We start from the raw sequence: 576,716 nt of genomic DNA on the forward strand, positions 1-576,716 counted from the left end.
TCTAATTCCCGTTGGGTTTATTTTCTCCGGTCAAGTTATTTTAAGAATATCCATTTGATTCTTTCTTTTTCTCCTATTATCTTGTGTGTCTGGAATAACTTCCTTCCTCTTTATTCTAAGGCATAGATTATCTTTTGATTTAAGATGCAATCCCATCTGTTGTTTCTAGTCCAGGGACACGTCTTTGCTTAAGTAAACAACAAAGCTTCTTGGTTCCCATTCATTCATTCATCCATCTATCATTCAGCCAGTCATTCAATATACTGGAGACTGGCTAGCCACTGGGGATACTAGTGAACTCGTATCCTGCCACTAGCAGTGAACTAGATATGGTCCTGGTGTGAAAAATGAGCCAATTACTCAAAATGAATTTGAACTACATTTAAGACAGGTTGAACCAGGTAGCTCTGGAACCTCCCGGTACCCTGACCACATATGAGAATTCTAGGAGAATGACTGTAAGAATGTTAATGGATCCCTTTCTCCTATGGATCCTGAAATTCCTACCACGAGAGCACCACTACAGTAGCTCTAGCTGCTTCCTGTTTTTCTAAAAGTCCTTTAAACATTTCTAGAATAATTTAAAGCTGTGGCTGTCACTGCCTATTTCCACAAAAGTGCATGTATTTTATTTGAATAACTGTCACAGCACAAATTGGTCATCTGAAGAATGGGGATAATAATACCTACCTTGGGGCACCTGGGTGGCTCAGTCAGTTGAGCATCTGACTTTGTCTCAGGTCATGATCTTAGGGTTCATGAGCTGTCAGCACAAAATCCACTTTGGATCCTGTGCCCGCTCTCTCTCTGCCCCTCCCTCACTCAAGCTCTTTCTCTCTCAAAAATAACAATAATAATACCTACTTTACAGGATGGGGTAAACATTATATGAGTTAATATTAGTAAAATACATATAATGCAGCATGAATTCATATGTTTGATAAACAAAAACTGTTGTGAGATCATTATGGAGTCAAAAGACATTAAGACTCAGAGCAGGTAAGATTTGAAGAAGGTAAGGAAGGAAAGGTAGGAAGGATGAGGCCTGACTCAAGCAGCAAATAAAGGCAGGAAGCACTTGAAGAAGTTATAGAGAGGTCAGAGGAAAGGTCAAAAACTAACTTTGACTACTTTACAAATTGAAATGTATAAAGTGACCTCATGTACTTCCTTTATTTTGAGTTACGGACTCTAACCGACAAACACTAGAGCAAATATGTCATTTGCTGTGTATTGGAAGAGAAACTGGTTGGGAGAGACAATTCTCCATGGGTGTCTCGAGTTTTACATATCTTGTGAGCAGGGACACTAACCACCTTTGTTTGGGAATATCCTTTCAAGGATTCTTTTTTTCCCCAAGGATGCCTTCATAGTGAACATCCTTGGAAGATAGAAATAGTCTCTCTTTCCAGAGCAAAGGGCAGAATGCATACTACCGTAATAAAATGTTCAGGTTTTCTAAACTCAGATTCCTCTTAGGTAATGAAATTTCCTCTGTGTATAGGGTCACCTGGCCCTTTTCTCATCACTTTCTAGATATTGGAGGTCAGGAAGCTCACACAAATGCTGATATGCTGGCTGCTGCTATGGCTGTGAGTAATAAACTGTCCTTTGTCTCTGACCTGGGAGTCTTATGTCTTCTACCAGCTTTCATGAAACTGCGGCAGGCTAATTTGTTAGTTTGTGAGTAAGGTAAACCTCAGACCCTTCTTGACACAACTGTAACAGTCTGAGTCCTTCTATTCTCACAGTGGCCTGCTGGGGCAAGCAGTCCTGCTGTTCCTTCAGAGTGGTGGCCAAGTTCTATACCATCAAGATCCTGATGTTTGGACAGGAAATGCAGGTGGACAAAAGGCAGGCAACTTGTTGGCTAGCTAGTGGTCCATGAGGTGGTCTACCATGAAAGTTTTGTCCATGGGTGACAATAATGACTATTGGAACCAACTAGATCCTCTGTCTCAGGAATTTGAACTCAGGATACAGAGAATCTGCCCATTATCGTAGTGGAGGTTACCATGGACTGACCTACAGAGGCAGAAACAAAGAGTAGCAGAGGTCGGCTAATGGTGGATCACTAGAATAGTGATGAAATTCTGTCAGCCAGGGGACATGGGGAAAAAACATTTGTAAGGCTTCTCTGTAATCTCCACCCTGTAGAAGTCTTCAGGAGCCCTGACCTCAAGATTGCTCTGTGTCTTAGTCTGTTTGGGCTGCTATAACAAAATGCTGTAAACTGTGTGGCTTGTAAACAAGAGAAATTTCTCACAGTTCTAGAAGCCAGGAAATCTGAGATCAAAGCCCCAGCTGATTCAGTGTCGGATGAGAACCAGTTTCCACATTGACAGCCATCTTCTCACTGGAACCTCACCTGTCAGAAGAAGTAAGCTAGCTCTCTTTTCTAAGGGCACTAACCCCAATTAGGAGGTTCTGCCTTCATGAGCTAATCACCTCCCAAAGGCCTTCCCTTCTAATACCACAGTTTTAAGGGTCAGGATTTCAACACAGGAATTTTCAAGGGAGACAGCATTCAGACCTCACTCTGCCTCTTGCCTTCCTCTTAGTGAGGCGTGATTGCTCAATGATTTTCTTTAACGCCTGGCAAAGAGGGTAAGAGAGTGGTCTCTTTTCCTCATGTCTTTGTCTTTCCTTATAAGAAAGCAAGGGAGACCTCACTATCATATAATAGAATTATTACTACCTCCCCACACCCTTCATTCTCTTCCTTACCCAGGCCAGGATACTACCTAGAAATGGTAACTCTATTCTTTTTCCTCTTCCCAATGTCCCCACCCTCTCCTTACCCCAGTTCCTCCATAACCTAAGCTCATGTCCCATTTCAATAAGAAGGGCAGATTGTACATTTGACCTCCTGCCAAATGTGCCCATTTGTGATCGTAGGCTTGTAAAAAGGAAAGCATGAGGGTTTCTTGCCTTGATGGCTTCCTTCTCCCTTTCTGACCTAACAAAGCATTCCTGTTCAGTCACTCTCTGGTGGATGTGGGCTTATAATGTCCCCATTTGCTGTCTTTGTTCTTTTTTCTTTGTGCCCTAATCCTTCTCAGTATTGTCTGGTCCTCTCTAAGCCTCCTGTGCCCCCTGCATTAATGGGAAGTGCATCTCAGCACCTGGTTCAGCAACCAGCACTCGATAATTACACACTCCCAGGCTCTTTTACTCCACCCTTCTTTCTTGATATAATCCTAACCCTTCTCTCCCATACTCCCTGCATCCCTTTTTACTCTTAAAGCGCATCTAGGAAGAATCTAGAAGAAGACAATAAAAGCAAAAACGAAAATCCATTGAATGCAGCATAATTTTATTTTCTTTTTTTAAGCATAATTTTATTTTCTTTCTATGCAAACAATGAAGCTACATAATGTGCTTTTTTGCAAATGGTTTTGCAGATGACAGTGATAATCTAATAAGTGTTTGTGGGACAAATAATTGTATTTCACAGCCTTCTACTAAGTGAACATTCAAAGTCTTGCAAAGCAATCTCTACCACCAACATTCTGCACAGAATTAGTTATGGGTGATGAAGTTTGGGTCTGTTGTACAGAATTTGGGTAACTGATATTGACACACCGCTATGGAAAAACATTTCTTTTTCAAGTAGTATTGTTGAAGTATGAGTCAGCTGAGTGAGTTTGGGCAGATACTAGGTGACAATTAGTATCAAATAGATACAAATGCATGTGACACACTCTCTGGGGGACTGATGCAGACCTAGTCTGTAGGGACCATGTTCTCAATGTCCAGTGGCAAGGTCTGGGTCTCTGGACCATAAGCAAGACCCAGCCCACTAGAGGTCAGAAATTATCATTTACAAAACAAAAAATAAACCAAAAAGCCACAAACAAATTTTTAAAAGTTACTTATATTATGTGTGAACGTTGTAGGAACATTAGAAAATACAGTTAGGAGATTAATAAAGAAAAGAATATCTATGATTTCACTGCCAAGATCTAATCACTGTTAACATGTTGATGTATATCTAGTTTTAGTCTCAATATGTATGCCTACTTTACACACACACACATACATCCACACACAAATGGGAGCACATTACAAATTCTCCTGTACATTCTTTTGAATTTTTGCTTAGTGTCCCATGAACAAAAATTATGTATCAACAGTGAAATTTTAAATGGCTACATAGTATTCCATTAACTAACCTACCACCTATTTGATCATTTAGGTTGTTTTCAATTTGTCACTATTATAAATAATGCTGTAATGAACATCCTTGTAGATACATCTTTGAACATTTGTCTGATTTGAGATAACTTTCTAAAAAGGAAATTTCTAGGGGCACCTGGGTGGCTCAGTCAGTTGAGCATGTGACTCTTGATTTCAGCTCAGGGTCATGGGATGCCCAGGGTCATGGGATGGAGCCTCCCATTGGTCTCTGTGCTGAGCATGGAGCCTGCTTAAGATTCTCTCTCTCTCTCTCTCTCTCTCTCTCTCTCTCTCTCTCTCTTTTTCCCCCTTTGCCCCTCTTTCTCATTCATGTGGTGTCTCTCTCAAAAACAAATACATATACATATATATATATAATAATACATAAAATAAAAAGGAAATTTCTAGCTCAAGTACTATGCATATATTTACAGCTTAAATACATATTCAACCATAGCTTCCAGAAAGTTTCAATAAATTTATAGTCAGCCAGCAGTCAGACTGGATTTTTTAAATCAAATTAAATTAAATTCATTAATTTGTTTGTTTCCTTTTTTAAAGTAATCTCTGTGCTCAACATGGAGCTTGAACTCGCAACCTTGAGACCAAGAGTCACATGTTCTACCAACTGAGCCAACCACGTGCCCCCAGGTTGGACTTCTGAGCAAATTTTTCATGACAAGCTCAAGTCTAAGAAGGTCTTTGAGAATCACTTGCTGCTAAAAATTACAAATGGCTTGATATATGTGCAAAGTTGAAAATACCTTGTTTACACAAGAATCTTTGATGCTGTGACCTAGGTCAGTTCTACCATAAAGAAAAAGAATATCCTTGTCTACATGGACATAATATATATTGATGAAAGCAGCCAAAACCCAACAGTTTTCAAACTCTTAAAGAGGTAAACACAGTGCAAGAATACTTAGCCAGAAAAAATAAGCTATCAAAGGGAAGCGTATTCACTTTTTTCTTCTCGTGGGAGTGTATTCATTTTTCATTGTTGCATAACAAATTACTATGAACTTGGTGAATTCAAACAACACATATTTATGATCTCACGGTCTATGTAGGCCATGAGTCTGGGCACAGCTTAGCGGGGTCTTCCAAAAATCTGCAATCAAGATGTCAGCCAGGGCTGGCTTCTTATCTGGAGGCTCCGCTAAGAAAAGATGTACTTCCATGCTCATTCCAGTTGTTGGTATTATTTCTTTTCTTGCAGCTGTCAGACTCACAGGAGCTTGATTCTTCAAAGCCAGCAAGGAGAGCAAAACCCTAGATTGTATCTGCTAGCAAGATGGTCTTTCATAATGTCATGTAGTCATGGGAGTGACGTTCCATCAACCATACTATATAACATCATTTTTAGAGTGGCATCCCACCATTTTTTGCCATATTCTATCAGTAAGAAGCAACTCACAGGTCTTAACTACCTCTTCCTTGAAAACCTTGAAGTTCCTCCTTCAAGGGGAGGAGATTATACAAGGGCATGAACACCAGGAGCCAGGGATCATGGGGGCCACCTTAGAGTATGTTTGCTATAGTAAACAACTCTGAAATCTCTCCCCTTACACTGCTTTTCACATGAGTAATCAAGGGAGCCAAAGACTCAGGAAAATGTAAAATATGAAACTCATTGACCTAAAAATATTCCTCTTGTTTCAACTGGAGGTGAATAACACAGCATTCTGTAAACATTAGTTGGCCTGAGATAAATGTGGCGTCTTCAAAGGTGCACCCTGGAACATATGTTTTATGTTTTCCTGGGAATTCAGTTCTACATCCCTATGACTAAGTTATTTTCTTTCAATTTTGTCTTGTGGAATGAGGTGGCTTATTCCCAAACCCATGTCATGGCGACCACAGTTGAGACATTTTCCATGTGAAATTATGCTAGCTATTCTTATGTCTCTAATTACTATGTCTCCCCCAAGACCTAGCCATGAGTCTCCACAACACTTAAAAAAAAATATTCCAAATACAAAAGAAGTAGGCTGTTAAGTAGATTCTTTGAAAGAGTAATATGAATTACGTTATTAAAAATGAGCACGAGGGGTGCCTGGGTGGCTCAGTCAGTTAAGCATCTGACTTCAGCTCAGGTCATGATCTCACAGTTCGTGAGTTCGAGCCCCACATCAGGCTCTGTGCTGACAGCTCAGAGCCTGGAGCTTGCTTCAGATTCTGTGTCTCCCTCTCTCTCTGACCCTCCCCTGCTCATGCTCTGTCTCTCTCTCTCTCTCGCTCTCTCTCTCTCTCAAAACTAAATAAACATTTTAAAAAAATTAAAAAATGAGCATGAAAGGAGTTCTCTATGTCCATATTTTTATCTTCCTTTTTAAACTCCAAAGGGAGTTTATATTCTATGTTTCATACCTTCTTTTTACTCCCATTAATTATTGCCTTAATTGTGGCGTGCTTGAGTGGCTCAGTCAGTAAAGCATCCGATTTTGGCTCAGGTCATGATCTCATGGTCCACGGGTTTGAGCCCTGCATCAGGCTCTGTGCTGACAGCTCAGAGCCTGGAGCCTTCATCAGATTCTGTGTCCTCGCCCCTCTCTTTGCCCTTTCCCCCGCTCATGCTCTGTCTTGCTCTGTCTCTCAAAAATAAATAAATGTTAAAAAAAATTAAAAAAAAATTATTGCCTTAATTGTAAAGCAGCTGTAATGCAACATTTTCTTAGGAAAACATTGTACATTTAATGTATCTTCTTATCCCTACTCAGAATTAACATTTGAGATTGCATCAAAACCTGGGGCAGGAAGGAGGGGAAGGGAAGGGAAGGGAAGGGAAGAAAATTCCTGTTAAAACCCCTGATTCTTAGTCCCCTTGTCTTCCTAAGACTGGCTCCCTTCCTAGACCTACATTTAGAGAAACAGAGCCTGACAGTCCATGGGTGAGAATAATAAATGACTGGGGAAGAGTGTGAGCTTCAGTCAGTTAATGAATACTGGAGGGATTTCTCTAAGGCTTCATTAATCAAATCATTTCTTCAAAGGGATCAAAAGTTCAACATTGGGTGCCCACTGAAGATGGTGGTGCTGGAAGAGCCCAGTTCAGTGTGTAGTGCTCAGAGCCGGTCCTCTCCTTCACTGCTTAGCTTCTTGCCCCGGCCCTATTCTCTAGGGAAAGGAAAAACTTTGCAGTCAGATTGGCCAAAGACTAGCTGATAAGAAAGGAGAAGTATGTTCCCAGGGGGCTGGGGGCAGGAGCATGGATCTGGCGGGGACTGCGTTTTGGGAATTGAGCTCTTCGCGGGTTGGTAAGATGAGAAAAGAACAAAGGAGGGAAACAGAATGCCCTTGGATAACAGGGTTTGGGGGACTAGAAATCGGGTGGGGGAGGAAGATAGAGCGTAGGGCAGGGCAGGAGGTTTTAGTAACAGTTGCTTCAGACCTTATATTGGACCCCCCCCCCCTTAAATGTTAGAGGGAACTGTTAATGAAGACTAGTGTTCCTTTTTAGGCTGGGCTTCTGTGTTACATGATTCTGATCCCTGCCCCACCCCTGCTCACAAGCATGTGTTATTTATAAGTAAGCATGTATTAGCATGATCCACCCATGATCCTACCCTGTATTTCCTAGGGCTGCCGTAACAAAGGACCACAAGCTGGGTAGCTTGAAACAACAGAAATGTATTCTCTCACAGTTCTGGAAGCCAGAAGTCCAAAAGCAAAATGTCAGCAGGGCCATGTTCCCTCTAAAACCTGTAAGAGAATACTTCCTTGACTTTTCCTAGCTTCTGGTGGTTGCCGGAAATCCTTGGCATTCCTTGGCGTGCAGACACATCATTCCATTCTCCGCCTCTGTCATCACATGTGGGGTGTGTGTGTGTGTGTGTGTGTGTGGTGTTCTGTGTGTCAGCTCCTCTCATTATAAAACACTGGTCATATTAGTTTAGGGAGTACTAACCCAGTATGACATCATCTTAACTAATTACATCTGCAAAGGCACTATTTTCAAATAAACAACACATTTTGAGGTTCTGGGTGAATGTGAATTTTGGAGGGACACTCTGACGCAGGACAAAGCAGAACTTAGAGAAATGCACACCCATACAATTGAAACTATTAGCCAATTAAATTTGGTTTTTATGCTCTATTTAGTTAGACTTAGAAACAAAGCCAGTGAAATTCTGCTTGGGGAAGGAATCTTCTGAAAACTTCAACTTCTCTAGTCCTTTCTTAGCCAGCAGACCTCGCCTCAAGCAATGTGTATATCTTCCTGCTGGCTCTGTTCTCCATATCACCTCTTTCTTATATATCCTGCACACACACACACACACACACACACATACCACTGCTAGAAGGAAAAGGGGGACCCGGATGGTTGTCTGTCTATACTGGCCTCCTCCAGCACCTGCAGACAAAGCACTTTGCTTCCTGTTTTGGAGAAGTAGGATGCTCTCCCTATGGGTGTTCAGCAGCACACAGAGGTAGGGTCCCTGAAATGTGTGTATTGTACGGTTGGTGAGAAGCTGGGAGGCCTGGAGGACCAGGGGCCACTGGGCAATCTTGCTGTGGGGGCACAGGGAGATGGAAAAGGTGCAGTGACGTTGGAATCAGTCACTGCTCCAGTAAATGACTCCTCATCACCTTAGCTGAAGAGGTCTCCCGGGGTCCTTAGTCACTCACGGCCAGAAGATGTCTTAGGTCCAAGTTTGCCCAAGCAGGGACCTCTGTGATTCGGGACGGGTCGAGTTCAATCTCAGACGCTCACACCAGCCTCAGATGTGCAAAGAAAACATAGCTTCTTAACTTTCAGTAACTGACCGAATTGTCCTTAAGTGTCCCCTGATCCCCACACCACTGACTAATGAGGGGTGTGGGTAGAACCGAATTTTAGTCCAATCTGTTAGACTCAGGCTATTCCAGTAAGCAATCTCTTTTGAGTGAGTCAGTTTTTCCAATTTACATCACTCTCACTGTTTCTCTTCAAGATGGTATCTGGGCGGGAAGCTCAAAGACTTTGGGCCACTGGGGGAGAGGGAGGCTGCTAGAGTTGTGCTAGTCCAGAGCTACAAGCTAGTTGGCATCTGGAGGGGTGCTTGGTCTATTAGCCCAGACTGCTCAGAGGAAGTTCACTGCTCAAGTGTGTGGCTGGGGCCCTTGTAGCCTGTGGTCTCCTGGCTTGGATGGACTCAAGGTCCTCCCTGCTGCCTCAGCCCCCTGCAGCCCTCCCTGGCACTCTAGCTGAGACTTCCTCTCAGGCCCCAGTTGGGCGGCAGGGGTGGGGTGGGGAGCAACCCTGTCCCAGCATGGCCACTATCCCCTCTGCGGTCAGGGGACAGGTAGACAGTGCCTTATGTCTCCAGTCACCCCCATTCTGAGCAGTTCCTGCTGTCTTTAATTATTCTTAGCTATATCGTCTGCTCAGGATCAAGGCAGGAGCCTGAGAATGACACAAAGGAGAGACTGTCATCCCCTCTGATCCACAGGTTTGCTTTCCAAGGTTTCAGTCCGGAAGCAGACGATCATTTTCTGAGGAGGTGCTATCGGGAGGTCAAGAGTAGCTAATGCTACACCATTCACTTCGCTTCATCTCATCAGGTAGGCATTTTATCTCACATCCTCACAAGGAGGGTGAGCGCAGCACAGTGAGGTATTTAGGGAAAGAAACCACGTTCACACAACTTTAATTGCAGCATATTGTTATCATTGCTCTCTTTTATTATTGGTTTTCGTAGTTAATCTCTTACTGCGCCTAATTTATGCATTAAACTTTACCACGGGTATGTATGCATAGGAAAACATACAGTATATTTAGGGTTTGGTGCTATCAGGAGTTTCAGGCATCCGCTGGGGGTCTTGGAAGGTGTCCCCCGTGAATAAGGGGGGGACCACTGCACACAGCCCTGGCTAGCTCATCGCTCTGAACCGTGAGGGAGGGCAGAGACTGGTGATGGAGGAAAGGCTTAAATATAAACAGGAAAACAGCAAGCATCAAGCCAACCCCAGTGTCACTGTTTGAAAATGGTGCCCATAATATTGGGGGTGGGCTGAAGGTGCATGTGGCAGTGCACAGATGATCAGGAAGTAAGCAGTAAGCTCTAGACCAGTGCTACCCGACAGAACTTTCTGCAATGATGGTCGCGTTCTGTACGGTCCGCTATGGTGGCCACCGGCAGCAAGCATGTGGCTCAAGGCTATCGAGCACTTGAAATGTGGTTAGGGCTACTGAGGATCTGAATATTTAATTTAATTTTAGTTCACTTAAAATTAAACTTAAACAGCCACATGCGGCAGGTAACTACCATATTGGACAGTACAGCACTATCCCTTGACTTTTATGTGTCCCGAACCCCTTTAGGACCCTGGGGAAGCCCATGGACTCCTTCTTGGACAGATGTATAAAATGTATAGGATTATAAGAAAAACTAATCAATTGAATATTTATACTGCTATTTAATTTGATTAAAAAAATTTTAATTGTGTAATTTAAAAATTGGCAATACAATGCTCTATGCACTTATTTTATTAATGCATTACATATCAATCTAGCAGTGAGTATAATCATAATTTTGAAGCAGTCATGAGCATTAGCAATCATTTGAGATATCTAATACAATGTAATGTGATATGAAAATATCTCTGATTTATATTTGTGATAAGGTCACAGGTGCCGCCAATGCTACTATGCCCTGGGTTCAGTTAGGAGTTAGTGAAAACAAACATGTAAACTTTTTCCACCAAAGTTCACAAACCCCCCGAATTTTCTTCAGAGACCTGTTGGGGAGACATGGACCCAGGCTAAAAATCCCTGCCATAGACTTTTGTAAACAAGACAGATTGATAAGTAAGGTTAGTGCAGTCAAGAAATATTTCTGGGATGCTTACTATATGCCAGGTACTGTTCTAGACTCTTGGGTTGGAGTTTTCAATAAGTTTGTATTTCCACAAAAGAGAAAGACAATGAATCAATAATCATAATTTCAGATGATAGTAAATGCTATGAAGAAAATACGGCAAAGTGATCTGACAGAAAGTGACTCGGAGGGACATGGCTATTTTAGATAAGCACAGTCTTGAGAAAGTGACATTTGAGTTGTGGCTTGAAGGAAAGGATGCAGCTATGCAAAACCTGGAGACAGAGAAACTTCTGAGCTTGGGAATAATAAACATAAAGGCCCCAAAGGCAAAAGGAGTTGGTGTGATAGGAAGAGTATAATCAGCAACAAAGAGAGAACCATCAAAATGAGATCAGAGGGAGGGTCCATGTCAGTGCTGGAATTGGTGAGTTGTCATATCTGGCAGGGCATTTAGATTTTATTCCCAATCCACTTAGTGTAAAAGGTGAGTTACATGACCATCTTGGTAAAGAATGAGTTAGGGGCACCTGGGTGGCTCAGTCGGTTAAGTGCCCAACTTCAGGTCATGTCATGATCTCCTGGTTTGTGAGTTCGAGCCCTGCGTCCGGCTCTGTGCTCACAGCTCAGAACCTGGAGCCTGCTTCAGATTCTGTGTCTCCTTCTCTCTCTGCTCCTCTCCTGCTTTCACTGTTTCTCTCTCTCTCTCTCTCAAAAATAAATAAATATTAAAAAAAAAATGGGGAAATGGAAGCAAGGAGTTTCACTGAGATGGAAGAGTGGGAGGGAGGTAGATTTGGGGCAGGATCAAGACTTATATTTTAGTTTTATCAATGCCTTTTAGGTATCAAAGTAGAAAAGATTGGGTATATGAATTTGAAGCTCAGTGGAGAACTCAAGATTTGTGCTATAAATGTTGGATTCATCATCACAAAGATGGTACTTAAGCCATGGGATTGAGATGAACCAAGAACAGTGTTTGTTTGTACAGAAAAGAAAGGGCTGGGTCTGAACCCTAGGGAAATCAAGTATTTAGGATTCTTTTATTATTATTATTATTATTATTATTATTATTATTTATTGTGTACCCTTTTTTGGCCTCTACTTTCAGGTTACTTTATTTTTCCAAAGGCAATAAAGTCCCTCCAACCCAAATAGCTTCTCTGCTGATCCTGTAAATTGATTATGGGTTAAAATGATGACCTCACCAAAGCTTCTGATTAAGTACAATTTCCCTGTTTGCCAGGACCCCTCACCACATATTTCTACAACTAACATCACAATGATGCTTCCATGGGCGTTTGCCATTCCTTTTTGGAGTCCATCATCTTTGACTCTCCTTCCTACATCGGAAGAATTCCCACTTCATGAGTCCACTCTTCTTCTAGAGATTTCCCAAAGTGTAGGCAGGTGATGTGGTTTTTGCCAATCAGATATGCTCATCCCCGACTTTGACCAGGAAGCTGGAGAGGCAAGTGACAGATCCTGAACCCAATCCATTCTGGAGAAGGTAGTTGCAGCCACATTCACTCCAGAATCAGGAGAAACAGAAGTCCCAATGGTGTGTCCGGTGTCCTAGCAGTGTCAGTGATGCAAACTATAGAGTCTTTGCACAGGGAGGCGTAGAAGCATTTCCACTGGAGCTGTCTACAGAGTCATGGAACATTCTTTCTTAGAGCACATTCTCCATGCCTGGCTTGCTGGCCATCCTGGAGATTCTATGAGCTACTTCATATTCTTTAATAAACACTTTTTTTTGCTAAGCCAGTGTTTATGTTTGGGTTTCCCAGGAAACCGACAGAGATTTGTGTGCAGGAGATTTTTGGGTGGAGTGGCCTCAGAATCAACATCTGTGAAGGGCGAGGGATGTAGTCTAGGGTAGTGGAAGAGCCTGAACTGTGTTGTTACAGTAGAATCCTCATCTGATCCCAAGGGAGCTACAGAGCTAGGGAGTCCTTTAGGGTTGCCCTGAATTGAGCCAAAGGGACTGAGTTGGTTTTTTTGTTTTGTTTCGTTTTGTTTTTGTTTTTCCCCGCCTCTTTCATTGCCCCATCTTCAGACACAGCCTGCACCAAGGAGGGATATGTCCCTGGGTAAGGTGATCCTCAGATTGACAGCCACTCCTGGGCTAGCGATGGAGCAGAAACCTGTCAACCTCCATTACTCCCAGTCTCCACAACGAACTTTACAGTTTGCAAATCTCTTCCTGCCCTCACATCAAATAATAACCTGTTCATTTTCTTCATAGTTTGAGTGAGAAAAATGAAACTCTGAAATATCAAAAGAACTGTTAAAAAGTGGTGGAGGTCAAACTCAACCCCTAGTCTTATGATTCCAAATCCTGTTTTATTTTTGCCTGCACCATATGGAAGGTTGCAGAGAACAGACAAACCCTCAGGAATTGGCAAACTATCCACGAGCCAGAGGAGAGCCTGGGTAGCTTCAAAATGTTGAGGCATATCACTTTTGGAGCTTTCCTCAGGAACTCTGAGATTTAGCTAGGATTTGAGACAGTGGAGTCTAGTTGAAACCACTATTTGTGAAGGAGTCTTACCTTAGACTCCCCTGCAAAAAGTCACTAAACAGCAACCAGAGCACCATGCTGGTTATTACCTGCTGACATGAGGCATCTATTCCTACCTTCACTTATGTGAGGTGACCTCCTGGGGTCTGAATGGCATCTGGGGTTCTGGGTGAGATTAAGTTCTACTTGTGAAATGCACTTTGACGACATCTGGAAGGCAGAAGAGAGATGGAGACTGTTTTCCTACAACCAGGACGGCAGACAAGCAAGCACCAAGAGAAATAAATAGAGGAGGCCATACTCCACGCCCGCTGCCAGGTCACCAGTGGCAGAAACAAAGATGGCGGTAGCAGCGGCAGTTTCCAGACTTCTGCCTTGTAGCCACAGCGGTTGGTCTTAAAACCAAAAGGTCCCCTGATTTCTACTCCTCCACTCCTTCCAAAGATTTTGTAAGCACTTAATTTCCAATTAAGTATTAAACCAAACTCTTTCTGTTTGAAATGCTTACAATGACTTTCTTCTTCCTGTGCAAAACCTGATACAGCACCCCAAGAGTGAAGCCAGAGTCACTGACTCAGCTTTCCACACCCATACACATGACACAACTGGAGAAAAATGTTCTTTACCTGGAGAGCAGCACAGAGAGTAACACTGAACCAAATCCCTAAGTGCTCGATGACTCCTCCAGGGAAACCAGTGACAATGGGCCAATTGGAAGTTTCTTGTTGGAGCAGATGGGCTTAGAGTCTTGCCTTGTTGTCTGGATTGTACTACGTCATAACCTTTGCAACTATGACGCTTGGTGCCAGGACAGAACTATCCAACACCAAGGAGAAGTAAGTCATGAAATCTTTCCAGGTAGGTAGAAGCCTTGCTGGTGCATCGTGTTGACAAATACTTTTCTAGTAAAGCAGATGTGCAAGAGCCCACGACTGTTGGCGATTAGCTGCATGTCAGCCACAATTGAAGGCACCAAAGGCGGAACATACAACGACGAAAAAAGAGCACTTTGTGGACTCTAAGATCCCCTGCCCCCAAGGAATGGGAAGTAGCAGTGGACTTTGGGTATTGAGTCATGTGGACTCATAGATATGAAAAGCAGAGATGCTTTTCAAACAAAATGCCAATTGTAGAAGAGGACAGAACCGATGGTGGAGAGTCTTTGCCCCCACAAATGCAGGTGTGAAATAGATATTCAATGACAGCCTGCCCACACGTACAGAGCCTGGGACAAGGAAGGTGAGGTGCTATGAAACCATTGGTTGACTGATACACAGTGTAAGAAGGGATTAAGGTAATGTGCAGGCACCTTCAATTTTTAACAAGAATCACTAAAAAATCCAGTTTGTACTTCATATGGCTGTTTCCATGTTCTGGGAAACAGCTGGTCCCACTTTATTCCTGTGGGTACAGTGAGTTCTAGTAAATCCTGTGTAATAGATGTATTCATATGCTCCATCCTTTTAACAATCTTCTTAATTAGGGTGCTGTCCTTTTAAGCAAAACATTTATATAGTGGCTTTATTGCATTTGGATACAGTGTTAGCTTCAATAGACAATATAATTTTATGAGTTTTTTTAAAAAAATTGCTTTACAATGAAGGGAATTTATTTTATCAGCAGTATGGAGTTATTCCCATGGGTATTTAAGAGCCATTGGTGGTGGTTTGGCCACTTGTTAACGTCTGTGAATGTCAAAGTTTTTATCTATAAAATGGGAACAATATCTTTCTTGCCTATTTCATGGAGTAATTGTGAACAAATAAAATCTTATACATCAAAGGACTTTATAATGCATCAAGAGTTACATGCATTTCAAGCATTATTATCCTCCCAATGGAAGCTCTTGACCTCACACTCCATGTGGAAATGGTGCTGGTGCTTGAGATTTAGAGGCATTAGGGTACATTTAGACGGTCAGGGCCATGGAGAGCAGGAAGAGCTTGGATTGTTTGGAAAAGATGACAGAGGATAAGCAGAGCTGAGAGCCTCAGGCATCTAGGGAGTGAGGGACAAAGGACAGATGTAAAGTTAGCTGTTAGCTATGAATACCCACTGACAGTCTGATACCTGTCTGTTATACGTTGTTTTCCAGGCCTCCACACAGATGTTTCCAGCCTCACCCCAGATATTCTTAATCACATGAGAGGTCAAACGAACAACTCTTCATTTAAGCAAATGAGTGCTCTGGAAAATCCTCTTGGTACCCTAGAGCACTAAGGTTCCATTCACCGGGATCAGATGTCCTCATCTCCCATTAAATGTACATAAAAATGGAACTTGACTGACATTAGATTTTAGCTACCTATACCCAAAAAGATATATCCTGCACAGTGTAATTTTCAAATTTGAAAGACAAAGATTCATTAAGTAGGCCCTGCTGTCTTTGGAATGATACTACATCACCAGGACTCCAATATCAGTCCGTATCATTTTTCTTTACCATTATGCATCATAGAACCAAAGGAATATTAGCCACCTTTCAAATCATGGAGTGCAATCCATTGTGTCATCCATGACACATGCAATAAGAAAATATAATTATTTCAAGCCCAGTTGTTTTTCCAACTTCTTTTAAGCATATCAAAATTTCGAGGTATCCTCAAGCAGACCAGGCAGTGGTAGCAGAGTAAAAAGATCACTGGGCATGGATTCAGAAAACATAAATTTGAATCTGATTCTAACATTTCATAGCTAGACAAGTTTGAGCAAGTTACTCTATCCCTCTGAGCCTCAGTTTGCCAAGTTCTTAAAAATCAACATCACAGGGCAAGGAGCAAATGAGATAATGTGGACGAAAGAGCTTTGAAAAAAAATTGTATGTTGACTGGTTGGTTAGATGCTACGATAATGGACAGATATTCTCATTTATTGGTATCCATAGATACTGGAAAATCTCAAATATATTATCACCTCAAACACTGATTTGCACACTTCTTTTTTTTTTTTTTTTTTTTTTTTTAGTTTTTATTTATTTCTTTAGAGAAAAAGAGACAGAGCATGAGCGAGGGAGGGGCAGAGAGAGAGAGGAAGACACAGAATCTGAAGCAGGCTCCAGGCTCCCAGCTGTCAGCACAGAGCCTGATGCAGGGCTCAAACTCATGAACCATGAGATCATGACCTGAGCCAAAGTCAGAGGCTTAACCAACTGAGCCACACAGGCGCCTCTGACTTGCACATTTCTTAACTGCACATCAAGGTTGGGAGCTATCCTTTCCTTCTTGGCTTCCTTCTCCTCCTCTCTAGTTTTAATATTTTATTTAACTGTGGCCATGCCCTCCTTGGCTGACCTCTCAATTCACAATCAAAGCACAGAGTCTCACTGCCAATTTCAAGTCCATCCAACTACTGTCTAGAGATACAGGATTTTATATCCTCCAAAATGACCCGGAGATCTAAGTCACAGGAAGAGTAAAGGGAAATGTGGATTAATCCTGGAGCTCTGAATGAATAAGAGGACGTGCCAAGGCTATAGAAAAATGTAAAAGCCAAATGATTTTTCACTACTGCCTTACTGATTCTGAGGGTCTGTTTGCTATGCAAGTCTAAAACTGAATACCAAGCTATTTCTTTTAATTTAGTGGAGAGTGAAGGCAATATTAATCTACTGATAAATCTGGAAAAGTAAGTAGAAAAATATGGGAAAACATATTTTCTATCAAATAAAACCTACTACCAGCTAAGTATCTGTTGGTGTTTGTAGGGAACCACTAATCAACACCACTTTGTCTTGCCCTTATTTGGAACCAACTGAGAGATAAAACAGAAGGTTAGGGCAGGTAGAGAACCAAAACATCACCTTTATTATTGACGATACTAATATTAAGAATGTAGCTAAAAACTAAAAATAAGTGGACTTCCTAATACTTTCTAATATTTAAGAGCATGCCTTACACGTACAAGTATATGAGCTTCTTCCCCTGCAGGCTTACAGCTTGTCTGAGAGCAATGGTGACTTATGCTCTCTGCAGTTGGGCTTTCTCCCCAAAGAAGGAGTTCAGGAATGAATTTCCGGTCCCTCCTTTCAAACTCATCCTGAGGAAGAATAAGGAATAGGGAGCAGAGAAAACCCAAGAATGTTATGCCAGTGGAAGTCCCTCCTTATGGACAAAAATAACAACTCTGGAAAAGAAGCATTCCTCTACAACAGAGCAACCATTCTTTCAGCCTGAAAGCAAATTTCTCTAAGAAGAGTTAACTCTGAAATCCACAGTATCACATAATTGTGCTTCTTAAAGATGATGACTCGGCTGAAACATCCATATTTTAAGAATACTTATATGTTGCAAAATATTTGGCTGCCACATGTTTCATCTGCCTTCTTACAGTGCATTCTCCTCTAGGCTATCTACCCTGCTAATTATAAAATCATCCATCAACTCAAGTCTAGGAAGGCAAGAAAGAGTTGAAGAGCAGTTGGAAATAGAGGGATTGAGCAATGGCTGGTTTCCAGATCACAGAGTCAACACTATGAAACGCTTTACAAGATGGCATATTTTTTTTCCCTCCCTCAGCCTGGATTACTTCTCAGTGTTCCTGATTCTGCTGGCAGGAGTCCTGCTGAATTCAGGAAAACCATATGAAACCCATCCCGGGTGTTGCCAAAATAAATTGTTAATCATATCAGATGTAGCACCAAAGAGTGTTCCATCATAGTCAATTTTCTGTTTTGTAACTGTTTCCCTTGGCTTCATTCAGGATCTGCCAGGAGGAAAGGAAGCCCATATTGTACATGCCACATCTCGTTATCTGCTGGAGAGAGGACAATAGGTAATGCTCAGGGGGTCGGGGTACGGGTACCCCTAACACTAATGAGAGATGTTTGTTACAGCTCAATTTCAAATATCCCTCTGGAAATGTAAAGAGTTTGGGATCTTCTACAATATCCATTACAGCTTGAAAGTATGAGAATCTCGTGAAGTTGCAATTTTCACAGAATGGGGATAATCGACAGGATTTGTGCAGGCATGTTTCAAAATGGCTTCCTAACATGCAAAAGCTGTATAGAATGACTGCAGTCGTTTCCACTATCTGGTTCAATTAAATGGAATGACGCTACTGGGCACTTGGTTATCTGGAGTGTTGTTCATTTCTCAATTATAGGAGAAGGAAAGAAGCAAATGATAACCAGGAGAGCAAGATTCCGATTTTTTTTTTTTTAATAGAGCAAAAGCAAAATAATTCAGCAACAACTAAAATCTGTCCTCGGGTAGATACACTGACACATGTAGCCTAATCATAATAGATCCTTGGAAAACAGATTGAATTCCTTTGAACGGAATCTGCACCCCCTCCACATTTGTAGTATTCTACAGGTGTTCACATTAGTGAGCTAGAGGGAGGGCTATGCAGTTCTTAAATGTTAATTATGGCATAGGACCTTTGTACAGCGTGCCCTTGAGCAACAAGGGGTTAGGGGTGTCAACCCCCTGCGCAGCAAAAAATCCACGTGTAATTTTGCCTCCCCAAAGACTTAATTAGTAATAGCCTGTTGACCGGAAACCTTACCGATAACATAAACAATTGATTAACATATATTTTGTATGTTATTTGTATTCTATCCTGTATTCTTAAATAAAGTAATATCTAAGCTTATTGGAAGACCCCAGATTTGGAGATAGGACACGTGGAGATGATCAGCCATTGCATGAGTAGGAATTTATTTAGCAAAACTCAAAGAAAAATGCACCCCAGCAAAGCAGTGTGGATACCGTTTCGCTGTACTTTCAACATGAAACTTCCAAATCTGAAGTGTCAGTCCTCCAGCTGGGCTTCTAATAACGGTGTTCTCGAGTATGGATGGATTGCAGGAAGTACACATATTTTGTGGAGAAGTTAAAAGTAAGACTTCTAAAGGGTGGGTTACTTCTTATTATCACCATGTGTCAGATAACTCTCCACAATTTGAGAGATAAATCCATTTCCTCAAAGAAGTATTTTATTGGTCTAAATTCTAGAAGAGTGCCGCTATTACTGTTGAGTTTAATCATAGACAGGAAGCCTCAGTTAACACATTTTGTTATTTATCCTTTAAATAACATTGTGCGTAGAAGTTAATTTGTAGAACTCACAGTGATGCAGTTGCCCCTGACATACCAGATGCAGTTCATACACTGTGTGTTTTGAAAGTAAGTTCCTAGTGACTCCCAGTAATTGTACCTCACTTCCGATGGCATTCTTTCTTCCGTGCTTGTGATACAAAGTTTATGAAAAGAAAAATTTCACACAAACAGTGTTGTTACTTATTTCATTTCATGATTTTCCCTAAAAATAATTTTGGGGGAAGGAGCGTTACGAAATGACCCACTCTGGGTGTCAAATACATGAGGTACAACACTGTGTTCTAAGCAAAAATACACAGTTGTTTCTACTCTTTGAGAAAGTACAAAGAGTGATCAAAGGGAGTAAAACTAGTGATTTATTTGTGGATGAATATATGTGAATATATGTGAAGGAATAAATCCAACTTCCATTATACAAAGTCTTTTTTTTTTTTAAGTAGTCTTCATGTCCAGCACAGAGCCCAATGTGGAACTTGAACTCACGACCCCGAGATCAAGATCTGAGCTGACATCGAGTCAAGTGCTTAACTGACTGAGCCATCCAGGTACCCCTCATTATACAAAGATTTGATGTAGCTTTAAAAAAAAAGCCTACAATAAAATAGCAAAATGCAAAATTATAGAAAATATAAGTTAAAGAGACAGACTAGGGTGAAGTACAGGGGAACATATATGCATGCTGTAAAGTCTTCTTGATTGCTAATATTAAGCTTTTCCTTTAGTTCTGAGCTACCTAGCGGTCAAAGATAATAGGCAAGAGGAAACAAACATATTCCACCAGCCTTTGACCGACGTAATATAAAATAACAGAAACAGAAGGTGCACTAGCCAGAAGTATTCAGTAAGCAAGTATGTTCCTTGAGGTCCCAGGAGTCATCATTTGTGATCACAACTAAGGATAATTTTATGTTAATTAATGAATAATTACAATACAATGGCATAAATGTTGCCACTCATACAGAATGGTCTGCTATCCCGGGAAGGTTGCTGACTTGACTGCCCACGTGAGAAGAAACAGAGAAAGGCATGCAAATGAACAGAATAGCTTATGCAGAGATGCAGAGGAATAAAAGGGCATGTGAGTTTGAAAAGCACAAGCACTTCAGCGTGACTGGAATGAAGCACATAATTCAGGCCGTGCAACACTCAGCTTTGGAATGACGGTAACATAGGCAAACCTTAGCCTATCTGGCTATGGTCAAATCTGGCTCCTATACTGTTTTTGTAGATAAAGTTTTATTGGAACACAGCCACGGCCATTCTTTTACATATCGTTTCGGCTTGCTTTCTCATTCATTACTACCACAAGGTTGAGTAGTGGAGACAGACCACAGAGCCAACTTAAAATATTTACCATCTGGCCCTTTAGAGGAAAAGTCTGCCAACCTCTGATGGAGAACATACTAAGGAGCTTGAATTTTATCTTATAGTTTCAAGGGAAACAGTGAAAGGTTTTTAAAAGTTGGGAGAACTAACAAGGTGCCCTTGGCAAGTTTACTTTACAAATACTAACCTCTGCGCCTTAAAGGTAAAAATGATTTGACGTGTCACTGAGCCCATACACCTCAGGGAAGCCCATTTCATGGCAGAGTACATCCAGGGGTCTCAAGAGTCACCTGTGTATACAGATCTGTTTTAGGTAATGAAATCTTGAATCGCTGACTTCCCAAGCAGGACAGATTTTGGATGTTCTAAGATTCTAATCAAGAGCAAGTTGTCCAGCAGAGTCAGTTGAGACAGACTCCAGGCAACAGTGAACAGAAGGGTCAGAAGTAAAGCGAGTAGCTGAGACATTTTATTTGCTTAAACGAGTCATTCCGTGTGGTATCTCTGTGTTCACGAAGCATATAGCAGAGATGTGAGAAGTCTGGGCTCTAGAATTAGCTGCTGGGTCGAAGCCTGGCTATGGCCACTTAGCAGCCATGTGGCTTTGAGGCAAGGCTCGGTTTCCTTGTCTGGCAAATGGGACTATAAAAGCACCAACCCTACAATAAGGTTATTGTGAAGATTAATGAATTATACAGTTCCTGTCACACAGTAAGCAATCAATAAATGTGCATCATTCCCATTACTAGAAGCATTCTTAGATGGATTTAATCCTGACTTTAAACATGACATGATATATATATATATATATATATATATATATACACACATATATATATACACATATGATGTATATGATATGCATTATATATTACACTATTTTACATCATACCGCACCACCTTTCACGCACATTTGCAAGTAAAATGAGAGATTCTTTTCAGTTCCAGCTACTTGGCAGCTATAGGAACAGGAAGTAGATACAACCCCATCCCCCACACTCAGAATGGAAGAGAAAACTGATATTTGAAAATAAATTAATCATGTTTTTTGATCCAAGACCCAGCTCCCAGTGTTTCTTAGTTATTATATTAGTTTCTTACAGCTTCCAGAAAAATTACCAAAATTTTAAGAAAATGGAAATGTATCATCTTGCAGTTCAAGAGGCTGGAAGTCTGAAATCAAGATGTTGGCTGGGGCCCTCTGAAGGCTCTAAGGGAGGATCCTTCCTGCTTCTTCCAGTGTCGGGTGGCTCCTGGCAATCTGTGACATTCCTTGGCTTGTAGCTGCCTCACTCCAGTCTCTGCCTTAGTGGTCGCCGTGGGCTTCTTCCCTGTGTGTGCATCTCTGTGTCTTCCCAAGGCCTTCGTACGAGAACACCTGCCATGGGATTTAGGGCCCATCCTAATCCACTGTGTCCTCATTTTAACTTAACAAATTATATGTGCAAAGACCCTGATTCCAGATAGACTCACATTCTGAGGTTCCAGGTGGACAGGAATTTTAGGAGATACAATCTAACCCCGTACAGCTATTTATAGTCATATTTTCCCAACTGCAGCTTCCAGTCAGCGCTACCTTTTATGTACCAGTCCTCTGACATTGGCACTCTGTCCCTCTCACTCTTTACTACCCCTTGAAGCATAGTCACCTCTGCAAAAAGAAACCTTCAGAAGTCAGCTCCTTCACTGTTTTACGTATCTGTTGGCAAAGCAGAACACAAGTAGATAATTCTCTGCCTTGGGCCTTTGCGTTGTCATTTGGAACACTTCCTATTGGAAAAGGCAATATTTTCGCTTAGAAAACACATTTCAAGTTGCAAACAATCAATTTACAAGCTATGTTTAGGATTGGGGCCAGCTTAAAGTTGGGGAAAGCCTGCATTGTTAATAAGACACCACGCAAGGCTTTGGACTATCATCAGAGCCACAGTAGGCGTCCAGCTTTAGTGTAATCCCCATAGAGCATGATGTCTGTTGGATTTTTAAGAAACGAATGTCATTGTCGAATATAAACACTTTATTTGGGTCAGGATCATATAAAGAGTAGTCCATTATTAGACAGGATTCTGACTAACATGCAAAGAAGTTAAGTATTAGATTTCTCAGTATGAGTTCTTCTAAAATCAGAGCCTGGGACAAGGTCTTGGGTCCAGGTAGTTTATTTGGGAGATGATCCTGGGATGTGAGAGTGAGGGAGCGAAGAGAGTAAGAGAGACAGAAGGAAAAGCCAAGATTAAATGCACAGTGGACGTCTCTGCGGCGTGCAATGGAGCTTTGGCCCTCAAGGACTTTGGAGAATTGTAGAGAACACTTCCCAAATCCTCTTCTTGAAAGACCAGGCTGAAACATCCTCTAGCTCTTTCTCACCATCAAATGAAGACTGCCTCTAGGCATTCAATCTTTTACACTTCTTAGTACCTATTTGGGAGAAGGTGTTGGGGCAGAACTTGCTTAAAACAGGTGCTGGCAGGGTGGCTCAGTTGGTTGAGTGTCTGACTTTGGCTCAGGTCATGATCGCATGGTTTGTGAGTTCAAGCCCCATGCTGGGCTCACTGCTGTCACTGCAGAGCCTGTTTTGGATCCCCTGTCCCTCTCTCTCTGCCCCTCACCTGCTCACGCTCACTCACTCTCTGTCTCTCTCCCTCCCTCTCTCTCTCTCAAAAATGAATAAATGTTTAAAAAAAAAAAAAACAGGTGCAGACAGTACATAATGGGATGTAACTCATATGTAACTGTCCACCACAGCTGTGGCTTCAGTCAGAGGTGAGCCAGGGGAAAGCGACACGGGCACCAGAAACATCTGCCATGTGAGAATTCCTTCTTTTCATCATGGATATGACCTTCACTGTAATCATCAACTGAAAGTTAACTGCGCTATGAATTAGGAATGGTATATTATACCTTCCTTTTACAAGTGAAATATAATTAAGGTATTGTAATCTGAACACAATTGGTGTAAGGTATCAGCTAAGATGCTTTTGACTGCAAACACAAGAAGACCCAAGCTAAGAGCACAGTAAGAGAAGGACGGAGTCTGATATGGCATCTCGTGCTATGAGATATTAATCCTTCTAGCCACAGACAGCTAGCAGGGATCCTTCTGCAGGTTGAACACTCTGGTGAATCATTCGTCCGTATCTTGGATTTTGAGGCAGTCAGATGTTCAGGTTCCCAAACTGTCAGACTGTAGATCACACTTAGACTCTGCTCAGGCACTCAAAACTATAAACTGCTTGGGGAAGAGGCTCTACCTTATTCCTCTTCATGTCCGTCCATCTCTCACAATGCCCTGCACGCACAAGGTGCATAGAAAACGGTGGCTGATTATTTGATGATATACAAACACAATTTAATGTTCTGAGCAGTTTATGTCCTCATAAATTGTTAATAGACCAAGAAGATTGACTAGGAAGCAGTTTCCTCCCAGCTATGAAAGAAGAAGAAAGGGCCACTGGACACCATTGACATATAGGAGCGTTTTCTTTTCTTTTTTTTTTTTTATTAAGAAAATTTTTTTAAATGTTTTATTTATTTCTGAGACAGAGAAAGACAGAGCATGAGCAGGGCAGGGGCAGAGAGAGAGAGGGAGACACACAATCCGAAGCAGGCTCCAGGCTCTGAGCTGTCAGCACAAAGCCTGATGCGGGGCTTGAACTCACAGACCACGAGATCATGACCTGAGCCGAAGTCGGACGCTCAACCGACTGAGCCACCCAGGCGCCCCTAGAAGTGTTTTCAACACGCCACAGGTGATAAGTAGAGCCGTTTCTTACCACCTCCCCCAGCTCCTGCCACACCCCTTGGAACACTGATTTTTAAACTCTTCACCAATTTTCCCAGATCCTTTTCCTTTCACTCCACCCGTATTCCACGAGCAGCCCAGCATTTTTCCTAGTTAGACTCAGTGCAAAATTACGTGGATGGAATTCTAGAAGAGGCTCTTTGTCACCAGTGTTGATATGGCTAGCATTTTTCTTACAAGAATCAGACCCGTGAGAAGATATTATGTTGCTGTGACGTCTCTTTGATGGTCTTGCCCATCATGGAGAAGGGAGCAAACAGCCTACTTAACATTCTGCAATGGGTGGTTCTTTCAAATGCAGTTAGTTTCACACGATATTTATCTGTTCTTGCATTTGCTAAAGGACAAGATAGCCTGTTAGTTCATTGTGTCTCCTCCACCTTTTAAACCACAATGAGTGTTTTAGCAGGAAAAGAGCTGAACCTCACTTTCTCCTGCAGATTGTATAATTGGAAAGCAATAAATTTAAAGTTCCAAAAGGAACAGAATAAAGAAAGTGTCAAACAATAACTTACTCTAATTAATAACCATTTATGTCTCCCATTTGGTAAAGTGCTTCGCAAATGTAATCACCTTTTAGTTTAAAGTACTCTATTCATTTTGTGAGTAGAATATGATTTCATTTGTGAGAATGAGAATTAGATATGACTTTTAATCTACCTGGAGCTACTTAGTACTAAGAGCTATTTAACAGGAGTTCTATAAATTATAGCAGTATTGTGAAAAGTTAATTTGCTAGAGTAGTTTAAAATCTAATATCACCATAGAAGCTAACTTTTTACTTATTTTTAATCAGTAGATGGTTAAAGTTGGAGGACAAAAGCATATATATACATACACAGTATTAAAACTGTTGCAGTGTTTAAAGGTCTCAAATGTTAGCACTATTTTTGAAAGTCAGGTCTTTAGTTGTGACTTGATTTTTCATGACTTATTGTTTTAAGTAACATGCTGTTCTAGTTAGAACCAGTATAGAATCATTGAGTTCCAACCATAAAAAATTTCTAAAGATACTGCAAAAACTAATAATATCACATTAATTGCACTAAATGTTTAGTACCTGTCTTACTAGGGACAAACATCATTTTCTGGAAAGCTTAGTGATTTTTTTCCCTACATCCAACTGGCTTGTAGAGATCTTTGAAATCTGTTTTCAAGAGATGTGTGCTATGTGGGAGTTGAGAAGACATAGCACTCTATGTGCTGAAGCAATAATATATGAGACGTCTTTGTAAGCTTTGATTAGATTTTCACTACTACTGTGGTCCAATTGGAAGGAAGGAGAATAGTGGCCTTATTTCCTCCAACATTTTACAGTGAAAAATTTCAAATATACAGAGCAAATTGAAAAGGTATATATATATATATATATATATATATATATATATATATATACACACACACTATATATATGTATTCACTATATATACATGTATATATAGTCTACCTCTAGAGGCTACAATTAGTATTTTGCTATATTTGGCTTACCACACAGTTATCCACCTATTAATTTCTTTATTTACCCATCATTCCAATTTATTTTTTAATAAAAATCAAAGTAAGTTGCAAATATCAGTACACTTCTTTCTCAGTACTTCAGCATGCATATAATTAGCTAGAGTTCTATATTTATTTACAGTTCTTTGAGAGGTTTTCTGGGTAAAATTTATGTATTTTTACATACGTAAGTCGTAAGTGTTTCATTTGGTAAGTTTTGACAAGTACCTGTACCTGGATATCCAAATAGTTATCATAATATAGAGCTTTACCATCACTCCAGAAAGTTCCCTCTTATCCCTTTCCAGCCAATCCCCGCACCTACTCCCCCACTCCCAAGCAATCTCCATTTGGATGATTTTCACCATAGACTCATTGTCTCTTTTCTAGAACTTTATACAAACAGAATCATCTAGTACATGTTTTTCTGTGTAAGACTTCTTTCACTCACATAATGTTTCTGAGATGCATCCATATTGCTGCCTATCAGGTGGTCTGTTTTCTTTTTATTATGTTGTGGTATTTCTCTGTATGAATATAACAGTTTTATTTATCTGTTCAGTTGCTGGACGTTTAGGTTGTTCTCCGGTGTGGAGCTATTGTGGATAAAGCTGCTCGTGCATGGTTTTTGTGTTGCTGTAGACAGGTGCTTTCATTTTTCTTGGGCCGCTAGAACTTCCAGAAAGGAATATCTCTTTGATTTTTAGTATCTTTAATTTGAGCCAATGAGACCTACAGAACTTTCAGGTAGTAAATCTGTATTGTTTTAAGCCACTAAGTTTGAGGTGCTCTGTTATCGCAGCTGTAAAACACTAATATAGATCTTGGTACTGTGAGTGGAGGTGTTGCTATAATAAATACCTGAAAATATGGAAATGGCTTCAGAATTGAGCAATAGCCAGAGGCTGGAAGCATTTTTGATAGGAAAACTTTGGTTGCTTTGACAAGATTGTTAGTGGATATATGGATTTTAAAGACTGCCAGTGAAGGCTCAGAGGAAGTGAGGACTATGATAGAGAAAACATAAATTACCTTGAGAATACCTACACTGTGGGGAACAGATTGTTGGCAGAAATATGATTTCCAAGGCGCTGCTGAGGAGGGTTTTGGAGGAACATATTATTGAAAACTAGAGGACAGGGACTCTTTATTACATATGTGGTAGAGATTATGTCCCACGGTTATGTGAAAAGTAGAACTTAGAATTGATGAAATTGTATTTCACTTGAGGAGCTTTCCAAGCAGAGTGTTGAAGGTTTCTTCTTGATATTATTAGTAAAATGTGAGAGGAAAGAGATAAAGTGAGGGCAAAACTGGTAATAAAAAAAAAATTAAAAGGAACCAGGATGTGGTGATTTGGGAAATTCTCGGCTTACTGAGATTGTAAAAGATACTAAATATAAGAGATTCACTATCAGGAAAGCATGCTGTAGAGATAAATGGAGGATGTGGCAAGACAACTTTTGCTAATACCTCAGAAGAAGTGAAAGGTCTGAGTATTTAATCATACAAATGCTTTTTGAAGACAGTAAGTGTGTGACTCATAAATCTCCTCAACCATCAGAAACAAAAGTAGATATGGGTTATCTAGAAAAGATCTGTGGAAGAAGGGCTTGTGTAATGGACTTAATCTCTGTGACAGACACAAGAGACCCACAGCATTTTTGAGAAAGTTATATGAGCAGACACTATGTCATTCTGGACTGGAAGGGGCAGAGAAAATATGGAATGAGACAGTTGTGAGAAGGACCTGATGTACCTATACTAGCTTGACAGAGAGAGAGGGAGACACAAAATCCAAAGCAGGCTCCAGGCTCTGAGCTGTCAGCACAGAGCCCAAGGTGGACTCAAACCCACAAACTGAGAGATCATGACCTGAGCCAAAGTTGGAAGTTTAACTGACTGAGGCACACAGACACCCTGGAAAATTAGTATCTTAACAATATTCAATTTTCTGGTCCATGAACATGGTATATCTTTCTGTTTATTTAGATCTTCTTGAATTATTCCCAGCAGTATTTTTTTTAGTTTTTCACGGCAGATCTTATATATCTTACCAAATTTATTCTTAAGAATATTTTCTGAAACTATTGGAAATGGAATTTTAAATGGTTTTATTTTCACTTGTGTGCTTTTTTTTTAATGTTTATTTATTTTGGGGGGAGAGGGGCAGACAGAGAGGAAGACACAGAATCCGAAGCTGTCAGCACAGAGCCCAATGTGGGACTCAAATCCATGACGAACTGCGAGATCATGACCTGAGCTGAAGTCAGACACTTAACCAACTGAGCCACCCAGCCACCCATCACTTGTGTGCTTTTTAAATTTTTATTTATTTATTAGATAGAAGAGAGAGTGCATGAGTGAGACAGTGGGGAAGGGGAAGAGAAAGGGAGAGAGAGAGGATCTTAAGCAGGCTCCACACCCAGAGCAGAGCCCGAGATGGTACTCAATCCTGTGAAAGGATCATGATCCCAGCCAAAATTGAGTCAGTTGATGAACTGAGCCATCCAGGCACCTCAATTGTGTGCTTTTGAATGCATAAAATTACATTAGTTTTTTTATATTGGTACAAATCCCTGTAACTCTGCTAAATTCACCTGTTAGTTCTAGTAGTTATTTTGTAGATTCTTGAATATTCGATTGTGAACATTCAGGTCATCTACAAACATAACCAGCTCGACTGCTTCCTTTCTGATCCTTACGTGTCTTTTTCTTTACTTCTTTCTTCCTTTCTTTCTTTCTTTCTTTCTTTCTTTCTTTCTTTCTTTCTTTCTTTTTTCATTGCATTACTGCATTGGATTTAACATCCAGTACTATGTAAAACCAAAAATTCTTGCCTTGCTGCTGATCTTAGGGAAAAGTTTTTAGTACTTAAACAACAGGTATAAAACTACTTATAGGTTCTTTTGTAGGTGTCTGTTATCTGACTGAAGAAGTTCTCTTCTATTCCTAATTTTCTGAGACTTTTTATCATGCATCAGTGTGACTTTTGCCAAATGGTTTTTCTGCACCTATTGGTTTTTTTCTTCTTTGTTCTGTTAATATAGTGAATTACATTGATCTAAATCAATCTGGCATTCCTGGAGTAAACCCAACTTGATTTGTGACAGTAGATTTTTTTGTATCAATTTGACTGGACTTAGGGATGACAAAAGACCTGGTAAAACATTATTTTTGTGTGTGTCTATGAAGGATTTTCTGGGACAGATTAGCATTTGAACTGATGAACTGAGTCAAGCAGATGGCCCTTCCCACTGTGAGTGAGTGTACATCATCCAATCCACTGAGCCCTGAATGCAACAAAAAAGGGGACATCAGTGCTCCTGGTTCTTAAGCTTTTGGACTCAAATCAAGACTTACACCATCAACCTCCCTAATTCTCAGGCCTTCAGACTCAGATTGAATGATGTCAGTTTTCCTGGTTCTCTGGCTTGCAGAGTGCAGATTGTGGGACTTCTCAGCTTCCATGACCATGAGTCAATTCCTGTAATAAATATCTTCTTGTATATAGCTACATATATCCTATTAGTTCTGTTTCTCTGGAGAACCTTGACTCTTAAACATGGTCATAAGGTAATATTATATTTAATATAAAATATATTTCTGAATTGACTTTGTCAACATTCTGTTAAGAAAGTTCATGTGGGATATTTGTCAGTATTTTTATTTCTAATGTTTTTATCAGATTTTGGTATCATAGGATGCTAGTCTCATTAAACAAGCTTTTGGAGAGAGATTATCTGAGACTGATGTTCCTCAATCCTATCTCAAGATTCCTTAACTATTTGATAGAACTCATCGGCAAAATTACGTGGTTCTAGAGGCTTCTTTGGGTAAAGATTTTAGATAAAATTTCAGCTTCTCCAATAGACATAGGACTATTCAGATTTTCTATTTTATCTTATGTCAGTTTGGGAAAGCTACTTCTCTTAAGTTGTTTTTTTTTTTTTTAAGTTGTCAAATGTATTGCAAATTTTTCTCTGAAATATTCCTTTTATTCTTTTGTTTGTAGGCTCTTTACTGTTTATTCCCTCTTTAGTTCCTGATCAATTTTTTAATGATTTTTATTATAATCATTATAATAAATTATAGAAATTATAGAAATAGCAGTCAGTTATAAGGGGCGGAGAAAATGGAGATGCTGCATAGTTCAGAATGCTGAGGCTTACGGGTGGGCTAAGAACTGACACGTATTGCTTCCCAGAACATTTTTGCTAGAGTCTCATACAGAGAAACATGTATGGTATATAATATCATACAACTATTTCACTATTTCACAGCACTTTTTCATTTATCAACCCATCGATAATAATGCCTGAGCACACAACATATGTGGGGTGGCAGGGGGAGAATTTAACCAAAATATATCATTATAGCATCAAGGTTAGGCAGTGTATCCCAGTGGTTAAGAGCTAAGACTTTGGAAACCAGACAAACTTGTGCTCACATCCTGCTTTCAGTGCCTGCTAGCTGGGGGCTTTAAACAATTTACCTTATTTTGGGGTCCATAGGTGGCTCAGTCATTGAGCGTATGATTCTTGATTTGGGCTCAGGTTATGATCTCACTGTTTGTGGGTTCAAGCCCCATGTCAGCCTCTGTGCTGACAGCGTGGAGCCTGCTTGCAATTCTCTTTGTTTCTCTGCCCCTCCCTCATGCTTTCTCTCTCTCTCAATTTCTCTTTCAAAATAAATAAATAAACATTTGAAAAGAAACGCAATTTACCTTATTTTTCCAAGCATCTAATGTTGCTAGGATTAAATAAGATATTACACGTAAAGCATTACATGCAATTTTGGAGTCAGTGTGTTCAAAAAATTTTTAGCTATTATTTCAGTTATAACCTGGTCAGATTTAATCTTAGATAACAGGGTGGTTTATTTGTGTGTGTGTTTTTCTCCTGTTGCATTGTCTCAAGATTTTTACTTCCTGTCCTAAACTTTGTAAAATGCTGTTCAGAATTATTTTACCAGTATTGTGGCTGTAAATTATCTCCAGAGAAAGTTTTGACATCAAATGGAGTGTTGTCCTAGATTGATTGATTTCTGTACCATTTTCCTTTGCATAGTTCTTTGGGGATAAAAGGGTATTAGCCAAGACTTTTTCCATGTGTTCTTGAAAACTATCTAAGTCCAAAAAAGACATTAAAATATAACCCCAAGCAAACAGGAAACTGGCTTTTTCTTTTGGGAACTTAGTCAAAAGCCAACTTTTTGTGGTTTATGTGAAGGTTCCTCTAACAAAGTTCAGAAATTCATCTTACATTTTCAGTCTCTTATTTTCCTCTTTTTCTAGGCTACCTGCAAAGATACCACTCCTTTTACGTTACAGAAGCTAACTACAGAGAAATCTGTGCAGACTTTTTTTTTTTCTAGTGTTTTTTCCTTCTTCTTACAAAACAAAGCTTTTTGTTTTTTACTTTTCCTTCAGAGTTGAAGACAATCCCATAGAAATACCAGACAGCCACACTGGCTTCAGGCAACTATAAATAATTTCCCTGTCCACAACCAAATACAAGTACCTGGCATGTTGTTTATATAGCCTATTAATCATTACTTAGTCAAGGGAAATGTCAAGCAATGGGCAAGCCTGGACAGAAGATGAGTCTTTTGTAGAGAGTCGCTTTTGGCTTATTATATAACTACCTATATTTTATAGCCATCGCATTTTAGGATAAGACTGTTGAGCCATCCTTTGAAGACATGGTAATTTTTTTCCTATACAAAAGTGACACAGATGGGCAATTTTATTTGGAGGAAAAAGAGAACTTGATGGGCATACACATCTACTCATTTTCCTCATTGCAAGTCCTTTAAATATATACATTTATACATTTTCATATGACTATAACCTGGGTGTGTTTACTGTGTTCTGTTTTTCACTTGCTACTACTTTCTATCTGCATTTCCATGTAGTGATGCTGATTGTACATTTGCCATCATTGACTAAGGAGCATTCTATCATGGTAAGATAATTTGGTGTGCTTAACTATTCTGTCATTGAGAATTTGGATGGTTTCTAATTCACTAGCTACTCTAAAACATATTGGGCAGTAAGGAATTGACCGTCCTCCCTCTTTTTGGAGATTATTTCCAAGTGTATTATAAACAGTCTTGTGTATCATATTAAAGCTTTTGGGGGGGGTGATCAGAAGGAAAGCTTTATTCTGAGATAATTCTTAGTTATCAACTTTTACTTCAGATATTCGAGTAACTGTACTTTTTATGATCACATTCCATATTTTTTTCTACTTATGAGATATCTTAGAACCATAAAGTCAAAATAAGAACTTTGGAAAAACTTAACCAAAAAAGATTTATTATGCACTTATTATACACTGGGAATTATGTTAATCTAAGCCCTTTCACCTTTTATAAATGAGGAAAATGAGACCAGAAACGCTGAGATTGAAATGCTAGTACTTTGGTCTTGTATTTGAATTTGACTTGCTGTATTTCAAAAGTTTTACCTTTAATTATTACCTATAATTATGCCATTGTATTGTCTTAGGGCTCCATAAAGTAAAAGGGGATACATTCACTGTCTTTTGTTTATTTTGTTATGTTTTACAGATCAAATGTGAAAAACTTATCGAACTGATCCAAAGTCACAGAGTTAATTCTTGGTTAAGCTAGGATATATTTTACTGACTTCTCTCCCATGATTCTGTCCTTAAGACTATGCAAATCTTCCAAAATTAAAAAGATAAGCCAATTCACATATATGGGAATGTAACTTGAATGCTACTTTTTATAACTGTATTATAAACCCTTAGTCTTCCCAGTACAGGATCCAATCATTTTCAAATACCAGGTCACTAAATACATTATTTCCTAATAGATAAGTGAGCAAAGACTATAATTTAAAAATTCATTTCAAAACGTATTTATTGAATGACTTTTATATGTCAGGTACCCTTCTCAGTGTTAGAGATTCAGTAATAGGCAAAATAGAGTCCCTTCTCTTGTGGCCAATAGATATTGAGTTAAAAGGTTCAACTTTATTGATGTTCAAATGTATACGTAATTGTAAACAGTAATTGTGTAGTTTTTATTATTGTTGTATCAAATCAGGTCTTTAAAACTAAAAGAGAAAATGCTCAAGATCTGCAGGTTCGTATGAAACTAACACTGTCATACAAGCTCCTATAAGAGGAACTGTGATAATAGAATCCCTTTCTGGGAAAGACATTTTGCAATATATAGAGCCTTTGAAATTATACTTTTTGATTCAAAAGTCTCACTTCTGGAAATCTTTCCTAACAGAAGTCCACGACAAAGATGTTCATTTCGGAGTTCTTTATAATAGTTTTTTGTTTTTTTTTTAAGGGAAGTATAACAATGAAAACAATGAGAACAATATGGACAATAGTGTAAAACATAGACTTTTGTATATAGTAATTATAAACAGTTTGGGTAGAACAAAAAGACTATATAAAATGACATATTTAGTATAATCTAGAAAGAGAAATGCCAAAATGATAACAAAATTATGGATGGCTTACTTTTCTCCCATGACCTGTTCTGGTACTTTCCAGATTTCGACAGCAAGATTTTGCTACTTTTATAATCCGAAGAAAACTGCAGCACATCTGCCCCCCAAATAACATGTTGGCCACAGATATATTTGTCTTCGTGGATACACAACACTGAAAATGCCCATGGGAGGCGAGTATCAGAGGATGGATGAGTAATGTGTTTTATTTTTCTCAATTGTTATCTTGTTTTATATTTAACTCCGAATAGCTCCTCTTATCTTCTTTGTGCTGCTTACATATCACAGGGTTTCCAAAAGACAATTTAAAAATTAATGTTAGATTAAAATTTCATCCTCTTGCCTTAGAGACTAGATTAGAGCCCACATTTGGTACATATTTGGGGACTCAAAGTCAAGGATCTTGGGGCAACTAGAATCATTCTCTTATTCAGTAAGGGTGGAAATTCAAATTCTGGCAAAAGGGCTCAAGAAAACCTGCTGGAAGGCTCAGGGGGAAATTTCTTCATTCGGCCTCATCTTTCCACAGCTTTTCCATGAGCTGCTTGTGGGTTTATTCCGGACAGAATGCTCAGAGCTTGCAAAGGCAATGTCAGCTCAAGAGTTAAGTCCGCCTAGGCCAGGAGAGTGCCGGGGAGGGATCTAAGGAGCTGGGGGCACGAGAGGGGGTGGGGAATAAGCAGTGAGGGGATTGTGATGCTGACCAGCTGTTCCCAGGGCCTTGAGAGATTTCCGATGACCTGACCCTCCTCTCCTCCAGTCGCTTCTGCTTGTCCTGATGCCAGATGCCATGTGGCTGTTAGGATCAGTGATTTAAGTGGAATGAAACCGTGGAACAAATCTTAGCGACGGATAGAACTCTCACCAAGTATCAATTTGGTGCTGATCCATGCTAAATCCTTAAAGAAAAATCCTCTGTAAGCCACTGTATGTTTAATATTGCCATTTAGTTGGAAAAATTGCTAGGAAAGCCTAGCTCTGAAAGATTTAGATTATATATGTTTATTTCTTTTATTATTAATACATGTTTATATGTGTGCCTGCATCACTTAACAACTACGTTTAGAACAAAATATTACGCGATGCCACGTCATGTTGTGTTACATTATGTGGTACTAAATAACACCTTTAAGGTGAAACTAATTCAGAATGCCCAAGTATTTTCCAAAAGAAAATATTCAATTCAACTCAGGACCCTGACAATGTACAAAAGCCCTGTGCCTCGCATCAGGTAAGTTCTACTGAAATGTTTGTATTCCATCGAGAATGCTCTGGAAAGTGGGGCAGGGAGCCATGGGACACTGTGCAAAAACTTGGCAAACACTCTGGACCGGCTAACCCACTGCGGAGTTTGAGGAAGACCGGTTACTCTCCACCTCTGCGTCTCAGTTTCTGTATCTGTAAGATGAGGGCATTGAATGAGGAGACCTCAAAGTCCCCTTTCAGCAATCTGGCACAGGATTGATGTGCTGAGCTCCCAGGAATCCAGGCATATCCATACTGTTTACCAAAGAAAGGAACTTCAGGACCTAGACTCCACTCTGCCTCCGTTCCAGGCCTCTGAGCATGTGCTGTGATTACGGAAGTGTGTGTGTCCATGACTTCAGGCAGATACACATGTCCCAAGGGATAAGAATAGTAAGACACAAGGGAGGGACAGGAACCAGAGAGAAAAAGATGGTTCTGGCATCGTAGGCAGGGTCAAACCTCGTGGGATAGAAACACAGTACTGAGGAAGCAATCCTGAGTGTGACCACTCCCTCTCTGTAGCCAGAGCCAGAAGCCCCTACCCAGGGAGCCCCGCCTCTGTCATCTCTTATCAAGGACCACTGAAATGTGCTCTCACTTAAAGCAACCGATCCCTTTTATCCTCCACAACTCTGAAGCGGGGTCAGGATGAGAACAGCCTCCAGGGTGCAGAAGGGACCCTTGAAACCTCAGTGACAAAATACAGGTAGCCTTACACCGCCTACGACAATAGAGTTATTCCTTTGTTTAATCAGCCCTTGTCGGGCATCTTTCTATTGCCAGGAAGGTGTTGGGGACGGAAGCATGAAGAAGACATAGTCCCTGCCCCCAAAGATATACACACATAACCATCAACTGGCTTCTCAATTCTATAAAACTTACAACATGCAGAGTCATCACAGATATGACCATATAGCACCTACAGTGTTGTTTTCTTAGGTCCGTACAAATGCTTCCTGATAATTGCCTTTCAGTCTGAAGGCCACTCTTCTCCACTCTGTTTTGCGATGCCGCATCTGGGTGCCTGCAAACCACCTTTCTGCTCAGCCGGGCGGCCCCATGTGAGGTCCCGCCAACAGGAGGGCTGAGGGTACCACAAGGTGGAGGGAGGAGGAGAGTTGCTCCTTCCTGTCTGCTCCCTGCTCCTGGGCGGGTCGCCTCAGCCGAGGCAATTCCTTCCCATCACAGAGGCTGAATCTAATCCACACTTTGCAAACACTTAGAACCCACCTTATGGTATCATCCTCAAAGACACCACCACGGGGCTGGCTTCTCAGAGTCTGGGCCCCAGACTCTTAAGCTCAGAGCTGCCAGCAACGGGCAAGGAGCATCCACTCTGCAGAGGCCCAGGTACACCGCATGGCCTTGGCCAGTTCTCTCAATTTCTAAGATTTGCAAATAATTACAATCTCCGCCCTTTGTTTCCTCAGCCCTGGGGTGTAACAGTGCTTCCTATGGTTGCTACCTCCTTGCCACCTTAACAGTTCCCTGTTTAACCTGCTAGTTTCCTAGTGAACAGCTTCTAATAAGGGGTCTGGCGTCTGTCTCCTGATAAGACCCTGACCGAGAAGGCTCCCTGGCTAAACCTGGAGACAGTGTAGAGTCATGGAAAATGGCATGAGCTTTGGAGTTAGCCAGACCTGGATTTGAATTCTGGCTCTTGTAATCTGTGGCTTTTTGACCTGGAACAGCTACCTAATTTCTTCCAGCCTTATTTGCTGGTAATAAAGAGATGGGATTTCCAGCTGTTGGGAGGGTAGCTGCCTTGCTTGGCACAAACGTCCTGCTCGGTGGTTAACAGCCAATATGATCACCAGATTGTTTGCTTCTAAGGCCAAGGCCTAGGTCTTGTACAGTTTATCCTTCCCGGGGTGGGGGGGGGGGTGGTTTTCGTAAATGTATTTCTTTAATATATGCTTAATAAGAATCTGTTGCATGGGGGGGGGGGGTCAGTGCTTAAGATAATTATGGTTCAGTGAAGTAATTAACTTTTAACTTTTCTAACACGAAACCCATTGTGGCAGTCAGATTTTGTCTTGAAGTTATGGTTAAAACCTTTTTTACGTTATGATTTTTTTAATTTATTTTTTTTTAATGTTTGTGTATTTTTTGAGAGAGAGAGAGACGGAGACGGAGTGCAAGCTGGGGAGGAACAGAGAGAGAGAGGGAGACACAGAAGCTAAAGCAGGTTCGAGGCCCTGTATCAGCACAGAGCCCGACGCGGGGCTCAAACTCACAAACCATGAGATCACAACCTGAGCCAAAGTCGGACGCTTAGCCGACGGAGCCACCCAAGCGCCCCTTTATGTTATTATTTTATTTTTTAATTTTTTTTTCCAACATTTTTATTTATTTTTCGGACAGAGAGAGACAGAGCATGAACGGGGGAGGGGCAGAGAGAGAGGGAGGCACAGAATCGGAAACAGGCTCCAGGCTCCGAGCCATCAGCCCAGAGCCTGATGCGGGGCTTGAACTCACGGACCGCGAGATCGTGACCTGGCTGAGGTCGACTGCGCCACCCAGGCGCCCCAATATTATTATTTTAAAATGAGGAGCCATGAGTTTACCTGGAGGATGAAATAAGAAAATCCATGGCATTCTTCTACCAGCCTGGCAAACCTTCTCAGAGCCTGGATGAGGGGATGTGGGAACCCACCATGTCTTCAGAAAGAAGCCAAATTGGGTGGGTGAGTGACCCGGTTGTGGCTCTTTCCAGCTATACGGCAGACGCCGTTTTATGTTTTGCTTCACAGTACACTCCACGAAGGGAAAAGATTGCCACTGCTTTTATACACCCGGTGACATCTCTCCTGAGTGGTGAATTCAGGACTCTAATGAGCAAGGTCCAAGGGTCCTGGGCCTTCGCTAGTCAACGTGGCTAAAAGTCATTCCACACAGAGGGGAGAACAAAGCCATCTGTTCTTTTTAGCACGACAGAGAGATAGACACCCAATCTGGGTGACGGCTGTGTACACAGGAGGAGGAGGAGGAAGTCAGCAGTGCTTTCTTGTTTCCTATTTAGGATTATGCAGGGCTGGGCCCGATAAAGGTATTTGTGTCTGAGTCTGGAGGGAATACTGTCCAGCCCGAGACTTTCCCCGTCCAAAAGACCTGAATGGGGATGTGCAAGAACTCGGTTAATTCCAGAACCTTTCCTACCCACAAAAGCCTAAAACCTTCTACGAGGAGAAAGACAGCTCCATGAGATCCAAAGCCATTCATTTCTTCAACAGACCACGGACCTTACAGCTAAGCAGGGAGGAAGGTTTGAGAGAGTCAGAGCTCACCGTCATCTTGAGATGGCTTTCCTAGCCTCAAAGTAGCTGTTTGTTTCTCTGTGGAAGGGCGGTGACGTCTACACACAGGAAAAGAGACCAGCAGTTTGCAGGTGGAGCCAGAGAACCAATCATTCTGTTTTCAGAAGACTTTTCTTGTCTCCATACCTGCTTGTTTGAGGGGCCTCCCAGGAGCCTTTTCTGAACATGCTCCATTTTCAACCAGGCAAAGACTTCTGGCAGGCATCATAACGAACACCGAGGCCCATTTTGGACTGTGTGCAGGCCCTATGTCTAAGGAGGGTAGAAGGGAAAAGAGAGAGGCAGAGAGAGAGAGAGAGATAGGAGGGTGGGGGGAATCATTCAGAAACAAAAGTGCTATCAGGCTGTGAGAGCCAGCCCTTTGTAGAGACATTGCTACCACATAGGGTAAGATTATTTTTTTCTGAAATTAATTAAATTTTCTTAAATGATTTCTTAATTAATCATCCCCCAGATTCAAGGTGAAGTACTTGAATTATCTGCAGAAAGCACGTGGGGGAATAAATCTTGGTTACCTGAGAGGAGAAAAAGCTTTGAACCCACCTCAGGTCTCTAAGATTCATTAAGTTGGGAGTGTTGGTCACCTTTGCTATGCTGATTAGGTGCAAGCCTGAGGTTTGTCCTCTGGCAGACTCTGGGCCAGTGGTGATTCACTAGGACCCCAGGCAGAGGTGGCCTCTTTAAATGAGCCAGGGCCAGGGTGTGAGGTGGCAGCCTGGGAGGCCACATACCAGCCTAGATTCAAGGCAAGAGTCTCCAGGCGAGGGGGAACAAGAGAGAACATCTAGCTAATGACTATGCCTCAGGCAAGTTCAAGGACAGCTGGTTGAAGGCTGGGCAAGGCACGGTGTCCCGGGTGCCCTTTCAATTGAGACGTCATGTCCTCGATCTCTGTGTTGTCCAAGCCCAGGCAGTCCTCTGCTGGGCGTGAGTTATCTCAGGACACTCAATCTGTGCTTCTTCGCCCAGCCATTTCGTTACCTTGTGGTTTCTTTCTCTCCTTGGTTTTCAGCCACGCTTATTTTGACAAAAATGTTAACTCTTTCTTATCTGACATAAGGTATGAAGGGTATGCCTGCATCTTAGCTAGGAAAAAGAGAAAGAAAGAAAGCATTTATGGCCTAAGCATGACGAATGTATCATCCAACTTCTTTATTCTCTGTCCTTGGTGGGCGGGTCATACAGGCTTAGGAGCCAGCCATTGGGTCCCAATTTCTTCTTTGTTGATAGCTGTGTGACCTTAGGCAAGTTAACCTCTCCGAGCCCCAATTTCCTCCTCTATTAGATGAGGATATCAATCCCATCCAACTCAGAGGATTAAATGATAATAAGGATCAAGTAAGTTAGGATTGTGGTAGACACCACTCCATGTCTACCTAAATACCTATTTCCTCTTTCTTCTCTAGGCATGGAGTTTTCCCTGGGCACATGGCAGCCTGGAATAAAGAGTACGTTTCTAAGGATCCCTGGGGCTAGGTGCTCCATTCAACTGACTTCTGGCCAAGGAGTTCCACATGGAAAAGTGGTGGTCAACTTCTAGGGAAGGTCCTTGAATTGGAAAAGAAATGCCTTCTCGCCCACTTCTTTCTCTTGCTGGTTAGAATGTGGAAGTGATGGTGAGAGCTCAAGCAGTTCTCTTGGCACCAGGAGGCAGCACACTAAAGACGGCAGAAAAGCAACAGGAAAGAAACCTGGACTCTTGTGAAGTTTGAGAAAACCACTATACGGCCCTTAAACTGCCTATCTCTGGATTCGTTACAAGAGAAAGGCATGAACTAACCTTTGAGGGAGTTTTCAGTTACTCATTAGTGAACTTAAATCTACCTAAGTCTAGGGGCGCCTGGGTGGCTCAGTCGGTTGAGCGTACGACTCCGGCTCAGGTCATGATCTCGCAGTTCGTGAGTTCGAGCCCCTCGTCGGGCTCTGTGCTGACAGCTCAGAGCCTGGAGCCTGCTTCAGATTCTGGGTCTTCCTCTCTCTCTGCCCTCCCCCTGCTCACACTCTGTTGATCTCTGTCTCAAAAAATAAATAAACATTTTAAAAAAACTCGAACTGAGTCTGTGCGACATGCAGAGCGCTTAGCACAGTGTAGGTAAAATCTTACCATTTTTCTGCTTTAAGGAAATACATATCAAAGATCTCAAAAACACAGACATAAAACAGAAGGACCAAGAGGGCCAAAAAGGAAATATTGGCTCACCCCTTCCTGGCCTTGGTGCCACTCTGGAGCTATGTGAGTGGGACAAGAAATACAGCCTTTTCTAGGCAGAGGCTATGGGCCACTAGGGCAAGAGGGATCACCTAGCCTCCTGGCCTCAACTTGCTCTCCCTGCTAAGCCTCTCCTGCAAGCAGCAATGGGATCTGAAGAAGAAAAAGGAGAAAAATAGCCCCTGAGAAGCACGCAAACTTTGAAAGTTAATAGACCTGGGTTGGTCTCCTGGCTTCTCCTCCATTAGCTGTGTGACTTGGGGCTACTTATGACCTCTCTGAGCCCCAGTCTTCTCCTGTTACAATGGAAGATGGGCTAACACTGGCCCCGCAGTGCTGTTGTAAGACTCAAAGAAAATATTAGTCAAGGTCTGAATATAGTGCCTGTCACAAGGTAAGAATTTGGTAAATGCTTAGAAACGAAACGTGAACTTCATCTTGTACCATCCCCGGCCCTGGCCCCAGGCTTCCTCCAGATCCATTTACTAACTGCCCCCGACAGAGATTGTCTTTTCCCCATGCTGTGCCTGTGCTTACTCTGTGGAGGCCCACAGCCCCCCTCTGGCTCTCCCTCTCTTTTGCAACTTTTCAGAGCAGTTCTAGGCCCTCCTTGACTTCCAGCTCTGGGTAATCTCTCTGCCTCTCCTCTGAACGGTACCAGCATTTGATGGCCAACCACTCAACATTTACTGCCTTGTTTTGGTATTTAATTTTGAAGTGCTCCTCTCATTCTGCCAGCCTCGCCATATGCCCTTCAAGGATGCGGACCGTGCCTTTTCCAAACTTCGTGTCCCTTCAGCCCTTAAGTCAGTACCAAGTGCAGACTTCAGTGAATACTTGCTGAACAAGGAAACCAAATCCAATTATCGAGACCCCTCTAATTTGTTTTTCAGAATATTTTTTGAACCTATGTGCCTACTGGTTTTCTATGTTCCTCAAAGCACTTTGACGATGGTGTCTTCCTGTAATGTTATCAGGAGCTCAGTTAACTCTGCACAGCAATCAAACTTAGGTCTGACCACACAGATTGCTTTGCCGACCTTGATCAGTCATTGGGCATAAAGGGAGAGGACTTCATTTAGGACAAAATCCATTACTCCAACCAAAATAACCAATCAAAAATGTTTCATGGGTGATGAGTCAATACGACTATTTGGAATTTAATTTGTCTTTTGAAAGAGGAATATTGTAAGATAATCCAACACTATTATTTTGAATATGAGAATGCATTTGTCTTTTTTTTTGTTTTTTGTTTTGTTTTTTGTTAGATTCTCATTATTTAAACTTATTTATTATAAAATAAGATTTTAAAAATCATGCAAAACAATACATAATTTAAAGAGAATATACTTGTCACCACCACCCAGGTAAAAAAACAAAAAAAACAAAAAACAAAACCCCACCCCCGGCCCCCTGTGTAACTTTTCACAAACCCAACTCCCTCCTATCCTCCCAAATTAATCACTATTCTAACTTTTATATTAATAACTTTCTTTCATTACTTTATAGTTTTCACCTCTCAGCTGAATCACTAGATTTTTACAGTTTAGTCATATGTCTCTCACTTTTGTGGATGTTTTCTTAATAAGTTGGTCTAATATATCAGCTTTAACTTTATTTATTTTTGTGTGTGTCTCAAGTTTATAATTCTTTTTTTAAATTTAATTTATTTTTTTTTAATTTACATCCAAATTAGTTAGCATATAGTGCAACAGTGATTTCAAGAGTAGATTCCTTAATGTCCCTACCCATTTAGCTCCTTCACGCCTCCCACAACCCATTCAGTAACCCTCTGTTCTCTATATTTAAGAGTCTCTTATGTTTTGTCCCCCTCCCTGTTTTTATATTATTTTTGCTTCCCTTCCCTTATGTTCAACCACTTTATATCTTAAAGTCCTCATATGAGTGAAGTCATATGATATTTGTCTTTCTCTGACTGACTAATTTCGCTTAGCATAATACCCTCCAGTTCCATCCACGTAGTTGTAAATGGCAAGATTTCATTCTCTTTGATTGCCGAGTAATACTCCATTGTATATATATCCCACATCTTCTTTATCCATTCATCCATCGATGGACATCTGGGCTCTTTCCATGCTTTGGCTATTGTTGATAGTGCTGCTATAAACATAGGGGTGCATGTGTCCCTTTGGAACAGCACACCTGTATCCCTTGGATAAATGCCTAGTAGTGCAATTTCTGGGTCATAGAGTAGTTCTGTTTTTAATTTTTTTGAGGAACCTCCAAAAATTTTTTGGAGGTTTTCTGGAGAGTGGCTGTATCAGTTTGCATTCCCAGCATTTGTCTTTTTCAACAGATATGTTGGACTTGTTTTATGTACTTGTGCTTAATTTGCCTACTGCCCCTCCCCCCCCCCCCCCCCCCCACTGCCGACCATGCCTCCAGGAAATGAACACAACAGCAATAGCATTGACTTGGTAGCCTCTAGAGTGGATGTTCTCCCCAGGGGAGGATGCACTGCCTTCCTCCAAGCAAGCTAGAAAAGTCCACAGGGGTGAGGTCATTCTAGCTGAGTAGCAGGTCAAAAATACCAGAAAATTCTAGTGCCATCGCTGCTGCTTTTCAGTAGGTAATTTGAAAGCATCACTTGGGGATGCTTATAAAAAAAAAAAGCATCACTTGGGGATGCTTATAAAAATATAAATTCCCTGGTTTCTAACCCCACTCCCTACTCCCAGTGATTCGGTAGGTCTATGGTAGGACCCAGGAATCTGCATTCTTACCAAAACCTCAAGTGATTTTGATGCAGAAGGCGGGCACACAGACTATACTTGAGAGACACGGCTTTAAAGGAAAGATGCGTCATTTTTATGGGATCCAGGAATACCTTCCCTCTTGCAGTCTCTCTACTTTAGATGTGGCAATAATAAAGTAATAAGGATTAATAGTGTGAGTGTGATTGAGACAGAGCAATCACGTGAGGATAATTTTGGAGAGATGGGTGGCCGGCCCTTCTAAGAGAACTCACACTAAAGGGTAGGTCAAAGTGCTTTTGGCGGGGGTAGGGGCAGGTCCTGGTAGTGCTCCCAAACTGTGGAAGAGAGAAGTACAGTGGCCACCAGCTGTTCTGGGAGAGTGAGTCATCCGCCTATGTGGCAGAAACCACGGCTAGTGGAATGACTCCCTGGGCTGTGGGGCCCTGGGGGAGGTGATGTCTGTGGTTGGAGAGCACAGTGCATTCCAGAGGGGAACCAGACCTCCTGCACAGATGCCAATCTGTGCTGTCAGTCACCTTGGCAGCGATGAAGGAGGGAGAGGGAGGGGCACAGGAACGGTCTCAGCAAGACCACAGAGGCACTATTTAGTCACTGGTATTAAAAGCCCTGTGTTCGCTGTCCCTGGGCTCACCCTTGCCTCCTCCTTTTCCTCACCCCTAAATCCAATTACTAAATCTGGTCTGCTTCATGCTTTAATGTCATCTACCTAGCCCCTTTGCCACTGCCTTTGTCGCCATACCACAGACAGCCACCACCCCCTTGTCTCCAAACCCAGACATCCAAGCACATCATCCCCTTACTTAAAATCCACAGCTTCCCACAGCTCAGTGGTTCTTAGACCCCAGCGCACATCAGAACCACCTGGAAGGCTTTTTAGAACACAGTAAGGGGCCTCCTCTGGAATGTTCCTCACCCTTCCGCAGGTCCCTCTTCCCCCCCTCCCACCCCACCAAAAGTCCTGACCCTGCAGGTCTCTGTGAAGCCTTCTCCATCTCCTCTCCCTCATCCTGACCTCCCCTCCACCACCACCGCATCATTATCATCCGCAACATGCACTGAGTGCTTACTATGGTTCAGCTCAGTGAATCCTCTCAGGGGAAAAAAAAACAACACACACACAAAACATGCCATGGTTATCATTATTCTTCCCATAGTATAAAGATATTGAAACTGAAGCTCTGATAGATTCAGAAACTTGACCCAGCCACATAGCTCATCAATGCTGGAGCCGGCATTCAGTCCCAGCAGCTTGAGTCCCAACCCCTGCAAGTACTGACTCCTGCAGGTGGATTGAAACTGTCTCTGTTCCATTTTCTCAGAGCACTCTTTCGGTCACAGACATGCGTAAACACACATACAAGGAAATGTGAGGATTTGTGCTAGACTGTGAGTTATCCAAGGAAAGATCTTCACCTTTGTTTCCTATGCCTGGCATAGTGGGTTCTCAATCAAGAGTGATTAAATAAATGAATTACTGGGGCACCTGGGTAGTTCAGTCGGTTGAGCATCCAACTCTTGACTTTGGCTCAGGTCACGATCTCACCGTTCCTGGGTTTGAGCCCCAGGTGGGAATCTACGCTGACAGCGTGGAGCCTGCTTGGGATTCTCTTTCCCTCCCTCTCTGTCTGCCCCTCCCCTGCTCACTCTCTCTCAAAATAAATAAATAAACTTTAGTAAATAAACAAACAAGTAAATATATAAATTACTTGAATGAGGGTGCTTGCAAATGTAGATTCCCTGATTGACCATGAGAAGTAAGAAACATTCTAGAAGATTATCTAAATTCCTTATACTATACCAAGTTAACATACAGGCATCATTTTATATTGAGGATACATAGGTATCATTATGATGAGAACTATAAATGAGGCATGGGTATCACTTCATATTTGGGGAAACCTGGACAAGAATGGAGACCCAAAGAACCTTAGTAGCCTATACCCTCAGTGGGCCGCCATTTTGTCCATTTTCATTTTGGTTGCCCTAATTACACCTTTTTAAACTTATTCACAACGAAGGGAGTTTTTATGTTCAGAACAACATGCAGGCAGAGATGCCCACATGGTAGTTTTACAGGAAATTTTGTTTATTTTTTCTACTGCTCTAGAAAGATACCTTAGGAAGCAACATTTGAAACCAAGAGAAAGAAAAAAATACAGAAGCAAGTGCATTAGAGTACAAATTTCACGTGCATTTGTAACCAAGACCAAAACAATGTTTTCTGTAAGTAACCCCCATTCACAACAGAAAATCAATTATCATCTATATATACAAATCCAAAGCGGAGGCAAGCGTCGACTTCTGCTTCTTCTATCTTTCACTGGAAAGGAAATTGTTGCCAGCCAACCCTCAGGGTATCTCCCCTGCTGCAACTTTTCTCTCCCAGGTTAAGAAATTATAGTTTGGGTCCAGAAAGGGAAAAAGAGAGGATGCTACACCCCAGAAGAAAAGCAGCCTGTCAGCATGCAGAGCTATTCCAGAAGGTGTGCAGGCCTCAGAACTCACTCCCAACCTCACTCTGGGCTTAGGGTCATGCAATGCCAAAGGTATTTGTTTTTTTTTCCATCTGACTTCAAGGCCCTTGTCAAAATGTACAATAAGTTAACAGGCTCTGTCGAAGCGAGTGCCTTGTAAAGGCACCTGAAAACCAAGCCAGCCACCTGCACTGTTTTGGAAGGCAGAAATATTGTGAAAAGAAAAAAAAAAAAAAAAGGGCACACATCTCCCCCCCTCTGCAATGTACGTTCTAATTCTCTTGCCACGAACCCTACAAATTCCTGTCCTCTCAGGACCCAGGAGAACCCATCGTCTGGGCCTCTGTGTTTTCTCCCCTGACACAGAGACAAAGCTTCAAGGGCCTTCTCTGACTTGCAGAGGCCTAGAGCTGGGGGGCCTTCCTCAGTGACAATGTGGAGACCAAGTTTACTCCCTTTGACCCTGTAGGCATAGAGGTGACTAATTTCTACAATATCCTGAGGCTGATTTTTCCCACCCCACGAATCAGTAAGTACAAACCTTGCAGAGAAGGCTGGAGTTCTAAGTCGGGCTTTGGGGGGGTGGGGGAGGGTAGTGGGGAAGGGGGGCTTTTCCAACCCGGGCCTGTTAAGGACACATGATCTCAGACATTTCCTGCCTGAGCCCCAGTGGCTTCCCTCCTCTTACACACATGCTCCCCCTAATGTCTGTCACTGACAATGCACCCCCTGGGTACAAGAGAAGCAGGAACACCCTGGCCTGGCCCTGGAAATAGCCATGTTGTAAGACCGCCCAGGAGCTGCCAAAAAATGAAATAGCAGAGCCTTAAGAACTGTTCCATTGCTCTGCTGAAGGGCCTAAGTGAAGTCGTTGTTTTTGTTTTGTTTTGTTTTACATTTCAGAAATAAACTCTGTAATTAAAATTGAACAAATAAATCCTTCAGAATAGAATTTTGCCAGATAAATCAAAGTTCTGCTTTTCCCTAAGAGTTAAGCAAGCAAAAGGAACTTTAAATTTGGATTCAGAAGCAGGGAGTCAGATTCAGGTTCCTGCTCCTATATTTGATGAGTGACCTTGAACATTTTAACCCTTTTAAGCCTCAGTTTTCTTCATCTCTAATTCAGGCATAATGATATTGCTTATCCCCTCGTGCTGTTGTAGAAAGTAAATGAAAGGAGCTGAACATGTGAGAAAAGTGTTTTATAACACAGAAATTTAATGCGAGTTATTATTTCTTTCCCTTCCAATCCAACACACCCATATACACATACCCCTTTTCCAAACATCTAAGTGGAAATGGTAGTCCTGGCGACCTAACAGCCCCCAACTCTGAAAAAAGGGAAGTAGGGCAAGGAATACTCAGTCACAAACAGGAAGTCACAGAAATGCCACCAGAAAAATTGGCACAGGCCAAATTAAAAACAAAACAAAACTAAACAGTCCTGGGTTAAGTTTTAAAGACCAAGTTAGATTTAGTTAATGATTTCAGGTGTTGCCAGCCTGGCTCAACCCCTCAAAAGAGGGGGTTTAGAGATGATTAGGTAATTCTCTCGACCTCCATTTGACCTCACAAGTGGGAATTCGCACTGGGCATTTTAGGATATCTGCAGTTGGTAGGTTCCTGCCTTTTTAAATGTAGGTCTCTCCTCCTTTTCCCCTGTGGCAATAGGAGGGGCCCAGCTTGGGGCCCCCGAGGAGGAGCTGGGTCTCCGCCTTCCCCACGCCTCCTCCTCCTCCTCCTCCTCCTCCTCCTCCTCCTCCTCCTCCGGGAGCCGCCCTGCAGCTCTGCTCAGATTACCGCCTCCCTTCCTGGCTTCCAGAACTTGCCACATTGTAGGTTGGCTTCTTGAGGGAATGTGAGAAAAGCACTCCAGTGATGACCTGGCATAAAGAGGTTTCACGGTTCTGGGGATTATGTCACCCTTTCCTTCCAAATTTTTGTTGAAAGGAGACAAAATCCTGGATATCTTTCTAGGGGGGCAAAAAACAAAAACAAAAAAACAAAACCCTACAGGGAAACCTATCAACGTGTCCGGACACATTGTATTCTTTATTTTCTTGTTTTTCCTGTCTCACTCTTGAAACCTCTTCCAGGTGGGGCGCCTGGGTGGCTCAGTCGGTTAAGCGTCCGACTTTGGTTCACGTCATGATCTCTCACTCCGTGAGTTCGAGCCCCGGGTCGGGCTCTGGGCTGACAGCTCAGAGCCTGGAGCCTGTTTCAGATTCTGTGTCTCCCTCTTTCTCTGACCTTCCCCTGTTCATGCTCTGTCTCTCTCTGTCTCAAAAATAAATAAATGCTTAAAACAAAAAAAAAGAAAGAAACCTCTTCCAGGAATCTTACCACCTTCCTCACCTCTTCCTTAATGTTGTGTTCTTAGGATAGGGAAGTGAGAGGATTAGAAGCCTAAACATTTTAAGCTATCGCTGAGCATTCTTACTACTTCCTACTCGTCATTTGTTCCCAGGACCAGAGTTCCTTTTCTGGCCCAGATGAAGCGACTACTTTATGTCTCCCTTTGCCTCCACCTTTTTTTTTTAATATAATTTCTTTTAAGTTTATGTATTTTGAGAAAGATAGAGGGAGGGGTGGAGAGAGAATCCCACACTGTCAGCACAGAGCCAGACGCAGGGCTCGATCTCATGAACCGCGAGATCATGACCTGAGCTGAAATCAAGAGTAGGACGCTTAACCACTGAGCCACCCAGGCAGCCCTCCCTCTTATTTATGAAACAGCCCCTCCAACTCTTAACAAATTGCTTGGTGGGAGTGAGAGCCAGAAAAAAAAAAAAACCCTCATCCATTCTTTGAGTGACTCCAGTCTTTGGACAGTGCCATAGAGACACGCACGAATATTGGAAAATTTGTACCAGGTCTCTTTTTGGGCTTTGTAGGTTTTGCAGTGGCTTTACTTGTATGTGGTCGAGTGGATACTATACTGGCAAGATGACGGTGATGGTGCTTCCAGAGTATTTTCACCTGGGAGCCACGCGAAAACCTAAGAGCACCGAGAAGGGGTGGAATTAAGCTGGAGTTGCATATAAAGAGTTGAGGAACAGAAAGGTTAAGTGATTCGCCCAAGGCCACTCAGGTTTCCTATGAAGTCCAAGCTATGCGGTCAAAGTCTTCCAAATCCTACTCTCGCATTTAATGCCCATTCTGGCATTATCACCAACATGTTCTACAGGTTCTCACTTATGCCAAACAAAAACAGACTGTCACTATTTTAAAATATGGGGTAAGGCAAGCACTTAAAGGAAGATCATGTTTAACAAATTACATAGGGTATATTTCAGAAACAAAAGTGGGGCTCGGGGGGCCTTTTCAGTAGTGCCTTTTTTAAATTAAAAATTTATTTTTAATGGGTAATTCATGCATAAGATCCAAAAGTCAGAATTCTTATTGAATCATTATATTGTACACCTGAAACTGATATAACACTGGATGGTAATTATATCTCAATGAAAAAACGTTTTCTAAAAAGAGCAAAAGTCAGGGGCGCCTGGCTGTCTCAGTTGGTTAAGTGTCCGACTTTGGCTCAGGTCGTGATCTTGCAGTTCAGATCATCAGGCTCTATGCTGACGGCTCAGAGCCTGGAGCCTGCTTCAGGTTCTGTGTCTCCTCTCTCTGCCCCTCTCTCACTCATGCTCTCTCTTTCTCTCTCAAAAATAAACACTTAAAATTTTTAAAAAAATAAATGAACAAAATAACAAGAACAAAAGTCAGAATTCCAAAGCACAGTATACCTGAGATGTCACTACCTCCTGCCCCTTCATCCCTCTTCTCCACTTCCTTCTCTCCTTTGTTGGTGATCATTCTTATTTTGTCTTCTCACCTCTGTTTCCTTATGAAAATACAAATAAATGTAAGTGTGTATTCATGTTATTTATTTGCAGTTTTATAGTGCATTTTGAATTGCTTTTCTGAAAGTGGCAGTGGACTTTGCTCAACCATCCCCCTCTTGCCTGGTGCTAGGTATTGATCCGCAAATGGTGGCAGTGTGACCGGAAATCCAAAAGAGTTAAAGCAATAGAGGCTTCAGTCAGATAGGCTTGCCCCGTAAACCTGGGTCCCTCACTAAAATGGAACCAGCCATGGTGGCTGTATGTCAAGCCTGGGATTCTGTGCCAGTCACAGCTAGTTGTTCCATCTCGATGTCCGGTAAAACCAAATGGTATGGTAGGGCAAATGTCTAAGCAGTAATTGTCTGTTTCTGTCACTCAGAGGATGGTTAGCGACCATTCCGGGTTATCTTCGGTTATCTTCAACACAATCTCCAAGTAAGGTTCTTCCACCAAAGGAACTTTCACATCTTTTCCATTGTCACCAGGCACTGAAGACTGAAGGAGGTCAAACCCAGGTCACTCCCAGGAGAGGAAGACCAGGGACTATCTGTGAGTAGAAACACCAGGCTGAAACATGAGTAATGGAAGGTCCGGTGTAGGTCAGACCACCTGGGCCACAGCTTCCCTGGACTGAGGAAAGGACTCCAGTCAGACCAACAAATGTAGACTGTCTCTCCAGCCCCACTAGTCATGGGCTTACAATGGTTCTTCATGAGGAGGGACTGGAGACAGAGCTGAGACCCCCAAGATTCTCCACACCATTGGTCAGACGGGCCCTGAGGAGACAGCTGAGGGGTCCATCACAGAATTACTTATTGTTGCTTGTATTGATTTGCTACGGTCACCATAATGAAGTACCACAGACTGGGTGGCTTAAACAACAGAAAGGAATTGTCTCACAGTCCTGGAGGCCAGAAGTCTGGGATCAAGGTGTCTGCAGCATTGCTTTCTTCTGCAGACTGTGAGGGAGGGATCTGTTCCAGGCCTCTCTCTTCTTGGCTTGTGGGTGGCCATCTTCTCCGTCTCTTCGTGTTGTCTTTCTTCCTTTGTATGTCTGTCTGTGTCCAAATTTCACTTTCTGTAAGGATGCCAGTCATACTGGATTAGGGCCGACCCGAACAACCTCATTTACACTTGATTACCTTTTCAGGGGTGCCAGGGTGACTCAGTCGGTTAAGTGAAGGATTCTTGATTTCAGCTCAGATCATAATCTCATGGCTTGTGAGTTCAAGTCCCGCATCAGGATCCATGCTGACAATGTGGAACCTGCTTGGGATTCTCTCTCTCTGCCCCTATCATACTTAGGCTCTGTCTCTGTCTCTGTCTCTCTGTCTCTCTCAAAAGTAAATAAATAAACATGTAAAATAAAATTAGAAAAATAAACTTGATTACCTTTGTAAAACCCTATGTGCAAATATGGTCACATTCTGAGGAATTGGGGATTAGCACCCCAATATATCTTTTTTTTAAGTTTAAAGAATTTATTTAAATTAAACCTTGCCCCTTATGGTCAGCGTTAATAGTAACACACAATTTGGGTGTTTGGGGTTTTTTTAGCCTTTTAAATGAAAATATCAAAAGGAAGATTTTATTTATATATTGAGCATCACACCACTTACTGTTTATTAATAAAGATTTCTGATGTTAAACATGAACAACTTGAAAAAGTTGGAGCATATTGCTGAACATGTTGAATAATATTTTTTAAGGCTGAATAATATTCTACTGTGTGTGTGTGTGTGTGTGTGTGTGTGCACTACATTTTGCTTATCCTTTTTCCTGCTGATGGACTCTTGGGTTGTTTCCATGTTTTAAACATTGTAAATAATGCTGCAATGAACCTAGGTGCTCAAATATCTCTTTAAGACCCTGCTTTCAATTCTTTTTTTTTTAACGTTTATTTATTTTTGAGACAGAGAGAGACACAGCATGAACGGGGGAGGGGCAGAGAGAGAGGGAAACACAGAATCGGAAGCAGGCTCCAGGCTCTGAGCCATCAGCCCAGCCCCCGATGCGGGGCTCGAACTCGCAGACCGCGAGATCGTGACCTGAGCTGAAGTCGGACGCTCAACCGACTGAGCCACCCAGGCGCCCCGACCCTGCTTTCAATTCTTTTGGGTATATACCCAGAAGTAAAATTGCTGGCTCATATGGTAATTCTATTTTTAAATTTTTGAAACTATTTTAGCAACAGCTGTACCATTTCACATTCCCACCAACAGTGCATAAGAGTTCCAATTTCTCCACATCTTCACCAACATTTATTATTTTCTTTCTTTCTTTCTTTCTTTCTTTCTTTCTTTTTGATAGCAACTGTCTTGATGAGTGTGAGGTAGTCTCACTGAGTTTTCATTTGAATTTCCCTGATGATGAGTGATGAGCATCTTTTCACATGCTTATTATCCAATTGTATATCTTCTTTGCAGAAATGTCTATTCAAGTCCTTTGCCCCTTTTTGAATTGGTTGTTTGTTTTTGTTGTTGTTAAGTTTTAGGCGTTTGCTATATGTTCTGGATATAAATCCCTTATCAGATTCCAACTTACCTTTTTGGTGGGACACAATTCAGTGTGTAGCATTACTTTTCAGATGTACAAGTGTCCTCTCCATTTCCAGAAGTGCTGGGGCCTCACATTCCCATTCCTCAATTGAGAACAAAGCCATACAGAGGAAGTGTTGCATTGCTTGGGCGTACTATGGAAAGTGGGGGGCAGTTTGAAACCCCCCGCTTCATAATACGTTGCACATATACTTTATGTATACTAAGTCTAACATGGCTCTCATTATGGAGAATGGATTCTGTTACTTTCAACAAGTCCTTTGTCTTTTTAAAGTCCAAGGCAGAAAAAAATTTCTCCAACTATCGTGCTACAGACCAAACTCCCTCACCACCCTCTCCCCGCTCATAGACACACCTGACTTACTGATGCTGAGATCCCGACACTCAAATTACTCAAAATCACATGCTCCTTTTACTCAGAGGCAGATTTTTCTCTACCTACACTTCGGAAGATACACTAAAGTAAAAGTTTTATCACTAGAGCTGGGCTTTGGGTGTTGTGGTTGTTAATCATTTCACCTTTGTTTCAGTTAAGTCTGGCCTGACATCTTTGCTGAAACACTGTGACAAACACTTTGGGCCCAGGACTTGGCACGACCGGGTGTGGCTTGGCCCACCCCTTGTCAGGCAGGTGAAAACAGCCAAGCTCAGTTCAAACATGCTCGAGGGATTCAGCACCTGGAAATCCCCACAAAGCTAATTCTATTCCAGACCTTTCTCAATACCCAGAGGAGGGAGCACAAGGGCTGTTTGTCTTTACAAGTTTCCCAGCCTGCAGTTTTATAGTTTGGGAGGTTGGGGTGGGGAATGGTGTGGGGGAGTGGGGGGAGAGGAAAGGGATGGGTAGGAATGCGTATTTATTAGCTTGGGGTCTCAAGTCAGGAAGTAGATCTGATGCCTTAGGGGAGCCCAGTGACTAAATGTCATGCTCTGTGTTCTGAGGGATGATAACAGGAACTAGATGAACCCCAGGCCCTGGGTGCCTACATCAACCCCCCCGGCAAGCTCAGACCAAGGGCCTATTTTCCACAGGGCTATTACCTTCGTGATTCTGGCCTCTTGTTGCTTCTCATTATTCTTATTTTCCACATTTCTTGGGTTCCATCCTTGTTTTGCATGTTTCTTGGGCTCTATCCAATGCTGAGTAATGATTCAGAGCCAAAAGCTTTGAGGTGTTAGCTGCCACTCCACAGAGGAGGGTAACTAGGAGCTCCAGGCACCAAACAATGGGCCCCCACCTGACCCGCAGCCTCATGGCTCAAGGCACCTCTAATGAGGAGTTGGGTGTAGCCAGCGCAGAGCAATGTTTTCTTCGACAGGACTAGGGAGAAGCCAGGATATTCCTAACTGAACCTCCATCACTGGTCTTTCTGGGGAAGTTCTCTTACTGCACACGCAAAATATGACCCTCCGTAGGCCATTGCTCTTCCTCCTCTCTTCTCCCTGGTCCATCCCATCCCAGGTTCATCTCTGGAAGAGTCTTAGCCCCAGATTGCCTTAGCGTGAAGGAGAGACCCGAAATCAGGAAGGGCGTAACACAGTGTTTCCTCTTGTGTGACTCTGGTCTGTGCCACACCCACCGGACACAGTGCTGGCCTGAGCTCCTGGTGGTGGACCCCAGAGCCGGTGTGGGAATTCAGCAGGTCCGAAAGCAGGCCTTAAGTGAGGTGCCAGGCACACGACTGAGCTCTCAAAGCGCATTGTGCAAAATGATGGCAATGATAAAGACGGTAACAACAGCCAACAAGTGCCGAGCGCCGTCTGTGTGCCAAGTGTTGTTCCATTTAGTCCTCACAGTGATCCCATGAGGCAGGTACTATCACTGTTTCCATTTTACCAGTGAGGAAACTGCCACAGAGAGGTCCTAGATTGGACAGTTAATACAAAAGCAGAGCCAGCCAGGACTTCAACCCCCAGCAGTCCAGCTCTGGACTAGCACTCTTTTTTTTTTTTTTTTCCAACGTTTTTTATTTATTATTTTTGGGACAGAGAGAGACAGAGCATGCACGGGGGAGGGGCAGAGAGAGAGGGAGACACAGAATCGGAAACAGGCTCGAGGCTCCGAGCCATCAGCCCAGAGCCCGACGCGGGGCTCGAACTCACGGACCGCGAGATCGTGACCTGGCTGAAGTCGGACGCTTAACCGACTGCGCCACCCAGGCGCCCCATCTTTTTTTTTTAAGTTTATTTATTTATTTTGAGAGAGAGAGAGAGAGGGAGGAGGGAGAGAAAGAATCCCAAGCAGGCTCCACGCTGTCAGCACAGATCCTGATGTGGGGCTTGATCTTACGACCCTGAGATCATGACCTGAGCCAAAATCAAGAGTCTGATGCTTAACCGACTGAGCCACCCAGGAGCCCATGGAGTTAGCACTCTTAATTACCACGGCTTGCCCACACTGCCAGAAGGACACAGAGCCGAGACAGGATGGGCACCTCCCTTTCTGCCCATCACTACGCCCTCCCCGAGTAGGAGTGTGGAGGTTGAGGAGGTGGAGTGAGGATGTAACCGCATCCTTACTCATCCTTCTCCATCCCAAGTTTCTGCCTGCGTCCTAAAGCTTTGAGCTCTTGTTCCAGGTGACAGGAAGCTACTAGAAACAGAGCCAGACAGTGAGTGGGCAGGTGAGGAAATCAGAAACCTCCACCTGCCAATTCAGGAATCCATCCAACATGCCTTATGGAACTGACACCTGGCCACCCAGGTAAAGTGTCCAGATGCCCCGGGCAAAGGGAAGTGAACACAAGAGGAAGTTAGAGTTTCCAGAAAGGTGAACAAGGAGGAGTAGAGAAAATAAAGAGGGCCAAGCTGTGATAGAAACAGGCTGGAATCAGATGCTCTCTCAATTGGAAGGAACCATAGAGATGAATTAGTCCAAAACTCTTATTTTATTAATAATGACAGCTAACATTGAAAGGGCACTAGTGCTTTCCTTGTGTCTACAACAATCCTGTGAGGCAGATGATATTGTTGTCCTCATGGAGAAACTGAGTCAAAGGTTAATTGGCCCAATAATAGGTAGAACCAGGCAACTCTCCCTCTTTCCAGAGCCCACATTCTGTTGCACTCTTTAACTTTTCATGATGAACCATTCCAAACATACACAAAATCAGAGAGACTATTATAATGAACTCCCATGAATCCTTTGAACAGTTGCAGTAATTATCAACACAAGATAGATCTTGTCTCATCATCTATCCCCCGTCCACTCTTCCTCTACTAGATTATTTGGAAGTAAATCTCATACATATTGTTTCTGTATCATACCATCCTTCCATTATCTGTGAATACTTTGATATTTAAAATCTCTAAGAAAAAAAGGACTCTTTATTTCTTATTTTTAGAGACAGAGTGTGTGAAAGTGGGGGAGGGGGCAGAGAGAAGGTGGGGAGGGAGAGAGAGAGAGAGAGAGAGAGAGAGAGAGAGAATCTTAAGCAGGCTCTACATTCAGTGAGGAGCCCAATGCAAGGCTCAATCCTACGACCCTGGAATCATGACTTGGGCTGAAATCAAGAGTGTCTGACTAAAAGAAGTGACTAAAAGGACTAAAAACGAACTTTCTTGACATAATTGTAATGATAGTGTTATATTTAAGGAAAATACCAATAATTACTTGATATCAAATATCCAAACACTTTTCAAATATCTCAGATTGTCCCATAAATGTATTCTGACAGTTGGTTCACGTGCATGGGAACCAAAAATAGTCCACACATTGCATTTGGTTAATAAGTCTCTTAAATCTCTAATATTTAAGGTCCTTTCTCTCCCCTGTCATCCTTTTGTTGAAGAAATGAAGCCGTTCACCCTGTAAAATTTCTCACATTTTGGATTTTGCTGTTGTGTCATTTAATATGTTCCTCTATCCCCTGTATTTCCTGTAAACTGGTAGTTCGATCTAGTTGTTTGATTCAATTCACATTTAATAGTTTGGAAAAGATACTTCATAGGTGGCACACAGGGTGAAGTCCCCCGTGTTTACATCCACTTGATGAAGAGTCAAGCCCAGCTCACAAAGCTAATGACAGGACGGGGACAGGACCTGGGTCTTCTGACTCTAGGCCTCTGCCCTGCTACTCTACTGCGGGGCTTGGATCTGGCCTTTTCTCCTGGAATGGAAGGATGGTTTGGCTGTCATGTAGCCCTCCTCCTCTTCTGACTCCCTCTGTGACAGAAGCCAAGAGGTGCAGTGGGGAAGTCCAAACCTTTTTTTGGCAGATGGCAACATTTTAATTTTAAACAGATGGTGGCAGGGAGGGGTCTCCCCCAGCCTGGGTGGGGCTATGCACCTTCTGCTTTTGCCAGAGGACTAGAAGCTTGCGAGCCAGGACTCTGGCGCAGAATGTCCTGCTTCTTCCCTCTCTCTCCCTTCCAATATCGAGAACCAATTGACCTGAGTGAGTGCTGACAGGAACATTTCATCCATTTGACTCACTGTGCATGCTCGCAGTGCTGGATGCCTAAGAGAGGGGTGGACTTCAACTTGGGAGACCAGGAGAGAAGTCGCTCATGAAGGTGCATTTCAGAAGGGGGGGGAGTTGGGGGGGTCCCCCCATTCCTGCTACACTGACATGCAAATGCCAGAACCAAGACTGTGGAACAAAGAGAAACAAAACTATCCCCATCACAAAGGAAGAAACCCGATGAGTACCAAAAATTGGGGCAGTGGGGAAGCAGGGGGGTGGGGGGGAAGTGGCTTAAATGCACAGTGACAGTGTGAGTTCACGTTTACCGAGCACTTCGAACATGCCAGGCAATTTGTGTGCAGGACCTCATTTAATCTTCACAACGGTGCAAGGCAGAAGGTAGGAGTTTTAATTACCTGCATCCGAGGAGGAGGAACAGAAGATCATGCAGATATGACTAGTGAAGGCAGAATTCAACCGCACATTTTTCTGACTTAGTTTCTGTGGCTTAACCATCAGGCTGCAAGATCAGCTACATTAAGATAGCTATTTGCGAGGGGGTAACCATGTGGAAGGGGGCTTTAGCGGGCTTTAGGAGTGAGTGGCTCAGGCAGTGCACACTGGGGTCCCCAGCCTTTGGGGACCAGAGTCACCTTACGTTTTAACACTGGTGTCCGGAATCCACAAAGCAAATTTCACAGAAGCAAGGATGGAAAGTTCCACAAGGAGCTGAGGGTGGGGAAGCAATAGTTAAGCACTCTCCCGCTCCCTCTCTTGTCAAGTTTAAGGCTCCTAACTGGGAAGGATTATCAGGGTCACATCTGGCATACACAAAAGCCTTGGTGTGAATTCGAAAGTGACACCTCCTGCGGGCGGATGAATTGCATAGCCTGCCCCCCTCTGGGAGGCCCCTCCTCCAGGGGTGACATCTGCAGAAGGGCTTAGTGCTGGGCAGGGCGGCCATGGGTCTGGTTTCAGCCACGGTCACCTGGCAGCCACACTGGAGAGTGGGCAGCGGGGCCCTGAGAGGTCAGTTGTTTCCCCTCCCAGCACCTTGACACTCCTCAAGCCCAGGTCACACTTGCTGAAGCTGTTAACCATCTTTTGGTGGTTGTTTCACGTGTCTGTGGTCTCAAGTCAGCTCAGAAGAGGGCAGAACCCAATTACTAGATTACTCAAAGTGCTGGGTGGGTTTTTTTTTTTCTTTTCCTTTTTTTCCCACCACAATGAAGGCTGTGGCAGTCACATTCCCCACCTCCCTGCCCCCCGCCCCCCACCAGTTTGACTTCCAAGGCCAGGCTGATGCTGTCGCACATGGCCGACCGGAGATTGTGACCATATTATTCCGTCTCTTATTAATAGAGCCAGCCGATTCTTTTTCAGCCATTCAACAAATGGCTTATTTTCGTCACTGGATTTTGTAAAAGAACATGAACAAATATTTGGCCGTCTATGAACATTTTTTGTAAACCATGCTAAAGTCTCAAGGTAAATATGAATCAGTATAAACCACTGAGAAATAGGTTTGGTCATAACTTGGATACGGTCATCCCACTTTTGGAAATTTATAGTAAAGAAGTGTAAGCTCAAAAGGAAAACAGAAACTTCTGTTCGCAAAGATATTCACGGCTGTATTGTTTACAATAGGGGAAGACTGGAAATCACCCGATCTTTATCAGAGAGCATGTAAGTTGATAAATTATGGTACATACCAGGGTAGAGCCTGTTTGAGATTCTCTCTCTCGCCCCCTCTCCCCCTCCGCCCCTCTCCCCTGCTCCAGCTCTCCCTGTTTAAAATAAAAAATAATAATAATAAAAGAGAGCGAGAACTTGTATCTGTTAAATGATACGAAATGCCTATGTTGTTAGGTTTGTGGGAAAATAAAAGGAAACAAATCAATATAAAGTATGATCACAAGTATGTCAGACAAACTTAAAAATACAATATACTGAAAGCAGTCTTAATGGACTTAATGATAATTACTAACATTTGTTGAGTTTTTGCTGCGTGCCAGGTACTGTTCTAAGTGATTTACGTACGTTAATTCAGTTTATCCTTGTAGCGACACCTGAGGTAAATGCAATTATTATGGCCCTCATTTTATAGATGCGGGGACTGAGGCAAAGCCAAGTAATGTGCCCAGGTCATGTAGCAAACCAGGTAAAAGCAGAAGATGAATCCAGGAAACCTTAATAACCATGCCTTCTAGCTGTAGATCAGCTAATTGAAAAAGAATAATATGGAGACATATCATTAAAGGCAATATATACAATAGAGTGAACCTGGAACATTCTAGTCAATGTGGAAAGCAAGGAAGCTACTGAAACTGAAAGTGGTATCAAAAGGACTCAAGAGCCAAATGGAAGAGTTTCCCTTGGCTGCACTGGATGGAAACACATCAATTTTTATTGTATTGTATTTATTTTAAAGATTTTATTTTGAGCCTACACCAAACGTGGGGCTGACACAACCCCAAGAACAAGAGTCATATGCTCTACTAAGCCAGCCAAGCACCCCAATATTTTAAACCTAGAGGTTTAAAATCACTTGTAAAAAAAAACCTGCCTGGTTACCTTTAGAAGAAGATTGCACTTCTAGATATGACTCCCAATTTATAAGAAATATGGAAGACAGGAAAATGTCTTCAATGATTCTGGGAGTGGGGGGAGGGGAGGCGGGGCAGCATGGAATCAGCAAAATCTGTACTGTGGGAAACTATAGGACACAGGATCTGGTTTCTTCAACACATAAATTGCAAGGAGAAAAGGGTAGTTTACAATTAAAGATAGTAATTGCAATGATCTTATCTGGATCCTATTTGGAGGAAAAATCCCTGTGACAATCAAGGAAATTCAAATAGTGCCTGGATATTTGACTGAGTTAAGAGATCATTGTCCATGTTCCAGGTGTGATGATGGTATTCTAGTTACACTTTTAAAAAGAAGTCCTTGGGGCACCTGGGTGGCTCAGTTAGTTAAGAGACCAACTCTTGATTTCGGCTCACGTCATGATCTTGCAATTTGTGAGTTCGAGCCATGTGTCAGGCTCTGGGCTGACAGTGTGGGTGACACATGCATGCACTCTCTCTCCCTCTCTCTCTCTCAAAATAAACTTAAAAAAATCTTTAAACATAAAAAAAATTTTAAAAAAGAAGTCCTTTTCTTTTAGAGATGCACTTTGCAATATTTGTGGATGAAAATATGATTTCTAGGATTCACTTTAATATATTCCGAGAGCAGGAGGGAGTGAATGGGGGGTAGATGCACTAGAGATTGGCCATGAGTTGGTCAATGTTGAACCTGAGTGAGGGGTACATGGAACTCATCCTAGTCGTCTCTCTACTTTTATACAGGCATTAATAATTCCATAATAAATAATTTTCATGGTTAATTTTGTTCTTATTTAAAACCTTTAAATCTTTCACTGTAGAATTGAGGGCCAGAGGAAGGCAGTGGCTACTGGCATTTGCTAAGGGCCACACCACCTGCATTTGAATGGAGCAACTCTCTTTCCGGTTGGGTCATCTAGAGTAGGGAACTTTGCGTTGCTCTATCTCAGTAAAATGGGGATAACAGTACTACCTCCTTACTCCTTCATCGAGTTATTACAGCAACGAAATGAGTAAAATGTTTCCAGGGTCTAAACAATCCATGACACGGATTAAGCACTATATGGATTTACTATTTGTATTGGGGTTTTGTTTTTGTTTTTGTTTTTTGACACAAAGTTGGCTTTAAATATTTCTTTGGGGAAGAGGACACCACACTACTACTCAATTAAGAGAAACATTTTTACAGTCTTGAGGTCGTTATTTTTTTACGTTTATCATGCTGTGAATTCATAGAGTGTGGGTTCCAGCAGCTCAGGCTCCTTTCCATCAGTTCTCAGGAAGTGTGCTTTTCCGGGTGGGGCAGGCTGGAGTTTCAGTTGAACCTTAGTACCTTCCTCCTTGGCTTCCTTCTTTTTCTGATCATTTTCCTTCACAGGCTTCAGGAAGCTATCTCGACTCTTTGAGGGCTTAATATGCTCAACATGTACATTAATTCCCTTGGCAAGAATCTTGCCCTTAACTTATTTGTTTACAATAATGCCAACAGCATGCTGGGTAACATTGTAGACTCTTCCAGTTTTGCCATGGTAACATTTGGGGCTTTCCTTTTTGAACAGTGCCCATTCCCTTGATGTCCACAATATCACCTTTCTTGTAGATTCGCATGGATGTGGCCAAAGGAACAACTCCACGTTTTCTGAAAAGCCTGGAGAACATGCAGCGAGTACCTCTCCTCTTTCCCTTTGTCTTGGTCATTTTGGTGAATTACCGGAAGATGGTGGTTCCTGGGTTTCTTTCTTTCTTTTCTTTTCTTTTTTTTTTTTTTTGCCTTCAGACATAAGTTTCCTGATAAGAGTGTCTCTAGTCATTTTGTGTTGTCTACCCATAATTCTAACTTTCATCCCACTTTGGATCACCAGCTCCATTTCTAACACGAACTAACAATTCTGGTACTGATTCTGACATGCTCCCCCCCCCTCCCCCCACATGCAAGCAATCCTCTGACACCAGCTGGGTGTCCTGCAATTCAACTCAATTAGACACCATCTACCTGGAGATGGTGTCAGATTCCTACAAGACTGTCCCCCACACCCAAAGACACACCTTCAGATGCTGATCACAAGTCCACATTGTCACCTGTGCTTCTGACCCACTGGCTATAGATCAGAGGTTCTCATGACCCCCTCCCTGGGTTCAGTTAATTTGCTAGAGCCTCTCACCGAACTCAAGAAACCAGCTTACTTACTAGATTATTGGTTTATTATAAACGGTTGTGCTCTAAGAAAAGCCCAATGGAAGCGGTACATAGGGCACGGTATGGGGAAAGGGCACAGACTTTCCGTGATCCATGGAAGCACCAATTTCCCTGAATATCCATGTTTTCAACCAGCCCATAAGCTCTCGGAAACTTCTCCTTTGGGGTTTTAAGGGAGGTTTCATTACTTAGGTATGATTGATTGGATCATTGATCATTGACCACTGGTGGCCGAGCTCACCTTCCACCTCCTCTCCCCTCCCAGGAAGCCGGGGACTGATGGCCCAGTTGGTTCTCTCAGCCAGCCCCCATCCTTAGGTGCTTTCTAAAAGTTACCTCATTAACATAACAAAAGATTCCTTTAGCACTCTCATCTCAGAAAATTCCAGGGGTTTTAGGAGCGCTGTTCCAGAAATAGACAAAGACTAAATATACATGTCTTATTATAAATCACAATATCACAATACCCACCTACTCAGTCTCTCACTCTTAATGCATCAGCTGCAATTTTCCAGGTTTTAAAAATGGAGCAAAACTTAAAGACGCTCGTGAAGCAATCTGAGGGCAATCCTGCTAGATTTTAGCAATGAACTTTCAGTCTTTTGTAGTTGTTTGCTCACTCCAAATCTGACAGTTTTTTTGTTTTTTGTTTTTTGTTTTCTTTGGTGTGCCTCGCCTTTATCAAGTCTTTCCGAAGCAACCTGATTTTCCTAAGAATGTTCCTTCTGCGACATTTTTCATCATTTCCATAATTCCTAATTACATTGTAACTTTTCGATTGCAACCTTTTAAATTGTGTCTGGGGGCAAACAAACTGACTATTGGCAAGCAGACATCACAACTGGTGGAAGAAGTGCCCAGGTACATGCTGAGAATGCCAATGGCCTGTGTTAAGCTTGCTGAGAGCAGCAGATAGATGATGCTTTACAGAGAGAGTGGAGGCTGCATCAGTTAACCTAGGGGGCTGGTTAAGTGGAGGTTAGCCAGGGGAACCTGGTGTACTCAAGTCAACTGTGGTTGCCTATGGGGGGTGATTTGTTTTAACGATGAACATGTATTATCACTCTTGTCCACCAAAGAAAAAATCCAACCTTTCGTATGTTGGAAACGACAGTAAAAAAAGGTTTTTTTAACATTTATTTATTTATTTTTTTGAGAGAAACAGAGCACGCGTGGGGGAGGGGCAGAGAGAGAGTGAGACACAGAATCCGAAGCAGCCTCCATCCAGGCTCTGAGCTGCCAGTGCTCTGGGGCTTGAACTCCCAGATTGGGGGGATCGACCGAACCACCCAGCCACCCCATCTTTGAAGCTACTTTTTAAAGTAAATCCATTCGCAGGGGACTAGGGTGCAAAGAAAATGTGTCGTGAATATCGCTAATTCATACACCCTTGTGTGCAAACAATGGGTTGCTGGATCCTATAGAACCCTAGGGTCTGAGCATGAGCAATCATGGTCGTCACTTGATGCAGGGACAATGTATATAGTGAGTGCTGCTACAACACAGCGCGCTTCCTAAATGCCACAGCAGTCAGGCTTCATCCTAAGAAGGTTCACACACTAATATTCACATGCTAGTTTCATTTTGACTCGAAAGTTACACAGAAACCAAATGATCAAATCTGCATTTCCTTCTCAATCTATATGCAAATAGTGAAGCAGGGATTCCCCTGGTCGCTGGCATTCCGTAACAAAAAGTGTTCCGGACAGCCTCAAGCTCTGCCCTGACACAGATCTAAGCTAGCTGAATGGACACTGGCTGTGCTTTGCCAGCTGAATGGACACTGGCTGTGCTTTGCCCGATTTCACAGACCTCGCTGTGAGTTTGCTCTGCCGGGACATCCCATTGGTTACTTTGCTCTCTGATCAACTGTTAATTCTCACAGTCCTCGTTGAACAGGAGAGAGGAAGTGAGAGAGGTGTGTAGGTCCTGCTACATTCATTTACATCACTGGACAGATGGGGAGGCCAAAGTTACAAGTCAGATCTGTTTTTATCACACTGGGGCATTCCACATCTCTCCTTTGACTTGGAGACTTATGGTAGGGGCACTTCATGGCATGTATTTGCAAGAAAACTATTTGGAGGAAGCTCATCCCATTGCAGTGACAATTTCGAGTACAGGCACAGAATCTTCTGTTCCTGTCCCTTGGCACTCACCTCCTGCTTCTAGAAATCTGGGCCTTGAGTCCTTTCAGAAGAGTCCCACCACTTACCAATTGTGCAGACCAAACTGAAAGACTCTTGTCCCCAGATTCCTTAAATGTAATGATGTCACTCACAGATAATACATTCAAAGGCAATCCCATTCCCATTTAATCAGGGAATGTGTTTCCTTGTAACACACGACAGAAAGGTCAAACAAGATGAAATACACAGCGGCTCCCCTGAAGAATCGTCCCCAATCCAACATTTCCTGGACCCTATTATTACTGCACCTCATTCTGTTATTCTTTGGATTGCTAGCAGGTCACTCTTTCATAAACTTAACCAACTGAGCTGCCCAGGGACCCCTACTCTTTCATAAACTGAAAACCTGCTGGCATTATCCAAAATAACTCCAAACCACAAATATTTACCTAACATTGGATTCATGTAGTCGCTTCACAGTTATTTAAAGATCACCAACAATTTAAGCAAGATGCATGAGAGCTAGGCTCAGAAAAGAGAGATTACCATGGGGGTGCCATTTCTGAAGTTAAGGAAAAATAGTCTCCAATTATGCAATCAGATATTCTTGAAATTAAATTATTGTTATTATCACAAGACTCTACACATATAATCATAGTGTGTGTGCGTGTGTGTGCGTGTGTGAATTTCTGCAATACAGAAATCTAGTTAAAGGCAATCTAAAGTCATAAAAACATGGAATATCACTATGGTTTCTTTGGACTCTAGAGGCAAGAAAGAATCCAACAGAATCCCAAATATGTGAGTTGCTTTAAGCCAAAGCCTGAAAAAAGTCATACATTTATCGCGAATATACCACTAAGTAAGGAGGACTCACTTTTCTCTGATGCCCAATAACATGTTCCCTTAAGCTTACACCAGCAGCCTCCTCAAAGGTCATCAGACTTCTGCTAACAGTCTCTTCAAAATCCCTTAGATCTTCACTTAACACTCTTCTCAAAATCCTTTTGACTTCTACCCTCGGATCAGTTCCAAAGCTTTCCCATGTTTTAGATTTTTGTTATAGCAACACCTTACTTCCAAGTACAAAAAAACCTGTATTGGTTACTATTTCTTCATAACAAATTACCCTGAGATGAATGGCTTAAAGCAATAAGAAATATTCATTTAAAAAAGAATTCACATAGTCTGTGGGTCAGGAATTTGGAAAGAGCTTAGTGGAGTATTTCTGGCTTGGGATCTCTGTGAGGTTGTAGTCAAGAGTCTGGCCAAAGCTGCAGGCATATGAAGGCTTGACTGGGGCTGGGAAATCCGCTTCCAAGATGACTCACTCATATGGCTGACAAAATGGTGTCGGTAGTTGGATGGAGAACTCAGTTATTTGCCATGTGACCTATTTCATAGGGCATTTGACATTGCCTCTGATTTCCCCCAGAGACAATGATCCAAGATAGCATGGTGGAAACTGTACTAGCTTGTATAATCTATTCCCAGAAGCCACACATCATCACATAGTCTATTGATCACACAGACTAACCTTGATACATGTGAGAGGGAGACTATACAAGGGCATGACTAGTAAGAGATAAGGATCTTTGGGGCATACATTGGAGACTAGCTTCCACCGTATATACCTTTAATTCACGTGTTTATGTATCTTAATTGTGACATTCCACTACATTTTTCAACACAGAGTTATTGTCTATTATGCTGTTCTTGGTGCTAAAAAGTACTCATTTCCAAAGCCTGCAAAAATCCCTACTCTCGTGAATCTTAAATTGTAATGTGAGGACAAAAACAACAATCAAATAAAGTGTATGTCAGTTGATAATGAGTGCTCTGAAGGGAAATCGAAGCAGGGCAAGAGGACTGAGATTGCAAGGGGTGGGGTGGAGGACGGCACTTTAAATAGGATGGTCAGAGAAGTTGCCTTGAGAAGGTGACCTTTGATAAAAGAATGTGAAGGCAGAGAGGGAGTGGTATCTGGGGGAAGAGGCTTCCAGGACAAGGAGACAGAACATACAAAGACATTGCCAGGAGTGGGGGTGAGGGTGGGGGTGGGGAGTGACAGCATCTTTGGGTTGTTGGAAGAACAGCAAAGGAGCCTGTGGGCCCAGAGCAGAGTGAACAAGTGTGAGAGTAGTGGTGATGAAGTTAGAGATGGTGGGAAAGGATAGGCTTCATAGGCAATTGGAGGGACTTTGGCTTTAATGCCAAGTGATTTGGGAAGCCTTGAAGAGTTTGGAGCAAAAAAGTGACGTGGTTGGAATCAAGCATCAACAGGATCACTCTGGTTGCTGTGCTGAGAAGAGACTAAGGAGGGACAAGAGACAGAGAGTTGAGTGATGACAATAATAAAGTAGAGAGGTTATGGAGGCTTGGACCAGAAGGGTGATGGAGGTTGTGAGGTTGGCAGATTATATTTCCAAGGAAGGGCCCATGGGATGTGCTGATGATGCCATATGGAATATGAGAAAAGAAGAGCAGTCAGTTGTGAGCTTGAGGCTTGGCCTGAGCAAGATGAATAATGGGGCTGCCTTTTACTAAGATGGGAAAAGCAATAGGAGGAGTAGATTGGAAGGTGAGCATTATGAATTATGAGTTCTGTCTTGGACATATTTCATTTGAGATGTCTGTTAGACACCCAAGTGGAAAAGTTGACTAGGCAATTGGATATACAAGTCTGGAAATGGAGGGAACAAGTGTAGTTAGAGATAAGATCCCAAGATTAAATCATAATCATTAATTATGTTAACAGGTTGCGCAGAAGAAGAGAAATAAACAAAAGCAACTCACAGATGCAGCCAGGGAGGTAGGAGAGAAACCAACCTAATACGATGCTCTGGAGGCAAAATGAAAACAGGAACCTGTTTTGTCAAGTGTTACACTGATAAGCCACATAAGATGCAGACTGAGAATTGACCACTTTTTTTTTTACCCCCAAAATGGGAGTGTAAATAGACAACTTTTAAAATGGCGTGATGTTTTGCATTCCCATGTATATGAGTGTTTTTATATATACTTAAATTGTACAGTGGTAAAAAATACATATAACTATATACACACAAACATACCCAGGCATATGATTATTTATAAATATTTCCTTAGCGTATTCAGTGAACCTAAATCATATACTTCTTACTATAGGCTAAAGTGGTCTTTGTCAACTGTTAACCCCGGCCCACGTAATCATCACCCACCCCTAAGCAAACTGTGCTTCTTCGAAAGAATAAAACAATCAAATTTGAGGGCACCAGGAAATGAATCAGCAGAATACTCTCTGTAGGAAGCTAAGCTAAGGATGTGGCCAAGAAAGTTAAAGGTGACTTTTTACTGGAGTATTTCGGGTATTAAATCACCAACCTTCTGCATGGTTCGGAAGGTAATGTCTGTAACAATAGGCAAACGAGCATGGACATTTTAATGCATCCATCCCGTCATGAGTTAAAGGCTGGAATAAATGTGATGAAACAAATATTAAGCTGGCTTAGTGTAGCCCTTCACTTAGAATGTGTGCCAAATGACATATATGGCCTACAACGTGTGGCTATTAATTCACAAGATTGGATCTTTTAAAAAAACTCAGAATTTAGATAGTCTCAGTTTTGTCCTTCAAAAGAAAAATTATATACTGATTCCACCAGTGCAAATATTTAACAACTGGCATAGCAAAGGTACCAACCAACCAATCAAGAGACACTCAACCAATAAAAATGGCTGCCCAACCAATCAGAACATCAGGAGGTTGTAAGCCCCCTGTGCATCCATTGTGGGGCAGTTTGGCTGTGATATCTGCCACCATTGCCAAGAAATTTGTAGAAACTCTCCATCTCGTGCCTTAGATGCATTTATGACTCAAGCCAGAATGTCAGTCGTGATATGTATTATAGTTAGCCATAGCTTTTGATTCTCAACAGTAATTCCCCACTCGATCATAAACTCAGTTCACTAGAACTGGCCCCAAGTGGTCTGGGATCTTTCTAAATTCATTCCAAAGAATGTTCACAGGCAATGCAAGCGAGCCTGGAAGAGAGGTTCCACTGGTGTACAGATTCTGTTGGGGGGTTGCTCTTCCCCATGCTCCCTTCTTTCTCCCTGCCAGAGACGAAGCTTGGAAGTTAGGTTGAGTGGGGAGGGTCATCAGTCAAGATTTTCCATGAGTGAATCACCAAAATGGAGAGATAAAGCCCATAATTCAGAGCGATAGGACATACATCCCTCCAAGGGACCTAGTGAAGAAAATGAGGGCAGATCAGTTTCTCAAGAGCATGCCTAGGATGATTGCAACAGAAATGACTGCAGTGTGTCTTTAAAATGTAGATTCTTGGGCCCCGCTCCTGACCTAATGAATCAGAATCTCTAGGAGCAAGACTGGGATCTGAATTTTACATCTGCTCTCCATGTGAACCTTATGGAGGCTGAAGTTTGAGAACCACTGAGTTCATGCAGTAAAACTGGGAAGAGAAATGACACAAGGAGAGACCTACTGGCTGAGTCAGGTGGAGCTGAACTCCCGGCCCCCATAGCAGGGGCAGTGTGGGGATCCAGCATTGCTTTCCAAGTAGCTTCTGAAAGCAGAAGGCAGGAACGAAAAGAACATTTTACAGCAGCTTTTCAAGGAAGGATAAAAGTGTATCTAACACCACCCTTTCTTTACTCCTACTTTATTTATTTACTTATTTTACCTGAAATGTGAAAGGAAAAGACGATTGTACATGGGAATGAGCTGGAAGGCATATTATGAGCTGTCTCAGTAGATCACCATGGGAATTACAGAGGATGAAAGTAGAGACTGTCCTAAGAGGTCACCAAGGTAGCATCCAGATAGTCTGCGTCTACCAAGAGACGGATAACAATGTTCTGGGTTCCCTTTTGTAGCCCTATAGACGTGTGACACAGAATGCCCTCTGCTGTAGACCTAATGCTTACGACTCCCCCCAAATTATATGTTAAATACTAATGCCCAGTGTGATGGTATTTGGGGGTGTGGCCTTTCGAAGTGATTGGTTCTTTTTTTTTTTTTAATTTTTTTTTTAACGTTTATTTATTTTTGAGACAGAGAGAGACAGAGCATGAACGGGGGAGGGGCAGAGAGAGAGGGAGACAGAATCGGAAGCAGGCTCCAAGCTCTGAGCCATCAGCCCAGAGCCCGACGTGGGGCTCGAACTCAGGGACCGCGAGATCGTGACCTGAGCTGAAGTCGGATGCCCAACCGACTGAGCCACCCAGGCGCCCCTCGAAGTGATTGGTTCTCAAGGGGGAGCTCTTGTGAATGGAATTGGTGCCTTTATAAAAGCGACTTCAGAGGGCTACCTTGCCCCCTTGTACCATGTGAGGTTACAGCAAAAAGATAGCCATCTATGAACCAGGAAGTGGGCTCTCACCAAACACCAAATCTGACAGCACCTTGATCTTCCCAGGCTCCAGAATTGTGAGAAATAAATGTGTGTTGTTTATAAGCCACCCAGTCTACGATATGCTCTTACAGCAGCCCAAGCGGACGAAGATATGCTGCTTTTCAGAAAACTATAACCCTCTGTGTAAACTTAAATTATTGATGAAAGTGATATTCTACAAAGAAAGAGTGTGGGGCAGAAAACAAGACCTCTAAGAGGTTTTCAGAGACCTGGACCCCTTTCATGTCTGGAAATTTCAGAATATTAAAAAAATAAATAACAAAAATTTAAGGCCAAACAGGGTTACAGAAACTTTGATGTCCTAAATATACACATGTGACAAATTAACTTTCAACAGAAAAAAAAAAAAAAATTAATAGGTAAATGACCCAATATAATTGTTCATACAATATCAGAATTTATTTTAAAACTATTCATTTATATGGGCGCCTGGGTGGCTCAGTGGGTTAAACGTCTGATTTCTCTGCTGTCAGCATAGAGCTCACTTTGGATCCCATGTCCTCCCTCTCTCTGCTCCTTCTGTGCCCATGGTCTCTCTCTCTCTGTCTCTTTCAAAAATAAGTAAACATTAAAAAAAAAAGTACGTATTCATTCATGATGCATCGAAAATACCATGGTCTGGTTATGCAGTAGCAGAACACAGATTTAAAGTTACATGAACAAGTCTAAATCCATCAATGTGCTGCTTTGACTGTATACGTTATGACCTCACTTGAGGGTAAAGTACAAACACTAGAATAAATGCCTCCGGTGAATCGCGGTCCGGGCCAATGCCCCAACATTTGCCTTTCAATATGGCCTGGTAGTGATGAGTTCTCTGGGCCTAACGGATTCTTGGGACACCATCTAGACATGTGACCTTGGGCAGTTCATTTATGCTCTGTTACATGCGTTTCCCAATCTGTACAATGAGGGAAGATGATTTCTTTCCAGCTCTATGCGTCTATTATAGCTTCATCTCTTCTAGTCTGTTTACTATGCATTTCTACAGTACTTCTCATCTGGTACCAAGAGGGTAAGTTGCTAGAATTTCCTTGGTGCCAGTCAACTGTGTAAAAAGCTTTCTGGTTCCTTTTCTTATCCTTCAATTCAGCCTCTTGCTCTGAGTTCTTTTCTTTACCAGTGGGCCAGCTCTTTAATAAACATTTCACGAGCTGTCTCAATAATTAACAACTAATTAACAAGAAGGCCTTCCTGCTAGGGGTTGACCGCTTTCAAAGAGAAATGAGCAGGAAAGTTGCTTTGCTTTCTGTGTTCACAAGGTCCTGCCATTGTCATTGTAATATGCTGGAGATTGTGGTTCCTGAATAGTGTGAACAATCTCATTAAAGGTCTCTGCTGGCACAATCAATTCCCTGTCAGAGGACCATATCGATCCTCAAGAACTGTCATTGAGTTCCAGGCTGCTTGTAAAAAATTGACAACCAGAAGTGTGGTTCAGTTTGGGCTATTTATTTCTGGGAGAAACCTGTGTAATCATATGGAATCTAAGTGGCTCCCTTGGTTGCCCTGGCAGGCTGAAAACACTGACTGGCGGTTTTCTGTCAAAAGTTTTCGCAGGATGTCCTTTCCGGATACATAGGCATGCAAAGTGCCTGCCAGTTACTCCGTCCCCTTCTAACGTGCCTCTGAATGTCCACGATGTCCGCCTTCTTGAAATTCCTCAATTTGCAAGGCTCGTGTCATGTGCTCATGCTTCCCTGGCCGCAGCTGACAGGACCAGGAAGGAGCACCTGACTGAAAGGAGCCTACCTATCCAGTGACGGACGAGATAAGCCTGGCACAGGTGCTGAGTACTTGGAGGGTGGACGGAGGGTGTGCTGTGCTGGAGGGTGGTTTGGACAAGAGAGAGAAAACGGTGTAGTTGCTGGTGGTAGAAGCAATGGAAGCAGAGAAAAAAGCACGACTGGTAAAAATGAAGAAGAACGACTCAAAGTAAAGCAGAAGCTTGGCATCTAGAAATGGGGAGTCCTGATAGTGTTGATGGTCATGTCTACAGTTGGTCGCGGGCAGATATGGATGGCCCCACTTCCCATAGTGGCTTCTTATAAAGCATATATGTTTGTAATGCTTGAAATGCTGTGCCTGGAGACGTAAGGAAGGATGTCGTCTGTGGCACTGTTTATCAAAGCAAAGAGTTATAAAACAATTTAGCTGTATTATCATGAAAATGGTTGAATGAACAGTAGTCCATCCATATTATTGATTTCTACACATCTATTTTTCAAAGTCGGGTTGATCTACAGGTACTAAGAGGTAGTGATTTACAAACTATATTGTTAAGTAAAAGAGGACGATATCATAAAGTCGAGTTCAATAAAAGTAAAACGTATACATTTGTACTTTCACAAGTATACGTACATGAACATGTAGAAAATGGTCTGGAAGGATATACCCTAAACTTAACTATGAGCAAATCTGGAAAAGAAAGTAGGATAGTAGTATGGGGTGTAAGGCAAGACAGAATTTTTTTTTACTATATATTTTGTATTGTTAAATATTTACAGCAAGTATGTATTTTTATATTTCTTAATACAACAGTTTTTTCATAATAGTTTTTTAATGTTTATTTATGTATTTTGAGAGAGAGAGAATAAGCATGAGCTGGGGAGAGGCAGAGAGAGGGAGAGAGAGAATCCCAAGCAGGCTTCATGCTGACAGCACGGAGCCTGACGTGGACTCAATCCCACAAACCCCAAGATCTTGATCTGAGCTGAAACCAAGAGCTGGGCGCTTAACTGACTGAGCCATCCAGGCGTCCCTATAATAGTTTTTAAATAAATTTTATTAATGTACTGATCTCTCTCCCAGTTCTGCCATAGGCAGCTATTTGTCTCAGGAAGGTTTAGGATTATTGTAGTGTGTATTCAAGAAAGCCCGTGCAGGTTTTGACATTGAAAAGAAATGTAATGGCCAAGACAATACTCTTTAAAGTCAGTTTGAAATCCTTTAACTCCCAATACATATCAGGTTTGAGCTTGGAAGATTCTAATCTATAGTTTTTTCCTAATGCAGAGACAATATTCCTACTTATGAACCAGGATAGGGAGAAAAAAAGAGAAACGGTGAAAGAGAAAATAGGTGAGAGCCAACAGCTCAGGAAAGAAAATTCAAGATGAGCATGGAATGCTTTAGAAGCACTTGGACCATCTTGGAGATATTGCAGGAGAGGGTGGGTGACAACTTCTCCAGGCCTAATGCAAGGAGGTTGTACACTGTAAGTCCAAGACTCTGTTTCTGGTCCCCCACAACAAAGGAGCCCTTGTGTCCTTGAGAGGGGACCCAAAGCATCTGAGTGGATGAGGGGCCAGCAAAGCCATAGGGTTGGAGGAGATGTTGCAGTGTAGAGTGACAAATGACCAAGCTTTGGCTACAGCAGAGGGATCAGCATGGTAGGATCAGGATGCCACACGGAACCCTACTCACAGTCACCAGAGGACAGAGACAGTCCTCCACCATCCCCCATTCTGGGGAAGGGAAAGGAAAGGGCACACTCTGAAAGGGACTTATCCCAGGGGATGGTTTTATCCTGAAGAGACTTTTTACACCACTCCAGATGATACCCAGCTGAATTCGGAATAGACTGTTTAAGTGGGAAGGACACTGTTTAAACCAGAAGAGATTGGAATATTGTTTATGGCAAGTCTGAATTTTCCTGGATATGCTGAGGGGTGAGACTTATGAAGAGCTATGAGCAGTGCTAAAGAAAAAGAAGCACATTTTCTTTGCACATTTCAGTTGTGACTAGAAAATTTTGTGACTGCTACATTTATATATATTTTTGACTTAAATTTACAGCCACTCTGAAGGTTATTCTAATTGGTAGTCTCCCTTCCTCCTTCCTTCCTTCCTTCCTATCTTTCCTTCTTTCCTTTCATTCTTTTTTTTCTATTTGAGGTTTGATTTATTTTATTTTATTTAAGTCCAAGTTAGTTAACATACAGTGTAGTAATGGTTTCATGAGTAGAATTTAGTGACTCATCACTTACATGTAACACCCTTGTGTTGCTCATCCCAACAAGTGCCTTCCTTAATGCCCATCACCTATCTAGCCCTTCCCCACACCCAACACCCCTCCAGCAACCCTCAGTTTGTTCTCTATAGTTAAGAGTCTCTATGGTTTGCCTCCCTCTCTGCTTTCATCTTATTTTTCCTTCCCTTTCCCTATGTTCATCAGTTTTGTTTCTTAAATTCCACACATGAGTGAAATCATATGATATTTATCTTTCTCTGACTGACTTATTTCACTTAGCATAATACACTCTGGTTCCATCCATGTTGTTGTAAATGGTAAGATTTCATTCTTTTTGATCTCTGAGTAATATTCCATTGTATATATATACCACATCTTCTTTATCCATTCATCAGTCAATAGCCATTCAGGCTGTCTCCATACTTTGGCTATTGTTGATAGTGATGCTATAAATATTGGGGTGCAAGTGCCCCTTCAAATCAGCATTTTTGTATTCTTTCATTCTTTAAAGTTTTTCTTTTCTTTTTTTTTTTTATTTTATCAATCTCTATCCCAGCATTTTAAAGTAAGCCAACTTGTTTATAACTTTTCTTTTTTCAATTGTCTGGGATTCCTCCCCTGCCCCCCTTTCCATTTCTAATGTTCTTGAACAGGGTCATTTATCTCTACTGGAAAACTATTTCTGACCCAAGAAATAGTATGAGTCCAAAATAGCATAGAAATTAAATTCCATCACAAAAAAAATGGGGAAAAAATGTCCAAGTTCATTTTGGATTTTAAGTTGAATATATTTCCTTTATTTTTCAATGGGCTATTAGATAGTTTCTGAAGGAAAAAAAATGTACACACACATACATATACACACACACAGATTTCTGGTAACCTTATTACTGCAGAATTTGATCTGTAATAATATAAATGAATATGATAGTGTCAGGTCTTAAGATATTTCTTTGAGAGAAGTATATCTTCTGCAAGGAAGTAAAAAGTTAAGAGCAGAATATGCATCAAATATTCAGAAATAAATTAGAGCAGAATCGTTACTTTATGCCTGGAACCATTAAGTGATAAAAAGACTGGATCTAGAGTCACGAGATGGGTTCCAATCTTTTTCCGTCCATCAATTAGAAGTGTGCAATTGGGCTAGTCATTTGATCTTCCTGAGTTTCAATGTCATCACCAGAAAATGGAGAAAACACCATGCAATCCGTCATCCCATAGGGTCATTATGACTGAGAATGAAGTGAAACCATGCACATGTAGGAACTCTGAAATGATGGGCTGATGATGGTGATGACCACCATAATCATCTGAGACATTCACTTATGATAGTGCAAGATGTGTGTTGGAGGTGGAGGGTAGAGCCTGCATTTTATGCCTTTATAGCAATTTCCCCACTTTTCTCCTTCAAAATTCTGTGACTATTCTGTAACATTTAATGCTGTCTCTAGATAATTTTGGAACACTGGTATGACAGTGACAATATAGTCAGCAAATAAATTACTTGGCTAAGTGGAGTCAGGTCACCAACTTCTACTCTTACTTTTCACCACATGGACTCATCACCTTGTTTTCACAGACCAACTAGGAAGAGTCAGAAGAAGAGAGGTAACTTTTATCGAGTGCTTGCTGGGTGCCAGGCTTTTTATATACATCACTTCATTTAATATTCACAGCAAGATGGGCATTATTTCCATCTTACAGATGAGGAAACTGAGGCTTAGAGAGACTTGGTCAAGATCACAGAGATAGTAGTGAGTAGAGGCGCCACCTCGCAAACCTGGGGCTGACCGTAACACCTGTGCTTTTCTCCCACTGCAACACTGTCTGCCCAATTGCCCAGCAACTGACATCCGGGCAAATCTTCATTTTCAACTGCAACAGAAGACAGAGACGACACACGATGGCTGAAATCTCAAGTGCGAATAGGTTAGTGCTTTCACCCTCTTCTTTCAACCTTAACTAATAACAAGTAATAAACTTAACTATCGATTTTCTCTTTCTGTCCTCTGCTGTTCAAAATCCTTCTCGAATTTTGGTGAGAGGAGCCAACAAGTCATGAAACAGACTTGTGAAAGCAGGAGGAAGCTGGGGACTGTCCTCCATTTGAACTGCAGTCCCCAAGTAACCAAGGATTGATTGTATAATTGGGGTAAAAAGCCAATCGGTACACAATTTGTAAATACCCAGAGCCTTCCATGGCTGACATTAGGCTAGTCGTTTTATTCCTGGGGTCCCAAGATAACTGGGTTTCCACAAAGGAATAAGACAAGGAGCAGTCATAAATTGTTTTCAAGATTTTAACAAATTTAGGGGCACCTGGGTGGCTCAATTGGTTAAGCATCCAATGTTGGCTCAGGTCACAATCTCATGGTTCGTGGGTTGGAGCCCCACGTAGGGCTTTGTGTTAGCAGCTCAGAGCCTGTAGCCTGCTTTGGATTCTGTGTCTCCCTCTCTCTGCCCCTCCCCCACTCATGCTCTCTCTCTCTCTCTCTCTCTCTCTCTCTCTCTCTCCCTCTCAAAAATAAACATTTTAAAAAAGATTTTAACAAATCTATTGTAATTCACATATCTTAATATGAATAAGCCAACACAAAATATCTTTACTTTGGGCTAGAGCTCAAGACAAACCCATATAAAATAACTACCATTACCTCCAACCTAATCAGAACAACAGCAAAAACAAATATTTACTGAGCACTTTCTCTGTGCTGGGCACTTTGAACTCACTGTCTCATCTGATACTCAAAACAACTCAGTAAAAGAGATAGCATTATTCCCCTCTCACAGATGAGGAAACAGGCACAGAGAGGTTAGGTGCCTTGCCTAGGGTGACACAGCTAATAAGTGTAAAAGCTGATGTTCACTGGTTATGATTAGTTATGGCCTGGTGATCACAACCAATGTTTGGCAGATGTCCATGTCTTTGGTAAGAAACATGGGAGGGAAAGGAAGCATTTGTTTTTACTTAGTCAAGGTCAAGGAGTAAGGACAAACAGTTCTTCGTGGGAAAAAGTTTGGGAAGAGCTGAGTTATACCATTCTGGAAACGAGAGTCATTCTGGGGGGCACATAGAATCAGAAGTTTGTCTTGGGCACCTGGAAATTTGGCTTCATTGGTTTCGGAGGAGATCGTCAAAGGTGATGCTAGACAACTTAACGTTGAGATGAGTATGATGTCCAGAAAGGGCACACACACACACACACACACACCTAAATTGGTTTCACTAAAGATGAAACAGGGTTGTGTTGCCTCAGTCATGAGGCTATTCTGTTGCTGCTATAACTACTCAGACTTCTCTTTACACACCTGTGAGAGAGACCTCACACATATCACAACTATTCAGTGCAGCTCTAGATCCCGTTTGATGAGAAGCAGTATAGTCGACTGTAGACAGAACGGTCTTGGGAGCCAGACCACCAGCGTTCAAATCCAGACTCCTTACTGGCTGCGTGACCTCGGACAAGTTACTCAGACTTCTTGCCTCAGTTTCCTTATCTGTACCACTGGGATAACAAACCTAATGCCGACCTGCTAAGGTCCTTGTAGGAATGAAAACGGTTGGTATTTGTCTAGCACCTCAAACAGCACCTGGTGCGTGGGAAACACTGGTAGGTGGCAGCTAATATTAGCATTGCGGGGAGAAGTCTATGGACACAGTAAAGAAATCTGTGTCTGGCTTTTGAATAAAGTAAAAAATGTTTTTTCAAAAAGTCAGGATAATGGTTACTACTAGGTGGATGGAAGAGCTTCCTGTCAGAAAGGGCAGCTGGGAAGTCTCTGGAGCAGATAACATTTTGTTTTCTTGACCTGGGTAGTAATTACACAAGTATTCATCTCACAAAAATTTGTGAAACTTTTCTTGAGGTTCGTGCACTTTTCTGCATGTTTTTTTTTTCTAAATGTCCCATTAGAAAAAGGTCAACTAGAGGAAGGAAAAGGAAGAGGGAGGAAGGGGGGGAGGGGAGGGGGAGGAAAGGCAAGGGGAAGCTCCGCGGAGTGTGACTTCCCCAACACGAAGCACTTTTTCAGCCAATGGCCATTTCACAGAAAATCTAAGGCAAGATCTGTTTTGTGTTTTTTTTTAATTTTTTTTCTTGTGATGAGAACTTTTTTTTCAATTTTATTTTTTTTTTAATTTACAGCCAAATTAGTTAGCATATAGTGCAACAATGATTTCAGGAACAGATTCCTTAATGCCCCTTACCCATTTAGCCCATCCCCCCCCTCACAACCCCTTCAGGGACCCTCTGTTTGTTCTCCATATTTAAGAGTCTCTTATGCTTTGTCCCCTCCCTGTTTGTATATTATTTTTGTTTCCCTTCCCTTATGTTCATCTGTTTTGCTGAGAACTTTTTTTTTCTAAGGTTTTATTCATTTTTGAGAGACAGGCAGAGCGTGAGCAGGGGAGGGGCAGAGGGAGAGGGAGACACAGAATTCAAAGCAGGCTCCAGGCTCTGAGCTGTCAGCGCAGAGCCCGATGTGGGGCTTGATCCCACGAACCATGAGATCATAACCTGAGCCGAAATCAAGAGTCGGATGCTCAACCGACTGAGCCACCCAGGTGCCCCAAGATCTGTTTTTAATTCCGGCTTTCCAGGTAAGAAAACCCTGGCGTGGAGGGTGGGTGAGTAACATCTCATTCAAAGTACATGAATAGCTGAGTTGAACAGCAATTCCTGAGGGACTAAATCCTAATCATCTGCTCACTGACGGATCTGCAGGAAGCAGGTGAGTCCAGGCAGGGACTACCAGCAGGATGTCGTGAGCCCAGCTTTAAAACCAGACAGTGAGTGCGCGCCCTCCATGAATCACTGTGACCTCTCCAGAGGAGTCAAGGTCTAGAAGAGAGCTAGACGCACAGCACTCGAGCGGAGGTTTTAGAGAGTCTTTTTGTGGAGCATCAAAGAGGAATCATGAGTGTGAGGACGTCTAGACGGCCAACTTGTAGGTGAGGAGACCTGACGTGGTGGCAGGCCTGGAAAATTGTCTTGACACCCTGTTGGTCAGCAGAACTGGCTGCGGTGGGCTTCTGGAGTGGGCGGTGCTTCCCCTGACATCACTGCAGAGGGCAGGGGGGAGCGATTCGGATAGGTAGCAGTGACACTTTATGAGGATGATTATCCTCAGCTCCAGGAAAGAAACTCCTGGAAAACTCCCGCTGTCCATTACCATCCTGGCAGAGACAGAGGCGCTGCAGAAGTGCTAGGTCCGGCTGAATAGCGACGGCATTTAGAACTGAAGGAATCATACAGACCAACTCCTTTTACGAGGAAGGATGGTCGGAGGCTGGCAAAGCAAAGGCGCTTCCTCTAAATTACTTAATTAAGTAGAGGCAGAGCCAGAAGCAGACTACAAATTTCCTGCTCTGGGGAAAACTAAAAAGGGCAGTGACTGGGGTGCCTGGATGGCTCAGTCTGTTAAGCGTCTGACTTTGATCTTGCAGTTTGTGGGTTCGAGCCCCGCGTCGGGCTCTGTGCTGACAGCTCAGAGCCTGGAGCCTGCTTTGAATTCTGTGTCTCCCTCTCCCTCTCTCTCTGCCCCTCCCCCACTCGTGCTCTGTCTCTCTCTCTCAAAAATAAAGAAACATTTAAAAAAATTAAAAAGGGCAGTGATTACTTTTAATGAAATAGCCTTGCTCAAAAACTTGAAAGAAGAATGTTAAAGATATTTGCAGAGGCTACATTAGGCCATAAGTCTCCGAAATAAAACTCACCGGCTCTAAAATAAAAACATCACATGCAGTGGCACGGCGGGTCTAAGAAAAAGCTCGGATTCATCCCCCACCTCCACCGCCCAACCCTGATTTTAAGAGTGCCACCTAATAGGCTTCGAGAGAGAAGCAGTGAGCAAGATAGAGGAAGCCCTGTCCTTGATGAGCTCACAGATCCCAGAGGGACAAGAGGGAGGGAGGAAGGGAAGGATGGAGGGAAGAAAAGAGAGAGAGATTAAACTAATAATCATATAAAAATGGAGCGTTTTGAAGAGGAAGCCCTGGCTGCTAGATGAGTATGTACCAGATGGATTACACTGGAGGATGAGGAAGTTTGCTCTTGGCTTCCTTTCCCATCCCCAGATCTCAAGTATAGAACATTCTCTTACAATACCACATCCTAGAAACTAGAGACCGATCCTCAGGGTATTATAGCCTTGAGCCCTTAGAGAAAACTGACCGTCTTTCAGAGACAGGGGTCACACGTCCCGGATAACCCTAAACCCCACAGCTCACTTTCAAGGAAAAACAGTTTCTAATATCTAGCACACAAGTTACTCTGTCCTTTTAATACCAATGCAGAGATGTTCCGTGGAATGTAGGCCTCATGGGGCGAGGGTCTTCAGTCTCGTTCACCACTCTGACCTTGGCACGTGGGAGACATCTCGAACACAGGAGGTGCTCAGGCACTACTTTGCAGAACGGATCAGCAAGCTATCAGGAAGAATTCCCCTGCTCTGATCGGATGTCAGAAAACCTAAAGCTAGGAATGAAACCACTCGTTATGTGTCAGGAAACCAAAAGAAACCAGGGAGACTCCAATGGAAATCGGGCTATTATCAAATAGCCACTCGGAAACTAGCCAGCAGCCGTTTTATCATTTACCACGCAGGCCAGGTTGTAAGCTCTGTCTGGCAAGTCGAGTCAGTCTGCCAGAAGCCCTATAGCCAAGGGCTCCCCGTGCCTGTGGAAAGGAGCCATGAGTAGGACCTGGAAATTTCCAAGCTCGGGTATGAAGACACCTGAACAAAGGGTGAGGGGTCCAGGGAGGAAGCGGCCCTACGATGTTGCAGGCACTGACACCAGGGAGGCAGGAATGCACATACAATCCCAACCCTTGTGGAGCTTACAGCCTACGAGGGAGACGGATACTGCAGATAATGTGGACAGGGTCAGATGATGACAACTGTGACCAGTGCCACAGGGAAAGAGCACTGGAGGCACTGGGGGTAGGGGTCTCACAGGGGTCCTCCCCCATGTGTTTGTGGGGGAAGATTAGGGCAGGCTTGCCTGTGGAAGTGATATTTAAGCTGAAAGCTGAAGGTTAGTAGAAATTAGTAGGTTAGTAGGCAGGCAAAGTGACGGGAACAACTTGGCCTTGGCTTGAACCAAGAAAGCTTTGGGCATGTTTGCAGATCGGCAAAAAGCGGGGTGGTCAGAGTATCGTGAGCCAGGGGGAACAAGAGGCAGAAGCCAGATGCGCAACGACATTCAGGGTACCGTAAGAAACAATGGGAAACCATGGCAGGGTTCAAGGAGAGGGGTTGGGGGGAGCTCACCTACCAGATTTTTCCTTCCAATGATCATCCTGTCCCTATGCCTAGTTTGGGACTACGGATTAGAGATGCAAAGAGGAATATGACACCATATTGCCCCCAGGGGCCCACACACCACTGTGGAATACAGATGAAAACACAATCTAGGATGGGACATGGACTAATTCAATCCTTCCCACACTTTGGCGTACATCAAAACCCCATGGAGGGCTTGTTAAAACATAAACTGCTGGGCCCTGTCCCCAGAGTTCTGATTTCACACTTTGGGGGTGAGGCTTGAGAATCTGCATTCTTTTTTTTTTTTTTAATTTTTCTTTTTTTAACGTTTATTTATTTTTGAGACAGAGAGAGACAGAGCATGAACAGGGGAGGGGCAGAGAGAGAGGGAGACACAGAATCTGAAACAGGCTCCAGGCTCTGCGCTGTCAGCACAGAGCCCGACGCGGGGCTCGAGCTCATGGACCGCGAGATCATGACCTGAGCCGAAGTCGGCCCCTTAACCGACTGAGCCACCCAGGCGCCCCGAGAATCTGCATTCTTAACAAGCTTCCAGGTTGACGCTGGTGCTTCCCGGCCTGTGGCCCACACACCGGAGCCCCGGAATGAGCCAAATCCTAGGCATGGAAGTCATTCTGACTGGTGGGGAGGAGGGCTTTTCTGGAAGGATCAGAGCCTGAGCAGTTTTGAGGGATGTCATTAGACAAGGCAAAGGAAAGTCTACCCTAGGTATGGGGAAAATTCACAAAGAGGCCAGAAATAGCTTGATTGGGTCTGAGAAACCACCAGTGAAAGAGGGAAGGCTGGCGAGTCCCTGAGTGAGCACAGCAAACAGGGTGATGGGGAGGACGCTGCTGACATCCCCAAGGGAAATTTCGCTGACTCGACCAACCCTGCTTAACAGGCGTCCCCCAACCCCCACCCCGTGGGGAGGACGGAGCATTTCCAGAACTCCAGCCCCGAGCAGAGACAGAGGCTGGCTCTGGGGAGGCTGGGTCTCCCCTCCATTTCTTTGGGAGTCTGAGCAGTATAGCCTGGGGTTAAGGGCAGCTGCGCACCATTTTTTTCTCTCTCTCAGAGAAAGACCCGGGTCTCTTTTCTCAGGTGGCTTAGCTGAGGCCCATAGAAAAGGTTTCTATATTGACTAGGACTCTTGACTCCACCAGCCTGGGAGAAATTAGGTCAGTTTAATCACCGCTGATGTCATAAAAGCAGCTCTCTTAATGGGAGCCCTGATGGAGGGTGTGGTAGGGAGGGGAGCTGAGGTCACCATCGGCTGCTAACGAAGGCTCAGGAGGCAGGTGGGTCCATGGGCCGTGCCTGCCCGGGGCCTTTGAAGTTTCATTGGCAGTGTTTTACGACCACATGTGAGGAGCAAATTGTACCTGCAGGCTGCTGCACTTTGCCCTCCCTGGGGAGGGGCGGTGGAATCCACCCTAATGATGTCTGTCGGGAGATAGGAGCACAGGATCAGAGAGCAAGGAGATGAAGTTGGCCCTTCCCTGCCCTGCAGCGGGGAGCTCTGGGGTCCCCTGCTACGTTTCTCGGGGCTCTCTGCTGCCTTGGCTTGTGTCCCGCTGCAGCTAAGACACCCTCTCAGGGCAGTCCAGTCACGCCTTCGAAGTGCCTGTGGTCTTCACCAAGAGGAAGAAAGCATTTTTTGTTCCCAACAGCCGCCCCGAGTCCGCGCAAAATCAGGCGGTGGCGGTGATTGGTGGAGGAGTTGTTTGCTTTTGTGGTTTCAAGCGGTGGCATCCAAGCACCTGTGCAGGGACCAGCCGCCTCAGAACTGAGGCACCTGATAAACGTGTGGGTTCCTGACTCCACGGGCCTGGGGTGGAGTCCGCCTTTGTCGAAAGGCGCCCGAGTGAGGCTAATGACCCACCCGGTGTTGAAAGCCTTTGCCCGGAGGATTAAATGCAGAGGAGACCTTGACCGAAGTGGTGGTCTCTGAGGGGTGTCCACAGCTTGCTGTTCGAGTGCCTCCCACCCCAACAGCCAACAGCATCACCTGGGGGGAGCTCATTCGAAATGCAGAAGGCCAGGTCTTCTGAAGGAGAATCTGTGTTCTGATGAGCTACCCAGGTGACGTGTATGCACAGCACAGCTTGAGAAGTGCTGGTCTGTGCTCCAACCTCATTCCAGCGGCCTCCACCCTCTCTGTTGCTTATTTGCTGGAGAAGGCCAGGCTGGCCTCAGTGGTGGTGGGTCTCTGAAGGAGCTTGCTGATTTCAGCAGCTTTGAGGCCCGGCAGCTCTGGGCGTCAGCTTTGCGGCTTGAAGGTGAATGTTTGCATAGACCAAAACCTGTTGGAGGATTTTTTCCAACAAGGGTCCTGCCCACCCCCCCCCCCCCACCGTGCTTCAGAAACTTTGAACAGGTGTGTATTTCTCAAAAGGGCGGGGGGGGGGGGGGGAGTTCTGAAACAGAGAACATCGCAGGATGAAGGGTGCTGTGGTTCCACCTTCTGAAGTGTTGTCGTGCCCGTGAGTTAAGTGCGGATTCTGATCTAGTAGGTCTGGGATGGGGCTTCAGATACCGCTCCCGTAAGAAGTTGTCTGGTAACACCGCTGCCGTCCACAGACCATGCTGGGAGCGTCAAGGCCCTAGGAGGCTTGGAGGTGCAGACCTGGGTTTGAGTCCTCTCAGAACTTCCCTTTCCTGATGTCAGAAGAGGTGCCTTACTTAGTTAGCTACCAGGGCTGTTAGGCATCACTGTATTAGTGTCCTATTGCTGCTGTAACAAATTGCCACACACACAGTGGTCTAACACAACACATATTTATTATCTTATAGCTCTAGAGGTCACAAGTCCAGAATGGTCTCCCTGAGATAAAATCAAGCCAGACTGTCCTCCTTCTGGAGAGTCTAGGGGAGAATTTCCTTGCCTTTCACAACTTCTGTAGGCAACCTGCACTCCTTGGCTTGTGGCCCCTTCCTCCATCTTCAAAGCCAACAGTGTAACATTGTCATATCTCCTTCTCTGACTCCAACCTTCCTGCCTCCCTCTTATAAGGACCCTTGATGAGTACATTGAGCCCACCTGGATAAATCCAAGATCTTCTCCCCACCTCAAGATCCTTAACTAAATCACATCTGCAAAGTTCCTTTTGCTACAGAGGGTGACATGGTCACGGGTTCTAGCGATCTGGACATGAGCATCTTTTCTTTTTTTTTTTTTAATGATGTTTATTATTTTTGAAAGAGAGAGTGTATGCATGCGAGTTGGGGAGGGGCAGAGAGAGAGGGGACAGAGCATCTGAGGCAGGCTCTGTGTTGACACCAGAGAGCCCAATGCAGGGCTCAGACTCATGAACCATGAGATGGTGACCTGAGCAGAAGTCGGATGCTTGACGAACTGAGCCACCCGTATGCCCGAAGACATCTTTGAGGGGGGTGGGCGTTAATGTGCCTACAACAATCATATGAAACAACTTAAATGGAGGCAGTCAGCCACATGCCTGGCACATACGTGCTTAATAAGCGTCAACCCGCCTGCTTTCTTGCTCAGCCCAATGCAGAGTTTCTAGAACTTGGGCCGTATCACCATCCCCTCTACTACTGTGGCAAAGTTTCTGCCTCAGTCGGTCTGGGGTGGGGCCTGCAAGTTTGTATTTCTAAGTCACCAGGTAATATTGATGCTGCTGGTTGTGGCAGAATAGCTTGCATACTGCCAGCCTAGTGGGAAGGAGGTGGGCTCCAGAATCAGGCCAACCCTGATTTGAAACCGGTTCTACCACTTGAGAAATTACTTAAGCACCCTGGGACTCGGTTGTCTCATTTGCAAAGGGCTCTTGCAAGGTTTAAATGTTTCAGGATTTACTGTGGTGGTTTGTATGGAGCAGAGTAATAAATCATTGAGCTATATGCTGTGGATTATTTTCTATTTCTTGTAGGCATGAGATTTTCATGTTATCACGTGGCGTAGGCATGCAGTGGACAGATAGAGCCCCTATAAGTAGTTGAATTGTGTCCCCCAAAACTCATATGCTGAAGTCCTGACCTCCAGTTCCTCAGAATGTAACTTTCTTCAGAAATAGAGTCATCGCATGTGTCATTAATTAAGGTAAGCTCATTAGTGTGCATCCTAATCCAATATGATGGTGTCCATATAAAAAGGAGAAATTTGGACACAGTCATGTACAGAGAGAAGACGATGTGAAGACACAGGGAGAAGAAGGCCATCTACAAGCCAAGGAACTACCAGAAGCTCACAGAACACCTCCCTCAGAGGGAGCGGGGCCCTGCCAACACCTTGATTTTGGACCTGTAGCCTCTGGAACTGTGAGACACTGTTATTGAAGCCACAGTTTGTGGTATTTTGTCACAGAAGCCCCAAGACACTGACACTGCCCCCATCAAAGTCATTTATTGGTGTCTTCACTACTTACTAGAATACCCTAGAGGGGTTTTGGCTCAGGTCATGACCTCACGGTTTGTGGGTTCGAGCCCCGCACTGGGTTCTGTGCTGACAGCGCAGGGCCTTTCCCTCTGCCCCTCCCTTGCTCGTGCTGTCTTTGTCTCTCTCAAAATAAATAAACTTAAAAAAAAAAAAAAAACACCCTAGAGATTTGAATTCCAGAAGGGTCAAGAGCAGAGAGGGACTGCCCCGTGAAATCTGAAAAAGCCCAGTGTCACAGCAAGGCTCCCTCTCTATCTTCCTGAGGCTGCCGTGGAAATGCTGGTTTCCCTCACTGTGCTGCTGCAGGCCTGTGGGACCCATCAGCTGCGAGGCTGGGCCCTCAGGAACCGGAAACACATCCACACAAGGACCTGCAAGCAGACATTTACGTCAACTTCATTCACAATTGACAAAACTTGGAAACTAAAATGTCCTTCAGGAGGCAGATGGATATATAAGCTGTGATACGTCCAGACGACAGAATAGTATTCAGCACTAAAAACAGACGAATTATCAAGCCGTGAGAAAGCACGGCTTTCGTGGTTGCCAAGGAGGGAGGGGAGGAGCACAGGGGAGTTTTAGGGCAGTGAAACTATTCTATTTGGCACTATAATGGACGATACATGCCATTATATATTTGTCAAAGCCATAGAATGTATACCACCAAGAGTGAACTCTAATACAGACTCCGGATTTGGGGTGATAATGATGTGTCAGAATAGGTTCATTGATTCTAATGGATGTACCCCTCTGGTGCAGGATGTGGGGGACGGTGGGGGAGGCTGTGCATGTACGGGGCCAGCGGGCATATGGGATAGCTCTGTACTTTCTGATCTATTTTGCTATGAACATAAAACATCTCTAAAAAATAAATTTTATTAATGAAAAAAACGAAATGAAAACAGGCAACAGGCTGTATTTGGCCTGTGGGCCATAATTTTCCAACACCTGCTTGAACATATCTACTGATTCCCACCACTGAGACCTGCAATTTTGCTTCAGACTTCCTTTGGCAGTCTACGCGGCCAACATGCACCCCAGGCAAATGGTTACCAACATAAGTTAGAAATCTATGACCACAGCGGGCAGCACAGGGACGTTGGATGGGATCCAGCAGCTCCTTCCCACCTAGAAGCAAGAATTCCTGGTCTTAAGGACAAATGATAAAAGTGGGCCTTCAGACTGTGCAGAAAAATCAGGGTCGTAGGCTCCCAGTAGGCAGCTGTCTGAGCGTTTCAGCCCCTCCACAAATCCCTGGGCCGCCAGCACTGAGTGAGTCAGTAATGGGTTAACTGCCAAACCCGAAACTGAAGTTTTAGCTCCAGTGCACCTTGAGAATAACAACCTGGGTCTGGATTAACATTCGAGAAAATAACCCCTCAGGAAAGTGTTCTCTAATAAAAGGATCTTATTTCCACTCCACCCTCCACCTTTTTTTTTTTTTTTTTAAGTCTGAAACAAGCTCAGAAAGCTGTCAAGCTATGAGTGAGTGATGAGTCAGACATTTAACCAAACAAGTTTGCTCTCCTCCTGCTACTCCACACCTGCATCAGGGCTCAGTGGTGAGGGTGTGGCTTGTGAACAGGCAGCAGCCCTGATGTATGTATGAGGTTCTCTGCACACACAGGCAGAGTTCATCCAAATCAAGGAGGTGGCACAGCCACAGCTTTGGCGCCATGTTGTTCAAAGCTTTGACCTGAACTGTGCAATCACGGACCCTCCTTAAAGTAACTACTTACACCGGTAAAATGCTTATGGCAGTAAGCCAGATGCTAAGACAAAGGAAAGTCCTGGCCTCTGTGCCTTGAGAGGTATGAGGTGTTTGTGGGCTAATGAAGGATTTGTTCTACTTTCCCTACCTCTTCTGTCAGCGAGGAACAGTCTCCAAGCAGTAAAGCTGAGAGTAAAGAAAAGAGGTTATGTTTACTACGTTATATTAAACCATATTACGTTGAATCCTCACCTTGACTATAAGAGGTGGTTATTATTGTCCCCGTTTTACAGATGATAAAAGTAAGGCCCAGACAGATGATGATTGTCCGATGACCCACAGCTAGTAAGCAGCAGAGACAGGGCTGTCCCTGTCTTCTGGGGCACTGCCCCAGCTGGTAAGTGCCACCACTCTGATCTGGAGCAGCTCATGAGAATCCAGAAGTTTCTAGGGAAGTTGGAGGGGGCATGAATGTTGGGTTATATCTCAGAGTAGCTCCACAGTAATTCTGGGGCTCCATATCAAATCCAAGTACTGACACCACCCTCCCACAAATCTAATCTGCTGAGTTGGGCCCTAAGCAAAATGGAATTCTCAGACTCATGTGTGGTAACCAGGTTGAATTTGTTGAGTACGGACTGCATAGATTCATCTCACAGATACTGCAGTCAATGAGGTTTTAAATACATATTTCCTATAATTTTATTCATGATTACTCCCAGAGATTTATGCACAGATAAAAATAAAATACAGCCTATTTACACTGAAGGAAGTATAGTCAGTCATATGGGAGAAAATAGAATAAAAGAATGAGGCCCTCCAGTACACTAGAAGCTTTTAAAGGTCCATATGCTTTGACCCAAATTTGTAGATGGCTTACAAAAATGGCCCCAGTTCTCTGCCTTCCCCGTATCCAAGTCCTTTGCAATGTGACTTTACAATGCTCCCATCTGAGGGTGGAGTCTGTTTTCCTAGTCTTTGAATCTGGGCTGGGTTTGTGACTTTCTTTAGCCAATAGAATGTACCAGAATTTATGGTGTGCTGATTTCAAGTGTGGCACACTCTGCTTGCTCTGTCCAGTCATCAGGTGACAAGCTGGGGCCATCCTTCTAGAGGATGAGACCACGTGAAGCACAGACGACCTGTCCTAGCTGATTCCATCTAAAATAAGCTGGCCTCCACCCCATCTAGCAGATAACTGCAGATGTGTGATTCAGGTCAGTCTAGATAGTAAGAACCACCTAGATGAAGCTGAGACCGAACTGAGCTAAACAAATGATGGCTGTTTTAAGTCCCTAAGTTTTGGGCTGGTTCGTTTTTGCGACAGTTATGTAACATACTCAATAACTTTTTGATAGAAATCCCTCCTAGTAACAGTCAGAAACTCTAACAAAAAATGTACATATGGAAAAGCTCGTCTCAGTGTTAATTGTAACAGCAAAACAACGGACACAAACATTTATCCAAGATGGGAAAATGTGAGCGTCGATAGGGACTTTTCCTGCAATGAACTAAATTCATGAGTTCATAATGATAACGCTTTTTGAAAATCCATTGTTCCTGTTAGCAGATACTAGGAAACCGGCTTATTTTAAAATAACTACTAAATAAAGAATAAAACATTTATCTTGTCCTTTCCTTATGAAATGTCCTTCAGGGTACCAAAGAGTTGATGGGAAGTTTATAGAATTATTCCAGCTGATACATGAAAAAAATTAAAATACCATTATTTTGGAACTCCTAACAAATGAATGGATCTAGGCATTTGTGAGGCTGACGCCACAAAAGGAGACAAGCAGACCCCATGTGCCTCCTTATGGAAGTTCACACCACCATTGAGGAAGTAGTCTTACCAAAAGAATTGAATCTGAATCTGATAGGCCCTCTAGATCTACTTGCCAATGTCCTGAAAATATGGGGGAAACAGGAACCTGTCAAGTGACACTGTAGAAATGCAATCAGCAAAAACAGACCGAGAGACATTCTCCAGGAGAGATGAACCTGTTTCTTCAACAAATAAGTTGCAAAGAAAAGAAAAATAGAGAAAGAAGATGGAGAGGGAGTTTGTAGATCAAGAGAGGCTTTAAGGATTTATCAACCAATTTCAATAACAATAATAATAATTATGAAACAGCTGGGGAAATTTGGGCTCTGGATGAAAAGAACTACGATCAAATTACTATTACCGTTTGAAGAAAGAAATCGCACAAGTTGTCCTTTACTGGGAATCTGCTACGTGCTTTAGCATCGATCAAAGCACCAGACTTTCAGACTTTCAGTAGGTCATTTACTCCTTTTCTTTTTTTTAAGTTTATTTTGAGAGAGAGCGAGCAAGAGAGGTCATGAGCAGGGGAGGGGCAAAGAGGGAGAGAGAGAGAGAATCTCAAGCGGACTCTGCACTGTCAGCTCAGAGTCCAACATGGGGCTCTCACTCATGAACTGCATGACCTGAGCTGAAACCAGAAGTTGGACGCTTAACAGACTGAGCCACCCAGGCGCCCCAGCTCATTTACTTCTCACAGCAACGCCAGAGATAGCAGCTGTCTCCTTTTCAGTGAGGCCCCCGAGACCTGAAGTATTTTTCTGAAGGCCATTCAACCGCTCAGGCACCGAAACTTGGGCTCACCTATAGTACACGCTCATTTAGCTCACTTGCTGTTATAACAAAGCATTGGCCGCAGCCAAAATGCTTAACAGTGTGGAAACATTTGGTACATTATGGCAGACTCTCTCGGGGAATTACTGTGGAGGAATTTAGGATGATAATGATAAAGACTTGGTAGCAACTTGAGAGTATGTTTATGATGAAGCAATCACAAAATTTCACATATGTCCCAGTTTCCACTACATTTTGAAAAAATGCATAGGACCAAGTACTGAAAGAGAGCAGGTTCAAATGACAGACATATTGCCTTGGGGTGATAAGATTTGAGTAAATTTTATTTTGACTTTGGAGTTTGTTCTTCAGTGCTGTTCATTTGTTTACGATACGTCGACCTTCAGAGAATGTTTTCTGACCCATGTTTTATTTCTTCAGGATTCCATTTCCTGTTGAGATAGTATATTAGTTTCCTGCTGTCACTGTGACAAATTGCCACAAATGTAGTGGCTTAAGACAATACATATTTGTTTTCTTACAGTTCTGGAGGTCCAAGTCCAAAGTACATTCCGCTGGGCTAACATCAAGGCATCACCAGGCCTGTGTTCCTCTTGAAAGCTCCAGGGGAGACTTTGTTTCCTTGCCTTTTCCGGCTTCTAGTGGTTGCTCACATTCCTTGGCTCATGGCTCCTTCCTCCGTATTATGACATAATGGCACATTTCCTTCTCTGACTCTAACCTCCTGCCTCTCTTTGTGACTATGTTGAGCCTACCTGAAGAATCCAAAATAATCTCCCCGTCTCGAGGCCCTTAACTTAATCACATCTGCAAAGTCCCTTTTGCTGCATAGGATAACATAGTCCAAAAGTCCAGGGATTAGGGCATGGGCATCTTTGGGATACCGTATTCACCTACCACAGGTAGATCATGTCACCATCTGCTCTGTGCTCACATCGTGCAGGGTACTGCGTTCTTGCACGATGTCAACCAGGTCTTAACCAAACAGGAGAACTGAACAGAGGAAAAAGTAGGCAACTGGCTGGAGGGCAGATGAGTGGCCAGTGAGCATCCCAGAGCAGTGTGGAATCCTGGGGTCACAACCAGTGCACAGAGTCCGTGCTTCCTCTAAAGCAGCAGGAATGGGGCTCGGGACAGGTTTGGTATTCACCCAAGAGTAGGCCAATTCCCATCAGGGGTTTGGGAGCCCTGCTCAGGTCAGCTGATGCTGGGCAGTTAAAAACGAACCAAAAAAAAAAAAAAACAAAAACAACAACAACAACAACAAAAAACCCACAGTTTTCTGTAACTGCAGGTGTCACAACATAAAGGGTTCTTGGAATCAGGAGTATGAAGCAGGAACTGGGGGCTCTTGCAGTTGGGAGTGACTGGTAGGAACCTGAAGAGAGTCCCTGAATGCTTGAAGCTTAGAAAGTGGGGGCCTGGGAATGCCAGGTTCCCACACTCATACCAGTGCAAAGGGAGAGATGTGGCAATAACCCCAATGTCAACATGATGGGGTATCTGGGGGGCAGTAAAATTGTCCAACCCCATTCTCCATTCATGGTAGCACGCATGCCTCCAAATCCTCTGGGAATTCTTGGTGTTAGAAAAGGGTTCTCTGGGGGGGGCCCTGGGTGTCTCGGTGGGTTAAGCATCTGACTTCGCCTCAGGTCCTGATCCCGCTGTTCGTGAGTTCGAGCCCCGCGTCGGGCTCTGTGCTGACAGCTCGGAGCCCAGAGCCTGCTTTGGATTCTGTGTCTTCCTCTCTCTCTCTCTACCCCTCCTCCACTCGTGCTCGGTCTCTCTCTCAAAAATAAATAAAACTTCAAATAAAAAAGAAAAGATTTCTCTGGGTCTTCTCTTTTTCCCATTTCTGAGCTCATTCCCCCTGAGTGAGTCCAGTGAACGAGTGCCTTGCTATTGTCCATAGGCTGCCCGTGCCAGGGCACACATCTTCTCTCCCTCAATTTCTCCAAAAACACCGCTCACACAAGGCTCAAATTTGAGGCTAAGAAAAGAATTATGGCACCAAAACTCTAAACGTCTGCAAGTTGAACAATGGATCTTCCTATTCTTGCTATCAATCTATCTCAACACCAGTGAATCCCTGCCACGTGTCTTTGTGCCCTCAATCTTGCTTTAGACTCCCATATCCTCTGTTCTCCCACCACCACCCTTTGATTTCCCCTCACCTTTGAACTCAGTTCTCCCACTTTTTGACGCGGATGAATTCACGTCTATGTCCCCCGGCCACTGCATCACTGAAGGTTCACTGCTGTGCCTGGGCAGTCCACTCCAGGTGCTACCCTCTCAGCAGCATCAAAGAACTAGAAATCAGCTTTGAAATGTGTTTTTCTTTCTATTTCCTTCTGTCTCTGTGACAGAAAGGGAGCAGTGTACAGGTAGATTGTCTGTCTGAATGTATGTGGTATCCCATAGGTGCTTTGGGTTTTAAAATTTCAATTTTCCTCCTCACATTATTTAGACAGCAAGGTAAGGAAAGCCTCGGTTTAGGGACCAAAATACCCAATTTCCAGTCCCAACACTGCCAAGTGACCTTGAGTAAGTCACTTCACTTCCCTGAGACTCAGCTTCCTCACTGGTAAAGGGCCGCAGTTAGGTTTCACAGAATTGTTGTGATGCTTAAATAAGAAAATATATGGGATCCTTTAAGAGTGGGAGGGGGCTCCTGGGTGACTCCTTCCACTGAGGGTCCAACTTTTGGTTTTGACTCTGCTCATGATCTCGTAGTTCATGAGTTCAAGCCCCACATCAGGCTTTACGCTGACAGCATGGAGCCTGCTAGGGATCCTGTCTCTCTCTCTCTGTAAGACAAAATAAAAAAAAAAAAAGAGTGGTAAAAGACTACAGATGAATGGAGGATTGTTAGTATCTTTAGCAAGGAAACTACTGTTTATGCAGTTGGTGATCAGCCAATAGGGTAAGTGGTTGGTTGGTTGGTTGGTTTTCCCACACTGTGCCTCAGAGATCTGAGTGACAAGAAAACCCAAAATGAGTTGACGAAATGGCCAGTTCAGCCCCTGCTAATTTGAGAGTCAGGCTGTCCTGCTGCCAGGTACAGATAGGCCACCCACACGTACAGGGTAATGGGGCGGCTGTGGGTGGTCTTGAAAGGCTACTGGCATTTTCTGTAATTTCAGAGAAAAAGAAGAGGGTGACAGTGTCACCAGCTGGACCCATGTGGGGGCTGAGGTCATGGGACTTGGCCAGGCTTTCTTTACACTCTTTCATGTCAAAGCCAAACACAGGCTGGTAAAATACAAGGTGATGTTCCCTTTTGGTTTTGGGTCACTGTTCATTAACAGCTGAAAATTATAGTGTTGCCTGTAACTTAGCAACACCAACCTCCAAGATTTCCTGACTCTTTTATTATTGTTTCAGTCTTTTTGTTTGTTTTTGCTTTTAATCGATTGGTGTTTAACTAAAGCAAGTTGTTGATGATGCAAGAGCTTCTATGAGACGCTTCTTAAAATAAAGGATCGCGATCTTGGCCAACTAAGTCTGGGAAATAGATCATTTCTATTCAAGAACCATATTGTGCATTTGCATTTTCGAGCTCCGAAGAAGTCCTGGAGTAAAGAGGTCAGTGTTTTACAAATTTATCCTCTCATTCAACTCTATTATTTCTAAAGAATACTTCTTCGCATCCAGTAGAGATCATTTCCAAACAGGATGAATTGAGGAATGCTGCTTTTGGTAGACACTTCTGTGTGCCTGCAGGTCTATTCTCACCCTTCTGACTGCCCTGTGCTTCAAGAGGCTAACTTGTCTGAACTGTATCAGGAGTCTTTTGCCCTCTGACTCTTAGCTGGTCCAACCAATGGGAGGAGACATGAGAGTCGGCAGAGAGTGAGGTCAAGGTATTGATTTCCCCCATCCATTCCTCTCAAGGATGCTGCCTATTGCCACTTGAAAGAAAGTCACAGTGGCCCTTGTACATAATTATTGCCTCCAGGTTCTAGTAACCAGTTCTTCTTGCTCCTTCAGGCCAAGGGTGGTGCCTACCCCACAGTGTTGCTAATCCCAGGTTCCTGCTCCATCTCTTAAGTCTGTTTCCCTTGACTCTGTCCATACCTTGGTAAACTGTCCCTTTGATGGGGGATGGGAGGTTGGGTGATGGGCATTGAGGAGGGCACCTGTTGGGATGAGCACTGGGTGTTGTATGGAAACCAATTTGACAATAAATTTCATATTTAAAAAAAAAGCCACTTTCTCAATTACTCCATTTGCATATATCACCCTTTTCCTGCTAGGCCCCTGACTAATGTATGGCTTTCAATCCATGGGGGGCTAACAAAAAGCCTAACACAGTAACACAAGAGAAATATTTTAAAAGCTAGTTAATAGCCAATTGCAATTACTGTCCTATAAGATATGCAAAACAGAGCATAGACTGCCAGTGTAATGTTTACATCTCTGAAATGGCTCTGCCTGATGTCACTGGGCCATTAGTTCCTACCCTGACTCATCATGAATTAACAATCTCATAGACTTGAAAGGGCTTTGACAGGCGAGGCCAAGTCCATCAGTACCTAGGCATATCCTCAGCTATTGACAAAGACTTCTAGTTCCTTTTAGGATATTCAGATTTCTAAGGTGAAACACCAGTAGGAAGCTTAATTTTTCAAAAAGCAGTTTTGATGCCAGACTGATGAGAGGCATTTGTAGTGGATTCTCTTTTATAAATGGGACACCCTCTCATGCTTCCTTGCCAGGATTTTTTTGGAGACTGATAAAAAAGTAAATTCAATAGATAGATCTCTTGTCTTCTGTTGGTAATCAAATATGTACTAATAACTAGTGAATGCAAGCATGGGATGTGCTAGAACCAGGGGGCCGGGTGGGAGGAGGAATAGAAACAAATGAAAATGATGGTCTCTTCCCTTGAGGAATTTACAGTATCAATAAAAGAAAATTTATACTCTCAACATTTGAGCCCCGTCATATAAAGCTTAAAAAATGATTATTACAAACAGTATAACATTATACCTAATGTAGGTATAAATAAAAATATTTATATTTTGTTCCTTGTTGAGGCTAGATTTTGAGTGTATGTCTGTCTATGTGCATGCAAAAAAAAAATGAGCAAGTTTAGAAGTCGTATGGAATAGGAAAGGAATATGACTTTTAGAGTTCATTATTTGGGTTCATTTTCATGACTATAGATAAATAATTTCATCCTTCTAAAACTGCCTCATCTGAGAAATAAATAAAATAGATGAAATAGACCAGGCACAGCTGTCAGGAAGATTTGATGGAGTAAGAAAAAACAAAAGAGCCTAGGCTGAGCTGGTCCCTTGGAGACCCTTATGAAATATCAATTCCCTTCTCTTCCTTCAGAAAAAAAAAAATAGGTCTTAAAATCTATTTCTGACTTGTCTATAAAGACTTTGTGGGGGTGAGACTTTTAAAGGATTTTGAGTGTACAAGGGAGAGGCCAACAGAAATCATGACCCCTTCAGGTACTGCCAGAAGGAGATATCAGCATTGGAAAAAAAAAAAAAAAAAATTGGCCACATAAAAGTTGTGCTGTTCATTCTGTTGCCTCTACAGAGAATTAAACAAGTCCAGAGAATGCTCTCTTTTCGAACGGTATTTCTAAAAAAGTAGTCCCATAACCTACCTAGCTAATATGTTCAAGAGCCACTCAAATTTTGTCCATAAACTCTTACATTCAAGCACTTCTATGTTCAACACAGCTTTCTGACCTGCAGTTTAGCTCCACTGCCCTTCCCCCAATCCTCTGTCCCCCAAGACAGCATAAGTCACTTACACGTCTTACCACGGTGTTCTCCATTTCCTTTCACACCATCATCTGAACCTCTTTTTTCCAGTCTTTGAGAAAGTGTTATGTAAGCGCCAGACTAACACAGGAAGGAGACTTTGGAAAAAAATTCAATTTGAGCCTGAAGGTACCTTAAACCCAGAGAAACTAAAACTCAGCTGGAGAAGAACTGCCCACTTTGTTTAGAAGAGCTGGAAAGCCTCCAAAGCCAATTCACACATCTTCCATGAATGTGTGTGTGTGTGTGTGTGTGTGTGTACAGGACTTTTGTGAACTGCTTGCTTCCTCAAGGACCGTACCCCCTGAAACAGCCTAAGAATCAGCCAACTGGCGAGTGACCTCTGATGACTGCAAATACTGTCATACCCAGAGCTTCAAGCATAAAAAGAGGCAACAATTCATCCCCAAACCACAACATAGTTTATTTAGCAGGAAGAGACAGGGCCACTCTGTAAACTGGCAAGAGACTGAGGAAGAGCTGGCAGTAAAGGTCTTCCTTGTTTGTTTCCTGGGGCTGTGCCCTATAGCCCATGGTAATTAGGGGACAGGGTGGGGCCCTCTGGCCTGAAAATGATAGGAAAGGTGCTGCCCTAATTACTGGATGTTATTGGGATGATACTTGAGGTGTGGCTATTACCAACTGGTGAAGTTCATTAACTAGACCTCATAAATGGCAAGCTAGGGCTCTAAAGGGAAATGGCAGTAATATACACTGCCCTGAAGCATTGAAGTAGGATGTCATTCGAAGACCAGGTCCAAATGGCCATCTTAAATGCAGAGATGTATTTGGTGTTTTTTGCAATGAAACCATTTTTGGAAGAAGATACCCCTGAGTGCATGTCCCTCATTTGTATATCCAGTGAGCCTTGAGCACCAGGATATAGGCAGATAGAATCCTGGTCCTCACGGAGTTTACTGTAATTGCCCATTGAATTGCCCATCTGCCCTGCCTGGTATAAAATGTGGCAGTTTCCATGACCGGGAAAGTGTAGGATACCCTGAAATTACATGGCAAAGACAACTACTGGAATTAGGAAGGTTATGAGAAGCTTCCCTGAACAAGTGACATCCCAACCCAGACCCGAGGTGGGGCAGTGTATCCAAACCAAAAGATAAGGATGACAGTCCCACCCACCTCGGCATGATTCATCACACGGGTGCTTCTCAAACTTTGATGAGTATCCATATCACAAGAGGATCTTACCTAAATGTAGGTTCAGAGTCAATCGATCTTGGGGACCCTGGGATTCTGCACTTCTAAAAAGCTCCCAGTGATGCTACTGCTCCAAGAATTACTCTCTGAGTAGCAACGTGCTAGATGAACTTCTGAAGTACTCAGCTTCTTTGTGCCTTAGTTTTCTGGTCTGTAAAATGGGCCTCTAGGGGTTGGAGAAACATGAATAAGGGTCCATCTGTAGCATATTTTGACCTGATTACACTACTGCCCATATACTTGCTGATTGAATAATTGTGTGTGTGTGTATGTGTGTGTGTGTGCATTGTGCATGCTTGCGCAGCCCTTGCTCGTGCGCATCCGCTTGCACAGACTTGCCAAACTGCTTTTTCTTATATTTTGTCAGTATTTTCTTCACCTGGTTTAAAAAAAATTTTTTTTAAATCGTTTCCTATTTCAGGTTTTGTACTATTATTAGCTAGACATCAGATCCTAAAGTAGAATACATTATACAAAGGAACTGAATTATTTAAAATGTTAAACTTCTTCAAATAAAACTTTAAAAGTTGTTGGTATCTTGATTTCAAGAGGTTAACTGATATACTGATACCTGTCATAATCCATAAGCAAAGGCAGGGACTATGTATGGTGACTGCACGACCAAGGGACAAGCATTTGCTCTCATACAGCCTTCTTGCTATAATTAGCTTTCAGGTTAAACAGCGTATCATTCATCTCAAAATTGCAAAATTTGTACTTGCGATCAAACAGATGTTAAATTCAGGGGCTTCAGGACTAACTATGAAATTTCACCAGTTGTACCTTGACAGCTTGGTTTCCTACAGCATCTCACCGAGAGCCTGAGTCAGGGTGTGAAGGGAATTTTTGCGAAAGCATCCATGACTCAGGAAAACCAAAATGTAGGCTGGGTTCATTTCAGATATGAGAGTGATAACAAAACGTAAGCAAATTCAGGCCAAACAGACTTAGTCACTTTTTGAAGGGAAATTATATATTCCATTGATGGGCTTACTAAAACTGTTTCCTGTGAGAATACCTTGTTAGTATCATTCTTTTCTTACCTTTATTATCTTTTTAAAAACTCCCAGTTCCTCAGGCATCTGGGTGGCTCCTTCGGTTGAATGTCAGTCTTTGGCTCAGGTCATGATCTCATGGTTTGTGAGTTCGAGCCTCACATTGGGCTTGCTGCTATCAGTGTGGAACCCGCTTCGGATCCTCTGTCCCCCTCTGTCTCCCCCTCCCCCACTCACGCTCTTTGTCTTTCGCAAAAATAAATATTTAAAACAAAAAACTCCCAGTTTCTAATTTCTGCCTAATTGCTCCTTCCATCACATGCCTCCTCAGAATTATTTCTTAATGATTGTGTCATATGAGGATGAGAACATGTTTTATGTAGTTCAATGAGAAGACATCATCAGCTCCTTATTTATCCATCCTCTACTATGCACTAGATACCCTTCCGGACCCTGAGCAACCAGTGGTGAGTAAAACAGATGTGTGTTCTGCCTTCTTGGACTTTTATCTAGTCGAGGAAGGCAGAGACCATGCAAGTAAACAAACAAACAAATACATGACTTGAACAATGTGCTCTGAAGGAAGTAAACACGGTTCAGCGCTCGAGAACAACCGAGCAGGGAGAGAGATCTGATTTCTAAGGACGGGCAGAAAGGATCTTGCTCAGGTTGTAGCATCAAAACCTGAACTGAAGAATGAATAAAAGCTGCTGTGCAAAAGTCAGGGGATGTGTTCTCGACAAGGGAACAGCGTGTGTAAAGGCCTGGAGTGTTCGAGAAACGGCTTAATATGTGCTTCTTAATATCCAAGACCAGCTTCCTGAGAGGCTAACGTTCTCTGCAGGAAAACAGTCAAAAAGTAATATGTGGAGTTACTCTACAGAGGGAGTTATGTGATGTGGTGATTCACAGCATAAACCCTGAAGGCATCCTAACTCCTAACTCCACTATTCACTCGCCACGTATCCTTGCACAAAATCATTCAATGTCCCCACACCTCAGTTTCCTCATCTGTGATACAGAGACTATTAATAGCCCCCACCTCCTAGGGTTGTTGTGAGAACAAAATGGTGAACAAGCTAATACTTTTCTGGCACGTGGTAAGTGCTTTGTAAGCGTTAGTTCTTCTTACTAGGACGTAGGAGAAGTGGGGTGGGTGCTATGAAAACACAGGGGCAAGAAAAAGAATTTCCACTGGGGATATCAATGGTGTGGACCTCGAAAAGAACAAAAAAAGCCAGTTATCATTTACCAACAAAACGAATTTTTTCAGGAATAGCAGAGGAATTGCTATTTGGGGCAAGCAAAGATGACAAATCCTGAGGCAATCCAGAGGAAGAGGAGAGGAGCTTGCTTTTCTAGGGGAAAGGAGGAAGCGGGGAGGGGCTATTTTGCTGAGCTCTCGCTGGCTGGGCTGTTGCTGAGCAAAGAGAAATCCTTCCTCCTCCTGCTGTAGTATGCAAACAGGCTTCTTCCTGCTGGGGAGTTGGGGATGTGTTTCTTCAGGCAAGCTGTAGTTTGCCAGGGCTCCCGCTTCAGGCTTTCCTGGCTCCATTTTAAATGAAGTTTTTAAGTTGTTTTCTTCTTTAGAGAGAGAGAGAGAGAGAGAGAGCGCGCGAGCGAGCTAGCGGGGGAGGAGGGCAGAGGGAGAGAGAGAGAATCTCACGCAGGCTCCACGCTCAGCACAGAGTCCCACAGGCTCGATCCCACAACCCTGGGATCATGATCTGAGCAGAAATCAAGAGTCTGACGCTCGACCGACTGAGCCCCCCAGGAGCCCCTTAAATAAGATTTTTAAAATGTATTTTCATAGTAGAGAAAAACATGGTCGAGATGGCTTTTGAACTGCCTTTTGCAGGATGGAGAGAACTTCACTCTCTAGAGGTGGTGAAAGCAGAACTGGCCACCCGTGGACTTTTTTCAGCTCCTCTCTTCCCTCATCTTTCACAACCAACTGACCATCAAGTCCTTTCCCCAATCACCCACCACGGCTTCCGTTCAAGCTCTTAGTGAGTCTTCAAGTCTGGACCACGGCAATGGCGATTGCCTCCTCTCCGGCCTCATCGTCACGCACACGCCCCGAGGTGCACTTAGTACAACGGTCTACGGAACTTGCCCACGGGTGTGCTCGTCTTCCCCTTGAAGACCGGGCCTGCGCCCTCAGTTTCTTTCTAATGAATGCCTGTTGAACTGAATTGCTGTCTGCTCTTGTCCCCTTCTTTGTCCGTCAGAATCCAATCAAGATAACAGAAACCTTTCTAGGTATTTCTGAAAGTGGGAACTGAACACAGGGAATTGGTTTGCAATCGACAGAAGAGCTGGGAGGCCCAACAGGAGGTTTTAGGCGATTCAAAGATTAGCCTCTGCAGGAAGTTGCAGGTTCCTAGGGTGGGGAGACGGGTTGGCCAGAGTCTGAGGCTCTGTGACCAGCACTGGCAACAGCTGGAGCTGGAATGGTTGGGGAAATGCGGCCTCTAAAGGAGCCCCGCCAGAGAGGGAAGGAGTGAAGGTATCCTGGCTTCTCCCCCATTTGCTCCCCTAAATGTAATCAGAACAGCCCCTCACCATCTACAGGATAAAGACCAGACTCTGAAGGGAGTGTATCTGAGAGGCTGCTCAGAGAGGATCTCTGAGAACATGGCCCTCCGCACCCCAGGGTAAGACCTGAGGCCCAGCAAGGGAAGGGGTGATCGCTCTCCTGCACCCCCCCCCCACCCCGGGGGGAGTGGAGCTGAGTGTGCTTGAGCACCTGAAGCTGGTCCCCTCTGGAATACTCTCCACCGTTATCACAACAAAAATAGGAAACATTCAAATGAATATTCGAATCACACTTGATGCCTTTCAGAAGACTTGTCTTCTTTTAGCTTCACAAGAGGTAGGAGGGGACTTATTATACTTCACTCAGGTAATTAGCAAGCACCTGAGGCTACTGGAAGGTGCGATGTTGGTGTGAGCTCAGAACTGCCCAGTGACAAGGAGGTCCTTAGAACATGGGGCCCCTTATTCCTGCTTGTTCCCACCAGCCCCGTGGGCTGGCCTGGGGTCTCCAACCTCTGAGAGTCCTTGAAATCAGCACAGGGCTCTCTGAGGATTTTTCAGTACACAAAATCAGAAATCACACAGGAGGGGTGCCTGGGTGGCTCAGTCAGTTAAGCATTCGATTTCAGCTCAGGTCATGGTCTCATGGCTCATGGGTTCAAGCCCCGCATCGGGCTCTGTGCTGACAGCTCGGAGCCTGGATCCTGCTTCGGATTCTGTGTCTCCCTCTCTCTCTGCCCCTCCCCCACTCTCTCTATGTCTCTCTCCCTCTCTCTCTCAAAAATAAATAAAAAAAATTTTTTTAAAGCAGTCACACATGAACATAAGTTTGTATACTGAATTCAGTGTGAAGCTGATTTTTTTTATTGAACTTCAGTCCCCTTAGCTTGGTAACTAAAATTATTCTGTGAGAAAAATGAATTATTAATAAATAAATTAAGTTTATTTAGTGAAAAAAAAGTAAGCTCCAACCCATGGGAGGTGAAGAGGGCAGGAGAAGAGAGAGGGTGAGGCCTGGGAACTATGAGAGGATACTTTTATGGGACCCCCTTCCTCTATACGCAGCCCTTCGAAAAGTCCTTTTCTGCTTAGTTTCTGGGCTCGAATTTTTCTATTAAGAGGGGGCAGGATGAATTTAGAAGGGAGGCTGTGAAATGGAAGTAAAATAGAACCTAAAAATAAACTTATGGAAACTGGTGCAAACTCTCTGCAGGGCAAATTGGTAACACTTATATAAATATCCCTAAAAATGGGCCTTTCCTTTGAACCAGCAAGGTCATTCCTAGGAATTTATCCTAAAGAAATAAATCATGGTTGTCCACAAATATGCATCTAAGAATGCTTATTGCGGGACCACTTACGAAAGCGACAAATTACAAATAACCTAAATGTCCAATAGCAGAGAATTTGTTCAATAATCTGTGGTACGTTTGTACAATGGAATCCCACGTGGCCATGGGAAAGGACGATGTAGGAGAAAAGGGTCATGCCAACATGTTGAGAAACCAAACTGAGCTATAAAACTTCATATAAAAAATGTCTATATCTCAAGCTGTTAACACTGACCGTCTATAGGAGCTATAATTATAGGTGATTAATTTTTTTTTCTTGCTTATTTATGTTCTAAACTTTCTACACTCAATGTGGTTCAGCTCTCCTTTTCTTTTAATTTTAAGTGCATCTATTAATGTTATGGTAAAGGTGGATAATTCCTTTTAATCGGGTTTCATGAGGTATATTTTAGATATATAGAAACATTACTAAATTAACTTTAGTACATAATCCTATAAACTTTAAAAAAAAATGTTTTGTTTTTTTTTTTTTGAGAGAAAGAGAGCACGAGTGCATGAGTGGGGGTGGGGCAGAGAAAGAAGGAGAATCCCAAGCATGCTCCACACTCAGCACCCAGCCCGATGCACGGCTGGATCTCACGACCATGAGGTCATGACCTGAGCCGAAATCGAGAGTCAGACTTAACCCACTGAGCCACCCAGGCGCCCCTATGATCCTGTAACTTTTGACAAACACATACAACCCAATCAAAGTATAAGTTTCCCATCAGCCCAAATAAGTTCCCTTGAGTCTCTCTCATAAATCCCTTCTTCCCCCTCAATCACTGATCTGTTTCTCTCACGTATGTGGAATCATGTCATGTGTAACCTTTTGGGCCTGGCCTCTTGAGCTCAACATCAAACTTTTAAAATTAATTCATACTTTTGCATAAATCAACAGTTCATGCTATGGATATACCACAATTTGTACATCCACTCACGAGTTGAGGGACGTCCGGGTTGTTTTTAGTTTGGGGCTATTATGAATAAAGCGGCTATATTTTCATTCAGGGCTTGGTATGGACATAGGTTTTCATATGTATTATATAAATACTTAGATGTGGGATTCTGCGTCATATGTAAGTATATGTTTAGTCTCAAAAGAAGTTGCCAAACCCTTTTGCAAAGTGGCTTCACTGTCCCCAGCCTCACCAGCACTTGGTATTGCCAGATTTGTTTATTTTTCAAAAACCATTCTGATAAGAATATAGGGGTATTTTATGCTTTTAATTTGCATTTCTTTCATGACTAATGCTATTGGGTGTTCTTTCATATGTTATTTGAATCTGTTTCTCTTCTCTGGTGCAGTTCATTCAAATCTTCCACTCATTTTTGGAGGGACTGTCTTCTTATTCCTGAGTTACAAGTCTTTTATTTGTTCGAGACATAAATCTCTTAGCAATATGTGATTGGTAAATATTTTCTCCCAGTTTGTGGCTCATTTCTTAACAGTATTTTTTGAATAGCAGAGGTTCTTCATCTTGATGAAGCCCAACTTACTCATTCTTTATGAATTGTGCCTTTCTATGGAATCTAAGAAATCTTTTCTGTGCCAAGGTCACCAAGATTTTCTCCTGTGTTTTCTTCTAGAGCTTTATAGCCTCAGGTTTTACATTCAGGTCTCTGATCATGTATGGATTGCAAATATTTTCTCTCAATTTGTGTCCTGTTTTTCCTTGTTCATCATATCTTTTGATGAAAAGAACTATTTAATTTTGATGAAGTGAAATTAACAAACTTTTTGATTTGCGCGAATGTTGTTACTTTTATATTTAAAAAAAACAAAACATTTTTTCTGTTTCTCTCTTCCCTTCCCTCTCTGTCCCCCTCCTCTCCTTTTTTCTTCTTTCCTTTTCTCCCTCCCTCCTTCCTTCTCTAGCCAAGAAAAGCCTGAGAGATGTACAGAGCGTAAGGTAATGGTCAATGAAAGCCCAGCTCTTCTTGAGGGGTTGTGAACACTGGTTTTCAAGACATAAGTCAAAAGCATATGAAAGGTACATGAGCAAACAGGGTGGGAAAAATCACAGAAAGATGCAAATTGCAGCCTTGGGATTAAGGGGATTATTAAACTCACACACTTCATAGCCAATCTTCAAAAATGAAGTGGGCACGCATTTTTCCTCTTGTGTCTCAAAATTCAAATAAAATGGGGATTGCTCTGTAGAAATAAGTGGACACAAACAAACTTACTATTACTTGGTTTTGAAGGGCGTATTCCATCACTTTCAATCCAAAAATTTGTGGAAGTTAATTGAAACCCCAGTCAGTATAACCCATTTTCCAGGGTAATGGAGTGTTTGGACAGGTATCTTATTTCAAGAATCAAATAAGGCCAGAGCTACTCCACAAGTGTTTTATAACCTGTAAGAATTCAAGTTCCTAAACTGACCTCCATTTTACATAGTGTTTCATATGAGTTAAGGGGATATATATTTTAAAAATATGAAAAGTATAATGTGTCTGAACAAAAATACTTGAAATCAATAACGAAATGGCTGAAAAACCAAAATGGGGGGGGGGGAGATCTTTTATCTCTAGGATATCATTCAAAGAGAAAAACTCAAGGTCAAATGTAACTTTTCACAGCACTCCTATTTCAGGAACCACACAGCATCCCCCTCTCTCCCCACCCTGGTCTCAGATTTAGGATTGGCAAAAACAACAGGGTCTTGAAAGGAAATTAACTTCCAACTCCCTTTCCATTGTAAATAGAAATCTCCATGTGTAAGCAGAAATTGCCTTAGTCCCCTTGGACAAACAAAAAAATCAAGACACCTAAGTATAAGGAGGCAAATGGTTTTGTGAGCATTGGTGTCAAGGCTCTGAACAAACATCTACTTCTATTGGGCTGCACGCCCTGGTCCTTAGAAATAGAGAGTGAAGGAAAGAGGAAAGGAAGAGTCAGTGGCATTAAATAGGTTCACCAAATCAATAAAGTGCAACACAGTTTGCTCCCTGCTTCTCTAAGGAACTTTTGGAGTCCTAGGAAGTGATGCAATGTATGACAATCCACATTTCTTCTCAGTGTCTGAAACAGATCTTCAGACAGGACATGAGCCAAATAAAGAGGCATGTGGAGGCATCGGGGCTGTATGATGACTAGTCCGTATAGATGTTTTAATGGCAGATCTCTAAGTATTTTTTGCAGGGCAAAGGCATAGACCAGGCTTTCCTTGAAAGTCCATTGTCCTCTCAGCTGTCTTTTGGCACTTGGCATTTTCTGCCTTGAGTTACAGTTCGTTGTCCTCATGGAAATGCCTTTCTCCTCCTGGCTAAATCTTATGTTCCCAGAGGGCAGGAGCCCCCACAGTACAGCATGTGAAGTCTTGTATACAACAGGAATACAGTAAGTATTTACAGATTGATATCCATTGATATAAATGCGAAGAGCATATACAGATTTTTTAAGTGACTGAAATATTTTCAGACAACTCTTTGAAGAACAATACAAAATATCTGGACTCTTTCCGTGGCGGGTTTGTTTTTTACACAGAATTTAAAAATTTGAGTGCCTTTTGCAATATCATCTCATCACATGTGTAACTTCCAGTATCCTTTACAATCCTGTAAGTCTAAGCAAAAACCAGTTTGAATGTTTATATCTCCAACCATCCTTAAATGCACAGAAAAGGCATTACTAAACCTGATGTGTCCATATACACAAAATGATTAGAAGAGTGCTTTGTGTATACGTATGTGTGTGTTCACAATTATTACGGAAGTTACCTGTGGCAGATTGGATTATAGGCTCTTCTCTCTGTCCCTGTAATAAAATTACATGTCTGTAATCTTCCATCTGGCTTTGCTGTATCTCCCAGAGTAGCCAAGAGGACATGTAAAAGTGTGTGTGTGTGTGTGTGTGTGTGTGTGTGTGTGTGTGTGTGTAAAATCTCCCCAGATAACTTTGGGCTTTATGACTTACTTTAACCAGTGACATGTTAGAACATGTATCGCAAGCAGAGGCTTTAAATATACTTTTTTGGTTTGGCTTGGGCTCTTAACTTTCCAAACCCAACACTGAGAAGTTTTTGTCTCTGGTAGCTGCTGATCTAACAATGACAGATTTGGGAAATAGACTTAAGCCCCAACTAAGATAAAGTCACCCAGTCAACCCACAGACTCGTGACCCAAAGATCACTGAGAAAAATAAGTACTTGATGCTATAAGCCACTAAGAGTTTTCGAGTTGTTTGTCACTTACCATTAACACAATGGAAACTGACTAATACCTGTCTTTCAAAGAAAAGGACATGGTCACAGTATTGAGATATATATATATGACATAGAGGGAACATCCTTTCTTCTCAAGTTTAGGCATTCATTCATTCAACAAATTCTTAATAAGCACTTACTGTGTTCCAGACATGACAACAGAGATTTAAAGTGAATACTATGAGGAGAAAAGGGACCCATATAAGAGCAGAAGGTTGTTTTAGCTGTTTTTCTTCACATCATGACTGGGTGTCCAGGTCATTCTCTTCCATGCCTTTCTGCAAACACCTGAACCCTCATAACCACCGCACACGCAGCCTTTTCATCTCCCTAAGGGCTGCCTGCCATTTTCCCTGGGTTGGGAGATCTCCAACTGAGGACAGAGACTCCACCAGTCTCCTGTCTCTTCCCACTGAATGCATCTGCCTGTCACATAAGCCTAGTTTGGGGAACCACAGGACACTTGGGCGTGGCACGCCCCAAGTACTGCCTACTGTTCTGCCTGCTGGGCACATCTCAACATCCACACTGCCATATCTCCCTCCAGCCCGTAGCCCCACGATTACTGAAATGTCTCACAAATTTAGCTCTTAAGAGCCAAAGGATCTCTCAACATTCAGCCTGTGGTTTTGTTGTGGTTGTGGTGTTGTTGTTGATGTTTTTAGCTCATTTCCCTCAGTGGGCTTAGAGTGCCCAAGAAACCCTTGAGAAGGCCACATCATGGACATGAGAACAGAGAGAAAAATTTTGGAGAGTTGTTGTTTGTTCCTCATATACGTGGGTCCCAATGCCTTCTGACTGTAAAATCTGCGTGAAGCACAGACTTCGAAGAATATTAGCAGGGATGAAGAGAGGCATTATGGAATCAAAGGGGATCAATTTATCAGAGAGACATAACAATCCTAAATATGTACGCATCTAGCAACAGAGCTCCAAAATATATAGAGTGAATATCAATAGAACAGAAAGGAGAAATAGGCAGATCTTCAATTAGAGTCGGAGATTTCAACACTCCTCTCCCAGTAATCAATCGAACAAGCAGACAGAAAATCAGTAAGGCTCAGAGACCTAATAACATTATCAATTAACTTGACCTAATCAACATTTGTAGACGACTCCAAAATGACAGCATATACTGCTAGGAATTCTCTCTCTCCCACTCTCTCCCTCTCTCTGCCCCTCCCCTGCTCGTTCTCTCTGTCTCTCTCTCAAAATAAATAGACTTAAAACAAAAACCATTTGAACTAACATGCGAGTTTAACAAGGTCACAGTATATGAGATCAATATACAGAAATCAATGGTATATCCATATACTAGCAATAAATAATGCAAAATTGAATTTCAAAAAATATTATTTACAATGGCACCAAAATAAGAAATACTTAAGGATAAATCTGGTAAGTTACAAATATTGCTGAAAGTAATTTAAGAAGACCTAAATAACAAGTACATGATACTGTGTCCAAGGGTCAAAAGACTCAATTTTGTTAAGAAGTCAGTTCTGCTCAAGTTGATCTACAGATTCAACACAATTCCATTCTAAATGGCAGCAGGCTTTTTTTTTTTTTTTTTTTTGGTAGAAACTGACAAACTGATTCTAAAATGTACAGTGAGGTGCAAAGAATGGGGAATAGCCAAAGCAGATTTTAAAAAGAACAAAGTTGGAGGGCTAACATTACTTGATTTCATGACATTATAGAACTACAATAGTCAAGACCAGTGGTATTAAAATCATAGTAGGGAAATACATCAGTATAACAGTTACAGAATGTCCAGAAATAGATGCATGTGTATAAGGATAACTGAGTTTGACAAATGTACAATAGTAATTCAGTTGAGAAAGGGTAGTGTTTTCAACAAATGCAAATTTTCTTTATGCAAAAACAGCAACTTCAGTAAACGCCTTGTACAATATACAAAAATTAACTCAAAATTGATCTTCGACATAATTGTAAAACCTGAAGCCATGAAAATATGGGAGAAATATCTTTGTGACTTTAGAAATCTTAGGCAAAAATTTTTTAGTTACAACACCAAAAGCAGAATCCATTAAAAAAACACTGATAAATTGGATTTCATCAAAATAAAAAGTTTCTGCTGTTCAAGAGACACTGCTCAGAGAATAAAAAGACAAATCACAAACTGGGAGAAAAATATTTGCCAAGTCTATATGGGTTAGAGGACTTATATCCAGTAAATCTAAATAATTCTCAAAACTCAATATGAAGAAAATGAAAGTCCAATTTTAGAAAGTGGACAAAGGATTTAAACTGACACTTTCCCAAGAGGGGCATAAAAATGGCAAGGAAGCACATGAAAAGACGCTCAACATCATTAGTAGTCAGGGAAACAAAAATGAAAACCATAAGAAGGTGCCACTTCACATCTCTTAGAATGTAAAGAATAAAATAACTGTCGATATCAGGTGCTGGTAGAACTCTCATTGGCCGCTGGCAGGCATACAAAGTGTGCAGCACTTTGGAAAAGAGTATGGTAGTTCCTTCTAAGGTTACTTACCAGGGGCGCCTGGGTGGCTCGGTCAGTTAAACGTCCAACCCTTGGTTTTGGCTCAGGTCATGATCTCACGGTTTGTGGGATTTCAGGGGATTGAGTCCTGAGCCGGGCTCTGTGCTGACAGCTTTGAGCCTGCTTGGGATTCTCTCTCTCTCTCTCTCTCTCTCTGCTCCTCTCCCACTCCCGTGCACACACACTCTCTCTTTCACTCAAAAATAAGCTTTATATTTTTAATTGCTTTTATTTTTTAAAAGATCTTAAAGCATTTTTTGAAGTTTATTTATTTATTTTGAGAGTGACAGAGACACTGCACGCAGGGGAGGGGCAGACAGAGAGGGAGAGAGAGAATCCCCAGCAGGCTCCACACTGTCGGCACAGAGCCCCATGCAGGGCTCCAACTCATGAAACCATAAGATCATGACCTGAGCCAAAACCCAGAGTCAGTTGCTTAAGCAACTTAGCCACCCAGATGCCCCAATAAATAAAACTTAAAAAAATAATAATAAAAGTTACTTACCATATACTTGCCTGATGTCTGAGGATATCACTTTTAGGTATTTTCCCAGAGCAAAAAAAGCGTATGTATGTGAATATTCATAGCAGCTTTATTTTAATAGTCAAAGACTTGAAAGAGCCCACAGATTCGTCAGTCGGTATGTAAACTATTTGCAATGTATCCATGCAATGCTAATATAAAGAGCCCACTACTGACACATACAAAAGTTACTGATACGTGAAGCAGTTACTGATAAATCTCCACTGCATTATGCCGAGTGACTAACGCCAGATTCAAAGGCTGCACCCTATATTTTCTATTTACGTGATGCCATAGATTGAAAGTTTGTGTCTACAAAATTCATGCGTTAAATCAGAACCTGCAATGTGATGGTATTTGTAGGTGGAGCCTTGGGGAAGCGATTAGGGCATGAAGGCACTTTCATAAATGAGATTAGTGCCCTTATAAACGAGGCCCCAGAGGGGAGAGCTCCCTTGCCCCTTCTGCCGTGTGAGGACACAGTGAAAAGAACAGGAAGTGGGCTTTCACCAGACGCCGAATCTGCTGGTGCCTCAGCCGTGGGCTTCCGAGTTTCTTGGACTATGCAAGGCAAATTTCTGTTCTTTTTACGCTCCCCGGTTTATGGTATATTTGCTATAACAGCCCTGAAAGGACTGAGACATATGATGGTCTGAAAAAAAGCAAACTGATCCAGGAGCAAAACCCAGAGCCAAGGTTGCTGGAGTACGGTGAGGAGGAGGGCACGAAGGAGCTCTCGTGGCGTGATGGAGACGTTCTGGGTCTGTGTTGTGGGGCGTGACCGTGTGCGGCTGTCAGAACTAACAGGGCTGTAAACCTTGAGAACTGCCCTCGGGAAGTCTGTTGGTGGGACCGTCCTCACACCTGTGTTCCTTGGGCGCCCTTCCACGTGGTGCAGGGAAAGGAGCACATGCTGGGACCCCAGTGTCAGCTCTGTCATCAAACGGCTGTGTGGCCTTGGCCGAGTCACTGGCTCTGCCCGTCTGATTTCTTCTCTGTAAAATGCCTCAGTGGGACCGTAAATCCCCAGCTCAGTCCAGCTCTAAATTTCTACGATTTCCCTCCCCCCCAGGCTCTTTCCTTCAGTGAGAAAGAGTAGCCTTAGTAGGTCAACACCTACCAGCATAGCACTAGAATTTTAAGTGCTCTTACAGACCTCAGCTCTTTGGCCCTCGCAAAATCCTGGGAAGTCATCCCTATTTTATTGCTTAAGAACTAAAACCCAGAAAGACTAATTTATCCAGTCATGAAGTTCTCACAAAAGGCAGGGCCCCTGCTCTCCTCTCCTAGTGAGTTGCCTTGTCTCAACTATAGGTGGGGCCAACTGTTATGCTCCAGATCTTTCTAGGGGTCTCTCTGTTCGCCATCGAGTTTGAGGATCTCATGAAAATCATTTATGTAGCCCAGCCGTTTTCTAGTCAGAAAAGCAAAAAAATGGACTAAAATTAAACCAGCATTTATATACTGTGAGAAAGAGTGGTCCATGGATCTGAAGTAGGACCTGCTGTTGCCGGCCCCAGTGCCTTGTTAATGGGAAATCCTGCAATAACGCTAATGCTCAGCAACGCTGAATGTTCAGTGTGTGCCAGGCAGTGTTTGAAATGTCGTGTGTGTGTTATCCCATTTAATCTTCCCAACCACCAACAGGGTCACCACAGTTAACTCCATTTCATACTTGGAGAGCTGAGCTCAGAGAGGCTTAACCCGTGCCCCCCCGGCCCGTTCCCTTCCTACTGTCCATCAGCTAAATGTTCATTTTTTAAGATCACAGGAAGATCTACTCTACCGGCAAAATAAACAAAGATAGAGAAAGACTGGAAAAGGGAGGGAGGGAGCAAGAAAGAGCAGGAAGGCTGGCGGGCCGAGGGCAGATACGGATTAAAACAAAGTGAGATTAAGATGAGTCTATCAAGGCAGGTGGTGATCACCTAAGAGGCTCACGAGGGGCCCGGGAACAGAGCAAAGGAGAAGGAGGCAAAGGGCTATGGGGGCCCCAGCACCGCATCCCCCCGCCCCCCAACACTCACACACACACACTCACACACACATTTACACATACATTCAACACACACACACACACACACACACACACATACACATACATTTACACATCCATCCACACATACACTCACACACATTCATACACATGCACACATGCATGTACACACGTGTGATACACACATATACACACACACACCCTAAGACCCTGGCCTCCCTGACCTTCCTGCCTGCAACCTTCACATATGACTGCCCTGGCTTGTCTCACTTGCGTGTTTATTTAACTTAAGGCCTGCTTTTAAGGGCTCTCCAAGAGCAGTGGGGGAAACAACTCTTTAAAGAGAACTTAGTGGTCAGAAAGGAGCCAAGATTAACAGCTCAGAGGGATGCAGCAGCCTAGGAAGCCAGCAAAACCCTGGAGGTGGCCTCCCTTCGTTTCTACCCACCCCCATCCCACAACTGTCCAGGGCACCCCTCCCTCCTTCTCGTCCTGTCTCTGCAGTGGGTGGTGGTAACCCCTAACACCCCAGGCTTTTCTTGTCATACTTGATTTTTGTGTTGAGAAAGTTTTTTCAGATAGTATCTCCAGCAAACTCAGAGCATGAGTCATTATAAAGAAGTCTCTGGGGGTGCCTGGGTAGCTCAGTCGGTTAAGCGTCCCACTTTGGCTCAGGTCATGATCTCACGGTTTGTGGGCTGGAGCCCCACTTCGGGCTCTGTGCTGACAGTGTAGAGCCTGCTTGGGATTCTCTGTCTCCCTCTCTCTCTGCCCCTCCTCTCTCTCTCTCTCAAAACGAATAAATAAACTTAAAATATATATATTTTTAAAAAAGTGTCTGGAGACAGGGAGCTGGCATGTTCCCTCTCCCTCCCCCCACCCCCCGCCACCCCATGCCACCTCCTGGGCTGTGTGGCCAGTGTTAGGCACCTAGAGAGGCTATCTGAGTATAGAGAAAGGAGTAAATCATGATCAGGAGACCTGGTGTAGGGGGGGAAATTTTCCTTTCTTCCCTTTTAGGTTCTTTGAATGGTCTAATAATTCAGTTGACATAAAACAGATTAACAGGAGGGGGAAAAGCCTAATGCTAATTTTGTCTTTACAGAGCTCGGACAAATATGAGATTCAAAGGAGCGACCAAAGCAGGCACCTTTTATACCTTTTAGACAAAGAAACAGTACATTTGTGAACGAGACAGAGAAGTTTGGGGTAGTGAATTAGTGAAGTCAGAGCGTGGGTTTATACAGCTTTCTCAGCCCTGAATCCCCTATCCGTGGTGATAAGGATGTCTCTACTTCCTGGTACAGGGAGGGTACCTTTCACGTGGGAGATTTATTTCCCGCTTTCAGGGGAACAAAGGCGGGTCAGAGTGTCCTTCCTGCACTGGTTGTTTCTTAAGTAACTTTAATTTAAAAGAATCACACTGCCAAAGTGGCATATTTTGGGCCTCCCCTGAAAACCAGAAGTTCCCTCCTCTGAAACTTCCCTGGAAGGTTTACATATTAAAAGCTGATGTCTGTGGAGAGCAGAATCAGGCTAGTAGCTGAGTAATAGATTGTTCTAGATCTCATTGAACCAGTCTCAGTCCCTTCGAACAGTTGTGACTCATTGCAGGAGGCAGTGATGCAGCTGGCTTCCCAAGGTTAGGCCTGTATTGCACAGGCAATCAGGTATTTAAAAGAGACACTTCCAGGGGCACCTGGGTGGATCAGTGGGTTAAGCTTCCGACTTTGGCTCAGGTCATGATCCAGTGTTTGTGAGTTCAAGCCCCGCACTGACTCTGTGCTGACAGCTGGGAGCCTGGAGCCTGCTTTGGATTCTGTGTCTCCCTCTCTCTGCCCCACCCCCCCCCAACCCCCCACCCCCAACCCCGCTTGCACTCTGGCTCTCTGGCTCTCAAAAATAAAGTAAACACTAAAAGAAATTAAAAGAAACATCTCTGTGCAAACAAAAGAAAAACAGTGGTTAATTATTGAAGCAAATTATAAACCAGTTTCTGAATTCTGAGGGTAGCTAGTCAAGAAGATTTCTAAATGCCAGGCTGGAAGCATCTTTAGATAGAGTGAGGGCAGATCGTGGCAATCTGACAGATTTTCCTGGTTTGCGGTTTGAATGTCTCTCGTGATCTTTCTGAGTGGCTCACACAGCAACAGGCATGAAGATTGTCTCTCTATATATGAGCTGTTGTGGTAATTTTCTGATGTTTATAACATGTTGTATAATTTTAGCTTGTGTGATGGCTTTGTGGGGAGAAAAGCAGTTTTAGTTTTCAATGATTCGAAGTCAGAAGGGTAGGAGAAAAACTGGAAATATTAGTTTGGAGAGATGTAGCCAGATATTGGAGAAAGCTAGAAGAATTCAGGACCTAGTCCATGTTACAGGTAAAAAACAAAACCTCAAAGATAATGAACAGGACTAAAATTTGATATCCATAAGATTTCTTCTAGATTTTTGCTGAAACATAATGTTTCTGTCTACAGTTCACCCCATTTCTATCATTGCTAATTAAAGTAAGACACATGTAGGGGCGCCTGGGTGGCTCAGTCGGTTAAGCATCCGACTTCGGCTCAGGTCATGATCTCACGGTCCGTGAGTTCGAGCCCCGCGTCGGGCTCTGTGCTGACAGCTCAGAGCCTGGAGCCTGTTTCAGTCTGTGTCTCCCTCTCTCTTTGACCCTCCCCCGTTCATGCTCTGTCTCTCTGTCTCAAAAATAAATAAAATGTTAAAAAAAAAATTTTTTTTAAATAAAGTAAGACACATGTCTGCAAAATAAGTCTCCACAAACTTAGCTTGATTATTTACATAAGTGCAGCAAGAAAAGTGCTTGACCATATAGAATCTGTTAATCTGCTTTGCTGGCTCTTTCTACACAGGATCTCAGATTGGACTTTTGAAAGCTTTTTGAGGCTAAGAGGCCAAGCCAAGGACTTGCCACCACACCTCTAGACTGGGGTTCATTTCTCTCTTTTTAAGTCCCCAAAATATCCTGAGCTGCTTCTACCTGCCAAGAAGGAAGTAACCCTCCTTGCTCACTAGTAAGGCTGCTGGTAATCCTGTAAGCAAGGTAGCAGACTGATTTTTTTTTTTCCCCAAGGGGCTTTATTGGCTTCATAAAGTCAATATTAGATCCTTAAAGCTATCTGGTCATATCTGAGTCCTTGTAGATCTCCCTCAAATATGACATTCCAGTCAAAGCCTTGGTAATATAAAACCAATGTTTCCCCATTGTGTCCTGTTACAAGAACAACAGGTTTTGTAAACTTATGTAAATAACTATAGTGCCATGAAAATAAGATTACTCATTGAGAGTTTCTGAATTCTAGGGGGTGGAGGGGATCAGGTGGGGAGAAAAAGATAAATGTTTCCTCTTTGTTCACTAAGGTATATTTTATCAAATTGCTGTAAGTGGTAACTTAAGAGAAAAGAGGAAAATTTTTGTAATCTGAAAAGCAAAACATTAAAAAATCAGCTAAGTTTTTTTTTAAAAAGTCATAAAAATTATAATCATCCTTCTCAGTTTATTCAGTCCCTTGTAACTAATATTTGTTTTGCTTGAATCCAGTTTTTCCATTAGTTCTGGAAAGTCTCAGCAGGTTCAGGTTTTTTAAATATATATTAAAGTTATCAGAAACCTGTATTCTAAAGTACTCTCCACGAGTCTACTTGAGGATGAAGCATTTCGCAAACACTTTTGCAAAAGCATCAGAGTGAGAAAAAGAACTGTATGTAAATGATGAAAGACCTAAAAATGTCCATAATTAAAGATCTGGTGAGGGTTCATTACAAGCAATTGACAAGGAACACAACATTTTGAGATAAATCTGGAATGATGACTGATTACATAATACCAGGACATACTAGATTTCTAGGAATTTCATGCAATTTGTAGAACATCTGTAACATACACCTGTACCATACAACACGAGGAAGACTTAGCATTACTTTTTATTTGACAACATTTCCCATGTTTGAGGTACCAAATAAGCCTAACTACTGTAGCCTCTCCCTTTTCATAAGAAGAGAACACACATTTTTTGAGATGTTCTAGGGATCCTCAGAAATATCACAAAGTTAGTTCAAGGTCAAAAAGACTTAATTGGAGAAGTTGATTTGGGGGAAGTTCGTCAAAAATATCAAAGAGGTTTTGAAACATTTGGTCCAACAGGAATCGTAGGTCACTGTGAAGCAATATTGAGTTATCCATTTAACCACAGTGACAATGAAAGACTTCACAGGCAAATACAGAAAGTTAAATAGTTATTAAAAAAAAAAAAAAAAAAAAAAACCCTTAGCTCTTTTCATAGAGAAAACTCAGATTTCTTAAATAATTCAAGACCCTGATAAAGACACAGGAAATTATTTTGCCAAGATACCGAAGTTTTGTTCTTTAGGCAAATTACTTTTCAAAGTAAAGAAAGATGTTTCCAGGAATGGCACGTATGCATGTGAATAAGTAAGCACAGTGTACTTCGCTGAATGAATATGTTTACCAAAAAGTGCTTCATTGAAAATACTCTAAAAACACATGCAAAAACTTTGTTTCTAAGACTTTTGGTTGAATATGAGCATATGTGCAGTCCTATTTCATTGAAAAATATGTTTACCACACTCAGGTACATAGAATAGTCTCTGTAGGTCACATGAACTAAATATGTTTTTAAGAGTTAGAGACAGAGTGAGAGAGAGAGGACGGAAGGAAGGAAAGGGAAGGGGGAAGGGGGAAGTGGAAGGGGAGGGGGAAGGGGAAGGAGGAAGGGGAAGGGGGAGGGGGAGGGGAAACGGAAGGGGAAGGGAGGGAAAGGGAAGGGAAGAAAAATCTTTTATAATATCTTATAAACAGCAGATCAGTAGTCCAAGAAAACTTTGTGCTTTTAACAGACAGAAAAACCAAATTCTAATTTTGTACCAGCTTATTTTTGATATTAAATTTTCATTAACTTAATTAAATTTGTTCTAATCTTAGCCAGTTTGACTACACATGAAAATTTCTTTCCGAAGATTCATTTTCCACCAACTTTCTACAACTTTATTTATGCATTCAGATTTTGTCCTATGTTTTTCATCTTCTCCATTTTGAAATAATTAGCCTCTCTTTAGGACAGAATTATTTGATTTCCCCTTAACAAAATACATTTCCATTCCTCATACTTTTTTTTTTTTTTTTTTTTTAACTGAAAACACACAACCTGCTTTCTTGGCACTTAAAGACGTTTCCCTTATTATTTCCGGTGGCTTTAATTATATATATTAGAATTTTTAACCCTTAAAAAACTTAATTTTTTAGTAAAAATAAAGAAGTAAACAATTAACAACTGTCCTTTATATAAGTATTCTGTGTCTTAACACATTTACAAATACTTTTTGTGATTTCTAGAAATATGTTTTCTCACATTAAATGTTTCAGTATAGCTCAGGACATGTTTACAATTGGACCTCATTGTCTTTAGTTTCTCTGTAAAAGGAAGCCTGGGTTTATTAATTAATGTGTAGTATTTTATCTTATTTGGAAAGGATCTAGATAATAAAATTCTATCAATTAATTTAGCAAAAGTCCTAACAGTGGAGGTTACCAAAATGATTTGGGTAACTATTTTTAAGTACATATACCATAAAACAATCACTATAAAAAAAAAATCACTTAAAAACTATTATCTCCCCTACATCTCCTTAATTTGTTCTTAACAAACATAGGTTACTCATGAAAATTTCATGAAATGTTAAAGTGGTTAGCCATCATCTTAAGTTCTTTTTCTTGCTGACAGATTTTGTAACAGAGATAGCACAAGCTTATTTTACTTTAAGTAAACCTATGTAGAATAAAAGTATTATACATAATGCTACTAACTCTAAAGACATATCTGTATTAATTAAACCAACAAACTTGAACAAGCTTTTATTTACCAAAACTTATCCTAGATCATGTGAACTTGAAAAACATTTAGGTTAGTTTCTATTATATTTCTGAAATTTAAAAATTCTAATTTAGGGGAGCTTGGATGACTCAGTCAGTTAAGCACATGACTCTTGATTTCAGCTCAGGTCATGATCTCACAGTTCATGAGATCAAGCCCCAAGTCAAGCTCTGCACTGACAGCACAGAACCTGTTTGGGATTCTCTCTCTCTCTCCTCCTCCTCCTCCTCCTCTACCTCCTCCCCTCCTCCTCTCTCTGTCCCTTCCCTACTCGTGCATGCTCTCTCTCTCAGAATAAACATTTAAAAAAAAAATAAAAATAATTCACAAGCACTTACGTTTAAGCCAATTAAATTGAACTTTTTACAGATTACTTTTCACAATACCATTCAGAGGTAGAGAAATATCATGTCTAAAATGCACATACATAAACATACAAAAACATACAGACAGACACAAACAGACATCTCCTAGCTTTAATTCCAAGACTTTAGCCACGAATCAGGTAGAATGTAAAACTCATTAGCTTAAAAATAACTATGTCTCTGGCAGAAGGAATAAGTTAAGGTTACCCACTTAAAGGGTTTGGGGTTTATTATTATTATTGTTGTTGTTGTTTGCTAATATTTGTGGAGAAGACTTTTAAGATTTGTACTTGTCCTTGACAAGTAATCTTCCAGAGGCTGGGGGCAGGAGAGCCTATCTAGCAGTTTGTAATTTTATTTTTTCGTAAGTTTTTATTTTAATTCCAGTTAGTTAACATATAGTGTTATATTAGTTTCAGGTGCACAATATAGTGATTCAATAGTTCCATCCATCACCCTGTGTTCATCACGACAAGTGCACTCCTTAATCCCCATCACCTATTTAACCTATCCCCTATCCGCCTCTTCTCTGGTAACCATCAGATTGTTCTCTATCATTGAGAGTCTGTTTCTTGCTTTCTCTCTTATTTTTTTCTCCCTTTGCTTGTTTGTTTTCTTTCAGCAATTCCTCACATGACTGAAATCATATGGTAATGCAATCTCTATCAAAGTACCAACAGCATTTTTCACAGAGCTAGAACAAACAATCCTAAAATTTGTATGGAACCACAAAAGATCTGAATCGCCAAAGCAATCTAGAAGAAGCAAAGCAAAGCTGGAGGCAACACAATTCTGGACTTCAAGTTATATTGGAAAGCTGTAGTGATCAAACCAGTATGGTTCTGGTACAAAAACAGACACACAGATCAATGGAATGGAATAGAAAATCCAGAAACAAACCCACAATTATATGGTCATATAACCTACGACAAAGCAGGAAAGAATATGCAATGGGAAAAAGTCTCTTCAAATGGTGCTGGGAAAACTGGACACAACATGCAAAAGAATGAAACTGGGCCACTTCTTACACTAGACACAAAAATAAATTCAAAATGGATGAAAGAACTAAATGTGAGACCTGAAGCCAAAAAATCCTAGAAGAGAACACTGGCAGTAACTTCTTTGATTCTGGTCTTGGCAACTTCTTTCTAATTTGTCTCCTAAGAGGAGGGAAACACAAAATCAAAAATAAACTATTGGGACCACATCAAAATGAAAAGCTGCTGCACAGTAAAGGAAACAATCAAGAAAACTAAAAGGCAACCTGCAGAATGGGAGAAGATATTTGCAAATGACGTATCCGAGAAAGGGTTAGTATCCAAAATATATAAAGAACTTATATAACTCAACACCCAAAAAAACAAATAGCAGTTTGTATTTTTAAAAGGCTTTTCTCCCCTCTTTTGCTTTTTTTTTTTCTTCATTCTCCAGTAAGTTTTGGTTACCTCCTGGGGTGTTTTTAAACCCCAGGTTCGGAAAGACCTGGTAAGATTTACATCTTTAAGGGACAGAGAAAGAATGTGTACCTGCGCCTAAAGATTAAGCTGGAGTGTTTTGTATAAATCTTGTAGGGAAAGAAAAGCTAAAACACACAGACTGGGTGTTTAAGGAATTTTCTAGGGAAGATGGAGGAATTTGGGGAGCTAAGGGAATTTGCTGAGGAGATGAGATCAAATTTAAGAGAGGGAATTTATGTTGGCTGTGGACTTTAATTTTGCTTTAAGTTTAATGTCAGTTCTTTCATCTTGTTAAGAGGATCCCTAAGGCTAGCTGTCTTACTTCTCTGTACCCACTTTTTAAAATTTGCTCTTTCCATAGGTACCAATAAGACCATTGTTTAGGATGAGAGCTCTGTATAGAAAATAGTTCAAATATAGAAATTTTTCCGATTCAGAAGATCCATCATCTTCCCATTAAGGAGGTGGATCTATTAATTTCAATAGTGACTCAAACCAATATGCCTTTTTATGGCTCAACCTAGGATATATGAGGCATCCCAAAGGACAGTACAAAAGATGCAGTCCCCACAAGATCCAGAAAGTTCTAGAGTTAGCCTAAGAAAGCAAAGGTGTGTGTGGTGAAAATGGTGTCTTCAGTCTCTCGTGAGAACATAAGACGCCTCTTAGACCCACGAATCTGTGACACCAGACAGGCACTACTGGGACAGGACTTTTCCAGCACTAACAAGACAATAAAGGCTGAGACGACAAAGGCCTCTTATGGACTGGGACCCCTTATGAGAAAGTGCCCTGAAAGCTGACACAGCCAGACAAAGAGAGTAGTGCCTGGGACTGTGTGTCTAAGAAACCCAGTCTATTCAACTGGCCATCAGAGGCACACCACCATGTGCACCTTCCAGATGGCTGAGGCCAGAGGGAATATTCTCACTGGTCACATGGCCAAGCTCTCAAGCCATAGAACAAAACAAAAGGAAAACCGTATCCAGGGTTTTTTTTCTTTTTTTTTTAATGTGTATTTATTTTTGAGAGAGAGAGACAGAGCACGAGCGGAGAAGGGCAGAGGGAGAGGGAGACACAGAATCCGAAGTAGGCTCCAGGCTCTGAGCTGTCAGCATTAAAGCCCGACACAGGGCTGGAACCCACGAACCATGAGATCATGACCTGAGCCAAAGTTGGATGCTTAACCAACTGAGCCACCCAGGCGCCCCAGGTTTTCTTCTACACAGGGAACCCACAGCAAAGTTTATCTGAACAGACACCAGCCTGGTGAGAACTGAGACCTCACCCAACCGTGAGGCCAACTCGAACAGACTTAGAGAGCCTATGCCTGCATCCTACCCTAAGGTTTTCCTCCTTATGACAAATGGCACAAAAGATAGAGGCAAGGGAAAACAATGGCCCTCTCTGGGAGGAACGAGATGGACAGAAATCAAGAGTACTCATACCAAACCTTGACCGGATTCACTATACCCAAAGAATTAGCTCCCACAAAAATCTTCTCCTGGTAATCCTGGTAAATTTAAAAAAAAAAAAAAAAAAGACTCTTGCCAGCCACTCTTGTGTATATCAGACTCTGCAGGCAGAGACCCGGAAGGCTGATGTGGCAAAAAGGTAATTCTTACCTTCTGCCGGCTCTGGTCCCAGGTCCCGGGATCTCTCAGCCACCGAAGCCACGGAACAAGCCTTGTTCAGCCGGCGAAGTACTCCGCATTAGGCACTGAAAACCAAAGGGGAGGAAAAATTTTCCTTTCTTCCTTTCTAGTTTCTTTGGCTGGTCTAATTAAATTGACACAAGAGAGATCAACGGAAGAAAACATAAATTTTAATTCCATACATACGGGAGCTCATAGAAATATGAGACTCAAAGAAGTAACCAAAACAGACAGCTTTTATACCTTTTAGACCAAGAAATAATACATTGTGATGAACTGACAAGAGAAAGAATTTTGGGCTCAGGGTCGTAAATCAGTGAAGAAGTAACAGAGTTTGTTTATATGCCTTCTTGGCCCTGAATTCCCTGTCTCTGGTGATAAGAATGTCTCCTTACCTCCAACTACAGGCAAGGCACCTTTCACATGTGAGATTTATTTCTTTGTGTTCAGGAGGGCAAAGGAGGGTCAGAGTGTCCTTCCTGCATTGGCTGTTTCTTAAGTAACTTTAATTCAAAATAATCAATATGCCAAAGCACCATATTTTGGGGCTGCCTGCCCCGAACCTCATCACGGGGTTCCAGCTCCAGCTTTGTCACTGTCTAGCAATGTGATCGTGCCACTCAGCTTCTAGGGACTCATACTCCTTATCTGCCTGAGAGTGACATCTGTCTTGCCCACCTCACAGCGTGGTTGAGGGAAAAAAATGAGATAAGGCATACGAACATACCTTCCACAAATGAGCTGATGATAGGTACCCGGCAAAGCTTTTGCTGATTGACTGACTGCCTGAGTGATTGCTAATGCCTTGGGGGACAAGGCCTCCTTGCTTTTTTTAAAACCCTTTTCACCAGAAGCTAAGGGATAATGGATATAGTCTTCAGGGGCAAAGACATTATTACAAGCATCAAACTGGTTTGGTTGTGTTTTGGCCAAAGACTTTCCTACTCGCTCCCTCCTCTTACAGAATTCCTGACCCACTTAACGTGACATGTCTGTGATGGAGTCTCTAATTAAAGACTTGCAAGAAAGATAAAAAGTCATTACATCTCATTTTAGGAAGCACTCACATTACTTAGGGTTTCCAGTGAGAAGCCCCAGGGAACGTCTGCTTTCTGAGACTTGGCAAACTTACCAGCTTTCCTGGACTCTCCTACACTTGGTCACCAAGATGCACGCAGTATGAGGCTCTAAGAGCCCCATCAGCAACCCTGCTGGGTACAGTGAGCCTAGTTCCAGGCTTCAGAAGTAGCTAAGAGAGGAAAATAAAGATCCACCAGTGTTCTGGTCCGTGTGGAAAGAGCAGGCACATCACTTCCAGGGAATATGAATCAAGACACTGCAGTAAAATAGAGGAGGAGAGAGAAGAGGAGCCCTTGTGGCCATGTTTGGCCTGTGCCTTACAAGGATAACATGGTGTTGATGGAGGCTAGAATTGGGAGTGGGGCTGAGCCAGGGAGGCGGAGTGGGGGCAGGGAGACGAGTCAGGAAGCTATGAGTAGTATTCAGTGGAAAGATGATAATGGTGTAGACCAAAGTCCACAGTGAAGAAGGGAGAAGGGGTTGGGTTGGTGTCCATCTCAAAGAGCCTTTGGAGCCCTGGGCTCTGACAGCTCTAGGGTGCCAGGCACGCTGTGAAATGTTCTCCTTTTAGGATCAGGAACAAGACAAGGTATACTCACTTTTGCCACTTAGTCAACATTGTACTGGAGATCAGAGCCAGGGTAGTAAGGCAAAAAGAAAAAGAGAGCAAAAGGAAAGAAGGACATGCATTAACAATAGAAAAGAAGTAAAACTGTCTGTATTTGGAGACAACATGATCCTGTATGTAAAAAAAAAAAAAAAATCCTAAAGATTCTATTTATTAAAAAAAAAAAAATAGAGGGGTACCTGGGTGCCTCAGTCGGTTGAGCGTCCAACTTTGGCTCAGGTCATGATCTCATGTTCATGAGTTTGAGCCCCGCATTGGGCTCAGTGCTGACAGCTCAGAACCTGGAGCCTGTTTCAGATTCTGTGTCTCCCTCTCTCTCTACTCCCCCCCCCCCCCACTCATGCTCTGTCTCTCTCTGTCTCAAAAATAAATATAAATGTTAAAAAATTTTTCTTTAAATAACTAGAACTAATAATGAGTTCAACAAGGTTGCAGGATAAAAAATCAATATAAAAATATTTCTATATACTAGCAAAAAACAATTCACAATTAAGGTAAATCAATTTACAATAGCATCAAAATATAATATATTATGAGATAGTTTTAGGAAAATATAGGTAAGGCTTGTTCAGTGAGAACTATAAAAACCCTTGCTGAGAAAAATCAAAGCAAAAATAAAAATGTAGGCATATGTTATGTTTATGCATTCCAAGGCCCAATAGTGTTCAATTGCCAATTTCCTCTAAATTGAGCCATGGATTCCACAATATGCCAATCAATATCCTAACAGCCATTTTTAAATAGGAATTGATAAGCTAATTTTAAAATTTATATATAAACGCAAAAGATCTAGAGTAACCAAGATGACTTTTAAGAGAAGAACAAAGTTAGAGGCACTACAGGATTTTGAGGCTTACTATAAAGCTACAGTAATCGAGAGAGCCTGGTTTTGGCATAAGAATAGGTATGTAGATCAATGCAACAGAATAGGCATCCATAAATAAACCCACACAGATACGGTCAACTGATTTTCAACAATGATTTCCTACCCTGGAAAGAATAGTGCTTTAAACCCATAATGTTGGAAAAGCTGAATAGTCATATGGGAAAAAGGAACCTTGACCTGTAATTACACCACACCCCCAAATTAACTGGAAATGCTAGTAGATGCTCAAAGTATAAAACCTCCAGAAGAAAACATGGGAGAAAATCTTTCTAATTCTAGGGTAGCCAAAGATTTCTTAGATAGGACCCAAACGCATGAATCACAGAGAGGAAAAAAATGATAAATTGGACCCCAGCAAAATTAAAACCTTTTGCTCCTCAATTACAACATCAATGAAAAGGCAAGCCAGAGATGGGAAGAAAATGTTACAATACGTACTTCTGACAAAGGACCTGACTCCAGAATATAAAGAACTTCAAAACGAAATAGTGAGGAAATAAACAACCTAATAAAAAATGGGCAAAAGATTTAACACTTGACTGAAGAAGATATACCAAAAAACGCCATGCCTTTTTCAATCCTGCTAACGAGTGCATTGTCCTCCAAGTACGTGCGCACATGCGCGCACACACTCACACATGCACCTGCACGCACACGGCACACACGCACACGTGCACACACGCACACACATGCACACCCTTCTTTCCTTGACTGCTAAAAGTTCACTTGTTCTTCAAGGCCCAGGTTAAATGCCCCTTTACTTCAGTCATCCTCAAGGGCTTTCTTTTCCTTGCTGTTACATGTTACATTTTACTATGATTGTCTGTTTCAGGATCTGTTTCCTCCACTTGGATAGAACCCCTTAAAGAGAAGATCATGTCTTCATCTTGTTACCTCCGCCACCTCCCACGAGACCTGGAGCAGAGCAGATGCCCAATAAATGTTTGTAAATGGAGAGGAAAAACCTTTCTTCCTTATTTCCTGGACTGCAAATTACATCCTGGCCTCCTCATTTCTCTTAAATTAGGCAGGCTATCTAGGGCAATTGGGAATCTTAGAGCCATGAAATCATAGCATTTTAGAGCTCAGAGGACCTCAGATGTTCACAAATTTGTGTCCTGCAAACCTGAGGAGGTTCCTCAGAAGCCATCTGCAAGGACTGAGGGATATTTCTCTGTCACTCCATTTTAAAATCCCTTTCTAACATCCAGATGGCCAACAGGCACATGAAAAGATACTCAACGTCACTCCTCATCAGGGAAATACAAATCAAAACCACACTGAGATACCACCTCACGCCAGTCAGAGTGGCTAAAATGAACAAATCAGGAGACTATAGATGCCGGAGAGGATGTGGAGAAACGGGAACCCTCTTGCACTGCTGGTGGGAATGCAAACTGGTGCAGCTGCTCTGGAATAGTGTGGAGGTTCCTCAAAAAATTAAAAATAGATCTACCCTATGACCCAGCCATAGCACTGCTAGGAATTTACCCAAGGGATACAGGAGTGCTGATGCATAGGGGCACTTGTACCCCAGTGTTTATAGCAGCACTTTCAACAATAGCCAAATTATGGAAAGAGCCTAAATGTCCATCAACTGATGAATGGATAAAGAAATTGTGGTTTAGGGGCACCTGGGTGGCTCAGTTGGTTAAGTGGCCGACTTCGGCTCAGGTCATGATCTCACGGTCCGTGGGTTCGAGCCCCGCATCGGGCTCTGTGCTGACAGCTCAGAGCCTGGAGCCTGTTTCAGATTCTGTGTCTCCCTCTCTCTGACCCTCCCCCGTTCATGCTCTGTCTCTCTCTGTCTCAAAAATAAATAAATGTTAAAAAAAAAAAAAGAAATTGTGGTTTATATACACAATGGAGTACTACGTGGCAATGAGAAAGAATGAAATATGGCCCTTTGTAGCAACATGGATGGAACTGGAGGATATTATGCTAAGTGAAATAAGTCAGGCAGAGAAAGACAGATACCATATGTTTTTCACTCATATGTAGACCCTGAGAAACTTAACAGGAGACCATGGGGGAGGGGGGAAAAATAGTTACAGAGAGGAAGGGAGGCAAACCATAAGAGATTCTTAAATACTGAGAACAAACTGAGGGTTGATGGGGGGTGGGAGGGAGGGAAGGGTGGGTGATGGGCACTGAGGAGGGCACCTGTTGGGATGAGCACTGGGTGTTGTATGGAAACCAATTTGACAATAAATTATATTTAATATTAAAAAAAAAAAGAAAAAAAGAAGAATTTTAAAAAATAAATAAAATAAAATCCCCTTCTATTAGAAATTCAGATCCTGCCAAGGTTTTGCTTTCATATCTGGTCCTAGAGTGGGCCTCTGGCGTGTCTGACTAATGTCTATGATCCTTTTCAGTCCTGACAGTCTATTAATAGATATACCCACCCCATTCCCCTCCTGCAATTGACTTTGGTATGATATTTATTCAAAGCCGAGTAATAAATAGTGCATGTGCCAAATGATATTTCCCCTTGAAGTTCAGTAAGCCACGATCTTCTATTGGTTTCACACACACTCCTCAGTGCCATCATAAAACACACGATGACCTCCTTTGTGCTGCAAAGCAACCCCCTCAGTCCTCTGCCCTCTAAGCATCTCTGCACATCTGACTGTATCCCACCTTACTGATTTGGGTATAGCGCCAGGCAGCTAACCGGCTGTAGGAGGGGCAAGAAAGGCCTCTCTGTGGGTTTGAAAAAATAATTTGTTTTCACACCACAAAGTAATGTATGTCCATTGTAAAAACGGGTCGTTTGGATAAGAAAAAAGAAAAAAAAAAGCGAAAATACTCTTAATACTATCTTTTTTAGAGTTAATCACTTTTAATCATTTCAGAGATCCCTCCAATCTTCTATGCGTGTGTCTACAACCAAAATGAGACCAAAGTGTTGTAGAATCTGTTTTTTTTCCACTCTAAAGTACACATTGAACATATTCCAAAGCCATTAAAATTTTTCTATAACATCTACTCGTATTTAGCAAAATTTCTTTCAGCAATCCCCTACCATTGGACATAGGTTGCTTCTCATTTGGAGTCATAACAAATTCTACAGTGAACATCCTTGTACCTATACTGCTAAGAATCACCCCGATTGTTTCTTTAGGATGAATTCCTTAGCACAGAATTCTGGGTCAACGGGTATGTAAAAAGTCTGAAACAACTCTTTTATTCTTATTCCATGAGAGACCATCTTTTAATTTAGATTTTGTGAGAGGCCTTCATCAGCACGTACAACTCTTCTGGAACTTAGCTTTGGGCAGGTTCCTGGTTAATGAAATGATTTTGGTTATTAACTCATGGTTGCCAACTTGCAAATATGTATGTGCTATAAATGAATCACCCACCACAGATTTTCCCTTCTCGCTGCAGTCTCCAGCGGGTCGGCGTTTCCAGCAGCCTGTTCCTCTAGTAGTCCTGGTTGCTCACATCTCGACCTTCCTGTTTTCTGCCTCCTAGAAGATGTGTGTGCTTTGAATCATGCTGGCCCCAGATCTCTCAATGTCATTGGTCCATATTCTCTCTTTTAAGGCCAGGGGCATTTTCCACTGGGAAGTCTGTCATGAGTTTCTCTCTGCCAGAGTTTGTAACACCTTATAATTTGGTCACCCTGGCCAATTTCATCAAGGTGTTTATACCTATGGATCATTAATATTACATGGGCCCCACCTAAGCTGACCTCCCTGGCCCCACCCAGGGCTCCACCCTGTGTCAGTTTCATCCTGTATTCCATGACACTTGTGTGCTTTCTGATTTCCATCCCAGGTGATCACACGTGGACTGAAGAAGCCGGACCCCATGGTCAGACCACATAGTGCCTTCATTGGTGACCACACCTGGGAACTTGAAGACTCCACCTCACATTTTATTTTCCCCAAGGTCTTAATGACCCCCCACCCCCAACCCCGAGCTGGAAACCTTCCTTGTACCTTTCCATCTGCATGTTCTACCCTTCTCCAGCTTGCTCTATACTTCAGGAGGCTGACCTATAGGGGCTGCCTCAGTAGACTCCACAGCCCTCTGACATCCACTTGGGATCAGCCAACAGGGAGCACTATAGGGGATGTGGGGGGAGGGAGGAGTGTGAGGTCAGGCCAACCATTCAATGAGCTCTCACCCTTAGAGCTCTTGCCAAGTCCTTCCACCAAAGGTCACTGCCTTACCTGGCAATCTCTCCCTATTTTCCCACCCACGCCTTCTCCTTGCCCTTTCAGTCCCAGGGGTGGTGGGAACCCTTTTGTACCACCCTCAGGCTTCCAACCCATCCCTGTGGCTTCCCTTCACCTTGCCCATCTCTTGCAAATAGTCCCTATTAAACTCTTCTCAACTTACCCAATATGAGAGTACCATTTGTTCTTTACTAGGACGCTGACTGATAGAATATGCCTGGGCTAACACTCCTATGGCACTGAGCTGGGTGTGGCAATGACACCAGATCCCCTCTGGAGTTGAGCCTGTCATCCTTCTCTCAGATCCATAAACGCTCAGCACTTTCGGAGTGCTCACGTTTTTTTAATATGAAAGAATTTTGACATTCTCTTAACAAGAGCTACTGCAGGTGTTCTAGCATTTACCATTTGTTCATTTAACAAATATCTCTTGAGCACCTCCTACAACGCGCCAGACCCTGAGCTAGACACCACACACACATCTGTGAGCAAAGCGGACGTGCTCAGTGCTGGCGCTGTGAAAGCAGCAACCCGGAATATTCTGCAGAGGAATTGCTTCCTGCAGAGAGATGCCTTTTGCTAGATGTTTTACAACCAGCTGAAGCCTAGTGCCTTTTCCTTCTGGGTTCATACTGAACATTTCAAGATATCTGAAAAGAGCTTCGGAAGACAGGAAGGTAACACGACCCAACAAAAGGAAAACTTTGGAGGGGAGGAGAGCCTCAGCATCCTTGTAATCAAGGTTTGCCTTGAGCACCCGTGAAGCTGATCGATCAGGTCTTGTCACCTTCCCGCCATCTGCCCTGCCTCTGCTTTTCCCATGCCTGCCTCATTCTCACCCCTCACCCACCTAGCCTGTTAGGCAAGGTGTGCATGTCCCAAAATGCTCCCAGCCATCGTCCCAGACCCTCTTTCTTCTTGCTGACTTGGTCTCACTCCCAGCCCACGTCCTTCTAGAGACGAAACATTGCACTTAGCCGCCTTTACCACCACTGCCCTGTGCCTGTGAAACTGGCGTCTCTTCTCAGCCTTCCAGGTCTTTGACTCTTGTTTATTTCCAGGGAGTCTGACTTGCAACATCCTTCTGGCTGTCCACACCCCGCACTGCCACTCCGTGCGTGCTGGTCCCTTGAGGCCCAGCTCCCACCATGAGCTCTGGACCCTCCTCTCCACTAACCCCAAAGCCCCAGAGTTCTTTTTCCAGTCAATCCCCTCTTAATTTCTCATCTTCGAAGACTGCAAAAAAACCCAGTCCTCCTTCTTTTCTTTCTTCTCTGCTCTCCCTCTGTGCCTTCTCTCCTTTCTCCTCTCTACATTTTTCTACATTCTCTACGTTTTGCCTCTCACTCTTCCCAAGAAGGAATTCCTTGCCTTGAAGAACAGATATTCTCCTGGAGGTTGAAAGTAAGTAAAGTTTAAAACATTCAAAATTCTGTCAACATGTTTAAAATAATGATGTTGATGTTGTTGTTGTTGATGATGATGGTGGTGATGATGATAATAGCTTTCAATTACTATGTTTTCTTCATTCCAGGCATGGTACTAAGAACTTTATAGGCATCAGCCAATTTAATCCTTACAGGAGCCCTTGAAGTAAGTACTGCCATTCTGCCTAGTTTACAGGCAAAGAAACAGAGGCTGAGAGAGGTGCCGTGACTTGCCCAAGGTCACACTGCAAATGGTAGAGCTGGGACTCCAACCCAGGCCTGCCCCGTTCCAAATTCCAAACTCCAACCTCCTCGCTTTCCCCACTGCACTAAAGGGATCGTGTTCTAACTTCTCATGAAAGGAGCAAGCTTCTGCCACAGAAATACACCTCTCCAGCATCCCATTTTAAGTTTAAACTTTTATGTAATGAGCTTCCCTGGGCAAGCCACACCCATCCTCCTTACTGGGTGGGGGAAGCCTCACCAGGTGAAACCTTCTATTTACTCCCCATCCAAGGCCGGCTGCTGTGCGCTGGGTGTGGCAGCTGGGTGGGGAGCCACCCAAACCACCTCCTTACATCTGCTCACCCACAAGTAGTCTCAAGGATCACACTGGCTGCAGATTCTGCCCTCCTGACCACACAGGTCAGCAGCGAACACTCAACCCTGATGAGGATTAAAGCTTCCAATGACATATAGCCTCCATACCATCTGTGTTTCTAAAAGCAACAACTTTCTCCACAATACAGACAGAGAAAGGCCATGCACCTAGTTAAACGGAGCCGCGGTGGTCCAATCACGCATTCAGCAAATACCTAGAGGGGTGCCTGGGTGGCTCAGTCGGTTAAGCATCTGACTTCCGTTCGGGTCATGATCTTGTGGTTCATGAGTTCGAGCCCCACGTCAGGTTCTGTGCGGACAGCTCAGAGCCTGGAGCCTGCTTCGGATTCTGTGTCTCCCTCTCTCTCTGCTCCTCCCCCACTCATGCTCTCTCTCTCTCTCTCTCTCTCTCTCTCAAAACTAAATAAACATTTTAAAAACATGTACAGAGTGTCACCAATGTGCCAGGCAAAGAGCAAGGTATGGGGATCTCTCTTCCAGGAGTTTATACTTCCATCAGTAGAAGGAATAAAATATTCTAAGTGTCCCTGTGGCAGACTGAATTATAATTTATCAGATATTCCACTCTCCTCTCTCACTCTCCCCGATTTGGGGCTTGGCTATGTAAAACACTTAGGCCAGTGCAATGTAGGCAGAAGTGATAACATGCCAGTTTCAAGTGAACCCTTAAAGAGGCATTGCAAATATCTGCCAGCTGTCTTGAACACCTGCCTTCCAACATGGCTGACGTGGGGCTGTGTTCCTTCAGCCTGGGTCGCAGAACGAGAAGATACATGGGAGCAGCCCTAAGCCATAGCACCAACTCATAGCCACTGACAAATTACATGAACAGACAGTATATATTTGTTACTGAAGGCCATTGAAACTTTGAGGTTGTTTGTTCTACCGTATTACCACAACAAGAACTGAGTAATGCAGTCCATACACAACTATATTCCAAACCTATCTTCTGGCATTTATCTTGCTTTCTGAATCAAAATCTGTATCATCCTATAGGTGTTAAGTTTCACTCATCCATCCAAGGTATTTGCAGAACTACGACTCAGGTGCGGGAAGCTGTCTCAACAAAATGTATTGATCTAGTCGTCATATTAAAGTACCTGTAGAAATCCCACATACCCAACGCCAGCCCTTATACAGAGGCTATTGTTAATCACTGCTACCCACAGACACTTTGTTTTCTGTTGGTGATTATCAATTTCTAAAGTTAACATCAACCACATCAAGGGCAAGCACTTGTTGAAATATTCTAAAGGCCCCAAATGAGTTTAATGTTTATAACCCAAGACCAAGGCAAGTCAGGAAGACATAAAAACTAGCAATGTGTCTTTAGAGGCTTCTCTGGTCACCATAAGGTGCACCGTAGGTGTTTAATCATTTTTTTTAATATCCTTTAGTTCAACAAATATTTATTGAATACATCCTCTGTGTAAGGGACTGGAATGCAGAGGAGAGAAGGCTCCTACCATCAACTCACTAGCTTGCCATCTCATGGAAAGAATGCATACTCACATAACTCTAATTAAAGACAACACATAAAAAGTATTTTGAGAAAAGTGACAGAAATTTGCTAGGGGTCTATTTAAAAAAAGAAAAGGATTGTATCTAATCAGAAGGGGGTGGAAAAAAAGCATTTCAAGCAGAAGGAACAAAGACGCAGAGGCTGGGTGGAACAGAATATGAAATGTGGAGAGGTATAATGGAAAGATTAGTGAAGGCCAATGGTGAATAGCTTCCAATGCCAGGCCACTGAGTTTATTGTCCAACCCAAGAATGACTGAACACTTAATTAAATCCATCACATCTGTGTTGACCACACCCTTCACCAGGCCCAGAGTTTGGATTTTTCTGAGAATGTCAAGTCACTAACAGCTTGAACCACCACAAAAACAACTAAAGGTAAAAGATGTTGTTGAATATGACAACAAGATGGTTTCCATGACTACAACCAAGCACTACAGAAGCACTATAAACAGGCTGTGTATTTGGGGAAAGAGGAGAAAGAACTCCTTAGCAATGGGTACATTTGCAAGTATTTTCATGCTCTAGACTACGGTCTGTGCTGGATGGGTAAAGAGGGATTGAGTAGTCCAGTGGACTGTCATGAACCTCACCGCTGATGTTGACAATGGAGGTCTTGCCTCTCCCACAAGAAGCACCCCTGTAGACCTCAGATGGCACAGCAGAGCCCTACCCACCCCATCCCCTTCCCATGCCCACACATTTTCCCCAGGCTGTGCCTGGCCTCTGGTCTCACCTGCCCCACCTAATTACAACCATGACTCTGACTGGCCAGAAAATACATCACTATCAGTCAGTTACAAAACAGAACAAAGATATTCAGGTACTACTAGGCTCAAGGCTGGACTCGGCTGAGCTGATCTAGCACCATCTGTGGTCTTCTAGCATGTTGCTCCCACACCCTGTTGAAATGACCTGTTCACGGGCCCAACTTCCCCCAGGTCCATAAACTGTGGACGGATAGGGCCATGTCTTTTTACCTTTATGCCCAGTAGACAACACGTGTTAAATAATAGCAACAGCTTTTCCATGTATTAAATGCTCTCTCTTCACCCACACTTGACATATTATCTTGTTGAATCCTTCCAACAATCCAACCTTATAGGGTAAACATTATGATCACCATCTTACAAACAAGGAGCTCGAAACTCAGAAAGGTTAAGTCATTTTTCCAAGATCACACAGCTAGGCAGTAGAACAGCAAGATCCATCTGGGTATAAGGCTCTTTTTTTTTTTCTTCAGCTAAGATAGCAGAAAAGGTGATTGATTGTACACATGTTGCATTCAACCAAACATGAAAACAGAATTAGTCCCAAAAGTCACAGGTCCAGGGCAAAGGACAAAAAAAGGACTATTTGGTATGAGCAAGGCAGATCTCCCCCAAAGGTAGTTGTTGTAATCGGATGGTAAGGGGTGTTCTAGATCCATTGAATCAAGCTCTAGAAAGTAGGCATGTGGTCCAATAATTAGCACCAGCGTCCCTTGTCTCTGGCTTCCTTATTTCTGCTCCTGTGGCTTCCACGGGTTCACAAGCTGGCGGTTTACTTGGACCTCTGCCTCATCTTTCTTCTGTTACTCTCAGCCTGAGCCTTCATTTCTTCCTCCACTTGGCTTTCATGGTGCAAAGGTTTCCAAGAAGATGGCGCTAAGGCCGAGAGTGAGTGTAAGGCCCTTCTTAGACAAGAAGGTTTATATGCATTGAACCGAACTGACAGCAATGTTTCTGGAATAGTAAGACTTATAGTGTCCTTACTAGCCGAACCTTTTCAGAGAAAGCTTCCTTCCTACTCAGGAAGTTCACCCGAGGCTGATGTTTGGCAGAGACATGCAGGGCCTTTGTTTATTGTCTTCTAACTCTGCTGAAAACTGAATTTGCAACTCTGGCTGAGTTGTAGGGAGTGTACAAGAGTCGCTCTGTAACTCTTTCATGGGGGTCACATGTGCCAGGCCAGGTGAGACCTTCCCCAAGAAAGCCAAGGGCAGGGGTCTGGACAAGTGACAGGGACTTGCAGACCAGCAGACGGGCCTCACACACCCACTGGATGTCGAGCGGTGGCCTCAGCCACGTGCGCACGTTCACAGGACAGCACGATTGGGAGACGGGGCAGGAGCTGGCTCTGGACAGAAGCTCAGAGCACTGGCTGGAGGCTAACGGGAACTGGAGTTCAGCATATTGGCCTGCTCAAGCTCACGTGAGTATTCAAAAGGTCATTTGTCTCAGGGAAGTCTTTTTTAATCCACTGAAAAACGAATCCACAACCCTTCCAGATTTTTCCAAGAAAGAAAATTGGGCTTCCGTCACTGCCGGATGATGAGCAACATGTGTTTTGTTCAGAACCACGTTCCACAGTCCAGTGTCCAGATGCATCACGAGGCCGGAAAGCCGGGTGGACTGGCGCGCTGACCCCGGGGCAGGAGCCAGAGATAAAGATTGTGACTCCAGGCTCTTACCTTGAGCTTGGGGAAACCGAGCAGGGATCCGCCCCTGCTGACAGCAGCCCTGACCATCTGGTTCATCGGGATGAAATTATTTTTGTTTGCAGCCGCACCCACGGCTCCACCTCAAGAAATAACAGGTGGCAGCACCAAATCTGGTTTGAACCCTGCCAAAAGGCGTGCACCCAGAGCGCAGGTCTGCAGCCGGACCCAAGGGAGCAAAACTTCTACGGAAATCCAGGAGGCAACAGGCAAAGTCTGGAACAAAGGGAGGAGCTATCAGGCCCAGAAGCATCTCCTTCTCTCCCTACATGGAGACCGGTTAGGAACTAGCGAATGATTTACAGCTAGACTATTTATAAAAAGGAGCACATTAACTTTCTGGATCATTCATCCACAATAAATTAAGAAAACTTAGTTGAAATGCAAGCTTCCAGAAGGCTTACACTACATAGCAGGCAGTGGGTTAATAACGGCAACTTTTTTTTAAACTTTGCCTAAATTCAGACGTTAACTAAAGAAATCAGCCCTCTTCAATTGAAGGCCGGTGTTTCCACAGACAAGTCTGAAGCTCATTAAAATCAGAAGAGCCATTCAGAGTCAGGACTTAATCAGAAAGGGAAGAGCAAGGTGCCTTTTTCTCTCCTCTGGCTCCCTCATCCTGAAAAGCAAAGGAAGGTTGCAAGTCAGGTCACTTATTTGCAAATGATCTTGTTTTAAGAATGCAGGATGAATGTTAAGATGATTAATTTAGCAACACATTGGAAAGAACTTTGTGAGTTTTGCTGAGTTAAACTGTTTTCAATTAACATCGTTTCTCAACTGCACTAATTTGGAGACCGGCTTGGAGTCTTTATCTTTCTTTTCCCAACAGCACCTGCTTCTCGTGCCTATTTCATTAACAATTGTGAGTCCAAAATCCATTGACTCATATGAAATGTCAAGGGGGGAAATTGGGACCAGCAGGGCGACCCTGGTCTGTGGAATGTGTTCCCAACCTTAGAATAACCAATTACAGAGACGTCACGCTGGGGATATCCTCGACTCTACCTGTAAGGTGTTCAAGCCACATCAGAAGGGAGGACAGATCTCTCAAGACTAGAACTGACATTCATCCTGTCTGCCCTGATACGACCACACTCCTGCCTACGGCTGTACAGTGCACGGCCCACACAACCACACAATGCAGGTCTGGGTATAGCCTCACCAACTGTTTCTGTCTGGAATCTTTCTGATTAGCTTCTGCCCTTGTGGGTTGTTAAACATTACAAATATCACTATGTCAAGGCCCAAGACCCTGCTGGTTACAGAGGCTCAGTCACTGGGGTAAGTTTTGTTCATTCTCCCTTTCCCACTTAGGCCTTACTTAAAATATCTTCTGCCAGTTTTGGGGGGTGGGAATCTGTGCCGTCAGCATTTAATCTACATACAATCACTTAATCTCCCTATTTTGGCCATGGTGCCCATCTACCTGGTATCTCTCAACCAGAGACCTTCTGTTTTTTCAGAAAATAAACTTCCAAACATCTTTCAGAGGCATGGACGGAGGAAGGTGAGCTAGAGATCCAGTAACTTCTCAAATACATTCACCCTTCTTCCTATATGAGCTCCCCCTTCACGCACAGTTCCAGAAGTATCTACGCCTTTTGTATAGGTTCCTTTCCTCACTTCCCTCGCTGCCATTTTGGGTTATGGTTTTTTCCAATCTATTAAGTCAATTATTATGTGCCCATCTATCGTTTAATTTCCAAAATTGTGTTGCTGCTGTCTCTTCTCCTGTTCCCCCCGTCCTTGGGAGTTTTGTGGGGTTTTTGAAGACTTTTCTGTAATTTTAGTTGGATTTAGAGAGAGAGCTAACTTAGATAAGTATGTTTAATTGACCATCTGAACATGAAGCCAGAATATATTCCGTTTTTAGGTCTAGCTACACATCCCAGATTTCCCAATAAGATTGTTAGTCATTGGTTCTCTGAAATAATTTTTAAGAGTTTTTAAAAATCGTTGTTATCGCTGTTATTGTTGTTGTTTAAGAAAATCCAAAACACTTGCAATACAAATGAGAGTTCCTAAACCATTGGCCAAAACTGTTTGGAACTTCATGAGAACATTAGCTCTTCTTTGTGGTGTCCAGAATAGACTGTAAATCTCTTCACTGGAGAATATGGGTCATATTATGATTGGAGCCAGCAGTGAGGATGTTTGGCCAGGCTCTAATACGGAACAGTTATTCATCCCAACGTAGTTGGAAATAATGGGATGTTACACACACTGGTATGTCAATGGCAGGAGTAACTGATCTACCACAAGAAAATACTAACTTGAGTAGCCATTAAAGTTGTCTCATTCTCTTGAGAAAATAATACAAAATAATTCAACCATTCCTTGTAGAAAAGAGAAGGACTTAACTCAGAGGTGGGTTTGCTCTTCCGTATGCTCCTTGGCCTTTTTACTCATTTCTTCAACCCCAATAGCTGCCACGGGAGAGCGCATCCTATTATACCCATCCAGAGTGTCCCTCTCTGGACCTCATGCAGTTTGTTCATTCAGCCAAGATTAAATGAGTCCCTACCAGGTGCTAGGCACAGTTCTAGGTAAAGCAAACAAAAGAAAGTCCCTTCTGTCACAGAGCTTTTATTCAAGTGGGTGGTAAAACAATGTCCTTGACAAATGCATATGTAATACATGTGAAGGACTAAGAAGAAATTTAAGGAGAGCAAGGAACAGTGACGAGAAAGGTGTGCCATTTGGGAGAGAGCGCATAGGGATGTCCTCTCTGATGAAATGATTTGAATTGTTGGAGGAAGAGCATTCTAAGTATAAAGTAGGACCTGAGGCAGGTGCACAGCCAGCACGTCTAAGAAACAGCGAGGAGGTCTGTGTGGAGGTGCGAATGACAGGAGATGAAATCAGGAAGGTGGGAGGGTGGATCACGAAAGATTGTAAAGGCAACAGGAAAAGGTTCTCATTTTATCCTAAGAGATTTAGGAAAGCACTGGAAGATTTTGAGCAGGGAATGCCATGATTTGGCCATCGGTCTGCCTGCTGAGAAGAGGTCATAGAGGTGGGGCAAGGACAGAAGCAGGTAAATCAGTCGGATGCCATTGCAAGAATCCAAGCAAAAGATGCTGGTGGCTCAAAGCCAGAAAGGAACAGTAGAGGTGGCGAGAGGTGACTGGGCGAATTAAGAATATATTCTGAAAGTACCGTTGATACATTGGATGTAGAGTTTGAAAGCAAGAGATGTGTCCATATTGACTGTAAGATAACTGGCTGAGGGCTGGATCCAACATTCATGGAAATAAGACAGGAGAAAAAGCAGGGGTGCACGGGGCACAGTGGAGAGTTTGGTGTGGGACATATCAATCGTAAGACACCTACCAGACATCCGTGGGAAGATGTTACATAGACAGTTGGATCTAGGAATCTGGCATTCGGGTGAAAGATACAAAACAGGCACAGGGAGTGCCCCCCATACCCCCCTTCAGAGGTCTGAGCTAAAGGAGGAAGGAAGTATTCAGGGGGCAGCAGGACTTATTCCACAATAGGGTCCAGAAGCTTCCTCCAAGGTAGGTTTTCAGAAGAAATTGTAGACAAATTGAAACTTCAGTCAGCATCAACAAACAGGAAATCTGGCTTAGAGGACCCCAGAATAAATAGAGAAAGAAGAGTGAAAGCATAATATGACCCATATTCTCCAGTGAAGAGACTGACTGCATACTCTGGACACCATAAAGAAGATCGATGTTCTCATGAGGTTCCAAACAGTTCTGGCCAATGGTGTAGGAACTCTGATTTGTATTGCAAATGTCTTGGATTTTCCTGACCAATAACAATAACAGCAATAATAATAATAGTTTTTAAAAACTCTTAAAGATTATTTCAGAGAACCAATGACTATGTGTTTCTGCCACTGATCGCCCACCTTACAGAATTCAGAGCCCCAGGGGAAGAGGAAGCCCGACCCCCTCCGAGCCCCAGCTCCTCTCACTTCCTCCTCCTGGGTAAGCGCATTCCTAGCTTCTCTGCGGCCACAGGGTGTGGCTCTGTGGCGGGCAGGTACCTGGGATGTCTTCTAAGATTTACTTATGTCCTTTTCCTGAGTATTCATCTAACTACATAATCATTTGCTTTTCTTTTCTTTTTCTCAGAATTTCCAGATCATCCTTTTCTTTACACCATAAGTATTTTTTGAATATATACCTTCAGGTACATACCCACCTGTATGCAAAACCTATGCTGGGCCTGGGGTGCCTGAGTGGCTCAGTCAGTTAAGCATCTGACTCTTGATTTTGGCTCAGGTCGTGAGCTTGAGCCCTGCATCGAGGTCTGTGCTGACAGTGCAGAGCCTGCTTGGGATTCTCTCTCTCTCTCTCTCTCTCTCTCTCTCTCTCTCCTCCACCCCCCCCCCAAATAAATAAATAGACTTAAAAAAAAAGCCAGACTGGGCACTGCAGAAATACAAAAACATACAAACTTCAGAGATGTGGATAAATGACAGCAATGGAAAAACACTGTTTCAAAGAAGCTTCAAAATACAGCAGGATTTTTAGAAGAGGAAAGATTCCTGGCTGGGATGGTCAGCACAGACTTCTCCGAGGGAGCGCGCCCTGTAAGCTGGGCTTTAAGAAATGAGTGCATACCCCTTTAGAGAAGATGGAGGGAGAGGAAAGCGATCTAGGTGAGGACAGAGCATATAGTAGGGGGCTTTATACTAACATTCCCCAGCCTTTTAAATTCATGCTTTCTTGGCTGCAGGTGCCTGGTTATTTGGGGTACAATCCTGCAACGTGTGGATAAATAAATCCTGGAGACCTGGTGCACAGATTACTGAATACAGACAACAGTATTGTATTATGATCATCCAATTGGCCGAGAGATTAGATCTTAATTATTCCCAGCACAAAAAAAGAAATGGTAATTACATGAGGCGAGAGAGGTGTTGACTATGGCTACAATGGCAATCATAGTACAATACATAAATGTATCAAAACAACATGTTGTACACCTAAAATTTATATAATGTTACATGTCAGGTAATACTCCAGGATCCATTCTTTCTCTTTTCTTTCTTTCTTTCTTTCTTTCTTTCTTTCTTTCTTTCTTTCTTTCTTTCTTTTTTTCTTTCAATAAACATAAAAAATCCACATCCTCCTTTAATGTTATTTGGATCGCAAAATAAATTAAACATCAACACTTAAAACAAATTGAAGTAATTAAATAAAACAAAGTCCCCCCCTCCAACTTTCTCTCTCTCTCCCTCTCTCTCTCTCTCTTTGTCTCTGTCTCTTCCCCCCTCAACAATATACTCACCCAATTCTTATTAAAGGAACAAATAATGTGAAGGTGACCCTTTCCAAAACCGGAAAACTATGAACATCCTCCCTACCTCCCGATGGCATCACTGGCCCTTAAAAAACAAAAAACATAAAACAAAAAAACCACACACACACACACACAATCTCAGGGAGTGCTGTGAAAACAACTGCGGTGGGGGCTGCGGGGTGTTGCTGGGCTCAACACAGTTTCTGGCAGGAGGAGGGGGTTCCCCAGAAACTGAAAATCAGAGTTTTCATTTTATTGCTCAAATTTGAGCTGACTAAACCTGGCAAGAGTACATCTACAGACCACCTCTTTCTCCATCAAGTATGGAGAGAGCTTGAAGACTAACAACTACATACTTGCTGTAAGAAGAGCAGACATTTTTTAAGAAAGGCCTGATTCATTAGAAGTGCACAGTGGTCATGTTAGTTCTAGATTTGGTGAGCGATGCATCACCAAAGGGACTTTTATATGAAACACTGAAAGGTCCCGCGGTGACAAGCCTCGGTCTCGGGGCAAACAGAGACCGACAGAATTCTCCCTCCAGAAGACGGAAGGCAGGGCCCCCCATCCCTGCTCTCCAGGAAAAGGCCTGCCCATCACAGACTTCTCTCCCTACAAAGTGAAACAGAGGGCACTAGGATTCCAGCACCCGAATAAATACAGGGCTCGTTGATATGTGAAATGGTTAACGGGAAGTGCAAATGGCATGGGTCATATGGGTTAATTCAGAAAGAAAACACATGCAACCATGCCATTAATCATTGGCTTGAAATCTTAACTCCCACGACGGGCTCAATTCTTAGACTTTCTTCTGAAGAACAGTAATAAAGGAGAGGGGAGCCAGATTGAGCCCCTAGCAGTTTTTTAATCAGAAAAGAGTGCCTGAGCCATGAGATTTAACATCGGCAATGAAGCTTCATGAGCTAAGTAAGAGCACTGGCCTGCTGTATCTCCCTAAAACCCTATCTTCCATAATGGAAGATAGTTGGAAGAAAGTGGGAATTGCATTGCACAAAGGCGGCTGGTTCTGTTACAAAGTTCACAGAAGTTCACACTGAACTTGGCAGGCCAGGGCAGGGAGCTTTGGCGATTCCACAGATTTCGATTTCAGTTCTCTAAATCTGCCCTCGGGATTCCATTCTCCAGAGGATGGGTTGGCAGCAGGAAGGCCCTTCTGTGACTGATTAGCTGCTGTACCTTATTTACAATTTGCAGGGTATTATTCCAGGGAAGGAAAGACAGTTCCGTGGAAGTAAGTAAAGTCTCATGTGGTTTGACGTTTTCTGCTAACCTCATAAGCCCCTCCCCTCCTAACCCCATTATTTTTTGGAGCCCATATGAAGAAAACTTACGAAGAGCTGGGTTTGGAGGATGTCACCGGATGAGACCTAATTCTGGGTGTTTGTTTGTTTCTCAAAAATATCACCTTTGTCCTCTAACCCTCCCAACACGCGGGAAGGACAGCCTGGAAAATAAAAAGAAGGACGGGGGAGGGGTACAACGTCGGGGAGTGGTACAATCTGTTGCTCTAAATAGACACTAAGTAAATATTTGAGTCTACAACCACAAGGTCTGGTCATTTCTTCCATGACCTGAGGGCACTTTCTAATCATCAGATCAAAAACAGGGTTGGGTCGGTTTCCAACAGAGTAAAATCTAAGATTTTCCACTCTTTGATTCTTATGTAGCTTTCTATTCTTATCTCTCAGTATATCTTCCTCCCCCAATTTTGTCACCCCTCCCGACACTCACCCACAGCCCTCCCTACCTGCCTGCTCCCCACCTGCCTGCCCACCAGCCAACCGTCTCCCAACGTACACGCGTGAGCCCTAATGCACATGCACACACACACTTCATCTCAAGCACTGACTGAGAACCTCCAATGTGCCAGATACAGAGCTAAAATCCTCCCAATAAACCTAAAAGCTAGGTACTTTTTAATGCCCCCACATTACAGGTGAAGAAACAGCCTCAAAGAGATTAAGCGACTTGCCTAAGGTCACACCACTGGGAAGGATTGTAGACGTGGGGCTAGAACCCAGGTTTCCTGACTTGTGAGTAAAAACATTACCTCTGTTGGGGCACCTGGGTGGCTCAGTTAAGCGCCCGACCTCACCTCAGGTCACAATCTCATGGTTTGTAAGTTTGAACCCCGCATCAGGCTCTGCACTGACAGTGAGGAGTCTGCTTGAGATTCTCTCGCTCCCTCTCTCCCTGCCCCTGTCCTGTTCACTCTCTTTCTCTCAAAATATATAAATAAGCTTAAAAAAAAAAAAAAACTTCAAAAGAAACCATTACCTCTGTTACCTGCCCACAACTCCCACCAATCTGCCTGTTCAAATATAGTATTTGCTTTTTTATTAACACATCATGCGAGGATGATTTTCCCATAATCCCATTGAACCCCCTCCTCTCTCTCCTACCTTTCCTTTGTACTTTGATTTGAGCTGTAGTAGGGCATTTAACGATATCAATTTTATGTCAAAGTTAATACATCTCTGCCTCCCTAAGGCCATCCAGCACCGACTAAAGCCGATGCACGTGTGGGTCTCCGGTGAGATCCGCCATTATGCCCTGCACACAGCAGGTGCTTAAAATAGTGCTGACTCTACCAGAAGAAAAGAATTCCTGAACCCCTTCAGCAATGTGAACATAACCACAGAGAATGGGAAAACCTCAGTCGTCACTATTTTTTATTTTAGATATTTCTCCTTTCTCTTAAGCAAGAGCCAGTGCTAATCAGCAGCGCCCCGATCCCAGCAAGCCTATGCGGAGATAGACAGCAGAGTCCTGGAATTCTCCGTGTCTTCATGGTCTCTCCTCTCCAACTCTTCCTCTTTGCTTGGTTTGTCTTTGTAATCTAGAACATCAGCAAATACATTTCATAAGGTCAATTATTACATCAATAACCGAGGCCTGGCCACAGGACAACTCCCCAACGAACTTTATTCACCTCAACTCACTGGAGTGGCTAAGAAATGACCTTAAAAATGATATACTGGGAAGCAAACAAACAAAAATAATGAATATATATACTAATAAATATATCGTACAAAGGATAGAAAGCGAAATAGAGGAAGAGAGGCAGGGAACTTATGTCAAAAGGCTGTGTGGCCCGAGGTTAGTGTTATAGGTTTTTGGAGTTACACTGAGTTTGAATCAAAGCTCTACAACTTTTTAGCCATGTAACTTTGGATGAAGTATTTCATTTCTCTATGCCTCAGTTCTCTCCTCTAAAAAGTAGAGAAAATACCAGCTCCAATCTTTTATGAGGGTGAAATACGATATTACATGCTAAGTGCTTAGAACAGTGCCTGTAACAGAGTAAGTTTTCACCCTGACCCAGAATTTTACATGGTTATGACCACAACACTGTAACAGTTGTGTCTATGGAATCTGGGAAATGCACAGGTCTTGGAGTTAGAAGACCTGATTTAAATTTCCGCTCTGCCCCAGAACAAGCTGTGTGATCTTGGGCCAATCCTGTCCCTCTCTGAGTTTTAATTTCCTCACCCACACTTGGGTTTCTCATCTCTCAAGTCCTACCCTATTTCTGGGGGAAGAGGAAGATGCTTCCTTGTCAGTCTGTCCTCCCTCCTTCAGGTCTCTCCCTGGGCTCTGGGTCATTCTGCAGTGACGGTATCAGTCGTCCTCCCTGCATATGGCACAGGTATGATCTCATCCTACTGGTCAATTTAGCCAGAAGCCGATTCACTAGCCATCGTCAGAGCTGAGTCTACCCAATCATAAGCAAAACGTCCTCGCTTCATTATCCATTATCCAGGTTAAGGGATCTTAGTGTAAGTCCCTCTCACACAGTGGCTCTGGGGACTCTTTGCTAGGACCTATAATCCCAAGGTTGACAAACACCTTTCAGACTGAGACTAGAAACGAGAAGGATGTTGAAAATAAAAGATAAACACATTTAACTATGTAAATAAACACCCTTATACATCTGTGGACAAAAAAAAAAAAAAGCCACAAATAAAATTAGTAGAAAAAGAATAGATTTGGGATAAAATAGAACACAAGTAACAGACCAAAGATTAATATCTATAAGATAAAAAGAGCATTGACAAATTGACCAAAAAAAAAAAAAAAAGCAATTCAGAAAAATACACAAAAGATAGTGAATACGGGATTCAGAAAAGAGCTCATCCAAATAGCAAAATTATTTAAATTAATTACGGTTGGGAAATGCAAATGTATGCAACAATGAGATATCACTTTACTCCTATTATACGCCAAAAGGTTTTTAAATTGAAAGCATCAAATGAATACAAATGGAGTAAAAACTCGGGGATGCACTGAAGAGGGTCCTCTCACATATTGTTGATAGAAGTGGAAATTGACACAGCCTTTTGGAAACAATCTGACAATGTCTATTAAAATGTAATAAATATCACATACCCTTCTACCCTTCAATTTCACTCCTGGGAATCTATCCCATAAACATAAAACTGCTGGTACAAAGGACATGTTCACAAGGATATTTATTATAGCCTTGTTTGTAGTGACAAACCCGGAAATAATGCCCATCAGTAGGGGAATGATCCAATAAATTATGTATATCCACACAAAACGAGATTTTTATAACCATTAAGAGAATGAGTTAGAGCTATACCAGTTGGCTTAGAGGGATTTCCATAAAGCATTATTGAGTGAAAAACACAAGTGTGTATAATATGAACCCATTCTTGTAGAATAAATAATGGCAAATTTTCACTTGTATGATTACATGGGCATGGAGAAAAATCTGGAAGAACACATCCTGGGCCATAACATGTTTTATCGGGTGGAGACTGAGGTCCAGGGATGATGAACAAGGAGAAATACGGAGGAACTTGAGGGGAAAATCAAGCAAAAAATGACAAGGAACAACAACAACAAAAAAGACTACAGGCTATGCTCACACTTATGAAAACTTATGTTCGTGTGTATGCATAAACTGTTTATTAGCTAAAAGTATATAATTGAAAAAACAATGGGAAGCCCTTGATCATTTTTGCTTCATCTTCAGGGAGAAGCCTGCCCTGTGAAGCTGGCGTAGAATGGGTCCCTCCTACGCATGTGGTAGCAGCCAGGACATCTCAGAGCTCGGGAGACTGACAGGGATTTTATTCTACACCCACCTCTCCTCCTATTCCTTCTCCCCGGTTCCACTCCCCTGCCTTTCCAAAGAAACAGAGACAGTGTGAATATAATATGGCCTGTTAGTGAGGTAGTAAAGGACCATCAACATGGGCCCTAAAAGAGGTTATTTGGTGTTTGGAGGTACATTCTGAAGTATTTAAAGCCACCTTAGAAAAGCCACACAAGACCCAAGGATCAGATGCACACCCTGGAATTTGAAGCCAGAAACCTGGGAGCAAAAGACAGGAGACTCGGGGAAGAAACGAGCAGAATGTCTTCTAGTTCTTGAGACAGAGGAGATTAGACACCCCCAGCCAGCCGCCTACTGAAGACGGCTAACGTGCTTAATAAACACTTCACATTTTATGCTGTTAAGGGTATCGCTGGGCTGCTAAGAAAAGACGTTCTCAGAAGCCAGAAATAACGTACAAGTGAGAATTTAGGGGTGGCGCCTGGGTGGCTCAGTTGGTTAAGCGTCTGACTTTGGCTCAAGTCATGATCTCACGGTTTGGTTTGTAGGTTCGAGCCCCCCCATCAGGCTCTGCACTGAGTGTGGAGTCTGCTTGGAATTCTCTCTCTTTCCTTCTCCCTCTGCCCCTCCCCCACTCATACGTTCTCAGAAATAAATAAATAAACTTAAAAAAAATAAAGTAAAAGTGAGAATTCCGATAGGTAATCCACTTTGCTTTTGGGGGTGTAAGCCAAACCCTGGTGTTGAATTTCTGTTTTGACAGTGAAAACTCAAAGCCTCAGTCTCATCCAGAGAAAGAAGTGTGGAGGGTCCCCCCTTGTAGATCTCTAAGAGCAACACTGTCATTATTAGGGTAAATGGGAAATAAACTTATCCCACAGAAGAGGAAATAATATTAAGAACAGAATTAATAAATACAAATACAAACATACAACAGAGAGGATCAATAAATCCAAAATAATTCTTTGAAAAGTGTTCTGAAGTTGACAAGCCTCTGATAATACTGATCAAAGAGGGAAAAAAAAGAACAATCATTTTTTAAAATCATATTATGGGGGCGCCTGGGTGGCTCGGTGCGTTAAACATCCGACTCTTGGTTTTGGCTCAGGTCATGATCTCCTGGTTTGTGAGTTCAAGCCCCACATCCAGAATTCTCTCTGCCTGAAATTCTCTCTCTCTCTCTCTCTCTCTGCCCCTTCCCCACTCGAATTTTTCTCTCTCTCAAAATAAATAAACTTTAAAAAACAAAATAAAGTAAAATCACATTATGAATGAAAAAGTAATTGCTGCAGATAGTAAAAATAGATTATTCTACATAGATTTGTGCCAAGGAATTATAAACAGGTAAAAGAAGAAAATTCTTAGGGGAAAAAAAAGTACCAAAATGTTATCAAAAAAATAAAACCTAATGATTTGGCGAAAAATTTTAAAAATCAAATCCATAGTTAAAAATGTTCCCGCCAAATAAACATACCATTCCAGTCTTGGATAAATTCTTCCACAAAGTAGGAAAATACGTAACTCTTTCCACTTTAGGAGGCTGGCATAACCCATACCAACCATCAAGGATAGTCTGGAAAGGAAAACTACTCATAGATGATTTTACTCATAAACGTGACATAAAATCACCAACAAGGCACCAGCAAATCAAATCCACTTATAAATAATAAAAAAGACAACACGACAGGATGAACTGACTGTATAACGGATCAAACGGGAAAGAGCTCCTGATCGTCTTAATAGATGCAGAAAAGCATTCTACAAAATTCAGCATCTATCATGGTAAGAAATAGTTGCTACACTACAAAAAGAAGAAAGTATTCTTCTTAAAACCTACCCCACACATAATAGTAAATGGTGAGTGCAGAGAACGCAGGGACCAAAAGCATTCCCTTGCGGATGGGGAACAGTCAACAGCTACCGGCACTTGTACTGGGCATCACGCTGGAGATCCTGGCCTGCAGGACAAGCCGAGGGAAGAGCCACAAGAGAGAATCTCCTGAGGACCCACAAGAGAGAATCTCCTGAGGACCCACCCGAGGCTGACTTTGTGGAAAAACGGGTTACAGGAGCAGGGAAAGTTCCAAGATATCTTCTGCATGCTGCGTAAATTCAAGTCCTGCTACTCGTAAGGCTTTGGGACACAGCGTGGCATTTTTGGAGGGACATGCATGGAAGGCCCAGTGCCTGGTCCATATTACAGGTCAATTAAAAATTAATATTGGGAAGAGCAAAAGGCTGTTGGAAATTGTCGAGGGGCGCTTGGGTGGCTCGGTCAGTTGATCTGACTTCAGCTCAGGTCATGAGCTCACAGTTTGGGGGTTCGAACCTCGCATCGGGCTCTGGTGCTGACAGCGTGGAACCTGGTTGGGGTTCTTTCTCTCTCCTCTCTCTCTGCCCCTCCCCTGCACATGGGCATGCTCTCTCTCAAAATACACAAATAAACTTTAAAAAAGGTATATATATATGTATTGCATGCTTATACATGTGTATGTATCTGTATTAGTGAAATACATATAAATCTCTCTCACTATATAGCAATTTCTCCCCAGAAACTTGGTGCATTTATCAGAGAGACAGGGAAGAAAAATACTTTGAAATTTTATATTAATGCTCTGTGCTGACAGCATGGAGCCTGCTTCAGATTCTCTGTCTCCCTCTCTCCCTGCCCCTGCCCTGCTCGCACCCTCTCTCTCTCTCAAAAATAAACATTAAAAAAAGAAGGAGAAGAAGAAGAAGAAGAAGAAGAAGAAGAAGAAGAAGAAGAAGAAGAAGAGAAATTGTTGAAATGTCATACCATATCCAGGCTTAGTGAGTGACAGTGCACAGTAGGATTGAAGCAGCCCTGTGAGTCCAGGAGCCACAAAGCTCGGATCCCCCACTATCCTCCCAGGGGCCAGTGCCTGCCTCACATCCCCTGTAGAGATCACTAAAGACCTGCCCGGACTAGTACAGATGGAGACTCCTTTCCTGGAGGAGCTAATTTCTACACACGGTCGCTAGAAACAAAAAATACCAAGCACCCTTATGTGAGATAAAACCACTTTTCAAGCAACGACTCTGTTCTCATGGCCATTCGGTCGGAGACGTTTCCAAGCATCTTCTTAGAGTTTAGGCATCTCTATCTGAAATCACAGGATTCCATCAGGGGAGTAAAAAGTTAGGAGACCTATTGGCCATAAAACAATTATAAGCTTTTCATGACATAGGAAGATAATGCAAATCAAGTTGCTTTTTTGAAGTTTTTGAAGCAGCATGCCTATATCACTGTCTTACTTTTATGACGGTATTTATTCTGCCCCGGGGTCCACTTCAAAAATAGAACTTCCTCTTTCCCCCATCCAAGCTCGTTTTTATCTTTCATCTACAAAAAAAAATATTTGCAATTTCTAAAGTTTCTCAATTTTGACAGTCCCCAGACTCTGAACTAAGCAAGGCTTTCTGTAATAATTAGGTTCCCAAGTCAAGGGGGGATTTTGGTGCTTCCGAAAGCTTAAATTCTGGGGCAGGCTTGAACTTCCTTCCTCTTTCTCTTCTGCGTTTTGCTTCCTTGGTCTTTGCGATTGGGGAAATTTTTTCCTCTCCGAGTCACAGTCTCTTACTGTTAAAAAAAAAAAAAAAAAATCTTACAGCATCACCTTCACATTCCCTTTCTGCTTCTTATTTCCCAGAGTCCTTCTAGCATTCCAAGGGTGATAATGGAGCGCATGCTAGACCCGAGTCGGGAGATCATCGTTTTACAAGGGTTTCTTTTCTGAGTGTGGAAAAAAAGAGGTTGGGTTGGGTATGAAAGGTCCTGGATTAAAGTCCTCATTTACGTCGTCTTGGGGAGGATATATCTCCTCTGTGGGCCCCAGTTTCCTCCTGGGTAAAGGAAATGTTGGTCTACCGCAGGAATTCCAGAGTCAGGCAGCAAACGTGAAGGAAGGAAGTGCACTGAGTGTCAGAAAAGCGCTGGCGTCCAGAGGCAATAGGGAGAGGTGGGGACTGCGGAGGTCTGGCACAGGCACCTCCTGAAGTGAGGACTTGTTCTCGACTACAGCAACACCATTCAACCACCACAGGAATGTGAGCTCTGTGTTGGCAGACTTCCAGTTTCTTAAGAGAGCCCTGAAATGTGGATTTTTATTTAAATTCTTTTGATTTAAAAAAAAATTTTTTTAATGTTTAGTTTTGAGAGAGAGACAGAGACAGAGCACAAGTGGGGAAGGGGCAGAGAGCTGGAGACACAGAATCTGAAGCAGCCTCTAGGCTCTGAGCTGTCAGCACAGAGCCCGACGTGGGGCTTGAGCTCATGAACTGCGAGATCATGACCTGAACCAAAGTCAGATGCTTAACCGACTGAGCCACCCAGGCGCCCCTTGATTTTTTGGTTTTTTTTTTTGTTTTTTTTTGTTTTGTTTAATTGCTTGCTCAAAACTTATAAATCATCACAGGTCTTTTTTGAGAAAACTCCTAGAGTCTCTTTTATGTCTAACGTCATAGGATCCTAAGTTCTGCCACGGAACTTTCCGAGAGTCTCCTACATTCCTCCCTCCAGTTTTTGCAAGTCTTCTTGGAGCTTTGTGTTGGGGCACCTAGGCCCCTGGGGCTTTCCTTCAGATTTCGGAATGTCTACCTCATTCTCAGGGGAGAAGCATTTTGGAGCTACGATTTCCTCACAGACAGGATTCTCCTAAGTCTGATTCCTGGTCTTGGGGTAAGCAAAGGATGAGCCGGCACTGAGAGTTCCGCCTCGAGACCAGCCTCCCGCCTCGGAACGGGCCAGCAGGACTGTTGGCCAGGGAACTAGGCAAGTTTCTTCCCACCTACAACCCCTTTTTGAGGAGTGGAGTCTCTCCTCCCTTATCTGAAATGGGAGGGTTTCTGGAGTGTGAGCTTCCTCACCAATCCGTTCGCCTTCTTGGATGCTGGGATTCTTGGTCTTTCCCTGCTCCATTTTCTCACCGACCACTAACCCTGCCCAAACGACCCTACGCTGTGCAGCTCACCGCCAAAAAACCACCCAGCAGTGTCTGCTTGGTCTGACTAGCCCCCATTCCCCGCTCCTGTTTGGTTCCTGAGAGTCACAAAGGCCCTCCTCTGGCCAACATTTCTTAGCTACTTAGGCTCCGTTTATCCTCATAGTAGCTCCCACACAAACACTGACTTTCCTCCGCATCAGGTCCCTCCAGCAGTACTGCACGTAAGGAGATAATACGACCAAGTGGCTACGAGCCTAAGCTTTAAATACAGAGTTCCTGGGTTCAAAACCATAAGGGCAAACAATCCTACAGCTGCCATTTACTGGCTTTGTGGTCTCAGGCACATTGCTTCAAATGTCTGAACCCAATTTCTCCATCAGTGAAATGTATACAGTAAAGCATACCTGTGGTGGTTAATTTTATACATCAACTTGGCTGCCCAAAGTGCCCGGATACGTAGTCAAACACTACTCTGGATGTGTCTGTGAGGGTGTTTTTGGATGACGTTACCATTTAAGTCAATAGAGTTTGAGATCACCCGCTGTAATGTCGGTGGGCCTGGCCCAATCAGGCAAAGAACCAAACAGAACGAAAAGACTGACCTCCCCTGAGCAAGAGTTATTTCTGCCAGGAAAATGCTTTCAGACTTCAACCACAACATCAACTCTTCCCAAGGCAGCCTGCAGACCCACTCTATAGATTTGGTGCTTGCCAGCACATGGACTGATCCCTTAAAAACTCTCTCTCACATATATGTATTATATATAATTTATATTTTAAATGTATATTATATATATATATATATATGAGAGAGAGAGAGATACACATAGCACATATATATCTTATACAACACTCTATGTGCTGTGTGTATATAGAGAGACATTATTACATATATTATATATGGACATTTATTTATTGTATCTTATCTATTGTATGTATATTGTATCAGACATAAAAGTCCACCTCTATCCATATTGTATCTACATTTGTATTGTATATTGTAACTATATCTATATACACACTGTTCTGTTGGGGCTGTTTCTCTGAAGAACCCTGACGGATACATATGAATTCTTAAAAGGATAACATGAGATAAGGTTTATAAAAGCTGAATTACATAGTGCCTGGTATGCACAAATCTCTCCATAAGTGGTAAAAAGAGACAAATGATTCTAGCTGGCTCCACTTCTTCCCTCTTTCTCTCCACCCCCACAAGCCCAGGGCCCCAGCTGCTGGCAGCCTCACCCCTGCACTGTTATCTCATAGGCTACAGGTGATGTAAGACTTGGCTTTAGGCAGGAGGAGGATACGAATGACATGCCACCCTGCCCACAATATTCTGGGAGCAAAGTCACCTATTTCAGAGCCACGTGTTCAGGTGTTACTGCGGGGTGCCTGCAGGTTTGGGATTATGATGGCCACATCATCTAGCACCTTCTGAAACTAGAAGAGCCCCAGGTCAGCCTACTCAAAGGCCACAAGGAGTCAGATCAGCCATGTGTGACAAGAGATCCAAATCGCAAACTCTCTCCAGATATCCAGACTCCCCGACCGGCCTACCAACCGTCCGGCAAGCAAAAACTATCGCAGCACGTGCTAAATCAACAAACCGTAAGAGGAAGCAAGGAAGATAGAAATGCATCTTCGGAAAGAGGAGCCCTTCTACGTTCTTACTGCCCTTTATTTACTTAGGGTCTGGACACCTGGCCCTGCTGGGGATCAGCCAGACCAAATAGCATCCCTGCACTCAGCGGCTTTGCTGTCTCCACCAGAGACCCCGTTAGACTGGAGGAGCCTCTGAAAACTTGCCCTTCTCCGGGCAAGCTGCTTACTGGGAGCGGCAGCTATAGATTTCTGCCCCAATTGTTTTTGGCTTGGACAGCCTATGCTTTTACAAACAGACCCTGACCGCTCTGAAGTCATTTCTGTCCTGGATCTCCATCCCAGGCCACTGTATTGTTTTCATTTCCTGTGCTTCTGCACTTCCTTACCATAACATTATCGCACATTCCCGGCGCCGCTGGGCGGCAGGCGGGCTGATACACCATCATTTGGCATCAGTCGAAATTGTTCCATAGAACTTCTAATCACGGGTCCCTTAAGGCGCCCTGCAGGAGCTTACAGCAACTCGGGAGCGAATGTCACAGGAATGCAAAGCCTGACGTGAGACGTGGTAAGATAGGCTGCCTTCTATTGAAATTGGCTGGTGAGGAATCCCACGTGCCCAGCAAGGAATCGGGAAGTGGAATGTACACAGTGAGGTGCATATGGAATCCCCAACCTCCCTTTTACCTGGGTCTCAGAAGTGAGATAAGTTACCAAACCCCAAGGGCAGATGGCCACCGTCCTGACAGCGCTACAGATCTTTCCCCTTCTTGGGCAAGCTGCCCCAACTACCTGCTCCACAACGGTATACAGCACCAAACAGGTGAAACCCATAGCCCTTAGTTTATCTCAGGCCTCTCTGATTATATAAGATTTCAGACACTTTAAAATGGGGGTGGGGGGGTGGCTAATGGTGATTATAAAACATCATTCGTCAAAAGGCACATTCTTATTTCAGAAATGTTAAAAAATGGGAGAGAGGGTTCTAAAATGGATAAAATACAATATTAAAGACCTGGGAGTATTTTAGCAGACGAGTGATTTGTTTGGGGTACAAGGCATATCTATTCTATCATCTTATATCATTGATAATGTTGATGGCTGCAAAAATCAGAGTAATATATTACATTTTCATCATGTTTTATACTTTATAACATGTGAAAAGACTTCGTGGTCCTTCATCCTTCCAAGAGAAATCCTGAAGTGCCAACCTGATTTTCCTCCTCTATCCAGAAAGAATTCTTTCGTACTGGGAGAGGGGCTAAGTGCATCCACATAAGGAAAGAAAGGAGGGTGTGGAGAGGGGCAAAAAAATAATAACACACAGTAGAGAAAGGGAAGGGTTTTGGGGCAGGGGGACTTGAACCGAGAGCGTGAAGTATGTATGTGTGAAGAAGGGGTTTTCTGTTTATTGTGTGCTTAGCTCTGCTTTGCTGTCCTTCCGGAGACGTGAGGAGGGAGTGGAATTCCTTTTTAATTACTTTTGGCCATTGCACTGTGCTTCTTAATTAAGTATGATACCATTTTTAGAGTGACCACTTGGGTCCAGGTTTTTAAAGGGAATCATTGACGTTGTAATATGGCAGGGCAAATATCATTTGGTGAAGTATTTAAAGTATTTAAAGGATAGTTATAAAAATGCCATAATTAATCAATTTTCACTGAGTAAATGCATAATTCTCCATATATTCAGAATGGTGGAAGGGGCAATGCCAGTTGAGAGATGCAGTAAAACGTCCCGCTTCAATGAAGCTATGACGACTAAATTGAATAACTGTTCAAATGTTTGAACCGAATGGTCAACTGGCTTTGCGAATTGTTCCCCAAATTTAGTATATCTGTGGGTAGCCAATCATGACATTGTTAAAATTACTATTAAAAAGACGTGTGCCTTCGTCAATTCCACACCTGAGTACCGAAGAGAAACGAGAACCTGTGTATGTCCACACAAAGACTTGTATGCAAATGTCCGTAGCAACAGTATTCACAAGAGCCAAAAAGTGGGCCCAATCCCAATGTCCCTCACTGAGTGGTAGGATAAACAAAAGGTGGTACGTCCATACAATGGGTTCTGTTGGGCAATGAGAAGCAACAGAGTACTGATACATGCTACCACAAAGAGGAAACACAGATACGTTATGCTAAGTGAAAAAAAAATACACAAAAAAACTATTCCATTTGCATGAAATATCTAGAAAAGGTAAACCCGAGGAGACAGGAAGTACATTAGGGGTTGCCTGGAGTTGGGGTTGGGAAAAATGGCCATGAGAGATATCATGGGGCGATGGAAATGTGCTTAAGCTGGATTATGGTGATGGTTACATAGCTCTGTTCATGTACTAAAATCACTGAATTTGTGCACTGAAAATGGACACATTTTATGGTATGTAAATTATACCTTAATAAAGTTGATAAAAGAAAAACAAAAGGAGGAGAAGGAGGAAGTGTGCCATTTACAATGAAACTCAAAGAGATTAATTAGGAAGTGGGGAGAAATGGGTCAAAGTGGCCCATGTGTACAGGAGGGATTGTTGGCTGTATGGTTAGAGTGAAGGACACATAGTGAAAGCTACAATGCAGGAAATAGGTGCTATGGTATGTATTTGATGTTAATAATGGAGGAGGGAAAGTGATTAACAGAAAGGCAAAGTGTTGAGTGCTAGGCTAGAGGACCACCACCAAGTTTTGACACCTGTTAATGTAAATTCAGGAGATCAGAAGTTGGTATTAAGTCCATCATCGGAAACTTAACCTGTAGGTAAGATGAGGGTACGTAGCTTCTGGCCATCGCATTTTGCTAGTAAAGTCCCAGCATAAGAAGCTTTTGGTAAATTATTATCTACTATTGTACAAAAGAAACCAATCAACTTGACAATCTATTGTTCCGGGAGAGTTCAGTTATTGCCCTAGGTAAGTACTTGGTATTTGGATGTAGTCCAAAATATTATTGCTTTGAAAATACTTAATTTGTTTCTACTTTTACGATGTATAAAATCATTTGTCTTGTTTTACAGTACAGTTTTATGGTGCCAAACGAGTAAACTTCTGTTGATGAAAACTTCAAAAACCAAAAGGAACACCTGTTCCTGGTAAGGATTAAAACAAACAGAAGGGAGTATTAAATTCTAGGCAAACAGTAGCTTCCTTGTATCACCCAGAAGACAGAGGGACTCAGAAAGACAAAATGCAACACCGAGAAGGAAATTCACAAAGGCGTCTCTGCCTACAGTTTCTGCACATTCCTCCACCTTGCCCTTCTTCTCCCCTCTACCAAACAGCCCAGGAGGTAAAGGAAAGGAGATGAGTTACTCAATCTACTTGCCTACCTGGATGATTCTAAAAAGGGTAAGTTCCAATCTTTTGCAATATGAGAAGGTCCCAGGAGGTATAGCAGAATAAACATGGCTAACCATATGTGGGCATTCTCCAGAGAAACCAAAATCTCCTCAAGTCTCCTGAATTACTGAAGCCAGGTCTTAAGTCCAGAAAGGGTGAGAGTATGGTGCCAGTAATTGGCAAGACTCTTAAGCTCGTGTCTTTCCATGCTCCAGGTACCCTTGAACCAGACCAGGAGGTGGTAGCTTTATGAGAGTGGGGGCCAAGTTCACATTCTTGTTCAGCTCCCGCGAGATGAACTTACTAGTGGTCTGGAGGAGGCCATGCTGGGGAGAAGAATGTCATCTCTGCCAAAGAGCAAGACAGTGGTCTACTGGCACTGATCTTGGACCCGGGGGTGAGGCTGAGTGGCCTTCCTATGGCAGTTGGTACACCAGATCTCTCTCCCAACTTGTGCTTGTATTTTTTTTTTAATGTTGCTATTAATTTTCTCTTGTTTGTTTGGGTCCATTTTAAAGAGTATAGAATTTGAAATCAGAAAAACCAGGATATAAACCTGGGTGCTCTGCAGTATTGTGTTGAATGGTCTTGGGGAATTTATGTAAGCCCTGAGCCTCATCTAAAATGAGAATAATTGTAGCCAAATTATGGAAAAAGCCTAAATGTCCATCAACTGACGAATGGATAAAGAAGATGTGGTTGATATATACAATGGAATACTACTTGGCAATGAGAAAGAATGAAACCTGGCCATTCGTAGCAACGTGGATGGAACTGGAGAGTGTTATGCTAAGTGAAATAAGTCAGGCAGAGAAAGACAGATACCATATGTTTTCACTCATATGTGGATCCTGAGAAACTTAACAGAAGACCATGGGGGAGGGGAAGGGGGAAAAAAAGTTACATAAACGGAGGGAGGGAGGCAAAGCATAAGAGACTCTTAAATACAGAGAACAAACTGAGGGTTGATGGGGGGCGAGAAGGAGGGGAGAGTGGGTGATGGGCTTTGAGGAGGGCAACTGTTGGGATGAGCACCGGATGTTGTATGGAAACCAATCTGACAATAAATTATATTTAATACAAAAAATTACTTCAAATTTAAAAATAAATAAGTTAATTAATTAATTAATTAAAAAATGAGAATAATTGGTTATACCTACCACTGAAAGTTGTTTAGAGACTTAAATAAGATCATTCTTTAGAGAAGGGCTTTGTAAGGTGCTGTATATGTACATCATTATTTTTGAAACTTTGACCGTCACTTTTTTGGGTGTTAGCTACTCCCCCTTTGTTTTTGCCACTCACTAATGTTATAAACCAGCCTCTTGTATCTTCATCTAAGTTGTTCAAAAAGACAGAAAGGAGGGTGAGGAAGGGTGAGGGGAGCGAGGTGGGGGAGGACCCGGACAGGACTGACTGAGGACAGAGTTCTATTGTTCAATGCCAGCAGCCTCCCTCAAGCTGTCACTAATCAGCACATCTGATTAATGACAGCAAAATTTTTTAACCAGCCAAGAACTAATCTATTTGTCCTAAATCAGCCTGTGTTTCCCAATCTTCTCAAAGAGATCATGAAAGGATTTGTCAAACCCCTTAAAATCCAGGACGCTACCCTCATGACCCTCCCTTGATCTGCCTGTCCAGCTTTTTCACAAAGGAAATCAGATTTGCTACACCAGGTTCATCCTTCCTGAGCTCGTGCTACCCCCACGCATCCTGTAGAAATCCCCACAGGCCACTTGTTCTAAATTTGTTCTAGAATGTTCCAGGGAGGTATCTCTCCTTGGGGTGATAGGCCTTGGGAGAATCCTGATGGCATGCCAGGTTAGTAAGGAGAGAAGGGCGTCAGGTGCCTATCTTTGTCTGGGAGCCACACGCAAGGCAGTGCGGGTGAGCAGCAGGAATGTACGTGGGCATTCACACAAGGAGTCTGCAAAGCCACACCTGAAGTGACCGCAATCAAAGGCCTGGGGAATAGGTAAATTGAGAATTAAGGTGGTCAGGCATGACAGAGCAGCACCTGATTGCAGGAGTATAAAACCAAGACTGGAAGCAGAAGGGATTGACTGAACGTTACCCACCCAAGCGGAGGCATGAGGACGCTCAGATGAATTCACCGAACTCCTACCAGTGCCCGGCCTGATTTATTAGCCCAACCACAGGCTTTTTCCCTAGAGTATTTTATAGGACATCCATCCAGGACACAAACAGAAACTCACGCTTATATACAGTTTCTCCCACCTCCTGAAAATTCATCCATTGGGGTGTGTCTGTCTTCCGGCCCTTTCTCCATCAGCCGCGGCTTTTGCAACATTCCTAGCAGCTCCTTCTCCATCAAAGCTGCTGGTTGTTTCAATAGAGTTGAGTCAGGGCTAAGAATATGGGCTTTGGTGCCTGATAGACCTGGCTGTATGTCCCCACGAGGCCTTTTGCTTCAGTGAGAACTAACCAACTTGAGCCTGAATTTTCTTGTTGAAAAATAAGGATAACAGTAATCCCACCAAATGGGGTCTTTGTGAGGCTTCCACAAAATCACGTATTTAAAGCGCACGGCACGGCCCCCGTGTACCATGTAGGCTCCACGCACGTTCCTATGGCCAACCACACCTTTACTCCCCTTGGTTCACTCCTCTCAGGATCAATACCCTTTGCCATGTGACTGGCAGTTTTCCCCACCAGAGATGGTGTGTATCTTCCGTCTCATTGGCGTTGACCTTGGCTGCCTGTGACTCGCTTTAGCCACTGGAATGTGGGCAGAAGGAACGATGTGCCTCTTCTGAGTCCAAGCCTTACACATCGTATCATATAGTTCTCATCCTGTCGTGCTCTGCCATGACCGAGGGAAGGATATGCCCCAGAAGGCCTACTGGTACCTGGGTAATGCTAAACACACGGAGCAAAGTTGGACCCAATGCATAGCTTGAAGCCACGTCTAGCAGAGCTCAGCCTAGATCAGCCAAACACCAGCCAGCCCACAAGCACACGAACAAGAAATAAGTGCTCATTTTTGTCCACCACAGGGTTTTGAAATGGTTTTTAAAGCGGCATTATTGTGGCAATAATTTATACTTACCTTGTCCAAGGCTTGGCGACTTAAGCGAATTTAAAGCAGTTAAAGGGTTCATTTCTCTTTTACTCCATTTCCTGCCAAGCCTCAATATAATAGAAAGAGAATGGGTTCTGGGCCCAGAGAGACTTAATTCCTAACTAGCTTCCTGAGTAACCTAGGACAGGTCATTTAACCTCCCTGGACTTGATTCTTCATCTGTTAAAGGGGAATGAGAATACCAGCCCCTGTTAGTGTGAGGGCTAAATGGCATAATTTATATCACACATGTGGACACGGCAAGGGTTCTCAAGAAAGGTGAGTAACTCTCCTCTTTTCTTTATAAGTTTATTGTGCTTTGGAGAGCCTCATGTCCAGACCTGGACAGAGCAGAAAGGAGTGAATAGAGTTTGGACGCCTCTCCCAGAACACAGGGGATGAGGCATTTGGCTTTGTCTCAGACTTGGGTTTGTTCATTCACATTTTTGTGGCTCTGTCGTGTGCCAGGCACTGGGAATCTGGTGGCCAATAAGACCAATGAAGGCACTACTCTCATGGAGCTTACATCTTAGAAGAGATCGAAATAGATAACAAGTAAGAAAACAATAAATAAACTACACAATTCCAAGCAGGAAAAAGTGCCATGAACTAAACACAAAAGGACGATGTGATAGACAGTGACAGAGTCGGGACCAGTGGTCAGGCCGACCTCACTGAGCCAGTGACAGTCTCTGCTTTCCAAATAGCAGAAATAGTCCTTTCTAGCCCTTCTTGCTCCACACTTACTCAGAGAAGCTCTTGTCGTCAACACTTTAACAAGTTACATTTTTTCTTTCCTTAACCACCTGCCACCCTTGGTATAGATCCAAGTTAAGTCTTTCTAAATTCATGCTTGATCGTGTGTTCTTCCTTCCTCCTTCTGTGCATGTCTGGATTCTGTAAGTTACCTTAGGCAGCCACACCCACCTTTTTAGACACCCTCCTTTTCTTCCTCACTGGCACCATTTTTGGTTTCTTACATAGCAGAGGCTCTGTTTGGAAAGGCTCTCACCTTGTCATGCCATCTGCCCTTAAAAAACCTTGCCTGGAGCTTATCTTTGAAATCTTCTCCTTTGTCGCCAACAATATTTGACCGTCGCCCCAAGTCCCCATCTTGGCTCTCAAGAACTCCAAGTTAAGTGAGAAGATCACCTAAATTATCCCAGCTCACGTCCGCTTCAGCCTTGTTTGCGGCCAGAGGAAGGGCTCACGCAGGCAGTATCCCTCACGCCTGGTGGATGAACTTGTCAGCAACATGTGCCAATAATTTAGTGGATGCTTCTTCTGCCTTTAGCAAACTGAATTTCCAGCTGTTATCTTGAGTAGACTGGTGATTCAGAAAATGTATTGGTCATATGAATGACCCAAGTAGCCTGTCAAAAATACTGATTCTGATCCACTAGGCCCAATGCCAGGCCCAAAACTTCTGCATTTCGAACACACTCCAGGTGCTGCTTGTGCTGCTGATTAGCAGAGCACATTTTGAATAGGTAGTTTCAACCCTAAATTATCTCTGCCTCGAGGTGCCTCTACCTGGAAAGTAGTCTGGGGCACATGCCCAGGGCAGTATTTCTTCTCTTTGATATTCTGCCTTAATTCCAGGGCCTCACTCCCCAATTTCCTCCCTTCTACATAGTGTTCTCTACAATCATGTTGATTTTCCCAGTTTGCTGTCCAGACAAGGGGTACATCTTATTAGGGCGGGGAAGAACAGAATAGAAGATCTGTCATCATTGTTCAAAGAACATAAAATGACCCCCTGAAAATTAAAGGAGAAAAATTGACAGATAAAACCCTAAAACCACATTCAAGGGGAAAAGTCATCCATTTATATAACCAGAAGAACAACAGTGAGAAAGTACCCAGTAATTTTTAAGAAAAATTTTTTTAAAAATTTTTTTAATTAAAAAAAAGTTTTTTAATTTTAAATTAAAAACAAAAGTAGGAGAAAAAAGATCATGAAAAATACTCATTCAATTGTTCATTCATTCATTCATTCATCCATTCAATTCACCTAATACTTGAGCAACTATTCTGTGCCAGGCTTTTCCAGGTATGGCTGTTGAAAATGACAGAATCCATCCCTTTCCTCGTAGAGCTGACATCCTGCGGAAAAAGATAGCAAGGCAGCAGACAAATAGACACATAATTACAAATAATGCTCGACTACAAAGGAAATAAGGTGTTAACCCCCTCCCCCGCACTACTGTGCAGAAAGTGGTGAGGGGCCTCCCTCAGGAAACCATGTTCAAGCTGAGAGTCCAAAGATGAGAAGCAGCGGGACCTGTGAAGAGTCAGATTGGAGGCGGAGGGAAGAAAGATCACTTCAAGGAGAAGGAACAGGATCTGCGACGGCCCTGAGGCGGGAAAGAATCTAGTGGGTCTGAGGAACTGAAATGAGTCTGTCTGGCTGGAGCCTAGCACGGTGGGTGGGGAGAGCGGCAGCAGAGGAAGTTGAAAGGGTGCTTTATAGTCTCGGACATTTACACCCATGGACTAACTGTGGCTGTTAAGCAAAATGAACTTGAAAGCTTAGTACAAGAGAGTAAATCTGGATGGGACTTGTTTACACAAATATTCCCAGAGTGTCTACTTGTTCCAGGATTGGTATATGGAAATAGATGGTAGATTAAACAGAAGAAAAGGATCTGATCGAAAGGAATGGGCAAGACCGTCGATCACTGTTGAGAAAGCTGTGGATTTACTTGGGTAGATATGAACCCAAGAAGGGAATTTGGTAGAGAGTGTTGGGTGGGGGGTGGCAGCCATCACTGTAACCTTGGATTGGACTGGCCTTGGATCATGGAAGCAAGAAGAGGCTAAACATACTGCACATGCTTGTGTGTATGTGTGTGTGAATGTGTGTGTGTGTGTGTGTGTGTGTGAGAGAGAGAGAGAGAGAGAGAGAATTTAAAAATATTTATCAATGATATTAAAGAAAACCCTCCATAATCTCACCAAGCTCACCTAACCTCTTCCACTTTTGCCACATCTTTCAAGCACTTGTTGGCATGCATAAGTGGCCCACTTACTACATCCATCACACGGGTACCATGTTGTCATCCCTAATTGTCACTACAACACACGCTGATATGCAAATGCAGCCCCTCCAATGCTCTGTGTTTCTGCGGGCTCCACAATTATATTTTAAGGGGGTACTCCAGATTTTTTTTAAAGAGAAAACAATTCTCTTCTCCTGTGGTGGTTGTGAGGCCAAGTTTTGGAGTCCGACAGGCCTGGAGTCAAACCCTCGCTTTGACAATTTACTATCTGGGCAACTTTGGTGAAGCTGGCCTCTTGAAACGGCAGTCTTGTCGCCCATAAAAAGGAACGGTGACCCTTAGCTCCCAGAATTGCTATAAGAATTGCGATATTGGATAGAAATTGAACATGGAGATGGGTCCATGGTGGTAAATGGAAGCTGTTTTATTAATAGCACCATTTTTATTATTCTCTTTGAGAAATTTCAAACAGGATATAGCACAGCACAGAGGAACTCTCAAGAGAGTAAATTTCATCTAAGTTTCACAGCAACAGACAAGACCAGTTGTCCCCTTCGGGGTTTAGGGGAAGGTCTTTTCTCCAGATTAGGTCAGGCATTCACGCCACTCATTTCTGCTGCCTGCCCCATCTCTCTGCACCTGGTTTCCCTCCCAAACAGGGATTTACCTGACCTAATCCCACGGCTTTTCCTCAGGGTCCACATGTCACCATCCTTTGTAAAAACCACATTAATACTTTAGGGACACCAAAGCATTCATCAGTCCCCCGAAGCAAAAACATTTACCAAAGCTTGCCTGGCCAGGCTAAAAGAATTGGTGCAGCTTAGAAAAGCAGATCCTTTATAGACAGAAAGCACTGCCCCACCTGCCTCTGCACCGCGCCCCCCCCCCCGCCCACCCTGTGCGTGTTCCCTGCTTATTATATTTTCTTCCTAAAGGCCACTGTCCCAGATCAACCCTTAAGCCGAATTTAAGTGTGAGTGCTCTTCACAAAGCACCCAAAGGTATTTGCTACCCCACATAAAGACATCAAGTTCTCTGTGTGTGTGTAAAATAGTCAAAAGGCCACTTATTACTTCTGTAGGAAGGAAAAAAATGAGTCCGTATAATTCTTTTCAGCAAATCAATTATTAAGCACGCATTCATCTGACCACTTTTTATGGAGCACTTTTATGTGTTAGATGCTGAAAAGGATATAAATACTAATCAGGCATAAAAGCCACTTCTGGACGCTGACAGCTTAGTAAGAGAGCCAACATACGTGTCCGACATGTATGTACAGATGTGTATGTATGTGTAAGTGCATGTATTACTGTGTGTGTGTAAATACACACGTACAAAGAATATGCAAAATGCCAGAGGATAGGTTCAGATAAAGTTCTGTGACTGTTCAGGTGGGGACCCATTCATCCCATCTGAGGCCTGCCCTCACCACCCTATTTAATACCACAGTCTGCCCCACCTCACACGCTTCCCGCCTCCCTTCTTCTGCTCTTCCTGCTTTCCCAGGGAACTTATTGCCACATTGCTTATTTATTGTTTTTTATCTGTCATCCCCACTAAAATGTAAGGTCTCTCCTTAAGGGGCGGAGATTTTTGCATTTTGATGTATCCCAAGTGCCTAGACTAGAGCCGGGCACACGATAAGCACTCGATAAATTTCCCTACCTGCAGGGCAGGCAGGACAGGTGAGATGAGAAACAACCATCCATCCATCCACCCATTTAATAGGCATCTATCGAGTTTCTTTGCTATGCCAAGCATCATCTTAAGGCGCTGGAGATGTAAAGAAAAAGAACTTTCTGTCCCCTCCAGGGGCTGGCAATCTGGACAGAGGGCAAGGGCTTCCTGCTTAGATAAACAGTGCGAGCAAAGACTCCAGAGGCGCAACCGCGGGGGCCCTGTTCAAGAGAAGGTGCAAAATGGGTGTGATGGGGCCATCCTGGGAATAAAGCTGAAGAGGGACTGTGGGCACCAAGCCCAGACTGCATAGAAGCCCTGGCTGAGCAGTCCGTGCTGACAGCTGGACCCTCACAAGGCTCAGAGATTACGCCTCGTCGTTAAACAACCCCCTTCGTTACAGACATAAGACTCCATCACAGCCAGATAAATCAGACTTAATCTGAGAGGCGGAAAGTCAAATGGCAGTAATGCGCAGAGCCCTCTTCCTTGCAGCCCATGTATTTTCATGCTTCATGCTTTGCCTGTTTCCAAGTCACAGAGGAATGGGGTCACGTAGGCAGGCCCGTGCAGAGCACCCCCAGGCTGTTTCCAACGTCGCACAGACTATTCCAGCCAGGACAGGGGGAGGCCAGGTGGGGTGAACACACCTGCTTTGCCCTCTGATTGCCAGGCTACCTTGGAGGAAGAAGGATTCATTCTTCTAGCAGCATGGCTGACACTCCAAGACACCCAGATGGCTCCCCTAGCTCACGCCTCAGGGTCACCAGCAGTCAGGATCAGTCGCGGGACCTTGCTGAGTGCTGAGCTCAGAGCCAGGCACTAGGAAAGGTCATATACGTGGCAGAAGAGTCAGGAAGAGCTCGTGTGCGACCCCAAGGAGGGAGAGAGGAGATACTATAAAAATAAATGCTTAGAGGCATCATTAGATTGGATGGCTGTTCTGAGCTCTGGAAAAAAAGAGCATATAAAAATAATTCTGTTATAAACGGACTCTTTCCTATATATAGCAAATACAAATAATCATCCATTTCCCCAGTTCATCTGTTTTGTGAGTTCCTGTTTTTAAATGGTGGTTAAAAACTCAGCCACAAGCAGAAGTTCTAGTGACAGCCACAGAGGAATGTCCAGCCATCAAGGTGACCCGGAGGTCCCTGCAGGGGAGGTGGGCTGGGGGGGGGGGGGTCTGTTGCAGGAACCGGATGATTCATCCCCAGGGAAAATCAGGCCACTTGGGCAAAACCGAAAGCATGCATTCCAGGTCACTGCTGCTGGGTTTTCTGTCCTATTCCCCGGCAGACTGGAGGATGCTGCAGGGAGTGAATCCCAAGTTACTCTGCAGATGTTCCTACCCCTTACTCTTTGCCCCTGCCCTGGCGTCTCTTAACAGCCTCACCAAAAACTGCCCGCCATCAACAGTAGGGAGAAACCACCTACGTTATGTGAATATAAAAGCATATGAAGAATACAGATCTCCAGGTGATTACATGGTCCCGGGTCGGACGTGTTGCTGCCCAGGGTGCCTTTGCCCAGGAGTACAAGTGTGAGTGAGAAAAGCCAGTTTCTCTCCCCGTAAGCAGCTCAGCCAAGGAAGTGAGCCTCTATCAGGCATCAACACTGATAGAGTTCTGGCTGCTAGGAATGCATGGAGGGAGGGGTCAGGCAGATGTGAGGACTCACTCTTCCAAGTTGCTAAGAGATTCCAAGCTGAGTCTTGTCAGGAAATGCTACCTGGTGTTAAGCCTTGTAACTCTACCCGAGGAGCCTCTTTTCCCATTTCTTTTTAATTGTTTCCTGCCTCCGTCCAGGGGAGCGATTTAAGTCACTCTGATTCCCCACTAACAGCCTACTGGATGACAACAGACCAGAAAAGAGAAGACATTCCAGAAATAGAAAACCACTGTGAAAAATAACTGCCCAGAGCTTCATTAAGCCTTAAGAAATAGGACCACTCCCCGGTAATCTCATTGTTGAGAACATAAGGGAATCCACGGTAGCAGTGGAATATATTTTCGGTGGCGTTCTGGCTGTCATTCTTCCAGCAGGCACGCACCGAATGGCACTGACAATAGCTAATAGCTGATACTTAATACCTGCTTACAGACCAGGTACTGAGTACTGACTTAGTACTGACTTAGGATGTATTATCTAATTTAATCCTCCCATTCATCTATGAGTGTCTTGCTGTTATGACTCCCAATTTATGACCAAGAATAATGAAGGCACTGAGAGGCTAAGTAATTTCCCCAAGATCACAGAGCTAAATCACAGAAAGCCAGGACTAGACCTAGTTTAGGCCCCAGCTTTAGGTACTATATTTCTCGGCCCCTACGAGAGATGTCCAAAAAAGATTGTGCAACCTGCCCTGAAAATCCGTTCCAGGCTTGCCCTCAGAAAGTCCCTTCCAGGGAATTTGAATTTCTCTTCTGTTACAGTCCATTTCCGCTTGCTCAGCTCCAAGGGGAGCTGCAGAATTAGGCATGGCAGCTTCTGAGAAGTGGAAGGGGAAGGGGCAGGGCCGGTCCTAGAGCAGGCACTGAAGGGAGAGATGTGTTCCTCAGGCCCAGGACTGGAACACCTGCGGTGGGGGCCCCTGCAGTGGGGGCCCTGCCTGCGGTGGGGGGGGTCGCCTGCGGTGGGGGGGTCGCCTGCGTCCAGGGCCCCTGTGGTGGGGGGGGGGGTCGCCTGAGGCGGGGGCCCCTGTGGGGGGGGTCGCCTGCGGTGGGGGCCCCTGCGTTGGAGGTCGCCTGCAGCCCTCGGGAGCCCTGGTTACATCCTGGTGGAAGCCCGCGCTCCTCCCACCGTTGAAGAGCAAAGGTTCATTTGCCTGCCGAGAAGTCAGAATTTGGCCTCTGATGCAACATGTCTGGCATTTTGTCAAGCGCTCAGTGTTCATGGAGAAGGGCAGAGAGTGCTTTTGTATGCATTCTTAGAAGAGGCCCTTAGGAAAACTGCGTTTGAAGGGGCCTCAGAACCCCTACAAACCTGGGGACTCAGTCCTAGTCATCACCAGTTAGCACCAGGACACTAAACAACCCTTGAGCAAAAACCCTCCCCCGCAAAACTAGAGCATGCCCACAGGGCTTGTTCAAACACCGCCCCCCCCACCCCCGTTGTGTTCTCCAGCACCATCCCGCTGGTGCCGTAGGTCTGGGAGGGAGCCCCAGCGGCTTCACTTCTAGCAAGTTCCCAGGTGACGCTCTTGGTCTGGGGGCCCTACTTTGTGTCTCCAGAGATTACGCTGTAGAATTCTGGGTGCCAGGTTAGTACCAGCAAATGCATTCCTATGACTCACAGCTGAAAACACAATTCCAGCACAACGTGGTCTTTCAAATCCCAGAAGCACAAACGTGCGAGGAGTGAGAGGTAGAGGGGGTGAACAGGTTGAGCCCGAGCTGAATGACACTTCAGAATACACGTCTCAGGGACAGGGGACTGAGGGAAGCTGAAAGGACTTGCAGAGAAAGGCTTGTTGATAGTCTTTCCACTTCATTCCTAACTGTCCCAAAGTTGGTCTGGGCAAAGTCGAAAGTCGGCCCTGCCCTGTGCAGCCCAGACCTGCCCGAGTTGTTCTCTTCTGCCTCAGGAGAGTAAATTTACCTCCCAACCACAAATGGCTGCATTTGCGTTCTCTTGCCTTGGGAAAGACAGGGACATGTGCCCGCCTTGCCCTACCAGTTCATTAACATACCCTTCATCAGATCCCTGTTGGGGATCTGAGATTTCAGTATAAATACTCAAAAGGAAGGGACCCTGCCCATCATTACACTTCTAGAAAGCCTGAGGTCAAGACCTTGAAAATAGAGTGGGGGCCTAACACAGTCTACTGAGGGAGTCAACCTTCTGGTTTTGGGGTTGTTGTTTTTTTTTTTTTTTTTAGTGTTTATTTATTTTTCAGAGAGAGAGAGAGAGAGAGAGAGAGAGAGAGAGACCCAGCATGAGTAGGGGAGGGGCATAGAAGAGGGAGACACAGAATGTGAAGCAGGCTCCAGGCTCTGAGCTGTCAGCCCAGAGTCCCACAGGGGGCTCAAACCTACGAACCTCAAGATCATGACCTGAGCCGAAGTCTGAGGCTTAACGGACTGAGCCACACAGGCTCCCCCAACCTTCTCTTGATGTATCCAAAGTGGCTTCATCCCTATTATTCCTCTGAATGGGAATCCCTTCCTCCTTGACCTCATGGTGAGCTCCTGGTCTGCTTTCAACACTCATCTCAGGGCTGCTTTGGGAGGCGATCCCTCAGCACCCCGGGGAGAGCTGTCATTACTTTCTCTATGCTCGCCACACTGCACGCACACTTCCATATTGTTTATGCACCTGAGTGGCAGCAGAGAGATGATCAACCTCTAGATATTCCCAGCCTGTGCTCTCCTTCCTTAGTGGCTAAAAAAACCCTTCCCGCTTGGTTGCTACTGTTCTGTCACTCTCCAGGGATAGAGGTCTCCCTTGCCAGAATCTTTCTTTTCCGTGGTACAGACCCAAAGGCTCAGACAGAAAAATGAAGAGACAGAAGGAAAAAAGAAGGTTTCGAAGAGATGAGAGGCATGTGGACTAGGGACAGAAAGATGTTTTCTCAAAGGTAGGAAAGGAAACTGGCATGGATCAGGGCACTTTTCTGGTGGGGTGGGGGTGGGGTTGAAGAAAGAGTGCCCCGGGGAGGCTCAGGCTGCGAGCAGGTGGACAGAGAAGGGAAGAGGTTGTATCAGGGTAGCTCGGGAATCCATATGGATTCCATTCACAGAACTTGAAAATACAAGTAAAGGACTTATGTTATTCTGAAATACCTCTTGGTCACTGGGACCCTCTTTCTCTGACACGGGGGCCGGACCGCATGGATTACGCTTTTATCCGGTTCCACCCTCGTGCTTCTCGGGTCTTCCGCTTTACCGTTCCCAGCACGTGGCCCAGAGCCTGGTGCGGGCGAGATGCTCAGAAAAAGTTAGGTTTTTTTCCTCCTTTCTTCCCTTCTGTCAACCTTGAGCAGCCCATCAGGCTGAAATGATGGCAGAATGGAGGATGGGCTGACAGGATGAGTTGGGGGAGAGAGGCAAATCAAACATGGCGCTAAGTCTGCCTGGACTGAGTACCAGCAGCACAATGCTGATCTTGGCTGGGGGCCCACCATTTACCAGCCCCCTCCTGGCCTCTGGGGTATGGCTAATTAAAGACATGATTACTCATTTCATTCCCAAGTCGCTATTTAAGGAAGTAGAATCATGCCATTCCTATAAGGCCTCTGACCCTAACTAGAGGCAAACAGTGCCAGGGCTTGTGCAAGTGGCTGTAAGTACAGAGCTGTTCAAAGAGCCTGGGAGGAGGGAGGAGGGAGCAGGCCCTACAGCTGGGCCAGCTGCTGGATTGCCCCCCCCCCCCAATGTCCTCCTCTCTCCCACCCACCAAGGGGTCAGGATCTAGTGACAATCCCTCCCGAGCCCCCTGCCAGGGCAACTCCTATGTTTTCTGAACACAGTCAGAGTCACACAGCTGACTCAGAAAAAAAAAAAAAAAAAAAAAAACAACCCAAAACACTAACAATCTCCTTTTGTATTTTAAGTAGCAGCAACTTGGAGCATTTGAGATTCTTCAGTTGTTTTTTAAGAAATCAAAAAAAAAAAAAAAAAAAACATTGCTTTTAATCAACAAACTCTTTAATCAACAAACTCTCACTGCTCTCTGTCAGGCCCAGTGCAAAGCACTGGGAAAAGAAGTGAATTAAAATCATTCCTGCCCTCAAAGGGTATCCAGTCTTAAAGATGAAATACATACATGAACAAGTAAGTTACACTAACATGGAATAAGTACAAAGGTAGAGATACAGACTCTGCACGATACAGAGAAAGTGGTGCTAACGGGTAGGGAAAAAAGGTGTGCCAGAGGATGGGAGACCCGATGGGGTTTTGAGGCAAAAATAGGAGTTCATCTTACCAACTTACCAGCCTAGTAAGGGAAGAGCAACCCCGGCAGGGGAAAGCATATTAAAAGTGATTGAAATCATAGAAAAACAGGTTGAACTCCCTTGTTTCAATGGGTTTCAAACTTGTCTAACAAATAATTAATTGATAACTGCAGATTGACATAACTGAGGGGTATTCTGAAGCATCTAGTACAAACATGAAATCTCTTTTTTCTATGATTTTTTAAAATTTTACTTATTTTTGAGAGACAGAGACAGACCAAGAATCCCAAGCAGGCTTCGCACTGTCAGCACAGAGCCTGATGCGGGGCTTGAACTCACGAAGCGTGAAAGCATGACCTGAGCCAAAATCAAGAGTTGGACGCTTAACTGACTAAGCCACCTAGGCGTCCCTGAGTTTTTTTTTTTTTATCAAAATATAATTGACTTATAACATTAGATTAGTTTCAGGTAGCATGAAATTTCTTAGATATTTATTTTCATTTTTTAAAACTGTATACTTTGTGTAGTATGGTTTGTAACAGTCTCACATGTTTTGATATTAAAATAATGTTTTCAACTTTCAGTCAGTAAGATTGACTTTCCAAACATACACTGTCAAATAAAATTCATCCTCCATGGAAAAAGAAGCTTCCTGTTGACCTTTTGGGTTGAGAGAAAGGCAGTCTTTATCCAGCCTAACAACTACAAAGACTAAAAGATGATCAGAGGGGCGCCTGGGTGGCTCAGTTGGTTAAGTGTCCCACTTCGGCTCAGGTCATGATCTCATGGTCCATGAGTTCAAGCCCCACGTCAGGCTCTGTGCTGACAGCTTAGAGCCTGGAGCCTGCTTCAGATTCTGTGTCTCCCTCTCCCTCTCGCTCTCTCTGCCCCTCCCCCACGCACACTCTGTCTCCCTCTTCCTCAAAAAAATAAGTAAACATTAAAAAAATATTTTTTAAAGATGGTTGGAGACTAGAGCTTTGAATACACAAGTGATTTTTCATACTCATATTCATGCCTGTTGACTGAGTTTGACCACAGTTACAGTGTCTTCCAAAAACTCTTCTTCAAGTAAGTTTGTCCTACTTCCCTTTCTGTCTGCCATGGCTGTCTGCCATGTTGATTGACTTGAGGAAAATACCAGAGGAGGAAAAGCCACTGGGAACCAGTCAGCAATGACAGAGCAGACAAAGTGGATTCTCTCCAAAAAAAATCAGGATTTAGAGCAATCCCAGGCTGAATTTGCATTGATCGCCAATTAGATGCAGGCCACCATTTGAGGTTTAAAGTTTTTTTTAAATGTTGTTTATTTTTGAAACAGAGAGAGGCAGAGTGCGAGCAGGGGAGGGGCTTAGAGACAGGGAGACACAGAATCCGAAGCAGGCTCCAGGCTCTGAGCTGTCAGCACAGAGCCCAACGCGGGGCTTAAACCCAAGATGAGATCATGACCTGAGCCGAAGTCCACGCTTAACCGACTGAGCCACCCAGGCGCCCCCGTCATTGGAGGTTTTAAAATGCCACCTCAGGTGAAAGGTAATGATTCCCTAATCTCCATGCCAGGTTAACACTCCAGACCAATTAAGCCAGAGTGGCGTCCAGGCGTTAGAATTTATTAAACCTCTAGGGTGATTCCAATGTGCCACCAGTTTGCGAATCAGTGGGCCGGATCCTGGTGGTTCTCAACCTTGGCCACACATTACAATCACCTGAGGGGGTTTTTATACATATGGTGGAGGAGTCAAGTCTCCAGCCCAGTAGATCAGAATCTCTGCGGCTTGGGTGTGGGTATCCGTGTGGCCCTTAAACCTGGGGAGGAAGTCAGCACCCCCTAGCTCTGCATTCTGGGGCAACTTCCTTGCAATCTCCTAAGTCCTATGTGGATGCCTGGACCCACAGGGGCTGTCGGGGCTGTCCCCTGGGTGCCCCGAGCAGGGACCAGGAGACAGATGCTCTCAGAGCTCAATGTCTCATGATTTTGTTGTTGCCAGGACGCCTGTGGCCTGAGTGGTTCCAGGAGGGAAGCCTGGGTCACTCCTGCCTGATGCACTGGCTGCCAGTGGTGCTAACACCTGATGGGGGGGGGGGGGCGCGGAAACAACTCCCATCAAACATGCAGCATGGTTGGGGCTCTGGTTTACCTGCCATCCACCCTTATCGAGTTGCACGTGGGGGCCCCACATGTGTGGTTCTTGCCCCTCCCCATTCAGACCGTTGGGTCCACAGCACGGAGGGGTATGGGGAGCAAGCCTGGCCCTGTGAGCCCCCCTGCCGCCCCCCGGCTGACACATAGGACGAACAACCACCCCAGGGCAGGGTCCGCAGGTGGCTTTCCAGGCTGTTCCTCCTCGATGCCAAAGGAGGCTGCTGGCCAGATTCCTCTCTTTGTCTCCTGCTGGTAGTGACCTCGTGCTGTCCCTGTCTTCAGCCACGCCTGATGACGGTGGATGTTTTTTGTGGGAATGGGACAGTTCTGCTCACTCTTGCCGCAGGCCATTACCCTCTGGGCTGGTGGCCCTGTGCAGCCAGGCTGTGGTCCCCACTGAAAGAGATCACATTCTAGGAAGGCAATGATCACCACCCAAAGGGTTCAGAACACCGTGGAAGATAATTTAACATTTGTGCTGGAAAATTGCAAATGACAAATTTAACGTCGCCAAAGAGAAATGTTAGCCTTCACACTTTCTTGTGTACGGGGGAACACCTGTGTTTCGTGCTTATCATCAAAAGGGAAGCAGGGGTCCAGCCTTCGAGAGGGTCAAGGGGGGCCGGAATCTTCACCCGAAATGCTATGACGCGACAGCTTGCCAGTAAGAAAGGAGCAACCTTAAATGGTGTTAAGGATCTATTCCATTTCAATACAGATTGGCTTCGAGGAGCCCCGGCATTGGGATGAAAGTTCTGTTCTCTTCCAATGCTGGGAGGCGTGCAGTTACCCAGGAATGCGGTGTTAGACAACGTAAAGTACGAGAAAAAAAGTGTGTCTGTACCCTACAAAGAATCTTCGGGTGCAATGACTGGACACTGATAATTAATACCTAAAGTAGTTCTTCAGCCCATAATTCTCATTTTTCTTCAGTAAATCACTATACCTCATGTGGGCCTATGAATTTTATAATACATTTTGTAATAGACTTGTTTTATATGCGACAATAAACATATAAACAGCTTTCTGTACCTATTATTCTAATATTTTTTAATAAATCACTCACGTGGGCCCATGAGTTTTGCAATATTTTTTAAAGTTTATTTATTTATTTTGAGAGAGAGAGACAGTGCGAGTCAGGGAGGGGCAGAGAGAGAGAGGGAGAGAGAGAAAATCCCAAGCAGGGCTCCGTGCTGCCAGCACAGAGCCCAAAGCGGAGCTTGAACTCACAAAACCATGAGATCGTGACTTGAGCCCAAACCAAGAATCAGACGCTTAACTGACTGAGCCATCCAGGCGCTCCTGCAATATGTTTTATAATCAACTTGTTTCATAGACAGGAGCCCACCAAACAGTATTTTCCCAGGCTTTTCACGTGTTACGGGAGATCCTGTTGGGTATCTGGTTTTGCTGGTTTTTTTTTTTTTTAATTTTTTTAAACGTTTATTTATTATTGAGAGACAGAGAGACACACAGTGTGAGCAGGGGAGGGGTAGAGAGAGGGGGAGACACAGAATCTGAAGCAGGCTCCAGGCTCTGAACTGTGAGCACAGAGCCTGACGTGGGGCTCAAACTCACAAGATGCAGGATCGTGACCTGAGCCGAAGTCAGTTGCCTCACCAACTGAGCCACCCAGGCACCCCTCATTTTGCTGGTTTTTTTGTTTTTTTTGTTTTTTTTCAAAAGCTTCCCAGGTGATTCCAAGTTTGCACCCAGGTCTGAGAGTTCCTGCACCGGAAGCAAGCGGGTGAATGCATGCCCACACCTCTGATTCCAGCCAGCAGTGGGGAGGCGCCTCAGGTGGACTTAGAGGTTGAACTGTGCCCCCCACCTCCCTCCCCGACCAGAATTCATTTGCTGAAGTCCTAACCCCTTGCACTTCAAAATGTGGCCTCAATTGGAAATACGGTCACTGCAGATATAATTAGTTAAGATGAGGTCATACCAGAGTAGGGTGGGCCCCTAAAGCAGTATGACTGGTGCCCTTATAAAAAGGGGAAATTTGGACACAGTCCCACACACAGGGAGAGCATCATGTGAACATGGAGGCAGAGATCGGGGTGATGCATCTATAATGCAGGGAACACCAAGGATTGCCAACACACTGCCAGAAGTCAGGGGAGAGGCCAGGATGAGATCCTTCCCTCAGCACCCACAGCAGGACCCAAGTCCGCTGACACCTTGATCTCGGACCTCCAGCCCACAGTTTGTGGGACTTTGTTCCAGTAGCCCTAGCAAGCCCACACAGGGAGTTTCCTCCAAAACAGCACACAGAAGTTCCATACACAAATGTTCCAAGTGGACTTTAAAACAAACAAAAAACCAGAATCTCTCTAGGTAGCGAAATTGCTGGAAAGCTTTGGAAACTATTTGGAAACTCAAAGAAATCATTTTGTTTTGTTTAACGGGGTTCACACTGCCGCAGGAAGCATTGTAAATCTCAGTGACCATCCTGACCAGCTGATAGCTACTGAGAAAGTAACTGGTTTGTGTCCATTCCTGCACTCAGTTCTCTCCCTTTCTCATTTCAGCCTGTCAGCAGCAGGACAGGTAATTGAATTAAATCACCTAGCAACTGCGATGCTCTCCTTTTTCGTATCAAAGGAGCCTTTCTCTTTAATCGATTAAAAATCTGAGGTCTCCCTGGCAAGGAGAAAATTCTTAGAATTAGAAGTTGGCCAGGAGCTGGATTCGTAGGGACAGTTTCCAGATACAAAAGGAAGCTTCAGGGGGGGGCCTTAATCAGGCCCCCCTAGAGGAACCCACGGGGTGGCCCAGGGGTTCCTGGACAACAGTGGCTTGTACACCTCCCACCAGCTGCTGAGTCCCTCAAGGGAGAGGAATTTGTCCCTCACATCTCATCCCAAACCCAATCTTCATGGCTGTTCTACTGAATTCTCCTGCCTAACCCTTTCCTGGGCACAGAGATTGATCTTCTTTGCCCAATTCCTATGCAGGGACCAGGATAAACAGAGCTCACAGATTGCAGGGATGCAGTGAGAGGGCAGGAAATGAGCATCTCAGCTCGGCCACTCACAGTAGTTTTCAGGGTCACACATGCCAGACAAAAAGACAAATGGAAATTTAATTAGGGTCAGTGAAAGGAGAATGGGTATTGAACTTAGCCATGAATTTTTCTTTTCGAAGATGTAAATAGAACCTCAGAGTGGAGTCCTTTGGCTTTTTTGAGTTATGGAGATGGTTCTCTAACTGAAGAGTTGGGACACACTCATCTTCTTATATAAGACATAAGCAGATGTAGGGAGCTTTAGATAAGGTTCTTTCAAAAAGAATAAATAAATGCAAAAGAAAGACATTACTAGCTTTCATCTTGACACTTTTCTTAGGTCCCCTCCTGCCCTAGGATTTTTCAGTGGGTAGATGTAGAGGAAAAAAAAAAAAAAAAATTCAAACACGAAATTGCTCAGTTTCAAGTCGGCTCATTTCCTGGCTCTCTGGTGAGTTGCCTGCCCAGTCAACTACTTGTCCTCTAGTGCCTTAGAAATGCCCTCGTTCAAATTTGTTCAAAGAGTTCAAACACCTAGTACCATCCAGGTGGAGCCCTTGTTCCCGCATGGACCCCGACTGCAGAGAGGAAGCTCGGCCTCCTAGAAAGAGCTTCCATTCCAAAGTCCCAGATGTGAACCCCAGGTCCTTCCCTTGTGCAGGTGATGAAGGATGGGAGTGTCTTTACAACCTCCTTGTGGGCATTCAGCGGAAGAAGAATAAATAAAGCACCGAACAGAGCTCTGATGCGCTCTCATGGGTACTCAATAGAAGGGCCTCCACTCCACTCTGCCCTGCAGCTCAGCGGATTCTTACCCTCCTCTCCCGTCCACACGGATACGGAAGGGGGATGGGGCCAGTGTTCTCTACTCCCCCTACCCGGAAGCCAGGCTCCTGTGCCGTGCCTTCTAAAGAGGGAGCCAGGGCTGATACAAGACTGGCCCTCTCCATCTCAGGGAGTCCGCGTGCTGGACCTTATTTCCACTCAGTAAACAAGTGCTGAGCACAGACCGCCTGTTGACCCAATGCTAGGGCCTGAGAATGAAGCAATGAAAAATAGTGGGCCCTTTCCTCCAGCCTCAACACGTCAAAACGTCTCTCAATACATCCACTTCCCTAAGAGATTGTGGTCATTTCATATTTTATTATACTACTTTAGCTTATTTTTATTTTAATAAAAAAAGATGTATGTGCAAAAGAAAAACATTATTGGGGTGCCTGGGTGGCTTAGTAGGTGAAGTGTCCAACGTCAGCTCAGGTCATGATCTCACCGTTCATGAGTTCGAGCCCCACATCAAGCTCTGTGCTGACAGAGCAGAGCCTGCTTGGATCCTCTCTCTCCCTCTCTGTCTGCCCCTCCCCCACTCTCTCTCTCTTTCTCAAAAATAAATAAACATTAAAGAATGTTTTAAATAATAAATAAATAATGTATACCTTTTTTAAAAAATGGAAAACATTATTTTTTCCTCTCTTTTAATCCATAAACCTCAATGACATTTAAGACTGAATTAATTTCTTTTTTGGGGGGATTTTTTTAAGTTTTTATGTATTTATTTTGAGAGAGACGGGGGGGGGGGGCAGGGGGGCGGGGAGGGGCAGAGAAAGAGGGAGAGAGACAATCCCAAGCAGGCTCCTAGCTGCCAGCACAGGGTCCGATGCGGCACTTGAACTCACGAATGGGGAGATCACAACCTGAGCCGAAACCAAGAGTTGGACACTCAACCAACTGAGCCACCCAGGTACCCCAAGACTGAATTAATTTCTGATAATATAAACAGGAAGTGACTGTCTTTTCAAAGCTACTAAATAAATAAAGCCAACCATATTTCCACTGGAATATTTGACAACACATTTTTTTAAGTCTGAGAGAAGAACTCATTCTCTGACTAATTAAAACCCATTTAATGTAATAAAGTAGACTCTCTAAGGGCCTCCTTTAATAGAGGAAACTTTATTAATCTGAGATGAGCTACAGTACAAATTTAGAGGAAATAAAGTACATTTCTGGAGAGAAAACCAAACATCGCTAAGTGGGAACATAGCCACACTGGCTCCCCAGTCGACTCCACGCCATTTGACAGGTAGCTGTCTTCTCCAGTTAGGAACCAAAAGCCAAATTCCCTCCACCGATGGCCGGTGATGTTTTTCCCTTGGGAAGGCAGATTTGCTCCTCTGCCGTCTCTCGCAACCAAGTCAGGCTGATCTGATGTTCTGACACTTCCTCCCTCACCCAACAGCTTCCCATTGAAAAATGAGACCGTTCTGCTCAACTAGGTTTGTTCGTAGCAGCAGAGGGAGCTCGACGCAGAACGAGAGTGGCATTGTCTGTCCTCCCAAGGGAGAGGACACAGCACACCATTCTCTCTCCCAGAACCCCCGGAAGTGTGGCCAACACAAGAGTGGGTCCTAACCTAGGTTACGGGGCCTCTGAGTAACAACATGCTTCCCAGAAGATCACGTGTATGTGTTATGGATGATGTAGCTGCACAACTCCAGCCATGAATACATCTCTACATTTTCAAAGGAGAAGCTTGAACTGAGGTCAAAAAAGACTTCCCTAGAGTCTCAAGGTTTCGAAGGAACTTGTCTTAATTAGTAGATCAAAGTGGTTTGTATTTAACACATCAAATAGACAGATGAGAGGCCATTAGACAGATGGTAGATAGGTAGCCAGACAGATGATAGATGGATTGATTTAGAAGTCAGATAGATCTAAGTTTAAACCAATTACTGTCAGAAGGAGCCTTGATAAGGTACTAAGTCTCGCTAAACCTACATTTCCTTGTCTGTAAAATGGACTCAGTTACTTCTCCAGGTGGTATTAAGGCATAAATGAAACAGTGGGTGCAAAGTGCTTAGTGAAGTGACTGACACAAAGTAAGCCTCGATAAACAGGAACCATTCTGCAACAATGCACAGCTTAAGCGGGGCCAGTCACCTGGTGGTCAGACGTTTCCCCGGTCGCCAAGGGTGAGACAGTTTTGCCAGGGAACCCAGCTTGATTTCCTGGTTCAAAAATCACACCTGTGAAACTCAATCCAGGTGGGAAATTCTTCTGGTTGACTCTGCTAAAGCCATGGTTCATTATCAAGTTATTTCTCCGGGTCACTCTGAGGTCATCTCTTAATCAATAACAGCCAGAGGGAGGGGGGGGGGGCCGGGGCGGGGAGGGGGGCACAAAATCTAGCCGTTCAGGCTTTGCCTAGAAGTCCATCATAGCACCTCTCTTTTGTTGAACATTTTCTAGGTACCAGGCACCATGTCCAAGGCCTCCTGCACATCAGTTTATTTGATCTTCTAATGATCCCCCGGTGGGGGGGCGGCTACAGTGATCCCCATTTAAAGATGAAGAATTTCAGGCTTGCAAAGTCCAGTTATCTGTCCAAGATCACAGCTAGCCGGTGGTGGAGCCAGCATCAGAGCTCTTCCCACCAGGCTTTGCTTCACAGAAAACCATTAATCCCCCTTTTCTCTCCCATGTCACGTGTGTTTATACTGCACAAGAGAACAAAAGATGGTTTAAAATTCTCGTTTTTCTCACCTGCTGAAAAGCAGTCCGGCCTATTGTTACTAATCAGGCTGTACCTGGCTCCTGGCTCTCCAGGCGATCCCTCCAATGCTCTTCATATGGCCTCTCCGCTTACCCTCATTCCTGCTCCGGATTCTTTCTGGCCTTTCAGAAAACAACTGGCAACAGTTTAGCAACTAGTTTAAATATCTTTAGCTTGGCTAAGAATCCCCATTGCAGGGGCACCTGGATGGAGCAAAGCAAGAGTGCCACCTGGTGGCATATTTGGGTCACTGCCAACAATATTCCTTGGGCAAAGGTGGGCTCGCAGGTACAGGGGGACGGACCAGTGTTCACGCTGTCTGGGAACCACTCCTAGACAACTACAAGAAACAACTCACCACTGTCTAGGCACTAACTTCATGAAACTCAAAGTCTTACTCGAATACAAGTTTGGGACTTTAGAGGCATGCATTTCTTGGTTCCAGAGCCTAGGGCTGGGATTAAGGTGAGGTAGGAGGCATCCCATCCATGCAAGGGTTGCATCTCATCTGCATTTAAAATTTTGAAATCCTTGGGACGCCTGGGTGGCTCAGTTGGTTGTGTCTGACTTCGACTCAGGTCATGATCTCACGGTCTGTGAGTTCAAGCTCCACGTCTGGCTCTGTGCTGACAGCTCAGAGCCTGGAGCCTGCTTCGGATTCTGTGTATGTCTCTCTCTCTCTCTCTCTCTCTCTCTCTGCCCCACCTGCACTCATGCTCTGTCTCTCTCTCTCTAAAAACTAAATAAGCATTAAAAAATTTAAAAAAATTTTTTTTGAAATTCTTTTCATCGTGGATGTTTGCATTAATTTTGACCTTTTAAAAGTGCATCAAAATATTAGTTATCTTAATTACTGAGTTTTGGGCACTCCCCCCTGACATCGTGCACCCATGGAAAACTCCTCTTGCTTCACCCTAGTATGGGGCTGCTGAGGTCCTCTGACAAAGGATTCTGTTTCCTTTCAAAGCTCTGTCGGTACCTGAGCTACAACAGCTCCTGTGGTCTCCTTGCTCATCTGCCTTTGCTCTATCCCGTCTGAGAATGGCCTTGGCATCACCACCATCCCTCCTACCCAATTTGCCAACTCAAGTCAAAAAAAAGTACCCAGACGGGGACACACTTCAGTGTAATTGCTGGGGAGCCTGACAAAACACATTTGCTGTTCACTGACCTCCGCCCATCACCGACCTCTGCCTGTCACCGACCTCAGTCCATCTCTGACCTCCACAGATCACTGCTCGTGAGTGGGCAACTTGCCTCCCTGCTTTTGCCAGGTCCCAGACCACTGGGCTGCAAGTCTGAGCAAAGTGCACTTGTCTACACTGCATGCCAGCCCAGGGTCTTTCTTGGGGTGTTGCTTTCTCAAGAACGTCCAAGCTGAATGCCCACATCAGGTCAGATAGCCACAAAACTCAGCGTCTACACTGGGTCACGCCAGTCGCCTGATCCATGGCTCAAGGCTAGGAGGGAAGTTCTTTACCTGGAACGTATGAGTGGGTTGGGCAGGGGGGAGGATTCTAGAAACGCCTGAAAATTTATGGAAATGATGTGTATTTTCTGGGGAGATGATTTATCACTTTCTTCCCATTCTCCAAGGAGCCCTTGACCCCACAGAACGTAAGAATCACAGCTGTCTCCATAAACTCTTCAGGCTCCATCAAGGGTCTGTGTGAAAAATACAACAAGAGATCTCTCCATGCCTGACCTGGTAACAAGTGTCAGCGGCCCCATCTGTGGTATTCAAACAGTTGGGAGAGTCTGAGAAGGGCCGGAATGGTTTTCAAAATTCAGAGGAAGGAAAAATTCCTTTGACTCGATAAACTGGAATCTCAGGTGGATACTGAGAACTGAGAGTCGCCACTGCCTTCTCTGCCTTTCCCTCCCTGAAAGATCTTTCGGCCTTGCCATCGTTCTCCGGCAAAGTTCTTTTGCAAGATCTAGGCTTCCCCCTGGAATACTCTTCCACGCTTTTGGCATCCTTCACTCATCCTTTCCGTTGAGCTATCTCGACATCTCTAAACAGGGCTGGGCGCCTTACACTCCTGTTATCACGCAGATGACTTTTCTGGGTTTATTTGCGTATTTACCTATCCTGCCCATAAGACTGTGATCCCAGGAGGGCAGGAGCCCAATCTTACTCATTTCTGCATCCCCAGCACCTAGCACAGAATCAATGTGTGGGGGAAAAAAAAAAAAATAAGGGGATGAATAAACAAACAGATCCATGGATGAATGAATGAATGAATGAATGCACAGCTCCCCACCCTCCCCACCCCCGCACATACACACCCCCATGCCTTCATTTCCCAGATGAGGCATGTGAGGCAGGGAGGGACATTAGCATGCCAGTGAGACCGAGCCCCCAGGGCCTCCCCACGGGAGCCGCACCCACGCCAGCTGCAGCTGCACGCTGAGATCATGCAGAACCCCGAGCCCCTCGGCGGCCACCTTGCCTTGTCTTTCCTTCTTGTTGCTGCTCCTTGGCCCAGCGCACACAGTAGGGAGATGCTGACCCAGGGAAATCAGAGGCAAGCAGGTGGTTGCTGCCAGGTGCCAGCTGCCCCCCCCCCTCGGCGGGGTCTGGGAAACCGGAATCTTCTCTGTGACTCTCTGTCATTACCACAGTGAGGACCACAGTGAGAAACGATTTGACTCTCTCAAACTTACTTCAATAGCAGGATACAGAGAGCTGAACCTCGTGCCCAGAAATGCATCGTCCATGAACCTAAAACAGCCAGTTTTACTTCGCTTCCTCCCCCACGGAATTAGATTCAGGAGAAGTCGGATAAAATCTCCGGACGGGCGGCCCCAAGCGCTGCTTGTCCCAAACACATTGCAGAGACTGGGAAGAGAGCTGGAGGAGGGTGGCCTACCCAGCTGGCCTTGTTCCTGCTCTCAAGTGGGGGGTGGGGGTGGGGGGAAGCCTCTGAGGAAATTCGTGGGCCCCAACACAGCTGTGGTCGTTACTGAATCATTAGATTTGCCACAAACAAGATAAAAATTTCAAACAACAAAGAGGACTTTTCCGTGGTCGGCTGAACGGGGTTTCTCATTGTGTTTTGGTTCCTTCTGGTTTCCTCACACCCTGACTGCCTTTGCCAGAAAGCCACAGGAGCCCCTGTTCCTCCAGCAGGCCTGAGGGGGGGCAAAGGATTTTTGGTTTTTAAAAGTAGGTAAATCCGGAAAAGACTCAGGGTTTTGAGTCATTGTTTTGTGAGCAGCAGTTTGACCTCCTCTTGCCCACTTCTCAGAATTAGAGGTCTCCTCTCTGAGGAACACAAAAGCCCAAACAGGAAAAGAGAAGAATATCCCAAATTCATAGCTAGGAAAAGGGAAGTCACTTTGCTGTTTGTCCTCAAATGTACACCCTATTCAGATTCTCTACCTCTTCCAGATGTCGGGTAGAAATAAGCCACTTGTCCCTGATCCCACAGTTTTCTATTCTGTGTGTGTCTTACCTGTCACCCTAGACTTCAGACCTCTTTCTGCTCCCTTTCATACCTACTAAGTGTATAATAAATATTATTGTCTGATCAAAAGCCTGAAGCCAAATTAAAGCCGAGAGCATTTTTATAAAATATGAATTATTTAGAAAGTGTTACTAGAGGCCAAGCCCTTTATATCATATTTTAATCCTCACTGAAGTCCTGTAGGGGTGGGTGTTTTTTTGTTTTACAGATGAGAAAACTGAGCCTGGGAAGGCTTCTGGGAGTGCAAGGTGCTTCTCAGTGGTGGGGGTCTGAACTCCGGGACAGTCTCACTGGCAAAGCTATGCTCCTCACCTCTTTGGACTTCCCAGCATTTCAGCGGATGACCCAGGAAAGCTTTCACTTATTGGGCACAGTAACCAGGACCTAAGGGATCAGGACACTGTGTAAAACACGGCAGGACTCAGAGCAGAAAAAGGTTCACTAGCATCCAAATCATTAATGCTTTTCCAGGCAGAGTGACAGGGACTGCCCAGGCCAAGCCCTCATCTCCCAAATCCCACCCTTGCCCCCTAACCATGGCCAGCTCTTCTCTCCCAACCACCCTCGGTGAGTATCAGGAGAAATGTCCTTTGTCTCCTCCCCTAACTAGCCCTGAGCTGGAGTGTGGCACAGTATGGTGGTTCTGAGTATGTGTGTAACTGCAGACCTTTGCCCCAGTCATGCTCATAGCCAATATCCCTGAATTGATCCCAATACTCCTTGCTACAGAAGACAGATCGGAACTCAGAATCATTCTCAATACAGCATTCCAGGCAAACACTACCAATCCATCAGCCTTGTTCTGAGATTAAGCCTGTTTGTCATTATTTGCATAGCAAGTGATCAGTGGAATTTAATTTCCATTCCCTTCTACCCTTCCTGCCTTCCTTCCTCAGTGTTTCTGGGATGGGTAGAGGGATGGATGGATGGATGGATGGATGGAAGGAGGGAGGGAAGGATAGAGGAAGGGAGGGAGGGAAATAGGAATAGATGGATGGATGGATGGATGGAGGGAAGGATAGAGGAAGAGAGGGAGGGAAATAGGAATGGATGGATGGATGGATGGATGGATGGAGGGAAGGATAGAGGAAGGGAGGGAGGGAAATAGGGAGGGAGGGAGGGATGGATGGATGGATAGATGGATGGATGGAAGGATGGAAGAAGGGATGGATGGATGAAGGGATGGATGGATGGAGAAATGGAGGGAGGGAAGGAAGAAAGGAGGGAAGGATAGAGGGAGGGAGGGAGGGAGGGAAATAGGGAGGAAGGGATGGATGGATGGATGGATGGATGGAAGGAGGGAGGGAAGGATAGAGGAAGAGAGGGAGGGAAATAGGAATAGATGGATGGATGGATGGATGGATGGATGGAGGGAGGGAGGGAGGGAAGGATAGAGGAAGGGAGGGAGGGAAATAGGGAGGGAGGGAGGGAGGGATGGATGGATAGATGGATGGATGGAAGGATGGAAGAAGGGATGGATGGATGAAGGGATGGATGGATGGAGAAATGGAGGGAGGGAAGGAAGAAAGGAGGGAAGGATAGAGGGAGGGAGGGAGGGAAATAGGGAGGGAGGGAGGGAGGGATGGCTGGATGGAAATTAAGTTCTCCCCTTACACAGGAGCCCTGGTTGGCACCACTCCTAATTCTGCTGACTCCACTCAGTGCCAGTGCTTCCTTGACAAAACTTGCTCTTAGCATGTGGCATTTGTTATAGGAACTGGTGAGATTCCTGGGTCATTCTGAGGCCATGGAGGATCTTCAGCGTCAGCACTTTGTTTCTCACTCAGTCTCATTTCCTCCCCCTCTAACATATGCCTGAGCTTTAAAACATCCACTCACCCCATACTTCCTTCTTCTTTTTAAAGCTCAAGCTGACAAGAGAAATTTCTTCTCCCACTCACCACTTTTTTTTGTATACAGAGAAGAAAAAATACAATTCCACTGTGGGGTGCATAGGAATTGCCAATGATTAAAACTTTTCTGTCTCTTTGGAACCATCATCACCCTTAACCTATACCATTAGTTGCCTAGAGGTTCTGAATCATCCCATGATTTAGTTATGCATGGGGAAGCATGTTTTTCCAGGGCCTTTTAAGAAGCTTTGGCTTTTGGTTTTGAACCAATCAAGTTATGGTGATAACAGAATATTCTTTCCCTAGCAAAATACCACGTAGTGTTCAAGAGGAAGAACATGTTAAGAAACTTTTATTCAAGTCACTTTGAAGAGGAATAAAATAGCTCTTATAAAGCAACATTTTTGAGATTTGAGTACAAGTAAATCAGAAGCATATGGATTGTGTGCTGTGAAAACATACTTTTGTTTCCCTGGGAAGGAAAAAAAAGTACTTGGGAAAAATATATTTTATAAAATGGCATATATTAGAAAATAGCTGGAGATTTTTAAGAAAACCAAAATGTAGCAGGAATGGTCCAGCTCTAGTTATTAATATCCTGGAACCAGCTGGGGAGTAAAATTAGGTGGTGAAATTATTGTACCATTCTTATTCCGAGCTGGAAAGGACACATTTCTCAAATCTTTCTCACAAAAGAAAAATGATATACTGAGACCTAGGAGATGAGGCTTTGTGTTTTTTTCTTTGGTTTGGTATCAGTTCTGATAATAGTTCTTATCACTGGACTCATAGACTAGGTAAGGTAAGAATGTGTAGGTAGTGGGGTGCCTGGGTGGCTCAATTGGTTAAGCATCCGACTCTCAGTTTCGGCTCAGGTCATGATCTCGTGGTTTCATGGGTTCGAGCCCTGCCTTTGGCTGTGCACTGACAGTGTGGAGCCTGCTTGAGAGTCTCCCTCTCTCTCCCTCTCTCTCTGGCCCTCCCCTACTCATTCCATCTCTGTCTCTTTCAAAATAAACTTAAAAGAAAAAAAGAGTGTGGAGGTAGATATGGGGTCCCAGACTCAGACTGTTGCCACAAATCATGGCTCTACCCCGTTAGACATGGGATCTCCACAATCCATTCACCTCTTTCTATGCCCTTGTTTTGTCATCTGGAAAGTGAGACGAAGACAATGACGATGATGACAATGAATTACTACACTTACTATCTGGAAAAGCACTTGGAATAAATGTCTGATGCACAGAAAAGTTCTCAGTAAATGTTGGCTCATATTATTTGTCTTCTTGCCTAGAATGCTCTGCCACTAGATAACTCTATGGTTCAGTCATGCACTTCAAAACCTGACAAACCTTTAGGTAGACTGAGGAAAAAAAAAAAAAAGAAATAAAATGAAATGCAAGTGGTGACATTACAATCAACTTGAAAGAAATAACAATTATGAGGAGAGAATACAGTGAACAACTGTACCCCAGCAAATCAGATAATCTACATGAAATAGCAAATTCTTAGAAACACACCAATTACCTAAATTGACTCAAGAAGAAATAGAAACCACAACAGACCTATTACAAGTAAAGAGAGTGAATCGGTAATCAAAACCTCCCATTGGAAGAAGGTTCAGGACCAGATGTCTTCACAGGTGAATTCTACTAAATATTTAAAGAAAATTTAATACCAATCCTTCTCAATCTCCTCCAAAATATGGTAGAGGGGAACACTTCCTAACCCATCGCATGATGACAGTGTTCTTCTGATACCAAAATTAGTCCCGCAGTTCTTTCAGGACTCTGCCCTCTCCTTCCATACAACTATAGTTTCACCTCCTCCCACACACATATGCATTCCCTCGCCTCAACTTATTTTTCATCATAGCTCTTATCACTACCTGATATATACTTACTTTCCTATTGATTGATTCTCTTCTCTCACTAGAATGTGGGAGTTCCATCAGAGCATGGAATATTTTTTTCCACGGAATAACTTCTTAGGCATGAATTTTCCACGCCTAAGATAGTGCCTACCACATAATAAGGGCCTATAAAAATGTGTTGGGTAAATATATTGTCTAACCATTCTTTTACTGAAAGAAAATAAAGAGAAATCTAGAGAGGACCTGGGTATTGCAGAACTCCAAGATCTAGCTGACTAGAAGAAAATTCGCCTTCAGAAGCAGATAACCAAGAAAGTGTTATGTCAGGAAAACAAAGGGAAATGAGATTTCTGAAAAGCAGGGACCAGTCAGCAGTGTCACTAATGCTGAGAAATCAAGTACAATAAGAACCAAAATGTCCACTGGATTGAGCTGCAGATTATTGGCCACCTTCCTGAGAATCATTTGGGAGGTATCATAAGGCTAGAAGACAGAAGCCAGGTAACTTTGAGCAGTAGATGAAGGAGGCAGCCCATTCTGATAACATTTTAAAGAAGTTTTTCTATTAAAAACAGAAGACACAGAGATAAGGAAGCTGCTAGAAAGGGCAGGTGTCAAGTGAGGATATTGTCTTTAAGTGGGAAAGATCTGTAAATGTCTAAAAGCACATGGAAAGAACCCAGTTGAGGAGAAAAGAAGTTGAAAATACAAGAGAAGGCAAGGTTCCCGGAAGGAAAGGTATGGGAGGCAGACCATAGGACTGGCTTTAGCAAGGACCAACCTCTCCTACACTCTCAGACTGCAGGAAGGCAAGACCCGGAGAGCCCCTTTGACTTACCCACCAGCCCAACCAGGACCCAGGTCTCCAGTGTTCTTTTTACTATGCAGTTTTTTCTCTTGCTCAAATTAGAATGTTCAACGAGACGTGAGGAGGAGAGGGGGTTAGAAATCAAAACTGGTAAATAAAAAATGCCTACTACAATAGATTTTGTCATTGAAGACACTCTTAGGGAGGGTGCTTCTTCCCACTCAGGAGCTCTTTCCCCAGCAGCATGAACCCCATTAGCAGAGTATCTCCCTGGAGCCCTTCTTCACCCCTCCCCTGGACAGCAGAGGGACTTACCTAATTGAGGAATCTGTGGGAAGAAACCAAGCATGCACAGACCAGCCCCTTCCTGTCTCTTCTTCCTTGTAGGAAATAGCAGAGAAAACATGCTCTAGATGGCTGTCAAACCCATGGCAAGCACAGCAGTAAAGCTCTCCACGCTTCCCGTGTGTGGAGGCCAGCAGTGGTCTGCTTCTGCCTCTGACCAGATCGGCTGGTGCAGCCAGCACGTGCACTCACGATTAGGAAGTCCATTTGGCCACAGATATATTCCACTTTCTCCAATGTCAGCTTTATCAATAGGAAAGATGTTATTTTGGTGTCTCTCTGCCTCTCTCCTTTGTCTTTTTTTTTTTTTCCAGTGGGTTCAGAAAAAGATGAGAAGGAAGGGAACTAATTATTCCAACAAAAATTAAACTATTCAAATCGGCATGTGAAACTTCATTCTTGAAATCATTCTTTTTAAGACAGAAGGACCAAAAAACCATAAGACACAATATGACTATTTACTGATATGATTTAAATAGTGAAAGTGCATTCTTTTTGAGGAAGAACACCCCAAAAGGAGAACATGAGGGCCTGATATTTCATAGATGTGTAAAACCCAAAGGATCTGCTTGCTTAATTCATCTGGACCGAAGTACAAAATCACAGTTGATTGTTTGACTCTTTCCAGGATTCCACTGTTTTCTGTCTGGAAACAGCCACGGCCACATCCACAATTCCAAACTTGAGAAAATGACCCAGAATTCTCACAACATGTGAAGAGCACAGCGATGACCATCCTGTGAGGGTGGGAGAGAAACGTGCCAAAGTACATTCTTTGTTGATGAGAAAAAATTCACCGACAATTGTAAAATTAGGTGTTTGGCACCATATTTAGCCATGGAGCCAGTTTTCAACTCACTTCTCTCCAACTTTTTCAGTGCCAAAGAGTTGCTCCTAATAATCATCTCAAAAATAGTCACTGTCACCTTCTCCAATTACTTCAGTCTCCATATTTCAAATTGAAAAATATTGGCCTTGACTGCACAACTTCTCCCAAGTTGCTATTTGGAAATTTACCAGATAAGCTTTAGGTCTATCAGTGAAGACCAAGATTAGCAGCAAAATCCCTCTTGCAATTTTGCTTGAAAGCTATTTTAAGAAACAAAGGGGCTGGGGATTATTCAATGACTTTAAGGCACATCAGAATCTGTGGGAGGTTTGAAGTCGAGGGTGGGAACGTGGGCAGGACTAAGGGAGCTGGTAAAGGCAAGGTTGAAGGAGACACAGCAAAACTCAGAGCAGAAGCATATGGCCTACACTCCATCCAGGTCCTGCAGTGAACAGCCTCCAATCATCTTACATCCTTGCAACAGTTGTTTGAATTCGAAGCTCCCAGAGAGAGGATCTGACCACTTTGATTTATAAGAGCAGGCACTTCCCTCCACCATCTGCCCTCCCCAAAGCAGCCCATAGTGGGAAGCTCCCTAAAAGACAGAAGGAGTACAATTGGAATGGTAGGGTTGGGTGCTGGACAAGCGACCCCCATACTTGGGCCCCATGGGGAAGTCCAGTGAGCATCAGTTCGGTGGTTTGATTCAGCCATGATGGTTTATTGCATGGTGATCCTGAGAGCCCTCATTCATCCAAACACGATTCAGTACATAGTGATTAAGTCCTTCTGAGTAGAGATACATCGGTGAACAAAACAGACACAGTCCCTGCCTTGATAGAGTTCACAGCCTTCTCAAATCATCCACTTTGACTTATGGGCCACTGAGCCACCCTCATTGTTAGAAGCTCACAGTTGCCATAAAACAATCCCATCCAAACCTTAGCCCTGGTCTGACAGAAAGTCTGGGTCGGAAGGACACCACTGCACAGACTTGACATACTAAGGACTGATATTCTGAGCTCAACTCATCTGCAAATTGAAAAATGAGCTTGAGCTCGGTGTGGACACAAGGAAATGCAGAATGTGACCATGTCACAGGGGACTGATCACCAGCAGGTGACCCTGAGGGGTCAGCAGACAGCAGCATAGCTTGCTGGAAACTTTGTACCTAGTGATATTAGTACATGTTAGTTCAAACAAACGTTTCCATTTTGGTAGATTGTTTTGTAAAACTGCTAATTTTACATTCGAAGAATGCACTGAACTACCTAAAGTGTGTAGTGTGTGTGTGTGTGTGTGTGTGTGTGCGCGCGCGCACATGTACATGTGCTCACTACAAAGTATAAAAAAGAGTTCAATTTTTTTCCCTTGTTTTTCATGGTGACATCTGGGCATCCATGGTGGTCAATGTCATGGAAAACTCGGGAGCTTCCGGATCTAGTACTCTGTTATTTATCTGTGTTCATGGCCTTGGAGAAGTTTCCTAACTTTGCTGAAGTTTGTTTCCTCATCTATAATATTAGAATAATACTATCTATCCTTTGTCATGCACTGACCATGTGCCAGGCACTATGCTGAAAATTTTTAAAGATTTTTCCCCAAATCCCTTTTGCTTACTTTTTATTTATACTGATTTTGCAAATGAAGAATCAGACATAGAACAGTTAAGTAATTTGCCCAAGATCATGGAGCTGATAAGCGTAGGAGAGGTAAGGTTTTAATCCGGGTGTATCTGACCCCAGAGCCCATATTCCCCAACACCTCATTCTACGACTTTCTTACTGGGTGCTTTTGGTAGGACAGGATCAGATCAGGTGACCAAAACCCTCAAAATTCTCCTCCACAATCATCAGCGACTCTAGCTCCTTCTCATTGCTTTACCATGCTCAACAAGTGGTTTCCACCTCATGGTCTAAGAAGGCTGTTCACATCCAGCCATCACATCCACGTTCCAACTGGCATAGAAAAGAAGAGAAAAAAAGGGGCATGTTTCTTCCTGTTTAGGACACTTCCTCAGAACTGCACAGAACACTTCTGCTTCCAACACAATGACCTCATGGGCACACGTAGCCACAGGGGAGGCTGGGCTATGTGGTCTTCTTGTAGGAATTCATGTGCCTCGTTTAAAGAAAAAAAAAAAGTGTAATTATATTATTAAGGAAGAAAGGAAAGGAGAGCACTGGAGGACAATCTTTGGTGCACGGGATAATGGAAATGATGAGGGAGAACATAAAAGACGCACCAGTTCACTGCCTGGCACGTAGCAGGTACCTGAACGTAATGCCATCACTTATTATGGTTGACCTCCATCTGGCATCCTGCAGGACCCCAGCAGAAAATCACAGATTCCAACCGTGAAGGAAAGGTCACAGGGAAAGGGTAGGAGACGGGACGACCGTTTTAAATCACCATCATTTTGCGGATCGGGCCTCGTTTCCCACACGAAAGCGCCGCCTCTGCCCGTCTGCGGCATCCTGAGGACCGCGTGGAAGGTGATCACGAGAAGGAGCTTCAGCAACCGTCCCTGGCGGCATCCGTGCCCACCACGTGAGCCGCGGGGTGATGCTATCACAGGTGACCGCCGGTAAGTAATTTCTACCGCAACGGTTCATGGAAATGCAGTTTTCATTACAGTAAGAAAATTGAAATCTCAGCCAGCCTCTGTGGGTTGCATCTGGCCCATTCCTCATTTCTCGTAAGATTGCGTGTTGTTTTCATTCCCCTCCTGATTAGCCTTTATCATGAAGGGTAGAGGGGGAGCAAGGTGATTGAAATCCCCAGGAAATCTCCACCTCATACTGCCATTCAGCAATCTTCCTCAACCATCCAGATACCAGGGCTCTGATCAAGTAGGAAAGGGCCATTTTTTAATTTGAGGTGGAGATATTATCTAGTAGGGAAGGTTCCAGATGGCTGGACTGAATTGAAGTGACAGACAGGCAACCAGTATGGAAGGGGGAAGAGGAAAGGGAGAGAGGGAGAAAGAGGGAAAATGGCGGCACTGAGGGCCCCAAGTCAGCGAAAAGCTCTCAAATGTACCGGACGACTTTCCTTGGGTGGGAGGTATTTGGGGCATGGATACTATGAATGCCTTTCCACACAAAGTATGTTCTCAACTCGGTTTGCCTCCTGCTCTTTGAATTGCAAATGATCTGTGGCTGCACAAAATTTCTCCTTTGTTGGAAAGACGTTAACTAAACATGCTGCAGGCTTGCTCCTTCGGAAGCCCCTTTCGTCTCAATTCAGGGTCGCTGTCCCTCAGCTCCTAATCTCTCACGCCCCGTGACTTTTCCTGTCACTGCCGGCTCCTTCTTTGCAGCTCATCTTTTTTTGCGCCACCCACTCGGCAGAGTAAGCAAGGAGCTAACAGATTCGCAGCAAAGAGAACATCTGCTTAGCCACGCGAGTCAAAGCGCATAATTTCGTAATTTTGTTGAGAAAGCAAAAGGGCACTAGACATCCTCCCCTTGGCACAGGCCCACCCAGTTTTACGTTTTATCTCTTCCCTGTTTTTTCCTGTTACTGCTCATCATATGACCAAATGGGTCCTGGCTGCCATTTTCTTAGCCCCAAACTGATACTCTATCAACCACGTGCAAGTAATTTCCAGAAGAGTGACTACGGTAAAAATCAGGGAGGAGGAAAAGTTTGATTTCAGCAGAGCCAGACTCAAAGTTTTCCCATAACCTACACATGTTCAAGCCATGACCAATTCAGCATGGAGTAGTGATGGGGAGATTCATCTACGCCATCTTGGAGAGCTGTCTGATTGCTCAAGATGTTCACAGGAGGGAAACTGCCTTGCCCCTTATTTTGTTTACTCATTCACGCATCTTCAGATTCTCCTTTCCCAGACTCTTTTAGCAGATCCGTGTTTTGCCATGACTGACAGAAGTTCATAGGCACTGGAGCTGCATTTACCTGTTAGTCTCTTGCCGCTTGCAGGCAAACTGGGATTCTGGAATGATCTGGGGATCATTTCACTGGTCAGTGGGTTCATGTTCCCTCTCCAAGCCTGGAAGCTTCCTTGTCCCCATTCTTACTCTCGAATATTATTTCATTTGCACCTGTGTACGCGGGAGACCTTTGAGCCTGGTGAGGGCTGGACTGCCAGGAAACTGACAGAGTCCGACTTACCCTCATCTTTTCCTTTTGCGTCTCCGACTCCAGTGGCACCACGAGGTGTCCTTCAAGATCTCAAATACAGCGCTGCTCCCTGCTCCCTGGTCTTCTGCAAATGGACCGACACTGCCAGAGGACAGACGGTGGACCAAGGAAGGAAAGACTCACAGGTTATGGATTTCAGAGCAATGAGGAACCTTAGAGACCGTCCATGCCTGTCACTTTACGGAGAGGAGTGCCACGGTCAAGGCTGCGCACAAAGCCACGGCAGAGCCAGGCCAAGACATGGAAACTCCAGCTTCTGATTCGGGGCTCTCTTCACTGTGCCTGGTGTGCCTGATGTAATGCTGGCTGATGGCACTCCCCAGACCCAAGAGTTCCCAACACTGTATGAAGACACCAAAGAGATGTAAAACGTGGAATCGCTGACCGAGAGAAAGAGGCAGAAACTTCTTTTTATTTATGGCCAGCTGGTGTTTCTGTTGGCCTACTCACAATGGGAGAATTGAATGGATCTGAAGGACGGGAGGACAGCAAAAGAAATGAAGCAAGGGGGTCAGAAGAACATGCCAAGGCGACTGGCCGCGTAAGCAGTGGAAGCGACCCGCACGGGTCCAAATCCCAGCTCTCTCCCTAGCTGTGTTGCTTAACCTCTCTGCACCTCAGTTTCCTCAGCTGTAAAATGGACATCATAGTACTGTCTGCACTACAAGTCTTTTCGTGGAAGGTTCTCAGGACAGTACCGGACGCATAGCTGGCCACGGTTATATTCATTCCCAGGGAAGGAAGCGTGAGGGACAGCCACGAGAAAAACACAAGGCGTCTGTCAGGCAGACTGCAAATGAACCCCTCTCCCCGTTTCTGGCAGTGTTGCTCGGAGAAAGTACAGTGTGATGCCAAGGGCCTGCGTTCGAAAAATGGTACGAGTGTGACGCTGAAACGGAGAGGTCTCAAAACACCGTGGCTTACAGAACAAAGAGGGTTATTTGTCCGTCAAGGCACAATCCTGATGTGAACTGTGCAGGTCACTGGAGGAGCTCTGTTTCTTTGTGATCATTCGGGAACCATGGTTTTTTCCAAGTGGTGACTCTGCCAACCCCTCCGTGTTCTTGTCAAACCGAATCAGCCCCATATCCAGATTTTAGCCAGCAGGTAGAAAGGGGGTGTGGGGAGGAGGCGTACCCATCATCTTAAGGCTCAAGCCACAACGTAGCACCTTGATGTCTGCTCACCTTTAACTTGCAAGAATTTTGTCATATGGTCACATCACCCCGACTGCAAGGGAGGCTGGGGACAGAGTCTAGCTGTGCAGTCACCAACCCAGAGAGGAGGGGAGAGACACCCACGTTCAAATCCAGTTCTCGTGATTACTGATTGCGTTTAGGGGCAAGTTACGGAAACGCTTCCTACCTCTTCTTGCTCTCTCCTTTAACCAGTTCTCTAGTGTCAATCACCCTTTGATTCTACAAGTATTTCTTGAGCACCTACTATGTGCCGGACACTGTTCTAAGTCCAGAGGACACAGCTTTGAACAAGACAGACCAAGCCGCCTTCGCTTTGAAGCAGATTCACTATAAAGCTAATGAGGAGACTTCCGGGGAATTTTTCTTTTCATTCCAAATCAATATTCATTTTCATACTGAGTTTTATAGTCTTTTCTTAAAATTGTTTTTCTCTAAGTTTATTGATTTATTTGAGAGAGAGAAAGGGAGCACAAGGGGAGGAAGGCAGAGAGGGAGGGAGACAGAATCCCAAGCAGGCTCCTCACTGTCAGTGCACAGAGCCCGACGTGGGGCTCGATCTCACAAACCATGAGATCAGGACCTGAGCCAAAACCAAGAGTGAAAACCTCTCTTTTTACTGAGATCTCTCATTAGGATTGTAAAAGAAACAATAGACACCTAGGTCTTGAGACATTTTAATGATCATTTTGTCAGAACTTAAATATGCTCGAGACTTTTCAGGGCTACTTGTATCCACACTGTCCAGGCTTCTCCATGCCCTAGGTCCCAACTAGCCTTTTCTTACCTCCTACCCTGAACACCTACATGCAATTCCTTATCCTAGAATGAGTTCTTAAGTCACAGAATTTTAGGGTGAGAAGGAACCTTGGTGTTGATGAGTCCATTCCAGAGATATTACCGATCGGCCCTGAGACTCGCGGTGAGTTTACAGTCAAGCTAAGGGAAAGCCTCAATCTCTGCATTCCTAGGTCTGTAATCAAAATCAGTGACAGATGAAAGGTGCCTGCAGTGTTTTGTGACAGCAGAACTTAAGGCAGAAGTTGTTAAATAAACACTCACGGACGTGGCCTGCCAGATCTACCCATGTCGTAGATGGTTATGAGCGTTCACTGAGATAACACATGTTAAAGCACACGGAACGGCGTGAGAGACATTTAAACGTCAGTGGCGGATACTACTTTGGTGGCAGAGCAAGGGGAGTGTCCCAAGACCAGATGTGGTCCCCGTGGGAAAGGGCGCAGGTGTGGGGCACTGTGGGGTGGTCTTGGGGCCTGTAGGCATGAACGGAAGACCTCAGCAGAAAGGGGCTGGCCGTTATACCTCCGGAATCCCAGGAGCTGGGGAAGGAGTCATGTGAGACCACCCAGAGGGATAGAGACCTTCAGCCTGGGTCAAGGGAACCACAGGAGACGGGGGGCCCAGCTGGAGGCCTCTGCAGAGCCTGTGACAGGGCCAGCTTTAATCATCTGCCAGGCCACCCCATGGAGGCCAGCTGCCGGCCCAAAGGGCTTAGGCCACCCAGCCACGTGAGAACGATCTTATTCCCTTACCTCTCCCCTTTCTGGGCTTCATTCCAAGCACGGAGGGAAGCAGCAGCTAGCAAGGGGGAGGAGGTGAGCAGAGGGGGAGGCGAGGAGAAGGGCCATGCCCCCTTTCCCAGGGCAGGCTTCCAGGATGAGGCGGGTCTGAGCCAAGGGAGAAGAAAAGATTTCAGGCTAAATCAGTTTCAGAGTTTTAACTATTACCTGGGACTTAGAATGTTAAGGTCCAAAGGCAGGCTACTTCTTTGCAACTCAAAGGAGTATTGTATTATCTGAGCACGACAGCAAGTTCACTGGCCCAAGTCATCATTGGAGGGAGAGGGCTGCTGCCGCCATCGAATAAAATTGAAGGAGACAATGGGGGCCCCCACAAAACTTGGATCTGCCCCTACTGCTCCCAGGGGCGAGAGATGATAGACAGATGGAGAGAGAGAGAAAGAGGGGAAGAGTTCCATTTGGTTCACAATCCCTGTTTCATGCTCTTCCAGTGAGCCAGTTATACACGATTTTAATTTGACAGTCATTCTGGCTGTGTCAAAAACATGCAATGCTATTTCCTAAATCGTCACTTTCTTTTTAAAAAAAAAAAATGTTTATTTATTTTTGAGAGACAGAGGGAGACAGAGGCTCTGAAGCGGGCTCTCCACCAACAGCCGCGATCCTCCCCATGCAGGGCTCGAACTCACAAACTGCGAGATCATGACCTGAGCCGAAGTCGGCTGCTCCACCAACTGAGCCACCTGGGGCACCCCCTAAATCATCACTTTCTGCCAATAAGAAAGCGCATTTTTATTCCACTCTAGTGTACTTGCTCATGAGTTAAAAGTACTTTTTGGACTCCCTTTTAAACTTCCTGATTGCACACGATAGTTTTATCGTCTGTAATCCTTTCACTCACTGAAGCCTCAGGGATATATATCATAGAGGCCATGTTGCTCTGAACATGGCATGAGCTCAAAATTGCAGTCACTGACTCCTCATGTCTCCAGGCCACGGAGTCCCACACGGTGTTTTCATGTTCCTTGAGGCCTTCCCCATCACTCTCTACTGACAGATTACATGCAGTCAGGTCATTCATTCATTCATTCATTCATTATTTATTGGATTGGGTACCTCCTTTATGCCCAACACCCTGTGGGGTGCTGGAGATAAAAACCTGACAGCTGACCAGCACACAGACCCTGCCCTCGAGGCACACACCATCTACTATTTCATGATTCACTGGGTATTGAATGATTGTGATAACAGGTGATAAGGACCACGTTGGCATTATAGACAAGATGCAGGGGCAATGGGTCAGATCAGTTTCACAAAAGAGAACAGCATCGGGCTAGAAGGATCAGTAAGACTTTTCCAGGCGGAGGGAACCCCTTGCATGAGTCAGGATGGCCTAAGTTATGCCATGGTAACAAAATGACCCTGAAGCCTTGGTAGCTAAATATAACTAAGATTTATTTTTCACTTGAGTCACGTCCAAGGCCGGTCAGCTGGTTCGGGGGTGGGTAGGAGGAATAATAGGCAAGGCTCTGCTCTACACAGTCCTTTGAGGCCCAAAATGAGCAGAGTCCATACGCTCTAATAGCCCTACCATCCAGAACATGTGGCTTCCAAGCTGGCCCTGCAGGGAACAGAAAGCTGGAAGGTAACACATTGAAGGTGAATTCCTCAGCACAGAGGTGACAGAGATAATTTCCATTCCCACTCATTGGCCAGAACTAGTCACCTGTTTCATCAGGTTGTGAACTGTACAGGGACACGTGGCTGTTCTGTGAGTGTGACAAACGTCTCTGCCACAAGCTCAAACACAGGAAACCATTTCCTACGTTTAGGAAACCGAATAGTTCAAAATGATTAGAGAAGAGAGTGCAGACAGGTAGTAGCAAAAGTTGAGTTAAGAAAGGTAGGGGGAAGGGGCACCCGGGTGGCTCATTTGGTTAAGCGACAGACTCTTGACTGTGGCTCGGGTCATGATCTCACGGTTTGTGAGTTCGAGCCCTGCATCAGGCTCAGCCCTGACAATGCAGAGCCTGCTTGGGATTCTCTCTCTCTGCCTCTCTCTGCCCCTCCCCCACTCGTGCTTTCTCTCTCCCACCCTCTCTCTCTCTCTCTCTCAAAATAAATATATAAACTTTAAAAAAAAAAAAAAGAAAGGTAGGGGTAAGATGATGGAATCTTGTGTGCCTTGCGTAAGAGTTTGGACCACCGTATGTGCAAAGCAAAGCTTCTGAAAAGTTTTAAACATAGTATCACAGTCATTTTGCATTTTAAGTGCATCCCTCATGAAGCAGCATGCAGGATGAATTAGAAAAGGATTGAGGAGATGGAAAGGCCAGCTTGATTCCCACAATTGTCCGGGTTACAGATGATGGAGGAACTAAAATAGAGTCACTGGGGATGAATATGAAAAACGTTAAAGAGACAGTCAGTAGAACTTCATGACTGATTCAACATGGAAGAAGGAGAAAAATAAGATGACTTTCTCCTTTGCTCTAGATGAATCTCGGTGCCACCCGTTAAGATAAGGAATATAGGACGATGAATGGGCTTGGGGGGAAAGACACTGAGGGCGATTTGGGACCTGAATTTGAGTTACATAACGTGTTTGTTATGAGCCGAATTATGTCTCTCAAAAATATATGCTTGGGGCGCCTGGGTGGCTCAGTAGGCTAAGTGTCTGATTGTTGATTTCAGCTCAGGTCATGATCTCGCGGTTCGTGACACTGAGCCCTGAGTCGAGCTCCACGCTATCAGTGTGGGCCTCTTGGGATTCTCTCCTTCTTTCTCTGCCCCCCACCCCCACTGCTCTCTCTCTCTCTCTCTAAATAAATAAATAAACTTCAAAATAATCAAATAAAAACTTTAAAAAAAGATATGTTCAGTGGGGCACCTGGGTGGCTCAGTCAGTTAAGCGTCCAACTCTTGATTTCGGCTCAGGTCGTGATCTCAAAGTTCATGAGTTTGAGTCCTGCGTTGGGCTCTCTGCTGACAGTATGGAGCCTACTTGGGATTCTTTCTCTCTCTCTCTCTGCCTCTCCCTCTCTCTCTCTCTCTCTGCCTCTCCCTCTGTCTCCAAATCAATAAACTTAAAAAAAATTTTTTAAAATATGTTCAGGTCAACCCCTCCCCCCCAAGAGCTCAAAATGTGATCTTATTTAGAAATAGGGTAGTTATAGATCTAATTGGTTACTATTAGGATGAGGTCATCTGGAGGAGAGTAGACCCTTCATCTAATGTGACTGGTGTCCTTATAAGAAGACAGCTAGGTGACCATGGAGGTAGAGATTGGTGTGATGTACCTACAAGCCAAGAAACACCAAGGATTGCCAGAAAACATCAAAATCTACAAGAGGCAAGGAAAGACTCTCCTCTGTGTTTCAGAGAGAGCGTGGCCCTGGCAACACCTTGATTTTTGACTTCTAGCTTCCAGAACTGTGAGAAAATAAACTCCTGTTGCTTTAAGCAGTTTGTGGTACTTTGTTACAGCATCCCGAACAAAGGGATACAGGCATCCAGGGGGAGCTGTCCAGTTGACAGTATGGATGAGGGCAGGCCCGTCTTCTGAAAGCCCAATGTGGGGTTACTAAGCAACACGGAGAAGGCTGGGGCACATGCTGGAGGGGCTTTCTCTTGCCCAGGGAGGCGAGGAAAGGGAAATGGGCAGGGAAGCATCACAATGAAGATGACGTTAGAAGAGGGCTTTGGAGGATAAGTTGGGATGTTTCTCTCCTAGCTGAAGACAAACTCCCGGGAGCCAAGTCTACATATCTGACAAGTATCTGACAAACATTTATTGAACACTCTTGCGATGGGCTCTGTGCTAGGCTCTGAGAGTATAATGAAGAGGGAACAGGCACAGACCCAATCTTCATGCAATTATAATTTACTGGGGGAGACAGACTAACGCCCGTCAGTATCAAATAACCAACCAGAAAAACATACAGGCACCCACTCTGGTTAAGTGATATGAAACACATCACCAAGTGTTAAGAGAACGTATTTCAAGGAAGTTGTTTAAGCCTGGAGGCTGTGAAAGGCTTTCTGAGGAAGTGAGGTTTGAACTGAGATTTGAAGTAAAGGAGTTAATTTTACATGAAGAGGGAAAGGGAGGGGTGAGTCCAGGCAAAGGTTCTGGAGCCAGAGGGGAGGCTCGTGCAGATTTGAGGATCTGAAAGAAAGGCAAGGTCACTGCAGCACAGAAAGGAGGGGGAGCTGACCCTGAGAGGAGGCAGTAGCCTGGAGAATGGAGGGAAGTGAAAAAGCCAGTCAGTGACTTTCAGCAGGGATCCAGAGAGACAAGATGAAATTTGTTTTTGTTTTTGTTTTAATTTTAAAGATCACCTTGATGAGAATAGTTGGAGGAAGTCAAGAATGGAGGTAAACAGGGGCACCTGGCTGACTCAGTCAGAGGAGCATGTGACCCTTGATCTTGGGATCATGAGTTCAAGACCCACACTGGGTATAGGGGTAACTTAGAAATAAATACATGGGGCGCCTGGGTGGCTCAGTCGGTTAAGCGTCCGACTTCGGCTCACGTCATGATCTCACGGCTTGTGAGTTCGAGCCCCGCGTCAGGCTCTGTGTTGACAGCTCAGAGCCTGGAGCCTGCTTTGGATTCTGTGTCTCCCTCTCTCTCTGCCCACCCTTGCTTGTGCTCTGTCACTCTCTAAAAAAAAAATAAATAAACTGAAAGAAAGAAAGAAAGAAAGAAAGAAAGAAAGAAAGAAAGAAAGGAAGAAAGAAAGAAAGAAACTTTAGGGGCACCTGGGTGGCTCAGTTGGTTAAGCGTCCAAATTCGGCTCAGGTCATATCTCCCAGTTCGTGGGTTCAAGCCCTGAGTCGGGCTCTGTACTGACAGCTCAGACCTGGAGGCTGCTTTGGATTCTGTGTCTCCTTTTCTCTGCCCCTCGCTTGCTCGTTCTCGGTCTCTCTCTCAAAAATAAATTGAAAAAACATTTTTGAAAAAAGAAATAAATAGACTTTTAAAAATATTTTTTAAAAAAAGAACAGGAGCAAATAGAACTATTCAGAAAGTACTGCACCGGTCCGGCTCAGAGAGCACGTTGGCTTGAGCAACGCAGCAGCAGAGGAGACAGAGGATTTAAGTGTTTCTCTAAGCACTCAAGGGAAAAATGAATGAATGAATGAAATCAACTGTCTGTGTCTGCAGCTATTCCACGCTCTTCTCTGTCTTCAGGTTTCAAAACACTGTCTCTCTGAACAGTGACATTGATGCCTCGGTGCAAAACATCGTGACATCTGATAAAGGCTTAGTCTATGAAGAGGAAATTAAATGGTGCTCTGAGGAGACGGTGATACTCCTTCCAGTTGGGAAGAGGGGGCCCAGAGAAGAGAGAATAAGAGGTTTGACCCCTGAAGATCTTCACAGGTCACAGGGGCCCCGAGCCCAGGACCTATCTGAAGGGCCTAAGGCACCTTCCAGCCACTAGGCTTTCTCTCCTCTGATCTTCCCTAAGGAGCATGACTCACAGGCCCTGTGTGCAGAAGGGACGTACCGTACAATCGAGCTTTCCCAAGGCACCCTGCTAGGCAGCATTATCACTCGGAAAGAGGTTTCGCGCTTCTGTAGTTAGATTTTCCTCCGCTGTTGCACTTACCCTGAGACCCGGGGAGGATGAAGTCCGGACCGCGGCCTTCGCATTACACAGGAGGGTGTGCTTCTTCCCGGGGTCTGGCGCATACCTGCAATTCTCCTGAGCATCAGCTGTCTAGCTCCTGAAGGAGGCAAAGCTGTAGTCCTAGGAGCCAAGCGACTTGGCCCACTTTTGCAACTTGGGATGCGTTGAGTTCAAATAATTCGCTTGTTTGCGGACCTGATTAGATTTAAGATGCTGTACTGGGTGGGTCTTGAGTTCGTTTTCCTTCTCCGTCATGCCAAGGAAGGGCGGAGTTCAGAGGCATGAAAGGCAGTCAGCCGGCTTTGAAAATCCATAGTGTCTCACAGTTGATAGAATCTAAAGAGTATTGGGATATTGCTTCGAATCTTTCCTTCTTATTCTTGTTTAATAGACGCTGGAATGGACTCTCCGGAAACAAAGAAAAACCAGACTCTGAAACCTAAAGAACAAACTGATGGTTACCATAAAGGGGAGGTGGGGGGGGCGACGGGTGAAATAGATGAAGGGGATTAAGAAAACACTCATCATGATGAGCACTGAGAAATGCAGAGAACTGTTGAATCATTATATCGTACACCTGAAACTAATATAACACTGTATGTTAATTATACTCGAATAAAAAAATAATCAAATCAAGGCAATGTTTTCATCCTGATTTAACCATGCGGGAGCTACTTATGAAATGATACAAATGACTGAATATTATCTAATAGTGACATCATATCCACATTTACACCCAAATCCCAATGACTCCGAGCTCCCCTTGCCAAACAGAAGGACCTGAGCCCCTCTTTGAACCCTCCCTGTTACTTCCAGGTGATTCTGAAGGGGCCTCAGTGTCTTGGCCACAGGAGCCACACAGAGCTCTCCATCGGGTTTTTCTTCAGTGAGTCACCATCATTGGGGGCCACCAAACAGAGCCGTAAAGAGACCGCCCATTGCTGGCAGTGCTGAGACCGCCTCCCCAGCTCTGTTGGACAGCTTGCCATTTGGGTGCTGAGGCCTAAGCCTAGAGTCTCCCAGTCTTTCGTGAGGGCAGTCCCGTTAGACGATGGCTCCTACCCATCTCCTTGGAGAACACTCAAGCCTGATTCCAAGGAGGGTTGAGGACAAAGGCCATGACATCCCTCTCTTGCCATCCCTGTTCTCTCTGTGGGGCTCCCTGCACACCCCGGGCCTGTGTCTCCCCCGTTCAGTCACACAAGCCCCAGGCACATCCACAGAAATCCAAAGAACTCCCTCCGCTGACTGCATCAGAACCTCCTCTCCTGCCTGCCCGGACACACACACACACACACACACACACACACACACACGCAAATTAATATATGTATAGAAAAGGAGCCAAAAGGTCACACATCAAGGAGTTTTCACAATAGCAATGATCCCTGGAGGGTGAGTGTTGTTTGGGTGTTTCTCATTTTTTGTCTGCTGACATACCCCCTTGCTCTGCTTCTTTGTCATTATTTTACCTTGTGATGCTTTCATTATGTATTGATATGCAGTCTACATTTTATTATCTAATACTTTCATTTTTAAAAATCACTTAAGATATTAACATTTGGCTGATACCTGGAAACCCTCCAGTTTATTTTTGGTCTTCCTATAAGTTGCTTGCAAGCCTTCAGGAACTGTTCTTTGAGCGTTTATCTGGCTCTGTGTCTCAACCTAATACGGAAGCTGGCGAGAGCTGGCATCTGTGCGCCCTCACTGTGTGCCAGGCTCCGTGCCAAATGCTTTCCGTGCATTGAACCAAGCCACCCGCCCGAGAGCTCTGGGCGGGCACTGTAACCCCCACTAACACTGATGAGGACACAGCTCTTTAGAGCCAACATAAACCACAAGGCAGCACAGGATGGATGCCAGATGCGTGGTGCAGAGCCCCAAATCCTACAGGAGACAAGAGGCCCAGAGCCCTTCGGCGGGGAATCTGGTTAGGGCACTAGTCCGGGGGGCTTCCCGAGGCGTTGGCCAGCCGGATCTCCCCCTCCCAGGGAAGTCCTCTCCTTACCCCAAACCCCAGCGTCCTGGAAGAAACAGACGAGGGCTGGGTCCTCTGTGGAACCTCACCCGCTCCCACCCACAGGCTCTCGCGGAAAGTCAGCAAAACTCGGCCAGCCCCCTTCAGAGCGGCCGGGGTCCTACCACGCCCGCCCCACCCAACCTCCTGGAAGAGCTTAAGTCAACAGGCGCCGAAAATCAGACGGCCATCTTGGGATAAGCAGAGGAAAAAAGTCCCCAGCAGCTGCCGCCTAATTGGCGTTCGAAAAGGGAGAGGCTTCCAAGTGCAGAAATGAATTAAATGAGCTTTTTTCCCCTTCAGGGTGGAGTACCAGCTCCACGTCTCCACCCGAGTCACACCCTAGCTGCGGCTATTTATAAGATCTAAGTGCCAGATGGAACCTGCCAGGGCGAAACAGAAAACAGAGGGCCGGACGAAAGGCAGAGGCCCCGCGAGCCCCGAGGGGAGCAAAGCCTGAGTGAGCGGCGGGGGCACCGCAGGGCGAGGGTGCGGAGGCAGCCGGTGCCTCCGCCGCCCCTCTCACCCAAGCGGCACTGCCCCAGCCGGCAGGAAATTGGGAGGGCGGGCTGTTGGATGCTTCTCTTACATTCCACAGCCTGGGGCCCAGGGCCGGGTGCTGGGCAGGGACTCCGGGCTGTACCTGTTGGATCAGGAGCAGACAGCAGAGTCCAGGAAAGCCCGCCCGGCCAGCGGCCAGCTGCCAGCTGCCGGGCGGGGCGAGGCGGGGCGGGCCGCTGGGGTGGGGCCCAGGTCCCAGCAGAGGCTGGAACACCGTGGAGCTTGGTGCTCGGAGTGCAGAGGCAGGGGCAGGGGGCAAGTCCTGGCTTCCCCACTTACCTGGCATGACCTCATGCCTGTTAGGAACCCCTGGACGACTCTTATTTGGGAAACACTGGCAGTAATTAAACCAACTGAGTGGGATTGTTGAGAAAACCAAACAGGGCTGAGGAAAGTGCCGCAGCACTGAAACAGCCGCTGTCACTCTTGGACTTTTCGCCCAGATGCAAAAATGCTTCCGTGTTAGCCACCGTCTGGACCAGTGACTTGCAGGGCAAACTCAGGGCCCTCTCCTCCCGGAGGGCTGGAGGGCTTGGAGACAGATCACATCCCAGCTTCCCAATTCCATGTGCTGTGGGTGACCGAAGGCTGGCCTGAGCACACAAGTCACCTGAAACAGGCACCTGATGAGATCCAGGTGGCTTCCTCCTGCCCCTGCCCACTGGTCTGCTAGGGAGTTAGAATAGTTCCCCGCCCCCCCCCCCCCCCAAACATAAAGCTCTTTCCTCCTCCTCTGGTGAAATCCTCTCCTCCGCTCCCCCATTCAGGAACTTTCCTGACCCTCAGACCACCCTGGAGTTCCTTCCAGAATTTCTAGTGTGGCGTCATCCTGTGGGAATGGAATGCAGACCGTGCCGGTCATTTTAAGTTTTCTAGTAGCCATGTGAATAAAAGTAAAAGAAACAGGGGGCCCCTGGGTGGCTCAGTTGGTTGAGTGTTCAACTCTTGATCTCAGCTCAGGTCTTGATCCAAGGGTTCAGGCCCCACATTGGGCTCTGCACTGGACACAAAGCCTACTGAAAGAAAAGAAAAGAAAGGAAAGGAAAAGAAAAGAAAAGAGAAAGGAAAAGAAAAAAGAAAAGAGGGAAAGAAAGATGAGAGAAAGAGAAAGAAAGGTGATAGAAAGGAAGGAAGGAAGGAAGAAAGAGAAAAAAGAAAGAGAAAAAAAGAAAGAGAGAAAGACCATAGAGACAGAAAGATGATAGAAAGAAAAGAAAAAAGGAAGAGAAAAAAGATGATAGAAAGAGAAAGAAAGAAAGAAAGAGAAAAAGAAAGAAAGAAAGAAAGAAAGAAAGAAAAAAAGAAAAAGAAAAAGAAGAGAGGTGCCTGGGTGGGTCAGTCGGTTAAGCATCTGACTCTTCATTTCGGCTCAGGTCATGATCTCACTGTTCGTGAGATCAAACCCCACATCAGGCTGTGTAGTGACAGCATGGAGCCTGCTTGGGATTCTCTCTCTCCCTCTCTGTCCCTCCCCTACTTGAGCATGCTCTTTCTCTCCCTCTCTCTGTCTAAATAAACATTTTTTTTTTAAAGCTTTAAAAAAAAGTAAAAAGCAACAAATGATGAAGCTCATTTTAATATATTTTATTTAACCCCATATATAAAAATAGCATCATTTCAAAATGTGATCAATATAAACATTATGAGACATTTTACATTCTCTTTTTATGCTGAGTGCCCAAAGTCCGCTGTGTATTTTATACTTATCTCCATGCACAGTAGCTACGTTTCAAGTGCTCAGTCTGCACACGTGGCCAGTGGAGCCTGGATCGCACAGCACAGTCCCAGAGCGCCGGCTGGATTTGCCGTGGAATTGTTTGGCGTGGTCTCCAGCTCAGGTCTTCGATGGTGTCTGGAGAAGAGCAGGGTGTTAATGCCAGTGTGGGGAAGCTGGCAAGAGAGCCGGCAGTCAGAGATGGCGTCAGAGACAGGACGTCAAGGCTCCAAGCGTCATGCTTCTCTTCTGTCTTCTCCTGGAGCCCCTGACAGTGTGGGTATTAGTGTCAGGGTGGGGATGGGTCATGGACACTGTGAACAAAACGTAAAAGCCACTGGCCCCCCAGAGATCTGGAGGGCAATGGGATCCCGGGACTTCTGCTCAGAGGACATGGTTTCTGCACCTCCCTCCAAGTTCACAGCTGGAGTGAGGCTTTTGGCGGAGACCAGGCTGTCACAGTTGGGGAATAAAGGGATCTGATGAGGGAAGAAGCCGAAAGAGGAAAGATTGAAAGGGGAGAATCTTTGAACCACAAGCTGTAGGAAGAGTGACAGCCTTTACACACAGCCTCAAAATCTGGAAAAGCTTCTTTGGCTTCCAAAGTGTCCGAAACAGTGTTAGGTCTGTGGCCTTTGAAGGCTCTGTGTGCTTCTGTACGAGGAATAGTTTCCAAACACGTTAGATGAAAAATAATTTCTTTTTGTGCTCTGAGGACCTGAGCTCACTGAGGTCTGATCCTACCAGTGAATATGGAGGAAGGCCCTCCCTGAGGGAGAAGCTGCCCCAGCATCAGCTGTGCTCACCCCATTAAACCACAGGATTATGGTGCTTGTGCTTGCCTTGTGCAGAAAATGCTAGAACCTTCTAGAAGACTCTGAATGGGACCAAGATGGGACTTTGTGGCTGGTGCCTGCTAGTCCTGAAGCCACAGAGGTGACCACGCATGGGTTTGCACAGGTCCCCACCCACCCAGGGCCTTCCCAAGCCTCGGGTTGGCCTCACTTTCTGACGCATTCACTCCTCTCTGTTACTGCCCATCATGTAGACTGCCAAGCTAGTTACTGAGAGGATCTGGAATCTGGGGAGTAAGAAAAATCACCATCTATGCTGCAGGGAAGATTATGGGGACAGTCTGAACCAAATGATCTCTTCTGGCCAACCTGGCCTCAGTGCAGCCCAGCCCTCACAGAGGCACCAGTTGTCCCAGAATCGAGCCAGTGGGCAAAGGTGGGGGGGGGGGGGGCGGGCGGGGAGGTGTCCCCGATTTTGTCTGGGATACTTCTATGTCCATCCAAAGATGACCACATGGACACCTTGTCCCAGAAAATGTAATTTCCCAGAGAAATTGCCACAGCACACACCCTTGAAAATTAATTTGCTTTCTTATCACCGTAAAATCTCAAAAATTAAAATGTTCAGGAAATGAGATTCTTCCGATAACTGGCCTCTTCTGATCAACAGGAAGCTGTTTTTATTTTAACCAGCGATGCTGAAAATCTCTGCCTCGTGGACCAGGGCCTGGCCTGCTTGTAATCACACAGGGCCCTGCTGGGCTGCGGGGCACGGTGAATCCAGACGCATGGGCTGTCGGCCTACAACACATAAGCCACCGCGTCAAAGCTGGTTCCAGGCCTGCGGCTGGCGTCTTGTTTCTGTCTGGTTTTAACCAGACCCCTTAGATGAACTCATTTTCTTGTAGTACATCCCCTTTCCCTAAACTCAAAGCATAAAAATTCTATTTTGAGGGCTCAAGTTAACCAGCTTCCACTTGAGAAATGGCTCTCGTTGGAGTAAAATGTCTGGCTCCCATCTAAGGTCTGACCATATTTTGACTATGAGATGACTTTAGCATTCACTTGGCAAGGGCATTTCCATTTGGCTCCCCATGAAGTCACAGAAATTCTGGTTATTTCTGTAGTGTGCTATTGCCTGGTTTATTTATAAGAACCATCCATTGGGGCTGAGCTGTTCTGTGTCTGGAGGCACTTATATTATCACAGTTATGAAATGTTTATTTTCTTAGATCAGCTTAAGCTGATACAGCACTTTTGGGCCATTAAGAATCTTGTAAATCAAGATAGTTTAGATAGGGGACGATTTTTCTGATGGGGGCTAAATCAGCTGAATCAATGCCTCTCCCTTGATTGGACTCTTACATTAAATGGGTGTGACTATCACATGTTCCTTTGAGAAATAGTGTTGCCTAGTTAGGAAGATTTACTGCCAGCCCACTTTGTTTCTTCTGGCTCACACCCCAGCTGGGAAATGTAGCTTCCAGGACCTGGGTTGATGAGGCTGCCCCAGTGAGGCAGAGGAACCGGTGATGAATATTTCAGGGCCATGTTTGCAAAAACATTGGACACAAGAAGCCCAAAGAAAATATTCCACATTAATGAGGGTTGAACCAACTCGCGAATTTAGAACTTAAACCCAAAAATCTATTTGAAGAGCCATCTGGCAGTGCCTATCAAAAACGGAAGATTTCACTTGTTCAGCAAAGATTTAAGCGCCTCTTCTGTGCCAGGAGCTGTTCCAGGATATAAAAGTGAAGAAGACAGGCCTTGCCCTCATAAACCTTGCTTTCCTGTGACAGGGGCAAAGAGAGAAGCAAATAAATATGCAACATGCTGCTGACAGCACCGACATGGACAGGGGAAAGTGGGGTAAGGGGAGAAAGACCAGAGGGGCAAGTGGGGCAGAGGAGGGGGGTTACCCGTCGGGGTGGCCGGGGCCAGCCACTCTGAGGAGGAACATTTGAGCTGGGACCAGAACCAAGTGAGAGAACAAGCCAAGTGACTGGGAGAGGAGCTTCCGAGGCAGAGGGAACAGGGAACACAAATGCCACGCGGGGAGCGTGCTGGCCGCAGAGCAGAGAGCTGGGTGTGTCTAGGGAAGAGCAAGTGAGGGGACAGGAGGGAAGGGAGATGACAGAGAGCTGGGGTGGGGTGCAGATCACGTCGTGCCTTCCAGCAAACTGTCCTCAACATCCATCCTCTCTCCCTCCTTTTAGCCCCCCACCCCCCCCCCCCGGCTGTCTTCTCGGGGCTCATGAACGGTGTGCTAGAACTCACATCTTCCAGTCTCTCATGCAACTGGGTGTGGCTTCTCTGTGGGGTTCTCGCCAACGGGCTGTGAGTGGAAATGATTTCTGCTACTTCTGCTACTTCTTGGTTGGGCAGTCACAGAGTGGGCTTTTATCCCTTCCTTCTGGCGGCACCCAGGGCAGGTGATGGTGAGCCCACCTTGTCCATGAGGACAAGGGGAAGGCCCCACACGGAAGGTCCCCGGGGCAAGGTTCATCAAGTGTGGTCCTAGACCTGCCACATCAGCATCCCCTGGAAACTTATAGAAATGCAAATTGTGGGGCCCCACTCCAGACCTACTGAATTAGAAACTTTGGGGGTGGGGCCCAGCAATCTGTGTTCTAACAAACCTCCAGGGCATTCTAATGCAGTCAGGTTTCAAAACCACTCTACCCTAGAGCAGAGTTTCTCAACATCAGCAGCGTTGACCCTGGGTGTTGACCCTGGGTCGATAATTCTTTGTCGTGAGGGCTGTTTTTCATACTATAGGACATTTAGTAGCGACTCTGTCCTCTACCCACTAGAAGACAGAGGCACGTACCCCCCTCTCCCTCAGGTTTTTACAACCTAAAATGCTTCCACAAACACTCACATACACGTTTCCTGTGATACACATATTAATTTTTGGAAGAATAAATGATAAAATAGTAAGAGTGATTACCCTTAGGTTGTAGCACGTGCGTAGAGGGGACTTTGGAGGACTTTGCTTTTATTTTGTAGGTTTCTGTTGTGTGCTTTTACCACAGCGATGACGTGGGGAAATGTTTTGGAAGGACCACGTATCGGAAAAATGGACACAAGGTTTCAATTCTTAGACGCCAGCTGGGTGTCCTACAATTCCCTTGATTTAGAACTATCGACCTGGAAATAGTGTCAGATCCCATAGATTAAGGGCTCGATCCCACAAGACCATCCCCCCCTCTCCTCCATCCTCCTTCAGATGCCCATCACACATTCAGGTTGTCACCGTGCTTCTGACCTGTTGGCTGTAGATCAAAGTTCTCATGACCCCCTCCTTGGTGTCAGTTAATTTGCCAGAGCCACTCACAGAACTCAGGAAACCAGTTTTAGTTTGCTTACTACTGGTTTATTACAAAAGGCTATATATAAATCAGGATCAGCCAGGTGGCAGAGATGGGAAAGGTGTAGGGAAGGGGCGTGGAGCTCCCATGATCTTCTCTGGGCATGCCACTCTTCCAGAATCTCCATGTGTCCACCAACCCAGAAACTCTCTGAACCCTGTCCTTCAGGGTTTTTATAGAGGCTTCTTTTCATAGGTATGATTGATAAAATCATTGGCCATTGGTGACTGATCCAACCTGAGGAGGAGGCCTCTTCCCTCCCAGGAGGTCAGGGGGTGGGGCCTAAAGTTCCAATTCTCTAATCACATGGTTGGCTCCAGTGCTTTCCAAAAGTCACCTCATTAACATAACACATGACACCTTTATTGCTCCCAACACAGGAAGTTCCAATGGTCTGAGGAGTTCTGTGCCAGGAACCTGGATGAAGGAAAAAAATCTATGTATTTCTTATTATTAATCACAATATCACGTCTTCCAGAAGACTTAGCATCCTTAACACGTGCTAACCGAGTTTTAATCTCCCAGAGGAGCAAAATCCAAAATGGTGTGTGCCCCAGAGCACTTTGGGACGCTGCTTCCTGGAGCCCTCCAAATCTACGAAACAGTTAAAAGTCTGGCCACAGCCACAGAAAAATTTATTCCAGGCATCTTGCTGGAATGGGCCTGCTCCTTGTACGTTAAGAAATATGCCTTGAGATATGACAGTTCTTTGAGGCAACTCTTGGCTGGCTCTAAGCGATTCTCTCTCAAGAAAAAGCCGCACAGGTAGTCTGGGTGTCTGTGGTCTGTACCACCCCTTGTGGCTGAACAACCTGCAAGTCCTCCAGGAGCTGGAGGAGGGGGGACGTGTTTGGGTTCCACTGCTGGAAACAGGTTTTCACCCTCTCCACCCCATTCCCACGTGGCCTTGGACAGGTGCATGTCTGTCCATGTTCCCTGGAACAGGGCCAATTGTCTGCCTTGCAGGGTCCCACCCCCTACTTTTTTGCCTTCTTCTATTCCCTCAAATGTGTTGAGACAGATTTTTCTTCTCCCCCTCACCTGCCCTTTTTCAGAGAATGGGGAAGGAATGAGGGAGAGGGGTTTAAATTTTAAATCCTGGTGATCCGTTCATTCTTAATCTTCTTTATATTTACCCAAAACCTCCTCAGGCACATAGCACAGCTAGAGACCGAGCAGAAACAATGGAAGTTAACTGAGCCCACCCTTCCACTCTAACCCACCAAAAATGGCCATCATTCTACGGTTGCAATAGATCAAATCCTGACGGTGTCTTTCCTCATTAAATGAATTAATATTCACCTAAAGGGCTCCTAATAGTGCCCGGCAATATGGTGACTGCTCTCTTTTAGCTATTATATCATCATATTCTACACTCATATATCATCATATTCTACATTTCTATTTGTCCCTAGAATGATTTAGATTGTCAGTGAACAAGTTTATATCATGAATGAGGTACAAAGAGATAAGCAAGTGGCATGAGCCACAAAGTATGGGAGGTCTTCATGGCAATTGGCAAGTGAGAATAAAAGATCACGAAGAAAGAGATAATAGATCACTAAGAAAAAAAGAGACTCTCTTCGCAGCGTTGTTTCAATCACAGGTGTCTCCCACTTGGTCCATTGAGATTTTCTCCCCCGACACAAGTGGTTCTCAAGCTTTAGCAGGCATCAGAATTCCCCAGAAAGATTTCCAAAAAGACTGCCAGCTCCACCCTCTACAGTTTCTAAATTAGTAGATTGGGGTAGAGCCTGAGAATTTACATTTTTAACAAGTTGTCGGATGACACCGATGCTATTGGTCTGGGGATTACGCTCTGGGACCCACTGCCCTGCACATGAACTTAGAACCTGATGTTTAAAAGTGCATTTTGCTCAAATCAGGTCATGGGTCCAGCTTGTCAACATCAATCAGAGTCTGTCATGTCATTCACTGCATTTGCTTTGTGGCATCCATGCATCTGACAGGTTATGCCCCCTTGGTCCTTCTGTAGGTCACTGAGACAAATGTGGACCGGGCAGGCTAAGGACAAAATCCAGATAGGGTGATTAAACCCTTGGCTTTTAGTCTCCCTTCAAGCCATATAATCACAGCAGTAGTTCTCAATTTTGGTTAAACTTTAAAATCAGAGGGGAGCTTAAAAAGCAAAAACAAAACAAAACACAATGCCCATGCCCCACCTCAGAGAGGCTGAGTTTGTCAACCTGGAGTACCCACAGGCACCGGTACTTGAAAAAGAAAAAAAAAAAAATCTCCAAAGTGTAACCAGGGCTGAGAACAACCATCTAGAGGTCTTACTGGTTTAATGGGTTGAATCAACCTAATTGAAGTGTCCTCTGTCCATGTAACTTTAAGTTATTTAAGCTTTAATAAGTTAAATAAGCTTTAACTTATTTAAGCTATTGTGAGATGTTAAAAGCTTTGCTGGTATCAAGGTATGTTTTCCTACAGCTTTCCCTCTTATAGTCAGTCATCACAATTAAAAAAAATACATAAAATTATATTGGCCTAGTATCACATGGTCTTAGGGAATCATACTAATTTTAAAGATCATCTTTTAAATATGTTTACAATCTGATGAGGAATTTTGGCTGGGGTCAATTTCAAGCTCGCAGGATTGGATCCATTTAGTTATATAATCGTAAGGGAATGATAGCTACATATGTATTGCTTAACTTTGTCTCAGTGACAGTGCTCAGTATTCTTCATAAATATTCAAATAATCCTACAAGATAGCTATGATTGTCTCTAGTTTACAGATACGGAAGGGGGGTTGGATTCCAGCTGACTCTGGGGCCTGTACTCTTAACCGCTAGATGTTGTTTCTATTTATATTTTCCAGGCTCCATCTTGTTCCTCAAACGCTTTACAATAACTTACAAAGATATTAGCAATATGAGAAAGCATGAAATAACTGGAGTAAAGGGTCAAAATGAGTCACGGGTCAGAACAAAATGCTTGCACATTTGCTAACGGAAGGGTCACCGATTTGGCTTTGAGTGTGCTGGAAATGTCAATGTGATGCTCAGTCGCACAGCTGACAATGGATTACACACAAACAGTGCTCAGGGGACGAACCTGAGAAGCCCTGGGGCTCTTTAAAGAAGACACTGAGGATTAAAGGAAGGTCTGCAAGAATAATCTCATGATTCAGGCAGACAAGAGCTTCGCAGGTCTCAACAAACCATAATTTACACCATCCGCTTCCTCCCTTCTTAAAAAAAGAAAAAAAAAGGGTATTATGGCTACTTTTAGAATTCTACAAAGATTTCTGCATTCCTGTTTCCAGCACTTTATCCACCATCCTCCACTCGTTCCAAGAGAACATTGCGATTGAGCAATTCTTTGCTCACATTTCCTCAGTACCCCGGAATGTGATGTGGGCAGTCAGGATTTACCTTTGGAGAGTTCCACAGTCTCTTGATTCACCTTCCCTTTGGGGCTTTCATGCCATGAAATCACACCTAACTCTAAGGAGTGTCTTCTCCCCATGAGTTTCCCCTTGCTGATCATCCCGGCATGAAGCCGATATGGCCGTGTCCACAGGCTGTGAGATCTGCAATGAGATGAGCACGAACTGAAATAAAGAGGTCACTCTGTCAGGTAGGTATCCATCGCGATGCCATTTCACCAATTCATTCCTCCTTGTAGCTCGATGCAAAGTCAAGAATAGCAGATCCCCCTGGGGCACTTGAAACAGCCAGTGGATGGGACCAATATTTTATCATTTATCTTTATGGGACTACAGAGTAATGGGATTTTTATCTTGAAAAATATTGGTATTTCCTTGCCATCTGAAAAAGAGGTGGCATTCAAAGGGTGTTGGGGGGCACCTGGGTGGCTGAGTCGGTTAAGTGTCCAACTTGGTTTCTCCTCAGGTCATGACCTCATGGTCTGTGGGTTCAGTCAAACCCTGCATGAGGCTCTGCACTGACAGCATGAAGCCTGCTTGGGATTCTCTCTCTCTCTTCCTCCCTCTCTCTTTGCCCTTCCCGCATGCATGTGGGTGCAACCGTACACACTTGTACTCTCTCTCAAAATAAATAAACTGAAAAAAAAAAAAGTGTGTTGGGATTTTAAGAAAGAGATCTCTTGGTACAAGATGCAAGGTTAGGAGAGAATTCTGTATCGTTTGGAAAGTACTCTTCCATCTTCTAACATCAAGCTGCCCAGAACACTCTCACCCACCTGCTCCTCAGCTCCGTCCTTTTCGGACCCTTCAGATCTCACCTTGAATACCAGCTCCTCAGCGGAGCCTACTCTGACCATTCTTTGCGGGCAGCTGCCACCCCGTAATCGATTTTTGTTTATTTTAATTACCTATCTCCCCAGCTAAACAAAAGCTCAGTGATGGCAGACACTTACCTTGTAGTCCCAGGACCTTAATCAGAGTGACCATAGGAGGGGAAACCACAACCATTTGCTGGGAAGAGTGAAGGTAGGCAAGCAAAGGAGGTATCAGAGTTGCAGAGGTGGGGCCTGAGAGGCAGGCCGGTCCAATTCTCTTCACTGTGGGAAGACAGCAGATGAAAGTGATCCTGGGAATGATCACAGAAGCATATGGGGGAAAAGAGAAGGATCCCGAGTGAAAAAATTCATTTTGTCCTTTCTAATAACCAAGCCATTTAGACGATTGGAGCATATGAAACTTAGCAATAAAGTTGGCTGCCATGTACCTCAAAGGAAGGAAAATGGATCATGTCATATCCTTGGTAGCAAGTACAGGAAGACCTAAGGTGGGCAGACATTTGATGGGATGTCATCCTGGAGGGTGCTGAGAGCCAAAGCCAGAGTTGAACAGTAATCAGAGTCAGCTTCTCCAACAGTTGGAAGAAATGAGAAACACAGGGTTTTAGGAATAAGAGATGTCTACGGGAGCGGGAAGAAGACACCCAAAGTTGGTCAACACAGAAATTGGTCAACATAGATCTAAATGTGGAATAAGACAAAGACAGTGGCAGAAGGAAATAGCCAGAAGGGTGAGGAAAAGCAGAGGAATCCGACTGGGCGAAAGATTGTCAGAAAGTTGTTCCCCCTCACCCTGTCAGATTGTCCAGGCTATCTTGGTCGTTCTGAGGAAAGGGCACTGCAGCAATAAAGTGCGGTGAGTCACTGGCGCTATTTTTAATGCTCGCCATTCAGCTCCTCTCTGCTCCCCTCCAGAACCTCTGGGATCCCGAGGGGCTGTGGGAAAGGGGCGGGCAGTGAGACCATGTGTCTACAGCAGGCAGCAGGCAGGAGAGCAGGCAGCTAGCTACAGAGTTGCACACCAGAACCTACTCCACCCTTGCACCATTACTGAGGGCAGAGGGCTCCAAGTGGGGGAACCAAGGCAAGACTACAGACAAGTCCTGTGGAAAGGGCCTTTCAGAAAAGGATGTTTGGAAGTGTTGCTGGGCTTAGGTCAGCTCTTGGCCAAGAACCATGTAAACGTTGCTCAAACAGTCTTGGAGATGCTTTTATAACTTGCTCAAAACTTTCCAAGTGAAGAGTTTGAGTGCTTTAAAGTCCTTGGTTAAAAAACATAAAATTTGTAACATGTTTCAATTAGTTTGCATTAGTCTGCCATGAGAGAAGATGGAATGGAAATTTACTAGCCAGATTTCAACAAACACCTTTGCATAATCGGTGAATAAAAGTGAATTAACGAGCATCATGACTTAACGCGACCAGCAGTGCCCTTCCTCCACTTAGAATTTGGAAGCCATCTTTCTTCCACCCTCGACACTGCATTAAAACCAACAACCAGGGGCGCCCGGGTGGCTCAGTCAGTGAAGCGTCCACTTTAGGCTCAGGTCATGACCTCACGGTTCGTGAGTTTGAGCCTCGTGTTGGGCTCTCTGCTTCAGTGCAGAGCCTGCTTCAGATCTTCTCTCCCCCTCTCTCTGCCCTTCCCCTGCTTGTGTGTGCTGTCTCTCAAAAATAAACATTAAAAAAAATAATAAAACCAACAAAGTGGGCTGAACTTGGAAGCTAACATTACTGCATTACTGAATCACAATCTTAAAGCCATATTTGAAATGACCAGGTGTTCACTGCTTTCCTTAGAAACACTGGAATATCAACATCTTAATCATTAATATTTTTAAACTATTTTGTTTCACCCCATTTAAAATTTCTATTTTATGATAAAACTTACTAACATACAAAATGTTTTAATATGCATATAGTGGTGTAAATTCAAACTTTCCCAGTAAGGGTTTACAGCCAACATAGTTGGTTACTCAGTTTAGAGATATACAGGCAGATAGTATGCAGTCTGGAGACCAAGGATATTCATCTTTTGTTACCAGTTTCAAATTGTCCAAAGAACAGTCCCTTGTGGCCGTTCCACAGCTCTTCCAATTCCCTAATTGTTCTAACCCTTTCCAAAGATGGCAGTGAAACCCTTTACATAACTGGTAAGTTTCACTTCTATAAAACCAAAGGCAATTCTCTGTTTTAAAAATGTTACAATGCAAGGGTTTTCAAAAGTCTGAAGATAAAAAAGAAATGACTATTGGGAGCAAACACTCTACCTAATTTAGACGCTGGTGAAGGAGGATTCCTCAGCCTACAAGCCCACAGACAGGAGTGAGCTGGAGAACTCCCCCCACCCAACCCCCTTGGTTTTAACTCATGAAAAATCAAGGCCCCCTGAAGACCCTGCATCTTAGGAGAGAACCTGATTTGGGCTCCTAACTAATACAGATCATCCTCGTGAAAATGAAGCAGATCTGGGGCGCCTGGGTGGCTCAGTCGGTTAAGCGTCTGACTTCGGCTCAGGTCATGATCTCACAGTTCGTGAGTTCGAGCCCCGCGTCGGGCTCTGTGCTGACAGCTCAGAGCCTGGAGCCTGCTTCACATTCTGTCTCCCTCTCTCTCTGCCCCTTCTCTGCTCATGCTGTGTCTCTGTCTCAAAAATAAACATTAAAAAAAAAAAAAAAAAAAAAAGAAAATGAAGCAGATCTTTGTGGCTCCGGATCTTGCTTGATGTCACCAGAAACGATTCCCAGAAACCACTGGAATTAAAGGTGTTGACTATTAAGCAGTCAGGAGACTGGGGATCCATTCTGATCCTGCAGCTGACAATGAGGTGATTTTGAAAACCTCTCTTCACCTCACGTAGTTTTTTCCTCTATGAGGTGAAAAGTGGTTTTCTAGTATGAAGTAGAAGCTTCCCTCTGGCTTTCTCAGGCCAAGATTATTTTGAGCTATTCCAAACCCTTACAGCGATGTCAGGGGCAGACAATGTGGCCTGTAAATTATTTTATACCACATAGACTTTCTGGATCTTAATCCGTAGGACCATTTGATAACCCTTGACAGAGGCCAGCAGATGAAGGGGGTGGCCGTCCCGGATGCCAGCAGTGATCTGCTGTACTTTTTAGTCTCCCGAGATGACACCACCAGTGACTTCCACAGTCACAATCAACCTATGAATCTGAACTCTATGGATCACTAATCATAGATACTTGGATGGATGGCCTTTGTAAAATGCCCACACATACATGTGATCTTTCGAATCAGGTGGATTCCACAATTAACTGTGGCAGTTTATACCAGGTCAACTTCGTTAAGCCCGAGCTACCTTTTCCAGGGCCCCCTTCCCTAGTGGTTCTAAGTCAGACATGGCTTAAAGGCATGCATGTGTGAGATCTGGAAGGCAAAAGTGAAGCGAGGGCCATTTTTCTCTGAAGGTCATCATAGTTAAAAGTGACAGACAGACACAGGAGTGCCTGGCAGTCTTCTGCTCCACCTCTGCTTCTCAAGTGTTGACCTTGGGTGTTGACCTAGAGTGGCCCCAGGCCCATAGTAGACACCTGCCTGCAGATACAGCCATTCCTCGTGTGGCAGAAGAGAGCCCCAGAGAGCTCCCGCGTCCCACCTTGGCCAGGCCCAGTCTGACACCTGAGTGCGTGTTTCTTTTCTCAGATGGACCAACTGGTGACCCCCCCTGATTCAAGTACCTCCCCCTGCACCTTCTTTTCTCCAGCTCCGCACACAGCAGTGTTTGGTGGGATTCCTATAACGATCCTGTAGCCCATGGAGCTTGGGGCAACTCTTCTTTCCTGATTCACCAACCAAACCGAACGACGGACACTATTATTCTAACCATATGTAACTCCTAAGAGCCACCCGAGACTGAGTGCTCTATAAATCGTGTGTTTCTGAGGGCTCACGATACCCCAAGTCCACGAGAACATAAATGGCATCAAAAGAAAGACAACCTTCAAGTACACACATGTGAGCATCTAGCTGGGTGTTGGGGAAAAACAGAACATGACATTTACTTGGTTTAAGAATTTGCTTCCACAAATCCTCACGCGGTAACGTGAATTGGCTCTGCAGATGTTTCTGGCTGAGACTCTGTCCAATCTGTATCCACAGGCCTGTGTTCTGTCTGCCCAGTGCAATCTCACAACAGCACTGGCTGGCACCTGCAACTCATTCCTGTTCCTGTTACTACTCACGCTGGTGTAGAGGTGCTACAATATAACGAGCACTTGGTTCACAATACTGGAAAACAAAAGAGGCCAATACCAAAACCTCAAATGATTTCACTTCCCGTTAGGTGATCATTCCCACTTTGACCCACTGGTGCTCACCAGGCATTTTTTCGCCCAGGCTGAAAAGCAAAAATCCAAAGTTTACAAATAAAACAGACAAAGCGTGGGCATGGATTTATTGTTGTCTTGTTTTTTATTGAATGCAGAGTCCATGTTTTTGAGGAATAAGACGTCCAAAATTCAACATTATTAAATATTTGAACGACAAAATATGTGGAAAGAAGCCCTCAAATGTTAACTCCTCGAAGTTCTATCTGGTGGAATGACTTGGGACAGAGGCTCCTGGGCTGGTCATCTTGGTTTGTGAGGAGAAGTGCTATCCCTTGATACGGGAACAGGACAGTCCCCAGTGTCAGCCAACTGTTAGGCACTGGGGACAGCATGTTTGTCACCCTTTGAGATGTCTGGGGAGATCTACGATGATCTCCAGTATGAAAATCCTTCCTCTCACCTCAGGCTTAAAGAGACGCCTACCACTGAGAGAGTCACTAGAAGCCTCTGTGGACTAGAAGGGGTAGAAGGGCTACGATGCCAAAGACCAGAGTGACCCTGCCCTCACAAAGGGGTAGGTGCCCACAGAGCTCCTCTCTCACCTGACAGCCCATTCTGAGAGCGCCTGTGAAGAGGCCTCGCACGGTGACCAGACGAAGCCACGCCAACCGTGAGCGGTCTCTGCTTGTTGAAGGCACAGGGCCCTCATCATCCCGAGGGAAGGGACTGTGAGTTACATTCAGAACACACCTCTGGGGTGCCTGGGTGGCTCAGTCAGTTAAGCGTCCAGGTTCTGTGTCTCCCTCTCTCTCTGCCCCTCCCCTGCTCATGCTCTGTCTCAAAAATAAATGAAAACATTAAACAAAAAAAATTAAAAAAACACACCTCCTACCTCTGGAAAACTTCTCTCAGCTGCCATGTATTTCATCACAATTTTGGGCTGATTGCTTTTTTGAAAGTCCCAGAATCTCTGGCACCCATGAAAATCCCGACGTGCCCAGCTACTCCTGCAGGGTATACGATTCCCAAGGGTGGAGACTCAGAGGGACACACAGCTGCACTGTATCATACAACAGCAAAAATAAATACACGGCTATAAATGGCGATGAAAACCCGCAAAGAAATAAACATCTCAGAGTCTACAAATGCAGGCCGCTCGCTAGTAACACTTGGTTTGAGCCTAAAAACTGGTGATCTGCCCATAAAACATTTATCTATAGTGACTTGATACTTAAGAACGAAGCAAAAACTGAAAACTAATTTTTTTAAAAGGCAAACTTCATTAAATACCAAGGACAGTGATAAATTCAAGATGTCCTAATGGTTATCTGGGGCTTCCATAGCCAGGACAGACAAGGGCGAGCCACACAGCCTGCCGGTGACGTGGAGGCTGCAGGCCCACGAACCTGCCGTGGAAGAGCAACGGGCCCACATCTGTGTCAGAGGACTCCTCTCCAGCCCTTCCTTCCGGCTCGTGAACTTCACAGCACTAAATGCTCTCTGCAAGCACAGTGATACTGAAAGAGGAAACAACACAGAAACAGAAAGGTGCGTTTATTCACGTCCATGCCATCTAAACCTACCGGGTACAGTAATCAGGACTGGAGAAGGACGAAATACAACCTAAACGACAACAGAAACACCGGGACATCCATCCCCATGACTTGCAAGTTTTAGTTCAGGCCAGTCTGCAGACTGGCAAGCCAGTCTCCTCCCTGAGAAGCACGCGTCGTGCCTCGTTCTCTCCCTCCAGCATCTTCTGTCCCTCTCAGTTAAGGCCTGGACAGTGTTGGGGCAGGGCCACAGTGTCTCCTCGGGAGCCGTCTCCTGTGCGGTCAGTCCCCGGTGGGCCCGGGCCGTGCGAGGTCAGGCTCCGGGCCGCTCGGCTCTGCCGCTGTCTGCCTCCGAAGCTCCCCCACCACCTGCAGCAGGGCGGCCCGCTCCAGCTCCAGGGCGAGGGTGGCCTGCTTCAGCTTGCTTTCGCTGCTCAGAAGCTTCTCAACGGTGGCCTCCAAGCTCTGGATCCTACTGTTTGCCACCTGGGGAACAGAAGAACAGAATGTGGACTGTCCAGTGATAACATGAGGGGATCCACCGAATGCTCTGCTGTCTGGCCTTGGGGACACCTCAGAGGCCTATTTGGACAGAGATAAGTCTATGTGTTTGTCATCAGTTCTTCTGGGCACACAAGAAAACTACATTTCCCAGGTCCCCTTGCAGGAAGCCTGGGCCACTCTGCGAGCCTCCAGCATTTTCTTCCCCTGCTGTGGTGACTCTGAGACGGTGGCTTCACGGCGCAAAGGGAGCCTGATCCCCATCACTGATGATAGAGAAGATGGTCTGGTATGGGCAAAGAACGCTTCGTGAACAAGAGGTGGAGTTTCGGGGACAAAAAGACTCCTGCTGTGCCAAGCCACTGAGATGTCGAGCTTTATTACTGCAGCACGGCCTGGCCTATTTGTACGGATACACATACTCATACGTAGACCGATTTCACCCTGATGATCAAACGGTTTCCATGTGAAGGCCCCAGCAGCACCAGTCCTTGAATCCAAAACCCTCTCTGTCTTCCTGACAGGAACCAGACACCAGCACATCCAGGAACATGGGCATTTCCCCCAGAACACGTGCGGAGAGCTCAGAAGGTCCGAGCATCTGTTACAAGGTCTCACTGACCGGTCAGCACCACCAAGATCAGCGGTGTCCTCACTCGCACCCAGTCTGCATCCTCGGCACCTGGCACCCAGTGTCAGCGAGGCAGAACTTCCCAGGTGCTTCTAACTACTGTCCCTCCTCTTCCCAATCCAGCAGGGCCGGCTTCTCCGGCACTGAGGGGCTTCCTGAGAAAACCACAGGAAGTCCGGCCTTCACCTGCTGCCGTCCCCGAGGCCTTCCCGGCCCACCCCTCAGCTCACAGCTACATCCTGCCGTGCTCAGGTCACGAGGTCCCTAAGCTGCTGCTCTCAGCCCAGCCCCGCACACGCTCCCATTTATTTTGGGTGGGGAAAATGGCACATGTATTTTTTTTTTTCTCTCATTTTCAAAACAAGGGAAACAGGTTTTTGAACAAGACAACACTTGTGCCAGACAGACAACTCACAATTCAAAGTCTAGCTCTGGCTGTGCTGCTGAAACAGTCAAAATAGAAAGGAGAAAGGACTGAGAGCCTAAGTCTGTCTGCTTACTGGGCAGGTGCTCACGCTCAGTGCGCACCTGCAAGGAGTACTCTGCGATCCTCACATTCCCACCCCAAGTCAAGGCCTGGGACAGGTCCACCTTGTTCTTCAGGCCCACGGCATTCCCAAGTGTGCCACCCAGTTAGCGGTGAGCGGTTCTGCCTGACCCTTTATGTTCTACGTGAATGTCGGTCTCCTCAGTGAGACTGAAACACTTTCATGGAAGGAAGCACGTCTCTTCCTGCACATGGGTCTGGCCTCCCACAGCACCTAGTTCACTGGCACTCGATGACTCATAGCGGCCTAGTATAACAAACGTGCATCCATTATCATCTGGCACCATTTGTATATTAACGCAATCGTCTTGTATGTGCTGCTGGACAAAGCGGGTTGAACTCTTTGCTCTCCAGCAGCTAGATAACATCAAATGTTTACCAAGAAAATAAATGGGACCTTGGTATGTCTGGAAACTGTATGAACAGAGCAAAGCTAGAAAACAGGTCAATTTTGATACTCTGGCAAAAAACCCCAAAGATTTATGGTCAAAAACTATTATACTGAACACCTATCCACACCTACGCTTGGACTCCGAAAACTGTTTAAAAAAAAAAAAGGAAAGGAGGTGCGAGTCTTAGAGTATGTGTAGTCTGGCTGCACGACAGTAAACCCACGTGACTCACACATGGCAACGGGAAAACGATCTTCAAGCACCCCCAAACACCGCAATCCCTGCCCCAACTCTTGGACAGCAGCGTCTTCTGAACCTTGGTGGCCCCTGGCACGCCAGCAAGGCAAGGACCCCAAATGCTGGGGGGCGGGCACCTCTGCAGTCTTGGAATGATACCCCCAGAAGTGCAGAGCCACTTGCTCAAAGAAAGACCATTCCAAGGAGGGTGTCAGGCATGACAGCCTGATGCCTTTCTTGAGGAATTTAGAGATCTCAACAACTTTTCACAGCTTCCTCTTGTCAACGAAAGGGGTATAGTATCACAGAGGCAAGGTGAAATTACGTGCACCCTTCACCACAAAAAAGATCACATGGGCATTAGCCCAAGAAACTGAATCTTTTTATTTCCGTACTGCCTATCTTAAAGGAGCCGAATGCTTCAAATGCAAATCTGAGCTTTGTCAGAAACATTCCAGCAGGTTCTATTTCAGAGACATACTGTTTGTTTGGAAGCCACTTAAAATCACCACTTCAGCTGCAGACCATTACAGGCCAGATAAGGCTCTTTATCCCCTGGAGCCTCCCGTCAGGTTACAGCTGAGACACCCTGGAGACACTGTATGCAAGCACATTTTTGGTTAGGACATCTCAGTCTTAGGGGGAGAAAAAGCAGCCAAATTTCAGAATGTGCCTGGTAGTTAGGACTGGTTTCCCTAAAGCATTTTTCTTTGTTCCTCTACAGTAAATAGCCACCGGGGTCTCCTGGGGTAAATCCCTGCTGGGAGGAATGCATTTTGGACAAGGGTTGATTTATTAAGCTCTCAAACGCTGGCCTTTCTCATATCACTGCCAAGCCTGTGTCTGCAAAGCGGCAACTTTCTATGGAGAAAAATAAGAGGCTTAGGTCAGGATGGAAAGCTTATTATAAGGACAGCCCAGGAACACCATAAGGTACACACTTTGGGGAAAAATATGTATTTGCCTTTCCAACAGCTCAAAAAAATTTTTAAATACCACCCCCCCCCCAACAATTCCTTAGTATTAATAGCATTACCACCCATTTATGGCTCTAAAGAAGTACACCATGTGGTTACTTCGTCCCATTTGATTGGTAAAGGGGCTGTGCTAAGCAGTTAGGGATTCCGTCTATGTCGTACAGATGAGGGAATCGGGACACAGCAGGTCAGCAGTGCGTGCCTTGTGGCAGTCTGGGCAGGGACGACACTGGACCTAGCAAGAGCTGGCTTTCTGGACTGCAACCCCCGGCCTGGCCCATTTCACCCTTCTGTACGCATCGTCTGTTTGCCTTTCCGCCGTATGTCCTCATGCACATTTATCCATGCTAAAATGGAAGCTTCTAGAGGGAAGAAGAGTGTCCTTCATTAATCCAATACTTGAAGTACGGACTCCCAAATCATGACCACATGCTCTGGTTTATTTTGTAGGTAGATTTCTGCATTACTGCTCTCCACGACCTAGCTGGCTTCACTCACAGAAGCCCAAGCCTTTCTCTGGTTATTACTCAAAGCACAATCGCTGGCATTCAGCGAAGAGTCCCTTGGCATCCTGGACCCAAGGTCGTCGCTGTCCCTGTCTCCTAAAAGGATCAAGTGCAGAGACAGCCTCTCAGAAAGTTCCAGGACTGTCTGACCCCAGCACAGGATAATCTGTCTGCTTCCTAATAAAAAGGCTCAATTCTCCTGGGGTACCTTTGATCCCAACTATAAACAGACCAGGGGAGGGAGAGAGGTCCTGTGGTCGTGGGAAAACCCAGCCGGCTGGTGCTTTGGCGCGCTAATGATCTACCATGCTTTCCAGGCTCAGGAAGCTGCTTTATACACGTGCTCACCTGCAGTTGCTCCAGTAGGTCAAGGTTCTGTTTGCGCAAGCTGCTGTTGGTCTTCTCTAATTTGTCCATTCTTTGGTTGTCACTGAGAGGAGAGGAATCGATAAGTTCTTCTTGAAGCACATGGTACTCGACTTCATAGGCTTGTAACTGCTTAGAGATATCCATCTCAAACACCTGCTATACACAAAAAAGTCATCAGGCACTGAAAATGAGAAAAATACACGTGCACACACATGCAACCATGTCGACAAGCATCCACTAAGTACCCACTCTATGCCTGGTTCTTACGATTAGTCATTAAAAAAAAAAAAAAAAAGGAAAACCCTCTGCATTAGTAAGGTCACAATTTTACTTGGGAAGAAAAAATAAAAGCAGCATTTAGAAATAAACCCAAGGTAACAACAAGTGTGGGTCTCTGATACTCATTTTCCAGAAGCCAAAACTTTATTTTTCACAAGGCTTATAAAAATATATTTTTAGTTCTTATTTCAGTACTTATTTCCTTTTTCTCTGAAAATTCTATTATGTTAGATACGTCAGCTATGGGTCAAAGAGAGAGGAAAAAAACAAAACAAAAGAATCATAGCCCTATTTGCCCAGTCACCGAGTCAAAGTTTAATTATAGTTCAGTTGGGTTTTTTAGAGTTACAAGAACAGCTAAGTAATGGAACTGTTTACTAAAAAACCCTCCTTTGCACACAAGATATGCAGAAATGAGCCAAACCCCAAATGCCGCCCACACAGATGAGTGCATGTGAAACACTGCCTTCCTGCCTAGAATAGTGACAGTGATCAAAACACACCCGTGTGAACAGCAGCCCCAAAGTGCGCAAGTGAGTTGTTCAAGTTTGTACTTTCTCTTGATGAGTGAGCTGCATGGAAGCTGGGCTCAAGAGGGGGTCAGGAGGCAGACGCTGCGGCCGCCCAAGGCGCGTTCTCTCTTCCCAGCCTTTGCTGTGGGATCGCCCCACAGGCCGTGCCTCTCAGCACACAAGTGACGTTCCAACATGACTGTGTGTGCAGCTCTGAGCCTTTAGTCACGTTGGGACCACAGATGGCCAGCACCATCAGAACACACATTTAGAGGACAAAGTTAGACTTTAGAAGGGCACAAAAGGACTCTTCACTGTCTTGCCTTAAGAAACGCCAACATAGTTAAAATCAATGAAAACTCATTTCCCCTGATGGCACCCTATCAGCATTCAAACACAGATGAATCCTACCTTCGCTGAAAGCAATTTTCAAAATCTAGGTTTACTTTCACACCATTCCCAACAATCTTCTCTTCCTTGTGATTTAGTTTTTTAGCTTCCTGCTTTTCAGTTTAATTCAGTGGACAGTACCAATTAGGCACAAAAGTCATTCTATGCTGAGGAACTAATACACGGCGTGTTCGTGGCATGTATGTGTGTGAAAGTCTGCTGCGCTGGTTGGAGTCTCTGTTGTCCCTCAGAGTACCTGTGAGGTCAGCAGGGATTATCGTCTCTATGTTACAGTCAAGAAAACGGACCCAGCCCCTTGAAGCAGGGCTCCACTGGCGACGCCCTGAATGACCTCTCCCAGCCTCAGTTCCTGGCCTCTGACATGGGGGTGACAGCACCCACCTCCCGGCATCGCTGCGGGAGTTACGTGAGACAACTCGTGGAGGTGCCCGGCACATGCTGGCAAGGTGAGCAGGTGCTGGCTTAGCTAAGGAAGCTGCTTCCACATGCTTCACATTCAACCCTGTGCTTCAGCAAAATCGCAAAGGATGCCGCATCACGGAACCTCTGAATAGCTCAGAGTAAAAACCACAAACATTAAAACCGAGATTGCTGTGGCACTGTGTATAATTATAAATATGAGGCAGAATAAATGTCATACCCACACTTTTTTTCTTCCACAGAGATTTTTTAAATGAGCTACTAATCTGGAAAACCTGGGAACAAAACCTGTGGCCTTTAATGCAGATTGACGACCTGCTAAGGTTAATGGCTCTCAGCTGGGCCCAAAGCTGTAAACTCTTTCAGGACTCCATCAATCCCCAGGAGCCATCCTGGGTCGTAATCACTGCCGCTTAACTGCACCATTATCTCTTGGCGGCTGAAACACTTAGAGCCCTTGATTCTGCAGTTACGCCCTAGAATTGATCTCAAACCATGGCAGTGTGTGACTGGTGGAGAAAGGAGAGCCCAGGTCCTCGAACAGTGCTTTTTCAAGTTGCTCTAGATTCTGCATTTCTGTAATTACCAATGGCTTCGTTATTCTACGTGCTCAACATGTCATAACCACGTGGACCCATTCATCAAGCACTGGATATCTAGTTACTCGCAAAGTTTCTGTTGTTTTAAATAACAACCCTGAACATCCTTGTACATATGGCTTTTCCCATATTTTGGATTATTTCCTAAGGATACATTCCAAGAAATGGGATTACTGAGTCAAAGGGTATGAATATTTTACCGGCTTGTGATACACATTGCCAAATTGCTTCCCAAATGGGAATCACCAACGCACAATGCCATTAACAACATACCAATGTGCCAGATACAGTATGCCCTCCGCACTGGCTACTGGCCCTAAAATTTTTCATTTTGTTAATCTAGTAGGTAGAGCGTTACATGTTTTTTAAATTATGCATGACGCGAAATATTTTCGCAGATATTTGCTTATTAGATGTATCTCCTTTTTAGTGAATTGTCTGTTTATGTTCTTGGCTCATTTGCTATTGGAGACCCAGCGAGTTTCTCTTTGCAGTCTGTGGACACTCGGTAGAATGAAGCCATTAACCCTGATGTCTGCAGAACCAGCCACATACTTTCCACCTTCCCCACCTCCAGAACCCTTCGCTCCCCACAGCTGTCTGTCTGTCCGTCTCAGTGGCATACCAAGGGCTGGAGGGTGGGGCAGTGTGCCCGGTATCGGCAGTCAGGGAGTACAGTGCCTGTAGTGAATTTAAAAATACTAAACCCAACTAAAAACCGGTCTGCTTTTTATTATCACCACATGCAAGCAATTCTTAACAATACCAGTGGTAAAATATTCCTCCTCACTGTACCCCACCCTTTTGGTATTGCACTGATTGGCCTTTTAAAAAGTACTCGTTTTCAACAGTAAACTGCCCAAGCGGTGAAGGCCCCTCCCGGTGCAGAAGGGGCGGCCTCAACACGGTGATTTTGAGGAGCGTCTTCTGAACAAAAGGGACCTTGTTAAGATTCTGGTTTCTATCCTACAAGCTCAACTAGAACAGGGAATTGTCTAGTGTGTTTTTAATGAAGTTGCCCATAGCAGAGCTTTTCAAATGTTCCAGTGTGTGTGAATACCCTGGGGATCTTGTTAAAATGCACATTCTGACTCAGCAGGTCTGGGGTGAGGCCCCAGATTCCGCGTTTCTAACAAGTTCCTACATGATACAATGACACACAGTGCTGGTCTGGGGCCACACTGTGAATGTAGCCCAAAGGATGTTGAAAACAGGCTGTTTGCTCTGTCTCCCAAAGTCCCTCTCCAACTCTGTTGTTCTTCCCTGCACAGCAATGAGGCTGCAAAGGCAGGCGGCACTCACCGTGACAAGCATACAAACCGGACCTCCTCCTCTTCGCTTCTGTTTATCCCCAGGGTTTCCCCCTTCTTGGGTCAGAGGATTTTTATAGCTCACATATGACAGACAGTTAAGTCACACTGAGGAACTGCCACAGAGACTTTAGAGACCCTTGTCCTTCTGCCCTGGACACTGTCCACTCTGGACCTGCCCTGCCGTGGCTGGTCCCCGCCAACCCAAACTAAGCCAAAGCTACAGAACACTATCCTTAGCGGCCTTCCCCACCATGTCCCGGATGCAGGCTGCATCCCAGGGGCTCAAGCTGAGGCCACCTGTAGAAAAGGTATGTAATGAGATGGAACCATTAGCCATCACAGAGGACCACCCAGACTCTGCCCATTCGTACACAGGACCGAATGCTCTGTCATGTGCAGTGAATAGGTCTTTCACTTCCACTCTGTGGACCTCCAAGATTTGAGCTTGGGGGTCCTCTGAGGCTGCAGGAGTCACACTGTACCTCAGGCCTCATCTCTGCGTAGGATTTGAAACCAGAGCACCCTCTGGAGGTGAGGGGCAGTGAGCAGCCTGGCATTCTAACAGCTTCCCGTCAAGACTTCTGGCAGGTTGAAAATCCGGGCCCAGAAACAGATTTTGTGTTGTCTGCCCTGCTGCTCCCAATCCCCAAGCGCCCTCCCCTTCAAAGCTCACTGCAGAGGCATCTAGAATTTCTATTCTCACTCCCCTGCCTGTGATCAGGCATCAGCAAAGTGCGGCCTGTGGACTGCATCTGTCCCACTGCATGTTTTCATAAAGTTTTATTGCAACATAGTCACTTCATTCATGTACATATTATCTGGTTGACTTTGTGCCTCAAAGACAGAGTGACTAGTGACTGCAACAGAGACCTTCTGGCTCACAAAGCCCGAAAGACTCCCTACATGGCCCACGACAGAAAATGTGTGACCTCTGTTCTTAGCTGATTCTTTGGGCCCAGTTGAATTCAACTCCCCCAATTTTCAATCAGCAATGTTCACTCCACCAGCTCGAGGCCCAGCTCCCATAAGCCCTTGCACAGGCACTACTGTGGCTCTTACCACACTTGAAATTACTGGATTACATGTTTATTTTCTGCACAGGATGGGCTCTGGTGTCAGAGACACCTCACATTCTTGGCTTTGCCACTGTATACAGAGCATTGGGCATGTTACTCTTTCTATGCCCAGTTTCCCCACCTATAAAAATGGGGATTATAAAACATGCCCCAGGGTTGTCAAGGAGTCAACAGAATAAAGGATGCCAAGTTCAAGACAGTTGCCTAGAACGTATCTCTCACACTCACACACACACACACACACACACACACTGTTCTCTCTCCATGCTATGTCCATTTCTATTCTTTCAACATTTAGAGAGAACTTGATACTGTGAATAAATATTCTTTACAGAAAAGGAGGAAAAATGGGATTCTTTTCTGGGGCTCAATATCTAGGAGGTAAACTGAATGTCAGTTGAGACTGCCTGTCTTAGAGCCAGGAGCCAGGTGCAAAGTGAAGGCATTCACTGGCACAGACTTTAGGTAGCCAAGGCTTTATGCCCCAGCAGCCATAAAGTAGACATATATGCAATGAAAGCTCTAACAGGGAGTCCGTCCGTGCACATGAATGCCAAAAGTTAAAGAATCAAAAGAGCTGAGAATTCAGTATTAACACACTGGTGAAATAGAGAAAAATTCTGTAATTAAATGACACCCGGAGACACTTGGTGGTGTTGAGTAGCTACTAAACCACCTGGAGGCAAGAGAAACCCTCCCGTCCTGCTTTGCGGCAGGGCGACTGTGGGCCAGTGAGTTTACCTCTCCAGGCCCTGAGATCCTCATGGGTTAAGTCCATCTATCCTCTCAGGAATTTGGTCATGATTAAATGAGATCATGTGTATATGTAGATTCACACAGAATCTGGCAGAAAGTAGGGCCCGAACAAGCCAAAGCTATTCACATGGAGAGAAACGTGCCAGGGAAAAAAAATACAGAGAGATGCAGAGCCTATCAATTAACTAAAGACGGAAATGCAGAGTGGAAAGGCAGGGAGTGCCCTCTCACACAGGCCCAGGAAACGTGTGGAGACCCAGAGCCACACGGCTGCCACCTGCCCCCACCCCCACCCCAGGTCAGGACTGCTGCTTTCTCAGTGCGCAACACTGAAGGAGGAGCAGCCAATGAGACCACAAACACGCCATGTGGGTGCAATCCACTGGGGTCGCAGCATTTCTCTGGGACTATCAGACATCCTCAGAATAAAGATTTGTTTAAAAAAAATAGCTTTGTTTCACTACTTGTTTTTACCTGACTGCTCTATGTTTTCATCGTATTTTGAGCAGGTGAGATAAGTTCTAGGCTTAGAAGGGGCCTGACTATTGGCCCTGATGCAGAAATCCCTTCCAGAGCATTTTCTAAGCCATCCGGCCTCTGGACACTTCCAGTGGTGATGTACCCTCTGCCAAACAGCTCAGTCCTTCAGAGTCAACAATCATTACTAGTAGATTCTTCTTTATACACAGTCAAAATCTGCTCCCGCCCCTAGCCCAGACCGTTTAACAACTGGCCTTGGTGTAATTCTGGCTCAATCCACCCTCACCTCATGGTTCGGCTATCTACAACATGTGCTGAGGTCACAGATGGGGAGCTGACTTCTATCTTAAAAACCACATCATGGAACAAACTTCTAGAATATATATTCTCTATCACAACTTTGTTATCAAAGGGTTGTTTTTAGAGAATTCCAAATAATACCACGCAGCAGAAAAAATCAAAGCATGCATAAGAGCCTACATTGAATAGCACATGTGTTTCAGAAGAACAAACAACTAGGGGTGAAGCCTCTCGATTACAAGAAACTACTGGTGGCTTGCGGTTATTGCACCTGAACACCGTCACCGTGTTTCCATGTGGCGTACCCCCGTCACATTCACGCACCGCATCACTGAACACACATCCGGCTATGTGTTTCGTATGTGTACACATGTGTTTCCCACATGCCGGGCATCACACAAGAGACTGCCCAGGATACAAAGTGGTAGGAAATAGGTCCCGATCAAAAGAAAATTAAGCTCTCCATATCCAGGATGGCTTAAGCCTGAAGGTCAGATCGAATCATACCTGACTGATGGTCTTTTCCATTTGCACCAAGCCCAGGTTGGGAAGGGTGGTTTTTATAAAGTCAACTATGGTTTCTAGGTTTTCATGTTGCAGAATCAAGGGCTTATGGCTTCCCAACAGACTTAATGCCACTTTAAATATGACCTCTGATCCCTGAAGAAAGATCATATCTGGGGAAACACAGAAATGCAGAAAGTTAAAGCAGACCAGTTTCTGATGAACTAACATTGCATTTTCTTTTCCACACATCAGAGCAGGATGGTGGGAAACGTAAGTCCAAATTGCAAACTTTATTTCCTTTTTAAGTGCCTGATATTTCAGATAAGGTTGTCAAGACAATATTGCAAATAATAGAAGAAATATAAATAAACATACTGCTAAGATTTTGTCATAGGTTAAGATAAATCTTTTTTGTTGTTGTTCTAAAAACATATTAAATTCAAACATGCTTCAGAAGTTAAACTGAGAAAAAGAAAACTTTTTATCACTCTTTTTCTAGAAATGCTCTGGATTTTAAAGGAGTTACTAAAACACATTTTTATGGGTAAAACTGAAAGATTTTTAGATATAAAACATGAGAAATTTTTAAAAATGCTCCTCTTTCCTGTTTTGAAATAAAGAATTAAAAGATCTCTAAAATCTATAAAATGTCTGCAGAGTTGCAAAAGTACATTATTAAATACTTGCAATACACTACATTTTAGCATAATAATGGAGTGAAAACCATCTTTGTTCAGAGAAATTCAAAGAACTTTGTCAGAGTTATTTTCTAGTTCTTGTCATAGCTTTTTCTTAGAACAGCTGGCACATGTTAGCAACCCCTACATGGGCTGTACATGGTGCGAGGGAGGGCAAGTGGCCCGGGGAACTGGGCGAGCAGCCAGTCCAGGCCTGGCGCCCCCTCCTCAAGAGCTGAAGCCACTCGAGAAAGAGTCAAATTGTTCTGAGAATAAAACATACAGCCCTACCAACGAACTGTTCGGTGACTATATTCAGGCAAGTTATCTAACAACTGGGGTTAACAATACAAGAAAAAAATACAACTTTAATGATGAGAGCCAAAAATCTAATTAAAGGCCACCTGTCAATGTGGGGGGCGCGGGGGGGTGGTGCTGCAGGACAATGGAAGAGACAAAGAAGTTGTCCATCCCATCAAGTTGGGGAAGGCATTAGCAGGTGAGAGGAGGAGTCCCCAGCCTCGCTGGGTGTCTCTAGGCGGCTCAGTGCGATAGCACAAAAAAGCCATCAAGAAACAGGAGAGGCTGGAAGCTGCCGCACACACAGGGAAGATGTCTGAATCGGAGAGGTCTGTGCACAGGGCACACCTAGGTGCCAGCCGGCCGGGTGAGCCCTGGAGATGCTCCGTGACCTTCACCGAGACCTCAACTGCAGAAGCAGACTCGGTGCCAGGGTGCGTGCCACCCGCCGAGGTCCGCCCCGCTCTCTCACAGAACTCAGAGGCACACTGTTTCCACAAACATTGCAGTGCTCATGGCTCGGGAGGCCCCAGGAAACTGGAAAGGACGGAGGGCTGCCTCCTTCTTAGGTGTGGCTGTAGAGGCTGGGAAGATAAATTAGCGAACTGATGGGATCTTTGAAATGTGAGCTTCTTAGGGGAAGTATTACGGGTATTGAGACCGCCCTGTGGAAGAATATTCTTGTGAAATGTCTGCTTTACAAAATACACAGTCTAACCGTGTAATTCACCACTATAGAAAATAGAAAAGATCTAAAATAGCACAATAACTGAGATGTATTTTTAAACAGAAATGACATTTCCCCCAAAACAAAACAAGGTAAAGGTGAAGCTTCTGTGGTTTAGCCAGCGAGACCTCCTTTCAATATATCAGCATTTATAGCCGAACAAAAATTGACAGCATCTATCAGAATACCAAGCCATCCTGTGCAAGGTCCTAGAAAAGGACTATGGCACCGGACCGAATGCCACAGCTTAGTGCCTTTAGTCTCTGAGAGACGCGTACCTTAAAGTTAGATAGAGTGCTGCATCTAAGCCAATTAAGATACATAATTATTGGTGAAGTTTTAGGACCATTATCAAATATGCAATCAATATCAGCAATCTTTTTTCCTTTAATGTTTATTTATTTTGAGAGAGTGAGCAAGTGAGCACGGGCAGGGGAGGGGCAGAGAGAGAGAGAGAATCCCAAGCAGGCTTTGCACTGTGAGCGCAGAGCCCGATGTAGGACTCCATCCCACAAACCATGAGATCATGACCTCGACTGAAGAGACTCTCAACCGGCTGAGCCCCCCAGGTGCCCCATATCTGTGGTCTCTTAAGGTTGACATCGGGTCTTCCAAATTTTGTTCTCCTAGGATCTTGGTTTTTATAACAAATCTACTTAGGAGAGTGCTCCCTAGCATTATAAACTTAGACTTTTCTGGACTATATGAAGAAAACAAAGCAAAACAAAAAGTTGGGGGAGGCACTTTTTTAAAACATTTTTTAATGTTCATTTATTTTTGAGAGAGAGAGAGAGAGAGAGAAAGAGGGAGAGAGTGGAACGAGTGGGGGAGGGGCAGAGAGAGGGGAGTCAGAGGATCCAAAAGCGGGCTCTGTGCTGACAGCAGACAGCCCGATGCAGGGCTGGAACTCATGATCCTTGAGATCATGACCTGAGCCAAAGTCAGACACTCAGCTGACTGAGCCAACCAGGCACCCCCCCAAATTAAATAATTTTTAAATAACAGTAAAGAATTACTTTCATTTTTGTTCATCTTCCAATCTTTACATATTTACATTCTGGAAATTTTTATTTTTATTATTATTATTTTTAAAATATTTATTTATTCATTTAATTTATTTATCTAGAGAGACAGACAGCATGAGCAGAAGAGGGACAGAGAGGGAGACACAGAATCCAAAGCAGGCTCCAGGCTCCGAGATGTCAGCACAGAGCCCAACACAGGGCTTGAACTCACTGACCGTGAGATCAGTTGGCTTAACCAACTGAGCCACCCAGGCACCCCCATTCTGGAAACTTCAAACAAAAAAAAAATCCAAAAACAATAATCTCCTTGAAAAGTGAATTAATTTCCTGCATCTGAAAATAGGTGCTCAAGAAAGTGAGCTGTGAGAGCCACCCAGCAGCCCCACAGAAGCCCCGCTCACCACACTGCAGCCAACTTCCCTTCTCTCCTGTTTCGAGCCACCCAGAAGCAGGCAAAGGGTTTTATCAGGCAGGAAGTAAAGGGGGCCTGAATTTCGGCTGACTCCACCACTTTGCCAATGATTCGTGGCGAACAAGGCAAATAGCTACTACTTTCCTTTGAAGACACTTCCCTGTTATTGTGTTAACATGTGTTGGAACTCTATTTGAAACCCCCCGTGCTATAAAGATGCAGTTTCCTACAGGGGGAAACCGTCAATGCAAAGCGTGTGGCCAGTAAGCCAACTTCTCCTGCATTTCTTTTGCAGCCACCTTTGTCTTTCTGTCAAGGGCAATCCCTCTCCTTGACTTTCCCCTGGGAGCCTGGAGTCCTCCAGGTATGAGAGCCCTACCTTCCTCCCAGGACCAGGTGGGGGGAAAATGAAGGATGACGGCAGACACAGTACAAGCAGAATTGACAAAAACTCACTTCCTTAACTCTGTGTCATGTTCCCTTGGGAGCTTTTTTTTCCCTGGCCATTTAAACCATCTTGTTTTCCTAAATCTATCTTAGTCCTAAAGCCTCTCTGAGTCCTTCCCTGTAGTACAGGTGGCTTCTGTGTTTTTTTTTTTTTTTTTTTTTTTTTTTTGCAAACCCTTCATTTTTACACTCCCACCTCCTCCCTCATCTACTTGGCAGTGTCTCCCTCAGCAAACACCAGGAGCTGAGCACCACAGCCGCCGCCTCCAGCAGGCGCGAGCCGGTCCTGTTTCTCAGATTTTTTTTTTTTTTTTTTTTTTTACAAAGGTAGATGTGATTTGAAGGTGAACAGAGTAAACAGCTCTCCCAAGCCCCCTCTACACCCAAACTGGAAACATACAGGAGGAGGCTATTTTACCTTATGGGACACCCCATCAGAAGACAGACATTCAGGAAGTGTGATTACCATGTGAAAGTTCAGGCACATGCATCGCTGGCTGGTGTGCCTCCAAAGAGCATATACTTAATGTGAAGCAACCTGTTAATTAACATACGAGCTATGCTGTCCGCAAGCTGAGAATCCTGTACTTACATATGAAATGGTGAATAGTTGACAAAGGTCCATTTGTTATTATGGTTTATTCAGGCCTAAAGGCTTACAATGAAATGGGCTTCAGGCCAAAAAAGACTAGAGCGAGCGTATGAATGGCAGGTTTGGGCAATTAAAACTAAGCTATCGAGCATCACGGAGCTAAACAAACACGGTTTAAGTCGCCGACCGACGCTAAGTACAGAAGTGGTTTCTAAAAAACCTTTCTATGGAACCTACTAATAATAAAACGGTTTGGTTTTAAGTACTGATAAATGGAACAGACTGTGCAAAACAAAAACAAAAACCCCAACAGTTGTTGCAAAATGACATAACACAGTCCTGCCTCAAGTTCCCACTTCCTAACTACAATCTGGGGAGCCTCAGCCAGCCGGACATGCACCCACTTAGTACGGCAGGGGTCTGTGGGATCCAGGAGTTACAGACACTGGCATCATTATGCATACATAATGTATAAGAGCCTCTGAGACTCACCACTGATTACGTAATATAAATACCCTGCTTTTGATGGCTTTAGCTTCTAATTTATGAAGTCGTCAGAATGAGCTTTAGAGATGTGAATATTCTCCAGTGGGAGGGCCTGTTTCCGAATCGGTTTGTTTGCTGTCCTCTTACCTAAGCAGCCTAAAGGAAGACTTTTCCAGACACAGTTCTCTGGCCAGGGTACCCCACAACTACTTGCAAGTGGGGGCGCGGGGCGGTGGGGGAAGAACTCAGTGCTGACCCTCCCATCCAAATCCCCTTGGCGGAACGCAATGGTTTCTCACAAATGGTGTAATTCGGTTCTTGAGCTATTTTCAAACCATTAACATCAACTCTCCCCACCCCCACTCCCACCTATTTCAATCTTCACTCCTCTCCTGTTTGAAAAAAATCAGGAGAAAAACTAAAGTGCACTAATGATTTTAAGTTCCAGAATAAGAAAAGTAAAAAGAAAATATAGACATTTTTGGCAAGAAAGACTACAGCCTACAGCTAGAGATCGTATGGTTTCGGTGACTCTTTCATTAGTAAACTAAGCAGACAATTCTGAGGTGTTTTTTTTTTTTTTTTAATTGAGGCTTTTAATTATCTTTTTTTTAAACTATGGTATAAATATAAATAGTTCATGAAATCTCACTAATGATTTATTTAACCAGGAGAGGTTTTTTTTTTTAGTATCTCTTTCGTTCCAATGATTTTTTTTTTAAGGGACATAAAATAAGAATCAGTTTGGGGAGGGAGTTATGCAAAAGGGGATGCAGGTAGAAAATATTTTCAGAACATGGATTCTTCTAGTAAAGCCAAATGGTAAAGTCTTTAGAAGTCCTTGTGGATAGGAGTAAGAATAAAAATCTAGTACCCTGGGGAAAAGAGGAGCAAAGACCAACTCAATGCCTACCGATGTTAAAAAGCAAATTTCAGGCATCTAGAATTTGCATCTACAAGTTGTCTTTCCCAAGCATGCCAAAGGAGTGCTCTCGCAATGTTTTTGGACATTCCCTTTGAGATGGTCTCTAATTCTAGAAGCAAATCTGAAAGAGTATGAGAAGACTACAGATTTTTAAGCTATCAAGTGACTGAACATCAGTGACACTTTATTTTTTACAATTTTTTAAAAGTTTTATTTATTTTTGAGAGAGAGAGAGAGGAGTGGAGGGGCAGAGAGAGGGAGACAGAGGGTCTGCAGTGGGCTCCGTGAGCTGATAGCTGAGAGCCTGATGTGGGGCTCGAACGCACGAACCATGAGATCATGACGTAGGATGCTTAACCGACTGAGTCACCCACGCGCCCATCAGTGACACTTTTAAAACACTCGATGTGTGAGGATTATCAATTTTTTAATAACCTCCGCAGTAAGAGAAGAAAATTAAAAAGAACCTGAATTCTCAAAATAGTTCTTTCACTCTGAAGCAGGGAAAACCCAGTGTCTGAGAGCTGCCCAGGCTCACAGGGGTCACTGGGCTCCTGAGCCTGAGCAGATGTGATTATTACCCCTGCCATCTCAAGGCCACTTGGAGACTTTGCATGTGAATAACTGTTTAACTTTGACAGAGACAAGCTTCTCAAAAAGTAAATCAAGAAAGTAGGAGATGTTTGAAATGTGAGCTGCCTGCGGTCCCAGTGGGCACAGTGGTGAAGGGCTGGGGGCTCTGGGAAGATGAGGCGGGGGCCACGTGAGGTGCAGCAGGGAGGGGTTTTCACAGTGAGTGGACAAAGGAAATGCAGAGCCAAGGGCAGGGAAGAAGAGACATGGGAGGAAGAGATGCCAAGGGAATGTAGAAAAGAACAGGAGCCCAGAAGTCATGGGACAAAAAGTTTCAAGGAGCCATCAACGAACAGAACCGCAGGTCAGAGAGGTTGCGGAAGATGATTCATGAGAGACACACGCCTGGAATACAAGCATGGGGCTCCCTGGCCACGTCTTTAAGACGTCTGCTCTGGGGACGGCTGGCAGTGAGAAGAGTGGGTCTAAACCCCACCAGGTAAGTATCAGAGGTGAAGCAGGTCTTGCAATCCACAAAACCCAACGCTGACTAGATTCAGAGCATCAAATCACCCCATTCTTGTAGAAGATGCAGGTATACAAATGACGAGACTCCCCACAGGACAAGACTAAATGTTTCCCATCTGACAGGAGAAGGCTGGTTCGGGCAAACAGATTACACACACTTACCGAAGACTCTGGCCACAAATCCCAGAGGGAACTGTGAGGCAAACACGGTGAGAAACCAGGGGGCGGCATAGAGGCTCGGGCCGATCTCATGCTCCTCGAGGTGATTGTAGAGGTCTCTGTGGTAATCGTGAAGAAGCCTCGAGAGCTGGTACATCTGGATCTGCGGGGACACACATGCACAGGTGTCACAATCAGATTCCTGCTACGTGTGTTCAGTTACTCATCCCACTCAGGCTGTGAGAGATTTATCACGGTGTCAAACACTCTATTTGGATTGTGATAACCACTGATCTCCACTACTGTTATCCAACAGGCACGTCCTGGGTGCCCAGTGGCTGCGAGGTCCTGGCCAGGTGTGGCCCAGCACACTTACACCCGGGCTCCTCCTACCACTGCCTTTCTTTCTACCGTTCCCTGTGTTCCTTGGCTAAGAGAATCGAAACATCTGTCTGCTGGGAACATTTCAAACTCTCTTATAAATATACATTCCTAGCAAAACTCAAACCCAGGGGAATCCGAAAGGTAAAGCCAGCCTCTCTGCTAAGAGCGAAGGGGGGCACATGATGGCACTGTGGAAAGGCTCTATTACACCCACTCACTTAGTAAATTCGCTCTAGACCCCGACTGCCCCCCTGAAATATACACAGATCCCAGGCAAGTTTAAATAGGAAGACAAGTGTTTATCTCAAGATGGAGAAAATAACTTTTCCAAAGGGTCCCCTCTTCAGAGACTGCTATGGTTCTGGCAGGAAGCCCACGATGGGTCCCACGGCTCACAGGGGTCCTAGCGTCAGCCCAGATTTCTGCAGTTCGTGATGGCTGAGCCCAAAGAAACAATCTGGAAAGGGTCAGAACCCCAATGAGATGCTATAGGTTGGACACATACTTTCCAAACTGGCAAAAACAAGTGTTTCCAGAGGCCCAGACCACGCAGCCATCTTCAGTAGTAGCTGTGGCTTTTTTGGATCGAAAGGAATTGAGTCACTAAGGCCCCCAGCCCAAAGATGGCCGTGTGCTACAATGCTAAATTAACTTGAAAATTCTGCTCTCTCAGATGGGAGATGCGCCTATATTGAAGCTAATGGGGAGCACATAGAAAGAACCTGACTGTAACTGTGGGCAGTCTTCTGTGGGTCCAAATTTTTTAGTGAAATAGCTTTGTTTTGTGGGAATTCTATGTTCACGTGGTTCGTATTCACAGGTGGAGGTGAAAGCATTTTTAAGCACCCAATTTGGTGCTCTCAAAGAGTCCTTGGCTCTCACGCATCCTGTCCAAAAGATACTTTCTAAGGCTCTGATATCCGAGAACTTGCTGGTAAGTGAACGTGTATGCATGTGCTCCAACGTTTCGGAATAGTCCCGCAGCAGGGCCCGGAGCTCTCCCTACCTCTGAAAGGTTGCAGTGGCAGCACTTACACACACCGCTGTTTGGTTTTCTTTTGCTCTGGCCTGCCCCTTGCCACTTGTCCATTCAACAAATACTGACCGGGTGCCTACTTCATCCCAGGCACTCTTCTAGGAACTAGGGATGAAGCTCCAAGACAGGTAAAATCCCTCCCTTCTCATGGTATGTTTTAAGAGAAGTCAGAAGATACACAGGTCAACAAGTAAGGAAACAAGATAGATACTTTCAGGCAGAGAGTGTTTCATGGCAAAAGAAACCAGGCGGCATAACACAGTACACGTGCCTGGGGAGGGGTGAAGTGCGGGACACAACATCAGGTGGTCAGGAAGAGCTTCTAGCAGGATTCGGTATTTGAGCTGAAGCCTGGGTGTGCTGAGGGGGATCCCTGGCAGAAGAAGTGGCTGACACAGTGGGAGGCAGAAATCAGATCCCCCGAAGGGGGTGTGATGGAGGGTAAAGGGAGGGCCCGGAGTCAGACAGGGCCGGCTTTAAACCCCAACTCCGCCACTCGCTAAGCTGGGTAACCTGAGCCTCAGTCTTCCCATCTATAACTTGAGCTGATGAATAGCATCTCCCTGAGGGCTGCTGAGGGGAGAAGGGCAATATGAAATGCCTAGCACACGGGCAGTGGCCGGCAACGACAGCTACTCCGGTGTTAATGGACAGTGGGGAAAGTTCCTCACAGAGACCTGGAAAGGGATCGTAAACATTTTTGGCATTTGTCTCCAGCATACGCATAAGGAGCGCTCTCTACCTGTAAAATAATCATGTCCGGCCGGTACTGTTTCCGCAGTCCCATTTCAAACATCAGGAACTTGAGCATGTGAAATGCCTCTTCCTCACCCATGTGAAGCAGCAAGATGCCCGCTACAAAGCTGAGACCCTGGCAGTACCCCACTTCCTGGTCGAGAAGCGAGTAGGCCTTCAGAATGTTGTAAAGTGAGAGCTGGCCCGCCCCCAGCTGCGCCGAGAAGTACGGATGTGTTGGAAACGTTCGCCCTGCAAAAATAATACACGTTAGTTATAATAATCAACAAAAAGAAAAGAAAGAAAAGCAAGCTTATTGAACCAGAAATCCGATGTGCTTCAGGTTAAAGAACAGATCTTTGGAAGGTGGATTACAAACCAGCTCTGTCAACAAGAGTAGGTGGTTGCTCTTAAGAGTAACGTTAGCAATTAAAAAATCGGCAATGATCCGTGCCTTCTTTGACGGTGCTTCAGGTGAAAGAAATGAGAACCACCTTTGGTCCTGCAGTTATCTGGATTTCAATGTACAACAAAAAGAAAACTGTCGATCCTCTGAACGTACCTCTACTCTCACGAGGAGGGGACAGCTGTGGCTCTGTTACCAGCTTGTCCCACCTCACCCACCTGCAGCCACAGGCCTCGCCTTTCTATGGACACGCCCCGACCAGCTTTTCCATGTTCTGCCTGCAAATGCTTCACGTCACATGCATATTTCTGTACTCTTAAACCACAAGCAGCAGCGCTTTGAAACAGACCGAGAAGCAGCAGGTGTTTTCTTTACACAAAACAGTTACCTTCCAGAAAGAAAAAGAAAAAAAAAACAAAAAAACAACCCAAACCCTCAACATCCTGATTATTTTCATAAAAACCTGGTATTCAGATAAGGTTTAAGGACTTCTTTTGTCCCGCAGGCTTTTGTGGCTGATACCTGTCAAATACCACCTCACCCCCCTCCTTCTGGAATGCGCACGACAAGGAAATGTGCCCCCAGGGAGAAAAGTACTTGATTGAGAGAGGAAACGTCTAGAGCCAAGCCGAGGGCCAACCTTGGACCCAGGTGAGAATTACAGCCTCGTCTGGATCAGTAAAGGCAGAAGGTGCATCTAGGCCACAAGTTCATTGTTCACCTTATTTAGCCTCAGCAAAGGGAGGATGCATTTATGTGTTCTTCCTCAGGCTCATGAGAAAGCACTTAACTAATCCAGATCGGGTTGTCTGAACTTGACTTAAGAGGACAGCCGCGGCCTAACTACTTTCCTGATCTCTTGTCCCGCATTCATTCAGTGCCTGCTCTACCTCTTCCCCCAACAAATCGTCCCCAAACACACCCTGAACACGTCACCTCCCACTGCTGGAAAGCAATCAATAGCCCCCGGTGCTCAAAGAACAAATCCTACCCCCCCAGCCTGGGAGCTCTGCACACCTCCTCACCTACTCTCCCAGCCTCATCCTCTACTCCAGGGCATGGCCCGGGGAGCAGGGAGGGGGTGTTCGGAGGCTCTGAACCTCCCTGGGCTGCGCACAGCCCTGCAAGTGTGTGTGAGAGCATGAGAGGGTGTACTATGCCTCCTGTGCATTTTCCTAGTCTACAGCATGTAACAACTGTGGTGACAGGGACACATGTAATTAAAAATTTTCCTTCAGCCATATTAAAAAGCAACAGGTAAAATTAATTTTAAGACTGTTTGTTTAACCCAACATAAACAAATGTTATTTCAACAGGTAATCAATACACAAATTACTGAGACATTCTGCGTTCCTTTTTTTCATACGAAGCCTCTGAAACCAAGTTGTACTCCTTGTACTGACAGCACATCTCAGTTTGGAGCTGCTGTATTGCAAGTGCTCAGTAACGCACGTGCCCGTTGTATTGACACTGTGAGTGTATCGCTTTCCCTGGATTCTCAAAGTGATCAGGGCAAAAGTAGACAGGAAGCTCGTCACTCCGTTTCCCCCACCTGCTTCCAAGCGGATGGGGCTCTTCCCACCTCTGCGTATCTTGCGCATGCGCATGCCCCTGCCCCTGCCCCAGCCCAGCATGCACCCCTCCCTCCAACCTCCTCTGGGTCTCAAACAGGTACAGGAGGCGGAACACACAGACCTCATGTGGCGTGCAGGAACGCCAGGGAAGATCGGTCACCTTTCAATCTGTCCGTGCTGGCGCTTCTGCTAGTCGGGCTGCCCTCTTGTGTTAGACGCTACCCCTCACAGAAACAAGAGCCAGCACTAAATGGCCTGTGTGTAGAGGGGGCATTTTTAAACTTACTTTTATGATCACAGTTGACATACAGTGTTATATCAGTTTCAGGTGTACAGATTTGACAATTCTGTACCTTACTCAATATTCAACACGGGAAGTGTAGTCACCAGACCACGTTATTACAGTACTGACTACCTTTCCTGTGCTGTACTTTTCATCTCTGTGACTTATTTCATAACTGGACATTTATACTCCTCCTGAATCCCCTTCACCTATTTCACCCACCCTGACACCCCTCCCCTCTAGCAAACACTGGTGTCTTTGTATTTATGAGTCGGTTTCTGGGTTTTTTTTGTTTGCTCATTTTTGTTTTTTAGATTCCATATGTAAGTGAAAGCATGTGGTCTTTGTCTTTCTCTGTCTTATTTCAGTTAACATTATACCCTCTGGGTCCATCCATGTTGTAAATGGCAAGATCCTAGTCTTTTTTATCGCTGAATAATATTCCATGTATATATACCACGTATTTATCCATTCATCTATCAATGGTGGACATTTCTCATTTAATCCTTGCAAAGACTCCTACTAAGATGAGCCCAGCAAGCCAGGGAGTGACTTCTGGCAATTAGAGTACTCAATAATTACCAGATTTGGGGCGGGGCATTCACAGGCATCGTGTCCGTGTGATCGCAATGGCTGTGTGCTTAGAAGGGTCTCGTGCTGGGTTTAATGCTCTGCTGTTCCACTGTCTTGAAATTCTTAATAATTTTTGGACAAGCGATTCTGCATTTTCATTTCGCAACGGGCCCTGCAAACTGTACACCCTGTTTGAGGCAGGCGGCCCCCTAGGAAGCTTCAGGGATTGCTCCAGCCGCCTTCCCCGCAGCTTTGCCACCAAACGGTATGTTACGAGAAAGCAAACCTTAGGCCAAATTCCGCCCAACACATGACCTTTATCAGCACGCTGACGTGAAAAAAAAGAACCACATGAGAACTTCTCATGCTCTATCTTCAGGCTTCCAACAAGCACCTCTTGGAAAAGGTTCAGCTGGAGGAGGGTCCCGGGACAGTCTGACGGCAGAGCCAGGCCACCAATGGTGTCACACCGAGGGTCCATGGAGCGCAGGACCCAAAGGGCGTTGGCCTCAAGCTCTGCTCCGCAGTCGCTGGTGCCAAGGCCCGAACACTTTCTGATCAACTACAGATCTGGAATGTTATCCAATTTCACCAAGAAAAGCTTCCACGTAGCATCTCCTCTGCTAAGAACAAGCCCTCAGATGCACACTTGGATAGCATCTGAAGTACATATGCAAACACCTCTGGACTGTGGGTCTCTGACTTAGGAAACTTCAAAAAGCCATCCACACACTCTACGTGGGGACAGGACTTATCACATACATCACACTGATAATACTCCATGGAGCGTTTTACCACCATGCAGACAGTAACATTACCCGCATTTTACTGAGAAAAACGCGGTGGGTGAAGGCCCTTCAGTAAAATCACCCAGCTATTAAGTGGCCAACCGAGGATCTGAACTCCGGTCCCTAACTCCGGAGACAGAGTTCTCACACCATAGATGTCAAAGGAAAAGGTATGGGAATCGGAGAAAAATAGCTATTACCACACACAGTGTCCCCAGCTCACAGCACGAGTTGCCAGGAGAGCCAAAGTCCTGCCCTCCTTTTTTTCATGGAGACTTCGAGTCCTCTGCCGCCTCAGCAAAGCATTCCCCTGGGGAGTCCCAGCTCCTCCAACTCGGTTAGTGTTTTCTGCTCTACTTCTCACTCAGCACTTTCACACAGTCCCTTGTACCAGGCACTGTTGTCTCCATTTGTTCCAGCTGTGTGACCTTGGGCACTCAGTGGATCCCTGAGAGCCTCCCCTTCTTGCCTGGAAGGAGGGAGTGTGACTGCACTCGCTGGGGCTGCCGTGAGGATTAGACACAAGAGGGTGTGCGTGCCTGCTGTGACGCCACACACAGCTGGCACCGAATAAATACCCACCACGGGGGCGGGATACCCCACGTGACCACCGAGCCTGGGTTCTGACGACGACGGTTATTCATGGGAAAGGTCTGTTCAAGCAGCAGCACACGTTAGGCCTGCTTCGTGCACCAAAGAACACGCAAGCTAGATGTGGGCTTTCCAAAGTCCTCATGTGAGCACGCTAACAGAATCCTTCCCCCAGCCCGGCCTCGGTGCTCCCCTGGGGACAGGAACTGTGCCACAGAACTGAAAGATGCACCTTTTTTTTTTTTTTGCCCTTAAGAGACTCACAGTCTGGTAGGGGAAAAAAAGGGGGGGATAAATCCAGAAAACTCAATATTCAGTGACCACAGGTCTTACACAGGGTGCTGAGGACAGGAGGTCGTGGCCCTGCCTTCATGAGGCTGTCACCTGAGAGAGACGATTTCACATGACTGAAGATACTAGCGGTTCTCTGCCATCGCATGGGGACAGCGAGCACTGGAAGGACAGGCACAGAAGGACAATTTATAGAGATGAGCCCGAAAGCCAAGAGGCCTGGCCCAGACCCAGGCCAGGAGTCCAGGAAGGCTGTTTGGAGGAAGTGACCAAGCAGGGGAAACAGGTGTGAACCAAGCAGGCCGGTGGGGAAAGCACGCAGGCAGCAGCGATCACACAAGCAGGACCCCCAGGTCTGGGGTCGGCCCATCAGGAGAGAGGACGGGAGAGTTAAGAGCAGGGCCTGTAAGCAAAGGGCTTGGAAAGCAGGCTTAGCCCATGGGCCGTGTGAGGGCCACGGAGTCAGCAGGTCACTGAGGGGTCAGAGACATGATTCCTCGCTAAAGAAAACTCCAGGAGCCGGCCTGCAAAACAACCCAGGGCAGGCAAGGGCCAGAGGACGTCAGCCTGGACAGGAGCCAGGGAGCGGTCACAGGCCCTTACCCGGGAGAGCAGTGGTGGGGCAGTGTGACCAGCACTGGACTCTGGACTTACTCTCGGGACAGGCTTAGACTGAGGAGAGAGCGGAGAGCAGGCCGCGGCGTTTCTAGCCTGGGAAACCAGGTGAGTCATCAAAATGAAGAACTAATCAGGAAGAGCAGACAGGGTAGAGGGTGGGGCAAATTCCTATTGGGACCTATAAAGCTTGGAGAACCTCATAAATGGAACCAACTCAGTATAGTTCTGCAGTCGCTCAACCAAAACCCTTGAAGGAAATGCATTTCACAATTCAGAGTCTGAATTTTAGAAAGGTGACACATCGGTTGTACGTTACGTAACCCTAGCAAGCGGGGCTGAGGATCGCAGCGTCATCCCACTTACGATACTGCAGCGATACTAATGCAAAGCCACACTGAGGAGAACAGCAAAGTCTATGAAAGGCCTCATGGCAGTTTGAGTCAAACTTTGCCTCCAAAGAGTCCAGGACTCATGACGTTCTGCCAAAAAAGGAGCTACAGAAAAACTTTTGGTTTTCATCAGCCTTTTGGGTTTTGGAATTACAGATCTAGGACTATAGACCTGTGTTAATTTCTATCACTATTTACAACAAATTAGGTGAGAAAATACATCACAGAATATTTTTAAGAGAAAGTACCCTTCTGCTTCCAAATGCTTGAATTTGGCTTAGCAAGCGCTATTCACTATTCAACCTTGTTCCCGGAGGACTCACTTTTAAAAATGTTTTTAAATTTATTTATTTATTTATTTATTTATTTATTTATTTATTTATTTAGAGAGAGAGAGAGAGAGAGAGAGAGAGAGAGAGAGAGAGAGAGAGAATATATCCCAAGCAGTCTCCACACTATCTGCAAAGAGCACAACATGGGGCTCAATCTCATGAACCGTGAAATCATGACCTGAGCCAAAATCAAGAGTCAGACACTTACTGACTGAGCCACACAGGTTCCCCTGGAGGACTCACTTTTATGAAAGTGAAAACAGGGTAATTACCCATACAGAAGGGACCAGGTAGGAAGTAGAAAGCTAGGGGCCACTTGTGAGGAACAATTAGGTTTTATTTTAGGCCCTCGGAAACTTCACAAAAAGGGAAGGAAAGGAAAGGTAACACGTGTGTGGGGTAGGGTGCACATCTTAGACCGGGACGGACAGAACTTGGTTCTCAGGCTCAGTCTTAATTCACCCATGCAACCTCAACAAGAGGTGTTATCCTTCCCATTTTTAATAGTGGAGAAAAAAACAAAACAATACAACCACAATGTAGAACTTAGCTGAGTGTCTTACATAAAACATGACAGATGAGCTCTGATGAATGGAGAGAAAATTTTCCTATGTGGATCTGTCCACGAGGCAGCGTGGTCAAGTGCAGAGGAGTAGCCCACAATTCCAACCGCAGCATGTGTAGCTCGGAATGGACCACCAAACCCGTCTGACACACATTTTCCTCTTCTTTAAAGGGCAGAATGCATACTTTGTGGGGCTGGGAGTACATACACGTTCAATGTCCCACACAAGTGGGTGCAATTAATGGTGCTCAAGCATGGGCAATGGTCCTCAGATCTGCCACATGGAAAACATACAAAAACCCAGCTTCCAACCAAGACAGGAGGGGAAAAAAAAAAAAAAGCATACACACAACAGCTCTGTAGCAAAAATGCACAACTTCTCTTTCAAGGTAGAGGCACAACTTTTTCTCTACTGACTATAAGGTTCCATCTAAGTTTAAAAACCTCATGTTCTAACAAACTTCTGAGGCAAAGTACAGGCCTAGCAACTGATTTCCATGGAATTTAGAATTTCATCAACACGTGGAACTGAACGCTGATAACAATTCCAAATAAAAATAGGAATAAACAGCATCACCATCTAGATTCACCAAAACACCAGTGAGCCCCAAACTTCCAGATCTTCAGGAATTACCCAGACTGGTCTAGTCTCCCACGTTGCAGTGTCAGAAGCTGTCACTGATTTTCTTTATGCAAGAAACCTGTCCACACAAACCTGACTGAGCTGCAACAAACGTCCCAGTGTTTCCAATGCCATTCCCAATGCCATTTCCTATCTCACAGCGTCTGGGACTAGGCACAGCAAGAGAGGCCCCCGCACCGACTCCTAAGTAGGGACAGTCACAAGCTTCTGGTCTTAAGCTCTTGACTAAAGGGACAAGAAGAAGGACTGCCCATCTGACTTTGTAGTGCAGTCTATGTACTGAATTCTATTTGGGGGGATGCTGTTTCCCTACATTACATGTTTCTAGGTCAATAGTTCTCAATGTATGGTCAGTCTTTCGAGGGTCCATGTGGTCCCTTCCTCCCTTTTCCAGCTATATATCTATCTATGCAAGGTTGGCTTTGTCTTCATGTATTTCAAACAACATAAACGCAACAGATTGAATGCAGAAACAAAAATGAGAATCAGTTAATTCTATTTATCCAGACGTTAAAACGTTAAAACAGTGCCTCCAAATTTCTTTTATTTTGGAAAATGCGTTGTTCATAATGGTATGTTTATAGGTATGTGTTTATCATGGTTCTTTTAAAAGAACACCGCAGCTCATCCACGCTCTTGAGTACACACCCAGGAGAGGGAAGGAAGGGAGGAGGCGAGCCTGGTGAGCAGAAAATGGACCAGGCCGATTAAAAACGTTCCTGGAGAATCTGCATCTGCATTCACGTAATCCGGTACTGAGTGCTGCAACCCTCCAACCCCATTTAGAAGGTACTAAGTCAGTGCCAGGAAAGAGCCCTGCATTTTATAAAGACCACGTATCTGCATGTTAATCTGCCGCTGTCTTGGGCAGTGCACACATCAGGACTTGTTTAGCCCCTTGGACCTCACTGCTCACTACGCACATTATTAACTACAAGTAAAATGCTGCTTACCATGCATGTTTGTTCAAAGTCTGTGCAGATTCTAGAAGAAGGGTCTGACTCAGTGAGAAGGGTAGAAGCTGCACCCGCCTGCCCGCCCACCCGCCTGCCCAGGAACAGCATACTGAGCACTGAAAGAAAGACTCCGGCTTGGGAAAAGTACCTTGCTCCTGCCAACCCTGAGGGAAACGGGGTAAAAACTGTGAAGCCCTTCCTTCCTGCACATGCATCAGGCTACAGTACCTGCCTCTTTAAACACCATTTTATCATCTGCTATGAAGTAGAGAAACGGAGGCCTTCAGATTTCTCTCTAGGGCAGGGTGTCCCTCACATATAGAGCGAGGAGACTGCTGAGTGACCAGAGTCAAATATGAACAGAAAGAAACTCCTTATTTGTATTAAAAAGACATGGAATGATTTTGTGTCTCATACGTCTACGTGGTGACGCGTGCTGGAAAGACCTAGAAGGAGACCCACAATTCAGACGTATTTCTAAATGACCTACAACTTAATTTCATGTAGTGCTCAACAGTCTAAGTGTTGACCCTGCTAAGGGATGGTTTTCCAGGATGAATCTTTCCTTCTCTGTCACTTTGAGGGTGAAGATGGGCTTTCTTCCCAGCAGTTTCCAAACACTAATGACATCTGAATCACCCAAGCACTTGTAAACATGCACACTCCCGGCCCTCATCTAGAAAAGTCTTCTTCAGTGGCCCATCGGGGACGGTGACCTCAGGAATGTGTGTTTCTCACAAGGCCTTCAAGGGATCCTCAGGTGACCCGTGCCTGGTTCCAGGAGAAATACCATTCCAGTGTCAAGAGTGTCCTGCCCAACTCTCTCCACAGTTCACTTGACTTAATCCTGGGGAGACCCATGAGCCCCTCAGCATTGGTTTACTTCACTGCAGCTGCTACGGGAGGCCAGTGATCTCTCACACACCAGGCCACCTGCAAAGTTATTCGGTCTGCAATTGACAAGTTTCTTTCTTCGCTGCTTCCACAAGGGACCTGGCGACTCCTGTGTCTCTAGGGGGTGGTACTGGCAAACCAGCACTCTGACGTGACCCTCTGCCTCTCAGCTTCCTCATCTGCACAAGGAACAGTAACCCTAACAACTGAATGATCTCCAAGGCTCCTTCCCTGATGACAGCTGTGATCCCAAGGTCTTCTGAAATGGTCGCGTTTTAGCTCTGAGCCGAATTTGAGAAATACTGGAGAAAAGATATGCTCTGTGCAACTCCTCACAATTTTAATGAAATAATTTGGTCATCGGTTGTTTCATGTTGGTCTTCCCCGCTAGAATGTGTCTTTCTGAGAAGGCATGGAATGTACCAGGTGCTCAAGAAGCATCTGTGGAATGACTACTGAATGACACGGGGGCAGAGTGGGGAGAGTGCATACAGAGTGCATCTTCTGTATGCAGATTATTTTTAGGAAACATTTGGCTGGGTCCAGTGACCGTTAAGAACTGGCTCCTCCCGTGTCTGTGCATATCTCTGCTAAATTCCACAATCAGTGACCTCAAGTGGGTGGCTTAAAATTAGCCCATTTACACTGTGCAAATCTGCAAATTCTATCATCAGGCCTCCTTTTGAGGGGTTTGGGGGAGCTGTTTGCCAGCACACCGGTGACTGGCTTGAAGAATAGAGGGAGACATGAAGCCACCCCGCTGTATCACATCCACATTTAGTCCTGTCACTCTGAGGTTCAAGAGTGATCAATATGCTATTTCGGGGATCAATACGTTCCCATAATGTGGTCTTGATAACACCAGAGCCAAGGACAGACCTGCTGAAATTATGCATGTAGCCGTTGGTGCTGTGACTGTTGAGCTGTGACTGTTCATCTGACCTCCATCCTGCCCAAGTCCCTAACCGGACACAGAGGAGTGTTATATAGCAAGACTGCTGTGCAACAAATTCTAGCTACTTTTCTGGGTTTTGCCATTAACGCTTTTTAGCTTCTCACACAGGACTTCAACCCAAAAATGAAACGGCTACCAGCACCCATCCTCTGCTAACAAACAACCCCATTTCCTACCCAAAGCGCACAGCACTCAGCTTTTGTGGCACGGCCAAGTGAGGCAAATACCAAAGAGGGAAGGAGAAGGGAAAACCCTGTCTGCCCTTCTATATTTAGTCTTCTTAAACACTCTCGGCTCATCCTTCACTCTGGAGGCTCTTCTCCTCATCTTTTATGGATTCTAAAAAAGCAAGGAGAAAATTCTTTTTTTATAACACTTGGATTACAGCTCCTTTTCTTCAAGATACCAGGCAGGCTTTACACCTTTGGTTACAATATGTTAAGTGGAAGCAAAAATCAGTACGACAGCTCCCATGCTGGATCATGGACCCCACCATGTCCGTGGATACCTGCCTTTGCCTCTCGCTGCAGCACGGGCATGGCTAACCCCGTGTAGGTGTCACTGATGAAGGGTCTCTAGAAGTCCATCAGGGGCACCTGGGTGGCTCAGTTGGTTAAGCGTCTGACTCTTGATTTCAGCTCAGGTCATGATCTCATGGTTGGTGGGACTGAGCCCCATGTTGGGCTCTGTGCTGAGAGCATGGAGACTGCTTGGGATATTCTCTCTCTCTCTCTCTCTCTCTCTCTCAAAAAAAAAAAAAAAAAAAAAAAGACTCGAAGTCCCTCAAAAATACTATTACTGGTCACCAAAGACTCACTAGACCTCTGTGGAGTATATAAGCTATGCCACCGCTTTACTAACCTATAGAACACAGATTAATAAAACAAGTAATTGATGTGGGGGAGGATCGGGAGCAGTTTCTATCTGTGTTCTCGGATTACCTGTTCACATTTTGTTCTGGCTAAATCCCTCCTATCAGGGGAGAGGATGGAGAGCCTCGTAGGTGCACGTTCTGAGTGCTGAAAGGTATCCAGGCTGGGATGCCAGGGACAGGAGCCCTGAAATGGTAGAAGACCGAGGAAGGGAGCGTGAAGGGGGTCTCCAGCTAGCTGCTCACTGTCACCGGCAGCTTTTAAGTGTGGCCGTGACCAGAGTGAGAGGCACAGCCAGAAGGCAGGATGTTGGTTGTCATGTGGTCTACTCAGTAGGGAGAGCCAGACAAGAGAAAAGCTGCAATTACCTGGGGGCAGCACGAATTACTGTAGGTGGAACCAGGCTTAAGAGGCTGGGGCAGGTTCCTGAACTAAGAATGATTCGCTAAGCATCCTCTGCTCTATTTTCCCTGGGCTGGGTGTGGTCATCCCTAAGGTGGGGAAGCTGTGTTGGCAGGTGGGAGGCAGATCCAAGAAAGACAGAAGCTACAGAGTGTCCTGGAAGGGACACGATACAGACACTAAGATGACCTAGGTTCCAGAACTTTCTGCCACCGAGCAGCTTGTAACTGGGACAAAGCACACGACCTCTCTGGGCTTCATTTATCATCTCTAAAGTGGAAATAATATGTGTCCACATTCACATAGTGTTGTGTAAAGTTGAAACCCGACAAGGCTAAGCAATATGTTTTATAAACTATGAAACTGCCTGACTACCTATTATTCTTACTCTTTGCAGGAAAAAAATCTTGTAAAAAGCTGATTACATTAGCAGCTCATTTCAGAAAATAAAGCAAGCGGCAGGAAAACAAAAACCCATGAAGTTCCAAAATACCCCAATCAACAGGCATTCTGTTGTGGCCAGGATAAAGATGCCGCCTTCCAGGAAAAACTGAAATACGGATTTGTTTTTGGGCAGCACTGCACACCTTTACCAGGCCTCGTGTTAGCCACAGTGCAGACTAAATAGAGAGTATAGACTAAACAACTAGGTGGGCACACGCTGCCCCTTGGTGAGGAGTGAGGGGGAAGCAGTGGCAAAGTCTGCTAGAACTCCCGCGTGAGCGCTCCCTGAAACCCGACTGAGCAGAGCCCGTGGGCTGCACGCCAAGGCCCACCGCTGGGTGGTCTTCCCAGCTCAAGTCAGGAGAGCAGTCTGGCTCTGGAAGGCTCCCTGGATAAAACCCGGAGACACGCACAGAGGTTTCTTGAAGACGCACTGCTGCAAAGAGCTTTTTCAGGCCTCGGGCGTGCATTCGGAGGGCCCGCAGTAGAGGCCAGGCCAGGACTGGGAAAGAGGTGAGGCGGAGAGGCAGCCAGTGCGGTCGGGGAGGGTGGCTGCAGCCGGCCTCTGGGGGTGCGAGGGGATGCTGGGAGACAGGCAGGGACCAGAGGATGTGAGTGCAGCCTGGCCCTGCCCGTGAACGAGAAAAGGCAGCATCTCAACTCTCATGAGCCCAGTGCTGACCGGAGGACAGGCTGCAGTGGGCTCACAGCAGGGGCGGCACCCCCACCCCAGGCCCTTGAGCTGACCTGGCCTTCTCTTCCCCATCTGCAGAAAAGTGAGTACAGGAGAGCACCAGGAGACAGAGAAGGGAACATCTTTACTGAAGAAGGGAGAACATGGTCCCGCCTCCTCCTCCCACCCCACCGTGGAGTGGGGGGCAGATGCAGAAAACGGCTGTGCCTCCCACCCCCTTCCACCTCCTACTCTCGATTTATTTTTCACTTCGTTTCATGTGATAGGAACACAGTGTCATTTTTCTGTTACTCATCACATCAGCAAACACAGCTGCCAGGTCACAAAACTGCTTTTCTTGGGGTCAGTGGGCCAAACGGGCTCCAGCCCCACGCCTTGTACACTGTCCCCACGGAGTCATCATGGTCCGTCAGCATCACCCTTCACCCGGCCAGCCATTTCCACGGGAACACATGGGGATCCTGGGCTCAGAGGGCCTCAGGACAGAGGGGCCTTACTGTGGCACACAGCCACAGCGGGGTGAGGTCCTGCCAGTTAACTGTGTGTCTATGGTCGAGAGCAGACCTCTCTGTGCCTCAGTTTCCTCATTTCTTAAGAGGATACGGGGCCCATTTCCCAGGGCCGTTACGGGGGTCATGTGAGAGTGGCATGCCAGTGTGGTGGCTCCTGTTCAGCAGCTCAGACTTCTCAGCACCTACTACGTGACGGGCTCTGTCCCAGGAGCTGGGGGTAGGAAGGTACATCAGCCCCAGTCCAGCCCACAGAGCACGGCATTAGACAGAGAAGGGCAGTAGGAAGGCGCTGCCCATTCACTGAGGACACTGGCTGGGGAGGGAGGGGTAGAGGGCACAGGCCCTGCAGCCACACTGCTCAGCAGCACACCAGCTGTGTTACTTTAAGCAAGTTACTTAAGGTCTCTCAGTGTTTCAGTCTTCTCAGCTCTCAACAGAGATAGAACAATAGGTAGCTGGTCCTGGTGTGAAAACTAAAGAAGGCGAGTTAAGTAACTTTACACAGCATTTGGCTCAAGGTAAAGTTACATAGTAGCTTTAAGTAACAACAGTAATTGGAACAATAATGAATGTGTAAGTATCATGGAACGGGACAGAGAGGCTTAGCAGCAGCACCTCGTCGTCTGAAGGCACAGTTTCTCAGAGGTGATATCTGAGCTCGGACCTAATGAAGAACTTTTATGCAGTTGACCTTTTAATCTGCTCTGTGGCCAGACAGATAAGACTCGATGCTGTCTGATCTAGATCACACCCCAGATTACTGGGAAATATCCTCGCCTCCCGGCTACTGCACGGCCACTGCGGGGCCCAAAGCACAGACGGACCCTCGGGTGCCCTTGGTGGCAGCAGCAGCCGGGATGGATGTTCCGGAAGCAGGACCATGTCCTCTAAAAGCCACAGGGCCGAGCTCCTGCCACGTGGGGCCAGAAGAGGATGCACCCCACCTGCACCCACGGCCACGGACAGGTCAGGGGCCCTTTCATATACCACAGCTACATCCCAATTCCACGAGTCCTTCAACACTGTTCAAGAGACCAGGTGCCACCCCGTTTCCAAAACAAAATGGCCCACAACCCACCCACAAACTGCTTTCCACAATTTTTCTCGTAAGTGCTGTTTGTAATTAGTAAAGACCAGGGGGCGGCTACTGTGATTAGACCAAGCCTTGGTATGGACACTTCTGTTTTCCAGGACATTCCTTTGGTTGACGATAAAACTGCCTATCAGTATCTGAATTACTGAACTGAACGATGATCACGAGCAGAGCCTTCGTGCAGAGCGGAGTCAACAACAGAGAGAGAGACTTTTTATACACTTTCAAGTACATGACTCCAGGCAGCTGTGATTACTCCAGGGCTTTTCCAATTGAACGTCTCAGCAGTAAATTTTGATTGCTAAACCTAAAGGCGGATCACTAAATAACTCAGACAGTCTCTCCAGACTTTTCAAGTGAGTGGACCTTCCATTTTCGTGTCGAACCAAATGCAGACTTACCGAGGTCAATAAGAATCGCGTGCTGTTGGGAGGTGAGCCGTTTCAAGAGTTCTTTGTATGGCGTGTCCTTTGGCTGCTGCTTACTGGGAAACTGGTGTTTGAGGTGGTGCTGCTCTGCTAGGAATTTCCAGATCTCCCCCCGGTGATGACGTGGCACACCTTCAGGAGAAGGGGCAGGAAACAGAGAGATTTTATGCTCAGAGTACGACATAATAATAAAAATGAGTTAGGTTTCACTCCACTGACAACCTCTTGTTTCATATGAATTAGCAGCGTCGAAAGGGAAAGGAAACAACTAAAATTTTGTCCTACCTGCTCCCCTTCCTTCCTTCCTCCACACCCCCGTCCTCCCCACCCCTCCGCTGGCCCCTCGCACTTTCCTTACGGCTTTCAAATATATATGATGTTCGGACTGTGCTACACTTGGGGGGGTGGTGGACAAGCTGATGAATACGAGCCCCCATCTGGTGCCAATTAATGTTCGAGGCAAAGACTCCCAGGCGTGTAAAACTACAATGCAAAATGTTGTCTCATACGAGGGTTCAGACGAAGGATGGCAAGATTTCACAGAATCCTTCACTTGTGCCAAGACGTAAGACTGTGGGAAGGGTAAGGGAGAGAGAAGACACGTCGGAGGAAGAAAACTCTCCGTGTTTCTCTGCCTCGGGTGCAGGGCGCATGTGTGGTGGGGGCAGGTGGCAGTGGGAAGGGGGAAGGGATTTATTAGAGGCGAAGTAAAAGGCAAGCTACCTGCACTTTATGTGGCAGCTCTGGGGAACCCCAGAATGTTTTTGAGCTGGGGAGGGGGCAGCCTAATTGGGGAATACGGATTAGACACCATCTACAAGGTGGGCTAAGAAAGGGACAAGAGGCCGGACTGGCCGCCGTCCACACAAACGTGCCTCGGGCAGCATTCAACTGGGACGGGAAAACAAGAAAAGCCACCCGAGAGCCTCTACTCCACGTTTTCAGTACAACTGATTTGACTACGCAACGTGATTAAAAATGTCCTCTGAAACTAGAAGTTCTCTTAAAGCCAATGACGTCATTTAAGGCAAACTTTGCAGGAATATTGACGGTTTTGATTCAGAACTTTTTGGTTCACCATTAAGCTGTTACAAGGCCCGAATGTAGAAATGGGGAGACAAGGGAGCCTGCAGAGTAAGACACCAGATCTGTCTCGTCTCTGACAGGAGTCCTCTGGAGAGAAAAGGAGCCTCTGATTGAGGGACTGAGGCCTCCTTCCTTCCACGAAAAAATGGGACCGCTTTGAACACTTTCCTGCTCGTCAGAGCGTCTGCCCAGGAAGACAGTTTTCCTGGTTTTCCACTGGCCACATCTGACGGAAGTCTGTACCCTTGGCAAGACAGCAGTGGCAGGTTAGACCAGCATGAGGTTGCCAGGTGCTGTCGCCATCCTAAGTACTGCATCGTCGTCCCCACGACCCGCTGAGGAACACTGGATGATGACCCTTCCTGGTAAAGACAAGCTGAAGCCCACAGGAACAGGTCCCTCAGCCGAGATCACCCAGCTGGGTAGGAGCAGAGCAGAGGGAGGGACTGTCGTCTCTGTCAGAGCAGTCAGCAAGCTGCTACTCGGGTGGGGACCAGAGAACATATATTTTGTGTTCTTGCCTGGCGGTTAATAATGAAATCATCATTTGTGGATCTGAACCAGATAGTGGTCAATTTCATTTATTACCAGATCCACAAGGAACTATTTAGAACAATCACTCAGCCATCTCCTAGAAATATCCTGGGTACGGTAAGCAATTTGACTTTTCCCTTACACAGCCCAGTTGTAAAAGAAAACAAAAAAGGCGAGCCTGTGGGAGAAATACAGGGCCACACTTCACTGTGACCACAACTCACACCCTCTCTAAATGCTGGTCTTGGCATTAATCTCATGATCCTGTGTAGTGGGTTGAATGGTGGCCCCCAAAGATGTGTGTCTGCATCCTAACCCCTGGAACCTGTGAACATGATTTGGAAAAAGAGTCTTTGTAGACATAATTAAGGTCTGAAAATGAGATCAGCATCCTTATGATGCAAGTGGGCCCTCTATCCAATGACGTGTGTCATTACAAGAGACACAGAGAAGACGAGAAGAGCAGGCAATGTGATCATGGAGACAGAGAGCACAGTGACGCAGCCACAAGCCAAGGGATGCCCAGTGCGTCCCTGCCCACACCCTGACCCCAGACTTCTAGCCTCCAGGAGTGTGAGAAGAAAATTTCTGTTTTAGCCATCAATTTTGTAATAATTTGTTACGGAAGCAACAGGAAACTAACACACCCTGACATCTGCCTTTTTAGATTACTCCATTCCTCTCTCCCTGCTTCGAAGAATATCATTGTGTGTGTGTGTGTTTGTGTGTGTGTGTGTGTGTGTACACACACGCACACAAGCCCTTAACATTTAAAACTATAATAGAAGTAAATGTGGTCTGAAAAACAGTCACCACGTTAAGTGATTTATAGTGGGGCTTTTTCACAAACTATTATTTTCAAACTGGGATATTTTCCCAAGGTATGAGATAACCAATTTCCTCTTATTACTAAATCATTCCCATTATCTTATCAGACGTTTATTTTTTGGAAGAAGAGAATATCGCTTGTGTCATTGGACAGTACCACATATTCTCGTATTTAAGAGAGCTTAGGTTTTGTGATTTAAAAACAAAGAGTCATGCGAATTGGAGCCAATGTTTTTGCTGAGAAGGACTGGAACAGCCTTCCCCATGCTCAGTTTTGCCTCCACTCGTACCCTGGGCCTGCAGGCAGGGTTCCGGGGGGACAGGAGGCCACTCTCCCCCTGAATATAAACACCTTTTTATTTTTACTGACTTCAAGAGTAATTTGTGCTCACCACTTAAAAAAAAAAAAAAGCCCTTCTAAAAATGCAAAAGGTATAAAGAAAGTGAAAAACCACTCACTCATAACTAGAGTGAACACATAATTCACCACGCCAAAGCAGGAAGCATTTGAAAGCCTCTAGAGAGGAAGGCTATTTATTATTTCACTGGGACAAGCTGTAAACCAGGGCTGTGCCAGGTAAACTGGATGTATGGTCATCCTATTACTCGGATATGTGCAATTGTGTCATGCATGTGTCACACACTATGTGCATACAGAAATATACAACTGTACATGAGACCATACAGTATTTTTTTTTTCATTTACTTATCTCACACATCTCTTACACCAGTAAATACAAATCTACTGTGTCATTTTCGAGGACTATGGCACAGGGCAGTCACATGGCAGGAGTTTCTGGTTCTGTTTTAGCTACTGGCTACACAACGCCATAATATGCATTCTTCCTACTGCAGTACATTTTTGACTGGTTAATTTCTAGAACAGGTTTCTACATGTGGCATTGCTGGATCACGGGTAAGCAGTGTTTGCATCTGGCCTGAACTGCCAACTGCTGAGGTGCCCTCTTCGCAATCTCAATCCTAGAAAAGTATACTCCGGTTCACAAAGCTCTACCTTGCTATCTTCAGTGAAATCATTTAAACCCAAACTAAGCTTTGAGTTATTTAAAGCTCTACAGAATTATTCTTCCTTCTCCTAAGCTGACACACTAATCCTGCTGCTCTGATCCAATTTTAACTTGGAAGGCTTATAAATCCCTTTTTCCATCACTTAGGGGTCCTCAGACCATTAAGAGGAAGGGCCTCATCACCCACACAGGGACTATCTTCTCTTTCAAAGTCTCTGTAGTAACTTGGCCTCTACCTAAGAGGCCAAAGGGGTGGTTCTGACCCCCTCTTAATCTCGTTTTTTATTCTGAGCTACAAGATGGACTGTGGGCATTTGTTTGGAGTCATTACATCTTATGTGTTAAAACCAGCCGAATAACTGAAAAAGCCCCTTGTGCAGTAAGAAATAGAATTTCCGCCACAGAAGGTATGATATGACCATGTCAGTGGACACAAGAGGGTTAGCCTCAGCTCATCTCAGTTTACAAACTGTATAATCACCTATCCCAAAGTTCACTACACAGGTTCCAGATGCCTGGAGTGTTTCCATCAGTTCCCTCTTGTCAAATACATAACGAAAACCAGTATCTCCAGGTGCCGGTTTCTAAGAAACTCAAACATTCAGAACAGCTGTCACAGACCCATGCGATTTACCTTTTGTACAAGCAAAGCCACCTGAAGACCATCATATAGTCAATAGTGAAAAGGGAAAGAACAGAGTCCTTCTTTTCTCTGCTTTCTCCCTTTTCCAAACGGCAATCTGGGGCCACTTGGTGCAATGGTAAGCCTCCAGCAATCACTAGGGGCAAAAGAACGTGAGAACTGGAAGAGAGTTGTGAGACCCTCTGTAGGGTCTATGCCTCTCACTCTAGCTGCCAGAAGGCTGGAGCCCAAGAGGGCGAGGACACCTGCCAAAGGTCACACGGGAAGCCGCTGGCCAATTAAGAGTCTGAGTCCTCACCACCCGCCACACTTCTGCTCTCTGAGGAGAGCACTGCCGAGGCAGGTCCAACCACAGGTAGTGCTGTGTGGTGGTGAGAACTCCAGGAGATGGGTGTGTGAACAGGCCCTGGGCCCATTACAACAGAGTCATGTTTCCTTACCCATAGAAAGGGGAAAGTCGTAACTAGCAATCACTACATATTATTACTGAAAGTGACACAGTCAAGTTCAGATAAAGGTTAAATAATGCCCACAGACTACAGTAGGAGTAAATGCTTTGGCCCACTCACTCTCTTAAGTAACACTGTGTAACTTCTTCCGCTGAGCTGCTAACAAAGTCCACAGAAGAAAACCAAGCTTCATACATATTTGAACTGCTTTGTCTGAATTCTTGGTTATTCTTGACTAAACTGACCAGAACTTGATAACCACTAAAATTAGACTCCAAAGGTCTCTGATCTTGCCAGCAGATGCTAATATACATTTATTTAAAAGAAATGGTTGTTTTACTTGAACACTAATAATCATCACTACTCAAACTATTTGTGAAGAACCAGTTTTTGTTTTCTTTTAAAATGTTCCAATCCACTGCTGATACTTTTATAAAATACAGTAAAAATGAATTTATATAAAAATGAAACAGAAAAAAAAGACTGATAAAAGACAAGTCCACTTTTTTTTTTTTTTTTTTTTTTTTTGGATCACCCTTGTCAAATTACTGGAAAAGTTTCTAAATGTTTAGTCCCAAGTCCTATTCTTAGCCAGTAGCAGTGTGGACTGGCACACTGTCAGTACACCACACTAAAAACCCACAAACACCGCCTACCCACCCGGGCCCTCCAGGGTAGCAGGGATGTGCAGTGTGCTTCCAGGTATCAGCTTTTTTACTGCTCACAGCAATCACTGTCATCGCCCACACCTCACAAACAGGGAAAGTGGAACTCAGAGAGGCTAAGTCACTCACCTAAGATCACCTGGCAAATCAGTAGGGCTGGGATCTAAACCTGGGACGACCTGTCCGAAGTCTGTGCATAAAACTGTGTTGTTTCCCTAGAGAAGCCATGCAATCAGTTTTTGCTTTACCATCTAACTTAGATATGTCATCATTACCCAGTTTGTAGGCAACTAAGCCCTGTTTTCCTATCTTCTTCCTGCTTCCTAGGCTTCTGGGCATTTTAATTAATTAAGAGGAATCATGAAAGGTGATGAAACTCACACAAATTAAGATATGTGGAAACAGACTACAGAAAGGTGTGGTAACTACGAGAGAAACAGCCACCAAAATTGGGCTTTAATGTTTTTTTATTCCATACCTCTTCCCAACATCAATGGGAGGTAAGGATGGCGGGATGGATTCCCCATAAAGCTTACCTTGCCCAACAGCCGAATGCATTTTTTCCATGTCAAACTTAATTTTTGATCTTCCTGGAGTGCTAAGCATCTTTTCCCACACTGTGGTCACTTCTTTAAGACAAGGAGTGATTTCTTCATAATCAAGCTTTAGGCGCTTGTTCAGCAAATCGCTTTCAGAGGCTAGAAGAGATCATGCAAGAGTGTTAGAGAATGCTATGGCTACAAGTCTTCATTTCCTAGCATCTAGCATCGCTACTGGAATGGTGAGCAGTTACAGCCAAGCTGACAGGTCCGGACTAAAGTCACTGTTCCTGCGCCACCTCATTTTCCTTACCTTAGAAAAAGCTGAGTATGCCTAGTAGGTGTCCTTGATTTATTTCTCTGACCCCTGCACAACGCCCCGCCCTGCCCCAAGAAACCTGTTGGCTCCACTACTAAAATATATCCCATACCTGTCCAGTTCTATCAATCTTCACAGCTACCCTACTAAACTGCAAACATCTTAAGGACAGGAGCTATGCGTTAAGATTCCTGGTGCCTGGCATGGTTAGAGATGAACACAATTTCTTCATCTGAACCAGGAGAGCCTCTCCAAGGACAGTTTCTCCCTATTTAGAGACAAACCTTCTTAGGTAGCCTCTACCTCGTCATGTTTCTGCTTCCTGCAGCTCAACAGAATAAATCTTCCCTTTCATATGACATTGCCCCAAATGTACGAAGGTAGTTGTTATTTCTCACCAACTTTATTCAGCTTAAACTGCCTTAAGAATTATACCTGGATTACCAAACTGGGGTTGGGCGGGGGGAGAGGCAGGGAATTGATAAAGGAAAAGTTTAAACTGACGATTCTCAGGATTAACTCTGACAACTTCACTCCCACCTAAAACCACGATATTCTATTTCAACACATTGGTGATGTCGTGAGCCCCCAAATCCATCCCACCTCAGGTCTCAGATCTTGACAACACATAGCATTGCCCAGCTAAATGAGCCAGTACACAGGCCTCTGCAGAGACGATCAACTGTGGTCTTTATGATAATAATAAACAAATGCTATGTCCTAAGTACTTTATATTCAGCAGCAGTTAATCTTAATGACTCTCTGAGGCAGGGTGCTGGTTGAGAAAACCAAGGCCCAGAGGCTGACCAGCAACTCCCAGGTCCCTGAGCAGGAGGTGGGGCAGGCCTGGGGCCCTTGCCCTTCTCCATCGCACTATGGGGCTTATGGTTACACATCTTTTTTCTGCAACTAGGCATGTATCTATCAGGGGCCTGAAATGTTTGACAGAACCCAGGGGAACTTTCCAGGCCTAGAGTTTTTTCGAGTGAAAGATTTTCAACACAAATGTGATCTCTTTAACAGATACAGGGCCATTCAGATCTTTTTCTTCTCATTTCAGTTTTGGTAAACTGTACCTCTCATGCAGTTTGCCTATTGCATCTTCACAGTTAAGTTTACTGGCATACAGCCATTCGTAGTCCTAGAGACACTGCTAAGTCAACGCAGACATCACATAAGTGTGTCTTCCCCAAGCCCCCTGAGAGTCCGCATGCTCTCCCCGCCCCCCAAGTGTGTCCTCCCCCAGCTCCCTGAAGGTCCCGGTGCTCCCCCCACCCCCGCCCCTCCAAGTGTGTCCTCCCTCAGCCCCCTGAAAGTCCACATGCTCTCCCCACCCCCATCCCCACTTGATTCAGGAGTAGAGGAGGGGCCACAGAAGTCGGAGGTGCTGGAGCAGGACCCAAAGTCCCCCTTCCCCCCCATACCTTCCTCCAGGTCCAACCACTACACTGAACTCCAGTGCCTATTATTTTTAAAACGGGAATTACAGCTACCTCATTGAGTTATTCTTGTGAGGATTCAGTGAGATGAAATATACCAAGCATCCAAAAATTTCTGCTAATCAGCAAGTGCTCACAAATTATCAAAAATATAAAGACAAATAAGGAAAGGTCTAAAATGTTGCTTTACAAACTAAGTGCTGATAACATGAAATAAAATATTTTCTTTTTCCGTGTCAGAAATTGAGCAAAGGCTAACTCAGTTAATCTAGTTAACACTACCCTAATGGTAAGACCTTATTCATGTGATGCATGGATTATGTACTTAATGGACTTGATTACTGCCTTCAAGTACAAATGCAAGAAAAGACGCTGCTGAAAACGTCCCTCATCCAGCCTCTCACTTCATGGACACAGAAACTGAAGTTCAGAGCAAGTATAGGGCTTGCCCTAAGTTATTTACTGGCTGGTGGGTAGTCAAGTGACTCCAGGCCTGGTGCTGCCTCTCTTGCGATTTTCTACCTACCATCTTTATTCTTTTCCTTCTCACTTTGAAGAATACATTTTTTTGAAGGTCCCATTAAACCACCTTGTGGCAAAGCAGGTTCAGGACTAGCCTTGCTGGCCAGTGACTGCAGGTAGCACTGGGCTCTCAGTGCCAAGGGACATTTCTCTGACAGTGAGCTCTGCTGTGAGCCTGTCTGGCTGCACTAAAGAGCCCAGCAAGCTATGCAAGGAGCCTTCTCTGAACTCAACAGGACAATAACATCTAGCCAGAAGATTCCACTGAAAAGGCTTAATCCATGTATTTTACCGTTGGCCTAAGCACCATCCTGCAGTTTGAGTATCCTAACATTGCTGCCTGAAATCCAGAGCCTCCAAAATGTCTTATTAAGTAATGCAGATGGTACACGCTTGTAACAAATGTCAAAGCTCCCAGACAAGGCCTTTATGTACAAGACCAAACCGTTTAAAATATTAAATAAGGGTCTACAAACCCACGATTGAGTATTTCTGGGGCTATGGGACACTAGGACTACATGAGGGCAAACGTAACCTTACAGAAGATTCATCTAAAACATTTATTACCATCTACCATGAATGTATGAGCCTACTCAGACTTCGGACTAATGACGTTCAGGTCTGATTTATGTCTCTTACACAAGGTGGGCTGTAGCTGCCTGTCCCCAATCCTGCATCGCTAGTGACTGCCTTCACAAATAAAATGTTCTTCCAACTACCATCACCTCTTTTTTTTTTTTAATTTTTAAATGTTTTTATTTATTTTTGAGAGACACAGAGAGACAGAGCATGAGTGGGAGAGGGGCAGAGGGAAAGAGAGGGAGACACAGAATCTGAAGCAGGCTCCGGGCTCTGAGCTTTGAGCACAGAGCCTGACACGGGGCGCGAACTCATGATCTGCAAGATCATGACCTAAGCCAAAGTTGGCTGCTTAACTGACTGAGCCACCCAGGTGCCCCAATTACCATCATCTCTTAAAACTTTAGTAAGGAAAGGCCAAGAGGCTGGAAGCATCAGTGATCAAGTGACCTCCAAACTTGTAGGGATGTTAGAAGAACCGCAGTCTTGATTTATTTATTTTTCAAAACCAACATAATGCATTTGCTTAACCAGGAAAAACCCTTTAAAAAATATCAATTACATTTCAGTTAAAATACAAAATTCAATGTGTTATCATACCATTATGCAGATATACAGTGTAACACTTTAATCTGAAGCATGAAATTTTGAATTACATCAGTCAGTGAGATAAGCAATAGTGTTCTGGCCCCAAACCATGGTTGTACTGAACCACACATCCTGTCCTGCATTGGACTTCTCACATCTTCATTTGTAATAGGGGAGGAATGGCCTTGCAGAGGGACATGGTGGAGACTGCCGGCTTGGGAGACAAGCAATGTATTTTGGTCCCAGAACCATTAAAAGTTATCTGGGGAAATTAGAATTCAGCTTTCAATATAGTCCCGCCTATAAGGGACTGAAGAGAATTTAGATGATGTGGTTTGGTTCCTGCTCAGATGCAATGCTTCCCGAATAGTAACAGATACTTAATCCACCTATTCAAAATCTAGGATGGGGCGCCTAGTGGCTCAGTCGGTTAAGCATCTGACTTTAGCTCAGGTCATGATCTCGAGGTCCGTGAGTTCGAGCCCCACGTCAGGCTCTGTGCTGACAGCTCGGGAGCCTGGAGAGTGCTTTGGATTCCCTCTCTCTCTCTCTCTCTCTCTCTCTCTCTCTCTGCCCCTCCCCCACTCATGCTCTGTCTCGGCCTCAAAAATAAATGAACATTAAAAAATTTTTTTTAAATCTAGGAAACAGGCTTAATTAACCATGGAAGAACCTCCTCACACATGTTCTTCCCATTTCTTTCTCAAACAGCATGCAATCTAGCTTAAACACTAGATCAATTACAAGAACCACATCCCACACCCAGCTACAATTTAACTTTCCTTTAAAAAGAAGTTAAACAAACAAACAGTGTAGCAGAATGACTGTCTCTCTAGTACATGGTATACTCCTGGTTGGTTCATGTCAAATCTTGCTTCTGTATTTAATGAGAGAAAGTTCTGCTCCCATCCCACCCCAACAAAGCTTACAAAATGTTTTTTTAGGCAATTCACGGTCAGGCTCTTATTGATGATGAAGTGTCTCAGCAATATAGGTACCGTACTCACAGAAACAGTCAATGCTTTCTGAATTAAATTCACCACAATGGTGAACACATATGTTGAACTTTATAGAGACAAAAAGAGAAATTAATGCAAATAGCAAGAATGCAAGACCTCACAGGATGGACCACCACCAGATGGAATGAGGAAGCGGTGGCAAGATGTTGGCAAGGCCCAGTGAACTTGATGCAACACCTGGCCAGGTGTTCCAGGTCACCTTAGGGAACACTTCCCTGTTCACTCTTGTCTGTAATCATCATTTACACAGCTTCACAGAAGCTTTGCTCTCGTGGCACACTGATCAGTCTCTTCGATGGCAGCCATGATGCCCCCAACGTCCCAAGAAGCCAGCCGGTGCCATGCCCATTTTACAGCTACGCCCTGATTTTCCGTGGCTGTCATTTGCAAGCAGACTGGCCCGGAGAAGTGTCAGGACTTATGGCCTACATGATGAACTGAACTGCCTCTCTGCTTTTCAACAAAGACCCCAACCCAACATATGCATGAATATGAGTCCTGTGCTCCAAAGCAGTCATGTAGCTGATGTACCTTCAGTGATGTGATCACTGTCAAGTCTCTTTCAAGCATCTGCTTTTAGAATTGCCTTCAAGAACACCCAAGAAAATGGTAGAAAAACCAAGTTGGAAGAAATCTTAGCAATCACTGCAGTAAACTCCCCTCACGGTTGCACCCTTTCCCACAGCACCTCGAGGGTCTCTCAGCCTCAATACTGGGTACAGGGAGAGCCCACAGCACCTGTAAGTAGCCCACGCCAAATGCTCAACTACTTTCATATTCAAAGGTCTTATTACTTTGTATCTGACTTCGTGTTTTTGGTCAAAGATGACATGCGCTGGTGGACTATGAACCTTACGAGATTTGGTGCCTTAATAACCTTCAGCTCTATATGCAGACATCAAGATAAAAGACGAACATCTGCGGCCAAGGAGTAAATTCAATGAAATGTGCTCTAACTGCCAAACTGCTCTGGGCCGTGGCGGCACAAGTGAACCGCCCGCACAGCCTCCTTTGGAAAGAGTACGTTCAGATTTCCCCATCAAAATGCCCAGTATTTTATATCCAGTCAGCTCTCTATACTCCAGGACCCACGTTCTTTCCACCACACCACCCACTTCACTTAGCTGCTATGAGATAATATTTTTTGGTTCAAGCAACAGTAAAGAAAACAGGAAATGAACAAAATCTAAACTTTCAAAGTTCAAGTCGTATTTTGATACTGACATAACCCCAGGCAAGAACTTGGCTGATGTGAGCCTCAGTTTCCTCTTCAGGCTAACACCTGCCTTCTGGAAAGCTGTCGGCAGCATTAAAAGAGTCTGTCTGTAAAGCATCTCGATCTTATTCAGTTAGAACTCAGCTAATGCTGAAGCTTCGTCCTCTTTGCTTTAGGTTACCTGCAACCCACTCAAAAGGCACATAGAGTGAGGTTATGAATTTCACTGATTTGTGCAGGATTAGTTCACACCTACCACCCAGCACAGACTGTGGCTGGGGACAAAGTAAGGAGGGAAAGAGAAAACCAAACAAAAAAAACACTCTTCAGAGAGTTGAAGCTTACATTTGAGGGTTGTCTCTCGGAAGTTCCAGATGTTATGCCGCAAACGACCATCCAGGAATAATTTATGCACTGGGTGAGGTTATCATGAAGCCTCCAGAAAGTAAAAAGCACTAACTCCACTTTGAAAAAGTAAACAGATATTTTGTATATATGTATGTATGTACGTATGTTAGAGCATCTTGGTTTGTTTGTTTTTTTAAAGATGGCATTCTTATGTGTGATGCGATTCACTTCAGAGCCAAGACAAATTAAGATTAGCAGCCCTGTTCGTTCTAAAAAATATGGCAAACCAACCTTGCAGCTTCTGATTTTCCTTCTCCATTCTGAGCAGCAGGATCTGCTGTAGAATAGCCTTTTGCCATAACTCTCGAAGCTCTCGAGATGTCCTTTTCCTCTCCTCTGGGACAGGGCCAGCGGGCCCATCTTCACAAACCGGTTCTAAAGGAGATCGTGGCGGTAGCTCTCCCAGCTCAGAGTAATCTGGGGACAGAAAAGGACATTTCAGAACAGTAAGACTTATATTTAAACACAGTGTCAGATCAGAAAATTCTGCTCGCTCGCATATTATGAAATGGTATCACCAGGTTTAAAATTCAAGTTTTAATATGCATTGAAATAAATTGGGTGGGAGCTACAACCATCAAAGTATACATCAAACAGTAAGCAAAAGTTGTAGGAGCTGAAGAAATGTTCAAAGATACCTACTTTCAAAGGTGTAATATTTCTATTTTCTTCTGAGTTAGTGACTGTATTATTGGTAACAGCAAACGCTCTAGAGTGCTCACTCTGTACCAGATCGTCCTGGGGGCTTTATGGATACTAGTTTATTTAACACTCAACCACCCTCAAATGTAGCTACTGTAATTATTCAGTTTTAAAGAAAAGCAAACTGAAGCACATTTGACACTTGCCAACTGTCACACAGCCTGGAAGTACAGAGCCAGGACTGGGGGCCCAAGGAGTCTGGCCTCCATGTGCATTCTTAACCACTATGTTACAAGGCTAGGTATTTTGGAAGAAGATGAAAGCATATTTAATAGCCAATAATAACAGTGACCATTAACGGATCCTCTACCAAGTGCTGGGCACCACGCCAGGAGTTTTATACAGACAGACTCATTTAATCCTGATGACAACGCCAGAGGCAGGGATTAATTAGCCTGAAGAGAAAACTAAGGCTCAGCCAAGCAAAGTAACTTGCCCAGGGTCAGGCAGTGAATACACAGGTGTGTTGGGATCGCAACCGATGTCTGCCTGATTTGGAAGTTCACGCCTTCTGCTAGATATCTCTATAATTCAGGTTTCCTATGTCACCAGTTTCCAAATTTCTAGTTATTAGTTGAAATCTCTTCACATTTCATGCATGTGTATCTTTCTCAACTGCAGACCCCACTGCTACACAAGGTTATTATAACCCACAGATACCTTACAGACCAGCGGAAAGAACGCCCCACCTGCTCACTTTGAAACTAGTGGAGAAGAGCAAAAGCTCCTGTGTGAGCAGACCTCACCTGAGGCGAAGGATTCGTGGGAATGTCAGTCTAAACTGAATCTAAATAAAACCATGGTCTTAACACATGCTTTGAAAAGCCATTCAGACAACTCAAATCTCACAACCACCCAGATCACAACATTCAGTCTCTTCCAGTGTTCCAGTGCTCCAACACAATGCCACATGACGATTAATTTCCAGAACAGCTGTTAGCGTTGACTTCTCATTATCTTTGGCTAAGGTTGGGTTTGATTTGCTGCTATGAAATCTATGAAATCAAACATAAGCTACAAAACATTTCATTTCCTAAAGTCACTTGTCCATCTTAACTCCTCTTAAAGTTACTGGATTAAAATAATTTATGATAAGCCTTAAGAATGCTCTGTGATCTCTGTAAGCATTTAAATACTTATCATCCCATTTCTATCTGTTTATTTATGATCCTATTAAACGAATGAATACATTAAAATTCTTCTCTTGGAGGTAGTCTGTGCACATTTGTTCTTATAGAAGGGTGCTCACGTGTAATGGTCAGTATAAAAGCAGGAATCACACTTGTCTGTACAGAATGATCTCAATTTTATAAATATTATGAGAAGCAGTATAGTTCACTGATTAAAAGGTCAGGCTCTGGAGCCAAGCTGTTTGGGTTTTAATCAAGACTCCACATTTTTTGATTTTGTGATCTTCAAGCTGCTTAACCTCTTTATGCCTCGGTTTCCCAATCTGCCGGGCAGGAATAACAGCACCTCCCTCACAGAACTGTTACAGGGATTGAGTTAATACTATCACATACACTAACTGAAACAGGGGTGAACACACAGTAAGAATACAGCAAATATTAGCTTTGTTTGCTATTACATAGTCATTAAGGGCACACAAAAAACTATTGGAAGGAAACACATCAAGATTTAGCCACTCAACTGTAAGCTCTAAGAAAGCAAGACAAGGCCACCTTGTCCCTGAGGGTTTCCCTGGCATCCGGCATAGTCCCTGACACCCAGCAGGTGCCTGGCACACAGCTATTGACTAAAAAAACAACTAGATGGGTATGACGTCTGGGTGTGCTTGCTCGTTTTCTCTGTATTTCCTACATTTGTGACAATGAATAATTTTCATAATTAAAAAACTGAGGAAAAATAATGCAAACCTGTGATGATGTAAATCAGAGATTGAAAAATGTTCTGCAAAACACTCAGAAAACAAACCAATCCCCCCCAACAGCTGTTAGCGTTAGTCGTTCCTGAACACCACATAGCTCAAGCTCTTCCTTTTTCAGAAGGAATTCTAGTCGGTGTTCTTATTTCATCTTATTCTGCAGCTTCAACTCTTCCATCTGAGCTCTTGTCTTCCCTTTTTTCTTTTACCATCTTGGCCGCTGAAACTCCGTTGAACAATGTGGTGGTGATTCAAGTTCTGCTTCATCTCATATTGAAGGATTTATACGCCCACTGGCTGGCAAGGGTCTTGTTTCCAAAAGGTGATTGCTGGGAGACGGACTCACTGTGGGGCGGGGCGGGGTGGGGGGGGGGCAGGCGGGGCAGGGAGGGGGACAGGCTCGCCACACATGATTTCACGTGCACAGAGCAGGCAGCCAGGGACCCACCTGTGTGACGGAGCACGAGGAGCAGTCTAGAAATTCTTTCCCATTCTCAAACCCCGCTAATCAGTCAAGGGCTCATTCGTGTAGCCTCCTGCCTCCAACCTGCCCTCCCCTCTTCAACGCCTTTCTCCTCCGGAGCATCTTGCACAGTCCTACTGACTTTCAGACCCTGCAAGGTAATGAACAGAGCATAGCCCAGGCTGGACTTGATGGAACACGTCTGGGAGTTTCGGCTGTTTGGTCCCCAGGTCCATCACTCTCTGCCAGTTGGGTTGCTGACAAAAACCAGAGTCTTTTGAAGCTCCAGTGTTTGCTATTTTCTTCTTCCAAAGAAGTAGATCTGCAAGGAGTACAGGCATTGCCTGGCGATGAGGACACGCACTGCCTCCCTAATGTGTTCTCCTTGAGCTTAGTTTTCTTATTATCCGTCACGGCTCAGCCTGGTAAGCATTTACCGTTGAGTCCTCAACACAAACACGCACGTCTGGGTCTCACAACCATCTCACGAACCAGGTGACACTGTCATCCCCATTTTACAGCCAGAATAACTAAGGTGCAGTGAAGTTTTGTAACCTGGGCCAGGCCGCATGGCTGGCAAGAGTCAGGGCCACGATGTGAAGTACAAAACGTTCACCCAGGGCTCTTCTGACTTCCAGATGCACAAGCATCACATAGGATCTTGCTTGCTAAAACCCAGATTCTGGTTTAGCAGATCTTTGGGGAGGCCGAGAGTTTGCATTTTTCAGAAGGAATTCTAGTCGGTGTTCTTATTTCATCTTATTCTGCAGCCTCAACTCTTCCATTTGAGCTCTTGTCTTCCCTTTTTTCTTTTACCATCCTGGCCGCTGAAACTCTGGCGAACAATGAGGTTCAAGTTCCCAGGCGGTGCCGCCACCGCTGGCTCTCAGAGCTCCTTCTCCACAAGGCAGCTTTACCCCTGGCCCTCCCTCCCACAGCCCCCTGTACTGGGCACATCAGCTCATCTCCCTTCGCTGCTACCACTAGCAGCTAAAACTTCGTGCAGGCACTGTTGTCATCGACTGCGTGAATCGAGGCGTTCACACATGCCCACGGCTTGTCCCGGCCTCAGCCGGGGTGCCAAGGCCAAGCGCAGCATACAAAGAAAAATGACCAGTCCTAGTGTTAATTTCACCTCTGAATTCACGAAATAAAACCTAATCCACTGTAAAGGTCACCAAATAAACCTAACAGCTGACAGCAGACTTTTCGCAGCCTCAGCACGATTGACATTTTGGGCTGGATAATTCTTTGTCACGGGGGACTGTTCTGTGCATTTTAGAGGATTTAGTAGGTTCCCTGGGCTCTACACACCAGAGGACAGTAATATTTGCCCACCCCAGGAGTGACCATCAAAAACGCCCTGACATTGCTAACTGTCACAGCTGGGGAGGAGAAGGAAAACAAAATCATCCTCAGCAAGAACTCCATGCAGAGTATAACTCCCCATCACTTAATCCTCTCCTAAACCCTGGGAATGGGTAAAAATATATTCCCCCTCACCCAAATTCTTTTTATGTGGTAACAATTACTGATGTTATAGTTTATAATTAACAATTTTTAAACATATTATCCTTTGTTCTAAATCTGGCCTGTATAATTAATCCTAGTGGGCTGTTTTCTTATCAATGTAAAAAGATCTAGATTTGGGTCAAGGGCATAGCTTTCTAACAGTCTTTTCTCATGGGTGCATGCACACATGTGCTTGAGGTACAGTCCATGTGTATTCACATGCATGGGGTTGAGTGGAGTGACAGGGTCAGGGCAAGAATAATATTAAGATGTTGGACAGTCAGCTGAGAGCCTTGTTCTAATAATAAATATGTGCATTATTTTTTTGAAGTTTATTTAGTTTGAGAGAGAGAGAGAGAGAGAGAGAGAGAGAGAGAGAGAAAGCGAGAGAGAGAGAGAAAGCGAGGGAGAGAGAGAAAGCGAGGGAGAGAGAGAATCCCAAGCAGGCTCCTCACTGTCAAAGCAGAGCCCAACACAGGGCTTGATCTCACAAACCATGAGATCATGACCTGAGCCAAAATCAAGAGTCAGACACTTAACTGACTGAACCACCGAGGTGCCCCAGTATGTGCATTATTTTAACTTGGATAATTCCTAAGCCATTTTCACCAGTATTTACTGAGTCACTTATATGTACCTGGGATGGGATATGCTAGATGGTCTAAGAGAGGTTCCTTTGATGTTTCTAACATTCTTTAGAACAACACTGGGGATCTGGCTTCCTTTCCTGTCCCACACTCTTGCTGACCCGCTGCTGCACAGAGGCTGACAGGGAGGAGTACGGTCGAGGCTGGCCTGGGGGGGCTCTTCCACCCCCAGGCCAGTCTGGCGGTCCCTCTTTGAGAACCTCTGTAAACACTTACACCTTTTGGGTGCCAGTCCCTCGGTACCAAATGTGAGAAATGAGATTCGCCCCTGACTGCCCCAACTGTGGCGCCCACAGGCACTGACAGACATACTTATGAAGTCTGCAAGGCCACAAAACCAAGGGCCACAATAACACGCTAGCAAAGGATTACACTTTACTATTTTGATATGTCCTATAATGACAGGATGTAGCATGCTTAAATCATAGAGATTTGCAGAAACGATGGGTTTCAATGGGTTCTGAGAATTTCAAAACCAGCTACATTTCAGAGGCCTTGAGAGACAATCACCTCTCCTGAAACCTTTGCTGTGACCTTCTCAACAGAGTCACAAATATGATTTATGTTGGTGTGTCAATATTTTAGCTGCCAAACTGTTCTCCTGCAACCGCACTGCCACATTCTTTACTCTCTCTCTGCACACAGATGTGTGCGCACCATCGGTATGCACACAGCCGAGGCCGTGACAGGGCAGGGGAGGGGAGAAAGGACCACGCACGCATACAGCCTCGCATCTGCCCAGCTCCCGACTCAGTAAAGCATGGAAGGCAGGGCTCCTCGCTGCTACTTGCAGAGGACGCTGTTGTCGGGCTTGCGCTGCAGCTCTCCTCCTTTTACAGACAGAACATTAAATCACACATTAAGTGCCTTGCAAGACAGGGGAGCTCCGGGAAGAACATGAAGAGATGGGCCCTTATTCTCCAGTGTTCTGGATTTTTCTGTTACCCCATCAACAGAGCACTTTATAACTCTCTCCATCTCAAAACTCCTGATCTGCCACACCAAAAGAAAAAGAAATGTTTAAAATTCCAGTGTTTCTGAATCCTCTGTTTTAACAACGTGAATAGGCCTTGGAAATGAGAATTACAACTGAACGTTAAGCCTCTGGAGAAAAGTTAACAACAACAGGGATTAGCGTCTGCAGCATCTGTTGTTACCAACAGCTGAAGAAAACGTCTTAAAAAAACAAAGTAAAAGAACCGTGTAGATTTAAGAAAGGAACAGGCAGTCCTCCATGAATGCTGTCAAACTGTTTACAAAGCACGAGCTGCTTTACCGCTCCTTGGACAGGAGGCAGCTGCCCGGGGGGCAGAGGCTTCCATGTTCCCTGCTCTGCCTGTACGGGCTGACACAGCAGGTGCACGTGAGACAGTCACCGAACAAAAGAGGTCATTTACCCAAGGCTGCTCTAAACCCTACCGTGACTTCTTTGGATATTTTATGGAAAATAGTAACAATAAAAAGGATTTCATCGTTTTCTCCAGTCACATTATATAATGGTTTACCAGTAAGAAAACAGGATTTAAAAAAAAAAAAAAAAGACAACATTTGGCGTAAAGAAATGTTTCTAAGTTTTTTGCCACCTGCTACGTGGCAGATATGAATGGGACACAGTCCCTCAAGTTTCAACAGGGTGACTGGGAGAAGTACATGACTGCTAGGAAAGACAGAGAAAGTGTTTGAGAAATTTAGCAAAAGAAATGAATCTCTCCTGTTTGTCAGGTAGAGCGTGAGCTCTGGGGGCACATGTCCGGGAGGCAAATCCTAGCTCCACCACTAACCTAGCTTCTCAACCTCAAACATGTGGTCTGATGCTATATGCCTGTTTCAACTACAAATCTGCATAACGCTGTCTAGGTCTCTGGAGCAGTGTGAGCGTTAAATACGTACCTATGCCTGGCACAGAGCAAGCATTCCATAAAATGGCAACCAACATTCTTCCTGCCACCATCATCAGGATCAGCTTTCTGGAAGCGGTGGTGGTTCTTGAAGGACAGGAAAAGTCACACAGGTGGAAAGGATGGGAGCCATTTCAGGCAAACGGGGTGGCAGAAACAACGTGTACAGGTGACCAGCGATTACTCAACCAATGACCCATTTCGGCCAATGAGCAGATGGTGTGTATGTGACAACAAGACAAGAGTGGTTGAGCCTAGATTACAGAAAGCATTGGATGGTTAATGTATTAATCAGTAAGGAACCGGGAATCACGGAAGATTTGAGGTTTTTCCAGTTTTTAAGGACAGTGTATTTCATGTATGCATTCTTCAGCAGGGGAAGGTACCACGGCTGTCAGGGGATGCACAGCTTAGTGGATCAGAAAAACAAAGGGCTACTGTAAAAAACCATGTGCAAACTGCTGGGGCCGAGGGAGCTCTGAAGACCCAACAGTGAGCCTAACTCTCAGCCTGAGATGCACTGCAGGGGAGGGAGGCTGTGTGCTGAGAAGTCGGGCACACACACATTATAAAAAAGCAGCAGACAAGATATGCAGAAACTAGAAACAGAAGCAAGGATCCTGCAGGCCTCTGGCTCTACACCCTTCCGTATTAACTCTGTGGGGGGAAGTCTCCAAGACTCTATGAAGAGGACTTGGGAGTCGAGGAAGCCAAAAACCCTGAATGAATCCACCCGCTCAGGAACTGTGAGGACAGCTCCAAGGAGCAGCAGTGAAGGCGGCATGGTGGTAGAAAATCCAGGGAAGAGAGCCAGGTGGAGGGTCCAGGGCTCAAGGCGGACAGGGGGCTCCTCCTGGACAGGCCACCGCACCCCTGGCCGCCCCCTTCCGGGCTGAGCTCTGAGAGCAGAGGCACACAGCACCCAGGTGGCGGGGAGGTGGCAGCGACGAAAGTTAAGGCCCACATAAGCTTGAAAAGAACCAAGAAAATGCTGTAGATGAATTTTTATATTTAATGCAGGAGATAAAATTATCCTTTGAAATAAATAGCATTTGTTTTTGCATCTGCAAGGGGAATGACACGGATACTTTTCAAAGGGGCTGAAGGTCAGGGCTCTTGTTTCTGGATTGAAGTCAATAAGACTATAAAGAGGAACATATATCCAGCCTGTCGGAATACAGAACACTGAGCTTGGTCGTAGTTTGCTCTCTCCTATTACCACTTATAGAACGCTGGATTTCAAATTGTGGTTCTTGCGATTTTCTGAGACCCCTCTGAGTGGAAAAACACCAGCACCAGCACGAAAGGTCAGTGCCAGCCGGAGGGGTGTCCTGGGACTGTCCGCCAGCAGCCACTGCATGACGACTGCCCTAGAAACCCTTGCTTGCTTCCCACCTTCTTCTGGACGATGAGGGGGAAACGGTCAAGTTCACAGGAACACAAACTCAGGGCTGAAAGGGGTGCTATGAGATGACTTAGCTCAACAACCCCCTTCCCAGATGGGGAAACTGAGGCTCAAAGACATACAGACTCACATTGTTTTGAGCAGTTACCGTGTGCCAGGCACTGTAAGTACCCAGTGATTTCATCCTCACAACCACCTGGTAAGCGAGGTCTGTTTTTAACCCCCTCAATGGCACGGCCCGAGATACAGAACTGATTAGCTGGTGGAGCCAGGACTAGAACTCAGACTCCAGGGGCTCAACATGCTGGGAATGAATGCAGAGAGCAGAAAGAGAAGGCACCTTATGGCATCGGTGCTGCCACTTACTACCCAGGAAAGAAGCCCCTTGACTCCCTGTGCCTCAGTTTCCTCAACCATAAATCACAGAAAACAACAGCAGCCACCTCCCACAACTTTGTTGCACAGACTAAATGAAAAATCCTTGTGAACACATAACATCGTACTTGGCCAGGGGTAATACTGAATTTCTATTATCAACAGTATCTATTTTATCTCTAAACCTGGCAAAATCCTTCTTTTGCTTAGACTTCTCCACAATCAGACACAATCGTGGGGAAATCCGGTTTCCTGAAGAACGGTGGGGAAGACAGACACTTATTCTACGAGGGAAAGAACAGTGTCGTCCCAGGGGCTCCCCCCAACAATAGGGGGCCCCTGGTCACTGCCTTAGCGTGTCCAGGACCCGTGCATGTGAGGCAGGGAAGCGCTGGAGAGGGATGGCCACCCTTACAATGGCTGGGATGCCCTGTTGGCCTTTCTTTGTCTGGCTGACTCCCTCCTCCTTCAAAGCTCGGCTCCAAGGTCGCACCCTCTGGGGAGACTCCTCCTGCCACTCCCTGCCCTGCCAGACCTTTATGTGGCAAACCTCAGCCGAGCTCCCATAATTCTGAGAATGGCATCCCTGGGGTTGATGACGACGGTCCTGAGCACAGACAATGAATTCAAGAGGAGCTCAGGGAAGCAGGAGATCAAGCAGCATGGAGCATCTTAGGGAAAGACGAAGCAGAAGGGAAAGAAATAAAAGAGGGACAATCTGGATGGAGGGGACAAGGACACACGTGCACAGAAGGAGAAACAAGCAACTTGCGTGGAACCCACAGTTCTGGTTCAAGTGTCAGCCTCAGCTCTTCTCAACAGTTTTAGTCTTAAATTGCAAAAACTATAATATAATTTTACATAAACTTTATACATCTAGACGTGAGTACAGATACCTGATATGTATACATATAACTTTATTTATAAAGCTTTATAACAAACATTACAAAGAAGGTGTTAATCACTCCTGTGACCAATCTTTTTATCCCAAGAACAATGAAATGAAACCAACCTCTGTCCCCAAGGAAGGAGCAGAGTAGGCCACCGTGACAGGCCAGTGTGAGAAAGGGCCCATAGGAGAATAGCCCACATAGGGTAAAGTGCAGAGGGCCACCATGGAAGACGGACCTCCAGGAGAGATGATCCCAATCTGACCCTTCAAGGGGGTGGGGGAAGGGACAGCGTTGGAGGCAGCAGTCAAGCGCTAGGTGCCGAAGCATGACCAGAAAGGTCAACTGCCAGAGCGGGAAGGTCACTCCACGCAAAGGGCAGGAATGAAAACGTCACGACGAATTTGAGAATTTCAGGTAATTCCCCATGCCCCTGGGAAAGTGTGTATGTTGGGGAGGGGGAGTCCACGCAGATGGCAAGAAATGAGTCAGGTCCAAGGGTGAGCGGCCACCTGTGCTAGTAAGCGATACCGCCATCCTGACACCAGCTCCAGAGAAGTGAAAAAATTACAAGCTGCTGGGTTCTGTTTCAGAGAGCCAGTGGGCATTTAACGTGGGGAGGCACTCTGCCACCCACACTTAGCCCTCTGATCTCGGCCAGACGGAGCCTTTAAAAAGTGTCAGGCCATCCGACATTCATCACTGACATCCATGACGACTGCCGGCCAAGACCACCTGCTTGGACTTCACTGTGGGTACAGAGGACAAATGTCTCCCCGACCCTTTCTCACAACAGCACACACAGTCACCATCCACAGAATCTAGGCCAGGGGTTCTGTCTATGGGACCAGATCAGAGTGTGGTCTCCACAACAGCAGCAACCGTATCATTTGACTGTTTGGCAGAACTGTAAATTCTCGGCCCCACCTTAGACCTACTGGTTCACGATTTCCAGAGTGGGACCCAGTGATCTGGGATTTAATTCTACACACATTGAAGTTCAAGGATGTCTGGCCTCTGGCATTCAGCATTTTTTTAGCCACTTAGTTTAAGTTGTACCTTTACCTTAATTGGTGGCTTCACATTATATGACACAAGGAAACGGAGTTACCTTTTAAATAGATTATTTCAAATTAATTAAGGACTCTATCCATTATGGATAACCTGACCATTAAACAAAAATTTTAGATACAACATATCTTGATTTTCAAACGCCAGTCAAACCTCATTTTAACTTTTGTCAAAGGTAATGGTTCAAAATAAAATACCAGTTTCTTAAGAAATGCATTCAGAAAGTCATCCCCTTCCCCCACTGCTGACCCAGATCAACTACCCACACTATTACCGTGATAATAAATTTCCTTCCAGAAAACTTCCAGATATGAACAGAAATAGTCAGAAACATAGGCTGATGAGTCACCCAGCAGAAACAGAAAAATATACTACTAAAAGCTAAGATCGCGACTTCTCAATTCGTGATATTTGACCATCTGCAGAAAAGCAGCTCATCTGTTTACAGCACGGCTTCCAGCACCTTCTCCCTGTGAGCCTCCCCCAAAGAGGACAGTCCCTGCCCCATGCCCTGCAAGGAAGATGTGCTCAGTCTCGGGTCGGAGGGTGGGAGGGGGTGCTCTGCAACTGTTCCTACTGGAAGCCTGGAGAGGAAATCCCTCTGCCTCCTCCCAACCACAGCACAGGGTACTGGGGGGTCAGAGTTAGACCTGGTACGGGTTAGCGGCTAACTGTGGAAGGAGAGCTCTCCAACTACACCCCGTGGAGCTGACAGCAAAGCCCGTGCAGGGGCCAGGACAGTGGTGGGGGTGCAGCAGTCTCGGCTCAGCCGCTAAACAACACAGCACCGGCTGAGCGGCCACGGCAACAAACATCTGCTACCTGCTGTTCTGGAGGCTGAAAGTCCAAATTCAGGGTGCCGGCATGATCCGGCCCTTGGGGAAGGCCCTCTTCCTGGCTTGCCTCCTTCCTGTCGGGCCCTCACATGGTCTCCTCCTCCTCTCACTTATAAGTAAGCCATTGGTCCCATCACAGAAGCGCGACCCTCACGGGTCTCATCTAAACCTAACTGCCTCCCAAAGGCCCCACCTCCAAATACCAACACATTAAGTACTGGGGGAGTCAACACGTGAATTTTCAGGGGACACATTCAATCCATAGCAGGAACCAGCGTCTTTCGGAACTGCCCCTTCCCTCCAGTTCGGCAGAGCAGTTGGATTTCATGTTTTTAGGGCCTCTAAAAACTTTCCTTTAAAAAGAGTTCAGTCAGGGCCACTGGAGTGACTCAGAAGGTTAAGCCTCCAACTCTTGATTTCGGTTCAGGTTATGACCTCAAGTTCCACTGAGTATGAGCCCTGCATCGGGCTCTGCACTGGCAGCCTGTTTAGGATTCTCTCTCTCTGTGCTAACTCTCTCAAAAACAAACAAATAAATAGAGTTCAGTCAGGGAGCACCTTGGTGGCTCAGTTGGTTAAGCGTCTGACTTTGATTTCAGCTCAGGTCATGATCTGGAGGTTTGTGAGATGGAGCCCCTTGTCAAACTACACTGACAGTGTAGAGCCTGCTTAGGACTCTCTCTCTCTCTCTCTCTCTCAAAATAAACATTTTTTTAAAAAATTAAAAAGTTCAGTCAGTAGCCAAGAAAAAGGTTTTCAAGGTACAGGTAACAAGGTTTTATTATGACTGGAAGAACAGGATGGGATGGTGTTTTGAGTCTTGATGCACTGGCAAAAGTCAGAACATTTTTTTTTTTTTTTTGCAGGGGGAGGGGAGACCTGGAGGCCAGCAAGGAGGAGCTGCTTGGCAGAGGCACCGAGGCACTCCAGCTCAGAGCCACCCTTCCTCCTGAACCCACAGCACGTGCTACTGACATCAGCGTGGCAACTGGCTTGTGCTGCCAGGTGACCACCTTGTACATTTCATGTCGTGGCATCTTGTATAACCCAGGTCACGGGACAGGGCTTAGAAGTAGACTCCCACTCCCTCACCCAGCCTGCTTCCTTGTCAATGCAGGACAACCTGACTTACCCCGAAGGAAGAAGACTGCATATGGTACTTCCAACCCAACCTGTTTCAGGGCGCCAACCAGGCACCCAACAAACGTGCCTCCACGTCCCCAGACTGCCTGGCGTCCTATTCCGGTGTGTGGGTGATAAGCCCAGTTTCCAGTGAAAGTCACTTGAACACTCGTACGATGATGAAGAAAAACAGAACAATTCCACAGCCTCAGGACATGAGACAAACAATCTGTTGACATAAAATCACAGAAAACAGCTGATCCTGGAACAATGCAGGAGCTAAGGGAATGACGCCCATGCAGTCGAAAATCCACACACAACTTTTGACTCCCTCAAAACTCAACTACTAAGAGGCTGCTGGTGACTGGAAGCCTTACTGATAGCATAAATGGTTGATTTAACACACATTTTGTTATCTGTATTATATACTGTATTCTTATGACAAAGGGAGAGAAAAGAAAGGGTTAAGAAACTCTTAAGGAAGAGAGGATACATTTATAGTACTGTGCTGTATTCCTTGAAAGGAAATCTGAGAAGTGACTGTGTGGTTCAACCCCATATTGGTCAGGGTCAACTGTACATTCAAGGTGAAAAACATTAAAGTTTTGTGAAGGAATCAAAAAATCAAGATACAGTTTCTGCCACACAGACATTTACAATATAAACAGGTGGACTTAATGTATTTAATTTGTACCTAAATAATATTTATTAAGTTTGGCATGGAAAAAGACCATTTTATCCCGACAAAGTGGTAGACCCCAAATTCTTGGTGTTTACGGCACAAAAGAGCGTTTCATCACTACAAGACCACAGCAAAACCCTCCGGGGAGGGGTCGGGAAGGCTCTTCCCCTCAGCAGTGCAGCTTTCCAACTCGGAACCTTGAACTTGGCTATATTTGCATTCAGCCCTTCTCCTCCTCTCTTCTCCCTTGGTATCTGTCATGTCTCCCTTACTGTGCTTGCACACCCCTTTATCCAGCCCCAATCCACTTTCAGCCCGATTCTTGGTACAGTGCTTCACATACAGCTGTGCACTCAGAACATTTACATGTTAAATAACACAATAAATCTACCTCAGTGTGCCAGGGGTAGGGACTGCATTTTGCACGCAAATTTTGGACTTTGGTTAAAGCCCGTATCACTGTACCCTGATGATGTGAGATAAAAGTCCGAGGCATATAGAGAAAGGGCCATGCTGAGAGGCAGAGGAAAAGCTGCTGTGGCCGTGCAGACGGGACCCTGAAGGGCAGCAAATGGTGCCCTGTAAAAAGTATGCTAACTTATTATAGGGCAACTGGAAATACTGAAAAACAGGACAGAAGAAGATGAAGACGACTATAATCCCACCTCCCAAAGGTAAGTTCTTTTAATATATTCACGTTTCCCTCGGGTCTTTTCTTGGATGTGCGCTGCACATATAAAAGTGCCTTCTATCTGCAGGAATTTGACTATAGTTCTGGGTTTTTGTCCGCATGGCATGATCTCTCTTCGGTCCACAACCCGCCTCCCTCTGAAAGCAGCATCACAACGGGGCATGAGCATCTGAAGTGCCTGGCACACACCAAGCAGGAGCAAGACACAGGAGACGGTGCGATTGTGACCCCAGCCCCATAGAAAGGGATCAAGGTGGGCAGGCACACTTAGGACTCCCCTCTGGAGAGGAGTATTTGGAGCTATTTAGCCAGAAATAATATAAAATGAGGTCACATCACAGTCCCCTAATGCCCAGAGAAGAGCTGGGAGACCTTTGGTGGGAAGTGGTGGGAACGGGAAGCCCTGTCACGTAAAGCGGCTCAGGAGAGGGGCACCTGGGTGGCTCAGTCGGTTAAGCATCTGCCTTCAGCTCAGGCCAGGATCTCATGGTTCATGGGTTTGAGCCCCATCTCTCTCTCTCTCTCTCTCTCTGTCTCTGTCTCTCTGTCTCTCTCTCTCTCAAAAATAAATAAACTTAAAACAAAACAACATGGGGGGAGGGGGGCGGTGAGTTCAGGAGAGGGGACTGTGGGGATTGTAAGGATGAAATCTATGACCAAAGAGGCAGAAGAGAGGAAGGAAAGGTCCCAGAGGCACACACAGGTGACCTGCACAGGCAGCAAGGAAACCTCGATGGGGCTTTGCACGCAGGACAGCCCTGCAGGAGGACTGTGACTTAGCCCCAGCTACAAACTTTGCTGCCCTCCCCTCCCCTCCTCCTCTCGTGCATCTGTGGCTAAAAACTCGAACCCCACCCATCCCATTACACAATGCTTATCTGGATATGATCTAAGGTCAGACTCCATGAAAGGAAGCCCGTGACTTAAAAGTTAGGAAATACTTCTGTGCTTCGCTGGGGAGAGGGGATGGGGAAGTCCACACTGTGAAACAAGAAGTTTACGGTAGCGACCCCGGTTCTTCCCCCGACTTGACACAGTGCTCAGTGGGCTATATGTGGAAATGTGACCTTTCCACCTGGAAAACCCCGGCCTCGCAGCCTTCCTTATAAGGGCCCATATCCTGAAGGAAGCCAGCTCAGAAAGCAGCACTCTTTTCGGGTGTCCATGACTGCTGGGAAGCTGGGAAGCTTGGGCTTTTGCCGTGTAAAACTTTGGGCTTTGTCCTCCATGAGAAAATGGAAACAAACTGTGTGATCGCTGAGACGGCTTCCATCTCTTAGAAGTCAGTACCTTGATGTTCATTCAAAACCTTAACAGACTTCAACCAATCTGGTTTATGAGTTAAAGTGGATGTGTCAAGTTCGAATGTTCTCTGAAAACTGTTTCTGTAGTAAGCAAATTTTTTAAACATTACCAGAGCTGACTTCACCCCAAAAACTCATTAAAGAAGTAACGTTTCCTTTTGGAAGTCTCTCCTGACCATAACTGAACATGGCACATCCCAGGATTCTGAGCTTCCATTTGGAATTCATAAGAAGTAAGAGGTATTATGTGTGCACGGGACAAAACAAATGTGAAATATTGGCTGCTCTGACTGAAACGAACGAAAGTAATTTGCTAAAGACTCACATATCTCCACTCTCAAGGATGGACACTTTTCTAAACATCTTGGCACAACACAGGATACCAGGTGCTGTGCACACGGCCCCAAAGCGGCATCTTAAATTCCGAAGAATGTCAGCACGGTGGGAATTGACCCTCGGAGAGCCTGGGAACCGTGTGCTTAGCCGGCCAGGTCTCAGCTCTCTGCACTTGTCAACCCCTGGACATCTGGAAAGCTGCTGGGATGATTTTAAAGAGTGCAACATCTAGGACATTTCTTGGCAATAATTCTGGTCTTTTGTCTCTCCCCATTAAGGGACTGAAGAGAAACCACTCCCTGTGTCTGTCAGCACTCTTGGCCTCCGTGTGGCTTTTCTACCTGTGAATCCAGAGCACGGTGTGGCTCGGCAAGGTGGGTCCTGTCACCACAGGTGTGCACCTGGGGTGGGGCGGGAGCAGGACCCAGGTTCCTCTGGCTGTGACTTCAAGTGATGACATACACTCTGCCGACAAGCTGAAGCTATTGTGCAAACCACCGCACCCTGCCCAGGAGGCTCACAGAGGTTCTTTTTGGCAACGTGCATGTCCTCTATGTGCCCGAGTCTCTGATTGCCCAAGAACATCCCTTTGCTTGTCCTACAGTCCAGTGATGATAAAAGGGAAGGTGGTGGGGGATGGAATTAAAGGATGGCTGCCATCTGTGGTGGGGACTGAGAAGGCAGCTGTTTCTGTTTCCTTCGAAACCTATTAGGAACAGACTGTCTACGCTCTTTTATGTAGCCTCCGTCTCTTTGATACTTTCTCTCTGGTTGTCCTAACATCCCGGATTCCATGAGGTGGGTGCTATGACCACACCCGAGAGACAGCAGAGGACTCTGTGGCAAGTGCCCTTGGCTAACGGCTCATAAATGGAGGAGACAGGACTTAAGCCCAGACCCAGTCTGACCTAAAGATCCATACTCTTCAACTCAACAACAACAAAAGAACAAACAACTCCATTACAAAATAGGCAAAGGACTTGAAAAGACATTTCTCCAAAAATGATCTACGAATGACCAACAAGCATATGAAAGGATGCTCGCCACCACTATTCATTAAAGGAATGCAAATCAAAGCCACAATAGAGATATCACCTTTTACCCATTAGGATGGCCACTTTAAGAAACCCCAGAACACAACTACTGGTGAGGATGTGGAAAAGCTGGGGCACTTGTGAGTGCTAGTAGGAATGTCAGTGGGGCAGCTGCTGTAGAGCAGTCCGGCAGCTCCTCCCAATTACAAATAGGATGACCACATGATCCCATGATTCCAGCTGTAGGTACATATGGAAAGGAACCGAAAGCAAGATCTCAGGCAGTTACTTGCTCACCCATGTTCACTGCATCATTATTCACAACAGCCAAAAGGTAGAAACAACCTAAATATCCACTGACATGTGAATAAACAAAATGTAGTACACACACACACACACACACACACACACACACACAGGAATATTATCCAGACTTAAAAAGGAAGGAAATCCGGTCACATGCTGGATGAACCTTGAGGGCACAATATTAAGTGAAATAAGCCATCACAAAAAGACAAATACCATACCGATTCCACTTACACGAAGTAGCTAAGGTAGTCAAACTCCTAGAAAACAGAAAGTAGAATGGTGGTTGGTGGGGAAGGACGGGGGTGGGGGGGGGTGGCAATGAAAGAGTTAGTGTTTAACGGGTATCGAGTTTCAGTTTTAGTTCTGCAGAACCACTGCACAAAAATGTAAATTTACTTAACACTACTGAGCTATACCCTTAAAAATGGTGAAGATGGTAAATTTTATGTGTTTTTTTACAACTAAAATTTTTTAAGTATTTTTTTAAATCCATGCTGTTAACCAAAATGCTGCGCACTGATTCTCCAGTTGATCATGCCTTTCTGCAACTCTGCAGGACCCTTTTCCTCTCAAGCAGAATGAAGCCGAAGCCATTTGCAAAAATATTCATTACAATGGGAGCTATCAACTAGCACCGAATTTCAGTCTATTTCTCCTCGTGACAAAGAAAACCGAGGACCACAGGTTGGAATGAGGCGATGAAAAAAGCTCCAAGGGCCCATTTTTAAAACTCTGGCAACTCAGAAAAGGTGGGTGTGCAAGGAAAGAGTCTTGATGTAGATGAAGATCTGACAGTCCAGGATATCCTCCCAAAGGTCACTCCAATTCAAAACATGAAGTCAGAACATTCCCAAGCTCTGTCTCTCTGCCATACAAACACGTGTCTCTCCCTGGGTCTGAGGTTTTCCAAGGCCATGCACTTTTGCCTTATTCGGGCCTGAGCTTTCGTTCATTATGCAATGCTGCCTCTCATGGAAGGGGACAGTTACTGCCCACCCCATGTTACAAAGGAGGAGACTGAGATAAGGCAGCAGGCCCAAAGTCCCAGGGTTGGGGGGGGGGGGTGGGCAGCGCTGGCACTCCACACCCAGACCCACCCACCTCCACAGCCCCTAAGCACCTGCTGCCTTGCGGTTGGCCAACACTGGGTATTCCTAAATACAATGCAGATGAAGGCCCTGTGGGTTATATGGTACTTGAGATCCAGTCTTCTCATCTGTAAAATGAGGCACTGGGTAAACAATCCCTTTTCTTTCTAACATGCAAAGCTCCAGATCATATAAGTTGTCCACTATATCCAAGAGACTTTACTGAGCTCCACAGACTCAGGGTACCATAATAGGAGCATGAAACAGAGGTATTTAACATGGGAAAAAGCCTTGAATCCCAACATCCAAGTCCACCATCTTGGGCAAGAACCAATACAGATATACATGCCAAAGACTACGGAGACAGACTTGTACTATCCCCAAAATTATGAAGTAGCAAAAGGATGATTATGAAACCATTTCTGACCCACAGCAGGTAAAACGGTTACCGGTTACAACCAAAGGAGTTATTGTGACACACTGAGGGCAGGACAATCAGGCACTGTGGTGGAGAACCAGTTCATGTTAATATGGGCAACCAGAAAAGGCAAAAAGCCTCCAGGGCTTTTTTGAGAAGCATCCAGGGGCAATGACCTGGGTCATTATACCACTAAAAATAGACACCATGTGTTGGTAAAACTGGACAGCCACATGCAAAGGATGAAACCAGGGGCGCCTGGGTGGCTCATTTGGTTAAGTGTCTGACTTCGGCTCAGGTCATGATCTCACACTTCCGAAGTTCGAGCCCCATGTCAGGCTCTCTGCTGTCAGCACAGAGCCCGCTTTAGATCCTCTGTCTCCCTCTTCTCTGCCTCTTCCCCACTTGTGCTCGCTCACACACTCTCTGTCTCAAAAATAAACAAACATTTAAAAAGGATGAAAGTAGGGGTGACTGGGTGGCTCAGTGGGTCGGGCGTCTGACTTCGACTCAGGTCATGATCTCGCAGTTGGTGGGTCTGAGCCCTGTGTTGGGCTCTGTGCTGGCAGCTCAGAGCCTGAAGCCTCCTTCGAATTCTGTGTCTCCTCCTCTCTCTGCCCCTCCCATGCTCATGCTCTGTCTCGCTCTATCTCTCAATAATAAATAAACGTTAAAAAAAAATTTTTTTTAAAGGATGAAAGTAGACCGCTTTCTTACACCATATACAAAAATTAACTTGAATGGATTAAAGACTTGAATGTAAGACTTGAAACCATAAGATTCTCAGAAGAAAACTTAGGCAGTAAGCTCCTTGACATTGGTCTTGGTGATATTTTTCCGGCTCTGACTCCAAAGAAGAGACAAACAAAAGCAAAAACAAACAAATGGGATGGCATCAAAATAAAAAGCTTCTGTACCGTGAAGGAAACTGTTATCAAAACGAAGAGGCAACCTACTGAACCAGAGAAGATATTCGTAAATCACATATCCAACAAGGTGTTAACACTCAAAATACAGAAAAAACTCATACAACCTAACAACAGAACACAATCCAATTAAAAAATAGGCAGAAGGGCGCCTGGGTGGCTCAGTCAGTTAAGTGGCTGACTTTATTCAGCTCAGGTCACCATCTCCCAGTCTGTGAGTTTGAGCCCCACATTGGGCTCTGTGCTGACAGTTCAGAGCCTGGAGCCTGCTTCTAATTCTGTGTCTCCCTCTCTCTCTGTCTCTCCCCTGCTTGTTCTCTGTCTCTCTCTCTCTCAAAAATAATAAACATTAAAAAAAATTTTTTTTAAATAGGCAGAGGATCTAAAAAGACAATTTTCTAAAGATGACATACACATGGCCAAGGGGGACATGCAAAGATGCTTGTCACTAATCACCATGGAAATGTAAATCGTCACAATGAGCTATCACCTCACAGAAGTTAGAAGGATTCTTAGAAGACAAAAAATAAAAAGTACTGATGAAGGTGTGGAGGAAAGGGATCCCTCAGTACACTGTTGGTGGGAATATAAGCTGGTGCAGCCACTATGGAAAAAGCGTATGGAGGTTCTTCAAAAAGTTAAAAATAGAACTACCCTACGGTCCAGCTCTTCCACTTCTAGGTACTTATCTAAAGAATACAAACACACTCATTTGAAAAGAGATGTGCTCCTATGTTCATAGTAGCATTATTTACAATAGCCATGAAAAGGAAACAACCTAAGTGTCCACTGATAGATGAAGGAATATGGAGTAGGTGGTACATGCACACAGTGGAATACTACTCAGCCATAAAAAAGAATGAAATCTTGCCATTTCTGACAACATGGATGAACCCTGAGGGTACTATGTTAAGTGAAATAAGTCAGAAGAAGAGAAACAGAATGACTTCACTCATATGGAATCTAAAACCAACCAACCAACCAACCAACCAACCAAACCAGACTTCCAGAGTGATGGTTATCAGAAGGGAAGGTGGCTGGGGTGGGCAAAATGGGCAACTGTATGGTGATGGATGGTAACCAAATTTTGGCAGTGATCACTTTGTAATGCATACAGACACCGAATTATATTCACCAAATGGATCTTGTTCTTTCCCTTTCCTTTTCTTTTTGGGATCAGGCTTCCCCCCGCCCCCTCTGTATTTCCAGGTTGGGAGTGGGGGTGGAGTGAAGAAAGGGAAACAAACCACAAGAGACTCTTAACAACAGAGAACAAACTGAGAGTTGCTGGAGGGAAGTGGGCAGGAGGATGGGCTAGATGGGTGATTAAGGAGGCCACTAGTGATGAGCACTGGGTGTTGCACATTACATGATGAATCACTGAATTCTACTCCTAAAACCAACAGTGCACTGTATGTTAACTAAAATATTAAAAAATAAATAAATAAAAGTAAAAATAAGATGAAATTTAAAAAAAGACACCATGATACGTTTGCTTTTTCTATTATCACTGATGTGACTTCTTCAGAAACAATAAAACATACTGTCAGGAACCTTAGAATGACTTCAACCAGAGTTTAAACTTTAACAAACTATGTTCATTTAGAAACAGAACATACTGACTTGGACTAATCTATCAATTACAATTCAAAGAAAAAAGGTTTTTAGTTGTACAGCCAGAGCAATCCACGAAGACAAAATGTAGGATCTTTGAAGCTACAGAGAAAAAGGTTCCATGGGCTTTTAACTTTCTTAACTTTCATTTATTTTTTAATCAATGTTCAAACCATTCTCTGAAACAATAAGCATAACGTATTGCAATTTTATTTCTGCTGGAACCAGAGAAATTTGGAATCTCAAAGATCATTACGCATCAAAGTGCTTTGAGACAACTGTGCAACTCTCTTGGGACGGCGAGCAGGTAGCGAGTGGCCCTCAGGAGGCAAAGGCATCTGAGACACCAAAGATGACAGTGGCTGGAGGGCAACAAGAACACCCTTCAAAGATGGGTTATGAGGTGCCTGGGTGGCTCAGTCAGTTAAGCTCAGGTCACGATCTGACAGTTCGTAGGTTTGAGCCCCACACTGGGCTCTGTGTTGACAGCTCAGAGCCTGGAGCCTGTTTTGGATTCTGTCTCCCTCTCTCTCTGCCCCTCCCCCGCTCACTCGCTCACTCTTGCTCTCTCTCTCACTCTCTCTCTCTCTCTCTCTAAAAAAAATAAATAAACATTAAAAAAAAGAAGGGCTGTATCTCTAACTTTTAGGCTACATTTCTCCAAATTAAGGCTGTCATTTTATTACTAGTTATGCCAAGTTCAATAATTCCATAGAAGAAAAAGGAGAGGGAAAAAAAAAAAATCACCAAATGAGCATCTGTAGTTCAAGTCCACGAGAGAGAAATGATTTTATAACCAGGCCCATTTCCAATGAATCTGAACACTTGTTACTATCATGATTTGTGACAGGAATGTGTTTCCATTATAACCCTCTATGAGACTAAATATATTTTAAACTTTTTTTTTTTAATGTGTATTTATTTTTTAGGGGAGTGGGGGAGGGACAGAGAAAGAGAATCTGAAGCAGGCTCTGCACTGCCAGCGAGGAGCCCAATGAGGGGCTTGATCTCGCGACCACAAGATCATGACCTGAGCTGAAATTCAAGGACACTTAACCTACTGAGCCACCCAGGCACCCTCCGCAGAGGAATTTTTGACAGAAGGTCACCAACTTCTTTCCAAGTGCTTCTAGTAATAAGAAATATACCTGCCAGACGCAATTTCACCTACTTCCAGACAGCCAGCCATCAACTGTAAAAAAGCTAGTGAGCTCCAGTCGGTTTCATGGTTCTCCCTTTGGTTGGTAAACAACATAGTTAACAAGAATACACGGATTTGTGGTAGCTGCAGGCTATGCCTCCCCTCCCAGCGCAGGCCCCACCCTCTTCCCTCATGGCTGGATACAAACTTGAGTAGGTCCCCTCTGCCATGCTGGCACCATGCCTCTCTCCCATCCCTCCTTGGAGGAGCCTCCGTGAGTTGGGCCAATCAGCTCCCAAAGGTCTGGGGGTAAAGCAGATTGGCAGTTAGGTGACTGGATGCCTCTGGAGCTAAGAGGTCATACAGACGTGGAGGCTGGTGTGACCCTACAGAGTGACGAGCCAGCTGGGAAAGCTGGTGTGTAGAATAAAGAGGAAACCAGACGAAAGAAGAAAAATTACATGGCCCCAAAGAGAGGGAGCCAGAGAGACTTCCTTGGTTCCTTACAACTTCTAGTTTCCAGCTCTTGCCCTTATTTTGATTTCTAAAAGCCTCCTTCTGATTAAGCTTGCTTGACTCATTTTCTGTTTCTTGCAACAAAACCATCATTGACTGACTAAGGCTCATCTGTTTCCTGAGCATTCCCTGAGCGCCGCCTATACGCAGTGGGCATCTGAGGACAGCTGAGCACTGCAAACAACTTCCTCTCTCAAGAAACTAGAAGCTGGTGGATTGGCAAGAATAGAACATAATTAGGGAGAGCAGGTTGGTGATAATCAGGGCTGGTTTCACGGACGCAGAAGCGAATGCAGCTATGACAACCAAGAGTCGAGTCCTCTTACCACCGACTGCCTATATGACCTTACGGAGGTCCCTTTCCTTCTCTGAGTCTCCGTTTCTTCATCTCTAAATGAGAAATTTGAAACGTGACTTTCAAAGTCCGCATGTGCTTTTATGATTCCTTAAAAGCAGTGGTCTCAATACCTCTTACGTATCCAGTAACAATATTTTTAGAAGCCATGTTGGTTGTGGAATGTCTATAACCCCTGCCCAAAGTTTACAATTTCAGTTAGAAGACGACACAACACAAGCACCAACCTCAATGCTGCACTTGCGGTTCTGAGCGATGGAGTCAGGGCAAAATGAGCCCTCAAAGAGCTCATCATCTAGAGCAGTCAAGTGCAGGCAAGAGAATTTGATGGAGGGAAATGTCCTAAAGCCAGCCACTGGCCACATGTGGCTCTAGAGCACTTGAAGTGGGGCTAGAGTGAGGAACTAAATTTTGTACCGTATTTAAGGGCAATTAGTCAACATTTAAGGTTAACCAGCTTTATGTGGCTAGTGGCAATTACCAGCACAGATCTAGAGGTCCAGATAGATAACCCGAACACAAAGTAGCTCTCCAGCAGGGACAAGCAAATATCAGGGAAGGAGAGGCTGATTATGTCTGAGAGAAAGAGGAAGAGACAGGGACACTGAAGTGGCCTGGAAGGAGTAGGAGAGTCTATCAGTGCTGATGTGCAGTATGTTGGGTGCAGAGGGGACAAGAGAGTGAGAGGAGCATTCTGGGCGAAGGACACCATCCATGAGAAATCATGGCTGCAAGAAGCACAGCACATGAGTGAGCAGTGAAGCACTGTGCACAGGCAGTGCCACAGTCGCCCTGGCTCCCCACCCCATACCCATTCTCCCCTTCCTCCTTACAACAGGGGATATTGCATAAGGTAGCAACATGCTCAGGCATAATTCAACATCTCCCAGCCTCCCTTGTGGTGATGAGTGGCCCCTGACACAGTTCAGATAATGAGACCAAGTGGGGCTCTACTTGGGATTTCTGCAACAGCCTTGCTCTCTTGATATAGAGGGATCACCTTTTTCCTCCTTGTTGGTTCCCTCTTCATTCAGCTTGGAAACTCAGGGGAAGCTGAAGGTGGGGCAGCCATCCTGTGACCATGAGCCATGCAGGAGGATGAAACAGGAAGGATCCCAGATCACTGGTAAGATGGAGCCAGTGAACTAGCCTTGTTCTAACATTACCCATACTGCTTTTGTGTGTGTGTGTGAAAAAAATCAGTCCCCTCCTCAGTTATGCCAGAGTAGCAAGATTTCTAATACATTCGGTCAGACAGTCCCTAAATGACAATAAATGGCACCGAGAAGTGAGGAGCTAAAAAAAATGTGCAACTGGCAGGGCAGAGAAATTGGGCAGTAGGAGATGAGGAGGAACCCCCAACAAATGAATGGCAGCCCAGTGACTTTACTATGAGCCAGTAAAACCTCTGGTCTAACTGTACGCACCCGGTTCTGCACTGGGACCTACACCTGATATGACACACTGCAGTGCTGGGAATAGTGGAAGAAAAGTTCCAGAATGCAATACGTACAGATTTCTCTAGGGGAGAATGATGAGCACATTTTGCAAACAGTAATAGGAAGAAAGACCACTTTGTTAAGGCAGGTACTCCCACCTCCAACCCCTAAGTTCCTCAGTCTGAAGCCTTGCAAGGCTGAACAAGTCAACTGCCTCCATGACCCGCCCCAGCCCCAGCTCCCCAGCATAAGGCCAGGGCCAGGAAGAAAAAGAAAAACTTCCCCTCAGTAACTGTTTGGGGAAAGGTGACGCTGCAAAAAAAAAAAAAAAAAAAAAAAAAAAAAAAAATCTAAAACCCGAACCCACTGAGGTAAGACTACAATCTCTCATCACCAGAACTGTCCTTAGTCGAAAGTTCTCAAGCTAACACACCTGGTCAGGAAATGAACCATAATACTTCAACTTCCTGTGAAAAACCTATGCTCTCTCAAGTACAAAATGCACAGTTTAGTACTACAAATTATTTTCAGAATTATAGAAGACCATAATGTAGCATTTCTAGATCAATAAGTGAGGTTTAAAATCTTGTCAGTATCCATTCCGTGAACATTTTCATTCATACGAAAGTCATAAAACAAATTTACTTGAGGAAAAAAACCCATTTAGAAAGTATTTTAATGCGTCCTTTGGCTTTATTTCCAGATTTTACAAAATCAAGAACTCACCAAGTGCATCAACAGCTGTAATTCTGGAGCAGCCAGCTCATGTCCAGTGGGGACGTACGGCTTTGCCACCTCTAGGAGATACACGTCCCTTCATTTAAATAAGTGAGATTAACAGAAACTATTCAACCAGGAAGATTCTAATTCTGTTTTTGAAAAATATGATACAATAATGCCTAAACTGGGTGCTTTATTAGGGGCTAACGGTGAATTTTAGAGTCCTTCCAGACTAAGAATTGCTTTCACCTATCACACACACAGATTTAAGCAAATATTCCTAAAACGCAACGGTTCATCACTGAGTTTAAGAGCCTGGATTTAGAACCAACACGGCTTGCTTCGTAGCTGTGTGAACCAAGTGCCGTGGGCGCCGTGGCCATATTGCCCAGCATTTCCAGCCTCACCTCCCAGGTAGCGGGCAGTGCCACCTACAGCACAGTCACTGTGAGAATTACCACCCAGCTGCATAAGAATGCAAACACCACGTGTTTAATACACGATAAGGAGAATTATAATGGCTAGTATTAATATTTGATTACCTTTATAGCAAAAAAAAAAAAAAGGATCTGTTGGTTGTTTCATAATCTGCCATTGAGCACATTTCTAATTCTCAATCTTCTCTTCATTTTACTAAGAACCACTGAGGGCTTTTTTGGTTGGAGTTTAAATCAGAATAGGATGAACCCTTGCCTATCAACCACTACACTGTGAGATTCGGAGGGCTTCAAAGTGTGGTCACTAAACCCACAGCATCGGCATCACCTGGGAACCCATAAAAAACGCAAATTCTCAGGCTCCCCCAAGAACTACATCTCCGGAACCAGAAGCGTTAGACCTGAGCAACAGTAATGTGTGTTGAGTCCTCCAAGGGGGTCTTGAGCACGTTCATTTTGAGAACAGCTAAAGGAAATGTAGTCTTGGGTCAATACCACTAACCTGTGGCCCTCTGATGGCTCCTGGGAGGGGATGATAGAGGCTCCCCTGATCCCTCACCTTTCCAGGTGCTGCTGGGGGCAACACCAGAGTCCCCCACACCCTCTCACTCAGGCTGAAGCAGAAGAAAGGTTAACAAGGCCAGCCAGGAGAGAAGCCTGCTCCTGGGGCATCAAATCCCACTGGCCCCCACTGGCCTAACAATCCTAATGGTCAGAATCACAGGTGACAACTCAAAGCCCCTCCCAGAGAAGGACGGGTTCACACTAGCTCATCCATAAAAACCCTTACCATGCATCCACACAAAAACACATCCCTGAATGTTCACAGCAGCACTGTTGCTAACAGCCAACAGGTGGGAAGAACCCAAACACCCCCCCAGCTGGTAAGCAGACAAACAAAATGTGGTGCATCCATACAAGGGAATATTAACGGACCATGAAAAGGAACGAAGCACTAATATGTACTACAACACGATGAACCTTGAGAACACGCTAAATGAAGAAAGCCACAGAGGACCACGGAGCATGTGATTCCACATCTATGACACGTTCCCAACAGGCAGTCTAGAGACACAGAAAACAGATGAGCAGTTGTCTCAGGTTTGAAGGAGGCGTGGGACGCACGGAAGTGGCAGCCATGGGCTTCCTTCTGGGCGGACTAAAACGTTTTAAAATTAGATGGTGCTAATGGTTGTACAACTCCATGAGTGTAGGGATAAAAACGATGAATTGTACACTTTAAATGGGTGAATTGTACAGCATATGAATTATAGTGCAATAAAGCTGTTTTTTAGACAAAGCAAACCCTTCCTGCCAAATGCGTCCTCAGGGCTAAGCTAACCTGACTGGGAGAGCTGTCCAGGTCACACGAACAGGCTGTAGGGTAAACCGCATAACCGTGAGAAGGGCCAAGAGGATTATGAGGGAGGCAGGCACCTCAGGTGCAAGATTCAAGGAGATGCTCATTCTTAGGACTGTGTAGGTGCAGGGCCTGTACCTGCGGGACCGTGACAGTGAGTGCCTCCTTGAATTTTGCACGCAGCTCACCTGCTTGCCTCACCCTAGTCCTGCCCTGATTTCAAGGCTGTTTCATGTTCAGATAGGTCTACACATTTTACTCCCCTGGAAGTATTTTCAAACTTCTTACCATTCCCTTGCTCTATAAACTTCAATGGCTCTCTAACACCTACAGATGAAGACTGAAAGGTGACAAATCAAGATCTTCCACTTTGGACTTCAATCCTGCAGGCACACAGGCACAGGCTCTGGAGTAAGATTAGCCCTGAGGGGGAAATCTCTGCCAGCTAGGGTGCTGGAAGCAGGGACTCAGAGCCAGGCCTTCAGACCCCAGGGCCTCCAGTGCCCAGGCCCTTGGCCCTCTGCGTACCGCAGCCTTCCTACCAAGCAGCAGAGGCCGAGATGGTATGTTTGTCTCATCAACCTTAGCTCTAGGCTTTGCACCAAGTGTTAAGGACCGACTGTTTAAACACCTATGGTTAATTAGAAAAAGCTCTGTCAGAGCTAACTTGCAATTGTTATCATGCACAAAAACAGCAAACTAAGGCAAAATCTTGCCATTCACTATGGCTTCCCAACGTCAGTAATGACGTGCCAAGAAGCACAATAAAGGGGAAAAATTCTAGTAGCTTCAAACTACAGGAATCCATGAACAATCAGATTTCTGGCTTATAATATTTTATCTTGAACCTGGTCTTTATTCACTACAGAAAAGCAAAGTTATATGGAGAGTAAATTAGTAACTATTTTAAAGAACCATGGGACTTTGGAAATCAGATACTATTTTTTTTCTTTCTTATTTTACCCACGCCCTAAAACTCTGTAGAAAAAGAAAAACATCTCAATTTCAGAAGGTGGCTCTCCATTCAAATAAGCTGTAAATGAGCAAGGAAGATACGTACTGTAACAAAAACAAGACCAAAAACAAAATCACAGGGAAGAAAAGGGATTTTTGAGCTTGGAAAGAATGTAGGACCATAAAGACACAGGGAACAACACTGCCACCAAGTGGTGACAGCACCTCAAGTCACCCTCTGAAGTCTAGACCAGTAATAACTGGGACAGCAATCAAAATCCTTTGTGGGGAGTTTTGGGTTTTTTTGTTTTGTTTTGTTTTTTGTTTTTAAGAATTCATGTCCAGGCTCCATACGCAACTGACTCGTGAGGTGAGGCAGAATGCAGAGGGGCAGGTGCAACCCATATTTTAAAATCTCCCCAAGTGACTTTGGTGCACACAGTGAAAGCTAAGAACCAGGGATCGTAACAAAAGGTCATACAGATGTCACTATGATGCTCATATTTTCAGTAAAGTTTTACCTGTAGTTGTTCCGCTTACACGATCCATTAAAATTTACAATGTACAACACAAATAAATCATAGTTATACAATAGTTTCTATATTTTCATGACATAAAGTAATCATTATAAAGATTTAGATTATATTCCTTAGTCTTGCCATTACTGTTTACATCTAACCCAACAGACTTAAGCTTATCATCAACTAGACACAGCTACAGTCAAACACAAAACTCTTTGAACAGTAGTTTCACTGGACTGTTTATGGGTTTCCAATCAATAAATCTTATCTAGATTAGATGGGTTTTCCTATTTTCTCTTTTAAACAAGGCATGCAAAGCCTGATGGCTTCTACTGGTGGTCAAGTCTGTCAACACACAATGTAATCTGAAAAGCTTCAATGAAAGGTATCAGACTAACACCAAAATTGTTCCTTTGCACACAGAGGTAATTCAGACGATTTTTCCTCTTTCCAGAGTCGAGAGTTACCTAAAAAAAATATTTAACACGAAAAAATTATCTCTTGTATGATACACAATGAGGCAAAACCACGCAGTGTTTCTACTACCAAGTACCTGGTCGGAAGTTGACTTTCTGTATTTTTTGCAGGCCTGACAATTAGGTCAGAGCCCACTGCTAAGAAAACACCTGCACGGTCTCTGTGCCCTGGGGGCCACCCAAGACACAAAGCATCCCTGGAAACTGAGGTGGCAGGAAAGAGGCAGAGAGCCATATGCTTGGTTTCATTTGGCACATATCAAATTTGTCTTACCCCTTTTAGCACATGTTTACCACTGCATTTTTCCCCACACAAACTCGTTTCTTCTCCAGGCAACACAAACCTCCTCAAAAAATGTCACTGGGGACCCAGATTTCCTGGAGGTCTGAGACTCGTGGGTGACTCCTTAGGGCAGCGTCAGTGACGCACAATAGCAGGAAGAGGCACGGGAGCCCCCATTCTAGGTCTAGAAGGTTTGGGCTGGATTTCCCGTGGTTGCTCGTTCTAAGCCCTTGCTACCCAGAGTGGACCAGCACCATCAGCATCACTGGGGAGCCTGTTAGGAAGGGAGACCCTCCGGATCCATATGGACCCCCAGGACCAGAACCTGTCTCTGTACAAACACCTCAGAGGATCCTAAGCACATGAACATTCGAGACCATGTCCAGAGGAAGCCATTCAATATACAGGTTCATTCATGACTTTGCGGGGATAAGAGCAGCTCCCCTGCTTTATCTTCAGTTCAGGCCCGTGGTGGGATCACCCGTGGGAAGGCTCTAAAAATAAGAAGGCTGCCATCCAGACCTCAGCACCACCACCCACTCAGAACAATTATGTCTGTGCTCAGCCGTGCCCGACAAATTCAGCCCGAAACACTCGCAACCCTCAGCAGCTTTGCCCTGTGGCAGATTTGACAGCATCCCTGTGATACCACATCTGTGGAGTTTATAGCCTACCAAGTGGGGACCTTTTATAAGCTCAGCATCTCACCAACTCCTCAACCAAAGAACTCAGAACACGGAGGAGAGAGCACGTGCTTTCCTGGGGTTTCTGGGGCAGTAGCCATAAGTGGTCACCACAAACTTAAAGCATCACTGAAGAATTTTGCATTAAATTTAAGCAACCAGGCAGCTTTCTGTATTCTATTTTATGACGTACCTGTGTTTGTTTCATTACAAAAACATTTGCCTTGCCAAGTCTTCAAGTACGAATTGGTGGTTCCCCCACTTATGGTTTCCCTTCAATGCATTCATACACCTGACCTGCCTCTCTGAAGTTCAGAATGGAAACCATCCCTCCTAGACTTTGCTAAAGTCAGGCAGGGACTCCTACAAGAATTACAAAAATAAAAGTCTGGGATTTGGGAACATTTGTGCTGGGCCTCCTAGACATGGGTGGGTAAATTTCTAAATAGAAATTGCCTACCTACTCCAGATGGGTCTCCAAAACAAAATTCAGATTCTTGCAAACTAATTATTTCACAGATATTTTGTATATAGACAGTGAAACACCCTGAGTAAATGGCAGGCTGATATTGTTGGAGGCAGCATTTGTCCAGTTCTGTCTCCATCTCTGTCCACACTGCCTTTGTAGTTTCCTCTCTTTTAGCACACATTCCTCACTAACACCCATCTTCTCCAGGTTTTAGCCCATGTATTAAAAAATGAGAACCCGAAAGTTACAGGAAATTCTATTTCTCCTTCCCTTGTCTCCTTAACACTATGCAAACGGTTTGTAAGTCACTGGTGCTTTATTAGTATTTTGTAAGTGGGATGAAATGGGCAGGACGGTACAAATATCTGCCTCACTTTTTCAGCTCGAAAAAAAGGCTAAAAAGGTTTCCTGTCCATTTAAGTTTGCACTGCCAGAATATAAACACAAAATAGTCACAGGCGGTCACTCTGAGCATCTGAAACATTTTAAAAGGCACCATTCAGGGCTCCCTGCAAACACATTTTTATGTTCGCCACGCCCAAGTCAGGGAATGAGCTCACAGTGGCCACGTGCTGCAGACAGCCGGGCTGCCCACGGGTCCAGCCCCCAGGGAAAGGCAGGAACAGAGGCCACAAGCCACCTCTAGCAACACACAGTCTGCAGGGACAGTCTATCCAAAGCAGCAACCTTGGGGCTGTAAGGTGTCTGAGGATCTGGAGGAGTCCCAGCTGCAAGGGAACACACAGAGAGCTACAAGGGGTCCAAGCAGAAAGTGGTGGCATCGCTGTACCCTAAAGATAGGGAGCAGAGAGTGGCAGAGGATGAAGATGCCTTATCTGGGAGAAGAAAATTCACAGACATATACTGAGAAATCTCTCCCCATCCCCTGTATACTCCAGACCCAATATGGACATGGAAGAAGAGACGGCTGACCAAAGGCAAGTCCATACATTAAAAGACTCAGAAACATGTGGGTGCCTCGTGGACAGACAGGGAGACCCGTGGAGAGACAGAATAGGTGTCCAGGGCAGGTGCCTGCAGGGGAGCTCACTCCCGAAGAGGGGGCATACCCAGGAGTGATGCTGTGCATCCCCAACCGCAGCCAGGCTTGTGTGCAGTTCACAGCATGAGCTTTGGGGCATAGACCCACGTGCTCTAGTCCTGCCTCTGTCTCCCACTAGCTCTGCGGTTTGGGGAAAGTGATTTAAGCCACTCCAAGCATCTGCTCCCTCATCTGTGAAACAGGTGTAATAAAAATGCCAACCTTCATAAGGTTGACTGGGAATGAAATAATTCATATAAAGCACTTGCCATTGATGACGGCATAAGTGATTATTATTATACCAATTCAGAGTCCTAAATGCTTTTATTCTCTCTCTCCTCTCTTCCTCTTTCATATAAAGTACCTACAATACAACCCAAAAATTCATACAGTATTTAATTCTAAAAAAAGAACATAAAGGACAAGTTCCTATAGAGGAGGAAGGGAGAGGCTGGTAAGAAATCACTAATGAACAAGTACTAAGTTTGTAAAAATCTGAGCAATTTACTTGCCTTCCTTTAAAAGTCATCAAACCCACAAGGGCTAGAGAAACCAATGATAGAAATCATGAATAAGTGACTGCCAAAGCACTCTACAAGGAGATAAGTGCTCCGGGAAAGTCAGGATAAGGAGGTCAGGAATGTCTGGTGGTAGGAGGGGAAGGTGCAGTGTGAAACAGAGTGGCCAGGAGAGGCCTTGTTGAAAAGCTAATGTTAAGCAACGATCTGAAGCAGAGGAGGGAGTGAATCATGAGAATATCGGGGAAGAGCATTCCAGACCGAGGGAACAGCTATGCAAAGTCCTCAGGTGGGGCATGGGTGGCAAGAATGAGGGGCCCCCGCCGAAGCCTCCATCAGAGCAACCAGGTGGCCAATGTATCGTGGCGCTCACCTGGCGTTGCATGGGGGCCTCTCAGGACCCTTCCTGCAGGAAAGGGCGGAAAATGGACAGTCGCTCCATAGCTGGGGAAGACTCAGTGATGAGTATGGACTGGGCAGGCAGGGCAGGAGCAGCGTGCACGCAGGGCTCTGCTGTGTTCAGTACTTAAAAGCCCAGAGGGCATGGCCCGCCAACTTCACATTGCTCTGGACAACGTACTCATCACGAGACTCAAGCTTCAGAACCATCCCAAAAGGAGGACCTGAGTGGCTCCATCGCCAGCCTAGCAGCACAGAGCTCGCTTAAGATCCTCTGTCCCTCCTCCACTTGAGCATACGCACTCTCTCTCTCTCTCAAAAAATAAATAAAACGTTAAAAAAAAAAAAAAAAAAGAATTAAAGAAAAAATTTCCAAAAGGACTGGCCAAAACCAGTGCTCTAGCACTTCACAGGTACAAGGTGCTTGGGAAACAGCTTTTTAAAAAAAACCTCTTTCGAGTGCACCGAGAGAAATCAGCCCAATTTTTAAATAACAGCTAATGCCCCAAAGGACAAGATCTAGTAAGAGCCAGGAATGTGAGTCAATTACTTAAAGGAGAAACAGATTCTGTAGGGGAGGCCACATTAAGAAAACACTGAATGGCCACTCAAAGGAAGGAGGAGGCGCAGGGGAGGGCCTGGCCGAGCCAGCAGGGGTGCAGGGCCCCGCAGCAGGGGCAGTGTGCGCTCAGAGGACAGGACTTGGGCTGGACGGGACTCAGCAGTCACCCGTATGAGCACCAAGGAATGAGGGCAGTTAGGCTGGGGAAGAGCTGTAGAGGAAGTGGTGGTCTCCATGACTCCCTACCATCTGAAGAACAGGAAGTACAAGTATGTTCCGTGTGGCCGCAGAGACCAGGGATGGAAGGACAGGGAGCAGGATGTGGCTCAATCCAAGAAGTTCATCTGAAAATTCAGAACTGTTCTAAAACAGGGCAGGCTGCCATGGCCTTACTATGCTCCCAGCCACCCAGCACCAAGAGTTTTAAACCCATTACTGTTGCACATTTCAATACATTAAATACATCACCACAGGCCTGTCTCCACAATCCCCGTGAGGCACAGCCACTACGATACTGGGGCGCTATTTTGAAACCTCGAAATCCCACTGCTGGTGTTATTGCTGTTCTGTTGTTTCAGCCACAAATCACAGCTCAGCGCCCCCTCCTGGGTCTCCCTCCAGTCCCTGACCCTTCTTCCCCGCCCTCCCCAACCCCTCACAGGGCGCTGCGAGGACCTGGGGGGAAGAGAGCTCAGTGGTGGGTGGGCCTCTCCATTGAGGCAGGGGAAGAGTGAGGCAAGGCCATCCCGCTCACGCTGGCAGTTAAGAGAAATCCAAACCCCTGCCATTCGGCAAGGCAGCTCCCCCAGGGGCTCCACGCAGCAGGAAGGCCCCACGGCGCCCCCATGTGGAGGGGCTGAGGCAGGAGAAGCAGGGGGCCCAGAGTACCAGAGGGACCTTCCACACCACAGGAGGGAACTTTACACTGGAAACCTTCGCTTCACTGATTTTCTTTCTAATCTACGAATTCTGAAAGCACCTGGGTGGCTCAGTCAGTTAAGCATCCAACTCTTGATCTCAGCTCAGGTCATGATCTCACGGTTCGTGAGACTGAGCCCTGCGTAGGGCTCTGTGCTGACAGCATGAAGCCTGCTTGGGATTCTCTCTCTCCCTCTCTACCCCTCCCCTACTCATAGTCATGCACTCTGGCTCTCTCTCAGAATAAACAAACATTTTAAAAAACTGTCAGTAGAAACATCATGCTCCCTCACATCAGTCAGTGTGGTAACAGGCATAATGAATCCTGTATCACAGGGGAGAAGTTTCAACAGCTTCCAGTTCACGGCTCTTAAGGGGAAAAGCTGGGATTTAAGTGAGGCCACTTTGCTCCAGCCCTCGGAAGACGTCCTTCAATGAGCTCTAAATTCCTTCCCTAAGTGCACCTTCACGGCCACCCCAGGCCCTCCCATGCTGACAGGGGAGGTCTCTGCTCTCCAGCAATTTGCGAGCGACCCTCAGCGGCCTGCCAGGTGGACTTTCAGGTACTCCTGAGCACTGTGTCCAGTGGGGGTGATGAAAAATACCATCTGAGAGCATCAGCCCTGTTCTCAGGTCCTGGAAGACCATGCTGCCCAGGCTTCGGGGTACTGGGGGGATCCGCTCAGCACTCCAGCCTCTGGCGGAACAATCCATCGTCCCATCCATTCACTACAAACTTTTGCCCAACAGTGTTGGCTAGTCCAGAATTCATCAAGGAACCCTGTCAACTGCAAACGCCACAAACAAGAATGCAGTTTGGGGTGAAACATCCGTTTCGTACAGTATCTCCAGGCTTAACCAATTAAAAACAGAAGCTTCCAAAAAGAGAAGCTGGACACCCATGGCGAGGCTGGTGCTTCTACCTGCTAGGCCACACAAGGCCCACGTTCTCCTGTGCTGCCCATGGCTCATTCCACTCGCCCATTTGACCTTGGGGTCCCCCCAGAGAAGCAAACATTTGCCAGCACTGACTAACCTTCTGACTCCAGTTCCTCAGACCCCGACTGGGAGACACCAGTGTCCATCTGGGAACTCGCCACACTTCCTCACACAGGCAGAGAGCAAGCAGTCCCGGGGCGGGGCCTGCAGAGCTCAGTGCATTTCCTCAGCGGTCAAAGCGCCCACGAGGAGTACAGCCCCCTAGGCTGCGCACTTTATAAGCCTGGTGTTTTCCACAGCTATCAGCCCAGCAGACCCCTTTGGCTCAGAAACGTATAGAGGGAACTAGGTCACACCATCTGGCTGTTGGACTTTACCAGACAATCTACAAAAATGAAAATGAACCCTTTCAACCTTCTAAACCGATACACACTGAAATAACTCCATTTAATGACTTAAAAAAATCTCACTGCATTTATAAGGCCAGTCTTTCCAGCGTTCCTTTAATCTTGCTCCTGCTGGGAAACAACAGTATAGGAAGCTTAACACCAGTGCTCCAATCTCAATAACGGTTAACAAAAATAACTGTATCGCTTCACATTTGTATGTCTTTAGGTTTCCAAAGTACTTTTGCACTTATAATTTATTGTCATCCCATGAGCCTGGAAAAGCCAACATTCACTCTAACCATTTTATGACTCAAGGTAAGTGAAGTTATAGGATTTATATCACAAAGCTGGCAGAGCCCAAACCAGGCTCTTGTTTAATTTGGCAAAGGAGGGGCGCCTAAGTGGCTCAGTTGGTTAAATGTCCGACTCTTGATTTCAATTCAGGTCATGATCTCATGGTTCATGAGATCGAGCACCGTGTCAGGCTCTGTGCTGAGGGTGTAGAGCTGGCCTAGGATTCTCTCTCCTTCTCTCTCTGCTCCTCCCTAACTTGCATGTGCACTCTTTCTCTCTCTCTCTCTCTCTCTCTCTCTCTCTCAAAATAAATAAACTTCAAAAAAAATTAGCAGAGAATGTGTTTTTTAAATTACATATTAAGGAGAGCTCTGAGGTGAGGGTAGGGGAAGGAGGAAGAGTGGGAAGCAGCAAGAAAGAGGGCAGAGGGCAAGGGGCATGAGGAGTGGGCAGGGGTCCTCCCCCAGGGCAGCAGTGTGGAAAGTACTCTGGAAACTCTCAGGGCAGCCTGTGCTGCTTCTTAACAGATGCACAGAAGTGCATCCAGGGACAAGAATGAATCTGTGCTACACGTGGTCTGAGAAACTCAAGTAATCTTTTAAAGTCTACTGTTTTGCTTTGCTTTTCTAAAGAAAACAAAAGCTTTCTGATTAAAGAACATTACAGAAAAGAAATACCTGCTGTTGAAAAATCTGGGTCAAGAAAAAGCTTTAAGTTTCGAACTGGATTTAAACTCGTTTTTTACATTGTAACTCAACATAGGAAGGCCCAGAGACAGACAGTCCCAGCACACTCTGCCTGGGAGACACAGGCGGAATGGGAGGGCACAAGACGGTCTTCCCCCGACTCCAGACCGAGGGGCAGCAACGGAAGAGGCACGGAGGTTCCGAGGGGAACCGGAGCGCCGGGTCGGGGAGCACCCCTGCAGCCAGGCTGTGCTAAACCGACACTCGGACTGCAGCCAGGGAACGCGGGGGCAAGGGAAGGAGGCAAGTGGGGCATCAAGGACTTCCACCTGCAGCTAAGCAGTCACCACAGCTCACAGATCAGACATCCTGACCCATCTGCCACAGCCATATGCTCACCATCCAGAAACACTGCTACCACTGAGAGAACCGGTTGAGACTTTCTTGAGTCTTCTGAAAACAGGGCCGAGACCCTCCACATCCCCACGTGCCCCGGGTGAGCGGTCGGCGCAGCTCAGCGGAGGCGCCCTTTTCCACACAAGGTGCCGCAAGCTGCCAGGTCCGCTCACAGGCTTCCCTGGAACCTGAGGATCCCCTGCAAACAGCGGCAGGCCTTGTCATTTGAGCTTCTTAGCGAGGCAGCTTTAAACTCGGGAGAATTCTGACCTGAAATCTCACTTCAGCTCTCGTTTCACCGAACGCACTGCCGTGACGCACGCCAGCATCCACCTGGTTTGTTTCCAGGGTGTACGGTACCTTCGTATCTGCTGGGAGAATCGCACGCTTTCTGTGGGGTTGCCACTCGGAGGAATATCTGCTGCCGCCAGGAGTGTCTCCGCGTCTTCACGGGGGTCCCGCGGACATCGCCTAGGTGGTTAGCTTCGGAGTCAAAGTCCCTGAAAGCACAAGATGATGTCTTTATGACTGACGGGGAGATATAATCGGGTATTTTAGCTTGACTTTTTGTTCTTAAACAAAACACTACATTATAGATTATCTTCGTATAAGAGGACATAATCAGATAATCACGGACGTTGAATCAAGCCCACAGGGGGTCAACGCTCCGAAGGCACTGCTTTCTCAGAGGATGCATTTCATGAAAAGAGCAAGATTACATGCCCTTAATTCATTTCCCCTGTAAAAGGCATTAAGAAATACGCTCCACAGATCATTAGCTTCCCATTTCCTTTCTTGGTGCCACTTGAGAAAAGAGAAAGTGCTGACAGGGGCACTGGCACCAGGACCACCTTCCCCCCTGGGCTGCGGATGGGAGTGTTTTCTCGGCACAGGTGTGTACCTCCACAGATGGCCACAAACATGAGTAAAGTTCAATTACACAAGCCAATCCAGGCAGCGATTACACGGTTACTTGACAACGACAACAATCTTAATGTTTATATTTTTAAAAGTACAAAAAAAGTACGTTTATCAACACAACACTTGTAGTCTAGTCAGTGATTTTCTTCCCCTTTGCAGGATACCGTGGGGAGCCTGGTGACTTCCACCTGCAGCTAAGCAGTCACCATAGCTCACAGATCAGACATCCTGACCCATCTGCCGCAGCCATATGCTCACCATCCAGAAACACTGCTACCACTGAGAGAACCGGTTGAGACTTTCTTGAGCCTTCCGAAAACAATGCATTAATAAACTAGTCCTAGTCAAAACTGGAGAACAAGTTGACTTTTTTTCAAGTGACATTCGGTAAGAAAGCATAAGAAAGAAGATAACAATCCTTTAGCTAAAATGATTTAAGTGTCAAAAAAAACAGCTGAAAAATCCCTGTATATCAATAGTTCAACACTTGTACCCAGGCTTGATATATCTAAATTAAACCCTACCTTTTTGTGCTCATAAAATCAGAGGTGTTATTTTCATCTACAGGAGCCAGAAATTTTAGAAAGTTTGGCACAGAGGAAGAAGAACGAAGTTTTTTCCGCAGGGCATTACGGTAGGAGATGCTGAGAGTTTGGTTGCGAAGAGAGTTTAGGATAAAGAGATACAAACACAAAAAGTATAAAATATAAGCTTCAAAATAAACACTTCAGTTCTCACGCTAAGAAAATTAAATCAGGTAAGAAATTTAAGTTTACAAATGAGATTTAACTTTTGTATTCAGTCAATAAAATTCTATTTAAATGAGTGGAATCTACGAGCGCCTTTGAGAACATCAGTCCATTCAGCCATGCGCGTGGATAAGCTCTAGAGACCTGCTGTACGACACAGTGCCTGTGGTTAGCAATGCTGGGCTGTGCACTCTAAAAATGCACTAAGAGCATCTCATGTTAAGCATTCTTACCAGAATACAATAAAACGTAAAAAATCAGTCCATCTCCCAAAATGACTTTTCCTTTCAACTGGAAAAAAATAACTTTCCTAAATTAATGATGAAGTTTCTGATTTGGCACAAACCCCAGCACATACAATCAAATGCAGTTGCTGATTGTGTGTCTATGTGTGTACAGCAGGGCAGGGGTAGGTGAAAATAAGTATATAAGAAATGGCTTGACATCAAGACCTGGCAATAGTAACTAATCCATGGTAAATTAAGTAATCCATGGTAAATTAAGTCAGTTCGGATGACAGACTGAAAATAAAATCAAAAACAGACCAGCACGCGTGCGGGCGCGCACACACACACACACACACAGGCACGCACACAGGCACGCACACAGATGCAGTGGCCCCGGGTTCTCTCCCGCGTGCCATGCAGCTCATCCTCTCTGTGTGAACCTCCCGGGAAGACAAACCACACTGAACTTGCCGTGTGAGTGTGCTCACCTCTTTGGCACAGCATTCCCACTTTGTTCTCCGCTCGAGCTATGCTTTAGGTACTTAAAAAAATTTGGCGAGGAGGCAGAGGGGTTAAGACGAGGTGGAGGAGCAGGAGCTGAAGACTGACCTGAGCAACTTTTAGACTCGCCAACGGGTGGATGATTCACACTAAATAGCAATTAGAGAGAAAGCAGGGCGATTAGCGGGAAGAGGAGGGGACACCGGTGGGGCGGGGGGGGGGGGGGGGGGGCAGACAGGCAGACACAGAGGGATCAGGCAAGAACGGGCTAGGCTGCCGGTGTCCCCATATGTAAACACCAGCTGTCACGGAGCCAGAGGGCTGCTCTTCACTTCTCTTCTGAGTCCACTGTCTCGTTGGCAAAGGTAGTTCTCAGTTTAAAAAAAAAAAAAAAAAAAAAGGAGCATTCTTGACCATTCCTCACAAATGTGCGCACCCAACAGTACTTTTTCCTCCGTTCCCTTTTGAGGAACTGACAGCAATTTTTTTTGTTTGTTTTTTATTTAAACCAAAAGCAAAGGAAAGCAAAACAAACTCCAGAGTTTTTAAAATACATTTCTCTTTAAAATGAACAATAACTGGCCTTGAGTTCAGTGTCTCATTTCTCGTGTGTAAATGAGGGAAGAGTTCACAAGGGAGCAGAAAGCAAAACGGGTCTGCTGTGGGGGGGCGGGGGGAGGCGGGCACTTCTCCATCGTCTCCTCACCTCTGGCCAGCAAGACGCATCAGGAAGCTGCATTCTTGGGGGAGCAGGGAAATGTACTGTCAGGGACACACATTTCCTACCACCTCGGCTCCTGTGAAAACTGCAGGCTTAGCAAGAGAACTAGGAATCTCTGGACAAGGATGTTTCCATGATCGCTGAAAATCCCAGAAAGAGGGCTGGGAAGGCAGCAGGGGGCAGAAGTAATGGGTATACAGGGTTTTAAGAAGATGACAAGATCCCCATACACCCTCCAACTATGCTTGTCTCTAAAATGTCCTATGTTAAATACTACCTTCTGCTGTGCCTCCTGCTTTGGGGTCATATATGCAGCCAAGTTCTCAAAAACCATCATAACTATTCTCAATCGCCGACTGGAAAAAAGCCGAGAGCCTCTGCTACGTCCTTCAAATACTGTTTCATTTCTGTACTCATAACATTTCAAACACCTCTGTACAGACTCTGACTCTGCATTACCCGTGCATGACCCCCACGGACACACATCAGTCCAGGGAGGGCAGCAACTACATGTAGGTGTGGCCCTTACATATATTATGAAGTGAAGGATTTTAAAAGATTTTTAGTTTTTTAAAGATTTTTAAACTCTATGACCGTCTATGGTCTCTGACAGTTACAGGGCCAAATTAATTGCAAGGGACGCCAGAAGGAACCAGGAGAATTTCTACTACCACATTGCTTACCCATCTCTATCACCAGGAAATCGAAACACTCATGACAGCCAAATTACTGAAATTAGTAAATCTGGTTAGCAAAATCTAGAACTCTCCCACGGAAGATTTCAGAAAGCCTCTGTTCCAATTGTGTCACCCACAGAAGCTAAGCGAATTTGCCCAGGTCACAAGGCCTGCCCGGTCGGGACAGAGCGACACCCAGAACCCAACACCACGCGTCTGCAGAGGCATCCACACCGCCTCTCGCGCTCTGCTGGGAACTGAACGCTGCCTCTCCCTCCCACCACAGAAATGTTCCAGGTTTACAAATGAGTGGACTCACCTGCTCGCCCCTTGGCCGTTTTCCGTCACAGCCAGCAGCCAAGCTCCAGTACTCCTGCCTCTCACGGTGCTGGAGCCGTGATTACTATGCGCTTAGAGGGCCATTTCTGCTCCGTTTTTACCTGCTTCCTCCTGATCCCTGTACTTGCTACTTGAACAAGTAATAAGGGTCTCTTAACGTCTACACGTTTCCCATGGGAGGAAGGTGGGGGAGGAACAGAACACGCCTTCAGGCTTTGGCTTTTTAAGCCAAGAGCAGAACCTGACTCAAGTCTCTCTCTCACCCAATAAACATACCTGGGCTGCACATACCTGGTTAATAACAGATATGCCCCAGCTATTTTTGTAAAAACAGATTTACATTTTTAAACAAATCTTACTTTCGTTCATGAGGCGTCTCTGTGCTCACTGAGTGATACCTCATAAGTTTCCTCTGGGCGACCCCTGGAGACCCCTGTGCCGGTTCTGGAGGCTCCTCGCATTGCACAGGGAAGTGACTCAGGGTGTTCGCCCGCCTTCTGAAGCCCTGCTGGGGCGTCAGTGGGGCAGGCTCTTCAGCGGGCCGGCTCTCTGAGTCACTGGACAGGTCATCCGAGGAGCCGAGGAGCCTGAAGGAGCTGTCAGAGGCGGGCACGGCCTCTCTGTCACACCCAGATGGCTCCTGGTGGTGGGGGGACAGCAGGTCAGACACATCACAGGGAATCTGTGAGACTTACAAACCTCTCATCCCAGTGGCAGGAAAACATTTTGATACATAAGCACATCTGACTATAATGCCACCTAGAGGCCACCAAAAATAGAAGGAAATGAAGGCTCATTAAGTGGCAGCTCATCAGAGACAAATTGTTATTAGGCTGCTGGACCACTAGGGAGACTGCCCCAATGCAAGCTGACGGAGGGACTGTTGTGAGCAAAGCTGTAAATAATCCCGTCTCCCTGTAAAAGACTCTACTGTGCTTTCAAGAAGCATGTGGAGTCTTGTAGAACTTGTCTGCCCAGTTTAAACAAATCAAGAAGTTCTTCATCTCTGCTGAGTATGTGTATTTTATACCTGCATTTTAAGGCTCTCTGATTTTGATCTAATGTTGACATTCAACTTGGTAATCCTGAGGTTAAAAACTATATCCTATATTATTCTCACAATATGAAAAATCTCTCCTTAGCACTTCTTGCCACGATTCAGGGCAAATCATTTAACCTCTTTCTGTACCTAAATTTTTCTCATCTATAAAAGGGTAGAACGAAGATTTATCTCACTGGGTTTCAAGAGGTAAGCAAGATAATATAAGTGAGAGTTTGCTGTAAAATGTTATACAAATATAAGTTACTGTACCAGGAATTCAGTGGATCTACTGAGTGGGTAACTCACACATCTATTGGGAATCATGACAATATTTTAATACCATTGTCTTTCAAGATTCATACTTTTTCAAAGAGATAACTACTACTCAGGCAATCCTACACTTAGTGCGGCACCCAAGACATGGTTGGTGGCCAATATATTCTTTTCCAGTCAAAAAATGTAAAATAAGGGGAGGTATGCCAGTTTGCCCCTGAGAAAATTGCTAGAAGAGATAAATAAATCAACATGAAAAAAGTAAAATGAAATGAATGCATGTCATGATGGACTGGAGAATCTAAATTCTATGTGTTCACTTGATATACAGTGGCGTACCTTTCAAACGGTAGGCACTAAAGATTTTCATTTTTAGAAATATATGTTTATTGAGGGGAGAGATTATATACATTTAATTCTCAAGGAAATAGATAGGAAAAACTTAATTCCCAACATACTATGAAATATTAATTACCTTTAAACATGGCAGAAATTTTCCATTCTCTAAGACCCTGTACTTCCAAAGATCCTTTTAAGGATTTAAAATTTTGTCTAAGGGGCACCTGGGTGGCTCAGTCGGTTAGAGGCCGACTTCGGCTCAGGTCATGATCTCGCGGTCCGTGAGTTCGAGCCCCACATCGGGCTCTGTGCTGACAGCTCAGAGCCTGGAGCCTGTTTCAGATTCTGTGTCTCCCTCTCTCTGACCCTCTCCCATTCATGCTCTGTCTCTCTCTGTCTCAAAAATAAATAAACATTAAAAAAAATTTAAAAAAAAATAATAAAATTTTGTCTAAGACAATACATCATAGCAAACAATCTCCATTATGCAAGGCTGTTCATCTCAACTTTTATTAATATCCCTCCAAATTACAGGAAAGAGCTAATCCTCAGCTTAATCTTACACCTAAAAGGGCTACTCGGATGTTTCTCAACTCTTAGATGATCAATTTCTGGGTTAAGATCCAATTACATAAAAAAAGTATCTTTACAATAGTTTCTCAATCTCAGGATAAAAAAAGATGTAAAGAAGTACACATAAAGATCCTCCCACACACAACTCAAACAGGCGGCTTCTGAAAGTTGTGTTTCTCTTAAGATGACCTAGAAATTCAAGTTACATGTGTGTTCCTAGATCTGGGCTTTGGAGAAGAATACAAAACAAACAATAAGACTTCCTGGAAAAGTCACTGGAGTGACATGAACGTCACGGTTATCTTTACTTGCACTGCTCTGGAATGCTTCTCCCTGTCCACTGCCACAGGCAGAATGCCTATACTTGAAAATGAAATTCAAAAGCACCACTGCTCCTGCTTCCGTGCTTTCTGTGCTTCCGTTGATCAAAATAACTTCCCTTCCACTTGTTCCCGGGACTGCTAAGTAACCACCCTGTCTTATTCGAAACTCTCAGGGCTCCTACTATATTCTGCTTGATGCTGGTGTTGAGTATCTGTCATCTCCCAGATAAGTTCCTCAGGGCAGGGGCTTTGTCCCACTCATCTGTATACAGCAGATAAACCATACCATTTCCAAACTTGAAATAAACTGTGGGGTAGAACCAGTATGTGGTAGATGGAGGTCAGATGATGCTCTGTCCCACTAGATTTTAACTCAGAAAATCATATTCAGAAGACTGGTGTCCAGGGCCTCGCTCCCCATGGGGGAGAGCGGTGCACAGACCTCGGAGCTTGTCAGAAATGCAGCATCTCAGGCCCCACACAGGTCTACTGAATCAGAATCTGCATTTTCACCAGAACCCCATTAAAGGTGCACCTGAGAATCTGAGAAGCACCCTTTCAAGGCAGTGTTTCTCAAGTAATAGACTTTTTGTCCCAAGCAATAGACATTTTTAAAGTAAAAAAACAACTGAAAATAACATTATGTATCAGGTTGTCTACAGCAAATATTGTTTTGTGAAATTTTAATTTTGGGTATAAGTGTGTATGTATGTTTGTGAATCATTTTGCTACATTAAATGAGTTTCCTGCTGTTGGCTATGGTCTAAAAACTTTGAAAGCCACATGCCCAGGAGGAAACTCAGAAGAACTTAAGAGTTCCTGTGGTCAGGAGCTGGCCTCCACAAAACTTACCTCTCATTTGCATCTGTCAGAGCTCTGGTAGCAGAAGGAAAGCTGGCCTCCCTAGCACAAACCCCAAATTCACTTTCTGGTGGTTAAAAAAGCTGAAAATGCTTAAATGTCTAGAAAGTAAGAAATTAACACAAGGACAGAGACACAGGTTTGTTGCTGAACAGAACCACAGGCTTGCTCACTATCACAAAGCCGTGCTTGGTGACAGACGCGAGGGGTGGAGCTCAGCTATTTATGAAAACAGTAGTATTTCATTATAATCACAGAGCTAGCCCAAGGGTAAAGTTCGTTCAGGAATTCAGGTTCCATATTTCATGGAACTCCCAGACCCACTCTTGAGGTGTTCCCAATTTCAATTATTTTCAACACAGGGAAAGAAGTCCATTGGCTGCGTTGTGATAAATTATCTCTTAATGGTCTAAAATTGACATCTTGTTGGGGCACCTGGGTGGCTCAGTCCATTAAGCGTCCGACTTCAGCTCATGTCCTGATCTTGCGGTTTGTGAGTTTGAGACCCGCTCAGCCTCTGTGCTGATGGCTCAGAGCCTGGAGCCTGCTTTAGATTCTGTGTCTCCCTCTCTCTCTGCTCCTCCCCCGCCTGCACTCTGTCTCCTCTCTTTCAAAAATAAACACTAAAAAGGATTAAAATAAAATAATTAAATTGTCATCTTGCTTCTTTGCTTACAGAATGGCCATCTGCTTTGTTATGTGAAACTTCTAAGTTACAGAATTGTAAGACCAGCCCTCCCCCTGCACCAAGAAGTCTGCAGGCACCAAACTTTTCATGATTGAAGACAGGAGGCTTCCTTCATTCCCTCTGTAGGCTCTGCAGGTGACAGATGAGCATGAACCATGTCACATAGAGGGAAATGCACTTACTTTGCTGGTGTTACTTAATGTGCTAGACAAGGAGCTGTCCAGATCCAGACTGGCAGAATGTTCCTGTAGGCCTCTGGCTTTACTACCCTACAAAAAGAAAAGCAGTCAAGTTACGCTCCCTTAGGCTTTTGCAAAGGCATCAGCTAGAAGCTGCGTGGTCTAGCTAAGCATCTCAGGAAAAATGCATCTAGTGAGAAATGCTGCTGAGCACATACGTGCATTAAGATAACCAACACTGCTTTTTTTTTTTTTCTTAACAACACATCAACCTAAGTGTTCTTGAGCACCTCGTGGATTAGTCATTTGGCAGGGACGATGGGCAGAAAGAAGAGAGAATCTGTGAAGAAAAGCAAGCGCTACAGCAAGCACACTCAACACCTCTCTCCCGAGTCACGAGCTGTCACAACCTGCCTGCTGTATGACAATCAGACAACATTCTACTTGGGGGGCTCCCAAAGGTGGCCACCTGGTTTTGTAAATGGATGTTTTTGAATTATCTCTAAGGATGCTGCAAAGTGCTCAGAAATATCTTCAAACAAAATAAAATTCAGTTTTCTTTCAAAAACAAGTATGACTTAAATGGATTGTGTCATGAAATTAAAAAAACGAAAACAGAAACAAAACTATAAGATACTGCAAGCTCCAGAATGGTGTGAAATGTTGAAAGAAAATCAAACTCTGCTTTCTCAGGAGTGCCGTGAAAGGTTATCTGCACCCGTTGGGGTGGGGAACACAGCAGGTAATTTCTTAAGGAACTCCCACATTGGTGTATACGTATACTTCGTTCTTCCTGTAGAGCTGCAGTCTGCAAACTTTTCTGTTTTAGAGAGCCACACAATAAATCTCTTATCTTAGGCTTTGTGGCAACTACTCAACTCTGCACAAAAGCAAACTAAGGAAACAGGTAAATGAATGGATGTGGCTGGGTTCCAAAACTTTATTTACAAAAACAGGAGGTGGGTGGCGTTTGGCCCAAGAGCCACAGTTCACTGACCCGCCACAGAGAGTTCCAGACACATACCAGCAGCAGCCGATGGTAAATGGTTTTCTAGGCTGTGCCTCGTGGCACTAGGGAGAACTGGACCCACACTTTACCGTACTCTGTGCCCTTCACAGAGGCCGGCCAATGAAGAACATCCTTTTGGGAAACAAAAAATACCATGGAGTATAAGAGAATTGGTTTTAACCTAAACCAAGTTAAAAAGTGTCGGTAACATTGCTGTAAGATGGAGAAGACATTAAAAAGCTTTTACCCTCCTAGATTTTATAGCAAACACTCATGGCACAAAAGCAAAGATTTAAGGGGCGCCTATCTGGCTCAGTGGGTAGAACATGTGACTTGATCTTGGGGTCAAGTTTGAGCCCCACGATGGGTGTACAAATTACTTACTTACTTACTAAATAAATAAATAAACAAACAAACAAACAAAATTTTATTTAAAAAGGCAAAGAACTGAATCTTATGTTCTCTTTAAAAGTGATTTTCACTTAAATTAGGAGAGATTATGCTACTTACCCGGGACAAAATACTTTCTAAAGACTCTGTTAAAGATCTCTTTGCTTTGTTTTTCAGCATATCCAGCCTCAGTCGAGTGGCACTAGGTGGTAACTCACTTCCAATATTCTCCGCTGCAATCTGTGATGTCTAAAAAGTGAAACCATGAAAAGTTAAGTAAGTCACTTACAGCTTCCTTCCTTCCTTCCTTCCTTCCTTCCTTCCTTCCTTCCTTCCTTCCTTCCACCCTCCCTCCCTCCCTCCCTCCCTCCCTCCCTCCCTTCCTTAAGGAATGATAAGTCTCCAGGATGCATCTTTTTGCCCCCAGGCCATGATTCTGATCCTGTGCCCTCATCTGCTCCTCCACAGCATGGCTGCAGGTCCAGGAACTAGTTTGCCTCGAAGAGTTGCTCTGACCGCTCCAAATGAAAGGACGTAAGGTGCTTGGAAACGACTCAATTAACAAAGTTCGAGAGCTCAGGCTCTGCGGTCAGATCAGAGACGTGTCACTCACTAACTGACCTTGTACAAGTTACTTTCTCTCTCCTAGCCTTCGTTTCTAGAATCCTCTGTCAACTCAGACCCACCTGAAGATCTAATCATAATGCTGTGTTGTGAGATTAAAACAGGTAAATCATATAAAGCATTGAGCAGAGTTTCTGGTACAAAAGTGGCCATTATTAGCTCTTCAAAGTACATTATAATTTATCTTTGGGGGCATCTCAGAGGTTGAAACAAAATAAATTTTATCAACTGAAGAATCCACTCCATCACCCTAAATTAATCCCCTCGTTGCTTTCTGTGGAGCTCGGTCTCCTCCACTTCTTCCTCTCTCCCTCCTAACTGTGTCTGTCACCCTTTCCCTCTGTGCCCAAGCTTGTCCCCCTAACTGACCACAAGATGAAGCTGACAACGTAACGGCATTTGGATGCCAACCACTAAATGAGGTTTAATGTTACTCATTAACAAAGAGGTATATTAAAAAAAAAAAAAAAAAACTACAAAAAACCTCTACATTAAATTGCTTCCTACCTCTATGGAGTCTTGCCTGATTGCTTTCTGCTAGACAATGATTTTTTTTTTTTTTTTTTAAGAAAACCACATGAACGAGCCCATCCTCCAATACTCTAAACTCCGACCATTCTTTGTTGTTACACATTCAAAGCATGCAGCAAAGTGTACAGACTAATACAACAAATCCCACCCCCACCCCCAGCTCTGGCCAAGTGAACATGCAGGTGTCGAGAAGAGTGAGGAGCGCGGGCTCTGGAGCTCTGCCCAGGTGAGATGGTCCTCTGACGCTTCCTAGCTCTGTGGCCTTGGACAGGTAATTACCCGCTGCCCCCTCGGGTCATCCACCTGCAGACTGAGGACACACAGGGAGCTCTCCTCACAGAGTGCTCACGAGCATTACATGAATTAATGCACATGAGAGCACTCAGAACATGCCTGATACTCTGTAAATGTCAGCAATCGTGATTATTAGCTAGTGTTTTCTACGTCTAATAGAAAACATGACAGACATCTCTGAAGCCTCCTGGAGCCACTCTCCATTTTTCATCTGCACAAATAAGCCCTCTCCTGAGTCTGGTGTCCGTCAACTCATTTTTTATAACTTTATATATACATATGTATCCATGAAACATATATGATGGTTTACATATAGTGGAAGCTTTACATGAATGTATCATCCTGTACATACTCTTCCATAATGACCTTTTCTCTTTCAAAGCTGTTTTTGAGATTTATCCACGTTGACAAATATTCTTTGATTCACTCACTTTAGTTAGAGTGTAGCAGTTCACCGGATGACAACACAATGCATTCATGTTCCTGTGGTTAAACACAGATTCCCTTCTGTTTTTACAAAGGAGACTGTGCTTCTCTCTCTTGAACAGAGCTCCTTACCACTCAGGCGAAAGGTTTTGCAAGGGAAGTACTTAGAAATGTCCTTGCTGGGTCTCTACGGCTGTGTGTCTTCACATGTACCAGACACTGTCAAATTTTTCTCCCCTAAATGGTACTAATTCATAGTCCCAGTACATGAGAGTTCACTTTTACATGGTCTTGTGGGATTTTTAAATTTCTACTGACTTGGCGGATAGAGATGGTCTCTTAATTTGTTTTCCCCTGATTCCTACGTCATCAAGCATTTTTTTTATTTTATTCAGTTATTTGCTGGTCAAAGACTTCATGTCTTGTTTCAAACAATGAAATCCTAATTCATCTATGACTGCCACGTTTTTCATGAGGCATAAATGAGAAAGAAAGGTTCTGATAAGAGCTACCTCTTGGCTTTGTCTACTCATCAGCGTTTTACTTCCGTAAGAATTAGAACGTGCATTAAAAGAATGACGACCAGCTTAGGACTTCCCTCAGGGGAGACCATCACTTATCTTTGTGTTTTCACAGGGTATACTGAGCACGCTCTGGACACTTCATGCTTGCTCGCCAAAGAATGAGTGAATGAGCAGTGAGCACCAGGCAGGCCCATGGGAAACACGTGCCTGAGGGAACAGACCCCCTCACCCAATAGTGACTAAGTGCCCGCCAAACATGAGGCACCACGGGCAGGTGCCTGACTCCCTGCAGCTGGTCCTGTGCGATCATTTACCAAGGAGGAGCCTGTCCACACTTGAGGCAGCCTCCAGTGCAAAGGGAGGGAGCCACACAGGACCCTCAGGGGCCTGTCCTGGACTCACCGCCGGTCCTCTCACACGGCCCAACCCACGACAGACGGGCGAGCTCTGTGCACGAGCGTCTGGAGCCAAGTTTTAAATTCTGCGGCCAGACTAAGTTCTCAGGTCAGAACCCACCAACCTGTGGCGCCACAACGTACCTACTAGCGGCCTTATTCATCACAACTAGCACCTAGAAGGGGCTTGAGCGTCCGTCAAAAGGAGGATGGACAAAAGCTGTCGTGTTGGCACAAGGAAGGAAAGGGAAGCGCTGACGCACACAACAACGTGGATGACGAGCAGGGACATCAGGTGAAGTGGAAGAAGCCAGAAACAATAAAGCACGTACTGTATGATTCCATCCATTAAAGTCCCACAACAGGCAAAATTAGTCTGTGGTAAAAATAATCAAAACCATGGTTGTCTGCAGGGAGGAGTAGTGAGGACTAGAAAAGAGGTCTGGGGGTACATTCTGCCATCCACCTTGATGGGAGCCTGGGCCACCTCAATGTATGAAGACCTCAAAACTCCACAAATGGTACACTCAAGATCTGTGCAACTTACAAGATCTAAATCTCCAAAAACTTGTGAACAAATACTGAGTACAGTTAAAAATGTAGCTATGGGCTAAGGTATTTGGGAATAAAGAGTACTAATATCAGAAATTTACTTTAAAAGTCATCAAAAACAAGGTGATATAATAGACAGACATACGGGAAAGTAAATATTACAAAATGCTACAAACGGTATAATCTGCATGGTGGGTATGTGAATGTTCACTGTTTCTTTCAACTTTCCTGCATGTCTGAAATCTTTCAAAATAAAACGTCAGAAAAAAACTCTACTGGAAAACGGACCCGGGCAAATCAGTGAGTACTTATAGAACATTTAACTTTGTTAGGTAAGCTCCTAAAAAGCATCATGATTACGATAATGTCCTTGGACCTCAGACACAATGGCTCTACCATTCCCTAATACGCTGCTTGACTTCTGTTCCCACGTCCCCATCCCTAACAATGGTATTAGACCACCCGCCTCAAAAGAGCTGAAGAAGAAATGGAATCATTCATGCAAAAAATTAGAACCTTGTCTGGTACATGGCAAACATTCATTAAGTGTCAGATGAGTGAATACTGTAAGTTTTTTGCACCAGCTCTATATATACAAGTGGAAATAATATGTTCATCGACTAAAATGCAACACCTTCTAACTTTATTACTTTACAGGTCTTTGCCCAAACTGCTTCTACTTTTTCCATAAGAACAAAATCTCATTCAGTTTGTTTTCTATTTTACGAAACTGAGTCCTCTGGCAGCTCTCCAACACTATCACTTTAGTCACTGAAAAGCACAAACAGATCACTGGCTCTAACGAAGTGCAGCCTTGAGCCTGTGCTCAGTGTCTCTCTCTGTCCACTTTTGAAGACCGGTGGTCAGAGAAGTTCATTGTCAAAGCCATGGTTCTACTCCTCTCTAGGTCAAGTCATGACATGTTTTCAAAGGGTATGGGGATTTTTAGGTGCAACAAGAATGTAATGAAATCCATGTAGTTAAAGTACTCTGTAGCATAAAGAGACCAGGAATGTCCTGGGAAATCTCAGAGCTTCATCTGATTCATCTAAAAGCAGCTGCTGTTCTGAAAAGCCTGATCCTCAGAGCCCAAGAGGGTGTCCGGTCTGGGGGAGACCCAACCACAACTGGGAATCGGGGCAACATCTTTACAGGCACAGATGTGAGGGCATGGGATAACAGAATGTTCAGAATCCTCTACACAAAGTGCTGACAGTTCTGCTTTTTATATTAAATTCCCTGATGTTTCCAAATGGAAATAAAATTAATTACATGTCTCCTCTGCACTCAACTACGCCCAAATCAAAAAGACACTACTCTGTTCCCTAAATATGAGTCTGTACTTAGGTCAAAACTTTCCATCCACCATAAATGCTTCATTCCCCTCTACTAGCAGTTATAAATTATTTCAAAATTATCAATTTCCTGTTGGAACAAGTTAGGGAAAAACTATTAATGGCACCAAAAAAAAAAAAAAAAAAAAAAAAAAAGGAATGAAAGCGAGAAGAGAAATAGGTTGAAAAAAAGTAGAGAATTAACTGTGAGCTTAGGCTGGGTGCCCACCCGAGTGAACCGGAGGGGCACAGAACTCCCAAGACTTCCCGTCTTGGGAAGGGAGGAGTGTCAACACACGAAGGCCAGACACACACGCACAGTGCACTGGTGTCGGGGTCCCTGCCAAGAGATGCTACAGTCGGCCAAGGAGATTAAAAACAATGTCAGACACTGTACGTAAGCCCTGTGAGCTCAGGAAAGGTACCTGATTGCCAGAGCCAACTGGAAGGTAGAAATCTGGGGACAGCTGCCATGTGTGGGTCCACGTGAAACTGCATCACAGTTAGGGTGCCACAAAGGCAGGGGTGTCATAGGGAAGAGGGCAAGGGAGGGGGCAGGCCACTGAGCCTTAAAGCGCCTTTCGGACGTGTCAGTTAAGTGTTTGGTTTTTTTTAAAAAGCAATATACTTTTGGGAAATGAAGGATGTTTTGAACATCCTTCAGTGATTTTTCTCTAGATTTTCTGGCTCACAAGGAACTTTAATACAAAATGCACATCTGAAGCTATAACAGTTATCAGGAATTGACTTACATAGAGTCCAAAAGGCATAGGAAAATGGTCTGGGGCACCATGTGTGCGGAATCCCAGACTTGGAGCGCTTCAAAGACAGAGACCTGCAGGAAGCCCCAGCTTCTGACCCAGCACCCTGAGACAGAAAAGCTAAACGATGCTTGTGGCCAGGAGAGGAAGGCAGGCAGATTCTGGACCTCCCTCAGGTGAAATGGAACCAGTGCAAGTTCTAGATCTGAAGAGCACACACGCCAGGGTCTCTAACGTCATAACCTAATTTGTCAGAAGTGTTCTCCCTGCATTCACGTAGCATTTATGTCACAAAGACCCTCCAGGGACTTTACAGGATTCTGAAGGCGACCCTGCAACGTCATTCCCATTTTACCAGGGAGAAAGGGGAGGTGACAGAGACTGGCTCCCTCCCTGCAGGTCAGGTAGCCTGTTGTAGCAGTACCTACTCTTAAATTTCATCCCGGAAGCTCTACACCAGCCCTCCTGTGGAGGCACCTGCCCCACTCCCACCACGAGGCCGACACCTCCTCTAAGCACGGTCTCAGTATTCCCAAATTTCCCTCGTATGTGCAAGAAATAAAAATAAGATACAGGGAGAAAAAAAGTTTCAGAACGTGAGAAAAAAACCTCAAGATTTTGTTTTACACAGCATCCTGGTAAAATTAAAAGAAGAGGGAAAAAAAAAAGCCATACCTGCTTTATCTCCCCAACATGGGTGTGAACTTTTTGTTTCTCTTCATATAAACACCTCAGGAAAGAAATAATCAATTCATTCTCTCGCTGCTCATTCCTTGGTCGCAATTTCTTTAAAAAAAAAAAAAAAACCAATACATCACATTTATTTTTAACTGTTAACAAAACGGCTAAACCACGCCTTTGAAAATACAAACAGCTTCCTCCCATCCATCAATGGGTGCTTTTACCCAATCATCTCACCAGGGGGCACCAATGATCCTAGCTAGACAGGGAGACACTTCCTAAAAAGAACAATGGAGCCAGTGAGCCCGATGCACTTTTGACCTCTGATGTCCTCATACCGAAAACAAATATTTCACATCGGACAGAGGCACAGTGGAAATATTTAAGAAATAAATAGTCTTGAAAACAAGAAAAGAGTAAAAACTGTGTAAACATCCAGAGGTCGGAGCTGTAAGGGCTACATGCTCATAAACTTTCATGGTTAGGGAACTGGAAAGGAAAACAGCAACTGTATCCAGGGTCATGGTTCCATATGCATCAAATGTGATGTTCACCGTGAAGCACTTCTTGCAAGCCCAACAAGGCGTGAACTTGAACACAGTATTTTATGGCATGGATTTCTTTTTCCCCTTTCTTTTTTAAGAACGTTCTCCCTACACCTTTAATTCTTCGTATAGGTAGTAGCAAAGCATACCGGACTAGAAATCAGGATATGCAGGTTCTAGGTACTGCCTAGAAGTGTGACCACAGGCAAGTGATTAGCTTCCTCATCTGTTCAAATGAAGATTATGCACAAAATAAACTCCAAGGTCCCAAATTCTCTGGATCTGAAATATCTGTGTTCAGTTTTTAAAGACCATCTAATTTAGTGTATTTGTTTCTCCGAATATGAAGAAAAACCTGACTTATTCTGAGGACAAAGCGTCTAGTCTATAAACCTTGAAAATATGTATTTTTCGTAACGACGATTATCCATTTTCCTGCTCCTCCTCTCTCCCCCGATCCCAAACTTCTAGCCTGCCCTTCAAAACAAAGTTGGGGTGTAATACATGAATCAAACATACAAGCATCCAGTCTGGGTCAGCTACACTCTTGGCAAACTCCTCCCCAAGTTAACCGAGAAACAATGATTTTACCCTTTGTGCCATAACTTTTAGAAGCAAAGGTAACACTAACCCAGACCTTCTGGTACTCCCTCTCTTAAGAAGAAGATCATTTAAAATGATAAGTTGTTCCTGTAACTCAAGGAAAATATAGCAAATGATTAGAAGGGGTTGTTTTCACTGAGGACTCCCCGTTCTTTCAAATTTCAGATTTAAGGATTAAAGATCTTGGAAGCTAGAACAGATGCTCTCAATCTCAATTCCAAGTCATGAACCTTCATGTTATGAAGTTGTATGTTTTACAGAACAACTGGATTTTTCCAAAGAAAGTTCCATCAGATCTTCACCAAAGGAAAGGCATGGTCAAGCACCACAATCCCAACTTTATACCCCAAGAAGATGAACCGTGGTCCATAAGCCCAGGACGCAAGAGGAACTCATTGATTGCCAGAGGGAAGGCAAAATGATACAGCCACTCTGCAAACCAGTTCAACAGCTTCTCATAAAAAACTAAGCATGTTCTTACCATGCAACCCAGCAAATCACACTGCTTAGTATTTACCCAAACGAGATGAAAATTTATGCCCACACTAAAACCTGCACACCAATGTTTACAGCAGCTTTATTTATTACTGCTGAAACTTACAAGCAACCCAGATGTCCTTCAACAGCGAATAAACAAAGTGTGATACATCCATAAAATGGAACACTATTCAGCACTAAAATAAAAAGAGCTACGGAGCCATGAAAAAACACGGAGGAACTTTAAATGCATGTTGTTACGTGAAAGCCAATCTCCAGCACACCGTATAACTACAACTGGATGACATTCTGGGTAAGGCAAAACCATGGAGGCAGCCAAAGATCAGTGGATGCCTGGGGACTGGAGGAGGGGGAGGAATGAACTGATGGAGCAGAGGATTTTTAGGGTGGTGAAAAACAATTCTGTATAACCCTATAATGATGGATACATGCTATTATACATTTGTTAGAACGCTCAGAACTAACAACACTAAAAGTTAACCATCATGTCAACTAAGGACTTCAGTTAATAATAATGTATCCATATGGACTAATCAGTAGTAACAAATGTACCACACTAGGACAAGATATTAACAACAGGGAAAACTGGCCTGGGGGTAGGGCTGGGGTATGAGGGGTCCTATGGGAACTCGATATTTTCTACCCACTTCTTCTATAAAACTAAAACTGCTGCAACAAAATAATAATAATAATAATAATAATAATAATAATAATAATAAAAGTCTTATTTTTTTTAGAAAAAGTCCACGAAAGAGGAGCAGACAGGAATTATGAGAAGCCTCTGAACAGACAGCCAAGAAGTGGAACCATTTCTTCTTCCATATCTTTGGTTAAATATTTGAAGCTGTTCTCAACAAGAAAAAGTGTATTTTTCTTAGAGAAATTCTGTGCAATAGCTTATATCAAAAGTATCAATAAAGGCTTAAAAATGAGTAAGAAGGAAAGTTTTTTCCCTCAAAATACACAAGAATTTGTTCAAAGGGACAGAACATGAGACAGCTGAGCACAATGTACAAACACCGTCACTGCCCATTAAAAACTGAAACCAAGGGCCGGAGACTGCGTCCTGGGGCTTGTTAACCACCACAGAGGGAAGCCACTGTTCACGATGCCCTACAAGGTCAAGAAATAAGGCCTTCCTTAAAATAATTGAAACATGATTATGGGCTACACTCTTCTACTGAGTGAAAATGATTAGCAAGGTGCCTGCTCCTTAATACCTCTCATGTGACTTCACCACCCTCCACCGTGGCAAATCATTACTTTCCACAGGTGATTTAATTTTACCAAACTTCATTAGTCAGAGAGACAAGCCTGAGGAAAATGACGGGGACTTGAGCCGGATGACATCACTTTGTAGTCAAAAATTAACTTAGTTTCGACAAAACCAATCTGCAGTGTCAGAAGTGAGGACAGTAGGTACCTGGGGACAATACTCAGGGGGGATTCTGAGGGGCTGGAAACGCTCTATGTCTTCATCCTGGTGCCGGCTGCACAGGTGTATTCATCGCAGCACAATTCACTGAAGTACACACACCACCGATTTGTGTTTTTCTACAGTTATATTTCATTAAATACAAAACAACTGACTGTCAAAAATAACCAAGCCAATTCTGCTACATGCTTCTTGACCTTATTTCTACGAGAGGGCCTATGAACTGGTGGTAAAAGTCACTGAATTTCCAACACTCACTAATGAACACCACGATGCTGAGAAAGTCTGTGGTCTTCTGAGGGTACTCCTTAAAATGGTGGTGCTCACTTGGGACGCTACATTCTGACATCTTTTCATGAAGTTATAATCAAATCTTAAATGAAATCATTTTAAAGCCGTGGAAAATCCAAAGAAGTTGATATTCTTTACAAAGTAGAGAAAAAGTTCTTCCATTCCTCTTTAAAACTTGTGAAAAATCATGTTCTTTAATCCATTACTGACTACTCGACTTACCTACTCAGCATTAACTCAGCCACTCCCTGAAATACACTCACTCAGATGAGAAGACTTGGGCTTTTGAGGCACTTCCCTTCCTTGCCCTACTTCGTCTTGAAAGCCCTCTGGGGGACCACCTGATCCGGCTCACTCAGCCCGCAGCAGGGCAGCATGGGAAGACGGCAAGACCCCGTGGGCCCCCCACTCAGGAAGATATGCGGGAAAATTATACGACCTGTTTCATGAGCTCATAAATTAAAAAGTGGCTCTCCGTGTCATGAGTCTTCTTACAAAGGGTTAATGGGCCAGCACATTCAGGGGGCACAAAGCTCTCTCAGCACGCTCACGGTCAGCTCCCTGCAGCAGCGACCATCTCCTGCATCACGGCCATTACTGACGGCTTGCTCTTCATGTCCTGTGTGCTCTGCACTTCTTTCTTTGCATTAAGCATTTATTTACAAAAACACTGATTATGTATGCTTTAACAACTACATAATCATGTGCCACTAATTTCAATCGTAATTCCATTTGTCTTACGAAAATTTGCCCTTGGAGAGTTCTTCAGAAACAAAATTACCCTCCAGGAAAGACGGTACACAAGGAACGTATTAACCACTCTGTTTACAAAAGGGATCCTGACATTGAAAAGCCACCTTTTTTGTTATGATCGTTCTGAAATGTACTATTTTCAAACACATTAGCCGGCACTGCTACCTAAAAAGAAATCAATGACTTGGTTTATAAAATGTCATTTCAGAATCAAGAATGGTCATTGGAAATAATTCAATGAAACCTTCAGGCCGTTAGAGGAAGAAATCCATGTCAAATTTGTATCATTCAAGGAAAAGCCACACTTAGGACGATGGAGGACATAGTAAGAGCTGGCTTTTCACAACAGTGACCTTCCTTTGGTCTTTAAGCTATTCAACTTACAGAGCCTTCTAGAACAACACATGGGGGCCCCAAGATATTAACTACAGGCATTTTTAAAAATAAATAAACCTTGTCTCCACTCGTCTCTTAAATCTCTTTTCCGTATGTACTGGGTATCTAAAAACTGACACGGGCCAAAGAGAATCTCAGAATCACATCCATTAGGAATTTCTCATTGCTGGACAATATTTTATTACCTATGCTGGTTAATCGCACTGTTTTTGGTCAGATGAATCAGCACAGGTAATAAAGTGCTACATGGTGCTGTCTAAATAACAAATAAAACTCACATTGGGGGAGGAATGTGCATCTTCTAAGCTTGCTGCAAAGACATTCCCTGAAGTGGCTTTGATAGCACCAGACCAGCAAGCGGATGGACCAACACCAGAGGAAAAGGCCCGGCTTCCACTGTAAATGCATTAACAATCGGAAGCAAACTGTCCATTATGAATTCCAAGTACAAATCACACTAAGTTTTTCTGAGTACTGTATACTCAGAACTCTAAAGACCCTTTACGTAAAAACAAGGGGGCACCTGGGTGGCTTAGTCAGTTAAGCGTCAGACTTCAGTTCAGGTCATGATTTCACGGTGCAGAAGTTCAAGCCCCACGTCAGGCTCTGCACTGACATAGCAGATCCTCTGTCCCTCTCTCCCTCCCCCACCCCCCATTCAGTTTCTCTCTCAAAAACAAACATTTAAAAAAAAATGGCATGTCTCAAGTCGATTCAAAAGAAAACAAAATTTAAAGGCAAGTGGAAATTGTGAAAATTACATTCTAAGCTATTTATGAAAGTAAAAAACCTTCCCATGCTTTCCTTCTACAAACACATGCCAATCCTACCACGGGAGAACAAGGGTGATGAAGAGAATTCTAATGGGATTAAAGAGAAAAAGACAGTCTTCTAACTCTTCACTCTAACAGAAAACAGATCATGGGCCTGGTGGGTGGAGCCCTGCAACCAGTGTGGAGACAGACAGAACCTGGAACCCAGAGCTACGGGCCTTCTGGATTGGTTTACTGACTGCTCTGCAAGGCCCTTTCACTCTGCTCCCCACACAAAAATATTTATCCTTTGTTCTGATGTGCCTTCCTCCCTACAAAAGTGCCAGGAAACCATTGAAAATGCCCCTCAGCTAAAGCAGACGGGAAATTTTTGATGAGCTCATTAAAGATTCAGAACGAACACACTACGGGCATGCCAGCACACACAGCACGGTTTCCCGGAGAGACGCCGCATCTACGCGCAAGGATAAGAGCGAGTTTCCAGGTTTAACAGAAAACTGACGAGCTGGCTTTTTTTGCATTTTTTTTTTTTTACAGTTAGGTTTGATATATAGCTCTAAGTAGATAGCATCATGTAAATTTGTGTCCAACACTGAGTAAGAGGGGAGGAACGGTTAATGACCAAGTTCACGTACAAAATACTGTCTCTGCCGACTCCCACACTTCGGGGCTGAAACCCTGAGCAGAAAGGGGCTGGCAGGAGTTTCTTGTAGAGCAGAGAAACTCTTGTAGAGCTTGGGGACCAAAGTCCAGGTCTTCTGTCCCCTGGGCTGAGGCTCTTTCCACTCTAGAATTTCCTTTCTTTATTCTAAAATATTTTTAAGGGAGTCCTCTTTCTGGGTTAGTTGCATTCACTGTGGAAACCAAGACCTGGTGTCAGTCTGCCATCTGACCTGCCCCCACCCCCCTCCCTACCTCCCACCCCATCCCCCACCTCTGAGTGGGGCTTAACTTTAAAGCAAGAGGAACTCAGGGCCACTTCCTCAGAGCTGTGACAGCTCTGGTTTGCGATTTTTCATAAGTAACATCTCTCAGGTAAGCTGCTTACCTTTTCCTTCAGTCTAGAAATGAAAAACTGGTACTTTACCTGAACCTCCTCAAAAATAGTTGCTTGCTCCTGATTAGTCAACATCGTCAGGTGTTTCTGGAGTTCTAGTTTGGTTTTGGAAGAATTCATTCCTATTAAGAAGAGATACAAGAAAACACTCTAAGTACAAGTTCTAAGGCAGAGTAAAACTTCCATACTCAAGCTCTTTATGTTCTGACCCACCTACTTCAAGCTTTTGACATTTTACAGACATTCTACTTGGTAACAATGTTAATGACGCCGATGGGACAACAGACATTTTTTAGCTGAGCCCTCATGTGCCAGGCACTGTCGTAAACATTAGGCCCATATTATGTAACACTGGAACAATCCGTGAAGAGGACTTAGTTATCCCCATTGTACAGTTAAGAAAACTGAGACCCAGAGGCTTATGTGATTTCCCAAGACCACCACGTTGGATTCTACCTTGCATCTGTGTGGTTCCAAATTACTTTTTTCTCCACCAGACCGTTAACACACCTCACACAATCAGAACCTTGTCCTCAGAAAATAAATTCTTGTGAGTAATTATACATAAACCCTGATGATTCTTCTCAAGGGAAAACAACTACGGCCTGTGTGAAACATTTTCCTCTTCCTTGGTAGACTCCTTCCCAATAAAATGGATTATTCATGTGGCTAACAACTTTCATTTTATCACCACTGCCTTAGTAACAGTCGTAAGACCATCAGATGACCATCACAGAGGATTAGGAGGAAAAGTGACAAAGTCACAATTTCAGTGCCAGTGAGACTCTGATACTTCACAAAGTGCTTTCTCCACACATACATGGCTTAGATTCCATCTTGCCTTTTCTTGGTGCCAGAGATCAATGTCACACATGCTGAGAAGATCTGGAAACAGGCTGACCTAACCACCGTGGGAGAACTGCCGCCCGTTACTTTGATTCCAAGGGCAGCCCTCGCCTCACCCACCTGCTGCAACTCTCTCCCCTCCTCCTGAGGCTGGGCCCCCGGCAGGTGCCCGGCCAAGGCCACACACTCCGGAGAACACTGTGAATGCATCTACATAGCTAAGGATGGCTGGGAGAGGATACCTCTGACATGTCAGAAATCAAGCCTCTGTTTTAAGAGGCATCTGCTGAGGTCTAGAGGAGCTAGGCGACTTGTCAAAAGTCAGGAGGCCAATTAGTAGCTGCCCTCCCTCCCCCCCGACCCCCCCACTGCAGCTGGACACAGAGCCCCTCCCCCCCACCACTCCCCCTCCCCCACCGCCTCCCTGCTAACAGCTCTGGTGGAAGCTGCTCCTCAAACTGCAGGGGCTCTCTCAGCTTCCAGGATGTCCTTCCTCCCAGCAACACAACCCCCCCTTTTTCTGCAAGAAAATAGTCTAAAAATAAAAGCCAAGGTTTCTTAAGTGATTGTCACACCACTATGCTCAACATTACGTGTATCACCTTCCTCAAAATACTCCCTGAAGTGGGTACCATGTTCAGTAATCTCAATGCATAAATGAAGAAACTGAGGCACAGGAAAGTCCAGTATTTTGCCCTGGGCCATTAGCTAGGTCGGGGACAGAGTCAGACTCTGAACCATGTTTTTTGCCTCCACGAGCAACTCTTCAAACTCTCCACTGCCTCCCTTTGCCCAAAGAGTCAAGTCTCTTGACACACAAGTAGCTTCAATACCAAAGTGAATTCAGAGGAAGGTGAGAGTATAGAAAAGACAGATGGGTTTCGTCAGGGCACAATTCAGGTGTTCTTCCGGCAAGCTGAGAACACAGAGATGCTTTTACTGTGCTGTAACTACTTAAATGTTGAATCAAAACGGTATTTAAACTTAGGAGTAAAGTAAGCAGTCATCACTAACCAAAAGCCCTCCCTGCAGGCCTTGGACACAATGTAAGCATCCTATTTTGGAAAAACGTGGCTTGTCCGATGAGACACTCACACACAGAGGGAACCTCTGGGCTCCACAAAGAATTCAACTAATTATATGAGAGACCAACTGGGCAGCAACACAGACTATTCACATTCAGCAGGTATGAAGAGATGCCTTAACAAGTTTTATCCTTGCCTCCAGGATGCCTCAGTGCATGCCCCGCATCAAACCAGAGGTATGGTTTCTCACGCACGCAGGCCCCGGTGCCTGGCTGTCTACCCCATGTTCACAGCACACTTTCCACAGGGCTTCTCAACACCTTGCGCTGCCCCGGGTGGTTCCAGCATAACGGACATGGCACCCTCGACACGATGCTACAAGGCTTTACCAGGGAAAAGGGACACGAGGAACAACACAGAAACAGGGAACCAGAGTCCAGGGCATTCGAAAGCTACGATCCCTCCGGCCGGGTTGTTAGTGAGGCCACCTTCACACTGCTGACGCAGAAAAGGCTCTTATTAAGGGAGGTCTGATGAATGACTTTGCTTTGCCAGAGGCAAACCTGGACAGCAAAGGAAAACCTCAGTTCAACCTTTTTTCCTTTTCGGTGAACATACAATTCAGTCTAGCAATTCCCAAAACGCTCCGCTCAACTTTAAAATGCACAAAATGCTAGATCCGCACCACTAGGACTTGTGCGGACTTCCAACCCAGACCCGCTTACACGACGTGAGCGGCGCGTCCGCCGTGGTTGGTGTGCACAGCGTACGTATTCTTGTCGAAATCCCGGGGCACAGACTGACGATTTCAACCGATCAAGAAAGCAGCCTTTTAAGTCCTTCTTCTTGTGGCCACGTCACTGGTCCATGAACAGAGTGCTTGGCCAGAGCCTGACTTCCTATGAGAACTACTCTTACGGGAACCTACAAGGAGCTTTAATAAACCGCTTCATTCTACTTATTAGGAACACGATATAGCAAAAAGCACAGGCTTCCAAGTGTTCCTAAAAGCATCTCCCGCCTAAGGATGCCTGTAATGCTGTGTCATCTATACTTAAGAAATGCTTCCCATCAGGGTGGGCACTACACAGCCTCCCAGCCTTCTACCTGTGCTACTGAGGATGTTTTTACATGAGCAGAGCTCTCTGCTTTGCTTGGATTTTATCAGGTAAAAAAGACAAATTAAATAATAATTCCAACACTACAGCAGCAAAATCCCCACCTTGACGGAACTTTTCAGCTCTCACTTTCTGAAAGCTAGGCCAGACCACAGAAAGATTTATCAGGTGGAACTCTGGAATCCTTCCAGCTCCTGCAGATCTCGGTCTGCTTTATCTTCAGGGCCAGAGTCCTTGTTGGCTTCTTAATAAGCTCTCAAGGGACATTTCTGTCATCGTTTACCTTATCTTGACAACCACTTAGGGAAGGGTTAGGGATCCTTTCAGATGAGATCTCTAGGTAAAGCAGAACTTTTCTCATTTCCAGCTCTATTTTGCATAATGTCAGCAAACAGTAGCAAGTAGGAAAGCACAGTTGAAAATATTAATCATTTTGATTTATTTTAAAGAGCACTATAATGTCTGTAAACGAATCTTTGAAACTTAAGATGATAACTGTCAATCCATCTCACTTAAAAAGGGAAGTCAAATACCACTTCACACCCACTGGATGGTTATCCTAAAGAAAGTAACACGCGTGGGCAAGGATGTGCAGAAACTGGAACCCTGTGCACTACTAACGGGAGTGCACGACACTGCAGCCACTGTGGAAAATATAACGGCGGTTCCTCAAAAAATTAAATGTGTAATTACCATATGATCCAGCAATTCCACATGTGGGTATATTCCCAAAAGAATTGAAAGCAGGAACATGAACAGATACTTGCACACCAACTTGAGAGCAACATCACTCACAACAGCCAAAAGGTGAAAAACAACTCAAACGTCTATGGACAGATGAATAGATAAATGTGGTATAAACACAAAATGTGTTACTAGTCAGCCTTAAAATGATATAAAATCCTGACACACGCTACAACGTGAATACACCTAGGAGATGTTATGCTAAATAAGCCAGTCGCCAAAGGAAGCATGAGTCCACTTAGATGACACACTAGGGCCATCACATTCACAGAGACAGAAGTAGAGTGGTGGTGGCCAGGGACCAGGGGAGGGGCAGAGGGAGTTACACTTCAGTTGATTCTCCACTTGGAAAGATTACAAAGCTCCAGACACAGAAGTCGGCAATGACCACATAACAACGTGGATCTACTCAATGCCACTGAACTGTACGCTTTAAAAAGTCTAAAATGGTCAGTTTTATATCACATGTACTTTCACCACAATTATGCAAAAAGGAAAATGAAATCCAAATAGCAATTGTGTTCTTCTCTACACAAGTAACGCTTATTAGGAGTATTCTAGGGGCGCCTGGGTGGCTCAGTCGGTTGAGTGTCTGATGCTTGATTTCGTCTCAGGTCATGATCCCAGCGTTGTGGGATCAAGCCCCGCATCAGGCTCTGCGCTGAGTGTGGAGCCTGCTTGGGATTCTCTCTCTCTCTCTCTCTCTCTCTCTCTCTCTCTCTCCCCCCCCCCCCTCCACCCCTTGCACCCCGGATCATGCTCTCTCTCAAAAATAAAAATAAACAAAGAAGTATTCTACAGACATAGGAAATTATCACATCTGTTTTGATGCTTACAAAAACACAGCCCATTTAAATCCTGTGACTCCCCTCAGAATCGCACACAAAGTTTTAGAAATCCTCCTATAAATGGAAAAAAATGCAAAAGCAAGGAGAGAGAGGAAATGAACCACTTCAATGGCAGGTTCCCTCAGAGGATCATCATCACAGGCTTACCTTGTTCTCTGCCCCTCGCCTCCCCCTCGCCACAGGCCCAGAAATGGAGCATCTCTCTCTTCCCACCTGAGGAAGATTCCCTCTCTCGTTCAGGAAAGGTCTCGTCTGTTCCACTCTGACCCACCCGGCCCTTGTGGCTCTGGATGTGCTGAAACCTCCCCAGCTGCACAAAGCTGGGTCAGCTGGCTCTTCCCCCCCACACCCCCCACCCCGGCACAGCCTTCTCCTGGGGTGCAGCTGAGGGGCAGGTAACAGGGAGGGCTTTCCCTCGCAGGAGGACTCCTGGACTCACACACTAGTTTACCCCTACACTTCACTCACTCTTGATTTACTTCCCCCTAAAATGTGCATATGACCAATCCCCTTTCCTCTCACAATGCGCTAAAGATCAAATTGGTAACAGTGCAAGTTACAGCACCTCGCACAGTGCCTGGCACACCTTAAATGCTCAACAAATATCAGCTGCAAATGGTAACATTTACCACAGTTTCTCCTGACACCAAATTTCTAGAAACTATCGTCCACACTCAGTCCTTCTTACTCTTTCCCTTCGGCTCAACTGCAACCCTCCTTCTGCCCCCTTCACTCCATGAAAACTGTTCTGGCAGAGGTTACTGATGACCTTGTAATTGAAACACTCGGTGGAAATTCTTCAGCTCATACCTTAACTAGATCTCTTCATAGCAGCCAATAGGGCTGATCACGCACAACCTTGATAAACGCCATGCAGCCGGTATGCAGCTTCTGGCTCTCTACTCAGAGCCCCTTAGAGGGGCGATGGTAGACAGGGATGTGGATGTTTATCTTCAAATCCTGAGCACCGAGCACAGTACAGAAGACACCCTCAGCATACTGACAGTTCACCTGTAATCCCTGTAACTAACATGAGCCTCAGGCAGAACCTTTCAAGGAATGCAGATTGCCTAAGGTTTTCCTGGGACCTTTAAGTCCCGAAATGTTAAGGCTTGAAGGGGGCCCCTACTCACCCTCTATCCGCTCACACAGCTTGTGCAGGCCCTGCAAGGGGCAGCCCTCACACAGCTGGGCAGGTGTTTTAGCCGTCTGCTGCACTGCAGCCACAGTGAAAGCCTGCTTCAGGGTCATCATAATCTCATCAACCTGATCAGAGAGAAGATAGCAAAAAGCCCATTTAAGATGAGTGGAGCTGAGGCCCCTGGATGGCACAGTCGGTTGAGCGTCAGACTTTGGCTCGGGTCATGATGTCACAGTTTGTGGGTTCAAGCCCCACGTCAGGCTCTGCGCTGACAGCCTGGAGCCTGCTTCAGATTTTGTCTCTCCCTCTGCCCCTCTCCTGTTCATGCTCTCTCTCAAAAATAAACAACAACAACAAAAAGATGAGTGGGGCTGAGGGGTGCCTGGGTGGCTCAGTTGGTTAAGCCTCCCACTTGGCTCAGGGCATGATCTCATAGTTTGTGATTTGGAGCCTCACGTCAGGTTCTGTGATGACACTGCAGAGCCTGCTTGGGATTCTCTCTTTCTCTGCTCCTCCTCTGCAGGGAGGAAGGGATAGATGGATGGATGGAAGGATGAATGGATGAATAAAGACATAACTTAAAATATAAATAAATAAACTCAAAATAAATAAATAACTTAAAAAAAAAGATGAGTGGGCTGAGATTTCAGGACTCTGCAAAGACTGAGTATTTGAAGATTTGGGGGGGACCACTAATCACTGACAAACATAGTCATTATCGTAATATCTGCTAGGATTATAGTCTTAAAAACACTACCTAGATGTTCAAAATGCTTAAATGAGCTAAGGTAAAAACTAAAACCATAAGTTAAATACTGACAAAAAAGCCAACTCCTCTGGACCAAAAATCCAAAATGACATTTTTTAACGCTGGGCCAGAGGGCAAAGTGAGCAGATTCCACAAAAAACAATGAAAATTGAAGACACATGCCCAAATAAGTCTTGTATGTATACTAGCTAATTGTTGAATAGTCATGATGAATAACTGAAGCCAAATAATGACACACTGATGAAGCTATATGGTTTGCTAAGGGAAGAAAAAAATCAGTGAGGTTGAAATTCCACATGAATAAGGTTTCCAGGGGAGAACTCTCAGTCGCACTTACCAGAGCCTCATTTGTGCACTGAAACACGTAACAGACGAAATGAAAGCCTCCGCCCCCTGAAGCCTCTCGGCAGATAAACCCGAAATGGTCCACGTGTCTAATACCCTGTTGAAGGCAGGGAAAAGAGGAAGGAACATTGAGCTGTATCCACAAGACGCACAACTGTCAGAGGGCAACTTAAGACTGACACAGCACAGTCTGACTGACCGGAGCACTATAAAATTAGTTTCTCAGATTTTCTGAAGCACAGTTGATACCAAACGTTACATTAGTGTCAGGTGCACGATGCAGGAATTGGATCAGTCTGCATGTTATGCTATGCTCACCACCAGTGTAGCTACCATCTGTCACCATCCAGTGCGATTAGGATACCCCTGACTATACTCCCTAAGCTGTACCTTCCATGCCTGGGACTTATGCATTCCACAACCGAAAGCCTGTATCCCCGACTCCTCTCCCCTCTGGCAATCATCAGTTTGTTCTCTGCATATTTGGGTCTAGTTCTGCTTTTTGTTTACTCATTTGTTTTTTAGATTCCACATATAAGTCAAGTCATGTGGTATTTGTTTTTCTTGGACTTATTTCCCTCAGCATAATACCCTCTAGGTCCATCCATGTTGTCACAAATGGCAAGAGCTCCATCCTTTTCATTGCTGTGTAATATTCCAGTGTGTGTGTGTGTGTGTGTGTGTGTGTGTGTGTGTGTGTGTGTGTACATCTTCTTTATCCATTCATTTATGCGCACTTGGATTGCTTCCATATCTTAGCTACTATATAAATAAAGCTGCAATAAAAATAGGAATACACCTATCTTTTTGAATTAGTGTTTTTGTTTCTTTGGATAAATACCCAGTAGTGGAATTACTGGATCACATGGTAGTTCTATTTTTAATGTTTTGAGGAACCTCCATACTGTTTTCCACCATGGCTGCACCAATTTACATTCCCACCAGCAGGGTATCAAGGGTTTCTTTTTGTCCACATCCTTGCCAACACTTGTTTCTTGTCTTTTTTATTTTAGCCATTCTAACAGGTATAAGGGGATAGCTCACTGAGATTCTGATTTGCATTTCCCTGATGACTGTGATACTGAGCATCTTTTCATGTGCCTGTTGAATCTCTGTATATCTTCTTTGGGAAAATGTCTATTCAGCTCCTCTGCCTGTTTTTCAATTAGATTATTTGTTTTTCTGGTGTTGTGTTAAGTATTTTACCTATTTTGCATATTAACTCCTCACAGGATATATCATTTGCAAATATCGTCTCTCATTCAGTAAGCTGCTTTTTTCATTTTGTTGTTGGTCTCCCTCTCTATGTAAAAGCTTTTTATTTTGGTTTAATGCCAAAAGTTTATTTTTGCTTTTGTTTCTCTTGCTGGAGGAGATACCTGGAAAATTCTGCAATAGCCAATGTCAAAGAAATTACTGCCTATGTTTTCTTCTAGGAGTTTCATGGTTTCATGCCTCACATTTGGGGCCTTTGTTCCATTTTGAGTTTATTTTTGTGTATCGTATAAGCAAGTGGTCCAGTGTCCTTCTCTTGCATGTAGCTGTCCAGTTCTCCCAGGGCCACTGTTGAGCAGATGGCCTTTTCCCCACTGTATACTCTTGCCTCCTTTGTCACAGACTAATTGACCATACGATTATGGGTTTACTTCTGGGCTTTCTATTCTGTTTCACTGATCCATGGGTCCATTTTTGTGCCAGGACCATACTGTTTTGATTACTACAAGTCTGTTGTCTGTCTTAATATCTGGAATTGTGATACCTCCAGCTTTGTTGTTCTCAAGATTGCCTTGGCTATTTGGGGCCTTTTGTGGTTCCAGACGATTTTCTCAGATATTTTAAATATCTAAAAACATCTCTCAAATATGAAGATTAACAGTGTTCTCCTAAAATGTTATTCTGATTACCCCTATAATACAAGAAGAACTGAAAACCAGAGTTTTTACTGTTCATTTTAGTACTAAAAGGAAGTGCAGAAAAGTGGACACAGAAAGAGGAGAACTTTTCTTAGGTATTAAAGAAAAACTACTTCAAAAATCCAAAGTAGATGAGAGATTAATGAAGAAACACAACTACATGCGCACACACACACATGCAAATACAGTCACAGAGCTTAAAAAAAAAGTTTTAACACACATTTGTACTCCTAAAACACAAGTACTTAACTGGTATTAAGAATGAGTCACAAAGCACACACACAGAGAGTAGAGAGGCTTTTAAATGTAAGATATTAAGGCCAGGGTTGTACGCTATTGTTTCTCAAGAGCTCTTCTGAATAAATATGTAAACTTGTTTTGAAAGTATCAGCTAAGAGGCACCTTGATACAGATAAGACCTAGAGCATAATTATTAATACGTGAGTATCTCCAGAAAGCACCAGCATGCAGAGATACAAGTGCTATGAACTTGAAGTTCGGGTCGTCATGTCAACTTGTAAGCTGCACCCTTTAGGAAATGATAAAACTGTCATACGAAAAAGCAAACCATAAACATTAACATTTCAATAGAAATAGGAGCAAATTGAGATTAAATTCTGTGGATAATCTCAGGCTGAACATTTTCCAATAAATGGGCAATCACTGACGTATCTCAATCAATGCTCCCCAACAGCAAGGTAAACACATGCCAGGCATTAATTCTCTGGGGAAGAGGATTTGGAAAAATTTATTTTGCAAATGGTTCCCTATCCAACTACAAAAGGAACATTCTTTATTTTCACATTTTGGGAAAAGGGTTCAAAAGAGAAATTTTTTTTATGTAGATCATGTTATAAATCAGCAATGAGATTTTTGTTACATCTAGTTATGAGAAAATGGAAGTGAGGAAATGAGAAGCCGGACTTTTTAAAAAATAGCCAAACAATGACTTTAAATGACCTCATATTTGTTAGGAAGATCCTGAGTACAACTGACATAGCTTATTATAACTGATTCTCCAGAATCTCTCTATGAAACACGCCTAGGGAGACTATCAAGAAAGAATCAAGTAGGCATTGTATTCTGAGGAAAACATCCTTAAAGATAATCACTAATTCAAAGAAGAAGAAATAATGACTCGCACCCAAAAGAAGTGAAGAATTTTTATACAGTAGAAATGAGCACCTATTTAAAAACATTTACATGTATATATATGAATACATATAGTAAAACACGCACACACCCATCTGGAAATTGTGACTACAGAACGTTACCACCAATAATTGAAAAAAGAAAAGTAGATGATGTATTCTCTCCAGATTACCGTTGCTGACAGCAAACTTAACTTCAAAATTATATGTAAATTTTGCCTTAATACACCAAATCGAAGAAGAAATGCAAGATCACAAATCAAGTACACCCAGAAAGTGTACATCTTGCAACCTTTTAGCACTTCTGTTGAATGACAGATAATAAAAGAATTCATTAAAAATTCAAACGCCAATGAACCAATAACCCATCTCCATTTACCTGAGAGCAAAAGGATATTTCCTTAAAGTTTTTCTCCAATGCTATTTTTTTGGTGTCAGGACTGATGAGGTAAACTTCAGACTGGCCAATCTTAAAAGACAAAAAAAAGAAACGAGTTTTTCATGAAAATTGAACTCAAATTTATCATACAAACATTCTCGTGTTGTGACCTATGGAAATGCAGAAGAAGAGGGGCAAGCTCTTCTAAGGTTCAAGTTCACTGCAAGTTCAGGTTGCAAGTTCACTGCAGAGGATGACCAGCTCCTGGGGCTCCGGTTTACCCTGGGGATTTCAGGCAGCACCTCACGTGTGTGAGTACATCCACCTGTGTAAGGCAGCGGTCTTCTTTTTTTTAATGTTTATTTATCTTTGAGCGAAACAGAGAGAGAGAGAGGCAGAGCATGAGTGGGAGAGGGGCAGAGAGAGAGGGAGACACAGAATCAGAAGCAGGCTCCAGGCTCTGAACTGTCGGCACAGAGCCTGACGTGGGGCATGAACTCACAAACCGTGAGATCGTGACCTGAGCCGAAGTCGGACGCTTAGCTGACTGAGCCACCCAGGCGCCCCTAAAGCAGTCTTCTTTGAGATGAAAGAACCAAATATCCAAAAGTTAGCAACCAAACCTCAGATGCCACATCTCCCCTTTGTAAGAAGTGAGGTGTCTATAAAAGCAAATCTTCCAGAAAGGGTTCTCTTTTGAAACTTCCAAAACACTTTCTAATGACATTTTTTTTTTTAACTGCAAAGTCTTTTAGAATTACTGTCAAAATAAGCTACCATGGTTGAGTACATACTATTTGTTAGGCGTTCAAATACCACTTACTTGACTTTTTAAAGTTAGAGCATTAGGGCCTCCTGGGTGGCTCAGTTGGTTAAGCATCTGACTTAGTCTCAGGTCAGGATTAGGATCCTCAGGTTAGGATTCTCTCTCTCCCTGTCTCCCTCTGCCCCTCCACAGTTCACTCACACACACGCTCGCTCTCTCTCTCTCTCAAAATAAATAAATAAACTTAAACAAATTAAAAAAAATAAAGTTAGAGTATTAGCATATGTTAACACTGCCTTACAGCTTTGGGTCAGCACAATAAACACCATTATAGCAGAGGACTGTGTTGCCACAACCCATCCCTGCCTCAAGGGCCTTCTCATTTGCTGCTCCCTGAATTCACGATACTCCTACTAGCAGAGTATCTAGTTGGCCACACTGAACCTCTGCTCAGTGGAAAATCACTTTCTCCAAGGAGCCTTCCTGGAATCCTTAGATATTCTCACAGCACCCTCTACTTCCTTCTCCTTTGTGGCATTTATCACAACTGTAATGAGGCCATTACTTGTACAATCGGTTGTCAGTCCCCCTTACTGGAATCTAACTTCCGTGTGGGCAGAGACCATGCCTGCCCTATTCACTGCTGTGACTTCTAGCATTCTGAAAGGGACCCTACACACAGCAGTCACACACTAAGTACTTGAAAATACATGCGCTGAGTAGCTTTCACAATGACACCACTATCTTTTTAAATACAGATCACAGACTAAAATGCAAAAGCCTGAATGCCAACATAGCTCTTTTCAGTACACTGGTTAACAATGAAAACAGCCCTATTTACCCACTGACACATCATCTTCATCTTAAACCTGCTTACATCCAACAACCCATTAGCCTAAGTGGCAGCTTCCTTACCTGTCGGCCATCTCACTGCGCTGAGTTAGGCACAAAAACATTACACTTATGGTAATTTTGCTCTCACTAGAATATCAGCCATGACATTCTAGAAGGGGGCTGAGAACAATCAGTTGCCTATACCATCAGAGGCCAGCTCCCTGCTGGGACAGCCCCGAGTCCCGTCAGCTCAGACCCAGAGACTCCCAAGGAGGGCAAGCCCATACAGAAGAGCCCAGAGCAGCACGGAACCCAGGAATCCCAAGCCGAGGACAGCTTCCCTATCCATTTCCTTTTCTGGTACTTGTCTATTAGTTTACCAAACCTCTTCTAGAAAACAAGGGAGTAAGCAGTTGGCTGAACTATTATTTCAGTTTGGGTATAAATTTTAAGTATCATGTTCTCCCCAAACCAATTACTCTGATTAACAAAGGATAAATATTTTATAATTTAACAGAAACAGTAAAGAGGGAGTAATTTCCAATTAAAAGATTTTGTTGAAATATATTTCTTGAAATTAATGTAGATTTTTAAAAAATCCTTTTGGAGTCTCTTACATGTGTCACCTGTTCCTTCCATTGAAAAGGTACCTTTCAACCAAGAGGGTGGGGAGTGGGTAGAGATAAGAACATACCAGTCGGTTAAGCATTCGATTTTGGCTCAGGTCATGATCTCATGGTTCATGAGTTCAAGCCCTACACTGGGCTCTGTGCTGGTGGTGCAGAGCCTGCTTGGGATTCTCTCTCTCTCCCCGTCTCTCTCTCTCTGCTCTTTCCCCACTTGTGCTCTCTCTCTCAAATAAACTTAAAACAAAAAAATGATTGATTCTCTTTAGGTTTCCAACTATAATTTTATATGTATCTTTTTTAATGTTTGTTTTGAGAGAGAGAGAGAGAGAGAGAGAGAGAGAGAGAGAACGCGTGCGCACAGAGGAGGGGCAGAGAGAGAGGGAGACATAGAATCCGAAGCAGGCTCTGAGCCGTCAGCACAGTGCCGGACATGGGGCTTGAACTCACAAAATGTGAGATCATGACCTGAGCCAAAGTGAGATGCTCAACCAACTGAGCCACCCAGGCGCCCCTCCAACGATGATTTTAAAGGTCTAAAACTAAATGATTTTATCCTGAGAAAAGGATTATTTGCTCTAAAATTAGATAGATTCACACATAAATCCAAAAGCAATTTACTAAGAATCCATTCTCCATAAAGATTTCTTTTGAACGTGTATCTCACACTGGGGATGAGCCCGGGGCTTGATGATATTTTACCGTGAAGAGCATAGTTCGATTTTCCTCAATATCTGTCGGCTGCACAATATTGTGCCCGCTAATTAGGTGGTTCTCAATGTCGTTTTCCTCAAAGGACCTGAAGAGACTACTACTTCGAAGGCTTCCATCTTGAAATTCCTTCTTAAAGGCCAAAGAGCGCAGGCCGGGCTGGGAGAAGGATTTGCGCATGGGCCTCCCGCCCTGCTCCCCATTCCCCACTGGCTGGAGCACAGACCGGAACTTATCCGTGAAGGAAAGCCCTCCCACAGGATTTGGGGTTTCAGAATCCTGGGAGACCAAGTCAAATTCGGCTTTCCTGCTGCAGCTGACATGATTGAACTTCTCGATGCACTCGTCGATCAGGGCCGGAGGGGCCTTCTTGTGAGCCACTGTCACCCGGCCACAGAAGAGCACCTCAAACTTCTTGGCAAACGTCTCATCGAACTCAGACGGGCAATGCAGCTCCTCCTGGCGGGCAATCTTCCCGGCCTGTCGGATGGAGCTGATGATCTCAGGCACCTGCCAAGAAAGGAAGAGTGTTACTTGGAACATGCTGTAGTAGGTATGCCCACGCTGGTGCGCACGCACGTGTGTGTACACACACACACACACACACACACACACACACACGGCAGGAATATGCGAGGAACCAACGCTATGCTCTCCACAACCCCTCCACTGCATACTCCATGGTACTGACGCAGGATCTGTGGGGAATCCGGGACTTTCCGGAAATGTCTTCCCACGAGATGCACAACTTTCAGAAAGGAAAAGAGGAACAATACTGAGGAAGCACCTCTTATGTGCGAGGGCCTACGCTAGGGGACTGACATGCCCACAACACTCCACAAGGTTGAGTGACGAGCCCACGGACACACAACCCAGTGTGGCCGTGGAGTCAAACGTGGCTTAGTCCCTCTTCCAAGCCACACTGCGCGCCCTCTGCGGCAGCTGTCACCTCCCAAAGAGATCTGTCTCCGATGTGGCTCCACCAAAACGTTCTCCTGCATTTCAGGGCGGTAGACCTTGGAGTGTCTTCCGCAATAAATGGGTGGGATGACCATGACAAGTGAGGACAGCAATTATCTTATCAAATACTTCTTCAAATCACAACGCCGTTATTTTCTTCAAAGACAGCTGACAATGTACTACTCGGTCCCATACTTCCTCACAGTTGAGCAGTGCTGACTGCAGAGCTAGAAGGTTTTAACCAAGGAGTGAGTAACCAAGGCTGTATCATTATCACGGCAACACACTGGGGCCTCTTCCCACAGAGACTCCAAGCCTCTGGGTTCAGTGCAGAGTCACGATCAAGAGAATGAACAAAAGGGTCTCATGTGCTATCATCATTCCTACGGCAACATCCTCTCATCGTGAGCTGCCAGCAAGAGCCTTCAAAGCAGCAGCAGATATAAATCTGCGACCACAGTAAGCACCTGTGTGGTCACTTAGATGAAGTACGGCCACGACACTAACACAAGACGGGCATGAATTCAATCTTGCTAAGGAAGGACCTAGTTTTTGTTATGAACTAAACCACAAAGCAATTTTTTTCCCTTTTTTCTATGTAAGAAAATTCAATTTAAGGCCCAATACCCATAGGCTCAATGTCTTCCGACAACATTATAGAGGAAAGAACAGCAACAACAAAAAGCCTGTGACAATTCAGGTCAAAGATCAGCACATACAATAAAGGGAGATACCTGCAGGTTTAGAATGTATGCTTATATCCCGTAAGGCCCAATGGCTCCAAAGACTTTTCTTTGTGATTTCATATCAAGCACATCTTAAAGACGGAATCTCTCCCATAAAGATTATGATATACCCTTCCAAGGTATTTTATCATGCAAGGAGTTCAAATATATCTAGGTATATTCTATATTTTAAAAATTGATTCCTGAAGCATAAGAGCCAAACAATACTAAATAAGCCAACACTGCAGCATATGTCAAGCCTCTATTTGCACCGAGTATGTGCTTGTGCTGTAGCACAGGCCACTACTGCCAAATCGCATAGCACACGGAAGCCTGGAGACGGTTAATGTGAAAGATGACAGGACTGAGAAGGAGGAAGCCCAGGTTCCATTCACACCTTTGCCAACGTGTCACTACAGGCCCTTAGCAAAAACTGCCTCAGTTTCTCTCAAAACAAACAAACAAACAAACAAAGCTTATAAGATTTTTCAGGCAAAGTTATTTTGGCAAAGAATTTTCAAAGGAAAACAGCCAACTCCTGCAGTAAAAAAACCTCGCCGCATTTCTGAGCAAGTGTATGAAATTATTTTGTCAGGAGTCACATGAATCTTTCCCATTGTTAAACTTACTCTCTGAACAGAAAAGTCAAAGCTTACACAGCCTTCTGAGGCTTGTTAGAATAACTTCATTTCTGTACGCTGGACCTTCCACTGCCTCTGAGGTGGTGGCGTTTTTCATTATATAATCAAAGGAGAGAGAAAATGTGTGAAGTCTCATGAACTTTCGGTGACTCGGTAGCAAACAACACAGACACAAGTAAGACACCGAGTGGAGAGCCTGACAGGGGTCCCTCACTTCACAAGCTCAGAAGAGGCTGAGGAGCTCATCACAACCTCGGTCAGGGTTGAGGTTGTGGAAGTTTTTCCGACCGCCATTCGCTCCTACACAGTAATCACCATCCTCTCGAGGCAGGCTTTAAGTCCAGGACCAGAGCCCTCCTCCTTGCTCCGGTGAGTTGCAATACGAGTATGAAGGAGAGGACTGGGTTAAAAAGAATCACTGTGATCCTAACAAGAGCCTAACCATCTCAGAATATTTGACAGAATACTGTCAAACATAATACAGCATAATACAGCAATACATTGTGAACACTTACAAATCGAATGTTTCAAAATCACCGTAAGTAAGATAGGAGACTTTTTAAATAAAAAATGGGCTCCACTTGTGTGTAAGTTTGTAAATCCGTGGTTCACTTTAGCAGAACAGGCCTGGAGCACTGCTTTTCGAGAAATGAAGGCACAACATCCACTTGCGATGAATCATGAATTCTCCATCCTTTGTGACTCTGTCCTGGACCCACCTACACTGTTAATTGTTACAGGAGGGAACTGAGTCATGTACCTCATTTTATTTCCAAACCTTTTTCTAGGTATCACTCGACGCCAGGAGGTAGGGGTCCAGAAGCAAGCCAGTCCTGCCAGGCAGGGAGTGGGGCCCAAGGATCTTTAGCCAGAATGTGTACAGTCCTGAGATGGGGTCTGCTGGGGGCCTGAACGCAGATGGGAGTCAAGAGCAAGGCCGGGTAAAGGATTCTGGAAGACCGCACACACAAGAATCAGCAGCTATCTGGGTGGGGGAGTTGAGGGCATGAAAGACAGCAGGTGGCTTGGAGAGACTGCCTCAGGCTGCGAACACAGGAGGAGGTTGAAGGAGACAGGAGGAGCTTGGCTTCCGTACAGGCTCAGTGACAGTAGGAGGGCTTGAGAGTAAAGGCATCTAGTGGGCAGTTGGGCAAGTGGGCCTGGAGTCCAAGACAGGACACGTAGACTGGGACATCAATGGCTCACGTACAAGCGGCGGCTGACACCCCGGGGAACAGAAAAAGGGGAAGCAAAGGAAGAAGGCAAGGATGGGACCGTAGGCTACACGGATGTCTCAGATGCAAAGAAACTGAGGGAGTGAAGGCAGAGGAGGAGAAAGGGAAGCCGTCAAGGATGACATCGGAGATGTCAACCGAGGGAGAGGAGGCCGTGGAGAGTCAGCAGTGGCTGGGGATACGTAAAAGTAAATAAAGGGGGGATGCCAATTCTAACCCCCAAAATAAACAAACTTAACCGAAAAGGGTCTCAAGGTAAAACTTCAGGCTATCAGAACATATACTTCAAATTACAATATTGATCGCAAACACAGTGACCCTTTTAGGGCAAATACATCAGGCCAGTGGGGCTTACTTCCATTGATACAATCTAAAAAATACTTTTTTTAGCGTAGCCACAGCTGTAATATCTACGTCATTTCTGACCACAGATCAGCAGCAGAGTAAATCAAAACTAACTACAGTAAAAACAAGAATCTGAAAAGCATCATACTGCAATAAATTAAATAATGGTTTGAGATTTTATTTCCTTTTACACTGGGAATCACAACAACAAAAAAAGTAAATTAAAATGATTCCCCAACAATGAAAAAAAAAGGCCCTGTTTAGATATAAAATTTCTTAAACTGCTCTTCTGTCAGCCTATTTGAGTTTATACTAAAGCTCCTTCTTAAAGTAAATCTGCATCTTATTTCACAACCACAACAACTTTCTCCTGAATTCACAGTAACAAATGCAGAATTCACACGGTAACACTACATATATATATGGTTTCTGCAGCAGGCTTAAGGGAGTATTGTTTTAGAAGTCACCAGAAAACCATAGTATAAGACAGAAACATTCACTTCCATAAATAAAGTCCTCATTTAAACATTTGGGTCAACTGTTTTGGTAAGGATTTAGGGATTTTAAAGGATGATAAACACATAGCAAGTATAATTTTATTCACAAGGACTTAGGAAAGAGCTTCTAAAACAATATTTGGAATGAAAAATCATTTTATGTTACATTTATACCTGGTGTTTTGCTGCCAACTAGTAACAAATAAGTATTAACTGAATCTGAAGAAGCCCATATTTGTGTTTAAAATTCTAGCAATTTTTCCTATTATTTAACATTAAATCCTTCCCAAACTGCAAAAATACAGCAGGCCACACTGTGCTTTGTCCCTTGGATGAAATGTCCTCTCACTGCAAAAAGTTAAAACAACATGCTAAGGGAAAATTATTCTGCATAATTATTTTCCAGAAGGAACAGACTTGTGTTTCAATTTTGTCGGTAGTGAGTGTTTTTTTGTATTTGTTGGTCAGAAAGAAGGTAAATAGGGGAAGAAAACTAAATTAAACCAAGTATTTCCTCTAGCATATATGCCTTGAATTTTATACAAAATACTTAAGAAAATATCTTCTTACGAGTGCTCATTACTTAAATTATTTAAAGAGAATAAAACACCTGTCTCACACCATCCGGATAAGACATACGTGAACACTCATATTGTCCAACAGCTTGGCCTGTTGAGACTAGAGTCAACACAGAGATGTGAATACACTCCAACAATGAATAAGACAGGACTCCTCCTGACCTGAGAGGCTCACAGTCTAGGAAATAAGAGACACTCTAAATATATGATCTCCAGTACAATGTGACAGATGCTAGAATACAAACATGAGCAAAGCGGCTGAATGTGTGCTAGACAAGGCCGGTCCTGAGTAGAGGCCTCTCTTATCTGCCTGTCGGTCATGGAGCCTCACGGTGAAGGCCCCAGCTCCTGCTTTATGCTTACAATTAGCCCAAAGGTCAGACTCATGGGTTCGGTCTTCCTGAGAGATCAGACTTGGCTCATTAGCTGACTGAGGAAGCAGCTGGCACGTTAAGAAATGCTAATGACCGATGGCCCCTAACACGGGGCCACCCACCTCATTCATCCCATCCTTCTGTCCATTGGGTCTTGATCTTTCCTCCTGTGTAAAACAGAAGTAGTATTCGGCTTCTCTAGTTCTGAAATGGCAAACTGGACAAACTCTTAGCTTTCAAACCCCATGAAAAGAAGTCTCTGCAAACACAAAACCCAGCATCCTACTCCAAAATAATCATTTGAAAGGTTCACTACAACCTTTTGACCAAACCAACAAGTTTCTACAAATGTTTAAAACAATGAGACTAAAACCAACATAAATGATTTAATGGCTGCAGGGGCTGAGGAAAGAGGGTGGAAAAGGTAAGCAAGGAAGAGTAAAAGAAGGGATCACTGTTAGATTGTGCAATTATTTTGTAAATTTTCTAAAACGATATTTAAAAGTCTTGATTGGCTAGCATAAATACTGGTAGATCATTGCAGTAAATCACTGAATGCTCAACTTGGGGAACAGAAGGCCTCAAAATCCAGTCCTCTTCAGCTGAGGCATTGGTTCTCAACTCAGGATTAAAAAAAAAAAAAAAACAAACAATGTCTAGACCCACCCCAGCCTGGATGAAGCAGCCTGTTTGGAGTTGGGGCCCCGGCACCTGCAGTGTTCAGAAGCACCAGGCAGCTCTGATGGGCAGAATCCCTGATGTATCTGTCACCGTCCTTCCTCATGTCCCAAGGTAAGGAATGCTCGCTCCTCACCCTGTCCCCCCGCACCATCATACCCAAAACCTATGGACTATTAAGGTCCTAGGGGAGCTGTGTGCTTTAGCAGCATTGAAGCAGACCACCAGCACAGCCCCATACCATGTTTGTAGCAGACATGAACAAACTAGTGAAGACAAACAAACAAACAAAAAAATCGCCACACAGATATTTGACCAGCTGTTTATACCATTTAAGGACAAATTTGATTTGCAAATAAATTCACCACATCTCCAAGGTCTCAGCTCTTTAAATGCATATGTGTTAATGTCCTATAAGAAATGCTACTCTATAATTCTGATCAAAGTTTACTAACTTAATCTCTCAAAGATTAAGAAACACTCACAAATATAATAAACTAGCAGTTAATCACAGCAATCACCCAATGTTAATATGTATGTCACATAATCTTTGAAAAGGGACACTGAGATCCTTTTTCTACAAGGCAGGAACTATAAACATGTAAACGTACTGAGAGAAAACATTAAACAAAGCTCCGGTTCCTTCTCCAGGATGAATGCCACAATCAGTTTTTATAAATGATGCCCTTTAGAAATTCTGCCACTGACAAGATCATGAATAAAGGAACATTTGGTCATATAGTGTATATTTATAAACAAAACAGCAAAATCAGCTAGAGGACTGGGCACCACTATAGTTTGCTTCTACCTAAAATCATCTACGACCAAATACATTGAACTTATTAAAACCGATTTTCAAGCTAGCAAGTGCCCATGTATTGTCTTGTCATGTCCAAATCAATCTTAGATGAAACACAGGAGATATGGACCCTCTACCAGGCAACAGACCCACGAGCCTTTCCACCTGTTCCCATTTATACCTCAAAACAAAAGTCCTTGAGAATCTCAGGACAGTTAAAAGCAGTTAAAGCCTTAGTGCAGGAGCCGATACCCCAGCCCAGAGCACCCCAAGCAGAGATGCATCCTGACTCACCAACAGATGAGTGCAAGGATGGTCACAGCATTACTAACAGTCAAAAACTAGAGACAAAACATTGCCCAGCTACAGCAATGACAAATATGCTATATTCATATAATCAAAAACATGTAGAGGGAGAATGAACAAGCTATTCTATGTGTAACAACATAGGTAAATATTCACAATGGTCACGTTGAGTGAAAACAACAGGTATAACAAGCACATGGCAGAATTTCACTTTTGCAAAATTTCAAAAACAGGCAAAACTAAACTATGAAGACAGAGGACAGGATAGTGATTATCTCTAGAGGAGTGACAGGGAGTGGGCCTGTGGGCCTCTGGACTGTTCGGTTTCTTCATCCAGGTGCTGACTGTACAAGATTTTTCAAACTTTGAAGGCCCCGAGTACACGACTTATGTATAATTCTGTTCATGTAACATCAATGGAATTTTATGAAAAAAATAGTATTTTCACAAGCACAATAGAATTTGATTGAGAAAGGGTAAAAAAACTAGCCCAAAGTTACCCTGCTAATGAGGTGAAGAGTCAGGACAGCACCTGCCTGATGCCAAGACACATCCTCTTACTACCCAAGACTTCATTCTCAATTCAAAAAGACTTCCCAGTTCCTGCAGTGGTCCACCTGTTTTTTTGTTTTTGTTTTTGTTTTTTGCTTTGGGAGTTTGTTTTGCCTACGTAGAATCCAGTGCCCTCTCCCCTAATAATAAGTAGTACCTTGACTCCCTCTCATTCCCACGGTTAGGTCCCAGTCCCACCTCATGAGTGGACTGGCAACCCCAGACTAAACCAACCAGCATATTCTATCACCCCACCCTACCATATAATTAGTTCAGGGTTGGTCACCCAATCCAGACCAGGACTAGGCCCACGCATTTTAAGGAACTGGTATGAAAAAAACAAAAACAAAAACAAAAACATGCTGTGGCTCTAGACCAGTGGTTGTCCAATCAGGGGCAATTCTACCCACCACAAGCCCCCCAGGAGACATTTGGCAATGTCTGGAGATACTGGTCTATCACAACCGGAGGGTAACATAACCGGCACCTGATAGGTAGAGGCCAGGGATGCTGTTGTGCATCCTACCAGGCACAGGACAGCCCCACAACAAAGAACTATCCTCCCCCAAATGAAGTATTGCCCAGGTTGAGGAATCCTGCTTTTGGACTTAGAATTCGGAGGACTAAGCCTGGAATTGCTGGTGCCATCACAAATAGAGCCATGCTAGACAGTTCCAGAGGAGGTGAAACAGAGACAAGGAGGCAGAAAATGCAAGAGAGAATGATGGTTCTGATGTTTGAGGACCTGGATCCAGCCATACCTGAAGCAATCCACTGGGATTCTTATGACAATAAATTTTAGATTATGCCATTTTACACTGGGTGTCTGTCATCTGCAACTAAGAGTCCTGTTCACACTCCTACCAGATAAAAATCTATGCCAAATTCTATGGTGAATACAAGGATGAATCACATAGATCCTATTCTTCAGGGAACCTACAATCTAGACAGAGGGGATAAAAAATACACAAATGACCAAACCAAGTAGAACACCAACACTACAGGAGAGGTGCTAAAGAGGGTAGGAAGACAGAGAAATGCAAATTCTCAGTACGGAGTGCACTTCAAATTATTAAGAGCAAATAGGAAGATTTAAAGCTGAAGCTTTACCAAATTCTTTACCAAATATTTACCAAAATTCTGCCCTTAGAATAAAAGCAGCCAGCAAAGACGCTCAGGGAGTCCAACTGACTCATTTTTTTCTCTATAAAAAAAGGGAATATATAAAATTTTAGATCACATCAAAAAATGTTCAGAAAGAGCCGAAGTAGGTTTCACGTGTGAATGACTTGATTACACATGACTCCCATGCCTCTCCACGCCCTGCCATGCTGAATGAGAAAGGACTGCAATCATATGTGATACACAAAAAGACCAGAAACAGGACCAAAAAAGAGAAATTTACAAGGTATGCACACACGTATTACACGGAGGTCTTCATATATAACACACAAAAGGACCAGAAACAGGACCGAAAAAGAGGAGAAATTTACAAAGTATGCACATACGTATTACACGGAGGTCTAAGTGAGCCACTGGGAGATCAGCAGGCTCCTACTGAGAAGAAGGAACAGAGAAGAGGAACACCTTGCACCTTCCAAGGGCTGAGGGCAGGATTAGGTCCCATCGCCGACCTGGCCAGGCTGAGGTGTGAAAGGGCCAACCTCAAAAACCATGAAAAACCACTTCTCAGTAATACAGCCTCCTTTTTTTTTTTTTTATAATTTTTTTTTCAAAGTTTATTTTATTTTTGGGACAGAGAGAGACAGAGCATGAACGGGAGAGGGGCAGAGAGAGAGGGAGACACAGAATTGGAAACAGGCTCCAGGCTCTGAGCCATCAGCCAAGAGCCTGATGCAGGGCTCGAACTCACGGACTGCGAGATCGTGACCTGGCTGAAGTCGGACGCTTAACCGACTGCGCCACCAAGGCGCCCCTACAGCCTCCTTTTTAAACACAGCAGCAGGATGTATTCTGCAGCCATCTTTTATTTCCAGTAAGTTTAATACACATCCATGTAAAAGAAAATACAGCAACACTTAAAGTTGCCCGTATAATCCCAAAGGCAGAAATATCCACAGTTAACAGCTTGTTTTTCTTCTGACAGGAGGTGGTTCTTTGAGCATGCTGAATGCTAATTTCCTTTACCAAAAACAAACAAACAAACAAACAAACAAACGTGAGCACAGGATCAGTGTTCTGCAACTAACTTCTACCGTCATGGACATATTGCACTGACATGCCATCCCTCAGAGAAGCATCTCATTCCTTTCTGATAACCTCAGCATCAATTCCATTCACTGCAAAAGCTGTACACACAGAAACACATGCAAATTTAAACCTACTCAGGATCCAATTCCAATGCCCCTCTTGTCAGCTGTCACAAACTCTGCTCAATAATATGTCATTTTGGCAAACGTGTGATGAACATCCCAACCTCTGCATAAACCGCCTGGAGCCCTAGCTATTGTTTGAGTAGCTGGGTGTTTGTGTGCATGTTGTGAGCGGGAGGTGAGTGGGGGCGCAGGAGAGGTGGAAACGATGAGAAGGAACCCAGTACTGCTTACTAGACCAGAGAGAAGCATTCCACTGGAGGGAAAGGGCTCTTTAGGAGCAGAAAGCGAAACAGAATAACCCCTAAAAAGACAGAGATAAACTCTCACAGCTGCAGGTCACAAGGCTGAGGAGAGAGTCAGCCCTAACTCCTGCCCCAGCTGCAGCCATGCACCTGCTACACTGCCAGATCCTAAGGGCAATTCTGTAAGTGGAATGCTGAAATAGGGCCCCCCAACCTCGGCAGCTTCAGGTGCATGTCTCGGCAGGTCACCCATTTCTTAGAACCTCGGACTCTTCTTCTATCACAATGAGGTATTGCCAGCTAATTGGAGGTTGTTTTGAGGATAAAATTAAACAATGAATGGAACAGTTGTTAGTATAAAGCCTGGCACATATTCACTCCCAATAACTGCTAGCCGTTGCCATGTTTACAAAGAAAAGGTCAGCTCCCCATGAAAGTGACAGTACCTGAGGAGCCCGAGCCACTTGAAGCAGCCCTGGGGTTTGAAGCCCCAGCTGGACGGTAAGAGAAGTACAGGACCACTGAGACACCAGACACCTGAGCAAAGACGCCACCTTGGAAGTGAGGATGCCTCGCTGCCCCACAGGAAGCCAGGCAGACAAACAGCCCAATGGAGCCCTCCCAAATCCCTTACCCACAAAATCGCATGCATAATAAATGGTTGTATTAAGCCAATTGAAAAAACTTTTAACTAAAGCAACAGTACCTAAAGGAAATGGGCTTGCTATTATGCCAAGGGCCTTTCAGTACAGAGCTGATGAAGATTTATTCTATACCAGCCAGCAACAGATAATGCCAAACACATTAAAAATTTGATCATCTTTCCAAACATCCAGTAGGCAACACAACTCTCCCCGACCTCACCCCACCCTCCAACCTTCCAGCAATCCCACATGTGTAAAAGCAGGAATGCTCTGATTCAAATGGAGCTGAAAAAGCAGAACACTCCCTTCCCCTCCTTTAGCCAGACCTGAGGGAGCACAGCAACCCACAGGAACAGCGTGGAAACTGCTACCTACAAAACACACAGGTCTGTGGGTGGCAAGCAGTTTTTCTGGTGTTCAGGACAGGCCTGCAAACTTCGGAGCATAGGACACCAAATGCCTGAATGTCTGCTCCAAGAGTGAATTATTGTCTGTTTTGCTCACTGATGCAGCCCAAAGTGCCTGGGATGGTGCCTGGCACAGAGCAAGTACTCAATAAATGCTTAATGTATGGTGGCAATTGAAAATAAAAATTTAGGGACTTCAAGGTTTTAAAGTGATGAGAACTATCGCAAGCAGATCTTAGAAGAGAACCATGATAACTCTGTAATATCTCTAACACGATGTACGAGCGTATGCATGCAACAAGTATTTGCAGAGGACAAATGCTGCAAAAATAGTAAACCGGAAACAGCGGGACTAAGTCCTTTTGGATCATAAGATTTTTCTAGACAGCTGAAGGCCAATCCCTTTAAACGCCTAAGCTATTTTTATTTTCAGATGGGAATTTTCAGATGGGAATCATTGAGTGCATTTCTTTTCAAAGACCACAGAGAATGAAGTTTAACCTTTTCGTTGCTGCAATGAGCTACGTGTATGGCACGAGGGCTGTAGTCGTGCTGAGCTGTGTACTGCCGTGGGCTAAAGCAACAGGCAAGACTGTAATGGGATTAGCAGGCGTCTTGGGTGAGAGCCGGCACCCCAGCTTTCCATCAACATCTCACATTCCCAACTCACCTCCCAAAGCCAATGCTGGCAGGCTCTTCTCTCAAATGCATTCACCCTGAAGGAGAGGTTCCTAAATTTCTGTCTTGACCGCATGGTGAAGCCTATGGGCCCTTCTCAGAAAAAAAGTTTTTACATGTACAAAATAGAACACAAGGGAATACAAAAGAACTTAATTACACTAAAAGGGAATAATCCAAGTAATTATGATATAGTATGTGCTTATTCCCATATTTGACAAGATCTAGAGGCAAGTCAAATAAATGCTGTAATTCAAAGTAATGATAAGCATCCAGAGTAGTTTTTAGAAATGTGTAACTATTATAATGCCATATGAAAATAACTGGTTTTGTCGATGTTACTATCACAGGAGCTGCTAACGCTACTGGATCTGATGACTGTGTTAATAATTGAATAAAATGTTAAATTTTAGTTAGAAAGAAGTTAGTAAAAATAAAGATGTAATTTTTTCCCCAGTTCATGGACAGCCTCTCCTCAGATCCCAGGTTAAGGGCTCTTGGACTACTGGAAGCCCAGTGGGTAAGGGAAACCAGCTACCTACAACTAACTCAAAGACAAGATCACCACCACCACCAGGCATCTGTCTCGGGGCTGTAGTGTGTTTGCACTGTATATATGAATAATGCAACAACACCAGCACGCCATTCCAGTGCAAACATAAATCCAACTGGCGATGGGGAAGCTCCACCAGAAGCCATAGCCATCAGAATCTACAAAGAGAAACTAAAATGGCAAGGGGCCATCAATATGGAAAGCAAATTCTAACTGGGTAAAACTCAAGTGTCCATAGTTAGAGTTACAGAATTAATTTCTACATAATGTACATTCTTCATCAGTATAAAAAGATTACAATTCTTTTCAAAGATTACCCAGATCCAATTTAAGTCTAATGTGATTTACTGCCCAGCTAGTCCCTGAATATGACAATTCAGTTTAATATCAGATGGAAAATTATTTTCTACTCTAAATTTTATATTATCCCTACCATTGGGAGAAGAGGGAAAATGTGACAAATGCCTCTGAATCCTCATTTCAGGAAACTTATTTGGGCTGCAGGTCACATGTGACAACCTCAGACAGGCAGAGAACCCTTTATTCTAGAATGTCCTTCCATCCACTCTCCACTACCATCTGCCCATTCTTCTAGATCCAGTTCAAACCTCTCCTCTGCTCCATTCCCCAGGTTCCCATGGCACCTGGCCCTCTACTGTCACCTAGGTCACAACACTGAGTCTGTCTCCCACACCACACTTTGGTTAGGGGGTGGAAGGGTGTCTAACTCATCATGTGGACCCTGCAGACCTTGTCCGAGCATTTACTTAACACACAACTTGAATGCAAGAGGCAAATAAATGGCAGTTTTCTGTTTCTCCACCTTAATGTGCAAAGTGGATACTGCAATACTAATTAAACTCAATTTAAATATATTTACTCGAAAATACACCAAAGTGCTGTAGGTGAACTCTAAACTGAAATGAAACAATAAGGGCTTTATTTTCTAGCCTTACCTAAAATCAGGTAGAGAAAGTATGACCCCAGTATTTTATATAACCAACTGCACACTGTCAGAAGGAAAAACCAAACTTCTAACATGTCCACTTACATGGAGTTAATACAGCATCTCAGGCACCACCACCATCTATGGGGGCTAACTGCCAGACATCGTGCTTTACACAGATACTCTCACTGAATACTCACCCCACACCTCTGAGAAAAACATTTCCATTTTACAGAAAGGCAGACTCTTCTGGATGGGATCTATGCCGGTGCTGGGGCTGCACACCAATGTGGCACCGTCTGGGGATGGAGACATGACACTCTGTAGGAAGCAAGGTGAGGGAGGCCGTGGGAGCAACAGGAGCCTCACTCAGCAGGTGAACAGAGCAAAGGCACCCACTGCTGGAGGGGCAGCGGGGCAGGAGGCGGGTCAGAGATGCGGCCCAAAGGAGCCACCCTGAACCCGGCTAGCCCAGGCCAGCCCGCAAGCTCCAGGGCCCGGCAGGTGGGGCTGGGCCCGTGTGCCCTCCAGGGGACCACAGGGCCCTGTGAGGGAGGTGGCTTGGGGGGACAGAGCTGGAGGGGAGGACAACGGGCAGAAGGATGCTGAGGGAGTTACCCAGGGCCCGCCCCATCCCCATGATAAATACCCCCCCCCCCCCATGATATGTGATGAAGAACCCAGGAGGGAGAAGCACCCGCCTTCTGGTGGCAGTGGCTGCGCTCTGGCTGCACACGTGCAAGAAGAGGGGAAATGGACCACATCCAGAAGGTAATACTGGGAGAGCTGAGACCAAGCAGATCCATCCACCCACAGACTCAGAAACCCCCAGAAACCTGAGCAGCGATTACAATCCAGTATTTATTCACGAGTTCTCGCTCTTTTCAAGGACGTTTTCTAGCCCAACCAGCAGTGGGAAGGGTGCGGGCCACAAAGCCGGGTGTGCCCGCGGCTCAGCCGGGGTCCCCGCCCACTGACCCTCAGTCCCCGGGGCACTCTGGCCACAAGTTCCCACAGGCTGAACAAAATGCAGCGTGTATTCAAGAGCTGCTATGCCTACTTATTTCCAGCCAAAGAGATAACACAATTTAAAAAGATCTGGAAGGGGCTGCTGTGGTCTGTAGTCTCTGGGTAGCAGGAATGCGGTGGTTTGTTACCTTTGCTTAACAGTAGGTTATTGTTCTACAATTTTCATGTACTGTATTGCTTTTGTAATCTTAAAGGTTATTTTTCACTTTTTAATTTTTTTTAAGTTTGTTTATTTTGAGAGACAGAGACAGCACAGGTGGGGAAGGGGCAGAGAGAGGGAGACGGAATCCCAAGCAGGCTCCCCACCGTCAGCACAGAACCTGACCTGGCTCTAACCCAGGAAACCCTGAAGTCATGACCTCAGCTGAAACTGAGAGTCCACAATTAACCAACTGAGCCGCCCAGGTGCCCCTATTTTTCATTTTTTAAAAAGTACATTTTTCTTAAACTTTCAGGAATTTTAGAGATTATGGTCTACTGTTATTAGGTGAGGCCTTCCAGAGACAAAATGATTTAGAGTGGAAAAAAATCTTTAAATATATGATGAAAAATTATTTCAACAGTACAAGTGAAATGGCATACAATTCTAAGTGGCCCCAAATGCTTCAACTATATTAACATACAAAAAGTCTTTAAGTCATGAAATACAATCTGAAAAACAAACATCAACGTCTATAGAAACTAAAAACTTTAGATGGCAGTCTAAAAAGCAATATTCAGAAGACTGTCCTTTTATATGCCTAGGTGATTACTTAAGACAAAAATTTTAGTTTAAATCAAAATTGCGTTAATAGTAAGAACTGGTCTATTTTATGAAGCTGACAGTTCAGACTTGAGTTTAGATAACCATTAACCTTGTGAACCAGATAAAAATTCTTGCTACTTCCTAGGAACCGCAGTAAAATGAATGTAATTCAAATTATGACATTTGTGGATACAGTACAAATCACCTTGACAACAGTATTAATTTTTTTTAAACACAAAGTTTTTGATAGCATAGGGCTACCCCTCACATTTACAGTGCTTTTTTTCTTAATGTTTATTCTTGAGAGAGAGAGAGAGAGAGAGAGCGTGAGCATGAGTGGGGGAGAGGCAGAGAGAGGGAGACACAGAATCTGAAGCAGGATCCAGGCTCTGAGCTGTCAGCACAGAGCCCAACACGGGGTTTGAACTCACAAACCGTGAGATCATGATCTGAGCTAAAGTCAGACACTTAACTGACTGAGCCACCCAGGTGCCCCTACGGTGCCTTTTTTAAGGCACCATTCAAATTATTCAAAGCCAAATCTCTGTCCTCCTCCACCTCTCATCCGAAAGCCCATGTGTGGTAGACTTCGGTAAGCCAGGTATGGGCTGGATCTCAGGCTCTGCCCTTCTGCAGTATGTAACTTGCACAACCATACACAGCAGTCTAGTCATAGCCCTGTCACCAGCATCGGGGAGGTCCATGGTAATTGCCAAGCAAATGTTAGAAATTTAAAGTCACTAATGCATGACTGCCAGACCCAATCACAATCTGGTGTATCATAAATAAATCAGTTATTTACAGTTTTTAAACATACCACACTAGCTTTTAGAACACTGATTACATTCTTGAATAAAACCTATCACATATGTTCTAAAACCCTGAACTTCATTCAGATCAGTGGTGGAAACAGGACTTTTCTCTCAAGTCATTTTACCATGAAATAAACTCTCTTCACCAAGAAGTGGTTCCTTTTCTTGTATCTTGATCAACAGGCAAATCAGAACTTTGGCCAGTAAAGGATACTAGTTAGAAATGGTCTAATCTACTTTCCATTTAACATATTTTCACCTTGTAAAATACCAACAATACTATTTGTTGCTCCTTGGCTTTCTCAGAAGTTATAAACGTGGATAACGTCAATAAATGTTTACAAAACTCAGATTGTATCCCAGCAAAATACCGCAAAAGGAGAGTACATGTTTAACACTTTCTTCCTGCTTTAAAGAGATGAAGGAAATCAATAAAACAAACACACAAGACAAAAAAGAGAGAGTAAAATTGCACACAGAATAAAGCAGCCCAGGCCTGAATTCATAACCAGTGAACGTTAGCCCACAGCTAACATTTCTCACCCTCCCTGACTCACCCTACCCTCCTAGAGTGTGAGAAAGAAAATCTGATCTTGTCCTAGCACCTCACCAAATGTCCACGCCAGTGTCCCTAAGGCGGTTTACTCAGGTGTCATAGTGAAGGGAATGAACTGCGGTACCCTGAAAATCACTTCCAGTTCCAAAATTCTACTATTCTATAAAAATAAATTAGAATATAGAATGAAAACCAAAAAATCCCAACATCAAGAACATATGTAAAGTCTGTAGTATTTGTAAATTGCAAAACTAACAAAAATCCCCAAATACCTCAGGCAGGTAAGTATCTGTGGGGCAGACCCAGCTTGCCAAAAGTTCATGTGAAAAAGATTTAAGGATTTTAGTTGATCATAAGCCCAGGATAATCCAGCAGAATGGCCTGGATACCAAAAGAATGAAAAGGAACAAAAAGCCTACAGCATTAGGAGAAATGTCATCTTTCCATTAAGAGGGGTGTCATAGCCTCACCATCCTCCCGCAGACTGGGCCACACTGAGGTTTCATTTTCGGTTTTAGCAGACTCTAAAAGCAGCAGCAGTAAGAGTCACTAGGTACCTGAAATTCCATGAATGGAGACCAGGGCTTTCGGTGTGGGAAGGTGAAGACGGGAAGCAGGTCACTGCCTTTATAAATCTGTCGCAGGTTAGAGGCATTAGTGCCCTCCCATCATAAAGGGGAAGGGAAAGGGGTGAGACACAAGGCGAGGAAGATTTCTGCTCAGAATATAAAAATCTTTCAGTTAGAGCTATGTGCGATGATATGGACACTGAGCATCCCTGGAGAAGACTTGAACACAGACAGAGGGGTCAAGTCCCCAGTGCTCAGAGTCAGACTTTCAATTCCTCGAGTCTAGGGCCTTATTTAAAGACAGGCACCTGCTTCCACCTTTGAGGTCGTGCTGAGTAGTCAGTGGTTCCCACCAAGCAGGAGTTTGAAAGCACAGTTCCTTCTCGGGCTCAGCCTCCCTCATGTGTGGGGGTGGGGGCCTGACTTCATCTTCATGAGAGGAGATATTTTACAATCAGGAACATTCCTAGAGAGCCAACACTGAAACCAAGGCTGACAAGAGATAAAGACAGGCTGCTCCAGCCAAGAGCTGCTGCTAGGAATGTATTCAAAGCTCCGTTGTTTTTCCCATGCCAAGGGAATGGCTAATGTGTGTCGAGAAGCGTCAGTGACTTGCTAAAACTTAACTCTGCTCTACTCCAGATTAATTCTACAATCAAGGAACAAGAATTCCACCTACCCAGTGGGAACTGTCGTCTCCGAATCCTGGTATTTTCAAAAGTGAGACTTCATCTTGATTTACAAGAGGAAAAGAATAAAAATAAGCCCTAAAGGAAGGAATGGGGTAATGAAATCTTCTTGATGTAATTAGCTCCTTTAGAAGTATTTAGTGAAATGCACTTCCATTTCTCAGATATCCTGGGGACAACTCCATATGGTCTTCTACTTTTCTCTCTACTCTCTCTCTCTCTCCAGGGATCTCAAACCACTGCCCCAAAACCAACAAAGATAATTTCTTAATCTACATTTTAGCATTGAATTCTTTCCTCAACTTGACTCAAATTTTCAATTACCCTTAAGGATCCCCAGACTTCAGGCACCATGACGTTAAAGCATCCAAACCAAGCTCATGTCTTTGCCCTAAAATAGGCCCCTCTCTTTACTTGTTACCCAAATGCCTTCCAGGTAACCCGTTTGGGGAAGTGTCTTCCACTCTTCTCTCTACTCCCTCTACCTGCCATCAGCCATCAGAGTGTGTGTTCTATCACTATGAGCCCCAAACCTCAAGCGTTGGCCAAAGCCTGTACGCACCCCCAAGGACCTGCCAGGCCACAGCAGGAGCCCCAACGCTCAGCTCTGCCCAGCCTCTCCCAGGATAGATGCCCATCCATCCCCCTCCCCACAGACAGCCCTGATGGCGTCAGCCTACCACTCACAAACCTGCCAGGGCTTCTCTCTAATCGCTACCAAATACCAACACTGTGGCCAGGCCTTTAGAACCCTCCATGGGGAGGCTCTGATCATCTCCTCCTGTGAGTTCACCGAGGATGGGGGGCATGGGGGTTCATGCAACTCCACTCAAACCTATCCTGGGCTTCTGCTCATTTGATTTCTACCTCATGCCTTGGCTTAATGCAGCTTCTTCCATCTCAATGTTCTCATCCCCTGGATGGGACCCTCAAACCATGTACTCAACGTATTCAATTCTATCAGGAAACAAAGCCTCACAGAGCCAAAACGACTGGCACCTGGTCATCAGGCTGGGCGGCAGAATTGGACCACCCCATTCAGGGCTCTTTTCCTAGGCCACACCAGGTCCCCATGATCTGTTTTTAACTAGGAGGAAATAAAGTCTTTGGTTTGAAATTTCTTTATTAGACTAAAGCCTCTAAGCCCATTAAATTAAAACACACACACACACACACACACACAACCCAAAAACAAAACAACAGAGCACCAGCTAGTGCCCACATTTCTAGTCTCTGAGACTCACAAGCTTTATTCGGTTTGCACTTTCACGTTTAACAGCAGGCACTGTGTGTGAAAATGAAGGCTTTGGTGCCCATTCTGGGGTCTGCATGAAGGGCTTTGAGGGAAGACTTATCCTCTCCCCCACATACAAGGGCCAAGTAGGCTCCCCTGCCTCTGTTTATTCAATCAGGATCAAAGCAAAAAATTATTAGATCTAAAAAGCCCCCCAAAATCTGCAGAGAGGTACTCCAGGGCACTGTAGACCTCCTTAACACCCGCATCCAAACTACATTACTGGCTTCCAAACTGAAAACTATTTTTTTTTTTTTTTTTTTTTTAGAAAGACAACATTCAAGTTAAAAGTGTACAATCAGTCCTGACTATCCCTGATTAAAAACAACAATGAGATTGTCAGGTGGGATTTACTGTGTATGGAAAATTACTTCCGTGTACCAAAGGCTACTCAGAGGTTTTACATTTCCCTCAGCCTGCTTTATTGCAGACCTATGGTGTAAGCACCTTCGAACACAGTCTTCACCTCCACAAGGGCACGAATCACATCTTTCTCCCCTTGCATCCGTGTCCAAGTGCCCGGCACAGAGAAGATGTGCAATTAATGTATCATGACCAACAACGAACTTGAAGAAGCTGAATTTCTTGGCCAGGATGTCTGGAAGTAGCACAAGACTACCCAAAATGGTGTGGCGACTTCAAAACAATTAAAACAGACCTGTATGTTCTGGTGGTCTAGCACGCTGAACTCCCTCCTCGGGGGAAAACAGCCGGAGATCCCAATCTCAGCTAGTTTCAACACTACTGAAATAACGACATCAAACCTTAGTATGATGCTCTTTCAACTAACGATTCCTGGGTGGTACAGACTCAAAGAGCTGCTTTTACTAAAACTGCAGTGTAATATAAATTCCTAGATAGTTCCTTCACATATCTTCAAATAAGGGCAGAGAATCCCTCACATTCACCTAGAAATTCAGTAATACGACTATTTCTGGAACTGCAAGAGAGTTATAACCCCTGTACAAGTATTGGCAGTATTTCATACTCATACAATTAATGAATAATCAATGCACAAAGGGCCACAAAGTTATTACTCATAATCAGGCTTTTGGTTTGTGTTTCTAAAGTCAATTTTTACAATGAAACCTCTAATATTTTAACTTTGGAAACTTACACATAAAAGAAAAAAACCTGACACAATAGTGACCTTCACAATAGACCTATGTAAATATCTCTAAGCAAATATTGTCTCACAGATCTTACAGTTTATTTTCACCTAATGACTGATTTCCTCCGGGTCCACCCTGTAGAAAGAACTTCCGCAAAATACCATTCGGCCAATTCTCTGCCTTCGGCAGGCCTACAATTATGAACTCTGCTAAACAAATAAACTTCCTTCCTATTTTTAAAGTTTTCCAAAACTGGAGAATCTACATCTTTAGTTGGCACACTATTTCCTGGACTTACAGCCCAGGCAGTGAAGAAACTCTTCACAGTATTTTGAGAGAGAAAAAGGACCTCAGAAGTAGCCAGTCAGCTGCCCCCCACCTCTATTTTAGGGAAGGAGAAATCAAGGCGAAGTTGTGACCTTCATCAAGGTCACACGGAGGGGCCGGGGGGGGGGGGGGGGGGTTGGTGGCAGAGGCCTGTGTAATTCTCTCTGCCCCATTTTCCCCTTATCTGATCTGTGACCTGACAAAAGCATTTTGCTCCTGTTCCGTACTACTAAACCAAGGCTTATGTTTAATTCATGAAGAATGTGATACAACAACAGAAAGAACCTAAATATCATAGCGAGTACAAGGTGACACAAAGAACTCTGGGCTAAAAAGTCAGAACACCTTAATCTTAGATGGGACTTTGGGAGAGCCACATCACCTCTGGAGGGCTCAATTTCTCATCTTCAAACAGGGGGGAACAGAACTAAGCAACCACAAATGTCGTCTCCACCTCTGACTTCAAATGATGAGGATGGCGATGTTTCACCCCTAGTAAGTGCTTAATCTGAGCCAGGCATTGTTCTAAGTACACGATGTGGATAAATCCTCCACAGCCTGGAGGACAGCTACCATCCCCATTTGTGGATGAACACATTCTTCCTTACAGAGAAGGGACTTGTCTGCGGTCACACCTCCACTGGTAAAGGTGGAGAAGGGCTCTATCTGTCCCAGGCCAGTAGCTCCACGGGGCCTCTCTTCCTTATCAGAGGCGGACAATCTAAGATGATTGGCCCAACCTGCAGTAATACAGACATAGAGTCCAAATTGAGAACAATTACAGCAATCATTCAACACAATGTTCTCATTTTACAGATGAAGGACTGAAGTATAACTTGAAGTTATATAAGTCAGGAAATTTAACGGAAATGTACACCCAACCCTCTTCCTAGGTAAGCTTATCCTAAAAACTGCTTCAACAGTTTACATCACTTACATCATCTCATTTGACGCCCAAACATGACCACCTGATGGCACAGGGCAGTGATCACCACTCCCATGGCATCTAGCCACAGTTAAACAACAAACTCGGGGCAAACCGAGACCTCCAACTCCAGCCTTTAACTTCCAGTCTTGTGTATATTCTAAGCTTGAAAAAAATGTCCACTGTGATAAGATTCTCTGGACAGCCTATTCAAAATAGTCTCTAAACACAAAGAGAACTTCCCAGAGAGGCTGAAAACATGCTTCCGTGGTGTTTTGAGGAGAATATCAGATAATAAGTGATAATACTCTAAAGTCCACCACTTGACAAGAAAATTAAAAATCAAGCTATGGTCACCTCAAAGCTGACCTCTTTCGGTCTGTCATTTAATTGCCCCTAGCCTTCCTGCCAATCTTGACCCATGTTCAATCTTTCTGCCAGTGATTTTCCTCTATTTCCTGTTGTCTTCCCTCTCTAACCAAGAACATCATGAAATTCAGGCCTTTAAAAAATTTGTTCTGCATCTCATGTAACTTCAATCTAATACACCTATTTTTATTTACTTTTTTTATTAAGTTTATTTTTTTTAGAGAGAGACAGAGACCACATGAGTGGGGGAGAGGCAGAGACAAGGGAGAAGAGAGAGAATCCCAAGCAGGCTTGACACCCATCAGCACAGAGCTAGAAGCGGGGCTCAAACTCATGAAACCGTGAGATCAGGACCTGAACCTAAACTGAGAGTCAGACCCTTAACCGACGGAGCCACCCAGGTGCCCCTTATGCACTTATTTTTAAAAGCTAGTTGTACATTTTATGCCTCTCATCTAAGGAGGAAGAAAAATTCAAATCCTTGGTGTGACAAAATATTTTAAGTTCTGACCAACTCTGTTCCATATCTTGAACATGTGCTGTAATCCCTTTATTACAGAGATCTCACAGGTATAACAGATAAAATGTGAATTTACAGCCAAACAATTCAAGCATTAATCTTAACAGCTCTGACAAATTACCTAACCTCTCTGAACTTCAGTTTCTTCATACTATTTCCCCAAAGTAAAAGGAGGAGGAAATAACACCCCTACTCCACGATGATTTAGAAGGGGACTACTCCCAACACAACAGCTGGCACATATTAAGTGCTCAAAAACGCAATCATCTCTTCCTTTCTACGGCTGCATTAACACTAATGTAGTCTTCTCCCCTGTTAATTCTGCTTTGCAAATGATGTTTCTCTGAACAAAGTCAATCTCCCGTATTAGAGAAGAGACCTATTATACGCACCTACACTCTCTCCCACAGGACGCCCTCCAGGAAACAGAGCACTAAGTGAATCAGCAGGTCACTGGAGCCCAGCACCAGGGAGCTGTGTCGCCACACTGGACTTGGGCAACTTCCACTCTCTTCAAATCCTCAGGCCCTGGGTTCTTCCTACCCACAGTTCACACAACTGGGCCAGCCTCCCAGGCCGTGGAGGATTTAGAACACCCTTCACAAGTCAGAGGATCTCCACCCACTCCAGCAGACTGCTCACCTTCACATTTCCTTTGTCCATTCCTCTGCGGGTACTGGGACCTACTGTGAAATACACATCTAAAGACTCGGTGATTAAATAAGGTATTCTAAAATACAATATATTGACAGACATACATACTTTTGATTTTAGCAAAATACCTTAAGGACAAAAGTGCGAACAAATCGGCAGGGCAACATCAACAAGGTGTGCAAAATCCAGGGGTCCAAGATCTTGGGTTTAAGTTCTGCCACAATGAGCTATGTGCTCTTGTTCAAACTAAGTTACTTCCTGGCTCTGGGTCTCGGCTTCCTCATGGAGAAAAGGGAAGACGGAATAATATTCTGGTTGCAACAGAATGACCACCTCACCAGCCTCCATTACTGACAGGGGTGTGTAAGCCCTAGGGCATGCCAGGGTGAAGGAAGAGGGCTGCTCTTATTTCCGAACCTCCTGTATCTGGGCATTTGTTTAAAGTGTGACTGCCTTCCCCAAGGTTAAAAATCATTGGTTTCAAAAACAGGCAACAGAGTTGGAAAGCAACCCTGAATGATTCCAAGACATGCTGGAAAACTACCACAAGCATATCCTAGCAATTCTTTTTCATAATCCCCCCCACATCAATGACCTACGCCTCAATCATCTTTCCTTAAAGACTTACTTCAGACCTCATATCCTCTAAAACATCTCCCCGAATCCCCAGCCGAGTGACTCCCTGTGCACACATCTGTACTGTCACATTAAATTACCTTCACAGGTGGACCTCTCTCTGCTAGGCTGCAAGCCGCTCTAAGGCTGGGCCTGTCTCTGGGTCCACGTGCCTAAGCCACTCTTGCACAAAAACCACTGACAAACTGCAAACTCGACCATGTTTCAAAGAGTTTATACTTGCAGATGATCTTCACAATTTCCTATGCAATTCTGACATTGTTCAGTTTTAGAACAGGATCTTTAAAAAGATTAATCCAGACTACATTATTTTATAGACGAGAAAGGCTCCAAATTAACTCAGCTAAGCTCAACCAAAGTAAATGAACAAGGCCTAGAAGTCTAATCATTATAACACACGACCAACATAAAAATAATTTGCAAACGAAGTACCAAAGTACATAAAAACTAAGGAAATCCGAAGTGCCGGGGTGACTCAGTCAGTGGAGCATCCCACTCTTGATTTCAGCTCAGGTCATGATCTCACAGTTTGGGAGATTAAGCCCCCTGAGTCGGGACACCATCCATACTGTCAGCAAGGACTAGGTCTCTCTCTCCCTCTCTCTCTGTCCCTCCCCCATCCACACACTCTGCCTCCCTCAAAATAAATAAACATTAGAAAGAAAAAAAACCTAAGGAAATTCTTTTCCATCATGTCTTTCTTTTAACTCTAAAAAAATGTCAGTGGCTGATTCATTCTACCAACAGCAAAGTCAGAAGCAATAGAAATAATGGGAAAATTAAAGCTACTTAAGTATACATACACAAATATAACCATTTAAATTTTTGTCTTTCTATAACCTTTGTACATGTACCTGAATACCACCATATATTATGAAGTAAAATTCAAAAGGAAAATTTTTTATTTCTACTGCCTAAAAGTTAACAATCAAAAGGAAGGGGGGCCTCTACATTATGCCATCAGGGGAATGCAAATTAAAGCAACCAAGATACCATTACACACCTGTTAGAATGGCCACAATCTGGAACAATAATAACACCAAATGTTAAACGAAGATACGGAGCAACAAGAACTGCCATTCACTGTTGGTGGGAAGGCAAAAATGGTACCCCCGTCTGGAAGACAGGTTGGCAGCGTTTTACAAAACTAAACATACGCTTACCATATAATCCAGCAATCACTCTCCTTGTGATGTTTACCGAAGGGAGCTGAAAACTTACGGCTGTCTGTACATAAACCTGCACAAAAATGTTTACAGCTTTATTCACAACTGCCAAAACTTGGAAGCAGCTAAGACGTACTCTGGACAATGGAATACTGTTCAGAGCTAAAAAGAAATAAGCAATCTAGCCGTGAAAAGATACAGAAGAAACTTAAATGTACGTTACTACATGTGTGAAAGAAGCCAATGTGAAATGGATGCATTTCATGATTCCAATTATAGGACATTCTGGAATGGGCAAAACTATAAAGATCTGTGATTGACAGGGATTGGGGAGAGAGGACAAGATGTGTTAAAAGTCAGATCACAGTGGTTTTTTAGGGCAGTGAAGTTATTCTGTATGATAGTAAAAACACATACCATTATACATTTGTCCAGACACACAGAATGTCCAACACCAAGAATAAACTATAGCATAATCTTAGACTTTAGGAGATAATGTGTCAATGCAGGTGCATCAGCTCTAACAAGTGGTTGGGGATACTGATAATAGGAAAGGCTATGCATGTGTGGGATCAGAGTATATGGGAACTCTCTGTACCTTCTGCTCAATTTTGCTGTGAACCTAAAAATTGCTTTTAAATATCGAAGTCCAGGAGCACCAAGGTGGTTCAGTCAGTTGAGTGTCTGACTCTTTGATTTTGGCTCAGGTCATGATCCCAGGGTTGTCGGATGGAGCCTTGTGTGGGGCTCTGTGCTGAGTGTGGAGCCTGCTTAGGATTCTCTCCCCGCCACCACTCTGCCCCCTATATACTCTCTAAAAAAATAATAATAAGTCTATTTAAAAAAAGAAGGGGCGCCTGGGTAGCTCAGTCAGTTGAGCGTCTGACTTCGACTCAGGTCATGATCTCACGGTTTGTGAGTTCGAGCCCCACAACCAGCTCGCTGCTATCAGCACAGAGCCTAGAGCCTACTTCGGATTCTGTGTCTCCCTCTCTCTGCCCCTCCCCTGCTCATGCTCTGTCTCTCTCTCTCAAAAAATAAACATTAAAAAAAAAATTTTTTTTAAGAGAAAAGATAGGAGGGCAATGGAGTCAATTTTTCAACGATAATCTGATTCCTAGTCTATTATAATATCCTAATGGTCTTTGAGGCAAAGTTCAATACACTGAAAAAGATGAAAGGCCAAAGTATTTTTTAAATCTGATAAAATGAATAGTTAACACATAAAATGTTGAAATTTTTAAAAGGTACAAGAGTACGCAGTGCAAATTTTTCCTTCCACTCCTATTTGCCAGACACTTTATTTCAAGGTTAATTCTTTTTGTTGTTTTATTTCATGGGATTCTATTTCCACTACTATCCTCCCAGATACAAGTGACTAATCTGAAATCCTGGCATTTATTCCAACAACTGTAAGCAACTCCTGTGTCTAACGGTAGGTATAACAGACAACTTGGCTACAAAGTGTGGTCCCCAGGCCAGCAGCATCAGCATTACCGGGGAGCCCGTGAGAAATGCAGAATCCGGGGTTCCATCTACACCAACTAGAGCAGAACTATATTTTAACAAGATGCCCAAGTGATTGGTGTGCACTGGTATGTAAGGCAATACCACGCCTGTTTTCATAGAGTCTACAGGCTAGTAAAGGAGACAAAATAACCACAACACAAGGCATCATACAGACTGGACTATGTGGCTACAAGAGTTTGGGGAAAGATCAGCTTTGGTCCCTAGGGGGTCCCCACTGCCATCAGGATAAAATGCCAGCCCTGGGTCTGTATGCCATGTGCCCTCTGGCCACTGCCCACCTGTCCAGTTTCATCCTCTACAGATCCCTACAACACATTCTGCAGCCAGCCTGACCATCCTGGGGCTGAGGTTCCTCCACTGTGGCTCCAGGGCTCCGTGCCTGCTGCTCCGGCCATTTGGCAGGGCGTGCGCCCCCCCCCCCCCCCCCCGGAACTCCTCCGCCTGCTTCAGGCCAGAGCAGCAGCCACTCCTTACAGCCGCCCCCCCCCCAGTCCCGCACCCCCATAGCTAGTGGTCTATCCTCCTCTACCAAGAGGAGCTACCACAAGGCAGAGGAAATGCCTTAGGGGCTATTTTTTTCTATATATTCACCTCCCCTTTGATATATTCATCCAAGGAATGAATGAACAATCACAGATGTTTCAGGGAGGTAGTGAAAGATGCGAAGGGTTTAGAGAGTCAGAAATGGAAGACCAAGGCAGAGACATACACTGGTTAAGATCAGTTTAGCGAATTTGTTTAGCAGGGGGGAAAAACCTGTTTTTTGTCATTATGAGATCCACTCCGGGCTCACTATTCTGCTGTGGATGAGGCGGGATTCTATTCCTGCTTTTCTCCATTCCCTTTTAATAAAACCAACCTGTGCCCAAGGTACTGTCACTGTAAACAACCAGAGCTCCCAAAGAGGGGCTCCAGCCCCCAGCAGACAAACGAGCCCCACAGGAGCCCGGCCAAAGCCTTGGTCGGGGCGACGACACCAGCTTCACTTAGCAGAGGCAGCAAATGTTTCAAATTCAAGGAATGGTCTGACTCTGACAAGGAGGTCTTCCCTCTTTATTAAACTCAAACATCCACTAATTAAACGTAATAGAAGTCTACCGAAGAAAAACATTTTATAGTTTTAAAGAATCCATCACATTAACCTAGGACAAGCCAACACCTAGCCGACTGTACCCAAGAAAGCAGACCTGCCCCCTCACAGCCAGTGGCTTCCTTACAGGAAGGCCACCCTGTGCCAGTGAACAGGCAAGCCCGACTGGTCAGAGGCACCCAAGGTGGGCTGGGCTGGGCCGGGCTACAGGAAACCACAAAGGTAAACAAGCAAGGCCCGCATCGGGACACAAGTGGGCCTCAAAGCCCTGGTAAGCCGCAGCTAACCAAGGACAAGCTGCATTCCACACAGAAGCAAGGAGTTTCTCATCATTTGCTCCAAGATCAGACGAACAAGCTCATTTCAGAAGATAAAGAACAATTAGGTATCCACAGGCGTCCTTTCCCTACTACAGAAGCTACCACTATGGTCGCCCTCTGCTTCCGCCTGAAGCGTACCTTGGCCTATGTCACCCCTCTGGTTAACGCCCCCTAAATGCCTCCCACTGCGCTTAAACGCAGATGCAAACCCCATTCTGTGCTTACAGAGCCCTAAAGGGCCCGGCCTGGTTACCGCTCTCCCACTGGGCCCCAGCTCACTGTATTCCAGTCACTCCTGCCTTCTTCCCACTGCTTTAACGAGCCCACCTGGGCCACCCCCAGGCTTGGTACCTGCTGTCCCCTCTGCCTGGAATGTGCTCAGCACCCTCACTCCCCAGATGAAATGCTACCTCCTTGCCACCCCAGCCCCTAGTCACTCTCTACCAGACCACGTTGCTTACTTTTCTCCCCAGCACTTAGCACCATCTGGAATGGCCTTGTTTACCTATGTGCTTGCTACTCTGCAGTCTCTCCCACCTCTTATTCGAGCTCCATGAAAACGGGAGCCTGGTCTGCCTCAGTCATTGCTAAACCCTCAACTCCTCAAACAGTACCTGGCACATACTACGTGTTCAATAAATATCTGTGTTGGACACATTTGTTAAATGACTTGCTGAATGAATAATAGGTACACCCCTAGGTTTTCAGCAAGGCCAAAATATGAAAAACCTGGTTTCACATAAAATATTAGTGACTATTTTACATAAGGATTCCTTACCTAATGTATTTTTAAATATCTGGCTTATAGAGTTTCAGCGTGCACGCTTTTTTTGTTTTGAGATTTTATTTGAAAGTAATCTCTATACCCAACGTGGAGCTCGAACTCACAACCCTAAGATCAGTAGTCACATGCTCTACCCGCTGAGCCAGCCAGGCAACCCCAGTGTGCACACTTTTTAAAGGATAAACTTATGGTCACCTGGGTGGCTCAGTCAGTTAAATGTCTGACACTTCGTTTCGGCTCAGGTCATGATCTCATCGTTCATGAGTTCCAGCCCCGTGCTGTGCTCTGCGCTGACAGTGCAGAGCCTGCTTGAGATTCTCTGTCTCTCTCCTCCTCTCTCTCTGTATATGCTCTCTCTCTCTCTCTCTCTCAGCATCAATAAACTTTAAAAAAAAAAAAAGATTAAAAATAAAAAGGATAAACCTATTGTGCAAACTGAACTCACTCCTCCAGGGTATGAACAGTACCTGGTACACAGAAGGTACCCAATAAACATCCCCTGCATAATGAGCACTGGGAAATAACACAAGGCATGAACTATATGAAACTGCATATATGAATTCGAGAACACAGCAAATCCGGATATATTTAGGTCCCATTTTCCATGTTATCTGACAGAGTAACACATACATTTAAAACCCACTACTTTGAGACACTAGCAATAATCTTAGCCATTACCTTTACAGGCAGGTGCAAATTCAGATAAATTCAGAAAATTACCCGACAGTTCTGCAGTTTTCACTAGCTGCTGCATGGGAGACACAGAAGCAGTGAGCAGAAACACTCAAAACTGCCAGGTTGTTGAGGACATGTGTGGGTTTAGTATAAACATCACGATTCTTGAGAAATTAGGTTTTCTTTGTAATCTACATAAAAACTCGTGCCCCAATGAAAGACTAATCAAGAAACCACACCTCTATAAAACCTGCCCCACTGGTAATACAATGCACACCTGCACCCCTGCTCCATGTCATGTCCAATTTAACAGAAAGTACGTCTTAATTTTTCCTTCCTTAACATAAAATTCTTCCCTGTTTGGGCTGTATTCCTATACCATGAAACTGCTCACTCCACATATTCAATATTCATACAATATTAATGCAGCACCCAAGAAAAACAAACTCCCGTTCAGGTATCCACCTGCATCAAGTGAGGTCTACTCCCCTTCTCTTTCCCTACCAGGTATCGAGCCACAGTCTGCAAAGGTCAAGACAGAAAAGTAATTAGATGTGCAAGTGTTTGTGTGAAGTGTGTGTTCGTAGTCAGCTGTGTGTTCTTGAAGAGTCATTCTAAAATCAAATATAAATGTACTCTGGGATTATACACATTGTCTTATTTGCAGCTCTTGTTTCTGCTTTTAAAACATTCCCTGGTTTATAATGCCAACTGTGTTAATGCCTTATCTCTTAACAGTAAACCAAAGAGGTTCCAAAGAAACTCACTCTTACAATCTATAACCCCAAGAAATGATTTCAGATAGTTTCACATTCTAAAAACTCACAACATATCTTCTATAAGAATCAATTTCAGGATGCAATTTATGAGAGTACACCATGTAGAAGACATGAAACATAAAATAGCTACACTTTCTGCTGACAACTGATAAATTTGCTCCAAAAACATTTCACAGTTTTGTTGTTGTTCTGTAGTTTAAATAACTCTGGAATAACACGATTCAGAATTTACAGGAAGTTACAATATACAGTTCATTTACATCACCTTTTCAAAAGTACTGCCAGTTGGAGAAAGCTGACAATCCTTGTAAAGGTCCTTAATGTTTTAAGTAAAGCTTTAGTCTGGTGTTTTCACTATCATCTCATAGGTCAACGTGAACAAAAGTCCACCTCACTCCTATAGTGAAAAGCATCTTTATTAAATGTTTTGGAAAAGTAAACAAAACTATAAAACAGTACCAGGAATAAGTTTGTTGATAGGTTTTTCTTTTTGGTTTTTGTTGTTGTTGTCGTTGTTTTAGATTTACTTCTTACCAATTTTGGAGTAAAAAAATATATAGTAAGTTTTTGTTTTGTTTTTTGTTTTTTTGGTTTGTCTCCCTTTGGCCTTGTGGTACAAAGTCAAACAGTATAAAAGGTGGACTCGAATCCTCAACCTAAAATAAATAAAATATAATCAGACAACACACCCTGAATTACTTTTTAAACTACGTAACATTTTTTTAAATTTAGCATTATTTATAAAAGCCAATAAGGTATCACTTCAAACCAAAAAATCTGGACTTTATCATTCTTTTATTCAGCACAAAACTACAAGGGCTCAAAGCTTTGTTGAAAGTCATTTCATTTTATCACAGCTGTGTTTCAGGAAGTGAAAATTCTGGTGAGAATGAGAAGATAGGATACAGTGCCTAATAACTAATCTGGTTTCTGTGTCTCCATTTTATTACCACTTAAATGATAGGCAAAGCCTTATGTGGCTCACAAACAGGTATTTATTTATAAAACCAGCACTCTTAAAGCACTACATAACTAGAAGATATAACAACCACCTAATTATTATTTGTAAAGGGTCACATAATGGCTAACAGATTCTCTCAATAAGAGTTTATTACTCAACCTGTCAAACTCCAAGAGTGAGCCCTGCTAAGGGCTAAGAGGAATCCCTGGAGTGTGAGAAAGGTGCCCAGTTGTTCTGCTGGCCTGAAGTTGAGAGGGATCCATCACTCAAAAACACCTAAACGGCTGGTACTCCGCCAGGGTATTAAAATAATTCTATGTTCGCAAACTGGTGGGAACTCTAGAAATCTACTCCCATCCCTTCGTTTTAGCGATAGTGAAGTTGGCAGGGGTTTGCAACGCTCAGTTATTCTGAAGGCGCTAATGTTCTGAAAATAAAACTTTATGGAAATAGAAGGTAAACATTTTGCATTCAAAACTCAGACCACCGAACCCTCTGAAATCAGGGAGTTTAAAACAAAGGACGGACACCCTCCGTGTGCACCAAGTCCAGCTTTTCGGCATCCTCGGCGCCCTAACCCAGGCAAACAAGCACAAGACGGTGGCAACGAGGATGCCACCCAAGCTCCCGCCGCGGGGGAAACACCCGGCGGAGAATCCGCGGCGCGTGGTGGGCTGCGGGGGAAGAGAGGCAGCAGGCCGCCAGGTGCGGACACCTGGGTCCGGCGCCGAGCCTCGCTCTCCCCACCCGTCAAATGGGCGTGACGCCACCTAGCCCGTTAGGCCAACTAATGAATGAGAACCGCCAGGGAAACGACCCCAGCCGCGCCCGCCACTCTCCGGTCGCTGTCCCCAGTCAGCGGGGCGTCCCCCGCAGCCGGCGGTCTCGGCACGGTCAGACCCCCCCGCCCCCCCGCCGCAGGCGCTCCTCCCGCGCTCCGGACCCCCCGCGGCTCGACGGTTACAAACGTCCCCAGAACCGCGCCCGCCGGGACGCCGGCTCCCAGAGCCGTCCGCTACGGTAACGGGCGCCGGCCCGACGCTGCCCCGACGCCGCCTACCTTGGCCACCCAGCTGAACAATGGTGACATCGCGGGCCGGGAGGCGGCTCCTCGCCCGTCGCTCCCGCTCACTCCCGCCGCCGGCCCGTGGGACGGCGGACAGCCGGGGGCGGGCTCAGGGCGCGGCGGGGCGCGGGCATGGCTCCGGCGGCGGCGGCGGCGGCGGCTGGCTCCTCCCCGCTCGTCACTGCTCCGAGAGGTCGCGCCCGCAGGGCTGCCCGGGCAGCCGAGAAAGGGAAGTGGGTGGGGAGAGCGCGGGGAAGGGGAAGGGACGAAGGGGGAGGGGACGGAGCGCGGCCGACCCCGCCCACCCCCACCCCACCCCCTACGCTGGGCTCGCGGCGGGAAGTTGGGACGCGCTGGGGTCGCGCACCTCCCGGCTGTCCCCGGCTGCGCAGCTCCGGGAGGAGGAAACCCACACGCCTCGGACGTCCTTTTCACACAACTTTCGGAGAACCGGGAAGTCCTCTCGCTCAGGTTGGATACAAGCCCCAGAGTTGAGAAAGCCCGCCCAACTTAACCGGGGTTGCCCCCACCCCCACAGCGTTTCTTTCTAAGCGCCCGAGATGGCGGGTAACAAAAGGACTAGTGTTTCCCTAGCCCCTAATACCTTTATATAATCAAAGGTGGTTTTCTTGGAGTCAGGAAACCAAGCTATTGAGACTCAGGGTGGGGGTAGGAAACGAAGCTCCTGCCAGCCGGCAGGTTTCAGCCACGTGAGAAATGGTGACTTCACCGGTTTTCTTCTCTCCCAAGGCAAGACGATAAGACAGTGTAGTCAGTTTATAGCTACAAAGGTTAAAGCTGAGTTTCTAACTCAAGACACCCCAGAGTTCCACATTGGAAGAAAAAAAGAAAAAGTGCAAAGGTCTAGTAGCCAGCGTGTAAATGTAAGTCATGTTGAGCCACTCACTGTGTGAATCAGGCCAAATAGCAACCCCAGACCGAGAACTGTGTTCTCTTTCCTTTTGTCATATTGTACATTATTTTCATGATAGGCCAATAGAACATTTTATTCAAACGGTTTGGACGGTCTCCAAACGTCTGGCATCTGAGTCAGGTGGGTATATTATCCATTGCTGTGTAACAAATTATCCCAAAACTGAGAAGCTTAAAACACCGGTTTCTGGGGGTCCGAAATCTAGAGCATCTTAGCTGGGTGCTCTGGCTCAGGTCTCTCTTGTTGAGTTCAAGCCTTAGCTGGGGCCGAGGCCATCCCAAAACTGGAGTGGGACTGAAGGATCCCCTTCCCAGCTCACTCCCAGTTTGTTCCATACAGGCTGTTGCACTCAGGCCGGCCTTCCTTCCTTCCTTCCTTCCTTCCTCCCTCCCTCCCTCCCTCCCTCCCTCCCTCCCTCCCTTCCTTCCATGTTTATTTATTTTGAGAGAGAGAGAGACAGTGTTAGCAGAGGTGGGGCAGGGAGAGAGGGAGACACAGCATCTGAAGCAGGCTCCAGGCTCTGAGCTGTCAGCACAGAGCCTGACATGGGGCTTGAACTGGTGAACCGGCTTATGACCTGAGCCAAAGTCAGACACTCAACTGACTGAGCCACCCAGGTGCCCCAAGGGCTTGGGTTTCTTGCTGCATCATGTGGTCCTCCCCATAGGGCTGCTCATAAAATGTCAGTTCGCATCCCCCCAAGTACAAATGATCTGAGAAACAGCATGTGTCCAAGAAGGAAATCAGTTGTTTTAGAAACTGATCTCGGAAGTGACAGCCCAAAACTTCCGCTGTATTTTCTTCATTAAATGTAAGGAAATTAGTCCACACACAAGACAAGGGGTATTACACACGGGTATGACTACCAAGAAGAGAGGATCATGGGGGTGAGGGACATGTCATCCTCTTGTTTCTCCTTCCAGATAGAGTGCATGGGGAAAGCCAAGAGTGACAGCATTCTAACAGAGCCTACCTGGGTAAAAAAGGTCCTAAGAGCATCTTAAGGAAGTGCTGTTCCTTCATTCTTTTAAACAGTGATTATTATTCCCTAAGAAATTAGGAGCTAGGGCACCTGGCTGGCTCAGCTGGAAGAGCATGCAACTCTTGATCTTGGGGTTGTGAGTTTGAGCCCCACATTGTGGGTAGAGTTTACTTAAAAAAAAGAAAAAAATCAGGGTACCTGGCTGGCTCAGTTGGAAGAGCATGCTGCTCTTAATCTCAGGGTCATGAGTTCAAGCCCCACATTGGGTGTAGAGATTACTAAAAAAAGAAAAAAATGAAAAGCTAGAAAAAGGGAGTGCATTGGCAGCCATTTAACGAAATCCTTCCCTGTTATCAAATCACTTCCTCCAAATAGAAGAGATTGAGTCTGACAAGTCCATTATACCAAGAGCCCTTCTGTCCTCCACAACCTTGCTACTCAAAGAACCAGCAGCCTAGACACCATCTGGCAAGTTGTTAGAAATGCAGAATCTCAGGCTCTGCCCTAATCCAGACCTACGGAGTCAGAACTTTGATTTTACCTTGATTCCATATGTCTAGTGTGCACGTTCAAGTTTGGGATGCACTAGTATGTGAGAGTCATTGACGTGAGGCTTAAAATGGGTTTCTGGCCAACAGCCCCTAGAGAGAACAGCTAAAATTGTCTGGTGTCCTGGGAATGGTATGCACTAGCTCAGGTAGAGAGAGACCTGGAAGATTCCTAGGCAGCAACACAGTTTGATGGGACTGGATGGGCAGCTGAGGACCAGGTGGGACAAGCTGGGCCCATGACAGTCATCACCATACTCTGTCACTCCAATCTCCAGACTGAGCTCTATAAAAATACCCCAGAATTTAGAAGCAACTCTAGGGTTGAAAGGACGAAAGGAACCTGAAATTGATGAAAGAAACCTGAGTTTCTTCTGACCAAGATAAATTTTCTGCAAATTGGGCAGGAGATCTAAAAGAAATTAGATTAAATTTAGGAGATAAAATCATACACTTCTTGCAAAAAAAGAAAAAGACCAAATCCTGGATGTAACACTTACAACGGGAAAGTGTGCTGGCAGGTGAAAAAAGGGACATCAAGTCTTCATTGTTTCAACCTGGATCCAATTCTCCAAATATGCACTTCTGGGTGGAGGCTTCTCAGAACCTGGTTTGGACTTGCCTAAAGCTTATATATCCTTTAGAGGATATCCTTTAGGGACACAGAGGTCTCCCTCTGCCCCAGATCTCTGCCTGATCCTGGACTGGGCAAAATCACTCATTTCATGGGAATATGGGAACATAAGGGCCTTTCCATTGAATAGACTTGATAGACCGTAAAATGCAGAGCTCTGCATATAGTTTAAGGAATAGAGGAGAAAGGTCTTATTTTAATTCACTGCCAGCATGGAGCTTGCCAGTCACACTGCAAGAAAAAATTCTACTATAATTTGGAATTTCACAAAAGGGAAACCGTTAACATCAGACAAGCTACTGGTTCCACATTCAAATAAAACAATTTTCATTAAAACACCACCATCTGAAAAAAAAGTATCCTTCCCCCCAAGAAACTGTATATTCCCACAGGGAAGGACTATAGATATTCCAGGCACTGGTTTGTTGTTGTTGTTTTTTAAAATGTTTATTTTTGAGAGAAAGAGCAGGGGAGGGGCAGAGAGAGAAGGACAGAGGACCCAAAGCCAGATCTGTGCTGACAGCAGAGAGGGCAATGCTGGGCTTGAACTCACAAACCATGAGATCATGACCTGAGCTCAGAAGCTTAACCGACTAAACCCCCAAGATGCTCCCAGACATTGGTTATTTTTAACAGCCCCCTGGTGATTGTCTCTCCGTCAGAATTGAGAACCCCTATGACAGACGAATCATTACTCAAAGGTGCTGATGATTCCCAGCCCTTTCTATCACAGTTACCTGTGGTGCCCGGCGGGGGGGGGGGGGGGGGAAGAAGGGCAGATAAATTGGGGGTAGGGTCAGATCCTCAGAGATGTCAAAGGGCAGGCAGCTCACATAAATGTGTGAAGAAAGCCAGGTGTGAGACAATTAGGACTGAATGAGCTGTGGCATCTTGGAGAAGGGACACCCAATTATTAACTCCACCCAGCCAAGCAAAAATGGGTCACCCAAATGAATTCAGCCAGAGGTCAATACTGGTGTTGACCTTTAGCTTTGCTGAAAGCTTGGAAGAACATGTGTGTCCCACGTCGGATGTAGAGATTACTTGCATGAATGAATTGAATAAATAACAATTTTAAAAAATATATATCCAAATAGGACTTCTGAGATCTAAACAAATGATTTATAGAAAATCCAAGACTGTTTTTTTTCTTTAATGTTTATTTTATATATTTTAAGAGACAGTGCAGGCAGGGGAAGGGCAGAGAGAGAATCCCAAGCAGGTTCTGTGCTTTTAGCACAGAGCCCCACTTAGGGCTTGATCCCACAAACCCCCAGATCATGACCTGAGCCAAGATGACAAGTTGAACACTTAACTGCCTGAGCCATCCAGCACCCCTATTTTTTTTTCAAGACTGCTGTCTAAGTAACTTTTTTTTTTAATATTTATTTTTGAAGGAGAGAGACAGAGTGAACACAAGCGGGGGAAGCGCTGGGGCGGGGGGGGGGGGGGGGGTGTAGACAGACGATCTGAAGCAGACTCCACGCTGACAGCAATGAGCTAGGAGTCCAACATGGGGGCTCAAACTCAAAAACTGCGAGATCGTGACCTGAGCAGAGGTCAGACGTTCAACCACCTAAATCACCCAGGTGCCCCTCTAAGTAACTTTAAAAGGATGATTTAATCTGTTTTCCTGAGACATTACAGGAGGACTTGAAAAGAGATGGTGGGGGGGAGACCCAGAAACTGGTAGAGTTGCTTCCCTTCTAAGTCTGACCGGAACCCTCCGAAATAACCCCCACACTGCTCCCACTCTTCTGCCATGTACTTCCTTTGAGGAGAAGCAAGAAGCAAGGACCGCAGAGTCTCCTCTGAGAATTCCAGAGGAGATGAACCTCCTCGGCTGTGCTCCACCAGCTCAGAGGTGGAGGCAGAAAGGGGGAAGCCTACAAAAGCCTGACCTCACTCTGACGACCCATTCCTCCCCCATAAGACCTGGCTAAAAATAGGGCAGCCCTAATAGGAGGAAACTCAACTTGGTTTCAAGTGAATCAGAACCACTCGGCAACTATGATCCTGATACCAATGACAATATGGGTTCTCCCCCCACCCACACACACCATCAAGCAATTCTCTGACACCAGCTGGGTACCCTACAATTCAACTCAATTCTGACACCATCAACCTGAAGTTAAGGGCTCAGTCCCACAAGACTGCGGCCCCCACACACACTTCCCATAAGGCAATCACAAGGCCAAGTTGTCACCTGGGCTTCTGACTAGCCGGCCACAGGTTCTCCCATGCCCCTCCTCGAGTTCAAGTCCTATGTTAGAGCGGCTCACAGAACTCAGAACATTTTACTTACTAGATAACTGGTTTATTATAGAAGGCTGTAACTCAGGAACAGCCAGATGTCAGAGAGGCCTAGGGCAAAGTGTGGAGAAAGTGCACTCGCACACTCTCTGAGAGTGCCAGTGTCCTGCCATCTCTAAGTGTTCACCAAACTCAGAAGCTCTCCGAACCCTGTCATTTGGATTTTTAATGCAGGCCTCATTACCGAAGCATGATCAATTAAATCATTGGCCACTAGTGATGAAACTCAAACTTCAGCCCCTCTCCCCCCCCCCCTCACCCTCCCCAGAGGTCAGGGGGTAGGACTGAATGTCCCTACTCTCTAATCCTGTGGTTGATTCCCTGGCAACCAGTCTCCTTTCTTAGGTGACCACGGGGCTTCCAAAAGTCTCTTGATTAACATAACAAAAGGACACCTTCATTGCTCTCTTCACAGGAAATTCCAAAGGTTTTAGGAGCTCTGTGCCAGGAAAGGGGACAGAGATCAAATGTATGTTTCTTATTATAAATCACAATATCACGGCAACTAATCAGGGAGTGATTCAGTTCTAGGATATTCATCACCTATTGTGTAAAGGAACACAAGTCTTGGCAAGGAATAGAAATGTGACAAGGCCTGAATCTTGACCTCAAGGGAGATAGAGGGTGGCTGGTAAGATTGGAAAGGGAACACCATGGGAGAGGCCCAGGTAAAGCTCCACGGAGTTCCCAGAAAAAAAAACGAAAGGTAACTTCAGGCTGCAAAGGAAGCACGAGCTTCCTGGCTGGAAGGTGACAGGACATTTTTTTTTTCTTTTTTTAAGTAATCTCTACACTCAATGAGGGGTTCGAAGTCATGACCCAGAATCAAGAGCCACATGTTCTACTGACTGAGCCAGCCAGGTGCCCCAAGACTTTACAACTTTCACAGATGGTGATGAGGGAGTGGGCTTTCTAGGAAGAAGGATCAGCTGGACAAAAGCATAAAAAATTGGTGCTTATCTCTGGAAATCAAGCCTTACTAAGATAAGGCAGAAAACAGAGCTCACATTGTAAAAAGAATCTTTAGTAAATTTTAGTTTGGAGGTGTGCAGTTATCCCTGTCTGGCATAAAACTTTGTTTCCAAAAAAAATATTTGCTGAGGGTACTATCAAGTCCAAAAAAATCAGGCAACAAAATCCCTCTGTATGAACTGAAAACATATGCCATGAAAAAACTTGCTCATGAATGTTCACAGTACTAGTATTCATAACAGCTCTATAAAATAGAAACAACCCAAGAGTCCATCAACTGATGAATGGAGAAACAAAATGTATCCCACACAATTGTCGTAAAAAGTAGCGTGCTGATACATGCTAGGTGTAAATGGACCTTGAAAACATTACGCTAAGTGAAAGAAGCCAGACACAAAAGAGAACATATTGTATGATTCCATTTATAATATATATCCAGAATAGGCAAATCCATAGAGGCAGAAAGTAGATTCATGGTTTCCAGGAATTGGAAGGAGGGAAAAATGGGGAGTGATTGCTAATGAGTATAGGGTTTCTCTTTGGGATGATGAAAATATTTTGGAATTTTTAGTATATTCACTATACTAAATATACTAAAAAACTTAAATTTCATGGTATGTGAATTCTGTCGCAATTTTTTAAATCCTATGTGACAATGGTTAAATGACTTCAGGTAAGTTAATTCCATGAAGCTTTATATTAATGGAGCCCACGCTGTAGAGGGCTAGTTTTAGGATCTTTTTTTTTTTTTTAAAGTAATCTCTACACCCAACGTGGGGCTTGAACTTACTACCCCTGGATCAAGAGTCTCATGCTGTACTGACTGAGCCAGCCAGGCAAAGAGGGCTAGTTTTAGGATTAAATGAGATGCAAATGAAGCATTTCAGCCTGAATCCTTGCATATAGTAGGTGCTCAAGAAACATTAGCTATAGTAGTAGTAGCAGTAGTAGGAAGAGTAGTGCCAGCAGGGATTGCTGTTGGTTAATGATGTGATTAATTTTATGTGTCCACTTAAAAGGGCTAAGGGATGCTCAGATTATTTCTGGATATATCTGTGAAGGCGTCTCTGGAAGAGATTAGCATTCGAATAGGTAGACTGACTAAAGAAGAGAGCTTTCACGCACAGCACATCAGGTTGGTATCATCCAATTGTGGAGGGCAGGAATAGGACAAAAAGCTGAGGAAGGGCGAATTGGTGCTCTCTACTTGAGCTGAGACATTCATCTTCCCTTGCCTATGGGCATCAGTGCTCTGGTTCTTGCATCTTCTCCTTCAGACCAGGACTTACACTATCAGCCCCCAAACTCACACCCACTCCACCAGCCTTCCTGGTTCTCCAGCTTTGCCGACAGCAGATGGTGGAACGTGTCAGCCTCCGTAACCATATGACCCAATTCCTATAATAAACCTCCTCTTACATATACCTATATCCTATTGGTTCTGTCTCTCTGGAGAACCCTAACATAGTATATGGTACAAATGCAAAAATAAAACAAATGATGGGCTGGAGGTCTCAAGTTCATGACTGAGTTTATAGACAGGACAAACAGTTGAGATCAAAGTGGAGATTGTGTGTTAGCCAAAACTAATTCCAGAATGAGTGGGCCTCCCCAATTCTCAATATTTGCTTCTCCCTTTTTATGAGTTGCTAAGTCTAGCAGCATGACTGTGTTCCATTTGTTACCTTAACTCTAAGACACACTGTGAATGATTCCAAGTTTCTCTGGTAAATTCGTACAATTCTCACTGGCCAGAGACTTGGAAGGCACGCACACACTTTCAGGCACCTCAGAAATTCCTACTTCAGCAATAAACCCTGCTCATTCCCACTACTACTATTCCATTCCTCTTCCCACCCATCCCACGCCTTCTGTCTACATCTCTCGCTTTCTCTCAAGCGCATACATGCAGTCACATTTTAAATCATGCTAAATTCAAAATGGAGTCTTTGGGTGGCAAGCCCAAGCACCCGAAGACCAGCTTCAGAACAAACGATGCTCAATAAATTGGTGAGGGAGGGAAGAGGAAAGATAAATTTGGTGAAGACTTATTTGAAGGTAGATAATAAATTCAGGTTATTAGCTAAAGAACATTCTACTTTAATGCATCCATATCAATGTTTAAATTTAGGTCTCTAATTTTGTTTTGGTTTCCGTTATCAGGTTATAGTTTCTTGTTAGCCGGAATAAGAGCAAACAGATTTAATAACATTTTGAATGGCTCCAGTCACCTTCAGTACATTTATCAAAAAGCCTTGCAAAATTAAAATCTGGCTGCAGCCCAATTAGAAATCGTAAGGCTTTGCAGTGTAAAAAAGTGAGCCATTGAATTGTTAACTCTAGAGAGGACCAGTGTGTGCCAGACGCCCTCAAGAGTAAAGTTCACACCAGTTTCTCTCTACCCTCAGCAGTCTTTTTAAAACAAATTCAGTTTATGGCAGATTTATCTCTTCATTAAAAGTAACAATTCATGAAAAGGCTTATGACATTTCTAACCAGCTAAATTAATATATTTGCTATTTTTTTAAATGTTTATATTTGAGAGAGAGAGAGAGAGAGACAGTGTGTGAGCGGGGGAGGGACAGAGAGCGAGGGAGACAAAGAATCTGAAGCAGGCTCCAGGCTCTGAGCTGTCAGCACAGAGCCCGACGTGGGGCTCGAACCCATGAACCATGAGATCATGACCTGAGCCAAAGTCTAACATCAACAGACTGAGCCATCCAGGTGCTCCTATATTTGCTATTTTAATATCTGTTCCCACCACAGTATTTTTGCTTAATATGTATGGTCATTTTGTTCATTTTCTAGTTGGTAAGACATTCCAAAAATAGAAACAATGTTTTTCTAACTTTAGCTCAGTCTATAAAGTTTAAGCAAATAATCTTTTTTCAAAAGTACCGTACACACACGTTTCAAAATCATAGAAAAACCCAGCAGCAATTAGCTCATAAAAGAAAACACTGAAAATTTAGTCATAAGATTTTTGACATCCTCACCCTGTGTTATAACTAAACACGGATGCTCAGCTTTAAGCTCAGATATTTTTATTATAATTTATAATAAAAACATTAAAAACACCACCTTGCACAGCATTAATTTCACCAAAAAATAACTTTTTCTAAACTGAAAGTTATGTTTCTCCTAAAAAATGAGACTGAAAAATATTAATTCCCAAATCCATTAGTGAATAAAAATTGGACCAAAACTCCCCTTTCTCCCTTATTTCATAGATTACAATTTCCTAAAAAAAAAAAAAAGTGTCTTGGTTTACCTCTAATTAGCGTGATTTCCCACTTCTAAAACAATTTCTATTTACCCACTATCATCTAGTTCTTTAAAGTCATCAACTTTGAATCCAGCAATCGTGCTTCTTGGTATTTAGCCAAAGTAGTTGAAAACTTATGTCCATACAAAAACCTGCACACAGATGTTTGTAGCAGCTTTATTTAGTTACCAAAGCCCAGAAGCAACCAAGATGTCCTTCTGTAAGTGAATGGATAAATAAACTGTGGCCCATCCAGATAATAGAATATTATTTAGTGCTAGAAAGAAATGAACTGCCAGACCATGGAAATACATGGAGGAACTGTAAATGCACATTACTAAAGGAAAGAGGCCAATCTGAAAAGGCTACATACTATATAATTCCAACCATATGACATTCTGGAAAACATAGAACTATGGAACCAGTGAAAGATCAGTGGTTGTCAAGCGGTTGGGAATGGGAAGAGGGAGATGAATAGGTAGAGCACAGAGGATTTTTAGGGCAGTGAAAATTACTTGTTATGCTGTTATAATGATGGATACATGTCATTCTACATTTTTCCAAACCCACAGAATATACAACACCAAGAGTGAGTCCTGATGTAAACTATGGACTTTGGGTGATCATGTTGTGTCCATACAGATTCACCAGTTGTAATAAATGTATTACCCTGCTGGCGGATGCCGATAATGGCAGAGGCTATTTATGTGTGGAGGCTGGGTGTAGGGGAAATCTCTATACTCTGTGCTCACTTTTTGCTGTGAATCTAAAACTATTCTAGAAAAATGAGGTCTTAAACAAAAGCATCAGGTTTGAAACACAACGGATACTCTTCTTGTAAACGCTCTCACTCTTTTCAAAGCCTAAATTTGTATATGTTGGTATTTTTGGATCACAATAGTTTTGGAACTGCACAGCAAGCACCTAAAAAGCAGAACAATGTCTCTCCCATGTTGGTAACTTGTGCCTGGTACAGAGCCACATACCTCTATAGTCACGCAAAGCAATTCACATCTGTTTCCTCGCTATAGCTTGAGATAGATACCTCCAAAACGTCCACCGAGCCATGTACGCTTGCATTTCACCCAGAGGAGAGTGCTGGTTATGCTCAGTGCAATTTTTAGGTGCACAGAGCAAGCACATTTCCCAGAAGGTGAGACCCAAGAGCCACATTCCTGGGTAAATGCCCCTCTCGGAACTTGAAGATAAAGGGTCCCTCTGGGTTCACAGCTTAGCAAAGTAATACGTAGGTTATAAAATAACCCATCTGCCTCCCAGTCTCTATACACAGCTAAAGCAGGTACATAATTGGAAACAATTTCTGCTGGCTTTGACAGGAGGTGTTAGGGACGAGAAGGTACAAGAAGGGAATGGCTTCCCTTTTCCCTTGATGTTCGAGTCTCCTTTGATTTCTCCAATGCTTCTAACGTAGGGAGGTCTGAGACACTGCCCTCTTCACCTGGGATTTTCCAGACTTGACAGAGGCCATGCTCAGGGTAAAGTGAAGATAAATCAGCCTGATAAGTCAGAGGAGGCTCAGAATTCATCTAAAGTGATCTGATTGATCTGAACACAGTCCTTTGGAGTCTTTCTCTCTGTGGAGGCAACACATCTCCAGAGACCGCCGAGGAGGGACACAGGGATGGGCGTCCAATGTGCACTGCCAGCTTCTACCTACTCGAGACTGGCTGTGTGATCTCAGGCAGCTGATGTCGCATCTCTGGGCCCATTTCCACCTTGTACATTTCAGAGGTTACACTCAAGATCTCCAAGGTCCCTTCCAAGCTTCCCTTGGGAACGCTATGAAATAAGTGCTAAATTAAATGCCCGTGATGGGTTCATGCCTGGAAGCCTTAGCTCAGGGTCAAGGCAGAATTAAACAAACCTGCTTACCAATCTCAAGATCCTGATGTTGCAAGGATGCCAAAGCAGCCCTTGGAACTTTTCAGGAAACCTAGAGTTGGTTCCTTACCTCAGGGGAGAAACTTGCAAGAATGAGTGCCTACAGCTCAGTGGTTGGGGGGGGGGGGGGTCCCCTGCCTCCTGTCTGCAGTACCCCTTCTCCAAGATCAAGGGTCAGGAAGGAGGGAAACGACATCTACTAAACATCTGTTGCATGCCAAGTATTTTCATATATTATCATCAATCCTTACAACAACCCCAAAGTCTTGTGGGCCCAACCACTGCCCTGCAAAACTGCAGGGTCAGGACCTCCATCCCAGTGTGTCCAGAAGGTGGGACTCCTGTCCCAGTGGGTCTGGAAGGCAGAGAATCAAGGCCAAGACGATTTTTCTTAAGCCTTAAGATCTGATGGAGTTTTGCCTTGTAGTTTGGATTTTTTTTTTTTTTTTAATAGGAACATTTATTCTATGCCTGTTTCATCACTGTGTTTTGGAAGCACATAATTTGTTTGGTTTCACACACTCACAGCTTAGAGAGGAATTTGTCTCCATGTATGTCAGCATGAATCATATCTCCAGTCTCACCCACATCTGATTTAGATGACCTTTAGATGAAATGCTGGACTTTAGATTTTTGAGTTGATGCTGGAGCAAGTGAAGACTTTGGGGGTTTGGGAATGGAATAAATGTGTTTTGCATGTGAGAAACACATGAATGGGGGGGGCAGGGACAAAATGCTGTAGGCTTCAAGTTCATAGCTTCCCCAAATTCAGATGTTAACACTGAGTCCTCCACGTAATGGTAGTTGGAGGTGGGGTCTTTGGAAGTAATTAGGTCGTGAGGGTGGAGCCATGAGGAATAGGATTGGTGTCCATGTAAAAGAGATTCCACAGAGCCCCTTGCCTCTCCCACCATGTGAGGAGACAGGAGAAGACGGCCATCTATGAACCGGGAAGTGGTCCTCACCAGACACTGGATCTGCCAGCACCTTGATCTTGAATTTCTCAGCCTCCAGAACTGTGAGACATAAATTTCTGTTGTTCACAAGCCATTCGGACTGTGGTGTTTTTTTACAGTAACCCTAAGGAACTAAGACAGGTAAAAATAATAGTAATAGAACATGATGTGTATTGAGTGCTTACTATCTACCAGACAGTGCTTAAAACAGCAAACCTTTGGAAAGCACTCATTACAGGCCAGCCGTTGTTCTGAGCATTTCCAATGTGCAGACGGACCAGGATGGCCAGATTTTGGATGGGGAAACTGCAGGGGCAGAACCAGGCTTCAGGCCCAAACACTCTGTCAACTTAACCACTTTATCACCTAGCCCTTAATTATCATCTCAAAAGTCTGCGGCAAAGATACTATTTATTCTATTTGGCAGACAAAGAAGCTGAGGGTCAGAAAGGTAAAAATACCTCACCCAAGGTCGAGCCTGGGTAGAGCTGAGGCTCTCTCCACGGTGCAAGAAAGCAAATGGTCCTCAGTGCTATTAACACTGGGCTTCGTGCTCTAAGACTTCAGGGATCTATTCTAGTCAAGAAACGTTCTGAAGACACCCACCACCTTCCAACCAACAGCTGGCTTTGTCGGGGGGTGGGGGGGGGACTTCTGCTTTCGTGGGGCTGGGGGATGAGCCAATGGCAGCTAGGCTACATGGGGGTGGGCTTGAAACAGCAGATTCTAATGAATAATCAAAAGAAAGAGAGGAAGAAAAAGAAAAGGAAGCAAGTCCTCTCTGGGACTGAGGAAGCAGGGCGCTTCCCAGAGGCTACAGCTGGCTGGGGGCTAGTAAGAAGGAAATGAGGCCTCCAGCAGACTCCCCGCTAAGGCCACCCTGGGGACTGGCAAGCCCAACCCAACCGGAACCTGACCAGGGACAAAGCAGGGGCTGGGGCTCCTGGGTGTGGGGCAGGTGGCAGCAGTGATCCTCCCTAGGAAGAGGTGGCCTGGCTAACGGAATGAAAGACCCTGACCTCACAGTGCCAGAAAATTGGCTGAATGGGGTATGTCTCCTGCCAAAGTTTAATGACAGCCTGACTCTTTCAGTTAGAGGAGTCAGTGGGTCTAAGACAAGGTTTCCTCACAGGAAGCAGCCCATCACTCTGTTCCTCCTCTCCAACTGAGATGTTGTGGTACAAGGGCTAAGGGCCGGCCAAGCCAAGCACGGTGCACGCAGATGTTGCTAGAAATGTTGCTACATAGTTTCAATTCATAGCTGATATACAGTATATGTAGTTGGTGATTTCAGGCATCCACCTGTGGCCCCCTGTGTGCACAGCAGGGAACTTAAACCATGGAAGCATCCATGAATTCTTTGTCTCTTAGTAAGTATCTGTTGTACAACAGTGCACAGCAGTCCCTGGAGATGCTACAGCAAATAAGCCACCTGCCCCCAGAGGCGCGTGCTAGGCTCCAGTGGGCCCGCGCAGCAAGTAAACAGGAAACTGCACAGCCGGGTGAGGAGTGTCGCAAGAAGGAAAAGAGGGTGCTATGAAAGCACGCAGAGAGGGCCTGGAACCCAACACTGCGGCCTGTAAACCCACCCAGAGGGCCTGAGGCTTAAAGATGCACACAAAGTCAAGCAGAAGTTAGCCACAAAAGGAAAAACGAGTGAGATTATCCCTAATCTACAAAAGAGCAGAATCTGATGCTGGACTTTTTATTACATCCAACATTCTTGTTTTCTAAGTTTTGTTTGTTTGTTTTTTTGTTTTTTTAATTATAAAATATTTCCAGAGGCGCCTGGGTGGCTCAGTCGGTTAAGCATCTGACTTCGGCTCGGGTCATGATCCCATGGTTCATGAGTTCGAGCCCCATGTCAGGTTCTGTGCTGCCAACTCAGAGCCTGGAGCCTGCTTCAGATTCTTTGTCTCCCTCACTCTCTGCCCCTCCCCCACTTGCACTCTGTCTCCCTCTCAAAAAGAAATAAACATTTAAAAAAATGTTTTTTTAAAAAGAAAAAAAAAATTCCAAAAAATCAAATAGAATAATATGACAGATACTCATGTACCTTCTACCCAGTTTTAACAGTTTTAAATATTTGCACATAGGTACATAAATGTATTTTTTTAAGAGAAATAAAATGTTACTTATAGACATCTCCCTACAGGCCCAGGAGTACCCACCATCTAGTGCTAGGTCTATCTTCCCTCTCTGTTTTTATATATTATCCACATGAATAGTAATCCACAAACTATATTAACTCGCATTTTGTGCTTTTCAATTTGTTCCTATATGGTATCACAGTGTATACTATATTTTTGGCAGTTTCTTTTTTATATTCAACATGGTGTATTTTAACTGCTGACTGAAATTCAGTTGTAATAAATTGTATGACTATCCCATATCTGTTCCATTTTTTCTTTAAAGTAGGCTTCACGCCCAGAATGGAGCCCAACATGGGGCTTGAACTCACGACCCTGAGATCAAGACTTGAGTTGAGATCAAGAGTCAGATGCTTAAAAGACTGAGCCACGAAGCACCCCTACTCCAATTTTCATGGATATAGAATTTTTCCTTTTAAAAAAAAAACATTTTGGGGGGGCACCTGGGTGGCTTAGTCAGTTGAGCGTCTGACTTTGGCTCAGGTCAGGATCTCGCCGTCTGTGAGTTCCAGCCCTGCGTCGGGCTCTGTGCTAACAGCTCGGAGCCTGGGGCCTGCCTCCGATTCTGTTTCTCGCTCACTCTCTACCCCTCCGCCACTCGTGCTCTGTTCTCTCAAACACTAAATAAACATTGAAAAAAAATTTTTTTAATGTTTATTTATATTTGAGAGAGAGAGAAAGAGAGATTGAGAGAGACAGTGTGTGAGCGGGGGAGGAGCAGAGAGAGAGGGAGACACAGAATCTGAAGCAGGCTCCAGGCTCTCAGCCATCAGCACAGAGCCAGATGCGGGGCTCGAACTCACGAGCTGTTTGAGCCGTGAGATCATGACCTGAGCCGAAGTCAGAGGCTTAACTGACTGAGCCACCCAGGCGCCCCTTTCCGTTTTTTTTTTTGTTTTTTTTTTTTTTAACCATAAGAACAACACCTCTTCCTTGTCTCCTTGTGCACATGTCCACCAGACATGCCTAAAAGTGGAACTGCCGGGCTACAGGTGTCCACATCTTCAACTCTGCTGCACATGGCCATACTCCTCTGTACAATCACTGTGCCAATTTAGACTTACACCCGCGTGCATGGGTTCCTGTTGCTTCACATCCTTGCCAATCCCGATGTTATCAAGCTCTTAAATTTCAACATTCTAATGAGTGTGATGTTATTTTCTTACTTTAATCTGCCCTTGACTGGTTGCTAGACTGTTGCCTATCTTTTCAATGGGGGGCTTGAACTCACAACCTGGAGTAGCTGGCACATGCTACCTACTGAGCCAGGCTGCTGCCCCTGGTTTGTATTTTCTTTTTTCTTTTTAATTTTTTTTAAGTTTATTTATTTATTTTGAGAGAGAGAGGGCACAAGCAGGGTAGGGGCAGAGAGAGGGAGAGGAGAGAGAATCCCACAGAGCCTTATGAGGGGCTTGGACCCATGCGATCATGACTTGAGCTGAAGGCAGACACTTCACCAACTGAGCCACCCAGGCGCCCCTGGTTTGTGTTTTCTTAATGGTTTCATATCTTCTGCCCTTGGGGATATGCAAAGAGATATCTGAAATGAAGAGTTCATGTTCATTTCGGGTAGGAGATACCTACATTAAATGATTAATCACTGCCCTGGAAACGTTGAAAGACCTTCAGAGAAGCTGCGAGCCCCGTTCTGACCACAGGCACACTAAATCAAAGACCAGCTTACTGTTGGATTAGGGTGCTTTTTAAAATATTTTTTTGTCCAATTTGTGGTTTAATTCGTTTGATTTATTTCAGTATAGAATTTGACTTTTTATCATTGTTTATAACAATCCTGAAAAAAAATCTATAATCACATAACAACAAATTGTCATAACGACCAACACCCTCATAACTAAATCCATAGGCTAACAGACTAGAAAGCTATCATCTATCCAAACCTCTTTATTTACAAGTAATGAAGCTGAAGTCTGAGAGACTAAATTATTCATGTTTATTCACTCAACAAATATCTACTGAGCTTCTATACTAGGTACCAGGCATTAAGCTAAGAATTTCACATAAATATAAACATTAGACATTAAAACAAAATTTAGACACATTTGAGGTCTCTAACGACAGCTTCAAGAGGTAAAATCTGAGAAGTTAAACAGCCTGCCTAAGGTTTATGAGTAGAGGAATGAAGGGTTAAGATGCAAAGATTCTGACCCCAGCAATACTTTGTCTTGTCATAAGATACACTAGTGATGCTTGGCCTAAGTTCAAAACACAGAGATATGAACCTTACAGGAGAACAGGGCCCTAGCATTCACACAATATGAGAAGAGATCCAGTTCCTTCATTGAAGAAGGCAATGGATGGGTTGGGGCTTATGCCCACATGTTATAGAAACTCTTCGTTGGCCTGTGTGTCCAATGAGCCAAGACAAAGAGTACTTATGTGGAGAACCCACCGTACAGTCAGCTCCAGGGGAAGAGTAAGTACTAGGACATCATGGTGAACAACAGTCATGGTCCCTGTCCCTCATGGGGCTCACAGTCTGGTGGAGCAGACAGACATTAAGCAAGTAAGGAAACCAGTGAAATACATAATTACAAAGTGCTAAGTGCTATGAAAGAAGGAACAAGGTAATGTGAGAGAGAAAGTCTTGTGGGCAAGAGACTTACTTTAGAATGTGTAGTCAATAAAGACCTCAATTAATGCTAAAACTGAGACCTGAATGAGGTAGCCATGTCACAAGTCAGGAGAAAAGCATGTGCAAAGGCTCTGACAATGGAAGGGAAGAAATATCTCTGTAAATACAACAGAGAGAGTGAGTAGAAAGTGGCTCAAGATAAAGCTAGAGACATAAGCAAGGGACAGACCAGCCAAAGCCCTGAAGGCTGTGGTAAGGAGCTGAACTTTATCCTAAATGTAATCGGGAATATTGGTGGGTTTAAGGAAAGGAATCACATGGCTCAATCCTTTATTCTGGTCACTCTGACCACCATATGGAGAATGGAATACTTGGGGAGGATGGGAGGAACAAGAGACCAGTTCTCCAGTTAGGAGGCTATTGTGGTGGCTTGAATTAGGCTGGGGCTTGCAGTGAAAATTACGTAGGAGCTGACGGATTAAAGATATGTTTTGGAAAAAGAACCAACAGGGCTTGCAAAAGGATAGAAAGTATGGTATAAGTGAGACAAAAGAATCAAGAATGACCTCTAGGTTTTAAAAAACATGAGTAAGGAACTGCCTACAATTACTTCTCAAACATTTCATGATTTGTCTTGAGTTTTTAAACTTAATAAACACTCTCCAGTGGGAAGTGTGAGGGGGAGAGAAGGTCACATGATCATGACTCTTCTATAAGGAACTGAATGGCAGCCTGACACTGAGACTTTATCTTTTCTGGAGGTTACTTCTGAGCATCCTTTGACGGGGAAGGAATCTGGAACCCCTGGCCTCTGGCTGCCTCAGATGGTTCTTAAATAGCCACATCCAGTTGGCTTTTTATGGAATAAGACATTCAGAGACATAACTACCACCCACTGTCAGTAGCCACAGCAAACTACTAACATGCATGATAAATACCAACTCTTGATCTAGAAAAATCACTATATCCTGGAATTCATCAACCACAGAGGAACTCCTAAAGCCTCACAGGTCATCTAGATGGACATCAGATGTCTGTGAGTCCAAAAAAGCTTTGTACAGAATCGAAGGCATGGGCATACGTTGCCTTAAGCAATAAGACGTTAGAAGCAAAATGAGAGTTCATAAATACTATTTAACCATTCAGACATTTTAAGATCAATGTTAGTCCAAGCTGCAAATGTGTTTCCTCTTTTTTCAGCATTCCACTTAACTCTCAATCTTCTCTTGATTACCGCCTTTCACGTCTAGGATCTCCTGAAGGCTTTCATCTGGTTTGTGCTAGACTGGGGAGAAGGCGTGGGAAACTCTTGACCTGACCCTGGCCTCTTCTCTTTTATCCTTTGCTATTTCCTGTCTCCTGTTTCTCTGCAGGAGCAAATCTCGTTCATATATCCTAAAAAGGAGCAAATCTTGTTCACATATTTCAAAAAGTGGGAGCCTTCGCACGGAAGGAGTGTAGAACCAGGGGATAGCGGAAAGGAAATAAGAAGGAACACGATCCACCTTATATTCAAATAGAATGTTCATCATGGTAGAGATCATTGTTGTGATCATGAACTTACATGCCTTGACTGTTGATTTTTCAGGCATTTTGAAATGATCGAAAACCACATAGCTCAAGTGCAGAGCAACCAATAAAGAAAACAGCAGCTGCCTCCATAGCCTTTCCTAATTTATAACGTACTTTTGCATACATGATCTCACTTCCTACTAACCTCCAGTAAATTCAAGTCCTCCCCTTGTGACTAAAGCAGCTGCAAGATGCCAAATATACCTCTTTTACCAGCATTGTTCTGTTGGTAGTAGAAATACACCACACAGTGGTGAGTAGAGTCGTAAGGATCTGCTAGACTCAGTAGTCGTGTCCTGGGCAGTATGAGTACTAATGATGTTTGCCAGGGTCACAGGGTCCTGGGGTGTTGTAACAACTGCACACATTTGCCAACCCCACTCCAACCGAGTCCAATATCTTGATGCACAGCAGTAAAGGGTCGCTTCCGTTTCTAAGTTGAAGGCAGTTTTACTGAGAGTCCTTTCAGTTCAAAGATAAATATGCTTGTTCTCCAGATCATTCCAGGAACTTTTACCGATAGCCATGGGTATGTCTGCATTTAAGTTTGTATGAAAGAAAGAAAAGGAAAAAGAGAAAAGAGAAGAAAAGAAAAATCTGTTTATTTGCAAAAGGACCACCTCAAATACAAAAGGCCGTTCAAATGAGTGACAGAGCCATGATTTGGATCTGGTGTATCACATGATTAATTTAACTGCTACACGGAGCTTGTGAATTCAGTTACCATTAGGGGTCAGGCAGTCCATGTAAATATGTAAAATGCCAGGTGGAAGGCACAGAGAGTGGGAAGACTGGCAAAACAGGCCACGCACACCAATCTGCAGGCATTCAATGAATTGCTTTTCTTCTTCTTAAAAAAAAAAAAATCTGTAGGCACCTGTCTGCAACCTTGCCCCATTATGCCATTAGCAGAAACTATTGCTAATTGCCATCTTCCCAAGTGTTTTGGCACATTCATCCCTTAAATGGGCTAAATGGTACTCTGAATCTGTGCAGAAATAAAGTAAAAAATGTAGTTTAAGTGTCCTAAAGAAGGGATAAACAAAGACTAGTGGGGCGTAGAGATGCGAAAGCAAATCGAATCCAGGAAAGCTTTCTGGAGGAGATGGCATTTGAGCTGAGAGAGATGGAATGCTTCTCGTAGATTAAGGAAGAGAAGAACTTCTCCAGATAAAAGAAACAGCAATGAGCAAAAAAGAGGAAAGCTTGGCTATTTCAAGAGAATAAACAGGGCACCTGGCTGGCTCAGCCAGTGGAGGACGCGACCCTTGATCTTGGGGTTGTAGGTTCGAGCCCCACATTGAGTGTAGAGATGACCTAAAACTAAATTCTTTTTTTAAGGGATGCCTGGGTGGCTCAGTCAGTTAAGCAACCAACTCTGGCTCAGGCCATGATCTCATGGTTCATGGGTTCGAGCCCCACGTCGGGCTCTGCGCAGACAGCTCAGAGCCTGGAGACTGCTTCAGATTATGTGTCTCCCTCTCTTTCCCTCTGCCCCTCCCCAACTCATGCTCTGTCTTTCTCTCTCTCTCAAAAATAAGTAAATATTTTTAAAAATTTAAATCTTTTTTTAAAAAGAAGAATAGACAGTTCCATTTTGTTGGAGAATAGGGTACAAAATCTTGGAATTAGAAAAGTATGAAAATCCTCATGGTCAAGGCCCTTGACAGTCAAGCTGAGGAGTTTGGCATTTATTGGTTGGGGTTGGAAGGTGGACAGGTCAGAGAATGGGTTTTCTAGGAGACAAATCTACTATGTTGATCTTACAGACTTTTTTTTACTAACTCTGTGCTCAACGTGGGGCTTGAACTCATGACCCCAAGATCAAGCGTCACATGCTCTGCTGACTGAGCCAGCCAGGCACCCATGATCTAATAGGCTGTTTCTTAAGCATACTTCTTTACTAGACAACTTCAATCTGAAAAATGTCATTATTCTTAGCATATGTTTTTAAAAGTAAACTTGGTCACCATATGAGAAAAGGGGCACAAAACCAGCAGCAAATCCAGCAAATGTGGCCATCTGTTTCTGTGGTTCTGAGTACAGATCAGCAAAAATAGCATTTTTAAAACCACAGAACTATAGCTGAAATCATATCTCCAGTGCAGGATTCCACCAGCGACTACTTAAATTTTTTGGTCTGGCATTTTCAATAAAACATACCATCCACAGGACATCGTGGAAAACCATCATCTGTTGCATTTTTATAAATGCAAGAAAAAAGGAAGGAAGAGAGAAAGGGAGGAAGAGAACGGATATGTAGCTTGTCGGAAATGTAAATCAAATGTCAGAAGTGACCTTTTTAAAAGTAATGACGAAGGAAAAGAAAAACATCAGACAATCTGTTCTGAACTTTTACAAAAGAGCAGTATAGGGTAAAAGAAAAATTGGAATTTGGAGTCAGACAGGCAATGTTGGAATCTCAACTCTCCTCTCCCTTTACTGTTTATGCCTGTGATGAGCTAAATTTTCTCACCTCTAAAAGGATAATATTATTTATTGCTTTAATGGTCGTGAGGGATAAAAGCCTTGCATGGTATCACGTACCACGTATACTCACGTCTTTCCCTCCTGTGGAAAGGAAGGGACATGCCTGCCATCTGAGCCTGCGGCCACGGGTATTATACAAACCCGTGGAGTCTAGTAGATTTTATATATCAGATTATGTAATGCATATGTTCTGCTACAGTAATGTGGGAATTTTAAACTACGTGAACAGTGTTCTGTTGCCAGTCGTGACATGCATGTGCCCCTCCTTGATTAAGCCCTAATTGCACATAGCACTCCGATAGTTTTTTTTAAAAGTCTGATATTAATATGTATCAGCTTAAAACGGTGCTCAGAGGAATTATTCATGATCACTCCCAGATTAAAGACACTACCCCTCTCTTATCTAAGGAATTCCTACCTGATTCTAGTTCATTAATTAACAACATGCTTTTCATACCACACTGGGTTCCCATGTATCTTTTAAAATATTATTCCAAAATTCAGCACTCATGCTTTTCATCCCAAACTTGCCAGAAAAGGAATCAGATCACCTGACCTGAATGCAAAATGTGTCTGTGTGCCGGGGTGAGAGAGAAATGGAGATGTGTGTGGATAATGAGTCTCTACAGCTGTCAGAGACCTTGCACATCAGTCAACACATGGTGAAGACTTCACAAACTCAGTCAAGTGAGTGGATTTGCTTTGATTTCCACCGTAAATCAGCACACTTTTTCTGCAGCCCAGATCAACTCAGAACCATCACATTATCTGTGCACATGACAGGGACATGAGTGGTAACAGAAAAACTAAGACTCCAGAGATGGAAGTTTTATTTTATATTATTTCATCTTATTTTATTTTAAGTTTATTGATTTATTGAGAGAGAGAGAGTGCAGGAGGGAGGGGGAGAGAGAGAGGGAGAGAGAGAATCCCAAGCAGCCTCTACCCTGTCATCAGAGAGCCCGATGCAGGGTTCGATCTCACGAACCATGGGATCATGACCTGAGCTGAAATCAAGAGTCAGATGCTTAACCGTCTGAGCCACCCTGGTGCCTTCAAGCCACAAGAACTTTAAATCACATACCGTGAGGGTTAAAAATCTGAAAACACTCTGAGCCATCTGAAGACCACAACACAATCTCAAAAAGCAGCATGAAGATTCAGGAGAAATCATCTAAGGCCACTGGAACTGGAAGCCCCTGGGCTTTGCCGACACCTGTAGCTCAGCACTGCTTTCTAGTTGGGCTTCCCCACCTTTGCCTTCATCTCCTTCAAGGTCTCCTACAGTAATGAGAGTTACTACAGTCAAGGGAAAGGCTCATTATAGCCTGAGGACTCTTGGGCATTAATCTGTAGATTGGTTACACTCACAGAGTGGGGGCCATGGTATAACCCATGTCCATTGTCAACTGAACTTCAGGGTAATTTTCTAAAACCTAAAACTCTTTTTTTTTAAATTTTTTTTTAACGTTTATTTATTTTTGAGACAAAGAGAGACAGAGCATGAACGGGGGAGGGTCAGAGAGAGAGGGAGACACAGAATCTGAAACAGGCTCCAGGCTCTGAGCAGTCAGCACAGAGCCCGACGCGGGGCTCGAACTCACAGACTGCGAGATCGTGACCTGAGCCGAAGTCGGACGCCCAACCGACTGAGCCACCCAGGAGCCCCTAAAACCTGAAACTCTTACTCCTCTCAGCAAAGACTGTGACCCTTTTCTAGATCTTCAGTGTTTTATGCTCCCGGACAAATACTATCACCACTTTGTAGATCCTAAGCGTTTTACTGAGAGGATACCCTGATCTCTTTAAAATATTTACTTGGACATCTTTTTCAGATATTCTTTTTGCAGTCTGCTAATTTGTGACCATAAGGTCCACATTCCCATCCTTGCTGAGTGATACCGGGACTTGTCTTCTCCACCTGAGTGTTGTGAGGCCCCTTCCCTTGCTGCTGACCATGTAAGACACCCCCTTGCTGGGGGTCACGGGTATACTTAGAATGAGAAAGACCCTGGGGAGCCTGGGTGGCTCAGTCAGTTAAGCGGCAGACTTAGGCTCAGGTCATGACCTGGTGGTCCATGAATTTGAGCCCCTCATTGGGCTCTCTGTGGACAACTTAGAGCCTGGAGCCTGCTTCAGATTCTGTCTCTCCCTCTCTCTGCCCCTCCCTCACTCATGCTCTGTCTGTCTCTCTCTCAAAAATAAATAAACATTAAAAATTTAGAGTAAGAAAGATCTTGTACTTCTGATATATTGACAATTGGGGTATAGTGGTACCCAGACTCTAGCTGGAGATAATCCCCCTCCTTCCCTCCTACAGTGCAGTCCTTATAACAGCAAGGTTTTATTTTTAAATTCTGAAACTGTGGGGGTTTTTTGTTAATTTTTTAAAATGTTTATTTATTCTTGAGAGAGAGAGAGACAGAGACAGGGAGCACGTGCATGCAAGGGGGGAGAAGCAGAGAGAGGGAGACAGAATCCGAAGCAGACTCCAGGCTCCGAGCTGTCAGCACAGAGCCCGACGCGGGGCTGGAACTCAGGACTGTGAGATCATGACCTGAGCCAAATTTGGATGTTCAACCAACTAAGCCACCCGGGTGCCCCTGAAACCGTGGGGTTTTAATTTTTTACTTTATTTTTATTTTTTTGAAACTTTAGATTTTTTTTAAAACTTAAAATTATGGAAATTTTCAAACAGGAAAGTAGAGAGAATATGATAATAAACTCCTAGGTCCCACCACCCACCTTCAACAACTGTCAACTCAGGACCAATCTTGTTTAACTTATATCCACGCCTACTTTCCTCCAACAGATTATTTAAAAAATGATCCATGACGTACTATTTCGTCCATAAATATTTCAGCATATAGCTCTAAAAGATAGAGTCTTTGTGCTTTGTGTTGTTTAAAATGATGGACGACAGATTTTCAAATAAGCAAGGTCCAAACTGGGTATAAATGCATACTCTTGGTCAGCCATTTATATGTCTCACACATGATAAATAACATATTTCCATCAATTCAATATAAAGTTTTCCTGCAAAGAGACCATCAAGGCACTTTTCCATGAATAAAAAAAAAAACCAACAACAACAACTTGATAAACTGTGCAAAAGTTGCTATGCTTTATAATATCTAAATGCACTATATTAGGCCCTCCACCCTCTCTTACAAAGATTAACCTAAAATCTTAACAACACTTTGTGGTAGGTTCTGTGATAATACCCATTTTACAGATGAAGAAACCAAAGTACAAGGAGGTCAAAGCATTCATTCACCCAGGGCCATTCAGGCACAGAACAGCAGCTCAGACTCACTCCAGAGCCAGTGACCTCTTTACATGGTTTGCCCGTCGAAAGATCATATTGAGTAGCATTGTCCTGGCTTCTCAGTTTGGTTCCTCCCAAAACAGGCCCTAAGAAAAGGAACTGGGGGCAGGACGTTTGTCTGGTTAGAAATCCCAGGAAGCACAAGTGAGGATATGCAAGTGACAACACGGGAAAGAAAGACAAGCCCAAAGCGTGTGGTAATGAATGGGTTACCTCTGGGGGCAACTGGGGTTCAACCCCACTGGGGAATCAGAAGAATCACAGAGAATAGGGGTCAGCACACTTCAGCCAGCAGGTCAAATCAGACCCACCACCTCTTTCTGTAAATAAAGTTTAACTGGCCCCTAGCCAGGCTCATTCCCTTAGCACGGTTTCTGGCTGGGCTTTCTGCTGAAAGGGCAGATTTGAATAGTTGCAACAGAGATCGTTTGGCGTGTAAAGTGGGAAATATTTACTATCTGCCCTTAAGAGGAAAACTTTGCTAATTCCTGCTGTAGAACATCCGGAAGAAAAAAGGGAAGCAGAGTAGGTATTTACCTCATCAGGTTAGGGTTGCCCTGGGGTCACTAGATCCCCAGCCCTTCAAAGCTGCTCTCAGGCAACCTGAGCTCACCCCTGTGGCTCCTGAGAGAGCCTCATGCTGAGAAGCAGAAAGACGAGGTGGCTAAAATGAGAAGCTATCTGCATACAGCTGCCGGTGAGCTCAGAGGTGGGTCAGAGACCCCTGCCACACATCAACAGCACGTGCTAGGTACAACTTCTCTGGGCCTCAAGGCCTCTTCCATAACAAAAATAATAATCCTAGTTAGCGCAGAGATGAGTGTAAAATTATACTGGAAAACACACTCGCAAAATTTTAAAAAGGGCCCAGTAAATGTTGTCACTTATTTTGCAAATAATCTCCCTAAACATTAGTATTAGGAAACACTATCACCATAACCTATACAGCCTAAGTCTAAATTCTTTACCACGTGGGAAAATATTTCAGAAGAGTCCCTACATATTTTGTTAACCGTAGGGTAAACCAGAAGCCTGCAAATAAACAGGCTTCTGCTTGGATGGTATGTGTGCCCATGATTGATACCTGCCTCTCCCTATATCACTTAAAAATCACCATCAGTTGTTTAAACTGATTGAGAACGACAGCATTATCTATAATCACCAAGAGTAGAAGCAGTCCAAATGCCCAACAACTGATGATCAGATAAACGGAATGTAGCTCATTTTTGTACAGCGGAATATTATTCATCCACGAAGAAGAATGAGGTGTTGACACACGCTACAAGATAGATGAACTGTAAAAACATTATACTACGTGAGGGGTGCCGGGCACAAAAGGCCACACATTGTAGGATTCCATTTATAAGAAATATCCTAAGAGGCAAAACTATAGGGACAGAAAGTAGACTAGTGGTTTCTAGGGATGTGGGGACTGAGTGCGGTGAAGGGGAAGACAGAGTGACAGCTGACAGGTACAGAGTTTCTTGTGGGGCTGCCAAAATTGTTAAAAAAAAAAAAAAACAGCTTATGCTGGAGCACCTGGGTGGCTCAGTCGGTTAAGGGTCTGACTCTTGATTTCGGTTCAAGTCATGATCTCACACCTCATGGGTTCGAGCCCCGCATCGGGCTCTGCGCTGAGAGTGTGCAGCCTGCTTGGGATTCTCACCTCCTCTCTGCTCCTCCCCCGCTTACACTCTAAATCTCTCTCTCAAAATAAATAAGACATTTAAACATTTTTTAAAAATAAAAAATAAAACTAGCTGATGCTGATTGCACAGCCCTGTGACTATAATAAAAACCACTGAGTTATATACTTGAAATGGTGAATTTTATGGTGAGTCGAAAACTGAACGAGAAAAGAGAAAAGGCAGGCTCCTGTACATAAGAAAGAGTGCCCACAAGATGCTCTCAGTGGATGTTCTTCCCGTGCTCTTTGCTCTCTATTGCCCCTCGCTGCCTCACTGGCATGTTGCCTCTTGCAATCTTCTTTCTGGGTCTACTCATTCTTCTAGCTCTGTCTTCACACTTCTTTTCCTACTATGGGGTTCAGGTCTTGGAGTCGATGGCATTCTGGTCATACTACCAGTTGGCTGCGTGACCTTGGGCAAGTTACTTACCCTCTCTAGGCTTTAGCTTCCTCATCTATAAAACAGATATTCTTTTACTATTGTTTTGGGTTTTTTTTTAATGTTTATTTTTAAGAGAGAGAGAGTGAGCAGGGAAGGGGCAGAGAAAGGGAGACACAGAATCCAAAGCAGGCTCCAGGCTCTGAGCTGTCAGCACAGAGCCCAATGCGGGGCTCAAACTCATGAACCACGAGATCATGACCCGAGCCGAAGTTGGACGCTTAATCGACTGAGCCACCCAGATGCCCTTCCATGTGCCCCCTTGTAATCCATGCCACCCTCTACCCCATCCACAAGCAGCCACTGATCTGTTTTCTTTGCTAAAGATGAGTTGGCATTTTCTAGAGTTTTACATAAATGGAATTATATAGCATATTCTCTTTTCATTGGGGGTAGGGGACTTGTTTCACTCAGCATAAAAATTTTGAGACTTTCCACATCACCACGTGCATCCTTTTTACTGGTGAATAACACTCAACTTACTACCTGTTGACGGACATCTGGGTTGTTTTCAGTTTCTGGACTATTTTCCATTTGGGGCTATTCTAGATAGAGCCACTAGGAGCCCTGGTGTTCCAGACTTCCATGGACACGTATTTTCATTTCCGTGGAGAAAACTGTGACTGTACCAAAATTTTGTAATGCTCAGTAGAGCACCTGGCTTCTGGCCCAGAGACTGAAAAGGAAACCAGAATCAGCACTGCCACAGATTCCAGCCCCAAACCCCCTCTCCAGGCAGCACTGATCCCCTGATGCTGCCACCACAATCATCATCGTGGCCACCGCTGCGAAGCTTGCTTTTTCTGCAGCTGATGCCTCTAATTCTTTTCCTTGGGCAGTTGCTGACCCTTCAATGCCCCAGGCATGGTCTAGCCTCTCTCTGGGGACACAGCAGAATTGTTCACTTCCTGTTCAGACAAAACAAGGGTAGTATTTTAACAGATGCATGTGATACTGAGTTTCCCAATATTTCTTGTCTACTGAGGATTGTTTGTATAACAGTCAAGAACACCAAGGCAAGGACTAAATTTAATTTCAATTGAAAACATCAAAGTTCATCGCTTGCACCTCTTTTTAAACGTTGCCACTTGACCCGGTACCTTATTTTTTAAAGAGCCAGTGTTTCTTTGTAAAATATTATGGCTTTCTGTCATATTCACCACTGCTTTGCTGTAATTATTTGTTGTAACATGGTATTTTTAAACGAAGACTGTTCTCTGTTATCAACACTCAAAATGGCCCCCAAAAGTGGACTTTTATTTTGGCTGAGATTCCAAACTGGCATTATCTCAATTAACCCACATTTTAAAATCTCAACCCATATCTGCTTACTAGATTCTATCAAGAAGACCTAAAATCTAGCCTGGGTATAAAACAGAACTAACACTGCATGAATTTCAGACATAAAGGTTTTGGGTGGGAATCCTGAGAGCTCATCTAAATCTTAGCAGATCTGCTCCCGTCCATGTGGAAATACCAAATATTACCAAACATTCTTCGGAGAAGCAGCACCTGGCACCATTCAGAAACTACATACGCAACGTCTTCCGTTGACATAAACCTAGTCATGCGACAAGAGAGCAAAGCAGGCTGGAATAAAGTGCTAGATTTGCTTCCAGGCTCTTGAAAGGCCCCATGGGATACCACCCTGGATACTTATTTGGGGGCTAGTCTCACTGATTTGGGTCAGCCACGTGACAACCCGAGACACATTATATCCAACCTCACTTAAGCATATTATTCAGTTTCCAACTTTGTTTCATGTATTTCTTACAAATATGATCTTTTAACAACCAGTTCTGCTTTGTTAAAATTCAACTTGCTTATCTGAGCAACCCTCTATGTGAAATGGTCTCGAAGAAAAGAGTCTGACGTTTGCACCGCCCAGCCACAGTGGGGCACCTGAGTGCTGCTTCCTGGGTACTACGGACCAGCCAGCCACGAGCACAACAAGAAAAATTAACAGCTACACCCCCAGAATAACTTCACTGGAGGTTAGTTGAAGATGGGTTCATTCTAGAACTTTATTTCTTAAAAATCCCAGCAAAGCATTATTTCAGATAATCTAGAGAACTCTCTACATGAGACATCCTGAATAGGAACTTGTCTCCTTGGCAACAGAAATCAAGTAAGGCAGAGCGAGGACGTTCCCTCCAACAGAATTCAAATTGTGCTCACTCATCAAAGTGACAGATGCCATCACCAGGCACGAGGCTCCAAGCAGCCACTTGATTCCCAAGGAAAAAACATCAGCCAGTAAAGGTCTATATGTAAATTACAAGCACCCAGTAATAGCTATGGAGTCCAGCCCTGTGTGGTTTAAGAAACAATTCTTGGGGCACCTGGGTGGCTCAGTTGGTTGAGCATCTGAGTCTTGATTTCGGCTCAGGTCACGATCTCATGGTTTGTGGGTTAGAGCCCGGCACTGGGCTCCTCCCTAGCAGTGCGGAGCCTATTTGAGATTCTCTCTCTCCCTGTCTCTCTGCCTGCCCCCTGCTCTCTCTCTCAAACAAACATTAAAAGAAACAATTCTCGGGGCGCCTGGATGGCGCAGTCGGTTAAGCGTCCGACTTCAGCCAGGTCACGATCTCGCGGTCCGTGAGTTCGAGCCCCGCGTCAGGCTCTGGGCTGATGGCTCAGAGCCTGGAGCCTGTTTCCGATTCTGTGTCTCCCTCTCTCTCTGCCCCTCCCCCGTTCATGCTCTGTCTCTCTCTGTCCCAAAAATAAATAAACGTTGAAAAAAAAATTAAAAAAAAAAAAAAAAAGAAACAATTCTTAGCCAAGAACCTTCTTGAAGAAGTGTGTAAGAACATCTTCCCATCTGACAGTGGGGGTTACTTCGTGCAGCAAGATGGAGCTTGGGAAGTAGGGAGGAAACATACATTTTATACTTTACAAACTTCTGAACTGATTGTGTTTTTAATAGTGAATGTTTACAATTAAATAATTTAAATGAGAAAATACTTTCCTTGGTTCTCAATTTTTCTGTCCGGTCCTCCCACAGTGAACACTTAAAAGATTTTTTTTTTAGGCTGCCCTGCACAGAATGTCTCATTTAGGGAGGAATCTCAAACAGGTGGTGACATGGCCCCCTCTGCTGACAGGGGACAAATATTTACTCTCTTCCTCTTTCTGGCAGCCACTGAGCAGGCAGTCAACCTTGGTACAGCCTGTCAGGTATTGCTGTCCGGGACTTTGAATCTTGAAGGAGTCAAGTCAGATCACAGGGTCGGTGAGACCTGACTCACAAGGAGGGCAGTGGCGTTAAGAGTCCAGTGGCTCTACAGCTAATGATCAGTGGTGGCAGGGCCAGGGACAGCCGTGTCTGTCAGCAGTGGTGCCAGTGGCAGCTCCTTAGCAGGTATTCCTGTGATGGAAGCTTGGCCATGGTTCCACCTGCTCACCTCTTCTTGGTTGCTGTTCATTTTCAAGGCTCGATTCTCTGGTCTTTGCGTTGATTCTGTTAGTGACCTATGTCCTTCTATTAAATTCCTTTTCTGCTTACATCAGCCACGGTTGGTTCTGGAACCCAAGGACCCTGACCCACAATTTGTTCATTCATTCATTCATTCATTCATTCATTCAATAAAGTTAATTCTTAACTGGCTAATATGTGTTGAACACTGTTCTAGGCACAGGGATTTTGCAGTGAACAAAACAAAAATCCATTCTCTTGAGAAGCTTCTATTCCAGTGGATCTCACTTCTTCCCGACGCTGCTTTCCTTTACCTTTCTCCAGAGGTCTTTTTCACTTTGATACTGTACCTCTAGCCCTAAACCCAGTTAGCCTTCCTCAGCTTGCCTTGACATTAAGAAAGCAAACACCTTTTCATGTCTTTCTGCTTTGCTCTTGAGCTCAGGCCAAACCCTACTGTTTGACACCGTGAATGGCCATGTACTCTTGTACCATAAACACTTACTAGCCCCTAGACTATTCAAGGCACTCTGCTAGGAGTTGGAAATGTAACGTTGAACCAGTCACTGCCCTTAGAGATCACCGTGTAGGAGCAAAGACAGCTTAAGTAAGCTGTAAGCAGGTGATCTGTGACACAGAAAAGGAAATATGGTGACACAGAAATGCATAATAGGAACATCTTACCTAGTTTAGGATGGAGCCAGAGGAGGCTTCCTGGGGGAAGTGATGTTTAAGCTGAGATCTGAGGGATGAACTACATAGCCAGCTGAAGAAGAAATAGAGCCCAATAGTCAGCAGGAACAACACACACAGTATTCTAGAAGTAAGAGAGAGCAGGGCGCATTAGAGAAAATGGAAGGGGCTCATTGTGGTAGGGGCATGAAATGTAAGCAGGTGTGAAGGGTGGGATAACAGTTTAGGAGAGACTGGAGAGGCAGACGAAGAATCGTATTAGTGTTCCACAGCTTTATTCTCAATCACAAGCCACGCAAGGGCTTATGCAGAGGGGTCAACAGAAGGGCGTGTCGTCAGATCTGCAAACCAGAAAGATCGCTTGGATCTTGGGTGGAATGAATTGGAGAGGAGAAACATGGAGCCACTGAGATTTTGAAGAGCTCACCAAAGTAGTCCAGAATAGAAGGACTATATCCTGAACTAGTAGGGGTAGGAGAAATGAAAAGCAGCAGAAATATTCAAGGGACATTTATTGGTTACAATCAAGAGGACCTTCTGGTTGGGCTGGAGATGGGGTGAATAAGGAGGGGAAGAAGTCAGAGATGACACCCAGGTGTCTGATTTGGGTGGGCAGGTGGACAGTGGGTCATTAATCAAAAAGAAATGAAATGCTAAAGAGGAAATGACTTCAGTTTGGTCATATTAAAGTGACCAAGGACAGCTGCCTGATTGCAGCTGTGCGTGTGGGTCTGGCTTTCAGCGCAGAGATGTGAGGTAGACAACAGAATCTAGGATCACACAGACAGTCACTCTGACCACAGGAATAGTTGAGATGACACTGAGGTCAGGACAGTCATGGAGTGAACTGTTACTGTTACAAAGCTTCACTGCCCCTCCCTGGGGAAGTTTAGATTTTACCATCTTGTTGATGTCACGTTTGGTCACGTTACTTGTTTGGACCAACGACACGCGAATGGAAATTATGTGTGTCTCCTCCCTTCTGTGCAGCTCTGAGGTCCAGCTCAAGGTCCTCCATGGTCTTTTCCACCTGCTAGGACAAGCAACAACATCCCAGACAGAGGCCGCTCAGTCGGTCTGGGTTTCAGAATAAAGACTACAAGCAACCAAGCAATGGTGGTAATTAAGTATTTATTGTTAGAAGCCTCTGAGATTTGGGGATCATGGGTTATTGCAGCAAAATCAAGCCTACTCTGGCTGATACAGGTGGGGAGAGAAGCAGGTAACCCTGAGGAAAAGCGACATTGAAGTGTCAGCAGGTAAAGTAGAGCCTACAAAGAAAGTCTACTCCTGCCCCAGTCTCTGTAGAAACTTCTGCAGACTAGCCTTTCTCAGACTCCTCTGTGGCATTTCCATCCTGACAGAGGCAAACCCCTTCTTTTATCTCTGCTCACTCTGCTCCTTTTCCCTTTGTCAGAAGCTGTTTGCATAAGTTTTCGGGCCTACGGGCACCAACCCTCACAGGGAGCATGCGGGCACAGATGACCGGGGAAGCAACATACCTTCATCCCCTCCCTCCAAATGACAACAGTTTGTACATCTTGTTACCAAGAACACGTGTAGAAAGCTCGTCAGGTGGCAGTGTGCCAAACGCTTAACACACTGTCCACTCTGTCCCTCGCAGTCTAAGAGTGATTTGTTTCTCCTCACTTCACAAATGTGAAACTCGGGTTTTAGGACTTTACAGAATGGCCTGAGGAAACACAGCCAGTACCAGGAGGGTTGTAGGTTTGCCAAGTTCTCCAGAGCCTTTATTTTCTATTATTCTGTCTGTGTGTGCACGTGCACATGTGTATAGCTGTAAGCGTCAAAGTTTTCCAATCTTTGGTTAGATGGTAGGTGATATACTGTATTTTTTTAAGGTTATTTATTTTGAAAGAGAGCAAGAGGGAGGGGGGGAGGGGCAAGGAGAAAGGGAGAGAGAGAATCCCAAGCAGGCTCCACACCAGCAGGGCGGGGCTCGAACTCACAAACTGTTAAGACCATAACCTGAGCCGAAATCGAGAGTCGGAGGCTTAACCAATTGAGCCACCCGGGCACCCCTATCGTGTGTGTGTTTTTTTAATGTAAGCTCTACGCCTAATGTGGGGCTTGAACTCATGACCCTGAGATGAAGAGTCACATGCTCTACCGATTGAGCCACGCAGGGGCCTCTAATACACCGTGTGTTAACCACCTGGTATCACACCTAGTACAATACAATGTTCCAACAGAAGTTTTACGACTCTGAAATTTATTGAGCTTTAAGTGTATTGAATAAACTCTTTTTTTTTCTTTTTTAATGTTTGTTTATTTTTGAAAGTGTGTGCGTGTGTGCACGTGTGCTAGTGGGGGATGGGCAGAGAGAGGAGGGGACAAAAGATCCAGAGCAGGCTCTGTGCTGACTACAGAGAGGCCAACTGGGGGCACGAACCCATGAGCCGTGAGGTCATGACTCGAACTGAAGTCAGACGCTTAACTGACTGAGCCACCCGGGCGCTCGAATAAACTCTTCTAAAGTTATATTTCATGTGAAAGTGATTTAGGAATTGCTCTGTAAGGGTAGGAGGCCCGGAGTCCTGGGTCCCTGTCCCACCTCTGACATTGCCTAGCAGCACATACCTTCAGGGTTTTATCTGTAAAATGAAGGAATTTGACTTGATGTCTCATCAGAGCCATTCCTGCTCTACACTGCCACAATTCATGAGACATGAAATCTCAAATCAAATCCCCCTTATAATAACAGCTTTATAAAGTAGATTAATGCTTGCTCATAACGGTTACTAGTATTTGCACTTTTGATGTTCTAGTACCGTTTTCCATCCAGAAAGTTCTGTAAAATTATTTTCCCCAAGTATCAATGAAAACAGTAAAAGCTGATTTCATATGACCTCCAATCTAATGAATACATTAAAACGTAACAATTATGGAGCACCGGTGGTAATTCTTATTTTCCCATGTCGATTAAAAGCTCAAAAATGAAAAACATATTGCATATTCTAAGTTTAGTGGGCTCCACAATGTACCATGCCAGGAATCAGTTATAGAGAAGCTATTTCTGTAAAGGGCAAACTCAAGAGGCCCCGTCTTGACCCATCCTGTAGAAATGGCTGGGAGTTGGGTTTCAGAGATCTCACTAAAGATTCAGACTGTTTATTCTGGCAAAACCCCATGAATGCAATCTTTAGCTGCCACTGGGGAAAAAACAATGACAGATGAGTTTTAAAAGTTTCTCAGATGATTCCAAATTTGTTAGTCAAAATCCTACAAACTGAAGCTGATGGGAAAAATGGAATAGATACAAGGCTTTTATTTTTTTAATGTTTATTCATTTTTGAGAGGGAGACAGAGAGCATGAGCAGGGGAGGGGTACAGGGAGAGGGAGACAGAGGATCCCAAGCAGGCTTTGCAATGACAGCAGAGAGCCCGATGCGGGGCTCGCACTCATGAACCATGAGATCGTGACCTGAGCTGAAGTTGGATGCTCAACCAACTGAGCTGCTCAGGCACCCCATAAGGCTTTTAGATCCAACTCATTTTTTTCACAGTTTATTTCTTGATTCTGCTCAGATACTACCATTAGGACAAAGGAAGTGAGGTAAGAGGCACAAGGAAGAGTAAGTTCTTTTCTACTGAAGGATGAGATTGAGGAACATCTGGTGTGGATGAGGGTGAACAGAAAGGAGAATGAGGACAACAGAAAAGGTTTGGGGGCCTGGGGAGAACAAGGCTTCATTCTCATAAATTTGGGGGACAACTGCAAACAAAATACATAAGTACCTATTATGGAGAATGGCACGAAAGAGTACCACGGCAGTGGCCATCACTCGTCTTGTACGGACTCAATCCCAGCAAGTCTCCGAATGCATTCTCTGTCCGTATGCATGTGACAGGTAGAGTACTCAAAGTAGAATCCAGTGTGATTTTCTCTACCTTTGTTGAGGCGAGTTTTTACCTTGTGCATGTGCCTTCACTTTTCAACCTTTCATTACAGTTTTACATAATTATTTCTTATTTTAATATCTGACAATACTCCTCCAGAAAAATAAAAAATACGTATTCATTTCATTCGGTATCAAATCTTTGGATGCCTAGAGCATCTCAGAAGATGCTTAGAAGTGCTACCTGACCCCCTAGAAACGTGTTGACTGTAGGGCTCAGCATTTTATTTTAATTTTTTTAATATTTATTTCTGAAAGAGAGGGAGACCGTGCAACTGGGGGAGGGGCAGAGAGAGAGAGGGAGACACAGAATCCGAAGCAGAAGCCAGGCTCTGAGCTGTCAGCGCAGAGCCCGACACGGGACTCCAACTCACGAACAGCGAGATCATGACCTGAGTCGAAGTCAGACACCTAACCGATTGAGCCACCCAGGCATTCCAAGGCTCAGCATTTTAAAGAAAGATTTAAAGAAATCTTTAAAGAAAGAATTAATAATTAGTTTATCCTACCTTTAAAAAGTTTAATTACTCAAAGTCTCAATTTAATTAGCTAAATACTTGGCACTTATAATTTCACATTAGTTTGAATTAGATCTGATTCTAAGAAATAATTTTATTTAAATTTAACTGAGTGGGGCACCTGGGTGGCTCAGTCGGTCGAGCGTCTGACCCTGGGTTTTGGCTCAGGTCATGATCTCACGGTTCGTGAGTTCGAACTCCACATAGGGTTCTGTGCTGACAGTGTGGAGCCTACTTGGGACTCTCTGTGTCTCCCTCTCCCTCTGCCCACTTCTCATTCCCCCTTGGCATGAAGGATTTCCACACTTCACTGTGAGAGCGTTTGGTCAGGACTGTTCCATTACATTGGCATTTCTGACACCTTATTTGTCTCCCCTCAACATTTTTTTAACACTCTAATTGAGGTATAATCGACAGGCAACAATCTGCATATATTTAACAAACACACTTTGATAAATTCGGTCCTTGTTAACTACCTGCAAAATCATCACCACCATTATGATAATGAACATCTCCATCACTCCTGAAATTTCCTTGTGCCCTTAGTAAACTCTCGCTCTCATTCCTACTTGGCCCAGTTCCCAGGCAAGCATTGAGCACCTTTCTGCCACTACAGAATAGTTTCTACTTCCTAGAATTGTATGTAAATAGAATAATAGATTATACCCTCTTTTTAACTGGTTTCTTCAGTGTAATGATTTTGAGACCATCGATTTGTTGCTTGTATCAATAGTTCATTCTTTTTTTTTTTGCAAAGTAATATTTCATTGTATGGATATACCACCATGTGTTTATCCATGAACCTGTTGATAACATTCCCTCCACATTTAAAAAACTTTTTTATTGTGAAAAGTAACACACATACAGAAAAGTACAAAAAGCAGCTTATCGAATTATATTAAAACACACACCTATATAACTACCAGCCAAGTCAGGACATGAACAAGAACCACCATATGATCCAGTTCTACCTCTAGAAATATATCTGAAGGAAATACAAACACTATGTTGAAGATAACTGCACATCCATGTTAATAGCATTACTCACAATAGCCAAGACATGGAAACAACTTAGCGTCCATCAGTGGACGAATGGATAAAGAAGTTGTGGTATATCCATACAGTGGAATATTATTTAGCTGCAAAAACTGAGGAGATTCTGCCATTTGGGACAATATGGATGGACACTGAAGGCATCATGCCAAATGAAATAAGCCAAAGACAAATATTACATGATTTCATTTATATGAGGAATCTAAAACAAAAGCAAAACAAACTTACAGAAAAAGAGATCAGATTTGTGGTTGGTTGCCAGAGGTGAGGGGAGGGGGACTTGGAAGAAAGTGGTCAAAAGGTACAAAGTTCCAGTTATAGGATAAATAAATAAACGGGATGTAATATATGGCATGATGACTATGGCTAACCCTGCTGTACAGTATATATGTAAGTTAAAAGTGTAAATCTCACCCCAGGAGAAACACTGGTTTTCTTTTTCTTTTTCTGTATCTATATGAGATGATGGATATTAACTAAACTTATTGTGGTTATCCTTTCACAACACATGTAAGTCAAATCATTATACCCATTCCCCTTGAACTTATATAGTGCTCTATGTCAATTATATCTCAATAAAACTGGAAAAGAAAAAGAAATGAATGACCATCATCTGCCCAAGATCTCCATATGCCCCCTTCATGATCCCGGCTCCTTCCTTCCCTGGAGAGGTGATGACTCCTGACTTCCGACTACACACCTCTAAACAATGGGTCAGCTCTTTTTTTCCCCATTTGAAATGTATACAAATGGAATCATACAATGTGCGTTTTCCTCAATCTGGCTTCCTCTGATCAGCATTATTTTTTTTAATGTTTATTTATTTTGAGAGAGAGAGATCGAGAGCAAGCAGGGGAGAGGAAAAGAGAGAAGGAGACAGAGAATCCCAAGCAGGCTCTGCACTGTCAGTGCAGAGCTCAACACAGGGCTCAAACCCATGAACTGTGAGATCATGACCCGAGCCAAAATCAAGAATCAGACACTTAACTGACTGAGCCACCCAGGCACCTGAGCATTGTTTTTTTAATTAATCCATGTTTTTGCACGTAACTGTAGTTGATTCATTTTTGTCACTGTTTAGAAATCCATTGTATTCCATGGTTTCTCCCTTCTACTGTGGATGAGTGTTTCCAATTTTTAGTTATTGCAAACTCTGCAGCTATAAACTTTCTGTTCCTCTTTCCTGGCATTAGTGTGCACAAATTCATAGGTGTTCTCTTAGTAAGGAAAACGCTGGGTTATGGGGTAGGCAGTAGGTTCACCTTTTGTAATTAAGACCAAACTCTTGTCCAAACTGGTGGCCATCTGCATTTTTCATTCTCTCACTCCTCTTCCTGTTTGGTATTTTTCCATCCCCCCATTCCCACTTTTTTTTTTCCATCTTTTCTATTCTCCCTAAGCGACTTTGGTACATACCCCTAAAAGGTCAATTAATACATTTAGTTGAATACAACAGACTCATTGACATACTTTATGTTAGGGAGGGTAAGAGAAGACATTTCTTTCCAAATTCCTGTGCACGTCAAGATTCCATTTAGATATCCAAGTTAATATAAGTACAGTTAAACCTTTATTTATACCTAAGCCAAAGATGGTATCTTCTGCACACTGAAAAGGCAACCTTCCCTTTTCTTTTTTTTAAAGTTTTTTTTTTCAACGTTTATTTATTTTTTTTGGGACAGAGAGAGACAGAGCGTGAACGGGGGAGGGGCAGAGAGAGAGGGAGACACAGAATCGGAAACAGGCTCCAGGCTCTGAGCCATCAGCCCAGAGCCTGACGCGGGGCTCGAACTCACGGACCGCGAGATCGTGACCTGGCTGAAGTCGGACGCTTAACCGACTGCACCACCCAGGCACCCCCCAACCTTCCCTTTTCATGTTGAATGCCAGAAAGCTTGGAGCCGTACTTACCATCTGCGGCAAGTAGACAGGTCAGTGCTGCTTGAGGTGGTCCTACACAGCCCGTCATAATCGCCTGGAGGCGCGTGTTAGCAATGCAGGGGCCAGAGTTCATGGGGCAAGGCCAAAGAACCTGCATTCTTAACAAATACTCAAATACCCAGGTCAATGCATGCTAAATTTAGAAACCACTGGTATAATATAATGTTATGGTATTGTATTTTAACTTGTCTTTCTGACTCCATAGTTTGTCCTTACTGTGTTTCTTTCCTCTGTCACCCAACTTTTAACACACAGGATATTGTTATATTCCATATATGCTTGCAAATCACCTATGATCATCTCTGATTCAAGAACTGAATTGATAGGGGCGCCCGGTGGCTCAGTGGGTTGGATGGAGGTCTGACTCTTGATTTCAGCTCAGGTCATGATCTCTTGGTTCATGAGATGGGGTCCCGTACCAGGCTCTGCGCTGACAGGGCAGAGCCTGCTTGGGATTGTCTCTTTTTCTCTCTCTCTGCCCCTCCCCTGCTCTCTCTCTCTGTCTCTAAATTAATTAACTAATTAATTAATTTAAAAATAACCAAATCGATAGATAAATGCTGGACTAGATATATTGTTCTGGTATCCCTTAACTACAGATACCACTAGTCACTTATGAAATTATCAAAAAAAAAAATCAAGAAGACACAAATTACTATATGTGGTTTTACACTGAGCCATTTATACTTTCATGACGACAAATTCAAAGCACCAACAGATAAAGGGAGACATCAATGGGCTCAGACTAGCAGCGCAGAAGTAAATTCCTTGTTTCCTACCCACAGTTCCCAAACCCAGACCAGACACCTTTCAGGAAGATCTTGCAACGTTTCAGGGAACCCTGCTCATGTTGTGTATGACCTTGAATTTCAAGAAGTAACTTGTTAAAAAAAACAACTACAACAGTGTAAAAAGGGAAATTAAGTGGCCACCACAAATTTTTCAGTTGTAATGATATCCAAATCTGTGAAAGAAAAAATTAGATTGAGGTTGGCTCTCTTGTATTTTAGCTCAGCTCCTAGCCACCCACTGCAGAGTACAGGGCATTCCTGCCCAGCGTGGCCAGTTGTCCTTCCTCTGCCTGGAAAAAGAGCCTGGAAAAAAATTGGCACAGGTTGACTGTTTATTGTGCACAGACAAGCTGCAAAATTGAGATCTAAATTTTCTAAACGGTACCCACTGCGAGAGCTGGCTGCCTTACTGCAGTGAGTAAGAGAGAAAGTAAAATCCAAACAAACTGTGCAAGAAGCAAAACAGAGCAGAGTATCTGGCCACGGGGGATTACAAAAAGTAACAGAGGAAGAGATTCAACAATCAGATGTCAAAACAACAAACACACACAAAACCTAATGAGATGTAAAAGAAACATTCAGATTCTTCTTCTTACCCTTACCTTGACTCTGATAACTCTGTTTCCCATCTAAGGCGGAAAACTCCTGGGGTCACTCAATTATCAAAAGTTTGCAGAATAAAACAGAATTGCAAAAATAAAACAGTTCTCTGTTTTAGAACATTTAAACATTTGGTATTTATCACGGTTGAAATCACAATTAGCTTAGCCAACACATTTAAAAAGTAACACTACACTATAAAAATGCATACCTACATTTTGTCTGACTTCCAAAAGATCCTCATCCAGTATTTTTCATATACTAGCTAATACTTACACAGTAGTAAGTATTACTACTTACCCACCGATTATTACCCACCGATGTGCTAGCCCTATTCTAGCAGTCTACATATCAACTCATTTAATCCTTGCAACAACCCAAGACAGTGGTACTATTTTTATCCTCGTCTAATAGACAAGGAAACTAAGGCACAGAGAAATTCAGTAACTTTCTAAGGTCTTTAAGCTAATAAGTGGCTCTAGAGTGCAGCTTTTAACCACATTTGTCATATATCAATCATTACTGTTTGGGAGAAGGGACAAAAATGACCTGAATTCAAGCCACCAATATTTTTGAAGTTGCATTAACCAGATAAAAACCTACGGATTTGTGTCTAAGCAGCTCTGCTTCACACTGTATCACATATTTCCATAAAATTACATTTCATTTGCATCGTGGCACAATGATTGTTTCTAACACAAAAAATTCATCCACCACATCTAAGACAATATGATTGCTGGTTTTGCTTTAACACACACATCACTGTGGTAAAGCAAAAACTAATGATGCCTCTTAAAGCTGGAACCACGGATGTGGCCCCTCCAGACCAAAGAAAATACGAGTTAAGTAGTCATATTTGTAAGAGAGACTCCTCAGGAGTAGCTTAAAAGAGAGAAAGACTTGAGGCCAAATATCCCTGGTAAATTTAAGAACAGAGACCCAAATAAGAAACAAAATTTGTTTTAGCAGGAGAGTGAACTAGCTTCAAATGAAAAAAAAAATTAGAAATGAGGAGAGTTTTAGATGGAACCATAGCTTTGGAAGATCTCGCTGATGTGTTCCTGACTATATTAGGAGTCTGTGTGAATCTGAATAGCTACTAATAATTACAAAATGATAATTCAAGCACCTGGAGGCAAAACTACTTCAAGTAAATTCAGCCAGGGCTTAGAGGAGTTTGTTGAAAATACTAGCCTCTAAAAAAACAGAGCTGGTGGTGGCAGTGGCCAAAGAGAAGGCAGGATTGATGTCCAGATCCAAGTAGCTTTCCGTGGGGACTAGGCTTGGACAGAGCTCAATAAATGCGTATTGAATCGGGGACCACATTGCCAGGGCTAGAACTGGAGCCGTGTCACCTACATCTAGACTATATACAGCCTCTATGTCCCCAGAAAGAGGCAAGCCTCAAAAAGGCAGAGCCAAGGGGCGCCTGGGTGGCTCAGTTGGTTTAGCATCTGACTTTGGCTCAGGTCATGATCTCACAGTTCCTGGGTTCGAGCCCCACATCGGGCTCTGTGCTGAGAAGTCGAATCCTGGAGCCTGCTTCCGACTCTTTGTCTCCCTCTCTCTGTGCCCCTCCCCCACTCACATTTTGTCTCTCTCTCAAAAATGAATAAATATTAAAATTTTTTTTAAAAAGGCAGAGCCAGGAACATTACATAAAGCTTCACGTGTTGCATTATTTACAATAGTCAAGATACGGAAGCAACGCAAGTGTCCATCAAGAGATGAATGGATAAAGAAGATGTGTGATATACATACGCACAATGGCCTTATTACTCTAACACAAAAAGAACGAGATCCTACCATTCGCAACAACATGGATGCAGCTGGAGAGTATAATGCTTAGTGAAATAAGTCAGGCAGAAAAAGAAAAATACCATATGATTTCATTCATATGTGGCATTTAAGAAATAAAACAAATGGGGCGCCTGCGTGGCTCGGTCGTTAAGCATCTGACTTCGGCTCAGGTTGTGATTTCAGGTCATGATTTCACTGTTCGTGAGTTCGAGTCCCACATCAAGTGAGTCCAAGCCCTGCTCCAGGTGAGCCCCTGCTTCTCTCTCTCTCTCTTACTCCCTCCCTCTCTCTCTCTCTGCCCTTGCTCACTTGCGCCCTCTCTCTCTCAGAAAGAAAGGAAGAAAGAAAAAGAAAAAGAGAGAAACAAAAGAAACCAGATTCTTTTCTTTTTAATTTTTTTAACATTTATTTATTTTTGAGACAGAGAACGAGCAGAGGAACAGAGGAACAGAGAGGGGGAGACACAGAATCCGAAGCAGGCTCCGGGCTCTGAGCTGTCAGCACAGAGCCTGACATGGGGCTTGAAGCCACAAACCGTGAGATCATGACCTGAGCTGAAGTCAGTTGCTTAACCCACTGAGCCACCCAGGCGCCCTAGAAACCAGACTCTTAATACACAGAAGAAATTGGTGGTTGCCAGAGGGGAAGTGGATGGGGAATGCAACGAGCACGGAGGAATGTATAGAATTGCTGAATCATTATATTGTACACCTGAAACTAATAGAATACTGTATGTTAATTAGACTTCAATTAAAAAAGAAAAAAAAAGAAAAGACAGAGCCAGGACCATTACGTAGTTTTATGTGTTGCTCACCGAACAAGGGTACCTGGCCAAGGAAAACAAGTGAAGCGTGAACTCACCACTGCTCCACTGGCCAAGTTGTAGAGCAGGGCCGCCTCCTCTCAGAGGAAAGAAGGGATGACTTTTTCTAATGCGGACAAAGGTGCCATAGGACTTTAGCAGCCCTGAAGAGCAATGCTAAAGCATTAAGGAGGCACAGCAACCTGACCTAAGGGATGGGGGGCACAGGGTATCCTATAGGGGGCACAAAGGGAAGGAATCTATGTCCTGGGGTATATCCTGTCACCTGTCATTTACATTCTCTCTGCTTCTGGCATTAGAGTTTAGATATTGTTTACTGCTAGAATTCCCCATCTTCTCTAGAAAGGTCTCCCTGTGCATTTTCCTCATGTAGTACCTTTCTTCCCAAGCACACACATGCCTTTGAAACAGTTTAAAGTTAATGTAGGCAGATTATAGAGCATTTCCTTCTAATCATGATGGATAATCATACAGCTATCGCAGGGCACCATCTGGCAAATTCTGTAGGATGAATGTCCTCCAAACAGAAAGACATAAATCTTCAGTAACTGAATTGAGTAATTTAAACATATTAGAGGTAGATGGGGGGACTTTTAGGGCCAATTTCTCCCTTTAGTTTTACAGAGTAAATGGATGCCAAAATACTTTGATCTTTCCTAATAGAGGATAATATAGCATCTTGTTCATTTATTTTAAACTTTCATCAAAAACAATGATCTCCAAATAGCATAATTTTAGGGTAGTTTCTATTTTCTTTGCTATATGTTTCTATTTTTTCCCCCAAACCATCTGCAATGGTCATGTCTCATTTTTTTTTTAACCTCAAGAAACATGTAAATTTGTTTTTAGCTTGTTTCTTCGTTCCCTCCACCTACACACAGGATTGGGTTCACAAAAGAAAGCAGCTATACATGCTCTGAAAGGGGCTGGCCAAATTGGTCACCAGCTAGGCGAGAATAAAGCCCAGCAATGCAAATGGAGAAGAGAAGACAGCATCACGAGAGACGGGCCAGGCACCTTCCAGTCTGTGCTATAAGCTGTGGAGTGACTGCCCTTCATCTCGAGTCACTAAAGAGCACCGTGGGCACGATGAACACGCGGCTAGGTCCTCCAGCTTGCAGCCCAGCACCTGGCACTCAGGGTATGACACGTGTTTCTTGGAGGCCTAAAGGGCCGACTTTAGAGCAGCCAAGCATTCTGACATAACAAAGGGGTAGCCTCTGGAGTCCAACACGCATGGCTTGTTCATGGAAAAGGATGTGTCCTTGGGCATGTTAATTTTCCTGAGCCTCAGTTTCCTCAGCTGTAAAGTAGTAACAATAATAACACTGCCTCATAAAGTCGTTGAGAAACTTATAGAAAATAATGAGCATAAAATATACAGCACAGCAGTGCCTGGCACATAGAATGTGCAGGTTGACCCAGCAGTTTCACTTCTCAGGATAAACCCAAAGAAGTGAAAGCAGGGATTTCAACACACACTTGTGTGTCAGTGTGCGTGGCAGCATTGTCCACGATAGTCAAAAGGTGGAATCAACCTAAATGCCCATGAAGTGATGGACAAATAAACAAAATGCAGACTAGAACACTCAGTGGAATGCATTCAGCCTTAAAGAAATTCGGATACATGCTACAACATGAACTTTAAAAATATTCTGCTAAGTGAAATAAACCAGACACAAAAGGACCAATATTACAGGATCTCCCTTCTTTAGGATACCTAGAGGGGTGCTGGGATGGCTCAGTCACTTGAGCGTCAGTTGACTTTGGCTCAGGTCATGATCTTGAGGCCTGTGGGTTCGAGCCCCGCATTGGGTTCTGTGCTGACAGCTCAGAGCCTGGAGCCTGCTTCGGGTTCTGTGTCCCCCTCCCTCCCTGCCCCTCCCCCACTTGTGCTCTGTCTCTCTCTTTCTCTCAGAGATGGATAAACATTAAAATAAAATAAAATAAAAAAATAAAAAGATACCTAGAATAGGCACATTCACAGAGACACTAAGTAGAATAGAGGTTACCAGGGTCTGGGGAGAAGGGAAATGGGGAGTTACTTTTAATGGGTACAGAGTACATCCTGTTTGGGATGATGAAAAAGTTCTGGAAATGGATGGTGCTGATAGTTGTACAACATAGCGGATGTACTTAATGCCACCAGACTGTAGCCTAATAATGGTTAAAATGATAAATTTTACGTGATACGTGTTTTACCACAACAAAACAGTACAGCATTAATGGTAGGAATTTCTTCTGCCATTATTAATAACAGCAATAATCAGTTCATACCAAGCACTGGCTGCTCATAAACTTATAAACTCTGACTCATAGCACAGTGATGAGAAAAACAGCCCAGGAAAGGGTTTGGGGAGGGGGGAAGGACGGGGCAGGAGCCAGCAAGTGCAGCCTCTTTGAAAAAGCCCAGAGTAAGAGGATAGGTCTGAAGCAAATCCTAGAGAATGCAACCATCAAACCCAGTGGGTCAAGTCAAGACATGGGGCAAATGAGCTAAAAAAAAGAAAAGAAAAGAAAACAAGAAGAGAATTATTAAAGTTCTTGTGGTTGCAACTGCCACCCACAGGGATTAGGCATAAATGGGGACTTTCCTGGCTTGGACACCTGCATCTGAAAGTGCAGGGAGAGCTCCAGCTCCCAGGCAGGCTGGATCCCAGTGTGGAGATGACATCATCAGGGCCCAGCTACCCCATCCATCACTGTGCTGCCTCCGTGGTGGCTTCATTCACACAGGCTCTTGCCAGGCAGTGGCCACGTGGTCCCCAGCAGCCCCAGCAGAGAGCTTGTCTTTCCAAGATTGACTCTGACTTGCTTGGCTTGGATCATAAACTCACCCCTGAACCAATCATTGAAGCCAAGGTAACAGAATATGCTAATTAGCCATGGGTCACTCCCAGTGGACCAAAGAGGCTATTGATAGATTAAGTAATAGAATACTGCCCAGGCAAAAAGAACAAATTCCAATAGTAGGGGACATGAGCGGGAACACAGTGAGGGAAGCTTAGGCAATTAACACAGATGAGGCTGGAGGGTCTTTGGTTTAGTTGCCTACAGGCAAATGGCATTAGAGTGAGGGAAGATGGTTTAAATGTACAGGATCTTAGCTGGCGATGGGTCAAAGCTTCTTTTGTACTGAATGCTAACACGGTTGCCTGAACCTCACCAATGTCCCCACCCTGTAATTAGAATCATGCAGTGAAAATCAAGAGGCTGGTCTCTGGTGCTAGGACCCTCCAGAGAGGGGTGACATTTGACATAAGGCACTAAGTCTCCCTGAACCTCAGTTTCCTAAATATCAAAAGGGGGGTTGAATTACAAGGCATCCAGGACCCCATGTGTGTGAGCCTTCACCCTAAGTAACTGTAAATCACTTACAGTATCAACTCAAAAAGTGGGTGAGCATATCAAATACAACGATGTATGTAAAAGCATTTTGTAAGTTACAGAGCCATGCAAATTAGTTGTGGCCATTATTTTTACAGTCAAAAGGTGGGGATGGTAAAAAAAAAAAAAAAAAAATGGCATTGAGATAAAAATAGAAAAAGGAAGAAAAATTAGGTCAAGCAGAATGAAAATTTTATCTATCAGTCTGTGTGTGTGTGTGTGTGTGTGTGTGTGTGTGTGTGTGTACACACACATATTTTTTTCCTGGGTTGGGTTAGAAGTCACAACAGCATCTCAATGTCTTTGATGTGCCATCTTCGATGGCATCTAGCACTGACCTGCTGCTACTCCACTGAAACAAAGGTCCCCCTGTAGGGAGCACCCACAGGGTTACAACTAGGGAACATTTGTCAAGCTATTAGCCATCCAAACTTCATTACTGTTCTTGACACTGCTGTCCTTGTCCTCATTCTTGAAAATCCCTATTGTCTTGGCTGTTGGGATACTGCTTTCTCATGGGCCTCCTGTCTTGATACTCCCTTTCGGACTCCCTTTCCCCTGCCCACCTCCTAAAATACCCACCATGTTCCCCAATGTTCCTTTCTCCTTACTGTTGTCACCCACTCTCATAGTTTTAACTACCATGCACAGGCTCCATTCATGTATCTCCAGTCCTGACTACTAATCTGAGCTTCAGCCCATGGGGTGTCCCTCAAACAACTCTAACACCCCACAAGCCCCAAATGAAAGTCACCACCCTTATTCTTCCAATTCCCCATCTCAGCCAGCCACTAAGGCCAAACACCTATTCATTCATCCTCCCTCCTCTTTTTGGCCATTCCCCACCTCACGCTTCCCATGGCTCTGTGCCTTGTATCTTCACCTGGTTCTCATACCTCTTTAAAGATTCAGATTACACATCATCTTCTCCAAGATAGCTTCCTGGAATCCCAGGTGGAGGAGAGTTCATCTAGTGCCGTGGATACAACTGATCCCCACTACCCCTTACCAGGTTATACTGAAGCATCTGTCTGTGACTGTCCTCCAAACTCTCACCCCCCCCCCTTCACGGCCCCTGGACGCTAAGTTCCTCAAGGGCATGGGCAGTTGGTTGGGTTTTGTACCCCTTAGGCCTAGCACAGTGTCTGACATATAGTACATGTTCAGGTAATGTTTCCTGAATGAAATCAATCCGCACCAGTCGTAGCAAAGCTCAATAAGACCATTCTGCTTGTGATGAAAATGATTGGTTAACTTTCAAAAGTCAGTATAGATGGGGCACCTGTGTGGTTCAGTCAGTTAAGCATCTGACTCTTGGTTTCAGCTCAGGTCATGATCTCATGGTTCGTGAGTCTGAGCCCTGTGTTGGGCTCTGCACTGACAGTGCAGAGCCTGCCTGGGATACTCTCTCCCTTCCCCTTCCCCGCTTCCCCCACCTTTCTCTCAAAATAAATAAGTAAACTTAAAAAAAAAAAAAAAAGTCCGTATAGATAATTTAATGTAATCACTCAGCACTGATAAGAGTCAAAAGAGGGGGAAATTCACATATCTCAACTATGAAACAGATGATATAGCAGATTCTGAATTTACATTATTGTATTTACTTTGAGAAATATGCAATGCATTTTTAACTAGTGATCACATTTTGAGTTTCAAATAGGAGTAGATGTTCTTTTCCCAGTATAGTTAACTGTATAGAAACTGTCTGATCAAGTTAAAATCTATGGCCTCAAAATTCTTTGGTCTGTTTCTTCTTTTGAACCTTTTATTTCTAAAATGCACATTTCTCATTAAAAAAAAAAGGTGTATGTGTGGGGGGTGAGGAATAAGTCTTCAAGCGTCTAGATAGGAATCATTTTCTTTCACATCTTTTCTCCGTTTGACATTTTGTTACAAGTAAAATATCAACTAAAACCTTAAAGGAAAAGTTATTTGACAATTACGTTGAATTATACTAATTAACATTTTTTAAAAGTTATATATATGAGGATGTAATAAGAAATTTTAAAATAGCATATATTGTGTACTTATAAAAATAAAAGCGTCATTTACAATTAGTTGATAGATGAAGTATGCTTTTTGTACATCTGGGTTTTGAATACTGATCAAAAACTGTAGGCTAGCCTTACAAAGAAGACGCCAGAACCACTCCACGATGACATTGGTTTATTCACTATTGAAGACATAAAAGCCAAGAAAGAAAAATATAAAATCTTGTTTAATATAATTTTACTTGCTTCATAAAGCACAAATGGAATATACAGCTTTATCTCCTCTTGTAAAAGTCAGTGGTAGTGACCTCATTTATTATAAGCAATCCTCAGAAAATCCATAATACCGTGGAAGGAGAAAGGCAAGAACAGGTTTCAGAAGCCCAAGTGTCATAAATCAAGCTCTGAGAATGGAAATCACATGGATGTGACATTTATTCACTTGCATGTGCGACTTGTCTCCAGTTGTTTTTCAAAGCTCTGAATCTCATCAAGACATGCCATCATAATTAAAATGTAATCTCTGGTTTGAAATTTAGCATCACAGAGGTAGCACAGGGCAGCTATGGGCTCCAAGCCATGACTGCTGCTAAAGGGATCACCAAAAACATTTTTTTTTTTTTTGAGGAGGCAGCATAGTTTCTATTAATCTCTATGAATTAACTATTTCTGTTTAGAAGCAGATACAAAGCTGCACAAGGTTTTTGTTGCAGAAAAAACTATATAATAAAAATAAGGAAAGTCTAAATGACTATTCATAAGGGCTGGCTAAATTATGGTACATCCATATATAGACCAGATAAGCAGCAGGGTCCATTCTGTCACTTGAGAGATTAAACAATTGGATCAAAATCTCTTCTCGTGGGGAAAGAGAAGGCCAGCATCCATCGCAAACTCTCCAAGGGGTTCTCGAGAGTCCATGGCTCATTCTGCTCCCTCTGTTCTACCTTCCAGACCCCAGCAACCACTGGCTCTCTTTCCTGTCCTACCTCCTATCACTCTTATCACTCATCCTTTCCCTGCTCACTTTGTGCAGACAGACCACACAGCCGCTGTCCTTTGATTTCCCCAAATGATATTCACACGACCTCTTCTGTGTAGTAGACGCTAATAGCTATTTGGGGATATCAGCAAGCAGAGGCCATGGTGAGAGAGGAGTGAGATATATTACTGCAACATAATACACCACTGCGGCTAACTAAAAACTAATATCTGACCTCCTGTTCTTAGAAGACTTTGGCCATTCCCCCAATTCTTCCACTGAAAATTGGCCTCAGCTTCCCATACTTCAGTGTTGAGGCCTGGCTTTCTCCAAACCCTTTGTGGTTCCTGTCTTGTCTTTTATTATTTTATTTCACTTTATTTTTTCATGGTTCTCGTGTATCTTTTTTTCCCAGCATTACAGAGATATCATTGACATTTAACACTGTGTAAGTTTAAGGTGTACAAGGTATTGATTTGATGCACTTATCTATTGCAAAATGATCACCACCATAGCAAAGCATAGCATCCCATTAGTTAATACCTCCATCTCACCAGATAATTACCATTTCTTTAGGGGTGAGAACATTTAAGTTCTACTCCGTTAGAATCTTTTAAGTATACAACACAGTGTTATTAACTGTAATCACCATGCCATACATTAGATCACTGGTACTTACCCTATAACTGGAAGTTTATACTCTTTGACCCCATTTCCCCATTTCCTCTACACCCAGCCCCTTGTAACCACCATTCTATTCTGTTTCTATGCTTTTAGCTTTTTAAGATTCTATGTAATAAGTGATATCATATACCATATGGTATTTGTCTTCCTCTGACTTAATCTCACTTAGCATCATGGCCTCAAGGTCCATCCATGTTGTCACAAATGACAGGACTTCCTTTCTCATGTCTGCATAATATTCCATTATATATTATGTGATACATATTATATATATAATATTCCATTACATATTATATATGTATACACACACACACACACACACATACACAACTCTTTATCAACACATCTCACAACTTCTTTATCCATTTACCCAATGGAGACCTAGTTGTTTCCATGCTGCTTCCATGTCTTGGCTATTGTGGAGAATCCTGCAATGAACACAGAAGTGCAGACAGCTCTTTGAGATCCTGTTTTTATTTTCTTTGTGTATATATATACACATATGTATATACACATATATATAAATGTATATATACACATATAAATGTGTGTATATATATATGTATATGTATGTGTGTGTGTGTGTGTGTGTATATATATGTATATATACATATATATATATATATATATATCTCCATAGGTAGAATAGCTGGATCCCAGGTAATTCTATTTTTAATTTTTTGGTGAACCTCCATATGTTTTCTATAGTGGCCGTGCCAATTTACATTCCCACTAATCATGTTCGAGGAACCCCTTTTCGCCACATCCTCGCCAACACTAGTTATCTCTTGTCTTTTTGATGATCGCCATGCTAACAGGTGTGAGGTGACATCTTTAGGATTGTGTTTTGATTTGTACTTCCCTGTACATTGAGTACTTTTTCATGTTGTTGGCCTTTTGTATGACTTCTTTAGAAAATCGTCTATTCAGTTCCTCTACCCATTTTTTTTAATCGAATTGGTTTTTTGCTCTTGAGTTGTAGGAGTTCATTATATTTTCTAGATATTAACCCCTCATCAGATATGTGATTTGCAAATACTTTCTCCCTGTCCACAGGTTTCCATTTTGTTGTTAGTGGTTTCCTTTGCTGTGCAGAAGCTTTTTAGTTTGATGCGGTCCCAACTGCTTATTTTTGCTTTTGTTGCTCCAAAATCTTGTTTGTTTCTTATGCTAAGCAGATTAGACATCTCTGAGTCACTTGCAGCCCATCCTGTCTCTGTTCTCTTTTTATAATGACAATGGCTCATCAAAGCTAACCAAAGATGATGCTGTCACCCAAGAGCGGCTGTGCCACAGTTATGAAACCAACTCTTCCTTTTTCCTTGCTGATACAACTGTGCAATCACTCAAAAGATGTATTTTAACTGCCATGAAAAGTGTCTAAGGTATATCTATATTTATAGTTGTATCTGTGTGTGTATTTATTTCTATTTTATATATATATATATATATATATATATATATATATATGTAGAGAGACAAAGAGCACAGACTTAAAAAAGAAATGGTCAAAATGAATACATAAATTAATTCCACACAGAAAAATTTTTTATGTAATAAGAAATAATATCAATAAGAATATATGCCAATCTGTTCATATTGGTTTCTCTCTAGGAGGTAGGATTAAGGGGGATCTTTAAATTTTAACACTTTTGTACTAATTTTTTTTTTTTTTTTTACATTTCACATTATTGCCTCTATAATCGGAAAAACTATTCTGGAAAACAAAGACTTATACAAAAAAATGGGCTCAAGTCACTGCTAAAAGGATTTACCTTACACACAAGAAAAAGTTCCTCAGTAATAGACTGCTCAATATTCATGAAATCTTTCCCACAATAGTGACCAATAAATGCCAAGAAAATTTTGAGTTCATAAAAAGCAAGGATGAGAACTACACAGATTTCAAAGAGCTGAGAGCCAATGAATACCATTTTGTGAACAAAGACTGGGAGGAAAGAAGCTCAGGAGGGCTGGGGAGAGAGGGACAGTATCTGAGAACAAAATCCTGACTGAACAAAGAGAAATCTGTCCTCATGAGAGAGGAAAGGCGAAACAGGAAAATAAACAAATATGGCTGCACATGGGGTTTCCAGAGATTGGGTTAAAAAATCAAAAACAGAAAGGAGAATCACATCCCCAAGAATGACCACAAAAAGATAACATTCATTCACTCACCCATTCATTCACTCACTCACTTGATTCATTCATGAAGTTCCCATTATGTGCCAGGCACTGCTCTGGGTGCCCAGGTCTGGCAATGAACAAGATAGGCAGAGGCCCTGTCCTGTTCTCTTAGGAGTTTAGGCAGGTGAGGAGATGGTAAACAAGGAAGCCTATCAACAAACAAGATAATTTCAGATGCTAGTAAGTATTATGAAGACATAAAAAGCAGATGAAGTCACAGTAATTAGTGTGGGGGTACTTTTAACGGGGCGGCCAGAGGATAAGGTTTAAACCAACTCCATCATGGTCTAGGGAACTAGCAGAATCTTCCAGGCAGAGGCAACAACAAATGCAGTGACCCTGAGTGAAGAATTGGGCTGTCATGTTTTAGGAATACGAACACCAGGGTGGCTGGGGTCCAGACAGCACTGGAAAGAATGTGAGGAACAAGGCCCACATGATACACCCCAGCAAGGACACGGGATTCTAGTTTATATATAGGGGAAAGTTACAAGAGAGGTTTTAGGCAGGGAAGTGCCATGAATTCATAGGTTTTCTAAAAGTGCTTCCAGGTTCTCTCTGGATGACTGGCTGGTGGAGAAAGTAGCAAGGACAGAAACAGGGAGAACAGTTAGGAAGTACTACACCAGTCCAGATGAGAGATGATGGGGCCTGGAGCTCAGGGTTAGCAATGGAATCAGAGAAGTGGCAGATTTGGGACAGGTCCTGAATAATTCAAAAGAGAATGTGAAGAAAATTGAAAAAGACAACTAGATTTTGGCTGGAGCGACTGTCATTGCCACATTCAAGCGGCAGAAGGCTGAGGAAGCAACAGGTTGGTGGGGAGGAAAGTCAAGGGTTCTTTTTTAACCAGGTTGAGTTTGAGATGCCTATGAAACAGCCACGTAGACAAGTCAAGTTGGCAGCTGGTTAGACAAGCCTGTAAGTCATCAGCCAGTTGGAAGCAATAGGTTCACTTTTGGGAGTCGGCACCAAACAGGTGATATTTAACACGATGAGACTGGATGAGCTCATCCAGAAAGAGGACCGAAAAGAGAAATGTAGAAGACTGAGACTTGGGGAACATAAAACTCAGAATTGAGGGGTGCCTGGCTGGCTCAACCAGTAGAGCATGTGGTTCTTGATCCTGGGGTTGTGAGTTCAAGCCCCATATTGGATGTAGAGATTTCTTAAAGATAAAGTATTAAAACAAAACAAAACTCAGAATTGAGAAGCAGAGGAAGAACTAACACAGGGGTCTGGGTGGAAACCACTATTGAAGTGAAAGGGAAACAGAAGGGTATAGTTCTCCAAAAGCCAAGAGAAGAGAGAAGAAATGTTTCAAGATAGAAGAAATGCTATCTTGCCAACTATGCCAAAAGCTACCGAGAAATTGGATGACAGAAGCAGTGACGGGATCACCAGATCTCAGAAGCTGGAGGTGGCTGGTGACTTGATATGAGCCTTTTTAGCAGAATGATCAGGACAGAAGGCCAATTGGTAAGAGGAGAAAATGGGTGAGTGAAAGTGAAGGCACCACCACGACAGCTCTTAACAAACAGAGCAGAAGGCGCACCTGGGTGGCTCAGTTGGTTGGGCATCTGACTCTTGACTTTGGCTCAGGTCATGGTCTCACGGTTTATGAGTTCGAGCCCCGTGTCAGGTTGTGTGCTGACAGCACAGAGCCTGCTTGGGATTCTCTCTCCCTCTCTCACTCAAAATAAATAAATAAACTTAAAAAAAAAAAAAAACTGGAGCAGAAAATTGGGCCAGTAACTGCAGGAAGTTGGATTGGGATATGGGGTCAGTGGAGGGCTTGTTTTTAAGATGGGAGAGAGGAGGATATATATTTTTAGAAGTCTAAGCACAACCAGATCAAAATTTTACTTCTATGTTACTCTTCTTATCATTCCTTAGGAACCAGGCAGGTCAGCATCAATAGGACAGCAAATCAGAATGTGACTGACTTTCTCATCCAGGAGAGACCAATCAACTATTAAATTAAACTATTAATTTTTCCAGGGCCACCTGGGTCACTCAGTCGATTAAGCGTCCAACTTCAGCGTGGGTCATGATCTCGCAGTCTATGAGTTTGAGCCCTGCGTCAGGTTCTGGGCTGACAGCTCGGAGCCTGGAGCCTGCTTCGGAGTCTGTGTCTCCCTCTCTCTGCCCCTCCCCCACTCGCACTCTGTCTCTCTCTCAAAAATAAATAAACATAAAAAAAATTTTAAACTATTCATTTTTCCAGAGGGGGAAAATGATCGAAGACATCAACTTGGTTCCACCAGAACAAGTCCCTTCACATCATACTTACGGATCAAGACACTTCTCATTTATTTGTGTGAGTAACCCCTCTGCCCAGTGTGGGGCTCAAACTCAGGACCTGAGATTAAGAGCTGCAAGCTTCGCCGACCGAGCCAGCCAGGCTCCCTGGGTCAAGACATCCTTTGAGCCTTCCCACTCACTACAGCGATAGCCTCCTCACTGATCGGCTTCATCTCTCATTCCTCCGCCCTTCCTCCTCTCCAAAATCTAAACACAAGCCCAGTCACCTCACTTTCCCTGGTCAATGCCTCTAAATAGCAACCTTCTCAAGAAGAATATCCAACCCCCTCAGCACGGTATACAAAGCCCCATAAAATCTGTCCCCAGCCTTTCCTCCCAGTCTCATCTCAGACCTGCAACTTGCAAAACTCTAATCACAGCATCCCCAGCCACAGCAGGTGCCTCCACATTCCCTTGTCCTGCTGTGGCTTGGCACACCCCGTATCCTCTACCTAGAACGTCCATTCGATCTGTACCCAACTCATTCGCCTGGAAAACTCCTAATGGGTCTTTAAAACCCATTCAAATGTCCCATGGAAAATACATTCACTCAGAGTCCTTCCAGCAGACAGAGGTATGACAAACAGACGCTACAGGGAACAACTTCACTGCAATGTAAAATAGATTTAGGAGCCAGTCAGTTGTCTGAAAGGAAAGGTGAACACTGTCAGGACCACATTCCTCATAAACAGGAGGTGTAGAAACCGGAGGAGGAGCAAGAACCAGACTTGCCAGGTGAAATCTCCTTGGGACAAAATCCATCCACATCCATTGCTCAATACAGACCCTTTAATAATTAGTTGCCTATCGGGACGCCTGGGTGGCTCAGTCAGTTAAGCATCCGATGTTGCTCAGGTAATGATCTCACCATCCATGGGTTCGAGCCCCATGTCGGGCTCTGTGCTAACAGCTCGGAGCCTGGAGCTTGTTTCCAGTTCTGTGTCTCCTTCTCTGACCCTCCGCGCTCATACTCTATCTGCCTGTCTGTCTCTCTCTCTCAAAAATAAACATTAAAAATAATTAAACATAATTAGTTGCCTATCATTACTAGGAAGGGCCAAAGATCCGTCTCTTTACAAATGTCTACTGTTCCTACTTCTGCCCTCCAGAGCAATTCATAATTTGTCTGTTGCTGTTTGGATACATATGTCAGCTTTTCAAATAACTGCAGGCACTTCCACTAGACCTCCTCCTGATCTCCCCCCATGTTGTCTTCTATAACTTACAGATGTTGCAAACTCCTGGCAGTGCAGCAATCAGAACAGAAAAATATCCTTATACCTCTTGAGGGGGCAATCTTATCTTACTTGATTTTGTACCAGAGCACCCAGCCAAGTACATGACATATTGGGAGGCTTCCAGCGCATGGATTAATGTTCCATCTGCAACATTTCAAATACCTACATCACTCGACCACAAGAAATCATGGCTTCTGACACACTGCCCAGAACTAAAGCAACTAAGAGTGTTTCTGCAGGACTGGTTGTCAAGAAGTCACATTTAAAGTGCTCAGTCAGACACAGGGTCCCACCTCAGTGATGGCACCACTCGAGGCCGCCTCTTCTCTCACGTGTCCTGTGTCAGCTCCTCCCCAAAGCCCCACCTGTCATCTGGCCTCTTCTGAGGCTCTCAGAGCCAGGTCAGCTCTACACGTGGCCTGCTCTGGTTGTTGGTTCAGGCTCACAGGCCACAATTAGTGGAGCAGATGCCTGAGTATTCAGAGGCAGGAAAAGTATTAAAAAGAAGAAGAAGAAGAAGAAGAAGAAGAAGAAGAAGAAGAAGAAGAAGAAGAAAGAAAGACAAAGTAGAAAGAAGAGATTTATCTCTTCCAGTATGTCCCATACTCATGGCTCACAGGGCTCTTGTTCATTGCAATACACATCTAGAGTTAAAAATAGATACAGTTTTTCCAAGGGACACACGCACCCCCATGTTTATAGCCGTACTATCAACAATAGCCAAAGTAGGGAAAGAGTCCAACTGTCCATTGATAGATGAATGGATAAAGAAGATGTGGGATATATATACAATGGAGTATTACTCGGCAATCAAAATCTTGCCATTTGCAACTACGTGGATGGAACTGGAGGGTATTATGGGAAGTGAAGTTGGTCAGTCAGAGAAAGACAAAAATCATATGACTTCACTCATATGAGGACTTTATGAGACAAAACAGATGAACATAAGGGAAGGGAAGCAAAAATAATATAAAAACAGGGAGGGGGACAAAACAGAAGAGACTTATAAATATGGAGAACAAACTGAGGGTGGCTGGAGGGGTTGTGGGAGGAGGGATGGGCCAAATGGGTAAGGGGCATTAAGGAATCTACTCTTGAAATCATTGTTGCACTAGATGCTAACTAATTTGGATGTAAATTTTAAAAAATAAAAAAATTTTAAAAAAGCTATGATGAGATACCACCTCAAAAAAAATAGATACAGTTTTGAATATGATTTTTTTCAGAAGAACTTTGAGCAAAATTCTATCATTAAAAAAAGAAGGCAGCAAAGAAAAGGGGGAAACTCTGGAGTCACTCTGTGATGAATGTTCAGATTATTTCTGGAAATACTCCTAGGTAGCTGGCCTAGTCCAGTGCTGACTAGCAGAAAGGGTACAAGCTACATATGTAATTTTAATGTTATTTATTTATGTTGAGAGAGTGTGCATGAGAGAGAGAGAGAGAGAGAGAGAGAGAGAGAGAGAGAGAGAATCCCAAGCAGGCTCCACATTGTCCGCACAGAGCCCGACCCGGGGCTCAATCTCATGAACTGTGAGATCATGACCTGAGCCCAAACCAAGAGTCAGATGCTGAACTGACTGGGCCTTCCCAGTGCCCCATATGTAATTATAAATTTTCTAGTAGGCATATGAAAGAAAGTAAAATGAACAGGTGAAATTAATTCTAGTATAATGTTTTGTTTAACCGATGTATTCAAAATATCATTTCAACATGTAATCAATATGGAAAATTATTGAGATATTTCAAGTCCTTTTTTTCAAAGAAAGTCTTTGGAATCCACTATGTTCTGACACTTACAGCACATCTCAATTCAGACTAGCCACACTGCAAGTGCTCAAAAGCCACATATGGCTACTGATTACGGCACTGGACAGGAAAGGTCTAGGCTATAAATAAATCCTTTTAAGACACCAGTCAACTTTAGGTTCAAGATACTTGTAAACTCTATTCTTAGGAACAGGTTTATATTAAAAAGTAATTATCAAACTCAAAGCATGTGGCGAAAATGCAAAGCTATCTAAAGTGATATGCATTGAAAAACAAACAGTTTTTAAAAAATTAAGCATCCATCACAAGGTGGATGCTTCTGAAGCCCTCAGACTCATTTTTCAAAGTCAAAAATAAATTATGTAATCAATCCCGTGTCATGAACCCAACCCCTCCAACAAATACTTTGGAGTTCATGCAGTCCGGGACACTCTTTTTATAGACGAAAAAGAATCCTTGCCAACCTTTGCACCCAGCAACTGACTTCTGTCTAGCGTGACAGACGGTCAAGTGTTGATTAGCTGACGGATACACTGTTCCAGGCAACCACGCACTGAGTCATAGCTGCCGAGTGGGACCCCAAATGAAACCTTACATAATAAACCAGAAGAGGATTAAAGATGCCCGGCAGGAATTTAACATAGATTAAACAGTCCTCCAAAATCTGCACAACAAAACCTGCTCAGAACCATCCCCTAAGGAGCAAAAAAGACTAATGTCTGAAATTTAGAAATTCTGAAAATCAAATACAGGAAGGGCAACAGATAGGAATATCTTGAAAGGAATCCTATGTTGAATCATCACCCTCAGGAACAAAACGCTCCAGCTCAGTGTCATAATTTCCATCGTCACTCTAGCAAAGAAAGAAAGTCATGAGCTGGCAAATCCAATAGCCATGCTGGAGACGCGATGGAAGCCGGACTCGACTGAAAATCCTGAAGTCACTGAGGCCGATTTTAAACGATTAACGTGAAACTCCAAGCAGATGGGGAATTACGAAGACAAATCAGTAATGGACAAAATGCAACCAAAACAAAGCTACAGTCAAAAGTCAAATTCCGACAAAGTATTAGACTAAATCATAAAACTCAGCCAAAGCAACTCTGGCCCTTTATATAGGGGACTGAAGTCTCAGTCCTGCTAATCACAGGAAAGAAAATGCAGACCGCCTCTTCACTGAACATGTAACATAAGCTAATCCAGACAGGCTGGGTGAGGTGGCTCTGGAACCCACGGGTAGTGAGAGAGCCAACATCCTCACAGGGCATCATGGAAGGATACAGTGGTTCTTCGCTGGAAATTTTAAAAGGAAATATGTATTGCTCTTAAGTCTGCAAATAGTTAAGTATTCTTAATATTAGTGGTAAGGGAGTCCCATGGGGTTCAGTCTCTGGTATGTGTCACAGTCAAGAAATGCAGTTTAGAGGTACCCGGGTGGCTCAGTTGGTTAAGCGTCTGACTCTGGCTCAGGGTCATGAACTCACAGTTTGTGGGTTCAAGCCCCGTGTCGGGCTCTGGGCTGACAGCCTGGAGCCTGGAGCCTGCTTCAGATTCTGGGTCTCCCTCTCTCTCTCTGCCCCTCCCCTGCTTGTGCTCTGTCTCTCTCTCAAAACAAATAGACATGCAGTTTAGATGCCAAAAATCATAGGAAAGGAAACCCATTCTCTCAAAGGACACTGACCTCCTCCCAAATACATCTTCCTCAGCAATATTTAATAAAGTCTTCTTCTTTTTTTCTTTAAGTTTATTTATTTTTGAGGGAGCAAGGGGCAGAGAGAGAGGGAGACCGAGGATCCCAAGCAGGCACCATGCTAAGTGCAGAGCCTGAAGCAGGGCTCGATCTCACAACTGTGAGATCATGACCTGAGTCGAAATCAAGAGTAGGATACTTAACCCCAATAAAGTCCTCTTCTACAGGCAAACTTCTTTCTAGAAGTCTACTTTTTCTACACTTCTATAAGTTCATGCAATCACTCTACCCCCAACCCCATGCTCCCTTCCCACACTTTCCCCCTCCTCCTCACCCATAGAGTTTTAGCACTTTACTACGGGAGATCAACTTGGCCTGTCTCGCAGTAAGAAATAACACTTCCTCTTTGGAAGAGTGAGGAATAAGGCTAGCAAGATTCTGGCAGATTCTCTGAGGCAGGGTAGAGAAGGGGAAGTCCATGAGCACTCCCTCATTAATGATATGTGTCCTGTCACAATTATGAAACACCCATGCTGGGCCCAGACAGGACACAGCATCCAGAAGATCAGAATCTGAGGAGAGTCAAGAACAGTGTTTGAAAAGTCAGGAAATATTCTAACAGAGGAGGAAAATCAGTCAGAAAAACAAACAAACAAACAAACAAAAAACCAGTGGGCACTCAGCAAAACTGCTCTCACGTACCCAATCACTCACTCACTGTGGGTCCCACACCAGCTGTCCTCTCCCTTCACCTGCACACCAGCCTACACTTCTCCATTTATTACCATCTCCATAGTCCCCACCATTCCCCTCTCAAAATCCATTCTTTCTTCCTATTGACATAAAACAGCAACAGACCATTCAGAAGCCCCAGTACTTACACTACCTGTAACTCAGTGATGGAAAGTCTCTTCCAAGGAAGCAGTGTTTTCACCCCATAAATAATGAAAAGGATAGAAATAAAAATATTCTAATGAATGATCTCAAGTAAAACTCAAGTGAGTGGTGAATCTGATGTTCTTCTGAGTACAGATTTTCACAGAAGAGAAAGCTGAAGAACTGGAAGAAAGAATCTCGAGACAATTTTCCTAGACTATGTTTTTTCAAGGGCTGAGTCTGGGCAGAACTCTTGATTTCTTTGTGATGTGGAGGGGGAAAGACCTAGCGAGGGTCATCCATTGCAACCACCTGTTTTCCAGAATGGATGTTTTCATTTCCTACCATGGGCCCAATCTCAAAACTATACTTCAACCCAGAACCTATGCCACGGTGTTCACATGTGTTCTGAGGGATGTTATGAAGAAAATGTAATCTATGGCCCAATAAATTTGGTGATTTAATGGACTCATGTACAACTCGAGAGTGAAATAGAAAAGACAGCTTTCCTAAAAGCCTGGTTCTCAGAGTATGGTCTATATAACTCAGTGAACCAATGTCTTCCAAATAATCAATGCGTGATGTTACACAATCATACATTCTTAAAACACTCATTAAAGTACAGGACAGACCAATGGATTTTAAAATAACAAAGTACAAAACTGCTCTGATACAGTTTCAGATATCATATTGCATCTAACCTTTAAGAAATTACCACTTGTCAAATTTTGGTATAGTAGTAAAACACATGGGGGCGCCTGGGTGGCTCAGTCGGTTTAGTGTCCGTCTTCCGTTCAGGTCATGATCTCATGGTTTGTGGGTTCGAGCCCCGCGTCAGGCTCTGTGCTGACAGCTCAGAGCCTGCAGCCTGCTTCGGATTGTGTCTCCCTCTCTCTCTGTCCCTCCTCCGCTCACGCTCTCTCTTTCTCTCTCCCCAAAAAATAATACAACATTAAAAACATATATATCCACAATTTTCTAAGAAGGGTATAAAATGTTTTTCCATTTTCCTACCACATATCTGCATGAGGACAAATTTTCTTTATATACTCAACCAAAACAACATATCACAACAGAATGAATGGAGAAGCAACTGAGAATCCAGTAGTTTGTCTATTAATCCACACAAAAAAGATTTGGGGGAAAAAAAAAAAGAAGTAAAACTATGTCACTCTTATCATTAAATATTTTTGGAAACCATATAGTTTTCACAAAAATAGTATTTTTTTTAAGTTTATTTATTTTGAGAGACAGAGGGATAGAGAGAGCAGAGGAGGGGCAGAGCAAGAGAGAGCAGAGGAGGGGCAGAAAGAGAGAGAGAGAATCCCAAGCAGGCTCTGTACTATTAGCACTGAGCCCGATGTGGGGTCTGAACCCACAAAGCCACAAGATCATGACCTAAACCAAAACCAAGAGCCGGATGCTTAACCGACTGAGCCACCCAGGTACCCCACAAAATTGTTATTTATGCTAACACGTAAGGGGCTTATTACTTTTTACGTAATTAGTTCCTTTATAATTTCTCAGTTTTAATTTCTAACACAGTAGTTATTAATAGAAACCACATTCATCCTCTTTGGGATCTTCAATAATTTTTTAAGACTGAAACGGGGTCCTCGTATCAAAAAGTTGGACATGCTACCCTAATGCATTTTGATTGCAGAAGCATTTCTCTGTGGAACACGTTGATTATATTCTAATATATATTCATTCTAATATGTATTCATATATATTCATCTTGTGTTCTAAAAATGTTTCCTTTATATGCCTCTTCTCCCTAGACACACTTCAGCAAGCTAATTTATATGCTCTCAAAGGGTTTTCTCTCAAATAGTAGTTTTGTGCTTATGACCCTGGCAGTAAACGCACATATCTCTCCCCTGGCAGGCACAACCGAAAGTGATCTCGTCTGTTTAGAAGAGGCCTTGATCTCAAGAATTATTTCACCGAGCAAATGTTACCAAAAATCACGAGAAACGATGACATAGGTTAACGTGATCCTACAGCAGATAATCCTCTACTATGAGATCCAGTGCCAGAGGTGTCCCAAGAACATAAAAGCTATCAGGCCAGATGGAGAATCAGGGCTAATCTCGCTTGCTATTCAGTTTCCCACAAAAGTGGATCGCTGATTGAGGTACCTCTGGTACAAATTACCCTTTCACAAAAGGAACAGGGTGACAGCAGTCTATTACTCTGAGTACTGGCAATCTGTGTTTGGAAAAATGGGAATGCAAGCCAAAAATAACTCAAGAACTAATTCATATTTCTACCATGGCTTTTCAGAACACGGAGTCAGGCCAGTTGTCTACTTTCAGCAAGACTGGAAGCTCCAATTACGGAATTTAGTTCTAAATCTCTTCTTCCCGTCAGGTACCTGGATGACTGGCCAGAAGCCTGTTCTCAGATGGCTGTAAAAAAATTTGGGAAAGAGTCAAAAGTGTGAAGTGCTGAACAACTCCTCCATGAGAAAACTCTCCCCAAGGAAATTCAGTCCTTATATAGAACTGGCCTGGGGTACAGGCCGTTCAGTCCTTCAATTTACATTTTGGAGTCTGCCCAAATAATAGGAACCATTAAGTTTATTTATCCCATTTTTAAAGTATCTAGTTTATAAAAATGTTGCTCATGGATGACCAGGATCTTGGGAACTGAAGACACTCATCTCGGTCTCCTTTTTCCCGTTACCTAAGACTTGAAGTGAAATGAGCATATAATCTGCTTCTGGTAAAACTTTCTTCAATGAAAATTTTTTATGGCCATAAGGGCTAAGTCCTCTTCTAGCTCATTTGGTCTCCCCAGCAACTCGATGAGATAGACACAATAAATATCCCCATTTTACAGATGAGAAAACAGGCTTGGTGTTGCCTATGGTCACCCAATTTATAAGTGGCAGATGGGACTGGAATTTGGTCCCCTCTGAACCTCTGTACTGGAATGCCATCCTGTCTACCTGAAATGCATGGACAATAACATTAAATGATTTATTAACAAGGAGATATCCAATTCTGTGGGTAAAATAGCGGATTTAAGCTGCAAATTAGCCTTTATTGACAAAGACCTTCATTACATGCCGGCGTGTTAGGTTCCGTTCTGTCGCCCACCATGACCCGTGCACCGGCCACGTGGTATTTACCAATCGCTCCTTCTGCCTTCCTTCCAAACTGGACTAATACCCTCTTGCATGGTCCCTGCAGCAGCACTCACTGAACGAATGAGTGAAAGAACCAAGGTGTGAACAAACAAAAGTGAATCTCTACAAATCTACTTAGTCACCAAGAATATTAATTTCTAAAGGAAGTTTCTACACTCTGGAGGGTATGCAGAAACCCCCGCCCCCCCAAAACACAAGACAAACAAAAGAAACCACACACAAAACAGAACAAAACAAAACCAAACCCAGTAGGGTGCAGGGAGAAAAACATTAGCATTTCTATTTCTATTTCCTGACATTTAGCACATGACTGACACCGGCCTCCTCATTCGGTGTGCGTGGCAGACAGCCACACAGGGATGCAAGGCCTGCCATGGACACTCCCCAGCTCACGGGGTTAGTCAGCACTGGGGCCCTCACCTGTTTGCTTTCCATAGGCTATACCCAAGTGCAGCTCATATGGGCCCAACTGAGAAAGCAGCCGTAGGGATTAGATTTTCAATTTTACCTAAACTGACCCTCACGAAAAGGACAAGTGACTTTAAGTGAGTCCTGCACAGGGCCGCAAGACGTAACGACAGCACAAGCTCCAATACACAGGAAGGTTACAGACCTGACGATATTGTTACCATTTCTCATAGGACATTTTTCTCAGCCACGTTGTGAGATATAACAATAACCAGTTGACCAGTTGCCATAAAGTTGGCAAAGACACACACACAAAACCTGAAAGTAGCAAAACTTGGATTCATATCCACTATTCTTGTCAACGGTCTTTGCCTAAGTGAACGTGATACCTTGGGAAATTGGCTAATATATCCTTACACAGCTTCTTCTTTTTTTTTTTAAATTAATTTATTTATTTCTGAGAGAGCAAGAGAGAGAGAGAGAGCGAGAGAGAGCGCTCGGGGGAGGGGCAGAGAGAGGGGGGAGAGAGAGAATCCTCAGCAGGCTCTGTGCTGTCAGTGCGGAGCCTGATGCAGGGCTCAAACTCACGAACCATGAGATCATGACCTGAGCCGAAATCAAGAGTCAGACACCTAACCGATGAGTTACCCAGGTGCCCCTACAGCTTCTAAATAAATATATTTTTATTAATAGGGTCAACGATGTGGAGCTCACTGATCTAGAATTTGCTACTCAAACTGCAATCTGCAAAGAAGCAGCATCAGCATCACCTGGCAGCTTGTTAGAAATGCAGTCTTACGGTTGGTCCATCCCAGACCTCCTGGACCTAACTTTGCATTTTAACAAGGTCCCAGGCGATTCATGTGCACATTTCTGTTTGAGAAGCACTGCTTTAGAGCACATACCTTAAATGATCTGAAGCCTAACATTTCAGCTCTTATTTATAAGTTGAGACCGAGTTCTCTGTTGAATTTTTGAACTCGTAAATTTATAATTCCTAATATCTGTTATCAAATGTTCTTCAAAACCGCAAAGAAATGATCCCCACAAACGAAAAACCCGGTGAAATAATCTATGTATAACCACTGCGTTATCGTGTTTATCCCAGTCTATGTAAAGTAAGTGTCCTGATCCCCAAACGATGAAAACCCATCTTGCGACCCCTTCATCGTTTTCACCCCCACTTCCACTTACTTTTGTTTGATCGTCGGCCTTGAACACGTAGCAAATACTCTGCTGGCTGCCTGCATTGTCCTTAATCAGACAAGCAAAGTAACTTGGATCGTGGCTGTTGTGGATCAGTTTGTGAACATGCTGGGGCTTACACTCGAAGATGCTGGAACAGATCAGTGGATCCCACTGTTGACTTCTGCCCGGCTCGGATTCACATCTCAATCCGGAGGGTGAAACACAAAGCCGGACCTGCTTGGTACCAGGCTCCTTTTTGGAGGACTGCCCGCTGAGCCTTCGCACCTCGGCCACGACCCACGGCAGCATCGGCATGGTGGTCAGAGCGTGCACAGGCAAGGAGCCGACCAGCTGCAGGCCGAAGTCCACTGAGGCCTCGTTAGGAAACAGATGTCTCCTCGCCGTGAATGTTATTGGTTCCATTTTGGGAAAGGTCTGGAAGCTCAGCAAAACGTTGCCACCGTTTTCTACTTTAGAACGAGCAATCTACTTTATGTGCTTCTGAGGCAGGATCCTGCGGGAGAAAAATAGAGGCATTAGAATTTAATGAAATCACAGCAATAGCTACTTTCAGAGAGTTATTATTTCAGAAGAACTTAAAAGCCCGAAACCCAAACGCAGGCAGAAACGGATATTAGTACGAACAATCTGCTTTGCCTAGAAAGAGGTGCCCTGAAATTGTGCTTCATATACAATCTGAGAAGGCCATAACCGTCACACTCAATACGGGTTACAAAGAGCCCACCGGGAAACTCCTGTGAAACGAAAGCCTCACAGAGCCAGCAGAAGCAAGCAGGACAGAAAGCAATACAGTCCTGCTCAGATACTTTTAAACCCTGTTCTATGAACATATATTTCAAGGAATTTTTTTAAAGTAATCTCTATGCCCAATGTGGGGCTTGAACTCAAGCCCCCGAGATCAAGAGTCACATGCTCTATGGACTGAGCCAGCCAGGTGTCCTGAAAAGGAATTTTTTAAAGATAATCAAATTCAGTAGTGGTGATTCTACCCCCCAAAAAAGTAATCTTGAGAGAAAAAATATCAGCTAACCATTATCATAGTCTACTGAACCAGACCAGTTTTCAACAACTGACCTTTTCAATTATGATACCGCTTAAGTTTTAAAGGGCTCTCCCTGACATAGTCCAGAGGTTCTGAACAAGAATTCAAATTCCATTAACATGTAATTGGTGCCAGTTATGCTCCAAATATCGCCATAAATCTTGTTTCATTTAATTCATGTATTATAAGCCATCATGTGCACACTCTCCTCATCAATAGAAGATGCTGTTTCCAGGGGCGCCTGGGTGGCTCAGTCGATTAACCCTCGGACTTCGACTCAGGTCATGATCTCAGTGTTTGTGGGTTCAAGCCCCGCGTCAGGCTCTGTGCTGATAGCTCAGAGCCTGGAACCTGCTTCGGATTCTGTGTCTCCCTCTCTCTCTGCCCCTCCCCCACCTCTCAAAAATAAAGTAAAACATAAAAAAAACATTAAAAAAAAAAGAAGATGCTGTTTCCAGGAGACCCAAAGTCTCTCACCTGCTTCCCCCCCACCCCCCTACAGGTGATTTTCAACAAACGCATTCGATGTATGCTAACGCCTTCTTGTTCCACTGGTAACAAAATCCTTCTGTGTAGAGCTGACTTGTCTACAGGATCTCAGTTGTCATCCTTCCTCATCCGCTCGCTGGATCTTCTTCTCTCATGTTCTCCCTGAGCACCTACACACTGCATCTATCTGATTCACCATTGTTGTCCCCAGTGCCTGGCAGTGTCTGGCTCAGAATAGAGTCTCAGTAACATTATAAACAAGTGAATGAAGTCTCCTCCATCTAAAAAAAACCAACAACAACAACAAAAAACCCACAAAAAACATTTTCCCTTGACCTCAAACCTCCAGCCCCAACTCCTCCTTCCCTACACAACTTTCTTCACAGGAAAGTCTACACTTACTGTCTCCACTTCCTACTGCCCATCTATAATCTGGATTTTGACCAGATGTACTGCCTGTGCATTGAAATTACTCCCATTAAGGTCACCCGTGTCCTTTGGCTGTGAAATCCAAAGGGGCCAAAATAGTCCTTAAGTGTCTTGTCCTTTCTGATGAATTTCTCATTGGGGACCACTCCTTCCTGCTTGAAACCCTTCTGTTTCTCATCTTACTTCTCTGGTTGCTTCTTTTCAGGTTCCTTGATGGCTTTTTCCCCATCTGACTCCATCCCCTCTCCTCATTCCACCTGCTTTCTTTAGTCTTACCTAATGGCTTGGTGTCCACAACCACATTCTAACATTCCTGCTGCTGCTAACAGCTTACTTTTGCAACCCAGGCACATTGCAGGGGTCATCTCATTCCATCTTTACAACAACTTTCATCTCCAACCTTAGTCTCAGTTACAGACTACTAGTATTGCCACCGTTATGACCTGGGTCACTGAGACCTGGAGAGCTTGAGGTGCTCATCACAGGTGGGCGTGGGAGAGTTTGTTCCTGATTCTCCACCCATCCCCTTGAATGCTACACAAGAACATCATCTATCACATATGCATTGATGAGCCCCGTGCGTTTGTCTCCCATTGAACCTCCTTCCTGAGATCCAGATGAGGGCAGGCCATTCAATATTCCTATCTGAATAGTCGAGAGGCCCCTCAACCACAATTTACTATTTTTAAACTGACTCAGTCTCACCTCCCCCCTTCCCAGAACTTCTCTTCCTTCCCATAAACTCTGTCTCTGTAAACAGCATCGCTATTTCATTGGCCAAGCCAAAGGCCAAGGGGTCACTGCTACAGACTGAATGCTGAAATTGTAATCCCCAGTGTGATAGTATTTGGAAGTCAGGCCTTTGAGAAGTGATTTGGTCATGAGGCTGAAGCCCTTATAAATGGGATTGGTGCCCTCATAGAGACTCAGAGTGCTCCCTTGCCCCCTTCTACCATGTGAGGAGATAAGAGAAAAGACAGCTATGTATGAGCTAAGAATAGTCAATATTCAAATTCTAAGCCTTTTCTGACATAGAACTAAAGTCTATTCTTTTAACTCTATCTCTTTCTATGTGATATATATGCATATACAATGATTGCACTTTTGTAATAGGGTTTGAACACAGTTTGGAGCTAGTTTTTTATGTTAAATGTTCAAAAGCTCAGAAATAAACTCATACTTTAGAGCTCTAACATAGTTCATGGAAATGTATTCCCTTATCTCTTCTCTTTTAAAGTAAACCTTCTGTTGATGAAAACAGACTTGAAGTCCATATAACCCCATAAATGTTTTCTCTCTCTCTTCTTTTTTCTCTCTCTCACCTGGTGAGAGATTAAATGTCTGGCTCGACTTCACTCTTGTAACTGAATCTGGTTCAAGTTCTAACTGTTGACAGCCGCTAATCCCAAGACATGTTTAAAGAAGTACTAGAATTATTACAAAGGAGAGACCTGAGATCTATCAATTAGTGTAGATGAGGCAATTCTTAATATGGTGGCAACAATATACAAAATTATTTTTAGTTTTCTTGTAAGGCAATATACACCTAGTATAAAAAATGTACACAATGTAGTCATTCCAAACATTTAGTAAATAATCAGTCACCAAATTAGTTCTGCCAAGTCATTGACAAAACTATTTGAATGTTTAAAGTCTTCATTTTTGAACCAGCTATGGCACATTCTTAGTTTCCCTGTAAAACATAGATTGGTCCTTAATACCATTTGTTAACCATCACATAATAAGTTCTACCCCAGGGAGCACTGGCTGGCTCAGCTGGAAGAGCATGGAACTCTTGATCTCAGGCTCATGAGTTCGAACCCCACATTGGGTGTAGAGATTACTTACATAAATAAAACTTTAAAAAAATAAGTTCTACCCCAGAGATGACGATAATTATTTATAATCAATTCAAATTCTGCTGACAGAAGATTCATGATAACTTAGACTAGGTGAGTAATTGCACTTCTTTTTAATAAAAAGTTCCATGAAATGGATGAACTATTCAAATAATATTAGATCATGTTTTAAACCATATCAGTCCACATCATTTGCATGCCATGTGACTGTAATTCCCAGATAGAACCATCTATTCTAAGAGGGCTCTCTTGTGCCTCATTGTGCATCGTACCCTCAGTAAGAAATACTATGATCTGTTACTCCAGGGGACTTGTAGTTACGTTTTTGTTCGTAGATTCATATGTAAAAGCTCTATCCCTTACAGAGACCATCTGTATGCTACACCACTCCTACCTACCACAGTCCATAAACATGGTGGGCACCCCAAACACAAAGATACTCTTTTATTAGAACAGTTGTGATAATCTTCTTAGTGAGTCCTAGATCAAATATTCTACATCAAACATCCCATGCACTTAGAATTATAAAATCTGAGAGCTAGGAATGTCCTTTTAAGCTCTTTGAAGCTCTTATATTTGAACTGAGGAAACTTGGTTCTGGAGAAGTTAAGTGGTTTGTCCAAGTTGGGTGACAGAATTAGGACAATCCGATCACTGACTGCCATCCAAGTACTGCAAAGAACCTCAGTTTCCTCATGAAAATGCTTTCAAGCGTGAAGTTGTGAAAGCAAGTCACTTAACCTCCAAGTCTCAAATTTATTCTTGTAAGAGAACGGAACAAGATCATCCTCAAGTTATCTTCTATCTCTAAAATCTGGTAAATCTAATTTTCACAATGTATAATACCAAATGTCCCGACATTGTGTGGGGATAGAAAGCTGCTTCATCTTCCTGTCAAGAATACAAATGTGGGGGAGGTACATGAAGAAACAATAGGGTTTATTGATCAGGAAGCGAGCAAAGAGATGGTGGGAGTGAGCAAGCCGCCATTGGGAACACTCTCTTTTCCCAGCCCCTTTCCATGCCCTCCCAGCAAACTACAGGGGGTATGACGGGGAACTTTCCAGAAGCTAGCAATGCCACCGCCACTGCAGACTCAGCCCCTACCTTCTCAGTGTGCTGGTGGGAGGGGAGGAGGGTGAAGGAGAGGGATAGAGGGAGAGATGTTGAAGCTTCTAGCTCCAAGCCAAGTTAGGAACCAACCAAGACTGAGTAGCTGTCGGAGACTCCTAGGATGGGCAGAGTCCCAGATAGCTATTCATTTCCCCTTACAAATCAGTTGTTTAGTTTTTCTGTTCTTCACCCCAGATAGAGTGGGAACACGGCTGAACAGAATTATTCTGCTACCCAAATACTCTAATCTCATGCAGTAAGATCACTGTGGCGTGGCTCCACTATTTGTCCCTGAATCCTACCCAATCAGAGCAGTGTGCTGCTACGTAGGAATTGCCCTTGGGTTCCAAAGATCTTTTGAGTGGTAGGCGATTTCACACAGAGCCATCACACAGAGATCCTGGAGCGGGCGGATCCAACCTTTTCATCACCAAGGCTGCTCCAGCCCCGGTATGCACCTTTCTAAATGGACACGTAAAGTACTGATGTTTTGAATGACTTCCTTCCTACATAAATCAGAGCCAATTTAAGACTAGACTAGTCCTTTAGAATGCCATGGCCACTTCTTGTATTCTCTGCTACTTTACGGAAGAGGATGAAGGGGTGAGAGTGGGGGTCCTAGCAGCCTTCAAGGATTATGCATACACTTCCCTCCGGCATGGCTGCTTTAACTTATTCTCCCAATAATAATAATAATAATTGTTAACACATAATAGCACTTACTGTGTGACTGTTAACTGATTTAGCTCTTACAACAACCCCGGACAATAAAGACGATTAGTATCATATGTAAATAAGGATTCTAATGGACTTTTACCATTATCACCTCCAACTTAAAGATATGAGACAGAAGTTGCTGGCACAGAGAAATAAGGGCAGTTGCCCAAGGTCATACTAGCAACAAGTGGCAGAACCAAGTTTTGAACCCAGATCCTTCCACTCCAGACTTTGTGCTTGCTCTTAACCACTTTGCTAGAGGAATACTTACTGACCAACCACCTCTTCTGGGACATTACATATATGATCTTCTGTATTCTTACAACTCTGAGAAGTATGTTTTATCATCCCCATTTTTTTTTAACGTTTATTTATTTTTGAGACAGAGAGAGACAGAGCATGAATGGGGGAGGGTCAGAGAGAGGGAGACACAGAATCTGAAACAGGCTCCAGGCTCTGAGCTGTCAGCACAGAGCCCGACGCGGGGCTCGAACTCACGGACCGCGAGATCATGACCTGAGCCGAAGTCGGTCGCTCAACCGACTGAGCCACCCAGGCTCCCCTATCATCCCCATTTTCTATAAAGATCCCCTGGCTAATGGTGAAGGTAGGATTTGTCTTATGCCCAAATTTCTGTTCTTTGTGATATAAACATCTCTAGAAGGGAATAACTCTAAAATATCTATCTAAATTTTGCTTGGTCTCATTAATCCAAATCTAATGTCAAAATTATACCTTATGTTATAATATAGGTATTATATACATAAGGTATCATATAATAAGTATACTATAATAATATATTATATAAGGTATGATATAATAATAGCAATAAGTAATATGCATTGTGTGCTCACCATGTATCTGGCACTGTTCTAAGAACTTTACATGTATAAATTCATTAAGTTTGACAACAATCTCATAAGTACTTACCTTCTTTGGAAGCTTAGATTTACTGATCATAAATAATGTATTGTTAAATAAGTAGACTCTCTTTTTGCAAGATATTATTTTTGTAAGATATTATTTTTAAGTAATCTCTATGCCCAACATGGGGCTCAAACTCACAACCCCAAGATCAAGAGTCACATGCTCTTCTGACCGAGTCAGCTAGGTGTCCCAGTACACGCTCTTTTTAAGAGAAAAATACTTCTGCCTCTCACAAAGGAAACAGGCATACTCAAAATTAAACGCCCCTTTATTGGTGCTAAAACGTATTTCCTACATTCTGCACAGCTTTACTGAAACCCAAGTGTCGTGATTTTTCATATGGCCCAAATATGACAAATTCTTTTCTAAACATTCAAAACCTGAAAACCGACACTTGCCCTTAAAATCTAAGAACCCATCAAATGGAAATCTCAGCTTGAAAATGTCAAAAATTGTGAAAATAGAAACCTTCATGTCTCTAAAAAATCTTTTTAACCAGACGTGGGGAATGTGGGGTTAGGAAAGAAAAAATGAAGATAAAAGTTAGCAAAGTCAACGGTAAGGCACCAGTTCTGCTCTGAAAACCTAAATCCTCTGCCATCACCAGGGGGCTACAAACCCAACACTGCTTATCCTCCGAGGGGACTCCCTGTCACTTTAACGAACAGACTCTGATCCTCCAAATTCTAATGTTCAACAAAAGAAAAAGGCTGGAAAACATGTCACATGTTGGGACTAACGTGGCCATTATACTTAAGAAGTGCAGCCCAGCAAACAGGGAAAAGGGTAAAGCAAACCATGCCAACACATAAGCAGACTTAGGTCATCTGGGGAGTGTAAAGAACAGGGGCTGGGGAACTTCGAGACATGCCGCCATGAAAAGAGGAAAAGGGGCCTGAGGGAGTTGTCATTTTGACAAGATAAAATTAAAGGCATATTCAAAGACAGAATCCTCTCAAGCGGGCATCCCTACTCCTGGCGCCATAATGACTGGACAAGCTGGCGTGAATGGGGCGCTTGGCGCAGCACTGCTTACCCGTGGTACGTCCTAGAAGGTCCTAGAAGATCTGGCAGAAAGGAGGCGCCCACCCACACCTGGCTCCAACAGGATGTATTGGAGTGTGAGGCAGCCTTTCTGGTCGAGGCTGCCTTTTCGGGAAATGGAGGACAAAGACTGTCTGTCGACAGGTGGATAATCAGGGAGAAGAGGCAAGCTGAGTTTCCTCAGAGTCACTCACTCCTTCCCCATAGCCTCCCGTACCATGACAATGTCATGGGGAGAAAAGTCATCCCAATACTGATACAATTGCACCCAACCAGAAACGCTATCATGGTGAAAGGGAAATCCCCAGAGCTCTCAGTGGGAAAGACAGTGGTAGACTATGGCAGGAGTCCCATCTGCAAAACTTTAATTTGACGTTAATAAAATCTATAACTACACCAACGAATTTCCCCCCATTTTACTGGTTTGCAAATGCCTGGACAGATCAATGTAAAGACATTTATTTTAATTATCACCTGATGATTTTATTTACTGATGTGAGCCACACTTAGTCCCTTTTACATCTCTTTGCACTCAATTAATAGTGTCAGGATACTCCTCTTGTGTTCACTTTGGAAAATATCCCCTAAACATTTCACATGCACCCTTTAATTCACAGCTGTGTCCACTATCCAGGAGCTCATATTATGCCAGTGGTTACTTACAGATAAATCTCAGGAGAAAGCCCTTTTTATGGTCTAATTTCCCTGTAACTTGGTGAAAGGAAGGAAGGAAGGAAGGAAGGAAGGAAGGAAGGAAGGAAGGAAGGAAGGAAGGAAGGGAAACAGGGAGATTCAAGACTGTGATAAGCATTCCATTTCCAACAGTTGTTACAACACCTGTTTGCAAAGCAGTCAATCCTTTTTTATACAAACTGTTTCATGCAATGTTCTTATTCCTTTAGACAATCTTCAGGATTCTCAGGAAAGAGCTGATCATGCGGAACACCTCCGCCCCAAGCAAGAGAAGGCATCACAAGTCTAGCTGCTTCGGGGATCCCTAACCCAACAGAGTAATAGACCATGAAGAGCCCGGAAACACAGGAGAGTCATTTAGCAAGGTGGATACCCAGGCTCTTAACCACAGGTCTCCAGTCAGTCTTCCACCCTCTGCCCCTCCCACCCACAGCAGGCTCTGAAAACATAACAAAAACCAGGGGTGGCTATGCTTCAACTCTTACCAACTGCATCAAAACTGGGAAGGGAATGAGAGTCTGCTTTCCAGAGGAAGGGGTTTCTGTCAAGATCCCTGCAGTTCAGCTTAAGTACAGTGCCAGGAGTTTTGAAGTCTGGATTTGTAGAGATAACGGAGTTTCTTGGCGTGAGCCATTTAAACCAGTTCATCCCAAAATGCTCTTTTAAAGTCTGAGTATATTAATAAGTGCAATCATCCAACCATCTAAAAGGAAGAATGAGACATCTACACATATGCATTAATGTAAAGCATTCTGAAAATTAAACTGTTCGGTGGGAGGAACAATCACCACTTTCAATTTCTTTTCCTTTTTAAGCCACTTTCAGAGAATAACATATTTTAAATAAAATAACAACAACAGGTAAAGCCACCTCTAGGTGGATTTCAAAGGAAACAATCTCTTAAAACAACACCAGCGTGTGCTAAAGTTTGAGGAGCCTCATAATCACAGACCGATCAGGAAGCTGCTAGAAACAATTAAGCAGGGTTTCAAAATGACTAGTACAGGATGTGCCCATAGAAAGAAATGTTGTGCGCTCCGGTGGAGCTGCCAAAGTTACTACTGCAAAGTACCCTGAACTTTTAAAGGATGATATGGGGTCACTTTGACCACTCTCCTCCTAATCCGGTCACCCTACAAACACAACAGCCCCAGAGATATTTGGCGGGAGGGGGTGGATACCGAGCCAGCAGGAGTGAAAGGGGGCAGGAGGAAGGTGCCCGTGGGAGCTCCTGGGTGGTTATGAACTTCAAGGTTTCACTTTCGTCCAAGTAGGGGGCGAGGAGGTGGCAATGAACCCCACCCACCCCGGAAGCCCACCGTGCGGCGAGCACAGCAAGAACGCCCTTGGGCCGCTGAATTCCAGCTTCGCCGGCCGGGGAGCTCAGGCGCTGGGTGCGGGGGGAGGGGGGCGAGATGCCGCGGGCCGTGCGGGAGACCCAGAGAGCACCTACCTGTGCCGCGGCGCGCTCAGAGCCCGGGGCCCCTCCGGGGCGCGCAGGTGCTCGGGGGCGGCGTGGGGCCGGCCTGCGCGGGCGGGGCGCCCATCGTGCCGGGCCGGCTGCGCTTTTCCGCCGCGGGGGGCCGGCCGGGACCCCTTCCGCTCGGCTCCCGCCTCTTCTTCACCGGGCTGAGGACCCGGCGGGTCCCGCGGCGGCCGCAGCAACAGGCACCGTGGCGCGGGGGCTGCGCCGGCGGCGGCGGCGGCGGCAGAAGAGGAGGAGGAGGGGGAGGTGTCTGCGCGCGGCTCGCGTTTCCTCCTCCCCGGGCTGGGCGAGCGCGGGGGAGGCGAGGGGAGGGCAGAAGCCGGGATCTCCCAACTCGGTCCCCAGGGACCTGAGAGGGGGACGCGGTGCTCCCTCCCTCCTCTCTGCGCCTTGTGACTCTGCGCGAGCGGCGCGGCCGGGACAGGCGAGTCCCACGCGGGCAACAGCTGCTGCAGTGCGGGTCCGCCGCGGCCTCCCTCCTCTCCGTGCCTCTCCCCTGCGGGACGGCCCATCCTCAGCCCGCCAGGCCGGAGGGTGGGGGGTGGGGGTGTCGGGGCGCCGCCCCAGCCAGCCCAGACGCAGGGTCCTGGCCCGCTGTCCTCCTGGGCTCCGGGGACTCGGGGCCCCGCGCGTGATGAAGGCCCTCGCGGCGGGATGTGCGGTCGCACACCCTGTCCTCGGCAGCCTATTTATAGCAGGTGGTGCTGCCCGCCGCTCGCGTCCCGCGGCGCTCTCAGCAGGTGGCACCGCCAGCCCGCCCTTCGCTGCCCGACGCTAGCGTCGCCTCATCCGCACCCTCGCTTTCACCTCGCGAAATGGACACAGTGAAAACCGCGCGGAGCACAGGAGGGCGGCCAAGCCACCTGGCCCTTCTCCCCATCACCCCTTCTTCCTGTCCCAAGGTTGCACACAAAGGCAAGGAGTGAACCGAGGCAGGGCCATTCTGTGGGGCGCTGGCAGGCGAGACAGGAAAATCAGCGGCTCAGGGAAACAGCGAAGGCTGAAGTGTCGTCGTCCCCCCATGAAACCCCAGTCAGCCCCATTTCTGAACTGCGCGGGTGACGCAGCCGAGCGATACGGCGCCTCTTCCCTCCCGCCGGTCCAGCGCGCGCAAGCACGCGCGCACACACACACACACACACACACACACACTCACTCACTCACAACACCCCTCGCCTCTCCTCTCCTCCCCTCTCTGCACTTGCCCTAGAGTGGGATTCGGGGAAGTTCCCAGCGGCCTTGGGGTGGAGAGACCCGGGAGATGGAAGACCCGGGGGCGGGGAGTGGTCTCCCAGGATGAGGGGATGGCAGGGCGCAGAGAACCGGCAAGCCTGCCAAATTCCTGTCCCAGCAGGTAAATCGGGCGGTTTCCCCGGGGGGGGGGAGGATCTGAGGGAAGTAGGGGACGTGACATCAACCCCAGCGACAAGTAATCAGGAAAGGGAGAGCGGGAGGAGAGTGGGACGCGGCGGGTAAGGCAGCCGCTGAAGGGGGCGGCGGTGGAGAAGCCAGGCGGCCTCTTGCAGGATTGTTTGGGCTCAGTGTAGCTGGAGGCCGACTTTAGGGTAGCGACTGAGAGTTTGGGCTGCAGGGTTGGACTTAAACCCCAATCCCGATTCCACCACTGGGGTGGCTTAGGCAAGCTGCTGGACCTCTATTCTCCATTCTCTTACCTGTGTAATGGGACAGATACACGCTTTGTGGGACCACTGTGAAGATAAAGAGGGAAAGTGCATGTAAAATGCTTAGCAGGTTGGTGCGAATGTAGACCTCAACTACTGGCCATCTATACCGTGGCTCTGGAGACAAATAGAAATCCAAGGTTCTCTCCTGGTCCCCAACCCGAGCCGTGTGTTCCTCGAAGTTAACTGAAACTCTTGAAGCCTTTTCGATTAGAACCCTGGGATTCCTTGATCCCATTCCTCTGAATGCTCCCATTCAGGGAAGGTATTTTTAAGTGGGACACAAAAGTTTTATCCACGGCTTGATTTAAAATTCTCGTAAGAGTGGTAGCAGTTATTTGTAGAGGGGCCAGGCTACTTGGGACACTGTGGTAGGCACTTTGCATATATTGTCTCTGATCCTAACAAATATTCTGCTGTATAGAGATTATTAAATCCTACTTGACTAAGGAGGAAACTAAGAGGTTAATGCCTCATGGTAGCCACAGAGCTAGTAGGTACTGGGACCTCCCAAGATCCAAAGCCACTTGTAACACACTTTCCCTCCTGCCACTGTGTACCTCTCTTGTAGCACTCAGCTCATTCTTTGTTATAGCACAGTTATTTGTGTATTTAGCCTCAAATTTTTTTTAAGAGTAGTAAAGAGTACATACAGGCTTTAATACTTTAGTGATTAGAACATTTATTGGGTTATGGAAATTATTCTTCCTTAGGTTACAAGACGAGGTAAACCAGTGAAGCCATATTGTTGTCTCGTGGATCACACCATGATTATTTCACATCTTTATCTCCAATTCCCTGTACAGTCTCATTCCCTCTCTGCAGCAGCGTTCTGAAGACACCTACCTCCAGAGTGCTGCGATGTCAAGACAGGTACACTCTCATCCATTTCACTGACACCCCCAAACTGCCTTTCATACATATCCTGCCAGACGATGGTTGAAACAATGACCTAACAGCCATGCCTGCCAGCCACTGCCCCTGGGAGGTGGGTCAGGCCAAGACTGGGCACTGCACACAGAACATCCTGGGTGCTAGAACCCACTCCCGTCCTGTCACTCCACTCCCTTTTCCCTTCCTCACTGGCCCTTTTCACCCCCACTCCGTCCACACCCCAGGTCCAGAGTGCAGGAAAACTTAGTCCAGATGGGGTGCTCATCAGGCCACCGAGGTAGAAAGTGAAGGGGTGCGGGGAGCAGGGGGGTACCTAGACCCAAGTCTCTCATATTATTGAGGCGTGGAGGGGAAACCTTCCTTCCCCCCACCCCACTGCTGAAATCTAGCACATTGCAGCTCAGAGTTACAACTTAGTGGCAAATTACCATTTGCCCTGACCCCAACCTGGGTTAGGGAAGGGCCATGGCCTTGTGAGAAGCAGTGACTTCTGTACCACTTTTCCAATTTCCAGGGCCATTTGGTGCCCTTGAAATGATAATGAGGAATTTTATACTTTTAGCTTCCTGGATACAGAACCTCCTTATATTATGTGATTAAGGATTTTCCTTTTTTTTTTTTTTTTTTTCCTGTAAAGCCTTGTCTCAGAGAATGGGGATAGCCTGCCATCAACCTCATTTGCACTCATTTCTAGCAGATCTGGAGAAATAGTTGAAGGGACTTTGGAACTGATGGTGACACCTGGGATAGCAGAATGAAGACTGTCAAACAGGGAAGGGACATCCATGTTGTCCCAGTTAGAGCGGAAAGGCAAGAGCTAACCACCCAGCTTGTACTTGCCAAGTGCAAGGAGCTCCTTGCCCTTGTTGTGCAGTTGCACAACTCCCAGCAGGGCAGGTACAACACCATGCCTGAAGCTGGGGCCACAGGGCCTTGGTGACAGCGACAGAGAGTTCTCTGGCTGCCCAGGAAGGTGTTCTGTTGATAGTGAAGTCACCAGTAACAACACTAAGCAGGGAGTGGGGCTAAACATGGCTGTGACTTTGTTCCCGGCCCTTAATTCTCTTGACTGATGTGACCCAGGAACAGGAGTGTAGAGCTCTTCCCCACGTGGGGCATTTACTGGCCTTTTGGCTCAGTGAGTGAAAACCCTGATGGGAAGGTATCAACATCACGGCTGCCACCATTCCTTGTGTGACAACCTCCACTAGCTCCTGAAATCCTGCCAGGAATTATTCTTGTGGGGCATCCCCTATAGATACTTCCTAATTTAGTCGTTTGCAGCATATTTAATTATTCGTGGTCAAAGGCCAGGAACATTAACAACAACTTTAAGAGGGCTGCGGAGCTCTAGACAATGAGCTGTTAATGCCATTAAATCAAGTGGGAGAGAGCCAAAGCATAAGAGACTGTTAAAAAACTGAGAACAAACTGAGGGTTGATGGGAGGGTGGGTGAGGGGTATTGAGGAGGGCACCTTTTGGGATGAGCACTGGGTGTTGTATGGAAACCAATTTGACAATAAATTTCATATATTGAAAAAAAAAAATCAAGTAGGAAGCCCAGGGGCTGAGAGAAAAAACAGAGGTCACGTTACTTTTAAAAAGGTAAAGGAACCATATACAAATCTAGAATGAAAAAGTCTTTGGTTAATGTAGAAAAGAGAACTTTAATAAAATTACTCATTATTATTAAATCTATCAGTTGTCTAAATCTTCATAGTTGTTAGGAACCCAAAGGATTATTGCTATGATAAGTTTTCTCCTAATTTCCAAAAATGCATAATGAGGTTATCAGTGGGCCTATTTCCAAAACTGGCACCCATAAAGGCAAGAAATTAAGATTATACTGGATAGAAAGAACCCTAGGACAGTAAGGTGGTTCACTGAGTATGCTTGCTCCCAGAAATTGGGGGTGACTTTCTGGAGCCTGAGGTGGAGAAGGTCTCTGAGGCAAGTCCAAGGTTGGTGGAAAAGGGTGCAAGATGGAGAAGCAGCATCTAAAACATGGCAAGGGGCAGCAGCAACCCTGGGGCGTCTCCCAAATCCTGCCAACCCGGGCGTAACTATTAGCATGTAAACAATACATTAAGTCATTAGCTTTAAGAAATATTCCTCATTGAGGAGAAAATGGATTGAAGTTAAGTCAGAGAGCACATTACATTGTCTAGCCTACAATACTAGAGCCTTATGATTGCTTTCTGAAAGGCACAGGGATGATAAAAACACACTATAGTTAAAAATAAAATAAAATGAGCAGACAACCAGTGTGGATCTCGGAATTTCAGAAATGTAAACAAACAAAAATTGCACTGCATGGCAGACTTGTGCTTACAGTGGATGAGACAACATAAATCTATGTGGAGTCAGAGCAAAGTGAACTGTATAGAGTAGGTTTCTGCGAGATGTCCAATTTCCTTTTATGGACAAAGCAGATAAAACTCTGGGCACTGGTTCCATTTCCTTTTTCAGCTTCCTCTTCTGGTTGTTAAATCATTACTTTCTTTACGCAAGCAGTGGTTCCATGCAGCTCTCTGACAATAGCCAGCCTTTACTTTACTTGGGGTCCCCACTGCTCACCTGAGCTGGTTTTGTGGGTCTGGGTGTCAAGCACCAAGTTAAGCAAGTGTCAGATAGCATATGTCACCTTTTGTGATGACATCTGAATTTGTCTAAAGTCAGTGAGCATTTCTTTGTATAAATTGTAAGAGTTATGGATTTCGGGGATTTTACCCAGACCCGAGTGGGTAAAATGACCAAGCTTCCAACACGGCAAGATCCCCACTTGAGCTAATCCCAAATGCCATTATGACATGGCTGGGACACAATGTGTAATCTCACCCAGGAAATGCAGTAGCTGGCTAACTGGTCTCCCTGCTTTTGTCCTTGCCACCCTGCAGTCTATTTTTAAAACAGCAGCCAAATGAATCTGCTAAAATATTAGTTAGGCCATGTCACTGCTCTACTTTAGAACCCTCCCATGGCTTCCCACGTTTCCCAGAGTAAAAGTCAGTCATTGTAATGGTGTATAAAGCCCTATGGGACCCTCTCACTCCCCTCCTCCCACCCCCACCCCACCACCTATGTACTTCATTGCCTGCTACCAGCTTTGGGTCACTCTGGACACATTGATCTTGTGGCTCCTCATACGTGCCAAGAATATGCTTGCCCCAGGGCCTTTGATTCACTATCTTCTCTGCCAGGTGTGTTCTTTCACAGATATCTACATTAGACCTACTTAGTTTACCTTCTTAAGTCTTTTTTTAAAAATAGTATCTTCTCCATGTGGCCTTCTCTGGCCAAGTTTTTGAAAATAGAAACCACTGCTACCCCTACCCCCCCCCCCCCCACTTCTTATCCCTCTTCCTGATCTGTATTTCTCCATAGCATTTACTGCCCTGGAATATGTTACCTGTGTATCTTTTTTGGCTGTTACTTATGTATCTTATCTGTCATGTTTCCCCACCCCCCAAACCCATGAGGGCAGAGAATTTTTTCTGCTTTGCTCACTGCTATATCTCCAATGCACAGAATAGAATCTAGCATGTAGTGGACATTCAATAAATAGGTGCTGAATGAATGAATGAATATAATTTGTAACACATGACATTTGTGATTCATTGAGTTCCACATAATACTTCCCTTAGATTAGAAACTTTCAGGGAGGGGAAAGGGGAAAAAAAAAGTTACAGAGAGGGAGGGAGGCAAACCATAAGAGACTCTTAAGGACTGAGAACAAACTAAGGGTTGATGGGGGGTGGGTGATGGGCATGGAGGAGGGCACTTGTTGGGATGAGCACTGGGTGTTGTATGGAAACCAATTTGACAATAAATTATATTTTAAAAGAAAGAAAGAAAGAAAGAAACTTTCAAGGTTTCCCTCTATTTGCTTCTTTGTGCCCTCATCCAGTTTCCCAACAGTCCTAAGAATTCAGTCCTCCCCTCCAGGTGAGCTGAATGGTAAAGCACATTGTTTAACCACGTTTCACTATCAACATAGGATCTGATTTCTAGATATACTGTAAAAGGGTTGTAAAACCATGGAACAACTGGGAATTCAATGTTTGTCAAAAGTTTGGTTAAGAAAAACACCACTTGGTGAATTGTCTGAAAGATACACCGTCTGATTGGCCCTCTAGAATCTGAATCTGTTCAAATCAGTTTCTATATCAGGTCAATCCAAGCGAAGAGCAGTTTGCCTGGACTGTATCAAAAAAAAATTCCTTTCGTTGAATTGCATTTTCACATCCATTTGCCCATATCAAGGGAATACATTTTATAAAAATGCCCTATTCAGTCTGAGGATATTAATACCTAACACAATGTCTTTTTAAGGTGAATCCACGAAAAACAATGCTCTTAGGGTTCTACAAAGAATAACTTTTCTTGAGCAACTGCTTGTATCTTCCTCCTTGCACTAACTAATGCTCCCATTAGTCAGATTAGGGATCTGTTGCTTGGCAAGTATTGAGGCCATTTTGCATATGAAGTCATTGATTCACAAATACGTTTTCTACCCTTTGCCAGCTTGTGTGTTTCATCCATTTGAGACAAAATAATTAACAATGTATAATCTCATAAAACTAAATTAGACTATCTTGTATTCTGAAATCACGTTATTCCCACTTTGTCAGTATTAATAAGAGTCTTTTATGACATGATGGTAAGAGTCAATGGTAGGAGTCTTTGTTGGCCTGTTTTACATTTTAAAATTAATTAATTAATTTATTTTTTATTATTACTTTTGTTATTTAATGCCTTTACCTGGCAAAAAGAATATCATAGCATGCTTTTGTCATTTCCTAGTATTTGGGAAAATTTTACTGGTTCAGAAAATCCAAAGTCTAGGAAGCACTGGCTTTCTACCTTGCTCCTACCTTCATTCAGCCTCACCTATTTTCCCATCTTTTAGTCTTATTTTCTTATTTACTTGTTTTTAAATTTTTTCTTGCCTTGTATGCATGTAAGACACCTTCAAGGGGCACTTGTCTGGCTCAGTCAGTAGAGCACCCAACTCTTGATCTCGGGGTCATGAGTTTCAAGCCCCACATTGGGCATAGAGATTACTTAAAAAATAAATAAAAATCCCAAGGGTTTTTGAATGTAAAAACAAAAGACACTTTCAATCATTTCTTGGATGTGGCAGACATGGATGAATGTATGAATGAATGAATGAATGAATGAACAGGCTTAATCAAAGCAAAGAACATATCAACCTGCTTAGCATGGCCTCTGGCTCCACACTACACCAAACACTCTTCATTCATCACCACCCTGAGTATTATCTGCAAGTATACATTGCTTTGTAATTGACATGTCTCATCTTAATTAATCCTCCCAGGAGCCCTCAGAGGGGTTATTTTCCACCTTTCTCTCATTGGCAGAAAACTTGTCAAGGGGGAAATTGGAATTTCATCCTAGATACTCTGCCTCCAAGCCTAATTCTTTTCTTCTATGCCATATTACCGTCTTTTATTTTATTTTTAAAAATTTTTAAGTAGACTTCACACCCACCATGGAGCCCAATGCAGGGCTTGAATTCATGACCCTGAGATCAAGACCTGAGCTGAAATCAAGAGTCAGATGCTTAACCAACTAGCCATTCAGGCACCTCTATATTACCACCTTTTGAAACTACTGTTTTTGAGGATGGTAATGTACAGAGGTTTTGTTCTTGTTTTTGTTTTTGTTTTTAAGGAGATTATCAGGAGAGTCTAGTTATTTCCTTGCCTTTCAGCATAACCTTCTTTGTTGTGAGCTGTTCCGTGGGAGGGCTGTGTGTCCCCTTGGCCGCTCTCATCCTTTAGCTTGAGGGAGCATCTCCTAAACTGAATCAAGGTCCCCTTGATCAGCACATATTGAAAAAATGGGCTGTAGGGTAGTCTCCTTCTGATCACTTTTTCTATTGAATCACCATTCACATTGTGCAACAGCATTATAGTGGGAGCTTGCTTCATTACTTAGTAATTTCCTTTAACAGTAAAGCTGAGCTAGAGACATTTGGCCCTCTTCTCATTTTCCTATTGCTAAATATAAAACATAAGCTGATGGTATCCTATTATTCAAGGGAAAGGAGCGTGAGTCCTTGAATGTGAAGCTAAGAGAAAAATTGAAGACGAAAAGATTAAGAAAAAGAGAAGATTGAAAATACCAAGCCTCTTAAACAGGCAGGTACATACTACAAAGGGCTTAGTAGAATCTTTTGACCTGTAGAGTTTTGTTGTTGATCAGTGATTCTTTCCATGGACTTGAGCTAGGCACTGAAGTAATGGAAACACAGAGGAGACCTTGTCCCTGTCCTCAGCACTCTTACACTCTTCTAATTCAGGGTCAACAAATTTTTGCTAAAGGCCCATTCAGTAAATATTTTAGCCTTTGTAGGCTATTTGGTCTCTGTCTCAACCAGCCATTCTGTCACTGAGGGCAGAAGTCACCATAAACAACATACACGCACATGTGTGCTGTGTTCTAGTGACTATGGACACTGAAGCTCGAATTGCACACATTTTTGCATATCATGAAATATTGTTTTGTTTTTCATTTCTTTTTTCAATAATTTAAAATGTAAAACAACTTCACCAAACTGAAAATCTTCTGCACAGCAAAGGAAACCATCAACAAAATGAAAAGGCAACCTATGGCATGGGAGAAAACATTTACACAGATTCAATAAGGGTTAATAGATGCTTCTTTATTCACATATTAAGTAACGAGATCTGGCCACAGGTCTAATAACTACCACGACTTTGAGGTAGTGATGTATATATATGATTTTCTGAGATACGGTGACAACTGAAATGTGACTTCTACTGATGACAAAGTCATGAGAATGGATAAACTTTTATGGTGTGTTGTTATATGCATAGGGTCGTTGAAGAGAGAATCTTAAGCAGGCTCCATGCTCAGTGCTCAGCGTGGAGCCCGATACGGGGCTCCATCCCACAACCCTGGGATTATGACCTGAGCCGAAATCAAGAGTCAGATGCTTTAGCAACCGAGCCACCAGATGCCCCCATCAGAGAATCTTTGATCTCAGCTTAAGAGCTCCTGAGAAGTCAAGGAGAATGTGGGCTGGAGAAATTGGGCAATTAGAAGGCCCTGATCTTTGAGAGCACAATTTTTTAAAATTAATTTATTTTATTATTTTAAAATTTATATCCAAGTAAGTTAGCATATAGTACAACAATGATTTTAGGAGTAGATTCCTAAATGCCCCTTACCCATTTAGCCCATCCCCCCTACCACAACCCCTCCAGCAACCCTCTGTTTAAGAGTCTCTTATATTTTGTCCTGCTCCCTGTTTTTATATTATTTTTGCTTCCTTTCCCTTATATTCATCTGTTTTGTATCTTAAATTCCTCATATGAGTGAATTCATATGATATTTATCTTTCTCTGACTAATTTTGCTTAGCATAATACTCTCCAGTTCCATCCACATAGTTGCAAATGGCAAGACTTCATTCTTTTTGATTGCTGAGTAATACTCCATTGTATATATATACCACATCTTCTTTATCCACTCATCCATCAGTGGACATTTGGACTCTTTCCATACTTTGGCTCTTGTCGATAGTGTTACTAAAACATTGGGGTTCATGAGCCCCTTTGAAACAGCACACCTGTAGCCTTTGGATAAATACCTAGTAGTGCAATTGCTGGGTTGTAGGGTAGTTCTGTTTTTAATTTTGTGAGGAACCTCCATACTGTTTTCCAGAGTGGCTGCACCAGCTTGTATTGCCACCAACAATGCAAAATAGATCCTCTTTTTCCGCATCCTCGCCAACATCTGTTGTTGCCTGAGTTGTTAATGTTAGCCATTCTGACAGGTGTGAGGTGATATTTCATTGTGGTTTTGATTTGTATTTCCCTGATGATGAGTGATGTGGAGCAGTTTTTCATGTCGGTTGGTCATCTGGGTGTCTTCTTTGGAGAAGTGTCTATTCATGTCTTTTGCCCATTTCTTCACTGGATTATTTGTTTTTTGGGTGTTGAGTTTGAGAAGTTCTCTATAGATTTTGGATACTAACCGTTTATGTGATATGTCTTTTGCAAATATCTTCTCCCATTCTGTAGGTTGCCTTTTAGTTTTGCTGATTGTTTTCTGAACTTTGCAGAAGCTTTTTTTTTTTTTTATGAGGTCCCAATAGTTCACTTTTGCTTTTCTTTCCCTTGCCTCCAGAGACGTGTTGAGTAAGGAGTTGATACGGCCAAAATCAAAGAGGTTTTTGCCTGCTTTCTCCTTGAGGATTTTGATGGCTTCCTGTCTTACATTGAGGTCTCTCATCCATTTTGAGTTTATTTTTGTGTATGGTGTAAGAAAGTGGTCCACTTTCTTACAGGTTCATTTTTCTGCATGTCACTGTCCAGGTTTCCCAGCACAATTTGCTGAAGAGACTGTCTTTATTCCTTTGGATTTTCTTTCCTGCTTTATCAAAGATTAGTTGGCCATACATTTGTGGGTCCATTTCTGGGTTCTCTATTCTGTTCCATTGATCTGAGTGTCTGTTCTTGTGCCAGTACCATACTGTCCTGATGGTTACAGCTTTGTAATACAGCTTGAAGTTCAGGAATGTGATGCCTCCAGCTTCAGTTTTCTTTTTCAAGATTGCTTTAGCTATTCAGGACATTTTCTGGTTCCATACAAATTTTAGGATTACTTGTTCTAGCTCTGTGAAGACTGCTGGTGTTATTTTGATAGGGATTGCATTGAATATGTAGATTGTTTTGGTAGTATCCACATTTTAACAATGTTTGTTCTTCCTATCCAGGTGCTTGGAATATTTTTCCATTTTTTTGTGCCTTCTTCAATTTCTTTCATGACCTTTCTATAGTTTCCAGTGTATAGATTTTTCACCTCTTTGGTTAGAGTTATTCCTATGTGTTTCATGGGGGTTTTTTGGTGCAATTGTAAATGGGATCAATTCCTTGATTTTGCTTTCTGTTGCTTCATTATTGCTGTATAGGAATGCAACTGATTTCTGTACATTGATTTCATGTCCTGTGACTTTGCTGAATTCATGGATCAGTTCTAGCAGTTTTTTGGTGGAATCTTTTCGGTTTTCCAAATAGAGTGTCATGTCATCTGTGAAGAGTGAAAGGTTCACTTCCTCCTGGCTGATTTGTATGCCTTTTATTCCTTTGTGTTGTCTGATTGTTGAGGCTAAAACTTCCAATACTATGTTGAATAACAGTGGCAAGAGTGGACATCCCTGTCTTGTTCCTGACCTTAGGGGGAAAGCTGTCAGTTTTTTCCCACTGAGGATGATATTAGCAGTGGGTCTTTCATATATGGCTTTTATGATCGTGAGGTATAATCCTTCTATCCCTACTTTCTTTTTATCAAGAAGGGTGCTGTATTCTGTCACATTCTTTCTCTACATCTATTGAGTGGATCTTGTGGTTCTTGTCCTTTCTTTTATTGATGTGATGTATCACATTAATTGTTTTGTGGATATTGAACCAGCCCTGCATCCCAGGTATAAATCCCACTTGGTTGTGGTGAATAATTTTTTTAATGTATTGTTGGATCCAGTTGGCTTGTATCTTATTGAGGATTTTGAGAGCACAATTTTTTAAAAAAAATTTTAAAATCCGGAGCACTTGGATGGTTTAGTCAGTTAAGTGTCTGACTCTTGATTTCAGCTCAGGTCATGATCTCATGGTTTGTGAGTTTGAGCTCCATGTTGATCTATTAGCATGGAGCCCGCTTGAGATTCTCTCTCCCCCTCTCTCTCTGCCTGTCCTACACTCACATGCTCTCTCTCAAAATAAGTATACAAACATTAAAGAAATTTTAAAGATTTTTAAATCTTTAAGCAATCTCTACACCCAATGTGGGGCTGCAACTCACAACCCTGAGATCAAGAATTGCATGGTCTTCCGACTGAGCCAGACTGGCATCCTGAGAGCACAGTTGTAATAGAGAGGAGAAGACAGAGGCTACAGTGACATAAATTGACTCAGCAAGGAGAGAGGAATTCTAATTGCCATATGCAAGTCTGTCCCCATCCATGTGGCCTGTTCCACTACTCCTTTAAGAGAAGACTATGCTGGTGTGACAGAGCTCTGTAGTGGAGTTCTTATGATATGGTAGCACCATCATGCAAAACAGGCAAATTAAAAGTGTTCAGATAGAATGTTGTCTGTCATTTGGACTCGTTAAGGAATCTTATTGGAGCATTATATGGGACAAGTGGTTTGGGATAGACTTACTCTCCTCTACGAAGACACTCAGCTGGAGCATGGAAGTTTTCTGTGTGTCTCGTGTCCATGAAATACAGCCAGACCAACACTAAACCATTCTACACACCTAGAAAACTGACTGGAGGATTAACACAACAATCTGCACCACCTGAACCACGGAATTTAGCAGGTACGCGGCGCGGACAAGTGAACTTGGGGAGTGAGAAGGCGCAGGAAGGGGGGTGCTTTTGTGAGTGGAGAGAGGACGGAGGGGGGTGGGGAGAATACGGGAAAAGCACCCCTCCCCAAAAGCAGCTGGAGAGAAAGTGGAAAATTGAAACAGCTGCAGGGACTAGACTAAAAAGGGAGAAAGGAGAAAGGAGAGGGTTTAAATTCCATTAAGACTATAAACAAGGGGAGCACAAAGTCTGCAACTTCGCAGCTCGATACCTGGCGGTGCTCTGGTGGGAAGGGCGAATCCCCAGGAGCAGAGTGGGGTCTGGAAGGTTCTCGGGCTACACGGGGAAAAGCGGTTCCACTCCTGGAAGGACATTTGGTAGAGACTGTTGAAACCACATGGTCCCAGCAGACCCCAGAAAACGGCCACATTCGCTGGTGCTGGAACAAGGTTGTTAAGGGTGAAGCTTGGTGTCAGATGTGTGTTGTGATTTTCTATAATCCCTGAAACGTTGCCACTACACTATCTCGCAAACTTTTTCTGGGGTGGGCTGGCACCTGGCTGTAGTCTCGGGGCACCAGCAACAGCAGGGTCCAGCAAGCATTCCTGGGTGCAGCTGATATTCGGCCATTGCTCATTCAGCCATTGCTCGGTGAGACCCTCCGGCAGAGGGGCGGAACGGTCAAAGCCGCAGTCCCTCGGAAGTAAGGGGCCGGGGAAAACAGCTGCATCTGAGACAAAACTCGGGAGAGAGGTACTGCCTCAGGCCTGGTCACAGAGAGTGAAAAAGCGGGGAGTGGACGAGCGCTGAAGACAGAAGGACGGGTGTGCGATTGCTGACCCAGGAGAACAGACTGGGTGGCCGGGTGACGCCATTTTACACTGCTCCCGCGCATGCGCATACGCACCTACGAGCCCCGCAACAATCCACCCCAGTAGGCTAGCAGCGCCATCTATTGGAGAGCGGAGCTGTTACACTGAGCCCCACCAAATGGGGCCAACTTGGCTCTTCAGGAACACAAGCCTCACCGCCAGCTTAATTTATGGACTACAAAGAGCTAAATAGACTGACTTCTAGGGGTAAACGAAGTAATTTCAGTCCTACTTCAATCTCTTAGCAGGTCCATCTATTCAATTTTCTTTCTTTTTTTCTCTTTTACACTTCTTTTTCTTGAATACAGAAAGAGAAAAAAATCATTTTTATTTTCAATTTTTATTAAACATATTTTTCTTTAATTTTTATTACTATATTTTTACTTTTATGTAATTTTTCCAAATTCTATTTTACTTCCATCATTTTATTTCAGTCTACTTCAGTGTATTCACCTTTTCAAATTTTCAAACGATCTCCTTTTTTTCTTTCTTTTCTCTTTTTTCTCTTTTTCGTTTCTTTTCTTTTTCTTGAGTGAAGAAAGAGAAAAACTTCATTTTTACTTTCAATTTCTATTAAAAATATTTTTCTTTAATTTTTTTTACTATATTTTTTGCTTTTATGTAAATTTTTCCAAATCCTATTTTACTTCCATCATTTTATTTTAGTCTACTACAGTGTATTCACTTTTTCAAATTTTCAAACAATTTCTTTTTTCTTTTTTCTCTTTTTTGTTTCTTTTTCTCAAATATAGAAAAAGAAAAAAATTCATTTTTATTTTTAATTTTTATTAAAATATTTTTCTTTACTTTTTTCTACTAAATTCTTTACTTCTGTGTATTTTTTTTCAAATTCTATTTTACTTCCATCATCTCATTTTAGTCTACTTCAGTGTATTCATTTTTTCAAATTCTGAAACGATTTCCTTTTTTTTTTCTCTAATCTGCCAAACCACTTTCAACACCCAGACCAAAACACACCTAGGATCTAGCATCATTTATTCTATTTGTGTGTATATGTGTTTTTAATTTTTTAATTTTAATATTTTTAAAATTTTAATTTTTCTACCTCATTAATTCCTTTTCTCCCTTCAAAATGACAAAATGAAGGAAAGCACCCCAAAAGAAAGAGCACAAAGAAATGACAGCCAGGGATTTAACCAACACAGATACAAGCAAGATGTCTAAACCAGAATTTAGAATCACGATAATAAGAAAATTAGCTGGAGTCGAAAATAGATTAGAATCCCTTTCTGCAGAGAAAAAAGAAGTAAAAAATAGCCAGAATGACATTAAAAATGCTATAACTGAGCTGCAATCACGCATGGATGCAGTGGCGGCAAGGATGGGTGAGGCAAAAGAGAGAATCAGCAATATAGAGGACGAACTTATAGAGAATAAAAGAGGCAATTAAGGCAAAAGAGCACAATTTAAGAATTAGAGAAATCAGTGACTCATTAAAAAAGAACAACATCAGAATCATAGGGGTCCCAGAAGAGGAAGAGAGAGAAATAGGGGTAGAAGGGTTATGTGAGCAAATCATAACAGAAAACTTTCCTAACCTGGGGAAAGACACAGACATCAAAATCCAGGAAGCACAGAGGACCCCCATTAGATTCAACAAAAATCAACCATCAATAAGGCATATCATAGTCAAATTCACAAAATACTCAGGCAAGGAGAGAATCATGAAAGCAGCAAGGGGAAAAAAGTTCCTAACCTACAAGGGAAGACAGATCAGGTTTGCAGCAGACCTATCCACAGAAGCTTAGCAGTCCAGAAAGGAGTAGCAGGATATATTCAGTGTGCTGAATCAGAAAAATATGCAGCCAAGAATTCTTTACCCAGCAAGGCTGTCATTCAAACATTCAAAATAGAAGGAGAGATAAAAAGTTTCCCAGGCAAACAAAAATTAAAGGGGTTTGTGACCACTAAACCAGCCCACAAGAAATTTTAAGGGGGACTTTCTGAGGGGAGAAAAGATGAATATATATATATATATATATATATATATATATATATATACCAAAAGCAACAAAGATTAGAAAGGACCAGAGAACACCACCAGAAACTCCAACTCTACAAGCATCATAATGGCAATAAATTCATATCTTTCAGTACTCGTTCTAAATGTCAATGGACTCAATGCTTCAATAAAAAGACATAGGGTAACAGAACGGATAAGAAAACAAGATCCATCTATATGCTGTTTACAAGAGACCCACTTTAGACCTAAAGACACCTTCAGATTGAAAATAAGGGGATGGAGAACCATCTATCATGCTAATGGTCAACAAAAGAAAGGCTGAGTACCCATACTTATATCAATCTAGACTTTAAAATAAAGACTGTATCAAGGGATGCAGAAGGGCATTATATCATAATCAAGGGGTCTATCCACTAAGAAGACCTAACAATTGTAAACATTTATGTGCCAAATGTGAAAGCACCCAAATATATACACAACATTTAATTAATCACAAACATAAAAGAAACTCATTGATAGTAATACCATAATAGTAGGAGACTTCGACACCCTACTCACAGCAAGAGACAGAGCATCTAATCAAAAAATCAACAAGGAAACAATGGCTTTGAATGACACACTGGACCAGATGGACTTAACAGATATATTCAGAACATTTCATCCTAAAACAGCAGAATATACATTCTTCTCCAGTGAACATGGAATGTTCTCCAGAATAGACCACATACTGGTACACAAATCAGCCCTAAGTAAGTACAAAAAGATCGAGGTCATACCGTGCATATTTTCAAATTACAACACTATGAAACTCGAAATCAACCACAAGAAAAAATTTGGAAAGGTAACAAATACTTGGAGACTGAAGAATATCCTACCAAAAAATGAATGGGCTAACCAGAGGTTAAAGAGGGAAGTAAAAAGTAGATGGAAGTCAATGAAAATGATAACACCACAACCCAAAACTTCTGAGACATAAGAGGGTCATAAGAGGAAAATACATAGCAATCCAGGCCTTCCTAAAGAAGGAAGAAAGATCTCAGATACACAACCTAAACTTACGCCTTAAGGAGCTGGAAAAAGAACAGCAAATAAAGTCCAAAACCAGCAGAAGACAGGAAATAACAAAGATTAAAGCAGAAATTAATGCTATCGAAACCAAAACCAAAACAAAACAACAACAACAAAACCCAGAAGAACAGGTCAATGAAAACAGAAGCCGGTTCTTTGAAAGAATTAACAAAATTGATTAACCGCTAGCCAGTTTCATCAAAAAGAAAGAGGAAAGGACCCAAATAAATAAAATTATGAATGAAAGAGGAGAGATCACAACCAACACAGCAGAAATAAAAACAATAATAAGAGAGTATTATGAGCAATTATATGCCAATAAAATGGGCAATCTGGAAGAAATGGACAAATTCCTAGAAACATGTAAACTACCAAAACTGAAACAGGAAGAAATAGAAAATTTGAACCGACCCATAACCAGTAAGGAAATCGCATTAGTAATCAAAAATCTGCCAAACACAAGAGTCTAGGGCCAGATGGCTTTCCAGGGGAATTCTACCAAACATTTAAGGAAGAGTTAACACCTATTCTCTTGAAGCTGTTCCAAAAAATAGAAATGGAAGGAAAACTTCCAAACTCTTTCTATGAAGCCAGCATTACCTTGATTCCAAAACCAGACAGAGACCCCACTAAAAAGGAGAACTATAGACCAATTTCCATGATGAACATGGATGCAAAAATCCTCAACAAAATACTAGCCAACCAGCTCCAACGATGCATTAAAAAAATTATTCACCACGACCAAGTGGGATTTATACCTGGGATGCAGGGCTGGTTCAATATCTGCAAAACAATTAACGTGATTCATCACATCAATAAAAGAAAGGATAAGAACCGTATGATCCTCTCAATAGATGCAGAGAAAGCATTTGACAAAATGCAGCATCCTTTCTTGATGAAAACCCTCAATAAAGTAGGGATAGAAGGAGCATACCTCAAGATCGAAAGCCATATATGAACGATCCAACACAAATATCATCCTCTAAGGTCAGGAACAAGACAGGGATGTCCACTCTCACCACTGTTATTCAACATAGTATTGGAAGTCTTAGCCTCTGCAATCAGACAACACAAAGAAATAAAAGGCATCCAAATTGGCCAGGAGGAGGTCAAACTTTCACTCATCGCAGATGACGTGATACTCTATATGGAAAACCCAAAAGATTCCACCAAAAAAACTGCTAGAATGAATTCATGAAATCAGAAAATTTGCAGGATATAAAATCAATGCACAGAAATCGGTTGCATTCCTATACACCAACAATGAAGCGACAGAAGGAGAAATCAAGGAATCGGTCCAGTTTACAGTTGCACAAAAAAAAAACCCCACAAAATACCTAGGAATAAATCTAACCAAAGAGGTGAAAAATCTATACGCTGAAAACTATAGAAAGCTTATGAAAGAAATTGAAGAAGACACAAAAAAAATGGAAAAAGATTCCATACTCCTGGATAGGAAGAACAAATATTGTTAAAATGTTGATACTACCAAAGCAATCTACATATTCAATGCAATCCCTATCAAAATAACACCAGCATTCTTCATAGAGCTAGAACAAATAATCCTAAAATTTGTATGGAACCAGAAAAGACCCTGAAGGGCTAAAGCAATCTTGAAAAAGAAAACCAAAGCAGAAGATATCACAATCCCATACTTCAAGCTATACCACAAAGCTGTAACCATCAGGACAGTATGGTACTGGCACAAGAACAGACACTCAGATCAATGGAACAGAATAGAGAACCCAGAAATGGACCCACAAATGTATGGCCAACTAACCTTTGACAAAGCAGGAAAGAATATCCAATGGAATAAAGACAGTGTCTTCAGCAAGTGGTGCTGGGAAAACTGGACAGTGACATGCAGAAGAATGAACCTGGACCACTTTCTTACACCATACACAAAAATACACTCGAAATGGATGAGAGACCTCAATGTAAGACAGGAAGCCATCAAAATCCTCAAGGAGAAAGCAGGCAAAAACCTCTTTGATTTTGGCCGTATCAACTCCTTACTCAACACGTCTCTGGAGGCAAGGGAAAGAAAAGCAAAAGTGAACTACTGGGACCTCATAAAAAAAAAAAAAAAGCTTCTGCACAGTGCAGAAAACAATCAGCAAAACTAAAAGGCAACCTACAATGGGAGAAGATATTTGCAAATGACATATCACATAAACGGTTAGTATCCAAAATCTATAAAGAACTTCTCAAACTCAACACCCAAAAAACAAATAATCCAGTGAAGAAATGGGCAAAAGACATGAATAGACACTTCTCCAAAGAAGACACCCAGATGACCAACAGACATGAAAAACTGCTCCACATCACTCATCATCAGGGAAATACAAATCAAAACCACAATGAGATACCACCTTACACCTGTCAGAATGGCTAATATTAACAACAGATGTTGGCGTGGATACGGAGAAAGAGGATCTCTTTTGCATTGTTGGTGGCAATGCAAGCTGGTGCAGCCACTCTGGAAAACAGTATGGACTCTCCTCAAAAAACTAAAAATAGAACTACCCTACGACCCAGCAATTGCACTACTAGGCATTTATTCTCAGGATACAGGTGTGCTGTTTCGAAGGGATACATACACCCCCATGTTTATAGCAGTATGCTCAACAATAGCCAAAGTATGGAAAGAGCCCAAATGTCCATCAATGGATGAATGGATAAAGAAGATGTGGTGTATACACACACACACACACACACACACACACACACACACACACACACTGGAGTATTACTCGGCAATCAAAAGAATGAAATCTTGCCATTTGCAACTATGTGGATGGAACTGGAGGGTATTAGGCTAAGTGAAATTGGTCAGTCAGAGAAAGACAAAAATCATATGACTTCACTCATATGAGGACTTTAAGAGACAAAACAGAGGAACATTAGGGAAAGGAAGCAAAAATAATATAAAAACAGGGAGGGGAATAAAACAGAAGAGACTCCTAAATATGGAGAACAAACAGAGGGTTGCTGGAGGGGTTGTGGGAGGGGAGAATGGGCTAAATGGGTAAGGGGCATTATCTCTGTCTTCCAAGGCAATTTGCCATACAGATGTCCTTGAAATTCGAAAAAATGCTGTCAGTGCCTGTGTTCAGATGTAGGACCCCAATGGAGCATTGTCCTCCAGCATCCGTTCTGCTTTGGTATTATTTTGCTTCTTGTGGCCCTTCATTCTTCCATATGAATTCTATTTGATTTTATTTAAATGTTTATTCTTGAGAGAGAGAGTGTGTGTGCGCACAAGTTGGGGAGGGGCAGAGAGAGGGAGAGAGAGAGAATACCAAGCAGGCTCCAAGCTGTCAGCACAGAACCCGACTCGGAACTTGAACTCACAAATTGTGAGGTCATGACCTGAGCCCAAGTAAGACACTTAACTGACTGAGCCACCCAGGCACTCCCTTCCATGTGTATTTTAAAGTCAATTTGCATGGGCACCTGGGTGGCTCAGTCAGCTGAGTGTGTGACTTGGGCTTAGGTCATGATCTTGTGGTTTGGTTAGTGAGTTTGAGCCCCACGTCAGGCTCTGCGCTGAAAGCCTAGAGCCTGGAGCCTGCTTCGGATTCTGTGTCTCCCTCTCTCTCTGCCCCTCTCCTGCTTGTACTCTGTCTCTTTCCCTCTCTAAAATAAATAAACACTAAAAAAATTAAATAAATAAATAAAATCAATTTGCATAGTTGTTTTGGATAAACTGTTGCAAGATATAAATCTATACAAATCACTTAAAAATATACTTTTTACAACCAGATATAAATAATATCTTATAATTAATTAATAACCATAATTATATGCATGCAAAGCAATTAACAGCTTAAAGTGAAACCCCAGGGGCTCCTGGCTGGCTCAGTCAGTAAAGCATGCAACTCTTGACCTCAGGGTTCTGGTTTGAGCCCCACTTTGGGTGTAGAGATTAAAAATAAAATCTTAAAAAAATAATAAAAATAAATAAAGAGAAACCACAAATTAACAACAAAAATAGTTTAAAAAGGCAACAAAAAAACAACAGTAACTAGAGCAACAAAACAGAGAGCCCTGTGGGATCTTGCAGAAGTAAATACAGAATAGCCTTTTATTCACATTTCTCCAAATAGGGCACAAGGGACTCCCTGAAGTTTAAAAACAAAACAAAACACAAAAAAATGAACTTCTGTTGAAAATAAAAACAAGCAAATTCACAAACACAAGAAAACCATCCGCTGCAAGAGACAGTCAACAACCCAACAATCTGAAGAAATATCAGAAGAATTTTAGATGATAGAATTATCTGAGAGAATAAAACAAGCATAATGAAAATTTATTTTTAAAAACTCATAAAGCAAAAATGGGAGCCCAGAGAATGGAATGGAATAATGAAGAAAAGGAAGCTTTTGTAAATAGATCGAACAGAACTTCTAGGGAAAAAAATAATTGAAAACTGAAACTCAAAGAAGGGTAAAAGAGCAGATTAGGAAGAGCTAACAAGAGATTAGTGAACCGAGGAAATTGCTGAGATAGCAGCTCAGAGATAAAGAAATGGAAAACAATACATGTATTCCTAGAATTATAAGGAAACTACAAATCACCAAGCACAAAAAAAGTCTTACAGGCAAGCAGATAATGAGCAAAAGATACAATCTCACCTACATGAAGTTCAAGAACAGGCAAAACTAATCCTATGATGTTAACTATTAGAATAGTGGTTATCTCGGGGTGGTGGGGCGGGAAGGGCGAGAGGGAAGGGTTCTCATTGAAAAGGGCACAAGTGTACCCTTCAGACACTGGAAATGTGTTACACCTTCATGGTTACATGGCTGTATAAATACGTAAGAAGTCACTGAGCTTTACAGTTACAATTTTATGAACTTTGTGTATATTATTCCTCAATTAAAGTACTTTTGGGCACCTGGGTGGCTCAGTTGGTTAAGCATCCAACTTCAGCTCAGGTCATGATCACGCGGTTCATGGGTTCAAGTCTCCTGTAGGGCTCTATGCTGTCAGCGTAGAGCTTGCTTTGGATCCTGTGTTTCCCTCTCTCTCTGCCCCTCCCCATTCACTCTCTCTCTCAAAAATAAATAAACATTTTAAAAAAGAATTTATTAAACAAATAAGTAAATAAAAATAAAAAAAATATTTTTAAAAAGGCAATCAGAAAAGAGGGGGAAAATTACCTACAAAGGGATGACAGCTAAATGAACAGAAACACAAATGGCCAAGATATAATTCAATGGTGACTTCAAAGTGCCAGGGAAAATAAACATCAGCTTAGAGTCCTTTACCCAGCAGAGCTATCATTAACAGATGAAGGGGACTAAAGACATCTCCAGGTCAAAACTGAAACAACCTCTAAAATGTGTGCTTTAGCAAGAAGCAAATCACATTAGCAAACAAGGTTAGTGATTATATATAAGCACCAGTTTCAATAATAATTATTTTGAAGGGTTTTCAAAATTAGGTGGGTTATACCGTAGACACACACACGTGCACGCACACAAAAGGATGCGTGACAAGGTTATTCACTGCTGTGTTGTTTGAAACAGCAAATTAGAAAGAACCTCAATATTCATCCATACATTGAAATACTATTTGGCCATTAATTTTTTGAGTATGGCATAGAATAAATGTATTTCCATATGAGTCAGATTTTTCCGACTCATTAACAGCTACAACGTGTCAGTTGGTTATAATGATGAACACGGATTTTTCATAGTTTCATACACTCCATCTACAGGGAAGGAATGAGTAATTGCAAACATTAAAATACAGGGGCACCTAGGTGACTCCTTTGGTAGAGCAGGCTACTCTTGATCTTGGGGTCATGAGTTCAAGCCCCACATTGGGAATAGAGCCTACTTAAAAAAACACTTTCACAATTGCTCAGTTTAAAAAAATTCAGGACACAGTGCACAATGTCCTACCACTTGGGTCAAATCAAAACAAAAGAATCCACACATAATTGTCTTAGATACAATATCTCTAGAAGAATCAACTTGAAACTGGCAAAGGTGATTGCCTTCATGCAGAGGAAATGACTGGCCATGAATACTGGTAGACTAGAGACATTTCACTCTCCATATGCCCTTTTATACCTTTTGAATTTCCTATCATTTGGATATATTATCTCAGCAAGAATTCAATGTCCTGTGTTGTTTGGGTGGAGACTATAGGTAGTAACTTCAGACATGTTTAAGGAGATATACATGTTAAGATTTTAAGAGTAAACACACACACACACACACACACAGGAATTGAACATACAACTAAGATGGCACAGGATACAAAGAGGGATAAAAACAAATTATCCTGAGCCTTTTTAAAAAAATGATTTGAAAGTCACATATGTTTCCTTTTCTGTGAACTGTCTTTCCACACATTTGCCCTCTTTTCTATTAGATTGTTGATCCTTTTTGTTACTGATATCCAAGGGCTCTTTGTGCATTAGGGAGAGAAGCCCTTTATGATAGAAGTTGTAAATATTTTTGCCCAGTTTGTCACCGATTTTATTTAATGTGGACAGCTTTCAATACTTTCTTTTGAGTCTTAGAAAGGCTTTTCTCACTCTAAGGCTGCAAATGAAACGATCCCATATTTTCTTCCAATGCGTCCCTAGGTCCTGCATGAGTTTCCCATTTCCCCGGGCAAACTTTTCTTACAGGCAAGAGCGGTACTGGATACATCTGCATGTCCGTCCATGGGGCCTAATGTCCTTCGTGTGATTTCTCCTGTAGTTAATAAATTTCTCCTGAAATCTTCAGTTTCTCTCTAATCACCCATTAGTGTCCTATATGACCTAGACAATGGAAAAGTGTCAACAGTGAGTTTGAAAAATAATTTGGTTTCATCCCCATCAGAGATAAGGGGATTGAGGTTAAGAGATGTTAAGAAGCATCTCACAGTTAGAAAGTAATGGGGTTGGAATCGAAACTCAGGTAGTTGCTACAGAGTCACAACCTTAACCCCAAAGGTCATAGTGGGTACAACCTAGAAATACTGATTTACTTTACTCTTTAAAAATTGCTGTCAGGGCGCCTGGGTGGCTCAGTCGGTTAAGCGTCCGACTTCAGCTCAGGTCACTATCTCGCGGTCCGCGAGTTCGAGCCCCACGTCGGGCTCTGGGCTGATGGCTCAGAGCCTGGAGCTTGCTTCCGATTCTGTGTCTCCCTCTCTCTCTGCCCCTCCCCCATTCATGCTGTGTCTCTCTCTGTCTCAAAAATAAATAAACGTTAAAAATTAAAAAAAAAATTGCTGTCAATATCTGGAAAATGAGGGCAGCAAAAAGATAAGTGATTTTCTAAAACAGACTTACAAATACTAAATGGGTGAATTATGAAACATAGTTTATAAATCTGATTTGTTCATTTATCCACTGACAGTAATACTTAACACTTTGCAATTTATAGTGTTCTCACAAAGATCACATAATGTTACTCTTTCAACAGCAGGTATTTTAGCTGTTAAAATAACATTTATCCTATAGTAGAATGAGAGGGAAAATGCCGTATGTACAATGTTATTCACTGTTGTTATATTAGCAAAGAACTGGAAACAGCTTAGATGTCCTTCTTCTAACTAAGGTACTGAAAAGCAGAGCAGAACAATGTGCGTATCGTGCTACCATTTGTGAGCAAATGCATATTTCAACTTCTTCATCCATCTGAGTTTCTAAATTCAGAAAATGGTCTGTTCAATATTTCTTTTATCATTGTTATAGGAAAGACTGTCCCATTTAAGACATACACCTTGGCCACACTCAAGATGTGTTTCATTCACAAGGTCAGTCGATTCAACCGCAACTATACTTCTCTATTCTTTTAGGTGTCCGTTCATCAGCCCGCCTCTGGCTTGTGTGGTGACTGGTGATTCTCAAAGCAGAACAACCCTTTCATCTTCATTTTGGTATTAGTGATAAAGACGATACTGATGATAGAGAACAACATTGACGAAATGCGATGGCTTCACAGACTTCTTTCTTTCAGAATTTCTTTCTTTGTCTTACTTCGTGAAATTTATTTTTGTTGCTTGCTACACAAATGCATACTCTAAGGCAGATTTCATGGCATTGCATAATTTAACAGCTTTCTGTCCAGCATCCTTTCCGCAGCAGGTACTACATGCATACTCTCTGAATAGACATAGAATGTAGATCTCAAATGATCTCATTTAAATGCTCATTTAAATCTCTTGATATCTTATACACAAAAATCATGGTTGTAATTCTGGTTGCACACCAGAGTACACACCGTCAGAGGGAAGATGATCATATTTCCTGACTTGTGGATCCATCCACCATGTGGCTGGTCCACTCAGGCAAAGCCTTCATTGGATCTCTTTGTGGATTCTTACACCTCATTCACACTCCTCCCTTTCTTTGTTGGTCTTCATAACTCAATTTTGTTCTTTAACAGGCAAGTCATCTATTGAAAGAAATCACTAAAGGGGTGCCTGGCTGGCTCAGTCGGTAGAGCATGTGACTCTTGGTCTTGGAATCGTGAGTTTAAATCCCATGTTGGGCACTGAGTTTACTTAAAAAAAAAAAAAAGGAAATCACAAAAATCCTTAAGGGGTGCCAAGTCACTTTTGTGTGTGTGTGTGCCATTGGAGCCCAAGAGAACTGGGGGCAGTGCCCCTTCATTCAAGGTTGACATAAGCTGCAAATCCCATCCATGATCACTTATCAGCAACTCCCGCTCCTGCGGGAGGCTGGCCTCCACCAGTCTTTTGGCATTCTGTGTAATACTGGATACATCAACTCATCCCTCTTCTTCTCCTCCTCCTTCTTCTTTTTCTTCTTCTTCTTCTATTTATTTATTTATTTTGAGAGAGAATGAGAAAGGGGAGGGGCAGAGAGAGAGGGAGAGAGAGGATCCGAAGCAGGCTCCAGGCTCCAAGCTGACAGCAAGAGCCCGGTGCAGGGTTTGAACCCACAAACCATGACATCGTGACCTGAACCAAAGTCAGACACTTAACTGACTGAGCCACCCAGGAGCCCCAATTCATCCTTCTTCTTAACTAAGCCCCATTGTCATTTCCCTGGTGACTCTTTCATTATGCAGGGCAGAGCAAGGGTCAGGCAAACTGGCTGATGAGAGCTAATCCAGGGAACTTGGAAAAAAGATAGTATGAGTAGCACCCCTCTTCCACCTCTGTCAAGTATTCTTGCCAGAAAATCAAATCTGAATCAGCTCATGCCTCTACATCCTCTATATCACTTCACAGGAAATGTAAGGCACAGAGAAATATGTGAAATACACCATGATGAGGCAACTAGCAAAATCCAAAATATGGGAAATCCTACAGGACAAATGATTTGGTCAGTGGAAACAAATTACAAAAAGGGAAAAAAAAGAGATTAGGATTTATAGATTTAAAGATATCGAAGAAAGAATAGAGTAGATGGAGAAAGGAACTGTAAACGTCTTTAGCTGTGACAACAATATAACTATGGGTGTAAGTAAGGAGTCCTATCTTTTATGGTAATATTTACAGATGTAAGGACAGGTCCGGGATTTGCTTCAGAATGGGACATGAGGGGGCTGTGGATGTAAGCAGATTGGCCACGAATGGAAAATTGGCCATGAGTGGAGCTCAGTGATGGATGCTCCAAGGTCCACTGTACTAATTCTCTATGTTGAAGTTCTCCATAATAAGTGTTTAGAAAAAAGATTGGGTTAAAGTCAGACATTAAAGTCACTGAAGGTTCTGGGCAGGTGTTTGAAGCCGAGGTGAGTTGAGTGGATCAGAAGGAGTGCAGCTGGTGACCTGAGTGGGGAAAACTGACTTAGGGCAGAGCTGCACCGAACGCAGTCTGAGACCCCTGAGTAGGAAGGTTTAAGTAGACAGATGGGAACCTAGAGTTGGAGCCTGGAAGAGGTCTGCAGTCCTATACTTAGGACAATTACAGCCACAAGCACAGAGAAGCTTTCAAGAGTGCAGAGAATCAGTGATCACACCCTAGGGAATGAACCACCTTAGGGTTCAGAAGGAAAAAAAAATAAAAGGAAGTCTGCTGAGCCAACAAGGCAGATAATTAGCCCAAGCCTCCTCCTAAAGTTTCTGTTAGTTGTACTAAATGATAGGAGCACTTGTCAGACAGATGAGCTGCATTTCACTCTTGCCACCCAGAGATTTTCTTTTCATTTTTTTTTCCCCCTGGGTAAGAGAAATAACTCAGAATATGTATTTTAAGGACACAATCAGGCTCATTGTCTCTGAACTGCAACCCGAACTTCCCTCTGGGAGTTTCACTGTGCCATTTTGAAATGGTTTCAAGAGCTACTTAGACTTGGAACCGGCTCTTTAGTCTGTGTGCCCAACTCCATTCTGTACCACGTTCGGGCCACATACCTAAGCTGTTTTAACTGGACCCAAATGGGAAGAGACAGAGAAACAGTTCTGTCTTCCACTGTGTATTTTCAAGGACTGACAAAGGGGAGCCAGGTCAAAATAAACCTGGCCCCTGGAACACTGTTCTCCATCCTGGTGCCCATGCTCTGGTCCTGGAGGGTCAGCCCGAGGGTCTCACCTCTCCAGACAGTTGTCTTTCTCCTCCAGTTCATCCCGGTAGTTACTGCACTCTGCTTACAAGAAGTCTATGGAAGTGATGGTATTTTAAATGTTTATTTTTTTTAATGTTTATTTATTTTTGAGAGACAGAGACAGTGTGAGTGAGAAAGGGGCAGAGAGAGGGAGACACAGAATCTGAAGCAGGCTCCAGGCTCCAAGCTGTCAACACAGAGCCTGACACGAGGCTCGAACCTCGAGATCAGGACCTAAGCCCAAGTTGGCGCATAACCAACTGAGCCACCCAGGCGCCCCGGAAGTGACAGTATTTTAAACTTCCATGCTCACCTGCCCTGGAGACACCTTGCTTTCAATGGTTGTCCTTCTACACAAATGTGCTTGGAGCAAGGATGGAACAAAGGATGATGCAGGGAAATGAGCTGCAAATAGCCTCCCAGAATGAAACCGTTTTGAACAAAAATGTTAGGGATTTGAATCTGGTGGTGTCGAGAAATACAAGTCCAAAAGGGGGCATTACAGAACTGCTTGCCCACAGTTGGGATAGTTCGCTATTGTGGTTCCGCACACCCAACCGCGGTGATCTGTGCATGTGTGTATTTCCCCTGCTAGACTAAGTCTGAATTCAGGACAGCAAGTGTGTCACCAGTGTCCAGAGAAGTGGCCGGCTCACAGCAGGATTCCAACGTGACTCAGTGAACATGTGAACGAATGCACAAATAGCTCTGAGGATCCGGTCTTTTAGAACGCAGAAATTATGCAGTAAAACCTTGGATTGCGGGTAACTTGTTCCGTAAGTGTTCTGCAAGACGAGAAAATAATTCTACTAAATTTTGAGAAACAAATGATGTCTTGCAATACAAGTAGTACGTGATACCAAGTGTCACATGATCACAAATGAGCCAATGGTTCTTGATATATGAGTGCTTTGGTTTAGAAGCCTGTTTACAGAACGAATTATGCTCACAAACCAAGGTTTTACTGTAAATGTGATTTAGATGCCATCCTTTCAAAATTCCTCCAGAGTAGGACATACACATTTGTTCCATCACTTAAAGCATTTATTTATTTTTATTTATTTTTTTAAGTTTATTTTCTTAGTAGTCTCTATACCCAACATAGGGCTTGAACCCATGACCCCAAGATCAAGAGTCTCATGCTCTTCTGACTGAGCCATCCAGGCACCCCAAAGCATTTTAATTTTTAGTCGAGTTTCCAATGTCAGAAAAGAACGGTACTTTCCCATGATAGCATGATGATTGAGGTAAACTGATCAGATAAATGAAAGGCACTCCCATTTTTCCTTAAAGAGTAACAGCTGTTATTTCCGAGCCCACAAAGAAAATAAGAAGTTGGCCTGCATTTCCTCCTGCAACTCAGTCTCTCGGACTAAACTTGGGATCTGTCCTTTCTAGGCACCAAGAGAAAACGATGCCACCACTCCACTCCAGACCGCCTTCCCCAAGCAGGTGTAGGTGTGACAGTGGTCAGTCCCGACCTTCCCCTTAGTCCCCTGCAGAACTTTCCTTGCTCTGCAGGCCACGTGGTGCCTTGCTTGTCCCCAGTTTCAGCACACACCCTTCGGGCTGCGAGGCAAGGCAGGATGTGAACACGAGGCTGCCTGCCCCTCTTTGCTACCAAGTGTGTCCCCCCGTCTCCCATGCTGGGTCTTGTAAGAGGACGAGTTAAGCATCCTGCCAAAGAGAATTGTCCATGATTTATTGTTGCTGATAGTGTCCTTTATGTATTTTCCACATCATCTGAAGACTTGCCGAATGAAACGACCTCAGACATCGTTTAATAAAATCTTCTAATTAAAAAAATTTTTTAATGTTTATTTATTTTTGAGAGAGAGCGTGAGTGGGGGAAGGGCAGAGAGCGAGGGAGACAGAATCTGAAGTAGGCTCCAGGCTCTGAGCTGTCAGCACAGAGCCCGACACGGGGCTTGAACCCACAAACCATGAGATCATGACCTGAGCTGAAGTCGGACGCTTAACCGACTGAGCCACCCAGGCACCCCTAAAATCTTTTAATTTAAAAACTGACCTGGGGGGCCTTGATGGCTCACTTAATGTCCGACTCTTGATTTCCGACTCTAATGTCCGACTCGTGAGACTCACGTGAACTCGTGAGTTCGTGAGATTGAGCCCTGCGTTGGGCTCTGTGCTCTCAGCCCAGAGCCTGCTTGGGATTCTCTCTCTCTCTCTCTCTCTCTCTCTCTCTGCCTTTCCCCTGCTCCCTCTCTCAAGGTAAATAAATAAACATTAAAAAATAATAAGAAAATAAAAACTGAAAATTATCAAAGCCCACGGTCTACATTAGAGTTCACTCTTGGTGTTGTACACTGTATCGATTTGGACAAATTAGAACACACATCCACCATTAAGATGTATTTTCACTTTCCTTAAAATCCCCTGGGCTCCACTTCTTCACTGCTCCCCTCCCAACCCCTGGCAACCAATGATCTTTTGTCTCCACAGTTTGGTGATAACATACCAGTGTATTCCATCAATTACAGCAAATGCACCACTCTGGTGGGGATGTTGATAATGGGGGAGGCTACTTATGCGGGGGAGCAGGGGGGAGATGGGCTATTTCTATACCTTCTTCTCAGTTTTTCTGTGAACATGGGATTGCCCTAAAAAAAAAAAGTCTTTTAAAAGAATAACAAAGTTGAGGGGCGCCCGGGTGGCTCAGTCGGTTAAGCGGCCGACTTCGGCTCAGGTCGTGATCTCGCAGTCCGTGAGTTCAAGCCCCGCATCAGGCTCTGTGCTGACAGCTCAGAGCCTGGAGCCTGTTTCAGATTCTGTGTCTCCCTCTCTCTGACCCTCCCCCGATCATGCTCTCTCTCTCTCTGTCTCAAATATAAATAAATGTTAAAAAAAATTAAAAAAAAAAAGAATAACAAAGTTGAGACTTTGAGAGGTTAAATGGACCAAGGTCACAAAGATGGTTCACAGCAGACCATCATTAGAACCCAGAGGGATCTTATGTTGCAAGCTTTATGCATCACACATTAGGCTACCTGGCATCTGGTAATAACATAAAAAACTCATAAAATAGTGTGCATACATGGTGTGCTATTTCTTTTCTTTAAAAAATTTTTTTAATGTTCATTTATTTTTGAAAGAGACAGAGAGTGAGCGCGAGTGGGGGAGGGGCAGAGAGAGAGGGAGATACAGAACCCAAAGCAGGCTCCAGACTCTGAGCTGTCGGCACAGAGCCCGAGGCGGGGTTGGAACCCAAGAATTGTGAGATCGTGACCTGAGCCGAAGTCAGACGCTTAACCAACTGAGTCACCCAGGCACCCCCATGGTGTGTTATTTCTTAGAAATGCACGTGAGAAATAGAGTTGGGGGACCCCCCCCCCCGCTCCAAGTCCAGTTTAATCAGCAGCTCACGTGAGTGGCAGAGAAGTGAGGGTCTATCCTAAAGTGTACATCTGGGGTGTGTTTTCACCACCTGAAACAACCCCCCCCCCCACACACACATGCCAGCACTTCCATACTTTTGCTGGTGCTGTGCTCTGTGCCTGGTGGCCCTTCTCCTTCATCCCCAGCTCCTAGCTCCCCAACCCCCAGAAGCAAAGCAGTCATTCAGCTCTCTTCCAGGCTTTCTCTGGGCAGAAGGGATCCCCCTCTTGCACTTCTCAACCCCGAGTGCTTTGCAAATGACTCCATTAGAGAATGTGTAAGCCTGACGGTTACTCACTAGCCCCCCAGTCAAACTGTGAGCATCATCACAGTAGGGTGGGTCTCCATCATCTTTGTATTTCCAGAAACCAACTCCATGATGGGGTATAGTTTACAAGCTCCAAAAACTGTAGAGAGGATACAGACTTTATTTCTAGGGTGCAGTGTGAGACTACAAAACACTATAAAACAAAAATACATAACAGCTACAATGAAGCAGCTGACAGAATATATCGAATATTACAGATTTAAAAGTTCTGCTAGGGCACAAACTATGTATCACTAAGACGTAAAAACATTTTCCCCTTTACTTTAGAAAAAATGCCAATAGGATTGTAATTTTTCATTGTTCTGAAACTTAGTAAGCATTTGGGTTAGTCATAATAATAATGGGGAATCATTTGTTTTAAAAACAGAAAACCACATGAAATATACAAAGTATATAAAGAACGGCTTGGTCCTGACTCATGGGGGCTCAATGGGAGTAATTTTGGATGGTTTTAAGGCCATTGGTTATGAGAAGAATAGAAGGCACAGGTTAAATATAAACCTGAAAAGGAAATCTAATAGTTTTAGATTTTAATTACATATGATCAAAGCAAAAAAAGCAAAGTCAGGCAAATAGTTAAAGCTCATAGTCTTTGTGCCTCAGTCCCAAAAATTACATTAATTGTACCAAAGCAAACAACTGTACAATAAAGAACTTTGCAGTTTCAAATAACCAATTTTTAAATTCAAGATTTAAAGAGATAAAATGAATGTTAGTATACTGAACAAAGATGATAAGGCTGTTTTTTCCTAGCATGTAAACGCTGTACAATGATGGATTATTACAACTAAAAAGTTTTAGATGAAAAATTTTCTCTTTTTAAAGTATCTTTTGCTCCACTTTATAGGTTCCTGTTTTTCCCTAAACATGAACAGGACATTCAATTTGTTTATATATTTTGCTTTATAAGCAATTGATACAAATGTAAATATACATATACCTAAAAAGTGGTTATCCTATGACATGACAGCCCAGAATTTAGTAATTGTATAGGCTTTCTGGTGATTTTAATTATTCATAAAAAGAATGATAGAGAAGACACATTTGTTATTTATTCTAATTAAAGCATATGAATTACAGTACAGTTTTGAAAGTTTGCTATTTTTAAAATCTTCATTTTTTTAATTCAGGAAATGCCCAGGCTTAACCTTTTAATAGGAATTAAATTTAATTGGTTTCTTGGGTTTGGCCATCTTTTCTTTATTCGTCTTAAAGGTAAAAAAATAGAACAATGAGGAATGTAGGCCTATTAAAAAAATATAAATACTTAGAGCGACCATTTAAATCATTTGGTCCTCAAAAATATTGCTTAATTAATCACCGGTAGCTTGATTGTAATTACGCCCATGGCTGATATATTTCACTCTGCCTTTGGTTGCAGGTTGTACTTTTGTGGCTGGAAAAAATGTTCCTCAATAGCACTGACTAGTTCATTGAGTTCCTTCTTCAGCTGCTCAGGATCACTGGAAGATAAGAGGGGAAATTCCAGGTCAGTGGATTATTCCAAAGCATATTTTAAGTTCTCCCTGCATTGGCCAAGTAACACTGAAATTTAACCTTAAGAGGAAGGCTAAATCAGACAAAACAGAACTCCAGTGACTTAAGCATGGGAATGTATCTGTTGACTTGGAAAAAAAAACAAACCCATGAGACAATATCCATTATTTCCCCCAAAGGCTTTCCCAAGGTCTCTACTAGAAATAAAATCGTCCCTTTGCATTTCTTACAAGAATTTTTAAGAAGCACAGTTTTTGCCTTAGCATCCCTGTAGGATCTGCAAACTTTGTACCTAACAGTGCAAAGAAAACTTTATAACTTCAGTTGTCATTCAATCCTGTTAAACTTTTACCAATGACCCCTCTGTTAAGTCCTCCGTCTCCCAGGATAGGAACGTTCCCGATGCAGTTTGTCTTCAGAATACTGGAAGCTAAGCAGCAGAGAATGGGAGCCTCCTAGTGGGCCTGCTAATCAGATACCAGGCACTCAGTTCCCCCAGCTTTTCTCCTTATTCTACCTCCAGGGTCACAACGAAGTATAAGCAAAAATCCAGGGAACTGGTTCCCTGTAAGGAAACCAAACTTTCAAGCATGTGGACAACACTCATTTATATGCAAACAATTGGAAGGCAGATCATGATAAAATGAATTTGTGATTAGACAGGTTTCCAGCAGCCCATGTTAGGGTCAGGCTCCTGGCACGGTGTGTTTACTGGAAGGACTTTAAACCAAAAAGCTGAATTAAAAAACCGAATCCTTCAATTCTAACTTACATGACTTCATAATCGACTGTCTTTAATATATGCAACTTTATCTAAATGGAAATGGCAATTCTTGTAATTAGCTAAGTTCATTTTTACACTGTGAGAGCTCCTCGGTACAACTAAAACAATCCATTTTATTGCAGACATGAATTCTGGCTCTACTACTAGCTGTACGCCCTTCTTAGCCTCTCAGAGGCCCAGATTTCTCATTTGTAAAATTGGGATAAAGACTTTATCTTCTCAAGAGAGTTGTTGTGTAGATTGAGATAAATTATATAAAGCAATTAGCACAGAACCTGGCCCAAAAACCTCAATAAATGTAGCTGTCATTAAAATTATTTTTACCCCTACCGGTAACATACAAGGTAATTATGCTTCATAAATACACATGAATCACATTGGTTGTTATTTCCTTCTCCACAAATGTGTTTTGAAGAAAACAACATTTCTCAGGAAGGCACACAACTAAACAACTACTGTTTTTTTTTTTTAAACAATATACCTAAAATTAAACTCCCCAGTGAATACACAAACACAAATATATAAGTACAGTGTATATCTCCTACTGGTTTTGTTTCTCTGTTAGAAGCTTGCCTGATATAATTGTTACCTAAATTGTGATATTGTAATCCAGTATCCAAGGATTCCAAGTATCCAAGGATTCCAGTATCCAAGGATTCCAGTATCCAAGGAATTCCAAGAATTCCTTAGAACATCCTTAGAGCATCCTTGTTCAGTTGTACTAAGGTCTGCAGCTTATTTTCAAATGGCTCAGGAAAAACCCCTGCATATACAATACAGGTACAAAACCTGCATATACAATAATATATGTGAGAGATAGCAAATATTGCAAAATGTTAGCGACTGTTTAGGTTAGAGTAGGCTAACTATGGCTGGCAGTCTGTTGACAGCCTGTTTTTATAAATAAAGATTTATTAGAACACAGTCACACCTATTCCTTTGTGTGTATTCCTTCTTTCTGCTTTTGAGCAACAGCAGAACTGAGTAGTCGCGACTATATGGCTTGTAAAATCTACAATATTTACTATCTGGCTCTTTACCGAAAGTTTGCCAACCCTTGGTCTAGGCAAAACGTATGTGGGCATTTGTTGAAAATTTCCAAAATAAAAAGTTGGACAAAAGACATCTACCGATCAAAAAATATTTTGATCAAAAAATATTTTAAGCAGGACTTAAACTTGAAAAGGATATTCCATTCTAAAGGATGAGTAGGTTATGGAATTCTATGAATAAATGAAGTTGATGATATAAAATACAGCGATAATATTAAGCTGATCAGACAGTAAGGAAACCTTAGCCATGGCTTTATTGCTTTTGTACATTAGGTATGCTGGTAACTTGCTTGAGCCCTGATAGCATATCCGTGGACTGACCTAGTGCCCAATGTCCCAATTAGTAAATTAGAACAGCATCTTGATGAATATAATAAAAGGACAATTTTTCTAAGTGTCTTCAGGAATTTGTAAACTAATATTTGAATTTAAGTCCACCCAATAAGCCATGTGAAAAATGTAAAATACCAGATCCTTAAACATTATATAGTATTGTTATTATAAAGTTTTCCAAATTATTATATCTTCACAGAGAAATGACAAGGAAGGAACTAATATATAGAGAAAATGGATCTTTAAGTTGGACTAATGTCCCTTTTTTTTTCAGAAGAAAGGCATAGAAATATGAAAACATTATGTGAGAATGAGAATTACAAAGAAATGTCTGGAAAAACTCATACCCAATAGAGTAGCAAACAGCTTACTATTTAACACACATAGAAGCAGTGATACTTGCACAATATTACAATCAAATGTTGGTAATACAGAATGCTTAGAAAATGGGAAGCTTTATGTGTTTGTTCAAGCTGCTTACTAGCTGAGTTTTTGCCCTTTCAGCACAAAAAGGTTTTGAATGGGAATTTGTAGCAAAATATAGGACACAGTCTATGACTTTTTAAATATATTGGACTATCATGATATTTAAGAGCCATTATCATGACTTTAACTGTTGACCTGGGTCTCTTAATTCAGAAGAAGATTCAGGGCCCATTTGGAAGTGGAATGCTATTTCCCTTATGATAAAGCAGTAAACATTCTGAGCTACCGTGTCCATGTTTTATGTTTTTGTTTTGTTTTAATGTTTCTTTCCTTGCTATCAGCAGTCATTTCTTCCTGTCCGAGGAAAGTCTAACACTAATAATTCTGCCCCCACCTCTCTAATTTGCTACATTTAATCTGCTACTGGCTGGCCAACTGAAGATGCTCAGAAAATTTCCTCTGCTTTTATTTCCACATAGTGCAAATTGGATTCACAAGATCAGAAAAACTCTGCAATGAGCAAGGCTTTGGTTGGGAAACATCAGATCCATGCTCCTGACTACAGTACTGAGCCCTGGAAATGTGACTAGTGGGACTGAAAACTGAATTTAAGTTTAATTAACTGAGTTTCAAATTTAAAAGCTGAAATTTAGGGGCATCTGGGTGGCTCAATCAGTTGAGCATCTGACTTTGGCTTAGGTCATGATCTTGTGTTCATGGGTTTGAGCCCCACATCGGGCTCTGTGCTGACAGCTCAGGGCCTGGAGCCTGCTTTAGATTCTGTGTCTCCCTCTCTCTCTGCCCTTCCCCCGCTCATGCTCTGTCTCTCTCTGTCTCTCAAAAAATAAAATAAAACATTAAAAAAAATAATAAGCTGCCATTTAATTCAATTATTGGAAAACTGAAGTATGTTTGGAACAACTTAGGTATCCAAATCTATTTTTTCAACAGTAAATTTTATGAACTCTTAATACATTTGATCCTTCAACAGCCTGGGATTTAGGGCATTAGTGACCCCCCCCCGCCATGCAGTCAAAAATCAACGGATAACTTTTTACACCCCAAAAAGTTTACTATTAATAGCCTCCTTTTGACTGGAAACCATACCATAACATAGACAGTCAATTAACACATATTTTGTTTGTTACATGTATTCTTGCAATACACTAAAAGAGTTATTAATAATAAGAGAAAATACATTTATAATATTATACTGTATTTATTTAAAAAATCCACATATTGGGGCGCCTGGGTGGCTCAGTTGGTTGGGCATCTGACTTTGGCTCAGGTCACGATCTCATGGTGCGTGGGTTCAAGCCCTGCGTCAGGCTCTGTGCTGACAGCTCAGAGCCTGGAGCCTGTTTTGAATTCTGTGTCTCCCTCTCTCTGCCCTTCCCTACTCATGCTCTGTCTCTCTGTGTCTCTCAAAAATAAATAAACATTGAAAAAAAATTTTAAAAATTCCGCATATAAGTGGACCTTCATAGTTCAAGCCTGTGTTGTTCAAGGGTCAATTGTATGGAACTAGTGTTTCTTAAAAAAATCAAGCATTTTAATTGAGATATGTGGTGAGTGTAAAATAGTAAATGGATCTTGAAAATGTGATAAAAAGCAAAATATCTCATTAATTTTATATAAATTATATACGGTATAATAACAATATTTTCATGTTAAGTAAAGTAGAATAAATTACTAAGTTAATTTTACCTGTTTATTTTTACTATTTAACTTTTTAAAAAAATGTTTATTTTTGACAGCGAGAGAGACAGAGTGCAAATGGGGGAGGGGCAGGGAGAGAGGGAGACACAGAATCCGAAGCAGGCTCCAGGCTCTGAGCTGTCAGCCCAGAGCCCGATGCGGGGCTCGAACTCATGGTTTGTGAGATCATGCTATGAGCTGAAGTCAGACGCTCAATTCACTGAGTCACTCAGGCGCCCCTCTTTTCACTACTTAAAAATGCGTCTAGTAGAGAATTTCAAATTGCATTATGTGACTCACATTTTATTTCCATTGCACAGTACTGACTTAATTAGTCTTTAAACAATGTTTCCTGATTCTTTACTCCGAATGGAGAAGTGCTAGTTACCTGGGGGTTAAGTGCGTGTGCAGGATCACATTTACACAAGCTAACTACGTGCACCATGGCTATTAAAGCTCAAGATGTTATGGTATTGCAAAGTAAACTCAAACCCTGTACCAGGGTCACAAAAACATGACCCTGAAGCTACCAGGCCGTCAGCTTTTTGGAGGCAAGACTCTTTCTGCTATGGCTCTTTATCCTCCCCAGAACCCGGCACAGACGTATGCACAATAGGTACTCAAAGATATTTGTTCAAGGCATGTACAGTGGAATGTAAGTTATTGGGGTGCCTGGGTGGCTCAGTCGGTTAAGCGGCCCACTTCGGCTCAGGTCGTGATCTCTGGGTTCATGAGTTTGAATTCCGTGTCGGGCTCTGTGCTGACAGCTCAGAGCCTGGAGCCTGCTTCGGGTTCCATGTCTCCCCCTCTCTCTGCTACTCCCCAGCTCACACTCTGTCTCTCAAAAAGACATAAATATTAAAAAAATGTTTTTTTAATTATTGTATCAGAGACAAGGAGAAAAAAGAGAAAAACTCATTGGTGCTAGTCTCAAATTAAAGTATTAGAAAAAGGAAACTGTCTTACTATTACTGAAATCTGGAATGAAATATTCCCATACAAAGAAAGGTAGGACAGCAATAAGTAAGTAAAAATGAGCTCCTGTGTCCGTGGATGCTCCAAACAGCTGTTAATATCACAGTATTGCTGCAGGCTTTGAAACAACATTCCTAATTAAAGTACATAACACTGGCAAAGCAAAAGGTTTTACTTAGCACTTGTGCAGAACCAATTAGGAACTTTAGGGAACAGCAATCGCACGTGCTGCCGTGGATATCATACCTATTTCCAGGAGGGGCACACAGTTCCGAATAGTACTTGATCTTGGGTTCAGTCCCGCTGGTCCGCATGGTGGCCACGCCCCCATTAGCAAAGGTAAAGGTGATCATTTGGCTGCTTTTGCTAGTAGGGAGAACCTAGGAATAAATTTACAATTTATACATTTAAATTGTAACATGAACTGTTCTGGCTCAAATAATAGTTTCCCCCTGTATAGGCAAGAAAATAAATGCCAAGCAAATATACTGGTTTAAGAGAAAAGGATACTTTCGAGGAAATAAAAAAATTCTTCTGAATTAAATACTAAATAATAATAATCATAAAATGATTTGTGGAATTAAGTAACTTGTATACTTGCATTTTACCTCCCTAGTCTTGTTAATTAAAGCTACTGAAGTTTTGGGGTTTTTTTTAAAGATTTTATTTTATTTTTAAATGTCTATTTACTTATTTTGAGAGAGAGAGTCAGAGAGTGAGCAGGGGAGGAGCAGAGAGAGAAGGAGACGGAGAATCTCAAGCAGGCTCTGCACTGACAGTATGGAGCCAGATGTGGGTCTTGATTTTACGAAATGTGGGATCATAACCTGAGCCGAAATCAAGAGTTGGATGCTTAACTGACTGAGCCACCCAGGTGCCCCTAAAGATTTTAAGTAATCTCTACACCCAATGTGGGGCTCGTATCTACAACCTAAGATCAAGAGTTCATGCTTTTCCAACTGAGCCAGCCAGGCACCCCAAAGCTACTAAAGTTTTACTAACATGGAAACATATCATTTCATGAGAAATTGATTTAAATAGATTGATAATATGTGACCAAAAAAACCCACAATAAACTAGACCTTATTTTACTTTGTGAAAAAAAAAAAGTTATATAAAGAGATCTTTTTAAATATAACATTTCTGGCAGATGTATTCATAGCTGATCGCTCCCCATACTCAGCCAAAATGATGGAAGTGTGTGTGTGAATATATAAAACACAAGGGCAAAGAGGAAAAGGAAAACAGTAGTTAATCAGGTTGCCAACGAATCCTGGGAGTTACAAAACAGATGAAGGGGCAGAATTGACCTGATGGAACACAGGACAATGACAGCTGAGCACCTGCAAGGAACAAACAAGACCCTGGTCAATGAGCTTTGCAGAACCCTGGCAAAGCTCACTACCTGGAGGCACCAGGCACTGTGAAAGGCAGGTGGGAAACAAAGAAAGGATGTGAAAAGACCTATCAGACCCTCCCAGATTCTCACCCTCTGCCCACACAGTCAGGCAACCACCTTAATAGGAGATGGCTTAATTCTCTGGTATAATTGAGCAAGAAAGGCTCAGGAGTTGGGTACACCAGGCACTGGTGTAGAAGGGCAGGATATGGTGAAAACAGACAGCAACTCAGAGTCAACAACCTGAATACCAGCCGTCCTCCCTCCAGACTCCCAGGCAACTCTCCACTGCTGTCACCCACCTTACAGCCTTTAGGCAAGAGATCAGGGTGAGAATTAGGCTTCCCCAGATAGGGAGCCCGCCGTGTAAAAGTTAACTTGGCACCCAATCTCTTGAGAGCAAAGTTTGTCAGTTGACAAGGTTTGCTCATGTAAGTAGAACTTCCGATCGGTTTTTGAGTGCCCCCAAATAATGAGGGATTACCAGACTTTGGGAAAAGACAGCTTAAAGACAAAATCCAAAAAACCTGAATAATAATAAAAAAATAATTTGGGAGATATAAAGACAATACAGGAAAAAAGTCTACATTTTAAAAAGTTATAATGCCTATACTTAAGAGAGATAAAATATTATATACATAAGCAAAATAAAACCATTGGGACTACACCTAAATAAAAAGCTTTTGCACAGCAAAGGAAACCATCAACAAAACAAAGAGGCAACCTACTGAATGAGAGAAGATATTTGCAAATGATATATCTGATAAGCAGTTATATCGAACATGAATTAAGAACTTACAGAACACCAAAAAACAAACATTAAAAATGGGCAGAGTACCTGAATAGACATTTTTCCAAAGACATAAAAATGGCCAACAAACACACGAAAAGATACTCAATATCACTGATCATCAGGAAAATGCAAATCAAAACTGCAATGAGATGTTACCTTACACCTTTAAGAATGGCTAAAATAAAAAAGACAAGAAATAACAAGTGTCAGCAAGGATGTGGAGAAAAAGGAATACTTGTTCATTGGTGGTAGGAAAGTTCATTGGTGCAGCCAATATAAAAAATAATATGGACGTTTTCAAAAAATTAAAAATAGAATTACCATATGATCCAATGATTCCACTACCGGGTATTTACCCAAAGAAAATGAAAGCACTAATTTGAAAAGATATATGCAGGGGCGCCTGGGTGGTTCAGTCGGTTAAGTGTCCGACTTCGGCTCAGGTCATGATCTCGCCGTCCGTGAGTTCGAGCCTGCATTGGGCTCTGTGCTGATAGCTCAGAGCCTGGAGCCTGCTTCAGATTCTGTGTCTCCCTCTTTCTCTACTCCTCCCCCCACTCACGCTCTGTCTGTCTGTCTCTCTTTCTCAAAAATAAATAAAAATCAAAAAAAAAGAAAACATACATGCACCCCAATGTTTATTGCAGCATAAAAATTTAAAAAAAAAGAAGATATATGCACCCCAATGTTTACTGCAGTATTATTTACAATAGCCAAGATATGGAAGCAGTCCAAGGGTGTATGTGTGTGGACACACACACACACACACACACACACAGGAATATTATTCAGCCTTTAGAAAGAATGACATGTTGGAGCACCTGCCTGGCTCAGTCAGTACAGCATGTGACTCTTGATCTCGGGGTCGTGAGTTTGAGCCTGATGTTGGGTGTAGAGATTACTTAAGAAAAAAAAAAAAAAAAAGAATGAGACCTTGTCATTTGCAACAACATGGATGGACAACATAGAGGGTATAATGTTAAGTGAATTAAGACAGACAAAGACAAATATTATATAATTTCACTCATATGGGGAATTTAAGGAACAAAACAATGAACTAAGAAAAAGAGAGACAACAACATCAGAAAATATATGCTCTTCACGTAGAGAACAAACTGGTGGTTGCCAGAAGGGAGGTGGGTGGGGGATGGATGAAACAGACAAAGGGGGTCACGAGTACATTTACTGTGATGACAGCCAAGTAATGTATAGAACTGTTGAATCATGACATTATTTAAAAAAAGGAAAAATATTATATACATAAAACAAGAATAGGATGTTATTTTTATTTTTAAAATATTTTTATTTAAGTTGGTTCCATACCCAACGTTCAAGAACTCACGACCCTGAGATCCAGAGTCGCATGCTCCACTAACTGAGTCAGCTGGAAGCCTCAGGGTGTTATTTTTAATAAGCTGGACAATAAGAGCTAAAATTGTGAACAGAAGCACTGAAAATTAATGTTGATGTAATCTCCCAAAAAGTAGGGCAAGAGGATATAGATGGACAGTAAGAAAGAGAGAAACAAGGAAAGGAGAACATTAGTCCTGGAGAGCCAGCCTCTAACTAAGAACTCAACAAGAAAGGGAGGCCGGAAACTCAGGGCAAAAGAATACTTGGGAAATGACCATGCAGCCCTCTTCTTTGACACAAAATTAAGAAAATTACTCAGAACTGAAAGAAATGACTCCAAAGACCAACAGAGACCCACCGACTACCCAGAAAAATGACTGAAAAAAGACCCATATTAAAGCAAATCACTGAAATTTTAGAACTCAGAGTTTTAGCAGAAAATTCCTGAAATCTTCCCATAGAGAAAAAACAAGCTGCATGGAAAGGACTGAATCCGTATGGCATCGACATCCCTTTATGTGGCTCACAGCACGCCTCAACTATTTCCTGAAAGATCAGACCCTCCACAGCAATACTGGGAACTAAAAAAATGACAGAGCACTGCTGCTTTCAAAACTGCGAGTCAATCAAATGTGAGGGTAGAATAAGATATTTCCAGATTTAAATGCCTCTCAAAATTTACCTCCTATTCACTTCGTTTAAGGAATCTACTAGAGGATATGATTTAGGAAAACAAATATAGGAAGAAGTCATGGGGTGCAGGAGCAAAGGACCTGACTCGGTAAGTGGTGAAGGACATTCCCAGGATGACCTGTGTGTACCCAACACATAGAGGAGTTGGCCCTGCCCGGATGGAGGGATCAGGACAGAAGCTGCTGGAAACAACACGGAACTGATAAAACAGCACTGGACCATGTGGAAAACCCTACTGAGAGGTATCTGAAGGATGTGAGAAAGACTGGTGATAGTTACATAAAAATCCAAGCACACAAAAGAACAAAGCAACTATTAATTATAGGAAAAATAATTATACAATTTAGGGGAAACTAATCAAAGTACACTACTTAGCTAAGCAGGAAACAATAGTTACTAGTCATAATAATACAAGCACGGAATCTGATTTCATCAAATGTTGTGGCATATGTGTTTGTGAAGACAGGAGAGAAGGTGGAATAGTGAATGTAAGAAATGTAAGATTTAAATCCTTACCTCCATAATAGAAAATTAATAAAGCACAATGCTGAGAAGTCAAAACATTGCCATATGACACATTATTTAGAAATCTGGTGGTAAGGGCGCCGGGGTGGCTCAGTGGGTTAAGCGTCTGGTTTTGGCTCAGGTCATGATCTCACGGTTCGTGGGTTCGAGCCCCATGTCGGGCTCGGCACTGACAATGTGGAGTCTGCTTGGGGTTCTCTGTCTCCCTCTCTCTCTGCCCCTTCCCTGCTCGCACTCTGTCTCCCTCTGTCTCTCAAAAATAAATAAACATTGAAAAAAAAATCTGGTGGTAAATACCAGGAGAAACAACTGAGAGGGAACATGGTTGTCTCAGCATAGCAAAGAGATGGCAGGGGCTGGAGCTGTCATGTTTCATCAGGACTCTTCCAAAAATACTTCTTTTTAAAAAATACATTGTGTGCAGACGAAAATTTTAAAAAAAGGTAACTAACAAGATGTCTAATATCTCATAAGGCTATTCTTACTCTCTTCCTCCTATCTCCTGCCATTAGTTAGCAATACTCTTCGGCCATATCTGAGCCTTCTTTTGACTCCAGTGGAGGATCCACATGATGTGAGGAATGCAAACTCATGCTTTATAGCTAACAGCTCCCAGACATTCAGAGAATGGGGTAAAACTAACCAGGAAGCAAACAACGGTTCTCAAAGTGTGTACCAGTAATATCAGCATCAGCAGGGAACTTGTTAGAAATGCAAATTCTTGGCCTCCGCCCCAGATCTACTCATTCAGAGACACCAGGGTGGGCTGCCCTACTCTTTCTATGTATTTTGATAGCTTATTTATAATAATGCCTGGATGCCTAAAATCAGCTTCAATTAACTCCATGATTAAATAAGTCAAACTATGCCAAGTATAATAGAAGGTAAATAGAGAAGTGTTTAACTGATAAAAGATATTACTTACAGCTTTTTTATCAGGTTGGCTATCATCGTAGCCGGTTGTCAGGTCTCTAATACCAGAAATTGCGAATCTGCCACAAGTTTTTGGATAATTATTCTTCCCATCGTAGTTTCTAAGGTTTTCAAATAATTGTTTAATGGTGCCTTGATCATGGCAAATAAAATATGAAGCTTTGGTAATATGGTAGCCATACCTATGGGAACAAACACAAATCATTTTAGAAATTAAATAAAAAATTTATTAGAATAAAATAAGTAAAATACAGCATGGTGATTATATTTAATAATATTACACTATATGTTTGAAAGTTGCTAAGAGCATAGATCTTACAAGTTCTCATCATAAGAAGAAATATTTGTAATTATGTGTGGTGCGACTGTTACCTAGATGTACTGTGATGATCAGTTTGTAATATATACAAATATTGAAACACTATATTGCATACCTGAAACTAATGGCAGTTATATCTCAGTTAAGGAAATACAAATATGCAAAATGAGGAACACATAATTCCACACAGTGTACATTTGTCAACCAGTATATTTTAAACCAAATGAAACAAATGCCATGAGTACCTTCAAAGGAATAATTTAGCATAAAAAAGAGGTACAACAATTGACCCTGGGGATTGCCAAACTGCTGCCTGGCCTTTAGCCTGTATTTGTAAGTAAGAGTCTTACTGCAACGTGTTGCCACGGGCTGCTTTTGCACTTTATAAAGGCAGACCTGGGTCATTGCTCTAAAAACTTAATAGAGATTTCATGAACACCTTTAATCTTTTTTGACATCACACACTTAAAATCACATTCTTCAATTAGCTATTTCTGCAACTGATGCCCTCATTTGTTAAGGATTCGTGCGATTATGAATGATAATTACCATTACATGGTTAAGTATCAAAAGAAAAGATGATTCTTTATTTAGTTTCATAAGAAATAGAATTCATGGGGCGCGTGGGTGGCTCAATCGGTTGAGTGTCCGACTTCAGCTCAGGTCATGATCTCACGGTTTGTGAGTTTAAGCCCCGCGTGGAGCTCTGTGCTGACAGCTCAGAGCCTGGAGCCTGCTTTGGATTCTGTATCTCCCTCTCTCTCTGCCCCTTCCCTGCTCATACTCCATCTCTCTCTCTCTCTCAAAAATAAATAAACATTTAAAAAAGAAAAAGAAATAGAATTCACAACCAAAGAGCATTAGAAAGAATATTAGTATCTCACACGTAGAACCATAAGAAAATATTTAACACTATTACTTCAATTAAACAGAATTAATAGACACTTACTCAACATAGATGGCCTTTAGCTGCTGAGACAAAGTCAAATTCTTGGTTGCTAGAAAGCTAGCCAACTCTGCGCTTATGACAGCGGCACTGACCCCATCTTTGTCCAGAACAAAAGGGCAGCACATATATCCTGCAGAGAAACACGCGTCATACACACACGCTTAGGAGTGAGTTCCTTTACAACACTGTACATGCACACACCTATATGCAACTTGCCCATCTCATAAGAGGTTGTACAATATGAATATGTGAATGCTTCCCATTTACCATTTTTTTTAAATTAAAAAAAAATTTAATGTTTATATTTGAGACAGAGAGAGAGACAACCACAGCATGAGTGGGGGAGGGGCAGAGAGAGAAGGAGACACAGAATCCAAAGCAGGCTCCAGGCTCTGAGCTGTCAGCACAGAGTCCGATGCGGGGCTCAAACACGAACCACGAGATCATGACCTGAGCCGAAGTCGGACGCTTAAACAACTTAGCCACCCAGGCGCCCCTCATTTATCATTTTTATATTCGAGAATCCAGGCCAATGTCTAGTGCATAGCAGGCCTTCAAGATGTACTGGTTGAATAACCTATAAGGAGATTCTCCCTCCTAGATCAACTGCTCATTCCCTAGGTCCAGCCCCAACTCCTTCAGCTCACACAAAATAGTTTCCAGGTGCTCTAGTCAATGCTTCTTCTGTCTTCTCTGAATTCCAATAGTTCTTGTGAGTTACATCCTTCACCTTGACACCTAGCCTATGCTCTCTTGTGTGGTTACTAACTAGATCGATGCAAAGTGCTATAGACTGAGGTCAGTGTTCATCCATTGCTTAACTGATATGCAATAAATATTTGAAGAAAACATTTTTTTAATAAAAAGCTATAGAAAGATAAGACTGACATTTGTGACGAAAGGGCAAAAGCTGAGCTATTATTAATTTGTTAAATAATATGTGAGCATCTGTGCTGCAGGGAACAGGTGAATCTTCTTATATAATAAGTATAAGGTATAATAGCTTTTACTAAACATGTAGCTAAAATATCCCTCACATAAACATCTGAATTTCAAGTTTCTACACCTAGCTCCCCTTTTTCCTTATGTAAACTGACAAGCGTTTCCCAGTCATTCTGACTTGACTCGGGCTGTCCTTTTGGGTGACAGTCACTTTGATGAAAGCCCTACAACCAGGCCTTGTCTCTTCCTCTGGACAGATGTCTGCCCAGCATTTTTAGAACAGGAGTGAACCATATCAGACCTGGAGATCAACACCACAGTTGAGGAAATACCACAACTCCCCCAAATACATGATTCCTGAGCTACGAGCATTCATGGTCAGAACATCACTGTTTCCAGTCATCCAGGGAAAGGATTCACTTTCTTATATTAATGGCTTGGCTTTTAAAGAGATATTCTTTTTAGCTGAAAGCATGTCTGAGATGCCAATTTTGGGGTAGGACAGTTCAGTGCTCTTTGAGCACCGGTGTGTTCCTGTTCTACTGCTAATTTTTTGAACCCAAATCCCATTTATTTGCATTCTATATATTAACTAATGCTACAATCACTATTATCGCTTCTTACCGATAGCTTCTTCAAATGCAAATAAGACATTCTTCCCCTGGTCTATTAGCTGTCTGGCTCGGTTTCCCATCCACTTAAAGCCAGTTAGTGTTTCCTAAAGGGATAACCCAAAAGAGAAAGAAATGCCTTAGACCTCCTATAGAGCAAAAGAAATTTAAGAGCGAGTCCCAGAAACACCTTACCTCAAAGTGAAAGCCCTCCTTTAAGGCAATGGCTCGCAAGATTTTGGAGGAGACCGTGCTGGACAACATGTATATGTCTTTGAGGGCACTGTGATCTTGGTTCTTTTCTTTCCAAGAAGTAAAAAGCCACCAGCCCAAGAGGGCCCCCAACTCATTGCCTGAAAACACTCTCCATTCACCGCTGAAAGAAAGAACAACCAATGCATTGCTGTGATCTTAAGACAGACACTGAAGTGACTGGGACGGGACAATTAAGCCAAACGAGGCCCAAAGTGGTTTCTATAAGAGTGTTCTTGTCACTCTTGCTTAAATAACTGGTCGAAAAAGTGTCACTTCACCACAAACATCTGAGCAGCTACTCTGTCTCAATCGGTTTGCTCCAACATCCCATCTTTGAAGAGCAATGACACATAACACGTTTATTTGTCTTTGTCAAAGGGTTTGGCTTTAAAGATGACAGAAATATGCTGCCCCCCTTCCTCCCCTGCCCCCCACAGGATTATAGTGTGTGAATCTCAATTTTCAGTCTGGTCAGTATTGAGGTTCTGAGAGGTCAATATCCTAGTGTGTCTCAAGAGTGAGTTTGCACTAAAATGGTCAGGATACCACAGAACAGACGTGTGATTCATTTTCCTCTCCGTAGTCGGGTGGCTAGCAGTACATCTTGCGTTTTAGCATGTACCACCTTGCTTAACTTTCTAGAAAGTGATTAGAATTAAACCTGCTTGCTCGCTTCTCCCAAAACATCACGTGTGCCGTTTGACCTCCAAAACTGCTTGGACCCTGCCTGCTTTTCATCTTTTCCCTCCACTTACGTCCTGTTCCTCTGCACAGACTCTATGGCCAAACTTGTCTTAAACACTGGGTACCCCAGTGCTATTCCTCTCTGGTCCGCTCGACCTGAATTCAACGTTTCCTTGAAGGTACAGCTTCTTCAGCAAACCCTTCAGTAAATACTGACCTGTAAATCCAGCACCAAACAAAGTACTTGCCTGCATTAGGAACTGAGTCATTAATTATAAAATTGATGATGAAACGAGAGAAGAGAAATAGTAATTTCAATTCCAAATACACCCTGGGCTGTTTACTCTGCCTTCTGCTCGCCAATCATCGTGTGGGCCCCACAACTGCATTTTGCTGTATGTTAGAGGTTCAGTGACAGGAAGTTCTGTGAGGTGATGATGTGTACAATGAACAGTAAATATTTCCAGGAGCAGTTAACTGCTCAAGATGTCACCCGTTATGTTTGCTACTACATAGGTAATCCCAATCAATTGTACCTGTCCTGCTTTTCTGCCACAGCGAGTCTATCAGCATCCGGGTCGTTTGCTAAAATGATTCTGGCCTTGGTTTTGTCAGCCAAGGCAAAAGATAAGGTCTGAAAAAGTAGGAAAAGAAAAGATTATTTCAGTCAAGAACTGAGCATATTGCCGTCTTTAAAAACATTCAGTTCTTGAGGAACTAAAAAAACTTTCCCCAAACGAAGGCTGAGTTTTATTTCTGGAGCTGGTCTTGGCTGATCACGAATTACTTCCTAAGCCAAAGGTCAGATAATGGGAACATCAACACACGACCCACACCTGCCCGTGGGGTTCACCTCACATTTAATAGCGTATGTGTGGCTGGACTGATGTTTCTAGGCTTTGCCAAGTGATCGACCTCAAAACAAACCAAAGTAAGCCAATTTGCTGAATATCACTGTTAACCTTTAAAAAGGCTAAAAGCGGGGTGCCAGTGTGGCTCAGTCAGTTGAGCATCTGACTTCAGCTCAGGTCATGATCTCATGATTCATAGGTTCGAGCCCCACATTGGGCTCTGTGCTGACAGCTCAGAGCCTGGAGCCTGCTTTGTATTCTGTGTCTCCTCCTCTCCCTGCCCCTCCCCTGCTCTTGCTCTGTCTCTCTCTTCCTCAAAAATGAATAAATGTTAAAAAAATAAATTAAAAAAAAGGCTAAAGGAACCATAATTTAAATAATTCTGCTTCATATTAGGAAAATTCCAGAATAAAAATATTAAGGAATAAAAAACATGTGATAAATATTCATTCCATTACTGTTTCTTTTTAACATTAAAAAATCAGGGTAAACTAAATTTTAACTTCATTAATTCAATTCAATTTAAAATATCATTTCAATTTCAGCTCTCACATCCTGATGCTAAGATATGTGTTTTGAAGGTTCCTATAAGAAATGGATGACTAATAGATATAAATATTTCTCATGATAAAGTTCGTTTTTTTGTTTAGCACAATGAAAACACATAAAAAGGGGTGCCCTGGGTGGCTCAGTTGGTTAAGTGTTCACTCATGGTTTCGGCTCAGGTCATGGTCTCATGGTTTGGGTGTTCGAGTCCTGCGCCAGGCTCTGTGCTGGCAGCGTGGAGCCTGTTTGGGGATTCTCCCTTTCTCTCTCTCTGTCTCTGCCCCCCTCCCCCACTCACTCTCTGTCTCTTAAATAAATAAAACTTTACAAAACTAAAAAAAATACATAAAAATTATTTTACTTGATAGTAAGAAGTTTCAATATAAGAGGTAAGTTTTAGGACAAAAAAGATTAGGTTACCAAGACTCCTTTACCCTCTTCAGGATTCGGGTATTTCACTGTTGGGAACTCAGGATCAGGATCTTTCTGTTCAGGAACAGCCTCAGGAGGAGCAAAGTCAAAAGCCTTGAAAGCTGACTGCACAAAGTCATGACCCACGCCGTGGACAGAGGTGTGCACAAACTTCACTTTGGTCTCCCTGTTCACACTCCTGGGATTAAACACATGATGGGAAAGGATAAAATATAGATAAAATATTTAAATATGGCTTGCAAAACTAGAAACTTTGCTGTTAGGGAACCAGATTGCTAAGAAAGGAAGAAATCAATATAATAAAGATGTACAAGACAACTATCTAATTCCATTTAAAAAAAGAAGCAGGGTGCCTGGGTGGTTCAGACGGTTCAGTGTCCAACTCTTGATTTTGACTCAGGTCATGGCCTCACGGGGTTAAGGGAGAGCCTGCATCAGGCTCTGTGCTGACGGCACAGAGCCTGCCTGGGATTCTCTCTCTCCCTCTCCCTCTGCCCCTGCCCTGTGCGTGCTCTCTCTCTCTCTCTCAAAATAAAGAAACATTAAAAAGTTTTTCAAAAGAGCAAAACTTATTCACTCTTTCCCAAATATATACCCTACTCCCAACATATTCATGCCTTAAATTTTACTCTGTAGTTATTTCCAGTAAATCTGATTACTTTCAGAGTCTGTTTTATGTGATAGCTTTTGCACCTAGAGTAGGATTAAAGAACTCTGGGCTCAGGTTCCAGGAGAGACTCAGCTGCTCGTGGGTGCCCACCTGTGGCAGTGCTAGGGCCTCAGTTCCAAGTGCTCTTAACTAGCTTCAAAATGGTTTTCAAAATGTCCCTTTTAACAAAATGTGATGGAACATCTTATATAGGGATGTATAAAAATGTTTTTTCTTTGTCAAGTAACAACCCTATTGGTCAAACTGCCTGGCTCCGGAGACTTAAAATAGAATAACAGTAAATACCAAAAGTAAAGGTAATAGAAAGGTAAAAATAAGACTTAGAAAAATTCCAGTGTTCTGACTGCTGGAATCTTAGGTTATTGTCCATTTCTTTTGAAAGTGAATAAATGCACGAGGTCTTCTCTTAAAATAAGAAATAAGATGCATCCAGAAAAATAAATATGCTAAAGACTAGTGAGAACAAACCTGAAAAAAATCACTCAGATATTAAAGTGAATTTTAAAGCTATCATAATTATAGAAGGGTTTCGAACTAGATTAGAAGAACAGAATTTAGGAGCTCTGCCACTTATAAGCTGTGTGATTGTTGGTTATTAACTTAACCTCTCTGTGTCATAGTTTTTCATCTATAAGATGATAATACACCTGAACTTACCCTCAGCATTACTGTGAGGATTAAAATGAGATTAAATTAATTAGGACAAGTGAAAGTCCTATAGAAGTTATCTATATAAGCACTCAATTTTTGTTAGAAATTATTTCATAGGGGCGCCTGGGTGTCTCAGTCGGTTAAGCATCGAACTCTTGATTTCAGCTCATGTCATGATCTCAAGGTTCGTGAGTTCAAGCCTCATGTCGGGCTCCGTGCTGAGAGTGCAGGGCCTGCTTGGGGTTCTCCCTCTCCCTCTCTCTGGCCCTCCCCCACTGGTATGCCCTCTTTCTCTCTCAAATAAATAAATAAACTTCAAAAGAAAAAAAAAAAGAAATTATTTGATAAAGGTGATATTTCCAATTAAAAGAGACAGCTTTTTAATTTCCAATTAAAAAAGACAGATTCTTCAATTTAATGCGTTGATATAACCACAAAACTTAAAAAAAAAAAAGAAGCCCCAATCTGCTTTCTTATTCTGTGTCTCAGGCACAATTAAAAATCACCAGTGTAAGTGTAAGAAAAGATTTAAACATTATAAAATGTAAATATGCAAGTCCCAGGGAAAAAAAGGGGATTTTAAAAAATAATCTTGGTGTAGAGAGAGTCTTAAATCTGACATAAAATTCAGAACTCATAAATTAAAAAGTCAACTTTTTAATCAATTTTTTATAAGATTTCATCCAAAAGTTTCAATAAAAAAGTCCAAAGGTAATAAGAGCAGAATGGAAAACAATATTTGAAATAAATGAAGACTAGTTTTCTATGTAAGCAAAGAGGTTTCACAGATGCAAAAAATGAATACATAGAAAAATATAGGCTAAATGAATATGAAAAAATAGTTTATTCATACTTAAAGAATCCAAATACAATATTACTTTTTTTTTTTTAAGAGACAGAGCAGGAGCGCAAGTGCAAGTGGGGGAGGGGCAGAGGGAGAGAGAGAAAGACTGTCAAGTAGGCTCCATGCCCGGTGCAGAGGGCATAGAGCCCGACTCCCAGCAGGCTCTCAGGACCAGGAGATCATGACCTGAGCCAAAATCAAGAGTTGGACACTTAACTGAGTCACCCAGGCGCCCCCAGACACCCCTTTCATCTAGCAGAATAAGAAATTTGATAATACTGAGTATGGGTAAGATGTGTGGATCATACACTGCTAAGATATACTTGATATATTCCATCATTGTATTTGATATTGTTATGATGACGTTGGTGGGAGTGTCCGCTAGAATAACATTTCTGGAGAGCAATTTATTAATCATTGCCAACTTTGTAAATGCACGTACAACGCTGATGCCAGAAATGTCTCCTATGACACACACGCACAGGTGCGCACACACAGGTTCTCCAGGAACTGTGCCGAGGCGTGCTGCCGCCAGTGCTCTGAGTAGCAAACAACTCGAGACCCTTACCCTTGAACACGCCATTTGCAAAATGGTCGCCAGTATTTAAAAATGAGGAGATTTCACATGGAAAATTTAGGTTTCTCATTTCTCTTACGGAGAACAAGTCAGGTGATCTGGCTGCTCTGGACTTCCATTTGCACATGCTAACACCCAGCCTGTAGGGCCACTCCCTTCAGCTGCAACTGGTCCCAGTGGTCCAACAAATACAATATTAGAGACGGTCTAGAAATTATGCTTCTTTAAAACCAGTGCTTTCTTGCTGGAGGACAGTCAGCAGTGGTGGGACCCACAGCATGCTACAGAAGGACCACATGGTTACTCAGCTGGTCTGCTTCTTACCTAACTGTACGTATCAAGTCTCTGAGCCACCGGGTTAAATCAATGTGTACAGCATCCCTTACAGCAGAGGAGTCAGGACTAGTAGGGGCTGACACAGAAGGTATCCATGACTAACTGGGGGGAGAAAGGCACGGAACAAACTACACGCACGCTATATTCCTGTTTATGGTTTTGAAACACACTACACATACAATATGCTAGCATAGGCACAGAAAATTTCTGGAAAGATACAAAACATCAGTGTTTCCTTTTGCCATGTTTTAGCGTTTTTTTTTTTACATACATATACACATATACACACTCACATGCATATATACACGTGTCTATGATTCTACCACAGAGGTCACTGAAGTACGGCCAATATGTCAGCCACCTGCTTTTGTAAATAATTTTTTTTTAACCGATCTATGCTTGTTGTCATTCACTCGTGTTTCATCTATAGCTGCTTTCCTACCACCACAACAGTTGGGTAGTTGTAATAATACAATGGCTCACAGAGCCAACAAAATTTATTATCTGTCCTTTCAAGAAAAATGCCCAACCCCTGACCTACGGCCTCTAAAACCAGATACAGCTACAGAAGATATACCGAGTGAAGAGAAAAAATTCATGAAAACTGATAGAACTTGGCTGAATCACAAGTTTCAACTCACTTGAGGTGAGTTTACAATCCATTTACCTGTGAAAACAGTATTTTTTCAGGTCTTCAAAGTAGCTCTTATTGATGGAAGCACTTGGGTCATGAAGCAGTGGACTGCCATTAAGTAAAGAATCATCCCAAGCTTGAGGCCATGGCTCTAGATTTTCTTCAATAGCTTGAGAAATCCCTTTGTCATGAGGAGAGGTGATCTGAGCTCCGTTGTCCCAGTAGACCTGGAGGATGTAGGAACATATCCAGATGGCTTAGGGTCAATGGAAGTAAAGCCTCTGTTACCTATACCGTAAAGGTATAGGATGCACATAGAAGGATACAGGTGTGGAGAGAAAAAAAAAAAAACCAGAATGAATACCTTGTAACCATTATCTTGCTTTGGGTTATGGGAGGCAGTTATCATGATTCCAGCACAGAGTTTCAAATGCAGCACTGTGTAGGGCTGTGCAGGCAGGAAAAAAGAACCGTTTCAAACAAAGAACAGGATATACTTAGTGTGTTTATTGTATATTATTTGTATCAATGTTTCCTTTAATAAACATAAATAACGCATCATTCAATATTTTTGTGCCACACCCAAGTATACTTGCATTTCCCTTAGCGCCAACTCACGGCTCAAAACTCTAGGATGGGCACCCTAACAAGGCACGTGGGGATTTTCCTAGGTGCCTTCTTCTCATTCTGTCTTCCACTTGGTAGAGCGAGACAACTGTTCAAACAAAAAGGTCTAATCTTTCATTTCACATTCTTTTAAGCCTTCTGCTTGGGACAGAAGCGTCTGGATTCAGTTTCTCCCCTCCAATGGCTTTCTCTTCTTTCCCATTTGCTTTTAGGAAACGGTGGAGGGAAATGAAGAAATGGAGACTGCTCCTGTAGCTTGCTCACTTATGTCCTACTCCAGGGTTAGAAATCCTTCTCTTGTATTTCTACTCAGCCCCCCACCTTTACAAGACTACTTCTCCAAATGGGGAGAGGGGCTGGCTTAGCCTCCCTGTGATATTGCTTTTGAGACTTCCTACACACAGGCAACCGGAGATTCTAACCATCTGCCCCCCTCCAGCCTCCCAGCAAGCATCTCTGTGGTCATTTGTCCCTTTAGGAGTTATTTTCCATCCCCGAAGCAAAGAAAAAAGGAGAACCACTCTACAGCATGGGGAGATGATCACGACACACTCCTATGATTCGTGTCTGATATAAAAATCATGGCAGTTAACACTTACATAGTACAGAAGCCAAAGGATGCTTGAACACACTGCAATCTTTCCATCAAACCATGAAATCTGAGCTACGTTTGCATGGGACATTGCATGTGAATTGGCTTATTTACAATCTGGGAGGTGATGCACCTACCTGTCAGCTCACTAGAGACAGGAAGCACCACACTGTGGGGCTGCCTTCTGTATTTATACGTTCTCTTCTCCACTCCATGTAAATAACTGCATTCTAAGCATGTTTTTGGCTTAATTTCTGAAAATGCATATTCTCAGCATCTGGCCCTGTTCCTAAAAGTTCTAGCTACTTAAAAACAACAGTTGTCATAGTCCCTATTGTCTTTTTCTTTAGGTTCTGCTATATTAAGGATTATATATATATGTGTGTGTGTGTGTGTGTGTGTGTGTATGTGTGTGTATGTGTGTGTATGTGTGTGTATATATATATATATATATATAAAATCTTACTAAAATATGCCAAGCATGCTTCTTGTCCTGGTCATGAATAGCGTTTAGAACGAAACATTTGTATAAAAAGTTGGTGCATCAACTTGTCAAAAATATTCGGGGTAAGGCATAGTTTGAGGTAAATTCAGATTTAGACCCAAGACATTTCCTTTGGGACCCGAGACATTGTGCCAGTGAGAAAAAGAACTACAAATCAAATGAAAACACAGATGACCAACAAAATATTTTGCTAACTAGCTAAAATATCCTTTTAATGGTAACTAAAGAAAAACCGCACTTAGAAAAAAATCAGTTCTGGGGCGCCTGGGTGTCTCAGCTGGCTAAGCGTCCGACTTCAGCTCAAGTCATGATCTCACGGCCCACGAGTTTGAGCCCAGCATTGTGCTCTGTGTTGACAGCACAGAGCCTGGAGCCTTCTTTGGATTCTATATCTCCCTCTCTCTGCTCCCCACCTCCTCATACTCTGTCTCTCTCTCTCAAAAATAAATAAAATGTTAAAAAATTAAAAAAAAATAATAAAAATTTTAAAAAAAGAAAAAAATCAATTCTGACACATTGAAAGTTGAACACCATACAAATATTACTAGAATGTGGGAAAACATATCCAGAGAGATGAGAGAATGTCTGATAAATGCCAAGGGGCTCTTCTGTCACATAAATACCCAAAGCCCAAAGACTAAAATGCAGCCATGTCCCATCCCTGACCCCGTGATAGAAAATTATAAACAAAAGGGATACTTACCACAAAGGGGGTTGGGGTTATATCTGAAAAGAGGTACACAGGAATCCCTTGGGTAATAAATGTGGTTGCAGCAAGTCGGGCAAATCTGGAAATGCAGTGTGATGGGGGAGAAAGGAGAACAGGGCTGTCAGGACTGTGCATGACAGTGAAGCAGGAAGTGAATGCCCACCCACTTCTTTAGGTTCATTTGTTATATTTCCATTGGCATAGAACATTCAAGCTGGAGGAATCTTAGGAGTCGTCTCGTTCCACCCTTTTGTTTGACAGACATGGGACTAAGGCCAAGGAAAGCCAGAGAAGTCATCCCACGTCCAATGGCCACACGGCAGCTAAGCCAGGGCTGAGCCCAGCAGAGGGCAATTCTGCCCCCGTGGGACGTCTGCAGTGTCTGAGGCATTTTTGATTGTCACTGGGGACTGGGGTACGTGCTACCAGCAGGCTAGAGGCCAAGGATGTTGCTGCACATCCTATAATGCACACAGCAGTCCCCAACAAAGAATTATCCAGTCCAGTATGAAGTCACATGTCAACAGTGCAGAGGCTGAGAAATCCCAGTCTGAAGTTATCACAATCCAGCATGAGCCACACAGACTAGCATTTGATTAGATGTCCTCATAAAACGTAAGGCATATTGACATATGTGTGAGTGTGCATGTGATGTGTGTGTGTGTGTGTGTGTGTGTGTGTGTATGTGTGTATATATATACACACACACATATATATATGGCATATATACATCTTGGCTCCATTCAGTCGTTTAAGAAAAGATTCATTTTTAATTTATTTTTAATTTATTTTATTATTATTTTTAATATAATTTATTGTCAAGTTGGCTTACATACAGTATATATAGTGTGCTCTTGGTTTTGGGGGTAGATTCCCATGATTGGTCACTTACATACAACACCCAGTGCTCATCCTAACAAGTGTCCTCCTCAATGCCCATCACCCATTTTCCCCTCTCCCCATCCCCCCCACCCCAATCAACCCTCAGTTTGTTCTCTGTATTTAAGAGACTCTTACGGTTTGCCTCCCTCCCTCTCTGTAACTACTTTTCCCCTTCCCTTCCCCCATGGTCTTCTGTTAAGTTTCTCAAATTCCACATGTGAGTGAAAACATATGATATCTGTCTTTCTCTGACTGCCTTATTTCACTTAGCATAAAACCCTCCAGTTCCAACCACATTGCTGCAAATGGCAGGATTTCATTCTTTCTCATTGCCAAGTAGTATTCCATTGTATATATGAACCACATCTTCTTTATCCATTCATCAGTTGATGGACATTTAGGCTCTTTCCATAATTTGGCTATTGTTGAAAGTGCTGCTGTAAACATTGGGGTACATGTGCCCCCATGCATTAGCACTCCTAGCTATTTGGATAAATTCCTAGCAGCGCTATTGCTGGATCACAGGGTAGTACTATTTTTAACTTTTTGAGGAACCTCCACACTGTTTTCCTGAGTGCCTGAACCAGTTTGCATTCCCACCAACAGTGCAAGAGAGTAAAAGACTTAAATCTTTGACACTGACATTTTTCTCATCTTCCATGGTGGCTAGCTTAGGGCAGGACAGAACTGAGCATTGAGTCTTTCTTCCAGCTTGCGGTGAAATATTTTATCACAATAACTGAGCAGTTTTGTTCCAATGAACTACATTATACCATTACAGGATTAAGCAACCAGATATATATTCATTCTCTCCCCAAGTATTTCTTGAGGACCAGCCTTATCCAACACTCTTCTTGGAGCTGGGTGGGCACAAAGAGATCTCTGTGCTTTAACAACTCAAGTGTTAAAATTCTTAGGATCCACAGAAACACAAAAATGATTTTGACAGTTAAAAAAAAAAAAAAAGGCTCCATACAAGGAGACTCATAAAAAACAAAACTCAGCAAAAACAATATTAATAAAAATCTGAATTAAGTCTAAACTTCATTTATTAGAATTGAAGTGACTTGACATGTTTATCACGTGTTCTGGCTGCTTTTAAAGGCGCTGACTTAAAAGGAGCAAGGGAGACACTCAGCATATACGTTACATATACAAACTTACAGATCTGCACAAGAGAGATCCAATGTGTTCTCTGCATGTGCTTGACAGCTACTGTTTATGTTTCCCACCAGATATTTAAAATTGGAAGATTAAAGAATAAATAAACAGTTCCTTACATAAAATTCTGAGACCAATCATTTCTAGCTCTTTAAGAAGTTTCCATTTACTCGTCATGAAGGTTTTACCAGGTATTGGTTTAATATTTATGCTACAAGTTCTAAACATCTTGCATGTTGTAGGTGATCGAGAGCGACCCTGAGCTCCACTCCATCCCATCAAACACTGAGACGTGAACCATAAACTCATATGGCAGTCACTTCAAGGAAATGATATGGCTCCAAGGCCAGAGCAAGAGATATCTGTAACTTCACTGATAACGTGAACATGTTTGAAGGATATATCAACCAGAAGCAGGATAGTCAGCCTAAAATGAAGCAATTTCAGAAGCTAAACAGGCACCGTTGGCCACATACGTGCACTGGGTGCGCTCTGGCTGGAGGATGTGACCTGCCCCTGGGGCCAGGAAAGCGCATGCTTATGCCCTAATTCTAACTGTAAATTCATGAAGTGGAAACTGACAAACTGATATTCTGGCTGATACTACATCACTCTCTTACAAACACAGGGCTACAGTTTCTCTCTTGCTTTGTTGACAAAAAACACATTTTTGAGCCTGCAGCTTAAAAGCAAAAATCTTACGTCATTCTGAGTTCAGTCTGGTGGCTGGTGTCATCTAATCTTATGCCCTGGCTATGCTCCCCTCCTCGAAGCTGCACATTGGTTCCCGTCAATGCTTCTCTCTTAGATTAGAAACTCCTGATGGGCAAAGATTAGGACTCTATGAACTCATCCTGCACTATCTAAAGTTATGGAGACTTTTCATCAATATTAAATATTTGTATGTTCTTCCAACCTCAGAAACTACTAATACTCTTACTCTGGAGTGACAAAAAAATTCATCACAATAGGGGAAGTGTTCAAGTAAAAAAGGGAGTCGAAAGCAGCGGTTGGCAATCTGCAGCCCATTTTGGAAATGAAGTTTTATTGGAACACCACCATGCCCACTCAGTATGTATAGCCTATGTCTGTGCTTGTGCTCCACACCAGAGTCGAGTAGTTGTGACAGACTGTGCAGTCCACAGTGTGTAAAACGTTTACTACTGACCTTTTAGAAGTAAAGTTTGCTGACCGCTGGTGTCAGCTTTGTTACGCTGAAATTGTGGCTCCTTCTCTCATGTCATGATCTCAGAGCACAGAGATAAAAGTACACTTTATAGGCTGTTGTGACAATGAAATGAGTAAACACCTGAGGGCCTAGTTCATATTCAGCACTCAAATAACTGCTATTCCCCTCATCACCGTCATCATCTGCCTTTGGCTACAAGAGGGTCCCAGTGGTTTGGAAACAATATAAGAATGCAGCTTAAAGCAGGTGTTCAAGAATGGGAAGAAGCTCCTGCGGCTTATGAATAGTGGAGGAAAAAAATGACATAAGAGGAAGAAAGCGAGAGGAAGAAATAATGTTGCCCGTTTAAAAAAATGTCTTTCATTTAGATACATATTAACTTCTAAATTGTCTAAATAATTTCATTCCCTTAAATGAAAAACCAGAATTCTTAAAGTTGCAAGGCAGAACGGACTCCTTTTTATAGTTAAGCCATGTAGCTGACAAATGAAGGTAAAGTGATTAAAAAGAAACCCACCAAATACACTACAAAAAAAGGCTTCTTCAATATCCTTAAATACCTTCTGCTGTTGCCTCCACTTGGTGGATGAGCTCGAGCATCGAAGCTAATCACAACACCTCTTTGCTTCAGGTCACTGAATTGTTTTTCCAGGTATCTGCAAAATCCCTAAAAAATATCCCACGGATAATGAAACACACTGAACAATAAGAAACTAACAGCTTCAGTTATTGTCTAACTATATGTATCAGGTACTGTGCTAGATACTTAGTATCTATTATCGGTAACCCCCAGATCAGTTTTGCCAAGGAATCCCATTTTATGGATGGGAAAGTTAAGGCTCAGGGAGGCTTGCCAGACACATGAATAGCAGAGCCCGGATGTCTGCCTGGGTCTGGTTGCAGGCAGTATAGTGCAGGGGTTCAAAACACACAGCATCTGTGGGCTTCATACTCCACTCTGCCACCTATGAGCAAATGACAAACCCCTTAATCGCTTGGTGCCTCAGTTTCCTGTTCTGTTTTCTAGGAAAACAACAGTACCTACCCCAAAGGGCTGTTTTAAGGATTGAATTAATATGCTAAGTGCTGACAATCCAACACCAAGTAAGCACTATGTGTTTGCTGTTATGAACATTATTTTTATTATTTTCCTTTAAAGTCTATATTCCTTCCTTTACACTAGTTCTAAAATGTCTGGGGACAGGGAGGTGTTTCAGACGTTTCAGCCTGCTCGGTAACATCAGAAGGTCAAAGAAACTTAATATGCTTTATAAGCTTTTGGCAATCATCTGGTCTAAACCTGTTCTACTTGTGATCTTGTTTTCTAGCAAGCCAAACTTTTATGGAGGCCTTATCAGTCTAATTGCATGGCATAGCCAATTATACACATAAAAATTGTGCAGAGTTTGGGCTATTATCATCTGCCTACAATTAATGGAACATGCAATTCCTGTATCTCAGTGTGTGCAATAACCTCACATCGATCTGAAATATGAAAGATTAGAAAACAGTGAACTTTGAACTCAATAGGTTTATATCACTGGACAAAATAGGTTTTATTACAGAACAAATAGAACTCTGGCTGATTGGGTAAGAATATTACTTATTTCACTTCGACTGCAGGAAGTCTTTTTTTTTGGTCCCCTCCCTTGAAGGAAGTCTTTTAAAAATAAATATAACTTATTTTTGGTAGGGGAGATACTTCACAGTTTTGTGGCCAGAGCAGTGCCAATTGAGAATACCTTCAGTTTTCCCCCAAAATATTGTGTTGGGCTGATCTTCTGAGTTTGAGTGATATAGGAAATAAGGACACATGTACGTTGGTTTTGTGGCTTTTCCAGAAGGTACTCAGATGCTTCTAAGGCTTCCATCAGCGACAGCACCCTCTCCCCAGCCCCACTCAACCCCTGCCCTATGGCCCCAGTGCTTAAGGGCACAAAAAGCACTCAGTGTAAGCCCAGAACCGTCACAGCACCAAACTTCTTTAAAAAAAACCCTGAGGCTAGGGCACCTGGGTGACTCAGTCAGGTGAATGTCTGACTACAGCTCTGGTCACGATCTCCTGGGTTCATGAGTTGAAGCCCCACATTGGGCTCGATGCTGTCAGTCTATCAGTGCAGAACCCACTTTGGATCCTCTGTCTTCCTCTCCTTGCCCCTCCCCCGCTTGCACTCTCCCCAAAATAAACAAATATTTAAAAAACAAAAAACAAAAAACACTGGGGCCAGCTGAGACTAAGGATTCGAGAAAATGGCTAAGGGAAGATGGAAAGTTTATTCTAGAGAGGACTCAGTGTGGGATCAGGGAGGTTTTCAGAATTGAAATGTTATCAAAGGACATAATAAAGGAATTCTGTACACTTTCAAAATCTCAAACTATGAGTGGTTTGTCCTGGGAATCCTCTTTCTCTGATTTTGAAACCACTCCTAAGACTTTAAAAATGTACCTGCTGATGTCATAAAACTGTCGTACATTTAAACATCCTTGTCTCCCATTATAAATGTTCCAGAGTAGGCTGGATAATCAGGTCAAAGTGGTGGGGACTGTAGAAGAAATTATCACAAGGGGTGGCTGGTTGAATCAGCGGACCTTTAAAGGATCTCCTCATTTCAGTTTTGTGGGATTCTTAACAATCACAAGGTCTCCTCTCAGAAGGGGCCAATTCCCCTAGGGGAGACGATGTGTGAGACAGGGCCTAAGACCTTTCTGAGGATAGATTTCATCATACTCAGAAACTAGATGTAGATGAATATAGGAGAAAAGGCTCTGAGTTCATCTTGAATCCCTTAGAACCCCCTAGCAATTAAGCCTAATGGAGACGTAACCAACTGGACTTTCCAAAGATAGCCATATGGATACATCCCATTCCCTGTGCTCCTCTAATGGGACAGTGACATTCCTCCATTGAGAGGTGGGTATCTATGTGCCCTCTCCCTGAACAGGAACAGCCTTGAGTCGTTGTAACAAACAGAGCATGATGGGAGTGAATTTGTGTGACTTTCAAGGCCAGGTCATAAAAATCAATAGGGTTTCCACCTGTGCACACTCTCTCTGGATGCTGTCACTGGCTGCTCTCCAAGCCATACTGTAAGGAAGCCCGGGGCACACAGAACGTTCCAGCCCCAGCTTAGCTCTCAGCCAAAAGTCAGCAGTAACTGCACACGTGTGCTTGAATGAGCTCTCAGGTGATTCCAGCCTCTAAGCTGGCTCAAGGGATGCCAGGTCCAGCAGAGATGAGCTGTCCCGACTGAACTCCACCTGCATTATAGATGTGTGAGCAAAATAAATGTGGTTGTTGTTCAAAACCGCTATGTTTTGGGCGATTAGTTATACAGCCCTGGTACCTAGAGCAGAGGGTGACTTTCCCGAGCGGCACGATCCCATGCAAACCATAAACTAGAACAGGATTCCCAGGCTCGCTCCATTCTAAGCCTTCCCTCCAAGAAGATCTCAGGGAGCCCTATGGCTTACAGAAATTTGTAGCCAGGGTTCCCATGGCATAAGTCCATACCTTTACACAAGACTTCCTTATTTGGGTTTCACTAGAACATGCTCAAGTCTGCCTTTTATGCTGGGAGATACGTGTAAGGTACACGTAATCATTAGTCATTTTTTCTAGCCTTTTTACCTTTCAGAATTAAAGTCACCTACATTTTCTCTCTCTCTCTCTCTCTTTTTTTTGAGAGAGAGAGAGAACGTGCATGAGTGCACAAATACAAGTGGGGGAAGGGCAGAGGAAAAGGGAGAGAGAGAATCCCAAGCAGGCTACACGTTGTCAGTGCACAGGCCGACACAGGGCTCGATCTCACAAACCAAACCGTGAGATCATGACCTGAGCTGAAATCAAGAGTCGGGTGCTTAACCGACTGAGGCACCCAGGTGCCCCAAAGCCACCTTCATTTTTAAACAAGCATATGTAGTTGAAGAAAGAGAATAATCTGTTCTTCATTTCCCTCATAAACAAAACTCCGGGTACTCCATGGGAGCTCTTCTGTTTCATCAAAGGATTCATGTCTATTCCCGGCAGTTGGGTGTAGACTCTGACAGTAAAATTCACAAATGAAAGCAAAGGAACTCAGCAGTAATTTCCACCTATACTACAAATTAAAATGAAATAGAATCAGCTCCCGGGTATTCTGGTAGTTAGAAATGCTTTTCAATGCTTGCACCTGCTCCACCATTGCAAAAATGACAAAACCATAAAAGTCATCAGTTTAGCAGGTGGATTTGCACTGGACTGAAAGTTCCACGAGGGAATCTGTCTGTTTGAGTCACACTGTTATATCTCCAAAGCGTGGCACAGAGTAGGCATTCAATAAATCTCTGCTGAGTGAAAGGAAGAAAGGAAGGCTGTATGGTTTTTTTAAATGTTTTTATTTATTTTTGACAGAGAGAAAGCGCAAGCGGGGAGAAGGCAAAGACAGAGGGGATAGAGGATAGGGAAGCGGGCTCTGCTCTGACAGCCACGAGCTCGATGCTGGGCTCGAACTTATGAACCGTGAGATCATGACCTGAGCCAAAGCCAGACACTCAACCGACTGAGCCACCTAGACTGTATGAATTTTGTATGAATTTTGAATTTGTATGAGTTTTGTATGAATTTAAAACAAGTTACCCCTTTAACCAACTGCACAAGCCTTACTTGACTGAGTAAATGTCCCTGTGCCTTGGCAAACCCACAAGACCCGGCCATAATTAAAACAAATTAGGTCCCTCAAATGCAAAAGGAGCCTGGGGTTATATAAACTGAGGAGGCTTAATGCCTTAGTAGTCTATCTATAGAAGCAAACCAAAGGCCAAGCCTGTAAATGCCTAAAGGTTGAGAAATTAAAACCTAAGGACAGCTAATCACAAACTGCCTGCAAGACATTCCCAAATAAGGCAACCACTCCCAAATCCGCGAATTTCCTTGCCTTGCCTCTTCCTCTCCTATGTAAGTCTTTCTTCCAGCCCCTGCCAGTGGGATTCTAACTACTTCCGGTTTGGCACTGACCAATTCAAACAGAAACTAACTCTTAAAACGTTTACCATGCCTCAGTTTTATCTTTTAACGCTGGGGATGTGTTAAGAATGACCAAGAAATATGAAAATGTGGTACCTGTGTAGTCTGGATGATGGTCAAGCCATTCATACGAGAAATTCCTGCTCCCATCGGGGCTCGAAGGCCAGCTGTCCCGAACTCCATTCGGGCCCCAAAGCATTTTTCTAGTTCTTCTTTATTTCCATCTGCAATTAGTTGTTTCACTGACTCCAAAGTTAAAGGATTCTGCAAAACAGAAATGTATACAACAGACACAGCCAGCTGAATAACAGAATAAAAAATCTGAAATATATATTAAAAAAAACCACAATGATTGGACCTATAGAGGAATAATGTATATATCTGAAAAGATACATATATATGTAAATATGTATACATATAAATATATATACATACATATATATATATTTGAAGAGCCATATATATATGGCTTCTCAGTTTTGCAATTTGAAATATGAGTAAGTTTTTTTATTGTTAAACACAATGTTTCATTAGTTTCAGGTGTACAACACCATGACTCAATTTTTTAAAAATTATAATGTGTGATACTGTGATATGATAAGAAATACTATTTTGGTTTTGTCCCCGGCTCCTAGAACAGAGCGTCTAGAACCCTTGGCATTTCCTGAGAGGCAGGGGTGAGAGTATCTTTTGTTATTCACAATAAGCCCCTACAAACCACACCGGGAGTTTATGCTAATAGAGTGACTCCTGAGGGTGGGGCTGGTTGCCAGGGGAACCAGCTTGGGATTGGTGGGCTCGGAGATTGAGTCCACTCACCAGTGGCCAATGATTCGATCGCGCCTAGGTTAACAGAACCTCCACAAAAACTCTCAGGAACTGGATTCTGAGGCCTTCCAGGCTGGTGCACACTTGGGGTGCTGGGAGGGCAGCATCCCTGGAAAGGGTGTAGAAGCTCTGCAGCCCTTCCCACACACCCTACCCTATGCAGCTTTCTCATTTGGCTGTTCCGGAGTTGTATCCTTTATAATAGAACTGGTAATAGTAAGTAAAGTGCTTTCCTGCGGGCTGTGAGCGGTTCTGGTAAATTATCAAACCCGAGGAGGGGGTCTCGGGAACCCCTAATTTATCACTGGTTGGCCAGGTGACCACCTGGGGCTTTGGACCGACATCTGAAGTGGGGGTAGTTTTGTGGGACGGAGCCCCTAAGATCCGAGAGGGAAGTCTGTGCTGACTCTGGGTAGTTAGTGTCAGAATTGAGTTACGTTGTAGGATGCCCAGTTGGTATCCATGGAGAGTTGGAAATTAACTTGCTGTGGAAAAACCACACATTTGGGGTCGGAAGTGTTGTGACTATAAGAAAATAGTTTTCTCCTTTATTTTTTTTTAAATTCTTTTAATGTTTATTTATTTTTGAGAGAGAGAGAAAGAGTATGAGCAGGGGTGCGGGCGGGGGCAGAGACACAGAATCCGAAGCAGGCTCCAGGCTCTGCTCTGTCAGCACAGAGCCTGATGCAGGGTTCAAACTCACAAACTTTTAGATCATGACCTGAGCGGAAGTCAGACGCTTAACCGACTGAGCTACCCAGGAGCCCTGTTTTCTCCTTTATAATATTTATTTTTTTTGCCCATCAAGGCAAGTGCTTTTGGAGAAATGGAACGAACACATGGTTTTGGGATCTAACACCCAGAATGGAATGGCAGTCACATCATCATGTAGCAACTCTGTGTACTTGGGTAGCCTACTTAGCTTCTTGAATTCTCAGTTTCCTCATCTGTAAAATGGGAACAGTCTAGAACCTCCTTTACAATGTGGTTTGGAGGTACTTTACATCAAATTAATGTAAAACATTTTTCTCTGCTTGGCATTTAGTTCATTTTCTTCCCTAATATCTTCAAATTTTCCCACAGAGTTATGAGATTATACAATTTAAATCAAAACCTTACTGGAGCACCTGGGTGGCTCAGTCAGTTAAGCGTCCGACTTCAGCTCAGGTCATGATCTCATGACTCCTGGATTGGAGCCCCGCGATGAAGGGCCTGCTTGGGACTCTGCCTTGCTCCCTCTCTCTCTGCCCCTCCCCCGCTCAAGCTTTTTCTCTTTCAAATAAATAAATAAACTTAAAAAAAACCTTACTATTGTCATGTCATAATTTGTACAATTCTCTCAAATGTGACGCATGCAGTGGGTGCAAGAGACAAATAACAAAAACCCCAATTCGTCGATGGGGATCCTCAGAGGTTAAGTGACTTGCTTGAACATTGATCTAGTGCTTTTTCTATTACATGAACTGTTTCAAATAGATGCTCATGTGAACCATTTAAGTTCATTTTACATTGCCCTATTTTCTTTGTACAAGAGTTGCAGAAAATGTGAAGAATGGAGGAAAACAACAATCACATTAATTCCACATCAGGTTTTTAAAGTAAGACTTCAGAGGAACAAGAGAGTAAGCACTTTATCTTACAGTCACGATCCAACTAAATGAACCTGCAGCCAAGATATGCCACGCCATTAAAATTTGAAATGCTATTGCAATAAAACCTTTGCTTTCTGGAATGGAGCCCACATTTCCATATTGTTCTACCTTGATTAGGATCAAGTAAAACCCCACCTTTTGGGTTAAGAGCCATAGCCGATGATCCTAGAGCACCATCTGAGCAACCAGATTGTCAGGTGCCCTCAAGGAAGGGCTCAGATCTGGCACATTAAAGAGGTTCAATAAATATTTGCTGAATGAATGAGAAAACAGACTTTAAGGTCACACCCAATATCCAGTGATTCCCCTGTGTACAGGGTAGATTTGGAAAATGCCACCTGGCCTTTGATAGCCATAAAAGACCTAATAGCCTGAGAGAAACCAAAGGAGGCAGAGAGAGAAGAATACAAAGTCAAGAGGGCGGCAGAGATCAGAACTGGCCCTGAGTGTGACTAAAGCTGACAGTTGAGACACAGGGGATGAAGGCACAGTGGAAATGCAGAGGGTGCCTGCCTTGTGCAGAGTGCTGTGTCAGGCCCTCCGCACCAGTGAGGGAGTGGACAGGGTCAGCTATACAACGTGGGGGAATCAGACCAGAGGGCTTGCAGTGCCTTTGGTGGGCAGGACGTTCCCCACCCGGTGTCTGTCTCAAACCAAGGAAGACACTGAGACAGGAAAAAACAAGCAAGAGGAGCCGTAGAAATTAAAAACTAAAAAGGATAACATCCCCTTTGCCTCTACCCAGGGAAGTACTCTCTCTCCATATACAGATACAAGATCTTGCAGAAGTTAGGTTTTGACTTCTTCAAAGAGAATCTTTCATGGGTTTAAAACACACGATCAATTATGACTTTAAAAGGATTCTACCCACCTCAAGTTACAAAGTTATCACGAATGGAAACAATTTCCCCTCCCTAAAGAATTACCAGGCTGTCTTTCCAGGAAAAGAAAAGCCACCCAAGGAGTTGCCAATAGCATCCTGGGTGGGATGTGCTCACATTTCAAGTACAGGGGCCCCGGGGAAGGAGGAAGGCCTGGCCCCTGCTGACAGAGCTTACAATCTGCCCTCTTTCACCCTACCAGTATTTTAGGTGTCTGCTAAGACCAGTGCCCTGTGTCAGGCTCTAAAAACCATGTACTTTAGTGGAGGAGTAGACAGGCACGGCTGTATAATTTGTCTGGGGCCAGTGCAAAATGAAAATGTGGGACTCCTTGTTCAACAAGTGAATTTCAAAACAGGACAGCAGAGGATCGTACCAAGTGCTGGACCCTCCTAGAACAGGGTCGTGCCACCCAACACATGTCCTGCCTTCGAAGTCAGCCCTGGTGGGCCAGACATTAAACAAATACACTTACAAACAAGTTTTTGTGGGGTTTTTTTTGTTTGTTTGTTTTTTGTTTTGCTTTGAGCAATGCAGACCAATTAGGGAGACATAATTTATCACTGGTTGCTAGGGAAGGCCCCTCTACATAAATCACATGTAAGTTCAGGCCAGAAACAGGAGTAACAGCTTGAGAAACAAATTCAGCAGAAGAGGAAGGAACATTCCCGGGAAAACAAACAGCCTGCCCCAAGGGGCAAGTAGGAGAGTTAAAGAAGGGAGGAGGTGCTGTCTGCTGCGGGGTCTCTTTGCTCCTGCACCTAAGAGAGTGAACAGGAGAAAAGCTAGCGGTGCTGTGCTCAAGGAGTTCCCTTCTGTCATTCCAACAAAGTCGGAGACCAGAAGAAAACGCCTGAAGCCAGGCGGGCCCAATCAAGAGCACGCACGTTCTCAACCAAGCACCTGGGAGAGGTGGATGGGAATACTGCTCCCTGCAAAGTTCCCAGGAGCAAAAGGAATAGGCTGGACGGAACGATTCTGGGTTTCTGGGGATGCACAGCGTACTACTAAAGGACGAGCCAGCGGTCCGAGTGACGCGGGCACGCGAGCACGCCCCAATTGGACGCGGCCCCAGAGCCCGGCCGAGTTCAGATCAGCTCGGGCTCGCTCTCCCTCTCCCGAACTTGGAGCCCCAGACGGCCAAAGGGCTGGCTTTGTCCCGGGACAACTTTTCCGGGCTTGCCCCGGCTTTGCCATGTGCAGGCAAAACACAAGGAGGCCTGGCCACCCCAGCTTCCTCCTCTTCCGTCTTCCCGCATTTGATGAGAAAAACAACTTAGTCTTTCTGGGTTGCTGCCAAGTCATTTTACTTTATAACCCAGCTCACACCCAGAGGGATTTCCGCCCCAAGTTTTCCTTTGCTTTTCCCGGGGCATCTTTTAAATAACCACTTAGAGTTCAGCCCGGGGGAAAAGTTAGTGACCGCCGCCCTAACCACCTTATACTGGGTGCTTGCTACCCTACCCTCTCTCCGGCTCCCCGGGACGTCATACCTGGGACGGAGGACTGACCTTGCCCCGGCTCTCTGCATACCGCCCCCCTCCCCTTGAATCTGTAATACAACCAGTGAGTGGCTCTACTTCCTTTGTGTGGATGTATTGCAACCGCGCCTTGCATCAATATGCCCCGGTGGGTTCCACTTCCCCAAAGAGGAAGCCCGGCAGCTGAGGGAGCGAGCTGTGGCCTCAAGGGGGTGTCTCCCTATGACAGGTTGTAGCAGGTCGTAATCTGCATATTCATAATTCGGTACTCCACCTCCGTTTCTCCACCGGCCGTGGGCCTTGCAGGTGCGGGCGGCCGGAGGGAAGGAAGCTCAGGCACCCGCACTCCCCGCAGGAAAGGTGGGGGCTCCTGGGGCGTGCAGAGGAGCCCCACTTCTCCATCCGACGCTCCCACACCCTGTCGTCCCTCACCTTGTCCCATCGCAGCCACCGCGCAGTCTCCTGGTCCAGCCGGGTGTCCATGCCGAGACCGCAGCCTCCCGGAGCCGCCGCCGCTGCCTTCCAGGCGCTGCCAGCAGCCCAGTGGGGAAGGACTGCCCTTCCGGCCTGTCAGGGAGAGGCCCAGGAGGGGCCGGGAGACGCGGAGGCGGGGCGGGGAGAGGCGGAGGAGGGGCCGGGAGAGGCGGAGGAGGGGCCAGGCCAGGCGGAGGCGGGGCCGGGAGAGGCGGAGGAGTGGCCAGGCCAGGCGGAGGCGGGGCCGGGAGAGGCGGAGGAGGGGCCAGGCCAGGCGGAGGCGGGGCCGGGAGAGGCGGAGGAGGGGCCAGGCCAGGCAGAGGCGGGGCCGGGAGAGGTGGAGGCGGGGCCAGGCCAGGCGGAGGCGGGCCGGGAGAGGCGAAGGCGGGGCCGAGAGAAGCGGAGGAGGGGCCGGGAGAGGCGGAGGAGGGACTGGGAGAACGCGCTGCTGGGAAGGGTGTGTTTTGGAGGAAAGTGGTGAACTCAGTCTCCTAGCAGTTTAGCCGAGTGCCTCCGCGTGGACGGGGAGTGGGGAGGAGGTGGGGGAGGAGGAGCTGGGCCGGATGAGTGGGTGGTCTGGGAGGGGGCCAGCGTAGTGGAGGGTGGAGGGGGGAGAGGGGTGCCCGGGGTAGTCGGGGTGGGAGGGCGTTGCTGAGACCAGGCATGCGAGAAAGTCTTTATCATCATCCTGAAAGTTCCCGAGGTCACCTCCATTCACGCAACAGCTATTCAATGAGTTCCTAGTGTGCGCAGGCACCTTGTCAGTGCTGGGACCAAGGATGAGTAAACTCAGATAGGAGCATAAAAGTTATGTAGAAATGCTGAGGGTCACAAATAAATGAGAAAATTTTGGAAAAAGAAGAACACAGCGGGAGGATTAACATGACTAGACGGTGGAACAGAATGGAGAGTCCAGAAACAAAATTACACATGTATACACAGCTTATTTCAGAGGTGACACTGTAGAGCAAGGTGAAAGGACTTTTTATTTATTTATTTATTTATTTATTTATTTATTTATTTACTTATTTAATGGTGGTGGTCAACTGGATATCTAGGTAGCAAAAAGGAAAAAGAAACTTGAGCCCCTGCTTCATATCACATACAAATACTACACATTCCAGGTCAGTTGTAGGTCTAAGTGTGAAAAGTAAAATGAAAATTCTAGAAACTAAGGTAGGAGAACATCTTCATTACTTTGGGATCACTAAACCATGAAGAAGATGCATAGAGTGAGCATGAAAAGGCATGTGCAAGAACGTTTCTAGCAGCATTATCTCTGATAGGCCCAAATTAGAAACAATTTTATGTCCATCAACAATACATTGCATAATACTGTGGTATGTTCACTCAGTAATGTAACTAAATTATGATTCATACAGCAATGAAAATGAACAACTGTTATACACATTATGAACAAATCTTACAAATATTAGGTTGAAAGAAGCCAGGCCTTCCCTCCCACCTCCCCCCACCCATTCCCCACCCCCATCCCTCCAAATACTGGACCATTCCATGTATATGCCATGGTAGGATAGGTAAAACTACAGGGAAAGAAAAAAGATCAGTTGGTTGCAAGAACTGGGGATAGGGAGAGGGGTTGACTGCAAAGGATACAAGGGAATTTGGGGGTGAGGGAACTGTTCTGTATCTCGATTGAGGTTGTGATAAACACAGCTCTGTTTATGAAAACTCATAGGATTGCATACTCTAAAAGGTAAATGTCACTGCACACAAACTCATGGTACGTATTTCAATTTTTATAAAGTTTTTTAGAAAGTTTTTTTTTAATGTTTATTTACTTTTGAGAGAGACAGAATGTGAGCAGGGGAGAGGCAGAGAGACAGGGAGACACAGAATCTGAAGCAAACTCCTGGTTCCGAGCTGTCAGCACTGAGCCCACCGCGGGGCTCGAACTCACCGACAGTGAGATTATGACCTGAGCCGAAGTCGGATGACCAACCAACTGAGCCACCCAAATGCCCGGCATATCTCAATTTAAAAAAATCTTAATAATTAAAAACTTTAAAAAGGAGGCAAGGTTAATCAATGGATGTCAGGGGAAGTGGTGACTTTAGGAAGGAGGAGAGTACCTTCTGGGATGTCCAGACTGTTTTATTGACCCATATAGTGGGTGCCCACATGTGTTCCTTTTGTAATAATTCACTGGGCTGACCTTATGAATTGTACATTTTCTATAGGTTCTATTTCAATTTTGAAAAGAAAACAAATATCCAGGATTTATGATATCTGTTTATAGAGACAGATTAATCATATAATTGTACCAGTTTCTACATAATTACAGACTGATGCAATTGTTGAGATGGAAACAAAGAAATTCCAGAAGGATGCTCATTAGGGGGCTGTCCTGCTCTTGGAGTCTTCCCTACACACATGTGGAGACATGAGGGAAGGACATGGTTAATGTTGCAGGAGGCGGTCTGGAAGATGCTTTTCAGATAGACCCTGGGAGTGTGGTCCTTCTCCTGAACCAAAAGGCCTGAGAGACTGGAGCATAGGCAAATGACAGTGAAGAAGGATGGGCAGACAGAGTGTCCCATCTGTCAGGTTGTCTGTACATTGCCCTGCTTGGGGTTGTTTCATTCTCTCCCCCAGACCAGCCTTCTTTCCAATCATGCTAGGACAGAAATTGCAGGACCCAGAGAATCAGAGACCAGGCAGTCTCACTTGCCCTTTGTTTCCCTCTCCTATACTTCCAGAAGGTTGCTTCAGGGGATCTCTATGTGCAAGGGACTTCCCCAGAGTCTCCTGTAACTGAGATGCCCGAACTGGAAGTCTCTCCAGTTCTGATAATGATGCTGCTGTGACCTGGGGCAGGTGATTCCCACACAGGACCCCAAATAACATTTGTTAGAATAATTGGAGCAGGAACAGTTCGAGCCTCCTTGTTTTGCAGACGAGGGAACAGAGACCCAAAATGTAAGCATCCTTCTCCAAGACACGCAGCTGGTCAGTGACAGAGCCATGATTCACTGCCCAGTCTCCTGACTTTCTAATCCACTGTTTAATCTCCTGTTCCCTCAGCTCATTTCTGCACATGTCCATGGAAGGAAGTTTCATGAACTCTGGTAACCTGTTTCCTTGTGCTAGCAGCCAGCTGTGGTTGGAAAATAAATATTAACCATCTCTGGCATTGATAATGTTGGGTGATGCTTAAAATAATTTGATTTGTTTGTGCGTGTTCTGCTGCTGCCTAAGAGCTATTTCACACGTGGATGTCCTGTTTTCCTTGGAAGCTTTCCCAACTTCCCCAAACACCTTGTCAGTGATTCTAAAACTGACAGTTCCTTTGTATCTAACCCAGGAACAGTTATTCTAAAACTTTCTATTTTGGAAAGTTTAAAATATTTACTAAAATTGACCCCCATGTAACTGTCACCAGGCCAACAATGATCATCCATCGCCAGTCTATCCACTCCCCCCTCCTATATATGTTGAAGGATATTCTAGACATCATATCATTTCATCTATAACTATTTTAGCATGTATCTCTAAAAGGTAAGGACACATTAAAAATAACCTCGAAACCATTATCTCACCCAAACTTTTTAAAGTTAAAAATTTCTTGATATCATTAAATGTGCACTTAGTATTCACATTTTCAAGTATCTAGTAAGTACCTTCACTTTTTGTTTGCTAACAGTTTGCTTGAATCCGGAGCCAGATAATCTTGCCATTGGTTGGTAAGTCTTTTGTTATCTTTTTTAATCTATAGGTTCTGCCTGTATTTCCTTGCAATTTATTTGTTGAATAAACTGGGTTATTTGTCCTGTAGGGTTTTGCACAATCTGGGTTTTGGTGACTGGAGTCTCTCAGCACCTTCCTCTGTCACCTGTATTTCCTGTAAATCCACTTCTTTATAATCTGCTCTTCAAAATGTCTCCCTCACTAGACTGTGAGCTCCTAGAGGTGTTTTATTTATCTTTGCCTACTAGGAGGCTACCACTGTAGGTGCCTGGTAAGTGGGTGAAGAAATGGATGAAGTCGGAAGGCTGTGTGTTCTTTCCTCATGTAGGAAAAAGGAAGGCACCAGAGTCAGGGCTGAATCTTGGTTCTCTGGGGAACACTGGGCAAACCACTTAACCTCTCTTGGCCTCAATTTCCTTATTTGTAAAACGAAGCAGTAATAGTGACCACCTCACTGGGGGGATGTGGGTCTTAAATGAGGAAATACATATAAAATGCTTACTGTAGTGCCTTGCATAGGGTAAGCATTCAACAAGTGTCAGCTATTATTTAAAATACTGCGAACTTGAAATTCTGTATTAGTCACAATAGGCTAGGTCAAGCTGAAGGAATAAATTAATCCCTAAATCTCAGGGCTTTGTGAAACAAAGATACAATGATTTTTTTTTTTTCTTGCTCGTGTTACATGTCCAGAGTAAGTTGGTGGCTGGTATATGCCACCCAGTCCCTCAGGGATCAGGATGATTTCATCTTGTGGTTTCCTTCATCTCAATATGTGGCCTCTGCAGTTACCATGGAAGACAAGAGAAAAGTGTAGCGGCCACACAATGGCTTTTAAATGCTTCTGCCTGGTAGTGACACATCACTTCGACTCAACGTTTCATGAGCTAAAACGCATCATATGAACCCACTTAATTGCAAGAGTGTTGGGATGTGTTGACTACCCGTGTGCCCAGGAAGGAGTGTGGATAGGAATGAGCCTTCATAGTCACTTCCACATGCTCTATGTTGCCTGTGATTGAATGTTAGCATGATCGCAAATATCAACGGTTCTGGGAGATTTGCAACAAGCGAGGAGTAATTCTCAGACAGCATTCACTTGAAATTTAGAACAAATCACTTAATAAAACAGTCTAGTCTCCTCCATACAATAGAATGCTCCTTTGTGATAGACATCAGCACGTGTGCCTCTCCTATTTTCAATCCTTCCATGGCCTCATAATGTACTTATCATAAAAAGTATCTTTTACCACGGGCTTCAAAGGTCTACTTAATCTGTCCCTGTCCTCATTTCCTGCCACATTTCTCACTGACTGCAATCAACAGCCATGCTGGCTGTTCTCTGTGCTGATACTTGACCATGTATTATTCTCCCCCAGATATCCTGATGACAATGCCCACATCTAATTCGGGCTTCTACTCAAATATCACCTTATCGGAAGGACTCTTCTCTGTAAAGTGCTGGTAAATGTTTAACTGGCTCTCTGAAATAAAAAAAAGAAAGAAAGAAAGAAAGAAAGAAAGAAAGAAAGAAAGAAAGAAAGAGAAAGAAAGAAAGAAAGAAAGAAAGAAAGAAAGAAAGAAAGAAAGAAAGAAAGAAAGAAAAAACCCGTGGTTAGTATTATTTGCCCATTTCCATGGTGTAATTATACCCGCCATGGCTGATTTCAAGCTACCGTGACATCACTAAACACAGAGTTGGGAAGAAAATTTCCAACACACAGATATAATAGATGTAAATAAAGAGCATAGATGATAGTAACAAGTAGAAAAATAAATATAAATGGTGAGTGTTGAGTATTTATTACCTTTGCTTTTATTATAACGTATTTTTACTTATAAGGTTGCACAATTTAATTTATATAATAGCTGTTTTTAACATCTGACCAGCAAAATTCCTAAAACTTTAATAGTCAGCTCTGATGAAAGTGGTGAGAGCTGTTACCAGCACACCGTTGCCTCTCCCAAAATGGATCTCCCCCACTCTTATCCTACTTTATTTTTCTTCAAAGTGTTTATCGGTAGCTGCCATGATATTATACATTTGATTTTAATGTTGTCTCTCTACTCTGCTATAATTAAATTCTTATTTGTCTGAGTCCCCAGCACTTAGGACAGTGTTTGGTTCATAATAGATGTTCAATAAGTATGTGTTGAAGAATGAATCATTGGGTTCCCTTATATTCGTGAAGAAAGAAAAAAGATGGATTATAGTAATAATACAAGTTAACTCCCATACAAGCCTTTTCTCTAAAACGAGCCAGCATTTCTGAATTTAAGCAAGAAAATGAAATGCTTGTCACTATTCCCTAGTGCCCCAACTTCAAGGTTGACGAGAGAATGAATAATAATCCGTCAATAGACTTTATCAGTGTACTCATTACTGGCCATAAACCTAAACAGAGCAATTATTTCTGCAGACCAGCTGGAGGTCAAAGGTCTTTCTCAGTGAAAAGATTTAAATATCTGTTATTTATGCCTATTTTCATTAAATAAATTCATGAAACTGCTTAGTTTCCTCTCATTACTTTTTTTAAATAAGTTTATTTATTTTTGAGAGAGAGAGTGAAAGAGAGAGTGCAAGCAGGGGAGGCGCAGAAAGAGAGAGAGAGAGAGAGAGAGAGAGAGAATCCCAAGCAGGCTGGCTCTTGAGGGGCTTGATCTCACGAACTGCGAGATCCTGACCTGAGCAGAGATCAAGAGTCGGAGGCCTAACCTACTGAGCCACTCAGATGCCCCTCTCTGATTACTTATTTTAATAATTGTTTGCACGTGAATTCCCACTGGGCCTTCTGATCATTAGAAATTGAACAGCAGGCCTGGTTTGTGTTCCCTCACCCCAGCTTCTGCTTTCAAAATTTTCACATCTCTTTTTCCTTCTCAGTGGTGCCCAGTCTAGCATACCGCCCTCTACCCTTCACCTCCAACCTGTCACAACGAGATAGATCTCAGGGAAAGAGTGGTTCATTCTCATTAGAACTTGGGTGACCAGTTAAGCATCGCCGTGTCCTTTGGCCTGAGGTATTGGGCTATTTGGCCAGGCATTGATGAGCCAGCAGACTCAGGAAAGTGCTGTCACCGAACTGCTGCATGTCTTGGTTCCTGCCTTGGTCAGATGCAGAGATGCCCTGACCACATTGTCAGAGTCTGTGAGGGTAAAACTCTCTTAAGAGGTTTGTGTTTAAAAACTCAGGGCGCCTGGGTGGCTCAATCAGTTAAGCGTCCGACTTCAGCTCAGGTCATGATCTTGCGGTTCATGAATTTGAGCCCCCTGTCAGGGGAGCCTGGTTTGGATTCTGTGTCTCCCTCTCTCTCTGCCCCTCCCCTGCTCATGGTCTGTCTCTCTCTGTCTCTCAAAAATAAATAAACCTTAAAAAATTAAAAAAAAAAAAAAAAGCTCAACACCCTCTAAATACTAACGCTAAAGTGCTAGTACACTCAGCTTGGGACTAAGCCTGAGACTAAAAAATGTATCCATCCCCCTACAAAGTGTTGAATCTAAGAGACTTACTAGGAAGGGAAATTTTGTTTTCTTTTTTCTTTTTTTCCTGAGCACCACATAATTCCTGGTGTTTCTGAGACATTACTGTTTTGTCAACTGAATATTGAGCCTCGCTTTTTAAGCCAGGACCCGGAGGACCCACAGTTTCTGTTTGGGTAGCCACTGGGTAAATGGCTATGCTCCGAATGAAGCCAGCTGATACATTGTGCTTTGCTTTTTTACCCAACTCATTTGGATCTACAATCTTCTCAGCTCAGTCTGTTAATTCTACCTGCATTAAAGTGGAATTTAGTTTGTACTTCTTGAACGGATAGCGTTAGAAAGGAGTCCCAAGAGCGTACTGTTAAAAAAAATACTGGTCTCCGATAAATTATGTTGCAAGGACAACCGACAAATCATTATTTAAGGTGGATAATCCAACCTTAAATTCCTTAAGGTACCACTGTTTTGAAGTAAAAAACAAACCATTTTCAACCTGTAAAGTTTCCTATACTAATCACTGTTCAACTTTTCTCAAATCCTCTTTTCTTTCTTAAATCAGTTAAGCTCCCTCACTCTCTCCTGCTCTTGCTCTCTCATTTTCTCTCTCTCTCTCACTTTGTCTTTTCTACCTGTAGAGATTATACTATTTTCATAACCTTGGATTGAGAGTAACTTGTTCTGTGAGCGTTCCAAGACGAGCAAACGTTTCTAATACATTTTAACTTGACAAACGAGAGATGCCTTGCAATACGGGAGTAGGACATGACGCTGAACATCACATGATCGCTGACGCTGATCATGACGTTGGTCGCCTTGATACGTAAGTGCTTTGGATCACAAGCATGTTTCCGGAATGAATTATGCTCGCGAACCAAGGTTCTACTGTAGATCTATATCCACCCCTTACCATACAACATGCAGGGACTTCCTGCTGGAGGAGAAACTTCCCCTCCTCATCACTGTGTTGGGCTTGGCCGTGTGATTTGCTTTGCTCTGTGGAATGTGGGCACATGAGACATGGGTCCCATTTGAAAAACGTTTTAACAGGTGCCACATCTTTCAGGTGGTTCTCTTTCCCTCTGCCACTGAGCCACGTGTCCCAGATGGTGCTGCTGTTCAGTCTGGCTGAAGCAGTCTGGCTTTGACCCAGAGCCACTACCGTGTAATGTGGCCAAGAGAGACACATTTGCTACTGTGAACCACGAGGGGTTTAGGGGACCATTCCTTATCACAGCAAAGCTGACTGAGCCATCCCAGAGTGACCTTTACCTGCTCTGAAGAGGACTGAAATAAGGGAATGTTTGGGTTTTAAGTCAGCCTAAGTTTTCCTGTAGCCTATGAAGATAAAACAATTCAGTAAAGGTCCCCAGATCATATGACCTTTCCCCCTGGATCACCTGCTTGATGAGGGACAATCAGGGCTTTCAGCCTCCCCTCAATGGCAAAAACCCCAATTGTTTCTCAGCCAACTCCAGGCACCACGTGCCTTAAATAACTGAAAAGTTTTGCTATTAAATTTTTCATGTTTGGCTTTTCAAAATGTCCTCTGACTAGCACACAGATAAATAGCTTATGCAAAAAAGCACAAATGAATTTTTTTCCACAGTTCTTGAATACTGGTAATGATCACATTCTGAAAAATGCTATGTCCTACTTTGACTTGATGAAATCTTATTAAAATGTGGCTTGACAACTGTAATTTGCTCTAGACAGGCTCCTTCTCAAATTAAAGGCTTAGATAATTATATAGTTGGACATCTAAATAATTAAAGGTTTTCAGTGAATTTTATCATTTCCAAATGTCAAATGTTCCATCGCTTAGCTTTATGTCTTAGCATTCACTTACGTGTTACGTACGCATGTATGTGTGTATAATTTTTTATAATTGTTTTAGTAATGCAGGAAAAGTTCCACACTCAGCTTTAAAACTACGTTTTAAAACATTATTGTGTCTCACAAGAATGTGCTAAAACATTGACTGGTTTAGTTTTCTCCGACATTGGTGGTATAAATCTAATACACAGAAGGCTAGATGCAGGAACTGTTATGATGAACAAGAAAAACAGAAAGGTAAACAACCTGAAACCACAGGATCAATCCCATAGATAAGCATTAAGATATAAGTTTTATTAATAGTAAGACCTGGATTGAGACTTTGCACCAAAAATAGTAGGTTGGCTATGTATCTCCTTCTCCTTCTTCTAAAGCCATACTAGGATGCAAAGAAAGGGACATTTTAAGAAGATATAAACCCACACGGACAAAGAGAATGGGAAGAGGTGGGAGACAGCAACAAATTTTGGAGGCTGGGAAGCCATTGGAAGAAAGTAACTGACTTAGCAGCCTTAAGAGCACTGAATCCTCAACTGGTGCAGAAAGCCAGGAACAATCCAGTTCAAAGGCAGAACCCCAAAAGACTCAGGAATTGGTAGACAAAGATGCTTCTGGAAGTAAAGATGGGGCTAAGAACAGAAAGATCAGTTGAAAGTGTATTTAAGAAGCAGCTAGGTCTTGGGCACCTGGGTGGCTCAGTTGGTTGAGCATCCGACTGGATTTTGGCTCAGGTCATGATCCTAGGTTCGTGAGATCGAGCCTCACCTTGGGCTCCATGATGCACATGGAGCCTGCTTAAGATTCTGTCTCGCCTTCTGTCCCTCTCCCCCACTCACGCTCTCTCTTTCACTAAAAAAAATTTTCATTTTAGAAATTATAAAAAAGAAGCAGTTAGATCTCTAGACTTCTTGCCCTTCATGCCAGTGGCAATTGTTCCTTTGACACACACACCAGCAGAGGACAGCAGGTTTATACTCTGATGTTTAAATTGAGGGTCTCTTGACTGAGGAATCCCTGATATGGGTTAGGATCAGGTTACCAAAGTGAAAATAGGAAGAATAAGTAAAAATTTATATGCTGAATATTGATACCGCCCCAGGTTTCTTGACAATCCATCTTACCAGAATGGGGTAGAGGTTGGAGATTTATCTGGAGAATATAACCAGTCCAAGGAGAAGGAAGCCCAATGGAATGGGCAGCTAAGTCATCTTACCCTGAAGCCATGTAGTACATCAGACTTCCAACCAGCTCTTTTGTGCTTTACTCTTTTTTTTTTCAAAATTATTATTATTTTATAAGATTTTATCATGAAGCAATATCAACACCCAACATGGGGCTCAAACTCACAACCCCAAGATCAAGAGTTGCACGCCTCCACCAACTAAGCCAGCCAGGTGCCCATGTGCTCTACTCCTAAGTATGAGAAGATAGCTGAGAATCACCAGATTTTAAGCATCCTCCAATTTGAGAGACAGAGACAAAATAAAACAAGAGAAAGGAAATAACCTATATGAAAGAGATTATTTGTGGGAAAGAAAATGTGGGGGAAAATTAGTATCTTGAAAAAGTAACGAAAATTTATTAAGTAATAACATGATGATTTAAAAAACAAAAGGGGATTTAGAGAATAGAAAATAGTGGAAATTAAAATCATGGAAATTAAAAGCATAATAATAGAAATAAAAAGTCCTAAAGAATGGTTGAAAGAAAAAGTTAAGGAACTCTCCCAAAAAGTAGACCAAAATACACAAAGGGGGAACATGTAAAGAAATTAGAGTATTTTAGGAATTCCAGAAAAGGAGAGCAGAAAACCTGGAGGGAAGGAAATCATCAAAAAAATAACTCAAGAAAATTTCCCAAACATGAGGTTCTAGAATGAATGGCCCACTGAGTACCTGACAAAGTACACCTGGAAAGACCTGCATTAAAACACGGGATAGTGAAGTTCAGAACACTCTGCCCAAATGAGGGAGTGAACCAAATGAGAGGAAGACATGAGATCTGAGGACCAGGTGTCTGCAAGAATAAGATGAAAGGTATCCCTAAGGTGATATTGAAGGAAGCCATCTGAGCGACCTCTGTGCAGCTGGCCCGGATGTCAGTGCATGAAGTCTAGTGCGGGTCAGAAGGCAGCAAGAGATATGGTTTCAAAAGACTGAAGATATATGGGGCTGGGGCTACATCAGGAATCCCTGTACCAACCCCCACCTCAATTTTGTTGTAAACCTAAAACTGCTCTAAAAAATTAAGTCTTTAAAAAAATGGAAAGTGATAAAGTGCCTGACGTATTTGGACGTGCTGGGAGATTTACTCAACTGGAGACAAGATTGGGGATAAATTAGTGATAAGTATTAGAAATTTAAACAAAATTTTTTAAAGCATCTAAAACTCTCAAGAGATAAGTGGCACAGGAAAGAAAAATTAATAATCCATGAATTAGCTGTCAATAGTGTTTACATGTTACATGGCCATAAAATGTAAACTCTGAATATTGATCTAACCAAACTTATAACACATTGGAAGGGTGAGATACTGAGGAGAGAGAGAGAGAGAGAGAGAGTGTGTGTATGTGTTAGAAAATGTAAAATCATCATCTCCTATGGTGGGAAATAAGTAAATAATGTTTAAAGTAAAAAAAAAAAAATCAACGCTTATTTCTGTTAGCATGCTATTTCGAATTATTAAAGAAAATACAAATAACAGTTAAAAAGAGTTAAATGAACTTGTGTTTTGGAAATGGTGTGGTGGTAAAGGCTGCTGCTTTTCATAACAGCCCTTTTAGACTTATGTATAACTCTTTATAGACATAGTAACTTTAATAAAAAATATTGGGGGCACCTGGCTGGCTCAGTTAGTAGAGCATGCAAGTCTTGATCTCAGGGTCGTGAGTTCAAGCCCCACAGTGGGTGTGGAGCCTACTTAAAAAAATAAATTAAAAGTATTAAATAAACCAACAAATCTCTATTGAAGAAGCTTTGAGGTAAAGCCAAATAGGCTGTATGTGAATTTGACCCACTTGGTTTTCTTTCAAGGACTAAGCTCTGCACCCCCCCCCCCCCCCGCAATCTTCAGAGATGCCTGAGAAGTCACAGCCAGAACACCAGAGAGTGTGGTGTCCCAGGAGGTGAGTGAGATAAGTGCTTCTGGAGGGGAATGGTCAGTTTTCCTAAATGCCACTGAGAGGAAAGAAGGGAAGTCCAGAAGTTACCACTAGAATAAAGGACACGCAAGTTGCAGATATTTGTTTGAGATGTCCAACTGACAAAAAGAAGTGATTGGCCTCTTAGTTCAGTGATTCCCAAACCAAAATTACCTGGGGACCTTAAAAAAAGCTCCTTTGGGGAACCTGGGTGGCTCAGTTGGTTAAGCGGTTGAGCCTCTGACTTGGCTCAGGTCATGATCTCCCGGTTTGTGAGTTCGAGCCTCACATAGGGCTCTGTGCTGACAGTGTGGAGCCTGCTTGTGATTTTCTCACCCTTTCTCTCTCTCTCTCTCAAAATAAATAAACTTAAAAAAAAATTCTTTCATTCTCATGGATTTACACTCACACACCTGAACAGTCACAAACACTCCAAACCTGAACTATAGTTAGACCATTGGGTTTTATGACATGGGACTTAGAAATTAGCATTTCAAGGGGCGCCTGGGTGGCTCAGTCAGTTAAGCATCCGACTTCAGCTCAGGTCACAATCGATCTCATGGTCCGTGAGTTCAAGCCCCAAGTCGGGCTCTGGGCTGATGGCTCAGAGCCTGGAGTCTGCTTCCGATTCCGTGTCTCCCTCTCTCTCTGCCCCTCCCCCGTTCACGCTCTGTCTCTCTCTGTCTCAAAAATAAATGAACGTTAAAAAAAAAAAAAGAAATTAGCATTTCAAGAAGTCAAAGTTCTGATTCTGGTGGCCAGCAAGGCCTGGGGAACACAGGCCTGGCTAGACTGTATCCAGAACAATAGCTGAGAGTTGGGCATTGGCCACACCCACAAATCCTGCCCTTTCTCAAACTTGAGATATTGTGTTCTCAACAATAATTCCTATATCTGAAGCTTGTGTTAATGTGGGCTTCATATCTAGTATCTTTTTCAGTATCCTGTTTTAAAATGTTCATTTTTCCTTAAAGAACGTCAATGGATGGCACTTTGTGAGGGATTTTTCTTCTGGAATGTCACATTATTACAGGTGATATCTATTCTCATGCACAAGCACACTTGTTATTCAGACCTTGGAGATAGTTTGTGTCTTTTTTTTTTTTAAATACTTTTAAAGATTTTATTTTCAAGTAATCTCTGCCCATGGTGGAGCCCAAATTTATAACCCCCAAATCAAGAGTCGTGTGCTCTACCCACTGAGCCAGCCCGTGCCCCCTTGCAGCCATCTTTGAAGCCACAAAGACTTCCGGTCACAGTAAAACTAAATTCTTTTTCTTGCATTAATGGTTATCTATTTCTTTTTGGCAACCTTATAAAACTCTTCTCTGAAAGTGAAAGTAACTATTTAAAAAAAGCTTTTTTTTTTTTTTTTTAAAAACAACTCTTTTTTGTTGTGGTAAAATATATATCACATAATATAATATAGTATATATAAATAAAATATATTTTATTTAAAATATATATAAAATATAATTTTATTTTCCATTTTAACCATTTTTAAGTGTATGATTCTATGGTATTAAATACTTCCCTATTATCATCTGCTACCAGCACCATCCATTGCCAGAATTAAAACAATCCATTTAAAAATGTCTGAAGATAGTTGTATTACATACTTAATATCTGTTAAAAAATTCAGTGTTGGCCAAGCAAATTAAAATAATACAAATATTAAGAGAAAATTAATAAAATAACTTAAGAGTATCTTGAAATATCTCATTTTCTTCTTTTTTTTCCCCCTACTGTATTACTTTTCTATTGCTGGATAGCGAATTACCCAAGTTTAGCACCTAAAAACAACAAAGATTTTATATTCTTTTTATCATATTAACTCTTTGAAATCTGATGAGTATATTACACTGGATTACATATCAGTTTGGATTAGACTCATTTCCAGTGCTCAGTAGCTGTGTGTTAACATATTTGCTACATAAGACACATTGGTTATGATGAGGACGGCTTGGACCTGAGTACTCTGTAGCTTATTCTAGATCTCACAAGCAGAAGATTGAAGGATAAATGCACATGCACATGGCATTTGGGCCAGTTACATTCCATTCGTGTTGTACCATTCTGGTTTTATAGGAGGCCCATGAATGGTCTTAGCTAGATGCAATCTCTCTAGATAAAGGAGCTGGGAGTCCCAGGGCATGCATGGCCTTGGTCAAGGCATGGTAGTTTAAGATGTGGTCTAGAAAATATCAACCTTCCAGGGTCTTGTCTACTGACAAACAGACTAAGAAAGTTTATCCAAGGTTAGACAAGATATAGGCAAAATAATTATTCATAGCTTATTGCAACAGCTTAGAATTTTAAAAAGTGTTGCAAATGAGTACCACAACTCATATATGCACAGAACCGTAGCTTCTGTATCTCCATAGCCTATCTAGTTTTCCTGTCCCCATTATGAGAACCTTGAGAATGTTCGTGCACTGGCAATGGGAATATAAATTGGTATATTGTAGAGCTACCTTGGAAAACAAGTGTCATTTAAAATGTACATACTCTATGCTGTAGCACTTCCAGTTTAGGAATATAGTCTAGAGCAAAGGTCTGCCAACTTCTTCTGTGAAGACCCAGATAGTAAATATTTTGGGCTTTGTGGGCTAAAATATCTCAGTTTGGACTATACTCATGCCAGGTGCTCAGTAGCTAATATTCAAGATATCACAGCTACTCACCTCTGCTGCTGTAGTTGGAAAGCAGCCATAGACAACATGGAACTGAATGGGTGTGTTCATGTTCCAGTAAAACTTTATTTGTAGACAGTGAGATTTGAATTTCATATTGTTTTCGCCTATCACAAAATATTTTCCTCTTTCTTTCTTTTTTCAACTATTTAAAATGTAAAAGTGATTCCCACCTTAATGGGCCCATACAAAAACAGGCAGCGGAATTTCCTAGATGAAGTGTTGTACATCTGTAGTGAGAGGCTCTTGCTAAGTTTCCAGCAGTGTCACCTGTAATAGTAACTAAATAAAAAGTGGACCAAAGAAGCATAGACAATGAACAATAGTTTGTGATATAGTCATAGGCTGGAACTCTACAAAGCGCCAAAAACGCATGAAATACAGTTACAGGTATCAGTACAGATAGATCCCAAACATTGAATATTGATCAAAAAAAGCACATCACAAAATAATTCATGCAGTAAGATAGTTACATTAAGGGCAAAAAAAAAAGGGGGGGAGGGGGCAAAATTAAGCAATACGTAGGTGATAAAACTATAAAGGAAGTCAAGGAAATTATTAACATATAATTTAAAATAGCAGCTCCCATAGGGATGGGGAAGGATGAAGAAGAGAGAAGCAGAGAAAAGCAGAAGGAACTTCCAAGTTAATGGAATTTTTCTATTTCCTGAGTTCTCATGCCAGGTATGCAGAAGTTCCTTTCCTTCTCACACTTTAAATTACATATACATATACATATACATATACATATACATATACATGTACATATACATATATACATGGCCTTGGTCAAGGCATGGTAGTTTAAGATGTGGTCTGGAAAATATCAACCTTCCAGGATCTTGTCTATTGACAAACTTAAACTAAGAAAGTTTATCCAAGGTTAGACAAGATATAGTCAAAATAATTATTAATAGCTTATTATTATTAATTATTAATACACACATACATATACATCCACACTTATTACTAGCAATATAATTTTTGAAAAAGCATTGTTACTGATAACTCGGAAGTTAATTTAGTGCTTTACTCCATAGGTTGGTTTACCTGTTAGTTGAGCAAACAGACCTTGGTTTTGTGGGAAAGGGTGCCCTCTTCTGGCAATACGTCCAACGTTGTGAAAGTTTTTTCACTGCAAACGTAGACTTAAAAATACCAGACGCTCATAGAATTCCATGACTAAGAGGTACTTTGTGAGGTCTTTCACACCTATTCTTAGCCAGCCTGAAGTATTTTATTTTTAGAAATCTCTAGGGAAGCATTTTTTCTATTTTTTGTTTAATAATATGGCTTGGCTTAGTTTTTTAAATCATTTCCTTTATATTCTAATTTCTATTTCTTATCAGTATATGAAATTCCTTAGAGTCCTTTATTGGAAGATCTAAGATACAGCCACAGAAATGCTTACCCTGAGATGCCTCCCGTGGCCTGTGATAACACCAGTAGGTGGGAAAGACTGGGTTTCTTGTCCTTGGCAATAGCTTATATATTCTTGCAAATATTTCAGAATTCTATTTCTATTCAAAGAAGGAAAATATATTTGGATCTAAAATCTTGTGGGGACTACTATGGTTTGCTCAGATATTTACCTTATGCCTCCATTTAATATATGCACTACACTACAGTTTACAAAAAGGATCTGAACAAAAATTACCATTTAGTCATTAATTACTAAAAATATAGTTGAAGTTGTAACATCAGTAGCTTAGGATTAATAAATCAATTCTTTTGACCCAGCCACTACAATATATTTAAATTTGTTCCTTTGTTAACTCACCGAATAAGCCCTTATTTGTGATTATTATCATTTTAACCTTAAATATAGTATTTATTCTCCCAAATCATCTTATGCCACTATTGTATTGAAAATAATCTTTAAAAAATTCCTTTTTAAACATTATACACTAGTTTGAAAAATGGCAAAACATTTCCTAGGTTATTATCTTTCGTTTCTTTCATGGCTACCATCAACTGAATTTCTATGAAGGGTTTTACTGGTGGTAAAATGGTTTTAGAAACACATGTTGAGTAAAAAACGGGTTGTGCTGCTTTTAAAAACATATGCTATTTTCATTATGTGTGGAAGAACGAAAAGTAGATGACAGAAATTAGAATCCTATTGATTTTTTTAATGTTTATTTTTGAGAGAGAGAGAGAGAGAGAGAGAGTCAGGGCACAAGCAGGGAGGGGCAGAGAGAGAGAGGGAGACACAGAATCTGAAGCAGGTTCTAGGCCTTCAGCTCAGAGCCGACACCGGGCTCGAACTCATGGACTGAGAGATCATGACCTGAGCCAAAGCTGGATGCTTAACTGACTGAGCCACCCAGGCACCCCTCAAATCCTATTAATTTTAAAACTAGAAGTCATGTGAAAGTTTATCTTGTCTGTTGTCCCCTACTGAGGACGGCTGCCCTCATCTGAGTAAATTGAGTTCTAACGTGTTCACTTGATTTGTCCCAAATCACACAATTTTACTAATTGAGATAACTCTTTTAACCAGTTTCAAATGGACTTAAGCAGCAGGCTGTGTTTTGATTTCGCAGGCACTTGGCATGCCCAGTGTTATAACATTGGGTAGCTGGGAGGCAGTGTTGTATAGTGGGAAAAAGCTTTCAAGTGAGAGAGATAGAACAGGGAGCTGGCTCTGGCCACTTGGTGGCAGACTGTGGGCAATTTACTAGGGGTCTAAATGGGAATAATAATATATACTGTAAAGTGTTGTCATAGGGCTTAAAAGAGATGCATAGTGGGGCTCCTGGGTGGCTCAGTTGGTTAAGCATCTGTTGATTTCAACCCAGGTCATGATCTCACGGTCATGAGATTGAGCCCCGTATCAGGCTCTGTGCTGATAGAGCAGAGCCTGCTTGGGATTCTCTCTCTCTCCCTCTCTCTCTGCCCCTCCCCCCCCCCTCTCTCTCTCTCTGTCTCTCAAAAATAAAATAAAATAAGATAAAATAAAATCTTAAAAAAAGAGAGAGATGCATAGTGCTTGGAACACAATAGATCTTCAATTAATAGAAGTTGCCGTTATTGCTAGTTGTATATTTCTATTAGCTGTATATTTGTTATTATTATTAGCTATATATTTTATGTGTATCATTAGCTGTATGTTTTTTGTCAGTGGTATTTTTAATGCTTGTATGCATTTTTCATCTGAAATCCATCTCCTTAATTACTGCTTATGTGCTTTAATTCTCTATATTTTGCCACAGTCTGAAGCAGAGTGATTTGTATCATATTTAATTCTTTGATGCCTCAGTTTCCTCATTTGTCTTAGGAAGGAGGGATTGAAACAAATAATTTGAAAATCCCTTTTAGCCCTAACTCCCCATGTGCCCATCAGTTGGTTTTTTGAATCCCCACATTCCTGATTCTCAGAGGGTTTTCAGGTCTGAATTTCCTACAATAATTCACTCCTGTAAATGAAGCAATGGGAAATACTGGGTTGAGGGGCACCTGGCTGGCTCTGTCAGTTGAGCATACGACTCTTGATCTGGGGTGAGTTCAAGCCCCACATTGGGCATAGAGCCTACTAAAAAAATAATTGGACTGAAAATCATTGTCAAGAGTTTTAAAAAATGATGATGGGGGATATAAATCTGTTTAATAAATGCTGTCAGGCAAGCAGGATAGTAGGGAGAGATATTCATTTGGAGCTGTGCTTCAGATTATTTACTGAAGTAAGCCTCAGATGGATCAAAGAGTTAAATATTTAATACCAATCTATTAACGACAAAAACAAAAACAAAAACAAAACAACCCTTGGAAAAATGGATGCCAAATTTAATCCAGCTGTGGAGGAGGGCTAAGTCTTTGATCCTTAAGAAGTATTGGCTAAGACCAGGGATACAATGCATATGATCAAATACGTGAAGTCAGACTAAAATTTGTGTGCATACTAAATACTGAAATGAACAGTGAAAAAAACAAACCGGATAGAAGAAACAAATGTGACAACAACATCTGATAAAAGCTTTACTATTCAGATACAGCCAGCACATCAATGCAAAAATCAACAGGTAGGGTTCATTTAGTAGGCATTGAAGGTCATCCAGAACAAGAGACAGTGCATTGTCTCATGGACAGTGTCTACAAGCCAATAGAAAGAAGGAATATAAAATAAGGTAGCAAAAATTAATAAAAATTAGCATGTTCAATGGAGCTAGGGCTATTTGGTCACTGTGAGGAAACAAAATGTGCTTTCTCACTGCAGAAGAGTTACCTCTTTCTGGAGAATAAGTTTCCAATATATAGCAGGCTCTTTAAAAGTTATTCATACCCAGGGTGCCTGGGTAGCTCAGTTGGTTAGGCATCCGACTTCAGCTCAGGTCATGATCTCACGGTTTGTGAGTTTGAGTCCGTGTCGGGCTCTGCGCTGACAGCTCAGAGCCTGGAGCCTGCTTCAGATTCTGTGTCTTCCTCTCTCTCTGCCCAACCCCCCCCCCCCACTTGTGCTCTGTCTCTCAAAAATGAATAAAAATATTAAAAAAAATTTTTTAAGTTATTCATACCCTTCCACCCATTAATTCTATTTTGGAAATATACTCTAAGGAAATAAACTTACAGGAAAGGCCATCAGTAGTAAAAGCACAAATATAACTTCTCCATTTATAGCACAAAATAAATAGAGAGGGAAAGAAAGTTTATTTTACCAAAGAGAAAAAATATGGGACACACATACATACATATATATATATATACATATGCATATATATGTGTATATGTATATATAATATACATATATAATACACATACATTGACATATTCTCTAGGCAGAAAAAATAATGTGGTCTGTGTAAATATTTGGAATTGTTTTTATGAAAATAATCTTAGGGTGAAAAGGAGAAGCATAAGACAGTCATATACTGATTGCTAGCTGAAACCATTCATGTAATGATTATTCAGTTGGGTTCATGTCTCATGGTTTCTGCTTCCTCTGAGAATCAGATGACTGAGTTGTTCACTGGAAGCACTTGGGAATGAGGAAGGCAGATGATGGAGGGGAACCAGAGGTGGCTAAGAATTTAAGTAGCTGCTTTGGGGGATGGGATAAAGAGCAAGTATTCTGGGAAGGACTAGGACTGAAGTTTCAGATCATGAATTTGTTCCAGTCTGAAGAGTGATTTCTTTTTTCCTGGCATGATCCAAAGCCAGAATGTGGGAGCAAAACATGGGGGGCAGAGTCAATAACCACAAGTTGTGAGTTTATCGAGAGATGAAAAGAATGACAATGAACATGTGAGTTGAAGTGTTGGTGAATACATCAGTCATTCCCTTGAAAGTAACGGAAAGGAAACATTAACTTAAGTATATAATGAATAGCTCATAGATCAAAGGGAAGGTTAGAGAGGCTGAAAAAACAGGTGGGACTCAAGGGAGATCAGACAGCTCACACGGGAACGAATGACCGGGGCTCCCTGCTGGAATGGCTACCGCTGTTGCCAAGGTGGCCCACTACTACCAGGACACCCTTCCCCTGCCTCTGGACCCACCTTGTCTGGATTCTGCAGCCATAAATATGTACGAAGCTATCCATTTGTCGTCAGTGGTCAAGAGTTGACCTCATGCAGGAACAACCAAGTGACTAACCCTTGTATGTCCAACTTCTATTTCTAGGAGGAAGGGAGAAGTATCTGGCCCCTTCAGCTTCCACTGTGGAAAGAGTCTCTACTTCATGGCAGATTCTCACGATGGGGACTCCCCCCAGTTAGAAAGATAGACACATTGAATAGGAAAACCAAGAAACAACGCATTCACTATAATAAAACAGTGGTTGAGTATTGGGCTATTGGTTCTGGGATGACAGGAAAAGATGTGGGAAAAGGGGGTAGTTGAAAAATTTGGAGAAAAAAAGAGATAAAGGAACTGGAGATTTCTTTTTTAAGTTTATTTAAGTAATCCCTACAGCCAACGCGGGGCTCAAATGTACAACCCTGGGGTCAAGAGTTGCATGCTCTTCTGACTGAGCCATTCATGCTCTGTCTCTCTCTGTCTCAAAAATAAATAAACGTTAAAAAAAATTAAAAAAAAAAAGGCGGAGCATACAAGTTTTTTAAGCGCGGATACCATGTAGTTATACCTCAACGACAACCAACCAAAAGAAAACGTGGGCCACCAGGAATGGCACAGAGGTGGTGCTCAATGTGTTAGACCTGACCGAGTTCATAGCAGAGAGCCCAGCACTTAATATGTAAGTGAATGAATGTTGAATAGGTTTTTTCCTTTTGTTGAGCTTTCTATGTTTCTGATTTATTAAAAAAGAGTTGTGCTTAGTATCTGCCCTGATAATGACTGAATCTGATTTTCTCCATGGCTTTGAGGTATGATACAACAGAGACACAGGGACCAAAAAACCCAGTCTTATTAGATTTTTGCTTCATTAACTAGGTATTCATATTGCTTTATTTATATAGGTATAAGCTAAACAATTTCAGTACATTTGTCTGCTTTCTGGTTTAGAGGGTGTATTTGGAGGGGATTAAATATTATTGCTGACTACTTACCTGTTTGCTCTTAGATTCATTCTCTGCCTTCTCCCTGATCTGCTCTCTAATGCAGGGACGTACAGTTCTCAGACTACCTTGTCAACTGGCTTCTTGATAAGTTCAGTTAAAGGGACCACACTAAAGGAAGATTTGGGCCAAGGAGGAGAAGAGAAGCCAGGGTATTTCTGTCTGTGTGTCTGTGCATCCTTCCCTTCCATCTCTCTCTCTCTCCCACCCCCCCCCCCCACCATGTCTCTCTCTCTCTCTCTGGTAAAGTCTCTGATGACAGTTGTACCTCGACTTCCTGCCCATTAGCTCCTCTCTCCTTCTGGGCATCTCCCACTGGAAAGTCCCAGCTTTGGGGCTCTGACGACACATCTCATCCTATTGACCTTCTCATCCTGGGGGTGGTTCTCCATATCTCTAAAATCTGGGTAGTCTCACTGTTCATATTTAGTTTCTCTAGACCTTTTATAAATTCATTGTTTGAAGTTCTCATTATTTGAAAGCCCTAAAGTATTTGCTGTTCTAACAGGATCCTGGCTGATCTAATATTCGTAGCGAAAACTAAATATTGTGGAATTCACTTGACCTTCAGATGAATTCCAAAGTCATCAGACTCAGAGCTTGCTGTCACCTGAGAACACTTCTGTTCAAATGGGGGGTTCTAATCTGAAGCAGAGTGTGCCTAGCCCTTCATCAGGTCCTTCTTCTTTCCTCCCAGACACTCAGCCGGATTCCACTTCCCAGCCATACAATGGATTGCCGGCAAATGGAATAAGGATAGAATTTATACCTGGCGTTTCCAGGCCTGATCCATAAAATGCTTCCTTCTCTCTTTCTCTTCCCCTTTTTGCTGACTGGACTTCAACATTTGGGGCAGCTCTGAAAGAAGATGCTGAAAATGTCAGAGCCTTCACCTGCCTGGGTCCTTGACTGTCCACATGGAGCAGACCCTTCTCACACGGACCTCTGCCAATTGGATTTGAGATGCGTGAGAGATAAATCTTCAGGATAATCACTAAGATTTGGGAGTTTGTCTTTTATAGCATTTAATGCTACATTAACTAATATATAACCTAAGGGAATTTTTTATTAGGGAGCACAGTGGTTAAGATTGGAAGTAAATGGGCTTGGAATCCCCAGTCAGTCACTCACAGGCTGTTCTGACTTTGCGTGAGGCATTAATTCTCAGTTTCCTTTGCTTTAAAATGGACATAAGAATAATAGTATCCCATGGTGATGTGGTAAGTAATTACTATGGATAATATCTATACATGTAATTCCATATATAATTACTATATTATACTACATTATATTAATTAGTACAGTCATTAGCGAAAATACATAACTGTTAGTCATCTTAGTTATTAGTCAACTAGAAAGTGGGTTGGATTTTAAAAGTAGTTTTCCTCACCCTCTGTGTGTATCTCATATAACCTTCAGACACACCAGTATAAGTTAGTACCATTTTTAGATACTTTTAAAGATACATTTAGATACATTTTTAGATACATTTTAGAATTTCATTATATAGTCAATCACATGGCCGCTGAACTTTTCCCTCATGGTGTCATTAGATTTTTCCACTGCAGTTGCTGGAAAATAATGTGGCCGATTCCATCCCCCTAGGGAAATGTCAATGGGCAATTGAAAGAGTAAATAGGAAAAGGATTTTATAAACCACAGCCTCACCTGATCTCCTAGTCAGGACTGATGACTCCTTCCTTTGAACCCTCACCCTGGGTTTGATACTCTATGACATTTCCTTGTGGTCCAGCTTGCCTCCTATATCAGCCTAGAGGAAACAGATGAAAGAGTTTAATGACAGGATGTTTACACATCAAGGAGAACCAAAAGGGGTAATGAGGCACTCCCACTCTACATCAGGGGGAAAGCCACTGTCAGCCCTGGGGCTGAAGGAGACAGAATGGTTACTAAGATCTGGCTCCATCTGTGTCTCTAGAAGAAGGTCGTAGCTGTGGCTGGAAGGGGATACAACCACTGGCAAGTCATGGGAGGGCAGAAGGAGCCAAGGCAATAAAAAGCTTTACTATTTTCTCCCCTACCCTTCTCCCACTGTGCCGCCCATTGACTGAGCCTATCTAAAGCGGGGGGCCAAAGAAGCCTGGTTGATGCTGTCCGGAAAGTCAACCCACAGGGGCATTGGGCAGGGTGGTGTATGGATCTAGTGGGGCCACGGGGAATATTCAGCATCTGCCCTTATAAAATCGTGAACTCCTTTTTTTTTTTAAGATTGTATTTTTAAGTAATCTCTACACCCAACGTGGGGCTCGAACTCACAACCCTGAGATCAAGAGTCACATGTTCCCCCTGACTGAGCCAGCCAGACTCACCGAGCTCACCGAGACTGTGAGCTTCTCATGAGAAATCTTTGTCTTGTTGCCTTTGCAACTTCAGTCTTCAGCAAGGGACACTTAACAGATGTTAGTTGAACATCTGTTAGTTAACAGATGTTCGTTAGTTAACATGTTAGTTAACTAGATGTTAGTTAACATGTTAGTTAACATGTTAGTTGAATGTGGAGAATAAAGATGCTTGCTTTTATTTTTTTATTATTTTTTTAATTTTTTAATGTTTATTCATTTTTGAAAGACAGAGAGACAGAGCACGTGTGGGGGAGGAACAGACAGAATCCAAAGCAGACTCCAGGCTCTGAACTGTCAGCACAGAGCCTGACGTGGGGCTCGAACTCACAGACCGTGATCATGACCTGAGGGATGTCGGATGCCCAACCAACTGAGCCACTCAGGCGCCCCAAGGTGCTTGCTTTTAAATTTGAAGAAAAATAAATGATTTCATATTGTTAATTGTCCCTGGGGACAATGAAACTCCCTCCTGGGAATGAGGACTCTAAATGAAAGGGACATTGAGTTCTTCACGGGCCCATGGCATCCCAGTCCTCGGGATCCATCCTTCACGTGTTGGCAAGGGCCCTTCTCCCTTGATGTCTGTCACTCCTTGCCTGTGGCCACTGTGTCCTCTGGCATAGGTCAGCCTTGCTGGGCTGTCGTGCTGTTTCTAAAGCCCTTTACAAAATCAAAGGGCTTCTTCCACCGATGCCTAATTGCCTGTTACTCCTCATCCTGGATTTCCTTGACCTTTTCCTTGATAGCTCTTTTGCTGTCCTAAAATCTGCATTTTTTAACATTCAGCCTGAAGGTCTTCCTTTTACTACAGGTCCAGCACTATCAGCTGCTCAAGTTTTGTCAGCCAATAGATGAAACTGGGAGCTAGTACGGCAAGAAAGAGAGGGCACAAGAGAGGGGCAATGCTTACTTCAGAACATCTGCACTCGGGGAAGGACCATGACTCTCACTGGCTGCAGTAGGGATGTGCTCCAGATCTCTTCTTCCTCTTCTTCCTCCTCTTCTTCCTCTTCCTCTTCTTCTTCTTCTTCTTCTTCTTCTTCTTCTTAATGTTTATTTATATTTGAGAGAAAGAGAGAGAGTCAATGTGTGAGCAGGGGAAGGGCCGAGAGAGACAGAGACAGAATCCGAAGCAGGCTCCAGGCTCTGAACTGTCAGCACAGAGCCCGAAGCAGGGCTTGAACTCACGAACTGAAAGATCATGACCTGAGCCGAAGCCGGACGCTTAACTGGCTGAGTCACCCAGGTGCCCCATCTTGTACTTCTTTCCTTAATGGTGGACTGTTCCATAAGACATTTTCTTTTGTTGTGTTTTTTCCATTTGGAGTCCCCAAAGATATTTTAGAGAGAAATAGTGCCTGATAAACTGGCAAACTCCAAGGCTGCAGCAAATAGGATATACATTTATGTCAAAAGAGAAACTTTTATTTATTTGTCTTTTAATTTTTTAAAACGTTTTTATTTATTTTTGAGAGAGAGAGAGAGAGAGAGACTGAGCACAAGAAGGGGAGGGGCAGAGAGAGGGAGACACAGAATCCAAAGCAGGCTCCAGGCTCTGAGCTGACAGAACAGAGCCTGATGCAGGGCTTGAACTCACGAACTGAAAGATCATGACCTGAGCCGAAGTCTGATGCTTAACCGATTGAGTACCCAGCACCCCTCAAAAGAGAAAGTTTTTAAGGAAGTTATAAACATTCATACCATATGAATGCTAAACATAGTTTTACTATGAAACTTACAGAAATGAGGTATTTTAAATCAAGTTATTTTGGAATAAGTCTTTTGTCTGAGGATCAAAGATTTGTCTAAAAGGAAATTAGACAATAAATGTATGGAAAATATGTTTCCTGTTGCTTTTCTCATTGACTTAGTTGTTCTATTTGCTTTGAAGGCCATTAGAATAAAAGTATTAGAAACAGAAATCTGGTCAGAAGGGTATCACCTATGACCTCCAGGTATGTGTAGCCTTAAAATTCAGATAAATAGATTTTTTAAAGACTTAATTTTTAACAAGCATCACTAATCATTAAGCACATTTACATTTTCTACATCGAGCATTTCACTGAAGGTCACAGATCAAGTTTCTTTTTGGTCATGACTTAGTCATATGAACTTCAGCCAAGCTTACCCATGACTTTTATCGTAGGAAAAGTTTTCTCAGGGAGACAAGATGCTTTTTTTTCCATCTCATTATTGCCAAATCAGGAGTCTGAGGACATAAAGTAGTATATCCATACTGTCTTAAGCATATTCACCCATGATCTATATTTTATTTACGAATACACTGTTTTTTGGATGGCTTTTTGTTCGGGCCCTATAATAGCTTGGTACCTCAGGGGTTTAATAAAGGGTGAGACATGGTCCGTCCCCCAAAAGAGCTTCTGTAGTTGGAAAGAAAACAAATGTTTAATAACTTTACAGACCAAAATATGGCAGCCATCATAAGGTATATTTGTTAAGCACTGTTTATTTTATTTTTTCAACGTTTTTTTAATTTATTTTTGGGACAGAGAGAGACAGAGCATGAACGCGGGAGGGGCAGAGAGAGAGGGAGACACAGAATCGGAAACAGGCTCCAGGCTCCGAGCCATCAGCCCAGAGCCTGACGTGGGACTCGAACTCACGGACCGCGAGATCATGACCTGGCTAAAGTCGGACGCTTAACTGACTGCGCCACCCAGGCGCCCCTAAGCACTGTTTAAATGGAAGAGAGAATATACATTTAGAATTCTGAAGGGAGAGAGCTGATTACAGACAATTCAGAGAAGTTTCTAGAAAGGAAAAGGAGATGAGATTTGAAGAATTTGAAATAACAAGGGTCAGAGGAGGACACGGTATGTGGGAAAGTTTTGTTACTTACCCCCCTACCCCCACCCTCCTCCACCCCCCAAACATGATTTCTCTGTCAAGCATGGAATTGGTAAAGACATAAGCCTGTGGAAACAGCTTTAAAGGAGGCAGCACAGTGGTGGGCCCTCTGTTGCGGGCCAAACAATTGTGTTCACTGATTGGCAAGTCTGTAGTCTTTCTTAGGTGAAATGCTCAGGTTGTGATAGAGGGGGGAAATGGCTGGATAAATGATTCCACTTTAGAAAGGATAAGGGATGGTTTTGCTTTAAGACTAAAGAACAAAAATGTAATACAAAAAAGGCAGGCAAGAAAATCAATATTGGCAAGTGATTCTAAATATCCAGTTAATGTCATAAGATTATAAAAATATATTTATTATATTAGGATACAATAGATATAACCAGAGGCATTGACAACAAATAACAAAACAGGTATATTAAAAATGCATCAATACATTCAAAAATTAAACTCTCTCTCTCTTTTCATTTTTGCTAGTCTTTGGATTTGACCGGGGTTTCTCAACCCAGTGCTACTGACACTTTGGGCAGGATGATTCCCTGATGTTTGGGGCCGTCCTGTGTATTGTAGCATGCTTATGGCATCTCTGTCCTTTACCTATTAGATGCCAGTAGCATTCTTTCACCCTAGCGTGACAACGAAAAACGTCTGCGGACCTTGCCAGATGTCCTCTGGAGGACAAAAATCACCCCTCTTGAGAAACGCTAATTTAGACGAATGTATTTTTTTTTTTAAGTCGTCACTAGGTTTAATAAAGGACCAAATATATGGGGGTAGAGTGTGGGGTTAGCACAGAGAGAAAAAAAAAGACATTTAATAACACCTATCCAACGAAATACACTCTCATTTATGCCTGGTAGTCTCAATTCTTTCTGGTAGAAAACACACAAAACATTATTTCTGAAAAAGCTACCAGCTCTCTTGAGCTCCCCAAACCAAGGTTGGGAAGTTCTTGGCAGCTGACCCCTGCTGGCTGAGCGCAGGAACGTTCTGGGCCTAGTCTGGGGCAGGCTCTCACAGTTTTATCTAGTGAGCATTTTCTGGCTTATCAGTCTCAGGGCAGGCTCCTAGGGGAAGCTGGCCGGGGTGGAGGGCCTCTTCTCAGTGTTTACAAAGTCATCTCTGAGTGCATGAAGGGGGGACACCTGGCTGCCTCAGTCAGCGAAGCCTGAGACTCTTGAGCTCCGGGTTGTGAGTTCGGGCCCCATGTTGGGCATGGAGATTACTTAAAAACAACAAATAAAACAAAGTGAATGTGCACGACATGGGGAGCACGCTCAGCTGACTAAACCCCACCGAAATGACCTTCCCTGTGGGGAGAGAGCACACCGGGTCGTTCAGCCTTTGACGGGCAGTGCTCTCCATTCAGATGGCGTCAAAACCCTGTGATCGATTCTCGTTGCTGTGCAGAATGACCTCATCAATACTGGCAATGTTCTCTTCTCAGTCTCTAGGGTGGTAAGCACTGGTATCCTTTTAAGAAATGCATTATATTTTATGGATGAAAGTGGAGGACATTTTAATCTGGATATTTGGCATCAAAATTCCTTTTAGGGAGAGAGTTGGTATTATTGAAAAAAAAAACATTTGGTGAATATGTGGAATGAAGGAAGAGACGCCTAAGTTACATTTTAAGTGAAAAGGGGCTTTGTGTTTACAAATGCTGCATGTGAGACAAAGGGATCGTCCTGCTTTGCTTTTTGGCCCAGAGGGTGAAGTTAAAGGGACAGGGGAAGGGAGAAATAGAGAGGAGGTGGGCTAAGCAAGATGGTAAAAGTGTACAACTTTCTCCCTCCCTAGTTCCCCCAAGTAAAAATCTTCTCTACTGTTAGGGGCGTATTAGGCTGTGAAGTAGCAAGTAGAATCAGACTCCTCGTGGCTTAAATAAATGGGAGTTTATTTAAAATCAGAGATACGTAGTTGCTGGCATGGATTCAGTTGCTCAGTGATACCATCAGGGACTCAGGAACTTTCTCTAGTTCCACTTTGTCATCCTTAATTCTGGTGGCTTTTCGCTCGCGTTTTCCACACATGGTCTCAGGTAGCTGCTGTGGGCTCACACATCGAGGCAGGAAGAAGGAAAAAGAGGGAAAGTCTAGCAATGATGGCCCTGTTCTTCTTTAAAGAAAGTAAAATCTTTCCTGGAAACACCCCTAACAGGTTTCTACTTCCACATGGCCTCCCTGAATTCAAGGGGTGACAGGATATAATTAGTCTTAATATCCTCTTTCACAGAGGCAGGCAAGGGGGAAGGCCTGCTGCTGGGTCATCTGCTGAGCTCATAAAGGTTGGCTGCGGGAGAGCTAGTTTGGGAAATGCATGAGGGCGATGAGTTTCATATTGGAAATTGATCCGGTGCAAACAGAGGCAGCTCATAGGAGAGTCAGAGGTCACAGAGCAGGAATGGCTGGGAGGACACAGCCTTCCAGAAAGAGCAGAAAATCGTGGTGAGAGCTTAGGGCCTCTCATGCTGTGGATTTGAGGGGTGGGGCAATCCTAAGGATCAGCCCTCATGACTGAGTTATCCTAACTAACCTCTACTTAATCACCAATTCCTACTAATTATTCTTGTGTGCCGTCTTCAAATTTGCCACTTTCACACAGTCTCTTCTTCAACTTCGAAGCTCGTGTCTTTCATGCCATTCTGGGAATTTCCATCATTGCCTTGTTTCTCTGCCTTCAGTTTTTCTCCTAGTCTGGCTTCATGTAGCTTGTTGATTATCTAGCTGTTGCAGATAGATTATCTATCTGTCTGCAAAATTGTTCTCAAGGAGAAATAGCATAAGAATGCTATAATAAGTGGCTAGAAAATAGAGCGTCTTAGATGGTGGTAAGAAACTAACAACAGAAACATTCATCCTAATGCTGGGGTGGAGATGTCCCCTCGTTTCCTGCTGCGAACTCCATCTTCAAACACAGATGTCCTTCAACCTCAGATCTTTAGCCCCCTGCCAGAGCAGCATAGAGTTTGTTTAGATTCCCAGGTACAAATGATTCCTGGTGGAAATCATTTGCAGAATTCAAATAGATAAGTTACATCTTCCCATAGCAAGCAACAGAAATACAATTATATTAAAACAAACTTCGAGCAGTAACTATAAACAGAAAACGTGTTTTAGAATATTTATCTTGGAAAATGCTTAAAATATCTTGCTAAATGGAAGAAGTGGGCTCCAAAACAGTATGTATAACCTGAGTTTTTTCATATACAAGGGAGGGACAGAGAAAGAGAGAGAGAGGGAGGGAGCAGCATATTGCATTATATGTGTATCTTTGGCACTAAGTTTAGAATTTAGTCTCCGAGAAGGTGTGGCCCCATTATCATGTTTAATCTACATAATAACCAATCTATTAATACGTATCAAGGTTACAGTTGCTTAATATTAAACCATAACAGAGTAGAAACTTCCAGTAAGCAGGACTTTAGAATTCTCCATCCCTCTCCCCAGGTTATTTTAAGACATTGCTTTCCTTTCTTCCTTCAGTCTAGCTGAGCCATTCTCTTAGTATGCTTAAGAAGCACTTTCCAGGGTTGTAACCATAAAAAGTATATGCTGTACCTTCTGAGTGATTTGAGGTCAGCTCAGGAATAGTTTGCAAGGTTTTCTTCCTTTCAAGCTGACTTTAGAATTAAACTTTGAATCAATTGCTACTTCACCATATTCACATTAAAAAAATTATTTTTCTTTCTTTTGAGAGAGAGAAAGAGAGAGAGAGAGAGAGCTTGCTGGAGGGAGCGAGCTGGGAAGGCGCACAGGGAGAGGGAGAGAGAAAATCTTAAGCAGGCTCCAAGCCCGGTGCCAGCACAGAGCCCGGTTTGTTGGGGGGAGGGCTCAACATGGGGTTCCATCTCATGATGCTGTGAGTCATGACCCAAGCTGAAATCAAGAATTGGAGGCTTAACCACCTGAACCACCCAGGAGCTCCTAAAAAGATTTAAAAAAAATTTTTTTTTTAACATTTATTCAATTTTGAAAGACAAAGAGACACAGAGCATGAGCAGCGGTGGGGCAAAGAGAGAGGGAGACACAGGATCGGAGGCAGGCTCCAGACTCTGAGCTGTCAACGCTGAGCCCGACGTGGGGCTCGAAATCACGAACCAAGAGATCATGACCTGAGCTGAAGTCGGACGCCCAACTGACTGAGCCACCCAGGCACCCCTAAAAAAGAAGATTTAAATGGATATCATGTATATTAGAAAGTTGAGCGCATTATTTTTGATAATGGGATTATAAAAAGGCTCTTACTCTTTTTTCATCTGTATTTTCTAGTTTTTCTACAATGAAACTGCAGTACTTTTTTAATCAGAAAATGTTATTTTAAAACTATCACATGATAATAGAGCCTGTCACAAAAGCTGCCAGGGTGATTCTAGAAGCTAACACCACCCTGACTCAGCTCCAAACCCCACAGATCTGCTATCTCTCATCTCAAGACAGGTACCAGCAAGTGTCTTCCCATGGGGTTATTTCCAACAGGGCGACGGATTTCGAGATAAATCAATCCAGCTGTATTTAGGGACAAAACGATCAATTTGCTAACAAAATGGGCTGCAATGGTAGACTATAAACTCCCAGAGCATTTTTGTTCCATGACTCTTAGATGATCAGCTTTGTGATTTCTTTGTGTACCGTCCTACTTTCTGCTAACCCCCAGTATTACTGAGGTCACAGAGGTAAGAATTCTGAATTTTCCCATGCTCAATTGAGTGTTGAGAGAGTACTTCGTGCAAAAGAATTTGGTTTAGATTTAACATGCTGAGCATTTAAGTCAAATTAGTAACGCTGCCCTTTAAAAAGTATGTAGAAACTCAACCAGTTTAGCTACTCCGTGAGCGCTGTTCAGCTAGTATGCAAACACGTTTTGTGTTGCTAAAATTGTTTTCCAGGACCTTGAAGGTGTAGAACCAGAATGCTCTTTCTCTGCGCTTGCAAAATCTTGGCACATATGCTCAGAAACTGCAGGCAATATTGAAAACAATAAATAAAAGAAATACATACAAAGCATCCTTCCAAACAGACCTTTGTGATGCTCAAGTTTTATCCGAGGTGGAGAAGTCTGTGTGTCTGGTAGGAGACAGTGATGATCCATGGACCAGCCAGGGGCACTCTCTCCCCAGGAAATCACTGTGGTTTCCAGCCCAGTCCCTTTCTGCTCTTTACCTGTGTCTCCGCTTAGACAGCTTTGAAGCAGCCATAAAAGAACCTATAAAGGAAGTTTTCAGATTCCACCAAGAAAGGGGACATAGTCAAAGCAGGTCATTTATTTTTATATCTTTACTTGCTTTTGTCTCCCCTTTCATGCTTCTTCTCCTCCTGAGCCACCACAAAATTGTGGGGAGGAGCAAAATCTCATCTTAAGATCCATCTAGATGTGAGGAGGCGGAGGGATTGAAGTTACTCTTTTTCTCTTTCAAAGGAAAATAAAAGCAAACGGGTAATTTGGGTACGTAAGAGACGGTGGACACATGAAAGAACCCATAAGCTGTGGAGTTTATATTAGCGTCTAAATGCATGAGCCTCTGTGCAGATTTTTGGTTTTCTTCGTTTTGTTTTTGTTCAGCCTGACAAATCGTCTTGCCTTCCTAAGCAGTATCGTGCCACTTGCATAGTGCAGAATCCTTTTCTGAGCTGGAGCCGGCTTCTCCATTGGCTGGGCTGTGGGGGAGTCCACGAAGGACAAAGAAGTTCTTGTGGCCCCAGGAGATGATGTAGATAGCATGCTTTCCAAGGTTACAAGAAGGTCATGAAGAACACCCACACATTCTGTCATGGCTTGAAACAACCCTCCTCCCATACCTGAATCCCCCAATCAGCTTTCTGCGAGGCTTTAATTCACCATCAAGCGCCCAGGCAATATACTTCGAGAGAGGGTAGCATGGAGGTACTCCTCAGGACAGCTTTCTCTTCTCTGGCAGCACTAACAGTTTAGATCATTCTGAATCACTGTATTCATTCAGGCTCATTGATCTTCACGTAGTTTTAAATGTAAGACACACTCTCAAATGGAGGGCAGTCATAATCTTCTTTATAAGCATTGTATTTCATTGTAATTACGGCTATTTGCCTTCGAGAATAGTGGGTTATTTTAAGTTGTTATTATGAGGCTGGTCTTTCCTGTCTCGTCACAGCCCATTATCACGACTCACCTGAACTGGGAACAGGTTGGTGGCCAAGATCATTGAAACCCTGTTGTATGGGTCAGTGAACATCCTTCCTAGGTTGAGGCACTTATGTAAGACATGACTGCCGGCAGCAATTAACTCCAGTTCAGCCAGCTGACCAACGCACATTTACCATTGAGTCAAGCACAGTGCTCAGCATCATGGGAGTAGACAGAGGTACTGGCAAGGTGTGTATTCTTGGGAGAAAGGGGGAAGAATTAATATTTAATAAATGCTCACCATATACTTGACACTCTGCTCGCCGTTATTGAAATATGGAGCATGACTGTTGCCCCCAGGGAGCATGCAAGCAACTTGAAGAGTAAAGTGCATGCACACACACACACACACACACACACACCCCTTATATCATTTTGGAGCAAACATGTCATTTAATCCCCATAACTTAATGAGACTGGCACTATTATTATCCCCACTATGCAGCTACTACAGTGGTGAGGAAGAGAGTTAGGTTGATAAGCAGTAGGGCTGGGATTTCGACCCATGCAGTTTTGCTATAGACCCCATGCCTTTAGCTCCATACTATATAGCATATATCACATACCCATGTAAAAAGTCAGTTATGAAACAAACCTGTAATCAAGTAGCCTTCACTTTCTGAATTCTTGCTATTCAAAATCAGAAACCGATTAGAGCAGTGTGTGTGTGTGTGTGTGTGTGTGTATTTATAGATCTTTACATACAGCTCAGAGCCTACACTAACCACATTGTTATCGTGTGCTATTTGAAACTCAGGAATGAAATGCATTTAGGTGATATGGCATCCACCATAGCTATGTAAGCCCTCGCCATTCAATATTAGAAGCCGAATATTCAGAGAGGTAGGGAGACTTGCATAAGAGCCAAATAACTGAAGCATATAACAAATGCAACAGGAGTTGGCCGTTGAAATAAAACCCTCAAGGATAAGGAGATGTTAGCCCAAAGACGGAGGAGAAGACCAAAACGGTTGAGGCACACAGGGAAGCAATAACAACTTGCATTCAGAACAAGAAGATTGGAAAGGCACACGGGCCAGAGATGAAGTAAGACAGGGAGCCAGTGGCTAATTGTCAGATACTGATTGGACTTCATGCTGTAGACAGTGGTACGTCACTCGTAATTTTAAGCAGGGCGCGTGACACAATCAGGTTTGTGAATTTAAAAGACTCCTGTGGTTTCAGTGTTTCCAAAGGTGCAACGTTAAATGGCTTCTGCATACTTGGGAAGCTTTGGGGCAGGAACGGTATCTGCGCTGGCAACTGCAAAAGCCTAATGGTGGAATTGTTTTTGCTAGGTAGCAATGTTGGGCTCAAAACCCTTACAGGAGCTGCAGGAAACAATGGAAACCCCACATGTACACATGCCCAAATGTAGATAATATATATGTGGTGACCTGTACAGCATAAAGTTACTTGCTGATTCATCCACCTCCATAAAATAGTTACATTGGAAAACTACATTTTGTTTGTAAATAGGATAGAAATTATCTACATTTGTGATGGGCTCTGACTTCTTCACAACCACGTGGCAGTTTATTTCTTCAAGGCCAGTAAGAGAGTTTGCTGCTTTGAATCTCTCTGACTTCGGTTTCTGACCTTGGTTGTCCCCATAGCTTCACCTGATTAGGTCAGGCCCACTCATGATAATCTCCCTTTTGAATAACTCAGAATCAATTGATTAGGTACCTTAATTACAGCTGTAAAATCCCTTCTCCTGTGCTATATAAAATAACCTAATCACAGGAGTGCTATCTTATGGAGTGCTAATCTTAGAGGTCATCTTAAAAATTTGCCATTCATAGGTATTCTCCAAATGGAAGCTAACCTTTCAGAGGCTATCCTTGGATACCTCTGCTTACCTCTGCTAAATGTTTTCCTCCCCCCCGACACCAGCATTCACGGATTCATGTTTGGAACTAGTGACCCTAGTCTGATACAGCTGGCTTCAAGCTGGCACTTTTTAAAACTCCAGAGGTGCAAATATCATGGGTCGCCAATGAACACCCTAGTGTACCTTGTCACCAATTTTATTTCCAGGGTTGCTGTCCCAGGAAAGTAGGTGTAGATGGGAATACTTCAAAAATTAATTGTTGTTTATTTTGGCTATGGTGGTAGTGATTGCCATGTGTTCACTGACCATTTCCTTTTCCTTTGGGGTATAAAGCCAGACAACACTGCCCAGGCACTACCCTCCCACACCATCCTCCACTCCTTTGGTTTCTTGCCATCTGGGAACTTAGGAATCTGAGGGCTCTACTGCCCTTGGGGATGGTCAAGACACAAGGTTGAAGGAGCCTGGGTCCTGAGTAATTGCTTGGAAAAGAGTCAAATGGGAGGGCCGGCTGGCCAGGAACAGCACATTTTCATGTGTGAAAGTGGACTTTTAGTCCTGGGCACTGACCGTCACAGCAGTTAACCTCTCCTGACCGATGCAGCCGGATCTCACCTTGCCTCTGGCCACAGGGCTCATCCACATGTGCTTCCTGATTGATACTTAGAGGAGCATCGTTGATCTGTTGTTGTTGCTTTTGTTACTTTTCTTTATTTTTTTTAGACAAAAAGCATAATCCATACCCTATGATGACTAGAACACAAAAAATATAAGAGAATATTATATGGGGGAGATAAACTAGTATTCAATTGTTTCTTTGACTCTATAAGCTATTGAAGTTTTAGGACAATGTCTCCTTAGATCTACTTGTAGCAGGCAAATAAATTTTCTCTTACCAGCTGAATATTCTCTTGAAATTAGTAAATTAGAAATCCAATTGTGTTTCCTTTTATCAATCTGATTAGTTTATATAAACATTGTCCCAAACAAAAGCCCAAGTATATTGAGAGGCTACATAGAAAACCCAGGAGATAAAGTTGTTGCTGTTTGTCCAGTTGGTCCCTACGCTTTTGCATTTACCTTTCTTACCTTTTTTTTTCTTGGGAACAATGATGTCATTGCTTAGAATTTAGCTGCCTGCAGAAACCCACTATGTGATTTTAATGACCCTAGTATAGGACACTTTGTTTTGTACATTGGACTAAAAGAATCAATACGAATGCCAGTTTATTTAATAAAATAGCCTGACGTTTAATACACAAACGTTTTGGAAACCTAAGGTAATGTTTCATGGGCTTTATCGACTGATTTCAATCAAGATAGGACTATCTTTGGTCTGAGTTAGCCTATATCCTCAGGAATAAATTATTAGAAAAAAGGTAAGGTAAGAAAAAGCAGCAAAACATGATATAGTGAATAGAACAGAACAACAATGTTTCAGTTATAATTTGGATAAGAAAGAAGGATGACCAAATGCAAGAATAATGAACATGAGATAAACAAATTAGGGAAACGTGAGCTGGAAAAAAAATCAATATTGATAGACACATTTTGTAAATTATAGGCTTAAGAAAAAAAGGGAGAATAAAATACAAACTTCACTGCAGACTGATGGAGTCAGGAATATTAACTGAAGAATATTAGCAAGAAGAGAAAGGGATACAAAGAGTATTAAATGTTTAGGAAAAAGATAGAACTAGAATATATTATGCTAAGCAAAATTAATTTGTCAGAGAAAGACAAATATCATAGGATTTCACTCATGGAATGTAAGAAAAAAACAAATGAACATAGGAGAAGGGAAGGAAAATAAGATAAAAACAGAGAGGGAGGCAAACCATAAGAGACTCTTAAATACAGAGAACAAACTGAGGGTTGCTGGTGGCGCGGTGGGTGGGGGGATGTGCTAAATGGGTGATGGGCACTGAGGAGTGCACTTGTTGGGATGAGCACTGGGTGTTGTATGTTAAGTGATGAATCACGGGGTTCTACTCCTGAAACCAATATTACACTGTATATTAACTAACTAGAATTTAAATAAATAAATTTACAAAAAAAGAAAAAAGGAAATCTTATAACTTGTGACAACACGGATGAACCTGGAGGGCATTACGCTAGGTGAAAAAAGCCAGACACAGAAAGACAAATACATCATGTTATCACTTACATGTGGAATAAGAAAAAAAAGAAAAAGAAAAAGAAAAAGAGAGAGAGAGGGAAAGAAAGAAAGAAGAAACAAAGAAAGAAAGAAAGAAAGAAAGAAAGAAAGAAAAAAGAAAGAAAGAAAGAAAAAGAAAGGGAAAATTTAACTCAGAAACAGTAGAAAAGTGGTTTACAGAGGCTGGGGGAAAATAGGGAAAGGTTGGTCAAGGGGTACAATAAACTTCCAGTTTTAAGATGAATAACGTGTGAGGATCTAATGTAAAACATGGTGATTATAGCTGATAAGACTGTAGAGTAAAACTAAAATGTGCTGAGAAGTTAAATGTTCTCACCAAAAAACCCAAAAGTAGGTACGTGAGGTGACAGGTGTGTTAGTTACCTTGGGAAAGGGAGTCCTTCCGCGTTGCATATGTATAGCAAATTGTCACGTTGTACTTTAAAGATCTTACAGTTTTGCCAATTATACCTCAATAACGCTGGGAAAAGAAAAAGAAAAGAAAAAGAAAAAGAAGATTTAAAATCCCATAGTCCTGGCTTCAAATTCCAGTTCTACTTTCAACGAGGCTGTGACCTTGGACTAATTAATTATTTACCACTCTGAGTTCAAGCGTCCCCATCTGTCAAATGAAAATAATGATACCTCCTAAGATGCCTGCGAAGCTGTATTTCTCAGCTTCTCCAGTCTCTGGTACTGTAGCCGTGTCAGCCTGTCTCCGGCCAGGTCAGTCCTCTCTCTGCCATGGTAATTAAGCGGTAGCTGGGCATGTGACTGCTCAGCCACTCTCTGTTCCCCAGCCTGCCTGCAGTTAGACATAGTCACATGACTCAGTAGAATGGAATGTGACGACTGGACAGGCCACTTTGGGCTAGTGGCTAAGACGTTGGATGTGTCTCCTCCTTACATCTGCCCCAGTTAGAGCCGGCAAAGCCCCAGCCTTGACCCTGTGGAGGAGGCCAGGGCCCCAAGGCCTTGAATGCCTGGAGCAGAGCATCTAACGACCTCAAATACCCACCTCACATGTTACGTGGGAAACCAGTAAACTTCTACTGTCTTTAAGCTCCTGTTGCTCCCTTTTGTGATGACATCCTAGCCCTATCCTAACAAACATAGATCCATTTAGACAAACATAAAAGTCTCTCCCTCTCTGTACCTACCCCCCACCCCCTGCCCTGTATTTTCCCACTGTTGACTCTGGTGGAAAATGCAGATTCTGGGTATTTCTACCCACCAAAAAAAAAAAAAAAAAAAAAAATGGACTCAGACTTGGCTTTATTTGAAATTCCAGAAAAACTGGATATTTTTACCAAATATGAAATGATCTTACTTAATTTTTCCCATACAACCTCACCCCTCTGGAAAAAAACACAAACTGATACCTCCCTTACTGCTATAAAATATAGTCTGTTAATAGAAACTTGAGGTTTAGTAAGACCAACAGATCAGGAGTTGATGGCCATTGAACAGATAATTTGTTATAGTTCCCAGAAGGAGAGAACGTGCCATCCCATGGGCCTGGGACCACACAGGAAAGCACTGGGGTCCCGGCCAGGAGGCAGAAAGAGAGGGAAATGTGGGCAAGAGTCTTAACTGTTGTTACTGGAGACATGAATGGGTGAAGAGGAGAGAGAGTCTCAGGAACTGGCTAGTTTGAATAATTTCAGAGAACTACACATAGGGCATAGGAGCTGTTCATATTGTCTGGTACCTGACGTTGTGATGATTAGGGCAGACAGGTTGTTCAGAGGGTGAGAGAAGGAGATGTTTGGGATGTGGATTCTGGATTGGCTGGTTTGTATTTGAGGAGCACACTAGTGGGTGGGTGGTTTATTTTCCCTAGGAATTGATTAACTCTGGGAGAAGCAGTCACTCTAGGTCCGCAGAGCCCCAGACGTCAAAGCATCAGAATACAGAAAATAAAAGACATGCTTAATACACTCACCCCTTCCCACAGCTTTGAAAACCTCTTTGACCGGAAAAGAGTAGGCATTCAGTAAATGCTAAATATCATTTTTATTGCATGCTAACTGTGCTTTGGCGCACAAAAATATGAGCGATTGCTCCTATCCTCAAACATTTAGTAATCAAGCTGCACAGATAATACGTAAATACAAAAGGCAGTGTAAGTACCAAAAGAGTAATATAAGTAATGAGGCTAGGGAGTTTCTGCAGGCACCAGGTGACTCTGCGGTAGGATGGTTTGAGTATTGTTGGCAAGGGCTCAGACCCCTTGAAGAAGGGGCAGGATTTTGATAAGGAGAGATAAAGGTGGAAGAACAATGCTCTGGAAGAGACCGTGTCAGGCTTATTCGTCACCGTTGCCACCAGCACCCAGCACGTGCCTGGTACAAGATGCACACTCTGTAAATACCAGTTGAATGAGAATAAGTTCTGGGTCTGGAAGAAGGACGCAAATGAGGTTGATCTGAACAGGGAGGCAATGTGTTTGGAAAGGTAGGTTGGACCCCTGTGTTAATTTGGGTCCTCCACGAAGCAGATGCCAAGATGGCGTAAAATGTGCAGGGATTCTGTTAAGGGAAGCACCCAAGACAAAAAGAGGGATGCAGGCAAGGCTGGGTGCACCACTGGACCATGAGTAAGGCAGAGGGAAAAAGAAGGTTGGGATAGAAGCATCCTAGATTGCTGTGCAGTTTCTGAAAGGCCATCAAGGAGCCCTTGAGTGAAAGTTGGCTGTCAGATGTTTAGGAAATTGCCCAAGACCAAATATCGAAGTCAGGACTAGACCTCAGACCTTCTTGGTTCTCAGCTCCGTGACTTTTCCTTTTTTTTTTTTTTTTTTTTATTGAATAAACACTTAAGAGGTCAAATGGCTTTCCCAGAATTGAAGGAGAATTTTGGTTCAACTTATTTCAGAGTTCAGTGAAACAGCATCAAGCTTCCTGGAAAATTATGCACAAAGATAACCTGCATGCCATATAGCTTGCCGGGGATAGGTCCAGGTTGGCATCTAGAAAACCCCTTGAAGAATGTCAATGCCAAATTCCTGCTTTGTACCCACAACTACCCTTCAGCAAGGAGACACCGGGTCACACAATGGAAAAGGTACTGGACAAGGTCATTGACCACAGGAGCGATCTCCCTGGGCGCATTTACTCATGGATAAAGTAAGAGATTTGGACCAGGTGTGTATGCAAAACCAGTGCCTGAGGGAGGATTCTAGGAACCCAGAGAGGTGTGAACATGTGGCCTCAGTAAGGGAGGGCAAGGGAAATTCTCGCTTTTGAGGTGGGAGATGGGATGGCATGAGGGTGACTCCTTCCAGACTGTGCTGAAGGGGGAGTAAGGACACTGCATTTGTTAGACTTTTTCTGTTCCTGGCCCCATAGTAGTCTCTGGGAATAAAATGATGAGTAAGACAGGCTACCTGACCTTGAGGAACTCCCAGTCTAGTGAGAAGACGTTGGCGGGAGGTAGCGTCAGATGGGGAGAGGAAGAGGGCTTCGTGGCGAGTCCTGTGGAAAGCAGGATACACCACATAGTCTCAGAGTTGGTTTCTTCAAATGAAGAACCTACTTCTCAGGGGTGTGGGGAAGATGAGGAAAAGCGTACGTGAGCTGATCAGAGCAGCATCTGGGACAACAGTGGTCTTCACAAAATGGCTTGCTGTCATTCCCAGTGTAACATGCTAGAAGGTTACTGAGTGATAGTGTTTCCAGACTGTCCCTCGCCCACCACCGCCCCCCCCCCCCCCGCCAAGGCTGCTCTAAATGAAGAGAGTGCTTTCTTGGGCTGCTCCCTGGCGGGCTTCTGCAGGTGTGAAACACTTGGAGGTGAGGCGAAAGATTCGGATGCAAAATTGAAAATAGGCGAAGGGAGTAAGGGGCACAAACTTCCGGTTATAAGTCACGGGGATGAAAAGTACAGCATAGGGAAGATATTATTGCAGTAAGTCTGTATGCTGACACGTGATGGCCACACTTACTGTGCTGAGTAACATATAGAATTGTCACATCACTACGTGATGCGCCTTAAACTGATGTAACATTGCATGTCAACTATACTTAAAAAAACAAAAACTAGCTGATAGGAGGCGACACGTGTGGAGGAGAAGCCAAGTTGACCTAACAGAGAATTGAGTGAGAGAGGAGATGAAAAGGTAAAAGAAAAATGTCTCTTAAGGACTGGAGAGGACAGGGTCAGGAGGGTAGGTGCTGTGGGCTCAGAGAATTGGAAATGGAAGAGGGGATATAAACATATAGCTGGAGAGGTGCCTGGGTGACTCAGTTGGTGACTCATCCAACTCTTGATTTCAGCTCAGGTTATGATCCCAGGGTTGTGGAATGGAGCCCCGAGTTGAGCTTGCTTAAGATTCTCTCTCTTTCCTCCCCACTCTCTGCCCCTCTCCTGCTTTCATGTATGTGTACTCTCTCTCTCTCAAAACACACACACACAACACATGCAACTGGAGATTTTGAATTTGATCCTTCCCCCTTTATTTTTGAGAGTCAAAGAATAAAGATTTCCTTTTTGCCTGTTTTTGGCTGCCTGTGTCCCTTTAACGATGACCTCATAGAAAGACTGAACCACAAAGGTTTGACATTCTCAAGGCTCACGTTACACACATACATAATTAGAATGCATTGTGGTGACAGAGGTATTTATTTACAAAGTCTTATGGGATTCAAGGGAGGAGCAATTCTTTGTTATGAATGGGTCAGAGAGAAGGAAGCATTTGACCTGTTTGAGGGCTGGCTTTGACTCCTCTTGCATGAATGGTCTCGGTAAAATCACTTAAACTCTCTGAGCCTTGACTTCCCCCTCTATAAGTGAAGGATGACTTAAAAAATACCCTCTTTGGGATGCCTGGGTGGCTTAGTTGGTTGAGTCGGTCACACTCTGGCTCAGATCATGATCTCACGGTTCGTGGGTTTGAGCCCCGCGTTGGGCTCTGTGCCAACAGTTCAGAGCCTGGAGCCTACTTTGGATTCTGTGTCTCCCTGGCCCACTCACGCTCTGTCTCTCTCTGTCTCTCTCTCTCTCTCTCTGTCCCACTCACGCTCTGTCTTCTCTCTCTCTCTCTGAAAAATAAACATTTAAAACTTTTTTTAAAAGTGCCCTCTTTAAAGGCTTTGCACAGGAGCAAAGGAGATATTATTGAATGTTTAAAATAAAGTGAAGCAGCAATTGAAGGTTCTGATTGAGAGCACGGGTTGTGAGGGCAGACACACGTGGTTTGGATTTCGGTTCAGCACGCTGTGGACGATGGTAGGATATCCGTGGGACCCGGCTGTCAGTGCATGGAGAGCCCTTACAGAATGTCTGGCACAGGATAAATGCTCAGGCTTTACTACACTCACTTTGCAAATCTTGAAGCACTGTGCACATAGCTACTATTGATTTTGGAATTCTGACCAAGGCCTAACAGCACCAAACTGTAGAGGTGAAAGTGCGCAAGGGGAGGGGGTGAGGTATGTCAGTTTCCTGTTGCTGCTGTAACAAATCACCGGGAACAACACCAATTTATGCTCTTACAGTTCTGGAGGTCACGTCTGAAATCCATTTCACTGGGCTAACGTCAAGGGGTCGGCGGGGCTGGCTCCTTCCAGAACTCTAGGGGAAAATGTTTCCTTGTCCTTTTCTGCTGCTAGAGTCTGACTCCGTTGCTGGGGTCACAGCCCCCTTCATCCATCTGCCAGGCCAGCAACAGAGCGTCTTCTCTCCGCTCTGGCCTCAGCTTCTGTCCTTGCAACTCCCCGGACCCTGATGCGACTGCCTCCCTCTTATAAGGACACTTGTGATGATGTTGGGCCCCCTGGATAATCCAGGATATTCCCCAAATCTCAAGATCCTTAACATAATTACCTATACAAATTGTGCTTGCCAAATAAGGTATGGTGTTCACAGGTTCTGGGGATTAGGACGTGAACATGTTTAGGCAGCTGCTTTTCAGGCTTGCACAGGTACCCAGGGAAGGAGAAAGGAATTTCCAAGAAGGAAAAACTTGAAAATTGAGAAAGATGGGGCACCTGGATTGCTCAGTTGGTTAAGTGTCCGACTTTGGCTCAGATCATGATCTCGTGGTTCGTGGGTTTGAACCCCGCGTTGGGCTCTATGCTGACAGCTCAGAGCCTGGAGCCTGCTTCAGATTGAGTGTCTCCCTCTCCCTCTGCCCCTCCCCTGCTTGCGCTCTATCTCTCTCTGTCTCAAAAAACAAATAAACATTTAAAAAAATCAAAAAGAAGAAGAAAATTGAGAAAGCCAACTTCAGATAGTGAGTTCACTACTGAAGAGTTAGTTTGAAACACAATGAAGGCAAGTGACAAGATGACAGGATGAATGCAGGGCCCCAGTCCCATGTCCCCCAACAGCTGAAGCAGGCTGACCACCCACCTCCTCTGCTTGCTGCCTTGTGCACCTTCATCGGCATCTCTCAATGCCCATTCTCACTGCCGTATGTGTTTATCCTTTCCCCCGTCTCCCCTCTCCATCTCCTTCCTCTCTGTGTGGAGAGAGAATCCCAAGTGAGATCATGACCCGAGCCAAAATCAGACGCTTAGTGTGGAGCCAGACATGGAACTCGATCCCACAACCCTGGGATCATGACCTGAGCCAAAATCAAGCCAAAATCGCTCAGTTGACTGAGCCACCCAGATGCTCCATTATGAGACAATTTTGGGATGCCCAACTCAAATCAGTGCTAGTTTTCCTCTCTTCCTCTTCCTCCTGTCTTTTTGGGTTCAGCAAACCTTTCTTGGCATCTCCCAGTCTCTTTCACGTATGTTGTCTCGCTTGTTTCTCATCACAACTTTGTAAGTCAGATTTATCTATTTCCTTTGTATGGTGAAGGGAAGTCTGTTTCTTACTCCACTCACAACACTTCTGACCCTAAGGATGAAGCGATTTCCCTTATACCACCCAATTCTCCAATACTCTGCATATCAACAAGGTGCCTTATAAATTCTGACACTAACTACTCAGAGCTGGGGCAGACCTCACAAGTTAAGAAGTTACTTTCACGAGACTGCTCCCTCTTCAGATGACAATCATAAGTGGTGAGTCTCCAGGTTGGCTACAAAGCGGGGGTTCCCATGATCCCCGCCTCAAGTTTGATAATTTGCTGTAATAGCACATAGAACTCAGGGAAACACTTATGTTGAGTGGCTTATTATAAAAGGTATAAAAAAGGATACAGGGGCACCTGGGTGGCTTAGCTGGTTAAGCATCCGACTTTAGCTCAGATCATGATCTTCAGGTCTGTGGGTTTGAGCTCCATGTCGGGCTCTGTGCTGACAGCTCAGAGCCTGGAGCCTGCTTCAGATTCTGTGTCTCCCTCTGTCTGCCTCTCCCCCACTCACACTCTGTCTCTCAAAAATGAATAAATGTTAAAAAAATTTTTTTAATAAAAAAATAAAAAAGGATACAAATGAACAGCCAGGTGAAGAGGTACACAGGGCCTCAAGTGCAGGAGCTTCTGTCCCTTGGAGTTGGAGTGAGCCACCCTCCTGGCACGTGGATGTGTTCACCAACCCAGAAGCTCTCCACATCCCATAGTTTAGGAATTTTTATGGAAGTTTCATCTTATAGTCATAATTGATTATTAATTCAATCTCCGACCTTCCTTTCCAGTCTGGAGGATAGAAGTGGGGTTGTAAATTCCAAGTTGCTAATCATAGTTTAGTCTTTCTGGCGATTGTCCCAAAGCTATTCAGGAGCCCACTAAGGGTCACCTCACTATAACAAAATATGCTCTTATCACCCAGGACATTCCAAGGGATTTGAGAGCTTTGTGTCAGGGACCAGGGGCAGAGACCAAGTATATATATTTCCTATTTTGTCAGAGATTGGCACAGTGAGATCCAGACAGTTGAGGTAATTTGCCAACTCTACGGAATAGGAGGAGGTGGCCGAGCCGCGACCCTGGCCGGAATCCTCTCCACAAAGACTCCACATCTGTCTTTGACATAGAACCACAATGTACATTTCACGGTTGCAAGACTGAGGTGTTAATTTCTTGCTACTTATTTTGAAAAGGAGAATCATCAGAACATTTGTTTAATTTTGTTTCTCGGAAAGCAGCAGTAAAAGCCTTCTGTGGTGGAACATTGTAACTTTGTGGGTAGCCCCTGACTTTGTTCTGAGCATCCACAACCATCCTGGAAGAGCCGCCCTGCTCCTGCCCCACTCAGCACAGCTCTTTCCGCTCAGAGGTGCTGGCAGGTGGCCGGGCCAGCCCGCAGCTTCGAGCTCCTGTTCAGTGTAGATCGCTTCTGCCGCGATGACCGTGTGAAGGGAAGTGGATGACTGGGAGCCAGGATTGGTAGGAGTGGGAGTGGGTTGTGGCTGAACCAACACGCACACCAGCAGATGCCACACACACCGACAGACTGCCCTAAGTGTTCGCCTGTACTAGTGACAGAGGGTGCACGGGTTGTTGCCAGGAGTTCTCTCTCACAAATGGAAAAATAGAAAAGAGGGTCCTCTCTGGACAGAAGCAACCTGGGCCAGCAGAAATCTCTTTGAGCCAATTCGTAAAAGGTACCCCTTTCTTTGCATAGCATAGCCCCTGCCAAGGTAGAACACTGGGAGCATTTTACTCCCCACGGTCCCCTGGGCCCTGGCAGCATAGCAGAATGGGTCAAAGCCTAGTTCCAGGATTGGAGCATCACTCCCCCACTGACTGCTGTGTGACCTTAGGCAATGGACTTAACCTCTCTGTGACTTGGGTTCATTATCTGTAAAGTGGGGAGAATAACTATACCTATTTCAAAGGTTCTCACGAGGGGACAATGATTTAACACACATAAAAGTTAAAATAGTTCCTAGAGGAAGTAAGCACCACATGACTGTGAGTTAACATCATTACTGAAGCTGCAAACAAGTTATTGGAAGAAACAGAGCCCCCTATGATCTCTCTCTTTCCAACCCCAGGCCAGGGGCTTCTTTTCACCCTCCTTTTCCTCTGCCATTCTAGAACTATCCTCTCTGATAGCACACCCTCCTTGACCTCCCCCCCACCCTGATGATACCAATGGATTCGTCTCAGAACTAAGCTTGCATGCATGCATGCTTCAACACCTGTTTGATTAAGAACTTACTTTGTCTTGCTTAGTGTATTTGTTAAGAGCTAAGCCGTCAAAAAACAGAAACCTAAAATTGTAGTGGTTAGTGGTTTAAAGATGATAGGAGTTTATAATTTAGAATTGCCACCAGTCACTTTTGGAACATGTAAGCAGAATATCTGCCTTCAGACTTTTTTAAAAAAATTTTTTAATGCTTATTTGTCTTTGAGAGAGAGAGAGAGAGAGAGAGGGAAACAGAGCGTGGGGGGGGGGAGGACGAGCAGAAAGAGGGAGACACAGACTCTGAAGCAGGCTCCAGGCTCTGAGCTGTTCAGCACAGAGCCCAACTCGGGGCTCGAACTCACAAACTGTGAGATCATGACCTGAGCCGAAGTTGGATGCTTAACCTACTGAGCCACCCAGGTTCCCCTGCCCTCAGACTATCTTTCCAATAATGTTCCCTGTGCCCCTTTTAGTCAAGGTGGTCATTATCCAGCCACTTTGTCGTGTATAGGAAATGGGGCTCATTAACATGATCCCTGAGCATAAGATAATACTTAGACTAGTCCGGGCTCTTTGCTTGTAGAACCTGTAGACTGTTCTCATTGGCTTATCATACATCCAGCATATCCTACTCGGTGCTGGCTCGCTTTCTTTTCCCCTTCATCTTTTTTTTTTTTTTAAGTTTATTTATTTATTTTGAGAGAGCAAGAGAGAGGAGCATGCGCACACAATCAGGGAAGGGGCAGAGAGAGAGAGGGAGAGAGAGAGAGAATGCCAAGCAGGCTCCACACTGCCAGCACAGAGCCCAATATGGAGCTCGATCTCACAATCTAGGAGATCATCACTTGAGCTGAAATCAAGAGTCGGAGGCTTCACCAGCTGAGCCACCCACGGGCTCTCTCCCTTCATCTTAACGATCAGTGTTTTCTGCCAAAACTTCCGCCATGTCAGCGTTTATCTTGCAGTGGTTCATCAAAGGGGCTAGAGTCAAGAAAAGACTGCTTTTTACCCCGAGACCCGGGTTGGTAGCTCTCTGAAACAATTTTCTTTTCTGCGTGTCAGAGTTGACCGTAAATGTTCATGTGGTAGAAGGTGGCAGTGAAGACGACGTCGATAGTTAGGATTGTCGATTGTTATTAGCTGTAAATGGGGCTGGCAACGTCAACTTGTCATCCGGCAGAAGTGGCATGAATATTCACCGCACACACAAGTGTAATACGCATACACACAAAGCACAGACTTCACATGTATAAAGAGCCTTTATTTGGCCATCTGTTCTTCAATATTTCACTCAAAACTCCCTGACCCATGAGCGTTTGTGCTGGGAGGGCCGGTGCTGCTCTGGTTTTCCTCCCCCAGAGGCCCTGGCGGCCAGAATCCCCGACCTGGTTTCTCAGGAGTCCCCAGCGGCTGTAGGACGCAGAGGTGGACCCGGCTCCCCGCACTGCCATACAGGCGCAGGGTGACTCAGGCTGGCCCTTGTCAGGCTGGAGCCCTCTTTGGAGACATGCCGTTCCAGAAACAGACAAAGCAAAACAATATATGTTGCTTCGTTATTCTAAAAGTATGAGGAACTTGTTTTCACTTGCCCTTCACTCATGCCTTCATTCATGTCGTCAGTAAATGTTATCGTCTACTTAGCGTGTCTTAGTGTATCATTCGGGGTCTTGTGGCTCTTCCGTGCCGCACTGTGTCCCCGGGGACGCATGTGCTTTGTCTCGGTACTTAAAGGATGTCTCACTCTCTCTTTCCACAAAAGGGAAACTGTTTTGACAGAGTGTTTACGCCTCACTGCGATAAGCTGTAAACGCGTTGAACTTCAGAGATGTCATAAACATGTTGATACGAATTTGTTATTACATATGTTGTTTTTGAGGAGAGTTTAGAATACAAAGGCGAGCGTGTTTATCCCCGAAAGCGAGCAGCATAAATAAGTTGCCTGCATTGGAGAGAAGGTATCCAAGGCGATGCTCCTGTAATTCCCAGTCCCCTAGGGATCCCATTTTGCCTAAGACCCCCACCTTCCCTACTGTCCCCGAACATTGGGCATCCATCTCATGCATCTCTTGGGAAAATACTCAACTGGATTTTGTAGGTTGTGGTGTGCAGTTTGGAGGAGGTCCCAATCGCCTCCTGTGGACAATAGAAAGAACTCTTTGTACCAGAGGTCGGTGACATACTGCCTGGGAGTGAACAGGGAAGCAGGAAGAGAAAGACTAAACAGACTGTCAAGGTTGTGTGCGTTCATCACCCCTCCTCCTCCCCACCAACTCTCTACCAGCTTGCCTATTTTTTTGTCGTTGTTTTTGTTTTTTTATGAGAGAGAGAGAGAAAGAGAGAGAGCATGAGCAGGGAGGGGCAGGAAGAGAGGGAGGACAGAATCTGAAGCAGGCTCTGGGCTGTCAGCACAGAGCCCCACGTGGGGCTTGAGCTCATGAATGGTAAGATCATGACCTGTGATAAAGTTGGACGCTTCACAGACTGAGCCGACCAGGCGCCCCCCAGCTTGCCTATTGAAGGAAATAAACGTAAATGTTGCATTAATTGTGCGTGTGTCTGCGTGATCAGTAGCTTTTTTTGATAGCGACTACTCTTTGACATGCTGAACTTCTGGGTTGTATCATGCTTTTCCCAGTTAATATTCAGAATAAAAGCAGCCCTCTTCTGTATGGTCAAAGCTGAGTCAAGAGAAGATTCAGCTTCCAGGAAGGGAAAAAGAAATAGTCCAAGACAGCAATTTCCTCTAAGCAAAAGAGATAGATGTGGCATTGGTGACACTCTGCATTGGTGACAATGTGATCAAATGGCCATACCAAGCTGCAAGGGATGCTGGGAAATGCAGTCTCTAGCCCTGCACCAGAGCTAAAACTTCATTACGTGAGAGAAAGTGAGAAAAGATTTGGTAGGGTCATTCCTCACGGTAGTGGGGATTTTTAGCGCCAGACCAAAATCCTTTCTCATTTCTCCCACCCTTTACCAGAGTTGTCATTAGGTTGTAAAATTTCCATTAAGCACAGGGAGAATCTCCATGCTTCTCCTGCCCTCCAAGGAGGCGATTGCCCCATCCCTACAGAGCAAGTCCGGTCCTGCTGTTATTCTCCCTTCCTTGGCGTGGTGCTCCTTGTTGCCATGAATCAACACCGTTGCCATGGGTTTCAAGTGTGCTAGTTGGCCCCAAGCGCATATTCTAGCACATGCTGACAATGTGCCCACCATCAGGAAATCGTTGATTCTGGCACGCATATCACTCAGATCCCACAGGGCTTTGGATACTGCTGTGTTAAGGCAAGACAGAGTTACACAGTTACACCCAGGTAATCATGAAGCTATGACAGGTCAGTGCCTACTATGATCAGAGCTTTGGGCTTGGTGCTATACACACATCTCCCTTAATCTCTTAAACTGTGTTTCTAGGCAGTTTCTGGGATCATCTCCCCAGATCCTTGTTCCTTACTCTGGAAGGAACCCAGACTATAATAATCATCTTAGATTGAGCATTATTTATCCCCCTGGAGCTGGGGAATGACCCATATAACATGGGAATGGCCAACATTACAGAAAATTGGGGCTCTGATAATGAGGTAAGAGTGTTCTGGGACCCAATTTCAATAGGTGGGGAGGGCTTTCTCCCCTGCCCACCACCCCCCCCCCCCATCAAGCAATTCTCAGACACCAGCTGGGTGTCTGTCCTACAATTCAACTCAGGTCCGACACTATCTACTGGAAGATAGCATCAGATTCCACAGGTTAAGGGCTCAGACCTACAAGACTGTCCCCCCCACCCCCCCCCTTCAGACCCCAGTCATAAGCCCAAGCCCAGGGTATCACCTATGCTTCTAATCAACTGGCTATAGATTAGAGGTTCCGACAACCCTTCCTTATGTTCTCTTAATTTGTGAGAGTGGCTCACGCAGCTCAGAGAAATATTAGCTTACTAGATTATTGGTTTATTATAAAAGGATGCAACCCGGGAACAGCCAGATGAAAGTGATGCATAGGGCAAGTTGTGTGGGAAGGAGCGGGGAGCATCCATGCCAGTCCAGGTGTGCCACTCTCCTCTCCGGCAAGCGGTTGCATTCACCAACCTGGAAGCTCTTCAAACACTGCCCTTTGGGTTTATTTTATTTTATTTTTTTAAATGTTTTTTAATGTTTGTATTTATTTCTGAGACAGAGAGAGACAGAGCATGAGCAGGGGAGGGGCAGAGAGAGAGGGAGACACAGAATCCGAAGCAGGATCCAGGCTCTGAGCTGTCAGCACAGAACCCGACGCGGGGCCCGAACCCATGGACTGTGAGATCATGACCTGAGCCAAAGTCAGACGCCCAACTGACTGAGCCACACAGGCGCCCCATGCCCTTTGGGTTTTTATGAAGTTTCCATGACATAGCTGGCACGATTGATTAAACCATTGGCTATTAGCAATTAACTCAACTTCCAGCCCCTCTCTCCTCCCTGGAAATCAGGAGGTGGGACTGAAATTTCCAACCCCTTATTCTTGGTTGGTTTCACCGGCAATAAGCCCCCATCCTTAGATGTTTTCCCAAAGTTACCCCCTTAACATAAACTCAGCTGTGGTGGAAAAGGGCTTGTTATGAAAAACAATACACCCATTTCACCTTCATGGGTCTGAAGCTTTTCAGAGACTGAGGACAAGAGACCAAAAAGGACAAAAGATGCTTGCATTGTTCTTATTCTCAGGAGATTCAAAGGGTTTTGTGAGGCGTGGGCCAGGAACGGTGGAGGAAGGCCAAATATACATATTTCTTATGAATCACAATATTGCCCTAGGAATAAAAGGAATGATTATTGGGCAGGCAACTAGCGGTCGGCCCAGATGGCTTCAGCCAAGTCGATCTTTCTATAACCAGATTGACGAGTACCTAGCCTTTCCCACATTCTTGAATATATCTTTTCCACATTTTACAGTTGTCTTGGAAAAAGGATGATGCTTCTGTCAGGCCAAGACTGATTCCCACAACATTTGGGTAAATATCTCTATTCCTAGTCTTTCCACACTAGAAAATGCCTCCTTAAGATCTGATCTCTGAGAGTGTTAGAGATGGAAGTCATTCCTGCAGCTTTTCTGCTAGACTCCTGGACACGGTCTTCTAAGTGCTGCCCACATCAATGGGCCACTTCTTTCTCAATCTTGCCCTTATGGTTCTGGAGTTAAATGGCTTTCCTCAGGCTTGTCTGAGGAGCTGGCTCACCTGGACACCAACTAGAGTCGCCACATTCCTTAATGCACATGCCGCCATGATGCCTTGCCTCTGTCCATACATACTTAAAAGAACAAATAGTAGTGTGTGAGCATGATGTGTTGACATTTTTGAAAACAGCGTGCTGTAATTTATGTATTTAAATATCCTCTTCAAAAGCATATCTTGCACACACAAGCTTTGGAGTTTGCTTTTTAGCAATACCTTCAGAACCCATGTTACATTCTCTTCAATGGTCGCACACCTTTGTCCCTTACGGGTGGATTTGATTGGTGAGGTCTGCTAAATATCATTAGGGGTCACAAGCGGTAAATAAAGAAGTTAAGCAAGTGCAGGCATTCCCTTCAGTCCGAACACAAACTGTGATTATGCACAGTGATATTTATTTTCTGAAACAGACTGGCTCTGATAAATAATTCTTTTAAATGTGGTTCAGAAATGTTTTAGGTGAGGGGCACCTCGGTGACTCAGTCCGTTAAGCATCCAGCTCTTGATTTAGGCTCAGGTCACGATCCCAGGGCCATTGGATAGAGCCCTGAGTCGGGCTCCGTGCTGAGTGTGGAGCCTGCTTGGGATTCTTTCTCTCCTCCTCTCTCTGCCCCTCCCTCCCCCCTAATAAATAAAATAAAATGTTTTAGGCAATACTAGCATTGTTTGAAAAACATTACAAGCTAGGCTTTTTGGATGGTCCGTTGCTCCTTTGAATTTGTGAGTTTGAATCCTGGCTCTGAAATAACGAGCCAAGAAACTTTCCTGTAAGTCAGTTTTCCCATATGTAAAGGCAGTTTTTTCCTCTGCCCCCTCAAGGATCTAATTAAGGCATTGCATTTGGTCATTACAATCCTTTATTCTTTTTTGTGCTGAAAGAATTGTGTGCTTTCTTTTATTGTTTTGTTTTGTATTGCTTTGTTTTTTTTTTAAACACTGCCCTTTTGAAGAGACATGGCCAGCTGACTTATTGAGCGTTCCATGGTCTGGATTTATCTCATGGTGTCGCACACCTTGTTCCTTTCATCCACGTATTTGCTGACAGCTGGAAGGAGGGTCCAGAAGTTTGACGAGATTCAGCTTACGCATCTCTGGCATGCGTCCTGCATAGATGACCCTGAGAACTTTACATTGTATTTTAGCAAGTGTCACATAACGCCACGGGGTCTTACCTTGACACTAAATGTGACCACCAGGTGAAGGTGCTAACTGCTAGAACCTTCCATGGACATGCTATTCTCCCCCTACCCCCACCCCTCCCTTGCAACTGGAAAGCCGTGGGGAGATAAGTTGGCACCTGGCACATCTCCTTGTCTGTAGCAATCTTTGCCGAATGGTTTACTCCTTAAAAATGACAGCCTTGGCTACCCTGCCTGCCTGGCAACAACTCGTGATGCTCACAGCACTATTTCTGAGTACCTTCAACGAACTCTTTTGTATTTCTTATGAATCCTAGGTTACAAGTGTTCATCCGGCTGTGCTTCAAAAACAGAATCTTGCTCAATGCTGATAGAGAGGTTCCGCAAACACATGTAAACATTTCCTGTCAGAGACAGCTGGAAACATTTACCCTTGAACATCCCCATGGGGTAGTGGAGGACTCGGCTTTGCTGTGAAAATCTTCTTTACTTTCCACCAGCACCCAGGACTTTCAGAATGATTCACAAAATAGACAGGCTGCTAGCAAGTACTCCGCACTCCATTGCGCTCTCCCCATACAGGGGGCTTCAACCCTGATCATACATCTGAATCACTGGGGGAGCTGTAAACTCTCCCGGGGCTACTCCAGACTATTTATTTATTTATTTATTTATTTATTTATTTTTAAAGCAAAAAAGGGTATTTATTGGCTCACATAACTGAAAAGTCCATAGGGATAAACTGGCTTCAGGCACGGTTGGATCCAGGGGCATAAACATTGTCATTAGGACTCAAGTCTCTCCATCATTTGGCTCTGCTTTCCTTTGCACTGGCTTCATTCTCTGGCTCATTTAATATGGTGGGTCCTGTTGGTTAGAACTTTTCATACTACAAAGTCAAGCAATCTCAGTAAAGAGAGCTCCTGAGCCTCTCCTCCACAGTTCAGTAAAACTCCTAGGGCTGAGTATCACTGGACCAGCTTGAATCACACGGCCATTCCAGAACCAATTACCATGGTGAAGGAGATGGACCATGCTGATTGATCAGGTCTGAATTACATGTCCACCCAATAAGCTTAAAGTTAGGCCAGACTGTTTGAACCATGTGGACTAGAAACAGGGAAGTGGTTCCAAGAAACATCAGAGTTGTTACAATGAGATGGAATGAATGCTGGTCAATCAAAAACAACTGATGCCAATGATAAGACCAGATACTAAAAAAGTTTAGTCTGTGTTCAGTAACAGCTGGCATTGTTACTTTCTTGACAATAAAAGTATTCTGAAAAAACGTCATGAGTAAGCTTGTCCTGTACTCAGGAAGCTTGTAATCCATTTGAATGGAATAATCATATCCAATAGCATACTTTTACTCCAGACCATTTAGATCTGCATCTCTGAGGGTGAGGTCAAGCAGAAATATATCCTAAAAGCTCTCCGGGCGATTCTGTTGGGCAACCCAGGTGGGAACCACTGAAAAAGAAGTTTATTTCTAAAAGGAAAAGTAATTGAATGGTCACCCTTTAATATCAAAATGCTATAGACCTTTCTCCAGCATAATGGTTGCTAAACTTGGGCTGCACATTACAATTACCTGAGGATACGTTAAAACTCCTGATGGCCAGGTTACACCCTATATCAATTAAATGGGAATGTCTGGGCACGGGAACCAGGCATCAGAACATTTTAAAGATGCCAAGTGAGTCCAAAGCCCAGCTAGGTTTGGGAACCACTGCACCGAACAGGCAGCTGTGGTTTGCTTGAAAGAACATGAACTTGGGAATCAAACAACTTTGCTGCTCACTACCTGTGTAATTTCTTAGCCTAAATTGTTTTTTAGGAGAAGAAGGATAATAATGCTAACTCACAGTCTTGTTTTCTGGATCGGAAGAGAATAGATGTGCTAGCACATAAAAGTTGTACCCATTTTGTCCCGGGTATTAGTTTCTTATCTCTGCTGTACCAAATTACCACAGACTTAGTCGCTTAAAGCAACACAAGCTTATTATCTTATAGTTCTGTTGGCCAGAAGTCAAAAATGGGTCTCAGTGGGCTAAAATTTGAGATACTGGCAGGGCCACATTCCCTTCTGGAGACCCTAGGGTAGGGTCTGTTTTCTTGCTGTATCCAGCTTCTAGAAGCCACCTGCATTCTGCATTCATGTCCGCCTCCCATCTTCAGAGCCAGCAATGGCCAGTAATCTTTCTCACACTGTATCACCAAGACCCATCTACCTCTCTCTTCCACACTTAAAGACCATCCAGATAATCCAACATTATCTCTTTTTGTAAAATAGCTGATTAATAACCGCAATTCCCCTTTGCCATGTAATGTAACATATTCGTGGGTACTAGGCATTGATGTGTGGACATTTGGGGGAGGCCATTATTTTGTCCACCACATTCTCAATACCTTTTCCCTTTGATTAGGATACACAATATAATTGTAGGTTCATGTCAGTTGATGTTTGAGAAATACACTAGAATCTTGCTAATATTCAAGGAACATGATACCAGCTCAGCGAGACCTACTGCAGCCCTTGTTTCATTATTTATCCTGCTAACAGATCCCTCCCATGTTGCTCTGTCACGGGGCCAGGCTTAGGCACCCATGTTTGTATCATGTGATCCTATGGCAGAGTGGGTGGCCACTGACCCACGGGGAGCCAATGAATGAGTTTCCCAGAACCTCATTGGAATTTTCCTTAAGAACTTGCGATGAGTGACACAGATAATTGTCATGAGTTGTTGCTGCACTCTGGAATCAAAAAGGCCTATGAAAGTGGAACTGACATTGCCAATATGGTGATGCAAGGCCAGTCAGAGTTTGAAAGGAGCAAGAGCCAGGCGAGCACCTGCAGAGAGGAAGGCAGTCTGCAGAGAGGACAACTGAGCGCATTTACCAAGAAGGGAAGCTGGGATGCATGACTTTCCGCACAACTTTGGCTCTATTTTGGAAAATAGTGTTTTGAACAAGTATTAAGAACTAGAACTTGTGACACCTGGGGGAATTAAAGAGCCTGATTACTATTTCTCAAGATTCTTAGAAAGTCATATCAGCTTCCTCGTACTCATGTAACACGGAAAATGGAGAAGAGAGAATGAAAAATAATCGCAAAACCTCACCATCCTAAATGTTCCTGATCTTCCATCTTTTATAAGTGACAACACAGAAAGTGCCATGGGGAAGGCAACGTCTCATTTAGAAATGTTGTAGGCTAAAATGAGCAGCAAAACCGGATAACAGAAGCTAAACTCAAAAGACATTTCATTTTATTTAACAAGAAGTCTGGAGGTGATTCCAGGTTTTGTTCTGAAGCTCCATGTTCAATGACCCCTGCTGTCTCCAAAGAAGGATATCGTCAGCTATTGGCTCCTCCTTATTGTTTTGGTGACTTCATGATCACAAGATGGCTGCTGCAGCTTCAGGCATTTTGGCTTCACATCAGCTGTCCAAGGTAGAATGGAGGTGCAGGTAGTGCATACAGGCTATATTCTCCTGAGGCTCTGTCGTTTTATCTGAGATGGGGACACCCCCCACCCCCCAAGCCCACATCCCCCTACATCTCTTTGGCCAGAACAGACTCACTTACCCACCTCTAACCCAGCACTATCAAAGGGGAATGGGGCAGCGTGATGGTTTAGACCTAACACGATGAACCGCCGGTGACTGAAATAGATGACTCCCTCCCTGAGATGAATGGATTTCCAGTGGCTGAGTTCTGTTAGCAGAGAAGACGTGGGGTGACTGGCTATCGGGTAGCCAATAAACTGTTGGCAACAAGCAAGCAATGAAATGGCTGAAAGGAGGAAAAAGAAGAGAAATAGGAATTAGGAAACCACAAACCTCTCGGTTTTGCAAGAAAGGAGCTATAGCTACGCCTATTATCGCAGCTCTGGCTCAGGCTGCTGAACCACATGAGAAATGTATTTTTCTTGTATTCTGAAGAAAACTTCCACGTTCTGGGTAAGATGCCTTGCCTGGAATTCGCTCTCAGCTATCGATGTTCAGATGCTATTTGAGAAACTACTGTCAGTGGTAATGGGATAACACCACAAGTTCTAAGCTCTGGGAAGATTTGGAGACTCCTCTTTCTCCTTTCCCACCTCGTCCCAAGTGATTAAAATTAAACACAAAGTCTAACCCATAAGTCTTAGCGTGTAACCACCATGACTAGTAACCACTTCAGCGTTGGTTTTTTTTTTTTTTTTTATAACAATATCAACTTTTTCAAAAATCATTTTTTGGTAATTGCCACTTTTCAGATACCCATAAATATGTGTGTTTATTCTCTGTATGGGTAAAACACCAATGCTCATGGGAATTCTCTAGTCCTGCATAGCATCGCTGGAACCCAAGCTAACATATAAAAAATTGTTCACCACCTCAGTGCTTTGAGAGTTAATTGAGACCATCCAAGGCTAACATCCCCAAGGCAGAGCTCTAAGCAACTTCAATAACTAAGTCAACATATGTAAAGCACACAAAATACTGCTTGACATATAGTGAGCCCTCTATAAAGTGTTTGTTGGTGGTGTTATTAGAGATCTCAAAACTGTTTTGGAATGAAAAGAGACCACATGATTGATACAAAGATGGTACTTTAATGAGACAGCAGTGGAGAGAGGGGAAGGGTAAGAAAAGGAACCCTCTCTGATCATCCTTATTCCAGCACAGAAAAGACAATACACATTCCTGTGTTATGTCACGTTCATCAGTACAAGCAACCGCACAAGGTAAGTATTATTATAGCCACTCGACCAGAGAGGAAATTGAAGCTCAGAAAATTGGAGTGAAGTTTGCAAGATAAGTTAGTAAGCAGCAAAATTAACTCAGGTCTGTCTCAACTGACCCATGCTTTTTGCGAGAATACATGCTGCTTTTTTTTTTTTTCTGACAGAGTCATAGGACAAAATATTTGATATATGGATAAGAGCTTTAGCTGTTCATAAAAAAGGGTACCAAATCCATGTAAGCTGGGTTGCTGTTGATGTCCCGAGAGGCAAGTATAATGTAGCTTTGCGTAACTCTTGCTAAACTTTCATAGCCTTGGAATTAAAAAGATGAAAAATGTGATCCCTGTTCTCAGAGAACTTACTGACCAGTGGAGAAACAGAAATGCAAACAGATTCAACATGGTAACTGATACAGTGGTCACATCTTCAGGACGGAGGTGGATTATGGACAAAGAAATCTCTACCTGGAAGAGTATTAGAGAAAGATTCACAGAAAATAAAATGTTGACACAAGATGCTGGCTTAAGGAGCTTGCCGGACAGAGAGGACAGTCTGTGAAAAGGTAGGGAGGTTTAAGAGAGCTTTGGGAATTACAAGTAGTTCAGTATTGATGGGTCATGAAATTTAAAGATAAGAGTAGCAGAAAATGAGTCTCTAGGGGAAAGCAAGTGCCAGATCTTTCTAAAAGTGTTGAAGTTTCATTGTTTTTGGAATCAAAATAATAATTATGCAGCAATGTGATGTCACCAAACAAGAGATGATGTGAAAGCTAGCTAATATTTTAACTATTCATGCCTGCACAAGATTGGAGATGACCTAAATGTCCACTGATAGGGGATTTGTTAAATACAACTTGTATATACATACATGAGAAACTATGCAGCTATTAAAAAAGAGTTAGACAAATCTACAGTGTCCTAGATCATGTTCTCTAGAAAGAAAAGCTAACAGTTTAGGGAGCTTCAAGCTTGGGATGGTTCAGAGGGAGGCTAACGGGCAGAGTGTCAAGAGAAGGTTCAGTGGAACGAATGCCATGTGTTAGCATGCTGACCAGACCAACGAATGGCAGAGATGAAGCATTCTCTCTGCAGGTGGGTCACAAGCAGGAGCCATCTCAGAGTGGTCTATGCAGGACAGGTAGGAGGGAGAAGGCAACTGCTTGGCTTCTCCTGTCTCTTGTTTCCAATTGGTGGAACTTCTCACTTCCTAGTTATGTCTTGACCCCAGGTGGCACCTGGGACACTGGGACCTCTGCCTTACCCTATGGTGTTTCATCCAGGTCCCAGACTGGAGGGGCTACCAGGTGGTGCAGGAGGAGCACTGACCAAGAGAGAAAGAAGGAGCCTGTTGGGAGAATTTTAAAAGGCAGGTGAGGGGGCGCCTGGGTGGCTCAGTCCGTTGAGCATCTGACTTCAGCTCAGGTCATGATCTCATGGTTGGTGGGATCGAACTCCGTATCAGGCACTGCACTGACAGCTCAGAGCCTGGAGCCTGCTTCGGATTCTGTGTCTGCCTCTATCTCTGCCCCTCCCCCACTCGCACTCTGTCTCTTGAAAATAAATAAATACCAAAAATATTTTTTAAAGGCAGGTGAAGATTTTTATCTCAGTACGTACACTGCCTGACTGTAAAGTCTAGAAACACAGACATTATTTTATCAGACATTATATGTCAATAAGCTCTCTTTTTAGCTTCTAGACTTGATGGCCATCTTATGTTTTGGTGTAAAACAAGCTTCAAAATGCCCTTTAAATGAAAAAACAAGGTACAGCACAGTATACACAGTATGCTAACCCCGGGTAAGATAAAGAATATATGCATGTGTGCGCGGGGGGAGTGGGCAAAATAAGTCAAGGAGATCAAAAGGTAGAAACTTTTAGTTATAAAATAAAGAAGTCATGGGGATATAGTGTAAGCATGGGGGATGTAGTCAGTAACGTTGCAATAATGTTGTATGGTGCCAGATGGTAACTAGGCTTATCTTGGTGAGCATTTCGCAATGTATACAAATGTTGAGTCACTGTGTTATACACCTGAAACTAATAGAGTATTGAATGCCAAATATGCTTCAATTAAAAATAAGAGTATATATATATGCTTATTTCTGCATAGAATTCTTTTTTTTTTAATGCATATTTATTTTTAGAGAGAGAGAGAGAGAGAGAGCATGAGTATAAGCAGGGGAGGGGAAGAGAGAGGGAGAGAGAGAATCCCAAGCAGGCTCCACGCTACCGGTGCAGAACCCAATGCGGGTCTGGATCTTATAAACCATGAAATCATGACCTGAGCCGAAACCAAGAGCTGGATGCTCAATTGACTGAGCCACCCAGGTACCCCTGCATAGAATACAGGGGTAGGAGACCCAAGAAACCACCAGCAGTATATGTCTTTGGGAGGAGGAATTAGGTGGGAGGGGGTTGAGTAAGAGGAAATTCACTTTTCACCATATCTCTTTTTGTGCCTTTCTAAGTTTGTACCATGTTAAACTATAATTATTAATGTAAAAACTTGTATTATATGGAGAAACCTGTTTTTAATGATTCTTGCTCGGAGTATACAATTCTCGTGCTGAAGAAGTTATTTTTATGGTAAAACCCCTGCATAGCAGGCCTCGGTCTCTCATTCCCCATTCCCCTATATTCCCTACACTGCCCTGTTTGTCCCCTGATTTCTTTATTTTATAGCTGGAAGTTTGTAGCTCTTATTCCCCTTCACTTATTTTGCCCATCCCCCCAACTCCTCCTCTCTGGCGACCACCATTTTGTTCTCTGTATTTGTGAGTCTGTTTCTGTTTTTGTTATTGTTATTTATTTGTTCCTTTTTTTTTAGATTCTACATGAGTGAAATCATATGGTATGTGTCTTTCTCTGGTGGACTTATTTCACTTAGCATAACACTCTCTAGGTCCATGTGTATTGTTGGAAATGGCAAGATCTCATTCTCTTTTAGGGCCGTTGTGTGTGCGTATGTTATATAATCATAGTTCCTTATTTTATATATGATAAGTAATGTATACATTAGTTTCCTATTTTTACTTATTTGTTATTTGTTATTATTTTTTTTTAATGTTTTTATTTCTTTTTGAGAGAGAGAGATAGACTGTGAGCATGGGAGGGGCAGAGAAAGAGGGAGACACAGAATCCGAAGCAGACTCCAGGCTCCGACATGTCAGCATGGAGCCCGACTCGGGCCCAAACTGAAGAACCGTGAGATCATGACCTGAGCCAAAGTCGGACCCTCAACCAACTGAGCCACCCAGATGCCCCTAGTTTCCTATTTTTAAATTGTTGATGTTGAGCTAGAACAAAGATACATGAAGTTCTCCTGTAAAGGGAGATAGCAAATATTTTAGGCTTTGCAGGATGGGCTGTGTCTGTCCCAACTACTCAACTCTGTTGATGTAACACCAAGCAGCCTTGCCAATATCTACACAAATGAGCATGGCTGTGGCCCAATAAAACTATTGGAAGCCTTGCGAGTCTATTGGAGATTCCAACAGAACTTTGAATGTCACATCATTTTTATGTGTCACGAAATATTATTCCTCTTCTGATTTTTTTCCCAATCTCTTAGAAATGTAAAACCTCTTCTTAGCTTGTAGACTATACAAAAACAGGCAGCGGGCCCTATTTTGCCTGCAGGCTGTGGTATGCTCGACCCCAAGTTGGAATATTGTTCCCGTGGTAAAATTCCAACTCTGCGCACGTAAAAGACCAACACCCCTGCCAACAACGGTACAGGAGCTGGTGCTGGTGGATCAGGAAATCTAAGTTTGCTCTCCTCACCTCTGCACACTTACTCTTGCTGAATTGTGTGCTGATTTGAAATGGAGTCCTGTGCTGCAGAGAAGGTCACAGAAGAAGATTTAATTCCTCTGCGACTGCTGGTTCATTCATTTCTGGACATTAGAACCACTTTTATGAGCTCCACGCCATATGCCATATGGAATATCATTATGTGCTCCCTAGAGCTCCTGTCACTGCCATCTGTCTGTGACTTCCTGTGTGGTTTCTTCGGCAAAGGAGGGCCCATCTATCAGAAATGCTTCTGTAACGTAAGTTTAAGACGCACAATTCTAAACATCTGCCTCTGAAGTTAGATGTATATTTTTCAAAGCTTAAACATCAGAAGCACATTTATAATGATTTCTTTTGTGAAACCACAGTTGGAAATTATAAGAACGTATTGTCTTCTGTCACCAGGGTAACACCCGGACACCAACATTGCCAACCCTGCAAAATCCTCCACAAGTAAATCTCTAAAATCTCCCATTTTGAGGACTCTGACACATTAGTCAGAACCCTGGCCTTTTGCCTGAACCAGGCCTCTGTTCTCCAACACGCCCAGAATTTTCCATCCTAATGGTAGGAATCATATTTGTGTATTTTGTCTTGAATTGCAAGTGTATTGTTTATTTTGTTTTTGTGCCCCCAGTATCTACTAATAATACTTATGACTTAGTAGGAGTTGGCTGAATTTTTGATAACCTGAACTAAAATGCTGAGTTATACCCCGTGAGTTTCTAGGTCATACCTCCATGCAATATCAATGACGAGACTTTAGCTCAATGTGACGCTCGTGAGGCTGCAAAAAAAAATGAATTATTTGTCTTCTATCTCCTTTGTTCTGCTTGGGCGAATTCTTTCACCGGCCCTACTGGCCACCTCCGGATCAGGCCACCCCACGTTTGATGACACCCTTATGGGGGACCTCTGTTGTGCCAGTTGGGACTCTCCCTGGATTCTCCAGGAATTTCTCAGGACTTTTCCTCGTGGGCCGACCCTAGTATTCTTTGCAGAACTGATGACCTCCAGCTGAGCCTACTTCTCAGTGAGGCTCCAAGGGAAGCCGCCGGACCTTTCGGGCAAGGGAGTTCCCCTCTTGCCCTTTGGAGGGATATTCCTCCCCCTCCCTTCTCTTTTCGGCCCTTCTGTGGTCGGCCCTGAGTACGTCCCAGACACCTCGAGATCTGTGGCCAGGGCGGCTCCCCCATGTGGTCTGAAGGTCTGAGGGTGAACAGGTCGGACGTTCCATGCCTGTGAGGGTGAAGGAGTCCTCTCTTCTCCCACTCCCACGCCATCTCCCCAAGGCCTCTTGTTCCCAACGTGTGCTGTAGTTGGCAGTGGTTGCTCGTCCAGGGAGAATCCACACACCTTACAGGCCCCACTGGGACCCTCTCCTGATGCCAGCTGCCTCTCAGCTGCCTCACTTCTTCCGGGACCTCCTTTTTCCCTTTGTTCCCACGGATCCGGCCACCAACTTGATCTGCAGATATAATGTATTTCTACGTGTCTGAGTAAATCCAAAAATTATGTGTAAGAATGATGGTTCAATAAGGATCCCAGTCCGTACCATGGGAGGGCTCCCTCCCCCTAAATCCCATGCACCTGGTCCCCAAGGAATGTCACTCAAATTGCCTGTCAGCACGCTAATACCAAGCTCTGTGCTCTATAACTGCACAGAACCCCTGAAGGACCAAGTTTAGGTGGAGGACAGCACACCCCCACCCCCTCCACAAGGAAGCAGCTACCGAAGATGAGACTTCCCCCCCAAATGCCAAAGATCTGTCATTGTTCTGGCAGGGGGGAAATGTAGATGCTGCTTTTAGGCAACAGGCTTGAGCAGTGGAAACCTGAGTAGGGTAAAAGGTCCCACAGTCACTAGACTGATTGCAAACGGGCCCATTAAGCAACACACCTTGAAATAGCCACATACCCTAGCTGCCCAATGGGCTACTTACAACCGGGCACAGACACCAAAAAAAGAAAATTCCATATGTTCCCATACCTCCTCACTTCTCCCCATGACTAAAGCCCCTCACCACCCCTCATGGCTGAAAGTTTCTTCTTTGCTGTTCTGCCCACTGTTCCCTTGCAGTGTATTCAATAAACCTCCATCTCCTTAAAAAAGAAAGAAAGAAAGAGGGGCACCTGGGTGGCTCAGTCAGTTAAACCACCAACTCTTGATTTGGCTCAGGTCATGATCTCATGGTTCGTGAGTTTGAGCCCCATGTGAGGCTCGATGCTGACAGTGCAGAGCCTGTTTGGGATTCTCTCTCTCTCTCTCTCTGCCCCTCCCCTGCTCAGGAGCTCATTTTCCCTCTCTCTAAATAAATAAAGAAACATTAAAAAAGAGAGAAAGAAAGAGAACTGTTTGTTACGTTGTCTTGGTGGCTGATTATGAATGTACATAAAATATTCATTTTATGAAGATGAATGAGATACTCAGAGTAGAGCAATTTCAGATCTTCAGATGAATGCATAGACTAGATCACCCAGGATCAGGAGACGTTAGATGAAAGCGTCTTGACCTCTGAGTGAGAAGATCTTGGTTTAAACACCAGCTCTTTACAAGCTCTAAAAACAAAACAAAGCAAAGCAAAAAAACCCATTTACCATCTTGGATCTATTATTTTGGTCTCTGAAACAAGAACAATAATCCCTGACCTGCTGCCTCAAAGAAGTGATGTAAGAATTGAGCAAGATGGTGTAAATCACTAAAATTTACAAATGAAAATTCACAGGTGCAAATATAGGATTTATTCATTCACATGCACACGTATGGCTCACCAAAGGCAAAGCGCTGGGGAATACAGATGTGAACACACATAATTGTTAAAGGCAAACAAATAAGTGGCACACAGGGAGATTGCAGGAGCAGTCCTCAACTTGAACAGACTTAAGAATCAGGTGGAAAGCATGTTAAACATGCAGATTCCTGTGCCCCACCTCAGAGATTCTGGTGGGAAAAATCTGGGTTTATGTACAGAATTCTATGGATTTAACAAACTCCCCAAAAGATGCTGGTGCAAATGGTCCATGGACCAGGCTGTGAGAATAGAAATTTAGGATTGAGCAGTGAAGATAGAAAAAAAAAATCAATAATTAATTTCTTATTAATTTTAGATCCCCAAAATAGACCTGCAATTTTTGTTAAAGTGGCGTTCACAGGCTGTGAGGAATGAGAAACAAATGACATGATGAGATCAAGGGTACAACAATGGTACAACGGGTGTCTTCTCCCCTTACTTCTTACATTTTCTGTCTTTTCCACTGGTGACTGTAATCCTAGATTTCTTTTAAGAGTTGATGTATTTGTTAGGATTCATTTGGGTTCTATGTGTTAAAGGAAAAAAAAAAAAAGCAATGCCTTACACCAAGTAGGAGTTTATTTTTCTTACTTGAAAACAAGGTCTAGAGATGAGTGGTCCAGGGCTAGGATGGCGGCTCCACAAAGTTACTGGGGACCTGCTGGGTCACTTTTTATTTCCTCATTCTCTCATCCACAGGGTGTGGGACCCCCAACCTCATGGTCCAAGATGGCAGTAGCAGTTACAGCATCTTTCCAGGTAGTAAGATAGAGATCAGAAAGGGCAAAAGGAGAACCAGCTGTAATTTAAGGAGACTTCCTAAAATCTGTCATCCCTTCCCATGTGCGTCTCATTGGCTAAAGCTGCAGAAATACATTGGTCATTTCCCAGGCAGCGGTGCACCATGATACAAATCAGTGCTGCTATTAGTAAGGAATAGGGGAGAATGAATATGTACTGAGGTAGGTAAATCTCAGGCCCAGATGGAACCCTGGGGTTTGAAGCTTGTTTCACTGGGCATGGACCTCTGGCCACAGTGACTCCAGCTATTGCCTGATGTTGAAGCATGTCAAGAAAGAGCATAGCAGAGAAAATCCGGTGGTGTTGGTAGGAACCAGTAGTAGACTAGAGTTCAGGGGCTTCCAGACCCAGATTTTCTGAGTTGGTGGCATGTAAGTGCCCTTTGCCCTGCCCTCGGTCTTCTGAAGTTTATTTCCCTGACAGTTCCTGTATCTATAAGAGATAGGCTCCTGTCTTAAACAGGATTTACATCCCAGAGTTGAGACTAAATAGCCTTATGACTCTTGGTAACTTGGCTGGTAAAACTTTTGTTTTTATTTTTCTAAAACTGAGATAATTTCTGATCTAGCGACCCCCCTCATAGGGTTATTATGCTCATCAAATGATATACGTGAAGCGCTTTTAAACTTTAGCATTAGATTCACAAAGACATTATTTTGAAAAAAAAAATCCATCAAATGTAGGCTAAGAATTAATGAAAGTAGTTTGAATTATTTAAATTGGGTTCATACATCTAAAACTTTAATTTAAAATTTCATACTAGCAAGTGATATGAATAATTAAAATTCCTCATTTAATCCAAAGGAAATTCCACTAACTGGATTTTTAATAAAACATCCAAACTATGAATATATCAGCTATTGCCTCCAGTTCTTCTTGATTAATGTAGCTCATTAGCATGAGAAATCCCCTCTCTCAGAACTGATTGTATTTTCTTAAGAGTCTTATCATTTCTTCTTTGTATCAAATTCAGGTATCTTTTCTTCCATGAGACCCCTTCTTTTTGTGTGTACATTTTCGGTGTAGCTGGATAGAAACGGGCAAAACACACATAACCACATTGATTGGTTTCACTTTACATGGAGCATGATTGACCAAAGTGAACCCTTGAACACTGCCTCTGCCCTTCATTCCTCTAGATGACTGCTCACACCTTCTCTGCTCTCCTCAAGACCTGCAGTAGCCCTTCATTCTGGGCTCATTAGCTGGACCTCGCTCACTAACCCACTAAGAAAATAGAAGCCACTAGACAAGAGCTTGCTCTGCACGTACATGATGCTCATGTACTCTAGCTTCTCTCCTGTTTAAGGCCGACCCTGTGCTCCTGATCAAGGCCAACACTGCCACTCATCCACTGTCCCCGATACCCTTTTACCTATGCAAGAACTTGGTTCTAGGAATTCTTTCTCTCTCTTGTCTTATCAAAATTTCTCTCTTTCATGGACCCTATCTATACCCAAACATGCTGTTATTTCTCCTTTAAAATTAGAAAAATCCTCTTTCTTGAACCCACTTCCTTGGCAGGTATTACTCTGTATTTCTCCTTCCCTCTGAAGCAACATTGCTTGAAGGAGGTTTTGGAATTCAAAGTCTTCAACTGCTGTCTCTTGAACTCACTGGAATCAAGTCTTCATCCCGCCATTCCAACAAGCCTGGTCTTGTCAAGGTCACCAGCAATGTCCACTGGGTGAGATCTAATGGCCAATTCCCATCCTGAGGTAATCCATCAGCAGCACTCAACAGCTGTCTCTTTCCTTTCCTTAAATCCTTCCTCCACCTGGCTTCTAGGGCACCACACTCGTTTCCCCCCCTTTTCTGTCCTTCACCCATCCCATCCCCTGGCTTATTCCAAGTCAGCCAGGCTTTCTTGTGGTTCCTGGAGCAAGCCAGGAATGACCTTATCACAGAGCCTTTGGACCCATGTTCCCTCTTTTGGGAATTCTTTTCTCTGGATATTAATCTAGTTTTTTCCTCCTTTCCTTCACCTCCCCCCACCCCCAACTTCACTGCTTTGTCTTTCTCCTTAACGCATATTATAATCAAATCTACCATATATTTTACTGATTTGTATTTTTGGTATCTATTTCACCTACTGTAAATTCCATAAAGGCAGGGATTTTTGCCTTTTTTATTCATAACTCTCTCCCCAGCCTCAGAATAGTGTTTAGCACATAATAGATGTTCAACAAGTATTTCTTAAGTAAGACCTAATAAGCCCTTTATTTTTTTTATGACACTTTGGGAATAAAATTTTGTAGAGCTGACACATTTTCAAGTATTAATCAGTTCATGTATATTTGGATGCCACTTGACTTTAAAGATGATTGCTGGTGCTCCAAGGCCCCATATTGAGAGTACATCTAGGTACCTGTTTCAGTTAAGAGCTTAGTTTATGACAAATATTTTACGCAGGTTATCTCATTTTATCCTGTCCAAAAATATTTAAAGAAGGTACCACCCCAATTTTATAGAGGAGGAAACAGAGATTATAGAAAAAGTGTGCAAATTGCCCAAGGACACCAGCTGGTAAGTGCCAGGGCTGGCATTTGGGCACAGGCTGTCTGGTTGACCCCAAACTCCATATTGCACCTACTATTTACACTCTTTTTATTTACTTATCTTTATTTTTCAAGCTTTATTGAGGTATACTTTATATACAAAAAATGCACGCATAATTAATGAGCACATTTTGATGAATGTGGACATATGCATAGACCCATGATGCCATCACCATAATCCCTTGATTGATACTAATCATTTGTGGGATTGTGTGTGTGTGTGTGTGTAGTAAAAGGTCTTGACATAAGATCTATCTTTCTTAACATATTTTAAAGTGCACGGGACTATATTATTAACTATAGGTACTATGTAGTACAGCACATTTCTAGAATTTATGCGTCTTGCATAACTGAAACTTTACAAGACTGTTCAGCTAGTTTCTGAGCGGTCTTGTAAAGTTTCCTCTCGTTATTTGTCTTCACATAGTTCTGATGAACATATACATGGTTCTAAAGAGTCTCAGACAGATTAAAATTGAGTTTCAGGCTGTTGCTGCTTTATTCTTACAGACATGTCTACCCCAGTGTTAGCAAGGCTCTGGGCTAATCTAAATAAGAACTAAATAAATTCTCGAATAAGAACTCAAATTCGCAGACTAAAGTTAGGGATATACTGGCATTCTTGCCTTGCCCATAAACCTCTCTCCCATCCAAGTTGTGCTCATCTATCAAGGCCCAGCGCAAACCCCACCCTCTACATTCAGCCAAATGTGATTGTTTTTCTCCTCTGAACCATGAAACTAATGCAAGGCTCTCCTGTGAGCACCCACCTTACAGTGGTTTGATTTACAGCGGTTTGTATACATATCATGTCCCCACTAGGCTGGAAAGCATTGAGCAGGGACCATGCCACACTTCTATGTCTCCACATCACTGAGCACAAGAGCCTAATTTGTGCTTCAGGAATGAACCTTGGACTCCTTTTATTCATTCAATAAACAACTATCAAGTGCCGACCACGGGCCAGGCCCTGTCCTCAGCGTGGGAGGGCTATAGAACAGTGATTAACTCCTTCACCGTGTACTTTCACAGTGTTCTCGGCCACGGGGCTGGTCTGTGAACCATTTGTTACCTGTCGGTGGTGAGATCAGTACAGAAACCGAGAGTAAGTAGTTTGAAACTTTCAGAGCTATTTTATATCTCCATGAAATCCAAGCTCGTGATACAGGGTTAGCAAACGCGGTTTGAAGTTTTAGGTTTTTGTAGAGGTCTGTTCCCATGACGCAGCAGCGATGACAGAACAGTATTTTGGGATGATTATCCTGATTAAAAACTTGAACTGCTTTCTTCATTGACCAAGTCTTGCTTTAAAGAAAAACAGGTTGGCTGAACTAAACAACGCGCTTTGTAGTGTAAGAACAGTTGCGAATTTATGCAGAGGTTAATATGTTAAACTCAAGATTATCCTCTTTATTATTTTATGATACAGAAGCTGACCGAAACAATTGTTAATTCTGAGATATGCTGGGTTTCGAGGGGGAAATTCTGTTGGAAATATTAAAACTGCAAACTTTGAGCATTTCTGCAAGATGAGAAACCCGTCTTCCAACTTTCTTATTGTCTGACATCTTCATATGTTTAATAATCTTAGTATTCCATGCAAGGAAAAAAGTGATACTGTTTTTTAATGACAGAAACAAATGAAAGGGCAAAAATGGAAGTTAGAAACTTGGAA

The 576,716-nt window shown here is 43.7% G+C and overlaps 3 protein-coding genes, 3 long non-coding RNA genes and 1 pseudogene across 15 annotated transcripts; 1 reads left to right on the forward strand and 6 right to left on the reverse strand.

Annotated features, from left to right (window-relative positions):
- Positions 1 to 60,258: 60,258 nt before the first annotated feature.
- On the reverse strand, positions 60,259 to 61,372 carry LOC106979160 (60S ribosomal protein L21-like; annotated as a pseudogene).
- Positions 61,373 to 173,176: 111,804 nt separating this feature from the next.
- LOC128314568 (uncharacterized) lies at positions 173,177 to 187,906 on the reverse strand. Its single transcript, XR_008296358.1, has 2 exons — positions 183,116 to 187,906; positions 173,177 to 178,650 (listed from the first exon to the last, which is right to left on the reverse strand). It is a non-coding gene; the product is annotated as an uncharacterized LOC128314568 (long non-coding RNA).
- An 18-nt stretch (positions 187,907 to 187,924) lies between these two features.
- LOC113597724 (uncharacterized) lies at positions 187,925 to 199,809 on the reverse strand. Its single transcript, XR_008296359.1, has 3 exons — positions 198,532 to 199,809; positions 196,500 to 196,959; positions 187,925 to 192,502 (listed from the first exon to the last, which is right to left on the reverse strand). It is a non-coding gene; the product is annotated as an uncharacterized LOC113597724 (long non-coding RNA).
- Positions 199,810 to 200,664: 855 nt separating this feature from the next.
- On the reverse strand, positions 200,665 to 211,058 carry LOC113597668 (uncharacterized). Of its 2 annotated transcripts, none has more exons than XR_008296362.1 (3): positions 210,027 to 211,058; positions 208,385 to 208,542; positions 200,665 to 202,410 (listed from the first exon to the last, which is right to left on the reverse strand). It is a non-coding gene; the product is annotated as an uncharacterized LOC113597668 (long non-coding RNA). The 2 variants fall into 2 exon arrangements; XR_008296363.1 differs by lacking the exon at positions 210,027 to 211,058 and adding an exon at positions 209,352 to 209,735.
- A 4,005-nt stretch (positions 211,059 to 215,063) lies between these two features.
- On the reverse strand, positions 215,064 to 439,472 carry TBC1D1 (TBC1 domain family member 1). Of its 8 annotated transcripts, none has more exons than XM_053217463.1 (22): positions 439,339 to 439,472; positions 429,558 to 430,065; positions 333,261 to 333,779; positions 330,333 to 330,422; positions 326,882 to 326,986; positions 325,768 to 325,900; positions 320,084 to 320,175; positions 313,697 to 313,807; positions 307,701 to 307,829; positions 306,185 to 306,271; positions 302,302 to 302,543; positions 300,154 to 300,315; positions 299,214 to 299,333; positions 298,129 to 298,268; positions 261,295 to 261,480; positions 254,971 to 255,132; positions 249,175 to 249,333; positions 234,906 to 235,150; positions 232,747 to 232,906; positions 225,893 to 226,062; positions 219,219 to 219,392; positions 215,064 to 215,565 (listed from the first exon to the last, which is right to left on the reverse strand). In XM_053217463.1, the coding sequence occupies exons 2-22, from the start codon at positions 429,972 to 429,974 to the stop codon at positions 215,362 to 215,364; spliced, it is 3,807 nt and encodes a 1,268-aa protein (XP_053073438.1). In that variant the 5' UTR covers positions 429,975 to 430,065; positions 439,339 to 439,472; the 3' UTR covers positions 215,064 to 215,361. The 8 variants fall into 8 exon arrangements, with proteins under 8 accessions (XP_053073438.1, XP_026909925.1, XP_026909993.1 ...); XM_027054124.2 differs by having other exon boundaries at positions 302,263 to 302,543; XM_027054192.2 differs by lacking the exon at positions 299,214 to 299,333 and having other exon boundaries at positions 302,263 to 302,543.
- On the forward strand, positions 365,388 to 394,229 carry LOC128314570 (translation initiation factor IF-2-like). 2 transcript variants are annotated; one of them, XR_008296361.1, is made up of 3 exons: positions 365,592 to 365,844; positions 366,366 to 366,427; positions 393,936 to 394,229. XR_008296361.1 is itself a non-coding variant. In XM_053217466.1 (2 exons), exons 1-2 carry the CDS (start codon positions 365,388 to 365,390, stop codon positions 366,371 to 366,373), a joined length of 465 nt encoding a protein of 154 aa, XP_053073441.1. In that variant the 3' UTR covers positions 366,374 to 366,657. The 2 variants fall into 2 exon arrangements, 1 of the variants encoding a protein (XP_053073441.1); XM_053217466.1 differs by lacking the exon at positions 393,936 to 394,229 and having other exon boundaries at positions 365,388 to 365,844; positions 366,366 to 366,657.
- A 31,092-nt stretch (positions 439,473 to 470,564) lies between the features above and the next one.
- PGM2 (phosphoglucomutase 2) lies at positions 470,565 to 508,344 on the reverse strand. Its single transcript, XM_027054056.2, has 14 exons — positions 508,188 to 508,344; positions 503,010 to 503,177; positions 498,472 to 498,578; positions 494,674 to 494,758; positions 492,611 to 492,694; positions 492,280 to 492,473; positions 488,523 to 488,712; positions 487,242 to 487,339; positions 485,962 to 486,142; positions 485,780 to 485,873; positions 484,214 to 484,343; positions 482,938 to 483,127; positions 477,496 to 477,629; positions 470,565 to 471,947 (listed from the first exon to the last, which is right to left on the reverse strand). Exons 1-14 carry the CDS (start codon positions 508,236 to 508,238, stop codon positions 471,845 to 471,847), a joined length of 1,809 nt encoding a protein of 602 aa, XP_026909857.1. The 5' UTR covers positions 508,239 to 508,344; the 3' UTR covers positions 470,565 to 471,844.
- Positions 508,345 to 576,716: the final 68,372 nt, after the last annotated feature.

Source organism: Acinonyx jubatus, chromosome B1 (genome assembly GCF_027475565.1).
Source record: "Acinonyx jubatus isolate Ajub_Pintada_27869175 chromosome B1, VMU_Ajub_asm_v1.0, whole genome shotgun sequence".
NCBI lineage: Eukaryota > Metazoa > Chordata > Mammalia > Carnivora > Felidae > Acinonyx > Acinonyx jubatus.

Excerpts from the sequence above, each read along its gene's own strand:
- TBC1D1 (XM_027054124.2), bottom strand. The coding sequence starts at position 429,974 with ATGGAACCAATAACATTCACGGCGAGGAGACATCTGTTTCCTAACGAG. Across the intron at positions 306,272-307,700 it reads TAGAAAGTATTTTGTCCCGG|GGTAGTAAAGCCAGAGGCCT; the intron begins GTAAGTAGCATA and ends TTCTTTTTGTAG. Across the intron at positions 300,316-302,262 it reads GAGACGCCTCATGAACGAAA|TGTGAATCATCCACCCGTTG; the intron begins GTAAGATTTGTT and ends ATTGCTATTTAG.
- LOC128314570 (XM_053217466.1), top strand. The coding sequence starts at position 365,388 with ATGGTGACATCGCGGGCCGGGAGGCGGCTCCTCGCCCGTCGCTCCCGC.
- PGM2 (XM_027054056.2), bottom strand. The coding sequence starts at position 508,238 with ATGGACACCCGGCTGGACCAGGAGACTGCGCGGTGGCTGCGATGGGAC. Across the intron at positions 492,695-494,673 it reads TAACCCCAACCCCCTTTGTG|CCCTACACAGTGCTGCATTT; the intron begins GTAAGTATCCCT and ends CTGCCTGCACAG. Across the intron at positions 484,344-485,779 it reads TGCATTTGAAGAAGCTATCG|GATATATGTGCTGCCCTTTT; the intron begins GTAAGAAGCGAT and ends GTTTCTCTGCAG.